General features: G+C 36.8%; 2 protein-coding genes and 1 long non-coding RNA gene across 3 annotated transcripts in view; 2 read left to right on the top strand and 1 right to left on the bottom strand.

The window, feature by feature from the left end:
* MALRD1 (MAM and LDL receptor class A domain containing 1) overlaps positions 1-217,284 on the top strand; it is a 237,299-nt gene extending 20,015 nt beyond the window's left edge. The window contains exons 7-41 of the mRNA XM_014889594.2: positions 782-939; positions 7,399-7,491; positions 9,656-9,863; positions 18,012-18,158; positions 21,030-21,139; positions 24,758-24,925; positions 26,799-26,916; positions 28,318-28,467; positions 38,496-38,648; positions 38,800-38,905; positions 40,165-40,532; positions 42,003-42,415; positions 55,928-56,015; positions 58,757-58,933; positions 61,220-61,397; positions 69,626-69,782; positions 73,178-73,288; positions 74,156-74,369; positions 77,551-77,798; positions 80,317-80,614; positions 96,364-96,609; positions 98,238-98,395; positions 119,863-120,043; positions 134,156-134,284; positions 138,935-139,096; positions 141,447-141,604; positions 148,397-148,598; positions 163,260-163,526; positions 166,793-166,918; positions 168,968-169,034; positions 203,725-203,807; positions 203,900-203,990; positions 212,356-212,431; positions 214,115-214,171; positions 214,873-217,284. Coding sequence (XP_014745080.2) covers positions 782-939; positions 7,399-7,491; positions 9,656-9,863; positions 18,012-18,158; positions 21,030-21,139; positions 24,758-24,925; positions 26,799-26,916; positions 28,318-28,467; positions 38,496-38,648; positions 38,800-38,905; positions 40,165-40,532; positions 42,003-42,415; positions 55,928-56,015; positions 58,757-58,933; positions 61,220-61,397; positions 69,626-69,782; positions 73,178-73,288; positions 74,156-74,369; positions 77,551-77,798; positions 80,317-80,614; positions 96,364-96,609; positions 98,238-98,395; positions 119,863-120,043; positions 134,156-134,284; positions 138,935-139,096; positions 141,447-141,604; positions 148,397-148,598; positions 163,260-163,526; positions 166,793-166,918; positions 168,968-169,034; positions 203,725-203,807; positions 203,900-203,990; positions 212,356-212,431; positions 214,115-214,171; positions 214,873-214,974 — 5,768 coding nt within the window. The 3' untranslated portion in view covers positions 214,975-217,284. The remainder of the gene's footprint in view (positions 1-781; positions 940-7,398; positions 7,492-9,655; positions 9,864-18,011; positions 18,159-21,029; positions 21,140-24,757; positions 24,926-26,798; positions 26,917-28,317; positions 28,468-38,495; positions 38,649-38,799; positions 38,906-40,164; positions 40,533-42,002; positions 42,416-55,927; positions 56,016-58,756; positions 58,934-61,219; positions 61,398-69,625; positions 69,783-73,177; positions 73,289-74,155; positions 74,370-77,550; positions 77,799-80,316; positions 80,615-96,363; positions 96,610-98,237; positions 98,396-119,862; positions 120,044-134,155; positions 134,285-138,934; positions 139,097-141,446; positions 141,605-148,396; positions 148,599-163,259; positions 163,527-166,792; positions 166,919-168,967; positions 169,035-203,724; positions 203,808-203,899; positions 203,991-212,355; positions 212,432-214,114; positions 214,172-214,872) is intronic.
* Positions 217,285-242,717: 25,433 nt separating this feature from the next.
* PLXDC2 (plexin domain containing 2) lies at positions 242,718-491,764 on the top strand. The gene is made up of 14 exons (XM_088160730.1): positions 242,718-243,368; positions 357,616-357,827; positions 378,582-378,728; positions 383,546-383,615; positions 418,343-418,465; positions 421,263-421,381; positions 429,877-429,976; positions 438,816-438,911; positions 439,841-439,922; positions 459,442-459,502; positions 462,500-462,653; positions 464,060-464,098; positions 475,686-475,846; positions 489,628-491,764. Exons 1-14 carry the CDS (start codon positions 243,260-243,262, stop codon positions 489,742-489,744), a joined length of 1,590 nt encoding a protein of 529 aa, XP_088016856.1. The 5' UTR covers positions 242,718-243,259; the 3' UTR covers positions 489,745-491,764.
* A 6,393-nt stretch (positions 491,765-498,157) lies between these two features.
* LOC148225097 (uncharacterized) lies at positions 498,158-549,299 on the bottom strand. The gene is made up of 5 exons (XR_015802054.1): positions 549,202-549,299; positions 543,278-543,378; positions 529,208-529,346; positions 513,531-516,282; positions 498,158-498,884 (listed from the first exon to the last, which is right to left on the bottom strand). It is a non-coding gene; the product is annotated as an uncharacterized LOC148225097 (long non-coding RNA).
* Positions 549,300-576,716: the final 27,417 nt, after the last annotated feature.

Here is a 576,716-nt window from a genome sequence, read left to right as displayed (position 1 = left end):
AGGCCATTAATTAGTCCTTGTTTATTATTTTAATAGTTGCAGCAGAAGGCAGCAAAATATTCAGTGACTCAGGAGGCAAGGGAAAGAGCTGATATATTTAGTAAAAAAATATTTAGCCTTTTTATTTCTGAAAACTAATAGACACTGTTGAGGAGATAGAGAACTCCTTTGGATCTCTGTAGGAATGCTTTTATAAGGGGCAGCAGGTCAAGAGGAGCACAAATTGCTTTTCTGCTTCAGGTGGAAAGACAATATGCTTCCAACACTTTGTTGCAGAAGTTATGTCTGAGAAGTAAGGATCTTGATTACATATTGGAGTTGTGACTGCTTCCTGTGGCAGTAATGCAGATGACCTTTTGTTTTGTTTTTTCAAGCATTGCTGTGAAAAGCATATTTCCTGGAAACCACGGTGGGAAGAAAGCCCAGTTTCCACATATATTTGTCATTAGATATGGAATGGTTGTAAATGTAAGGAGGCTGAGCTGGGACTTCTTGCAGGTTTTAGCATACAAAGTAAAAACTTTGAGATGCTATGAACTGATGTAATTTGTGGTTGCTGGGGCTATCTGTGAGTAAAATGAAGATATATCTATAGAGAGAGAGAGATTTAATAGGAAACAAATGACATCCAAGTCATATCATCAGCATGATGATCAGATTTTATTCTTGCTGGGATGGGTCTTTGGTGTAATTACATGAGAGCAGTCCTTATTTTTAAAGACTGAGGAAAAAGAAAAGTTTTGTAAAAAGTGACCTTTATTTCCTTTCCTTTTTTCTTCAGGCCATTTCAAGTGGTTAGAAACTAATTACAATGCATTATACGAAAGGGCCCACCTAAACAGCTCCATGTGCCATTGTTCCAGCAAGAATTGCCATTTTCAGTTTCAATACTCCATGGCAGACAACAGTGATCTCAAAGCAGTACTGCTTATGAATCAGGTAAGGACAAACATGTTCATTTCCAAAAGGTAAAGGTATGGCAGCCCAGGTGTTACCAGACAAAATGCAAGACACACCTGCTGTTACACGCCTCTCTCCCGAGTCAGTTTGTGCAGAAAGTACCTTGGTACCATTCCACTGGTCCACTTGCAAAACCTGGGTGGTGGCCATCTCAGCTATAAATTAATTTGATGGGTGAGTGTTCTGCAATAAGACTTCAAGGACAAACACAGCCATTACAGAATTAAATCAGTTGCAGATTTCAGGGGGGAAATCTATAGTAACAGCTTTCCTAGCCTTCTTCCCCTTATGGAAATAAGGAAATAGGTGCTTCTGTCAGTGGAGTCATTAAAAAAGAAAGTCCTTGATTAAACACCAGCTATGCTTTGCCCAAGTATTAGAGCAGTAAATTTTCTATTCTTTTACTTATTAGTAAATAAAAGAGCCCTGCCAGAATGAAACACAAATGTCAGTTGAGCATTGCTAGCTATTTCCATCTTTCTTACCTTCCTTATCTTGTGAGACTTTCTAATATTAGTATGTTCTCTTTTGGAAGTCTGGTTTAATAGGTTAATATTGATGCTTTGCACTGCTACTTAATGAAAGCAAGAGCAGTAGAGCTGCTCTCATTAAGTTAATGGCTCTCATATCTTGATGCTGGAGTTGAATTCTTGTCACCCAACAATACACACATTTAAATATTAGATCCACTTCATTCACAAAGATAAGAAGCTAAAAACCCCAAAATGTAACACAACCAAAAGTCTTAAAATAAGGACAGGTAATGGAAATAATTTATTTCTTTCCAATTGTGTCTTTGAATATTCATGAAAATAACTCCAGTCTTTTGCTCATGTTTCACTTATAAAAGCCAATAGTTTTATCTTTCTATGACCTATTACTGTGTCAGGGAATTGTAACATAATCAGTGTTCTGTCAGAACACACGGAATTTTTTCCTGTAGTACTTGCCAATAAATTCCCAAGTATGATACTCGCAGCAACCTCGAGACAGAATAGGAATATTGATTTCATCAGTTCACCTAAGCAGCATCAATGGACCCAATTTAAGAGTTTTATTTCCCTGAAAATAGAGCAAATGATGTAAGTGAAAACCATAAGAAAATTGACACCTGAGTTCCCATAAAACTGGGAGCTTAGATTGAATTATTTGATAAACTGGTCCTTATATGCTCATTAGAAGAACATTTTCTGGCATTTATTACATCAGTCTACTCTGTTTCCATAGATTCTCATAGCCCTTTTATGTTTTAGGTATTGAATTTCTCCTTCAATCAGAAGTGTATTTATTGCACATAGACTTATTTAAAGCTGATGTGAGTTACTCATACTGCAAACTTTGCCAGAAAAATCTTCAGAAACATAAGCTTCTGCTGGTAGTTTCAGCAAAAATAAAACAATCTACAGACTCACATTTAAGACTTCTTAAACGGAAATGAAGGGAGAATTGGCTTTCACACATTTTGCTACTGAATCATTAGGCTGTTTACAAAAGACAAAGGAATTTTCAAAACTAGCCAACACTAAGAAACAGAAGTGAGGGTCAAGTGCTTGTTCTGACCCTGGAAAACAATAGACTGCTGTCCTGGAAACTCATTCAAAATAACCTTTCAATTGTACTTTCCTGCACATCCTATCTGTATATTTATTGATCAAAACCTCTTGTCTTTGAATAACTCTTGCTAAATCCCAGCACTGACAGACCTGACACACCTGGAAACTGGATTACACCCAATGTACAGTTTCAGTACTGTTCTTGGAGGCAAGTAACACAAATGTTGTAAATTTATCCCTGGCCTTCCTCACTCTTTCAACAGAGAGAACAAAGATGAGTGAACATGTTTTCTAATGTGGACATTATGGTATCAATTGGAAGACAGGGAATTTAAATTGGTCTTGGGTATGAAGAAGGATAAGGAAAATGGACTCCTTCTGTCAACAGTAACGTGTTTACTTACATTTAACTTGCAGTCCATGATAATCTGCAGCTTTTCCTCTTTTATTGCTGGCTTGTCAAACTGCTCTTCATTAAACACTACTGCATTTGACAATTTGATTTTTCTTTCTTAGTTGTGACTCATATGTCTTTGTGCTTTGTCTTATTGATTTGGAACTGGTTTCTGTACACTGAGATGATTTTAAATGCAAATGATGTCCTTCAGAGTGCTTGTAATTCCTCCTAATATAGTATTATTTATATTATTTTAAAATTTATCTTTCATCCAACTCTCCACACTCTCTAGTCAGTTAGTCAGCACTGTAATTATATCAGGCTCTGGAACAGATCTATGCAGAATTTTATTATGACTTTCTTTTAGTTTAATAGAAAACTATGGACATCTCCTCTTTGAAATAAAGTCATATTTCTATTTGCACACACATTTTAGAGTAATTTCATCTACACCAAATCACCACCACTTTTTTAAAGCATGTGTTATATGAAATCGTTAAAAAAACCTTCATAAAGTGAAGCAACTAACTTCAAGTCTGTTTATGATGAAAAAAAATAATTACACTGCTAAACTTGCTCCTCATCAGAGGCAGTTAATGTAGGTTTCTCAGTTCCTAATTCTCTAGCTGCTTACGAGGTTGTTGGCAATTTGTTCCAGTGTCTTAAGAGTTGTTCAGCATCTTGGCTGTAATCGCATAGTCTGTATTTATCCCTTAGCTGCCATATATGTCCTTTGTTCTCCTGATTGTCTAGTTTCCTACACATTTGCCTCATGTTCTCAGAGCTTGCTGTTGATAGTAAAATCTTCCTTCCAGTATGCAACCTTTACGTAAGTTTGTGATTCTATTCCAGTTTTAGTACTTCTGGCTTATATTTGTATTTGTAACATTATTTGTCTGTTCTGGTCCAGGTTTGAATTCCCGTTTGGCAATATTAACTGTTCAACTAACATAAAATATTCACAGACTCATAGAATGTCCTGAGTTGGAAGGTATACACTAGCATCAGTGATGTCCAACTCCTGGCCCTGCACAGGAGAGCCCCAAGAGTCACTCCATGTGCTGAGAGCATTGTCCAAACACTTCTCGAACTCTGTCAGGCTTGGTGCTATGACCACTGCCCTGGGCAGGTATTCCAGTGCTCAACCACTCTTTGGGGAAAGAATCTTTTCCTAATATCCAACCTAAACCTCCCCTGACACAACCTCAGGCCATCCCCTCAGGCCCTGTCACTGTCACCACAGAGCAGGGATCAGTGCCTGACCCTCCTCTTCCCCTCATGAGGAAGTTGAAGATTGCCACGAGGTCTCCCCTCAGTCTCCTCCAGGCTGAACAGACCAAGTGACCTCAGCTGCTCCTCACACAGCTTCCCCTCAAGGCCCTTCACCATCCTCACAGCCCTCCTTTAACATCCTCTAACAGTTTAATATTTTTCTTACACTGTGGCACCCAGAACTGCCCCCAGCACTGGAGGTGAGGCTGCCCCAGATCAGGACAATCCCCTCCCTTGCCTGGCTGGTGATGCTGTGCCTGATGCCCCCCAGGACAGGGCTGACCCTCCTGGCTGCCAGGGCATTGCTGGCTCATGTCCAACTTGCCATGGACCAGCACCCCCAGGTCCCTTTCTGTGGCCCTGCTCTCCAGCCTCTCATTCCCCACTTTATACATTCAATTGACAAAATTAACTGTCTGTTAACTGACAGATAAATCTTAACATTTTCAGTAAAAATGGAAACCAAATAATATAATGTTGACTCTATTATTTGCTACTCATTGTTTGTTACTCTCCTTAAGTAATGGGCTTAGTCTTCTTCCTTTTATTGCCTTAATCTTTACATTGTGTATGGCTTTGAAAAATACAAAAATTAAGCAATGAAAGATAATTTCAATGCTTATGTATGCAAGTATATTTATATCCTAATGCACTAAAGTTTTTCTATGTGTTCAACAACACTTGCAAAGTCATGTGAATACACTCCTCTGCAGAAGACAATATTGATTAATCATTGTGGGGGAACAAAGAAGCCTTTGTTGCAAATTACTCTCTGAAAAGAGAAGTAGGGACAAAATAATGGGTGCAGTTGCACAGCAGTGCATGTATTGATAGAGAAACGTCAAAAAAAAGATTAAAAATATTTTATAAATGGTGACTTTTACAAAATTCCTGATTTCTCTTCCATCCTTCAAATCTGAGTGGCATTATCTCAGAAAAAAAACATTGTGGGGAAAAGGAATAATTCTTGCTCATTTTAGCTTTACAAAAGGTTGTTTATTGATAGTAATATATCACAGTAAGGGGAATAGAGTAAAGTTATCTTGAGCAACTGTTCCCCTGCATTACAAAAATAAATCTTGAAGGAAAGCACTGGGAAACTAACACCTTCCATATTTTAGAAAGCTAGTGACACCAGGAATGTGCTAGAGGGGTTGACCCATTTGTAGCAAAGAAGTGGAAGAATATGACAAGCAGGGTGAATACTACAAGTATTGTGAGGAAGAGAAATTATATTGTTGACTTATTAGAGTTGTATAAAATCACAGGGTAAAATATGCTTAAAATGTTGGTTCGTCTGAGATGAATTACAGGTTTCAGTGTAAATAAAAGTCCAAGAAGGTCTGGCTAGTGTACAGAAAATTCAAGTTTCCTGCTACAAGCTATTTGTAATAAAATTAGTTTGGGAGAAAAATGGTCATGGGGCTGGGTTTCTAAGCTGCTATCTGAATGAGAACAAAATTTTAATATTGAAGCGCATCCAGTCAAATACACAGCAAACACAGTGCTTCTGAAGAAAAAAAAAAACAACATACAAATGTTTTTGAAGGGTTTGTACATGCAGCTGGGGGGAAACGTGTTAGGTTAAAGCAGAAATTTAACCACAGGCTATAGTTTTAACCTGCCATGTAGTATGGTTCCTAGTACACCATCCTTTTCTGTGTATTATATGTGCCTAATATAGGCTAATAGATTTCCTTTGGAAGGTGAATTATTTAGTAAAATGAAGCAAGTTTTACACAGGATGAAGTCAAGGTTGAAGACTTTTGCTGAATATGTCATGTAAACAAGTGGTCAAATACATCCTATAGTAATGTTGAAACTCACAGCTGACTTTTATTTCTGAAATCAAGTATGCCATGTGCTTTATCCCATTTGATCTCTTCTGTCATTGAGTGTTTGAAATTAGCATATTGCCTTGGCCCTGTCTTGCAGTTTTCCAAAACGGATCTTTGAACACATGTTCAATGGGGATTTAATCTTCCAGCTTTGCTAATATATCAGAATGGCCTTGGTAGGAAAAGAGCATTAATTGTCTGCTCATCACAAATCATATCAATGTTGTTCTGCTGGCTCACAGCCTATCAAGCAGTAGACAGCACATTTCTCCTCTCTTTTATATTATAAAATAGGAAAAAAGATAACTGTCCTTGTCTATAGTATTGATAACATTTCACATGCCTATCATAACCCCTTTTATTAATCTCCTGTAAGATAAATTCTTTTTATACTTTCAATTTCTCTTCATACAAGAGACTCTCCATTTCTCTTATCCTGCTTTGCATTTTTTTCTGAACTGCCACTAATTCTGTAATATCCTTTGTGGAAAAGGTATGACCAGTACTTTGCAGTTTCCTAAAAGTAGTCTCAATATTGATATTTTTAATGATAACTCTGTTTGTATGTATAGCGTATATTAACTTTTTCTGGGTTTTTTTTTTCTTTCTGGCTTTGCTTTATTTTGCAACTGCTTCTTGAAAAGACTTTGTGTGAGTATATAAGGTTCAAATTTCTGCCTTCTTTCCTTTTTGCCTCAGTATGTTCCAAGCAGGATCATGACCAGAAGCAGAGTGAGTGTGAGATACTTTTGCCAGATTATTGAATCAAAAAGGCTTGGAGTGCTTGCATAAAGGGATCCTTACCATATGTAGCACTCTTCTTGTTATCCTTAGGAGGTGGAATGAAAATGGGAGGATTAAGGTAACTCGGAGCATGACTAAAAGTTTTTAGGTTGTACTCTGTGTGCTTGCTTTACAGATTAAAAAAAAAATGTTTTTAGCACAATTGATTGGGTAATTCTGGCAGACCCAAAATTCAGTTCTAAGTGAACTAAATCTAATTAATTACACAACGTAAGCAGTTATTTATGAAAAGGAAACTTATGTAGAGAACACCATGGAAACATATTGTTTAATTCAGCAATAACATGGCTTAATTTACATATTAATTAACTTGAATTCTACCAACTTAACTTCTGATAATTATATTATTAGTCTGTTTAGTCACAGTAAACATGTATTGTTTCCTCTCTCTCCAATAGACCTCAGTGCAAAGATTGCAAATGAATATGAGAAGCTCTATTCTTTCCACAGAGAGCAACTTTGTATATGGTGCTTGTTTGGCTGGCAGATGAAAAGATGGAGAACAAAAAATGGCCTTGATAACTTCTGGAGGAACAAAAATTATCTTTATAACATTGTTTTCTACATTTTACAGGAGGAGCATGTCTTGTGGGAAGCCAGCATCTTGACTAAGAAGGAGTGGGTCAAAGTGAATATACAGCTACCAATAGGGCTAAAAAATATAAAGGTATGAATGAAAAAGACACATGATCAATTTTTAAAGATGCATTACCTCATTGTTTGTAAATCTTTAGGAAGCCTAAAAATTTGTTAAAATTATGTGTATATTGAATGTCTTGCTGTTTTTTCATTGCTTCAATATGAGTAAATCTCTGGTTGGAGATCAAGAAAACATCTACACAAACATGACATACAGAAGCTGATAGACTTGAATAAAATGCAAGAAAATGAATATAAATCTCATCTGATTCTAATTAGTCATCTGGGTCCAACTCAGGAATTACCAACTCATTTAAATGCGTATATACTATTAAGTGAGATGATGTAAATGATCTTTGTGGAACTTCAGTGAAATTATGTAAACCACTAATTGGGAAGATACTTTCTCATTGAAATTTCAGGCACAGAGATAAATGCTAAATTGAAACTACTTAATTTTTATATTAATTTACAAGTTTCCATTTTAAGTAACTTTTCATTTACATTTTCTTTTGTTGTTCGGTAAATAACCATCATATTTTACATTTTTTTAATTGTTTCAGCAATCAGTTGAAAATATAATCTCTATGAAAGGACAAAAACTAAGCCTACTGCAGGAATAGATGTTTTCACATATGTTAGAATGACTGCATTTCAGTAAGCTAGTAGGTTCTAAGTGTGTGTTGTTGCCTGTCTCTCCTTTTCCCACGAGGACAATTTTGAATAAACAAGCAGATGTGTAATTCAGCTATCTATAGTATCTAAAAATAAATAAATGTCTCATTAGGTTGTATGTATATAAGTAGGAAGCCAAAATTATGTATTCTTGTACAAAGACTGCAAGGATCCCTTGCACTTAGGGAAGGAAACATACTATCTGTAAATTTGTGCTTATTTCATATTTTCAGCACAGCATTCTCTTTTTTGAACTGGTAGACTGTAAAGTATTAGGAGACTTTTGACATTTTGAAGAAATTTTTTCTAGTGGAAGACAATGACCTATAGAACTCATGATATAGAAAGAAAAATGCCTCTTGAGATTTCACTCCAACTTAATTCCCAGGCTTTGGGGAGTGTGCTAGACCCTTCTGCTTATGCCACAAATCAGATTTGTTCTAGTTTCCTTCTGTTTTGTCAGATACTCTTACACAGTGTTTTCTGACCCTTGCACATAACTACTTTCTGGGACTCACACTTCATGTCATGTTCCAGTCTGTCAAAACCCACAAATCCATTTTTATTTATTTCTTCAACTCCTGCTCTTTTTCTCAGTGCTTTATTTCTATTGTCATCCTAATATTTTTTATGAATCCAAGCTTTCTTCCCCCTGCTTGCTGCTTTAACTCAGGTAAAAGAAACCTGGAGAGCACAAATGGAGTAATTTCATTGCTTTGAGAGCCAGCAGAGCTGGGCTCCACTGTGGCCAGGAGCAACAGATGTTCTGGAATTTCATAGCTATAAATCAGCTAATGCTAAAACTGCTCCGAGCAAGGCAAGTCTGTCAGAGAGAGAAATGCTCCTTGAATCGCTGTGTCTATGTCAATAGCAGGAAAATAAGCAGGCTGAGGGCACAGGCACAGGACTGGTGTGTGATTGTCCAAATAATTAAAACATCGGCATGATTTTTAGAAAGGAAAATCAGCCACCTCCAATCCCAGTGCCCAGAACAGTTCCAGGATTACGAGCAGGCAGGGACCAACACAGCAAAGGCTGAATGCATCCATTTTGTTTTATGTGATGAAAACGTTATCAGTTCTTAACTTAACAGTTATCAGTGCCAGCTGGTGCCTGAGGACAGTCCCCAGCCCATTTTATGCACCTGTTACTGGAAATTTTCTCTTGGGGATCTGCAAAATAAGGTTTTGAAGACACTTCAGAAAAAAGATGGATATTAAATATTAAATTTCAGGACACTTTTCTAAAGCACTGGGACATTACTAATTTTTAGCTAAAGCTTTATGAGATTAGGATTTTTTCTTTAAAATAGATTTTTTTTTAACTTAATTCTTGTGATTCATTAAACTTCATGTGAAAATTTTCAGTAAGTTCAACCTGATATAGTCATACAAAATTGCAGATTCTAATTTGAAATTAATCACAGTTTTGCAATGAAAATTATGTTGTATGTAAATAAAAATCAGTTTCACTGCATTTTCTGTTAATCCAAATATTTTAACTGTAACCATTTACAGCTTGTGTTTAAAGGAACACTCCGGAGCAGGGCAGGTTTCATCTGCCTGAATAGCATCCAGCTCTTGGACGCTGCACCATCAGAGCTGCCAGGTTTCTGCTCCCTGGAAGAACCCGCCTGCAGGGATGGGCAGCCCGTGGTGCCTGGATCAGCCTGTGGCTCTCACCTGGATTGTCCTGATGGCAGCGATGAGGACCCAGCCACCTGCTGTGAGTGAGTCCCATTGCTTTAGAGGGACACCCTGCTGATGGGTGTTGTGAAACCTAAACAGTTCTGTTCAACAAATCGCTACAAATTCATGTCCGTATAACAAATCGCTATTTGTTATAGTCATTTCTAATTGCTGGAAAAAAAAAACAAAACAATTTTAAATTTATGTGGCTTCCTTTCCCCAGAATATTTAATGATGTACGGGTTAGTATGGGCACTGCAATCGGCCACAACAGCCGGGGAATATGTGGCATAAACACAGAGAGACGGGAACAATGGAGTTACCTCAAAACAAAGAACTTCTAATGTAAAAATAACAAACGTAGAAACCACATGGTACAAAGGCAGCCTCCAAAGACCTCAAAAGCCCCTAAGCACAGAGGTAGATTGATGGGGTGGAGAGCATAGGGTCCAATCAATAACAAGGATAAGGAAGAGAACCATATCTGTAGCCTGGCCATTAGCTAACCATATATTGAAACCAAGAACAACGCCTTATTTGTAACAAACTAGTTAACATATTAGTTCCCATGAGACAGCTCTTCTCTCTATTCTCTCACCACGATGTCAAAGGATGTCCTTCCTCCTAGCTAGGTGTCTCCCAGGGTCTGGAGCTGAAGTTCTTTGCACCTACAGGTGAAGCCACTTCCTTGTCCGCTTCAATTTCCGCAGATTATAGAAAACATTCACAGCATTTTCTTCTTCCCAGTGCTTTGTGTTGCTGTGCCTGGCCTCATCATTGTGTTTTTAGATACAGCTAGTAATTTGTTTAATAATCTGCCGAAATGGAACATTTACTCTACTTTTGCTTAAATATATTCTCTACATACCACATTTATAACCTCTACTTCCCTAATTTGCAAGGGAATGAAATCTGCCTTGGGATTTGTTGAACAGTTTTCTAATTTAGATTGCCTGTGAATTACTGTCAGAAAATGTATTCAGTGACATGATATTTGCACTGTGACACAAATCACCACAGAAATGGGCCACTGTAGTTCAGAAGATACATCTTCTTCGTTATATTTGCAGCTGAAGGTAAGTTTGTTTAGAAGCCACAGTTTCAACTGTACAATCAAGAGTAAAAAGAAAATAACTAAAATTACTGAAAAATATCTGTAATAATTCTGGATAATTTTAGATCTCCATGTGAAAACATTTTTCGAGACCCTATCACTTCTAGAATTAATATTACTAGGGCATGCATAAGTATGTATGTTTGCCTGTAGTGGTAACACTTAAATTTGTGTTTAACATAAAAAATGTTCACATATTTAAGATACTGGTGATGATATATATTGCTGATGGGAGATGCCATTAAAAACACTGATAATGTTTTTTTTTCTAATTCCTTGATTAGACTTAAGGAAATATTTGTGACTGCAAGCCCGTTTTTTAACTCACAGTCTGAATCTTTAATTTTTTCAATTACTCAAATAACCATGCAGGAACTGTCTCTGAAAAATGTAATATGTGCAAATACTGAAAAAATATTTTAAATAGGAAGGTATATACTGTTTAATCTCTGGGTAGAATCTAAACAAATATTAAAGTCTGTAAGGGCTCCCTCTCTGAGAGCTCTTTTTGATTTTTACAAGCCTTGACCCTATGTTGTTAGCTCTGTGTCTGTCCTCCATTTGTAGGAGTGTGGAGAGTCCTCATAAGTTCTTTGGCAGGAATGGAATGAAAGTGAATTGTACTTTCAAAACTGGAGTTTATTTCTCAGCAATTTAGCAAACACACTCCATAACAGTGAGAGATAATTGTGGTGAAAAGCATCTGGAAATAAAAAAGAATAATTTTTTGGTTTCTAAGGATGATGAAAAATACTTGTCACAGTTGAAGGAAGTACTACTTCTAATTGTACTACACAAGGTGAAAATAGAGATAACTCCAAACACTTAGAGGCCTGTGCCTTGGACACTGGACATTGATGCTGGGTAACCAAAAGATTACAAATTACCGAGATCTAGTCTGTATTTTAAAGATCACAGTAGAATTTTTGGGAATATTTCTTCCAACATGTTGATGTGGATGGGTCAGAAAAAAATTGAGATTGAGCACAAGAAGGAAAAGGCCTGGTGGTCTCAACACTGTCCTTCCTGGAATCTCCAGAGTTAGGGTGCTGGGACAAGGAAGGATGAGAGCCACAATAAGAATCCTCTTCAATAGCTCTGCCTTGTGCTCCATTCTCTGCTGCTGCTTCTACAATTAACTTTGGTTTTTCTACTGGCACTGATTCTCCACTAGGTCCCTTCAAATTAAAGAAACTGTGACACTCACTTGAACCTGAGATATGGGATTGTTTGCTTAACTATGTGTGGGGGAATGGATAAAGATAGTGCTGCAGGCAATCTCACCCCTTGCAGCTGTACTCATCACCAAAGAGTGGAAGCAGCCTTACCCTTGATAGATCACAGCTGTGTCTGATAAGGATGTGTGCTATAAAAGAGTGGGTTAGCTGCTTGAGTTAGTTGGAGGAAGAAGGTTGGAGTCAGAGTTGTGTGGAGTTGCCTGTGGGAAGTTCACAGAGAGAAGGAATGAAAGTTGTGCTGTAGGACTGATGATTGCTAACATCTTTGGTGTCAGTCGTTTGAGCCCTCTGGCAATCGGGGGGGAAGTATGAAGGTTTTATTGTAGGATAACAAACTGATGGTGTCAGCCAGATAGCATCCACTGTCTATTGGTGCATGGCAACAATTGGTGGCCTGGGTGAGGAATGAGCACCAATAACTGAGTTGAGATAACCACAGTTTCAAGAGCGATCATTTTGTTGGGGTACTGAACAAAAGTATATTCATTCCCCCAAAAAGAGGGTGGAAAAAAGTTATTTTCTAAAGGATCAGTAACCAATAGTAGTTGCTTATTTCTCTGACATATTGGCTGAGAAGAAAGAGCACAAAAAAAAGTGCTATCTTTAAAATAGCAATGACTATTGTTAAAGTTGGCCCATTTTAATGGATAATATTGTCTTGGATACTTCCCACACTCTTTTTCAGGAAAGAGGGCCCTAATGGAATTTAACTACTCAGCTGTTTGGTCAGTTTAGAAGTTTCGAATGATCTTTCAGTCATGTTCCACAGTATTGTGCAAAAAAGGTGTAAAGAAAAAAAAATATTTTTTTGTCCTTTGTTTTTTATTCCCATTATACCCATTTTCCACAAGATCTTGATATTGTCCTCCATGATGTTTAGAGTTCACTATATTCATATTGATTTTCAGTAAAATTTCCTATCTGGTACAGTGATGTTTATTTTAGCCTTTATTAGGTCTTTTACCATCTATCGTTGGACACATCCTCAGTAGTTTCCTTTGTTGAAGTGTCTCAGGTACTGAAAGAGCTGACAGATCTCTTATTGAACAAAAACAATGCCAGACAGCTGTTACTTAATGTGAAGGATTCCCCTCCTTTAAGAATTTCTTTGTTCCATTATAACAAGGACTTTAAAAATAATGTTTCTCTTAAGTCATGTTGATTCAACCTGAATAGTATTATAGTAACACAATTTATTACAAGAACAAACACATATATGTTTTGCAACACTTCCTAATCTTTCTGTTTAATCTCTGCTCGTTTATATAAATATATATTTAAGTCTATGAGACTTAAAATTCTCAAAAATTAGGAAATTATCTAGGAAACTTTTATGCACATGAGTAACCATTTTTATTTGAGTTGGTAAAAAATGAATCTGATGGAGTGACAAGTTATGAACATGGATTTTACTATTAAATTCTGCATTTTCATTATGCTTTTTTAGACATCTCTTATTTGTGATCACTTCTAAGTTTTTTATTCAGTGAATGATAAATTATGAAAACCTAGTGAATATATTCAAACAAAGTGAGAGGCAGTACTTGGATAATTTAGAGGACTATAAAGATCCCTTTCATGCTAATGCCTTTTCTTTATTTCCTACCTAATATAAAGGAAGTTTTGTACTAAATACTGTGTCAAATAATTAATATTTCAAACGCTATACTTATTATTATTTTACATTATTTATACACAACCTTCACAACACTTATAAACCCATAAATACAAATGAATCAGTAGCTAGCAGTCCTAGCAGTTTGGAAACAAATCTAGGAAGCAATTGTTATTTTCAAGTAATATCACACTTTGATGCAGTAATATTTCTGGAAATTATCTACTCATCAGAATCCATGTATATTCAAAATTATTGTAGGGAGGGGTCATCCTACTGGTATTTCTGAAAAAGCATCACTTCCATTTAGCTTAATTAGAAGCTTTCTTAAAACAGCTGTCTTTACTGCTTCTGCTTTTAATTTAACACCTCTAGTATTACCTTAAATATTCTCAGATTTTCATAGGATTTGTATAATTTATGAATATGGAATATGTAGAATGAAGGAAAGCAGTATAATTTTTAAACCATGTAACTTTTACTGCATTTCATTTACAGTATAGCAATTTACAATTGCAAATCCTTGAAACCTTCCACAGCAGATGAACACAGATGCAAATATTTTTATTGCCATTCAATGTTAGAGTGGAAAGGAGACTTCTTAACCCTAAGCAAGGGAACTGAGTAGTTTCAGAAGGAGGTGAAGCCATCTCACTATGAGAGTTATGAGTCATCTGTGTAATGACTTATGACATGAGGAAGTTCAGGCTGGATGATCTATGGCCATCTGTGCTATTTCTGTATGAATCCTTTAATAAATTCTAGGTAAATAAGATCACTCACAAACTGGTAGGGAAAGTGCTCAGAAAGAAGGTATGCATGTAACCCTTCACTTTCACAAAATTACATTAAATGTAAGCCAGAAATGACAAAATATTAACGGCAAAGAGGTTCTTTGGTTCCTGTTCATAATGATAGTTATTACCTCAAATTCCAAAGATGCTTAGGTGCTGCCATCCTGAATGAGGGGAGCAGTCCTCCTCATTGTATGCTATTGTTCAGGGAAACACCAGCCTGATGGAGAGACCAGGTGGGTGTCCCCATTTGTGCTCATTTGACTGAGCTCTCAGAGCAGGACTATGCAGGACTATACAGTTGCAGGCTAGCAAAGCTGAAGCAATATGACTTGGTTAGTAATCCAGCCTAGATATCAGAGCTGCTTTGTTTTCCCTTGGGAGGATCATGAGGAGCTAGGATATATAGAGTCAGCTAGTCAAAGAAAAAGACATTTCCATTTAACCTCCCAGTGCTCTTGAAATGTGTGCTTTGTTTCCTGCATTTTTGATTTTTTGGGGTTTGTTTGTTTGTTTTTTGGGGGGGATTTGTTGTTGTTGGTTTTTTCTCTGTTTTTTTTTTTTTTTTTTAATATACTTTAAAAAACATTTGTATTAATTGAAAATTCTTTTCAGTGTATTTTTTGGCTTTAGTAACCTATTTAACCGCTTATTCTTGAAACTCAAGAAGTTTCTGGGGAACAATCTTTTTCCTGGCTGCATCTTTGAATTTTGTATAAATGGTGTACTCCTTTACTAGTTAAGATATACTGATATATTCACAAGAATTTAAAAAAAAATTCAAATTTAACTTACTGTTAAAAGGAAAGCAAGTTGTTGTTTCCTTTCAATTTTCCTTTCTCTTTTGCTGGATTATAAATAAGCAAAGGTCCAAAATAGAGAACTGATTCATTTTCCATTCAAAATGTCAAAAACCTATCTGCAGTTTGAACCTATTGAAATCTTCCTAGTGAAATATAAAAATAAGCTCTGGTGCTGAGAATTGCAGTAGGAAGGGACATAATATATCAGAAAAGAGCTTTATGTCAAACTTAACTGTAGCATGACTACTCAAAAACTATAGGCTGTGCAGTCACTTATTTTCCTACCATGGATAGTGAAAGATTACCTATAATCCCTTGAAGGTTCAGATAAAAATGTTGAATGTTTGATAGGAAAGGCACATTTCTTAAGGTTTATTAAAGTTTGAGGAATTAAAAAACACACTGAAAAACTGTCTTACTTGGATTTGGGTTTTAGCCAAAGCGCAGAACTTTTCTTTCAAGCTTGATTAAACATTTACAAGCACCCCTTAAGTTTTTAGAATTAAGTAGGGATAAGGTTTAAGTTGAGCTGTTAGTTTGGACAAGTGCATTTCACTCACATTTGAAGGCTTGCTGTTCCACAACATATTTACCCTTTTGAGTTGAAGTGTCACTTCCAGATACTACATAGGGGGAACTCTTGGGTTTGGTAATTGACTCTGATCAGTGTTTCTGCATGACTGAGTGCTTGTTGAGAGCTTTAAATTTCAAGTGAAAGGTGTAATTAAAAAACATTTAGCATCTAAAGTGTGGTCAGCATTACTATATTCTATTTCCTATCCACCACCCAAAAGACAAAAACCCAAACCAACCATCATCAACAACAAAAACCCCGAAGTGCACCACCAGGAATGTTCTTCCTACCTTTATAATTGTGTTCAGGCTTGAATAAAGTTCTAAAAAATGACTGGACAAACCAAATTTGATTTGGGATTGTGTTTTGCTGTGTGTGCATGTTTTCTTTTCCCACACTGCTTATATATCCAACCTAAAAATGGATGTTTATATATTTCTTTCTACATCTGTAGGGTTAGAAGAAATTGTACGACAGGCTACCAATGTAAGAAATGCTGATTTCACCACACCTCTCTTCCAGTTGAACATCAAGGGCAGTGATGGGCTCTGATCACACAAAAGCTGTTGTTTTGATCAGCGTAACAAATCTTCTAGAGTTCTTCTCTAGTTAAAAGAAAATAATAATTTTAAAAATGTTTCCATGCAACATTCTTTTTAGAGCTGTAAAATAATAGTTATTAGATCTATCTTGATCTTAGTTTCATATTTAAACCATTATTTTTTTCCTTTGGTGCCTACAGGGTCATTTATGGATGTCTTTTTGGATATTACTGTGTAGACACTGAAGTCAGTTGTTTATGCAGAAGACCTTTTGTGGGGCTTAGGGAGGTCAGGAAAAAGCTATTTAAGCAAAGAATGTTTGCCTTTTTTGTTCACATTGGTTCTCTCAAGACTGTGTAAATAAGGAAAGCCAAATGCCTAGACATAGTATTAATTACCTAAACATCTTAGTCTTGGATATCAATTTGCATATTCAACCTTAATGTACTTGCAATTGAAGTCTAATTAAAGAGATACCTTGTGAAAAGAATGGAAATTTTAATTAAATAAGTTAACCAAGTTTCATTTTCAATTAAATATGCTGCACTAAACAGAATACCATGCACCATCAAATTTTAATGTATATAGTGAAGCCAGATAAGAGACACTGATATTTGTAGTTTATTTTGTACCTTAAGATTTAGCTGCTCAAATAACCTCTTTATTCCTGGGAAACTTTTACTATTTAGCTTTGCTACAATGGTGCTTAAAGAAAGATGCATTTCATTTTGGTTTTGTGCAATCTGAAAATTGGAGTAGTATGTATGATCGTGTCTGAGGCTGATACGATCAGATAAATGGGCTGTGGGAGTGGAAAGTGACAAATACAATCCTAAAATAATGGTTGCAATTGCAATAACTGACCCCAGGAGTTAAGTGTAGTGCCTTGTGGAGCTGTTCTGAACCAGGAAAGAAAACTCTAAATTTTTCTTATCTAAATAATTATTTGTACTCACTCAATGTAGGAGCATGTGAAATTTTTATACAATTTAAATTGGTCAAATCTATACCAACTGAGAAAATGGTCTTTTACTTTGCAATAAAAATTTCTAGGCGATCTGAATAATTGATAGATTTAAATCTCATTTTCAAAAAGAAATTAAATGAAAGCTTAATTTGTCTTTGCTTTCCATATATTTTAAGCTCTAAATACATTTGATTTTTCTCACACATTCATAACTAAATTACTGGTACAATTCTTGTTTAAAAGTTATAAATATTATTTTTATAATATCTCAGCAACCTATGTGCAGGTCTTTATTATTTTTATTCTCTTTCAGGTAGATTGTTTCATGGTTCTGAGTTTGATTAAGAAAGGAAGGGCCTGCCCGACCTGTTACCTGTATTCTAGAATTTCATATCCATCTGAATAACCTGAAACTCATTTGTGCTTCTTCAACATTCTAGTACATCTAAATACAGAACAGCCAGAGTTGTGGCATTAAACTTCTAAGTTTCACCAAGTTCAACTTATTGATCTCTTGTTGTTGTTGTTGTTACCACAGCTAATTACACCTTATGTGATTTTGAGACTGACCTCTGTGGATGGAAGCCACTGAGCCAAGGTGATGCTGACTGGAGCATAATGAAAGAACAGACTCCCCTTGACAGAGAACTCCCTGGCAGAGGTCATGCAAATAATATGGGCCATGGTAAGACTTATTATTGTTTTTGTCCTTCTGCCATGAAAATTCCTACTTGTAAATGGTCACAGACTGATAATAAAAACTGGTTTGAAATGGGTGCCACACAGATCGTAAATAACACAGGTAATGTGTTACAGAAGGCCAGTCTGTTGGAGATGCTCTTTTTTAGCTGTGATCTAGTTATTATGTCTTTGTAACCCTTATTTTTGGCTGGCACAATCAGTGAGGTATGAGAATTAATGCAGTTTTTTTGAGATACTGACCTTTGAACTGACAGCTGACTTCTTGCATATCATAACCATTGTTTACCCAATATTCACATAGGGGCCATTCTTGGAAGTATTATTTGGACAGCTTTTTGTAGAGTGCAGATAAATCCACATTGTCTAGGAAAAATAGTGCGAGTATAATTTCCTTTACAGAGTTGTCCTTCCTTCAGCCTATATTTGCCATACAATGCATTCAGGTGGAAAACTATTTTATTCCAGAAGAGGGCTGTTAAAAATATTTCTCCAAAGTGAAAATGTTATTGTAGCACACTCCATAAAAATAAAACTGCCAAGCATGTTTTTCATTGTCAAATAATATTGACAAGTATTCTGTGACTATAATTTTATTAAAATGTATCCTTTGCAATGCTTCCAGTGGAGATAAAATTAAAATCTGTGTTATAGTCCAGAACTCATTTAATTTAGATTTAATTAATTATGTATATTATCTCTAGCCAGACCTCCACGCTTTGTTCTGTGCTCATGTTAAAGAAATGTGACATGTTAAGTGTTCCACCTCAAACATTCAAAGGTATAGGAACTCCAGGATTAAAATTCACCTGAGCAAACAGTAGTGGGTGAAGTATTTGTGTGCATGCTACAGAACGATTCTAAATGAACAGTCATATTTTTTCCACTGGTCCTCATGTGATGAAGTGCACCAAAATTGCTACTCACTTTTCTCAGCAGCTGTTTGATATTCCATTTTTTTGTCTCTGTAGAGTGGGACTGGATCTGCATTACTGCACTTTATGTAAACACTACTGTGTTACAGGTTTCAGACTCTCAGAGCTGCAGAAGGGTGCACTGATCTGACTGTGTCTTTCTCTGCTGTAGGTGCTGGTGAGATCTGAGGGGTAATGTGGTCAGAATGAAGGCTGCTGGCAGCCTGAGGATCATATTAAAATCACCCATATGGAGCTGTGTGCTGCTTGATACCTGAATTACTACAAATTTGTTTCAGTGTTGCTGAGGTTGAAGCCTCAAGCAGATTTGGAGGTTACTCTGCCTCACCTCTCAAGCCCAGTAATTCTGCAATCTCTGTATAAATTAGCTGAAAAGGTATTTCTGAGGCGCTTTTGTACCAATCTGTCATTGTGCCTGCAACAGCCACGACTTCAGAATTAGATTCCAGAATCTGAGCAAGTTTTGGCAGCATTAAATCACCATCCTTCAGGTAGCAAGTGTTCCCTTTAGTACCAGGGAGTGCTCATCTCTCTTCTCTCCTGGGGAGGGCAGTAGCAAATTTTGATTAATGAAGATCTTAACAAGGCTACAGTAGAGCCTCAGCTGCAAATGAAAAGAGGGTCCTTTGAAGTACCCTTGCATTCCAATGAGGGGAGCTTCCCTCATGCTGCGGAGTGCAGCATTCCCGTTTGTCAGGGAGCTGCAATGGTCCCCTCTTTGTGCCAGCCGTGCTAAAGCAATGCCATTATTCACGTGGGGCTGGACCTAACCCTCGGCTTCATTACGTATCCATGGGAAATAAATGGCTAAGGAGTATGACTGCAGCGGCACAATGGCTGATTTTCAAGATGTAAGGCAATATGTGTAATATAAATGCTCAAAAAAGACTGAGCCTTTAGTGCTGTTTTGCACAGACTTTCATGAAAAAGTCTCAGTATTCAGCAAAGGCAGCACTGACGGCATTCAAAATATGCTGCTTTAGGGCCCCTTGAAAATGTTTATCCTTCCCTACCTTTGTCTGAAGCACATCTGCTGTAGTTCAAATCCAAATGCAGTGCATTTGCCAGAGTTCAGATTAGATCTTTAATTAAGCTTTCATCCCCACTAGCACAGACAACAATGTCAAGTCTGTGGACCCCATGAGAAAATATAGCTTATTCCATTGGCTCCTGTGGTCTGCAACATTGTTAGCATGCTTAAAAGTGGCTGGGCTTTGCTGGGAGTGAATACTGTACCCTAAAGGAAATAATTTCTGGTTTAAATTCTGTTTGAAACATTATTTAAGCCAATTAAAATGTGTCCTTTAGGGATCTTGGCTGAGGTCTCTGTTGTTTGATCTCCAGGGTGCTCTGTGTTGCAGCTCCTCTGCTCTCCCCAGTCTGTGCAGAGTGGATGGGCAATGTGTGAAGGTGATGGGTGATAGTTGTAGTGTTTTAAGGTTGGAGATCTTAAGGTTTTTGCTTGAAGAGAGCAGATAAAAATACTTCCAGTGGGTCTGCACAGTAAAGCTCTCAGAGAAGCAACACCCGAATTCCCTTTGAGGGGCTCTGTAGTCACTTCCTTGGTTTAAGTGCTTCACAGGCACCATGACAGAGTAGTCTTAGCAAAGGCTGACCAAATAACTTTATTTCCTTTTCCCTCTCTCCTTGGTTTTGGAATCAGTCATGATAATTTTACAAGAGGGAAGAGCCAGGAGCCTTTAGCAATTCTGTTTTGTCTTTACCCACAAAGACTTTGCTTGTCACAGCCTGTTACAACACCCTCTTCCTTATCCACAGAGACTGAGCTGATGGCAGAGCAGTTTAGATTGTTTTAATCTAAGCTTTACGTGTCTCATGAAGCATATAGTTACCTCTCTGAGGTAGCTATTTGCCATTGGAGCATGATATTCCTCATACTTTAAAATAAAATTTGTTTATAGGAGCATTCATTTACTTCAGTGGATCACATCAGAGGAGCACAAAGATGGCCATGTCTCACCTGGGAAGCCCTTTCCTTGTCAAGCTTGCCCCTGGGCTCTCCTGCTGCCAGGTAACAGTTTGATATTAACTGTCCCCATCTTTGTGACCTGTCCCTCAGCTGATGCAAACCAGGCATTCTTCATCCTCTAAATGTTGTTGCTGAGGGCTCTATATCAATACCAGCGGAAGGAGTTACACACGAATTCTTTGGGTGGACAGAGAAGAAGGCAATTTTTAATGTTTTGCTGCCAAATTTTTTATATCTGATTATTACTATTCTTTCCTAAAGCACCCAGCAGGTGACTCAGGTTTGAGGAAAATGCTCCAGGCTTTTGTGGACTGTGACAAAGGCATCTGGACAATGATAACAGGGCTCTATCAAGCAACCACTCTGTCTGCAGGCAGGAAAGTCACATAACCAGGGTTCCTATAGGACACCTGTGTTTTGAGGTCACTGTACACATCAGTTGTTGTTGGTGTGACCACAGAGAATTAGCTACCTCACTCCAGACATGTACTAAATTATAATTCATGGTTTGAGGAGGATGCTTTCTCAGTTGATCAGTGCAGTATTTGAAATTACATTTCAAAGTAACTCAAGTATTTAAAGTGTTTTTTTATCAGATGTCTTGTGGCTCTGCAGAGGAATGTAAAAGCAACCAGCCAGGATAGTGGTTGATCTGAAAAACTAGAGAGGTACCAGGAAAAAATGAATCAGGAGGGAAAAAAATTAGAAAAATATTAGATGAGAACGGAAAATATAGATGGCATTATTTTCAACAAAATATGTATTTTTAAAACAAAATTTGAAGAAATATATTAAATATGAACAGCAACTCTTCACTACATTCACAGCTGTCCTTTTTATTTGTCCTTTTGGCCACTGACTAAAACTAATAGACACGGTTCATTTCATAACTTTTTTCTTTCTTTTTGGTCTTTCCCGAGGCTTTTTTTAATTTTCTATTGTGTAACTTTTCAATTCTTATGCCATACTAGGGAGAAGTTAAGTTGTGTAGTTGTGATGTGTTTTTTTCTGATACTGTATAATCCCTGCTTATTTAAAAAGTCAGAGAGAAGAAAAGGAAAAGACAAGAGAAAGCTTGACAAATAATTTTATTTTTTTTTCTCTGAAAGAAGGAGGTATTAAAAAAACAAAATAAAACTTAGACTGGCTGATTCATTTTTCAGACTCGGCGTAGAACAGAAACTGTTTATTCCACTTAAGAAAACTTTTTTCAAAAAGAAAAAAAGTCAGAAAAGAAGGAACTGCACTTAGAAGTCCCAACAAGTAGCAGAATTTTATTCCAGCAGGATCTGTGCTTCTTAGGTTGTATCTCATCTAAGGGACCAGAAACAAGTGCTAGCTTAGCTAAATCCCTTTTACTTGAAACTGCACCTTGGACTGCACACACCAGCGAGTTACCCGATCTCAGCTGAATAGTTGCAACTTGCAGCTGAGGAGTAGAAACCTCTGAAACGATTTGAGAACAGTGCCTTGAAATCTTGCAGTTCTTAATATTCATGTGATTTCTTAGTGTTATAAAACATCAGAAATAAAATAGATGCAGGATAAACTCAAGCAGAATGCTGCTGCAGGGAACTCAGAAGGCCTGAACCATCCCACTGAAGCCCTGCATGTTGCATTGCTCCTGGGACACCCAGCAGCCTTTGTACTCACAGTGAATTTGTTCAGACAGTTCCATCTCTCTTTTGTTGACTTTGATGCTGAATAGGTAAGCACCTTTCAGATTCAGATTAATTTATCTCAGAAGCCCTTAAAGCAAACTGGGCACCACTGATATGTGAATCAATGAATTATTCTGGTAAGATCTATTGCAGAGTTTGGTCTGCACTCAAAATAAACACAGATGCAGCGGGGATGCACATATTTTTCTCTACTTCAAAGTCAGAAAAGAAACAAATTTTATTATAAGTATGCATGTATTGAATGAATTTAAAGATCTTAGATCCAACAAAAGCTAGAGCAAATTCTTACCTAACTGTATGTGTCTGTCAGGAGAGTGTTTTTGAGGACTGGAAGCCTGGCTTTCTGCCACATTATCCCTGCAGACTTTTATTTCTGGGAAAGAGCAACGCGTAGGGGTTGCTCATTAGGATGTGTTATGTTCTCTGCCTATTAATGTGAGATGATGCCCTCTGTTGGATGTCCCACCGAGAGGATAAAAGGATCCACACAAAGAGATCTATGTTTATTATTAGCTTTACAAGTTCTTTAGCTCCAGTTGTTTAAAAAAAATAAAAAGGAGTTGAAGGGTAACAGATTTATATTGTTCCTTTCTGGTTAATTGAAGCTTAGAAGTAACTTCTCTCTGCAGCTTCTTGTAGCTGAGTCTTTTTGTAGATGTAAGCTAAGAAACATCGTCATTTAGCTCAAGATTTTGGAGTTGTAGAAGCAAATTTCTAGTCCCAGCTCTCTGTTTATGGCTCTTTAATGGACACAATAGTCATTGCATAGTAGAACATGTAGACATAAAGAAGGGAGGTAACATTATTTCTTACTTAATGAAAACATAAATTTGTTTGAAAAGCTGTTTGAAAGACAAAAGCCATCTAAATTGTTTGGAGTGTAATTCTTCTAACAGCTCATTTTGGAAAGTGTGTATCTGCTGCTTTCTATTTCTTCAGCTTTTTGCTGGGGAGATGAGTTACATGAAAGTATTTCAATTTATTAATAAGTATCAAGATTATTTTATATAAGACAAGATTTTCTTGAGTGGTGGTAAAATTAAATAATTGAAAGACTGAGTCTACCAGACCTGAAGCCAGATGATATTAAAAGGCAGCAGTGTGTTTTAACAGCAATATTTCTGCACAACTGATCCAGCTCTTGTTTTACCTTCATGAAGAGTCAAGAATTATCAATATCAAGGCTTTTTCAGGGAAGTAAAAATACTGCAGTTGAAAAAAAATTAGTATTTGTGTGGAGAAGCAGGAAGGACTAAGGGGGAAAGAAAAATAAGTCTGAAAATCTTATTTCTTCCCTGCAGTTCTCAGCTGAAGTTTTCCCTGGGTATTATTAAAAAAAAAATAAATTAAATGTATAAGACTTACTCTGTATTGCAGGGGAGTGAACTGTGATTCTCACTGTTTTCTAATCTTTTCTGCCTCACAAGCAGCCTCATCCACATACAGTCTTTGTATTTTCTTCCCATATATTGGTCAATCTGTTTGTCTCAAGAGATGACTAGATTATTTTAAAAATCTGACTTCAGATCATATTCATTTATTTTGATTGTGGAAATAAAAGATCATAAGGCTTCTTTCATATGAGAATCTCAATGATTGCACTTCTGAGATTAACATGCCTATGAAACTGTCATCGATTCAGCATTTGTAAAGAAAAATAATCTTTGAGTAGTTTCTAAATGCTTACTAAGGTAAAGAAGTTAATGGAAGTCGTATCATTCAGTCTGCATCAGTTGATAGAGACAAGTTAAAAGTAAATTTTAAAAATAAGTTTTACTTTTAAATATAGTTTTGTCTTTTAACATGATACTACTTCTCAACATGTTGTAATTTCAAACATCCCCATCTTTTGTGCCAAGTCTGTGCTTAGACTCATCGTGTCATTCTTTGTTATAAGTACATATATTTCTAGGTGCTGAATTTATTGCAGATTGAGTATATAATTTTTTAAGCTTTTAATTAAAAACTCTTTCAACAGGTAAGATTTTGGTACCGGTTATCTCAGGATTCCCAGCTTTCTGTCTTTAAGAGGACTGCATTAAATGGAAACTTGGAAAAATTACGTGACATTTCAAGATTGGCTGAGATGAATTGGACAAAAGTGACTATACCTGTAGAAAGTGTGGCTGAGGAATTACCTTTTCAGGTAATTGGTTATCACATTTACATTTCTTTCAAAAAGATATTTTACTTTGGCCTTTAGAATTAATTTACTTTTAATGATGAAATGTAAAAAGAGAATTTCTATTCTTTAATGCTCATATGAAAAATAATTTAATTCAGCTTTTTCCACAGGTCCATCTATTAAACAGCCATTATTTCAGTATTTTAAGCATTAGAATAACTTTTTATAACAAACATCAAGGGACCCTAGAAATTTAGTTCAGACCCCCATTGACAGGGAAAACTTTCATTTGACCAGGCTGGTCAGAGTTCCATCCAGCCTGGCCCTGAACATCTCCAGGGATGGGGCATCCACAACTTTCCTGAGCAAAATGTTCCAGTGCCTCACCACCCTCAAAGTAAAGGATTTCTTCCCAATATCCAGTCTGAACCTACTCTTTAAGTTTGAATCCATTCCCCTTGTCACAGGACACATGACAATTAGGTCATTCTAGAGCCTTCTCATTTTGAAGCTGATTAAACCCAGTTCTCTCAGCTGCTCCTCATAGCAGCGGTGCTGCATCCCTCTGATCAGCTTGGTGACCTCTTCTACACTCACTCCAACAGGTGCTGGGGACCCCAAGCCGGACACAATACTTTAAATGAGGTCTCACAAGGGCGGATTAGAGGGGCAGAATCCCCTCCCTGCCCTGCTGGCCACGCTGCTTTTGGTGCAGCCCAGGACACGTTTGGCTCTCTGGGCTGTGAGTGCACAGCTGGGTCATGTCCAGCCTCTCATCCACCAGCACCCCCAGGTCCTTCTGGGCAGGGCTGCTCCACATCTCTTCATTCCCCAGCCTGTGTTGATACTGGAGGTTGCCCCAACCCAGGGTCAGCACCTTATACTTGGTCTTGTTGAACCTCAGAGATTCCCATAACCCACTTCTTGACCTTGTCCAGGTCCCTCTGGATGGCATCCTGTCCTTCAGGTGTGTCAGCTGCACCATTCAGCTTGGAGCACCACTGCAAACTTGCTGAGGGTGCACTCGATCACAGTAATGGAGATATTAAATAACACTGGTCCAGATATGGACCCCTGAGGGGCACCACTTGTCACTGATGTTCATCAGGACTCTGAGCTGTTGACCACTGCCCTCTGGATGTGACCATGCAACCAATTCTTTATCCACCTAACAGTCCATCCATTAAATCTATCTCTCTCCAATTTAAAGAGCAGGATGTTGTGGGGGCCATGTCAAAGGCTTTACAGAAGTCCAGATATGGGACAGCTGTAACCCTTCACCAGTGCAGTCAGTTCATCATAGAAGGCCACTGGGTTGGTTGGTACTTGGTGAAGCCATGCTGGCTGTCTTGAGTTACCTCCCTGTCCTCCAGGTGCCTTAGCATAACTTACAGGAGGATCTGTTCCATGGACTGCCCAGGCACAGAGGTGAGGCTGACAGTGCAGGTACTTCAATTTGCAATCCATCCCTACATTTATTGTACCACATTGCTAACTTCACCAGGCATAGTATAGATGAACACAATTGAATGGTGTTGTAAATCATCATATTTGGTAACCATGAATAGCTAATTTAAGAAGATATATAATTTTTATATGTTCCAGCAGGCAGACTATTCAATAGCGATGACTTTTACTAGTTTTGATTGAATCAAGGTCATCTGGGTCGCATAACTTTCCCTAGGTAAAAGTAGTTATGGCTTTGACAGTTGAGCAAATTTCTGACCTGACCAAATCTCAGTTGTAGTTTTTTCTAGCTGATTTTTTTCTAGCTGTAGGAACTATTTAGTTCCTGTGCAGATGCAGATAGATTATAAAGGAATATATAAATATGTGTGTATGTCTTTTTATCATGTCACCTTTAATGAACTAACTTTTTTTTCTGTCTTTACAGATTATCTTGCGAGGTACTATTCTAACAGCAAATGCTACTGTTGCTATTGATGATATCAGTATAACAGAAGAATGTATAGTTGTGAATAGATCACTTCCAGGAGTCAGCCAGGAAAGTACGTTTTCCCCCATGTCTTCTGTATATGTGTGATTTGACTGACAATTTGAAGTTACTTTTAATAAAGTAGAGGATAATCCGAGAAAAAATGTCCATATGCTGTAATCAATCATCTCCCTGGAAGTGTTCCAGGCTGTGCTAGATGGGTCTTTGACTCTGCCCCTGGCAGACCAGATGATCTTTAAAAGGTCCTTCCCAATCCAAACCATTCTATGGTTCTATAAAGGCTTTCTTCCTTGTGTTATACATCAGCTGCTATAAGAAGTTTGCACTAATTCTGCAATGTAGAATTACTGTGTAGTACCTGCTCACATTCATGTTTGGATGCAGAGGCAGAAGCAAACCATCCTATATTTTCCACTAAAGAGGAAATTCTGCTGCTTTACCTTTTAGGACAAGAGGTTTCTCCCCTCATTACTGCTAAATATCTGACATATAATAAAAGCCCACCAAACTTGTCTTTGTACTCACACTCTGTAGTTTTGAAGAGCTAATGGATGGAAACATAAAACAACATAAACTTCTGTCAGACTGCTGCTCCTGTGGCATGGGCACCTGTGCAGTCAGGTGACTGTTGATGAGTTATAGCCATCAGGTGTCTGAATTTATAATATCCAAAAATTTAAAGGCATAATAGAGAATTAGTGCTGTGTATTTAAGGCTTCTCTGATCCCTATATATAGTGAGGTTGAGGTATTTAGAGATATTTATTTGCTTTAATTATTTAATTATTTTCCCTACAACTCCCTCATTTACCAGTTAATTGCAAAGGTACTGTTTTTAGAAGGGAGTTATTTTTTAAAAAATCCCTGTCTGAATAGAAATATTAGTATTTTAAAAAGGTGAGTTAAAAAAAGAATATGAAAAGCCATTCATCATTCCTCTCATTTACTTTCCAGAAATCTACTGAAGAAAAGCCAGTAGACTGGCTTTTTGTTTCCCCATTCGTTGAAATTTGTGGTGTTTTCTAGTGTGTAAGCTGAGGTACAGGCCAGTAATGGTGCAGCACCCAACTTTGGTTTCTTACAGCTTTCACTGTGACCTGAGCACAGAGAGAGCACAGCTACAGCAGAAAGGTTTGGTGAAAAACCTGCACTTGGATGTGAGGGAAAGAGCAGGGACCCACACCAGGCTCTGATCAGGAGCCTGGCTCTGTAACACTAGGGTGTATCTGATAACTTTTCACACAAGTTTGACTATTGTGGAGAGTAAGTTATAGTTTAGGACCATCAGACATTGAGATCAGCTGTGTTTCTTATCAGCTGTGATAGAATCTAGCACACTGCATCGGCGCTGCTTTGTTTCTTATGCTGAGCACGTTGCTATATTAAAAAAGATAAAAAGCACTTCTTATAATTTTATATACTTGTGGGTTTACTTACATGTCTTTTTCTGATTTTTTAAGGGGAAACAGAATCTGAAGATGCTAATACTTCATCTTTTTACTGTCCAGAGGGACTTTTCTCGTGTGGGGATGGGCAATGTATTTCACCTGACAAATTTTGTGATTTTAAGCCTGACTGCCCAAGTAACCATGATGAAACCAAATGCCGTAAGTGAAAACTTTCAAATCTATGTTGCTAAGCTCCTGTGGCTGTTTCTTTGTCCTATTTGCAATGCTTTCATGACTTCATAAATCTTGCAATTTAATTAAAAGTAAAAGCTCTCGAGAAATAGTTACTTCACTTTGATTCTGTTCTGTGATTCTGCCCCTTTTAGTTTCTGTAGCAACTACTTCTCTCTTAGCATTAAAACCAGAATTAAAGGTTTTGATTAATTATTTAGTAGAAGATAGTCCTTTAAAATAGTATTTTATTTTATATTTCTAATGTGTTGGTCACAGACTTGCATTCAAATTGTGTGTTATTATATAATTACTTTTGATGTGAAGATGTCCCAGCAGTACCACAGCTGTACCACAAACCTGGTCACAGATATAATTTAAGCCGAGTCAGCATCTTCTGTTTGGATGTGCTGTGATTCCTGTCAGGGCCACATGCCTGGGCTTTCTCTGCATGGAAACAAACACGTGGGAAAGTACAGGGAGGTGATGCATCTCGGAATCCCTCTCCACTGTACAGGCAGCAGGAAGCTTGGAACTCTTCCAGGGTCTCTAATATGCAGCTTCAAAAGTCTTTTTGATTCATTCAGTTTCCTGCTTTGCATAAGAAATCACAGTCATATTTTGCACTATTGAAAATTAGTCTCTTGCTTTGAACAATCAACTTGGCTGTAGAACTTGTGATGCATTTTAAAAAGGAGTTGCCATGAGCAATATTTAATGCAAGTTTTCTTTTTAAAAATAGAGCATGGTGCTTTCTAGCACATTCAACACAAATGACAGGAATATTGTAGATAAGATCCTCAAATTATTTGCCATGGTATGCATCAAAAAGCATAAATTTCTTTAGAGATGCTAATATAATTTCAGTGTTCGTATTTTATGGTTTTTATTTGCAGATTTGAGAGTTGTTGCTCAGATAAACAAAGATCTATTTGACTATTAGCAGGTAAAAGAAATAATTAAAGTTTCTATGCAATTTCTTTTCAATTTTAGTATTGAATCTTCTTCAGCTAGAGCACTAGTATTGAGGGGATTTAAGTGTTTAGAAAGACTGATATCCAAAATATATAGAACTTGGATATATAAAACTGCATTTTGTTTGGCTAGATAATAGTTTGCCTAGCTAAAATCAGAAATTACTATTAAATGTTCACTAAGCAGAGTATTTTTCCTCTTGTGGGCCAGAGTAAAGAAAATTCTGATGTTACTGCAGCACAGCTGAGGTTGGAAGGGATATCTGAAGATTCCTAAGTGGTTAAACACCACCCTGCTCGAAGCAGGGCCACCAGAGCAGAATGCCCTGAGCTTGACAGAGTTGGGTTCTGAATACCTGTGAGAATGGAGACTACCCAGCCAGACAGGACACCCTGTTCCAGTGTTTGATCACCCTTGCAGTAAAACAATTGTCTGTTGCTTCTCATTTCACTGGGCACAACTGAGAGGAGTTTTTACTTCTTTACTTCTTCCCTGTCTATGTCACTCATATTAAAACTCTTAAAACACTTAATTTTCTAATTTACTTTATATTTTTTCTGCTTTACTTATGATTACACACCTTATGCAGCATTGAGTTATAATAGTCCGGGTTTTTCTCCCATTGCCCTTTTTAAATTCAGGCGCAAGGTATTTGTTCTCTGACAAAATAATAACACTTCCAAATCAATAATTTAATTAAAAAATTATCTAAGTAAATTAAGCTGCATGCAACTTTCACTTCACTGGGATAGCAATTGAAGTGGTAGCTTTTAATCAAGAAAATTAAGATCTGCTTTTTTGTGGCCGTTTGTATTTCCTTTTAACTGTTCAGGTTTTGTTTCCATTTCAACATTATACCTTTGGCCGAAGACAAATGTCCAGCTAGGTGTTCCAGCAGTTCTAGACCAGCCTTAATTACAAGTAGCCTATATGGCAACTGATTCTTTTTTTTCTTTTTCCTCTAATTATATGACTAAAGAAGCTTTTTTCTTACCCAAGTTGCATTTGTCAAGACAATACATTAACAATGTCATGCTAAAGGTTAAACTTTGGAAGCATTATATTTATGGTGATCTTTGCTCTAAGTATATTGCTGACTTATAAATCATTGTTACTGCTGTGCTGGCTCAATGTGTGCTAGCACTACAGCTTGTAATGTGGGAAGCAGAGTGTAGGTACACAAAGGGCTCTGCAAGTAGTTTGGCAAGCTGACTGTTTCCAAGCAATAAACTTGCCTTTCAGCACATTAATCTGGTAGTCTACAGCACTAGAATAGCTCTTACAAATCTTTTCAAATAGCATTTAATCATCTTCATGCTTATATAGTGCGTCATTAATTTCTATATTTTCTTTGCATGTTCCTGTACTTGGATGCAAGCATTTCATATTTCTCGGACAATTTTCCTTATTTCTGAACTTGGTTAAACACAGATTTTTGTTCACCGCTTCCAACTACCTTGTTGCTTTCATCAATATTAACTTTTTTTTTTCCCACAGTGTTCCATCTAATAGTGATTGCATGCACCTTGACCTTGTTAATGTTTTTCTCTTTGTATGAGAACCAGGCAAGGATATTACATGGGCTTAAAATGTCTTTCAAAATATGTTTCATTTAAATGTTATAATTTTAAATTCCAGCAAGGTGATATAATTAGAAGCTTGGGTCCACTGAATAAGCCAGGTCTCCATTCAATTCTTTTAATTCTCAATATCAATTCTTGAGACATCTCTTGATTTTCACTTCCAATCAAACGGGTACCTTTTTTCTGTTAGGCCTGGAAGAATTCAGTTGAAGATTACCACTTCTGGGACTGCCAAAATGTTTTCTTTCTTGAGTGCTGCTACCCCTGTCTATTACATCACAGCTTTTCTTCTACAGATGAAGAATTTACTATGGTCATAAAGCTTTTATACTCTTTTTACTTAATTTCCATGCATTAAAGCAGAGGAGAAATGCGACAGCCTTTTTCAAACTGCAGATTTACAGCAGTGACCTAACACACCTATCACACTGTGGGCTTGTGCTCTGGAAGATGAATGTGCAGCATGACTTCTATGGTCTACATCTTGTGCATTTGGTGTAATCTAAATGCTCACTTTTGCACCCTAAGAATTATGTTGATGGAACAAGAATAAGATCAGGTTGGAAAGCAATCTGGTAACATAAATGTATTCTTGATATTCTGTCTGACCTTTGCTACTTTCTCCCTTATTCTCTGTCTTTTGTGTCTGCTCTTTTTTTTTTTTTTTCCTCTGTCTACTTATGGTGTGGATTATCAGGAATAATTATATGGGTTTCTATATAAAAATAAATATAAAATACTTTAAATTTATATTAAAAATTACATTTATACAAAATATAGCATATTTTTGCAGGTTTATCACATGCTTTGAGGTGCTCCAACCTGACCTTGTACCTGATCAGTGATGTATCAAGGTATTCCTGTTGCAGCACTGGCTTACCCACAGCCATAGATCCTTTGAGCTGTCCTTTCTCTAGCATGGAATTACCCTTCAGAGTTACACCTGCAGCCACACAGACATAACCATGGCCACAGGTTCCTCAAGATGTACCTGCTCTGGCATGGGCTTATTCTCAGCCAGAGACACCCCAGGGCGTCCTGATCTCATGTGGCCTCATCTGCAGGTCGCAGTCCCTGTGCCTGGAGTACACATTGGAGTTCCAGCCTGTTCCTCCCAGTGCAGCAGAGCAGTGACCTGGCCATCTGCCAGCAGGAATGTCACCTGTGCTGTTATCAAAATGCTCCCTGGCACAGCAGAGTAAGGAGATAAGCAGTGCAGCAAGCAGTGAAAGCAAAAAGCAGCCAGTAACAAGCACTGTAATGAACAGTCAGGAAAGCAGACCCCATGGCAAGCACAGAAGTGTGCCAATTAATATCTAAAAATCAATAAAACCTGTAAATTTGATCCAACACATTCCAATCAATTTGTCATTGTCTCAGACTCTTCAAGCCACATGCCCCAGAAAGGATTGCCATGGATGAACCCCAGCTGGCAGCTCAGCTGCTCACCCACTCCCTTGGTGGGATGGGAGAGAGAATCAGATGAGTAAAGGTGACAAAACCCATGGGCTGAGGTAAAGGCAGTTTCACAGGGAAAGCAAAACCCCAATGCACATGAGCAAAGCAGAGCAAGGGTTTAATTCACCCTATGGGCAGGCAGGTGCTCAGCCAGGGCAGCAGGGCTCCATTACACATTATGGAAGATGAACACCACCACTTGGAGCATCTCCCCCTAGCATTGCTGAGCATGGCCCCAGAGGATGTAGGCTATCCCTTAGTTCAGTTGGGGTCAGCTGTCCTGCCTGTGTCTCTTCACAACTTTTTGTGCATGCCCAACATCCTTTCTGGTGGGGCAAGGGGGTTGAGAATGCACAAAAAGTGTGAGGAGCTGGAAAGGCCTTGGCTCTATATAAACAGTGCTCAGCAATAATTAAAATATCCCTGAATAATCAACACTGTTTTCAGCACAAATCCAAAATACAGCCCTTTATCAGCTACCATGAAGAAAATTAACTACACACCTGCTCAAACCAGCACACATAAACACATGGTATTGTTTTGTGTTTATGTCTAAATAAAAGATGCATTTAATAGTTATTATTTCTATAGTGTACACTTTAGGGCAGCACAAGCATGTTAAGGCTAGCCTTAAATTAAGTAATTCATAACCTGGACATAATCTATATGTTTGTACACAGTTTTATGTACCTTAATTTCAGTTAGGAGGCAAGTAAAGAGAAGGGTGCTTATATTGGATCTTAAAAACTACTTTTGTGGCATAATTAGAGATAAATATTATTTGGTTTCTTCATATATGTAATAAAAATGTCCTCAGTATTATAAGAAACATTCCCTATATTTCCCATTACTAATCTGCTGTAATTATATAGTAACTCTTCCTAAATCTCCTTTTTAGAGTCAAATCTTGCATACCAAAATGTCTGTCTCAGATCTGGCTACTCCATTTCAGCCAGACAAATCAGTAATTCTTAAAGATGAGACCAGAAACAGCAGCTGGATCAGAAAGATGCGCTTAAGTTCAAGGAGTGAAAAGGTTGCCAGCTTGTAAATTGGAGACAGTACCTAATACTGGATGTGCCTGAATAGCTGCAAAAGAATCAGTTCATGGAAATTAAATGGGGAAGGGATGGGACTGAAATCCCATTTACAGAGAAAGGAAAATACCTTTGACAGTGGGTTAGAAATGGCTGTAAAAGCTGCATTGCTTGAGTTTCCTGGTGTAGGAGAGAAGTGACCACGGGGCTGGAAGAAGCCAGGGCAGGAGGGACCTTGGCTGGTCTGGGGGGAGAACTGAGACCAGCTGGTCAAAGTGTCTCTGATAGAGTGTCAGGAGAGAGAAAAATAATGGAAGAGTAAACATCTGGTAAGAGAAAATAAAACAAGGAGAGAATGGGAATGAATAATACAGGTTTGGAGCAGTGATATTTTGGGAGGGATCAGCATAAAACGTGACTGTTAAGTGACAGCTGAGACTACACGAAAGGACCTGGAGCAGGGAGCTGCTTGGGGAAATGAGGTAAGAGAGTGAGGATTTCCAGTTCTCCAGTGGTACTAGGACTGAGATAAGGGGTCACAGAAGAGCAGTTGTGTAATAGGTAAAACAGGCTATGGAAAAGAAGAGGATCGAGGAAAGAGTAAGGGCACTTTTCCAACAGACCACACACACTTTCAGGATTTCTACAGAACCTGGAAGTCATAAGTCTAACTTGTCTACTTCTTTCAGCAAATATCTGCATAGTATTTTTCGGGGAAAACCTATGTCTCATTGCGTAGTTACTCTTACTTGGTTTCCAGCAAATTATGCACTTTGATAGAAAACACTGAGTGAGCTTCAGTGGCAGAGAGAACAGGGTGAATAACAAGAAGACCTGAAGAGTGACCATTGGATCTTAATTTGTATAGTGCGGTAAAAACAGGAACTTTCCCTTCAGGTTTACAGAACTTTTTTAGAATTTAGTTTTCCCCCTGTAAGAATCTCAATCTTTGTATGTCCTATAGCTAAGTTGGGAGACATTCATTGCACTTAGTTTTTAAAAGTGTAGCTGCACAGTGATATCACTAGATTTACTTATAACAAAATCTTTTTAATCTACGTGTTTTGCCTTCCTTACAGGCAAATCTATTTCTCATTTCACAAATGATATATACTTTGTGTTACATACAAATCATGTCTATCTAATACTAAAAAGCCTACATGACTGAAATCAAAAAGAAATTTGTTGCAATTTCATGGCAATTGAAATGGATTTCCCAACAGAATGTAGCAAAAGAAAATGCTCTAGAGTGCTTTGTTCCTGAAGACATCTATAGAGGAGACTACCACATCTATTTATTTTAAACCTTTATGTTTAAGTGTGGATTTTCCTGTTTTATTCCTGGGTTTTTTTTGTTTTTTGCTTGTTTGTTTTTAAATATGTGCTTTGTTGTTATTTATTTTTTCTAGTTTGTTTGAGGGGAGGTTGGTGGTTATTTTTATCTGAATTGTGGCAGTTAATATTTGGAGATGAAAATTGAGGGAACGGGGAACTCTGCCTTGGATTTTGTAAAGATCAGACTTGTTTGATCTTCAAGTAGTGACTTGCTTTTTGTCTTTTGTTGTTTGTTCCAGTTAGCATTGCTTATTGCTGATGAACTTTTGCAGTTATTTTTCAACTGTTCTTTATTCAGTTTGTCACTATAGAAATTAGGCCACTGCACCTGTGAAGTATGGTGTTATTCGATAGAGTGTATATTATGAAATTAATAAATAGAAGCTGGGATAGAAAACATAAACGTGGGAAGACAGATGTGTGTTTCAGTGTGTTTCTATTATAAAGAGAGATAAAATAGTTTAAGATGACTGTGTCCAGAGTTAAACTGGTTCCTAGAACTGATGATAATTTTATTTTTGCCATCTAGCAATAAGTTCCTAAATTTATCTTAAAATTACTGATTAAAAATTAGTTTAAAGTTTATTTGCATATTTGGAGCATTTAGGAACAGTTTTTCAGTAAAAGAAAATATTATAAGCCAGTAATGATGTTATCTCTTCATCTGGATTTTTTTATTTATGATGCATTCTGTATAAACTTACATGGGCTGAAAGACAAGGAGAGATTTGGGGGTTATAGAGATTTATGAACTTCCATTCTTGAAGATATGCTAATATCTTAAACACTCGTTTTGAAAATACTGTTCTGAGCAGGACTGTTGACTAAATTCATGTTAGGCATCACTCAGCTAACAGAGAAACTGCACATCTTATTTGTGAAGGCCTTAGAATAAAACTCCTCAAAGCAGAAAGGGAAAAAGGACTTTGCATAGGAACCCAAAATCAGAAGGAAATCTAGGGTTTTGTGATAAAAAGTCAGCTCAGAGAAAACTGAATTTGTTGAAGGTGTAAAGGCAGCTTTCTCAAAGCATCAGCAAAGCCAACCACTCTCAAATGTGATGCTCATAGGATCACTGATTCCTTCTTGACTGGGGAGGGAGCTTGTTAAAAATGATGCTAAAAGGGGCAGCAAAGAAACATGTATTCATACAGGTGGCATGGATACTACTAGGAGTTAAAAAGCATCAAACAAATGGTTGAAGTATTTTCTAAATTGAAAATATAGAAAAGATTACAGATTTTGGTAGATTAAATGTAAAAAACACAGTAAGGATGGCAAAACAAGTTTAAGAAATACTAGCAATAAGTTCATCAGCACGTGAAGAGGAGACAGCCTGGCAGAGTGCATAGGCTCACGTGATGGTTAGACAGCACATGATGAAAAAAAGAAATAGGAGTAAAGCAAAAACAAAAGTCTTAGGAGAGAAGGCAGATCAGATTGTGTGAGTTCACTGTGAAAGTACAAAAGTACCCAAGCAAGAGATTTTTTCAGAATAATCTGTCTGAAATGGAAGTGCCAGTCAAAGAAGTTATAGGACAAGAAAATCAGACAATTGAAGTGTTATCAAGCATCAAGATCCCAGTGCATTTCACCCAGGCTCTACCAGCTTGCTGTATTCTTGTACTTTCCCTAGGTGTCAAATAGTTGGTTTGAGATTTAGTTACAGGTTTCAGGGTTATTTTATCTCAGTGTATTCTTCCATGCTTAAGCTAAATGGTCTAGTGAATCCTTTCTTTTCTGTTTTGTCTGTGTTACAAGTTACAGATGCAGGAAGTCTGGGCTCTGACTTAACAGTTTTATCTTGTTTATTTGCCTCATTTGGTGTAGCCATCTGTGTCGAAGGTCTGTCATATTCTTTGTCGCTGTTCTCCTGGGAATATGCGATGGTTTCTTCTATCAAGTAAAAAGCAAATCAAAAATAGCTCTCCATATTCCTTTTTCATTATATTCTCTCTGGGGATTTTCAGTAATCTCTCTTATGCTTAGGTCCTTAAATATTTGCAGATATATTTTGTCTTAATTTTATTCTATCAAAATTTTCTGTCAAAAAATTCCTTCCCTCTGTTTTTTAGTCACGTCTGATTTGCATCATTTTACTGTTGGCATTTCTGACCCTCATACGCCATATGCAGAGGAAACATATTTTCTTTGATCTCTTAAATGTTATTTGTTCTTCCATATTTGTAGAATGTTTTTTCTTTTTTTTTGAAGCTGTGGACTTTTAATTGCTTAATAATTTACAAACCCTTCTCTTTTTAGAAGCTATAGCCATCAATGTTGCTAACATGTCTCAGTAATTTTTCTTTCTTTCTAAAAAATTATGTATAACTTGGTGTGACATAGTTTCTAAAGAGGAAAACAAAATCAACACAACAAATAGAAAAAAAAGCCTATATTTTCCATACATAAACACTGAGGTAATCTTATTCTTCAGGGGACTTCATATGATTCTGATGTGTGCATATTCTCCATACATACAGCATAATAAGACTGCTGAAAGCTGTGATAAGAGTTATAAAATAATGACAGAATTCTGACAGTCAGACCAGAATATTTGCTTTATTTATTCTATGTATATGATTACTAAATTATTTCCTAAAGTCTTTAAATAATTCTACTATTGTTTTCCATTTAAAGCCTGCTATATTTGCAGGAATAAAAAAAATATAATTTTGTGATTTAACAAAGATTTTTTATAAAGTGCCAGAGAGAAAAACCTGATGTAAAGAAATTCTTTACTCTGGGAGTGGTGAGTCACTGGAACATGTTGCCCAGGAAAGCTGTGGGTGCCCCATCCCTGGAAGTGTTGAAGGCCAGGTTGGATGGGGCTCTCAGGAACCTGGTCTGGGGGAGCTGTCTCTGCCTATGGCAAGGGGGTTGGAACTAACAGATCTTTAAGGTACCTTCCAACCCAGACTGTTCCATGATTCTATGTTAAATTACATTCATTGATAAATTACACCCTGCCACTCCTTCCCCCCCCCTTTATTTGTAATATATACATTTTCTCAAATATCATTGCTCTTTTAATCGAAGAATTGAAGAATGCAGCTGAATATGCTTTTCAGATCTTTTTCACTTCAGTCGTTTGTGTTTCAGGGATTACCAATATCATAGTGCCTCACTAATGCCTGATATTTAACTTTATTCCAATTAAGAATAGAGGAAGAACTTTGTTATCATTAACATACTTGCTGTCATTTAGGAAAAAGGGGATTTAATTTCTAGCTCCAACAACAGAAAAGATCTTGCAGAAGGTTTGTTGCTGCCTTGTGTGCTCAGTGTTCTTGCTCTGTACCAGGAGGACTGTGAGGTTTGTTTTCAGCACCTCCTTGCCTGCTCTGAGTGCTTTGGCTGAAGCAACCCAAGAGAGAAGGGGCTGTTTCACTGAGAGCAGTGCACACAGCACTGGCTTGGCTTCTCCTCTGTGGCTGCTCTTTTACTCAGCTGCTACTAAGCAAATACTTCATGTCTGGTATGAAGCTGCTCTGCCTCTCCACACCCTTTCCTAGACTTTTTTCCTAGAATATTGATGGCATATTAGAAATATTTTATTTACCTTTCATAGTACAACTTTTTTAGTAATGTTGCGTATAGAAATGAAATGTCTCTTTCTTTATTCCAGCTGCTGTGTGTGACTTTGAAAGGGAGAGCTGTGGCTGGGTTGAAACTATAAATGCAGATGAATTTGACTGGGTAAGAAGTTCCAGCAATGCTCTTCCACCTGCATTTCAAAAGCAAGCTCCTCCACGGGATCACACCTATAACAAATCTGAAGGTAAGACAAGCCAAGCCTAGAAACAGAGAAGTGGAATAGATAAGCCTGCTCTTTAACCAGATTTTAAGTGGAGGCCATGAATGCTGCAAAAACCTTTATAAACTAGTTATTTCTTTAGCCTGAAAAGTTGTTTTTTGTTTTATTTTAACAGGTCATTTTATGTTCATTCTGAAGACTAGCAACAGCATTTCACAAGTAGCTCGGCTGCAAAGCCCAAAGTTCAGGCAATCGGGATCAAATTGCACCCTGTCCTTTTGGTATGAAATAATTTACATTTAAAATTCCTGTATCATCTCACATTGCTTCGCTTGGACTGAAATTGAGGTTATAGTTGGAAATAGATACATCTTTCTCTGAAGTATTTATTTCATTTTATTCTGTCAGCGTACAGTCTTCATTGTGAACAATACAGATATAAGATGAAACACTTGGAGAAAAGAAGTGAAACGTGACATGACTTTGTTGTCAGGCTTGGAGCAAAATTATAGTAAAGGATTGTGCCTGTGTATACATGGGCAAATAACACAGTCCTTTTGCTAAGAATTCTTTGGTAATTCTTAAGTAAATTTGAAAATGTGGAATTTTTTTCAAGGAGAGGAAAGCATTGCAAAATCTAATAGGTACTTGAGTTGCCTAGAGTATGCAAAAGTAGACATAATTTTTAAATAAGAGTTCCAGTGTGAGAATTGGCTCTTTACTTCCACTTCTTTCCATATACATGGGAAAAACAAAACAACAAAACCCCAAAACTAAAAATCAACAATCAAACCCCAAAAATCATTTTCAGTAATTGTCTTGTCTCAGTCTTTGTGTAAACTTGTCAAAGATAGACACAAAAAATGTAGCTTTGATCATTTGTTTACTAAGGCCAAATTGGTGCTGTTGTTTAAATGAAGGTTTGGCCTGACCTTGATGTTATTGAGTGCAGTTTGTCTCAGTGATGTCAAGTACATCTGCCATAGGAAGGGGAACAGTCTTTTTATCCAAGGTTCATGACTTGAAGTTGTGCATTGCAAGTTGTTGGATATATATGTGCTTCTGCTCTCAGTTTTGTTGTACAATTGCCAATCTAAGCATTTATTAGCTTTAAATGCTGCAGAAGGTGACATGTTAACAATAACTAACATAGATAGAAAGCATACTTATGCATTCAGTAGATGTTCTCTTTTTCCTTCTTGAAACTTTACAATCATACACTAAATTAAATTTATAAAAATACATTATGCATCTGAGCGAGCAGTGTTTGTTGCTTAATATAAAAGCAAACATGTCTCTTCAGTTATGGGTTTCAATTTAATGAAGTATGCTGCTTCTCTCAAAATCTTCAATTCTTGAGATGGGCCCTAGACTGATATAGCAGCCTGTCCTATCATCATTCAAAAAATGAATTGAATTTTAGGCCCTATGGACTTCTTATATATCGCAGAGATATAACAGAAAAGATACTGGTCATTGTAACTGACGTGGTCCATTTTCATCATTTGCCCACTTGACATTCTTATTTTTATCATTTTAGGTACTACAATTATGGAGAGTCAGTTGGGGCAGCAGAGCTGCAATTGCTTGTGGAAGGGCTGAAGTGGCCTACTGTGCTTTGGAGGACGTATTACAGCGAGGGAAACCAGTGGCTGAAGGCAGTCATTCAGCTTGGACGCCTCCCATACCGTTTCCAGTTTTCACTTGAGAAAATCAGCCTGGGTTTTTATGAGGGTGTCTCAGCAATTGATGATATCACATTTGAAAACTGTGCTCTCCCACCTCCAGCATTAAGTTGTGAAGGTCCAAATCGCTTCTGGTGCAGGGACACCAAAGCATGCATTGACAGCTTGTTGGTCTGTGATCTTGTGGATGACTGTGGGGACGGATCAGATGAAGACAGCTGTGGTAAGTACTCTCCACTCTTGTTTTCTTACACCACACAAAAATTGACTTGCCAATTCACTCCTGGACTGAAAGAGCACACAATTGCTAGAGCCAGTAATGATTCCACTCAATATAGTTAGAGATAAAACAGAATTATAATTTTAAACTTAAATGAATATGATGAGTTAAAATTAGGGTAAATGGAATTCTATCTCCTTTATCCAAAGTAACTACATTTCTTCATCTTGTGTAAAACACGAACACTCATTATAAATTTGCTTTAAAAGAGAAGATTTAAAATCAGACAGTTGTTTTGGGTCAATGTGCTATCTTTGATTTTACTGACAGAAGTGCAGTGTAAGATGTACTGATGGGCTGAGAGGAGTGTATGTCCTACCTCTTCTTAGGACCTATACTCTTCCTATCAAAAAAAAGTTAAAATATCTATATTAAAGATAGGAGTCATGCTGAACATATTTGTCCCCTTCAAAGGAAGAACTTGAAAGTGCTGAGGAAAGCTATGAGTAGTTCACATTTTTGACATTCACCTTGAGTGCTGAAGGGTGCTGTTGATGGTTTTTCCCCTGAAGCATGCATTCATCAATTTTAAGAATTCAAGAACATTAATGTAAAATAAAATGAACTAGCATTTGCTTTATCACTTCCTGAGGTAACTAAATTATGCAAATCACAATCAGTTTGAGAAACGGGGGGCACCTTACATGCTTGAGGTGATATCAGTCTGCAGTAATAATTGCTGAATATCAACTTAAAACTGCTGTAAATTTAAAAGAAAGTGAAGGCTTTCCGCTTATCTTAGTTTTTCTACATGTGGAATGCCTAGCTTCTTTATAACCCATTGTGAGATCTATGGCAAGGTTTGAGTTGCAGTTTTAAACACCATTACATGCAACAGCTTGATTTTTTAAAAAAATTGCTATACTGTCTGTTACTGCTCATGAAAAGCAGATACAAAGTTGGAATGCAAATTCACCGCCTCTGACACATTTTATTGTTTTATATTAGAAGTAATCAATACATTTTGCCTTGGTGTAAAATAAAAAACCAGTTGTGTTAGGAACTCTTTGATTAAGCTTTGATAAAATTATCATTTTAATATTATTGAGGATAATAAAAATCTAAACACCAACGTTTTTAGGACTACAATTGCCAAATACATTAGATCATTTATCACACATACCTACAAGACAGTATGGTGCGGTTTATTTCATTCAATTAACCTCAATTTTAACTCCTTTGATCTGTTCACTTTCAGTTAAAGAACTTTACAGTATTTAATTTTAATAATACATAAAATCAATAACATGGAAAGTTTTATTCACAGTTCTGTTTTTTCAATACATTAAGTACAATTGGACAGATATTGGAAATAAATATTTGCAAGGATAAAAAAAATATATATATATTAAAGCACTATCCCTTTGGATACTGCTTTGTTATTTTTGACAGTTTGTTCTCTTTGCATTTCAGACCCTGACCTGCAGTGTAACTTTGAAAATGGGCTGTGCAATTGGGAGCAGGATGTAGAGGATGACTTTGACTGGGTCAGAATACGGGGTCCAACCCCCACGGTTAATACAGGCCCATTAAAGGACCACACCACAGGCACGGCCAGGGGACACTACCTTTACCTGGAATCCTCTGAGCCACGCCAATTCCTGGATAAAGCAGTTTTGCTTAGTCCTCTCTTCAACCCTGCTGGCAATGGAAGCTGTGTTTTCCGCTTTCATTATCATATGTTTGGAAAAGAAGTTTATACGCTGTCAGTCTTCCAAAGAACTGTGAGCAATGCTAAGGGATGGCTGCTGTGGTACAAGTTTGGAAATCAAGGAAACAGATGGATCAGACAGACACTCTTCATCAGGAGTTCTAAGCCATTTCAGGTATGACCCTTCTAAGTTTTGAAGTGTTTATTTGCTGCATTGTAAAACACAGAGTATATAAATGACTGCACAGTCTCAAAGCTATTTGTAACTTTCTGATCAATTTTGCTTCAAAATATGTTTGTAAGGTTTTTTGAGGAAATATGTAAAATATATTTGTTCTTGTGGTTACATTAACTTTTCCCCCTAAACCATTTAATTTTATATTTTGTATATGTTTTATTTAAAAAGGATACTGCTTTTGTTTTTCAAGGATTTGGTGAAAACATCGTATCCAAATCTACAAAATAGTTTGATTCGTTAATTCTGTTCAAAAGAATATCCTCTGTTTTGCCTTACTTTTAAAGAGTTACAAATTAATTTTTTAATTATATAATACCAGAGAAGATATCAATGCAAAATATTTGACTGCTGGGTTAGACTGAGTCAAAAATTACTTGGAGAAATATATGATTAAAATAAGTTACAGCTATAAATCTTGACTTATTATCTTTTAACTACTGTAAATATTATTTATCTTTGATTACATCTGGTCTGTTTATTCTAGTTAGGATATTCTGCAGGGTTATTAGTGGAGACATTGGTTTACTTGATTGTCAACTGGTCCTAAAATTACCACCCTCCTCTCCCCCACACCATATTATAAAAAGAAACATCTTCTACCTTTTTTTTAAATCTTATATAATGCAATATTTTCTTTAGATTGTTCATTATCATTTTCCAAAATGCTATTTTTAAGTAGAGAGAAATTCTATCCTCTTTGGAGGAAAAGGCATTAATATTACTATGGCTGGAAAGAGGCACATAAAAGGAGAGTGTTCATTTTCTGTCAAGACCTTTTGTAGAAATATAAATGCATATAAACCTGATACTATCAAAACCTTTTCCCCTTCCATGTTTCATGGTTTATCTAAAGAGTTAGTGATAGTGTCCTATCTTTGACCTTCTGGGAGTTAAACTGAAATGTTTTTCACATGTTAGTGTTGTAGGGTTTTCTCTTGCACAGTTCTTGCAGGGAATTTCAAAGATCTTATATTATTTTGATCTGGTTTTGTTCCTCATAGTAATTTTTGAGGGGCATGAGGTGTAAGTTTGATTGCTGTGAAGAAAGAGATCAAGTTCTGATGTTCATTATTGTGTATTGTGTATCTTATATTGGAGTTTGCTGTGTCACAGCCTACAACACTTCAAAACTCAGAAGTTTTGGAGAGAGCAAGTTGTGCTCTGTTTCTACTGTTGCCAAGTGCTGATCTCTTTCCAATCTTTCTTTCTCTTTCCAAACTTTCTTGTAAGTGTATAGTGTTTAAATACACTATATTTGAAGTATTTCTACTGAGATGTGTACTAGAATAGCCTCTCAGTTTTAGGCTGTCTACAGGCTGTGTAACAGTATTAAAGCTGTAGCTTCTATATTTACTATACTGTGTTCTCTACACCCCATAATTTCACTGCTTTCACACCACATGCTTGAAGTCTTGTAGGTCACCTCAATGCTTCAAATGAAATGTTTAGATTCACTTGAGAATGATGATTTTTTTTTTCATGAAAATCTAAAAATAAGATAGACCCTTTAAATAATTTTCTGATCAAAATACAAGTCTTGGCTTTATAATCTTCTCTGTCTCTAACCAGAGCATCTTGTCAGTTCTTACAGGATTTTCAGATTCCTAGTGAATAAAAAATGTAAGACTCGAGGACCAAAGATAGTCTAAGTCTTTGTCAGTCAGACCTTCATTTTGCTTTTTCTGTTCTAAATATATGAGATAATCATAAATCTGAGATGTCTCCGCTTCTATTTCCTCTCTATGTAAGTAGTTCATTTGTTGACCCCAGTCAGAGAAATAATCACTACAAATAATAAATCCCTCAAATTTTCAGTTTATTTGCTAAGTATGGGAAGCCAGCTTTGGGAGTATATAAACAATTGTGCCTCTTACACCAACCCCTAGGAAAAGGAGCAGGTGTCAGCCAAAAATTCAAAGAAGCAAAGAAAGGCATTTGAGAACTTCTTGAAAGTGAGATTCCCTTTTGAAAGTTTTGAACTCTATAGGTGTGAAACTCTAGGCCTTTAATTGAATACTCTGGCAGAAACCCAAAGGCAACAGCAGACTCCCTTGGCTCACACCCGCTCCCAATAAGCCTCAGAATCTTAATTTTGTCCAGAAAGCTTTGTTCTAGCTGCCATTAAACCATGGTGACATTTGTTGCTGTTCCATCAGATATTTTACACCAGTGTTAAATGTGACATCAATGAGAACAATGGGAGTAGCTGGAGGAGGAAAATGTAAATTTAAAGCTAAACTATTTAAACAAAAGGAATGCAGTTTCCTGAGACAAAATTAAGCACCTCGGTCAAATACTACTACTGACAAGTATTAAAAATAGTCCCAAATGCACAAGCTTATAAAAAATTTTGCAGCTTTATTGATCTAGAGTTTCTAGTGCTCTGCAAAGGATATTATCTTCAAGAAATTATATGATTTTTTAAATTGGAAAACATCAAATTGAAAAAATAAATTCCTTATAAACATTTCCTTTTAATTATATGGGATATTTGTTTCAACATAAAACAACCCCACTGTCAAGTGTCCTTGTCTCTTTACTTATTCTGCATTTACTTTCATTCTAAGAAGCTTACTTACGTGTCTTTTTTTAATATAACCATTTGAAAAGGTATTAAAGTAAGATTCTGTCCATGGTAACCTACTCATATTGATGATGAATGTTTTTATCTTCCTTGGAATAATCATATCTGAAATAGTTTCTGCTCAGAAGCACAAAGATTCTATTTTAACATTTTAGAAAAATTTTACTCTCTCAGCTTGCTCTATTTATTCATATTTCTGATCATCTGGAAAAGGAAACGATGATATGTGAAAAATGGCAAAATTCTGTATCTCAATCCTTTTGGCCACCGTAGTCTCCTTTTCGTCATGACATGAATCACATACCTATCATGTTTGTCTTAAGAGATCTAGGGCAACTTTACTGTATTGTGAAGTATACTATTTAAAATAAACATATTATCTTTACCCCAAAACAGTTATTCCCTTTTTGCTCAAGCATATTATATGTTTATCTCTTAAACAAAGATGGTTATAGATCTTTGATACTGCAAAATGTAAGTAGTACATAAGGGAGTCTGTCATCATTTTGTGATGATTTTATAAAGAGCACTTTTGCATTTTCTTCATTGGGTCTGATGAAATTAAAAGATGCAAGTACAATGTTTAAGTCCATCGTTAACTATTAATGCTATATTTGGTATCATTACTAAAAATTTTAGTATTCTGAGTATCATATATAAAACTTTATTTGTACCTTTAAATATGAAAATTTCTCCATTTAAGTGTGAATGAGAGAAGGACCAAAATCAGAACAAAATAAATAACGCAAAATACTGTAACTATTAAGTAGGTATAAAATGCACTTGATATTTCCCTATTTCACAAGTGGTTAAGAAAAGTAAACAAAAAAATCCACTATAATAATTTTAATCTTTTTATCAATTAAGTGTTATCTTAGAAAGTAATGGAATATTGATTGAAAATTAGAATGATACATTTGCTATGAATATAGAATAACAGTATGGTCATTGAACACAAATGCAAAACAACATTATTTCTCCAACTATTATTTTTATCTGTTGTGCTATTTTTTTTTAATATACAGGTGCTTGTATTATGGTTCATGGTGTGACTTTGACATATCAGTTTGGTGTCAAATACATGTGTATTGAGCGTGCATCGTTTACATCCAGGCTCTTGTCGTTTATCTTGTCAAGAGTGATAGGAAGGGCTAAAAATCTTACATAAGGTACTAAGTGTGTTAGGTTGCAATCACATGGGCTGTTCTGCTTTTTCACCCTCTACTCTTCCTTTTCACTCCTCAGTGAGATGAGCCAGCAGTTGTTCTTTGGGGATTCTGATGATCTGCTATGCAATAAGCAAAACATCATCACAAAAATCGCTCTTCAGTTATTTCTGCAATTCTTGTTGTTTCTTGCAATTACATTTCTGAGAAAAGAGAGCATTGATCCATACCCTCACCCCACCAGCCATTTCTGAATGAAAGACTCAGAATTCTAGTGGTAAATGGAAATTTTGGTGTAATTCTGTTTTAAAAACTCTTTTTATCATGGTTTGGAGTTCTGTTTCAAACAAAAAGAGTCCACTGTGGCAGTTTGTGAGGTTTCAAAATGTAATGTTTTTCTTTCATGCATTTCTAGTGGTGATACTTTATACATGAATAGTAGAATAGGGGGACTTATAGTAAACTAAATACCCTTTTTACCAATATAAGACAAGATAATGACTTACTAGTCTTCTTTGTTAGCTAGAATATCCTTTAAGTAAGAAAATGTAAAATTTCATTTTCTGCATAACAAGCATCAGAACTATGGAAATTGCAAATTTTAGATCCTGTATCCCATTTCACAGCCCCTCAGAGAGAATATTTTAGTAGGGTTTGTAACATCGATAGTTCTGTAGACTGACTTGTGTGAATTTTTCAGTCTTCTCTAGTCACTAATTAATAAGCATCCAGTTGAAATTCTGGACTTATACTGGTGTATTCCAGAACATGTAGCTGATTAAACTTAAACAAACTTATTTGCCTGCAACTTCTCTGGAAGAGTGTGCATTTCTCTTTATTGTCCCAAGGAGAAGTATTATTTCCTAGTGTGGGAAGCACAGGAAAAAAGAAAACAAATCAAAGTAATTGTGTATTTACCCTTATTTTGGGAACATTAAACTGGGGGAAAAAAAAAGAATTGAAATTGTTTGACCCTTTCTAGAACACTTGGGTAAACCCTTACAGAAAGAGAGACTCTTGAGATTTAGCAGAGAAACATCTAATCAACAGTGTCACAGAGAAGCTTCGTAGAGAAACATCATTAGTGATTTTTTGTAAATAGAGACGAGAGGTATTCTGTGAAATCATTGACATAATCCAAGCAAAAGGAAATAGTATTTTAGAATGATCTGTCTATAATTCATTGCTGAGAGATGTTTTGGATGCAAGAAACCACGAATGAAATGAATAAGTAACTTGGCAAATTATCAGAAGACAAGTCTGTTAAGGGCCAGTAGCACAATGCCAAGGCTCCCACCTGCCATACAGTGCTAAGTCTGGGTGGATCCACTGCCTGCCAGGATGTGGCATTGCTGGGGATGGTGCAGTCCATGGGGAGACACAGGCTGAGCTGGACAGCCGACCTTGCCACCACACATCTGTGCTCATGCTGCGAGGCACTAAGCTTTTGGTGCATTGGGAACTCATCCTTTTTGATATTCTAGCTGTGATTGCAGATTTTCTGCAGTCACTTTCGCCCTTACTGAGCCAGGTTTATTATTGTCAAGTGCTTTTAGCCTTCTGCCTTGATTTGATTGTCTACTTCCTTCTTCAGGGCCTCATTTCAGTGTGTTTTGACATACCAGTAGGAGTTTGTTAATGTTTAGTTGGTAAGATACATATTTTTCATTAAAATCTGGTGTTGAAGCAGCTCTGAACTTATCAAGGACTTCTCTAAGACATTCATTATATGTCTAATACCCACTATGATCATTTTTATGTTATTGCTTTTGATCCATTCCCTGCTAGCAATTTCCACACAAACATTTAGACAGTATGGATTTCCACTCAAAAAACAGCTTCAGTTTCAATTTTTAATTTATCATTCCTCATCTTCCTTCTCCTACTCTTCGCCTTTGTACTTCCCTTAATAATCTGCTGAGATTAATATTCAGGAATTATTTTCTTTTTCTTCTTCCCCCCCCCCCCTTTAAATGTTACCATTTGCTTTTGTTGCTCCTTACTCCTCCAATACTACTTCAAATAAATTATATCTTAGACATATTTGCTGCATCTTAATCACTCTTTTTCTGACTATTCTTCTTTGTTTCTGACCTGTGTGTTGGCTTCTTTTATCCCTGATACCTCCTTGCATATTACACAATACTCTGTTTTTTACATTTACATTGTGCCGCTGGTTTCTGGTCTGTTTACAGTCATCATTCTCATTTTGTTTTCAGCATGGTATTGTACAGCCTGTGGTTTCAGGCAGACCTACACAGTTTTGTATGTAGTTGGCTCTGGAGCAAGTTTTTATTAATTGGCTAATATGGACCTTTACATTTCCAAATGCACTGGAATGGGAAGAGACATCTTGCACCAGATAAAAGATTGTTTAAATTCTCATCCAACACTTCTCACCATCATTGTAAAAAATTTCTTTTGTCATGTCCAATCTAAATCTCTTTCAATTTAAAATCATTGCCCCTTGTCCTGTCAGTATAAGTTTTGGGAAAAAGTCTCTTTCTAACAAGCCAGCTTTAAGTATTGAAATGCTGCCATAAGGTCTCCATAGATCCTTCCTTTCTCTAAATTCAAATCTTTCATACTGTCTTCATAGGAGAGATGTTCCAATGCTCTGAACCAGTTTTTGAGGCACTCCTCTAGACCCACTCTTACAGGTCCCTGTGGTTCTTTTGCTGGGGAATCCAGAGCTGGATGCAGCACTCCAGGTGTGGGCTCACCAGGGTGGAGCTGAGTGGCAGAAACAGCTCCCTTGGCTGGCTGGACACACTTTTTGTATGAAGCCCAGGGCAAAGCCTACACAATTTTGCAAGTTATTTAAACGAAGAAAGGAAAGAAACAACTAACCAAAACAATAACCACATACCTAAAACCCCAAAAGTTGCTGTCTTATTATATTTAACACTCCTGCCTTTTTAGAACGTGCCAGAAGTGGCCAAATCATGTGGATCAGTCCTAATCTGTCCTGTTGAAGTGTCAGTGCCTTTTGGTATGGCAGCTCTAATTCTTGCACTTGGTGATCCCAATCTCTCCACCGTTCTCACAACCAGCCTCAAGGGGCTGTAGAGGGCCAGGAACAAAAGACGACATATCTTATGTCACTCTCATGTTTGAACTTCGTGTAGAACTTTTATAGGCTCTAGTTTGGGCAATTCATGCTCAGGTTTCCTAACTAGTTCACAACCTAGGTCAGTAAAAATATACACAATGTGGGAACCAAGGCACTTGTGGGAAGGGTGAAAAATAACCTTAAGACTTTGTGGTTGGTGGTGAACTTTGGGTTGATAGTGAAGACTATTCAATACCTACAGTATGAAGTGAAATACAGAGAATTTTCATCCTGAAAATGTGTGTGGCACAATGTGGTGTATTTGAAAAATAAGTAGTGTGAGTATTTTAAAAAGTAATTCCTAAAAAAAATGGTTTTGCCATTTTTTGATAAATGGATTTCAGAACACAGAAAACTGTGGAAACAAGGAAACATGAGAAATCAGGAAAATGCATTGTACAAATTTTCAGAGAAAATTTCATGGGCTTAGTTCAGGTCTTTGGGAAAGATGGTGGCCTTTTGTTCAGTGCTATCAGAATACTTAAGAGATAACCCATTCTAGCAATAGAAATAATTTATTCTTTGTGCTGTTGTTTTATTGATATGCTGTGGAAGACTTGTCATGATATCATCAAGTCACAACATGTGCACAAAGGGGGCAAGGAATAAGAATTTCTAATCTATCTTTAATAATGCCTTGTCCAGTAAAAATGATATTCTTAATTTCATGTCCATCATTTCCTTGTAATTTTTTTTCCTCAAGAGGGGAGAGGACAAGGGAGCTGGGGTGAGTGCTTTTTACCTTTTTTTCCTATTTACATGCAAACTTCTCAAAGGAAATCACATAAAGTAAAAATAGCCTTTCAATTCACTACTGAACTGTCAAGTTCTGCCCATGTTTTAAGTATGGAAAACCTGAAGTAATGAGAAGTTTTCACCATCTTTCAGAACACACAGGTCACTGAGTTGGGCCATTTGAATTCAAGGGGCATCATGTAAGATAGGAGATTTGTTTTTCTGAAAATTAAGAGTACTGTTTCACATTTCCTATTGATATTACTATATGATATACTTATCAGCAACTACCGAACAGGAAAATGAGATTTGGATAACTTTTCAAGGAGAAGAAAAATATTAGTGACTTTTATCTCATGGCTTAACTGGATCCAGAAGCCATCGTTGAAAATATAGCAGGAAGATCACAGGAAAGCTGTTCTTTGTTGAAGATTTAATTAAATTTCCTTCCGTAGTGCTTCCTTTATATCACGTAGAGGGTTTAAAAATATTTTTTACAATCTTTCTGTTTAGTGAGTATGCTTATAGCAGAATTAAGAAACAATGTAGAAATCTGCTCGTACTGAAGTATGTATCAAAACTCTCATTAACTGTAATGAAGACAGGATTTCATGTCAACCCACATATTCTGGTGATATATCTATTAGTTTTCTTACTTTGGGAAGTTAAGGCTGTATGCATGGATGTAGGAGCAGCAATTCTGTATAAGTAAGTCAGGAAAAATTCTTTGGGTCAGGAAATGTCCACATCTTTAGGCAGAAGGTCTGATAATGAACCCTTTGCTCACCAGCATCTGCTGCTGAACAGATAACTCACTGTTTATTACCACAAATATTTTCACAAGCATTGAAAAGAAAGAAGTGAGTGTCTCCTCTTAGGATGCTCCTTATCTCAGCATGGAAGAATTGCCTTAGCAGTAAGCACTGGACAGATCAGATCAAAGTCTGTCCTTTCAGCCCAATTCAGGCTTCCCTAGACAGAGATGTGAAAATGTCTCTCTGCAGCCCTATATATATATTGATGTGCCCTACTGTTGAAAAGGGAGGGACAGAAGTACTCAGGTCATAACAAGTCATCCTGGCCAGTGTGGGACACTTCTTTCAGGACCATAAGTACCAGGTATTTGATATAATAACTCAGCCAGAATCCTTTTATTTGTTTGTATTACTTATTTACATATAGAATCTGAGGGAAACTGTTTGGGAGAGAAGAAAGCAGACTTTGTATATCCTTGTAGATTAAGTCAAAACTAACCATGAACTTAAGGTGGTTTAAATATAGTTTCATAATTATAATTGCTATATAGATGTTTCCCAAGTGGGCAGGCTAAACAAGTTGTTTTATAAACCTAGAATCTCAGAAAGTTTTAGGCACTGACAATATAGTACTTCTGCAATAATTCTTCCCGTGCTAATATTACAGTGACAACAGGCTCTTTTCTCTTGAATGAAGTTTTGTGACCTTAATATAGGAAAGTAAAGACTCCAGGAATCCTTAGTTATTAATCCCACCAATATCACTGAATAGTTTAGAACAGGATAGAAATGTGATTCATCCCTGCACTTTAGAGAAATGCTGTGAAAAACATCATAAATCAGCATGAGGGTTCACAAGCTTACAGCGAAGCGTGATAAAGTGCTTTACTGAACTTGAACTAGTGTTTTTCAGTATCTAGTAAAACCAAGCACTGTAAAACATCAAATATTTGACACAAGATTTTTCATATTTTATGTGTGTAACCTTAAGAATGCTGGTGACAATTCATTTGGACACTTGTGTGAAAGGACTTTATTTCAACTTTTGAAGTCTTGAGACATTAATTTCTAAAGCATTTTCCATGGTCACGAAAGAAAGGGGCTGATGAGCTTTGAAGAAGGACAGTGCGATCTTAAGCTTTTCATTGGGTATAATTAAAATGATGTGGTGGCCCAGTGTTGATAATCTTTTCAGGAGCTGATGGCAGGTCTCCACTTATGCTTGCTTTTGGAGTTAGGTGCTGCATGGAACCCTTTAACAGCTCTTATTGCCTAAATCATTCCCCACAAGAGAGGTAAAGCTGGAACAGACTGTGACAACCCACACATCCAATTTTTTTCCTAAGACAAACATTTTTGCAGAATGTACAGAGGAATAGTTCAATGCCAGACGAACAGAATGCAAACAGATATCTAGATGAGAGATTGGGGGAATAATCTCAAATCCATGGTGCCTACTCCTTTGATGGCAGCTGAGGAAGCAGAGAAACAAAGCCAAGGGGGAATAAATTATCATGTTTGGACTCATCTGATCAGTCAATATCTTATTTGATGTGAATTAATAGCTAGTCAACAATTCAAAATCAAATCTAAATTTCTCAGGATTTTTTAAAAGAAACTTTTTTTCTGAAGGAGTTGTGTTTTCTTGGAAAATAGTTTTCTAATGTACTTCTTGAGAAATTATTATAGGAATATGTTCGTGCATTCTTGGAAAAAGCATTCTACAGTGAAGACTTGTGACATGATCACTGGATGAAAATATTTTAACAAAAAGGAAGCTTTGAAGCTTCAGTCTGTGGCTTATCCTTTGTAATTACATAAGATCCATCACTTCATAAGAAATTTATTGCTTTTTTGATGAAAAGTTATAATACATTATTATACAATTTTCTTTATTCATCCCTAGCATTAAAACATAGGGGTAGTTTACTTCAGAGATAAGCAGTGAAATGCGTATTACTTTGCTTTCAGTAAGTTATAACAAAAGTTTTTTTATGAAAAAATGTTTTGTTTTGCGTGGTTGTTCTTTCCTTTTCAAACCAAATCACATGATTCTTTGCCAGAAATCATTGTATTAACCTAATCTAAATTACCATGCTTTAACTAGAAATGAAATCACTAAATAACACTGTTGACAGCTTCTGTCACAAACCTGAGTAACTGTTTATCTAAATTACAAGTTAAATACATTAGAACTAATATCACTATTTGCTAGACATTTGGAAACAATCAGAATTTTGAATACACCAGAGTTTCCAAAAAAAAAAAAAAAAAAAAATTCCATTCTATGTTAAACTATGCTTGTATAGAAATTAAGATTTTACTTTGGTAACCTTCGGTGGGAATTGACTAGTGACAGAAATGAGCATTAGTGTAAAAATTGAGCATTTGTACAGAACTATATTACCCATTATAATTCCTCTATTAACACTTGTCATAACGTCACTTCACTCTTCAAAAGCCTATTTTGTTCAAAATCTTAAGGGATCATTCCTTTTATGTAGACAGAGTGTCATTCTAATACAATTTGCTTTCATATAATTGGGCTTTTCCCCTTCTTTTTTTAATGTCAAATACCTTTTGATACCTTTATAAATTTCATTGAGTCTGGATCTTAGACTTCTGAAAACATGAAATTGAAAACTATTTCGTCTCATTCAAATAATAAATGTGATGTGAAATAATTTTTACAGCAGATTGAATTCCTAGAGGATGCTTAATAATATCTTATGAAGTTTTCAGAATTACATCTGGCAAATTAATATAAGTGGTCAAAGTTTAACCACAGCGGCAGAGAGACTGTGCTCTGTATTGAGGATCTAAACTCATAATTGGTCTTATTTTCAGTTTTAAGTGTAGACCTATGCCACTATTACATTTTCTGTGTTTCTAATGAGTTCATGCTATATGTCCAAGTATTGGACTCCCCAAGTGCATAGATGAAGGTGAAAAAAATAATGTAGGTGTGGAGATTTTAAATAACACAGTCATAATGATAAGCAGTGTAAGGGAATTCTGAATTCAATTCCCCCTAGAGAACTATGTTCTGTCACTTCTAACTTTGGATATTTTTAATCTCTTTAAAAACATATTCCTGCTTAAGGTGCAAGAGTGCATCTTTCTTAGAGGAAACATTGATGGAAGATGTTATATAAGGATGTCCTCAGCCCGTGTGTCTGTCAGGACTGGGGACATGGGCACAGGCAGATTTGGGGACTGAAGCTCCTTGAACATCCAGCAGTAGTGACATCCACAAGTTCACAATCCAATCCTATGGAAAATTAATGTAGTTGTGAAGGTAGTTGGATTTATCTTAATAAGAGCTCTATAATTAAACAAACCCATTGCCTCTTTTTCTGAATTTGAGCTAATTACTAAGTAATTAATTGCAAGTAGATAATCATTCATACTTTGAAAACAAATTGAAAATTATATTTAAACTGCTGTGTTTGCCAGTCAAAATTACTGAGGAAGATTTGTAATTCTGGAATAATAAATTTCCTTGCGTGGCTTTTTGAAATAGATGTTTTAGTTTGTCCTGTTTCCTGTGTCTAACCATTTTGTTGCTACTGGTACCAGTACTGTAGCTTTGTCCCCATGTTAATCTAATAAAATCCAAAAGCCTGGGGTAATATTGTGAAGAATATCTATGGGTATCCTGAGGGAAAAACAAGAATCCCATACTGCTGTGAGGGCAATAAAAAGCAATGCTGTAATTTATTGTTGTCATTCACATGAAATATATTTTGTGCTAAAATGGCCCATCTGGAGCATACCCATAGAAGGGGACATATGCCTGTCTTTTAGCATACTTATTCATTTTGTCTAATGGACATAATATATAAATGAAGTGCAATCATTTTTATTTACTCTGGTGATGTCAGCATCACTAATAAATCTACAATTCACATGCAACTTCAGAATAGCAGAAACAAATTTGTCAGTGTTAACATATTTAGACTGATATTATTATTTTATTTTACAGGGTTAAGGCCATTCCTTGTGTCTTTTAAGTATTTTTTCCTCCTGTTACAGGGTAATAAATTTCAAGAGTAATGTTTAAAAGATCTATGTACATATCATATGAAAAATGGTTCTTGTTGAACCTTTCTTTATAAATAAAATTGCACATAAATAAATTACAACAAAAACAGTAGAACTAACAGTACTCTGAAGCAGAACTGTTATATTTTTGCCACTGTTTATACTTCATTACTGTGTAGGAATTTTTTACTGAAGTGATGAAAAAACTGAAAAAATGCATTAGAAATTTTATGCAGCATTTCTGAAACTGAATGTGTGTGTAGCAAAATAAGGATTTAAAACAATGGCAAAGAAATAGCGGTGTTTGAAGTCTGTTGAATCAGCAAAAACATACATTTATCTTTTTTCAGAGTGATCTGAGAAGGCTTTATTATTTTGATAAATGGGGATTTATTATTTAGTTAAACTAAGAATATTCTTATCAAATCTTTCACTAATCACCTGATGTATATTTATCACTCAGTAACAGACAGAAGAGAGGAGGTTTATTTAGTCTTCCAGAGAGTATTTCACAAACACCAACTTCTCCTATTCCCAGGCAGTAGACAATAATGAAGCAAATGCAGCATTGACAAGTCTAATAAAATAGGAGAATATTTTTCTTTTAAAGGTTCCATAGCTCATTTCTTACCTGCCTAATTGTTTTCATCATACTGAAATTTATATGAGTCTATTATATTTTTAAATGAATGGTACTATATTTAAGCATGATTAATGTTATTGCAATAACTACCAAAGGAGGTAATCATAATATGCCGCTTATGATAATGTCTTGCCATCGTTTTATATCACAGTGATGTTTCAGTGAATTTACACCATTGTGAAGCCAACCATTCTGCTATGGTTCACTATGATTAATGTGACCACCAGTGAAAGATAATAGTCTCCTTCGTAAATTTTAGTTAAATAGAGGATCTCCCCAGAATAAATTTAATCTCATTTTAAATGTGAAACATGGCAAATGACTTCTCAATCAATTCATTAGAAATATTTAATGAGAAGTGGAAGTTTACTATACACTGAAAAATGCTATTAAAATTCTTGTTTTCCTAGATTTTGGTGAAAGGTACCGTAGGAGATGGTTTCACTGGAGACATTGGACTGGATGATGTGTCTTTTCAGGGCTGTACTCTTTACAATGGTAAGAGCTGAAATGCACATTTCCAAGCTGTGAGCTGATTCGTTGCTGTCATTTGTAAATATTGCTACTAGAAAAGTAAAAACCAGGTAAATCTGTGACTTAGGAAATCCAGACTTGTTTCTCCGCTTCTCATATCCAGGCATCAGCACAAAATACTTCCTGATGTGCATGTAAGGTCCAAAAGAGTTCCTTAGTGAGAAGTGTGCAGCTTCCATACTCTAAGATCTTGATTCCTAAAAGATAAAAGAAACTAAGCTGTGTGTAAATGAACTGAACTTTCATTCAGCCAATTCAGTTTGATATAGCTTTCACCTCCACCTAATAATTCTTAACGTACTTACTGTGCCAATTGCTCTCACATGACAGCACACAAACAGTTCAGGTGATAGAGCAAGCTGTTATCAACAGTCATTTTCACCAAGGGTAGAACAACTCTACAGAACTGTAAAATATTATATCCCAAAATGCATGTACTTCAGGACACCAGACTCAGGATCTGGAGTTCACCACAGAAGAGATTTTAACTGTGAACTGCAGCAGGCATTGCAGGGTTATATATATGGTGTGTTGCTCTAAAAGTCATGACAGGGCTGTAGAGCAGCAAACAGTTTAGAACAGAGTCTGAATATTATCCTAGCACTTACTCTAAAACACCTTAATGCAGATGCATTTTGTTCTGCTACTCCAAGAATTTCTTATAGATATAATTATTTCTATGAGGAATATCAAATGTGTATGGTATTTCTTTTGCAGATAATTATCTAGTGTTTTACTATATTTATGCAGGGTAAAGCATGGATATAAAGGCTTTTTGTAAATACTCATTTAATAGATTGTGCCTTATATTCGGGGAAGAAAATCTAAAAAAAGCATCAGAAAATTCCTAAATATTTTCAAATTAGTTATGAAGAAAACTTTAAAAAGAAACAAGAAATTGCAAATCATAGAAGGTCAGAGTTTCAAAATTCATAAATAAGAAAAAAAACCCTCCTTGTATGTGGAAAGATAAAATGAAAATATTCAAGTATAATGGTGGACAGGAATCAGGTTTTGTGTTCTGTACATTTTAAGATTGAGAGCAATTTTTGAGACAGTCCAGGGTCCTGCCTTTATTTTATCTCCTCCATGTCATAAAAATATTCCAATAACAAAAACAAAACAAAACAAAACAAAACAAAAAAAAAAAAAAACAAAAAAAAAAAACAAACAAACAAAAAAAAAACCAGTCAAAGAGACTTTGGGAATAACCTGCAAAAGAGACAACAGCTATGGCATATTCCACTGTATTTAACACAAGCTGGTTCAAGTTGAAAAAGCACGGTTCCCCTGTCCCTGCACATAGAATCAAGCACTTCCCAATTGCTCTTGTTCCACCTTAAGTGACCAGATAGTGACAGGGAGAGATGGGCTTGACAGCTTGGTGGGAAAATCTCTCGTAAGTAACATTAAAGATTTTGAATCTTGAATGTACTACTTCAACACATCATTTGAATGCCTTAACCAAAGCCTATTCAGTGATGCTTGCTCTGGACAAAATGGTATTTAATAAAGTATGGAAAATAAATTGTTTCAAAATAGAGGAAGTATCAGATCCTCCTTTCTTTTCAGGTATGGTAAAGGCTATGATTATTAAAAATTTCTTCTTCCATTTCAGTGTATCAGGAGCAGAGGCTTGGATGTGTCATTTATATTTAAAAATTTCTGACAAATGAGGTCCTTGCTGTTATTCTGAGTTGTAGATAAATTTATCAATTCATACAATTCTTGCTTTAAAACATTCTTTCCCTCAAGTCCTTTGTTTGAGTTTTAGGACATGTTGAGAGTATCTTTCATTTGACTTGAAAATAATTTATTTAATGTCATAGATTTGCTTTCTACCCTACAAAATGGAAATGGGTAATTTATTATCAATATTAGTGCTTCAGCCTTCAAGGAAAGGAAAAAAAATTACTTGCTAGCTCAGACACATTTTATATTAAAAGTCTTCACATGTACTTTTTAATTAACTCCGGTGTACTGCTCAGGTGCATTGTGCACTACAGCTAATAATTTCATAAATTATTAAATTTTAAAAAGGAATTTTATAATGGAAATTCCTTTTATGGACAATAACAGCAAAGGTTTTCAAGAAAAGAAAGTAAGCTTGTAGAAGGGTGTGTAGTAAAGAATACGAGGACAAAAAAAGACAATTGATTTGAAAGAAGTGGTAATGAGTTTGAATGAAATATAAAGGAGGTGGTGGAGCAAGGTGGTGACCTCAGAATAATTTCTCTAATGAGAAAATATTTTTTTTCAGCAATAAATTTACAAGGTAAGAAGGTTAAATAGTAATTTCCACAGTCGCTTGTAGTAATCAACATGTTAAAAAAACCCATTATCATCTGAATAATCTGTTAGCCTTGGTTCACAGGGAAAATCAGTTTCTGTGATTGCTGTGTGAGTCTTGGCATTCGTTTTTTTGAAATTAATGACTGGGTTAATCCACATTTGAAAGACTAGCAAGAGGTGTAAATCCTGCAAGGGCCAAAGATGTTTAGATGATGTGACAAACCTTGTGTTTGCACTGAGGAAAGCTCCAATTCAGCTCCTGCTGAACAGCGTTTTAGTCACTCAACCATCCAGGCATGATTCCAGCAAAGCCATACCCTGGGAAAGGGGGGCAGTGGCAAGGGGAGAAATCACTATGAAGCTGGAATGTCTTAGTCCAGGTGCTCAACATTCATTTGGCTCCTCTTTCGAAGGAAACTTGCCCACTGTTTCTACAACTACTTCAGGAACTTCAGTTCCTGCCACGCTCCCCATGAACAACTGCACAGAGAAGGAGTTTGTCTGTCGAGCCTCTGGCCACTGCATCCCGATGATCCAGAAGTGTGATTTTAGACCTGACTGCTCTGATAAGTCTGATGAATCAGCTTGTGGTGAGTGGATCAAATCATGGTCTTTGCTGCCTTACTGGTTTGTGGGTCTTAAACATATTGCTTTAGCAATGCTCTATCTTATTTTTGTAATTTGGCTATTAGCACCTAGATATTATTTTAATGTGATTTTGCCCAGGAAAATAATAACTTTTTACTCGTAATATGTGTGAAGGCTTTCAGCCTTCTGATTCAGACTTAACATTTTAATTCAAATTACTACTGAAGTGTGGCAGGGGAAGGAATCCTCAGTTCCTTAATGATTGGTAACCATACATGACAATTCTAAGCGAGCATGGTTTCTTAAAATGTTCACTAGTCCAGACTGGAAGAGAGAAAAACTTTAGTTTCATGTTTGGGGTAGACATCTGGGAGAACTGTATCCACTTCTTACCTACTTCAGTGAGTATGGGTTTTGTTTGGTTGTTGGGGTTTATTTAATACACAGAATTGTTTCAGCAGCAGCAATAATTGTGAAATTCAGCGTACTCCACACAGAAGTGTTCCAGTCTGTAAAGCTCTGATAGTCTTATGGGAACACTGTAAGGGGGACAATAGACAAGTCCCCACGTAGTGCCCAAAAAGATCTACGACAACTGTTGATTGCTTCTGAGTTGCACCAGTTCACACGATAGCATTTTAGAAGCTGTTAATTACTTCCTTTTGCCTCAAAGAACAGTACTTGAAAGTACAACTATACCAAAGCCAGTTAGAGAGGGGAGAGACATCTAGAGACAGTGACCTCATCAGCCTTTGCAAGCAAAACTATTGTCACTGAAAATGAAAACTCCGAATTCATTACACAGTGTGAAGGGAATTCAATCACCTCTCTCAGGGCTGAGGACTCAGTGAGGAAAAGTATCATTCACTCCCTATGTCTATTTCTTATGTGGGAATAACTGGAAGAAATGAATCTGATGTTTAAGTACCACTGGATACTTTCCTACAGTGTTAAAAAATACCAGCAATTGAAATCTTGATCTGAAGCATAAATGCAGAGCCCTCTGAATGCTTCTTCCATCAGAAATTTACACTATCTTACAAAACATCTTTTCCTTCTAAGCAAGATAAATACTGTGGAGAATACACCTTTACCTATTTGCTCTGTCTGAGCTCTCCCATCACCAAGATGGGAATTTATCACTTAAATGACAATGCTGGACTAGGACTTTAAAGCATCCTGACTGAAACACAAATATGGTCACAGGAAGGTGTTATCTTACTCAGAGGCACTTTAAATATAATGTTTACAAAGCATGTTAGAAGGGGAAAAAGCATTTAATGCAACTCATCATTCTGAGGTAATATCACAAATGTTCATATGGATAATTCATGAGATCACACTGGCTGCAGTTTGCTTCCTTAGTGAGGATATACAAGCTATAAATCAAAACTCACTCTCTCTTTAGTCTGCCATTTTTAGCTTTCAAGGAAGGAAAGATCAGGCACATTCTACCAACAAACCATGATTTCTTGATGCAGCATTTATTAATGGGTTTATGGGTTAAAATAAATTCTAGTTTCCCTTGCATAAGTCTCACAGCAGTCACTTGAACTTAAGTGTAATAATCTGTTCCAAAGTTCTCGAGAGTGACGACTCAACTTGGACTATGTGCTGGAGAATAAATATTCACAGCAGTAATGAAAATAAAAATTGGTTTCTTTACCCCAGGTAGGGTCAGTAGTGAGCTCACTTTGTTGCTCAGAAAGACAAAACTCATTGGAAGGCAGATGCATATTTATTTAGTAAGACAGTAATACAGTATTTGATACCAATACCAAATAGATTCATTTTTATGTAATTTTCAAGTTTTGTGAGGACTGCTTGAAATCTGATTAGTTTTTTTGGTATTTTTTTTAGAGTTATGGTAATGGACTTTGTAGATAATGTACAAACATTTGCTAATGTCATCAGTCTTCAGGACTGGAGACATAACCATACAGCAGCTCACAGATTCTTGGCTGATGAATTTTACATGAATTTCTGTGTATAGTACATGACAGATTATTATAATTACCTGAAAGCTGGTCAGAACTCACATGAAGGTAGATACTGAGGTGCAAATGAATTGGTATATTCCCAAAATTAGAATCCGTCTTATAGAGGAGAAAATACAAAATTCATGTTTTATCTGTAAAGAAAAAACTAGGCATGTTAGTAATGAGTCAGTGTTCACATATACTATAAATTGAATCCTTTTTATTTCCATGTTGTTAATTGAGTTGTAACATGAGTTAATGATTTTCAGTTTTTATATAAACATGAGTAATTACTCTTAATCTCTAAAGTTATGGAAGTCTGTGACTTTGAAGATAAAGACCTGTGTGGATGGCATCAACCAGCCTTGGAACAGATGGCAGAAAATGATTCCATACTCACCACAAAAAAATTCAAGTGGCAACTTGGAAGAGGAGCAAATCTCTATCCTGAGCAAGAAGAACACTGCCCATTAACTGATCATACTACGTGAGTACATTTCTTCAGGTGCTTGAGTCTCTTCTAGAATGTATTATCTTAACCACGTATAGATTGTCAAGGGGGGGTAACTGCTCCATTTACAATATTGAAGCAGTTTGCTGATTTATTAATGCCATGTAATTAACTAACAATCAGTGAAGCGGGCATGCAGGATCAGTACTACAGATGAATATAAATTTTAAAAAAGCATTAATAAGCAGGTAAAAATTTCTAAATACTTTTCTATAAGTAACTGCCAAAAGATTCAGTGCCTCCCCATCCAGAGCAACACGTGCCCTCCTTCCACAGAGGAGTATATGGAGTTCAAGCATGTTCCCCTTTATGGGAAATCAAGTTTGGAAGACATGGCTGCTCCAGCTTTAACCTCCTTCCATCACCCCGAGCTGCCAGCCCAGCTGCTGGCAGCATCCAGTGGGAGTGGTGCCCTGTCTGGGCTCTGCAGTGGTTGTGGCACCAGCAACAACCTCTGGCATGTCAAAAACAGGTCTCGGCCACTGTTCTTTGCACTGCATTATCAATCCCTACTGTTACACATTTTCATCCTACTTTTACACTTCTTTTCAAGCTGACTTCTCTTTTGAAAACTGACTTTGTAATTAATTTGGCGCTGCTTTATTTAGTTCATTGTGGTCATCTTCTTGATCAGTTTTAGGTGAATACCTTCTCAAACAGAAATAACTTCTCATACAGAAAATATACGCTCACTTTTTTACCTTACTAACTATTGTTAGTTGTTGTTAGCTATTGCTACTAATTTTGTTATTGTTATTGATAATTATTCCTCTTATGCCAGCAGTTTTGCACAAGGGTGGGCAGCACAAGTTAACACAAAATGTCCTGTGAATTCTGCACTCATTTGATATTTAACTAATGCAGTTCAAAACTACTGTAGTTAGAGCTAACTTCTGTTCAGTTGCTATTTTTTAACAGTTCTTTTTATTTTACCTATCTAGTTAATGATATAAGTTCATATTAAATGCAAAACATTTCTATTCTCTCAGTGAAGATTTGCAAATTAAAGTTGCACACTAGGTAGATTGCTTAAGATAGTTACTAGCTCCTCTGAAGATACTCCTTTGATTTATCTTGAGGAGCAAAAATTAGCTTTTCTGTGCCTTTGGTTTTAAATGTATGGAGTTGCTTTGTTTTTTTTTTTTTTTTAATTAAATAAGAAATGTGTGTTAAAGATGCATTAATCTAACGTATTCCAGTTAAAAGTAACAGTAAGACTTATTGAGAAAGAAATCCGTATAGGTGACTAGCAAATGTATTTATTACAAAAAATTTTCAATTTTATACAACTTCATTAATAAGAAAATTGAATTGAAAATGAACAGAAAAAAAACTTGCCTGGTTCTAGTGACATGTATGTTTACTTTCTGTGACAATAGCCTATAGAGTGCAAAGACAGTCTTTGAATTAAGACCACTTCAACAAAATCTTGGCTATATTGCTACTAGTTTAAAATGATATTATTTTGCATTTAGTCAGCCTGAATTTCTATTGCTGTTAAAGAGTGAGCTCAATATGTTAGTTTCACTGTGTACTTCATTAAAATTACTGTATTTTTACAAAAGTCCCAAAACAACAATGCCAAACCCTCAAAAAATCATTCAACAATAGCAAAGAATTACAACACTGTCTGGTTGTTTCTAGGTCTCTACATTATATAGGAAAAGGAAGTGTATTCCATAAAAAAGAACAACCGTTTACAATAAATTAGCTGTCAAATCTTTCATTGACTGCTCTTTAATTGTTGCATATTAGCCAATACCAGCCCTGTAGGTGTACTTAGTAAATCCTCTCACAACCTTTTCACTACAGGATTTCATTGGCACAGTGATACATAGAATTGTGTTGCTGGTTTTCGACATATTTTCAGGGTTTAATGCAACTAACACTGTACTGAGAAGGTCTGATGAAAAGAGAAAATAAATGATCCATAGGGATTGCAGTTTTCAGGCAACTCTGTAATGTATCACTCTTGAGATGTTTCACATGAGATGCAGTTTGGTTCTATGGTTTTCCCCTTCCCTTTGTTTATTGGCCTATAGAGAAGCACAGAAAATAAATGCTTCCAAATTACCACAGGAGATGCAGAACAGCAGTTTTGTTGAATTAAAACCCTGCAACATTTAGTTTTATTTTCTCATCCATTTTCCCCAAATTTCCACTAGTTAGATGAGGCAAGCTGTGTTACTATAATCTTGTATCTTTGCAAATTAAAATAAAATATGCAGGACTATGTATAGAAATGTTTGGATTCATCCTGATGCAAGAATAGTCGGCAATGCAGCTTAAAAATATTTCAGCAAAAATACCTGTGAATACTTGGAGTCAAACCATCTACTTCCCCAGAATAAGTGCTTGGGCTGGTGAATTGTGAGGTGTAGGTGTGAGTCTTTGAAACTGTAATTACATTAATTAAGTGAAAGTAATTACTTTGCAAATAGAGGGAACAGCTTGTATGTGTACATAGAAACCAAAGGCTGGAGGAATAGAAGCCATTATGGGAGTCTGCCATTGCAGCCTGGCTTGAGCTGGAAAAAATCTGTCATGTGTCGTGCAAAGGGCAGGGTGACCTTGGCATCGTGCACTGCAAAGAACACTACTCGTGCATGAATGTAGAGCTGTGGCACGTTTCTGCACTTAGCAAATGGAATTCTCTATTGCAGTTAGGCTTGTAAAAGCTACAACAATAAAAGTATCCGTTTGTGTAGGCTTAAACAAGTGTATTAAATTGACACCAGCAAATGGATAAGTCTATTAGTTTATTTCCTTTTTCAAGAATCTGGTTAGTGATGTAGCAAATTCTTTGGCATTATTAATGATATTTGGGTACAACAGTTAATTGAAAACTTTGTAGTCACTTAATTGATAATTCATGCATCAAATCTAATAAATCAAAACAAAATGGATGCAGAGATAAAACGCTAAGCTGACATGATAATTACTGCTGTGTAAATAGTTCCCCTGATAAACAGGGGAACTATTTAATTTTTAATACATCTGTCTTTCTTTTGTGTGTGCTCTTCAATAATTTTCAGAATTCAGGATAGGAAAGTTAGGCAAAATTAAAGGTTTTAAGTAATATACTTAAGCCCAGCAGTTTTTTCAGCAGTCAAGAAATGTTTTAAATTTGAGGTTCTAAGAACTTTAAAAGAGGAGAAAAAATTATAAAGTTGATGTGTGTGTTTTTTCTTTTTTGTCTGAGTTGTTTGTTTGTTTCTTGGTTATTGGGTTGTTTTTCCTTGTGTGTCCAACTTAAATAATACCAACTACTTTTAAGAATAAAGTAACGGCCAGAAATTATTTGCAGGATGATGTGAAATTATTTCATTGCAAGCAATCAACATTTAAACTTAATTTTGTACAAAGAAAGAGAATATACCCAAAGTTACCTCTTATGTAAGGATGCCAGAGCATGGGATTAATCTCATAATGAAAATAAATTAAACTGTGAAGACTTTAATCATTTTGTGTGGGTAAAACCTTGCCAACTCAATTTCTTTCTGGAATTCATATTTATTACATAAAACAAGGCATCAAAGTTTTATGTGATACACTTGAAGCATGGTCACAGATAGAAATTTTCTTTTGGAATTTTGATTTTGAGGACCCAATACTAAATATGTTATGGTTTTATTTAGCACAAGAATTCCTTCTCGCATTTCTGATGGTTTTCTTTGAGCACCTTTCTGATGTCAGTGTCCAATTATAGGTCTCGATATCACTTGTGTTTTGGTGTGCTAAGCACCTTTGGTTTCACTCAGTTTGAATTTACCACTGAACCTCAATCCTGTATTCGTGTGACAAAGTTTAGATGCTCAAGATAGATATTTTTTTTTTCCCCCTCTAGAACTACCCAAAGAACTTGGTCACTTGGTATCCAGCATTTTTCAGACAGCTGTGAACACAAGTAGAGGTTGCCTTCTGCAATAGCAAATAGCTCTATGACATCCTTTCAGAAAGCTGTCTTCCAACAATTTATTTTTGCTTTATTATGACATGTCAATCTTATTACATTTTTGTTTCTGAATTCATTAAGCCTAATATTAAATGTTAATGGATGTGGGAGGTTACTAGAAGTAAAAAAGTTTCAAAATATAATAAGAAGACTTTTTTTTTTAATAACCAATTTGAAATTAATATGACACATATGTCTGTAAGTGAAAACCTGCATTCCTAACAAATGTTTGCTCTCAGTTTAATTTATTTTTAACCTGTACAGAAATGTTTGAATTCCATTCAAGGAAAGCCTTCTTTTTTTTTTTTTTTTCTTGTAGTTAGATACAGATTTCAGTTACTATTTAGGACCTATTAGAATTTAAATGGTTGGAAGTGTTCAGCACAGAAAATCTTTCTCTGATGCTTAGAATTAATTAAATTACTGGAGTTCCTATTCTTCCTTTAAGAATATTGGAAATTACACATTTTATAACATTTTAATTTTGAATATAAATTCTTTTTCTGAAGCAATATCCTCACAGCTGCAATAATCTTTATTCAGGAAAGATATTTTGATATTTATTTTGAATATGTTATATGTCAAACTGCAAGAGGTATGTGAAGGTTTTGTTCACATGTTATGCTCTATAATAGCCTATCCTGTATTATACACAGAAGGATAAGTAGTCAGAGAATTTCTGGTGCAGACACTGAATATCTAACAAGTACGAAATAAACAAGGTATTTTTTTCATTCTCCTCCTTTCTCACCATAAATCTTCTCAAGCTTCCTAAAGATGTGTGCTGCACCACATTTCTTTCAGATTCACAGTCACTTTACACCTTAATTAAAACCTTGGCACTGTCCATCTCTAGTACCCCCTCCTTCCTGCATCACCTGTGGCTGCCTTCTTGAATGTGTGCTTGAATATTAAGTTGTCTTTCACTTCTGAATTCTTGTAGCATTTTTTGTTATTTCTTCAGGCAGATACAATGTTGAGGGAAACTTTAGGGTTAGCTTTTTTCTTTTTTAAGGCTTCTTTATACATATATGTTTGTGTGTGTGTATATATTTCTATAACACTTTCTATAATATTTGGTAATATTTTTGCTTTTTCTACCTACCTTTCAGCAGTTCCCCACCTTACAGGCAAATTTCTTTGCCAACTAGAGTTTAAAAGATATTTGAAATATTAAGCTATTAACTAAGACAAGTATGCAAATATAGGTCAGTTGCTTATGTTGAAAATTTTATATCCATTAAAATGTTGTGATTTTCCCTCTGAAATTAATTAGAATTTTTGGACTAGCACAGGAGTGTCTTTGTATAGGGAATGCTTGTAGTACAGAGGTAAAATTAATTATTTTCAAAGGGTAAATATCGAGATTTTAATAACACTTAGCGTAGCTGCCAACTAAGAGGTTTTCCATGGGTTGGTTTTCTAAATTGGCCTGAGCTCTTGCAGCTACTGGCAGGGGAGCCTGCCTGTACTCTGCTGAATTTCAGCACTTTTGTAAGATCTATGCTGAAAGCTAGATTTATTCGCTATTATATATGGTGAAAAATACCTTGTTTTATGCTTGTTATCATCAACTTCTTGAGGTCTCACTTTTAAAAACGCAAAAAAAACCCTCCAAGGAGTCTTTTTATGGAATAGGAAAGAAATGTATTTAAGGACGGGTCAGTTGATTAACTCTCACAAAGAAGAAAGTTATCTTCTCTGAAGATCACTTAAAAAACAAAGGTTGAGGGTGAAGACAAGAACATAATCTGACAGAGTAAGAGAAACTGCTAATTTATGTTTGTGGAAAGCTTTGGAATACCTTGTCACTGCATATTTCTTACTAGGTTAAAATAAAAGTGAGACAGCTAAGAAATCATTTACTTTCAAAATCAGAGTTTGACAACCTGAACAGATGATTTAATGTACCTTAATTTGCTATGCTAAAAAATTTGCATCCACAGAAGGCATGGACCATCTAGCATTTGAAATCTCGGCAAACCGAATGATTAGTTATTACTTTCTTCAAACTCTTCCCCCTGCAGACCATGCAGCTCTCTGGAAATTTCATGCAGGCTTCTATACCAGGCAGCTTAAGAATTCAAGAGAGAGAAATAACTTTGTTCTGTGAGCAAACACGATGGAGATGATAATTTTCACTAGAGGAAAGCTTTCCTTTTAAACATGGATAGGTCACAAGTACATTCATCTTGTAGTCCTAAGTGTAAAAATTTCCATGATGGGAGTGAGTCAATAAGGATGCTCTACACATACTTACCCATCCTCTTCTGATCCCTCCATTTCCCATTGCTTGCCTACATAACATTAATATTCTTGTAATCACATCCCACCATCCATGTTTAATGGCTAGCACTGTGGAGTGTTTCATACAGGGGACTTTCATCTGGTTTACTACTTTTAAATGTGATATTATAACAAACACTGAAACAAGGTCAAATAAGTTGCAATGACACCTGTCTTAGGTTGTGCTATAGGACAGTATAGATGTGATCTTTGGCCTGCCTGTGTCTGACAGAATGTGCCAACAAGGGATGGATGACTGAATTTCATCACAGTACTGATTGTACCCTGCCACTGTTTCAAACTAATCTCACTGACAGGCATGGATCTAACACTGAATATTCTGGAAAGTATGAGATCTGTAAGTGCTGTTACTCTTCAGAGCTTTTTATCATTCTGCTTCTTACAAGTCCTTTTGAATGCTGCTGTAAATACAGTGCCAACACCCTTGGGCCACTGAATGCATGAGTTCCCAGCAGCAAAGTAAATTCTGAATTTTTCAATATTTTTGCAAACCTTAAGAGAACTCGATCCTTTTTTACCTCCAAGCAAGACTCTAGTAGAATACTCAGCACCAAGGCAAAAAGAAACCTAAAATTGCTACCTAGAAATAACAGCTTTCTTCAGCAGAAAGGAGAGAATAAATGAGTTATCCAAATGCTTATTTCCTGAAAGATCTGCAAGTATGAGTTTTTAAAGTTTTCAACTATTAGAGTACAGGCAGTTTATTTGGAGAAGGTTTTAATACTTAGGCTAAAGGATGAAGTAAATGCATGCAGTAATTACAAAGATGTCTGAGTTGCCAGGATTCAGTGGTAAAAGAAAAGCATCAGCAGCAATTCTCTCATCTGACTTTTCATGAAAAGAAAAATAAGATTGTGGAGAAGATTCTGATTTCCACAGATCCTAAGGATTCTGCCCAGATGAACTTTGGTCCCTGCTATGTTTAGGAGCAGTTTTCAGTGATCTCATGTGTAGCATATCTGATCTATCCCATTAAAATATTGCCTTTTTGATAGGTTGATGAGTTAGTTGGCTGTTTTGCTGTTTGTTTTTTTTTCCTGGTGTGACACATAGAGAGGTAGAAACAGTAGTCCAGCTAACAAACAGTGTCTGATTAGTGAGGATTTTTGAAGGCCTGTTTCTGAGCCTATACCAGCAAATTCCTTACTCTTCCCATTTTCAGGATTTTCAGTCTGTGAAGCGCCTGATGTCATGACATCTTTGAGCATATTGTGTTTCTCTTGGCAGTGCTTGCTGGGTAGGGTCTTTGTTTTCTCACAGCAGTAGTGATGCAACTTTGCAGAGTGGCTGCTCAGAACTTGGCCAGTCAGGAAAACCAAAAGGAAAGGAAAACCCAATACCAGCACCTATTTAAAAATATAGGTTCTATTATCAGGTCTGTAAGCACTTGTTGTGTAGATTCTTTTGAGAAGTACTGAGTCTGAAGCACTTCTGTTGGAGAGAAGAGAAATTTGTATTTGGTCAACAGATGCATTTTATTTTGGAAAGTAAGGTTTTTTAGGGGCTAAGTCTTAAATATTCAAAACACTAAAACTGCACTTCTGGTCTTTCTGTACACTCTGAGTCTGATGCTTATTTCAAAGACACTTCAACTTTCCCAGTAGCTTAGGAGACAAAATTTCATCCTATATCTTGGGTTTTCCTGACTTTAAGCCAGGATCAAAACCTCTAAATTCCCTGAGGAAAGAGGGTAGTAGGGAAAGCCAGAGTCCCTCTAGCCCACATCTACATGATCCTATGGGTTGACCTCAGCTCTTTTATTTTCTCCAGTCTCTGATATAAAAATACTAGGTGTATTTGCAAGGGGTTTTTATTGGATTCTGGCTACACACTAAGATGCAGATACCCAGATAGCAGATGCTAGCTAAGGAAATATTGCAATCTTAAGTTAATTATGATGAAATGTTTTTTAAGTAAATTATAACGTTTTTTCTTTGAGCAGGTGCACTGAAGAAGGCTGGTATCTCTTTGCAGACAGCTCAAATGGAGAATTTGGTAACACAGCTGACATTGCTACCCCAGTCATCTCCCTTACAGGGCCCAGATGCAAAATCGTTTTCTGGAACCACATGAATGGTTCAACAATAGGTTCTCTGGAGGTATGGAGATGCTCTTTGTTTTGTTTTGTTTTCTGCATGAAATTACTGTGAGGAAATTTATGCCTTCTCTTTTAGTTTTGTTAAAGCCCAGGCTGCTAATAAATGGAAATGAACAACTGCTCTCAACATGTTATGAGATGAAGGAAGCTCAAATAGACTGGAGAAATTATAAATTTCTACAACAAGCAAAAATTGTGACTGTTATAGACATGCCATGGTTGGAACTTTCATACAAGGAAAAGTTTTGTATCACACAGTCAGTGCACTTTGACACTGAAAAGCAGATAGATATCAAATAGGTATTTGAACATCAAGGTCTTTAATATGGGAGCATGAAAAAAAAATTGTATCAAAACTTGACATAAAATCTTGAAGAAAGAGTTTTTCCTTGAAAAGCTGAACATATCACTTTCAGAGTTTAATTATATTCATGTAAGCAGCATTGAACTATTTCTGTGGCATATAAGCAACAAATTTGTTTTCCTATACGCTTTCCTTCATTCCAGTTAAAATAAAAGCCCTTCTGTAAAGGAAATTCAACTAATTAGCAGCTTGTTGATAAAATGAGTCACTGCAGAGAGAAATTAATAAAACAGCAACATTGTTCTAAACAATTATTTTTACCACACAGCTTATAATGGGATTTCTCAGGAATGTTATGAAATACCTACAGCATCAGGAATGGATTGAAAAAAATACTCATATGTTACCCAGTCACCTGTGCACTTAGCTTCATATTGGATGTGGGAAGTGCATGAGGATTTAATATACAAATAAATTCTCACTAGCCCGGTTAGTCAGAATAACAAATTATAATAAAGGTTTCAGAACTCAGCTGTTTTAAAAACAAAATTAATATTTGTATTGACATTAGAAATGTAATCTGGGATGTGATGAACTATGTGCCATGCATGTAACTTGCTAGTTATTTAGTGGAAGCACTTTCTATGTTTTCTAGGATTTTTTCCTAAACATTTTTTTGAAATATTGTTAAATTTCTCCCAACTAGGTAAAGATCTTTCTAGGCTGCTTGGCAAGTGGACAAATATTAATTAATCAGAATCAGTGGGAAATCAGTGGATAAATATGGTTCATCCTCAGTTTTAAGACTTGAGACCAATTAATGTGCTTTGGAATTTCTTTGCATACTCTAGGGTCCAGGATTCTTTACAGTGTAAGAATCCATGTTAGTTGGAATTATGTTCAAAGAGTGTTTTGTAGAAATCAACAGCAAATTCTATGGGGCCATGCCCACTATTACCAGCACAAAAGGCAAATGTGTATAATATAGATTTTTTTCTCAGTTTCAACACTGATTACAATTTCCCTCTATTCTTTAACTGATTCTTCCTCACCCCCAACTTATTTCATTTCAAGATGTACCAAAGGAAAATCATGAAACCTTTGCACACTGTTAATAATTGCCTGGTTTCAGTTGCTTGATTAATCAATTAATAATGGGTGTAAGAATAATGTAGAATATGAAATTATTTAGGTGTTTTCTCATTATTTATATTAAGAAGGCTCTAAGTATTGTATGAATGGGAATATTTTCTGTGCTTAATTAAAAGACCTTTTATCCAAATCTTGCCCCAAGACTACCACATTTTTTTTACTTTTGCTTGTAAGTCTGCATCCATGCCATCAAATATAATGTAGGATTGCTGAAGATTTTTCTGCCTTTTGCATGAATGGCTACCTTCCTGCATTTCTATTACTTTCTTAAGCATTGATTTGCTGTCACTTTCCTGAGCAACCTCAGTTTGATTATTTGTTGGAATCTTTTTTATTTAGTTGCTGTACTTTGACTTGGCATGGGTAATTCTAGTAAAGTATTAGACGTGCTTTTTTGCAATGTAATTGAAATGTATAGAGGTTCAAAGTACATTAAGATACAGAGAAGCCTTGAGTTTTAATAGCACAGAAATTAATGGCCATGTTTTACTATAAAGTTTTAACCTTTTTCATAATATGATAGAAAATATGAATATATGATGAAGGAATTGCATATATAATAAATAATTTATAATCTGTAAAAAAATGTGCGTGTGTGTCTATAGTCACGAACATACCTACCTTCATATAAATATATTGTTTGTATTCGAGAGTCAAAAAATAGACTTTCTTATTCAGCACTCTTTATTCTTTCAAATAATGTCTGTAATCCCTTTCTCACGAATTTATTTATTTTCACTTAAAATTCATGTCTTCTATGGCAGATCTTCCTGTCTATAAAGTGAGAAGTCACTTGGTTTTCTATCCAATTTAATATATTATCTATTCTTTTTTTTTTTCCCTAAAATGAAAGCTCTTTAGTGTGAAGATTTGCTGTTTGCTTGGCAGAACTTACCTGTTATGCAATATCATATACACTCATGGGACTGCATGAATTTAAAATAAAAAAAAGGGTTCTTTCATTATGATGAAAAATGCCTGTGCCACCCTAAGAAGATTACACAGAGTAGCAATAAATCCTTGAAAGCAGAAGGAATTCAGGCAACTGGTGAATGGATGTTTAGCTCTGCTAGCACTGGCTGGAGACACAGCTTGACACACTTCATCAAACACCCATCTTCTTATTGTCAGCTCTGTTGAATTTGGATGTCCAAGAGATTGGATCAAAGAATATTTAGGACTTTCTGCTCATATCGAAGTGTGTCATCATTCCCCAATTTGCAGTTTACAAGAGCATGGGCTTTTAAAAGTCTTGCATTGCTCAGACAGATGAAATTTTGTCTTTACAAAAAATGAAAAAAAAATTATTTATCAAAATCTATTTATAAAAAAATTATATGGAAGAAACAATATGTTTCCTAAGAATCAGGACGAGAAAATCCATTCTGGAAGAACAGTTAATTGTATGTATGAGCAAATATATTTTTCAGTAAGTCTTGTTAGCCCTATTTCCATGTTGTACAACTGAATCACAACCCACTGATGAACAATTTTTATTCACTGCTAGCCACTCTAGATAAATTAATGAGATACATTAGTTCCGTTAAGGCTGTGTGCTGGGTATGTCTCTGAGGAGATCAGAAAATCTTAAAACATTATTTTCTTAGTACAGTCATTTATGCTGACATATCCATGTGCATCAGGTTGGACATTAGGAAAAGGTTCTTCACCCAGAGGGTGGCTGGGCACAGCACAGTGCATGGGGCACCTCAACAGCCTTAGTTGCATCATTCAGCTTTAGGTAGTCCTGCAAGGAATAGGGATTTGGATCTGATGGCCCCTTCCAATTCCAGATATTCTATGACTCTGTGAATTTTAATGGTGGAATAGAGATTAGTTGTACAAGATAATATTGTACTCTTGTATACAATTATAAGACTCTTAAGTAAGTTCATAATGGAAACATTTCTTTTGTGACCTAGAATTATTTTCTTTTTTAGGTACTCTATAAAAGCAGTAACAAGACTTCTACACTGTGGACTCAAAGTGGCAGCCAAGGTCCCCAGTGGAACAGAGCAGAAGTGTTCTTAGGAGTTCGTTCACATTTTCAGGTGTGTCTTCCTACATGACGTTCTTCCTAGAGAGCTGGTTATTAGTACTTCTAAATGAAGAATTCTTCACTTTCTCATTTCCTTTTTTGCACCATGCACGTATCTCTCTTCCCGCATAGAAGAAATCCTCTTTTTCACTGTCTGATTCATTATCAGAGCTGGACTCATGGTTTTTGTGATTTCTCATTCCTCTTTAATCGCAGACTGATATCCATTTTTAAGACTGAGAATCCCATCTATCCTTGAATCCAGCTCTGCTTAAAATATTCTACTTCTTTCTCCTTAGTGGACAGTAAGTAAAAACATCTGGGTTTTGGAAAAAGAATCTTGAGCATGATGCTTCCTTTGAAATCAGAACAGATTCGCAAACCTCTTAGAGATACTTGCTTAGCTGTAGACTTATGAAAAAACTCCAAAATCCCCAAGGATAGTCAGTAACATATTTTTAAAATAGTTACATTTCCTGATACTTCTGTCTTGTAATTTTAATGAAATTTTAACATTCCTGGCAATAAATGATGAATGACAGACTAGTCTTTTTTCAGACTTATTTTGCAGAAGTAGGAAGAACCCTTGCTATTAGTTCAGAGTGAATGAGGACTAGTATCTCTTTGAGTGGCATGATTTATTTCCTTTTTTTTCATGTGCTTGATGATGCTAGAAGATGGTCCTTCAAGAACTATAGTGACAGATCTGTACCAACTGTTGCACAAGAATTTGTAGAAATCTGCTTTGACAGAAAGAAGTGACTGCTTCATATTAAAAGATTTGTGAGGACCATTAGTCTCTATTCTTTTCATGTTGTGTGTGTAAGCTTTTCTCCATCTTATCAGTGCCTTACTATAATAGCTCTGTAATTTTTATTAGGTTATTTTCAGGGCAAAACGTGGTGTCAGTTACATGGGAGACGTGGCAGTGGATGATATTACCTTTGAAGATTGTTCCCCTCTGCTTATCTCAGACAAACCTTGCACATCAGAGGAATTCATGTGTGCCAACAAGTACTGCATCCCAAAGAATAATCTCTGTGATTTTGTAAATGACTGTGAAGATAACTCAGATGAAAGCCCTAGTATTTGCAGTGAGTATGGTGGTTTTTTAATATAATTATCATAAATAACTGTGCCTGCTGTGATTTTTTTTGTTACTCAAATGCTTTAGACAGCTCATCAGCTAGGAAAGCAAACAAGAAGGTAACAATTTAATTCTATTCCTTGGCTTTTAAAGATTTTAAATTATTATTCTTTAATTTAAAATAGCACGATACAAAATACAAAGAGCTGCTAATGAATGTCTTAAAATAACTCAGCAGCTGTCTTTAAAAGCAGAATAAAATTATCCTGCTTTCCATATGAAAAGAAGGTATTAAAGCTGAAAAAAGTAATTCAAGCATAATACCTTTGGGAGATGAGGGACCTATCTTCTTAGCTATTTCAAGGGTTGTCAGGTCTCAGCAAATTATTTTAATCTGAACATTGTACAATTTTGGTTTTACAAGACATATCAAGAAGCAACTTATGTAGTATCTGATTCAAAGAATGATGTTTCATATCTAATGGCTCCACCTGGATCACAATATGTGATATTAACATCTCCTTTTTTTACTCCTACAAATGTGGGAAAAGTTCACACAATCAAATCTGCATTATTTAGTACCACATGAACAGTTGCTTCATTTTTATTGAGAATATGTATTCAGTTTATCAAATTCTCAGTGAATACAGTTTTTTGTGAAGCAAAGGTATGCTGATATCCTATGAAAGCTAAGGTACACGGCAAAGGAACCTTATTTTGCAAATTATTTTCATATTATTAAACTACTCAATGATTTCCAGCCCAGGAATAGTACGTCACTAACCTATACTGGGACCAGTTCAGATCTTCTGCAACTAAAAATGCAAGTTGCAATTACTCTGTTAAAAAAGATTCTCAAACTTTGACTTTTGTTTTCTGAAATTTTAAAATATTAATGGGGGTTTTTTGTTTGTTTTTTGTGGGCTTTCTGTGTTTTTTTTTCTTTTTTTTTTTTTTTAGTTTTTTGCATTGTCTGTATTTCCCATGGACTATCATCAGACAAGTATAAATTGAAGCATTAAGGGCAAAATGGTTCAAATGAACTGATGGAATTTAGTTTTGCATGGAATAAGGATTTTATTCCAATTTCTCATTGGAAGAGATGAATTGAAACAGTCTCATAAAGCAAATGCTTTTCTCTAACATGTTTGTTATAGGCACAGAATTAGAAGGGATATCAGTGCTCATGCCTTAAGGTTTTGATTCTCGAAAACATGTCTTTAAAATAAAATGGTCAGTTGTATACATGAATTTTATTGACTCAAGATGGAAATTCTAAATAATGAAAGGAATTTCTTTAAGAATGATCTAGAAATATTAAGTAACTAAATAAGTTGAAAAATGTGATTAGGACAAATTTTATGGGCAGTTGCATTCAGTTGAGTTAATCTACAATCTGTGATTTTCATAAAAAGATAATCATAATTTCACACATCAGGTCTGGGTTGGTTTTAATTGTTTCTTCAGATGGCACTGTATTTGCAGACAAAGGTAAAAGGGAAACTAGTTCTACTAGATAGGTCATACTTTTGAGAAAATATTTCTAACTATTTTACTTTATGATACTCACAGATTAAAATTCAAAGAAAAAAATATTTTATCTGATTTCAGCCTGAAATATTTGAGCTGTCTCTTCTATTTTGGTTCATGTCCAGATTCCATGTATTCTAGATCCTTGGCCTGGCTTCTGAGTATCTTTCAAATCAAATAAAACTACTTTAAAGTAGCTGAACTTTATCACACCTCAGAAGAGGCTCAGATTTTGATTAGACATTTTGTAGTTTCTGATGTTGTACTACAAAAAAAAATACATACAGTTTCCAAATTTATCTTCAAAGCACTTTCTGTTTCAGCAATAATAGTAAGAATATTCAGGGCACAGTCAAAAGCCTCTTGGAGTCTCTGCTGAAATTCCAGCTTATTTCAGCAATTTTAGTCTTACTTGGTAATCACTATAATGAACTTATAAATGTATAGAGAGAAAAATATACATAAATTAAACTTCTGGAATGATACAATTGACTTAATTTATGTGGACAGTTTACTCACCATGCTGGCTGTTTTGACATCCAAGATGCAAAAATAGATAAAGAGCATGCATGTTGTTTCATATAAATGTCAACCAGAATTATAACAACTTTCTCCTTTTCTAGGCATTAAGTAAAACGGAAGAAGATAGGTAGATAATTATAGAATCACTTCTGTTGGAAAAGACCTTTAGGAACATTAAATTCCACTGTTAACCTAGCATTGGCAATTACACCCCCAAACCATGTCCTTAACTGCCACATTTATATGGCTTTTAAATACCTCCAGGGGTGATGGCTCAACCACTTCCCTGGGAAGCCTGTTCCAATGCTCAAGAACCCTTTCAGTGAATTTTTTTTTCTTAGTATCCAATCCTAGCCTTTGCTGGTGCAACTTGAGGTCCTTTCTTCTCCTATCACTTGTTACCTGGGAGAGACACGGAGCCCCAGCTGGCTACAGCCTCCCTCCAGGAGCTGCCAAGAGCAGTAAGGTCACCCCAAGCCTCCTTTTCTCCAACACCCCCTGCCCCTCATCAGACCTGTGCCCCAGGCCCTCACCCTTCTTTGGGCACCATCCACCACGATTATCTGTGTTTCCTTATTGGCAAAGAAAACACAAGTGAATTGAGGAATTGTACAAGAGTAGACTAACTTTGGATGCGATTCAGCTCAAGATTATGGCACTCACATTTATATTTTGTCTGTATGTGTCTGTATAGAGGCTGTGTTTTTATGGTGCTCAATACATTAATTTGGATGTGTCTGCTCCCTAGATATAGGTACTTCTTCCTATTAATCTTCCACTCAATCTTAACATGTTCCTTCAGAAAGAGGCTGGTTTTATGCACATCTCAAATGCTCTATGGAGGGCCAGTTAAGACCCTAAGGAGCTAAAATAGTTAACTAAATTTGGTTGCATTTATACCAAGGATTCTGTTGACTGTAATAAAAAAAGCACTTGACTCACGTCATATATATGCAAGTAGGTTTATCCTAATAATACATTCCAGAACATTAAAAATGCTCTTATTAATGAGATACAGGGATATTATTTTTTCTATAGTGAAGCTTTCTTTTTTCCCATTGGTTTGAGTACTAGGTTGTACTATATGTACCTAATTAAAATAAATCTCTTTTCATGTGTGTACAAATGTATTTCAGGTACATCTATTGGGCATTGCAATTTTGAGTTTGACCTTTGTGGATGGAAGCAAGATGAAAACGATGATTTTGACTGGCACCTCAGAACTAGCAGTACTGCAAAACTGGGCACTGGACCAGCTACTGATCATACACTGCAAGAGCCATCTGGTCATTATATTTTTATAAAGAGTTCATTTTTTCAGCAACCAGGACAGAAAGCTAGGATTTCTAGTCCTGTCTTAAGCAGAAAGAATAAAAACTGCAAGGTATGTGAGGATGTAGTAGCAGCAAGAATGAATAATTTGATTTCTAGATTGCACCAAGAGAGTACGTCTAAAATTATTAAAGATGCTTATTGAAATAATTCTTGAGGAAAAGAACCCCCATATTTTTGTAAAAAGTCAGGATCAGATCTTAATTCATTGAAACCATAAGGAAAAAAATGTATCTTGCTATGGGAGAAGAATGATTCTGGAAGTAAATGAGTAGTCTGTGAGATTCAGATGAAGCTGACAGTAAATGCAGTGTCAGATTTACAACATCTTATGCAATTCATCCAAAGTAACAAACAACTATTTAGTGGTTTCTGGTTTTATGGAGAAAGTGTGTATAAGGGCAGTAACAATTAGTTTTCAAAGAATACAACTGCAAAAAGAAGGATGTGTGACAGAAGGCTTTGTCACCAGCTCTGCTCTAGAGAATGGGAAAGTGTAAGCCTTGATCTTCCAAAACATTACAGCACATTGTGGTGACTTCAGCTTTGCAGACCTGGAATAAAAAGTTTCCTGGTTTTGATATATCTTTCATTGTTTTTGCTAAAAATATAAATTCCCAGAAACTTTAGCTATGCCTTATTTTGAAGCTGCAAGTTTACCTTTATACATCTAATAAGTAGGCCTCTCAAGAGGATAATTTTTATGAGGTCATTTTAAAAATAGCTTTTGAAATTAACTGTTTGTGTGATCACAGAACTATGCTCATCAAATGAAGGTGGTCTTAGACTGAAATAGTCCTAAATAGTTTATTGACTATGCAGGCTGACATCTCTGTGCAAAATGTCCAGTCACAAGCTTCTAGTTTCATTTATCTCATACTATTCCTGAGGAATATTCCTGACCAGAGTTTAACTTGGAAAGAGGTCTGCTTACGTTTTAGATTTCTAACCAGTTCATTTTACTGAAATACTTCTCTCTGAAAATTCTCCAAACTTTTTATAGATAGAAAAGTCAGGAAGTATTGAACTTAAAGTGTTTAATTTTATGATTCAAAGGAAAAATTGAATAATTATGATATTCAGTAACAAAATTTAATCTAGCCATTATAAAATTATGGTCAAAATTAGAACCATGGTAATTTTTTGTATTGCCTAAAATAAATATATTTTAAAACTGCTTACATAAACATGGAGATCTCAGCCTTCTTCTTCTAGCATCGTATTTGAGAATATCTCTTTCTCTACATTATTTGGTTTTATGCTCTAAAAATAATTTTTCCACTTTTTGACTTCTATGAAGCATAAAATATGCAAAGAAATGCAGAATAACAGAATGACATATTGACATCTGTACTGTTATGATGTACTACAAATTAAATGCAATTAAGTGCTTAAAACGTAACTATGGGAAACTGTTGCTTTTATCACATAGAAAATTATTTATAAAAGTGCACAGATTTATGCACTTTGTAAAGACCAAACTCTTGACATCCATGATGTGGCCTGAAATAATCTGTCATATTTGTAATATTTTACTTTTTGAAGGTTCTGAGCAGTTCTGTAGCTTACACATAGACAAATGACCAAAGGAAGGGCAATTTCTGGTATAGGAAATTGTATGAATGGAAAAAAATGTTTCAAGATCCAAAACTTCATCTTATAAGATCAGAGTCCCCTGAAGTATATTACTCCTTCCTATGGGTTATTTGAGAAGAAAATGCTACATCATATTTACAAAAGATTTAGCATGGGATCTTAGACCATTTCAGATCATTAGAAAATGAACATTTACATCAATGGCACAAGTTTTATGCAGAGAAAACAAATATAGAGCAGTAAACATAAAAGGACATAAATGAATAAAAAGATTTTGTCTATATACAAGGCTTTCAGAAACAAAGCTGCACCTTCAAAAGGAATAGAAATCCAAGACTGAATTGGAAAGAACTGAGAGTACAGTTAAATGTGATGAATTTTTCACAGTGATCTTTTTCTGTATGTATTTGGTCTTTCGGTTTTTAAAATTTCCCCATTTTTACTAAAAATAGATAAATTACTGCTTTCTAATCCAAGTATCTCATATATTTAAGGGTATTTTTTTGCATACGTCCATGAAGAAGTTTTGCTCTCATTATAGACTGAATTATTTTCTAATTGTGCACTCTATAGTCTACAATCTACTCTATAATCTACATAAACACATTTTTAACCAGAAAATTGTTCGGTAAACTGAAGTTGCTTCCTATATTGTAAATAGCACTACTCCATTTCTCTGTTTCCTTAAAAAGTTTTTTCGCTCTTTTACATTTAAATACAAGAGTCATTCAAAGGGATGTAAGATCTGCTGTTGAATATTTTAATACTGGTTTTGAAGCTTGACTTATGGAATATTTAAAGAATTGCCACTAGTATGTTGTTTTGTTGCCTTTTGATTATATTTTAATCAGCAAAATTAATGACTACTCTGAATGCTGTAACTAATGCTCAGTTTAAGAATTAGAGTAAATACAACAGCAGAATTTGACTGAAGTCGCCTATTGAATACTTTATGCTCTCGTTTTTGCTTACAGATAATTTTCTATTATCATATGTTTGGAGCTCACATTGGATCCTTGATTATCTACCAGAGAACTACATTGAAAAATGAAAAAATTCTCTTTAATCTTACTGGAAACCAGGGAAATTTCTGGCAGCGCAAGGCATTGACCCTGTCTGGAGATGGCGATGAAGATTTTCAAGTTGTCTTTGAAGGGATGGCTGGAGAAGGTACCAAAGATGGCATAGCACTTGATGACCTCACATTTTCCAGGGAGTGCTTACCATCCCAGGAATTTTTACCAGCAGAACCCACAAAGCTACCTCCAACAGGTATGTTCCTGCTATAGACAGTCTTGGAAAGAAGAAATATCAGCATTATTTTCATTTCTTTGTCTCTCTTTCAAAAGAGAAATCCATATCTTGCTAAAGATGTGTGGAAATTCTAACACTTTTAGGCAGCCCATGAAATTCTAATGAAATCATTTTATGAAATTGTTGTTTGGGTACTGAGTCAAGCATTGTGAATCTGCAAATGTTATTGTCTAGCCAATATCCTGCTTAATTCAGTAGGATTTATTTATCAAAAGTTGTAAAATAGAGTTGTTGTAGAGAAAAGAACTGAATGGGACAGAGCTAATATGGATAGTTTGCAATAAGGCCGGCAGGCTTAAATGGTTTTTGGCTGGTAGGAATTGCTACCAATACTGCTTAGGCACCATATCCATCTTCTGCCGGTGTGATATGGTGCCAGCATCAGTGCAATTATTAGCACCATCTTCACTTACTCCACTAGGGAAATAAGACTCAGAAAACATTTACCAGAAATGATACAGTCTAGATGGGGATAGATCCCAATAACCCCAAGGTAAGAGCTACTCATGAAAGCACTGATGTTGTACCTTTAGCAGTATTTGCTTGGACACAAATGATGAAGGAGAGACTCTTTTTGACAGGACAGGACAAATCTTTTTCCTCCTTCCACATTTATCACAGAGCTACTGAAATGTAACCCTCTAAAGTGGAATTTAGGAGATGCATTTTCTTCCTGGGCCTACTACAAATTTCCTGCATGGCTGCAGAAAGTAATTTTATCTCACTTCTCTGTCTTTCTGATCAATAAAACAAAGTTAATATTTCCCAGTGTCAAGGACTACCACAAGAATGGATCATTAATTTATGCAAGCAACTTTGCTTTGTTACTGCTGCTAATGAGAAGCTTTCCCCTTTAGGATGTCATTAAGCACTGCTCAGGCATTGGGAAATAACACTGATGAGACTACATCAAACCCAAGAAATTGCACTGAACTTTGAGCACTAGATAAGCAGGAAAGATACAGGCAAAATTTTCCAGACATCTCTCTGATAAGGTGCCAGTTCTAGTACTGTTGGCTTCCTACTTCTGCCAAGCCAGTCATGGAAATTTATTGCAAATGAGATTTGTATTTTAAAGTTCAGCTTTATATGAACATTACCCCAGGAGAAACACTAGCCAAGCCTTCTTATTCTTTATTTTTGTTGTATTCAGACTCTATCCTCTTAATGGGAGCTGCAAGTCCCTGTGGCAATGTTAGAAGCCTTAAAAGCTTTGGGTTTGATAGTAAAGGATGTTCCAAAACACTTTTATGTTTTATAATAAAAAAGATACTAAAATCTCATGAAAGAGCCACCAGAGATGGATTTCTTGGTGTAGCTCATCTAAGGTGTACCTTGTGAACTTCAGAGGTTCACAACTCTTTAAGGCAATGGTTTAAATTCATCCTTACAACAAACCATATTTTTTATGTTGACAAATTTTACTTGTCCAGGATAAGAGTTGGCATGATCCCACTGAGGGATTCAACTACATCTGATACTTAGCAGGGATATCTGCATCACTACTTGTCACTGGGTCTGCTTCTGCCTATAGAAATGCTCTGAACTGTGGCAAAATGGATTCTGGATATTGTGAAAAGTGCTCTGTAATGCAACTTTTTAAAATAGAACCAGCTAGAATGGCCACGATGGTCAGGTGCAAAAATCTGCAGCCCTAGACTTATCTGCTTATATGTAGAAATAAAGGAAAGTTTAACCAAAAGTAAAACACTTATATCCATTGATCAGGTTTTTGAAAGTTTCTGAGGATGAAGAGATCATGCAGCAAAGATCTGTTTCCTTCTTGTCACCAGCTAGGGAATATATTTGCTAAGAAAGTAAAAAATGTTTCCTCTTTAAGAGAGAAATTTGTAATTTGTGAGGTCTACTCTAATACAATTCCTTTTCATTTTTAAATTTCTTTTAGATAATATTTGTAATGCACATATCAAAGGAGATTCTTCTGAGCCATATTGAGCCATATCACTGTATACCACAAGTATAATAAGTAGTCTTTGCTTGTTATTTTTGTGCATAGAGTCATATGGCAATGAATGTAAAGACAAAATAGAACAGAATCATTAAATGTTCCCATCTGTGACACAGACTCTCATCGTTCAGAAGATTTTTTTCCCTGACTATACAAACACCCTGAAATTCTGCACATTAACAAAAATATATTCTAAGGTGACTGTTTCATTGAGCCAAACATGCAGTAATGTTTAAAGATTGGAAGTGAGCACTGGACAGCTAGAAAAAAAATAATATTGAAAGTTAGCATTGTCATGTTCTGTAAATACAGGATACTGTAGTTCGCTCTCAATATTCTGCTTAGCAACAATAATGCTGAACTGCAAAGCCACTGAGAGCCACTTAAATTGCTGAGCCTGAGAAACAATAAACATAATTTTAGGCTGGCCCTTATCAAATTTTCATTGTATGAACATCAGTTTTTGCTCATGTGCCACAATGGTACTGTGTGGAGGAAAATGCAAAGGCAGTTTTGTTCTGACAATGCTCTTTGTGCCTGTTGCTGTGTGTCTGCAGTATGGAAAGATTTTTGAGTTAGATTCTGCCTTGTGTAAAAGGCTTCCCTATATCCACATCAGCCCAGGAAGAGACCCAGGCCACACTGAACCTTGTGAAAGCTACAGTTGTTTCTGTGTTTGGTTTGTGTGGCAACGTTTTGGTGGCAGGGGCCTACAGGGGTGGCTTCTGTGAGAAGGTGCCAGAAGTTTCCCTCGTATCCAACAGAACCAATTCCAGCTGGCAGCAGGATGGACCCACTGCAGGCCAGGGCTGAGCCCAGCAGAGATGGTGGCAGCATCCCTGTGGTAACAGATTTAAGAAAGGGAAAAGCTGCTGCATAAGAACAATTGCAGCCAGAGGGAGGAGTAAGAATATGCAGGAAAAAGAGCTTTGCTGGCACCAAGGTCAGGGAAGAAGGAGCAGGAGAGGTGCTCCAGCAATCTCTAGGAAATTCCCCTGCAGCCTATGGTGAATACCATGGTGAGTTAGGCTGATGGAATAGTTATCCACAAGTTACCCATTAATAATATTTTATATTTATAGTTGTTTCCAAAAAAGGCATCATGGATTTGACAAAATTTTCTGTGATCTCTAAACTTGGTTTTCCTCTTTTCTTTCTATCCCTTCCCTCCTGCAGTGTTGTTACTGAGTATAAAAATTGCAGATGCCTCCATCAGAGTTTCTGCTCATGTCTCCTACCATTCACCTGGGAATACAACAGCTGCCAAGGCCTGCCTGATCAGATTAGCAGGCTACAATAAAGAAAAGCTATTCCCAGAGACTAGAGAACTGTTATCTGCTGACTTCAGTTTTGTAGAGAAGACAGTTATTTTCAGCAAATTAAAAGCAATTCACCAAAAAGTGGAACATGTCTTTGAGAACTTTGAGAACATAGGAATATTAACAGAGAATCACATCAAGGTCCATTTCACTTGATATCCTCTCTACTGCTATCAGTGAGATGCTGAACATATATGATACTTCCTCTTAATGTTTCTAATATTTCCTTTTTAGGAGACTTTACGAACCAAATGTGGTTTTGGATAGGTAGTAAATCTTAATGTATTTGCCTTCTGTATAGAGCCTAGTTTCTCTAGAAGCACATTCAGAAGTATAGCCCCCTTCTCATTTCTTGCAGCAAGTTGTACAGTTCTGCCACTTGCTGAGAAAACGATTTTTTGGTTTTACCCTCTTTTTATTGGAAATGGTGAACAGCCAAACACACCTAGTCCATATTGTTCTCTATGCAATCATCCTTAATCAACATTATATTCTGAAGGAGTTTCAACTTATTTCTTACATGGAAACTATTCCTTATGTTCTCCTTTCTCTGACTTTTAAAAAAATCTACTATCCTCTTCTGGGATTGTAAAATCAGGTCTGTGTAGAGCAGTTAGGAAATGAGTGACCAGTGGACTGATACTGTGACAAAATGGTTCTTTTTCTCTTTTCTCTCTTTCCTGATAAATCCTAAAATCTTGATGTTTAGTCCTTTGTGAGTACCGGGCTTTTGTGTTCCTGGAACTGTTTCAGTACTGTGCTCCATCACTCTTTAGGAGGGGTAGTGAAAGGATTCCATAACCTGTGAAAGATGGGCTGTGCTAATCTGTGTAACTCAATAACATCACATTTCATTGCCAGTCACTCAGGGTGCAATTTATTTGCTAAATTGTGACTTTATCTCCATTGTAGTTGTATAAAACAACTGATGAACCTGTGGGGGCTGGATGTTACATATGCATATATACACATATATATGCATACCTATATATATATATATGTGTATATATATATATATGGATGTTACATATATACATGTACATATGTATATATACATACACATATATGTGGATATTACATATACAGGGATTATAAAGAAGTGAATGTCCTGCAGTGGCAGCTGATGTCAGGTTTTTTTAGTTCATAACTGGCATAATGGGTACATAATAATTAGTTCATAACTGGCACTGGGTACAGTCCCATTAAGCAGGTTCATTTTCACAAAAAAAAATTTCCTATTATTCACAATTGTTCCTAGCTTGTATCACCCTGAACGCCTTCAGATCACTGGCAAAGTTTCTTAACTCATGGCTCATGAATTTCCCTTGTTTTTTAAAAGTTAACGTTAAAGAGTACAGTCTTGCTGGTTTTGTCTTTTCTTGGGATTTTTTTGTTTTGGTTGATGGGGTTTTTTTGTTCTATACTGATTTTTACATAATTTTAGTACAAATTTCTAGTTCACAAAAAATTTAAAATATATAGAATTTGGTCAGCAACATAATTGCAATAAATATATGTAAAGTTGTAGAATAATAATGAAATCAGATTTGCCAAAAACATTTTCATTTGAAATATTGTTTAAAAGTCTAGAGTGTACTCTAAAGGCCAAAGGATATTGCTTATATCACTCTTTTGCAGGTATAATTAGATCTATAAAAGTTTACAGACACATAAATAGAAATAACTTTGACAGTTTTTTGTAACTAATATATAATTACAAGAATAATAAAATTTTATGCTTCAGTGCATAATTTGATCTACTGAAAAGAGGATAAAAATCACTTTATGCAGAACTAATCAAATAACAAAACCTTTATAGCTTTGTTTGAAACAGCCAGCATTGACCATTGACTGAGAGAACAGGATGTGAAATGAATAAAATAGTATTTCTAAAGCATTTTAAAACCAGTTCTGAGAAGAGAAAGAAATAAAAACGAACCTGCAACCAAACAAAAATAAACAATTAGCCCCAAAACAACAACAAAAGCTTAACAAAAACCAATCAACCAACTAAACAAAGACCCTCCATAAAGACCCCCAAACAAAAACAAGCATATAAAAAGAACTTATCATTTCTTTTGGAAGATTGAATCTACCTATGTAGTTGCCTTAATTACCTACAGCAGATTGTGAATTTTTTTTCTTCTTTTGTACCTGAACAACAACATATTCTCAGATATATCTAGAATGAAGTTCCATGCAAGAGGCAACTTTCATTTTCACCTATACAGTAATACAAAAGGTTTATCATTGTGGAATTTTAAAACAACGAAATCAATATGTTTTATTTTTTCTGTCTCCTTTTTGGTACATTATATAATTATTTCAATTTTTTTCAGAAAAATGGTGGAAATACTGCAGAATATGTGGATTGGTTTAGGAGCATGGTATAAAACTACTACTTTTGAATATGAAGTAGTTATGAATACTACTTGAATTCAACTTCTATGTATATTTTCCACCTGTTATGATGAAAATTATCCTTTTATTGACTCTGAAGGAGAAAAATATATAGCCCAGATTTTAGTGGTGTATTTTATAATTCTGTTGAGCTCTATCCAGTTAAATTCCAAATCCTTGTAATTGTAATATTTGTACTTTACCAATTTAACTGGAATTATTACCCTCGCACTACCTTTTAAAATCCACAGTTGCTTGTTTGTAGCTTGGACTTTGATCTGTCTCCTTTTATTTCAAGCTCTAACCTTACCAGTTTGTATAATGGTTTGAAAGCAACCATTGAAAGCATTTGCTAAACTAAAAAAGAAAATCATATATATTTTTGCTGGTCTGATTTCCAAAATAATGAAAATAAAATTAGAATGGGTTGTAATTTTAAGGGAGTTTATTTTTTTTTCCACCATTCTATGGGGATTTAGGATACATTTCAGTCCCTAACCAACTACAACATTTGAACATACAGTAAAGTACAGATAATTTGCAGACATTTCCAATACTTTATTATGATTTTATGTCAAAGAAACAATTTTTTGTACTCTCGTTATTCTCAGACCTAATAGTGAAATTAAAGCCCACAAAATCTTTGGATAAGCAGTCAGATAAGAGCAGAGCCTGAATTGGGCCCATAACTGATTACCACTCTACAAACTGGCCAGCAGAATGTGATTAATGTCATCTCAGAACATGATTAATGACATCTAAGATCCTTGGAGGTAGGGCATTGTCAGCCCTTGTTTTTCTGTTTCACAAAACTGTGAAACATCTTCAAAACTTTCTTTAGCTCTTGGGTCTCCATGGACTTGTTTTTGAGAAAGGTGTCCCAGAGCAGGCATCCAAATAAGTATAAGGTCAGGAGAAAAGAATTTTTGGTGCTGCCAGTTTGATGAGAGTCTCTGAGCAGCAGGTGAGGGCAGGTATTTATATCTGCATTCATAGTACGAGCTGGTAATTCCTTTTGGCAATGAGTAGCTGGGGTTTGGGAATAGCTTTTGTAAACAAACTGCTCCAAAAATTGTAAGAGGAATTTCTAGTACTATGTTTATAAAAGAGAACCCTCTTAAAGAGCTCTGCTCTTTCATTTTCTCTCTACTGGGAGAACCTGGTAAGAAGACTTTCACCAAATCTGAACTTTCACAGGACCACCAGTGCTACTGTTATTATTACCTCTCATTATTAGACATTTCTCTATGTCTTACATATTCCACATTCAGAGCTGGCCTTTCCTTGGATGAACTGAGAACATGAACACACTAACTCTGCTCTGCATTCCAACAGCTAGATAAAAAGTTGCTTTTACTGTAATGTCTGTAATGACTTTTCTTTTTCTCACACATCTAAAAGTAGAGAAATGATGTCACAGTCTAGAGCATTCTTAGAAATATTAGATGTTTCTACTATTAAGTCTTGCAACAGCAAAAGCAATCTGAAAGAAATATATTTCTTGCAGAAATAGATAGAAAGATAAAAGAAAGATATTTCACAGAATCTACTCCTATTTTACCTTTAATGCAGTACACCTTTGCTGGGCATTTGAATTTTCTAGATATCCTGGAACAAAATTTCTATATGTGGTTAAGACTGAAGACAAATGTTGTTCTTTATTCTCCTTCTCTAACTGTAGGCAGCAAGATTTTAACTCAGATGTTTTTTAAGTATCAAAGTACTGGAGTACTTGTTTTTAAAATATCAATAGTCACTTTGGACTGTATTTTGCATTTTTAAAGAATTTACATTTTTAATATGGTGTACCATAGATAAAGCAAAACATTATTTTGAACAAGATGTTTGTAAACTTTATTTGAAAGTTGAGTTTATACTTTGTGCTTTATTTCAGGCAACTCACTGCACAGTTTCATTTTAATTCTCTGGGTTTTTTTTTGGTCTCAAGTTTTTCAACAGAACATGACTTCCAAGTAAAATGCTATTTTAGCTTTCACAAGGTACCTAACTATCCCAAGATGTGCCTGGCTGCTGTTTAGTGTTTAGGATAAACAAATTTAATACACAAATAAGTGATATAAAGAATGTTAACTGTCAAAATTTATTCAGCATTTTTGCCTGTGGAAGGACCACGATCAAAAGTCAAATCAGCTCCTTGTTCCATCATCCATGTTGAAGACAAGAGGTAATGAATGTGTTAAACACCTCTGCCTTGTCTCTGTCCCTCTTTGTGAGGAGACCATCTTCATCCTGTATTGGGTCGATTGCCATTAATATATTTGAAAAAACTCTTTTTACTGTCCCCCACAGTTCCACTCAATTGAGCTTTTGCCACACAGATTTTTTTTTCCCTACAGTGGCCAGCAGCATCTCTCTTTTTTTCGCATGTCACCTGTCCTTGCTGCTGCTGGCCATACACCTTCCTTTTTTGCCCTATTTCCAAGAGTAGGTTCCCGTTTAGCCAAGATGGCCTTGTGCCTCACCTGCCTGACTTCTGGCATTTGGGAATTGCCTGCTCCTGTGCCTTTATTAGGAGATGATGTTTATAAAGTGACCAGCACGTGTAGAAACATTTTCCCAGGCCACCTTCATAACTAATTCCTTGAGCAGCCTGAGGTCTGCTCTGCTCAGGCCCAGAGTTGAGGTTTTGGCAGTTCTCGTGTCTACAATATCCACTTTGCTCATGAGATCCACTCTGATGACAAGCAGTAGAATAAGGCATTTGTCAAAGCTTCAAAAGAAGATTGTATAAGAAATTACTTGGCTTCTATTGGACTTAGAGATGAAGGTTTGGGCTAGGTGAATATGAGGGGTCTAGGTAATATTGTTTTTTGGATTTCAGGACTTGGCACTTTTCTCTGTATTGCCCTTCCCTTGCTTTCCAAGCAGAGGAAATCTGAATGGCAGAGCTTACATGGTGAGTGCTGTGGAAATCCTGTGAAGTAGCATCAAGCAATTTCATCAGGGTTGTTTTTCTAACTGTGAACTGTTCTCTTTCCATGTTCAGTCACTTGCTAAGCAGATGTGCTACTACTTCCTTACCTCAAAGTGTGCTGTTAAACATGAACACATGCTGAATGGCTGGAAAAAAGATAAGGAACAGAATTCCTTAATCACACTAGGAGACCATGTAACAATATTACAGCATAACAGTACCAAGTGTAATTCTTGTTGCTTTCAGAACCTCACCTCAAAACACTTTTGCTGACTTTATAGGTATAATTTTAGTCTTTTTCTTTCAGTGTCTGAGAATGAACATGCAACTCAGAGGAAGGGAAAAGCTGAACATATTTGAAGCCACATTTCCATAAGATACTGTGTGATTAAAGAGTTTGTTGGTATCTTTCTCCTCCATTAAGCATAAGGCATTTTTCATTTTCCTGTTGACCTCTTCAGTGGAGGCTTAAATCTGTGTGGAAGGCAGTTCAAGGCATCAATGAAATCTTTTAATCATCACGTCCTCTTCAGATGAAGGCGTTAAATACAGTAATCCAGAAATTTACTCCGTCTGAGTAATGACAGATGAGGATTCATAGGGGTCATGGCATTCAATTTAACCAATTTTGAGGAGTTTTGGTTTCTTCTACACCTGACCCTTACTCACATGTTTCTGAAGAGTTTAAATATAGCTGTGTTTAAATGTTGTCATTTTCTATAGAAATTCTGAGCAAATTATGCTTTCTTGCTTTAATCTCATCTGTACATAAGTGAGAATTCTCCAGAACAATTTCCTTTGTAGTAGACATTTGTATTGTTGAATATTAATACTGATTTTAGGGAAGAGGTTGACATTCATAAATAGTAGAGATCTCCAGCTGATAATAGAGGTATTTTTTGTTATTTTCCCCTTTGAATATTGAACAATCTTATGTCAAATTAAAGATTTGACTGGACCACCTCATAGTGTCTAACATGGTGAAGAAAATGCCATTTTCTGGAAAACATCTGAGATCTTGTGGACATAAAATAGATAGGCTTTTTACTGGTTATATTGTGTGTTTTACATGACTTTATTTGCCAGAGAAAGGTTTCTCAACATACTTTTGTTCATACTTTCAGTTCTAGAAGCAGTGTTTCTCAGGTTCTGTGACTCCATGGTCCACTGTCCTCTCTCACCAAGGTTAAATCTGTCCAGGACAGTGTCTGCCCTCTGGTCCCAGAGTCAGGGCTGTGACTCTAAATTAGAGCTGGTTGGTTGGGCTTTGAGTAGGATTTGAGGGAAGTGCTTTCCACCTGTCACATTTACTGAGCACAGTCCAGCAGCACTGGCAAGTTGTACAAGGGTGATTTATCACTGCACTGCAGCTTCACCTTCCACTCTGTGCTTTGAACAACAGGTTGGGGTATGGTGGGGAATATAAAACAAACACATATTTCACTGCAGCCAGTGAAGATCTTCCCCCCTTCAGATTCAGTTATAACATCATAAAATGCTTTTATTTCACTGTTTCACCAACTTTTCATTGATCTCTTTGTAGAAATTCCTTTCTGACATACCTCAGCTATTCAGAGTTTGTGCAACCCGTTTCTCATGCTCAAACTATTCTGATTTATGGGTGTCTGCTTTACTTCAAGCCATACTTTAGATTCAATCTCCAGACCTTTTCCCTGTCAGAAATGCAAGTGAAACCACTGACCAGAGCCTGCTCTCGGCACCAGGAAATGCAGATGCCATACCTTCTTGCACCCTCCAAACAATCAGCAGTTGGACCATTACACCAGAGGTCACAACTAAACCATTTTGAGCTCTAAGGTAGAGATGTCACCAGTTATGCACCCATCCAGGTTCTCATTAAAGCACTGTTACACTGATCTGCTTCAGGCAAAATGTCAGTCTAGAGTTTATAGCATTTTACGTGAGCTTCAAGTTGTACTTCTAAAGGACATGCAGCAACTTTTTGACATATTTTTAGGATTGTGGATCTGATACCTAAGGAATGTTTCTTTTTCTTTGCCTTTACTAAGGAATTCAGGCTGTAAATATTTAGATTTCATTTATTTGAGCCAGAATATAGCAGTCCAAAATTTTGTTCAATGTAATTGTATTTTGGATTTTTGCTAAGAGTAAACTCAGGAGTGTGAGTTAAAATTTTCACTTTAGTTAGTATTTAGTCTTTATCACTGTAGTAGATGCATATGATGAATATTATTTTTTCTGAACAAACTTTGCTTAAAAACTAGATATAAATTCCTTTTCTCTTAGTATTTCTTTGTCCACCCTCAAGAAGAAAGGTTATAAATTTCAACATAGCTTTGGAAAGGGAGGACTGTATAAAAGAGCTGATGTATTACTGTTTCTGTTAGGTGTGTATCCTAACAACTGTGTACAACAGTTGTCCTTGCTTGTCCTTTTCTTTATGTTGGAGACACAGACCACCTGATTAGGACTGGAATAACAATATTAATATGTAGTGTATATCTTGTTTCAATTTTCTGTCAAGGAACAAACCAGTCGATGCTATTGCAATGGGAGGAGTATCTTTCAATGAATCCAGGCCTTGGTCTCTTCTTATTCAGTATGGGGATTTACCACCTGAAGAGAGTAACTAAAAATTTCCTTTTAAGTTGCCCTACTATCATATTTTATAGAATAAATAGATGTAGAATTACTCAAGCAGCAAGGAAAGTATGCACTATTTCTAGTACTGAAGATATTAGTATGCCAGCACTGTAAGAGTGGAGGAGTTAAAAATACCTTGTGCTTCCTTCTCTAATCAAAATCTGTTCTTTTTATTTCTTTTGAGTGAATGCACACTCACATGCATCTAAGCAATTGAAACCGAATCTTTTGCTCTTTATAATATTGTGTTTAGCATTGCCCTCCTTACAGTATATGCAGTAAACTCAGTATGAAGAGGCACTGAGTAGCTCCTCTTGCATTCAGGTCAGAATTTCTGGTAATCTTAAATAAAGTAAAGCACCATGATAGGACTCATTGAATGTGTCACAGATTGGGTGTATCTTAAAGTGTATTGAGTGACTGATAAAAATCAATACTTTCTTAATAACAAAGTACCAACAAACAAAATGAAGAAGATTCTTCAGTGCTCTGCCATGGAGAGAGAAAATAATATTGAACAGCAATAGATTACCTGGCTGTTTATGTTTTTGGTTCTTTTTAGTTCTGAGATTGAATATTAGCAGTTCTGATTAATGGAAAGGAATTCTCTTGTGTTTGTGTGTGGGAATGGTCAAGATAAGAAATTAATTGAGAAAGTTTTGGTTGTTGGAGGAGCTTTTGTTTTCTCCTTGTTGTGGCAGTAGCTTAGACAGTTAACAGTTTCTTCTAAAAGTCCCTTTTGCAAATGAATTCAAGCTGTTGTTTTTCTAACTTTCCGTTGTTCAGAATGCACATCAATATGTCAAAGTACTTGCAAAGCTTACAAAACAAAATGTTTGTACTCAATTCGAGAAAATAAAACCTTTTTTCCTTAAAAAATAAGCTGATACAGTATAATACTTTTAAAATCTTCCCCCCATCTGAAAGTCTTTAAAGCTTCTTTTAATTTCTAAAGATTTGTTTTTGAAATGAGATGCATTTTTCACATTCCTGCACTGACAAGTCAGTATTACTATGCATCAACAGTGATGAAAGCACTTTTCTCTGTGTCCTTGGGCTATACTGGAAATACTAGAGAAAAGATGTTCTTGTTAACAAATTATTTTTGTAAGGACACATAGATTTCAGTCATATAGTAATGTCAACTCAGAGCAAGAAGGATAATGGAGTAATTTTTACAGGGAAAAAGTCAGAGACCTAAATTATCCAGAGAGCCCCTATCCCTGGGATGTCAAACTTTTAATCTGCTGATTAATTATTCTGGCCTCTCTACCAGACTATGGTTCCACAGGAGCTCTAGCTTTGATTTAGGAGAAGGTGTGCTTCTAGGTATGTGAATGTAAATAAAATCTTTTGAAAATATTTTGAAGCAGCTCTAGATTTTCATGCCTATTGATGGGTTATTCCAATAATTGTAAACTATCTCATTCATTGGATTTAGTCTCAGTTTGGAAAACTGATGTTGATATAATTACGTATAATAAGTTTAAGAAGGTTAACAACTTATTAAATTTAACAATTTTAAAGTATTCTGAATTAGAACATAATCTGGCCACTTCTGGAAAGGATAATAAAAAATATTTTAATGAATACATTAATAGCAAAAGGAATGGCAGGGAAAACCTCAATTCCTTCTTGGATGCAGGGGGGAATATGAGGAAAAAATGAGGAAAAGCCTGAGTACTTGAGACCTTCTTTGCCTCAGTTGTCAACAATAAGAAAGATTGTCCTCAAGGACAATGTATTTCTCTCTTGATTTTTGCAGGTACATTTTTAGTTTTTCGATATATATTTAAGCAAAACACACTTATAAAATAAGGAGATTAATCCTTCTCCTAAAAAATATATAAATGTTTTACCTGTTGATTTTGCTCAGGGTATATAAACAAGGGGATTATTAACTGGTGTAGCTGTTTTCCTCTGTTGTATAAATCCTCCTCAATTCAAGGATTATTTATCTGAAGGATACATATAAAGATAAGATAAAAGATGTTTATCTGAAAGGTGCTCTAAGAGCCCCTAAGGATCTACTGCAGCCTCTTGTGTCTATGCAGTTACCACATAGGACAAAGAGTCTACCCACTAATAATCTTCAAGAAACATTGATCGGAGGAAAAAATTACTGAACCCTGTTAAGGAGAAGTTCCTCTCAATTAAATACCTCTCTCATACCCACAGGAGTCTATATAACAGAGTGCTTGAACAATTAGCACTGAGAAAAAGTGGGGAAGAAAGAAAGCGAGCTCTAAAAAAAATTCCTTTTCATGTAGGTTCAGGGTTGTTTTTTGAGGGGAGGGGAGGTTGGTTGTTTGTTTGTTTGTTTGGTGAAGTCTTTTTCCTACAGTTTTAAAGCCTTAGCAATGTCATTTAAAGAGAAGCTATACTATGGAAGTACATCCAGAAGCAAGTCACGTTACAGACTGAGGCAGTGTAATATCATTCATTACACATGCTTGGAAAGGTTCATTCATGCCAGGATTCAAGACGGATTTTTTTTTTCCTCAGGAAACAAAGACTTCCACTTTTCAACTCTGCTTTTTTTTTTTTTTTTTTTTTTAACCTGAAATTGGAAACAATGCTACAAAGAGACCACAAAATTCAATAGTTATTGCAATTATTGATCATTGAACTGCAAGGGAAAATATTTCAAGGTGTGAACTGCATCCTGAAATTTAAATTCCTAGTTTGCTGACAAAATAAATGTTTTGCTAAACTCTTACTGCAATCACTTAAAAGAAAGGTAGGAAGGCTCCTAAAAAACTTAACTTAAATTAGGCAGCAATTTTATAATAAATCTATCCCCCTTTGGGATACAACACAGATGACTGAAATTCTGAAGATTGATAGAAGTTTCTGATGGACACTGATTCATCACTACTATTGCACCATTCTTTTCACCAGGACTATTTTCAGAGATCATGTACTAATAAAAATCTCACTGATGCTTTTATGAACTTGTAGCTGTGAACTTCAAACAAGTCTTTTTTTTTTTCTAGTCAGAGATTTCCCATTTTTCATGTCTCCAGATTTTGGAGGTCTTTGCCTGATGTTCTTGGTGTTCAAAGTCAGTATCAGATTTTTATTCTCCCTTGCTTCTTTTTGATCAGGAGTTTTTCCTCCTTTCTCTGAGCAATTGTTAAAAGCCAAATCATACACATTCTTTTGGAGCAAACCTGATACATATTTTTATATTGCTAAGAAATCAGGAGTTAAAACTTAATAATTTCCCTGGGAATCGTCTAGATATTTCTCTTACATTCCAGTATGGATTTGTATTTTAAATTTATTTTAATAAGAATTGCATTAGGAGGATTTTAACTTTAAAAGGAGAGGTTAATACTTGTTTTCTTTAGCTGGTATCTAGAAATAAAGTAGCTTGTTTTGACTTAAAACCTACAGCAAAGGATTCAGACAATGTTTTTCACATTGGAGTATTTTCAATTTCGAGTATGTCTGAAACAAATGCCATGTGATGGAGATTGCCAACATGACAACTGAACAACCCGTCTCTTTTCCTCTTTTTACTAATAAATCAATTTTTTGGACCTCTTAATAAAACCCAACCTTATGTGAATGTCATTTAGCTCCTTTAAATTAATACAGTGGTAATGGAAACAAGTTTCTAACACTATGTGATTTTCAGTATCAATCAACTAAGATTCTCCCTGTACCTGTGCAACTTTTAGACCTGTGCATATTCTGATTTTGTCTGTTGAACTCATATATTCATACTCATATTTTTAAGTAAAGTTATGGTTGTTCATTTATTTCTGGCACAACAGAATGTACAAAGTAAATGGGAAGGGGTCCATTTCAGAATGTTGTGCTTCACTTCTTGATTTCAAAATGTACTAAAGTTTTATTCAGAGTCCTGCAGAAACTGATCTGAAATGAAAACATGAAACTTGGAAATAGATCCTGTGATCTGAGTCCTACAATCTTTAGGCTGTACAATAGCAGAATTATCCCTCAATAATGGCAGGAAGACTGCACAAAAAGGACACCATCAACCTACTGAACTCATAAAAAAAATCCATTAAAAGGCAAACCTCTGTAGTTAAAACAGAAAAGTTTTTTCTTCCAAATTAGGGCTCCTAAAGTAGGCTCAACTTTGCAGCTAAAATAAGATGATTTAATCCAACACCACATGAAAGGAGAATGCCAGCAATTAAGTCAGACTAGAAAGCTTTGTTAGTGATGGAATGCCTGGCTGGAGCTTGCCCTCTGAGGCTTTACAAGGGAAACAGTCATTTATTTAGGCAATCACTTGACAAACTACAAAAGAAATAAACTGATAATGGATTGGTACTTCAGGGGAACCAAAGGCTTTTAATAAAACTGCTCTGGACCACCCTCCTTCTCCTAAATATTAAGCTCTCTGAAATGTAACCTTCCAGTAACCTTGCTGGGATGCACGGCACTGTGATTCACCAGGACACCCTCATTCTTCTCTTTTCAGGCTCCTGCTCACATGGCCATAGGCAGTGCCAGAATGGCAAGTGTTACAGACCAGAACAAAGCTGTGATTTTGAAGACAACTGTGGGGATAATACAGACGAGAGTGAATGCGGAACTTCCTGCACCTTTGAGAATGGCAGATGTGGCTGGCAAAACTCCCTGGCTGACAATTTTAACTGGGTGCTAGGGGTCAGCTCGCCTCAAAGTCTAAGACCTCCCAGGGACCACACGCTTGGAAATAGAACTGGTATGTTGTCAGTTCACAAATAGGGTATAATTGTCTTCATGAAATGCCTCCTACCTTCACGGGCAGCAGGGGAGTTCTAAAATCTCTGATCAGGCTGTCATTTTTAATGAATTAGATGTGTTACAATATAAAAATATTAATTACCGTTGTACAATTAATTTAATTTAGGAAAATTGAGTCTTAGTAGTTTTTCATATGAGTCAGGCAAGATAATTTGATACTTGTCTGGAGAGAGGCATTGGTCTGGCTGCAATTTGCAAGGGTGAGTTAGCTCAGCTCTGAGATCCACTGGGTCCCACTCCTCCGGAGCTTGAGGTCATTTTCAGGAAGCTTAGTTTCCCAGAATGACTATTCCTACTTTAATTTTAGATAATGTTAAATAAATAAATTTAAATATACAAAGCTCCTTTGTTAGTGCATCTCCGGGTTTATTTTGGCCAATGCATCAATTATCTGCTCTTGTTCTTGCTACAAGCTCTGTGCCTTCATACTTTGCTTTTGAAGGTCCTGTAGCTCAGACAAAGATGCTACCAAAGCTGAGCTCAGAAATGACCTTAAATTGAAATATTCACACCAGAGTTGCACAAAGGAGTGATAGTAATTGTTGAATGTTTGCAAACCGCTGAAGGACAAAACCCAATAAACTTCAAAATATGTAGGGAAAAATTCATTTCCATTGTTTAGTAATATATATCTTTAAAGTATTATCACAAATATACCACTACACTTATTAAATATATGCTTGACCTCAGGAAAAAGTAAATTTCTTATCCTAGAATATCATGGCAAACATCTATGGTCGTATCTGAGCCAGAGATGTGTCAAAGTTAGAATAAGCCCATTTGTTTATGCATTACCCAGTGAAGTAAAATTTTTTTGCCTAATTCATATACAAGCATTATTAGATGTGCAATTATAATTTTTGTGTTATTTATAATACATTTATGTGTATGTGAAATACACATTTCTTATTTGTATGAAGGAAAAAGATGAATTTGAACACTCGGGAGAATTTTGTATGCTTCTGATTAAAAATAAAAATGGAAGACTCAAGGACCATATCAGTGTTGAATAATATCAACTCTAGGCATCTAATTTTGCAATTTCCTCTGATCAAATAATTTATCTATTTGTTAATATTCATACAGAATAAAAGATAACCAAAGGTAATATGAACCATTAGGGATTCCTAGTGATTTATAAGTGTATGTATTTTTTTCCTGTTTCACGAGTTTTTATGTAGTGTGACTTGCTATTTTGAAGATTACCTCTCAGGAGACTTTATCCTGAAATTTATCATGATGTGGCTATTGTGTGATGTATTGTCAGAATTGCAACTACTGCAGTTCAGCAGGGACGTGTAATCAAAGTAGCTGGAAAACATGGAACAGTTCCCACTCTTCTACACAAGTCCATCCAAATCTTAAGCTGCTACCACCAGCTTATTCCTGATGTAAGAAGTGCACAAGGAATAGGAATTGGTCATGTTTTCTCCTGAGCTGAAGTTGATTAGTATGAGACCTATGAGAGAAGTATTCTTCATACGTCTCTGCATTTACTTTGCTGAGTTTTGGAGTCTAATTTGAAAATATAAAACATTTTTTCGGTAATACATCATTTAATTTCAGGACATTTCCTGTATCTTGAGACCATTGCAATAAGCCTAATAAATGAAAAAGCCCATGTGAAGAGTTCCATATGGAAAGAATCAAGTGGGACTTGTGTGATGAGCTTCTGGTACTTCAAGTCATCAAAAGCCATGGGACATATTCAGGTTCTGATTAAGGTAAGAAAAAAATCCCTTCTCTTTTGAATGTATTATACCTGTAAGGGTGTCTGTGTTCCTGCAGAGTGCTTCAGCACTGTGACATTCTCTTCTTGAGCTGACAGACTGGAAGAGCTCCCACGCTCCTCCTGGTTCTGTGCTGATTTTTATTACTCCTGTCTCTTAAAAACACTTTTAGCATTTCTCTTCCAAGAGAAGCTTCTCTGAAAAGCCAAAGAAAATATTTTAAAATCATGTTTTTATTTTCCCCTCTTCACATACAGTACCTTTTTTCTTTGATTTTCTCCATGTGAGGCAATTGTCATATTTTGCTGACATCCCTGTTGGAATCTATCAGTATACAGCCCTATTGTTCTGATGGGATGACACAAAAAAAAAAAAAGAGTTACCAAGCTGTAGAAAGTGAGAATAAAATGCAAAAATATGACTGCATTAAATAATTTATATTTTTATATAAATGGCTACAGAGTACCTAATAAATTTTATTTAGAAATATATTTTCTTCACTAAATGTGAGGTGACCAAAAATTATTTTAAAATACTATCTAGTTATTAATTCGTAAGTGAAAACTGAGACATTTGTAAAAAAATTGGCTGTTCTTTTGCTGTTAATTAAAAGGGATTATAAAAACATTTTTTAAATCATAATATGATTGAGGCTAGAAATTAATTCTTGTGTAGAAATTGTGCATCTCTGTGCATCTCTTCTGGTTATTCAAGTATAAATCATGGTGCAATGTATTTGCCATATGTCTGTTAACTTCGCTTCCTACAATATCTCTAATAATGTCTTGGTGAACAGCGTTAAAGTTACTGTTTATTTCCAATGCCTATGTTGGATGACTTAACTTTAAATGATAAATTATATTTTTTTCCTTTAAAACAAATCACTAAAAATGATTTCTCCAATATTCTGGATAATATAAAAATAATTTAAAAGTCTGAAACTTAAAAGACTTCAATAGACTTTAGTAACTAGATACACAACCTGGGATACGTCTGCCTGGAATATAAAAACAATGAACCCTTTAACAGGCAACAGGAGATTTTTTTCATTACTTAGTCCAAACACCTACAAATAATAACAGATCACTCAACAAGTAACTGTATAGTTACTGAGATATTTTTATACAACTCTTTTTCCCAGAAAAGCTCAAATTTGTAAAGGAGGCAAGTAGATTAAAAAAAAAATTTGTCTTTTGAAAATAACTTTCAGTTGTTAATGTATTAGAAAAATGAAAACAAAAATAGATTCTATTGCATAAAACAAATGTAAAAATAAATATTTATCTTAACTCAAAGGTCAGATTATGTTCTCATTTCATTACTGCCTTGTGTAACTTGTAGTAACCAAATATTGTAATTATAAGCATTTTAGGATTGTTTCATTTTAGTTATAAGCTAACTTGTAAACTAACTTTGGTGGAAAATAATGGCCAGCAGCATCAGGCATGTGTGAGTGGTTTGTGTCACTGTCACTTGTGTCCAGTAATTATTTTTTCCGCCCTCAGAATGGACAAAGTGGTTTAATTTTTTTCTTCTATAGTAACCTGAACACAGGTTTTCTAGGTAGTTATCCTAATAATAATAACCTGTAGAGATTATTTTCTGCTGCACTAAGATTCAAACATATGACTTTTTAATTTCCATATGACTATGGAATTTTCTGTATGACAATCAATATTATTTTTTCTAGGTTTTGAAAATATTGTGTTTTCTCTTTGTTTTATTCTCATTCCCCCGAGACATTGCCCTCTTCTTATATTCACCTTATTTTGTTACCCTAATAAACTTTCAATACTATTTTAGTGTTATTTTAAATCCCCATCACCAGGGACTTTAAAGATAATTTTAAAGACAGTGTGAATAGAAGATGTTTGAGTCATGACTTATTCTTTTTTTTTTTCTTTCTTTTAATGAAAACAAGAATTCTACCTGGAGATAGGAAAGATTATTCTCATCATTGTACCTGGGATTTTTTGCAGAGCAACTTAATTTCACCTGTTATGCAGCTTATAAAGACCCATAAGTTCATATTTTAATTGGAGTTTCTGTGTAACAGTGTCTGTAAGAATAAAATCTAATTAAACAAGACATAGTCATGGGAAGTCGTACTGAAGCTTCTCCTGCTGGTTCAAACTGCAGTACCTAGATATTTCCACCCAGATTGAGTATCCCTCGATTTAAAGTTAATGTTAGTGAAATCAGATCTCTAGGTAGTGATTAGTTGAAAATAAAAAGAAAATAAATATGAGGAGATGATCTGGGAAGGTAATTATCATCTCTAGTTTAACAACTTAGCAAACTGTCTGTAGCTGAAGTCATTCCATCCATTGAAAGTTTAACTGAGAGTGAAGATTGTATATACAATGGAACAGCCATGAACAATAAGATGAGGAAATATTTTATAGAGGCAGAATGAGGAAAAAATTTCTCTTCTTCCAGAATTATCACAGTGGAATAAAAATGGTAATCAAAGGTAAAAAAACATTTTTAGAAAAATTATGGTATGCATCAGTGTCTTTTCTTAATATATACATTGCTTGTACACTTTCAGGAAGTCTAAGAATATTATCTATCATACTATTAAAATGGTATCTCAGATAATGAGATAAACAACAACTAGAAATAAAACTGAGACTATAAAAAGGTACTATTGCCAAGCATGAACTTTTTTTGTTCAAGTTTGCAGCTGGAGAAAATCAATACCTCTTCCTAATGGAATTTCTCTGAAGTTACTTTTGTTTTGATTTTTTTCTCTTGAAATTGTACTGCATATTCTTTAAAGAAAACCCTCTGTGTACAGAATAATAATAATCCAGTCAAAGTGATGGGCTGTTGAAGTAGCTGCAAACATATAGTATTCTTCAAACTGACCTCCTCAATATTTATGTAAACAAAAATATTGACAGTGCAGCTGTTTATGAAGACTGAAATATCCAACTCACTGCCCATCTAAATTCAAATTACGAAGTTTTTGATAGCAATGTAAAAGAAAACAGAACATTCCCCAAAGAGATCTGGATATAACTAATCAAAACTTTTTCTAGTGAGATTTTGACTCTAGTGTTTTGATTCTAGTCTTGACTGTGGCAGTTGTAAGAGAATATCATCCATTGTGGTAGATATTCCAAGGATCAAGTGCAGCATGTTCACTGTGCCTGTTTTAGTGTTGATGGTGGGGCATCTCAGCAGCATTCAGTTTACTTTATGAATCAGAAGAAATCGTGGGGTTTTAAACATGCTCATAGAGAGGCAAGCAAGAATTATTAAGTGAAAGGGATAATACATTACATTATTCTGCTGATCTAAAATAAGCTTTCTACTGCTGATGAAGTTGTCTCTGCTATTGAAAGAACCAAGTCTTAGGTATCACAGAAGGAAATCAGCAACAAAGGGAAAAACCCTTTGTTGAAAATATTTTTTGTGGTATCAATGTCAATTGCTTTAGCATATAGACATTTTAATTTAAAAAGATAATTTAGGATCTAGTATAGTTCGGGGAAGATTCTTTTAAAGATTTGAAACAAGCCTCCAAAAACAGATGAATAATGAAGGTGAAACCTGTCATTAGTAACTCCCTCTGCTGACTGTGACAAGGCCAATGCACACAGGATCTCATTAGGAAATTCCAGTGGACCTTAATCAGGCATTTAATTAATTCCATGCAGTTACAAATAGCAAAGACATAAGGATATTCAGGAAAACAAGAAGTCCTGACCAGCACATGGCAAGTGAAGCAGGGCCCCATTTATACTGCAGCAGCAGCAGCCTAACCTGGCTGGGGCATCAGGGAGCTGGAGCCTGCATCCAGCCCCTGCAGCTGCTCAGGGCTGCTGCAGCACACACCTGTCACCTGGTGCTGCAGCACACACACTGTCACCTGGTGCTGCAGCACACACCTGTCACCTGGCTGCTGCCTTAGCCAAAGCTGGAAGCCAGCACAGCTGCTCCCTTGGTATTGTTGTTGCTTTTAACCAGCCGAATGTAGAGAGGAGAAGGTTGGTCACGGAGAAATGTATGGCTTAACAGGTGCCACAGCTCAGGTGTAGATGACTCACAGTGGATTATCTAATTCCTTGGTTAGTTTTGATGGAACTAAATTTTACTATCCCAGGCTGTGGACATGAAAGTCTGCAGCAGAGGATCTGCAGATGCCAGCTGATATATTCTGGACATTTGTGTTTGGAGGATCAAGTAGCTTTAAAGTGACATTTTCACAAATCAATATAATTTACCCTATTTCTATGGGAAGTCGCTCAAGAATAAGGCTTAAAGAAACTGCTTGTTCTACCTCAAGCATAAAATAGAATGTGTATTTATACATTGATTCTTCTCACTGACTGCATGAAAAACAATTGACCCCTCACATTAATATAGAAGGTAGAGATTGTGTTGGGTTCAGGTAGCCTCAAAGCAGGTTATCTGACCTCCATGAAACTAGAGAAAAAAAAATAAGTTTTCAAAGATTTGCTTGACTGCTTTACTTAAGAGTTTGCTGAACTTCAAATCATGCTCCAAAAAAATGTAGACTATCCGTAGACTTAATAAACATAGACATAAGGTTTATTTTGTAGGCAAAATTAAGTTATTAGCAAAATTCTTTACCAGCAAAGAGTAAATTTTCCTGGTATTTAGTTCCACATAGCAGCATAGTGGTAATGGCTTTTACTTAATGAGTATCTACAACTCTCAAAAGGGCACAGTTTTAAACTATTTACTCCAATTATTGACCTGTGAACTGTTATTAAAACTTATATTTGAGTCAATGAAATGTCATTTGACTAATGAATAAAAGTAAGAGAATATTAGTCCCAAGAGTTCTGAAGGAAATCAGTGGATACTGTGAAATACAGTATTACTTGTCAAGAGTAACTTTTATGGCATCTTTACTTCCCAGGGCAAGAAATGGTTTTGTTTGTATTTCCTGAATTTCAAACAGCACTTTTCATCTTTTTAGACATTGTTTCAGTGTTGTTTTAGGCCTGATTTTGACACAATGACATCAGCATATTTCCAAGGAAATTGAGAATGAGACACTGATTAGATAGAAATAAGTCAGTTTTCACTGAAAGCATAATTTTTCAAAAAGAGTTTACATAGAAGGTACAAACAAATATGCACAACTATAGGTAAATGCAGATACCATTCAGTTTTATTTATTCAGTGTTTTATTTTCCCAGATGAGTACATTAGGAAGTTATTTCAATCTTCTTATTATCAGTTACTGGAAGAATAGAATTCATTGTATTCCTATACTGCAACCAGATGTAAGCATTCATTCCAAAGGCTTGGTAAGAGACAATAATATATTTCAACATCCTTTGAAGGAAAAAAGTATTTTAAAGGAGAGTTAAAGACTCACTCTTGTATTTTGGCATCTTTCTCGTGAAGACAAAAGGTTTATCAGAGGATTTGTAACCTACAATCATTGTTTTTCTAGAAACACGTAAGTGAAATTGTTCATATGTGAATTATTAGGATTTTCTTTTCTTTAAATTCTTTGACAACTTGGCTTTTTCCTCACTTATAGGTGAGGGTGATGAAGGGAATAGGATGAGTGTGACTGGAGCACGTCTCTGTCATGCAGGGCAGTGCCTGGTTATAAAACCAGGCAGTCTGACAGAGTTCGACAGTGATGCACACAGAGTCATTGAAACAGCTCAGCAATATCCTGCAACATTCCACCTGGAGTCACAAGCCTTGTGTCTCAGAGCTAGTACCACTCTCCTTAGTTCTACCCCAGCCTGGCACCTAATAGCAGGATGTGGCATAGATAAAAAATGCACTTTCAGTCTCCTCCAGACTGCACAGCTCCCTAGTGTTGTTTCACTGAACCCATTCCTCAAGTCAGAGATCTCTGGGAGTGATTTACTTTATTGATTTGTCATGTTATAATCTCACAGAGTGCCGTCACATTGCTGCTTTTTAACACATGACACCAAAGTGACTCTGAGATCTTTGCTGGTCAGACATATTTTGCTCTTTTCTAATACTTTTCAGGGCACACATTCAACAGTAAAAGTTGTGATTTAAATGGGCAGGGCAGAGTTCTTTGAAGGATCATTGAGCTGCTGTTTAATGATTTTTACTTCAGCAACAGGCATCAAAATCAGATCTTTTTATGATAACTGTGAAACAGGCATAGGACTTTGAACAATAATCTCTGAGGTATAGCCTTGGGCTTTGAGCATTTACCACACCTCTTCTTCTAAAGAATTCAAAAATTTAATTAACCTTTTTTTTTTCTGCTATAATAAATAATGCAAGATGTAACCTTGTGCCTGCTGATAGCTTTTACAAAGCATAGAGTTGGTCAGATCTAGAATCCCAAGACAGTATCTAATTTTCCGGAGCAACAACCCCACTTGGAAAAAACTCCTCAAATTTCTAAGAAATGTTCTAAGAAAAAAAGCCAGAACATTTCTAAAAGTTCCTTTCGCCCTCAGAAAAGGTGTAAGATCTTTCTTTTGTCCTTTTTTCATTCTCATTCCTTTTTACATCCTGAAGCCCCTTGATCTTCCACTTAGAAAAGTGTCTTTCTATTTTTTCAAATAATACTGAACTGAGCAGATGTTATACTGTGAAACTTCAACAAGATCAGATGTAGCACTAGCTCTCATAGTGCAGGACATTTATCTGTTACAGGTTTTGTATTCCCTTAATGCGACTTTTATTTTTAATTCACAGATCAGTTTTAATGTCCTGAAGATCCAGATAGTCCTTGATCTTTGGCAGGCTTGCAGTATCAAGTTGTAGTGTGCTTGAAATTACTTTGATTAATCAATAAGGGTTCTTAACGTAAGAGTCAAATTTTTCTCCTTGCAGACTTTTTTCAGTTTCTGACCTTCAGCTTTGAATACTCATTAGCCTAAGGAAGAAAAACAAACCAAACCAAACAAACAAAAAAACCCCACCCCAAAACAAAAGCCCAAACCCAAAACAAACAAGACAAAACAACCAAAAATTACAAACCAGCAAACAAACAAACAAAAAAAACCCTCAAAAACACCTCAAACCAGCTATCTTTCTGTATTCACCATAATTTATTTCACAAAGATGGGAGGATCTGATTCTGGTAATTTCCTGTGAGAATCTGACTAGGAATTTTTTAGCACACATATTTATGACTGTAATAATCTCTAAGTGTATTTGTTTGCAGGTTGACCCCATAGCATTAGGTAGAATTGTCTTATCATTGCATGCACTAAGATCCAAGAGGGTTATGCATTATTTTCAGCAGAGAATACCAGTGTCAACACAGAGACACCAGTTTCTTCCAACCATCCTACTGTGCAAGCAAAACCTTCCATAACTTGGAAACTTCGTGGTGCTTGCTGGTGAAAGGGTCATTGCAGCTCAGAGAGAAATTTCCTGCCCACTTGTGGAAACCCTATAGTCCATTGATAGCAGTTTCTCAGCTTTGTCCACTCAAATTCTTCCAATAGGTTTCCAGCCTCCCTCAGCACTTCCCAGCACTTTCATAACTTGTTTCTGCAAGGTTTGCCAGGCCATACCTGCAAAATTAAAAAAGATCAGAGAACTCTAATAAAGAATTTTAAACTACTTGCAAAACTGAAGAAACCATGTTAACATGATCATCTGTTTAAATTAATGAAGTAGTGAGAGATGACACAGTAATATTTCTAAAATCAGGAGTTACAGATCATTTGGATGAAGTCTGGAATATGGTGTGGTCTTCAGGGTATATTTGATTTTGCCTTCAGCAGGAGCACTAAAAAAAGAAGATGAACACTAAAAATTGCATTTCTTAGCTCCCATATAACAGATTAGTAGAGGGCCTTAATCTATCTCTGATCCTAATTTTTCTTTAGCTCCAGCTCTTTAGATGATATGGAAAGCTTGTGGGTTTTTTGTCTGTTTGTTTTTTAAAAAATAAATCTTTATTATAGGTATGGACCTTATGGAATTAAAAAGAAAGGAGAATTGCTTAATATTTAGCTGTAATGCTGGACTGTATTATGAACCAGGAATAACTGAGCATTTTCTTAGCAGAATTGGCATTTTGTTTTTCTAAGGAGAGTGAGCACACCACAAAAACCCACAACCTACCAAACAAACATGCAAACAAAAAACTCAAAACCATTGAGACTCTATCTATGAAAACAACATGTGGATGCTTTTAAGATTTTCATACTTAATGAAAACTATAAGCCAAACTTTTTTGCTTAATTTTCAAATTCATACAAGAGAAAAAATTCTTGCAATTGAAAACATTCTTGTTTGTTGGATAGCAGTCATTGAATAAAAATACAGTGATATATTTTAAACTTGTTTGAATTCTAACACTTAGAATAGGAAAACACTTAAAAGTGTATTGAACAAAAAAGTGCAAGTAACCTTATTTTTATTTCCTTTCAAAATCATCTCTTTTCTCTAAACCATTAGATGTTACCACGCCTTTCTTATAATGATAGGATAAGGTTTTATACCACGGGTGCTGTTTTATCATTAATAATTTGAATTATTATTTGACATCCAATTTTATGGATGCCAATTTTTCTTTCACTGAAATGTGAAAAGAGACAGAAGTTGTGGAAAAGTCCAATGAAACCACAGTGCCATTGTATAACTTATTCACGTACTTCTCACTTTATTGAAAACTGTGTTTTGCTGTTTGAAATTACAGTGGACCAGGCACTCAGTCTATATTTGGCTGAATCAATACATCAAGGCGCAAATGTGAAGCACTTTCAGCTTTTGAATAGTTTACTTACACTTGTTTTCTGTACATTTATGTATCTCATTTAGGCATCTGAATAAAGTGCTGCTTCTCTTAAGTGGCAGAATGATAAAGCTACTCTGCCATTCATGCCATTAAAATCTTCAGCCTATATTTAGAAGTTATTTGGTCTTCCCCTCAGCACCTCACTGTTGCCCTCCACACTTTCCACTGAATAGCACAGCTCTACTATATTACTGTTTTCCAGTTTAATTTACTTTGATCTGCATGGAAGAAAAACTTCGTTAAATAAGATTTCCAGTGTGATCCAGAAGAGGTGCTATTTAAATTTTGATACATGAGGCATCTAATTCATTTCATTGATCAGCGAACACTAGAGGACTCTTGTTATTTATGACATGGAAATGTCATTAGACGTGAAGGGTTCTGCAGTGCACAACATTATTCTGAGCATTTTGACAGTGTGATTCAGTTCAGAATTGTGTTCAATGGGAGTTCAGATGGAGTATGTTATCAAAAAGTTTATTAGCAGTCAAAAATTATTTAAGTTAATTTCCATCTCTTTAACACTTTATGCACCAGCTCTATTCTTCAAGATTTACTAAAAGAATAAGAGTTATGCTTTTTTTCTTTTCCCAGTCTAGCTGTTTTAGGAGTATGTGGGCTGTGGAATGGAATTAAAAACTAATGAAAATCTTCCCCTGACTCACTAGCTGCACATTAATTAATCTTAGACTTTTCCTTAGTTAAAAGTATAGTCTGTTACAGTCAGTATCTCTGGAATTTGATCTCTATAAAAATTGCAGTCCCCTTCTTCCAAGTTGTACCAAGATTTGTTGCAGAGAGAAATCAGGTGTTTTTTCAGATTGGATCTGAAATCTTTTGACAAAAATGGTGCAGTAAGATTCCTTTAAAGACACCACCTGTCTAGAAAAGAGAAATGTTAAAAAGTTTGACAAGGCAATTTTCACTGTATGTAGTTGAAAACCTGAATGGTTTTAAAAATAATATCCATAGAAAATGTGGACATATAAGAAAGGTAGAGATGACCATGGGGCAGGACCAAAGTAGGAACATCATAATAAATGATAATAAAATACCCTTAAGCATACCACTTAATTTTCTGAGTATGCCAATCTAACTGCTACAGATTTCATGCAGAGGTTGCCATTGCTATAGAAACTTCTTAAATATCATCTTGAATGATCTCTTTCCAAGCTGATGAGATGAGATTGAATTTCTACTGTAGAAGTGGTAAGGAAGATATATTCTTCCACAAATCTCTTGGAGTTTCCTTATTTTTGGTTGTTTTGTCACATAGTGGTTATATTTTTCTTTTATTTGCCTTTTTTAATGTTGCAATATTTCCTCAGTTCACACTAAAAGGTTTATACTCTTCTGATAATTAGCTCTGTGCTTATTTGCTGCAGGGAATAAATCCATTTAGAAAACGCATACAAAACTTCTGCACTATCTGCAAAATCTAAGGAAAAAGTGAAGAAGTGGAATCAGAGAACTGAGGTTATCACAGCTACTGAAACTATAAACCAGAAGTGGGTAATGTAATAGTTGCTGCACTGGGGGAAAAAAAAATTGAAGGGGCTCTGAGGAATCTTAATTAGAAACAAAAAATATTAATGAAAGAGAAAAAAAGAAAGAATTTCCTGTTTTACCTTAGTTTTATTTGTATTTGTTTGAGAGGTTAGAAGCTATTACAAATTCTCTTATGCATATTGAAGTGTGGCTGACATGTTCCCATGTTTGTTTTTAGATCTGTCATTTTGCCTTTCTCTGGAAAATTTTGTCTATTACCACAGGAAAGATATCTTAAAAAGACATCTCTGTACTTTCTCCAGCAGGGATATTTCTTTTCCTAAGATATATGTTAAGGTCACAGGACTTGCTGTTAAAATGCAATTTGTCCCAGTCTGGGTGGGATTCCTATTACTTAAACTCACAGATGCCCCCAGAGCAGCCACTGCTGCAGTCACTTCAGCTTCTCTTTGTCCATGGTGAGTTCTTACTCCCCATGTCCAAGGGAATCTTAGGTATGATTTGTCTCATTGTAGGGCAAGCATATGTGAGAGGAAAGGTGGTTGCTGCTTTCCCTACAGCTTCCTGTAGTCTTGTTGTCTTTACCTTTCAGTAAACAGTATTGGCTACCATCAGGAATGTCCCTGGGTAAATATTTGAATTTGGAATATTTCAGTAAATGTTGTCACATACTTATGTAAATTTTTTGTATCTATGCTGGCAATGCAAGCACCAAGATCTCGTGAATCTTCCTGCAAGTTTTTGTCTTTACATCCCTACCATGCTATGTATATTTACATATTTATAACTTCATTTGTCCTTCAACATACTAGGTGATGGCCATTGGATAGTGAAGTGTTTTATTATAGGAATATCTATCAGTTGTAAGAGCCCTCAATTTGTACAGAGTATATTTCATAACTGTCGATTAAAAAAATCAATCAAATATCTGGTTCCTTGGCATTCTCTAAGAAATAAATAGTCTTATCCTTTCCATATTATAGAGACAGCACTTAAAAATTTCTCTTAAAGATGTCTCATTTGTCCACGATCAATTCAGTGAAGCTTAAAATACTTAATTGAGCTTGGACTATATAAAGAACTTACTATTTTTTCAGCCTCAGTGTTTTGAGTCCCCTGAGGCTGTCCAGTTCATCTAATATCCCAGAGGATCTGTTCTATATTTCTACAAGCCCAAAAGCCACAATCCAATTGAAAAGAATATTCCAATAGAATACAAATAGGTTGTATAGTAGATGTCACAAAGAAAGAAATACAGTTATATCCCAAAGAACATCCCACTGCATCAAAGTAGGAATGACACCTGACTGACATTAATCACTCTCTCATACATCTGAAAAATCATATAATGCACTTTGATGATTAATAGAGAATAATCACGTCAATCCCTGTCCTGCAGATTTGTCACTTTGAAGAAGTGACAGATTAAATATTTATTAAAACCTTAAGAGTTTTAATGACAGTGTACAAGAATTAAGAATTACTATTGTCAGTCTTAAGAATTATTACTAATCTTTTAATTATATTATCCTGTATGAAGGAACCTTACTTTTCCTACATGTTTTGTTTACATCAGAAATATGCACTTATTTTTCCTTTATTTTATCAAATTTTATTTTATTTTTCTCTCAGCAACATTCCTGTAAAGATATGTTTTCCCACTTCCACTTAGTATTATACAGAGAATCAAAATTATATTAGAGGTGAATTGCCAAATTGAAATATTGACTAAAACAAACAAAATCTCTGCAAGATTCCAGATGCTTTGTTCAGCTGAATTGGGTTTGCCTTGGGGCTTTTATTTCACAAGGCAGCTAGAGTGATAATTCTTTAATTCTTCATGCACAAATCTTCACATTTTGAAGAGCTGAGACGACTTTCACACAGACTGATTCCATAATTCCCACTCTGTGGAACTGATCTTGTAAATGTTGTGACACTGTGAGTAGAATGACTCTGACCTCAGCAAGTGTCTCTCAAAGTGTCAGAGGAGAAAAGTTGTCTTGCCAGCACAGCTTCTGCCTGCCCACTGTGTCACTCAGACAGTGCTTTGATCCAGGACACGTGAAAGGAAAGGTCCTTCACCATCCTTTCTCTCCAAAACCCACCTGAGGTGTGAGTTTTACCCATGTCCCAGTTTCACTGTGCCTGGCTGTACACAGACTTTCCTGGACACTCAGGGGGCTGTGCCTGCCATTGTCCTTCCTGGTGGGTGCTCTGAGGTCAGGATGCATCATGGATGCACCTTCTACTTGGAAAACAATTTTGTATTCCTTCTCTCTGTCTGTATTAAAAAAAAAAAAATCAATTGGAAAAAAAAAGAAGATGAGTTAAAGATGCATAAAAAGCACTGAAATTTAATATGTGACTTTTGCCTCCCATCTTTCAGTATAGTATTCAAAGTATTCCCTATAGGAGGGAAAACATGACAGAATTGAGATTGTCTCATGTCTGCAAATTTTTTATGATCTTGATTCATGAACTCTTCTGTCACATCTATTACTCTATGCTCTGCATTTATTTAGGTAGTGCATAGAAGTAAGGGGGTCACTTTTATTTTTTAATCCATGGAATCTATAATTTCACAGCATTTAGCACACTGCCCTTCTTTGGCACTATGGTGGGTTGTAACAAGAATCTTAGAATTTTTATAATTGTGATTATTTCTCCTTCAAGCTTTGTTTTTCAAAAAAACTGCACTTGCCTCAACTCCTGAGATGAGAATATTCCAAAGAGACCTGTAAAATGTGATTAAAACAAAGGTGTAAAATGTTTGAGACAAAACAGAACTAAGTCCTGTTCTGCTTGAAATGCCAATGGTATTATAAAGTGACTTTGATGCTTACTGTTACTTAGCCTTAGCAACAGAACTGAAGGAAAAAAATGTAATCCAAGCAATCAAAATTGTATCCCTTAAGCTACCTAAAACTCAAAATCAAACAGAGGTGGATTATGACAGGAAATGAAGAAGAAATATATGCACTTGAGAAGAAAGAAGAGCTGGGAGGGCTAGGAAATGAGGAAAGGATGAAGTAATACCAAAAAACCTAATGAATCCTCTTTTACAGTGAGTTATTTTATTTCTCTCTTCTAATTCGTAAGGATAACATATGAAATGAAGATATATATTTTTAAGAGCCTAAGCATATAAAAGTATATTTGATGGATGTATTATAATGGGAATGTAAAGGGATGCAAATGTCAGAAAAGTTTGCTTGGTCATAAATGAAAACTGGCTATAATGATATCTATTAGATTTAATAATTGTGACAGGATAAATCAAAGTTATAAAAAGTGAAATACACAGAATAGTTTAAAGAAAAACAATAAATTATTCTTGTCTTCCTATTGTAGATTCCAAAATAAGTGGGTTTAAAGTATAACTTCATCTTTTTTTAACGAGCAATTTAATTGTGATTTCTTGCAATGCTCAAAACACACTGCTGTCTCCAGGTGAATTACCAATCACTTTCTATCAAAACATCCTTCAAACTGAGTTTTCTCAACTCGGCACTTAGAGCAATTAAAAAAGAAGAGTCTTACTGTTTGAGAACTTTACTTCTAAAAATATAGCAAGTGCTGGCACCCATGTCAGGGTGAGGTGTTGATGCCTTTTGGTGCTCTAGAGGAATTAACTTAGATTCCAGAATTCCAAACAAAACTGGTGCATTTTTAAAAAAGGAATTTTATCTGAGGTACACTTTTATTGTCTAGCTGTTTTCATTAGCATGCATGGGTTTTTTTTACTGAAATGTGCAATCCTTTATTATAATGATGTTAATTTAGGAAATGAAAATTGGGGAAAAGATATTTCAGAGAATGGAAATCGTCTTAAAACTTTACACGAAGGAGGAAATTAAAGGGGTGGCTGGATGGGTTTTGTCATTAACTCTTATTATGAAAACCTACTGAGACTAATACACACAGACTGTAATAAGAGGCTTGCAAGCTGAAATATCACTGTTTCATCTTGCTGTTTTCCTTCTTTCTATAGTGCATTGTGAAAATCTAATTTTTTGTGTGATTTTTTTACGTTGTCCTTGAAAGTGGAGCCAAATTTTCATGCATGCTGATGTACATTGGTAGCATATATGTTGCCTGGATATAGTAATTTCTCTGACATGTAATTTGACCAGCTTCATGTTTCCTTTTTAAGTGTTTTTTGTGGAAGACGGAGACATACTAAATAGCATGTCTGGTTCCCGCCATAATATAACACTGAGAATTTTGAGATTTTTAATGCATTCTTTTCATTGCTGAGAATCATGAATTTTCATTGAAGTTACTGGGGCTTGAGTAAGCTCATCAGTATCGTATTCTTAAAGTAAAAATCATCCTGTTGCATACTTGTCCTTAATTTGTTCCTGCCTTTTGGAAGCATTCCTTTATAGATTCTTGAAGTTCTCTTGTCTGCTTTTTTGACGTTATTTCTTCATTTCTGCTACCTCAATTTCCTGAAAAATTCAGAATCCCATGGCACACATCTTGCAGCATCCTTCAGTTTAGTGATGGAAGATAAATTTTAAAATCTCTTCCTACATTGAAATTTTTTCTATTTGTCTCAGAGCTATTCTAGGAAGACTCAATAATTTTGGAATTATATGTTTAATGCAGAGTTTCAGCATTCAGATAATTAGCAGCAATTTTCTAAATGTAATGGTGATATTAACCACAAGAATTATTTACTAGGAGTGGCAAATTTTCAAAACATTAGCTAAGGGCAGAGTAATAAATAATTACTAGTGTGCCCAGATTTTCCTACAATATTAAAAACAACATGTGGAAATGTTTTGTTTGGTTTGTTTGCATACACTTATCAACTTTACCCATAAAATGCCGAATATGTGCCTTTCTCTAAAATAAGGTAGCAGAGTTATTTTAACTAGGGCTGTTATAAAGCACCAGTGAGCTGCTTGTATTGAATTTTTGTCAGACTGGTGATTGACAGGTGTGCCAGAGGACACACGTGCTCCTCATAACTCACATCTTCATGGCCTTACTGGCTGCTCTCCCTTTTTTCTTCATGTCACTGTGAAGGAAATATAGAAGAGAGAAAAGAAAAAAAAAACAAGGAAACAAAGAAAATAGGGAAGAGCATCAGAAAGAAAATGTTAGCTTGAATTTTAAGTCTTGGATGAACAAATCTCGACTTCTGTTCATTTTTTGACTCATTTAAATACGTTTGATAATTTGATTCTCCTAACCATTTAGCTCATGTAGAGGTTTTGTTTACTTGAATGAAATATAAGATCAAGCTCTTTATGATTAATTTACTGTTTTCAAGTAAAGCAGTGTTTTAGGAATTTTTAAGAGAAAATCAGTGAGAAATGAAAAAAAATAGAATCTCTCCTAGTTTGAATAAAAGATAAGTGAAGGAGACACAATAATCTTTTTTTTTTTTTTAAGAAATTTTGCTATACAACATCATTCTTCAGCTTCATTGTATTTTAATGTGCTTTTGTTTCAAGCTACTTATGAAAGACTTAAGTCTAGGAAATGAGATCTTTAAATTAAGCTAGTTTTCTGTGTACTGCAGTGCAGAGGTAGCATCAGCCCAAATCTGTAAGGAAGGTGCTCAGAACCTTCTCCAAATAGGATTCACTCTCAAGCAATAAAACCGAAATAAATAGATAGATGGTATTAGAAATGTCAGCAAAGATATGAATTGTTCTGTGACTTGGGGAAATACAAATTCATAGACAAGGTCTTTAAATTATGGACAAATAAGGAAAATATTTTCTTCCTACTGCCTCCTGCTTCTTTGATGTGCATATAAAGCTCAGAACTGCACTCCACTCCTTACTGAGAAAAGGAGGAAGCATGGAAGGAATACAGCTCATCATAGAATGCTTCATTTTGAAACGACTTGGTCAATAATGAAAATGCTTTTATGATGTTATTACAACAAGGAAAATAAAATTAAAACCAGGTTTATTAGTTAACTTCATTTGCACACCATGAAAATACATTTCATTCTAAGCCAAGAACAAAGGCCTGAAAAGTAAACTGCCCACCTGAAATAGTCTTGTAAAACAGAGGGATAAAAATGCATCCAAAACTAGAGAAAAGAACAGTGGCAGTTAAAGTCACATGATGCTCATTCTATACTATTTTCCTGTGCTCTGCATAACATATATCATGTTTAAAAGATTCTGGATCATCAAAGCTTGTCAGGAAGATACTGTTTTCAAAGCAAACTGAAAGCAGAGATTTTTTTTTCTATTTTTTATAAAAGTATGTAAAAAGAGTTTTGCTTCTCTACGAAAGTCTGAAAGGTGCTGTAGAAAAGGGAGTTAATCTCGAAAGTATTTTTAGGGTATTTATAACAAACAGTTAATGATTTTTTGATGAATCATTTGAAAATATTCTGTCTCTGATTAAAAAGCCCTGAAGTATATTTGGTTTGAAAAGTCCAGGAATATTTAACAAATGTTTTCATTGCCTCCATCCATTTGGTAAGCTCTGCTTCATTTCCTGTGGCTCTGCTGAAATAAATATCTGATGGGAAAGAACCAGGAAAATATTTTGAACCCAGCTTGGAATATAAATAGAAGGAGAGGTGCAGATCAAGAACAAAATCTGTGTTTTATTGTTGTTTCACTGCAAATGTAACTAGGAAGATTGCCTCATAGAAGAATCTTTATAACTGCCTCTAGAATACTTACTGTATTGCTCTGAAAGAAAGTGTATTCATAGGAAGTTTCTTTGCAACATCTTGTAGTGGAAAATCACATACTCCTTGTGCATGCTTTGGAGTCAGTTTCTAATATTGTTCTGACTCTGTTAGAAATGTAGCCTTGAGAATAATGGTGGTCTCTGATGGATTGAAAAAAATATTAAACTCAGCCACAAAATAAAAGGAATTCTAAGACAAAAGAAATCCTTCCTCTCCTTTATTCTTACTATGCCCAGGTGAATTAATGAGGATATTGAGCCTAGTAAGTTGTACCTTCCCCCTTGAAATGCTCAAAGAGAGGCTATAAACAGCTTAGATTGTCCTTCAGATGAAGACAAGCATGAGGAAGATTCTGAATTGCAATGGAATGAAATCATTCTGAAAGAACTCCCCTCAGACCATCAGAAAGCAGATAAAAAATCCTCTGAATATGAATTTTCCAATAGGGCTAGGCATACAGACCTACAGATCTAAAGAGGTTGTGGCCTTAGAAGTAGTTCTGCCATTTTCTGAGAGTGTTTATTGCTCAGCATGATGTGCCAGTGGAAGACTCGGACCCAAATTGCTGCAAATCAATGTAAAAAGATGCCCTTTACTGTCAACTGTTCCTTAATGATGGCTCCTCACCTCAGCCTGACCTTTCACTGTGTTCAACCCACAGAGGGCAGTGATGTGCAATTAATAATAACTCAAATGAAAACACCATCTGTTTTTAGAAGTCTTAGTGTGTCTTTTTGGGAACAACTGACAATTTTTTACTTCATCTGTCAATAACATGGACCTCTTGGAATTTCCCAGGTTGAGTTTAGGGAATTAAAAAGTACAGAATTACAAAATAGGTTGTAAAAATTATGTTCTGGGGAAATTTCTGGAGGTTTTTTGTAGTAGTATTGCCTGGCAATAGTTTGCACTAATAAATAGTAAACCATATACTGAGAAGCAATAAGTCTAAAGTAGAAATACATATGCAAATCTAGGATGTGTTCTATTCAATCCTATGGTCCAGTCATCCTTTAAAACTTTTAGTATGACCACCAAACAATCCTCTTTTACCATTTCTGCCTGCATAAAGCCTACATGCAGCTAAACTCCTGAGGAGCAGCAGGAAAATGAGATTATTGCCCTGACCTACAGCCAGCAGAGTCAACCCACATACACATAAGGACAGGACCATTCCCCAAACCCACAGGTCTGAGCCACCTTTTATCAGCTGTTGGAGCACAGAGTTTGGCTGGGTTTTTTGTCACCAACCAGCCCCAGCTGAAGAGAAATCTACATTCACTATGAGTAGGTCTCAGCAAAACAATAACCTCTTAAAAGCAGAAAAAAAGGTGACCTCCAGCCTCCTCTACACTGAACATATTTCTGATTGCCATCTATCTCTTTTGCATATCTCTACAGTAATACATGTATACAAGAGTGAAAGAGGTCGAAGGATTTCTGGATGCAATGGGCAGGTCAAAGCACAGAATAACTTTTCTATCCCCCTCAGGCCATATTTGTGTTTGTTTTAGAAGTAAGCATTCCAAAGATATGAAAGAAATGCCAAAGCATAAGACAGATTAAAAGGTTGGAGAATGCAGAAAACAAAACAATAATTCATGAAATGGAATCTGCAAAGCGGGGATCCTCTCATGGCAAGCACGTAGCCAGGAGTGTGGAGCTTACAGCCCTGAGCCAAGCCAGCCTCACTCTCTGGGGCTGGGCAGAGGGGGAAGGCCAAGTTTGCTGCTTTTCTCTTCCTTACCCACCTCCCCTTGGATGTTTGATGCAGACAATGTGTGTGTAGGGCTGATGGCTTTGGAGGGACTTTGCACTCTGCATTGGAACAGCCTTTATACAGTTATGCAGAGTGTGAGAGTGCCTTTCATTTTGGTATGTAGAGCTGTAGCTGAGCTAGTGAAAAATCAGCCTTTCATTCTTTATGAAGTGCTACTGTGATGTAGGAACTCCTTCTGTGGAACCCAGACAAGAAGAGAGGTATCTTTGCTGCATTTTATTTGTGTATTCATATTCAGTAATGTGTGAAGTGCAAGGAGACTGCCATAATGTTTCCATCTGGAAAAATTCTTCTTAACAAAAAATATTTCAGTGTTTCACTGTATAAAAAATACTCTAGTGCCTATAATTGCATAAAAACTCGATATATTATAGCTATGCTATCATATACAAATTGATTCCTACAACATTTTTATGTGGTTATTTCTAAAGAAATATGTAATCTCTATCACTTGTTACTTGTAGCATCCTTTACTCAAAAATCAATGTGATAAACACAATGTTAGTCTGAACAGAATGTCATGCAATGAAACATAATGTGAAATCAATCAAATCTGGATAGCAATAGACATGAGGCTCAAACTCTGGTAAACTGTAACATTTAACACCTCTAGATTTCGTATAAATACTTATCTCTGTGCATTTTACAAAGCTCCAGCTATCACCATACATTCAATCTTAAATACATCTAATTTTATAATAGATCTGGGGCTTAATGTTCAGATAGAAAAAAGTTTTGAAATCTTCTATCACGCTCAAATGCTTGATTATAAGGCAAGTCCCTTATTATTTTAATCCACTTTTAATTTTTAAATTTCCTAAATTCACCACTAATACACAGCACTGAGCTAGTTTTGTAAAATTAATCAGTGATTTATGATAAATAACAGTCATTAAAATAATTGCACTTAATTACACTGATTATAGGCCCAAAAGGGGCTTCTTCACTGGGAGGGTGGTCAGTTCCTGGAACAGGCTCTCCAGGCAAGTGATAAAAGCATGAAGCATGTCTGAGCTCAAGGAGTATCTGGATGATGATCTTGGCCATGGTTTAGTTTTAAGTACTTCTGCAAGAAGCAAGGAGTTGGATTTGAAAATCATCATGGGTCCCCTTCAACTTGAGATGATCTTTGGTTCTATGACCCTTAAAAGAATGGACTGCTGATGTGATGGCACATAGAGTTAGGAGTCTCACTGGGAGAAATTCATTAAGAATATCATAACTGTAATTAGTGGTGCAAAGCAGTACTAAGGTCCTGTTATATTATTTTCACTCTAATGGACTGTGTCATTGACTTTAAACAAATGAGATATAACTGAAGAAGCAATGCCTAAACTTGCATCTGTAGGTGCTTGTGTGCTCAGATATCATGACTTAAAAAGGGCTGCTATCACCAATGTTCTAACATCATTAGTTATGTGCAGAAATAGAGTTATTCAGCTGGATATCTATGACTTTACACAAAGTTATGGAAATTCATCCCTGTTTTTTTCTTTCCCGTTTAGCATTTTAAAGTAAAGTTGCCATCATTTTCAAAAATTCCTTTACTGCTCATTATGATCTTCCAGAACACCCTTGCCAAGCCACACTTCAAGGGTCTCTGTGCTTCGTTAGGTCTGAGGACCTCCTTCTAAAAGTTATCAGCAATTCTGTGAGTTCCCTGATTCACAAACAACTAATGTAATATTTGTGTGAATGCTTGTCTGCACTTTCTTATTGAGAATACAATATCTAAAGCACCAAGATTCATTTTCTCATCATAAATATGCATAAGACATTCTTATTAACATAAATCTGATCTAACAGGTTCATCATGGATAAAGAAATGTAATTAGTTTTCTTCCCTGCCTCTTTTACTGCTGTCTCTATTTTCCTTAGATTTTGCTTGTTCATGCACTACAGTCTCAGAACCTTTGTTGTGCATTGTATTTAGCTGCTTGATGCATCTCACAGTGTTTTTCTTAACCCCAGCTGGAGTACTACCGGCTTTTGCTAAGAAAAGAGCAGGAAAAAAATTCTTATTTATAGTTTGGATGGTTAGTCAAACAGTCACAAAGAAAAATAGATTTAGACATATACAAAACTTGTGCAAATATTTCCTTTTGATGTCATTGTGCATGTGTCATCCTCTCATAGCAAGGAAAATAGGTGCATCTGCATTCTGACACTACTATCATAAAATGAAGCATGTTGTTTGCTGCTGACTTGCCAAATTGGTAGTATGAGAAGAGATCTAAAGAAAAGCTTGAAAATATATTAGTGTATTTGTAAGTCAGAGTATTCTTATTTACCTTCAAATAAGCCATACTAAATCTATGGTTATCACATATTTGTTAGTTTTTCCTCCTCTTTATCACCATTGTCACAACTTTTTAAAGATAGATGGATACAATTTTAAATGGTAGAGTAGCCTGGCTTCCAGTAATATATTCTAAAAACAAAGAACATTTTAGTATGAAGTTAAATAGAGCTCTGACAAAATAGATGGTTATGCAGTTCAATCACACACAAAGTAATTTCTCTACTGAGACTTTATCTGCTGTTGATGGTTGTTATTTGCACAGTACTCATCTAATTTCACTGCCTTTCCTGTTATCCTAGCAAAGGATCTGTTTGCCAGTTCTTGATACAACTGCATGGACATCTTCAAGTCTTCTCTCTGTTTCGTTTGATTTGGGTTTTTTCCCCCAAAACTTGTGTTTGATAATCCATAATCCATGTATTTTACTATATATAATTTATTCAAATTTCAGACTGATGATGGGATTATGAAAATATGGAGTGAATCAGGAACTCATGGTGACAAGTGGAATGAAGTCAAGTTACACTTGGGGAAGCTGAGGAATTTTGAAATTATCTTTGAAGGCATTCGTACCAGAGACCTGGGAGGAGGAGCAGCAATAGATGACATAGAGTTCCACAACTGCACCACCAGTAAGTTCAAGAGGAAAGTTTCTAGAGGGGTGCCACACAAGATGTAGGAAGTTCTTGTTTGTTTTTAAATACACCATAATTATACTGTTTTCCTCATAATTTCACTGCTCATAACATCAGCTATGAATAAATTGTTTCTGCTCCTGTAACTTTAATACTCTTTTCTGCACATACATTCGTGTGGTGTTCTCACACTAAATTATGGCAGATAAATCCCAGACATTACTAAGGTTTTATTTCCTTTATTTATTTTGTTTTGAATAAGAACTTTCCTTCTTTAACCCACTGGTAAGTTATTGAGTCTGTGATGTTGTACATAACCATTCCATGTAAATTGTGTCAGATTATATTATATAAAATCCGTGGCCTCTGTGTTTTATTATAAAACACATTATATCTCTTCCCATAAAAATAAGTGGAGACTACAAATTAACCTTTATCAATATTCTTTTTCCTAGTTCAGTTGAGTGTTAAGTGTTAAAGTCAGCAAAATAAAACTTTTGAGTCCTTCACAGAATATTTAATTCATCTCTGTGCCCATAGGCTAAAATAAGAACAAAGTTTGCCCTTATAAACAACAAAAGCAACAGCAACAACAACAAACAAAAAACAAAAATCCCCCCGACAAACCACCAAACAATCAGTAGCAAAAGAAACTCCTAAACCCAAGAAGATAAACACTGAGTAGGTAGATCATGACTCCTCTCAGGAAAATATGTGTTTTTCTGTCTTGTAGGAAACAGTGTGATACAACATAAGTGATTTTCTTAAATATCAACACTGTATGAGTTTTGTGGTAGTTGTTTGAGCAAGCTTTAATCTCCTGCCATAGACTGAATGCCCATCATCAACTGAAGTAAGGAAAATGAACTTCTGAAGAACATCTCTTGATCTAGTTTTATATAAAAATGTAGGGTTTGCATTCATAAATTGTTATATAATTCAAAAGATGGAAACTTGGTACAACCTGGGACCTTCTTCAGAACTGCACTTTAATAAAACTCTAAGGCAGATGTACTCTTAAAAGCCTTATGAAACACTTGAGCATTAGTGACCCCCTTGTCTTTTTTTGAAGTGTTTCATTGTCCCCATTGCCATGCATGTGATTGTTATCCAAAAAACAAAGGTAGATGTCCTGGTAGGATGGTAACTCAATATCTTGGATAACAAAGTGGATGCCGGTCTCTCTTGCAATTTGTTGCCAGTTGTGTTTACATTAATTAATTCATAGCAGTGGGGTCTAGTTAAACCATATTTCTGGGATTCTGTTCTATTTTGGGGCTATAACAAATAAGACACTTCATTTCACAGTCATATTCATGAAGATAGTCAACAAATAAAAATAGTAGTTTATTTTTTTAAGGAAGAAGTAATATCTCTGTTAAGTTCATAAAGATGGTAGCAACATATCTTAATAGAGCGTAAAATATTTTTCTTACTCTTAAGTCCACATATTATATAATAACCTGAAAAATGACATCATATAAGCATAACTGGAAATATTCCAGAGTTGTCATTGCAAGGAAGGAAATTGCTTCAATAAGGATTTGGAAAGCTGTCATATGAAGGATCCTCAATCTCTTAAAATGATAAGATTGCTGAAATTTACATTGGTTTTAGTCTATGACCCTACAAATCTGAATGTTAACAGTGTTTTATAACAGGTATTGCATTAAAATACCTTTGCAGTGAAGCGGTCCAGAAAGTAACTTAGTTTATTACTTTATAGCAACTATTTGTTTTACAGCACTGCTTCAGGAAGAAGCCCTGTTGGGAAAGCAGTTCCACCAAGTGCTCCAACTTTCACATAAAGTGTCAGCATAGACATATTCCTGTAAATTTGCAGAAAATTATGGTTTATGAAGACGAATGATTCAGAGAAGGCTTTTCTCATAGAAGTTTGAAATGTACAATTGAAGCTCAATATGCAATATAATTTTTTTAAAGATTGATTTAGGAGAGTTGGAAACCCAAGATGCTGATCCTTTATAGAGTTGTCACTTGCATGCTCATTGCTTTTGCATTCTAATAGAGTGCAGTCTTTATACACTCAGGAATGATTTCCTTACAGCATCTCTTGTAGTGTTTGCTAGGTACAGCAGGGTTATCATTAAAGTTTAGGTGTATGTATCCTATGGGGAATGTGTTTGTGCTTATGCCTTTGCTTTCCAGCAGGATCAGAGGCCTATTTGTTCACTTTTCAGCTTTATCTGTGTGCATCTGTGAAAATGCAAGTCTGAAAAAGAAGCAAAACAAAGAAACAAAACCTATAGAAACAACCTACACCCCACCACATCTCACCCCACCTCTACCCCCTGATTTTCTTATCTGTATGAGGATACTTAGCCTCAAACCAACATTAAAAGGGAATCATTTAGTGCCTTTCCCATCAGCTCTGCACCCTGTATATGATTTTTTACCTTCTACCCCACAATTGATACCTGCTTGCTTAATATTCTCAAAACTTTTGGTATGCTGACCTTCCTGTTGGCATGATGACACAAAGGAGCCTGGTCTGACCTTTCTCCTTCTTGTTGTTATTGATTCTTTACCTTTGTAGAGCAAACAAGCAAAATACGTTTTGCCAGTTTCTCAAAAATAACATTTCCCACCTGACCCAAGCCTGGGGCATCCAGGATAGAGAAAGCATGTCTGTGCAGATTGCATTTTTTGCAGCACAGAGTTCACAGTTTTATTGTGTCTGTCATAACAAAGCTAAAAGTCAGCAAACACAATCTTACTGTGGTCAAACTCAAAAAGAAGAGCAGCATACAAAGCAGATGGGGCACAGGGGCTTCTGATCAACAAAATCACTTGATTTACAGCACTTACCCGTGTACTGTGTTTGTAGCTGTAGAATTGCTGGGCTAGACATATGGCAAGGGTCCTCTAGGACAACTGGAGCTGCATGTGTATTTTCTACTTGATCTTATTTTGTTAAACTAAAATCTTAAAATATTATGGATATTCTAGCTGTGTTACTTACGTAAACAGTGGAATACAACATGCACAGAAAAAAATAGGAGATTGAAAATAAAACTTGAAAACAGGTTTAAAATAAACAGAATGGAGTTGAAATGAGAATGCAATAAATTTCATGGGGAAAAAATGGAATATTTAGCTGCTTCTCAGCAGACAGCATTTAGAGGTGAAAACCAATGTAAGAGCAATTCTGGAGCTTTCAAATATTTTGGGATAGCCTCCTCCTCACAGACTGTCCTTGTGGAAGCCACTGAATGGTATTCCTGGAACATGGTTTACAGTCAGCACAATAAAATTGCCTCGTTGCAGAAATTATGTACTCAAGTTGAGACAGTGAAAAGGGAAGAGAGGCAGCCCATGTGATATTTTTACATGTGAATATTAGATCTTTTTTCTGCAGCATGATAATATTCAATGGTTATATCATTGTTTAATATATCTAAATACTTATTTTCTTTTACATGTGCTTTCCTTCAGCTTGCTTCCTACAATGTGTTATAAGATATAGACATCCATCATAAGAGCATCTGCACTGAGGTGGATTCTTTGCTCTTCACTTACATAGCTGTGATTTACAAAGCTCATTTTATATGAGCATTTTGAACTGATTACAGACAATCTCTTCAATATTTCCTTTTAAAAATTATTTTGTCAACAGCTTCTATAGCAGTAGAATACTACAAATGACTCTATTATGATCTGAGCTTCTGAGGCCCTTTCCTTCAAGCTCATTTTCCTCAGGTCTCACTAATTTCTATGGAAGTGAAGGACAAGAAGAAACTGTGAGTTTATTGGTAATATGAGCTCTAGGAAATATTATCAAAGATAGAATAAAACAAAGATATAAACCAGTCTTATCAGTTGGTTTAGAGAAGATAAGCAAAGTTCTGGTAACAAAAATAGGTTAAATTCCAAATCTGATACATTTTATTTTACAAGTTTAATTAAAAAATATTGAAGTTTAATCACAGCTAGAAAAAACTTGGTCTTAAATTAACTGATGTATTGATATTTTTGTCACCTTCTTGTACAATAATTCTTTATACAACTTTTTTGAGACTATGTGACCTGAAATGAGTTTACTGTCATCATTTCTTGTGCTTTTTAATAATTATCTTTGACCATGAATGAGATTATTTACAGGCTGGGAAAAAAAGTCTCCATTTTTGCCTTAATAAAAAGGTAAAATATCTATGAGGGTCATGCAGAATAATCCTTAATGATAAATTTATTTTTTCCACTTACAACATTTAACTTCATGATAATGGAGTCTGCTCCCATTAAGGAGCACTTCAAGCATTATTGATCTGCTTTCCCAGCTGATGGCTCACTGTCATATAACAGTGAATCAAGAGCATGATTTCTCAGGCATGCTGTTAGCAAAAGTTTGATTTTTGTGCATCTGCAATTTTAAAGAAAAGGAATTTTGTACTCTCAGATACACAACAGGGAGTATAAGCATGGACATGTGCCTGACTCAGTCGTATCATATTGATTTTGGCATCCCAGGCCACCACCTGAAAAACTAACAGGGGAAGATAGATGAAAATAAGAGAATCATAACTCTGAATTAAAATTTGACAGAATTTTCTAGAACATTTTGATATTAGTTTGATTTATATCATTTTTCATAGTCTGGGAATTCAGTGCCAGGAATAAGACAGAACCATTGTGTCAAGTCCAGCAACCTTTGTCAGTTTGGAATCAGTCTCCACAAACTTTTCTTCTAATCTTACCATTATATTTAGTTTTTAAAAGAAAGAAAAGTAAAAATTCCGCAATCTATTAATAGGAAATCACTTCATTAGATTGAGCTAAACAGAAATTTTCCATAAAATATAATAAACTTGCTTTCCTGGCAGTAAACTTTTTCTTTCCCTTTCTCCTCATATCTTTGTATTCTTCCTCACCTGCTGTTTATGGCAAAGACCATAGGTGAAGGTACTGAAATCCTTTGAACAACTTTACTTCCATGCTCTCATAAACAAGAAGCTTTGAAAGTCTCAGCAGAAAAATCCTTTCTCATTAGAATTCCATCCTTGCTTTGCAGATCACAGAGACAATAACTAAAACATCCTAGGGTTTGTGTATGTCGGCCAGCTTTTTTATTTTTAAAACAAGCCAGTGTTTCCTTTGAATCCTCAGCTATGTATCACACAAAGCTTTATGTTTAGTGGAGAATTTAGTTCCTTCTTCTCAAACACTTGAGAGAAGTTCAAACTCTGATAATAGAAGTATTCAGTAAAAATCTGGCCCAGAAGTGAGAGGGAAGGAATTTCAGACAGAGAAAGCTGCCAGACCTAAATTAGTCACTCAGAATATTCACTGATGTTCAGACAGAATGTATGCCCAGTTTTTTAAAATTTTCTTCCCCCACTCCCCCCACTGAAAAACAATGTCTTTCATCTCAGTAAATGTGCTGAAATCAATGATAAACTTCTTAATTGTTAGTGTAATATTTGGATTTGGCCTTTACAAGGAAATTATTCTTTGATTTCACTGTGAGTTGTCGATTTCAAATTTTCTGCTACATAATGAATCTTCTCCATTACAGAAAAAGAAAGCTCATTTTGAGAAGTCTAGAAATTTTGGTAACTTTAACTTAATTTGGCTTAGTGTAACATACATTAACATGAACATACTTGTTCATTTGAGGGAAAATTTGACTGAGCTCAGATCTCATTACACTCAGCAGAGGGTACAGATATGCACAATTTGGTTCTAGACAAGAAATAATCTCCTTTTTGGCAATGTGAAGATCAGCTACAGATGCCTTTCAGAGGATATCCCTTCTATATGCCCTTGTAGGAAGGACTCAGTGAGGAAGGCAGCGTGCTGAGGACAGATGTGCAGGAAATTCAGGCTTCCCCAGCCCAGCTTGCCAGGGCTGCCAGTTACACTGGGGGGAGACATGAATTTCTGCACAAGTCCTGTTATGTAGAAATGCTTAAACTGCATTGAATATTAGGACTTTCTAGAAATGTTTGAAAAATATAAATTAATTTTTACAAAATGGGAAAATATGATACAGTCTGGATTCAGGGAAAGAATTTCATTTGACATCCTTCTTTGAAAAAATTTTAAAAATAGAATAAAGGGAAATATGGCATCAGCTTGAAAACCACAGAATTGTCTCGGTTTTACTGCATTATCCAGAAGTTATTTGCATATGTGTAAACTAGGATTTCTGTTTCTGCTTGTGTAAAAAATGCATGAGCTTAACCAAAAGATGTGTTCACCATCTTTTTTGAACTCTCAGAGATATACTAGGAATGCCACAGATTTTGAATATGAGAAACAAGAAATAACTTTTTTCTCATTTTTCATAGAGACCTCAGTGGCATTTTAAGTTTCTGGTTATCCCACAGGAAACTTTTGAAGAAGATTTGCTGACTCCAAAGATAATTTGGTTTTCTAGCACATGGCTTTAAAGTTGGATTCTCAGTTAAAATTAAAATCTCATCATTTTGACATTTACTTCACATATTGCTTACTCTTCATATGCAGTTGTAGATTTTTTGACTCGTCCTCTTTCAAATGGGCCACAAGAGAAGGCTTTTATGGCTACTGAAATATACAGGGTAGAGGTGAATGAACTTTCTATCTTTTTTTTTAATCTTACAGTATTTGTCTGTAAAGGTGGTACTAGAAGAATGACCCCTTTCCCAGCCCGAGTTCATTTTCATGTAAAATGACTCTAGAAAGTCAGCACCCTTCCAGTGCAGCCAAACTCCATGTAATCCATCATACACCTCCATGCAAGGTGACACCCGATTTGAATTTCACATCTAACAGCAATTCTGCAGAGACAGGGAGAACCCCCACCTGAGGAAGTGTCTCCTTGTTGCAGATCGTTGCAGCTTACACTATGTGCTCTACTCCATTGTTGTGCCACAACAACCCCTTGGACCACATTAGGACAAGCCCATGTTAAAAATATAAAATATTCATATGAAATGCTTCTAAAATATCTGTGATAACTGGAGAGTGCTGTGATTGAGTTTTGATTGATTCTGCAGCACAGTGGAAGCAATAGTTCGACAGTCACTTTCAGTGTAGATGTTATTAAAATGATATTTAGCCAATCATCATAAAAATAATCCATTCATCTGAACTTTCTGAGGTGCAATGTAACTCTACACTGGAATTAGGATGGAGGACAGACAGAGAGTTGGAAAAGGACCAAGAAGCAGAGATCTCATATCAAAATTGCTTCAGGAGATACTTTTGTCTGGTTGAATTTGTTAATAGTTACTGGGAAATAAGATTTTCTGCAAAAGCATCTCATGATTTTTGCCTTATTTCCACTTCTCCCTTTCTTTTGCCACTTGCAGATTCCAAAGAGATAAAGCCTAGAACAGCCAGATCCTTATTGCTCAGTCCTCAGTGCTTCTCCCTCGTGTGTCCTTTGGTATTAAGCAAAGTAGGGTAGATCCCTATATGAGTACTAAGAGTATGAGATCCTTATCCTGCTGATACACTGTATGCCAAAGCTGCTCTTTCAGTCTTTATCAAATATAAGAACGTCTGTCCTTGTCTTCTGTGGATTTATGCATTTCAAAGTATCAGCACTAGAAGTTAAAGAGAATTTTCTTATCTTTCGTATTGCTTGAGCCAGAGCCAGTTCTGCATTTCCAGAACTAGGAATAAATTTTATATTCTTCCAGGTTATTGAAGGCCTTAGGCACAGTACTGCTTGCTTTGAACAGCTTTGGGAAGTCCTTTGGCAAAATTTTGTATCTAAAGGTCAGAGCCTCTCCTAAGAGTCAATATAATTTGTTAGATCTACTGTTTATGCGGGAGTCAAAACATATCTTTGAATTAAATCTGGGCTTTTGAGTGATATATTCCATGAGGAGAATTCTCTATTACAATTCTCTCTCTCTTTTACAGTTACAAAAGAACTTTATTAGAAATTATATCTAGCTTGCTTGAGCAGAAACTTTTCATCTAGTTTTCCTTGCAATAGATTTCCAAGGTCATCTATGGAGAGAAGCATTATTGATGAGTTTGCTAATACAATTCTAATGTTCTATAAAAAGTCATGCAGAAAAGAGTACTGAGCAATTGAGGTTAGCAAATGAAAAACTTGATGAAAATTGTGTTTTGTAATTTCTGAATCTCAGAGTACCGTTGAGTAATGAAACTTTCCAGGACTGTGTGTTTCATAAATTCTAATTTAAACTAAGGGTAAAACTTGGAAATTAAACTTCCTTTAATGGAATAATATTTTCAACAACATGTTTTAATTCTTTAAAAAATCTTTAATTATTCCTATATGTCAAGTGTTGTGAAAGAGGGGAGAGAAGTGGCTTAAGTACTCCCACTAAAAAACACAATTTATACAACAAAAAATAGAAATTGGTGAATTTTCAACTTTAACTTGAAAACAAATCTACTCAGGAAAGACCCTAGTTTCTAGAAAGACAAATAGTGGGAAAAAAAGTCTCATTTCAATTGAATGTACATTGTATGTTATGTTTCATTTCTTACTGCTGGCATGGTGGTGGTGCACTGTTGAGTGCATGTGTTTTTCTTGGAGAGCAGAAAAGAGACTCTTGCTAAACACCAGGTCGGTGCACTTGAACTTGAGGTACATCCTGCTTTCCAAAGCAGCTCCAGGTCTTATTCACTGCAGCTTTTAGGAACCATAATAATTCAGGATTCACCTTATGCCTTTCAAAAGCACAAAGCATTGGCCAAACACAACCTCTGACAACTTATGTCTTTAGTGTTGTAACACCAGAGCATCTCCTCCTCCTGTGTGATCAATCACTTCTTTCATGATAAGTGTTTTAAACATTTACTCAGTGTCACTAAATCCATGTTATTTAGTGCAATCTATTAAACTTAAATATTTTTGGCCTTATCCATTTTGTTTCAAACAATAAAGATCTATGGCCTATAGGACTGATATTTGACCTGTCTGGTTCTTTCTGTGATTTTAGATGTAATGGATATCACAGGAATATTTACATCTTACAAAGCATTGGTACAAGTAAGCTCTTGGAGAGTCAGAGAAATAGTCACTGGCCTGTTGCTGTCCTCTAGTTGCAAACTTAAAGGAAAGAAGAATGGTTTTGTGAGTTCTTTCATACTCAGGCCTTTCCTGGTAATTGAAAAAAAAAATCTCAGTTAATCCAAGTGAATCTTGTCATGTCTATAAAATCTGTGTTCATTATATGGGTTAGTCTTCCATAGATAACATGTCTTGGAGACGGCTATAAAATAAATGTAGCTGCAGCTTGTGCTGTATCCACAGCAGAGTCACAATTTATTTGTGGTATGCACGGTGTGCTCCTGTGTCTTGCATGCTCTGTGCATACCAGCACACACAGGTATCCTTGCTAGGGAAGATCTTTGCTGCTCTGCTGAGAATTGCACTGTCCAGAGCAAAGTGTGTAGAAAGGAAAGCAAGTGTGTGTAAATGTAAGTTCTGTGGCAATCGTCATTAATATGCTTATTTTGTAGGGTTTAGTGATCCAGAAGCCAAGCCGGCTCTATTGGACTCTTAGAAACTACTTAGAAGATTATGTGGCTCTTTGCTGCATCAATACACAATTGTACTTAACTGAAAAGTGATATCCTGTATATGCTTTTTCTTTTTCAAGCACTTCATTTGGTGAAGGGATTTGCATAACATGCAGTCATTAGCTACTACTTCATCTAAAATATGTCTTGTGCCAGTTTCTTGTGGTGTCCTGGCTTTTTGGAAAAGCTGCAATTCTGAAGGGAAAACCAAATAAATGGGCACAAAAAACTTTATAATTTTTCCGTACCATAACAATAGTTTGGTTTTAGTTTTCATGGTTTTGGGTTTGGTTTTTTTTTTTATTTATAAAAAAATCGAATCCCCAAGTATTTAATGTAAGGAAAAAGGGGATTTATAAAGGTATATGTGCTGCTGCCAGATAACTTTGACCTATGTGAAAATAAATGGTGTAATTACTCCACAGATTCTTGTTAATCTAGTTATTTCTGTGCTGATCTGAAGATTGGCTCTTATTATAAGCTATTCAATTCTGATCTGTGCTTATGTTTTATATTCTATATTATTTTATTTTGGTTTGAAATGATTTTTTTGTTGCATATAATGTTGGGGTTTTTTTCTGGGAAAGGAATGGACTGTGGTTTTTTGACTTGCATCATATCTTATATAGTATTCAGATCCCACAGATTTTTGGACTGAGTAACTGGTGGAGAAGACAGACCAAAACACAATGCAAAACAAAAGTTACGAGCCCAAGAAATGTCCAAGAGTGCTGGAGATCAATACATTTAGTTGGAGTTTCTGTTCTCATTAAAAAACCAAAACCAAAATCAAATGGTTCCCATTCCCTATCACCTGTTTTTGTAGCTCTGATCCATTCTGTCACTCATGCTCTGCCTGTAGACCAACACTCCATATCTGTAAGGATATTTTTCATTATGCAAAATTATGACTAGCGCTGAATAAACTTTTAATTGTTCAGTTTAGGAGTTAAACCAAAGATTTGGAAAAAGGTCAAGCTAAAAAACATTTATGGCTATTTCATTAAGTCCAGGATACTTTCTGGTCAACAGTTTTCTTAAATTATAGTGAAATGTTTTCTTTTTATTTTGAGTATTGTAGCTCCCTGCAAATTTTTCATAGCATATTCAGAAATTAGGTCAGTATGTATCAAAAACGTTTCAACTCTCTGTAATTCCTCTTATTCCCATTTTGTGAAAAATCCACATTTGCGGATATTTCACTCTTTTACACCTCTGACATTTCCATACATGGCATCAGCTCATTCTTTTGCTTAGAGAAGAAAGAGGCAAGAAACAAAATTTCCCATATTTTCTATGTTTTTTTCTGCTTAGAAATAGTTTTTATGTATGTTTGGATTTTCACAGAACATTGTGAGCTTGATTATTGGGAAATAATATAATATTACATGCTATATATAATCAACCATCATCCAATACATGTTATCATTCTATTTACTGGTCATCAAAGTACAGATGAGGAATATTATCAGACAAAAAGCTATATATTTTTAAATGCAGTTCCAACAAAACCAACATGAACAAAGAAATAAGACTTAATTAAAATTTCTCATTTTATCTGAAATATCAGCTTCAAAATAAAGCTGTTAATTAGGACACATTATTTTGTTTTATACTAAAACTCTCTGGAGTGATATTAGATTGCTGTTCTCCAAATTCAGTACTGATAGACACAAACTCAGATTTTGGTAACCCTATAATTTTGTGGGCAAAAATTAAAAATGAGCAAGATAATATTTTAAATGTTTTTTTATTTGTTTAAAGTAATTTCTAAAATAATTTCCCATATGTTCTTCAGTGTATATTTTTCTGATTAAATGGATTTTTAAAATATTATATTTGAAAAATATCTTGTAAAAATGAAACTTCTGAGCTACAACTTCTGCGTGAACTTGTCTTTGGGTTTGCTGACAATGAAATTACATCTTATGGTTAAGTTGCATTGTATTTCTTGTTTTGATGTAATTCATAGCTGGTGAAGGAGTTTTGGCCAGAATGAGTGTACTATGGAAAGTTGATTTTTTTATGCCACAATTGTGAATAGAGTTTCAAATATTTGGTTACACTGTGCAATGCTAATGCCAGTATGTTGATTTAAGGATTTATTTTTCTCTGCCAAAGACTGTAGCAGAAAATCCATCATTATCATGAATGTAGCCTTTTATCCCTAAAAATTACATATGAGCAAGGTCTTACTCCAAAAAGATAAAATTCATAGACATAAATTTGTGCTAATGACATTCACACCTGTTGAGATAAAAATTTTCATTATGTCTGTGTTGAGATCACATGTTTTATTTTAGGATAACCAAAGAGATTAATAACATTATTAAATACTGGTTTATAGTATGCTTGAAGTACTATTAAGTTGCTTGTTTAAAAAAATAAACAACAACTGTAATTAAGTGCTAAATGCAAACAATAGAATAACATAGCATAACATGACATGACATAACATAACATAACATAACATAATGTTGCTCTGTAATGTTGCTAATGTATATAATGGTGTGGAATCTGATCAGTCACAAAGCCATGGATTTTCATAAGTCACTGCCCTGTATGGTGATAATGTAGCCCTTTCATATGCATTGAAAATTACCTTATGCTAATGGATCTGCAATTACCGAATTTCTGTCATTATTTAAGCCACTGAATGACTTAAGGAAGTAGTTTAATTTTCCAGGGCATCATTTCCAGTGCAGAGGAGGGAGTGGAGAGAAGGGTTTTAGACTCTTCTCAAAAGTGCCTACTGACAGAAGGCAAGGGGCACAAATTCAAAAAACAGGAAATTTCATGTGAACGCAATAAACCACTTTACTGTGAGGATCACCCAACACAAATGGTTGTCCAAAGAGGTTGTTGAGTCTCCATCTATTGGTATTACCCAAAAGACCCAAAAAAAGACATGGTCCCTCACAGCCTGCCCTACTCGAGGTGGCTGAAGGTGGGTTGGACTAGGGAGGTCTTGAGAGGTCTCTGCCAACCTCAGCTATTGTGTGGCTTTCCAGAATTTAGCATGAGCCATACTAATGAATTTTTGCTGGTATCTTCAATCATATTTTATCACATCATTTTGGAGTGGTGTGAATACTGCCTTAACCATTGCAAAAGCCTCAGTCAATTTTTTTTCTCAGGAGTCTGCTCCTCTGCTAGTGGCTCTCTGACACATGGATTGTCTGTAAGAAATAGCTTTTCATGTATTTAAGGCATTCATGACAATTTGTTTGTGGTGTGGATCCCCTGACACTAATCAAATCAAACTGACAGTGGAAAATTAAAAAACAAAATAACGAGACAGATATAAATTCGAAAAGGTTTTTGTGTGTGTGTGTGTCAATGCACAGCAGCTTCTGTATTTCAAAGCTGAAAATTTAAGTATTGAGGTTCTAGAAGTAACCAATGTTAACAGTGATTTTTTTCATCTTTTTTTGTACTATCCATTTTAAATATATGGATTACATTTTAATGCTGTATTGTAACTCTATTTATTATTACTTGGAGTACATGTTGAAACTAAACCAAAAGTTTATTTCACTTTTCCTATTCTGCTTCAATGAGAATGCAGTTCCTCAGTCTGTAAAATTCAGTAAGTACCACTATTTGAGGAGATTAATACCCTGACAACAATAACAACTCCTCTGGAAATATGGGCTTGCACAAAGGTAAATATCATGGTAGTCTGATCAGATTATGTTTAACAATATGCTACATTTTAGTCATGTTTGAAGGAAAAAATGAAACACATTACAAAGAATACAGTCAAAATCAATTGTCCTGAATGTCTTTTTGTAGAACTTGAAGTTCTACACTGAAAGGCAATCTAAGGTTATCAGAGTGCTTTTGAAGTGTTGCATTTGGGGTTATCAGAACTCTTTCAATTACTGTTGGCTGAAATTATGGATACAGTGCACTGAGCTAAAAAATAACTAATGTAAGTTCCTTTATAGTCTTACAGTCCAGGGATGGCTTAATCTTAGCACTCTGGATTTGAACCCAGTGTTTTATGTGCAAGTTACTAAGTTACTTTGATTTTCTGAGATGATTTTCACTCACCTTCAGAGATGAGCACAAATTGTTGTAAAACAGATATGAATATTAAATACCATAAGAGAAATTTCTCAGCAGTTCACACAATCAGAGCAGCAATTTGTCTAAACTCTTCAAAAAAAGGTTAAATGTCTTATAGAGGCTCTAAAAGTTTATTGTTCAAATGTGTATAACAGTGATTTTTCTCAGTTTAAAATGTTATTTTCAAAAAAATATAATTATGAGTAGAATAAAGTCTTTTGCCTGTCTACTTTTCAACAGCTCACAGAACCCTTTTTTATAGAATGTCCACAACAAATATAGCAGGGAAACAGTTATGCTGATGCTGAATTGAATTTTCTTCCAGCCAAAGTATCCTACCTTTGAAGCTTTAGGCAAGGCAAATACAGTAGTTTAGAAATATATAATACAATATTAAAAGAATGAGACCAAATAACATCTGTTGGAAGCAGCAAAACCCTAAAACCATGATGTATAATAGTTAACAAATTAAAAAGAGCATCCTTTGATTTAATTGCAATATTGATTTAAGTGTCCTATTGGTTTCAGTTGGAGAGAATCCCAGGGAATGCCCTGCCCTCACTGATTTTGTGTGTGGGAATAAGAATTGCATTGAGTCTCGGTTCATCTGTGACTATAAACCAGACTGTGAAGACCTATCAGATGAAGCTGACTGCAGTAAGTATCTCTTTGTATGTTTATCTAATCTTCAGTTAAAATTATAACTTTAAATTCTGTAGCATGGTTTGGGTGAGCTCATAAAGATGATTCCCTCAGAAGATGTTCACAAGCAGGTTGCCTTCTCCCCAGCTCGAAAGGTCTGATATTTTCACATCCTCAGAGATATTTGCTGCAAAAGAATTCAAGTGTGGCTTAGTTGCAAAAGTGTAGCTAACTAAAACCAAAGGTTAAATACTGAAAAAAACCTTCAACACCAAGGACAAAACCAGCTTAAGGATCAAAATATACTTGAGGAATTAAATCAATGAGTTACAATAAAAAATCAACTCTGAGAAAAAAATGTAAGCTTGTTTATTAATGTACAAAGGTTTTGAAAGGAAAAATCAATGTTGCATGGAAAAGCTCAGCAAGCAAACTTATGTACAATAACATTTAGGCATGGTTCTACTATAAAAAGTCGAATATTTAAAAAGAAGCTTCTCATTCCTTTCAAATGAATTCTGTCTTTGTGATCTGAGTACTGTGAGTACAGTTTCATTGTTTGTTCTTGCTTCTACCTCAGAGCTATGAAAATATTTTATTGTCATTTCTCTATTATAGAATAGTTGGAAAAAATTGAGTCTGTTTATCTTTGCCTAATGAATACTGAGACACAATTTGTTTGAAGGCATTCTTTGCTGAGCCTTATTGAGATGGAAGGGCACAGGTCCATTAAAAAATCTGGATCAAGTTAATGGGCTTTCCAATTCAGGCCTGAAACTCAGAAGCAGTAAAACATTGTGCCCTTGCTCCTGCTTTGTGTCTTTATTTACAGTTTATGGTCTGGACTGGACATTTGCAGTAGGAAGATTAGGTAGTTCATGTATGCAGTTCAGTAATCAGTCTAATTGGTAATCTTTGAGCTGGAGGGTCAAATTCTGCCATAATACAGGTATGCTCAAAAGTAAACTTGATAGATAGAGTAAGTGAATCCACACATCAATTCAATGTTCATTCTTTGTGGAAGTAAAAGTACTTCATTGAAATAAGCCAATATTTTGTGATCTCTTGAAAAATCAAGGGCCTTTTTCTTGCATGGGGTTACTACATGCTCGACTGAACAGCATTACAAAAGTAATGACCCTTTATTGGATGATGCACATTATAATGTTTTTACCAGACTGCAGACTCACATGCTTAAAAAAGATGCTTAGATGTCACTGTAGGAGATTTAACTCGGAGTTTCTCTCTTTCATAAAAGTAAACAGCAGTTCTGAAGTATAAAAACTGAAGATAGTGTCACTATTTCTGATCTCTACCTCTTGTAGTACTTTGTGTTGCAGTGAACTTTGTGAATCGTATTCATGGAAATGAATTTACATTGAATAACAACTTTGAAATACTAGGTTTTTAAAAGTAGATAGATAGGATAAATCTATCTCCAGGATAGATTTAATACAGCTAATCTGTATTTCATGTATAAAGTATTAATACTTTTTTAGGAGTTAGGTTAACTATACAGTAAAATACTCTGTAAACTCACCCTAGTAACATTTTCCAGACCTAACAGGTACACAATAAATTTGAATTACTGTCTGAAGTGAACTGTTCAGTAAAGATATTCAGAAAACTATGAAGACACTTGATTTATTCTCTAAATATTGTTAGAGAATATAGTAGCTTCATTGGGGGAGGGTATTGTTCTGTGTTTTCTGGAAGGACTCTTTTCTTAGTCAGATAATAGATTGGAACATTTCAGGCCATAAATTATCTTAAATCACAGTAAAGCAACTCAGTCTTTTTGCTATACTGAAGAAAACCTTTTCCAAGGGGAGAAAAAAATTGCTGATATTCACTTTAAAGAATAGTCTGAAATATCTTTTTATTGTAGATGGAAAGGCTGTAGATACATCAAAATATTTTGATCAGTCTTTAGTCTTGCTGTCTCTACTGAAGTGTAATGCAGAGATACAGTAATCTGGCATTCAGAATACTCAGATAAGCCTCAGGTATAATATTTCCCTGTCTGCTCTATTTTAGTTCCAACAAATGATGCCTTATATTTAGATAAACATACTTTTTCCCTGGACATTTATCTTACCAATGGAAATAAACATTAAAGGGCATATAATACCTTCTAGATATGAAAACCTGATTTTTTAAATGAAAAGACAACAGGAGCTGCTTAATCAGAAAAGAAAGCATAACAGGCACAGAGAAATCCCTTCATAGCCTAACCTGTCCCATCACAAGTGCTTATGGCCACATTTGTCTGCAGTTTTCTCCTTTGCACGGAGCTAAGGTCTGAGCTTATTTCACATTCTACTGTAGCTTTCTACAAGTGCAACTCCGAAGAAGTAAATGACCATAATCTACTCAGCAGCAATTCCTGTATGCAGGATTTACAACAGAACCTGTATGAAATGAACTGCATCCACGTAGGCTCGTGGATATTTTTTTAATAAACTCATGCAAATTACTTACTCTGTTCATTCAGTTTCATTCAGTACAGTCAGGCAATCTTGTAAAATTTTGAATTCCTTTCAGTATGCTGTGGAAGGACCGAGGTGAAAAAAACCACACATGAAAGCAGTTTCAATTTTCATGAATTGCAGTCAATTTTACACACAGATTTGATTAATAGCAAACCTCAGTGTTGATGAACCAACCAGAGGAGTGCTTGAATTATTGAAATAAAAGTAATTTTTCCAATAAATGGAGCAATCTTCTTCTGCTGGCTTCTAAATAGGGTATGCTTACCCATAAATAAACCACCCAGCAGGTGCAGATAGGTCACATGGCTTTGTCAACCCAGTAAGTGCTGTTCATAAATATTTATTAATAATTGCCTTCTGAATGCACTGTTAATATATTAGGGTAAAAAAGCTGGTCAGGCATTCTGTTATGACTAGTGTTAATCCTAAATGCATTTGGACTTCGATCTTCTTAGTGATGCCCTAGAAGTTGTTTTTTTTCTTAAATAATGGGTTCTCTTTGCTCTACCTGTGTATGAGGTTGTTTATTGTTGGAGTTAGGCCTTTATTAGGCTTACATGATGTTTGTAATACAGTGCCAATGCAGATGCTCACTGCATTTGACCAGCACTAGCAAAATCACAGAAGGGTTGAGGTGCGAAGGCGCCTCTGGACATCATCTAACACAACCTCCTGCTCCAAACAGCAACTCACTGCACAGAGCTCTGCCACCCAGGATTTGAATACCTTCATAAATGGAAACTCCAAAATTTATCTGGGCAATTTATATCAGTGTTTTACCAGTTTAAAAAGGTTTTTTTCTTAGGCTTAAAAATTGTTTCCTCTATTTGTGCCTGTTGTTTCTTGTCCTGACACGGGGTACTACTGAGAAGAGTCTGTCTTTTTCTCCTTTGCACCATCCCAGAAAGTGTCTATATAAACTGAAAAAATACAGTTGAGCATTCTCATCTCTGACCTGAACAGTCTCAGGTCCTTCTGTCTGTGCTCAGGAGAGACGCTTCAGTCCTTGCAGTACAGTAAGTACATAACAGGGCAGTACAAATTCTCCCCCTAGCATACAGGATTTTGATCCAGTGAATGATCTATATTGGATGAAAATTATACATCTTTTAAGATATTTGTCTTACTCATTTAACTAAGGTGACACTTTTTCTTACAGAGAACAAAAGTTCACAGGGTTATGATGTGTGTGCAAACCTTGGTCATAAGAAGTTTTATGATAATGATATTTTCATAAAGAATGGCCTCAGTTTTTCTTTTAGCATCAAAGTAGAAAATACGAAAAAAACCTAAACAGATTACTAGGAGGTAATTAAGTCTATTTTTTTGTCAATATCCTTTATACACAGACAGTACATAAATACATATATACATATTACATACATAAATAGTTGTATTTAAATATTGCAGAATATTTCTAGATCAAGGAACATAGTCTAAATCCTCAAACCTATTCTGAACAGCTAAAGTCAGACCTGTATCTAAAATGCATGGCTGATTGTGATGTTTAATAGTTTGTAACATTTCTCCAAAGGTGGTGTCCACACTCACACTCAGCAATTGTGTAGCTGCCTCTGCTTTATAACTAAGGAAAAGATGTCTTGGAGCCAACAGAAGAGATTGTGGTGCTATTTGATTCGTCTGTACCCAACCATTTATATAATTTTGTTGATTAATTACTTTTCCAAAGTAACCTGAAGTAGCAGAGGCAGAGTTAGAGTTGGGCAGTTTAACTGAGATCTCCTGAATTTAGTCAATGAGTGTCCTAATCACTAGAACATGTCTCTCATCATAAAGCTGCCATCAGACATGATATTCACAAGGCCAACATATGCTTATGAAAAATGCCATTGTGGAAGGGCAGCCCAGTTTTGCTAGCTAATTGTCTGGGAATCATTCTTTCCATTTACCTTGGATAAGAAATAAATTTGGTGAAGTCATTGGTTTGTCATGGGCATTTATCTGTAATAAATTTTATACCTGCTCTTAAAGTGAAGAATGAGCTTTTCCTTTCCTCATTAACTATATTACATATTATTTATGTCCATACATGGAATTCAGGGAATCACAGTGTTAGCCATACAGAATCCTTTCAATTTCCATTTTTATCGTGCACACTGTAGCACCTTTATGTAGAGCTGGGATAAATATTTACTTTTTGCTGTATTTTCAGGTTACTACACAAGTATTCCTGGAAGCTGTAACTTTGAAACACAAGATCAAGAGTGGACAACTGTATGTGGATTAATGCAAGACACAACTGATGATTTTGACTGGAATATTAGCAACGGTGCTGTCACAGGGCAAACAGATCCTCATACTGACCACACACCAGGTATTGCCATGTGTACTACATCACCTTTGGGACAATAAAATATTCACTGAATTAAAAAAACCAAACTACAAAAAATGTAGGTCGGTGCCAAGATCCCGTCTCAGTGTGATCAGCTTATACATGGGATTGGTTCAATGCTGCAACAGGAAAAGTTCAGGTTGGACATTAAGAAGAATTTCTTTACCAATGGGGAGGCCAAACACTGGAACAGCCTTCCTAGAGGTGTTCAGTGTCCCCAGCCTTTCAGTGCTTGGGAGGCATTTGGATAATGCCCTTAACAACATGCTTTATCTTGGGAAGCCCTGAATTGATAAGCCAGTTGGACTAGATGATCATTTTAGGTCTCTTCCAACTGAAATAATACCATTCCTTTGTATTCAACTCTAATAACAAATTTCAGCTACATAATGACAGCTTCTGACATTAAAAAGATTAATTCTCTGAAATTGTAACTGGCTATAGTAATACTCTTCTCCTTGTCCATATTTTAAATAATCTACTTTTCCTGGAGTGTGTTGCCTTCCTAATGAATTTTAGAAAAAACATGCAATCATATGTGGGATGAGGAACAAAATGTGTGGCATGTGTGAAATATTAAAGGCTCCTATCTTGATTTAACTTACCTCTCTGACATTGGCTTGCCAGAAATGTTATTATAGAAGTTCTTCCCAAGATATTTCTGAAAAACTGCTCCTACAATGCCTGTTGATTGTCAGAATTAAATATATGGATAGGCAATTACAGTAATCTGTGTTATGTAGTAAGCATAATTATATATTTTATTACATAAATATTGAATAATAAATTCTTTATATTGTACAGTATATCTGGGTGGGTTATTAATTTCCAGCAAAAATGTACCAATCCATATTTGAGAAGTAGTTAACTTTCTTTCCAGAAGCCTGGATGGTTAGAATCCCTATCTTAATTTCCATCTAATCAGCAAAGTATAGTTAGTATATAGAAGTATCAAAAATTCTACTGTTTTTCTCTTGGATTTGTGAGCAGCATCATCTCCAGGTTTTGACTCTTTTTTTTTAATGTATTTTATGTTTTCAAAATCAATAGGGACACCTTATCATAGGTGGCTGTAGCCATTTCTGTCCAACTCCTTTATCCTCCCTTTTCCTTTATTCTGCACCTGCTGCAGGAACTGCTCACCTGATCATCAGGGAACTGCTTATCTACCACAAATCACAGTTTTTGCAGACATTCCTGCTACTTTATGTTGCAGGCTGTAAATCTGGCAGTGCATTCCTCTTGGAAAGGGACAAAACAGACAAGGTAGAAGTAGAAACCATCGCAGCTGTTCCAGGCAAGCTGTTTCTTGCAAATAAGTAGTTTGACTCGCTTCCTTGCTGTTACTTTGATGCAATGCGATAACAAAACAACTACTAGCCCCTGGCTTTTTAAGGACATTTTGTGTGTTTTTCTATTGCAGTTTCTGTCATTTAATTAGTTCGTTGTTTCTGTGAAATTACCCAGCAATTGTAAGAAAAACAAAGTTACTAAAAAGTGAAGCAAAAGGAAAACAAAATTAGAGCAAAGTGTTTACAAAATTATGCAGATTTGTAATTTACTTTTAAATTGCCCAGACAAGATATATTCACATTAGATACAGAGGAATTGCTTGTCAGAATTGCCAACAGCCTGTAATACTTAGAAGTATCTATCAGTCCATCAGGTTTAGGTTGGATTTTAGGAAATGGTTCTTTGCCCAGAGGAGGGTTGGGCGCTGGAGCAGCTCCTCAGGGCAGTGGTCACAGCACCAAGCCTGACAGAGCTCAAGGAGCACCTGGACAATGCTCTCAGACACAGGGTGTGACTCTTAGGGTGTCCTGTCCAGGGCCAGGCGTTGGACTTTGATGATCTTTGTGTGTCTCTTCCAAGTCAGGTTATTCCATGATTCATGTTTACCTCAAGGGACAAGGAATATTTTTTTATTCCAAAAGCGGAGAGACTTAGATTAGAAATTAGGAAATTAGAAAGAAATTCTTTACTCAGAAGGCAGTGAGATACTGGAAAAATTTGTGCAAAAGCTCTGGGTGCACTTGGAAGTGTTCAAGGCCAGGCTGGGTGTGTTTTGAGAAGCCTGATGCAGTGGGTGGCATCCCTGCTCATGGCATGGGGTTGGAAATAGAGGATTTTTAAGGGCTCTTCCATCCCAATGCTATTCTGAAATCCTGTGAAATACACAAGGCATTAGCAAGGAAGATCTCCATACAACCATGGTATTGTATATGTGTATGTGGTAAAAAAGATACTAGTATCTGTGTTTATAAAATGCTTATAAACTAAAGCATAAGATAGTATTGAAAAATTCTAAATGTTTTTTATCTCTTTTTTTAAGGTAAAGGACAGAGTTTTTTGTATGTCAACTCATCCTCCCAGAAGGAAGGAAACAGAGCAAGGATAACTACCACCAAATTCTTCCCAGCTAGTACTGGAGTCTGCAGAGTTCGCTTCTGGTTCTGGATGTTTGCTTCTAGACAAACAGGAATCTTAAAGGTAAAAGTCCTTCTACTGTGTTATGGCATAATAATACTTGCTTTAGTAATATTTGCATTTTTGTCTCTAGGATTACCAAAATCTCATGAATTTATGTTAACAATACTTCATCACAACTCACTGCAGTTACACCTATATACAAATCTTCTGCTGACAGAATCAAGTGACAATTCTGCTTTAGTTTTAGTTCCAGTTGAAGTCCTTTCACTACATATGTAAGAATTAACACTGCACATTTGACTAGTGTACTAAAACCTACCCAATACCAGCACAGTTCTCTGCAGAATTCACTCTAGCATAAAATAGAGGCAATTTCTAATGTTTAGTGGTTTAAATTAAATTTAAAAAAATATTAATGTAACTGTGTATGAAAGGCGATTTATTAAAACAATTGGAAATTAGGTATTTAACTGTATTAACAATTATAGTCCAAGCTTCCATGAAACTGTCATCTTGCTCTTCCCTAAGCACCCTTAAGTACACTTTTGGTTGTTAAGTAATCATGTAACGGTTCAAGCAGGGATGTGACCCCTTGGCAAACAACTAATTTCATGTGACTCACTGAATAAATATGTTACACAGTTCCTTTTTAAGTGACCTGAGAAAAACTCATATCTGTGAGGTTTGCTAAATTTTGAAAATAAAGGTTATGTTAATTTTTTAGTTGGTGACAGAATATAAGTTAATCTATGTTAAAAGCGAAGAAGAATATTTTTGTAGTCTTGGACATTGAATTAAGTCAGGAAGTTTTTAGCACTGTTTTCTCCACTGGAAAAGATAATCATAGCACTGTTCCATGGGATTATAGTGCAATTAGGTGCTCAGGTGCTCCCCAGTCCAACCTCTTGCTCCAAGCAGAGTCAGCTACAACATGATGCTGGGTGGCTCAGGAATTTACCCAGTCTTGAAAATGTCCATAAATGGAGACTACTCAGTCTCTAGGGGCAACTTGTGCCTCTGGTAAATTCTCCCCCTTCTTCTCCTTACATCTAGCCCAAGGATAATGTTACCCTTCATTCCACCTTTTATCTTTTTTTTTTTTTTTTTAGTAATTTTTTAGGATGAGGTTTGCATATCAATTTTATCTCTAGCACCTAGTTTATTACTCTGAGTATTGCTGTAAATTTACCTATTGATAAAAGAAAAAAAAGCTGTATTTCATGAAGTTCATATAAGCAGCAGTAAAAAGCAAACATAAACTCCTTTTTTTGATCTGTTGATAGCTAGAATACTGTGAGATTATCTATGATTAACTATCTGTTTAAATTCAAGTATCCTGGACCTTACAGCATGCAAGATTGATGACGAGTCTCTTTGAAGGAGCTTTTGAATGTTTTCAAGCATCACAGTACACTTAGCATTTGTGAATAAGTAGATGTGTGTGGCCTGTGTATGAGTTAGTAGGCAGACAGCCAGAGTCTGCTTTTTAATTGTTTTTTTTTTCTTTCAAAGCAAGCTAGTTTAATTTACTCTCATTGCCTCAATTTCATAAAGAATTGTCTTACTCCCACATACAAATAAAGTTCCCCATTTATGGCTTTGCTGCATGTTATCTTTATGTAGAAACGTATTCACAACAGACTGAAGCACTCAGCAAGGAATATCATGCCATCACAGAATCAATTTACTTCTGTGGACATTTTGCTCTTTTCTATCAAACTATTAAGCTATTTCAGTATCAACTGTTGCTGTTATTAAACCAAGAATATAAATTAACTGTACCCATTCAAGTGAAAAAGAAAAAAAGCCTGAAAAGGACAAAAAAGAAAAGCAATAAAATCAACAGCCCAAAACTTCAGAAACAACAGCTCTGTGAAGATTATTCTTCAGTTTGTATTGGAGGTGAAAGAAGTCAAACTGTAATAGGAAGTTTGAATATGTGCCAGAATATAGTAACATCAGTACAAAAACTGACACAGTTCTTATCTGAAAGACAGCTGTCTGAATTAAAAAAAAAAATCAAAAGGACTGCAGATATAGCACATGCTGAGATGAGTGATTAAAATGACATACAAGGAATTGATAAAACAAATATAAAAATGAACATTGTAATGGCATAGGAAATAGACATGGTAGAACTACACAAAATAATGTAAAGTTATGGGAGTAATCTTATTCTCACTGAGAAAAGGAACTTGTTACTGAAGAAAGGGAAAAAGGAACTAGAAGTGCTTCTATTCTGTATTCACAATGCACATTTCAATTGCACAATTCCATTGTCATAAACTCTGTAATTTGTTCATAGGGAAGCTAAAAATCTGGGCTATTATTATTTTTAGAAAGGACACAATGTTTACAGCAACTCTTGCATTAACATAGAATGGATGCTGTTTAAAAGAGATCTGAATACTGCTGATTCAGGACTTCAATCAATCATTAACCAACAGGAGAAAAAAATTACTTTGTAATGATTAAGGACAAACCCACTAGCTTTACTTAGTAGTATTTAGAAAGAGACTTTGAAAGAGGAGTTATCCATCACTAAATACAAGTTCTGATCTAATATATCAAATAACATGCTCTGGACAAAAACATCTCTTTAGATAAACAGATTTTGCTGCATTATGCTGCAAATGTAAATTTTAAAAAACCTCACATTTCTCTTTTTATTTTTATGACTACTTTGTTGAATTTAATGGTATAGGAGAGCAGTTTCAGCAAAAAATGAATGTGGTTTTCACATCTGTTTCATTCCAATGGAAATTCTATTGATCATCTGTCAGACTGAAAACACTCAGTGTTTATTATGCTTCTCTGCCCATTTACCTCAGGAGTCTGCCATACTCATACAGTGGAGAATTAAAACTGAAATTAGTTCCTGATATGATAGTGTAGCTCATATATCAGTTTTTTTGCCTTAGTATTTGTTGATACTAACAGAACTGATTTATAATAAATTTTGGTATAAGACAGGTCAATTTTACTCAAAAAACCTAAATATTTTATTACTTCAAACTAATATTTAGGTAAAATTTTTATTACTTCAAACAAAAGTTTAGGGGAATAAAGAGGAAAGAGGTAAGTAATTTTTTAAATGTTTCTCTATTGGAACAATGAAATATGATACAATTTTGTAATCTGATTTGTGGACTTAAGAGAAACAATTTCAGTCTGTCTCTGGTGGGACTTCAGTCCAAGGAAGACATGTGATGATGACTGCTGAGGAAGATGAAGAGTTCAAAGGCATGATCTTAAAGATGTAAAGCAGAACACATAGCATCATTATTCACTGGAGTCAATGGAAATTTTCCTCAGCTGACACAAGTCTCTGCTGCCTAATGAAGTGAAAATACAGGTTCTCTTTCTCAAGATTTTCCTGTTTCCTTGGCTGGCAATTAAAGACTCTAAGTTGTCAATGATGGGAGAATACATCTCTTATTGTGCACCCTTCAGATCTGCATTGGTTTCTTATTTATTAGGCAATTCAGGTGGAATGTAGAACCTTCCAACATTCTGACTGCTAGATTCAGGCAAGATCAGGAATATAATATACCATACTGAAAAGTCAGGATGAGAGTACAGGATAGCCATGAGTTGTAACTGCTGATTAACAAATAGAAAATAGTGTCTCTTTCATGACCTTAAAAAGTAATTTCCCTATCCTCAAAATGAAATAGAAGCTGAAAAAAGAATTCAGCAGTTTCTAACACACAGAATATTCTGTGGAGAATTAGAAATAAGTCCTGACTTTAAGGCGGCAAATAGGATTTTCTAAAGAATGTTGTTCTCTGTGCATCAGCTAGATCAGTATTAGGCTGGAGAACAATCTTATCGGACTGATAAATACAGAGTTGTTCAGTGGGATTTTGCTAGAACTTGTTGTTTGGTTGTTTTGAGGATTTTGTGGTTGGTTTTTTTGGGGGGGAGGGTGGTTTGCTTGGTTGATTTTTGTTTGGTGGTTATTGTTCTTCCATTACACACCATATAGTATTCATATATATAGGGATTCATCTTGCCAGCTTTTTTCTATTACACATCTTAAGTTGTTTTCACTACCAGGGTAGCTTGTACACTTTAGATAGGATACTGTGCAGGAGTGGTGCTAGAGGTACTAAGCACCACAGAGTTGTACCCTTCCAGGGCTCTAGGGAGATCTTATCCATAAATTAGCTCAACCTTTCATGTGCTGTATATGTTTACACGGGCCAGTAAAAGTATATACTTGATGTACTTCCTGATCCAGAAGATGCTCAAACACTGAGTGACATGGGTAGCCCCAGGAAAGAAGATATTATTATGTATTTTCACTTCCACTGGGCACAACCTCAGAGAGAATAAAACCTCTATATCCTACTAAAGGAACAGAGTCCTTGAGTTCCCATTTTTCTGAACTCTCATTTAATCTTCTTTGACTTAGCATACATTTTCGGTTATGTGTGCTTCTTTTAGAAATTTCATCTGACTTTTTTAGAAGACATTTAAGAACACAGACCCTTTCCTGGCATATTTGTGGATAGAAAAAGGTTTGGAGAACTCAGGTATTCAAGAGTACTTTGTCAAGTAGTGGGATTGAAGTATTAGCCCAGGAGGGTACATGACAAATGAAGCAGAACTAGGAGTTTAACAGAGATTTCCAATGTACCAGTTTAGAGATTTACACTAAATGATAACAGTTTCCTCAGTTATCTATGTGATTGTTATATGCCTGATTTAAACTTTACTGAAACCTAACTGAGGACACAGTCACATAAATTACCATAACATGTTAATTATTCCATTAGTAATTACATATATGCATACCCTCACTCTGTGGTAAATGTAAGTTAAATCTCAAAGAAAAGAAAGACAAGGCATATAAAATGGCTTTGCATCTATGTGAACAGGAGCTGATGTCCTCAAAATGTCACGCTTAAGACCCAGTTTGACTTGCTGTCATTCCAGACCCACTGGCTAGCAGGATTCCTGATTGGTTTGTTGTTCATACTGAGCTTGAGCTGCAGAATGGGTCCTTGCTGCATCTGAGACCAGACTTTGTATGGACACAGTGAAATTTCTCTGTATATAGACAGACCTGTTCAAGCAATTATTGTTCCTCAAAACTTTTAGTGAGAAACTTCTCCTACTAACATGACCAAAAGAATGGGGGAGAAAAACTCTGGCTTTAAACAATGGGACAATCTCTAAGTATCCTGTAAGAAAGATGCTAGTATTGTCTTCAAATGTTTTGGATTCTTCCCACTTCCCCAACAGCTATTTGTGCAGCTGTAAGACTTAACAATGAAGTATACTGAAAGGGATATTACCTCAATATTTACCTTCCAAAAGTAAATATCGCAGCTTATAGCCAAAACCATGTTATATGCTGTAAAATTCCAGATCATCAAGATTGTCATATTTCATGATTGGTAAAATAGTGAATGGTTCCAGAGACACAGACACAGGTGTTTAATATTGTCCTAACCTCACATTAAGGGTTTCTTTAATCAAGGGTTTCAACTTATTAAGACCTCAGAGCCTGGTTATGTGAAAAACTGCTATACACAGGGTTTTTTATGGGTTGAACCATCTATTTCTTCTCAACACCTGTGCTTTTAGCCCTACAAGAGGTGTGCTTTTAGGACACAGTGATAAGATATTCCTTTTACACAGTCCTATAACCAAAGATCAGGCTTGACAAAATTTGGTGCTGATTTGAATTACTCTATGTGAGTATTCTTTCTTGCTCCCTTACTCCAGAAATACAATAACTTGCAAGAGTTTTCAGGCGTCAGAGATATTTTAATCGATACACCAAGTTCTACAAAGTATATGGGAATTATGGTGCCATTTGGGTTTTAAGCTTTAGTTTTTAGTTCTCCCACCAGGTGGACTGGGAGAATCAAAGGTACTGAATTATACAGATCATTAGCATGGGTTCGTGTTCACAACTTTCTTGGGCCTCAGGGTTTTTATTCCATTATTAAACTGGGGTATTCAGTTGGCAACATGAACTTACAGGTCACTGGAAAATTAGTTTAAGAGAATTATGTTTCTGAAAGTGAAGAGAAGAGGGTGTTGATTATAATATTCAGTCCCTTGAAGAAATAGTTCTCATCTCTAATGGTAAGAATATGCTTACTTTCTTTATTCTTTTTTTACCTGGTCAGGTTGTATGAGGATTTTTAACACCTGAGTGGGAAAAGCAAATACCTCTGTATTCTCCAGTTTTATGTTCTTGGCATAAATTCACTAGTTGTTGGTTAATTGGGACTTCATTGCTATACTTATTGCTTTCAGTATTTAATTATTTATTTTATTCATGCTAACTAAAAATAATTTAGCTTTGCTAAATATGCTTTCAATAACTTTCTGTAACTGCCAAACTCTGTATTATAAATTGCTTGTACCAAATGACAGATTTAAATCCCTAGTTGCCAAGTCTTTTATTTATATCTCTAAAATCTTCACTCAGTCTAACTATAAGGAGGTAATCTTTTAGAGATGAAAGGATAGCTCAAGATCCTTCTCAGTCTTTCTTCAGTTTTTAAATGAATTTGGGGTTAAGTCATTTCTCATTATCTTCTATATGTCAGGCTGAGACTGTAGATTTTGCAATTAGTAGTTGGATTAGCACCTTTTTTTTTTTTTTTCTTTTCACAGTAGCTTTATATTTGAAGCTGAACTAGCATTGGCAAAGGTATTCAGTAGCATTTGGTCGCCACCAATACAAAGTGGATGTGAACCATGTCTAGGAGGGTCAGTACTGCCCAAGCAGGGAGGTGCACTGCTGCACCTGGGCTGTTACTCTCCCAGGCTGCACTCCTGTTGCTTAGTGCTGATTCATTTGCATCTTTTGGGCTCTGTCATCAACAGGTATACACAGTTGAAGAACATGGAATGGATATCCTTATGTGGTCTTCTAGCAGAAATGAAGAAAACAAATGGATGTATGGAAGTGCAGTTCTCTCCAGTAACAGCCGTTTCAGAGTTGCCTTTGAAGCTGAAGTGGGGGTGAGCCAACCCACAGAATTTGCTCTTGATGATATTTCTTTCACCCCAGAATGCATTGATGGAGGTATGTTATTACACAAATATATATCATACAGGTTCTCTTCTCAGAGGGCAAGGAAAATTGTGGCGTTTCATATTTCAATGTATATCACAGTTACAAAATCTGACATATTTTCTTTTTCTCATGGTTTATGGGACAGTTTTGTGTTTTAGCTAGAAGTTGAATGTACAAATAATTATAGCAACTCAGAATATTACTGGCATTGAGGGTGTGAACCATAGTTGAGAAGAATCTACTGTTGTTCCACTATACTGGTTTTCTCCCATATGAAAAAAGTCAGGGTAGACATTAGTTTGGGATCAAAGGGTTTTATGAGTATCAAAGTAGTTCACAATTATTTTCAAAGAAAGTTGTTAGGTTTTTTCCTTTGTTTTCCTCATAAAATACAAATGTACCACATTTGCCTCACTAACATTTTATTCGAGTATTTACAATCTCACTTCTGCTACACAAGTACTTGATCTATGTAGGAAAAAGAATTCTGTCTTAAAATGCCCTGGTTTTTTTCTGTGAGAAAAGAAGTGGTTTACTCTGAAAACAAAATGTTGCATAGGATACCGTATCAGAAGAAAAAGAACAGTATACATGCAAACACAGATTTGATAGAAATATCAGCAGAACTTAATGACTAAGGGACAACTAGGAATTATTATTGTTAAATAAATGTCAGTATGAAGGTTATAAAAATCTTCTTTGGTAACTTTTCTTTCTGTTAATACAGCTCTTGTTGTTCAGATAGGATAGCCTGTGCATGACCTAGTTATCATGCTGTTCAAGAAACTTTTTCTTTTATTATTTTTATTGTGATAAGCACCTTCTGGAGAATTAAACACATGCTGATTAAAGCTTCAAGTGAAATAATATGTTCACACTGGTGACATTTGTTCAGTCTCAAGCTGAATAAGAGTTTTGTTTGTTTTCTCTCAATAGGCTCAGGCAAATAATACTTTGGAATGTAATTCAATGAGCTGCAGACTATGTGCATAAACAGGCATTTGTTCTACCCATACTATGTTAATCACCTTTTTTTAGCCATATCTTAAGAATTACATAGGCAGTTTCCTGCATAGTATAGCATAATAGGGAAATTTTCAAATCACATCTTTTAAGTACCTGTAATTCTGAAATAATCATAACTATAGAAATAAATTAATTTTTATAGAGCAACATTTTCTAATTACTTTATCTTTCTCCAGAGGTTTTCCAGTTGTAGAATACTTCAAAGTATCTAACTTGTATCACAGCCTGTTGCTCTTACAAATGTGATATATCATAATTTTGGCCTGAAAAAGATTTGTTGGAGTCATACTGACTCCTTACAGTTTGTTGAATAAGTCAAAAACTCATGCCTTATCAACATGCACACATTGCGACTTGATACATAATCTCCTCTCCAGACAAAGAACTGTATCTAGATTCTGTGAGATTGGTTTCACACTCTCCTAGGAAGAGTCCTATCCTAATAATCCTTGCTGGCCTGGTAGACTTGTGAAGAGGCAAGAGAATTACATAAATTCAAGTAATACAATAAACCACAGCAATTTAGGAAAAAAGAACCGACCTCTGAATTTTTAATACTGTTCCTAACAAAGAGCTACTTAGGAGGAGGTGCTGGTTTTTTACTAACTGTTGTTGCTAGAGAGCTGCTTAAATATTCATATGGTAAAATTTGAAGATATTACCTTCCAATAGTATAAAAGCACTATAAAGAAGATATTTGAGCAAGAATATTTTTCTGTAACAGAATCAGTGGGAAAGTTTACCTAATCCACTGTCAGTCCTGCTTTGATTGTTGCTCATTATGTTTATTCAAAGACCTAGCTCAAAGAAAACTGTATTACCTGCAGTGCAGGTTTTGTGAAATGTCCTTCCTTTCAGAAGACAGCTATACTACTGCAGATCATTTTCCTCTCTCTGTATTATTATTTTTCAGCTTGCCTTTAATTACTTTGAGTTTCCAGAGGCAACGCTTTCTAAATGGAAGCAATCACAATTTAGCTGGTTGAGAGCTCCAAGTAATAAAGCATTGCCAGCAGCTTTAATTCAGTTGGGATTTTATTTTTTTTAAGTAGTCAGGCCATGTTAGCCATGACAGTTCCTAGATACCCAAGAATATTTCTGAACACTTAAGCAAGGTTTTGTCAAGGTAGTGCTGGGTCAAGCTAGGCTTACTGCACAAGTGACTTTCAGTCGATGCTAATACAGAGCTGTTGGTGGCACAGGATCTAGGTCAGAATTAGCTGCTAAATGAGATATATTCCTACCACTTTTCAAGGTCCATGACTTTCTGCTGATTAAGTTTTGTGTAGATCTTATTTTACATCCTAGAGACCAAAAAATTTAATTGCTACTTAGTTGTAACTATCTTCTTCAAATTTGTAAATAGCAGCTTGATTTTAAAAGACCCACAAAACTTTATTTCTATGTCTTAATTTTTCAAAATAAAAATTAAAAATTTTTTCTATTTCTAGTTTCAGATGAACCAAAAATTCCAAAGTATTGAATCAGATTTTATATTCATTAATGTCTTTCTCATAGTATTTTCTAGTTCAGGTGAAATAAGAGGCATTACAGTAATTCTAGAAATTATTGCTATACCTAATTTAAATCCTAGCATTAACCCAAAGATGCCTAATAATTCAACTTTGTTCTGCTTATGAAAATCAGAATACTGTATTTTACTACTCATTCATTACTAGATGGACAAATTCTGTGTAATTTAGAGTGTGATAGTAGTTAAATAGCACATCTATGTATTTGAGCAGGATTCTTGAGAAACAGATTCATGGCAGATATATTTTGTGATGTCTTCCAGAGATCACCCAAGTGAAATATTTGTGCTTGTGGAGATCTACTGGAAGAAGGTAAATCTCAGCACAAAGTCAGCACTGAATGATGCTCCAGCTCTTTTACACAGTCAAGTTAACTGCTAGGCCCTACTTAGCTGTAACTCTTTGGGAACTTATACCTCTAAATTTTACTGCTTTAACTAATTTATTAAGTAATTTTGGTTTATTCAAAAAGAATAGTGTTGACACTTTAAAATGAATATTTGTGATGAATCTTGGGTATAAAGACGAGTGCAAATATCATGTGGTGCCTGAGGCTCCAGAGTATTTAAGAAAACTGTGTTTGCTTTTCCACCATCAGTCATGCTTATCACCAGTTCAGTATTAATATTGCTTACTGAAATAATTAATTTGAATAAAATTAATCTGGATGTGCTTCTCTGTCTATTCTACTACTTCACCTTTCCTTATCATTGTCCCCTTTTTAGTTTCTGTTTTTAGTCTATATTTACTGAATAGTTTATTTCCCATAGCTGCTCTACTCTATCTGAAGTATTCTTTTACTTTTCTTCTTTCTTGTGAACCTTTTTTAATCAACTTTGATAATTTTATTTTAAAATCTATTTTTATTTCTGAGCTTTATTTTATCCATTCCCTTCTTTATAAAAATTTTTTCAAAAAATCTCTCTTTGGTCTACAAACTTAACACATGAGAAAGGGCTGTCACTGTTACAGATTCCCCACCTCATCCCCCCTGCAGCTTTCCTTTCACCTGAAAGATTTGTTCTCCAGTTAAATATATTGTTATGTAAGGATACATTGGAGATAAAAGGGCAATTCAAATATTGCAGAACATTCAGCACAGACAGGACATATCATCTCTAACACTGTGTCATCTGACTGTGGTGGAATTGTGAATACAGAAAGTGCTATTTTCCGTATGGGATGGGTTGTGGCTTTTTTCTGATGTTGTCTTACTTCTTGACTTCACCACACAGGTTGCCAACAAAAGGGTCAGATTTCCCTCCTAGGACCTGAAGTATAGTAAAATTTTCAGTGATTCTTGGCAGCTTTCACTTAGGTGAAACATTTGCTTTGAAATGTCATAATTCTTCCAAGTCTCCTCATTGCTGTGTAGCAAAGCACAAAATAAACCTTCTGTAAATGTTGTATATAATCTCTATACTAAGCAAGCTTTTGCTTGTTGTGAAAAAAACAAATAGAAGAAACAAATAGAAGAAACAAATCAGAATCTGTGAATTAAAAGTTAGGTTTTAGCTTTACATTCAAGCACAAGGGTATTTTAAAAAATGTGTACAAAGAAATGCCACCACCCTAAAAGTTAATATCCTTCAAGAACTGAATTTTCAGTTTATTTGAACCATCATAAGACAGTCATGAGATATAGCCACCTCCATCTCTCTAGATTCCCTTTCCTAATTTTCTAGAAGAAATGGTATTGCCAAAACTGTGTGACAAAGGAAATTATATTCAATCAAATTTAAGATAGATATACTCAGAATTTCTCGTCAGCCACAGTAAATAAGAAAAAAGTGCATCTGGAAATATAACCTGTCTCCAACAGTTCTGGATTTCAGAGAAAGAGTTTAAGAAAAGAGGAACTGTATGTACTGTTTTACCCCAATACATTTCCCATTGGCAGCCATTTGTAGTTCAGTCTTTCTGAGCCATATGTAGTCTCAGAATAATGATTCTCAAGTTTTTTCTTTCCCTTTGAACTTATCTGTTCCCCTTTGAACATCAGGGAAATTTTTAATATTCAGAAATTAAATTATATGCTGCTGCTTGTATGAATCCAGGCTTAAATTCATGAATAGAAAAGCTGTTTAGTGCATTCTCATTTAGGCCTTGAAATATATGGAATCTTTATTTAAACCTTGGTGATTCACTCTTTTGTGTGGTGGGTAAGATTTTCTTAAGACATCTCCATAAAGCAGTTTCAAAATCTCACAATAGTTGCATGCTATAGACCCAATCCTGAAGTTCCTTCAGAGTAAAATAATTTGCATTGACTTCCAAACAACAGCAGCACATATGCAATATCATACCAAAACTCTGTGAGAGGTGCAGGTTCTAGCACCAAGATGAGAAGGAGAGTGTCCCAAAGGGCAAGAGGTATAGGCCATTCTCTTTGTTCAAGGTGGAAGGAAATGAACATTATAGCTGGCATCTAATTTAAACTCTCTTAATGACTGTTTATAATTTGAACATAGCAGAATGAAGATAGAATCTAACACTTTTCCACTGAATAACTTAGAAAAAGAATAGTGACTCTGAAAACTGTTTCTGTATAGCTAGGTAGTGAAAATAAAGAACGTGGTAAAATAAAAGTCTATAAGGTTGATCACTTGATAACAAGTCGAGGTTTTCAAAATCAGTATTAATCAAAACTCCTATAATTTTGAATGTTATGTGGTATCTTGAAGGTATCTGATTTTCAGAAATGGGAATAATGGGAGTAGCATTTCTTTAGAAGCAATATATCCATAGAATAGCCTGAGAACAGAATATCCTGAGTAGGAAGGACCCACAAGGATTATTGTGTTCCATTCCTTGCACTGCACAGCCCCATCCCCAGGAGTCACACCCTGTGCCTGACAGCATTGTCCAAACATTCCTGAACTCTGTCAGGCTGGTGCTGTCACCATTGCCCTGGGGAGCTGTTCCAGCGCCCAACCACATATTGAGGCTTTTTCCTCCCTATTTTATCTCTGCTTCATGAAACACACTCTTTGAATCCTCACTGTTTATAAACCTCTCCTGCTTTTCCTGCCACAGATTTCCATTTGCTTCAAAACAGGGTCTGTGTATTTATATGTAAAGACATAATCTTTAACCACATTATTGAATACTATTTTTCTCAGAGCTCTGTTTTCTTTTTCCAATACAGAGGTGAGAGAAAATTGAATATTTTTGTTTCTCTGTGCACATTATTCAGATATATCTTTGACTGCAGAATATCTTATCTTTATGAAGAACTTTTCTAAACAGCATATAGCTATGGCGTCCAAATATTTAAAAAGTATTTGATAACTACCTTCCTAATTACTTCTTATTGCATATTGTTATCTACCTGACAAATAAAAAGAGGATGAGATTAAAAAAAAAACCTCTGTAATTTTGAGTACTAGTTTGGAAATGTCCAAACCATTTTTGTTTTCAGACTCATAAAATAAAGAGTCTTCAATTGACCAAAAAAGTAGAACATGAAGTGGCCAAAATGTTTCTCCTGTGCAGACTCTAAACTGGCAGACTAGTGATAAACTGTCTAGAATTAGGACAATTTAAAGAGGAGGAGACTCATCTGAGTTACATCCCCTTAGTCTTACCAATCCATTTCCACCAATAAGGAACGAATACTAATAGATATAAGTGAAAAACAATTCACTAACAAGTGGAATAGCAAAAGGCAAAAAACCCAAAATTGATGGATACAAAATAATACAAAAATTAGATACATTACAAAAAACACAAAATAGATACAAAATTGCTAAATTTCAGGAACCCCACAGGAGCAGAGAGAGACCCAAAATGCCAGAAATACCCTTCCCAAGATGGTGTCCATGTATCTTGAAAGACGGAGAGAAAATGGCGCCAGTTCTCTCCCCAGGATGGTACTCTCCAGGTGGTTCATGGTCTGGGTGGCAAAGGGAGAAAGGATGGTGCACAAAAAGAGCCCTGGTGGGAAGGTGGCAGCTTACAGAGCTGCCCCAGTGGCAGATGAAGATGTGCCAGTGAATGTGGGGTCTGCTCTGCCACCCACCACTCCCTCCTGCTGCCCACTGGACCCTGCTGGTGTTGGTGCTGATGTGCCCTGAGCCACTGCTGTGCTGGGGGAATCCACTCTGTCGGTGCTGACCCAGCCCCGTGGAACCAGTGCAAGCTTCACTGCTTATAGAATTTGCAAGGTTCACTCTAAAGATGGTTTCTAATTGCAAAACGCAGTTTTTCCAAGTTGCTGCAGTGGCAAGCCCAAACCACCCAAAGCAACCCTTTAGAAAGGGTAGCATCCATCTTCAGCAAACTCCCCAGGCAAAGAAGGGAGAGAACTTGGGCGCCCTGGCCTTCTAAAGGCACCAGCATGTCCCAGCTGCCCCACAATCCTGGTTCTGGATGTGCTGGGGTTTAAAGAGACAATAAAAGAAGGATACGAAATACAATGATATTGCGGGTTACCCATGACAGAAGCATTACAGGTGAGCTGGTAAAAAAATGAAACAGCTCAGAAGCCAGCAATTTGCAGATAATTCTATATGCTCTCCAGCACTTTTAGTAGATCACATTTCACAACAAGAAAAGCATAAATGACATTTTTATCTAATTAAGAGACAACAGTCCAAAAAGTAGAGTGAGTGTTTGTGTAAGTTTTGTGCAAAAAATACTTGAGTGGTGTAGAAAGAATCTGGTTGAGGGACGAGCATGTGTGTGTGTCCACGTGTGTGAATCTGTGTGTCTGTGTGTGTGCAAGTGTGTCCATGTTGTCCATGCATGAAGCAACATAGAAAATTCTGCAGCAGAACAGGACTCACCTGACAAAACTTTAGCAGTGATCCTTTGTGAAAATCCCAGACCCCAAGTGCTGGAAATACTGGAAGAGTTAACTGCCTGAGCTGCTGATACTACAGTGTTAGATCATGGGGAAAAACACTGTAGGGGAGACTTAACTTCTGATTTCTTTAAGTTGCAAAGCCAGGGGAATCACTGTTAGCTTGTCTGCTCATGCCTGCAGTGAAGCAGAAATCTCTCTCACATCGAGTTTCTTTTTCAGAGAGAGAGAAAGAAAAAAACTCAGGGAGTTTCTTTCCTTAAGGGAAGGAGATGAATCATGGGAGAAGTTATAGGCTGCTCACAGAAACAAAGGAGGGGAAGAGGAAAGCAGGATAAGTAGAAATAGAGGACTGGAGATACCAGGGAATTTTGTGAATAGGTTCTTTAGTCAATTAGGTTTTCCCTGAAAGCAATCACTACATGCTTTAGTTCCATGTTACTTGGTAGAGATAGGGCATTTATGCATTTTTAAAGACTAAAAATTGTGATCCAAGGCATAATACCTTAGAGAGCTTCTTCAGCCAGTTCTTGTACTTTCCAGTGCACAGACCTAGCCTGCATCAAAATCTAAAACTTTTTGTGGATTTCACATAAAAAGAGCTGGGAATAATTTTAGGATAAGATAATTACACTATATAAACTAGGATAATTATTGGCAATTCCTGAATGCACCTACATTGTGTATGTTTAAATTAATAATTATACTATCTTTGTTCAAAACCTCCAGTTTCTCTCTGCCTTCTTGTAACTTGTCCAGAATACTGAAATCTTCTAAGCAAGTTATATGCCTTTGGGGAAATTAAAATTCTTTAGATTTATTAATAGTGTATTAAAATAGTTTCATTAACATTGAACCTCAAAACCCCATCTGTTTACACCAAAAAAACCTTCAACTCATACAGATGATATTTTTCTTTGCTAGATTCATTCATAAAAATCAACATATTTCCTTGGGGGAATGGAGAGAAATAATATTTGGAATGAAATGGTTTCATTATACTATCTTAAAGAACAGAAAATCCTCAGACTATTCCTTATGTAAAACCTACTCATCAATAAGAGTAAGTTTTCTGGTCAGATTTATCTCAGAAATTATATCCACTTCATTTTGTCGAAGACTAAAGCTTCACAGCTTCTCCAGTTCGTCATTGCTCCTAATAAATAAACAAACCAACAAATCCATCACATTAGCAGGCACAGCTAGTAACTGCCAGACTGTTCTTAGTAGAAATATGGCAAATATTGCCATATTCCTGTCACAGGTAGTCAGTGTGTTCCAGCCAGAAGCAGTAGTTCTGTGAGTGAAGACTAAATCATAGCTTGACTTTACTGGCAGTAAACCTGTCTGTTTTCCATTATGTTTGTATGTTAGCAAAATGTTAGATCATTTAAAATAAATTTTGCACAGACATATAAAAATCTGAAGTAATATAAAAATTTATGTTCTGCTTTTTTTAATTCTGGCTTTGTCACAGGGTCTCTGGGATCCTTTCCAGCACCCTGCCCCATACCTCTGTCTTCTCATGAAGGGAAGAGACTTGAAAATTCAATTGACCAGACTCAACTTCCCCTTTATTTTTTGTATTTTTACAAGCTTGGAAATAAACAGCAGGAGCCTTATTGTAACAGATAAAAACTCACGGAAAGATTGTCAAAGTATTTGAATAGTTTTAGTCCAATTAATTTTTGTAACAAGTTTGTTTCCTTGCAGCCACCTTGAATGGGTTGATTTCATGCCCTGATCCGATGTTTACTGAACTGAAATTGAGGACTGACATCTATTTCAAATTAATTAATGCACTGGATTGGGCCCATAATTAATTTATACTCTTGTCTAATGAAATCTATTGGAGGGAGTTATTTTTGACCTCTTTTCTCTACAGTTAATAGGTCCACCATTTTTATTACATTTACTAGGCAAATTACTTATGCAAATATATGAGACAGGTTGTTAGTTTTCAAGGGTCTGATGCAAGGCCCATTAAAATCAATATGAGTTATCCCATTTACTTAAATGGGCTTTAGAGTGAGCTCTGATACAACCAAGGCTGTGCTGCCTAACAGCCTATGTGGTGACTTTATTTCATGCTCCCTGGTGTTGTCCCTAATGCCAGTGTCCAGTAGTCTTAAGTAAAATTCACTGTTACAGGTGATATATGAATATAAATGGGGACCTACTCGGCACCAGAGATCTTGATATTTGAAGAGGAAAGGCAGAAAAGACGAGGATAGCCTGGAGGAGTTGCTTCATTCAAATTAAGCATGTTTGTGTGTTACTAGCTGTGATAATGACTGTGTAATACAAACATTTATTTTATCTCAGCATTTGGGTAATAGCAGTTCTATGGTTTTCTATGACTGAATCCCTGTGATTTATGAGCAAAATATTGGAGTGCTAAAGTGAAGCTTGCTTTACAGTCAGGAAACAGGATCATATGCTCCATGGATGACAAAGACAATAGTACAAAGCATAAGTGTACAGAAAATGTTCATCAAAAACCAGTAAGCCTTTAGCAAATCCCTATCTCACAAATATATAATTTTGTCCTTGACAATGAGCACTTATTGACTTAACACTTTTCATGTTGTAAAGGCTCTTTTCTCCAAAATCATCAGCTCACGAGCTCTATTTACTGTAAATGTGGTTTAATGGTTAGCACATTGCAATAAGAATTGCTTTAAAAGCACCAATTTGATCTGAGAACAATGAAAGGCAGGTATATCCAGATGTAGTTATTGCAGTTCATGGAGCAGTATGTACCAAATTTTATTTGCTTTAAACACTGGTCTGATTTTTATGTTTTTTATATCTACCTCAGCTACTTAACTTATCTTAAAAGTGTGAAGGTGCTTGTGAAGTAGCACTTCTTGTCCATAGATAATAACTCAGCCAGCACAGCTGTGTGAGTAAGTTTAAAAAGATATAGGACAAAATTAAAATGTCAGGTTTTAGGACCTAATTAAAATGTCTTCTTTATGACATACAAGTAGATTTTATATGCACATTTTTAAACCCTTTCTTTAAGTTTGGTTATTTGCCATATGCAAGGTAAAAATAAGTGCAAAATAAAGCACTGAGTGCAAAGTAAAATAAATAAAGATATGTACTCAGCTTTCTGCTTAAAAGTCATGATTTCTTTAGCTGTAATGGAACATCAACAGTTTTCTGCTGTTTTTCATGTGGATCTAAATTCAGATTCAGTGCTTTGCAGTGCAGAGGTTATTTTTGCTGAAATTGTTTTTGTTTAGTTTGCTTTTCATCCGTGTGCAAACACTGAATTCTTGAGGATTTTTGGTCCTGCTTTTCAGAGAGCATGCAGCCTGGATACAAAGAGCTAAAGCTTTTATACTGTCTTCCTTAGAACTGATCATTTTCAGTAGATTTATCTCCAAATCCTTAAACAGTTTTAAACAGATACTGCTTTTGAAAAAAAGTAACCTGTACAATGTCTCCTGCACTCCTGAATGTGGTCTGAAAATGAGAGTCACACAGCACTCAGGAGATGAGTGCTGCCTTGGGAACATCTTTTCTGCATTTGAGAAAAGGTGAGGGAAACATTTTCTTGGCATGCCAGGGAATTGTTGAATCAAACAATATTAAGTGACAGAAAGGATGTGTGGGCCACAAATGATATAATTTGCATTGAAAAGGCTTCACTTCAGATTCTGCTGTTAAAATAACTTTCATATAGATGTACAAGAGGAAAATATAAGGTTCATAGATATGCATAAGTTTAAAGTTAGTTTTTATTGCTAAATTGTGAGAGCACAGTGCTGTGTGAGTCAGCACATGGAGGATGTTTCTGACGAGTCTCTCATTTGTGCCAGCACGTTCTCCACTGCAAACCACATTGTAGTTTTAACACCTTAGTTTAATTCTTCACAGTGACAAGAAAACAGAATGGAAATTCCCACTTTTTAGAAGGAAACGTGTCAGTAGCAGATACTGTAATGATGAACTTAAAATAAATAATTACATAGACAGTAGCTTTGAATACAAATAATTACTTTTGCATTAATGTTGCTTGAGATTTCTTTTCAGTTGGAATTAATGATTTTCTACATTTGCATATTCTTAATTAGCTTTTTTTAGTTGTTAGCTTTGCACAAATTAATGCTTTATAAATTTGCAAAATTTTTACCAGGCACATTTAATTTATAACTAAGAAAAGCATTTATAAACTACTTTACATAAAGAAAATAGATTGAACTTGGAGGTAACATTTTGGCACACCATGGCAATAATGGCATCTTATAGAATGTCATCCAGAGCACAACTTTTCTATTGTACCTGAAACCAAACACATGAACTAACGAACTAATTATCATATAACACGAGTTAATAAGCTAGGGACATTCTTATGTTCTTTGAAGTACATTTTCATCTCATGCACTGTTCTAATCTAAAAGGATTTTACTTATTTCAGGGCATGACTGTGGATATTTTAATGTAGTGCAAATATAAAACAGACCTCAAAAAGACCCCTGGTTAACCTTACCCCTAACTCTGCCTGGACACATCTTTGCTCCCCTTGGTGAATATTGCACAATCTAATATACTTGCTATGAAAGTCAGGAAGAACTTCATCCCACAAATTATTTTCTAAACCAGATAGAATGATAACAGAAAATAGAAAATAATAATAGAAAAATGATCATACCCCATTCAAAAAAAGCATTCAAGCATTTCCCTAAATACTGAATTTAGTATTATTTCCATGCATAAGCTCATTATATGATTGGGCTCATAAGGATAAACTGATCAAGGTTATAAAAGTCTGAAAATTATTTAACACTCAAGGCCAGTTTCATAACAAGCAGCACATTCAAGAAATATTGAGTTTAAGAGGGGATTTCAGTTTACAGAACAAATTTGGGTAGAAGCATATGAGTAAACATATCATGACAGGAAATTAAACTGGGTCAGAAATGCTCACAAATGTATTATAAATGCAATCTTGCCTGCAACATAAACAGGCCACCTCAGGAAAGTCAAATATATTGTGTGGGGTTAATTTCCATACTATCAGAACAAATACAGAAAAGCTAACACAGGACTATGCAAGGACAAAAGAATGTGCATAAGCAGAACTGACTGCAGCTTAAGTCATTTTCACTGCCTAAATGCCCCCTAGGCACTGTGAGGAAAGGGTCAGAAATAACAGAAAGAAAAAAAAAAGTACAAACTAAAAATAATATATATATATATATATATATATATATATATATATATATATATATTTTACTTCACTGTGCAAGATTTGGCAGCACTGTATCAATGGAGAGAAAAATATGTTCTCCCAATGACATTTCATCAGTATCTTGGCCTAATATACAGTTTCTATATGACAAACCAAATTCAAACGTCTTTATGGGCTACTATTATTATCTGGTACAGTATAGGACCAAAGTAGAAAAAAATGCAAAATCTAGAAATTTTAATTTGTACAAAATCAACCCACTATGTGATTTAAATGTCTATTATCAACTATCTAAAATCAATTTCCATAGGCCTTTTAAAGTAGCATAAATAATTTTTCTTAGACTAACACATTTATAAAACACATATGAAACCACAGTCTTTTCAATCTCATGTAAAAGGGCACATGTTTGAGGTATTCATGGAATAATTCTGAATATACACAGGACAAAAGATCACTGGGTTATTACTTTCACTGAGTCAATATCCATTTTTGTTATTTTATGTTTACATTATATCCAGTGAATCAAATACATTTTTCTAGTAGAATGATTTAATTTAATAACATTAGAGGCATGAAATAATATCAGGCATGTTCTATTGTATGAAGCTTTTTAATTATGATTTTTTTATATAAAGTCAACATGAAAATCAAAAATTTCTAATCTATAGAAGGTCTGTATTGCAAAGAACTTTGAGCTCTTTTTCCTTATATCTGCTTCACAAGCAACTGGATGGTAAAATAATGCTAGTATTCTGTTTACCTGAATGTATTAACAGTTCATTTACTTGTATAAAAGGCTATAGTTATTTATGATGGAGAAATCTTTGAAACTGAGCATGTTTTAGCCAAGTCCTCATGCTGTAAAACCCCAGCCTGGTATTGCAGAATACAAAAACATGCTGATATGACCAGTGGATTAAAAGTCAGAAAATCATGCCAAAATTCATGTACTCCTTTATAGAGTGTCATGCTTTAATGCAGCAGTAACACTGGACATCTGAGGTCAGAGAACAATGCTTGCACCATTCCAAAAAACAAGATGAAACCCACTTTTTGTGCTTGTCTCCATTGCCTCAGCCCAAGTCAACAGCAAAACTCCTCCTGTCTTTTACAGAGGTAGTGAATTAATTTGTCTCACTTTGTCTCTAGTGATCATATTATATTTTTTACTCAACTGCTGAAAATTGAGCTAGAAAGATTAAATGTATGGAGCTAAATTCTGGACATTTTTCTCTTTTCCCCACACATATAAAAAGTACAGGAATCCATCACATTTCTTCCATGGGAGATGCTGATGCTATAAAGAACACAAAATTAGCACAGCCAGTTCGTTAGAAATTAGTTTCCGTCAATAGATCTTATGCTTCTGCTAAAAAATTCAGTTGCAATGGTTTTAATAGGAAAAAAGAAAGACTTAAGTATCTGGGACAATTTATTTATATACATGATCACACAAACCTTTCCCCAGTATTTTCTTCCAGCCATGCAAATTAGCATGGAATATTTTATTGATTTATTTATTTCTGTATTTATTTTATTCTTTTTCTTTTTGTCAGCTGTCTGAATTAGTTAAAGTTTGAAATTCTAAAACCACATTTTTCTTTACTTGTATCCTAGAAATCTATCGAGTATTTTTAAAATTTAATTCTCTATCACATCCGGTTAAGCTTAAGAGTCAGAGTGATAATAGACTAGATCAGTAAAAATTTTTGTTGTTACATCATAAAAATCTTTTTCTTCATTTAACTTAAAATGGTAACTTGAGGGGTATTTTAAAGCTTTCCAGATATTGGGTGAAAGACAAGATTTATTAATATTTTGACATTAACCCTTCTATGTGTGCATTGGAAAAGAAGTAATAGAACGCTGGACTTGAGCTTTAGAAGCAAAGTGCTGACACAGCAGCAATGGAGTTAATGTAAGACAGAATGTTTTTAATACTGAGTTTTGCGCTTTGTTTTTATAAAAGTTGGGTTCTTTTTTTTTTAAGAGTTTAGTAACCCCAATGAGCTGCATTCCCAGCAGTTCCTATGTAGGTCTCAAAGCAGTGTGAATGACTGCTGGAGGCACAGAATCCCTGAGCATTCCTGTTCTCCTTGCAGGACCAGTGGATCCAGCGTGCCATGACGATGAGTTCACGTGCGCGTACGTGCGCCAGTGCCTGTCCATCTCCGCACGCTGCGACGGGGATGAAGATTGCTTGGATGGCAGTGATGAGATGAACTGTCCCGTGGAGGTGCCTGCCACCCCATCTCCTGGCTCCTGCAAGGACACAGAGTTCCTGTGTCTCTCGCAGGGCTGTATCCTGTCCCTCCTGCGGTGCGATGGTGTTCCTGACTGCCGCCTCCGTGAGGATGAAGTCGGCTGCCGTAAGTGGCTTTCGTGGTGGTGGTTATGGCAGTGTTAACTCACCTGCCTAAACCAGTGGTGTTTTCGGAAACAAAAATACCAACATAGTGAAGTTCAGTGTAAAATTCATCATTCCCTAGTCAAAAAACCCTATTTGTGTCACATACAATGCATTAATTGTAGAGATGCTTTGCATTCTAAATAATTTTGCTTATGCATTCTCATTTCCTGGCTATCATTTGGTAAATGTTTAAAAAAATTGCAATTGTGTTTCTTTTAATATTTACAAGCATTTCCACATTTTTTCCTTAAATCAGTCAGCTGCATTTGCATTGCTTCTGTAACCTCTGATTTTGATAAGACAGAAAGATAGGCTTCTGCAGTTCTATAATTCAGTAACATTTAAGGCAGTCCTGACCTTTCAAGGGTTTTGAAGTCAAGTCTTTTCATGAAGTAGCAGCAATCTCCGCCCCGAGCAAGGAAAAGGGCTCACAAACAAAACACAAGGTCAATAGGCTTTGAAATGTAACTGCAATGAGATGCCATGGAGAAACATCTGAAACAGATAGACACAAAAGTGAGTGTCTGCCCATTTAAAAATATTTCATTATTAGCAAATGAACTGAGGCCAAATGTTTCATTCCAGGAATCTCAAAATAATTAGCAATATAGAAAAACAAAAAAAAAAAAAGAAAAAGAGCCTTTTTCCATATAAACAGTTTTCTTCCTAAACCTGTCATGCTGTAAAGCTTTTTTAATATTTTTCTCATCCTTATCAGAGTGAAAAAAAAAAAGGCAAAAAAATCAGTTTTCAGTGGACTAGAAATTCATATTCTTTAATATTTTCTATCAAAACTACTAAATATGAATACAGGCTGCACATGCCAGTTATTTCAGGAAATTAGTCTACCAAACTGTCACGGATTTGGCAAAGTATCTATGTAAGTCTTTTGTTTAGAAGTGAGCTCTGTGTTTTGTTGGCAGAAGACACAATTTTGGAGATAACTTTGATGTTGAATCTACATACCCTGAAGACATGTAGAAATTTTGCATGTTCCTTTCTTCAAATAAACTTCTCCTGGTTAATTTTCATTTGACCTTCCTTCCTCCTCAATCTGTCCTCTGGTAGAGAATTCCATGCTGTGTTTTATTACAGGCACATCCCAACTCCACACCACAGAAGCCGATGTGGAACCTCAAAATCTGAAAGCCAAAAGATTTCCATGATTTTCTGTATTATCCAAACAACTGAGATATTGCTTGGTTTTGTTTATTTTGCTGCCTTCATTTCTAAACAAAATTTAGGGAATAAGTAGAAATTAAATCCTGATCTATTCAGAGAAAAAATATTCTCCATAGATATTTTACAGCTTTGGGGTTCTCAGTCTGAAGGAAACTTAGTCAAGTCTTTACTTCATTGGTACTCCAAAATTCAGTTTATAGTATATAAATATACAATCATTGATAGTATAAGGTAAAAATACAGAAGCAGTAATTCTTTTTTCTTTTCTGAGGAAGATACTTAAGAGAAGCAAAGCAAAGCAGGGAAGAAGGCAAAGCAAAAAGAAAGTGAATCGTGCTAGATTGGAATGAAATCAGTGGAAAGCTGATTTCTGTCACAGCTGGTGCTGAGATCCAACTGTGTATGCCATGAGAGCAGAGTGTTTAATCTCTAGCTTCCTACTCTTTACAGGTGAAAAACCATAGAAGTTTGTCAACTGGGGAAGGGCAGAGAAAAGAAGTAAATATCTCAGAAATTGTATTATTTTATTGAAATTTATGCATGATCTATAAAATTGATTGTTGTGCTAGTAACTCCAACCTATGTGTACACTAAAAATAGCACAGATTGAAATTAGGGGTTTATTTTTTTAGATTTTAGATTGATTTTTTTTCCTTAGTGCAGATCAAATCTACCTGCTCATTTCAGAAAACTTCAGTTTAAGAATTACCAACATTTTCCGTTTTGTGTCCCATAGCAATTTTATTCATTTAAGTGTAAAACAAAACACTGAACACTGTTTGAGTGTAGAGCAAAAATGTTCTGGGTTCTGAATTCAGGAATTCATCAGGGAAAGTTTTCTTTTGGGATAAAGACTGGTTGTCAAAATGCATCTTGCAGAGATGAAGGATAAAACCCAAAAGGAGGCCAGGACAGAAAAAAACCCCAACCAAACAAAAAAACATTGGTCAAGTCCCTGCTGAAAACACAGTTTCTACTGTAGAAATGCTTTTCTTCACAACTTAGGTATTTATGGAGGCAGAATTTCCTGCAGAGTTCACATAGCAGTTTAGGCTGTACAATATTATGCTAACACTATTTCATACTTATTAATGTAGTGGATTTTATTACTTGCTGCATTTAACAAGAAAATTCTGAAATTGTTTTCCAGTTATAGATGTTCTACTTGACTGGCTCTCTTCTTGCTGTCAATTTTAGTGAAGGGTATATTACCTCACCTATTTAGTCTTTTATTTGCCTGATTACAATGGTAAGGGTTTAAAACAAATGTATTAACACCAGTGGGATGTATACATTAGTTTTCCACAGATCAACATACTTTTTCACTTGCTTCATCTGGTTGAATAGCAATGAATGAAAAGTCTTTTCTCTGTTTTCTGTAGTGCACCAAAATATATCTCTTGTAGTTCTGGTAAGTTTTAAATACCTATGAAATATTAAAAATTTTATACTTTCAAACAGGCTGTGATATCATTATCCCTTCTACTGCTTTAATTTGCACCTGGAAAATTAAATATAGATGAAAATTTGATATTTTCATTTCTATATCTTCACTGTTTTTAGTGCCTCCATGTGGTGTTAATATTCTCTACCTCAGCACCAATAATTTGGTGTCATGGTTCTTAACTCCAAAATTTTCAGCCATTAGATCCACTGCTATGACTGTTCCCTCCGTAACGTGTTAAAATAAAGTGTAAAAAAACCAGATTCCATCATTTTGAAACTAGTAGTTGAATGAGAGTTGATTATTGTTTGTGATATCTTTTTTATGGGTTACATTCTCAACATTTTAAGTTAATATGCACTCCTCTTCACAAATATTTCATGGGAAAATTTGGTTTCTGTACCATCTGTGCTTAGTATTTGTTTACTTATTTAGCATCTCAGTAGTAAACTTGTATATCTTTGAAGATGAAAGCTTGTAGAGGTCACACAGATGCAAGTTTATATCCTACAGTACGAATTAAGTTTTCTGCTACTTTTTGAACAGTGGGGAAAACAAAATACAGCTGATGATAACGACCATGTTCCTTTTCATTTCAGCCATTAAGGATTGCTCCAATGGTTCATTGTTGTGTGCTTCAACTAATCAATGCATACCACTCTCCCAGCGTTGTGATGGAATTGCAGACTGCATTGATTCCAGCCTTGATGAGTCCGGCTGTTCAGGTACTTAGTTTCGCATTAAAATATCGTTTGAAACAAAGAAAGTATAATTATTTCCTTCTGAATCTTTTGGCAGTCCTCAAACTTGACGGACATTCCTCTCCTAAAACTTTGTCAAATTATTTTAGAGGTGGATTTTCCCGATGAAAGTATAACAGATGAAAGTGAGAAAAATATGAATAATAATAATATGCTTAACATCTTAACATCTTAATGAGGGGTTTTCCTACCCTATAAACACATTGTTCAAAAAAACCCCAACCCTTTGTAGTATACTTTTAGGACTTCCCTTGATTTTAGCCAGTTGAGTAAATCCATATTGTTAAGTAAAAAGCTTGCTTTCTCATGCTTTCTTTTTTCCAAGTGCATTACAAATCCAGGTTGGAAAATAAACTAAACAGCATTTGTTCTAGCACAGTGCATTCGACAATATTCAGGTTTGATGTGCAGTAGTTTAATGGTGGAGAAAGATAAGTACAGGACGCACATAATACACATTAAATGTGAATTAGATTTTTATTAACAAAATCTAACAAATACATAGATGATGGTGATATAATTAATGATTAAATCTAGATTCAAAATGTCCCATTCAATGACAGAAAGATACTGTAGCTCTTCTCCAAGACTGATATAAACTCTTGACAGTATTCTGCCAGCTTTGCTGAAGTTGCATTAGCTGAGAATTTAAGTCTCTCTTTTTATACTTTTTATGGGTTATGTGATAAAATTCAGAACATATGTTCATTGCAATTATATAATTAACTTTAATGTATTAAATATCTATTCACAAACTAAAAGTTTTACAAACACTTGTTGGTAGGAGGCATCCACAAGTTTCTTTGGGAGTGAAACTTGACCACAGGTGTTGTGTTCACTATCACTCACAGCATCATAAAATGGTTCGGGTTGGAAGGGATCACAAAGTTGCCAAGCCCCTGACTTGGGCAGGGACACCTTCACGAGCCCAGGTTGCTCATGTGAGAGAAGGAATAATACTTCAACATTAAAAAATAACACTTATATAATGATGAGAGAATTCATACTTGGTAAATTTGAATTCTAGAATTATTTTAATTATTTTAATAATTATTTATTAATTTTTATTTTAAATTAAAAGGAATTTATTCAGAAATTAGGTTAATATAGAAGAATATAGGACATAAACTAGTAGACATGCATAACAGAAATTGACAAATCTTCCACTGTTTTTTCAGAAAGCAGATATTTTAAATAAGTAACTCACTTTTCAAAATTTAATCCTAAAACTGGAGGTGTCCTCACTGAAGAGCACTATTAACAATTTTCATTTGCCATTAACAATTTCATTTTGCATATATCCAAAACTCTTTAGATCTAATTTGTATATTACCAGTTATTTTCATACTAAAGAAGATATAGGGGATTCTTTTTTTGATTTTGAGTTTTTTCTTGCTAAAGCAATGTAAAACTCTTCTTCAGTAAAACTTAATGTGATGATGTGTAAATTCAAGTTAAGGGACATCAAGAGATTTTAAGAGAATATCACTAAGTACTTAAATACCTTTTGTCTTTTATAGCCTGATTTCCCTTGTTCTTATGAGAATATGATTCTAAATGTTAAAATTCTGAATATCTTTAGTAAAAAGATTGGTCACAAAGGAGTGTTTATTCACCAGCCCTATATAAAAGCTATTAATAATAAAGTAGAGTTAGGTACTATTTAAATATTAGTTCAGTTCTTCTGGGTCTTATTTTATATATTCTAGTTGTTTGAAAATCGAGTAAGTGGCAAAAATTCCATTTCTGGACTCAGATGAAAATCTCATTTGAGAAAAATTTGAAGCCTATTCAAGTGCAGCATCGGGATTTCAACAAGCTTAAGAGCACTCCATTGCTTGTATTCTTATGACTTCACACTTGTATCACCAAGTCTTGTCTAAAAAAAACGGTTTTGGAAGTGCTAAGCACTCAAAAGGACTGGTGTGAATATTTTGCCATTTTGAAAATCAGATAATGAGAAATGTATTAAAAAAGAGGGGGAAATAACAATTTTTACTTTTATGTTTGCAGCTTGTCCTGAAGAATACTGCAAAAATGGAGGAAAATGCATCATCAAAGATGACATTCCATTATGCCAGTAAGTGTCATTGGCAATTGACTTGTTCTTGAGGTTGGACAAAGCTGCTGTTGAAACAGGTGGTTTGCTCCCCAGGCATTGATATGATATTCAGTAGAAGTGTAATTTTAAAAGTCTGTGTATGCCTATACTATTTTTATTTCCACTTAGTGAGTTAAAACCACATTTTGAGAAGAATGTTATTTATCAGATAGAATTTTCTGTAACTTTCCCATGTCATTACATGAGACAATCTGTTGGCCTGACACCCTAAGTTTTCTGTCTCTTGTTTCACATCAACGTTTAAAAACACGTTTCTGTGCCTTATTTGAAGCAGGGTGTTGTATACTTCAGATGAGAGTTTACAGCAGGCCACATAATCATCTTTATCTTCTTGTTAGGTGTTTGGAAAAATAAAGGATTTTTCCACTTATCCCCCCCACCCTAAAAGGGGGTTAAAATATGCTCACATTTATTTCTGGAAACATTCTGATGAAAAAAATAATGTATGCAATTCTGATGTAGAATGTATGAGCCATTAGAAAGAGTCTCAGGCTATCTGAAGCAACTCATTTACACAAGATATCACTCTGTTTCCCATTGGGAAATTAAAGGAGACTTCTAACTGCAAAGAAAGTGATAGTATGTGTTATCATGCTTTTGTCCTTCACATGCTTCAGTGGAGCTTGCCAGAGTTTGCCAAATTACTAAAGAAGTAACTGTTTTATCACAGTAGCTATCTTAGTCAAGATTAGATGCTAAGGTTTCCTCCTAGTTGCTAGGAAATGCACATTAGTAAGCCTGCTTTGTCTTCCAAGACAGGTTTATCCTCTATCGGCTGAAGAAATGTAATATATAAAATACTCAGAAAATATAGGGACATTCATACAGGGTATTTCCATTTAGGTCTCAGAAAACATTGTTGTTACCTGCAGACTTCCCCAACAACGTCTACTATAATAGAACAGAGAATGACAAGAATCTTGGAAATTTCATCAAGGTTGCTGCTTCAAAATTTCTTTGAACACAAAGAGAGAAAGGGGACAAAAACCATAGGGAAAGATTGCAGAATGAAAAGTCAGCAGAAATTAAAGGGATTTGCAATAGGAAGGTAAAATTGCTTGTAGGGACAAAGCTCTGGGGGAGCAATTGAGATTTTAAGTATACAAGAGAATTATGAGAACTGAACTTCTGTCAGACTTGCGAGAGAAAGTACCCCAAACTAGCAAATCTGTTTTATCCACAGAAATAAAAGACAGTTGGAATAAAAATAGTAAATTAAACTAGTAAATAATAAATACTTTCCCTCAGAATTCAGTAGGAAACATATATCATTCTGATGTCATGCAAAGGCAATCAGAGCAAAGACACAGAAACAAAAATTCCTTAACTGGGGGGTTAACATTACTTCAAGAGCTGTACATGCTTGTGCTGGGGACATTGGTTATCTCTTCTCAAGAATGCCATAACAACAGTTCATGTTGCAATAGGATTTCTGAAAACTGCCTGTAGGAGAAGTGGCTGGAGAACAACAAATGGAGAAGAAAAGGGATAGCCAGATCACCAGTCTGATATCAATACCATTCAAAGCTTTAAAATATTTTAAAGGAGTTACTTATACATATAATAACGGGAGAGTTAACCATTACTAAGATAAACTTCTGCATTGCTTTTTGAATTTCCACATCAAGACCATTAAAGACCAAAAAAACCCCCCAAAATATACCTAAAATAATTTAAAATGTAGAAATATACCCATTTTCAAAACCCAGGGGGGAAAAAATTAAAAAAAAAAAACCAAAACAAACAAGCCCCAAACAATAGCAAAAAAAACAGAAACAAATAACCCAAAAAAACCCAAAACAACAGAACAAAAAGAGAAATTATCATGAAAAATACGCTATTTTTTATCTTTTAGTTCTCAGTTCTTACTCTAAATTTCCTGAAAAATAAATGATAATTTAGCTAGAAATATCTTCCTCCCTTGAGAGCAACTGTTCTTCAAGACTGCAGGATAGGTCAGGAGAAAAAGCAGAGTATGTAAGAGGGCAGGAAGCCTGTTGCACAGCAAGGAGACTCCTGGAAAGAACAGAATACAGAAATTGTCCTGCCACAGAATTGAGAGTCTTCCTAGATACCCAGAGATAATTGTGTGGGGATCAAAGAGCTCTTAAAAGTCACTGGGTTTGACTAATACTATTCAGTGATAGAGCAGAAAAGGAGAACATTTGTTAACATAACTTTTCCTTACTATTTTATCAGGCAAAATGGATTCTGATCTTCCCCCCCGTGAGATGACTGTCCTCTAGTTTCTATAAAACAAAACCTGAGTCTGGAGCTTAAAAGTAATTTTGACCTCCCTGAGAATGTTGGTTTAACAAAAAATAGACTGAAAGGGTCTCAAAGCTTCATTTGCTCCATCATGTTCCTATAAGAACTGAAATTGCTGCTCATTTTAGGTTAGTTTGAGGTACACTGATAGAAAAGAATAGAGTTTCCAGGAAACATTTCTGCTGGTGGTAGCAGTTGAGTTTTTCTCTGGTTTTAATGCAGTGGGGTTAAGTAGTTGACTGTATAGGCTTCTTCCAGTAGTTTGACATGAAAGCAGGGGAACACTGAATTTGCAGTAGCTGCTTAGGCAAAGGAAAGCAAATAGCAAATAGAAAGGCAAAATGTGTACTATTTGAAGATACTGAAAGTGAATAGTAGATTTTATACATTTATTACTTCTCCAGTTCCTTTGATGCTATATGTTTTTACATGTGTGAACTAGTGTAGCTTAGCTATTTATAAAGTTAATACTTAGGGCATCACGCTGTCTTTCAACAGTATGTAACTAAGAGTGATCAGTAGCAGTGGAAGGTGAGCTCTGACATCCCTCTGTGAAGAGATAGCTGTAGACTGGTGGAAATGAAAGCAGTGGATGCAAGTCTAGATAAAATTTCAGTATCTATTGGAGTGGGTAAGAAAGCTGATGAAGGTTGCTGTAATTTTTATTCAAGCTACTGGAAACAGCTTCTCTAGGCTGGTGCATAATAGCTGTCATAACATCAGTGAGATGGCCAGTATTTGAGAATGAGAGTACTGGTTGGTGTTCTGGTGGATGTTCTCACTGAGGGCATGCAAGTAAATGCAGGGCAGTGGTGCATGGTGAGTGATGGTTATCTTCCCACTTGAACAAAACAGCTTGATGGCTGTCCTGGGCCTGCTTGCTATTTGAATTCTTGAGTTAGCTTTGAAAGTCACTTGTTTTGTTTCTGCTGTTTGGTCAGGAGAGTAATTAGGGTGCATATCAACTACATTTATCTTGTACTTTCTATTTCATGGGTATTTTCTTTGTCTGCCAAACTAGATGGAGCTTTAATCTGAAATTCTATGGCCACTCTCATTTGACAAAATGTGACTCCTATTTGTCCTGACTGAGGTCTCTTCTGTAGTCAATGTGCGGCCAAGTGGCTGGTGCTGGCAATCAGCTACTGTGGTTGCACCAGAAAATCATGATAATTTGAGCAATAATAACTAGAATTTGTGCAATTTTGATCCTTCGATTTCAAAATCACTTCTTTGATTATATGTATGCTTTCCCAAGCTGCTTGTCCAGTGTTTCTTTGTGCTTGTTTAATTTTTGCTTTAAAGTGAGACCACAGAATCCTGGAAACATAGGAAAGGAATATAGAGGAGAACAAGCAAGCTGGGAAAAGTGTGTTTCTAACACACTAATGTGGAAGGATGAGGCTTCAAAGATTGTATTATTGTTGAAAGAAAAAAAAAACCACCGAGAACAGAAAAAAAAAAACCCAAAACATGATAGCAGACTGTTCATACATACTTTTCATTCTCATCCAACTGGACAAGTGTAATACTAAACAGGCACATTCAAAATGTACTAAACTTCACACATAATAAATATTAAATCATAATCAAATCATCAAATGGTTTGGGTTGGAAGGAACCTGTAAAGTTCATGTAGTCCAACCTCCCTGCAATGAGTACCTTCATCTTCAATTAAATCAAGTTTCTCATCCAACCTGACTGTGAATTTACCACATCTCTGGGCAGCATATTTCAGCATTTCACAAAATTAGTCGTAAAAAATTTATTTTCTTACATATAGTATGAATCTCCCATTCTTCATTTTAAAACCAGTATTCTTGGCCCTGTTTCTGCAGGCTCTACTAAAAATAGAATTGTTTAGGTTGGAAATAACATAATACAATGCTTGACTTTCCCTTTATTTTATACAAATATTTTCACCATAATATACCAAATTTCAGAGTAATTACACTAACTAGTACTAAAGAGAATAATGAGATCATTTTTATTATTGTCTTAACTGTAAGAAGGTTCTATCCTTTAGGAAAAAAAAAAAGGAATTGCATTCACTTAATTAAACAATCATATTACAGATTAGAAATAAATCTTCATTAAATAGTTTTTAAATTTACTGAATATGTAACATGTAGCTAACTGAGCTGTGGAGGTTGAAATTGCAAGGAGTCATCATGAATAGATAATTAAATATTGCTATCTTTGTAGTTGTGTATCTAAATGCTGATTTGGCCCAAAATACAGAAACTATATTATTTTGTTTGTTTCTTTTTTTGTGATAAAAGTAAAGAAGATTACTTTCTCTTTGTTTTTTTTTTTTTTTTAGGAAAATAATTGGTTTTACAGGGCAATCATTCATTCAGAGAAGTGGAATTCTTGCCTATTCTTTTTAGAAAGCTGCAGGTTAATTGGTCCTCTATTATTTAATTCTTTCCTTCTCATTTTTACAATGAGCTTATTATTGTAATACAAATTATCTGTTTTAAATTGCAAACAAAGTATTTTATCATGAGTAGTATAATAACAAACAACATTTCACAAAATTTAAAGAAAAAGGGTATTTTTCATAGTTGAGACATTTTTTCAGAATCTGGTTTTGTTTTCAAAATACTAGCTTCTAACAAGCATGAAAAATTTTTGAGGAGGCCTGAAAGTGGCATGCAGCATCATATAATGTCTTGGAAGACTGACTGATACCTTTTCCAGTTAAGTGTCGTATATGGCAAAGGAGGGAAATCCTACATCCTCACTGGACAATATCTTTCAGTGAGGAACACAGGGTTCTTCTTGGTTTCTTTCCAAACATGTTTGACTTTGGATATACTCTTACTTGTTCTGTGTTGCTGAACTTTTGAGGACTGATGGTGGTAGTTATCTTTAAAAACTAAAAGTGGGAGGATTGTTTCAGTATCACACAGGTTGTCGTGAAAATGGAGTGATAATAGAATTCCAGCCCAAGCTTGGAAACATCTGGAATGAGATTTGATGGAAATATTAAATCTAAACACTGACAATATGGAAACACCAATTCGTAAGTGCAGAGAGTTTATAAAAAGAAAAGAAAGCAGTTTTCATTTCAGCCATATTTTCTCCTGCTCCTCTCAGAAATCCCCACCTCAGAGGGAGGATTGATGACATAGCAGCTGCTGATTCACTGCAGATTATTAATGGTTCAAATAAAGCAAATTGGTACTGATTTCACTTCTTCCCTAAGAATTTTCTTTTAGGTTTACTGAACAAGTGGGACATGGGTAAATTGATAATGCTGTATTAAACATATGCACCTACTCAGGAAAGTTGTAGTCGTGAAAATCAATTGTACATAGAGAAGCAATGAAATGAGGACGTAGTCATGAATAAAAGCAAAAGCTGTGATGAGTAGTCAAAAAGATAAAACATTGAAAGCAAATATCATGCTAAGATTTGCATTTTGGGAAGCAAAGATGTGTCTACAAACATACATAGCTAGTAAAGAGAAGGGGGTTTTCCATATCTTTCCTTTACCCAAGTCTCATTTGAAAAGTGAGCTAGTGCAAATTAAATAGCAAATTCAGGCTACCTGAGTTGGGTAAAATTAGGAATAGAAAGACAAGTTAATACATCTATTCTCCAGAACAAATTAGACACAGTATGTCATGAAAGAAAATACACAATATATTGATGGAAATGCATTTTAAATATTTGCTTACAGAAAACTCTTTCCTAAAGAGTCTATTTATTATATTATTTTTTGTTTAGTCTTTATCTTTTCTTATTTGGAAACGTTTCATGAAATGAAGATGCTTGATTGTGCAACAATACTCTTGCCTTTTTGTTTTTCATGTTTCTGACTTCATAGCCTTTTCCAAAGGAAAATCCTGTAGGGATTATGGTGCAATGCGACAGAAACTTAGATTCAAAAATCTTAGCATTTGGTCTATTTTGCAATAGTTGGGATGAAACAGCTTTTGCTTCTCCTGCTCATTACCTGCTCACAGGATGTTCAGTGATCATTTCATAGCAACAAAAAAAAAAAAAAAAAAAAAAAAAAAGGAAAATATTTTGAATCCTTCATATATCAGAATTCAGGAAATAATGTTCCTCCATTTAGAAAAATATATGTGTAATTTGTTTAATAAATTGGGATTTTTTCATTTAGATTTTCCCCACTTGTACCAAGTGACTTCTAAGTAAATACAATTAGCCAAATCAGTTTTATCTAGTGAGAAACTTTTCTTTGAGCAATTATCACTGGCATACACTGGCTATCTTTTGTATTTAGAAGCAGTTTACTTCAAGTTTTGCTCTTCTTCTTCCTCTGCAGATAATAACATGATCCTGAGGTCAGCTCTTTATCACACTGAAGCCAGCTGCTTCATGCATTTGTAACTTCTAGAAATGAGGGGAAAAAACCCTGATATTTATCTTAGTCAAACCTAATTGAATACATAGGGTAGTTTGCCACCTTCTGCAGTGAGGCAGGGATATGCTATGAAGTTCTCTTGTGAGTGGTCTGAATCAGCTGATTGCTGAATCCAATGATTTTGGAAGGAATCAGTCTTTTTCTGGTTTTTTTATTATAGAACTAAAACAACATTGTCTATGTTACTGCTAAAGTTTGACTGCACATAATTGAAAGCCAGATGTTAAAGTCAAATAAATACAATTGAATAGACACAAAGCATGCTCTCACAACACATTTCCAATTATGTTTTTCAGAAATCTCTAGCGCTTCATTCCAATGTAAATCAGACATTCTCATTTAACTCTTAGGTTTTGGTTTTGTTTTTTTTTAAAGAAAAACAAATTTCAAGATATCTTTAAAACTGGAAACAAACAAAATAGTTTATAGTCTTTCACTGTTTTTCCTGAGGTGAAGTATTACTGTGACAAATGGAAAAAGTTTTGCTTGAATGATCCCTTGATAGAATCGGAAGAGCACTCATAGTGGAAGTGCTTATTTTAAACATAGCCCAGTTGTAACTATGAACTACGTATTTTCAAATTGCCTCTACATGATATGTGTGCTGAGTGGGGAGATTTTTACCTGCAAAGAAAATCAAGCCAGGAATTTCTGGGGCAATTTTAAGTTGAAGGAGACTTGATGAACACTTTGTACAATCTTTTCTTGCAAAATTTTGGAGCTGAAAGGTGCTAACACAGCTTTGTGAATAAAAGTCACTGCATGTTTTAATATAAAAAGTAATTTTCCTACATTATCAATGTCATTGCAACTCTCAAGATCGGAGAGAGAATTATATTTAGTGTCTGAACAGAATAATTGATGTTTTAATTTGAAGATACTATAATCTTATTGAGAAGGGTATAATTTAGTGGCTACAGTGAAAATTACTTGGGCATATAATAATGATTAAGTAAAAAAAAATTCTCCTCAGCTAGATCAGCAATACTTAAGTTGCTGAAAGCATTCAACCTCTCTGATAAATATTCTATATTTTTCTTTTAATTTTAAATTCATCCTTTTAAGACATTCAAAGCAAAGTGGGGAAACTACAAGGTGTAGGAAAGCACAGCTGGATTTTTATTATTACTAAGTGCAATGAACCTGTACCTCAGAATTACTTGTACACAAAACTCCAGACTTTATGACATCTAAAATTCAGGAGATAGGTTTGTCCTCAGTATGGAATAGCTTAGGGTATGGGAAGTATATGTGTAGGAGAGGATGTATTTTGAGTAATGAGAGATTTTTATATGGGAGAATTAATGTTGGATATTGGATGTTTGCCAAAGTATGGAGGGTCCCCTGAAGAGTTACTCCTACCAATACCAGATGCTGAAGAGTAGGAAACATGGATAGAAAGCTTTGAATCAAAACATTTTTTTTCTATTTTGTTCAAAACAGGAAAGAATAGCAGTAAAATAATAAATACATTTCAAAAGAGAAAAAAGGGAACAATTGAGGAATTATAAACAAGGATTGCAAAGATTCTTGTGCTACAGCCACTCCACATTCATGTGGCTGTCTTTTGTTCACAGAAATTTAAAAACATCTGGGTATATCTATTCATAAGCACATAAATCACTCTAAATTTTTGGATTATATCAAGTCAAACGATAATTTAGAAGTCTAGGTTCAGTAACAATCCATTTTCAGACTCAGTCTTCCTGGATTTAAGTGAAAGTAAGAAGCAGTACTTGGAATGAAAACCAGTACTTTCACTAAGATCACACCTGCATGTCTGCATATCACACTTTGCTGTCCAGAATGACAATTAGAGTCCTCTCTGCAGGAGGCACCTGGAGCCTGCTGCCTGGGTACACCTAACACAATACAGAATGTGCCATAAAAGCTGCAAGGGAGACTTTTGGAAAACACGTATGTCAAGCATGGTGACAAGAATTTGGAAGTGTGACTAAAATGAGTACTCTGATACAGATAGGTCTGGGCTGAGGATGTCAGGAAGGATGGGAATGGTGGAGGTCTGTATTTGAGGATCAGTGCTATGGTGTAAATCTTCTAGAAGTGACATACATCTTGTATTCTGTACCAACCACGTCCTGACATTTGGCCTACTCAGTCTGACCCACTGGACATTGGTGTCACAATGTCATCAAGCTACCTTGCACGTTTGCAATTTTCCCTCTTGTTCAGTCAGGGAGAATCTAAGTCTCCGAGAATTATACCTTTTGTGCGGTTGCTAGGTGGCTAAGGGATTTGCTAAAAGCAGCAAATTCTACTAAATTAAGGACTTTTGAACTTTTCTTGCCAGCTTTTGCAGTGTTGACTGATCTGGAAATCTCCATACACTTTAATTTTAAACACGTACAAACATTGAGGGTTTTTCTCAATGCTTGGAAGGAGCTTTTCATGTTTGCTATTGCTCTAATCAGCTACTAGGCTACATCTCTAAGTGGGAAGCAGTAACTATGTGCTGTTCCCACACAGACTTGTAAGTCCTTTGGGGAAAAAGTACACATACCTTTAAGCTAAAATAATTTTGTCTGCTTCTGGTGTGAAAGTCATATTTTCAGTGTACGGAAATATTTTTCATTAAAAATATGTTTTGAATTGTAAGACATAAATGAACTTTGAAATGTCCTCTGGAGTATATCAGGGTGATGTGGCTCATGCAAGAATTACACTATGGATCTCAACACTAGAGTTACTGCAGGAATAAGTGTCTGTGGTGGGTTGACCCTGGCTGGGTGCCACATGCCCACCAAAGGCATCTCCCTTCATCACTCCCTTCATCAGCTGGACAGAGGAGGAAAAACATAATGAGAAGTTTGTGCATTGAGATAAGGACTGTGAGGGCTCACTGAGCATCCCAGGCAAACTAAACCTGACTTAGGGAAATTATTTTAATTTATTACTAATCAAATCTGAGTAGGGCAGTGAGAAATAAAAACTAGATTTTAAAATGCCTACCCACCACCCCTCCCTTATTTCCAGACTCGACTCCATGATAACTAGGTTATCATGTTAGAACATAGTCTTATGCTGTTCTAGGGGAGCTTTAGGCTGGACATTAGGAAGAAATTCTTCACAGAAGGGGTGATAAGATATTGGGATGTCCTGCCCAGGGAAGTGGTGGAGTCAGTGCCCCTCCAGATGTTTAAGGACAGACTGGATGTCTAGTTGAAATGGTGGTGTTGGGTTAGAGGTTGGAGTTGATGATTTCAGAGGTATTTTCCAACCTAATTGATTTTGTGATTCCTCATTTACTCTGCCTCCTCCCGTCTGGCAGGGCAGGGGGATGAGGAATGAAGGTTGCAGTAAGTTCCTCACAGGGGCAGCCACCATCCCTTATGTGCTCAGCCTTGGCCAGTGCCAAGTCCATCTTGCAGCCAGCTGGCATTGGCCCCATTGAGCATGGGGGAAGCTTCTGGCAGCTCTTCACAGAAGCCACCCCTGTAGCCCCATTCAGCAGATCCAAAACCTTGCCACACAAACCCAGTGAAACATCAATCATCAAACTAGGCTTCAGAATCCAGTAAACTGCAGAAGGCTGAGATTTTGTTTGTTTGTTTTTATGATGGAGGTGAGAAAGGTCTGGATTTAAATGGACTTATTGTGCTTATGTGACCAGATTTTGGTAGCTGGGAGGGGGGTTACAGGTGGGACTTTTGTGAAAAGCTGATTTCCCCATGTCTGACAGAGCCAATGCCAGCCAGCTGCAAGATGGATCCACCACTGGCCAAGGCTGAGCCAACCAGAGAAGGAGGTAGCACCTCTGTGGTAACATATTTAAGAGGAATAAAAAAGTTATTGTGCAGATGTAATTGCATGAAGAGAAGAGAGGAGTGAGAATATGTGAGAGCAATAATTCTACATACACCCAGGTCAGTGCAGAAGAAAAGGCAGGAGGTGCTCCACACACCAGAGCTAAGATTCCCCTGCAGGCCATGGTGTAGACTGTGGTGAGGGAGCTGTGTCTCTGCAGCCCATGGTGAGCCATGGGGATACAGAGATCCACCTGCAGTTCGTGGAGGAAACCCACACCAGAGCAGATGGAAACCAGAAAGAAGGTTTTGATTGGTAGTAAATTCAACTCATTTCCCCAAGACAAGTCTGTTTTGCCCTTGAAGGTAACTGGTGAGTGATCTCTCCCTGCCCATATCTCAATTTGTGAACCTTTTTGTTATATTTTCTCTCCCCTGCCCAGTGGTGGAGGGGTAGAGTGGCTTTGGTGTGCACCTGGAATCCAGCCAGAGTCAACCCACCACAAATTGCCTCCCTGAGGATGAGAAAACTAATTGACCAGGATGCTTGATATCTTATTTGTAGTATGTGTGTTTTTGTATTAGCAGACATGGATAACAAATTATCATATGGCTTCCTAACTATGCTGAGCTAAATTGTGCCTTATCTCACCCTCTGGGCAGCCACTTGAAAGCCAAAACCATGATCATTCTCTCTGTGGTCAGAGAGAAAGAATTGTCATCAAGCCCAAAGTGTCTTCTCCATTTTTAACTCTAGCTCTGTACATACTTAGGGTACCTTGGCAGCTGCATAAATTCCTTGGATAGAGGAATATATCAGTTGTATATAAACACATGCATTGCACCTAGGCTAACCTCAACAAGTGCTTTTGTTGGAAAAGAAAATATTGGAGCCAGCAATATGTGACAATGGCTTCTTTAATGTAAGTTCTAGGTGAGATTATACAGTAAGGATTGTCTAAATTCTAACATTAAATGTGTTTGAGCTCTGGGTCATTAACTCACTATATTAGAAAATTATTTTTATTGCTTCATGAGTTTCTTGTTTCCACTTAGAACTTTCCAATTTCTTACTTTAATCTTTTTGCCATTCATCCTTATTAACTATTTCATTTTCCACTGAGGAAATGCCTGCTGAACTGAGTTTGGTGGCAAAAGTTGTGCAAATAAAAGAAAATTCCTTAGGGTGGTAAAATGGAGATAACAATTTGACTGCCTACAAAATGGAGCCTGTGATATGCAGTTCCTTGCATGCTTGAGTTTCCTATGCAAGCAACTGATAGTGCAGCTTTGCATGACTAGGAGCTGAACAAAACATTTTTTTAAGCAGTGTTACATAGAGCTGAATATCTCAATGCTTGCTTTTCACAGAGCAAAATTCCAGTTAAAAATAATTATTTCTTCTCTAGTGGTTTCATTTTAAGATTTTAGGTGCTATTTTGCAATCAACTTTTATTTCAAAATTTGCAATTTTATATATTTGTAAATATTGTAGATTTATATGGTTGTCTATGAAAAAAATTTTAACATTTAACAGTCAGGAGTTATTAACAGACTTCAAGAGATGGGAAAAAAAGCTTTTATTTGATTTACTTTTCTTTATCTTTTCCAATCAATATTTTATTAATGTAAACTTTTTAGGGACTTTAGAAAATAGAAGAAACATCTCCTAAAACTTGTTAATATTTTAGTGTGTGTAAAATATAGTATGTTTACATAGTAATAGAAATTCACAAATATTATCTTCCTGCCACTCTGGCTTTTAGAATTTAAGGTGAGATGATTTGGCAGAATACATTTTAATGTAGGCTACACAGCAGCTACTTGTTATTATAGTTCTAGTGTTTTAATAGGTATCATAAAGCTTTTCTTCATTTATAAACTTCCCACATGATATCAGTAAAGTCACTTTCTTTGTTGCTAATAAGATCAGCACAAAACCCCACATACTGAAAGTACTTAATGGACGTAGCTGAGAACATTTTTTCTTACAGATCATAAGATCGTAGGGGAAAGCTAAAAATGAACATTCAGCTGTGTAGCCAATGCCATTAGCTTTTTTTGTTGTGTATATATATATATATGTATATATATATATATAAAAAGCTTCTACAGCTATCTTTCTAGAACTTTCTAGCCTTAAAATTCTTTTCAGTATGCTGTTACTACAGAGAGCAGGACATAAGTTTCTGTAACCCCAAGAGTTGGTTGATATAGTGATTACTTTGTTCTGATCTACAAAAATCATACTACCACAGTACTATGCAAACCTCAATTCAAGATGGAACCATACAACATAATTGTGCTTTGAAATATAGTATAGAAGTTGGTATATTATCAAATTAATCTTTCTCAACTTTTTAAAATTATATGTTTATTTATATTTTTATCCAAACATATCAGAGAGTAAGGCCAAAGTAAGATTTTAATAAATGTCAGAATGGGACCACAACAATGGACATTACAGTATTTTATTTTTCTCTGTTAAATGTTTTACATGAAAGAATCATTGCGTATTTGAAAAAGATGGTGAAACACTAATCAGCATTCTCTGTGCAGTCTTATACCTGCTAGAAGGTCGATGTCACTTGAATTTCAGTCTTGTGAAAAAGTCTTCCAGAAAGCCTTTCCTTTAATCACTCTGAACTACTCTATATTTCTACACACTGAACTTCCAATGGTACCAGCTGCATTTGTACCTTGCACATTCTGTCCTGATTTTTCCTTTAAAGATGCATTCTTACCCATCACATCTCACTAAATTTTTTGCCCAAATTGTCATCATCATGCATCTCAGTTGATGCAGCATTGATCCTCCTTGCTTGGATAACATCAAAGTTTTTAGGCCAATAGTCTTCAAAAGCAGCTGCAGAGAGGATTTTTTTTTTGTCTCTGCTCACTCTTCCTTATTTCATCAAATGTTAAATATTGACCTTGCTTTCCTAGACTTCATAATTTATTCCAACTCCATCTACAATTTCTTATTTAGCAAGTATAATCTGAACATGTTTCAATACTGGTTGCTTGAATAGAGAGTATAACCAGCCTCTACACAGTTCAGAGCAATAGCAATAGATTGTCTGTGTTTTACCAGGTCTGCACTCTTGTCTGAGTGTAGAGTATAATTACACAAAACTCCTTTTACTAGCTGAACAGAAAGTAGTTTTCGCTTTCAAAATAACTTCATTCCAAATATTCATGAAACATGGACTGAGCACAGGAAGGAATTAGACATTTGATTTCCTCATAAATCCAGAGAATCAAAGCATAGGACAAAAATCTTGCCTCTGACATTTGAGCAGCTTTTACAACTTTTTTTCTTCGGTCTCTACCTTTGCTTTTTAATTACTTACTTTGTTCCAGTAGTATGAAGTCCTTACAGCTGATATTGGCATGCAAAAGATGGAACAAATAATTTGGTAAATGTTCAAGATTATCTGAATATATGTTCTTACATCTATGAGGAATGTACAAGTAGTCACAAAAAATGCACAGCAGTGAACTCTACAATTAATTAGTTAAGACAGGCTAGTCTGGAAAATTCAAAGCTGTGTTGATGTTTCAGAAGTACACATGTGCTGCAATATTAATCAAAATTAAGATTTCCCCCTTTTAGGCTGGCTTAAGAAAGTACTTTATAGTTCACAAGGTCTTTGGGAAAATAGAGAAAAAAAACAATCAAAAACACAATGAAACAAACAAACCCCCCCAAACCCAACCAAAACTTTAGTTAATATCATGGGCTAAACTCATTCATTAATACCTTTGTTTTTCTTGGGACTGGGAAAAGAACAATTTGCATTCAATTTAGATTATATTAAGGATATTTTTAAAAAGACAGGCAGATTTTGCCCTGGTTCTATAAATTCTAATTTGTTTAGATGTTGCTAAATATTACATGATGGAATCAAAGTTTAGTTAGAAGGTTGATCACTTTTTCTCCTTTCATCTTTCCCTCTCAGAGACATATTAAAGAACATGAGAGTAGAATCACAGAGTCATAGAAGGGTTAAGCCTGGAAAAGACCTCCAAGGTCATTGAGTCCCTCCATTAACCCAGTGCCACCATGTTTCTGCATCACCATGTCCCTAAATGCCACACCCACATGATTTTTTCGAACATTTCTAGAAATAGTGGCTTCACCACTTTCTTGGGCAACCTGTTCCAAGTTGAGAAATGTTCAGTGAGAAATGTTTTCCTAATATCCACTCTAGACCTCCTCTGGTGCAATTGAGGCCATTTTGTCTTGTCCTGTCACTTTTTACTTGGGAGTAGAGCCCAGCCCTCACCTGGCTATGACCTCCTTCCAGGCAGTTGTAGAGAGTGATAAGGTCTCCCCTGGGCCTCCTTTTCTCCAGGCTGAACATGCCCAGTTCCCTTAGTCTCTCCTCATCAGACTCCTGCTGCAGATTTTTCAACAGCTTCCTTGCCCTTCTCTGGACTTGCTCCAGCACTTTAACATCTTTATTAGTGTTATTATAGTGTTATTCTTGCTCATAGGGTCATTCTTGTTTAAATTGTCAAGGTGAGGAATAATTTTTAAACTAGAATAAAAGCATTTTAAAGTTTTCTGGTGAAGAGCAGAAATTTTATAAAATATTCTGAAAAATGCCATCTAGTCAGAAAAGTGTCTACATAATTATTTTTGACAGAAAATATCCCATCTGACCAAGCCAAAACCTCTGGAATATTTAGAAAATAAGAATACTTGTATTTATTCTCAGACTGTTTCTTTCCATACAAGCCTGGGCTATCACTGCACAAACTCATCAGGGACATGTATATGTTACATGATGAAGGGGAGAGGTGCTGAGGAGATGGAGTAATTTTTCAAAATACTGATAAACAATTTTTCATCTTCTGAATGTAGTCCTCGATACAAAGTATTTCCATCCAATATCCCACAACAATCTCCTTTTTAACGTTGCCAAAGTACAAAAGGTGCCAGAGGACTCTCATGTGTGGCTCATATGTGGTGCAGTGTAGTGAGAGGACCCTGGCTGGATGCCAGGTGCCCACCAAAGCCACTCTGTCACTCTCCTTCTCAGGGCACAGGGGACAGAAAAGGCAATGAAAGGCTCCTGGGTTGAGATGAGGACAGGGAGACATCATTCACCAGTTACCATCACAGGTAAAGCAGACCTTGACTTTGAGAAAATCCCTGATGGGCTCAGCCTTGGCCAGCAGCACGTCCGTCTTGGAGCCAGCTGGCATTTTCTGTGTCGGACACAGGGGAAGCTTCTGGCAGCTTCTCACAGTAGCCACCCCTGTAGCCCCTCCACTCCCAAAACATTGCCACACAAAACCAAAACATGTAGCATTAGTGAAGCAGGAAGCACAGAGAAACTGTAACCCACATTTCTCTTAGGAGTTTAAAAAATTATTGAAGCTAAGTATTCAGAGCAGTGCCAAGTGTGTGCATTCCTTATGACCAATTTCACTCTTCTGCAAGAAAGAACCCACATGGAAATATTTTTTTGCTGTTGTTATTTTTAGGGCAGTTCAAGCAGCAATTTCAGACACAGATTTATGAAGCCTGGCAGTCCTGAGAATAATTGTGCAAGTCTGGAATTGAGGATTTCTGAGCTTAGGATGTGCAGCTTCCCTAACACAAAGTCTTTCAAAGCATAAAACCAATTTTAAAACAATTTTATATCCCACCTACTTTCAAGAGGCTTTTTGATGAAAGATCATTTAAATATTAATAAATTTCGCCCCTTTCATCATTAACAAGATTGTAATAGTGCTAGCTCTCCTCCAGAACTTTTAATGTGCTTGTTTCAAGCTCTTATTGAGAGGGACTCTGGATTTTTGTTTGTCTTGATGAAATCAAACCCAGATATAATAACAAACATAGGAACTGCAGTAGTAAATTTTAAGTACCTAAACGGATGTTAAGTTCCTACATAGAGTTTCTGATTCTCAGTTTTTGAAAAAAATATTCTTTTGTATAACTGTGAAAGCATAATGTGTTCTTTGCAGAACACTTGGATTTTCATGTATACTTAGATTAAAAAATTGAAAACCAAAGTAATTAGTAATTATCAGTACACTTTTTGGTTTTGTGTTTTTTTTGTTTTTGTTTTTTTTTTTTTTTTTTGTTTGGTTTGGTTATGTTACTGAAGCTCCTGGAAGACCAGTGTCAGAATAAGGCATTGATAAATGTACATAATAGTTTAATGAATAGATTCTGCAGCACTTTATTTATGAAGTACTCTAGTTTGTGAGTAGACTCTAGTTAAGAATATTCAGTAAATATAATTTTAAGTAATGTACTAAAGCAAAACTGGAATGAATTATTCTGCCTGGAATCAGTGCTCAACTTTCAATGAGGCTTTTACTTTTTTGCTCATAGTGTCCCATATTATGTGCAGGAATAAATCAGATATCCTAAACAGCAGTCAATATCTTTCTGTCTTTAATTTCTACTCACTTCTTTTATGTAAATGCCGGTTATTGTGTTCATTTCTACTTCCTTAGAGATGACTGTGAACTAAATTCTTTGTAGGAAAATATCAATGATATTAAAGGAAATACCACATCTTGATCTAGGGGAGACTTTACATATCTGTTATCAATGAATGTATCAAAATTCAAGTCTATTTTCCAAAGAAAGCGAGGCTAAGTTAGGAATTGATGCAGATAGAATAGCTCTCTAAACAGTTCCAATCTTTCCAAATAATTACACTAAGCTTTCAGCCAGTTCAGGCAAACCACAATTATATGCAGATCATAAGGGATGGAAGGATTATTTGCCTTTCCATCCACATTCACTTTGAAACCCTATGTTTATAAAATGTCATGAGAAAAACACTGCATTTACTGACCTTCCTTATGATTAACTAAGCTGGAGTATAGGGGCCAGAGAATTACTTTCTTCCACTGCATGGTTGCCACAAAATAAGTACATCTGCTGTAACTTTAAAAATGTGGATCCAGTAATGCGTTCCTAACCACCACAGATATGGCACACAGGACATTTCTCCAATTCTTGGCTCTGGATTCCCAGTGAAGTCACCACCCACAAAGTATTGTCTGTGCAAGTCAGGCTTTGGCAGCAGGCTCAGGAGCAAAGGCTCAGACCCAAACCATAAGAGATATGTCAGCAAACAGTTTAACTTCCTTTTTGCTGTGTGGGTGACCAGAGCAACAGGAAGGCTGCTTTTATTGAATCCTCATGGAAAGTAAATTCTCAAAGTCTCTTTCTTGAGGAAGAAATAAAAGAAGAGTTGGAACGGAACTGCTTAGGGACAAGCTCAGGAAAAAATAATTAACCTCAAAAATAAATAAAATCACATAAAGGTTTATTCACAAGACCGCCAAGTGCACGAACACCAAGTGTGGATCTCAAGTTAACCCTTAAACCTTCAAGAAAAGAATGATAGTCTGAGGTACTAGCAAAATTCCAGTGGTGAAATAAAATAAAACAGTACTGAGTTCTCAGTTTATAAAACTGAGAGGATCCTTCCGTTTGCACTGATGTTCATACAATATGTACAATATGTACATGCCTGCAACAAATCCTGTTCCCACTCTTACCAATACGTTGGCCCCACAGGCTTTTTATTTTTCCATTCATTCTTAAACACTAAAAGAAGTTTGTAGTATTAAGTAACACATCAACAATAAAAGAACCAATTCTTCAGCTGATGTAAATATTATTCTCTCCATCTGTAAAGTGAAAAAGCTAGTCAGCCTTACACCAATGTTGACTTCATAAATTAGGCAGCTTTGTTGCTCATGTCTTACCAAAAGTAAATACTTTGAAATAGAAGGTTTTTCAATTGATTTGTGTTAGGCTTGAAGAGTTTTTAATAATACCCTGGATCTAATTTGTCCTTTTACTTTTGAATTTGTTTCTAAACAGTTCTTCACAGAATTAGACATTTATTGACCTGTATAAACTACAACACTTGACCTTGACATTTTTCAAGCTCTGATTTGAAATATATGGCAAAGCCCAGTCCTTCAAGTACATGTTCTGTGTTTGATTGGCAATTGCCATTTTTGAATGTTCAAAGTATTATTTCTATAATCTTTATGAACATATTTCACATATATAAAAGTCTTGGGTTTTTCTTGTGACCCTTAGCATAGCTGATTTGGTTTTATTCTTTGTTATAATCTTGTTTTACCATAGTTTTAATGCTTTGATATTTAGGGTCCTTCAGATCCAGCATGATACTTTTTTTGGTTTTTTTTAAAGTAATAGAATCCAAGTCTCTATTATGTGAAACCAGTGATATGGGTGCTCTTTTTCATGTGTATTTAGAACAACTCATTATTTTGGCTTCTGGTTGATAAATTGGCCTTTTTTCCTCACTTTTTTTCTTCATAAGATCTGTGGAAATATCCTACAAAGTAGTTATGTAGTATTTATCTTCCTATATATAAATATTAAGGAAAATATTTTTTGTTGAAATTCCAATTGAAATCAAGTAAAGAGGCTCAGAAAATATAATCTGTAAACTCTTATGGATGGATGGCACTTTTACTCTTCCATCTTCAGAAATCCTTACTGTTCCAGTGTTTGGGATTATATACCTATCTAACTGTTGGCCTTCAAAGTAATCTTGGAACATAAAATAGGATTATAAGGTTTTCTTTTGCTCCTGGATATTTGAGAAAAAGAACATGAATTGAATTCCTTATAATGGAAGTCTCTCATAGCTAACTGCTTAAAGCAGAAAATCTATATATCCATAAAATATTACAAATATATGTATACATAAATAAAACTTTGATAATTTCTGTACAGCATCCCAAAAGGTAATTTAAGTACTGGCAATTAAAAATCCAACTTATTATAAGTAGGTGAAAATATAATTACATTTTATTTGTTTGTTTATTTGTTCATTTTAATGCATTTAAGATTAGAGTTCAGTTTTTGGCTTTCTATTCCACCAAATGATTTTAGAGTTTATTAAAAAGCCAGGGAAGGTGGGAGGTGGGTATGTATGCTTGAGACCTGAGCCAACATTTGTTCTCTGAACCATTTCAAATAGCTTTTACTCTCAAATGGAAATTATTCACTGCCCTTCAAGTCAATTAATTTAACTTTTCATGAGGTCAGCCTGAGCAAAGAGCTGAGTTTTCTGTACTCATTTGGCTTCGTTAAGCTCAGGAGAAGGACATGCAAGGATCAGGCAGTGTAGCAGAGAAATCTCGCTGGTGGTGATATGTAGATGTGTTTCTAAACTGATGGAACTGAGTGATTTTAAAACATTTCTAAGACCAGAGTAATAGAGAAAAGACTCTTAATCAGGCACAAGAAGTATGATCCTGATTATGTGAATGATTGTGTTTATTGCTAATACAGTCTCTAAATACTGCCAGTGCAGTATACAACACAAGCAAGTCCAAAGGGTTATAGTGTCAGCAGGCTCACCTGGAAACAGACAGGTCTCAGGCTCTGACCTTGAAGCATGCACAGGTCAAAGGCAACAAAGCATCTATGTAGACACTTGCAGGAGACATGCACCAAAGACAACCACAATCATCACAGCTTTCCCACTCTGGAGTCATTCATTGAGCAAGCATCCAGACAGTTCCTCCTGCAATCCCCACTGGTGTTCTTGTCTTGGGAAAAATCACATTGTCCATTAGAGACATGAGGGGGGCACAGGGCAAAGACCTGACTATAGACCCAACTATCTCTCATCGCTGCCACATTTGAAATAATCAAGGGATGTGTTTAGTTAACAATGGAAATAGGACAATACCAATCATAGATGGGGAGAGAGATCACTTGAGGAGCTAAAAGTTCAGTTGAAGGTAGCGCATAAATGACAATAACATGACAGAGGTGTAAATACTTATAAAATATTATTTTGTCCCCGTATTGTTCCTTACTGTGTATGAGCCAAGAGAAGGAAATAGATATTGTTTTTCCTTTCAGTTTCCTCTGGGGTGAGCCTGACTACAAGATTTTTGACAATTAATTTTCAGAGAAGGGAGAGAGGGCAAGAGAGAAGGGAGGACAGGATGAAGGAAAGAAGCCACAGTGTATGCTGTCAGCTGGCTACACTAAAAGCATGTTTGTTCAAGATTTCCTCTTGTGCCATTCATCAATATACAGTTCTGGCACAGGGCTGCTCTCTGGAAGTAACTGCTGAGCTTTCCCTTAGTGTATTCAGATGTAATGACTTATGAGAAAATGTATGCCTGTTTGGGACACACAAGTCTTACTAGACATAGGTCACAATTGCAAACAGAACAGAAAAATTCTGTCATTTTTGAACTTTTTTTATCCTTATACACTAAGGAAACAAAGCTAGTGCAACTACTACTATTCTAATTGTCAGACCATGATTCTTTCCACCTAAATCCATATTTAGCTGGTCTGTCAAATTTGACCAATCTTGATGAGAGAGAGGTGCCCACGATGTGATATCCCTAGAACTTTTTTTAAAAAAATATTTACTAAATAATTACCTGAAAAACAGGTAATTTTTAGTCCTCTGCTGTCTTTAAGACAAAATGGCAGCATGAGCCTCAATAGTTACCTATCCAGTTTGCCCTGCATGTATTTGCCAACACACATCTCATGATATAATGCTAAGCCTTGTCAATGTGCTCATGTGAGAGCATTGAGAGTACTGTAGAGATCTTGAAGAAATAGGCTAAAAGTGGATGAAATCATAAGGACATGAGAAAAGTAATTTTATTGAGAGTATGAATGGGTGGGAGCACATTAAAAATGAGGCATTATTAAATCCAGTGTTAGCAAAAATATATTTTTATTACATTTGCTAATAATCACAATATACAATCTAATATTTAAAGATATTAAAGTCTTAAATCGAGATATAATTTAGAAAATAATGAAAATAATGAAAATACAGGTTTTTATCACTTGTGCTGTATATTAAAAAAAATATTTAAAAAAGTAAGTCCCAAACATTGGCTCACAAACAAAGTCCATCATGCAGGATGTTTTCCTCTGTTTTCCACCTTTTTAGACAAGCAGAGGCAGGCTCAGACTCCTGCTGCTTCATAGCAGCTGCATGTCTCCTCTTGTACTTGTGCATGGGAAAATACCTGCATAAACAGCTGCTACCTTAGCCAATCGTTTTTACTGGATGTTTTACCATATTGTCACACCCAAAAGATGGAAATTCCTAAAGGAAACTTTAGTTCTGTGTCTGGCAAGGTCACAGTATATCACCTAACCTGAGGTTAAATTCAGGCCAAGGAAAAAATTGTTGGTTTGTTGTTTTTTTTTCCCCTAATAATATTGTTGTATTATTTTTTTTATCCAATAAGATGTAGTTGCAAAATGCTGTATCTTAAAAGTGGACATGCCCAGACTAAACACAAAAAGGCTTTTAAACTAAAAGCCAGCTTTTACTGGAATCTGAATTCGAACACTATTTAAATTGAGAAAGCTCAGTGTGGCTAGGGACAATAAAGCAGAAGTAAGAGCATTTACTCAGAGCTGTCCCCTTGCCTGCTTGTCCTCACAGACGTGTTCTCACTTCCCTGCTTGTTGTGGTTAACTCGGACATTTTCTGAGTAACTGCAAGCTCTGCTCCTTCTCCTTCTGTTCCAAAGAATCATCCCCTTGGCTCTCTCCTTGGCTCATCCTCTTGCCTCTCTCCTCTCCTTACAGTGGTTTCTCAGCCCTTTTAGGGGAACCATAGGCCAGCACAGCAACTTTCCAGTGTCTCCCTGACCTGCCCGGTGTGATTTCAGCTGCAGTCTCTGCTCTTCTCCCCATCTCTCCTCTGGCGGGTCAGTAGTTTCCAGGGGAAAAAAAACAGCCTCCTTCCTCCATCAAGAGTTCAACCGAAGCTATCACACTAATTGAATCCATTTAACATAAAGCTGATACTTAATACGCATATTTACATTTGGAAATAAACAGGCTGACATCTGCAGAATTTCGATATGAAAATCAAGCACTGACTGTCCTGGATAAAATGGCAAAAATGGACATCAAATTAGCCTTGCATTATCCTATCACTATTTCACAACTCTCTACATGTACCTCGTCCCCACAACATATATTCTGCTTTAGTAGGCTAGGTCTAGATGTAGTTCTGATGGTAAGTTGTGGTTAATATCACAATATAACCAAAAAAGTTATACTATACAAGTTTTGGATAGAGAAAAAGGGCACCATAGACTACTGAACTCTAACATTTATACTATTTCCCAAGACAAGAAAAAAGATGGAATAAAATGGACAGGAAACTTAGATGACAAAACTGGAAACTAAAGTAGCAGGTCATCAAAAACCTCACAAAAAGAAGGATAAACTTTGGGTTATTCTTGTTTTTACATTAACAGTGTCAATGAAACTTCTGTGGAAAAGTCCTTATAGAAAAAAAACCTAGCAAAAGAAATTGAAAAGGTCAATGTCTAATCTCACTCAAAAGACAGTAAACTGTCATATGCAAATAAGTCCAGTCTTCTTTTTCACATTAGAGAGTTGATTACCTCAGGTCTATTTGAGAACATATATGTAACAATATAACAAATTATTAATTTATTTACTCTAAAAGAAAAAAAAAGGAACTGATGTGCATCAATACGATACATTTCTTATTCTAATTCTTTGAAGGTATTTGTGAAAGTAAGTTGTCTTGTCATGGTTTTCAGCTATTTGATATTGAAGAATAAAGGCAGGGCATTGTACCACCTTTGTAACAGACTGGTTCAAGAGCAGTAAAAAAAACCATCATCTGCTAGGAACTCTGCAGAAAAAAATATACACTTTTTATTCCAAATAGATGAAAAATTGCAATGTCCTTAGATGATGAGAAGTGGGTTAATGAAATCACTTTTTCAGCTATATAAAAGCTGACTTCAGCTTATATAAACACCTCAGTCCTGCGGCTTTACAAAATGTAAATCTGCCCCTTATTGATACAGAATGTTTGTCATGGCTCCCTGCCACCTTGTCCCAACTGCTGACATAAAACCATCAGTAGGAAAACAGAACATAGCAAGGATTCTTTGATCTTACAGATTTTTTTGATGCTGCCACTGTCTGTTGGGGCTGCTGACCAGCAATGCAGGCTAACTAGGCTTTTGTTCTGCCTGGCAGTACATGCTAAAGGAGCATAAAGGCTGCTCTGAATTGTTTCATGTACAGTGATTCGTTGCACAGTAGTGCTAACAACAGGGGAATAGTTCTCATTTCTTCATCTGTACTGCATATTCCATGGCTGTAACCAAGAAGAGACTTTATTGAATGGATGCTGGAGGGCTGTTAAAATTTTTTTTATCATTAGGTCACCATATGTTATTAGAAATTTGTGATGCATGAATCACAGGAAAGATTTTGCTTTATCAAAGTACCAGGTACAACAGTTGAAATTAACGCTTCTATTAAATTAATTCAAATAAGCCACGTTTAGACCTGACTATTCTCCTCAATAAAAGTTTCAGGAATGCACTTGGAGTTCAAATTTCTCTTTAGATCAACAAATAGAGTAGTATTAAGAGCTGAAGTTTGAAGGTTTAAATACTAAGAACAGAAGTGATGATTTAGCTATTCATAATAACAATGGAGGTTTTTTCTGTTGGCTTTTTTTCTTTTCTTTATTATTATTGTGAATTACCTCTGCAGAATGCCATGATTATAATCATATTGCAATGCTAAATACTGAATACCAGAATTAAAGCTTTAGATATGGGAGGGAGGCATGGCAAGTTTGTGATCTTCCTATTAAATACGTGCTTGAACAGGCATACCTGAGGGTTTGAATTCAAATTGCATGGGAATCCTCAGTTACAGCTTCTCCTAAATTCTCAAGTCTTGACTCTGTAACCATAACAACGCTAAGAGAATGTGGAGCTGGAAGTAAGGTTGTGATGAAATTATTTTTATTGCATCTAAAGTGTCTCAGGTTCTCATAAATTGTTTAAAGGTCATTCCTCTGAAGATTTCATAAATTTAACTTGATAACGAGAAACTAGAGAGAGAATTCCCCAAGCATCTGTGAAATTCATCTCTAAAACCTGCAAATTATGCAGAGACAACATCCCTGCATTATTTTCCGTGAGCCACACTGGCAGGTGTAGAGCTCTGCTGAACTGAAGTCTTTTCTGGGTTGTGTGCAATTCAGAGCATAAACCACTGTCTCTCTGGTACATGGATGGTAAGCAAAAGAGAAGTTTTGTCTCTTTCTTTGGTTGTGGCCTGGGTTTTTTCATATAAGCATACATTTAAAATGTAAGCAAAACATTTTATAGAATGTTTTTGTGTTGATGTTATCTTAGCCTGTTCTTGTGCATCTCCCTTGTACAACAGAAGCAGAGTTAGATGTTATTGTACAGTGCTACCCCCTGTGCAAGCAGATACATTTATGACTGTCTCAGAATGGCAAAATGATTTATAATCTCCAATATATACAACAATCCACCTGCCAGGAGCAATGCCTGGTGTTGGCAGGCTCTGGTTAAAGCCAACCATTTCAGCTGATAAAATGACTGAACCAATCCTGAAAAAGGGCAGCAGAAAAAGAAAAAAAATTAAACTATTTTTTTAAATGTTATTTGTGCCAAGTGTGTAGTTAATATAGTCAAAACACTTCCATGGCTAAGCTTTTAAAATAACTATTTAATTTCACCTGGATATTGTAGATTCATTCACATGAAAGCTATTCTGAGGGTAAAAGCAGATACATGAACTGACTGAAATAAATACCTATTATTTCTTACCTAGCTATAGTGCAGATAATAATGTAGTGAGTATGTAGTACTGTCAGTTAGTATTATTGCTTAAAAGCAATAAGACCAAACATTAAAAAACAAAACAAACAGAACTCTCTACCAAAAATCAAACACCCAAACAAAACTCAAAAGAAACAAACAACAAAAAATTAACAAACAAAACCAAAACCAATAACAACCTAACAAACAAACAATAAGTTAAAAAACAAAACAAAAAACCCCCCAAAAATCCCAATCCCCAATCTAGGAAAAACAAAGCTATAAAAGGATAGTCTCTGTGGTAAAATACAGCCACTGCAAATATATTTGGATCTTTTATCGGGCTTTCTACTCATAGAGAACCCTCTCTGTTTTATCACAGCATTGTAAATTAAGCAAAAAGCTCTTTTTTTTTCCTGTGAAATGAACAAAATCTCTTCTATAATTTATTGCATTATTTCCTAATCTTACTTAAATGTGAAATCAGAGCTGGTTTTTGAAAGCAGAATAATTTTGCTACTAGCTGTCAATACAACTGCACAGGCAGACTTTCTCTCAGGTCATTCCTTAATTTCTATTCAGCCCTCTAAAAGTTGCAGCCAAGGTCTATATTTGAGACACAGTGACATAAAATGCGTTTTCTAGAGGTTTTGTTTCTCTCTCTCTCTTTCTCTTCTTGCCCTCTCTCTGTCTGTTCCCTTATTTGGAGTGTTCTTCAAAAGCAAATCAAAGATTAGGTCCAAATGCATGTTCCACAAGGAGCAAAAGGGAAGGAGGGAAAGAATAGAAGAGAAACATAAGAGGGTCAAAGAAAGAAAGGTATGCAAGATTGGACAAAAAGAAAAAAAAAAGGAGGAAGAAATAACTGGGAAACAAGGTAGATAGGCAGGCTGGCATGAAGGACTGCTTTTCTGTAAGCTGATTTCAGCTCAGCTCTCTTCAGAAAACATTTTCACTTTGCTTCAACAGGTGCTGCTGCACTGATACAGACTTCTTGGGTGGGTTTTCTTCATGTGGCAAATGGTAATGAGTAGTGCTTCAATCGCCAAGGTTCCTTAGAACGAGAAATGGTGCAGATTATTTGCTTTTCTCACTAGTGAAATGCTCTACATGCCAAGCACATTGCTTGGAGGACTTGCACCAAACTTCCCTCAGCAGACAGGGTGCCAGCCCGGTGCTCACAGTATGCCATATTTTGATTCTAGTTCACAAAATGACTGATTTTCACTGGTTTATCCAGGCTTAAAATGATAAGACTATTTTATGGACAAAGTCATTTATTCTGAGGGTCAATTTTTGGAAAGCACGGCTCCAGAAGCAGTGGGCTGAAACTCGCGACTCAGCTGTAATTTGGACTCTTACCTCCAGTCATCAGTAATAAGTGCACCTATTACATTGTTTCAAGTTGTTTATTTCACTTTTGTGTGGACGTCTCACTTCAGCATCAGTTAGAACTAAACAACACGCTTGCTGGTGGTTTGACCTTTGAGTAAATTAGGGTTGAAATACTGCTTTTGTCCTAGAGAAAACTTCATTTTAAAAAGCACTATTTTTTTTGTTCCTTAAGAAATCTTAAGACTTTTAATTTGTTTATTATCTATCTAAGTGAATAGTCATTTACCTGCTGAATTTAGCACCAAATTATTTCTTCAGTGCCAGAAGTAGCTTCACAATTTGTCCCATTGGAGCTTTTAACCAGTGATATAGTAGTGAAAAATCTGTTATCAGAAATCTATTATATAAGAAGGTGGGGAAAAGGCAGCATAAAAAAGAGTGTAATTGTTTAAATGGTAGATTGCAGGTCTGACCATCTGCTGTGAACACATACTTCTGCTTCATTGCTGTAGCTGAATATATCTGTGCCATAAAACACAGTGCATGCCACATACCAACCTTCAATGAATTCTGCTGGGGCCTATTTCATCAAACACTAAAGGCACAAAAGCAAATGACACAGCAAATAATTTCCATATAAGTCTGTGTTTCCTGATGATAGCATTAAACACCCTAAAAAAAATTCATGTGGAAGATTATCAGACACTGGTCTGAAACAGAAAGAATTTATGGAAACAGTAAGTAATTTGATTTTCAGACCTGTGATCTCATCAGAATAACTTCAAAACTTTACTTCCTTCTGAGGTGTTTAGGCTAGGAGCCAGAAAGAAATAAGGCAGATCAGGCAAGTTTCAGGTACTGGCAGAATTTCTTTAAAATTTAAGCTCAAATTCTCCATGAAATATAAGCCTTTTCATGTATCAACTAATTTCAGTGAAGAAATATGTGCTCTGAAATTTTCCAACCTCTCTGTTCAAGATGTCAGGCATTAGAGAAAGAATTTTCCCTTCCCCATGTAATAAAGGGTTTGCCTGCACCTAACAGGAAGTCACCCACAAGTTGTCTATTATACAAATCTCACCTTCATGCTCTTATTCTAAAACCAGAAGTTGCTTATTTTCTGTTTCAACATTTCACAGCAAACATTAAGGTGTTTTTCCTCTTGCCTGGCTGTGAAAAAGCTAAGCATACCTATTCAGTCAGAATTATTCGTTGTGACACTCTCACAGACAATGGTAAAGGACCCAGTGAGGACTGGTCTCTTTATTTCACACAGTCTAACTTTGTCCAAAATGTCTCTAGGCACCTCCCTTTTCAGGTGCTTAATGTTAGAAGAATTAAGTCCCTCTCTAAACCTTTAAACTGGTTACCATAGTTTCATTGTTTATCTCTATAAAAAGCAATTAGATGCACTGGCCATGTCCTTCCTTATAACAGTTCTCCTTTTCAGCTCAGGCTGTAATTAGAACCTCTCATTGTGGCTGTAAGAGCAATGAGTAATCAGTGTCTCATGCTAGGGACCTGGGAGTAGCTCCCAGCACACACTGGAGAAAAGATACATATAAAAGATAATGATGCCAATATATGCATTTTCTTCCAAATTGCCATCAGTTATCAAATTGAGCTCTGCAACCTCTAAAGAGTTTCATTCTCTGATTTAAGGAGCTCTCTACTTCATATCATTAAGTTCTTGGCTTTTAAGACTTGCTGTGGGGCAAGGATTCCCTCAGGTCAGTTAACCTGTGTGACAAATAGGTCCCTTATTATTAGTTTAAGATTTCCTTTCAGTTTGATTGAATGTTTCAGAAGATAGACAGCAACACACAATTTTTCTTCCATTTACCATATATCATTGTGTTTACCTTCAGCATATCTGCTCCCACTCATCTTCTGTGTAAATTAAATCTGATCTTTTCAGTCTCTGCCATATGACTTTAATCACTGTAATCTCTAAAGTCTTCTATCTTACTCATTATGCATACTGCATGCTTTTATGATACAAAGTGAGCCATTACTTTCTTTGAATAATCTATGAGAGTGCATAGATCTTTTCTCAGAGTACTTATAGTTCTTTTAGAATCTGTTTATACCTCATATTGCTCTCCTTCATGTTAATTCATTTGTATTTGCCACTTATGAATTTTAACAGTTTTCGGAATAGGAGCCATATCTACGTCCTCAAATTCCAGGCCTTTGTTACCATACACAGTTGCATCATATAATTCTCGTCAGAAGTTTATTCAGCTTTCTTTTATGACTATTTATGGGGAGTTCTTGTTCCTCTCATGTTCCTTGTTCCTTGCTGTGGTCCTGGGAGTTTACAGCATCTGAGGAGTATGTGTACAAAAGGATAACTGCTTTTCTGACGTAGAGTTTGCTTCTTCCTTCATAATGGAGTGAAGAGTTGCTGTTTTCATCAAGACTCTAGTGAAGCTTTGTTTGCTTAATATTGGTTGGAGGGATAGTGAGCAGAGAAACTCCCACACTGATATAGCAAAGAGATGTAAATTCTGTTTTCTGCAGGGAACTAGAGTTGTGGTTTTGGTGGGTTTTTTCCCCTGTATCATCCAACACCACTCCTGGAGCAGCCTGCACTGCAATACAGCAGCTGTCCAGCATGTAGGCATACATGGCACAGCTCCCAGACAGTGTCAGCACTCGTGTGTAATGTTCCCCATGTAATGTATTATAAACAGAAAATGCATCAGAAACATGGCAATGGCAAATCTGAGCTCACCCAGAAGCTACTGGCTCACTGCATTGGAGCAGATTCATAAGAACATTCTCTAAAGGATATTGCAAAGTATACAGTTATGTTCAGAGGAATATATAGCTACAATCGTCCACATATTATTGCCTTAATCTACATACTATTAGCACCATGTACACTGAATAGTTGGCTGAATAACTTTTGGTCATTCTGAATATGCACAAAGCAAAACAGATTAGATTTTCTATATAAATTTTTTTTTGGATAAAAATAGGAAAAGGAGGTGTGCATTGATATTCTGAAATGAAGCAGTGTATTAGCCAGACATGTTCCTGTAAATTAAACCTGCCCTGACTGAACACCAAACACAACAAACACCTTATCTGGTTTTTATTTTTTATTCTGAGTGAGATGAGCCACAGCTTCAGGCACGGGATGCAGCAACACAGGCAATGCTAAGTTCTGTCCTCTGCATTACCAATATATATATGGGGAATAATGAGTTGGAAATCCTGGAAGCAAATCTGAAGGGCTCACATTCTCCCTTCCAGGGTGACTTTTCTATAAGAACTTGCTAATAGCAGAAGACATTTTGTCAGGCAGGATAGATTAGGATGTGCACTGGCATGGAAGTATTCAAGTGCTATTTCATCTGTCTTTCTCTGTTGCTCCTCCTGTTTCAACTAGGAGGAGTTTCCTGTCTAAATGGATTGCAATGGCTATATCTGTATTTCAGATAAGCTTAAAACTTGTGTAAAATGTGGTGCTGCTAATTAGTCAGTCGTTAGTCTGAGGAAATTAATTGTACATAAATAATGTGGAATTTCAGCTTCATGGCTCAAGAGATAAATTCAGAGTCTTTTCAGAATTGTCTGTCTTAAAAATAAAATAGCAGAAGAGGATTATTAAGTAAGCTCTTCAAAATTCCCATTACCCTGCTAATGAAGATTTAACACATAGACCAGAAGACATGGTTGATCTGTACTCCTTAAGGTCCTTACACCATAACAGCATTGGTGTATCCCTGGCTGCTCTCATCAGAGAGAAAAGCAATTGTGACTTTGAAGAAGAAACTTGTCAGCCTCCCAGAAGTACAATCCGTGCTCAACAGTGGATGGCTAGTTAAGAGTGCTCTTCATTTTCTGGACTTCAAGGGAGTCATCTCTTGGGTGCATGCAAAGGCTGCTCTGACCCGGTGCTGTTAGAGTAATTAAAGTTCACTTCAGGATTGATTGTCTCAAGGATTGCACATTACAAAGGTGAAGTTTGACTCGATTCCCTATAAAGGTGCCTGGTATTATTACTGTTATTACCTGATACAATTTTGCAGTAACAGTCAAAGAGCCAAGTCTGGGGGTTGAGACAATTTTTTTGTGATTGCAAAAGCATATGATTGTGTATTCTGTGCCTCAGTACGAACACCTAAGGGAATGTCATCCATCTCCTCAAAATCCCTGTAACTTAATACCATGATTGTCCTTTCCATCTTTTTTCCCGATATTCTTATTTCTCAATGAAAAGAAGGACTCTTCCATTTTTTTAATCAACTGCCTAGTACTTCATGCATTGGACAGAGTGTGAAGCCTACAGGAAATGTCACTAGATGAGAAGAACATAATTTCCACACCCAACTTACACAGGTGCAAAGGACTGCATGGGCAGAAGGCCTTGGAGAGTTAGAGAAGGGGGTACACGTATCTCATTTCTTAAGGATGATAGGTTCTGTTTTGTCGTGTAAGTTTTGCATAGCTTCCAACCAACTAGTTTGATTGGTTGGTTATCACAAGTAGTAGTTTCTGGATTTTGTTAAATATAAAGAAATATATAGTGGTATAGCATTTTCAAACCTGTAAAAGATTGTCATTCTGCATTTCTTAGCAAAACCTCCAACTATCCTATAGAAGACCACGCCTAAAATAATAGTTTGTTTTGAAAGCACCACTCAGCTTTCTAGTAGAAAGCTTTCTGGAGTAGTTTGAAAAAATTAAAAATTATTTATATTTTATTTACCTTCATGGCCTAGGACTATTCTCTTTTTCTCTAATCTAAGGTATTGGCAGATATTAGTGCCAGAAATCTCATTCTATCCTCTCCTCTTAAGTTACAGAGTGATTTGTCCACCACAGCTATCACTGCAGTCAGCTAGAGTTTCTAGAGGTGATAAATATAAAAGGAACAAAATCTTGTAAGGTATCTATGAAACAAGGCTTTTTTGAGTATTTAAGACAAGCTTCCTTCTATTTTTGGAACAGAAATGTTTGGCTTCATTAAAAGCCAGAGGCGATGTTTGTATCAGCTGAGAGCCAAGGATATTAATGAGCAATTTTCTCATGTTTTTCTTGGAGTCTCACTGACAGTTGCAGGGTTCTAAACTAGCTGTAACTCTTACTTTCTCATCTTTTTTTTTTTTTTTTTTTTTTTTTTTTACTTGAGATGATGGAATTTTTTAGTAGTGAATAAACATATCTTATGAAGGGTTGAATGAGTCTCCAAATATAACCAAGATTTTTCTGATAGTCTTATATTTTAGCTCAGTGGCAGAGATGGTGGCTAAGATCCCCTGTCACAGTTTAAAAATAACAAATAATGTGCTAAGATACATGTGGGAGCAGTTAACCAATTTATACACTCACTCTTCAATTTTTTTGTTGTTTAGCACTCCTTTTCCATCCTGGTTTTTAAGGATTAGCTATGGTGTTTTTATTGTCTTCATCTTTTTTGCCTTGAACTCCTCCCTCTCCCTATAAAATAGTCCCCATGCTTCATGCTTTACAACATTTTTCCCATCTATTTGTTTTTGAATTTGTCCTTATAAATTACCAAATTGCAGAAATATTATCTTTGCTCAACCTTAATCCATTTTTACCTTTTTTTTTTTTTTTCCCAGCCAATGTCAGTGACACTTAAGGTAACAGCCTAGATGGACACAGTGGAAAATCATTTCACTGGCCAAAATAACACCTTGACAGTCTGACATCAGATTCCTAAGTGGTATGTGTCATGCAGCATTCAGAGATTTGAAGAGGAATTAATGGCCAAGTCAAGAGAGTTAGTAGTTGATCATAAAATCTGTGTGTATAGAAAGATAAACTAAAAGATGTTTCTTTATCCACAATCCAAACATAGCACAAATATGAGGAAATACTCCATCAATAAATGGAAACAGCATATGAAGATATATTCAGATATTTCTGGGTAATAGAACTTTCCTACAGTCCTACCAGTACACACACCTGCATTATAAGAAATAGCCCTTTGCAGCTCTGAGGTGAGTTATGTCCTGGTGCACCCAAACCAGCAAAAGGCACCTCTCATTGCCACTCTGAGTAAGTGCTTGTGCACAGCTGCAAATCTGTTTTCTTATTCTTTCTTTTACAGTCAAGTAAGTTCTGCAGTGACAAGAAAGAGGCCAATTTTGGTTAAAAGCATATCTAGTTCAACAGAATATCTGGCAAAAAGGGAGAAAGGAAATTATACAATTGAGAGTAATCAGAAAATTCTTTTGATGGGTGATTACCATCAAATTGTAATGATTCTACATGGATCCACAGAGCTTAGTATCAGCCCAGCTGCAATTTGACATTTTTATAAGATGATCGTTCTGCATAAAAGAGCAGCTTATGAATAGCATGATTTTTTGTAGTATGCTGAAGAAGAGGGAGGATTGAAAAGACCAGGTATTTTCAGTCAGTGAATACAATGGGTCTCCAGCTCAGCCAGAGCTGTCAACTGAAATTATACCATTTTTCCTTTAGAGTGAGCATGTCAGGTTATGCCACTGGCTGCAGTTTCTAAAGCTAGGATTCATTAGTATATCAATTACTAACCTTGAACAAGGTAACCCTTTAACCACAGAAAAGCCATCTGTGGTGTAAATGGGTTAAATAAAATCTCTCTCTGCCCACTGTGTTCGAGTAGGGCTGATACTTCCCTTCTGGCATAGTCTCTGCCCAGAATTTTTCAATCAGACACTGAATTGCAACAAATCGTGCATCAGTCTCTTTCGGTCTTTAGTGAAGTCACCTTCCTGTCATGTCTGAAACTGGGATATTGATCTGGATTCTGACATGCCCTGATGCAGCTACAGATTCTTGCTGCTCCTATCACCCCACCCTTCCTCTCCCTATATCCACCTCTCTTAAGTTGTTTTCTGGGAAAATGAAGTTCTCCTGTCCCTCTGAAATGCCTCCTTCACTCTGTGTGCAGCTGCTAGGGTAAGGCACGTGGGAAATACTTTGTGCTAAACTATGGCAAATAGCATGAAGTCCTCTCTCACATGTCCAAACTAAAGAACCTTAATATAAAGATTTAGTTGTGTATATGTGAGGTTTCATACTCTATATATTTAAGGAGAGAAAACAACAATTTCAAAATTACATCTCAAAAAGTGGTGACTATGCAAATCGTGGTGTTAGAGTTAGAAAGCATCTCAATATGCATTCCAGCCCACATTAATAGCTTGTGAAACTTTAAAGAAAGAAATCATTAGTGAAATGAATTTTCTATGTTTTTGACATTAATAGGACTGAAACGGGACTACTACCATCACTTCTTTCTGATACTCCCTTCTAAAAAGTTTAAAACTTATGAAGCTCATAAATCAGCAGCCATGCATATAATTGGAAAGCTGGTAGAAGTCACTCCATCAATACATTCAGGATGGGGTTCAATCACCATGTGGGGTGCCTGAAATTAAGATGTCAGTTTGTGGCTGTCTCCCTAAAAACCCTTTATGCTGCAGCCATTTGGAGATTCCCCAAACTGCTTGTGTCTCAGCAAAGGTGGCTGAGGTGTCCAGGGTCCCTTCATTCTGCTGGAGAGAGAAGGGCACAATAAAAGCAAGTAGACAAAAGCTTAATTGAGGCAAATTAAATTGACAAATGATATAGACCTTTTTGGTGAAAGTGATTAACCATTAAGCAACAGGTGTAAATCAAAACAGCAAAGATTGTGTCAGATATTTTATATTTTGGTCACTTCAAATCAAGACTGGATTTTACCAAACAGAAACTTTGGAATAATTTTAGATGGCTGCAGTCAAGTGTAGCTTTAGTTTTGACAGGGTATTTGCTGGAAAAGTATCATTTTTACAAAAAAAAAAAGAAAAACAAGAGAGGCAAATTAGGGGACAAGAGAAAAACATATTTTCGCATTCTAATTGTGTATTTTTCTCTATATTAGGATACCAGTTCCTCAACTCAGAAATGTATTTAACCCTCACATGGGGGATACATGGAAATTTGCTGTGAGAGAACAATATGATGGCATTATGGACAATGAAGCCAATTGTAATTGTTGAACTTAGTTTTATTTTTTTCTCTCCTAGTTTGCTTTGTGTATTTCTCTCTTACATTCCATTATATTAACTTTGTTGCTGCTCTCTTTGTGATTCCTGGATAAGCTTTAGTCACTGGCAAAAGTGCTCAATGAGCACTTGGCATTTCCTCTGTGCTCATCACTGTTTATGATCCTTTCTCCTCTCTTCTTCAAAAATTCTTGTTTTATTCACAGATGTGGAAAAGGATGGAAAGGAAACCGTTGCCACATAAGTGCTAAGCCTCTTCAGCCTCCAACTTCAAATTTCCAACAAAATGGTAGGTCTGTAAAAAGAAAGTAATGTCTTTCAATTCATTCTTTGAGTCTTTCATTTTACTTATTTCTTTCTTTGATTGCTCTGATTTTGCAGATATTTGGATTGGATTGGGTATCGGTTTCTTACTGATTAAAATTACAGCCGCTGCCTTGTATTTTCTTTTGAAGAAGAAAGTGCCAGAAATGTAAGTGAAACTTTTCTTTTGCATATAGCAGACAAAAATGTGGCAAAGAACAATGGCCAACTGCCCAGGCTCATTGGTTTCAACTTATAAATCTCCCCACAGTGTCTTCATATGCAACACTAAGCAGAAAATGTAACTTTGCAACAAAAGCTAACCTTAGTGAACTCCAGTCTGGAAACAATGAGCAATAGCTGGATTGCCTAGAATGTTTTGATTATGGCATTTTATGAGTATTCTTAAATTATAAAATTCAGAGTTTTTAGGATATGCCTTCAGCCTACAATTCACTATTTCACAGATATATTTACAAGTACTTCCTGACATCCCTCTGATAATCCCTGCTTTTTCTCTCCTCCCTAATTTAAGATCTTTTCTTCTGTTTACTTTACTCTAATTTCTGTATTGCTTCTCTGCCTATCTCTCAACTTATTCTGCTAGATCCTTCTCTGTCAGCAAGTACCCAGCACTGTCCCTTCCTCCTTTTCAGCAATTCCTGTTGCACATTTCCTTGTCCATTTTTCTGTTGTTAGATTTTCCTCACCCTTCATTTTCTTCTCCAGAATTCATCTTCAAAGCTGTCTCTTTTCCTTTAAACTTGTTCTCTGCTACAGACTTTCCTCTCTTTGGGGATGTTGTTATCTCCCCAAGTATCCTCTAAACTGTGCAGACTCCTGTCCTGACATTATTGCTGCTGACACGTCTCCTGTCTGCATGCTCCCCTGACAGGTAGAGCTGTCTGTGGACACAGAGGCAAAATGTTGAAGCAGAAAACTTTATTGGTTGTGCTTCTGTTAATTGAGTGCATAGCTTCACCTTCATTCCTTGCATCTCCTTCCTCTTCTTAAAAGCAGGAATAACATTTCCTTAGCTGATTTCATGGGGCTTTAAGATTTAATTCATTCACATTAATACAACCTGCTGAAGCACACATATGGAAAAGCACTTCAGAAGTGCAAGGTTACTTGTATTATAAGAGCTGCTGGATTTTTGCTTTTATGATTTCAACAGTTATCTTTAAAAAAAAGAGTTTAATTTCTCAAAACATGTTTGATGGTATTTTAATTTTAAAAATATTGTTGTTTCTTACCCTACTTCTGTGCTCCCACTCAACACTCCCTCCTACCTTTTTCTTTCATAAATGTCTACTTAAAGGTTACTGCACCGTCATTCATATCTCTTTTACCCATATATCTGTATTTAAGGAATATTTTTTATTTTCTTGTAATTATATATATTTGAAAAAGTAAGTTTTTTATAACTTGTTGCTATATGATGTTAAGAAATATGGTCCTATTAGGTATAAAATAGGGATGAATGAGGATCTTCTTAGTATGGCTCTAAGAATAAACTACAGCCCTAATATGCAGAGACTCAGTGCTGTGAAAGAGAGGATTAGACAAGCTTACAAAACAAAGCTTATTCTGGTTTTGATTCTTTTCATTAAAGCTTCCAGAAAGGTAAGGTTTGATGATGGAAATTTTTGTGGCTACAAATTTTGGCTATTAGAAACTGAGCTCGTCAAATCATTTTGCCCACACTACAAATGAAAATTTGTATTTTCCTTGTTTTTAGTCACAGTCAACTTAACATGTAAGTTAAAATGCTTTTATTTAATGCTTTTATGTAATACTTTCCTTGCTACAAAATAATCAAGCTAATAAATGGCAATTTGTTTGAAATTTTGAGAACATGAAATCTGAAACTTTGAATTTGAGAAGATAGTTCATCCAGGCTCTTCCTCTTCAACTACCTAGTGCCTACCATGATTTGGTATACAAAAATCACAGCTGGAGACATAGTAGTAAATTAAGGCAAGTTATTCCTGAACTGCTTAATCAGTAATTAGAAGTGACTAGTCAAAATGCAGCCAATGTTAATGTACTGAAGTTTGGATCCTTAGGATAAGTCTTTACAATAAGAAGTGACTTGTGTTTGCATAAGTCTGTAAAATGTACAATGTGACAGCACCACACAGAGGCATGAGACTTTACTCCTGATTTTTTTTTTTAAGGCATTTGATGAATGAGAGGAATGGCACATAAATGATACTTTCCTAAAGTTACTTTTCACTTGTGTCTGCTTTTAGCCCTCCTGAGCCATGTTATATTCTTAAAGTCATTAGGCACTAGAGTCACTCTAGGGAAGCTTTCACATGCTTGAGGCCTTATTTATTATCTTTTGATAAGTATTTGCTAGGTCTTTTTATGTAATTTCTGTTAGTGTCCCGTTGCTTTACTGTGTAGACCCACCCATGCAGGCGCTGGCAGACAGTTCTCTAGGGGCACATTAAGAGCTGTAGGTATCAGCTCCCATCACATCTTAAAAAGGTGTGCAGGTCCATCTAAGTCTCAGTGAAAACAGTACAGGAATGTGCACAAGAGCTGGAGAAGCTTAAGAGTCCAACAGAACTCTTTTTTTTCCATCAGAAAAAACAGGTAGGAGGTAGTAGGGATAGGCTGTGCAATTGCTAGCTAGAAATTTGTTACTAACAGCAGTGAGAATCTAAGTCACATTTGTCCCTCTTCTCTGTGTGCCTTAACCCTTCCTTTCAACCCAGAATGGATGCCCCACTTCCCCTTTGCTCTCTCCTTCTCCTTCTCCTTTGCAGAATTTAATTTCTGATCTGCAGGCTTTAAACTTTCCTGTTACTGAGTGGGAGTTACTGGAAGTCATCGTGTAAGTTTCCTTCCTAAAGGACAAAAGCAGCCTTACATGGCTTGGCAGCAGCACACTTTATTACCATGACAGCATTCGGATATGCCAGATACTGCCCAGTCCTCAGCTGGGGATATGTGAAACTTTTGTATGGAAACTCCAAACTGGGTAAGCTTGTGAGTTTCTCTCATTCCTCTTTGCACTATAGACACGATTTCCCCTAATCCAGAAGGGAAGGCTTCCAGTTGCTCCACTCTATTAGTGACATCTGTCCTTGTTGTCCAAATAGAAGCAAAGCTTCATTTTAGCTTCCGTTTTGTTGCAGCTGCCTTCTAATGCTTCATTGTAATTTGAAATGTGAGAGTATGAAAAGTAAGTGATTTTCTGTTCAGCTAAGCTACAACTTTTTGCTATTGCCTCCAAAGCAGTCAACTGGATCATTTAAATTTGTTTCTTTCCTGTTTTTGAACTGTTTCATCCACTACAAGGCCAGTGTACCACATCTGTTATCAGTCCTGTCAATCTTAATGAACACAAAACATTAAATTTTCCAAAGCATATAACGTCTTGCCACAAAAGCAAAAGAGTGAAAAACTGAGATGTTCTAAGAAAGCATTTTAAAATGATAGAAAATCATGAGAAGAAAGGGCCCACAGAGGCCATTTTTCATCCTGTCACATCATAGACTCAATTGTATCACTTCTGAGTTCTCATTTAAAAACCTCTAGCAACATGAATTTGATGGCATCCTTGGGCTGTATTGGTACCTTGGGTAGAAAGAAGTTTGCTGTTAGAAAGTTATTTTCTAACTGCTGATATGTCTGTTTATCATTTAAGTTCCTTCCTATTCACAATGGACAGTAACAGATCATTCCCTTTCTCCTTGCAGAAAGCTTTTTCTCTTCTTGAAGGCAGTTCTCTTGCCTCCTTACAGCTTGCTTTCTTCAGGCTAAACAAGCTCAGTGCTTTTGCCTTTCTCCATAGTTAAGGTTTACTTATAATTATGATGATTCCCAGTTTCTGTTGCCAGACTTTCTGCAATTAGACCATACTCTTCTGGAGGTCTGCTGTGGAGGAACGGGTGGTGTATTCCAAGGGAAGCTCTCCAAACAGACCTGAAGGGCTGCCAGAGGTCACTGCTGGCCGTTCCTCTGTTCCTATATCCCAAAGAGATAAACAGAATGACAGTATAATGACATTTATTGAATCGTTTTCAGCTTGTGAACTGAAACAGAGACAGATACAGTTCATGTATAATGGGAGAAAAATCTGCAGTTTTATGGGAAAAAGTAAACCAAAATTTGGAAGCATCAGCCATAACTGTTGTTTGGGAATTGTTGTATTAGTCTAATGCTGCTATCCAAATCCATTCATTCTTCTGTAGAATATTTTTGCTCTGAATGATGAGTCAGATGTATTCAGTTTTGCTGAAATGTACATTTGATGACCACCCCTCATAGGAACGATTGCATAGAAACAAGAGGAAACACACTGAAACAGAGCCAGTCTCTGTAGTCTGTAGTCTTCAAGTTCACTAAAATGAAAGTTGCAAAGGACTGATTTAAAAAAATAAATTCCCTAAAGTGACTCAGAAGGCACAAAATACAGACTTAGGAAACCCAGACAACATATTAACAGTCAAATCAAACATCCAAGTGACTTGTACATTATTTTAGATGCAGCTTTTGGAAAGTCTTCTCTCCTTGCATCTGGGCTCCTATTTCTTTCATTGGATGTGCAAAATATAGCCTATTTCAGCAAACCTAAATTTAGTTTAAAAGATTTTAAATATGCTTTGGAAATTAAGATCTTGAGTTTAAGTTTCTGTTAAGAACTGAAGCTTTTGCACACCTATAAAAATTCTTTTGAGGGATTATTTTAATTAGTAACTTAATTTTAATTAAATCTTTGGTCCACTATGATTTTGTCATTGTTGTTATGGATCGGATACTAAGCATTCCTCCAGTACTGTATTTCCTAAAAATCTGTGTTCTGTATGAATGACTTGGTTTTTTTCTCTTTGAAAGATATATTTAAAAGTACAAAATTATGAGCTCTTGCATCCAAAAAAATGAAATCTAGGTACTTTAATTTTCCATTAACAAGAATGATGTTACTCAGCAGTCTGTTTATACACTAGTGAGTATTTCATGGAGCATATAATTCCTCCTGCCTTTGTGAAATTGTAGTGGAGAAACCTCTGACGAGGCAGTAGTTTTTGCTACTAAAGAATGCAGATGACCTTAGCAAAACTATGCCCCATGTTACCTCAGCCTAAGATGATTAATTCTCTCCTTTCCTATTGTGGTATTTCTGGTTATGTTAGAAAACCCAGTTCTGTCTAAACTACCTTACACACATATTTGACTTTTTTGGGGTTTTTGTGGGGTTTTTTTTGTTTGGCTTTTTGGGTTTTTTTTACTTTTTTTTACTGCAGTTACTACCTCATCCAATTGATAGATTATGGTACTTGAGTAAAGGTGATTAAATTTTCACTTGCAAATTCTTTTAGGCTTTTTAAGCCATTTGAAAATACTTCAGAAATTTTAAGGCTATCCATTTATATCCCTTAGATAGAATTGCTTGCTTCATTCACAAATGGGTAGCCATATATATGTTTGCATAAACATATTCATATGTATGCATCTATGTGTTTATATATGTTTTATGCATGTGTAGGATAAGTTACATAAGGTAGTATATTCAAGGTGACTTTCAAAGCTCTACTTTGACAAAAATTTTCCTAAGAACAAGAGAGAACTTCATAAAGTCCATTTTCCACCTAAGTTTCTGGTGCATAAATTCAAGCAGTGCCCATATTTTGGGCCATAAAATTCCCTTTATCCCTAAGATTCAGTGACCAATACATATGCTTTTCATGATTCAGATCTAGTGTGGGAGGACACCTGAAATCTGCTGGACTCAATTTTATTGCTTGAGCCATAGACAGGACCGAGTTTAGCAGCAAGCACAGCAGGCACAAACATTGCTGAAGAGCTTGGCCAGCACTCTGTTTGGTGCCCTCAGTTTGGCACAATATCCTTCTGGTCAGTTCTCTCCCTTGCAGAGGAAGCTGGAGATCTGTGTTCTGCACCCTCCTGCTCTCAGGACAGACCTAAATAGTCCACATGTTCTTGCCCAAATAAGCTGTGTATAAACTGCTCAAGTTTAATGGAGTGATGAAAGAAAATCAGACCTATCCCTATCCTTACCATTTGCCACTGGCACAGTCAGGGTGGTTCACTCTGAGAATTGTGTGACCTGTGTTGTCCTCTGGAAGTGTCTCGACTGACTCTAAGCAGAACTGATTTACTTAATTCCATATCATGCTTTTAGGCCATACAGTTGGTTTGTGATGTCAAAATGAGGCACCAAAATTAAGAGATCCAAGTCTGTCCCTTTGAGCACTAGTTTAGAAGCAAAGAAAACTTTTAAAACTTGTCATCTGAGTTTCCTTCTGGCCTCAGATTTTGTGAGCCATGCTTTCCTTTTAAAGTAAAAAATAAATTTTGTACACATTTTCTGGACTTTATTCAGGAGGACTGGGATGCAAATATACACTTAGTAGGCATATAAATAATCTGTCATTGCTTCACTAAGCAAGCTAAATTAATCAGAATATCATGATTTATTACAGTTAAGATTAGATCGAATGAAAAAATTAGCAGGTTCAAATATTCAGCTCTTCCCATTGTTGTGTCAGGTAATCAAAATAAATTATGAGACTGGCATTAGAAGCAATTACTTTCTGACAGTTTTGTGAAAAAATTTAGGGAGACATGTCTAGTTTAGTCTAAAACCCAAACTTAGTTTCTTGCACTGATTTAATTCATAAGGTAGAATATTTCTGTGCTTTACTTGTGTCTTCCTCCCAAGCAGACATTCTGGTTTTAGCTATCTGCAACAGAAATGATTCAATGTGCCTCCTCTGTGGTTCCCACTGAGGAATCGTTTCCCTTCCCAAAATCTCTATGGGCTGTGCTCCTGTGACTGCTCTTGTCCCCTCAGTCCTGCCTACCACAGCAACACAGAGCCTGTCTCTCAGATTCTAGGGAGACATGACTTCAACCACCTGTAGGAGCAGCTTTGGAACAAAAACACTTTTTAACACAGCAGAATTTATTTCTCCGTCATCAAGATTGATAGGAAGCTTTAGGGAAAATTTTTGTCTTAGAATACTGTACATGCAGATTTCTATTTCTACACAGGGCATATGCTCTTATTCATAAAAACTGTGGAAAAAACAAAAAAACCCCTAAATATATCTCTTCAAATGCAAAGATTAGCTTCTGCTTCATTCTTTGGTAATTTTAACTAATACATCTGTTGCTTTTTATATAGTATTAGAACAGCTTTGATGATTCTGGGCCTCTCACTACAACAAAGACATTGAGGTGCTGGAGAGAGTCCAGAGCAACAAAGCTGGTGAAGGGTCTAGAGATTAAGTCCTGTCTTCTCAGAGGAGAAACTGAGGGAGTGGGAAGTGTTTCATCCGGAGAAAAGAAGGACTGGGGAGACCTTACTGCTGTCTGACCTACCTGAGGTAGGAGGCTGTGGCCAGGTGAGGGTCAGTCCCTTCTCCCAGCAAGTGACAGGACAAGAGGACATGGTCTCAAGCTGTGGCAGGGGACACAGGCTGGACATCAGGAAGAATTTCCTCACTGAAAGGGCTGTTGGAACAGACTGCCAATGGAGGTGGAGTCACCAAACCTGGAGGTGGAAGGGACTGGACGTGGCACTTAGTCCAGCTGACAAGGCAGTGATCAGTCAAACACTGGGCTCAGTGATCTTACAGTCTCTTCCAACATAAAGGATTCCACGATTCTGTGATTTCAAGCATTGTGGACTATTAACAAGTCATTTATATGGGAAAAAAATTTAGATCCCAGCTGCAAATTCTACCCCCATTCTACTTTTGCAGAATTAATGAGATTAACAGCACAGGTGATCAGTGCTTCCAAAAAAAAACAGGATATGTGAAGACTTCTATCAGGAAAGCATATCTTTAAGCCTCCAGATGAGGTAATGGATATGAGAGCTATAAATAGCAAAATTGGTTCTCTTAATCTATTATAAATTGTTTAAGGCATTGTGTTAATTAATGAAAATTTTGCATTTCAATACCTCAAGTGATTATTTATTCATGGCTTTGTAGCAAAAGGTATGGGTAGCTTGTATAGCTTTAAAACTGATGCTGATGATTTTGACCAAAAACGCAAGTTCTTTCCCAATTAATTAGAAAAGTGGAGCACTTATAACAATTGAATAACTAGAGGCCTTCTTGAACTTGGAGCCTAAGACCGTGTTAATTACTGAGTTGTCAGTGTGATAGCAAAACACAGGAAGAACATGATCTCATCTCATGCAAACAAATTATAGGAATGTGACTTTAGAGGTAATAACATGTTTTATTTCATGTATAACACTATACCTGCATTTTATAATTAGTAAATAGTTCTCCACCCATCCAGAAGCATATATATTTTTAGAAGCAACAGATGAAAAATTATTATTTTAACCTAGACATCATTTATCTAGAATATTGGTTTAATTTCATTTATTTCAGTAGAGCCCAGTTGTAAACAAATTTAGCCACCTATTTTACCTATTATTTTGGACTCCAGTCTTTTCAGCTTTAATCTGTTTGGTTATTTAACAACCTGTCTGATATTGTAGGTGTTTTTCTTTTTTTTTTGTTTGACTTTTCAAGGAAAGTGCAGGAAACTGCTATTTCTTCATTTGCCAATCCATTGTACAAAGACCTCAGTTCATCTGGGAAAGAAAAGGTAAGCTGCCTCTATATGTTCAGAAAAATGTGAGGCTGTAGTCCTCAAAAAGTTTTCCATTAAAAGAATGTAATCTCTCAGTGTATGCTATTTAATAAAAGAAGTGAGAATTAAAAATTGACTCAGATCAGTTCCAGTGCATTTTCAAAACAGTAATATTTGAAATCAGCTCAGTTTTGACAACATCTCAGTGTTTATAATTATTATGACTATGGGCTGATGATTTGGAGGAAAAAGTGTTTTGGGTTAAATATTTACCCATACATAGATAAGAAGCTCACTGGGACTTGTCTCCTTTTATATCTGGAAAACAAACAAACAAAAAACCAAAAAAAAAAAATCCAACAAAGCAAACACACGACAACAGAAACACATCAACAACAATGAAAACACAAAATGGATGATTTGGCAGCCAAGTTCCTTTGCACACTCACTTAACTTCAATAAAACAGTTTATAATCATTCCCAGTACTTTAAACGTACATCACAATTCCCATCATGGTAAAATTCACCTTGACACTAAACAAGCAATTCGCCACACATTTCCCTAGTACCATTTGCTGATCTGAATTAAGAGACTGATAGAGTAACAAATAAATTTTTGAATAAAATATATATATATAAGTGAACATAGTGCAGCAAAATAATTAAAGGCAAGATTTAATTATCAAATTATAATGATAACTAAAATTCATGTCTTACATTTAACAAGAAATAAATGATTGAATTAAACTGAAGGTATCTATGATATTTTGTTTATAATTATAAATAGTATAAACAAGGAAGCTTGGAGTAGAAAGAAAAAAGCCAAAAAATATATTTTAAATGTGCTTCTTGCCCTCATTTTGATACTATCCTTATATATACCCTATATTATTATACTACTACCTAGAAGAGCTAGGCTTGGTTTGAAATGGAAAATAAAACTTCCTTTTAAATAAAACTGTCCTTTGCACAGTCAATAATATAAGATTCCACTGCAGCTTTGAATAGGATTAACTATGACATGCCATTTACTTTCTGTAAAAAGGTCCTTACACCTGATTTTAGAGACATTAGATCAAATGAATTCACTTAGAGGTTGGAGCGTGTGAGAGCTCCAAGTTGGAAACATTCCCATCACAATCATGTCCAATTCATCAGGACATTTTTATTTTAGTTAAAATAGATTCCTGACAGGCTTCATTTAATAGCAAGTTGAAAAAGAGAAGCACAGAGTCAGGAGAGACATTTTCATGGAAGACAGCCCCAGGCATTGTGATTGAAGTCCAGCCATGCACCAGAGTTTCCTCTATTTTCTCTAAGACTGGGAAAATACATGTTTACACTAATTCTTACTTTTAAAAGAAAACAGGCATTATGAGTTTTCTGCAAGTCTGATGAGACTTAAATCTGAGTGGTGTATCATCAATCAAAAGAGAGGAAAAAATGTGAGCAAAGCTCTTGTCTTCAGCTGAACACTCACAAGTTCTGCCCTTGTGGGAGTCTCTGAGCTTCATAAAGAGCAGTTCTGAACCTTCCTGAACACCAAAACCATGTGGGCTCAGCACAGCTACACTCTTGCTCATAATACTGCCTCGTAATTTTGGATCCATAGAATGCATTACCCAGGCACCACATGGCGGAATATATTATTTTCAGCTCACTAAAAATATTCTGAAGCAGTTTTTTTTCTTTTTATAGTCTCCTGGGTATGCCACCTCATCTGCTGTTCAAATCAGTGTTTCTCCATGGCATGAGGTATGTAATAATACATTTCTAGCACGTGTGTTGGGCTAGTAAAGGAAATTCATTTGCTGAGGAAAGGGGGAAATGTCACTTAAAGTCAACGGCGTATTGCTACTTATACTGTTAGTACCTCTGGAAATCTGAGAAAGATGAACAGGGCTGAATTGGTCGGCAAGGACATCATAATAAAAATTATAGCTACTTGTTACACCATACACTAATTCAATAAGTTTCAGTCTGGGCAGATGCTGAAGAAAATGTTTAGAATTACTGAAATCCTTACCTGAAGGGTTCATATTACCTATATTCTCATACATTTTTCATTCAAGGAAATTATAACCATTTCCTTGAATAAAAGTAAATTAAAATGCCATGTACCAAAATCACTGCAACTACACAATTGTACACAGAATGCCTAAAATAATACTAAATTAATATTAGAGCAAGGGCTCTGAAGACAAGGAAAAAGAAAGGTGGAAACAGATGCAGAAGTAGGTTAAATGACTTGATCAGGTGCATGTGGTATGTCATTGTTTTTGTGGAGCTATGCTAACTTTATTTAGCTGAAAGTCTGGTCTAAAAATGTTTAGAGATTTTATAGTTTTCTTTAATATGTTACTTCTGTAATGAATTTACAGTCATTTGTATGTACATTTTTAAAAAATAATTTAATCACTTGGATTTTAAATTTCATTATATCTTTTTTCTTTTAGTATCCATTTAATGAAAATGTGAATGCTACTTCTTTTCTGAATCCTCTCTACGGTGTAGCAGCAGAAGACATGGAGAAATTATGTAGCTCCTTGAAAACATAAACACAAAGCAGGATCAATAGTGATTGTAACTCTTTGCCTAAAGATTTGTTATAAAATCTGGAAGTGTGTCATGATGCTGTAGTATTTGCAATATGAATTAGTAACTCATCACAGAATAACTCTTACTAAAACAATAGAAAGTAAATTTATATTAAAAATGGAATCCGTACATAAGTAAACCATAATTATATATAGTCTTCTGTCATTCCTGTGGGTGCAGAAAAAGATTGATAATTATAACTGTGAATTCGTTTTACATTTGTAGATTTCAAATTCCAGGATGTTAATAAAATATTTAATCAAATCCAGATCCTTTAGGTTTGGGAATCATAATTTGATGTCCATTATTTGAGAAATGATGACTTAAATATTTCTGTAATTTTGCATTAGAAAGGGGTTTTAACTGACTCTTTTAGTGTTCCAAGATGCAGAAGCAAAAGAAAATCTTTATAAAATTAGAAACATATCGAACTAAATCAAGAGTGATCATGAATCATGGATTTGAATATCAGCTCAGCATGTGATTCAGCTATGTGACACACCAGTATATACACTTATTTTTTAAAGATATTTTTATCATTAACCTTGATAGTTATATCTGACCAAACTTCCCTCTAGTCAGCTCTGCAATTCTGTAGTTCTGACCACAGTGCTCCTGATAAATTTAGCTTAGTGGATGACAGAGGGTGGAAACTGGCATGTTCAGGAAACCATATTTCTGCTGAATAGGTTTGCCTCCCACGCAGCTGAAACTTATGTCAGCCCATGCTTTCATGAGAAAGATATCGGGGAGAAATTTTGGAGTGCCTTGTGATTTCTATTGTCATCCTCTGTGGTACCAGGCATAGCTTGTAACAGTGTTTACACTTTAAATAACCTGACAAAATGTCATCTTCCATAATACCCACTTGCATTACACGATCGTCATTTTTAGCTTGAAGGCTTAATTGTTCCTGCTGTGCTTGTTTTTTCCCTTACTGTATTTCTACAGCCTGCTTAATTTTAAACCCATTGGCAAGTCTTAAAGTTACTAAACTCCTACAAATTTCATGAAAACAGGCGTCTGCACTGTAGATGGTATCTCTGTTAATACCTTTTTATTAAGGGAAAGCAGAATTGCTTGACATTTATTAGACTTTTGAGACTCCAGACAGAAAAGCATACTGATGCTTGCCTTCATTCCATCATGCACAGATCTTCTTGGTTTGGGTTTGGTGCTTTGTTTTTCTTTCACTTTTTATTTGTAGAATAAACATAACCTATATCTTTCTATATATCTCTATATATTTCTATATGTCTATATATCTTTCTATATATTTATACATCATTCTACCTGGGACCACGGAACTATTTTTTTACTTCAATTTCTTTCTGTTTCTGACTGGCATGTTGTAACAAGGTGTGATGTTTGCCCATCATTCTCCCCATACCTTTCCTGCAATATGCTCCTAAGAGCCTCTCTGCTGCATTCCCACACACACCTGCCTTAATGCCATCGAGCTGAAAGTTACCAAATGCTATTCATTAAGGTTTTAAGTAAGGAAATGTGATCACACATGCTGTTTTCTTTCTGAAACAAGATTAGTATTACTGAAACACAGAATTTTCTTATTATACTTGTATCTGTTAGGTTGAGACACAGAGTACATTTCATTCAGGAAAGTGCCAAGTGCCTCCGGCTCCTGGACTCCAATATTTTGATAAATCTGCGTGAGATTATTGATCTCCACTTTATAAACAGACATTGAACATCACGGTCAAGCCCATGTACTCAAATTCTCATTTATTCTGCAATAGACTAGCACTACTAGCAGAATTTCATTAAACAAAAAAATCACTTAAACATTGTTTATGCCATCGTTCTTAAATCTCCATTTACTGTGTCATGCAATGTGTATCTGTAAAAAATTACATTAATGAAAAGAATAAAATTACAATGGTAGAATTTTATCACATTCTCCCTTATGAAACAACATATATTTATTTTATTAATTATGGCATTAATATTTTAATGTCCCAAATAAAATCAGATTATTATAAAGAATTATTGTAAAATAATATTGTAAAATAATATTGTAATATTACTCATCAGTAATTATCTCCTGAGAGAACTGTGACTCTTCTGGATAATCTCTGAAACAAGGTAAACCTTTCACCAAAATAATTTTCAATTTTTATAATTGAAAGAATGTTTACAAAGAAAGTGCTAAAATTCAGTCTTTTAATCTTTCTGAACTTCAATATTTTTTCTTCTTATTTCATGAAGAATAACAGATATTATATTTAATATATGGTTATTGTTTCAGCTGACAGCCCCGACTGAAATGATTTACAAAATTTTTACTTTTTATTTAGTTTTCTGATATTTTTCAATACTTAAAACCAAATTAATAGAACTCATGTTCTCAGTCATTCTTTCCACAGTTTCAATTTCAAAATCTAAAGAATAAATACAAAGTAAATATACAGGATATAATTATACAGGAAAAACATATTGTTAACATTTGCTACATTGATTTCTTCCTCCAGTTTATAATATCCCCTGACTAAATACTCCCTTCAAGCTTATGCTGCTATTGTCATAAACTTTATGTAATCAATTTTTTTTTCCAAGTGACCTGTTTTCTGTGAATAAATTAGAAGATGGATACTCTATACAGACAATGAATACTACACTTAATCTAATGTAAACCTGTTTATATATCAATGATCCAAGGTAACAGCAGAAATAAACTACAAGACAAACTTTTACAAAACCCAATATCACATTTAGTGTGGTCTACAGGGACTTCTCAGAATTGTTTTGCTTCTAAGGTCTCACAATCAAAGAATACAAGCGTCCATGTCTCTTGGACTTGGCTAATCTTCATTTCAATCCAAGATTTATTTATGGTACATATCAACAATCATGCTCTATACACAAATGGCCAGCTCTTGTCTTAGAAAGGATCACTGTATTTGCAGCTTGTTCCTGTACTTGCCTCGACATCTGCCACTAGCTACTGCTTTGCAGTTTTGGAAGAGGTGTTGATGGGGAGCAGGATCTTATCTCCTGTTTGCAGTACCTGAAGCAGAACATGTGCCTGTGAGCCTTTCTCCTTGCCAACTCTCAGGGGCTCCAGCCTTGGTCAGAGCTCCCCTTTGGGTTTGGTGGTGGCACTGGTGCAGCTGTACCTGTGTTTTGCACGGTTGCCCCATGCCTCCATGCATGTTTTCCTGCATCTGCTGGTCATTACAGTGGATGTGCCCATGGATGTAGCCCAGGGGTTTTCTGGTGGTGACTTTCTCTCATCCTTGCCCTGTTTCACCTGCAGCAGCCTGATGACTATGCTATGATAAGACTGATCAACCATATGATCTAATTTTGAAGGTATTATGGTTTTGATCTAGAGGATGGGTTTGATGGCATCTAGAAGTCCTTTTTGACCTAGATGTACTCGTAGTATGTTTCCATGGTGTTGGTGGCACCCAGTTCCTCCTTGACATCATTACCCTCATTGTCTCCAGCCTGTGCTGCCATGCATATGTCTTTCGAGATCATTCTGAAGCCAAAAGTGTCCTCAGCTCCCCCTTACAGTTCCTTCATTATTTGCTCAGCTGTGGCTGAGGCCTCAGGCACAGATTTTGACTTTTTCATTACCTGTTTCTGCATCTCACACAGTTGGAAATAGGCTCTTGGATTACTTAGAGTTTTTATCTGATCCACTGCATCTTGGTCAGACATGCTGCCATATATAAACATTGAAGCTACAAAAATGTTCACTTTTTGTAGCCATTAAGTTGGCAGGGGTTAAATGAATCTTGTTCTCAGGTAGATGCCTACCCTAGAATGCAGTACATTGAATTCTAGCAGCTCCTAATTCTTTCTGTTGCCTCTAAGGACAGTCTAGACATTATGTCTGCAATGGAGATGTCCAGATTTAATAATATGAATTCCATTCATACTGTTTTAATTAAATCCAAATTTCATTAATGTGTGTCTATAATAGGCAGATTTTCACTGGATAATCTTCCTTACAAGTGTGCACAGAAATGCTATCTAATACACAATCATTTCCCAGAGTTTGTATAAATTAGACAGAAAGAGCTTAATAAATACATATAACTTGCAGTAAAGCATCTGTCAAAACCCGACATCTTCTGTTTTTCATTTTCAGTTTGTGTGTGGGAAGAGAGGGAGAAGGGGTGGGAAGAATTCATATGAGAACAAAAATGGAAGTTCCTAAGCATCTAAGCAGAAAAATCTACTGTGGGCTGTATTGCTCCATGTAGATCACCGTGTGTGAGAACTCTGGCACCTGACATGGAACAGTATTCCTCCTCTGCTGGGAACTTAAAGACAGTAATTTATTCTCCAAGGTCCTAGTCAGTTGCTAAGGCTTGTGAACAGGAAATTGTTCTCCACCTGTGTGAGGATGAAGTACAAAATGCAGCAAAGGAAGGAAATACAATACTAAGAACATGCATTGTAAAATCACTCTAAACTGTTCCTAGAGTGTTACCACTTCATCAGCTAAGCTCTTTTATTGTAGCCCCTTTTAATTTGAAAGCATGGATGCAGCTGACCAGAAGGGTGGCCATAATGTGCATGTTCCTGCAGCAGCCATCCACAGACCTCCACAAATGTCAGGCAAGTTTATCTTCATATCTGGATTTTAATTTACCTTCTGCAGCTATAATCATTCTTAGGGATATATTTCCTGCTCTTAAAAAGAAGAGGTGCACTTTTCTACAGGATATTTGTACATGACTACTAAGATGTGATAAACTGTAGAGCATATTATTCTTGGTAGGTTTTCATTTTATTTTTATTACAATACACAAGGTGCATCTCAAAGGAGGGCAGAGGAATAGATCAAAACATAACCTTAAACACACCAAGAATTTACAGCATGTTTACTGTTTTATTATAAAATTACATTTTTTGCCCTCATCTTAATATAGCCAAAAAGCAATATAGCATTCAGCCTAGATACAGGAACATGAAACTTGATTTAGTGTTCAGGTGGTGAAAATTGGATGTAGGAGGTAAACTAGAGTAGCTTGTGAAGTGACAATGAATTTCTTTCAGTTCTCTGGCCCTCCGTGGACCACAAGTTAAAATACATCTCCCAACATTGATTCCAGCTACTAGAAGGAATTTTCCATTCTGATAGCTCGATGAATTTTTAAAGATTTACCTTTTCTTTTACCAGGTCATCATAAAAGGAGTTAATTTTCACTTTTATAGTTTATTTATGAACAATGCCAAATGATTATGCTTTGGAAAAGAGCTGGTCAAGTTCAGGGAAATGTTTAGGCAACAAGATAAGCCAGAAAAAGTTATCAGCTGCAGGGGAGGGTGAATATTCTACTTTTCTAATGAAAATGTGAGTCTCTGAAGCAAGTCAGCAAGGCATGCTCAACTGGGTTAAATGGGTTTAACAGGGAGAAATGAGCACAAATTATTCATGGGAATTCTTTAATCTTCTGTGTAATTATGTGATCATTCTCAGAACAAAGACTTTGGTTGCTCATAACAGGAGGAAAAAGTCAGTTCACACTCTAGCACAATGATTAGCATAGAGCTGTGGAGAACAAAAAAACTCTGATAATCTAGTGCTTAATTTTTTTCTGCATATTTTGAAAGTTTGGGATGCTAAGCCTAAATAATTTAGAGATAATAATAAGTAACTCTTTTTTTCTTAAAAGAAAGCTGTTTTCATTTTGTTCTTTATCTTAGTCTTTAATTTCGAGTCCTACTTCTTCAAGTGACTAATTTTTCTTTTTCTTAACCACTTTATTCAGGTCATAAACCAGTATCACTCTGTGACAATACATATGGTATGTGAATTTGTAAAGCTTTAGTTGATGTTATTATGGTTTTAATAGCCAAGGCTTAGACTACAACTGAGTACCAACATTCAGCTATGCCAGAGACATGCTATGTCTAGAGCATTAGCATTAGTAATCTATTTGGTATACACATGGACATGTTGGCCAGAAGTGGACTTTAATAAATAAGAACTATATTACAATTGGTCTCCAGTGCAACTGTGTATTACAGCTATTTTAATAGATGAAGTATTCAATGTGATTCATGTGAAGTGTTGTCATGGAATTAATAATGATTTACATCTTTTTGTAGAAAGGGTCTGTATTCATTGTAACAATGTGATTATTCATGTAACAAATTGAAGAGGTAAGTAGGACTCTCAGGGTTATGTGCTGCCTTGAGCTTATACGCAGAACTCCTACAGACACAAACCCAATCAAAAGGATAAAAGAATATACTCCTAGGAGTATACTCCTAGATATATACTCCTATACCAATTTAGAATATCCAGAAAATAAGGATTAACTTACTTTGCAGTTCCTGTTTAGCTGTCTTAGCCTTCAGGAGGTTTCTCTGGACACCCTTGAAAAAATGCAGTGGCCAAAGGATGCTCAGGCTGAAATGTCTGTTAACACAACTTCCTTTGCATATGTTAACTAATCAAGGCAATTCTAAGTGTTGTTTCTGCAGTTTAGCAACCCATTAAATGCTACTTTAAATTACTCTATAATCTGCCTAATTTACTAGCTGTGTGAACTTTCTCTTGAAGACTGGTTTCTCATAGTCAAAAGATTTGAAAGGAACCATCAAAAAGAACATTTGGATTCTGTCTCCATTTATTTTCCTGTTTGTATGACTGTGTTTAACTTTTCTACTAAGAAGCAGATACAAGAAAAATCCTATCCAGTCCAACTTCAACAAAACTGTCTTCAATTCTGTATGGGGTAGAATGATGAGAAGCAAGGGAGAGAATTAACATCAGTAAATATTCAACATATTAGGTGTCCAGGAATAGAAATATTTTCATATATCTATTCTGTTAATGACCCATTTCCTACTTACAGATACAAATCAAAGAGTAAGCTAACATACTCCTTCTCTAAGTTCACTGCAAATAATCCTAAGAAAATTCTTCAGGCATTTACCTGAAAAAAAAAATTGACCAAAACTTTTGTTTTACAATACCAGTGGGAATTCTAGAAAAAAAAACATGAAGAGGAAGTAATTTCACAAAATGTTGCCTATAAGTAACGTGGGCTCACTCCTTATATTTAGCTTGTCATCCTCCTATAGATAGTAATTAAACTCACCACCTCATACTCTCCTGAAAAGCTCTCTGGAAATGAAAGTGAAATGTAAGTGCATACCCAGTACATACCATACATAGATCTCAGGTTGTTGTACAATTTTTCATTTTAAATGAAAGAGATAAAATTATAGAATCATAGAATGGTTTGGTTTGATAGGGACCTTTAAAGGTCATCTATTCCAACCCAGCTGTAAGGAGCAGGGACAATTAAATCACATTGCTCAGAGTCCGTCCAACCTGGCCTTGAATGTTTCCAAGGTTGGGGTATGGCCCATCCCTCTGGACAATGTGTGCCATGTTTTACCACCTTAATGTTAAAAAAGTTTCTCCTTTATGCCCAAACTCTATCCTCTTTTAGCTGAAAACCATTATCCCTTGTCCTATTGCTACAGGTGTCACTAAAAGGTTTGTCCCCATCTTTCTTATAAGCCCCTTTACACACTGAACAGCTCAAAAAGATCTCCACAGAGCCTCCTCTTCTCTAAGTTGAACAACCCCAACTCTTTCAGCTTTTCTCATAGGAGAGGTATTACACCACACTGATCATTTTTATGGCACTCCTCTGGATCCTCTCCAGCAAGCCCATGTCTTTCCTGGGCTGAGTACTCTGCAAATATGATTATTTAGAGTCTTAGAAGAGAAAATATAAAATCTCTCCTGAAGAGGTTACAGTGCTAGCTTTGATTTCTTTTAGCATGGAACTGATTAATCAAGTTGCACATATTTGTTATGTAAAACTAAGTTAAGCTTGCATTATATACTTTATGTATAACCTGACACAAATTAATCATACATCCATATACAAACACACACAGTAGCTGCCATGAAAAACTGTAAGCAAAATATGTGTATCTCTGAACCTCTGCATCTTCAGAGAATTGTCTGTGATTTTGGCTGAAGTTTTCTTGTGCCAAAGGGGTCTTTATTTTAGCATTCAATCTTTCCATCTTTTTCAGCTTTTTACTCTTTATATATTCTTTTTTTTATCCTTTCTTATATTCTCTCATTGGTTATTCAACCGTTCACTTATTCTCTTTTCTACATGAGAGGGAAATGCAGTTTTGATCAAGTAGGAAACTTACTTCAATCATGCTGGTTAAATTACACTTACCTTCTATACTGTTGCTAGCTTATATATTGCATTGCAAATTCCTCAAGTCTTTCTTGGTCCTCAGGTACTACTACATTGATTATCATGAATAATATTACCAGATTTTCAAGAGTTTCAATTGCTTATAAATCTTATTGAGGTCAATGGGAACTGCAGTCCTGGGACCTCAAGAAATTCCATAGACACTCAGAAACACTAATTTAATAGGCAAAATACGGATTGAAACTCTTAACTTCTGGAATCTTAATTTAAGCATTTTTAGTAATTTGCTTTATCTTTGTTTCATTGTCCTTTCTCATGGAACAGACTTGCATGATTAGATCAAATAATTTTCAGAGAGTTCCAAACTGTGGTGAAGGATCTGTACCTAAATCATACTGTCACAGATATTTGAAGCATTGCTGTTTTCCTCCATCACCCCATGCTATCTGCTGTGGTAAGTGCTGTGCCCTGCCTGTTGTTGGAGTAAATACTCCCCTGGGAAGGGACACCAGGCACATGGTGAAGAGGGACAGTTCATTGCAGACAGTTAATGTTCTTCTTTTTGATACAAAGCAAAGTACCCATATAACAGTAAGATAAACAAGTTTGGTATTGAATTTCTATTGTTTCAGTATGAATTTGCAATAAGAGCTATATATTTACTTTTCTGATATAAGTGGTATGGTTCTGGAGCTCATCAATCAGTTTGATTGTCTACTGGTTACCCTAGAATTTTACACCAGCACAGAGACTGCCCCAGTTGCCAGTAAAACAGCCATGCTTAGGTAACAGGATTAGACATAACTTTTAATTCTTCTAATTAGAGAACATCTTAGGCTTCAGTGTCACTGTCGTGGTTTGACACTGGCCAAACGCCATGCACCCACAAAAGCTGCTCGCTCACCCTCCCCTGCCACAGCTGGGCAGAGGTGAGAGAAAAATTTAATGAAGACTCAATGAGTTGAGAGAAGGACAAAGAGAAAACACTGCAAGGGCAAAACAGGCTCATCTTAAAGGTACAAAATGAATTTATTACTAACAGAATCAGAGGAGGATAATGAGAAGTAAAATAAGCCCTTAAAACACCTTTTCTTCTCCCAACCCCTCCCTCCTTCCCACCGACAGCAGTGAGACAGGGCATGGGGGTTTGGTCAGTTCATCACCGAGATTTTCTTGCACTGCTCAGGGAGAGGAGTCCTTCCCCTGTGAGACCGTGGGGTCCCTACCACGGGAGACAGTTCTCCATGAACTTCTCCAGCATGGTTCCAATCTCACGAGCAGCAGTCCTGCCAAAACTGCTGCAAGGTGGGTCACTCCTCCATGGGGTGCAGTCCTCCAAGGACAGGCTGCTCCAGCCTGGAAGCAGAGCCCCTCTCTCCATGGGTCACTGGATCACAGCCTCCTCCAGCATCCACACCTTCTCTGGCATGGGCACCTCCTCCATGGGCTGTGGGTGGATCTCTGCATCCCCCGTGGATCTCCATGGGCTGTGGGTGGATCTCTGCATCCCCGTGGATCTCCATGGGCTGTGGGTGGATCTCTGCATCCCTCATGGATCCCCATGGGCAGCAGGGCACAGCCACCTCACCATGGTCTCACCAGGGGCTGCAGGGGAATCTTGTCTCCAGTGTCTGGAGCACCTCCTCCCCTCCTTCTGCACTGGCCTTGGTGTCTCCATGTTGTCTCCCTCACATGATCTCACCTCCTCCTCTTCTCTGACTAGGAAAAACTGTGCTTCCTTTGTTTTGATTTTCTTTTTAAATATGTTATCACAGAGGCATTACCAAGCTCTCTAATTGGCCCAGCCTTGGCCAGCAGCATGTTCATCCTCAGAGCCATAAGGGATTGGCTCTGCTGTGCTTGGTGGAAGCTTCCAGCAACTTCTCAGAGAAGCCACCTCCATGGCCCCTGGCTACCAAAAACCAAGCCATGCAAAACCAGCACCTCAATGAAGTTTGAAGGCTTTGAGTCCCATTGAATGACCCTTGATACCACCAGCAGTTGGGGCTGTTCATTTAGGAGTTGAACTCAATGAACCTCAGGGGTCCCTTTCAACTCCAAATATCCCCTATGGTCTGGGAGTCTGTGTGGAAATTGGAAGAATGGGGGAAAAAGTGCTTTTGGAAGCTGGATGCATACTTGGTGTGCAGGTACCAGAATTATTGACTATAGAACTTCTGTTTCTTCAATGACAAGAACCTAACAGAATGAAACCTTTCCAATTCTGAATAATTTCCACAAACATGTTAATAGTCTATCGATATGGCTTATGAAAGTGGTATCTTCTTCAGAATGACAAAATATGTGGAGTTTTGTTTGGTTATTTTTTTTAAACTGGTTATCCTTACCTCCTCTGTAAGTTTTATTATAGAAAGAAATGTTGCACCCTGTCTGAAATAGTACTCTTGTCAGCAGATTATTCTTTCCTGAATAAAAAGGTCATAGCTCACATGACGGAAAATTACTTGTACCTCTGGGGTTTACTCATCAGAAATTCCCAATTCACTCTTTTTTGAGGGTATACCTCAAATGGGGTTGCCATCAGAAAGGCTCAGGTGACTTGGTGGAGAATTGCAGGAAGTAAAATAAAAGATTAATTGGTTTCTTGCTTGCTTGTTGGAGAGACATGGTTTGCAGACACAGGAACGGGGACAGATGGTTCTGGTTTTGGCTTCAATCTATTAAAATAGCCTAATCTGTTGGAAACTATGCCCAAAGGACCAACAGTGTTCCAGAGACTGACAATACCATACAATGTAAAAATTTGCTTAATGAGTGCTTTAAGCAGTGAATTAAAATTCCTCAAGAAACATTTGAGGAAAGAAAAGGAATAGCCCACTAAGGAGAGATTCTTTTTCATTTAACCATTTTTCTTTACATAGCTTCGAATTTCATGACACATTCTGTTCTTAATAATATGTGAATAGTGAGTGCATATTGCTATGACTACTTTATATTAGGAAATTATTAACTACAGATTTGAAGTGCACTGCAAAAGTACTTCACGTCATGTTTCCATTTATATTATGCTAAAAAAGTAAATATGTTAAGGAGGACCCAAGAACAGACTTACAGGAGGAGCCTGTATAACAGAAGATATTTTGTACTTCTCTGACACCCACATGACACATTTAATATACTGCCAGCAATATAAATCACACAGACAGCCTTTTCAAGATAACAGTGAAGTATTACTATTCTCTTAAAGCTGTACTTTTTTTGGGTGATAGCACTTGCTACTTTATGCAGCAGTCAACAGAACCCCGGATCAAAATAGATTATTGTGTAAGCAGAAAGTAAACATGCAAGTTTTCAGTTGCAAAATTGCTTCAGCTGCAGTACAGATACAACAATACTTGCTTTCAATAGCTAAGGGGAAAAAAAAAAAGATTAAAAGACATACCAGTCAAATTGCTGTAACTTCCAATCCAATAGAACAATGGCAAACTGCCCAAAGGAAATGCCCAAAATATTTGATCTGAGCCAAGTTGAAGGACAGTGTGTTGCACATTGGGAACTCTTGACCTTAACAATCACGAATAAGTTTAAAATTAATTAGAAAGCCATCACTACTGCTAAAGATGTCTTGTCTAGAAGAAAAATTTAGTCACCAGTATTTTTTAGGATATATTCTATCTGTATATATTTAACAACTCCTGGTGAAATTAATTCCTTTAACAATATCCCCATAATCTAAGTTGTAAATAAATTTTATTTTCATACATGCATAAAATATTACTATCTTCTATTCTTGTTTATATATTTTTTGCATTATATAGAAATGTTATATAAAATATGTACTTTATACTGTATTTTTGGGTGTGTGTTAAATTGAATTCTAAGACCAGCCTAATTTAAAAAAAAAATCAGTTTGACTAATAGCTCTTTAAAGTAATTTTCTGTTAATCTTTTTTAAATTATATCATTTTTTACATTATTTTTCAATGGAAAGTAAAGCTGTGTATTGTTGCTGTTAAATATTAATACCAATCCTTAAAAAACGGTAAAAATAGACCTTGAAGTTATGTGCAACATTTAATTACACATTCAGTAGCCCAGTTTCTAGTGTACTTTTGTACAACATGATTGTGATTGATCAAAAAAGCACAGGTATACTGGTTCTAAAGCTAACACAAGGATGCCAGTGAAATGCCTTAGCAGGCTTTCCTCTGATCACATCCCAGTAAAATATATAGCTTTTTCTTTATTTTAGTCATGTCAGTCATTCCAGCACAATGCCATCAAAATCAGGATTATACAAACCATGTAAGACAAGCCATGGCCGCAGCTGTTTGGTTATTTTTTTGTGTGATTAGTGACATCATAAATAATCAGAAAATACATCATCCACTAATTGGTGAGTAAAGAATCTGAACGATCATGGATGGTCTTAGGTGAGATTAATTTTGCATCAAAAGATATTATATAATAAGATTACTAAAATATTAATATGCATTCTCAGAAACACAAAATTCTGTTCTTATACAAAACTAGCTTTTCCTAAGCAGTAATAGATATTAGCTGGTCTTACAAAATCCCTGAAAAGCTGGAGTACCTATCAGCTTCTCTTTAATTGCCATGAAATGGTGAGAAGCACAAGTTAAGTTTTACATATGAAGCTAGAAATGGAACTACAGTAAATGACACATTTCAGACTAGTTCTGTTCAAGGGGAAAATTCAGTGATGCTTTCAAGCACACATACAACTTTTAAGCATCTGCTGAAGGTATTTGCTTGAGCTTTACCGGAATACATCTTTAAATTTCATTGCTGTGATTTACTTCTTAACTGCCCTAAGCACTAGTGGTCTGAGCAGGTAAAGCAGCAGCTGTTCTTAACTGTTTAATGACCGAGTAGTTTATTTCCTTTGTCACAGCAGTGACCTTCATCCAGCTCACATCCCTAAACTCTTCATTCTGACCAGCAGCCCCCACCACTTGCTGTGTCCCTCATGTGCACATTGCATGAGGGCTGCCTCAATCAGAATGGACTTGTTGTGTCCTTGCATGCCTGGTGGAAACCATCAACACAAATACTCCTCTCCAGCTTCTCTAAAGGAGTCCTCTTGCCCAGACACTTGTCTCAAAAACCCCCTTCCTTCCTTTCCCTCTTCTCCTTCCCCAAAACCACCTCTAGCCCCACAGAAAACTATTCCCTTAACATAGCCCCAGAGCTGCATCCATCAAACCCCTGACTCTCTGCTTCCACCAGAGGAAGATGCAGGGTGCAGGCTACTGCTCACAGCAAGACCAGCATAGAGAGGAAACAGAGCAAGGCAAATGAGAGCAGCTACAGCCCCAGCATGATCCATGATTTTCTCCTTTATCCCCCACAAAAAGAAAACGTAATACTATTCAACTAGCAACAAAGAGAGATACCCAGCTACAAAAGAAGCTTCAGGTTTGAAAACAATACTACATTTGTGGTAAGCCTATTTTTAGTCTTATAGTTGGAAATAAGAATTAATAATTCCTGGAACTAACAGGTATCCACACAGATATTGTCCCTGAGTAACATACTCCCTGCACTCTGTCAGGGAGTTTAGTGAAAAATATTAGATATTCTCTCTTAAATTTTGAAATTTGTCATAACGATTTAAAGAACTTACGTGGCCCCTAACATTAGGATATTCTTATTAGATTGTTGAGCCGTACTGAAACTATTGTGTGGGCAGTCAGTAGATGAGGTTCAGTTTAAATGTGGGAACTGAGGCAGAGTATAAGTCTGGATCTCCCTCATTCTCTAGCTGTAAGGATTTCAGTTTATGCAGTGCAACATCTAGAGCAGTGCCTCACCCATTGCATATCCTGCTCCACTGGGATGCTGCTTGTGAGTCTGCATCACAGGGAATTGCTCAAGCCCACGGCTTCCAGGCTTGCGATTGACAAGCTTTGCCTCCCATTTTCAAGTGGTTGCAGGTCCTGATGGAACTGAGCACATGCTGGGGACCAAACATGCCACAGGGTGAAACAGTGAGCACAGTGCTTTGCTCGGGCTCCTTTGAGTCACAAAGATCACAAAGCAGTGGAGACACTTCCCCTGGGTTCTCATGGCCAGTCACACTGATGTCCTCAGTTAACATCATCAGTAGGTACAGCTGAACAAAGAGTTAGCTTCGTAGCAATAAATGACAAAGAATTCACTTTTCCTCCCAAAGCTTTGAAACTTAAAGATGCAATTGTTGCTTGAATAAATAACAAGTAGCCTGTGAAAGGATGTTGCCGTCTGGAAATAAGAACCCAGACAACACAATGTATACTTGCTATGCCTTTCCCGGAGACTGGAGGTGCAGAGTGCCTTACAATGCAGGGCTAATTCAACCTATTGTGGAAAATCCACCGAATTCTGGAGTGTTTATTTGTGTCTGCAGAGATTCAAGATCTGTCTATCCTCACAGCAGACAAAACTATATTTGGCATCTAGATAGATAGATATACTTTTTTTTTTTTTATTATTCTTGTGCTACACATTATTTAATAAAGGGGAAGGAGGGAATTGAAATATAGTTACATATATAACATATATATAGTTACATATATTCCTTATACATATTCCTGTATAAGGAACAATATTCAGGACAGGTTTTCTACTATAGTTTCCCCCAAATTTTATATTTTGGGTCCTACATGTACCCAGAATAAAGATGGTTTGTTAATTGAAATGTATTTTCTTCTTGTTCTATTTCTAAACTTGGAATACAGGCACATAAGAACCAATACAGATAAACACAAATTTGCACATGCTTTATACATTTTAAAATGCAATTACTTTCCCGACAGCTTCTTTAATACATGATCAATGCAGAGGCAAGATCTGAGGAAATTGTTTGGTTTTTCATAACCACAGCAATCAATCAAAAAGTAGACTGAGATCTTTTAGCATTGATATTTCTGAGCAATGTTAAAAAAATGTAAAAGATACTTCAGGTTTTCTTAACAGTTATTTTTACCACACCATTCTCTTCAAACTTCAAAAAAACTTCTTTGTGAGCTGCAAATGTAGGAAGATTTGATTTCAAGAAATTACTACTGAGACCAGTACTAATGCAGGTGAACCACATCATGCCACTTTAAACTCTCTGTTCCTGCTAACTTAACAATTTTGGGCACAGGCTGATCTTTATGCAGAATATAATGGAGCTGATAAAACTTTTCAGCCAGCTTTTATCTGACAATTAGAAACTTCTTCCCCCAGTCACACCAGCTGGAACTCCAAAGACTGTGATGAAGCGTGTACACTTCACGGCACAACAGTGAACACGTTAATAGCACCCCTGCCCACTCCTCCTGCTTTTTCCTCTTCCAAGCAGTTAATGAGGGGCAGATGCTATGAAAGACCAAAAATCAGCTTGTGCAAAGGTGATGGATGGTCATATCTCAGCTGCCTCTAGAGCTGCTGGAGGTGTGGAGAGGGGCTTGCCCAGGGCAGGAGGCATCAGCAGGTTAACACAGCTTGCAGCCTGCAAGAGAGGCTGAACTGGTGTCTGGATTTCCCTGCCAAAGGGGAAATAGTGGCTCTGAGATGAAGGGATTGATAAAGCAGGACTAATCTATGCCTGGTTTTAAGTTACTTAGAGGTGGGTGATAATGCTGTGTGTAAAAGTGAGAAGCTGCTGTGCCGACACTATGGGACATGCCTTAGGCATAGATGTTGGCTTTTGGTACTCTACCCTGAGATTTTAAGAACATGTGTGATTAGATTGAAATGGGGCTTTGAATGTTATTTTCAGAATAAATTGTTCAATTCATTTCTTCTATTTCATCTCTGAACTCTTTCTTCAACTTCGCTTTTTCTAAGAGAATGCTAGTTCTGTAGTGTCACACTGCACTGTCCCCAGAGCCAGGCCAAATCCTGCCACCAGTGGTAGCAATAAAGCAATTAGGGAATCACAGCCCTAGGGAGGAATCACCTGAAATAAGAGAATCTTGTCTTCTCTTTCTGTGGTGATGCTTGGTTTTACTTGACTAGCTTTTATGGCAGAATTTACATTTTTTTGGCTGATGTATAATAAAACACTTTTACTGTGGTTGGTTTAAAGCTTTAAAAAAAATCAATTTGTTCCTCTGCACTCAGTATATTGGAGCTGAAAACCATAATGTGCTATTACTTCAGGGTCACTGCTTAACTTCTGTTGACCCTCTCGCCCATGAATATTTCCTGGAGTTTATTGCTACAATCTATTTCCTGGACTATTTATGTATAAACTTACTTTTCCTGTTCTTTTCTTCCAAGTCTTTAAGAACAATGGGCAACGGGCAATGGGTTTTAGGGCAATAGCAATTTGCTAAATGCAAGAACACAAAATCCATGAAACAATTTTTATGAATATCTGGGTTCTCTACTTTGTACTAAAGAGATTTTGAGAGGATTGTGACAGATGTGCGTGTTTCAGACACCACAATGTAAAACAGGGAAAGAAAGAAACAATTCTTAGAGCTAATAGGACATATTAACCAATGTTATTCTGTCCTTTGTGCCAATTGAGTTAAACACCTGCTATTGTATATCACAGCTTCTTGAACTAGGAGAAGGAAGACAAAGGGTACCAAAATCCTTTTTAAGCTTTTGGCAAAGTCTTTGATAAATTACCTGACTGATTTTTTCTTTGATTGTTTTTTGTTTGTTTTAATGGGGAGGCTTTATGAGCTACTTAAAGTACTGTGAGTCGATTGGTGTTGTAACTGCCCAGGAAATGGTTGACCAGGGGAGTTACACCTTTACAGCCAGGCATCAGCAGAGCTGATGTCAGCACATTACCCTGAATATCTCTCATTAAATGCTGGTATCTACATTCTTTGAGAGAGGTACATATTATTATAGTGTCTGCAAGACAACCAAGTAATAAGCTTTCTGTTCGAGTATGTCTGTATTCATCTAACTAATCTCTTATGTCATACTAAAAACATCTAACTCCTCATCAACAAGAAGCTGTTTTGTATAAAGGCTTCTAATACCCCACTCTGGATAGAAAAATCAACTTTTTTACATCAAAGCAATATATGTAATGGGTAAGATGCCAGTGTTTCCCTCACTGTTGTTAACCAGTTTGGATGCTCTGTAGCAGTATTTCTTATGATTCTGCTATCTCTGTGTTTTACAGATTATAGCAATATAATGGTGCAACATTAGTCACACCAACGATTCTCACTCTACTTATCAAAGCAGCCTTTAGATAACTTCCAGATGAGACATGACAGTGGGTAATCCATTATCCTCTTTGCTGGTTCTTTTGTCTTCTGAACAAAGGATTTGATACAAATTGTTAAGCTGATTCCAACACGTAGCAGTTAGGAATAGCATTTTGAAAATACATTTTCCATACTTGAATGGAATGAATGAGCTTCTACTTGCTTTAGGGAGAGAGGGCAATGTGTGGAAACAGATGAATAATGAGCTGATTTAGTAGAAGAAAACTGCTGTAGGGAGAGATAATAGTAGGTAACAAATAAAAACCCCAAAGCAAGGAAGCTGAATACTACTTGAGGAAGGTGGGGGAAAATGTTTTAATAACCTTGTTTATTGTGAGAATATCATAGAAGGAAAAAAAAAATAAGTCAAGACTTTCCTAGCACATGACTTGTAGATGAGAGACCACAGGACATCCTGATTGTGAAGTGTGGGAATAGCACCATCTATTGCAGGGCTGTCCTTACCTAGTATCAGACCTCGCAGCTGCCACTGCCTGGCACTCACAACAGCTTGGAAAGGTAAGGACAGGGTATTTTCTGAATTAGGAGGGAGCAATCTGCTTTCCTTGGGAAAAGCCAATGATAAGGCAGGGACTGAGCCCAGTTCTTCTGAATGACAAGCTCATTCTATACCTTCTGACTCTCCTACTATGAAGTGTCATCTGCTTGAGAACCTTGATAAATCAGGCTAATGAGCCCACCTATATCTTGCCAACTGGGATTAAAACACAGCACTTTGAAAAACATTTGGACAAAACAACTACTGTCAAACCTCAAAAAACAATTCACTTGAATAACAAAGAGAGTATAAATCTCTGAAGCATATTTGACATAAACTTATTTACACAGCCTACAGTTTATAACTTTTTTGCTTCAAAGCACCATTCTTCATGAGCAAAAAGAAAAAGAAACAAGGGAAATGCAATGGGAAAAAAAGGCAGAAAGAAATGGATGATGGATTATAAAAAAGCAGTTTATTTTTCAGAACATATTTTGACTTGTGACACTGATTGACCTGCATCTTTTAGATATATTCCATTACATGTGGAAATTTATAGCTGCAAAAATACCTAATAAGATTAGGATAAAATCCTGAGACTGTGTGCAAAGGTATTAGCTTTACAGACCTCTTATTTTACTACTGAAAGGAACATAAGGGAATTGTTTATTTTGCATCATCTGCTTATTTGATATTGCTAAAGAGCTACTTGTTGCTAGCACTGCAGTATGGTTTGAGGAGAAACTGAGTTATGACTTCATGAGTTAAACACATTTCAGTTAACATTAGCATATGTGATCTGTCCTTAATAGTTCACTAAGTGCCTCCAAATTTATCATATTGTTTCCTTTAGTTTGCTAGGATTCAAACACTGCCAGCTTTAGATGCTATTTTCATTTTTAAAAAACTTTGGTCTACAATCTTCATATACACAGTATGTCTTCTGTATGTAGGATTCATTTTACACTAGAAATATAAAAAATATATTATTGATGTTAGCACAGCAACTTTCCCAGCTGCAGCTGTGAAATTCAGATCAGGCTTCATGGTGAAGCATAAAACTGAAATCTCAGAAAAATCTTATATTTACTGAGTAGACAGACAGATCTAACTTGTATGTTTCTACCACCTACTTATTTTTGAAATTCTTTCTGAACTGGTGACATGACCATAATGGAAATATCTTTGCAGACTTATTTCTTCATTAATATGTGAATGAAATAGATGCAACAAACTGAAATTCTAACCAAGCATTAAAATACATCCAGAAAATCATCCTTAAAAATAAGAACTCCTGTTGATTTGATGACATTTCACTTAGAAGCATCCTACAAACACTACTGGGAAACTGACTTTTCAGATCACATGAAATAAGACTGTTCAAAATGAATGTTAGGAGACAGAGAAGTTGACAAAGTAGTCCACAAAACAAAGTAGTCCAAAAACACAAAAATCACAGTTTGACAATAATAACGTCAGCTTTCCACATGAGCAGGTATTCTGACCTGGACAACGGCGTTCAAGAATAACAAAGCATACCATTGTATGGGTTTTTCTGAAGGTATCAACAGCTTGCCATTGACAAAAGTTTAATATACTTACAGTTTATATTTACTTAGACCTTTATTAAAAAAATTTTATTGAAAGGGATAAATTTCCTGAGATTCACAAACTTTTCTGAGTTCCCTAGCATCCAAAGAGTTTGTTCTGTGATTCTGTGTTGGCAATACCATCTCGTTAGGCTTCCCAGAAGGAAAAGTACTTCTCATTTATCAGAAGCACCTGAGATAATTTTAAACTCCACAACAAATTAACAACAACAACAACAAATCGTAATTTTTACTCTACCAAAAGGAAAAGTTTTAGGTTCTTAATTACAAAACTGGAAAGCACCTGATACAGACTTGAATCACCTTACCAGAATGTTTTCCATACCTGCTTCAGTGATGTAGTTGATGAGAGGCAGACTTGGCACATTGACATCTCCAGTTTCCATGTTGGCTTTGCTTGGAGAAACTGCTGAACAGATATCTATTTTGAGGATGCTGACTAAGGCGAAATCTCCTTCCCTTCTCTTTTCAGATCTCTTCTCCTAAGTCTATTGTCTAGTCGATCTTGTCTAAGATAGCTCTTCATCCTTTATGACTATGATAACTCAGTTTTCTCTTTACCTGTTCAATACATGGCAGAAAGAAAATCGGCAATGTTGCACATTTCCCAGCCTTATCTCTAGGATTTAATGTGTTCTTCAATGAACATTAATTAAATGGGCTTTCTCTAAGTGTTAACATTTTCAAGACTCTTTAATGATAAGTATTAGCTGCAAATGCATCTTATCAAACTCCTTAATCTCTAGGTCCATGCTAAAGTCTACATAAGGACCATATGTGACCTAGTGCATCTGTCTGATTTATTACTGTTAATGAGAGCAGGTTTTTGTCCCAACCACCATATCACCCTGCATCTTTCAATAGTATTTGATACTTGCAGTTTCATGAAACAAAGTAGTGTAAATAGGTTCATCCTGAAATGAACATGGTAAGCATGTTGAATTGTTGCAGTTGAGTTTTAAAAGAGGATGTAATCATCTCTTTCCACTGTCTAGACATTTGAAAGGGTTGTCAGGACTACAGCTACAGCTTACCAAGCATCTGCTTTTGCTCTGCAGGGAGAGCTAAATCTTTGAGATCAAAGTCTCACAATAAACACTTATCTGGGGTGGATTTCTGACATGAAAAATCTTCAAATAAGTGCTACCCTTCACTGGACAGTTGCTTACCATTTCTCATTAGGCACACAGCCAGGCTCCATGGTACATGTGGAACCCAGAGAAAATCATATCTTAATGTTTATGCAGTGGTTAAGGTGTTCAAGGATAGTTTGGACCAATGTGCAAAGACAAATTACAGGGAAGAGAGAGAAGAGACAGCTCTCTTACTAGAGAGAGGGGTGGCAGCTCTCAGAGAGCAGAACTTACTGCTTGGGGGAAGCCTGCTGCCTGGCAGATGGGTATACCTACCTTTGACTAAATAATTCTAGTGGTTCTTGGAGACAGGAATCACTACAGAAACCTTTTCAACCTGTGATAACCAAGAAAGGACCACTTCAAAACAAGATAAAAGGAGACATTAATCTGCTTTATAATCCAACTGCTCCTGGAGAGTTCTTCCCTTCTTAAAGATTCCCCTGGCAAATTAAGTATTGCCACAGTTGCTGAATTGAAGTAAACTTCCTAGTTATGCTTTTCTTTGAAGATATATCCCTTCCTTAAGCCTGCTATCAGCACAAGTCACAGTGGCATTTGGCACATCAGCTGTGCATTCCTACACACTGAATGTTGACAGTGCATTTTAAGATCCATCACAACACACAGGAAATATGCTAAAGTGAAACTAAGACAACATAGCTTCTAAGTAATTGCATTTCTTATTTCTTCATAGCCTGATCACTCTGTACTGAATGTGATTCAGTTCAGTTCAATGGAACCACTGTTAAAAAGAATGTTTCTGTCACACTCCATTCCCTGCCCGCACAGGCAGTGGCCTCTGTGGCCAGTTTAACTGGCCAGTTCCCTGCTTGCCCACCTCAGTGTGGTCCTGGAACCTTCGTGCTGGGGATGCTGGCACTCTTCTGGAGCAGGTTTCAGGGTTTATGGCTCATCAGATATGACAGCTGTGCCTAGAGACATCAGCCCATACAGCAGGGAGGAAGCCAAAGTTCTGTGCTGCTTAGTCCTCACATAGGGGAGCCAGTTGTTCAATCGTATCTTTTCTTTCAAGTGTTGAAGAAAAAGCATCATATCTGAGCTGCACTTTAGACATAATGCACAGTCTTGATGCCCATAATGGACCAAACTGGGCAGTCCAAGCAACAGAGATCTTCCTGGCCACAAACTGGTAGAGAAATCTGTGGTGTGGTTCCATGTGCAAGCAAGTTTGGAAAGACAAACGGGCAACAAGCTGCTGGATGTGCAGCACTTTGTTATGCTGCTGGGGCTACTGCACAAAAATGTGGTAGTTGTTTTCAACTCTTAACTCCCAAACTGTGGCTACTTGTTGCAGCTGTCCCTTTCCCCCACCCCCACAACCATCATTAACACCAGGCATTGACCCTCTACAGGTCAGTGTCACAGCTACTCCTGTGTCAGTTGTCTCAGCTAAGCACTTGTTAAGATCATTCTAGCATTAAAGTTTGCCCAGGCTTCCTGAACTAAAACCTAATCCCAAGCCAATTACTTTTTCTAACACCAGTCCTAACCCCAGTCTGCCTTCTCCTGCTGTGCTCAGCAGCAGATTTCTTTCTTTGGTCTCAAATGATTAAAAACGTTAACTCTACTCACAACTGTATGAGCTATAGTAATTGCTCAGGCCCTCCTACCAGCTCCAGATCATGAGTAAGAAAGGACTTAGTGAAGAATAGCTTGGCATGCTTCTGCAGATTCTAGTAAAGATTGCTTTCTTGGAAAATGTGGCCACTGAAAAGCTATGTTTGAACTTGATTTGGTTTTAATTGTTGCTGTAGCTGGTTTTAGTTAGCTTTCTTGACTACTTCAGTGATTATTGGTACTACCATGCCCATCAAGAAATGTGTCCATTCTGAATATTATCCTGTGCTGAGCCCCACAACCTTGGCTTAATGAGAGCCAATGACTTGCTCTGCCACCATTCCCACTTTCCCTGTAACCATAAGTGAAAAAAGGCTGGGGTCCTGTGCACGTATGGTTCTCACACAAAAGTCTGCATCCATATATAAATAAGGTTTTCATTACAGCAATAGAGAAATGTCACTGACAAAATTGGATTTTTCTTCTCTCACTTTCATTTCCATGCTTGCTTTCTCTTCTGTGTCACCCTTTAGCCTCTTTCAGTTCTCCTATGGGTTTAATGTAGCCTGCTGACCAGTGCTATACTGAAATATTAACTTCTCTGTTACACCTGGCCCGGCCACAAGCGTTCAGGAAATCTTCTGGTTCCTCCAGTCCTGGGTGCATATCTATCACTGTGCCAGACATTAAGTCGAGTAAGGGTCACAACCACAGCCTTTTCTGGAGTTGCAGGGATGGGGTGTGTGACCTGGAACTCCTAGGCCCTGTTTTGGGATTTGCTGCCTTGTGGCTTTCGAAGTTGAGTAACATCCTCGTAGCTCCCAAGGCCTTGCTTGGTGCAGCATTGCTTTTGCCCATGTCAGTGTGGTTGCAAAGGCAGGCTCGTTGAAAGAATAAGTTTGAAGCATCTTGAGTTCAAATAATTGATCTTTAGCTGGAACCTTTTGGTTTCTCAATTGGAAGTATGTTCCATTTCAAAATCAATTCCATTCTTTTAAAATAATTTCAGAGTTCAAATAAATATCAAAACTCTTTCGGATTAAACTTTTTGTTTAACCTCAAGCTCTTCTATTTTTTCATGCTGCTTTGCTTACTGAAATGTTCCTCTTTAATTTTTTCTTTCCTCAAATTTCCAGTGAACAATTTTATCAGTGTGTGAGACAATGAGACTGAGTTCTACTTTCCACATCACAAACTCTCTTTACCCCAAAAGAAACTCTCCCTAACCATGCACAGGAGAAAGGCAGTGCATGTGGGAGGTTTGCAGTCCTGCTGTCCTAGAGATAAGCAGAAAGCTCCACTGAACAAAGCTGCACTGGCATTAACCACACAGCTCTTAGAGCCACACTACGGACAGATTCTAATTAGGCACAATTATGCAAACTCATGTATTTGCGTATAGCACCTCGCAGAGAGGCACAGGGAATCTAGCAGAAGCCTACTGGATGTGGCTTAACCAGAGAGGGAACCTCAGTGCTCTTCCCAGAAAATAAAGCTGAGTAGTGAGACTCGTCTCTCACAGCCAGAGGAAAAGGGAAAGAAGCAAAGGCTTGTTTAAAAGTGCAGTGCAGCTTGTCTGGAAAGTTGCTGTATTTCCCTATTTAACAAGGAAGCTGCTTCTCTGCCTTATGCTTAACATCTGAGTTTTGCAGTGCCCTTTAGTGATTCAACTAAAATGCTGTGCTCCTTTGAACTGGCAAAATCAAAGGCGGCTGCCAGCTGGGCAGCACTCTAAGTTCACAGCTCTAACACCTCCTTTTGACAATACTAAGCCTAATGCCTCAGCCAAATTCCCAATAGCTACACAAATCACCTTCTTGAGCCCTAACCAGTGCAGAGCTCCAAAGGGAGGGAGGTGAATCTCAGTGGCAAACTCACCCCCAGGGATTAAAGGCCATGTGCAGCTTCCATATGTGATACTTATAACATCAAGCTGTGGACTACCTGCTCCATAAGGGTCCCATAATCCATTATGTCCCTGTGTGGACAACTCCTGGCAGACCAAGTATTATTTATGTCTCCAAAATTAATTACATAGATCTTTTTCTCTTGCAGTTGGGAAAGTGGATTATTTGATAGACACCACTCAGTTACAGCAGACAATAGTGATGGTTGTAGTCTGTCTATCAATATGCAGACACAATCCTTTGCAGAATAACAGCAAGTGCAAGTTCACCAAACAGGAAAACTCTCGGTTTTTTTTTCTTAGAAGAGAATATAGACATATTCTCCCCTTTCTCAGGAATGCTGCAACTATCCCTACCAGTTTTTTTTTCCCAAATTAAGCAGAGATATCCTCTCATGACTCCTCAAATGCAAAAGCAGTTATTGTTCCAGGCTAGCACTTGAGTGCAGTTGAGAAGTACCTCTCTTATATCTATCACAGCAGCATAGCTAGGAACATGTTATAAAACACATAGAAAAGAAAGGTTAAAAACTCTGTTTTTCAGACTTGGTTATGCAATAAGGTCAGAAATAGTGTAGGTTGAAAAGGCTATGTTGATACAAAAAACAAAACAAAACAAAACAAAAAGAAACCAAAAAAACCCCAAAACAAGCAAACAAAAAAATTAAAAAAGTAACAAATTCTTAAGTGAGAGCAGGCACTTGCAAACACTATGACAGTAGAACACAATGAACACAGAGAATGTTCCCACCCTTTTTTCCTGAGTGATTGATGTTATAAACAGGGATGGATTACGCAAGAAGAGAAATTATAATGCCATATTCTTGACTGGTAAAACTGGAAGTGTTTTCTTTGATTTCAATGGAACCACTGCTGTTTATGCCACTGCAAGATATATACCTAAGAGAGGTGAGATAATGTGCAAGGATGGTGACAGTATAAAAGCACCTAAGAGTAATGAAAACTTATCACAGGCACCGTGTTCCAAGTAAAAACAGCTCGTCACTTCAGATAGTCTTCAAGAAGTTGTTCTTTCAGTTTTACTTATGCTTTATAAGTAACAACAGATGCATAAACTTTTGTGCTATGAATGCCTTTCCAGCAATGACATGTTGTCATTAATCACTGTAAGATTTACTATTAACTTTCATCTCAGACTTTTTCTCAGTGTAATAAAAAGTCTTGCCTGTACTTTTACACACAATGATACCAAGATAAGCTACGTTCTAATTATGTTTTGTAGTACAAGAAGCACAATGCATACAGACTTCTTTGGAGGATGCAGCTTGTTTTTTTCTGCGGAGAACAAGACATATTGAATTCTGTGACTCTGTACTAACCTTGCAGCAGGCACACTGCAAAACTGTCCCACAACTACACAGAACACAGAAAATTCGCACTGTGGGACCTAGCATGTTGCTGACTTTTATCTATGACTACGTGCTTCAGCTGCCTATCGGCAATCCTTCCCTTTCTTCAGCATGCAATTTCTGTAGTATAAATATGAAGAATTTAAATCTGAAACTATAGGACTGAGAAGGAAAGAACAAATTAAAAAAATTATTTGTCCTAATTCATACTCTGTACTATACATAAGAGGATTGACAAATTATTACTTGTTTTAGCAACATGTAAACTTTTTTCTCAAATCATTAAAATATTTTTTTTAAGATTTACCATAACTTTACAATAATCTCATCTTTATTATTATTTTTAAAGAGGGCAAAAGAAGATGAAAACAGATTATGAAGGTTTTACAGACCTTATTCTCAGCCAATAGTTTTGTAGAAAAACAGCTGAAAGACTGGTCAGCCCTTCTTTAAGACTACCTTTCTAGCCCTTCCAGTAAAGGCCAAAATCTCAAAAATCCTCTCAGCAACTTCAGCAAGACTTTGGGTAAACTGAGCAACCTGACCAACTGTCAAGGAAAAATGTGTTCCAATAGCATGAAGAAACCTCTGTCTTACATTTTCTTTAAGAAGCAGCAATAGCTTTAATATTAACTTGACCAAATGTGCACAAAAGTCTGTGGCATAATCCAGATCACTCGGTATACAAGGTAGCAACACTCCCTGAATCCCCACAGATTTCAACAAGGCCAGGATTTCATTCCTGATCCATAAAATCTCCTGTATTGTTTTCTCTTATATGGAGAATATAGAATACATTTTCTGCAGTTTTTAGCAATACTTGGACTGCTTTTTGCTTTGTTTTGTTTAAGGGTATGTGCAAGAAGCTTGAAACTAGAAAGGCCTGCTATAAACTCAAATATAAACCTCCTTGATAATATCCTCTAGTATCATATTTCAATATACATTGAAAAGATTTAGAAAAGTTCTGCTTATACTTCAAATATATTTCTTATAACAAGGGGTGTTATGCTTTGATTTACACATAAACACATCAATGATTATAGAGCAAGGCATTTACAATGGACCTGATGAATTCTTAATCTCAGGAGCAGCGATAAATTAAAGAAAAATGCGGTCTTGTTACTGGCCGTTCTTTTGTGATTAAGTATTAGTTATCTGCTATGTTTGACATTCTGTAGACCTATTTATTTGATTAATTTAATTGTCGTCCTAATTAATTTAATTATTTGGTAGCAAGTGCTGGGAGGCTGGTGCATTCATGGTTCTCGACATGTTGCTCAGCTGATTACCAGCTCCACAGTTTGCTGAACTGGTAAAAAGCCGCCGCCCGGTCCCCGGTGCCCCTTTCGCTTGTCTGGGTTTGATTGATGTGCCCTCTGCTCGCTTCTGTCTCCGTGCCGTCGTTCACAGATTAATGTAGGGGATCGGATTATTCACGGTGCGTTTAATCAAGCATGTAGATTTTTTTTTTTTTTTTTTTTTTTGCACGGGAGAACCCTCCCAGTCATTGCACTTTTGAAGTGATGAGTGTACATAAACAACTCTTTGGTTTGCGAAGAGAAAGAGAAAATGAAAAGGAGGGGATGGAGGAGTGTGTGTGAAGGGAGGCTGCTTTACCGGAAAACACTGGGAAATTCTGGGGGAGAAGGGAACGGAATTTAGGGGGTTGGGGCGTTACTGCAGTTGTCATCCGCGAAACTGGCGCACGTTTACACAGCAACTTTTGAACAAGCAGGCGGCCTCGGGCCGGGCTCTCCCCGTCCCGCGAAGCTCCGGCGGGCCCGGGGGTCTCCGTGCCGACCCCGTCCGCGCTCCCCCGCCCTCGCCGTGAGCGGAGGCTGGGGGCGCTCCGGGAGCCGTGCGGGGGCCAGGCGCGGGCCCGGCCGCGCCTCCCGGGACCGCCGAGCGGAGCGCGGCCCCGCGGCAGCGCCGGCACGGACGGGGAAGCCCCGGCGCCTGCGCCCCGCCGCGCTCTGCGGAGGGGGCGGGGGGCAGAGCGCGGCGGCGGCCGGGACCGGCCTCAGGCGAGCCCCCTGCCCTGCCCTGCCCTGCCCGCACTTGCGCGGGTGAGCTGCGGGCCGGGGGAGCGCCCGCCCCGCGCCGCTGCCCTCGGCCCCGCACCAGCGCCGCCGACCGAGAAAACCTCCCCGAAAGAGAGAGAGAGAACTTGTTCGTCCGTCCCCGCCTGCCTCCCCGCCGCCCGCGCATCCTCTCCCGCGGCGCATCTGCCCGCCCTCCGGGTCCGGCTCTCCCCGTGCTCGGGGGCCGCTCCGCTGGCTCCGGCTGGAACGTTTGCCCGCTCGTTTCCCTCGGAGCGGTTTAGTCGGTAGCGGTACACCGAGGAGAGGCTCCGTCCCTCGGGCACCCTGCCTCACCCTGCGGGGGAAGGGAGCTGGGTGGGGGCAAGCCAGAAAGGGAGGATCTCAGTGGCTCTCCTAAAATCTATCAGCAGGCTGCGAGGAGGGAAGAGTTTGGCACTTCGCAGCGAGGCTGGGCTTGTTTTCCCTAGCGGTGATGCCGCTGGACTGAGAGCGGCGCGGCCGCGCGAGTTAGGGGGACGGAGCTCCCTCCACCTCCTTCCAGCGCCCCCCAGACCCGGTCCAGCGCCTTCAGCCCCAGCGGCTCGTCCGTGCCGCCCCAGTGTATGAGCGCTGCTCCGAGCACAGGGCTGCTCGGCGCCTGCTAGCGCTGCTCTCCGCCCCCCCCGGACTTCCCCAGCACCGACGAGGAGCGGCGAGCACCCCGCACCCGGAGAGTTGTCTCGGCAGGCTCCGTGCTATGGCGAGGCTGCGGAGAAGCAAACTAGCCGCTGGATTTCTATTACTTTTCCAGTGCCTGAGCGAGCGCTGCCAGCTCGCCGGCGGGGAGACGCCGAGGCAGAGCCGCGGTAAGCGAGGCCGGTACCTGCCGGGCGGGGCCGGCCCGGGTTCTCCGCGGAGCCCGGGGCAGCGCGGCGGGACCGGGACCGGGGTCGGGGTCGGGTCTGGGGCCGGGCCGCCTCCGCAGCCCCCGCGGTGTGGGCTCTGCCGGCCGCTCCACGGGCCGCGTACCCGGAGAGGGCAAACGCCGCTCGGGGCTGGCTCCCCCCTCCTCCCGGGAGAGGCCCGGGGTCCCGGCTTCTCATCCTTCCCTACCCGGGCTTCTCCGGAAAGAGCTCTCTATGACTTCATTTCTTATTTTAATGAGAACTCGGGACTTTCCTCCTTTAGTGAATTTGCCCCGCGATCACTGGGCGCCGGTGTTGCTCCCCTTCGCGGGGTCCCCGGAGCCTCCTTCCCAGCCATGCACGAGAGCCGGGAAGGGAGGGACGGAGCCCCGGAGTCCCCGGGAGAGGCGCCCCGACAGCCTCCCCCTCCCCGCCGGGGCCCCCTGCTCTCCCGGCAGCGAGCCGTGGAGGGATGGCAAAGTTTCCCTGCAGATCCTGCCTGGGAGAGCTAGCGGGCACTCTCCTCCCCCGCGGAAGTCAGTAGCTTGCAGCCTTCCCTGGAAACTGGGCGTTGAGAGAAGGAGAAAGATAAAGGAAGAAGCCCCAGGGGCCGTGGGACCTGTTCGTTCGGAGCAAGAGGCTCTGTTGCCTAAGTTTGCTTGTGAAGTATCAGGGTGCTCTTGTCAGTCCTTCTCGGAGACACCTGTTAATGCGTGACACACGGCACCTGTAGTGCTTTCTCTTGGGCCACTGTTTCCCACAGCATGGGGTTCCCTTTTGATCGCTAAAGCCTTCTGTATCCTGCATTCCTGTGCTGTGGAGGGGAAAGCTGCTAAAGGAAATCTTGGCACATTTGCGGATAGTGAGAAAAGTCGTGGGGTTTGTGTGTCGGGGGACCTTTGTGCAGCAGATTCTGGCTTACAGGTATTTTCAAAAACTGTGTATTCGAAATACCAGCTAGATTGTTATCAGATGGAACACGCCCACTGCCTTCCCTGCTGCAACAGAACTGCCCCTTCTTCCTTTCCTTAAAGGTTTGATACAAGTGTGAAAAGTTTTGTGGTCGCTGTGTAACTGACCCGAACAACAGGGACTGGGTAGTTTTTGTTTTTTAATGTCCAGTGAGATTATGCGCTAGACAGAGCGGGAGTTTCCCGGGCAGGGGCCTACCACTGGCTTTCGGAATTGCTAAACGACGGGGTAGCTCAGCAGGTTGCCGGGGCTCACATGTCACTTGGGGCCAAAGGGAAAATCCAGGGGGAGAGTTTTCATGTACTGCTGCAAACCCCATGTTGCTACACTCAGGGCTGTAGGCAACAAATGTTGGTATTTGTTAATGTTAGTTATAAGGGGGAAAAAAAAATGTGTAGTGGTGATATTAGAAAAAGAGAATTGCAATCTTGTGTGGTAGTGGACTGTACTCACAAAGTTTATTATCTTCCAGCCAATGTATCCAGACAATAAGATGTTAGTGCTGACTAAATGAAGTAAAATTTGTCAGTGGGCAAAAAACCACCGCACATCCCTGATTTAGGCTATTAGGTTATAGTAGTCATCAATGTCTGTACCAGGAGATGCTAAATAGGAGGTTTACCAGTGGATTATTTATTCATAAATTGCTTAATAATGTTTTGTGTCTTCCTGAATGTGATATGAAGTAGGAAGGAGGTTATAATCAGCAAATATTATTTTGGTATTCAATACATTCTGAAGAAAATATAGCAAGTAGTTGTTTTCTTCAAGTAGCAAGATGGGCCATCTGAAGTCAGTTTTGACATCTAGATTTTTATAACTTTGGCATCTTTTCCGTAGTTCTTGATTTAAAAATCTATATTATGACAGTAATAATTAAATGTAATTTTCAAAATCAGAGTTTTATTTCCTTGTTTGTTTGCTTCTTTGTAATACTGCAGCTATTTGGGAAAAAGGAAAAAAAAAGCAATGATGGACCATGTCTTATCAGTGAGAAGAGGAAAAATATGTAAAGTCAGAAATTCAAGTTCAGGTTTTGTGAGTCAAAATGAAAAAAGTGATGTTTTGAAGTTTTACTTTATTTAGCACCTGCTGTATCCCTTTGGATCAGCCCAGATAAAACCTTTAAAGAATTAAAGAATAAATATTTGAGGTAGCTTCAAATTCTTAAGGGAATGCTGTTTTTACCTTTTTTGTCAAATGCTCAGTAACAAAACACCTTTTTGAAAATAAATGGAAAAGCAGTACCAAGAAATAGAAACATGTAGTAAGCGCTGGCAGAGCTGGAGCCGGGGAGGATTTCTGAGGATGCCACCAAAGGGATACGCTCTGATTTCAACAGAGATGGGGAAAAAAATGCAGAGGCGTTTTTTGCCAGCTCGTTAGAATTATCTTACCGCAGAAAATCAGGTCGGACCAATTCAAGTGAAATAATTTTCTGGGCATGCCGGAACTTACCTGGCTGCCCCTGGGGGTTTCTAAACCCAGGCTTTGGTGCCAGGGTGCGAGGCTGCGCTGGCCGGAGCGGGGCTGGCCCCGCCAGAGGGCGCAGCGGCGCCCGCGCACGGCCCGGCTCCCTTCCAGCATCCGTCTGTCCATCCCTCCCTCCGTCTGTCCATCCCTCCATCCCTCCCTCCGTCTGTCCATCCCTCCATCCCTCCCTCTCTCCATCCCTCCCTCCGTCTGTCCATCCCTCCATCCCTCCCTCCTTCCGTTTGTCCCTCCATCCCTCCCTTCGTCTGTCCATCCCTCCATCCATCCCTCCCTCCGTCTATCCATCCCTCTGCCCCCCTGCCCCTGGGCCCGCGCAGAACTTTCCTTTTGATGACAAAAATGCTAAAAATCCAGGACGGAGGTCCTTAAACAGCGATGTTTGTGTGTATGTGTGTTTTACAGTAGCCAAACTGAGTATGACATGAATTAAGCGAAGTGAAACAGACAGTCTCCTGAAAGCTCGCAAAACAATTAAGGCTCCCAGTTGTGTAAGTGAGGGCTCACTGTTGAAGTGCTGCCACACAGTCTTGAAAGTGTCTGCAAAGTTCTTTTGCAAATGTCATCAGTCAGAATTAGGAGGCTGTTACTGTAATTTTTACTCTGTCAAAGTATGTTCCAGAATCCTGATATAATTTATATTCGTTGGACTTCTACTGTCTCCAGACATCAGCATTCAGAGTGGGGGTAAAATTATTTTTATAGGATAAACTGCTATTAAGGAGTGTTTATTTTGCATTTATCTACTGCTGAAATAGTAACATTTTGTATATTGCCTGAGTTTTACTCTGTTAAAAAAAATTTAAAATCCATAACTAAGACCAAACTTTCATCATAGTACTTCAGGAACTTTGGCTTTTATCTTAGAAGTAGCAAAAGAAATACAAGATTAGAAATATGTATATCAGGTATATTTTTTCTGTTAGCATTTAAGTATATATTTTTTTCTGTAGTTGATATGTAAACAGGGACTATTTGACAGCAAATCCTATTTGCATGTCAAATATATTTTACTAATATTTCTGTCTAAAGTAATAATCTTTTTTTTTGTTAATTTTCATACTGCTTCTTCCTCTTTTTTGGTGCTTTTTGTTTTTGTCATTTCCTCTGAAAGAGTGGTTTGAAATAGTGCTAGTAAATAGTGGATAAATTAAGACTATAAATGAGGTTGACATAGGTCTTAAATTCAGTTTTATAGAAACTCATTTCCACAGATTTAGAGTAAGATCAATACTCATAGTTCATTGAAAGTTTAAAAACCCCTTGGGAAAAAGTGTTTTTGTTTGGCTCTGAATATTCCTGTTCAGAGTTTATATCCTCATGCAGGCTCCTAAACCCCAGCAAATAGTTGACTCATATTAGGTTTTGTCTGAGATGTAACTTGGAGCTGATGATAAATGACAGGAGAGCTATCTCTCTACACTGTAAACAAATGTAGTTGATGAAGAAAAGGTCTTTATAATTTGAAAAAGTTTTTTGTCCGGTCAAAAATTTATTAGCAACACATACAGGCCATTTAGAGCAAAATCTTGTGACATCTACTGCCTTACTGAATACCAGATTCCTCTAAAAAATGTAGTTCAGGAAGGCTGTTTCCTTTCAAAGAAGAGACTCTTGAGACCATGAAGGAGGTAGATGAAGAAATGCATAATGTCAGGTGATGAGAGACTCCCTGAGGAGAATAGTCACAGACCTTAGTATTTTTCATTAAGGACTTTTTGGCAAATTTTGGTGGAGCAGTGCTGCAGGTCCCTACACCTGCACAGACCTCAGGAGACAGAGCTTTGGACCTGAAATTTGTGTTTCCTTCAGGACTGCTATGCAGTGATGCGCAGAAAGTTGCTATGCTTTGAAGTATACCAAATACAGTTATCACATGCTCTGTTGTATCCTACTGGTTTATCTCCACAAAGGAGCTAAAAATATCATATTAAAATAAATAAAAAAATAAAAGCATAATTTGACCCTGCTCTTTATAAAAGTCATTATGGTTTCATTGGACTGTGTGAATTACTGCACAGTCCTACTGCTTGTAACCTTAAAAGCCCTGGAAAAAAGAAATCTCTGTAGCATACCCAGTTTCAAAACTTACCAAGGCTGCAGTCTGTTAGTCTGAGAGCACAGCTGGGGTCACTGGTATTTTGCATTTCCAGTGTGGTTCATGCTTCCTAGGAAAAATGCATACCAATGGAATTTAAGGCAGCCATGGTTAATGTAATCTCTCCTGAGGACTCTCTGCAGAGGGAACAAAGTTAATTTGATGGGAGCATTTACGATCCAGTACAAGGAAATGCTGCAAGCTTGCCAGCAGTGTGGAATTCTATCCAACTTCTGGGTTTGATGAGGGCTGAGCTGGGAGTGTTAATGCAGTGCAATTGGCAGATGCTGTATTTACTAAACTGGAGAATTGCATAATCACAACAGGAACAAGAAGAACCTATGAGTTTACTTTCTGTGGAGCAGTATGCAGAGGCCATGCTAAGTGCACACGAGGATTGTTTTTGGTTGTGGCTTCTCAGAAATGACCATAAGACTTTGCCCTGGAGTAACGTCTGTGAGTGCTGGGTGCTGTGTCTCATCATGGAACACTTCCTCTGCTTTCTCCTCTTTTCTTTTTTTCCATCCAACCAATAAACTTAACTTCAGTTAGCACTCCTTGCAGTCAGCATTGAACAGTCAGTTGTGCTAAGTGTCTGGGTTTGAAAGAGGGTTTGTGAAACCTGTTCATCTCCCTCAACCAAAGGGGGGCAGCGTGTTGGAGTGTGTTTCTGAGTTGGATTTTACCCAACCTTCTGAAACAGGCAAATGGAGCAGGTTCTGAGGCCAGACCCCAGGTCAGGCATGGTGCTTGAGTTGAACACACAGTTTCAATATTAGCATCTCGATGGGGTGATACATCAAGAGAAATGTGAGGATTGTTATGAAGATGGGTACAAGACATCACAAGGATGGTGCATGTGCTCTACTCAACCATGGTAAGATCCCAAGAGGCATATTTTCTTCAGTTTCAAACACTGCACTGAAAGAAATATATGGACTAATTGAGGACTGTCATGTGAAGGGAAAATGAAAGAACACTGCTATAGAGAAAAAAACTAAGAGATGACATGGTAACAATCATAAAGTGTGTAAAAGGCTTCCACAGAGGAGAGAATAACTTGTCTTCAGTAGCAACTAATGACTAAAATTGCAGCAAGGCAGACTCCTATATGACAAGGCTAAAGGAAAATATTATCTATGAGTAGTCTCCATCACTGGAACAGGTTAGATAAACATATGTCCAAAATGTCACTCTGTCAAAAAAGGCAGCTGTTCCTGCCTTGGAGCAAATGGCTGGACAATGTGACCTTTCTAGGTCTCACCCAGCTATTTGGAATCATTCTGTGTGGATAGCTTTAAGTACACAGGGGCTCACCTTGAACTCTGCAGCTAGATAAAACACAAGCATGAATTCCAGTGCTCACATAGATTGAGGCTTCTATTTCTCATTTCCAATGATATACATGGCTTTAATGTGATTTAAACATACACTTTCTGTGGCTATGGATAAGTTAGGGACATTTAAAAGGTTGATTTAGTTAGTGTTCTTATGTCATGAAATAAAGCTTTTAAAATCAGATTTTGTTCTTACTTGTTTAGAACTTTTACCTTTTAATATGAACACTGTCTAGGTTCCATTATAAGCAGATAATTTTTTTAAAGATATTCTCATAGTGACTTTTTTGGTCTTTAGGCAGAATCATTTATCTCATGCCATTTTGTTCAGTGTACAATCCTTGACATGAATAGGAAGAGTTCCACAAAGGGAATATATAAACCTTTCCATTTAACCTTTCTCTGGCAGTGTTGCAAATATATGTTGTGTCAGAGTTGATGGTAGGATCTCCGTTCCTTTGCTTTATAGATGTAATTGAACTGTGTCAAAGAGCTGTTTATGTTTCAGGGATGCAATGCCATTTATACTATTTACTGCAGCTTTCCTTAACTGCTGTCATAGGGCACATTCTCTTGGAAGTTTCAGCTGCATTTAGTAGCAGAATAGGATGCAGTGGTTACCCAGTAATAAGCACTTAAATTTGTATTTAATTTTTTTCTTCTATTCTTGCATTACCCTTTTTCCCCCCTTTAGTCATAATTTACAAACTGCATCTCTAATGAATAATTGCATCTTTTCTTCTCACAAGAGTTGCTACTAGGTTGGTTGTTAAAGGTATCATCCATTGTAAATTCAGTGTTTTCTAAAGGGTGAAGTGTTAAAGTTCGTTCATCACTATGCAGATTCTTCTTTTATGAGTCAGCAGCTGAACTAAAAATCCATTGGAAAACGTGATCTTGGCCTCCATAGAGAACTGGGAGCTGGCATGAGTCCTTTTTGCCATAGTTGCTCCAGGATATTCTCCAGCTGCATGTTTCTGTTTTCCTGGGTGGGTTAAAAGGCTCTCCATTCGAATTTGCAAGCAAATCAGTGTGCCTTTGCAATTCAACCTCACCCCCCCGGGACAGAAACCCAAGGCCCTCTGTGAGGAACTTCTTTGTGGCAGAACAGGTTTCAGAGTTCCTGGGTCCATCCTGAATCTCCTCCTTGCCCTTCCTGCTTGTTTCAGAGATTGCTCCCTCCTCACTTGCACTGCTTCAGTAGCTGGTTGGCCATTGTTGGCCATGCTCTAGGTCAGATGGATCAGACCTGTTCCTGTTAGTCAAGTGGGATTTAAAAAAGAGAGAGAGAAACAGAAAAGACTGCATTTCAGAAGAGGTAGTAGAGGTGAAAATAAAATTATAAGGAAGATTCATGTAGTATTTTGAAACCTCTGAGCATTATAAATCCTCTTAGAACAATATAAGAACTCTGGAAAAGTAGAATAGCTGAATTGTGTTCAATCCTACCAAGTGTTATGTAGGTTTAGTCAAAAAAAAGTTCAAAGAAAAAATGGTTGAAATTGGAATATTATGTCAAAGTTGACATGCTCTTGTTAAGTATTTCACTGACAAGTGACAAAACAAGTAGTTATGAGATTCTTGTTTTGATGATGATAACATTTCAAATTTTGCATTTTGACCTTTAGCATAGAATTTTTGTATTATATATAAACATAATTAAAAAGCACTTTGATTTGAAGTTTATGTGTTTGTATATTTACATATTTTTCATTTAATTTCCTACAACAAACATTGACTATTCACTTTTAATCTGAATAAGATCAAAATTTTAATGAGGGTGGAAATTAACTTTCTAGCAATCTCTAATTGAGACTTATTGTTGTTGAGAATTTGGCTATGTAAGCCCTGTAGGAGCAGGGAATTTTCTCTTGTAAAAAACCTTACTTTTATTTGATGACAGGAAAGGTGAGAATGACAGAAAAGAACAGTTTTCTTGATCATCCAGCTAGGGTTTTGGAGTTTTAGGTTTTTAAGTTTATAGTATATTTCTCTTTCAGGTTGCTTCTTGGTTAATAAGATACATGAGGCAACACAATTAAAAGAGAGCACATTTTTCAGATTGCAGCTGCTGTAAAGATAATAGATTTATGTTTTACCTTCAGTGAAGGTATTTATGGGCTAGGAGTTTAGCATTTGGTGTACTGCAGAAACCTGACCTCAATATCAACACAATTTATTACTGATTCCAATTTAAACTTATATATACACTGATCTAAATTGTAGTCTTAAATTAAATGGTTAGCATGAATCATCATTATAGATTGTCATCAGTTCTGGTTTCCATTTACTTTTTATTATGTCTGTTATTAATATTATTTTAAGAAAAGTTTATATGAATTAAGAATGTGTAATGCAATGCTTTTTAGTTTAGGATGCAAATTCTACAAAATTTAATAATTGAAATGTACAGTCGTAGACTGTGGAAATACGCAGTTTTCATGTTTACATTCAGCCACAGAAACCCAAAGGGTTCTTTCCCCTGTTAAACATCACACTAAGCAATAAGATACTTGCTTTCAGTTTTGCTAATGTTAATGAATTTTCCCTTCCCAAACCTTTCCTACAAGCTGTTGGAGACATTTCTATCTTTCCAATGCACAAACTGTATAATAACAGTAGTAAGTTGTCCAAACAATTTCTCACCTAGGACAACATAGCTAAGAAGGGATTACTTAAGTCAGCAAGTATTTCCTTGAGGTGAGAAGCAGTTGTGTCATGAAAGTCTGTTCCACAAGCCCCCATGCACCACAGGCCATCAGTAATGTGCTTCACTTTAACAACCTTTGGGCATGTATGTGATAAAACTGCAGCAGACCCCAGTATCATGTGCCACAGAATGTAATGAGGGCATTGAGTTTGCGTTTCTCTAGCAGCAAAAAAAGAAAAAAAATTTAATTCTAGCATGTTTTGTTTGAAGGCTTGTTGGTCTTTATCTGTTTTTGCTTAGCCTGTTATTCCATTTATTTTTTGACTTCATATGCTTGACTTTTTCGGCCCCTGTTTTATTTCATGCACAATTACATGGACAATGATTGCAGAGTTGGTAACACTGGTTTTGATTCAATTCAGAGCCATTTTCTGAATAGCATTAATGACCTGCAAAATTACTCTTCTTAGAGAAAACCTGTCCATTTAAATGGAGGAAAGAAACTTTTTTTGTCTTTTGTCAGCCTCCTGAGCCCACTCCATACACCTGGAAAGCAGCAGTGTTTAAAAGGAGGAGGGATTATTCTGCACCTCAGCTGAGATGCCTGAGGGTTGCCATTCATATTGTGTTGTACTGCAAGCTTGGATCCAGCTTGTGTTCTTAATTTTGTTTAGGTGCTTTAATGTTGAATCTCAGATTTTGATTCCCATCACTTGTCAGCTAGCAATTTGTATGCTCTACTTCTCCACTGCTGTTTTCAGACCACACTTGTCTTAAAGCTTGCTTGATTATTCCCAGAATCATAGATATTTGCTTTCTATTCATGGTTTTCTTACTATTGGAAGACCTTGTAGAAGTCAGGTAATATCCTAGTTTTATGAATAAGAAGGTGGTTTTAAAAAGTGATATCTTTGCCAAAATTAAAGATTCCTCGTTTGTGTTCCAAAGTATGAGTTGAATTTTTCTACAGTAGCAGATCTTTTGAGTTTCCCCTTGTTTCTTCAAATTCAGGGGTGTAGTTTCTCTCTGCATTCCTATCCTTCAGTTCCCTAATCTCAGATTTTAAATCCCAGTCAGACCTCTGATCAAGTAACCTGTCTGTCTGGTCAAAAAAAATCGATTAGAGTTGACCAAAGGCTCTGATTAGTGCAGAGACCGCAAGGCTTAGTCTTGGACTGCTGTAGATTTTGCCATTTCTCATATTCCATTCTTCACTCAGGCTTGCATCAGGAGAGGGTTTTTTTCTCTCAGCTGTTTATATAACATATCCCAAACTGCAGCATTTTATAGTCTAGTGTGATAAATTCTTTTCCTGAACACAAGCATGTCTGAAGGATAGACAAACGGAGAAATACTGGGTCAGATTTCTGCCTGTTGGCACTTTGACAACTTGAAAAGACTGTGTCCAAATATTTTTGGTTTTGCCATTGAGTTCTTGGAGAGATGAGAACGATGGTGTTCCACAAACTGTAAAGTGATTTTTCCTGTAATTAAACTTTAAAAATAACAATCCAGATTCAGAAATTGCTAGTCAGAAGGAAGAATTTCAAAACACTCAGTTTAAAACCCTGCTGACCAGAATGCTTTGATTGCTCAAAAAGTTTTTCATCCTAAGAAAACAATCATTGCAAGATATAGATTATTATTTTGCCTTGATAAATATGATAGCAGCCTTTACTGGGACTGTATCTTCGTGACCTTTTAAGGAAAAAGATTATTGACAAATGGTCTATAACACGTGTATGTACACATTGTCCGTGTACAATACTGTGCCTCTGATGCTATAAATCATGCTGAAGTTTCCTGTAGAGTAAGAATCTTGCTGAAAAAAAGAACTGATAGATCAGCAGACTGGTGCCTTTCAGCATGTGCTGTTTTATCACTGATGGTGGGTTTTGTTTGTTCTGCAGAAACAGTGGTAAGTTTAAAAAGCTGTTGTTCTCATCTTGCAAAGTATATGTTTCCCTCCTCCCATCTAATGTGAAAAGAAATTTACATTATCTACATTACAATATTAGGTAGTAGATCAAGTAGAACCATCAGTGGTGGGGGGAACCCAACAAAACAAGAGAAGAAGGCAACAAGAGCAATAAAAACAAAAAGGGAGGGAGGGGTAGGGAGGAGACAGGAGGAATGAGGAGGAGCAACCCACCAAAAAAATAACAAACGAAACCTCAAACAGACTGCACACTTTGGAGCATTTGGAGTTGCTTATCTAGGCTTCAGTTATTGAAAACTTCCCTAATTTGGAACTGTACTTAAGTGTCTGCTAACAGTATCATTTTATACAAATGGTGTCTTACAGATGATTGGACTGGAAAAGATGTAGATTTTTAAGTTTTTTGTCCGATTTTGGACTTTGGAATGTAGCTGACCCAGAAGTCCCAGGACATTTGCAACAGAGACAATAATTCTTGCAGCCTTGTTGCAGATCCTGAAATGGTTTGAGGAGAAAAGGATCCTTCAGCAGGCAGAAAAAACTGACCTCCCTTTATAGTTGTAGTAGATAACAGCCTCTCTTCTAATGAATGTTGCAGACTTCTTTAAGAGCTGGGAACTAGGATTTTTTTTAAATTTTTTTTTTAATGTGATGTGAAAGGCGCATTTCATGAGATGTACAAACTAAATATTCACTTAGATTTTATGATCTGTCTCCAAGGAGCTGAAATGTGGCCTGAGCTTGAGAAGCAATAAGCACACATGGCTCACATCAAATTTAAGTGTAAACACTTATTGCATGCTGCTTCTTGAATGCAAATTTATGGTTTATTGTTCTGCTCTTTACACAAAAGCATTTATGTTAGCTTCAAGGGATGACCCAGAGATATTAATGAGTCACATTTTTATCCCTAGACATGTATAGATAATAAACTGAAGGTGAGGTCTTCAGGATAGGAAGTTATATCTAGCTTTATCTTCAGAAGTTTGCACTAGTTGGAGCAGGTTATAAAATTAAATTAGTTCTTTTAGCTTTAGCTTTGACCTTCCCATGCCTCTATTTGAATTTCATTATTTTATCCATATTCTGTTGGTTTATGGCACAGTGGGGGTGCATACCAAGCCAGCATTCCTAGTGAAACTTAAAAACTCAGAGAGCTTGTCCAGTGTTTGGTTATATTTTCTGCTGTCATAATAATGTTTTATTGATCATCATAAATCCACTGTAGTTTTAACTTTGTCTCTCTACCTGAGAGTCTGAGATTGATGCTAGGACAGTTGTAGAGCCAGCCAGGTATCCCTGTCTTTCCAATAATCTATTGTTTGGAGATCTAAGGAAATTTTTGACTTTTAAGTACAATTCAGATCCATTTTGAGGTTTGCCATAAAGTAGGAGAAGGCAAAGGGAAAAAAGATTGAAAAGATTTAAATTCAATATAGAGAAAAACAGTTGCTACCCTTGCAAGCCTCAATTTGGCACAGCACTTGAAAATGTGACTCAAGTGTGTGCTTGAAGAGAAGTGCATATGCAAAGCCTTCCCCAGAATGACTTGTGCTAGAACATGCTGGTAGGTGTTGCTAAAATGTTTATAGGGCTTTTATAAGTAGAATTCAATTTAGGGAAAGAGGTTATATTCTACCCTCACATGCTTCGACACAGCCACAGTTGACTCCTAAAAGAGCAGCTTGAGCCAATTTGAAATGAGTCTTTAGCCCACAAAGCCTTGCCTCTAATTCTGTAGTGTGCTCAGCAAGGCTCAGTGCATGTGATGTATTGCAGCGTGGGATCTCTGGTCACAGAACAGCTTGGTGCCACTTTCCCACAGGCAGTGAGCATGGCCTGTGTGCTCCCAGGAACAGAATGAATGAATGGGGGGATTTTTACCTTGGTGCTGAAAACCTACTCCCTACCTCAAAGCTGTTCATTATTCTCTTTGAGGCATTTGGGATTTGGAGGCAGAAAGGTTCTGGAGGCCTGTTGCTTTGCTGATGTTTATATTTGTAATATTTATTTACAATATATGATAATTTAATTTGCTTAATTCTAAGGGTAAAGGAAGTGCATCTGGTTTGAGAGTGCTTGAGACTCTTGAAATGGGAAAAAGAGAAGCAAGCAGAGCAGTCCATGAGATAACTGTGAGAACTACGAGAATATTTGCTGGGCAGGAATGAAAGACCTGATTCAGTTCTATACATTTTAGCAGCCGTATTAATTCTGTGGGGCTATTCAGCCTGGAAGTCTAGGGAGAGAGATCAAAACATCCGTGTGAATGTAAAAAATAGGTTACTTTGAGGACAAATATTCTTCTTCTGTAATTTAAATCTGTAGGGAGCCAGAGAGTGAAGAGAGGAAAAGATACATTCAGAAGCTCTGTAGAGCTCTATAGAGAAGTCATGTCCTTTTAGGGGAAAATGCTGCATTTGCTATTCTAATTCGGTTTCTTTTTCAATATTAAAAAGTAATTATTAAAAAAAAATGAAATAAGAAAGAAAGGTACCTTCTCTGATTCTGTTCTCCTGAAAATCACAGGCAGGAGGAAGGAAGTGTTAGGAGTGCAGGAGGAAGGAATGTTAGAAATTTCTAAATTATATAGGACAGGTAAACTGGGAAGGAAAGCTTCCCAACTTTTATCTCCCTGCCAGGTGACTGCTATTATCAATGGCTGTGTTGTAAAAAAAAAATAAAAAAAAGAGGAATGAAAAGGCTTTTTGTCTGGGTCTGCTGGGCTATGCTTCTGGGCATTCAGGAGCTTCCTTTTTCATCACTGAACACCTGTTTGAGCCAGGCATCACAGGATGGGGGGAGCACAGGCCAGGAAGGCAAAGTGGGACCCTTCTGGTCTGTGGCATTTCTTCAAAGGTCCAGTTGTTTCTGTGTTCTGTAAACATGTTTTCTGAGGGAAAATGAGGAAAAAAATTGAATAATAGTGATAAAGAAGACGGCAGGCTAAGTTCGCTTGGCCCTATGGTAATTTCCTGTATATTTCTGGCTGTACTGTGCAATAGTGGTTTAGCTTGTAGCTTGACAAAGGAGCCTCTGACCATCCTTGAGGCAGTAAGTCCCAGCAGAAAACATCAAGTTATAACCCAAAATAATGCTTCATTAAACATGGGGTGCTGAATTTAAAACATATTCTGCTCTCCTTGCACATCCTTCTGCAATTGTGAGCTATATTTCCTTAACCTGGTTCCTTGACATGGTAGATCTCTTACCTTTGCTTGCCGAGGCAAATTGCTCCAGTCTTCAATATTCCCAGGAATCCTAAAACATGTTTCTGGTCAGAGGTGCCCATCTCCTTCAAGTTGCTCTTTTTATCAATAAGAAGGCATCTCTGCTCTTACTCGCTTTGGGTTTTGGTACCTGCCAAGCTATTAGTAGGAAGTTCATTGAGCTATACCTATTCCTGCTGTTTATATTCAGCCAGCCAGCTGGCATCTGATAGCCATCATTCTACATACTCAATGAAAACTTCCATGTACAGTTCATGATTTTAAATCATGTCATATGCTTTTTCTCCCTCCCATCTCTCTTGGTATTTAATCTGTGATATATTTTACTTACCATTTGTGGATTTGAATTTTGAATAACTGTTTATAATGTTTTCCATAGGTTTCATCATCCCCATTTATTAAAGTTGTTTTTAAAGACTGATGGATTTAGCAATAAAACTGCTACATCTAATAACTGTTATTATTTATTTTTTATTTTACCAAAAGAGCACCCAAATATTGAATGACTTGCCAGCAAATTTAGTGTAGAAAAAAAGAAAAAAAAAAATCTCAGTTTTAGTTTGTGTTTTCATGTTTAACCTTCAAAGCAGACACCGTATGCTTTGTATTGATGGAACGACAAACTTAAAATTTATTATACAAGAACTACTCACTAAAACACAAGCCAATAACATCTTTACAATTTCTGTCAGAACTCCACCATCCTGCCAATAGCTCTTGAACTTCCATTTAAATCTTTGGCAGACCAAGACTGATTTTTCACTCTCCCTGTTGCTGCAAGATGGTATTCAAGCTTACTGCTGAGTAGAGCTGCATTCTCTTAAATTAGGGAATCTGTTTTGCTTCCATGAGATACTAGCATATGCTTTAAAGGAAAAAAACCCAAACAAATCAATTACAACAAAAACAGCACCAAAAAAAATCCACAAAAACAAATTCACAAAAAAAAAAAGCCTTCCACTCTGGCTGAAGTTATTAATTTAGTTATGGATTGTATTTACTTGCCATTTTATATTTTTAAACACTTTTCTCCGATTCTGTTCTCCTTTTTCTCCTCTTTTTAATTTTTCCTTCAATGCTGAGAGCAAGAGGTAGAAATGGAAGTTATGTGAGGCTGAAGGAACTGGCAGCAAAGGTTTGGCAGGGAAGTGGAGGCCTGGAAGGGTGTAGGTTTGCATTCAGCATGTATTGCATGTTTGTGAAGGGTATAATGAAGGTCCTATAAATCTTGGAAGAAATGTGGAGAAATGCTGTAGCCCAGGGATAGTTACATTACTAAGAGCTTTTTTCAAATGTTGCCTTTAGATGCTGTTCAGTGAGAGCATGAGCTCCTTTGCCTCAGTGTGCCAGGGGAAATATATGACTCCCTAATATTTCTTCTGCACATAAAACATACCTGGTCTTTCCCTAAATTACACTAAATAGTCACAGACAGCAAAAATGACTTAATATTGTACGTGAGCTTGGATTGGGACCTATCAGCTGCAGAGGTACTCCAAAATTTAAGCTCTGATACTAGAAGAGGCCTGTATTCTTTAGGATGTGGAATTAAGCACAACAACTTTTGAGATGCTTTCCTTGATGGAAAGATTGTAGAGAGTGTAATTTAGAAATAGAATCACAGAATCCTTCATCACCTCAGTTTACCTTGAAAAAGATATGCCAAGTCACCAAAGAGTTGTTCCCAAATAAATGATGACCAAGAAAAGGCAGCCAAATGTGACCTGTTAATTTTCTTCTGAAATAAATGCATCTGAGCATTTAATCTAATATAAAGGCATTGTGTGATATAAAATTGATGACCTGTATGATTTATTTTCTAAGGTCTGCTATAAATTAAATGCATCAGTTGGATGTTTTGGGTTATTTTCTAAAGAACGGTTGTCTGGTTTGGAAATTTAATCAAGCCGTTGAGTTTAATTATTGTCTCATTTCTGAAAGATGTACAGTTGTGCTAATATTTAGAGCTGATTTCTAGGAAAAAAAGAATGTTTAAAGTTTTCTAATCCTTTGCTTAATAACTTCCATGAGACGTGCTGCATTTAGCCTGGAATGTCTGGTTTTACAACAACCACAATACATTTGGAATGCTCTCCACAAAACTGAAAATATGAGACTTTAATGAGTAAGATGAATATAACTTACAGATATGCCATGCAGTTCTGCCTCTGTTACTGTACAGTTCCCTAAGTGCTTAATCTTGGGCATTTACCACTGACGTCAGTGGGAACTAAGTGCCTAAAATCTCCTTAAGCACTTCTAGATGTGTGGTATACAAGGTTATATTTTGCATTTAGTTTATTTTTGCATGCATTTATTTTCAATTCAGTTTCAAAACAATGCCAGGCAATGTGGAGGTTTTGCAGCTTAGTAAGCCATTCACTTGGGATCAAATTGAATTTCAGCCATTTAGTCTTTGAAATCAAAATAGAAAAGATAATCGTCAGTCTTGGGACCAATAGCTTCTGATCAGCAGTCTGCTGTACTCGACAGGACATTTGAATATGTGTTTCTTGAAGAACATTTCCCGTTGGTTCCTGAAGAGCTCAGCTCTGCTGCTCTCGCTGGCTGGGGACCAGCTGCTGCTCTGGGAAGCACAGAGCTCTATGTACAAGAGGTTGCCAGGTCTTATGGTCCCCTTCTGCTGCTAAATAATTTTCAAAGAAATGTAAACTGTCCCAGCTGTGTAGGAAGTATGCAAAATAAATTAGAAATGTTTAGAAGGAGCTGTGGGACATTGTGAATTTACATATTGAAAATACTTATGAACCCATCTTGCCATTCAGTATGTAACCTCTTATAAAAATGAACAGATAGCAGGGTGTTTGTAGGTACTTGTATCACAGAATCACAGAATATTCTGAGTTGCAAGGGGTCCACAAGGATCACCAAGTCCAGCTCTTAAGTGAATGGCCCATGCAGGGCTTGAATCCACAGCCTTGGCATTATTAACATCAGGCTCTGACCTACTGAGCTATACATGCATATGTGTGAATATTGGCATGTTTAAAGATCAGGCTACATATCAGTTATACAGTAAATTGTCTTTGTTTTCATTCTTAATTTGTGTATTCCTACACTGATTTTCACCATGTTTATAATAAGGATACAACTTTGAGTATTTAATGTGTTTACTTCCCAGCTGTACCATTCCTTTTACTATTCTCAGAGCATATTCCACTCCAAGGTTTGCTTTTATTTATTGATGGAATGTCTTGTACTAAGGAAATACAACCTTCTTTATCCTAGATTAATTACTGTTTCCAGTATTTTTTCATCTTTTTAATACTCAGTACTAATCAAAGTCATAATTCAATAGTCTGCAGAGAGCATCTAGTAATTATCTTTTCTCAATGTTTACTTTTACTTTTCCACTTTTGACTTCTATTAGTAACTCATACAGTTTCTAATAGTGCCTCATAGTGCATTCAAATAAAGTGACTGCCTAGGGGACAGCAGGGTTCTTCTGACTGTTTTTCCTAGTCTTTATACAAGCAACTTCACATATTGATGACCATTGTGCAGAGCTATATCTACAGATATTATCTAAATTTTTTTTCCCTACTCTGGCAAAAATCCTAGTGGCTTCAGTAGTAATTTGCAATTTGTTAAGTAGTAATTTGTTAAGGTTTATGCCTGGCTCTGATGGAGAAGCCTGGAGTCCCAAGAGGAAAAAGGCACGTGAAGCCCCCAGGAGGATGATGAGTCTGGTCACCCAGTGAGTGACACAGCTCTTGGGAGGGGGGTGACTTCTTCTTCCTGAGTCTGATGGCTGTGGCACAATGAAGTGGGTCCTTCCAAGGCTGTTAAACCTGGGGGATAAAACTCATGTTGAAACAAAAGCCAAATCATGTGGTATCCATACTGCTATAGGTATTTACTGCTTCAAAACTCTCCATGGGCTGCAGGATCAAGTTTCAAGGGGGAAAATCCCCAACTTACTTATACAGCTAATTGGTTTCTCTGTAGCAGGTGGATACTTTTTGTGTTTGGCATGAGTATGTTTGGCTCAGCATATAAAAGAAAATAGAGGAATAATCTTAAATTGAAACAAGATGATTGGGGTTTACTACTATTAAAATACTATTCCCTTATTTGGGGAAGCAGGAGCTGAAGAGATTGGGAATGCCTAATGATTTTTCATATATAGTCCTCATTGGCAGATATGCCTATGTAATTTCCTGTTCTTGAGAGTTTTATGACCTCTTCAGCCCTGAGTTGCTGTCTTTTACTGCTGCCCTCCATCTGCTGAAGAGAATGAATCTTGCAAGAAAACAGTTGTAAGAGAAGGAGCTTTGTTGCTCTCCCTTAGAAAACTATTACCAGCTTCCTCAAGATTCTTCATTAGGACACCTGAAGTGATACATTTTTTAAGAGGGTTTAATTATAGGTCTGGTGAAAAGTGAATAAAGAAGGAACTCAGCAGGCCAACGGATGTTGAGGCAAATTATACAAAGTGTTGTTGGAAGAGGAGCCTTTTAAAACATACTCATAGATCTCTAATAATTTATTTAACAGTTAGAGCAAAGAAATTGCCTACCCTTTTCACCCCATAATGATCATACAAATCAAAAACATTCTCAACTGAATATTGGTTCAGGCACAATCTGTATTTTAATAGGTGGGTTGCTTGTTTTGCAGATATTTTTGTAAGAAACGTGTTTTTATTGTGTTTTGTTTTTAAAGATGACTGAATCATGAAATGCTTCTAAACTGTAAAAAAAACCCAAACCCTTATCATCTGCCTCCTTACTGGAGAAAAGACTGGACCATAAAAATGTATGATAGATATGGAAAAAGTGTCTGTGCTACTAAAAGATATGAGAACCAGCTTTTTCAACAGTGAAAAAGAAGTATGCTGATATAACTGAGCATAAAATATTTCCTAAAATTCTGATAATTAATTTGCTGTAAAATCTTATTCAAATTGCAAAAAGTGCAGAGGAAGCCTATTTGGGATGAAAAGGACAAACCATTCTCTGTGAGGCAGGATAAATTTCTTTAGTCTCACAAAATAATGTCTGGAAGAAGTTGTAATGCCTTTGTGTTTCAGGAGAAAAAACAGAGAAGATGAGATATTTGAGGTAAAGAACAAATAGCTATATATTTGCCATGAATAAATTTTTGCAAATACAAAGATCAGTAACCAGTAGGGAAGGAGGGGCTCTGAATGTGGTTTCCTTTCAAAGTCAAAGAGATTTCTAACGAGTGCACGCCTAAACTTCATGGAATATTATATAGGGGGATACACATCTGCAGGACACTGGTGTCCTAAATTGGTGTTACTATTGCATAACTTCACCTGCTCCTTTTGAGTCCTGAAGTGCAGTACTGCAGAGAAAAGTGATTAGTCCGTCTCAGGTGGTAATAAATGAGTCCTTCCACACTGCTCAGTCAGTCTTCCACAGATAAACACCTTCAGGAGCAGTACAAGGGAAGGGTGTTTCCAGGGTCTGTGACTGGAGATGTAAGAGAAGTAGACATGTTCACAGGCAATCCACTTTTCTTGCATGTTCTGGCCTTGCAATTTTCTTTTTGCTGTAATCTGAAAAGACACTTAAACTGGGTGTGCTAGACTCTAAAACAAGTGCCACAGATTCTGCTGCCTGGAGAGCATCCCAGTGGGCCTTTGTCCAGGGGACTTGGCTTGCAGTTTCACCAGCAGTGCTGTCTGTGGTCATGGGTTATATCATAACTTTGCTGTTTCTGCTCCAGATCTCCCAGAGAGAGCGGTTTCTTAGCATCACAGTTATGTGTCTGACCTGCTGGCTTCTGCACAGCCTTTGTGGCATGATTGTTTAGCTACAGATTTCACTCAAGGTTTTCCCATAATGATACTATGATAGGTGCTTACATAACCCTGCTGTACTACTTTGCAACCTGTCCAAACCTTGCAGCATGAATATCAAGAGGATAACTGGTCATTGGGTTTTAAAACCACTGTGTCCCCTGTGTAGTTGAGGGTTGAAAATGAAGCATCATAGCACTGTGTTTGAGTCCTTCAGGCATTCCCCTGAATGGATACAGGTATGTCACGCACATCAGAAAGCCTGTTCCCTAATACTATAATTAATTTTTACTCAAATACTGTGTTTAGATTGTGTTGGCTCCTGAAGATGATGTAATTTCAGTTATGGCACTAATGCACTGTGTCACGGCACAGTTGGTGTGATAACAAATAGTAAAATTTTTGTCATTATTTATTAGTCTTTTAACCAGCAAAAGCAGCTTAAAGCTAATCCAGAAATTTAATATAATTAAGAAAGATCTAAGGATATTAAAAATAAAAGGAAAAAAGGGAGGAGAGGGGGACAGGACAGGGACATCACATCTGTGTGTCCCAGCACCCACTGACAGGAGAAGAAGAGCCACCTTTGAAAGGAAAAATGAGCAGTGCTCTGCCATTTGGACTTGTGAAACATAATGAGAGGATTCCAGCTCCTTACTCTGTGCCATTCCTCCCTTTTCTGAAATGTCATTTAAGCAAAAGAAAGCAGAAAGACTCAAAATGAGGTTCAGTAGCGAAAAGAATCTTGAAAAAGTGGTGGAATTGGTGGCCCAAATTGCTGCTTCAGAGAGACCAAGAAAGTGAGTTGGTCAGTCTGACAAAGTGACTGTAACTGGAGGTGCTGGGAGTGTGCTTTCTTGCTTTTGTCTTGGAGCTTATTTCAGTCTTATGAAATCTGTTTACAGGGGACAAAGAGCACTAAGCACCTCTTCCATAGTCCAGTGTCTCAGTGTCTTTCTTTAGAATATCCAAGGAATAACTGGGCTTTATGGGCTAATTTGAAGACTGGAAGACAGTTTAAGGAATATATGTATGTCAGCATCAAACTGACTCAAATGCTCTGTGGTGGGCAGCTAAGTAAAAGAGTGTCCATTCCTAGGGCTCATTGGGAGTTTGTAACTTTGATGTTCTATTGTCAAAACCTGGGTATACATGTGTCTTACAAAAAATCTGACTTAAAGACTTCAAGTAATGAAGACTATGACATATAATTTCATCCTAGAGTTTTAGGATAGTGGCCAAACCACTTTTCAGGAGATTCACTTTCAATCCCAGTTCTTTCTAGTATTGTCTCTGTAAAAGAACCTAACAAAAAACTCAATTTGAGTGCTTGGTCTCGAACACATTTTTGAGCAGTGTTGCATTCTTTATGGCTCTTGTCTTCGAGGGTGACAATTTTTAATACATTTCCATGATTTCTATAGCAAGGAAGCTTCCAGCCTGGCTTGAATCACAGGGGGAGTGAAATCACAACTGTGTTGTTTGAGCTCCAGGATTCAGGGAAACTGTTATTTATGTTGCCTGTGTTTCTCCACACACAAATAAAGACATATGTCCAAAGAGTTTAGCAAGAAAGAGAAGGATGGCTAAGGGAGCTTTTTACCCTGACTCATCAATACCAATTGCACACATTTCTGCATCATGTGAAGAGAAACTGTAAGGGCTCTTCTGCCCTCAGGACTCCAAGAAAAGGCAAGTGTTGCAGCAGTTGTTTTAAATGCAATTCTGGTTTAGGAATTGATTTTTGGTAGTGCCTCATTAGTATGAATAAAATTTCTTTACTATATATCAGAAAACGTCAGGTAATGGGAACACCTGAGAGAGAACCCGAATTTCTGTTCTGTGTAAGTTTGCCATTGAATTCTTTCTTTTGCATATGACTTGGTCTTTTTTGGTTCACTGAGGCACTGATTATATGCATGGTATCATATTCCATGTAATTATTATCATCTAAGCACTAATTATAGGGCAGCAGATGTCACAAAAAACATTATAGTAATAAGGACATCCATTTAGCAGCCAAATTTTGCTATGGCAGGAAACCTCCTCTTTGTGAGGAGCAAGTGATGCAATGTTTTGCCTGACATTAGTTTAATGTACTCTTCAAAGTGATTTTTATCAGTAATTGGAGAAAATAGGAATGAAAGGTTTTAGTTTTTCTTTGGCAATGTTGGAATATATATCTCCTACTCTAGTGTAAAGATGGAGCAAGCAGTAAATTTGCTCTGGTATAGTTTTCAGGCTTTTTCAATGCTGATGATAACAGCCCTGTATCCTTGCCTTCATGAACTAAGCTTTACCATGCAACTGACTCCAAAATTAAATGCCACGAGGCTCAAGAAATCATGGGATTTGTTAAGAAATAATAATACTGGCATTTTGTATTTGCTTGTATGATTTCTAAGTTGTCCATACTAATTTCTTTTCTCCCTGAGAAGCCCAGTAAAAGCCACAATCTTTATTCAGTGGCAGGGCTTCTGTAATTGGTCGTTTAAAAAACGAGGTATGTGGGAACTAATGGCACTTTTCTTTGAGTGCCCAGTAGTATATTAAACCTATTTAATTTCTTGCCATTGTTTGGCCTCCTTTGCTCTCTAGGTCTTAGGTACTTTGAATGGTTTGTATTGCTTCCCTATTTTTAGGTCTCTCCACAGACTTGTTGGCTCATAAATTAGACTATGCTAGCTTATGTGCTATACCCTGGGCTGATAATCCTTTCTCTAACCCTTCCTTGCTGGTGCTTCACCTTGCTGCAGAGGGAGCTGGTTTTGCATCGATGCGTGATGTATGGTGTGCATTCTGTATAGCTTGGGGCTGAAGAATGGCTGAATTCTTTCATTTAGGAAAAAAATTGCATCAGCCCCTCTGGCTGCAGGACTTAGGACGATGGAATTTTCACAGGGTTGCCATTTAGCTTTGATAAGTGCAGTGGTTGTGTGTAGCACTAACTGACGAGTGCTGGGAACACAGCTCTGTCCCTGCTGTCCTCTGACCTGCTCCTCGCAGAGCAGTGGTGACTAAGTTCATTGGTGATGAGGGAACTTGGAAGGCAAATAATAAGGTTAGCACATCATTATTTGATGCTATCTGGGAGAGGAGCACAGAGTGGGATCTGGTCCTCATGTAAGGAGTGTGAGGCTCTTCTAATAATTTAATTTATCATTGGATGTCCTTGAGAAATGGCTCCATGGCTGAGAGGACTACAGATTTAATTTCTGTACTGGCCTAGGAAGAAAACAGTTGGTCTGTTTTCTTCTATCTCCTATTCTGTGGTATCACAGGATTTATAAACTGAATTTTTAAATCAATAAGATCTATTTTTTCCCTTCTATAACTTCCATAAAAATGGTTCTTGCTTTTAGAGAGATCATTGCAATGTGTGAATTGTCAGGCTGGGATCTGCTCTGTCAGTCTGCCTTCCATTCAGATCTCCATGGGTTTTGACCAGAGTTTGGGGTTCTTCACACAGCATTGCTGTGACATCTGTGGCCTTCTTACAGGTCAAGTCCATCTTTTTCAGTGTTCCTTTTAGTAAATCAGCTTGAGTGTGATCTTGAAAACTGTGCTTGAGTTCTGAAAACTGTGGCTATTGATAGGCTCTTAAAATACTGCTAAGGTATGTGAAATTTCTGGACAGTACTTGCAAAAGGGAACTAGGATTTTTTAAAATATTTTTTTCCAGGTATATGGTTTATTTAGTAGATTTCAATTTGCATGTGTACATATGCAAATACTTACCTACAGTTTTCCCCAAAGACTTTTTAGGCATTTTATTTTCTTCCACTTTATTTACATCTCACTGACTGTAGCCTTTATGTTGCTGCATTAGATGTTCTTGTCTGATGGAATTTTTTTAAGGTAACCTGGGGATGAGTGTTCAAGAAAATCACTGCTATGATTCTAGGGCTTCAATTATCTCCTGGGGCTCTGCTTTAGGAAGCCTACTTTCACAGTTTCTGCCTTCGTGAGAATCTTCTGATTGAATAATAGCCTTGAATTCTATTAGGAACCATGTGTTTTCTCCTGAGCAAAATAAGGAGAAGGTGGTTATTTTCCCATAAGCCACACGTTTAATTCTCTTGTAGCCTATCTTCACATTACACATGTGCTGCTCCTGTTGTCATTCATTAATTTTCCTTTTGAGATCCTTGTTCAGTCATTATTTTCTGCCAAGTCCTGGTGAACGTATTTATATAGGGTTTTTTTCAACTCCACCTTCTTTCTCTGAATTAATTATAAATTGAATCATTTGCTATCTGCTTGTCTGTGTTCCAAGCAAATGATAGTTGTGTGTGTATTTGATTGCCTTAGTTATTATTTTATGTATTTCAATTTCTGAAGTAATCATAGTTTGACAAGTGCTGTCCATTCTTCTGCATGTCAAAGACTCCATGCACAAAGGGAAATTACAGAGAGAACATGTTCCACAGATGGAAGTGCTACGTGACTATCCATTTAAGGAGCCACTATGGCTTCTTTCCTTGGCATGCAGCTATAACAGGGTTTTAGTTAAACTAAAACAGGTCTCTATAAATAAAGTAGATATTTCCCTGAAACAGATTAGGAAAAATGATGAATATGACTTAATGTAATGTATTGGTTGTTTTGCAATAGTGATTAAACTACAACCACTTTTACAGGACAATTGTAGTATAGGAAGCATTTTCTTTTATGTTGCAAAGAGTCTTTAATACTGATGGTTGACAGCCAAATCAGAGAAGCATAAATTCAGATGGTTACAAAAGAGTCTGAGCTATGATACAGACTAAACTGTGGTGTTTCTCCCTAGCCTGCCAATTGCCATGTGGGATTTGCCTTCTGCACATTTGTTCTGTCACTGGCCTCGTCACTAAGGCTCACAACAAACGGAGTAGTTGGGAGCATAGAGGGTGGTTTTGCCTCATATATTTAAAGATATTTAAGGATGTTACAGCATCCATGGGATTTTGGTATCCGAATAATTTTGGTATCTAAACGCCATTCAGGATCTAGGTATTTCTCTTTTTTCTTTCTTTCTTTTTTCTTCCTCAATACATGCTTATACAGAGAAGTTCATCAAGAAAGATTTAGTGCTGAGCCCTTTGGTCCCAGACCAACATAACCTTCACACTTGTAATCAGTTGTCAAGCTCTCGGGTAATCCCATTGAAATACCTGTGTGAGTCCTTGGCTGGAACAGAATAGACTTGGCATCCTCTAGCCTGCCGCTGTAGAGAACCACTTGTCTAGCCAGAAATTGCTCATCACAAGCACAAAAAAAAAAAAGTACCTTGATTGCCAACTCTTCTTGTGTCCTCTGAGTCACTGGATAGTTACTGAACAGTAATGATATTTTATATCTGATGACCCAGAATCTAGGGTTATGTCACTATTACTAAACAATTTCTCCAGTGGGGGAGCATTGAGTGCTCACCACTGCGTGCTGATTATCTTTTTGGGTCAATGGCTTTGGGTAAGTTCTTTCAGATTCATTGAAATGTTGGCATTTCAGTCTCTTTTATAAAAAAACCGGTTTTGTGCCTCTCCTACAAATGAACAATTGAGAATCCATTGATTTCACAGCCTGTTCATTTTAGTGAACCTGATGTTGGATGAACAGAAGGAATGCACTGGGTAAACTTTTTTATTCGAGGTCTCAGTATTTCACATAGCTTTGTGAACAGCAGACATTGTGCTCTGCCCAGCCTGGACATGTTGCCTGTTTGGGCATTGTAGTTGTCAGATCTTTGGCATCTTGTCACTCTTGAACAGATTACTTTAGTTGTAAATCTGAGTTATATTTTATTGTGTTTTAATTATCTTGTGCACACTGCTGGGATTTTTCTCTTCTCAATCTTGAGCCACAGAATGGAAAAGGAGACAGAACTCTATTTTCTGGTATGCTTGGTGCTGCCTAGAAAAGGATGTTTATTGTTGCACATAAATAAATAAGGGAGGGAATATATTGACTCTCTACATTATCATGAATATAAAATGAAGATGCTAAATTCTGTAGCAAGTATTTTTGGGGTGAGTGCACTTATATTCCCAGGAATTTGTTAATTATTTCATGTTTTGAATTTCCCCATTTATGGAAAACAATAAGCATGTTTGCCTTCTGGTGATAATGAGCTTTTTGCATGGCACCCAGAGGAAGCATTGCTTCAGTTTTCAGGTCTGGTTTTGTAGATCTCTTCCATGTTGTTGGGGAAAAGAAGGGATGGATAAGAGAATATAGATAGTAGATGTCTGCAAATTGCAACCCAAATTCTGTGATTACAAAGGCCAAGCCAGGTATGACAGTGTGAGACAACAGGAGGTACTTTTTGGTTTGGGTTTTATAAAGCTTAAGAAAGCAATGGCCACTGTGTTTATCTGGGAACCAGTTAGAAAAATTACATGTAATTCCAAATAATCATAGCTGGGTTGTGTTTACTTCTTGCTGTTTTTTCCTTTTAAATTAATTCATTTAATGATTTCATTATTTACTTTCAGATGTTCACCATACACCACAAAAGTAACTGGACTTTTTTCCAGTGGCTTAAATGTGACCTGCTTTACAAATAGCTTTAAATTAGCAGCTAAAATAGGGCAATGAAACCAGCACTGGAGACTGAAGTTTTGCTGCCTTCAAGAGAGATGTTAAGGCTCTCCTAAAAGTTTTTGTTAAGGGATGATTTGCACCCCACAAATCAACCACCCAACTCTTCCATCTTTCAAAGTGTAGATGGATGCTAAAATGGATCCAGATAAACCAGATAGCATTTTACAAATTCACCTCTGTTCAGCCTCCTGTTCTTACCATCATATCTGCATTTAGTCACATTTTTTATGGGAGCATTTTTAAAGAAAAGACTCAGTAAACTCTTCAGCAATCTTTATTTATGTCTATGGGTAATATTTCACACACAGTAATCCCTTGGACACTGCTAAATTAGTATTACCCGAGACTGCAAATGTGCTTTGAGATGCAAGGAGGTTGAGTATCTGATTTCTTTCTTCTGTGTTACTCCCAGTCATCCTGATGATCAGAACAGGATAACATGAGGTTTTATTGAGTGCCATGTATTGGAGTGGTAGGGGGCAGGGTAATGACCTTTTTTGCAATAATGTTTAATTGGATAATTATCAGGCTTATTCTGTCTGTGGAATGATATACTGCCACATTCATGCTCTATTCTGGATCCTTTTTCCCCTCTACATCTGTACAGAATTCCTGTATGCATTTTATTTATAGAATTTCATTTGCAACTCAGATGTCCAATAAAGAGAGAAAAGAAATTCAAATCAAACTTTGCATTTGAAGGTTTGAGGGGCACAAAACAAAGAATAAGAAGTTGATTTTTTTGTAATTAGTATGATTTTAAATCACTCATAGATTTTAAAATTTTGGGTGAGAAAATATATTAATGTAGAATATTCTGATGAGTTATTGAGATTTTTGTGTTTGTCATTAGAATGGTAGAAGACTGGAATGGGATTTATGGAGAGGTTATGGTACATCTGTCCTTGGAGGGACTCAGCATTCACTTGGAGCAGCCTGTTCTAGACCTGTTTTGAGCCAGGGTTTGGACTAAATGGTCCTGAAAGTCCCATATGGCTTCAGTTGCTGCAATTCTGTGATTCCATTCACCATTTTGAAGAAACTCACTGCTAACCATGCTCTCCATGAAAAGGAGTTCTTTCCCTCTTCCCTTTCCCACAATGTGGTGAGATTACAAAAGTTTCTAGTAGAGGCTGTGTTAGCACACATTTGTGAAGAGTTACTGTCTCCATAAAATCTGAGAAATTATGTCCTTCTTACTGAATTATTAAGAAGGTTACTCAGGAATTTATCTAAAACAATGAAAAAAGAAGAAAAAAATATTTGTAAGACTTAAAAACAAATTGAAGTGAGATAATCTTTTCTATAAATAGCTGTGTAGTCGATATAAGAGTTGTAAGTAACATTGCAACCCTAGTGATTCTGTCACTGAATAACTATTACATCATGAATCAAATTGATCTAACGCTTTAGAATTTTGTTTGCAAAATGTGGTTTACTGGGATGTCAGTTAACATGGGAAGATGGAATAAAAAGACCCTCTTTTTTTTTTGGTGGAAAAAAGGACAACAGACATAACAGCTGCAGTTACAGCTGGTGAATGCAGTAGGTAGCCATAACATTTTCCAAAATGAGTGAGCAATTCAGGACAGAATGGGGCAGGTGCAAATCAGGCTAGAATGAAATCAAGTCAGAGGAAACCCTTCAGTTCATCAATTAGGTGATTATTTCTGTGATGCATGCTGTTCAAGGATACGATTCCTCCAGATCTAGTTATATGTTCACAGATTAATGGCTGGGTCATGGTAGTGCATTTTAACTCTATTTGGGAGCAAGACCAAGGATAAATGGAATCACCTTTGCAGTCACTCTTTGGTCTTTTGTTGGCTATATGTATGCCTAAATCATCTCTGTAACATTACTGATCAAATACAATGGAACAATTACAGGGTGCACTCCCAGGTACAAATTACTTTCTATAGACCACTTGTGTTAAGTTCCTCTGAAAATAGCTCAATTGCTTGGTCCTGCTCCAGCTGGCCTGGCTCAGGACTATTCAGTATTCTGGTTTTCACTTGTATCTCACTTGCAGCATCCTTTGGAAATGAGTAGCAGATGCCCAGTTTGATGGTGCAGGTCCTCTGATCATTGAGCACATATGCTCCTTTGTCATTCTGTCTCAATAATTGAAAGTACTGTCAGATGAGGAAACAAAACAAAGCCCTGCTAAGATCCTAAGGAAAAATTGTTTCTGCCTAATCTGCTGCATGGTTTTCAGTTTACAAACAGTTCCTCTGCACATTTATCATCTTCTGTCTGGGGGAAGTCTGTCAGTGCTGGTAGCTCTTGGAATTGCTTCCTGAGTGCCTGAGCCCACTCACCATTTTTTCTTTTGCTAATGTATTGTATTTCATATAGAGAATTTTTCAGTTCATAATCTGACTTCTTGGTAATGAAGAATTTTTTTCTCACCTCCTTGACATTATGGCAACATTCACAACATTCATATAGATATAGTTACTGCCTGGCCATTTAGGTTTGTATTATTGACCAGGACAATGGTGTAGGTGGAATAAGAAAGTTTTTTTGGGGCTCTCTTTTACCAAAATTTATGGTTGGAATCTTTGTCAATTGCCAGCCATGTATTTCCACTTGGACCCAATGGAATGGAAACTCAACTTCTATAATGACGCATGTTTATATTTAGATTTTTTAAAATTTCAGTATAAAGATGTATTTCATTCAAGATTTTTTCAGCTTTGTCTTTCAAAACCACCGGAAATAAGTCCTTTACCCATTTGGATGTGTGTGATCAGGAATAAAAGCAAGATGTGGTGGAAGTTATTAAAAGGTTGCTTATATGTGCTTTCATCATAGAGCACGGAACATTTCTTGCAGCATCTATCAAAAAAGACTTCACAGCTGATTTTCCATGGCATGTCATACCATATTGTTAGAGCAATATCTTGTGCATTGTGTCACTTAGGCAGCACGGGAGGCAAAGGAATGATTTTTACAGAGAAAACAGAAGCTTTCTGAAGTCACTTAACAAGTTAGGATCTGAAACAGCAGTTTCTATTCCTGATTCAGTGGCAGATAATGCAGAGCAGGGTGAATGAAACATGGATTAATAAATGGTAATTTTCAAAGTTTTGACTGGGGGGATTTAACTCTTCTATCAGAGAGATTTGGAGAAGTTACTAGTTAATCAGAAGTGATGGGACTTGAAGTGCTGTTTGAAAGAACTGAGGGAACAAAGAGACACAAACTCCAGTTGCAGAGTTGATAGCAGTTTGGGGAGATGAGTTATGGGAACATGAAAGGTTTGATGTTTGAGGATATGAGATGAATATTTTTCTGGTAAAATTAATTGGGTCTGAAGGATTAGATAAATGAGATCTATTAGTCCTTTTTGAATCTAAAGCGAGCTGTTATCTACAAGGAAAAATGTGTGGTAATGATTGCTTTTAGAAAGTTAATTTTTAAAAAGTAGTCTACCAAAAAGAAGCAAACTGTGTGCTCATAACTTTGTTGTTCTGAATTATACATTCTTTTGTGATATATAAATGTAATGGATAGGCTTAAAAGCATCCCTGTTCCTTTTTTGAAGCACATTCTGATCAGTTCTGGGTTGGATGTAGGAAGACACTTACTTTCAACTTCAAAAATAGTTGTACAGAGTAGGCAAGGACCATATCAGCTGGGATCTGTTCTTATTTTACCTCTTCTGATTCAACCTCCTCGGGCTTTTAAGAGATTTATAACTAGACAGTAGAGAAATGCTATCAAAATATGCAGTGAAACAAGAATAATAATTACCATGAGAGCAACAGTGAAAAGGCTTGTTGCCAGTTCCACAGACATCAACTAATCAGAGTAATTTAAGTCTTGGACACATTTCAGAAAGGCCATTTATATAACAACTCCAAGTGAACTGTCTAGCTTAGGAGCTCTTCCCTCTGTTGCTAATTTATCAGCTTTCATTCTGAGAAAAACAGAAGATGCTGGTAATAGTTTGAAAGAATTCTGTAGTAAAGGCCACAGATGAAATGTAGCACTTTTATTAGCCAGAGCTGTGATTTTCTAACGAATGGAGGGATGTTTGTTTTTTTTTTCTCACCTATGTGTCATGCTTGACAGTAATAATAGCTGTGTTCCACATTCCTCTTGTTCAGAAAGTCCTTTCTGCAAAGTTCAGTGAATGGCCTCAAACAGCGAAGATGGTGTTGATGAAAAACACCCTTTCCATCATTCTGAGACATTCCCTAATTACATGCCTTATTTCACAGACCCTCCCATCTGAAATGTCTTTAGGCTGTCTCCACACTTCAATTAAGAGTGTTCACACCAGAGTAGGATATGTTAATGAAATTACTGACCCATCCTTCAGGCCTTTGCTAAAAGAAAGATTATTTGAAGCAATCAGTTTTGTTTGCATGAAGGTTGGGTCCCACAAACACGGTAATACTAAGCAGTGCAGCCCAACTGATGAGGGACCTTGAGCAAGAAACTTGCACAGCTTTGCCCCAAAAATATGTCACAACTTGTTTTGTATTATGCATATGTTAATGTTATGACCAAAAAATAATAGATTTTTTTTTTAATCTGTTGTGTAACTCATATGAACAGCTGCATTGATATCAAGCAGATTATCTGCAATAAGGAACAGCTACAATGGCCTGGTTATATAACATTAGAAACATTTTAGGCTTTTAGAGGCAATATTACCTGAAGTTGCACAATAACAAAAGTAGTAGGGGCAAACTGTCATAACATTACTTCAGCAATGAGAGGTTTCGTACTTTTTGTATAACACAATTATAAAAACCAGGAACATTACCTGAGAGTCAGTATGTCTGGAGGGAGGAGAAGTGTTCAGGATAAAATGGAAGGGAAATAGATATATTTTGTTCTGGAGCTATGGATTCTAGAACACTGAAAAGAAACTTAGAGAAAATTCCATTATATCAGCTGAGAAATACGTATTGAATTTGCAGATGAAGCAAAGGTGAGAGGATTGAAAGTACACTGGAGTGTTGTATTCGGGATGATCATGACAAATGAGACCAGCATTCTGAAAGAAATAGAAACCAGTTCTTTCTATGTGAAATTTTGTGAGTATCTTTCTCAGAATAGTGACTTCAACACTACAGGAGTGAGAAAGATAGGTGAGGAAGAGGATTCATATTTGAAGTTCTAAAGGCTAAAACGGATGTTAAGAAGAAAAAAAAAGAAGATAAGGCTGTCTATTCTCTTCTGAGCTCATACCTTCTCAACAGAAATGATGCATCCAGGCTTGCACATTGTATCCTTCAGGAAGGATGTAAGCCATCTACCTAGACTAAAGGAGAAAGCAAAGATGTAGCAAATGGGATCTTACATGTGTGGAAAGTGGAGAAAAATGTGAAAGGGGGTTGATTACGATAGTGGTATCAGACTGAAGCGAACCACAAAATTATTTTTCAGGTGCTTAAAACATAGTTGCAAAGGGAAAGGCAATAGTTTTCTCTCGCTGTCCATTGTGGATAGGATAAACAGTGTAGGACTTAGAGGGCAGTAAAATAAATCAGACTAGGGGTTAGGGAAACCCTTGTGGCTGAAGGAGCTGTTTGAGCTCTACAGGAAATTACTTAATGACATGGAAAGTCTCCACCAGTAGAGATACTTGAGAATGTATTAAACAAATATCTGGCAAGAATATCTGGGGTTTAATTGAATCTTCTTTCATGCAGAAGGATGTCATATATCTCTTCTTTCTCAATTTTCTAAACCTTCTGTGAAATACATGAAAAGATGCTCACTTTGTCTTTCTCCAGAGAGTCATTTATGTTTCTCAAATCATTTTAGTTTGAGGCAGTTTGGTTGACTTTAGTGCTGAATAACTACTGCTGGCCAAATCTTGACTGTTGTTGCTTAAATGGACCCTGTGACTGAGGCAGAGGAATCCATGACATCATCTCAACAGACCCAGAGCAAATATTAGTTGGAACAGTTGCATTTGAGTTGATATCCCAACAGCTGGGCCACAGTTTTTATCTGTTTGTCTTTCCATTTTATAATGTTAGCTGTGTCTTCATTTGTATTCTTACCTTGAGTACTGTAGATGGAAATCCAGGGACTTTATAAAACCTAAGGCTCATGGGAATTTTTCATAAAAATAAAAACATATCAATCAGAACTGGAGCAGTGTTATATGAATGGGCTCCTGAGAGCTGGCTAGGCTAGTGGCAAGTGCCTTGTGCTTATTTGTGATACAGTCTAACTCTGGAACTCAGATGTTCAAAGGTGCCAGACCTGGTCATGCTGTTTCCTCAGAATAGTAAACAATGGGTATGTTTGTGAGTGTCCTTCAGATGCTCTGAATTCCAGGTTGTGTAATCATCCTGAGTTTCAAATTTGAGAATTAGAGCACATATTGCAATTACTCCTCTGGGATAACTGCTGTTTTGTTGAACAAAAATTTTGTTGCTTTTGTTGCTCAGCCAATCCTGAAGTACTAATTCTTTAAATAACAATTGAAATAATTGAATTCATATTTTATTTAGCAAGTGTGGTACCTTGTAAAACCCAATTGATTGGACTCACATTCTGTGCTGTATTATTCAGTACCCCTCTGGATGTGAATTCAGACAGCTGCCTTGGCTCCCAACTTTTATCTGGCAAACATCCTCCCTCAGAAAGCCAGTGGAGGCTGGACAGAGTACCTGCAGATTATTACATAATGTATGTTCTAAACCAGTTGTGTTTGATTACTTAAGAATATAAGAAAATCCTAGTCTCCAATGAATTAGTAGATTTCAAATGTGTTTATTCTTGAGAGTCTGACTGATTCAGCATTTGATAGATCTATCCCAAAGCTGAGAGGTGGAGTAAACATCTTTCTGTACAGATGCATTTAGCTTATTTTCTTAATTACTATTTCTTCTACAAATAGAGTGCAGATTTTTTTATTTGCACTTCAATGTTTCTAAACAACCTTCAGTTAAATCTTTTCCAAGTCCTTTCTGAAAGGAACTTTTTCATCTTTCATCCTCCCTTGAACTCTTTTTATTCTCTATGATTTATTGAGGCCTTCTCAAGACAAAGGAAACCAAATCAAACAAAAACCAAAACAAACCCATTTTTACTCCCTCAGAGACTAGTGTTAATTATATCAGTATAATATCCTTGGAAAATGAATCAGAATTTGAAATCTTCTCAAGAAAAACTATAAGCAGATTTTATTCTCTATACTCTTCAAGCCATCAGGAGTAATGCACAGAAGATGCACTGTGGTTATACTGGCAATGTAGTGTAAAGCATCCAAGGAGTGTCTTGGCTAGTAGTTAGCAGGACAATAATGAAGATCCTAAGATATTACTCCTTTGGGAGAGAACTTGGAATAAACTCTTTTTTAAAGGAACTGGAATGAGACGTGGCTTCTGAAAGCCCGAGCTGGTAAACCCACCCCCACCATGTCTAGCTGTACTTCACTCTTCAATATCTTCTCCTTTCCATTATGCTGTTCTTTAAAATCATTTATTCAGACCAGACAGGGAGCATGTACTAAGGTGTATTGCTCTTATAGAGGTGTTTGTTGTTTTTTGTTTTTTTACTTCCTAACCAATATTATTGGTTTGATATATTAAAAAACCTGCCTGTAGCTTCTTAGACCTTTCCAGCACATGGGTGATTTCAGCAGAAAGCATATGATTATTTTACCCTTTTTTTTTAACAGTGGTATGAATTTTTTCAAAATTTTTAAAAGGCATTTTGTGGTTTTGGGTGTAGTCTTGATAATGTCGATCTAAACCAATCAGATCTACAAGAAGGCTATTTGCATCCCCTATGGTGTATTGCAGTTTCATCTAGAAAAATCTGTATAAAACTATACTGTAATTTGCCAGGCAAAATTGCTCCATTGCTTTCAGGCAGGAAAGGTGGCAACCTGGGAGCATCCTTTCAGATTTCAGTTTTGCCAGGTATATGATTATGAGAAGGTATGGTACTTCTGGGTGGAGAAAAATCAATTTTCTACCAGAACTGTATTTAAATATAGTATTTAGATATCAAATCATTCATTCCTCTCAGAAACACCTTTGAAAGGAGGATGCCTACTACTAATAGAAACGAAGCTTTACACATATAAACACCTTATCTGCTTTGTGCATGAAAAGGGAAGTGTCTGTACGAAAGCTGAGGTCTGAAATTCCCCTCTGTATCTTGCTCGCCCTAGAATATTTAATACTCAGAAATTATATGGTATAAATTGGAAAAAAACCATACTTTTTTGCATACAGAAAAGAACAAGCCCTTCACAAATTTTCATTTACTGAAAGATCTTCAAAACAGGCCTTTTTGAGGTTTGGAGATGGAGGAAGAGTTATTTTATTTTACTCTTTCATCACCATTTCTGTGCAGTTGATAAATGATGGTCATTCTTTCCTACTTCCCATGAATTATTACTTCTGCCCACAAGAGTGTATAAAACACAGAAAAAAGAAAAACTAATTTTCTTACCTGTAATTTTGCTTTCTTTCAGTATTGATTTAATACTTAGTAAAGAATTTTTTAATAGTAAAATGGTAATGTCTTACACTTGGTCTCGCATAGAATTCCTTGGAGTTTTTTTTATTTTTCTGAGTGAAAACAAGAGTGAGGATCCCATAAAGTTAAACTTTCACGTATTGGCAGTCTGTTGCGTTTCTTGTGTTTGCTTCAAAGCTGCTATTTGTGCCTAAGTTTTGTTGTGTCTTCTGCTGTGGAATTCTGCTTCTAGACAAGATCCTATGTCAATCAGAGTATTGAAACTTAAATAACAGGTTTTTTAAAAGAGATAGGAGAATTACACAACCCACCCTCTCATCTAGGTCATTATTATAATGCTGGAATATGCAAGCAGCAAAACCATCACAAGAGAAAACAAAAGATCAAAAAAAGAGAGAACCAATTTAGCTTTTCCAATATGAATATGCTATGAAGAAAATTATGCATCTCAGCATTAGACATCTGAAGGATTTAGCTAGTAATAGTGCCAAACTGGATACTATTTCAATTTCATTGTTTGAATGCAATCTTCATAGGGAAAAAAAAATACAGCTCATAGCAGTGAGGTTGTAGACAGTAAAATAAAAGAATGTAGTCAAATAATCTTATATTTTGACTGAAAATCTTTCTGCCATTTAATCTATTTTTTTTTCACATTTGGACTTTTGATACAAATGAATTTTGAACCATGTTAAATAAATGATGCCTGTACTAGCTGCTAAGGCTTCCTATTTAACCTGTATTACTATTCGGTTTTATTTGAACCTTTGAAAGCTTCTCACCTGCTGCCTGTTTCAGGCATAGAGAACATTTTGGGGTGTGGAAGATTCTCTCTGGCTGCCCATAAAGGCTGGCAGGAAGAGCTCTAGCTAAAATTGCTTGAGCTGATGAGTAGCTCCATCCATATCAACGTTAAATTTTAATTTTGAAGAGCTTCTGAGGAAATAATGGGAGGAAAAAAGTGCAGAACTTTCACTGTTAAAGGAATTTTTGTTTTGTGGGCTTTTTTTCCTTGTCTTTGCATTCATTGTCCCAGGGACAAACTTAAATTATTTATTTTGAAGGCTCTTGCTTCATCCCCTATTAGATTTTTGTGCTAAAGTTGTATTGACATAAACATTTGCATAAATCCCAGTTCAAAAGTATACTTAATTGAAGGAGTTGTTAGAGAAACAGCTGCCAGGTGACATCCTGTCACTGCAAGGCTGGAGAGGCTGGCACACACATGACATTTTTTCCTTTCTGCCTGTTGTGTATAGACAGCAGGTTTGTCCAGAAATTGCACTTCATGTAGTAGAGAATGAAAGACTGGGCCAGATATTCTAGTCAGCCTGTATGTTGCTGACTCCTCATTAATTATTTATCTTGATTTTGCTAGCTCACTGTGATCATTCTTGATCCAAAAAAATGAGGAAGCTGTTCAAATCTCACTGATGCATAGAAACACCAAAACATCCCTTTGCATATAAGCAAACAATGGGGGGAAAAGTTAATACAGTAATATTCCAATGTTAGTATTGGTTCTGCCTTATCAAAGTCTGTTACTAAGAATAGTCAGAAGCATGCTAATCACTGATATTTTATTTCATCCTCAATTAAAAGAGTAAAATTAAAGTTGTTTTGTATTTTTTTAAGGAACAGCATTTAATTTTCATTATTGCTTCATGTGTCCTTTGTTTCAAAAAGTATGTGAGGGGATACCAGAAGGTCTGTAGGTTTTTGGGGGGTAAAGAAAGAGGTTTTTTTTTCCCCCGTCTCAATGGAAAAAGATTAAGAAGCACTATGTCTGGATTTTGTGCATGTATTCTAGGGCCAGGAGAACATTTTGTTTTCACTGATGTAATGGTGGGAGTTGTCAGGGATAGACATCAGGCGTTTCTTTTCTATACACTGGTTGAATCCAGAAATATGATGGTACAAGAAACACAGCATTTCTTTTATTAGGTTTCATATCTTATAATATATTATTGTTGTATTCTGCAGGCAATGCCACCTTTGCCTAATGCATGGAAGAAAGGGAAAGAATTTAGTATAGACCAACATACAATAAAAGTTTCATTTGCAACTAAGGCAGTGATTAATGCTTGACAGATGAAACAGTAGGAAAAAAAGAGAATGTCCATCATTGCCTTTTAAAGGATAACAAGCTAATATGTTTGTTTTTTCAGTTTTCAGTGCTCAGGATGATGGGAGGAGATACACAGCTGCTAAGTAATAATGTATTTGTGAGTTATGTATGTCTTTGTCATGAATTACATTGTAAAAAACCATAAATTAAATCTTTGGATGTACTTTTGATGAAACAATGATAAAGCATGTGTCATTCTGTCAAGAATATTTATACTTGTCCTTTTATTCAAGGTAGGGTAAAAGATCTGGTTCTTAAATGCATACTTAAGCATCTGAATTCATGCTGTACTTTCGGTTTGCTTTTTTTTTAACTTTTGCAAATCATGTCGTGTCTGAATTTGACAATGTAAAGACAATGTGAGAGATAGCTATAGGATATATCTGTTTTACAGGCAATGTGCTTGAAAACTAGAAAATTATCTTTCAAAAATGCACACTAGGTAAAATAGGGCTTCATTTGATGATGTTTGATAATGAAATGTATATATCTCTAATCAAAGCCTATATAGTGGTCTTAGCACACTGAATTAGGTACTGCCTTCTTGGTTTTTTAAAACAAAGTAATGACCAACAAAATGCTGAGCATTGCCATCTTTTGATGTTTTGAGTAAGAGCAGTTGCTGACAGAATCATCCAGGTTCCATTTAAGATTACATTTTAGTCACTCCAGACCTTTCTCAGAGCTTTCCCCTCTGTCTTCTAGATGTGCATGCTCCAACAGCTATACTTCCACATGGGTGGCATGATGCAGAGCTTGGAAGGAACAATGTCAATGAAATGACAGCTGTGTTCAGAGGCAAGGGAAAGAATAATTATCTAGAGAAAAAATACCACGACATTAATTACTCTCGATGAAGCAGATGAAGCTCCAAATGCAAGCTCAACAGAGTCTTGCTGTGCTTGAAATCCCTTAGGCCAATAAGAGACATGAGCCAAGGCTTTGATTCCCACCTTCCATCTCTCACAATGAATGTAACAGCCCTGGTGTGCACTGCTGGGCACCATTCACTTCCCAGGGAGAGGCTGTTTAGAACTTTTTCAACCTCCTATTTATTTATTTATCTAGCATCTTATTTAGACTAGAATGGTTCCAGTTGAAAGGGACTGTCAATGATTGCCTAGTCCAACTGCCTCACTAATTTAGGGCTGGATAAGTTACAGTGTATTATTAATGGCACTATTCAAATTCTTCTTAAATGTTGACAGGCTTTGGGCATTGGCCACCTCTTAAGAATTCTTTCCAGCATTCAACCACCCTCTCAGTAAAGAAATGCTTCCTAATATTCCTTTGAGTTTCACTCAAAGGAAAAATGAAACCTTTATGCCTTTCATCTAAACCAAGCAATATTCTTATAGTGACTACTTGTCATCAAAGTATTCTCTTTGTCTCAATTATAAGATATTTAACAACTGAAGCAACATTAAATTCTGCTGCCATTTTCCTTAGAAATTGATCTAGATTTTTACACTACATAAAAAAGGATAAGAATATATAGATTAAAAAAATAAAATAACTTATATGAAAAAGTTTTAAATGGGTCAGAAAAATTTTATAAGGGTGGTGAAGGCTTCATTTTTCAGACATTTCATCTAGGAGCTCTTAGGTAGTTGTGCTGGGAAGAGTGTTCTGAGCAGCAGGCTTTAGCAAGGGCTAATGAAAGCGAAAGGGAAAAGGACCTGACAAGTAAAGGAAATTATTCTTCTTGAAGTGTCCCTTGATTTTCATTAGAAGAAAATAATTAGCAATGAGAGTAGTAGAAATGATAGGAGTAGGCATGCCAGATAATTACGTGCAGGTAAGGATTTTTTGAGGCTTACTGACTAGAATACCTTCTTTAGTGACTATTGCCTCGGTGAAATCTGGGGAATATAAATTCAGCAATTCCTACTGGTTAAGCAAAACTCCAAGAGAGAAGGTGTGGGTATTATTTTTGCTCTTAAAGACTTGGACACTTTGCCTTAATTTAGCAAATCCTGGTTAGGATCTTTTCTATTTTATGAACCATCTCTCAGTTTTCCTTTGTTTGAATACTCCACCACAGAGACAGACAGAATTTTTTATTGCCTTATTTCTTAGTAGTAGGTGTTTGGTGTTCTCCTTTCCTGACCTGTGATATGACCAGAACAAGCAGAGGGCTCTGAGTTATCTGGAGTGCCCATAATAATCAGTTGCACATCTGTGCAAAAATCATAACCCTTTAATCTGGAATATGATACCTCTGTAGGTCCAGCTCATGGAGAGATTTATCTGCCTAAAATGATAGTAATTCAAAATGTCAATCTGTTTGGCATTAACATCGTGAATTCTCTGAGGCTAGCAGCAGGTTTGTCCAGTAAAAAAGGCAGAATCAAATTGGAGAGTCACTTTTTGTCCTTAACTTTTGTTGTTGAGTATCTTTTTATATTATTGATGTCAGCTGGAGCCATTGCAGAGAATCCCATGCCGTGAAAAATAGCAAGTAACCTACTCAAATTTAATTATGTTTTCCTATTGAAGTAGGAAAGGAGATGATCAATATACGTTGGAGAGTATATAACAGTACAATAGCACTTTCTGAAAGGTCAATGTTTTATATTTTTGCCATGTTTTCAAATTCTTCGCAAGTCAGCATAACTGTTGATAACCCAACCTGATTATCAAAAAAATCCTGGTGCAGAGAAAAAAAATATTGATTGATGTCATTTAGAGGAGTGAGATTTTTTCCTGAAAATAAGGAAACTCATAAGAAAATATATTTTTCCCCTTTTTTGTGTATGCACTAGGTAATTATTACTTTACTAAAAACTTTTTTCAACTAGAAAGTTTTTAGAAGTCATATTTCACATAAGAAATGGCAGTTGCTCCGGCATAGGTTGGAATGCCCTTTGGGTATTTTCTAGTTCAGGCATTGTGCCTTAAGCTTATGGTCAAGCTTATTTTCAAAAGGATTGATGGCTGGGAACTGATGGGAAATTGCTTTCCTTCTTTGTCAGTATAAGATACAGAATCACCTGCTGTTTAGAATAATTTCTCAGAAAGCACCTTTGGAAATCTAGATGAATAATGGGCAGGGAAGATAGGTGAGGATTTTACATTGTGTATATATCAAGGCTTTTTCTATCTTAATAAAATCATTAATATATTGGGTCTTTTCCATAGCACGTGAACTTGAGACCTGACTGCTGGTCTATTTGTACATCTCAGTCAAAGACTTTGTACTCTTCAGGATCTTTTTCATATGTGTCTCTTACAGTAATAAATACCATTAATAAAATCCATTCAGATGACAAAGAAAAGATTTTCTGAAACTTTAGAAGAGAGTGTAATTGCTGCTATTAGTATAATACTGTGTTCTGAGGAGCAGTAAAATGGCATTCTATAGCTTTTCAGCCCAAGCTATAAAGCTCCTTGCTTGTATCTGGGGAGCCTGAACACTGTGCTACAAATCTCATTAGGCTTTTGGTTCTTCATATTTTTAAGTAACATAATGCCTTCTGGGAGGTCCAGGTATTATTTAAATTTTGGCCCAGTTTCCACAAAGTTCTTTGCAGGGAAATTTCTCCCTCTTTTTGTGGGATTCTCTTTGCACAGGTGCCAGCACCGTGGGTATCCCGAGGCTTCCCTGCTCTCACTGGTACCTCTCCCTGAGCTCTTGGAGCAGGGCAAGCCTGTCTGAAGTTCACGTGTGTGCCTTTTAGAAAATTGATATAAGCCATTTAGAAAGTGGTATTGTCTACTCTTCTCTTTTTAGATACTTTGGTAGAGAAAGCAAAAATCAAAATTGAATGTAGACTGGATAGAAGCCTTTGCTATAGGGAGCATTGTTGGTTAGTGTAGTGGAAGTGAGATTTGGTTGATATTTTTAGTGATTCACCTTTAACTGAGAAAGCAGGCAGCTTATTATTATTATTATTTGGCTAATAAGGCAAATACATTCCTCTGCTAAATTGGTGGGTAGGAGTGTATTTTGACTGGATGGTAAGGGTATTTTGATAATTTGAGAGACTTGTGAGATTAGTCTGTTCTGACACCAATGATTTTGATTGATCTTTCTGTAGCCACTGTGGTACGATTTATGTGGAAGCAATGTCAAAGGATGTTCTACTTCTTTTTGCCAATAGAGTAGCAAGTACACAGTAGGGAAGGCAAAGATTTTTGAAGTATATGAAAATAAGTATAAAGAAATTGTTTAGGAACGTCCTGCAACATGCTATCTGTTAGCTCAGTTTGCCAAGCCAGAGAATTTCCAGATACGAAGAGGATAAATAAGAACTGCTAGCAAATATTTTATTTTATAATAAGGGGAAAAAATTGATCTATTTTTATATTTGCTGGGAAAACAAAGCCACATTATTTGGTAAATATGTTAGAGACACTGGTCAGAGAGAGACTTGTCAAAAGTCATCTGCACCTTGGTTGAAGAAAAATTTGGCCATCAGCAGTTGATAAACAACTGCACTGCAGAAGGTCGTGTTCATTCCAACTGGTAAATTACAGGCTTTGGCAGGCCTGTTGTACAGCATTATAGAAAAAGGTATATACTGAGAAAGGCAAAAATGCATAGTTCATGTGTTTCCAAGGCAACAAATAATTGTTATTGCTGCATTTGGACATAAAGCTAGTTAAAAAAGCAGGAGTCAGAAACATAAGGTGAATTAGTCAGCATTTCTGCCATGTTTAGTTATTCAGTAGGCCAACAAATCAACAAAAGGGAAGATGAAGCAAAATATAATTTCTTTAGAGTTTTCATATATGCATTTTCCACTTCCATATGTAGTATGGACAGTGTTACAAAAGGCAGAATTTGTTGCTGTCATTGATTTCTTGATCAACAGCTGCCAGCATGTGACAGCTAAGAAAGAGTGAAATTTGAAGGATATATCTTGCCTGTAGGTTTCTCCCCAGCAGTGAGGCAGAGTTCTTAGAACAAGATTAAATGTACAAATATCTAGATTCTGTGGAAAATAATAGAAATGTCAACTGTTGAAACAGATTCTGAATACCTTCATTTTTAAAAATTTCATTTTCACTGAACTCACCTCAGCAATAGTTATAAAAAAAAATAGTGCCAAACCCCAACCACTGAAAAAAAAGAATTCTGCCAATAAGACTTTAAACTATATACCCTGCCACATTTATGGGACTGTTGGGATGTTTACAAGAAAGAATTCAAAATCTTCTGTTGCAGAGGGTTTGAGAAAGGAGAGGTGCTATGTTGCGCTTTTCTTTTGAATAGTAATTTTGATTAGAATCTGATTCCTAGTTTATTCAGCTAAGGTGAAGTCCTGACAAGTTTGGAGAGAGATGGAGAAGAAGGATAAATACTTGGATTTTTTTTTTTTTTTTCTCAGAGCAACAGGTTGAACGAGTTGTGAGTGTGGAAGGGTCTGGAAGGATATCCTGTCTGAACAGATTGCCCTGTTTCATGGAAAGCCATGCTGGCTCCCTCAGAGCTCTTGGTTGCACAGTGCAGCTGTAAGCAAAAATTCTTCTGAAATAATGGCAGGGCATCATTAATCCAGTTAATCTGCCTGCAGTGTGCTCCACTGAGAACAGTGGTTGGAACCACTAGTTCAGAGATTGCCCTTCTTAGGTGAGTTATGGCATCACCAGGAGTGATAACACTGCTTGCAGCTGCCCGCATGCCCAGCCAGGGAGCTTCAGGGGTCACAGGCTCTCCGAGGGACTTGCAGAAGTTTTTACAGGAAGAACATGGAGTAGAGTTAAAAACAAGAACAGGAAACTGCAGGGAGCAAGTGTGAACCTTCTAAATAACAGAATGGTTGCTAGCCTTACTTTTTCTTTGAATAAACTTGCTCGAAAACACATATATGCCTTGTGACAATGTGGCTAACTCCATCACTTCAAAGATAATTACCTATATTTTTTTTTTAACACAAAGATACTTACTTTCTTTGTGGTATACTTTGTGAGGAAAACTATGGGACTGCAGTTCAAGGCACCCCAAAACTAGCCCTTGCTATAGGAAGAGTCCAGGCTTTCTAAAGTTGATAGCTAAATATTGAAGACAGAGCATATTTGGAGCCACAGAAGTCTATCTTGAAGAAATCTGTTGTCATCCCGAACTGTGTACTTCTTCTCTTGCATCCCCAGTGGATCTTGAAAGAAGATGAAAAAATGCAGCCACAGTATTGTGTGGGGGATAGTAGAAGGCTGTAAGCTTGGAAACCCCAGAAATAATTGTAGAGGCACTGTGCAAGCAATGCTGCAGATGGGATTAAGGTGGCGAGAGGTCTCAAGTAAGTGCATTTTTTGATGCTTTTGGAAGCAATGTGGAAAAGGCACAAGGAACAGTGTATGGTTTTTGGCAGCTGTGATTTGTAATTCAAAGTGTTTGAAGTGGAGACTTCTCGGCCAAACTAAATAGTGGAAAAGAAATTAAATGAGCACAGTAAAAACAATCAATAAATTCAGTAACTGCAGGGAGAGGCACACATAATTAGTGCATATCCACCATGTGAACGTGGCTCTGCATGGACAGCTGAAGCTGACACAAGAGATTTTGGGGAGCACTCTGGTGCCAGGCATCCTGTTAATTCCCATAGATTAATTTTTTCACCTTCTGCACCTTCATTGACCGTATCATTTGCTCCACCTGGCAAAGTCATCACTGCTGATTGCAGAGACTCGGAGCATGCTTTTGTTTTGCCTTTTCCTTTGTACTTCACAGTTTAATGGTTTGCTGCCAAATGCTACACCTAGAGGCAGAAAAATATGCATATTAACATGACATAGACTGTGAAGATGAAAATCCATGACTGCTATGTGGAATCTATATTAACATATTCAGAAGAATATGATAAATATTCTATGATTTTGTGAAATGATTGTTTTGTTCCATTTACTTTTCTGTATATTTATTTTGTTCTCATTGAGATCAATAGAAATTATTCCAGTGTATCTGGCAAAGACTATGCCAGAACTTTACTGGCTAAATTGTGCAACTGATCATCTTGTTGAAAACACCTTGTTGTAAGCTAAACCCTCATCACCCATCTTGAGTTGTAGACCAAGATATATGTGTCCATGAATGAAATTGTAATGGTAAAAGAGCTTTACAGAAGTGTCATTTCTTGATCCCAGTGTTAGATACACTTTAGATTGCTTCTGGCCCTGTGCTACCCAAGGAAACCTTTATGTGGCCACAGGTTGCACAGCATTTGATTCAGAAAGGCAAGAAGAGGATTAAGTCTGTGTGTACCTCAAAGGCAACAAGCAGTTTTATGGCTGATGCTACATCATGGTGTGCTGGGAAATCAGCTGATTTGGTTGCTGTGCTTCTTGTAACCCTGCAAACCTGGTCACAGCAGCTCCCTCCTGATATTCTCAGTTGTTTTTGTGGCTGATTGTTTATATTGCCAGCCATATATCAGGAAGGGACCTGCTTTATAATCAGCACAAGAGAAGTCTCTGGTTTGGAAGCCATAAGTCAACCATCTTTGCTGTGTTCTCTGTTAAAGCACTTGTTGAAATAGCAGTGAGTAATAGGATTGAAGCATTGCAATATGAATTCCTACTTCCAGTATTGCAAAATGAAAAAGGACATAGTTATTATAATCCCACAGCATATCATGTTTTTGTGTCTCATTTCTTGTTATTGTGTAGTATAAAATGGGAAAAAAGTTAATTTGTAAAGATATTGTCACATTTCATAATCAGATCATTTCAATGTGAAAATGAGATAAAATTTTGTTTTATTATTGCGTAATTTGCCACAGTGTTTGGTAGAAATTGCTAAATCTGTCTGGGAATGTTGTCCGCCTACAGCTTAGCTAAGTCATGGATGCTTCTTGCGCAACACAGCTCAAAACATGGTCAAGGAAACACCTGACCAAAAACTAAGGCTTAACTTTCCTGCTTCAGGCCTGTGTGTCACTGTTCTTGAAGGCAGAGAATAGGCCAGACTGCTTTAGATTGTTTTTAGCTTCTCATTTGAAGCAGAATCTTGCTCTCTCGTTAGTCGTTGTGAGCATCTTAGTAGACCCATTGTTTTCATTAGGTTTTCTTATCTGAATAGCAATTATTTCTATGAATAAGCATTTGTGGTAGTGAGCTCTTAATCAGTTGGGCAATTGCAAAGTGTTAATAATGCACAGCATGTTCTGCATGCAGGCACACTGACATTTGCCCTCAGCTTCAATGTGAAACTCCTCTACTACAAGTGGGAGAGACAAACTCCTGGCTTCCATGATTTCATTTACCCATTTTATATTTCAGAGATTTCTAAAGTGATGTGTAATCAAAACAAACATTTGTTGAAGCCCTCCCTTATATTGAAATGATTGCTTTGAGATAATAATCAATGAAAAAAGCAAAACTGGCCTTTGGATTTCTCCAGCATCATGTAGGAGTCATGTCACTGCATTCTTTTTGTTTTCTATCAATTCTCTGCCTTGGCTGGATGGAAGCTTTGAATGAGTGTAATTTGTGGACAATAACAAGTTTCAGATGCAAATTGAAAGTTTCTGGTTTGCACTCATGTCTGGCCTGCTGTCTGCTCAGCTTCTTCTTTCAATATTGCTCTCTGTGGAATTGTGTTGCTCACAGCTCATCGGTAAATATATGGGACAATCAATGGGCTTACTTGTTGCTTTATAATTGCATGACAACTCATTTAGGAGTAGAGATATAGTTCAGACCTCTCAAACTGATGTATTTGAGGTATGAGAATACTACCAGTCAGTGATAAGTTAAAGGCATTAGGAGAATATTTAATTAAAGAATCTAATAACTCTGAACTTTCAGATTATAATTAAGAACGTCCAATGTGTAATTGTTCACAGTATGAAATTTTATTGCTACAGTTGTGATAAGTGCAGGGAAATCTGACCTATTAATAAAAAAAAGATTACATTTCTGTCTACTCTAGAAGACACAAGTGCTTGTTTCCTCCATTCTAACTCCAGGGCTTTTTATGTTCTTACATTGTCAACAGTCTGACATGGCTCTGGTCTACCCCAAAAATAAATGGCTAAAATTTAATAATCTTGCTTTGATTTTGTCCCCTCTGTATTTGTAGTAGCACTAATTTTTACATTTTTTTTATTTGAAGAGGAGTCACATTGTCTGAAGGTGGTGAGAGGCTATGTGGATGTCTCAAGTCCTTGCAAAAGATTCCCCTCTGCATTGTAGCAAATACCAAAACTTGGTCATATGGCACTGAGGCAGTGAGGGGGATATCAGCATGTCTTCAAAAGCAATGCTATAAAGAGGTGGATTGCTTTTCTCTCTTTTGTTTTGGTTTGTTGTGGTTTTTTTATATATAATTCTACACATCTACCTGATATGCTAGACAATGAAGACCCAGTAAAGTGGAGAATTTTAACACCGTAAATTTATGGGCTACTATGTTTTTTCCTAATGACTGCTGACTGATTGTGCAACTAATCTTATTTTACTGGTTTTCTTATTTTAATTACCTATTGAGAGCCACTTGGATGGAGTTCATAGAGCTTCAGACCCACAAAGCACAAATTACAAACTAAATTCAGTTAATTAGCTGAGCCAGAACTGCCATAAAGTATCTAGATGGAGATGGGTTTTCAATACTTTTTTTAGGAGAGATAGGAAAAAGCATGGTACAAAATTCATAGTGTAGTAATAAATTTTATACCATTTTCTCAGGAATAATTTAAAAATATTTAAGTGTGTTTTTGTATCCAGTCTACCTCTATTTGTGCATTTATCTTAGCAGACTCATCAGCACTGTCATGTTCTCAGAGAGTCGTCCTTTATTAGAAGGTGAAATGACACACATCTCAAATATTTTATTGCAGTGGTTTGGGCCTAAAGAACATATGATTTGTGGAGAAGTAAAAATCTGGCATAAAGATGCCATATTTCTCTTAACACACTGGTAATCTCTTGGCGTTTCAAAAATGCAAAGTTTATATTTTCAGTCTGAGCTGCCATTGTCTTACAGTAAGGAGTAAACTCTGTTTGCTGCCAACACAGAGTGTGGCAGGAGGAGTTCAGCTGTGCTTTGCATCTGGGATTGCCAAGTTAGCTGCTGCTGGATACAGCTATATGTGTGCTTCTCTCTCATGTGACAAGCTGCACATAGCAAGCATTATACATGACTTAATGATTAAAATCTCACCTTAAATGTCTGTCCAGTTCTGTCTTTAAAACATAAAAGGTGCATTTAATAAATGCCATTAAAAAGCAATTTCTAAAAAATTGCTAAAGAAATAAATGTAGGTAAGGAAGAGACTTGATGATAAAATTCCTATGCTCTTTGTGTATGTCAGTGCAACTTAATTCTTAGCAGGTATAGCTACTTGTTTACTGAGAAGCACATGCTTTTTTTGCCTTCTACCTAGGATAGCAATCAGTTTATGCCAAAGCATTTGAAGTTTGGAGCAGGACCCTTCTCTGTTTTGTGCTGTTCATAGGCTTCTCAGAGTGAGAGTAAAGTTCAGGGATTGCCATAGTACAGCACAAATGGATTTTATCACTTTAACCAAAATGTATACAAAATATCATTTAGTAATGAGAAAGAAGTCGTTTCAGGGGATAAAATGGTGAATATAATTGCATTTTTCACACTAAAGAAAGAAAACCTGAGCAGTTTGTTACACCAGGGTTTGCTCTGGTCACAGACACCACCAGGGCAGCTAAATGGCAGCAGCATCCAAAGACCATGGCTGTGCCTTTTCCTTGGCTCATCCCACAGGCAAGGAGGACCTGGAGATCTGCTGCACCACACAATAGGCAGTGGAAGAACAAAGCCCAGCTCCCTGTGATTGTTGCCCTTTCTCCCAGTCATCCAAGCTCAGCCCTTGGACTCCAGCAACAGGCTTTTTATTCCTGATATGGCAAAACTGAGTTTTGCCTTTATTGAGAGGAAGCCCTGATAGGTCCCTGAACCTACAGTGGGAACCAGTGTCATGACAGCTTGGCACCAAATCTGCAACTGGTGTGTAGCTCAAGTTACTTGATCACCTCTTAAAATAATGCATGACTTTATGACGTTTTACCTTTCCCTGTTTCTATGAATTACGTGCTGAGCTTTAGAGTAGGGAAGAATGGGTGGCTTTGAGCATACCTAGGAGTCAGGACACCTCTGGAGATGTGCTTGGTCATGTGTGCAGGCAAACATGTATGACCTGGGTGGAGGGCAGAGGAGTCTCCTTCTTTAGCCAAGGTTGTGGTAGTGCAGTTCTGTGGTTTTCACACGTACTTGTCCTTCATTCTCTACCTAAAGCATAGGCTGTACAGGATTCTATCAAATGGAACCTTATTATGCACACTCTTACTAGAGATCCATGGTAGACAGCCTTATATATGGTCTGATAATTTTATATGCAAGACAGTTTCTCCAGTCAAAATAGGATTTGGGGGTTTCTTTTTTGATTTTGTTATTTTTGGGGGTTTTTTTAGTGGTGGTTTTTCTGGTGGTTTTTTGGTTGGTTTTTTTTTCCTTTTTTTTCTTTTTTTTTTTTCTTTTTTTTTTTTTTTTTGTTTTTTTTCTTTTTTTTTTTTTTTTTTTTTTTTGGTTGGTTGGTTTTGGTTGGTTGGTTTTTTGTTTTTTTTTTTTAGTTTTGTTTTGGATTTTTTGTGGTTTTTGGGATTTTTTTGATGTGCAGAGAGCAGTAATGACATTCTGTACGTCCAGTGTAGCAGGCTGTGTTTTTGAGAAATTCTGATGTCGAGATATTTACCTGATTCTAAAATCTTGCAGCAGTAAGTTCTGTACTACAGGCTAAAGTTAGTCAAAGAAAGGGATATGGGGCAGGACCATGCAACCAGGAGGAAGAGAGAGAGAAGAGTGGCTCTGGTGACAGTCACCTGAAAATTCTGTTCAGTGGTCTTGTCAGGTCAGGCTCTGGGCCATGGAAATATCTGCTTCCTCAGCCTCTGCCTGTCACCTAGCTCTGGAAACAGCATGAGAGGTCCTGCATTAAATAATGTATGAGCTCTGCACAGTCATTAAGTTGAGTTGTCTCTCATAAGTAGTTTAAATGTGTATTCAGAAATAAAGCATAGTCAGGAATTGGGTTTGCATTGGCTTTTCCTACCTTCAAGAACCATCCTTTGTGAAGGTTTATTGGTAAAGAGCTTATTTTGGAAGAAAAAGAAAAAGAAGGAAAAGGTGAGAGGAGAATGAGGGGAATGGGATTGTTGAATTCTAAGAAAACAGGATGAGGAAGGACCTCACATCTGTCTGCAGCTAAAAATGAAAGGTGATAGGACAAGTAGAAATGGACACAAGTCACAACAAAAGAAATCTAGTTAGAATTTAGGGAAAAGAGGAATCACAAGATGGGTCATGGTCTGAGCAATGGATTAGACCACAAGGCCCTGAGAGATAATTAATCTCTGAATAACTGTTCTAGGGTTTTTTTTGATATGTCATATACTGATGACCTGTTATATCTCTATGAAAAATCACACTGGCTCCTATTTTTTTTGCTTATAAGACATAATTCTTTTTAGTCTCTCATCCTTTCTGCTGCTTTTGGGAATTAGTATTTTTCTTTTTAAAATAAAGGGGAAAAAAAAAGTTTGTTTTTTCCTGCTATACCAATCCTATAATTGTGTCTTCTCACACTATAAACAAATGATGATTAGGCACAGATAAATTCTTCAGTACTGCAAGTCCACCAACTTCAGTGTTACATAATATTCATCTGCCAGGATTATTAGATTACACACATGTGGCTCACTGAGTGATGGTTGTTGATGGAGTTTGTCTGACAAATGTCCTGGCCACTATCCACATTCCTCCTGTTCTGAAAAACAGAGGACATGAATCTGCAAGTCTGCTGAGCCAAATGCTTTCGTAACCTTTACATTTATTTTCATCTCTTTATTTTGGAAAGATCTCTTCAAAGTGAACTTTGTGGTTTTGCTGACAGACTTATTTATGCTAAAATCCAAATATAAAATATTCAGTACTTCCTTTTTTTTCCCCAAAAATTACTTGGAAGAATTATCACAAAAATTTGGAGGAAATAAACAAAATTGAATTTGGGAGCTCAAATGGGTAAATGACTATTCTCAATATCAACCTGAAAACTCAGTTGTATTGAATCTTTGTCTCAAATGTGATCTTAAAAAGGAAGAACAGAAAACATGGAAAGAGAAAAACAAATTTTTGGCAGGAACATGACTAGACAGTCACTGGGGTAGAAAAAATGGGAGTTCACTGTCTCCAAAGTATGTCATGATCTCAGAAATGTCACTAATTTCTTCACCGTGAAGTTAACTCTGTACAGAGGTTATGGCTGCTCTGGAAGACTCCTCATAGAATAATGAATAGCCTGTTTGAAGAAGTCTGTGTGTGTGGGGGCTATAAAAAAGGGTAAAAAGGTTCAGGTTCATGTGCTTTTCCTGACAGTTGCTTTGTTGGGAGCTAAGTTCTGTCTTGGAGCCTGCACAGACATTTTTCCTGCTATGCAGAGAGGAGAGAGGGTTTTGATGCCTCACAAACCCTCTTTGCTTTTGCTGATCATGAGCTCCCTGTGTTGTCTGATGTGGAGGAAGGTCTTATACTGCCTCTGATCAAAAGTAAATGCTGAAAAACAGGAGACAGCCTCATACAGTAAAATCTGTGGCATTGATTCAGGCCAATGTTCAGTTTTTCTACGTTTTTACTATTTTGGTGTTTTTTACCAGCTGCTTCAGGTGTGAAACCCATTATGATGCACCTTACAGACCTGTTTTTTCTAATTTTAAAATTTGATGGAGTTGATTTGTTTGGATTTTTTTTCCCCTAAATCACATCTCATTCATTACTTTTTAAGTCTTTATTGCCTGTTTTAATATGTTGTTTTAATGCCTGAAATACTCATTCTCTGCTTGAAAAAATGGAGAATGAAAAATAAAACCTGCAGTTCTATGCTTTTTTTGTATATGTTGTGTATATGCTTTGTTCTCTTGGAAAATAAAAGTGGAAGTGTACCTTGCTGATTAGTAGCTTTCCCACAATAATAATTTTTACTATATATATGTTCCTGTTTCTGCCAAAAGAAATATGTTTTAGGATACAGTAGAAGATCCTAAAAATAAGTTAATGCACAAATGAAAATGTGGAAGCTAGTGTTTCAAGATCCCACTGTGGCAGGTTGTTCTAAACTCTGTTGGATTTTTGGGGGTTTATTTTTCAACTCTCATCTGTAAAGTCCTTTGTTGTAGGATTCCTGTATTGATCTCTCCTTTCTTTAACTAAAATGTATTTCCCTATTCACTTTGCTGCTGCCTGTAGGTTAGACTTCCTCACTGAGTCTTTGTGAGATCTGGATTTTTTTTCCATCAGGAAATTACTGGAAAACTGTAAAAATGAGATATAGTCATAACTGTATCTTATCGTTTAGTTTACCTTATCATGTCTTTATGTCCTTCATCAAAGTTCCATATTTGTACATTTTGCATACTGATCTGAGAGGTGCAGAGAATTGGTCTCTTCCCATAAGATTTTGCAATTACATGTAGTCCTAATTAAAATAATTTTATCATGTTGGCACCCTTTTTAAGCTATACTAAAACTATCCTGGAGGCTAAATTATTATTTATTTTAATTCCTATCTTTTCCCTTTATTTCCTGCCTCTTAGCCATCATCATACCTTTCGGAAGGCAGCTTCTCTGAGCAGCAGACATGTTAACAGGAATTGAAAGGATTTATACAAGGGTGTAAGAACAAAATACTTTGAATTGCCTTTTGGTAGGAAAGAAAAAGAGGTAGCTTTTTATAACCACAGTTAGACAGCTCTGACAGGGTATATGTCATTTTGAAATGGAGTTAAAGCTGAAACTGCTATAGGCATGAAACAAACAAGGCATTTGGGGGTCTAACATTATTTCAGTTCAGCCTATGCTCTTTCATCTCTAATTGCTTAATTACAGTTTACTGTAGGTTTTAATGACATAGACTGTGAATCACTCAAGCTAAAGCAATGTATGATGTTGTGGTGCTCCTTGCATTTTTCCAGTCTAAGTGGAATTCATTAATGTGCCTAGCCAAGCAAATGAAATGATCTTTTGTGTCATTTGCTCTTGTTCCTTCCGGATTTTCTCAACTCACTAGCATTTTTGTGGTTAACAGCTTTGCAAGGGAAGGGATAACAAGTGAGTAATGAGGGGGTTTCTTTGGGGTTGTTGGATTTTTTTGTGTGTGTGGTATTGAAAACAGGAATAATATTGATTCACAATACAGATTAATTCAGCATTTAGCAGAAAACAGCAGATTTCCATTTTTCAAATACAGATCCCTGATTTCTTGATTTATCTTGGTCACTGAAGCGTGTTATAGTTTTAACTCACTATTGAACTTCCAGATAGTCCTTCAGGGCAGCGTTAAAAAATTGTTGATGTTCAACAAATTATTTCACCATTAATTAAACTGTAAATCAGTAAGTCAGTTCCTACCATCTTTCACTTTATTTACTTTTCCTTTTTTTCTTTTTCCTTTTCATTTTTCTTCTTTCCTCCCTTTCCTTTTTCCCCTCTTTCATGAAACAGAAACACAAAAGCTACAAAGCTGTTTTGAAATTTGCATACTCTTTTTGTAGTGAACTCCTTATTTCAGCATAGATTATTTATTACTACAACCAAGTATCTACGTGAGAGGTAGGGAAGTATTTCTGTAGCCTGCCAATGAACTCACCAGTTTTCAGTATACTGTGATAAATCATGATGGCTGCATGGCATATTACAAAGGAGAGTTACAATCAGATTTCTCTTTTTCTGAGTTCTAGTTATTTTGCAAGAGCTTTGTTTGAGGTCATCATAGAGTTCAAATTAAAGCTTGGCTGTAGCCAGAGTGATACATATTTTATTGACATTCATTAAAACTGTCAGCAGCTGTTTTGAATGATACACTTCAAGGAGAAACAGTGGCTGATTCTTCCTTCCTTATTAATCCATCAGTTGTACCCTAATCAAAAAAAGGGAGGAAGGGAGCATAAAGAACAACAACCTCATTGAAATCAGACATGGAGGTAAAGTGTTTCTAACAAATCAGGAGTAAAGCTATATTTGACTTCTATGGGACTCATCTGGTACCAGTAAAAAATGCAAAATTCCTTTCCTGAGTTTTCTTCAGAGGTGATGGATGGTTTGTTGCAGTGGAGCCAGTTCCAGAGAAGATCATGTTCCTTGCTCTTCCCTAGGAATTGCCTAAGACTTGTATGCAAGATTAGATTGTGCTGTCTGCGTTGGCTGCTGATTCCAGTAGCTGGAGGAGTGGGACTTGGCTCAGCTCCCAGAGTAAAGCAGAGGGCTGGAGCCTGAAGAGCAGAGAAGTAAGGGGGGAAAGGCTGGCACCTGGACCTGGTCATAGGAGCAGTGTGCCACCACAATACTTCTAGTAATGGGTAATGGTTAGGTTAGGTTTTCTATTTGCACTTGTGCATGGTTTTTCTGTACTCCACAGACTCTTATCCCTTTGCTGTCAGGCCATGTGAAACAGAATATGTGTTTGCACAGCATTTATTCCCTCATCTTCTTCCAAGGAGTGGTGAGGGGAAGTGCCCATGTGACTGCAGGGCACTGCCTTGTTTTCACAGGGACGTTTGCCATGGAGATTTCATGGTGATGGTGTCTTGCCTCACTACACAGATTATATGGCCCTGGGAGGAAAAGGGGAAAAGCAACAGAAAAATGGCCTGTGCATGGAACTGTTAGGCAGGAGGTGGTGGTCATTGTCATGGTCATTCATGCTGCTTTGGACCAGACTCTCAGAAAGTTTCTCACCTGGAAACCACATCTGCTCTTACACTAGAGATTATTTATCTTTGCTGTGCCAGTGTGTGGCCTGCAGTCTTGTAATACTGAGTCTGCTTCTTGCCTGTTTATTTTATTTCCTTAGGAGCAGGACATAGGTTATGAAAAGGAGATACAGAAAATAGAGGCTTAAGTTGGAGCCACAGGTGCAAATGAGAATCTTTGCCTGTTGCCACCCTTAAATTGTTGGGCGAAATCAGTTGCTGTTAGAAAGACCAATTTGTAAAAAGATATTTTCTGCCTTACGTAGACAAATCTTTATTTTTGCAGCTTCATCACCACAAGAATAATTTTTCAGTGCTGTCCCTATTTTTCTCCCAGCCCAATTGTCAAGTGCCAAAATGAGCAATTTTTCACTTTGTTAAGTATACAAACTTTTGGAACTGGAGAGGAAAATGAGTGCCCCTGGTCCCTGGCATCTCCTTGTATCCTCCCCTGTCACTGGCTGTGTCAGAGGAGCCCAGGTTTGTGCTCTCCTTTGCCTGTGATGTGTTCCCAGCTCCAGCATAGGGTGTGCCTACCTAGCCTCTCCATTTCTTATAAAAAGAGATAACTCTTATATAACATGGGTAAGTCAGGACTTTTCATTTTTATTTAAGCTTTCAAACACTCACGAGAGCAAAAATGAAACAGGATAATCATTCTCAATTTCCATTTTTAAGTATAGCGGTCATGTACTTTATAGATCAGTGAAAGAGAGTAGGATTTCCAGCATGTAGAACAAAGAAAATTTAAAAGCCTAAGTCCCATTTGTGCAATTGGTGTGTCTGGCTTTCTCCACACTGAAAATAGATCTATTGCATTCATTTCAGATCCACTTAATTGCTGCTTACAATTGAATTTTTCTCATTGATCAAACTCTAATTCTGCCCACCACAGTGCAATGCTGTCTATTACCAGACATCAGCAAGAGCAAGATTTCTTCAAAATGAAGGTTTACTTCCAGGAAATCCAAGCCTGTGCTTAGATATATTGAAGAAATTTTACTGGCAGCTGTAAAGTGCTCTGGTTTTAAATCCCAGGATGAAATTCTCTGCTGTTAAAATCACTCAGTAAATGAATGTGAAGTCTCCTTATATGTTCTCTGCGTAGTTTTGAATTTACACGTGCTCAGTTTTTTCAATCATGAAAGGCATCTTTTAGCAGCTAAGAGGAGGTAATGATATTGCAAGTTTCTATTTCTTAATGCCAGTGTGGCCGAAGTGCCCCTTGGCTTTGTTTGTGTCTCGTGTCAGGATTGCTCTGTTTTGAAGATGTTGCTGTTTTGAAGATGCTGGTCTGGTTTATCTTCTGCCCTAAGGGACTGGTCTTCTTCTCTATGGAAAGTAAAAATCCTGTTTTTGGTGTGACTGACAAATACAATCATATCTTGCTAGTCACACTGATAAAGGCTTTCAAGGGGTTTGGCAGGGAGGATTGATTGAGCACAGTGTCTGTAGAAGTTTTTTTGCAACAAGTATAGATTTTTGCAGGAGTCCAGGTGTTCCCGTAGTTTAAAATTAGAGATGAATTCCTACTCGTCCTTATCCTTATGCTATTCTGTCTACAGGAGGATTATGTGCTCTTTCAAGGGCAGGCACACATTAAAAGAAAGTACTTGATCTTGAATAGACCTTCTGCAAGGGAAACCAAAATAATCATCATGGCTCTGCTGCCAAAGTCCGGCTAAACTTTCCTAGGCATTATGGTAGTAGTGTGCTGGAACCACTTTCTTAGGGAAAGCTTGTTTTGGCCAAAGACAGCGTGCATGACAGCAAGTAAAATATCAGTCTGTGTCATTTAATTCTCCTGTATGACTTTGTTTTGTGTTTCACTATGTCTTTATTGACTTATCAGGATAGCAATTATGTCATGTGCCAGAATGGTATTGTGTACATAAGAATCACTCTCAAATGCAATTCAAAGCCCACAGACTTGTTCCGAAGATCTGAGCACCTTACTGAATACATTAACGCAATCAAATTGCAAAATGCATTAACAAATCTTTAGTTTCTTTTAACTTTAAGCCCTCTAGGACTGTGAAAATCTGTAACAGTGAAATAGTTGTGACAGCATTTCCATCCACATGTTAGCAAATCTCAGTACCAGCATAACCTGAAAGAAGCAATGCTTACACTAATGTACCATAACTATAAAAAAGAGAAAGGGAAAAGTAGTAATAATTGAGAGGTCAGAGAAAAGAAATTCATTATTCAGAGCAGAATAAATGTTCAGCTAATATCAGTCTGCCAGGATGAGAAAAGCTCTGAACCTAAATCCACATAATTCTCTCAGATCTCATCTACAAATTCACATTAGTCATGAATACCAAATACACTGATTAAAAAAGTACGTATCTAAGCTAAGTAGGCTAAAATATAAAAAGAATAGTGGAGAGATCATCTAGTGGTATTTGTGATGACATGGTTTCTCTACCAAGCAACCGAAACAAAACAAAACAGGTTAAAAAAGTGAAAAACTGCAGAAATTGTGTCTTCTGTTCAACCTATTAATTGCTAGCAGGCATCTTTTCACATGGTTCTTTAGAGAACAGATGGTATCCGTGTTATTTGTAATTTGGTTGCAGTACTGCAGAAATTAATATAACTCTGCAAGTTATTACCTTTTAAGCTGTACTCTTTCTTTGCATCAGATTTGTGCATTTTAACATCCATAGCCAGCCATTTTCTGATTTTATTTATTTTTAAATGGATTTCTTTAGTTTTGTTTTGATTTTTTATGTTTTGGGGTTTTTTTTTCTAAAGTAGGAAATGCTCGTTCAAAGGATCAGTGTCCTGCCAGAACTGGTGATAGTTCTTCAGTTTAGTCTTCATTCTTCTGAACTTTTTTTCTAGCAAGAGTCAGAAATATCACTTGATACTTATACTGAAAACAAAAAGGGAATATTTTTAGAATCATTTAAAAAAATTATTACATGGCCAGAGTGACAGTCTACATTGTATTATTTTAAATAAGGAATAATGTTTAATACATCCTGGTACCTAAGGGAAACTATAATGGCATTTCCTGGAAATTCAGAAAGTATTTCTGCCCATATAGCTTTATGGTTTTGTTTTGTTCGTTTTTTTTTCATACACAGCCTTTTTTTAACCCCCTCAACTTCTTTACTAAATACATATAAGAAAAATACGGCATTATGATAGGTTTCAATCTGAAATGCATAAACTTCAAAAAAAAATCAGCGCCTCCCAGTATCACTAAAAACAGGGTAACACAAAGGAACCTGTTTAGAAAAGGAGGTGTATTTAAAAACAATCACACTAAGTTGGTTTTAGAGCTTTGGTGGGGGCCAGTGGAATATAATTTCTAGTGTGGTAAGGGGATTTGGAGACCAAACATCATCTGCAGATGCAGGAACCAGCTGAAAGGGACTAGAAATAATATTCATCATTAGAAACCATCACATTGTCCCTTTGGAAATAATACTGATAAGCTTGGAGGTATTGACAAGGTGATGCTTCTTGCAGTGAGAAATTTGATCTGCTTACCTTATTAATGAAAAAGCAAAGGGGTGACGTTTTATGTTTCAGCAAAATCCTGGTGAAAATATTTATCCTAGAAGAGAGACAACTAATTTAGTGGAAAGACATAAAGGGTCCTAATGACTGAAGGCTTCGATCTAATATATTTAGACTTGAAACGAAACTTGATTTTTAAATCATTAGAATAGAAGAGAAAAATAGAATATCTTGCACAGGTATTTGGCAATTCTCCTTCATGCAAAATCTCTAGAGTGGTTTGACTGTCTTTCTGAATGCTACAGGCATTCAGCCAGCTGGAGGCTACAGGCTTGGTCCGGAGATGGAGATGCATTTCTGCACACTGGGCTAACCCTGGTCCTCTTCCAGTTTCTCCCAGCATCAGAACATCCATTCCTGGACCTGTGCACCTTCTGGAATTTGAAATCATATGGAGAATTTAGGGTCAGGGCAAGTCAAAGGCTAAAGTTAAAGTTCTTCTTCTTTTAAGGACAGCATGAAAGCAAACCATGCTGAAACTTGGTGACAGACACAAACTACCCACTGGTGGTCCAGAACAGCTTTTTAACTTGAGGGACCAGTTCTGGATCCACTTAAGTGTGAATCTGAGCAGGTTATATTCAGCCAACAAAAATGGAGAGAGAGCACCTGCATGTTGAGTGATCCCTGAGGGGTGATGCATGGATCTTCACCTCTTGTTGCAGCCTTCCAGAGCAAGGCTGCCTGTGGGGAGCACTGAGAGCATTAGCTCCATGTGGAAACCACAGGTGCATGGTTCTGCTTCATGCAGTGCACCTGCAGGGTTGTGCAGTGTCCTGTCCCAGGGCCACACAGGGGATGCCATTGCAGGCGAGGGGTGGCTGAGGCTGCCCTGCCATCCTGCCACCAGTTTGGCTCTCCCAGACTGCTGAATGGGGCAGGAGAACCCAGCTCACACAGCACCTGAACAGGTATTTGCTTGTGCAACCCCCTCCTTTGCTTTTTTGTTCTTTTGCCCATCCACACCAAAGCTTCCCTTTTGCCTCAGAAAGGGATTTTTACTTTTTATTCTCTTTAACATCTTCATATACTGTAAGGGAATACATATACTAATTGTTAGAGAATATGAGTGAAAGAATGAAAGACAGTGCTGTTATAATTTTAAGTGCATTTTGTTCAAGGTAGCATCAAATACTGTTCTGCTCCTCATTCACTGATAAGGGGTCTATGTGCAGGGCACTCAGTTGTAAGTGTTGCTGTAGAAACTTTCATGAAACGTGGAGGGATGCTGGCTGGCTGTGGGGAGAGAAAAGCTTGGAAATGTGTGCATTTGTCTTGAAAGCACATTGTAAATGCAACTCTTAAGGTGAATTTCTGCCTTAATAAGGAGCTAGGTTGGGGGCTTTTTCCTCAATAGAGTTTTTTCTTGTACCTTTCTAGCACTAACTGCAGGAAACATTCCCCCTCCCAGAATCATGAGAAGTGACGTCAAAAATTACTCTGGTCTGTAACTCTTTGAAGTAATGGCAGGCAATTTTGAGTTATTTAGTTGTTTCCTATGACAATAAAAGGAGTGGTGGGATAACTGCACCTAGATATTACCAAGTACTGAAAATGCCAAGAAGTTCTGAGAATGAATGAAATGTGACAGTAATCCAAACCAGTTTGATCTGACATTTCACTCAAGTACATGGCAACTGCCAGCTGCAGTGGTCCTGGATGGTTGCCATCATAAACCAAAGTACAGTACCTATTATTTGAATGTGTAAATCTGCATATTCACTGCTTGTCGCAGCAACATGCAGCCAAATTGACCTTAAAATTGCCATCTTCATACATGGCCTGGGAGGATCTCTATAAAGCAGTTTTATGCTGTCCATCCGCTTCCCATGCAGTCAACTGGGAGGGAATACCATTCCCTGTGGCTGCTAATTCCACACCAGCCATAAATGCAGAAATGCTTTTGTGTTAAAAAGTAATGTCAAAGTGAAAATTTTTATTCTGGAGTCAGGGTGGAAGCAATAGGGAGGAGAGTCTCAAAGAAATCGGTAATTGAAATAATAAAAGTATAATAAGAGGAAAGAAGTATGCATCTTGGTTCTGACTGATTTTCACCACATCTCTTTCAGTCACAGAAAAATGTAATGTTCCAGTTTGTTCTGCAAATACTGTCAAGATCATTAATTTATCCCTTTTAACTTATTACAAAGCTATCATTCAGTGGATTTTTAATTAAAAAATAAAAGGCAAGACAGCCTTTTTTATTTGGACCACTCAGTTTGCATTTCAATCTTTTTTATGGATTCCTTGTTGAGCCCTTAGTTGCATGTCACTTACACCCTCTGCATCTACCCTTTGGCATGGCTTGAAATGAGGGAGTAGAATTGTCTCATTCAAATTCAGCAGACTTTTCTATTTAAAAATTCCCACACACCTTTTTTTTGCAATCCAGTTATACAGGACCAGAGAAACAATGCTTGCAACAACAGAGGGAGCATTCATGAAAAAATGAAACTAGGCACTGATTGCCGGAGATAGAGCCCACAACAAGCCACTTTAAGTTATATGGTTCTCACTGATTTAACTCTCAAAGGAGGAAAGAACTCACAATTAAACTGCATGAAAATTGGAGGTTCTGTGTCGTATGTGGTCTCAGAGTTATGTAGCAACATTTACCTCCCTGCTGAGTTTTCACTTTCAAGCAGTTTAGCTGTACGTGTGTGTCTAGTTTATTGCTTATTTTATTTTTTTTCTGGCCTGTTTTTCTTTCCCCAGCCCTATTCCCCAGGATGTTATTTCTGGTGGCGGGATGCAGGGTTTGTATGAATGACTCCACAGGGGTTCTCCTGCTCTGTATTCTGCGGGGGTTCTCCTTGAAACCCCTTAAAGCCTGCTGGCAGCAAGCAGACACAGCTGACGTGTGACCTCAGACAGCTTTCCTCCGGTGCTGCACAACACCCTCTGGAGTATTGTTACTAATTCTTGTTTGTTAAACCCTGACACTGTGCCAGACAGAAATACCAAGCCAGGTCTGGTTTCAGAGAGCCGTAGTTTGGAGAGACATGGAAGGGTAAATGCACGGGGAGGCTGAAGAGGCAAAAGAAATTCTTATGTAGGTAAGATGTGTATGTTTACTGCATAAAACACTGTCAAAGTCCCATGACCACAAAATCAAACTTCCAAGCAGATTTATAGCAGGTGACTTGCAGTAGGTTTAGCAGCAGTACATTTGTACCTGAATAAAGATGTTAATAATCCAGAGGAAGATGCTGGATGAGAAGGAGCTTAACAGCAATAAGACCACACTTTGATGAGCTGCCAAGGGCTCTCCTAATAAGTTCAAATCAACTGACTACAACAGCACAGTTTTCATCTTGTTTAAATGGTGGTGACCCACCTGTGTCTGCTGGGGCTACTTTCATTTACATGACACCAAAAGCTGATGTCTTGGCATTTTTGAAATTTAATAAGCTGGCATTACCTTTTTTCCTTTCAGAAATGACTGTGAACTCTGTTTATAAGCCTATAATATATATTTATTACTTTCCATGCAAACTATTTACAGGTACATATATAATGAGCACTATTAATCCTTTGTAAAAATAGAAGTGTTTGCCACATTTTTTTGTAAATAATTTATCCTGTCCAGTTGTCTACTCGCTCTATATGTGCTCTATTTATATGCTTCCTACTCCCATTATCAGGGAGTTTCTCACTGCCTTGCAGAAATGTGCTAAGTAGCTTGACAAATGTTTGTCATATGCAGTTCATTCTTTCTCTCCCTTCTCCAGGTGGGAGATTGTTTATCCAACAGTGTTGTATTTTTAAGATGGTTTTGTAAATTATGTGTGCATCACATATATGCTGTAAAATACTATGTTAACAAAATCAACGAGTGTCTACAGCACTTTAAAAAAACCCCAAGGCATTGAGGTTTTTAGCTCCCACAGAATATTGTTCTGGTCTGAAAATTTTCTTCTCCACAGCTGAGCTTTATTCAGTTGTGATAAACTCTTCTTCTGTCTGTAGCCATAGCAGCCTTGTTATAGAAGGAGATCATTAGATTTCTTGGCTGAAAGAAATAGCACAGGGAAGCTGAGATAGCATTTTAAAGTTTGTCACTGTAGAAGCAAAGATCACTATCACTCTTGGCTTAGAGTTCCTTGCCACTCGATTGCTTCAATTGCTCCATCATAGGCCAGCCCGCAAGAAACAAAGTCAGGTCATCATTTGGGAAGAAAAGACATCAATACATGTTACGTTTTTATCTGTCCCTAATCGTGGCAAATACCCAAACAGGATCGTTCATCATTATTTTGAAGTTCCATATGTGCTTAGGAGATCATTATTTGTGTGAGTACCACTTCTGTTTTCCTAATATTGAGAATATTTGTCTGATGTATATAAGATTTGTAGTTCTAGGTCCCATTTATCTTTAGGAAAGCTGCAAAAATCCAATTCTATAGTATCAAAATTTCTGTCATTTTTCTCATGCTCTCGGTAAACTACATATAATTTTTTTTCCTGTGCCACAAGAGGTGCTGATTTTAATCATTATAGCATTCCCCCCCATGGTTGTTCATTGTGAATGCATTCAAGACCCTGTGAAGTAAAAGAAAGAAGGAAAAGTCAGTTTACATTAACAAGCAGAAGAGAATTTACATTAACTCATTTCTACATTAGAATTTTTTCTGTAGTTTTTACATTTGTTTGAGAGATTACCTTCAGGGCAGAGACCACAGTAAGTCTGTTACACTTGATGCCAGTAGTTCATGCAGAATGAATAGACTGTGATGGATTGCTTCATTTCAACAATTTAAGTAAACAGATGGAAATTTTTACCTTGAGACCTAATAAGAGATGATGAATGAGAACTTCTGTGGAAATGGAAGTAAGGTGTACTTTCCTAGGGCACAGCAAAGTGCTGAGCGATCCCTGGGAGTATGATGAAAAGCAGTCAAGCAACTCCATGGAAATTCACGTTTTTTCAAGTAGAATAAGTGAGGCACTCAGTGAAGCATGACTTCATAGAATCTACCTTGAATATCCTTAGTTGGAAGGGACCCATAAGGATCATCAAATGCATTGGTCTACAAAGTGATGACAACTGGGCTAAAAGAAATCTCTCTTTAATCCCAGCTTTTCTCTTTTACTCTCTTTGTAAGACTGAAAAGAGAGCAGTTCTTTCAAATTTAAAAGTTAATTTAGATAAAAAGATGTGGTGGCATTCTTAGGCTTACAGGCTTTTTCTCTTCTGTGAGGAAATTATTATCTAAAATGCAATTTCAGGCCTTGAATTTCTTCTAGTTCCAAGCTGGGACACCATAACATTTTAATTTTAGGCTCTGATAAACGATATGTTGCAGTTCTCATATTCAGTGAATTATCTGATAAATTTGGGGTCTTGCCTAGGTTTGACAAATTGTTCCCAATTATAATCTCACCACCACAGAACAAGACAGCCAGCATGGTCAGGCCTGCTCCTTGCTAAAGGCACCTGACCATCTTTTTCTACTTATCAGAACTGATATCCCTGTGCTGGAAGCCTGTTAATAGAGGTTACAAGAATTTGCACATTCAATACTCCCACTACAGATGCTATTAAATTAACTTAAATAAACACTTGTTAATGAGAGCTAAAAGTAAAATACAGAGAAATACACCAAATTGCTTGGAGTGATATAAAAGGCTTAGTGCATCCTTACAATGTCCCAGTATAGATGGAATTTACTCAGTTAAATCAATAGCCTGCAGTCTATGTTTACACAAATGGCAATCTCCATTTAATGAATCAAATTGTCTTTGTTTTACTCAGCAACAATCAGACACACTGTGCACAATGAAATTACTTCTTTAGAGTTGTCTCTGTCTTTTTGCCTTTTTTCTACTCCCACCACCTTTTCTTATTTTCCTGGAAATTCGATGAAAGGATTTCTAACTCCTTGCAGCATATACTCAGTAAGAACGATGAGGTTCTCAGTCTCTCTTGGAATGTACTGCAAACTGAAAAACAGACCTTTCACTTCTCCCCTTGGTATGTTTGATTGCCTGTGCTTTACCCCAAAGCAGAGTGAAAAACACTGCTGATGGATAGAATGCATTAATTTGCACATATGACATCTTTAACAGCATTTTAAGCAGATGTATTCAGCATGAAGCTCCCTCAATTAATGTATCTGAAATCACCAACTTTACTGCAGCATTCAGAAATGTGTATTCATTTAAAAATGTAATAACTTGATGATATAGCTCTAAGTGCATGAGTGGTTTAGACATGTACACATGCCTGCCTCCTGAAAGTCAAACCTGGGACACTTTCAGGTTCATAGTGATCTGCCCTGCATTTTGTTTCTCTGTTGTTGAATCAAAGGTAGCTGGATTTTTCTAAATCAGTGGTTTTAAAACTAGTTTTAAGCCTGTAGAGTTAATGAAAATGGGATTTGTCTGAACTGTTTTGCTAAATAAAAAGAGGAAGATGGGAGAGATGGGCAGGAAGAAGGCTTGCTATTTAGCACTATCTCAGGATGCACAACTGACTGTGTTGGTGCTGTGGTGGATCTCTAGTAAGGCGGTTTCTGTACAGGTTCAACCAGAGTCAAAAATCAAAAGAGACTGGTATGATGGATCAGGAGCACAGGTAGTGATTTCCTTGACCCTTCCAGTAACAAGGAATAATACTATTGATACGATCCATCAGGTCAGTGTATGGCTCTGAGGTTGGTGTGATCAAAGAAAATTTAGGGTTTTGACCATGGGATGATCTACCCAACACCTGTCTACTGACACCTGATGGGATGCCCCAATATCAGTGGAGAAAAAGAGCTCTAGCACAGGAACTGGCAGGGCTCATTGGCAGAGCTTTAAACCAGCTTGGGAGCGGGAAAGGGACAAAGCCAGGCCGGCCAGTGATGAGTGATGGGATGGTGTGTCAAAACTTGAGGAAAGGAGCACTGATGGGATCCCTCAATCTGCCTCAGGAAGTGTTGGCTACAATGTACCACACCTGAAATTTCCACACTAATGCACCCAGCACAAGGGACAAGCGAGGGGAATCCAGGCTTTGGCCCAGTCACAGAGATTTGACATCACTGGCATCAGTGAAACCTGGTGGGATGAGTCCTGTGCCTGGAGTGCCCTGTTGGATGGTTACAGGCTCTTCAGGAGGGACAGGCACAGCAGGAGAGGTGAAGGGGTGGCACTGTATGGAACAGAAGGGGTAGAATGTATGGAGCTCACAGCTGGCAATGGCACAGTTGAGAGCCTCTGGATAAGAATCAAGGGACAAACAAACAAACAAATAATGCAGATGCCATCGTGGGAGTCCACTACAGGCCTCCTGGCCAGGACAATGATGAATTATTCTTTGAGGAACTAAGGGACTCTTCCAAATCAACTGCCCTTGTCCTTATGAGAGACTTCAACTTGCCAGAAATTAACTGAGAACATCACACAACTGGTACAACACAGGCCAGAACATTCCCAGAAACCTGGATGGCAACTTTATGGAACAGGCTTGGAAAGATGCCCTCCTTCATCTACTCCTGGTCAGCAAGGTGGATCTTGTGAGCAAGTGGAGATTGGTGGCTGTCTTGGCCACAGTGACCATGTAGTGATCGTGTTTAAAATCTCTGTTAACAGAAGGAAAAATGCAAAAAACCTCACTGAGCAAAATGGAAAAACTCTGGACCTGAGCAGATCAGACCTCAGACTGCTCAGGGAATTAGAAAGATCAGTATGGAAATTGTTTTTGCAGTTGCTGGGGTCCATCAGTCACTGGTCATTTTTAAACATCACCTACTAAGAGCTCAGGAGCAGGAAATTCCCAAATGTCATAAGTCAAGCAGGTGAGGCAGAAGGCCATCTTGGCAGAACAGGAATCTTCTCTTGGAAATAAGGAGGAAAAGAAAGATGTATGCCCAGTAGAAGCAAGGTCAGGTGACATGGGAAAAACACAGAGCAGCTGCTGGCCACTGCAGGGAGAAAATTCATATGGCCAAAGCTCAGCTGGAGTTGAAGCCAGCCAGTAATGTGGGAGACAATAAAAAGAGTTTTTTCAAATACATTAATGGCAACAGGCAGTGTAAAAACAACATTATCCCATTACAGGATGAAGATGGTCTCCTCACAAACAGGGACAGAGACAAGGCAGAGGTGTTTAACACATTCTTTGCCTCTGTCTTCAACAAGGATGATGGACCAAGGGTGCCTTGAGCTGGAGGACCATGACTGGGAGAACGATTAACTCCCATCTGACCCTGAAATTGTGCAGGACCTGCTGCTCATTCTGATCCCTATTGGGCCTAATGAGTTTCATCCAGGAGTCCTCAAAGTGTTGGATGACATTATTGCAAAACCTCTCTCGGTTATTTTTGAGCAGTCTTGGGAATCCAGAGAGGTCCCACCTGGCTGGAAGCTGGCGAATATTGTCCAAATTTTCAAAAAAGGCAAGAAGGAGGAGCCCATAAACTACAGGCCTGCCAGTCTCACTTCAGTACCTGGTGAAATTATGGACAATATTATTCTGGGTGGTATTGAAAAACAGGTTAAAGAAAACACAGTCACTGGTCACAGCCAGCACAGCTTCCTGAGAGGAAAGTCCTGCTTATCCAACCTGATCTCCTTTTGTGATGAAGTAACCCATGGGGTTGATCAAGGGGAGCCAGTTGATGTAATGAGATTTTTGGATTTCAGTAAAGCTTTCAGTGCTGTCTCTCACAGTGTCCTTCTGCACAAGATGTCCAGCTCACAGCTGGATAAACACTTCATGTGATGGGTGAGCAGCTGCTCATGGGTCAGGCACAAAGGGTGACAGTGAATGGAGTCACCTCAGACTGGGGACCTGTCACCAGTGGGGTTCCACAGGGCTCCATCCTCAGCCTTGTGCTCTTCAACATCTTCATCAATGACTTGGACCCAGGACTGGAAGGGACACTCAGCAAGTTTGCAGATGATACAAAACTGGCAGGAGCTGTTCACTCCCTCGAAGGCAGAAAGGCCTTGCAGAGACCCCTCAACAAGTCAGAGAGTTGGGCAATCACCAACCACATGAAGCTCAAGAAGGGAAAGTGCTGGATTCTGCACCTGGCCTGGGGCACACCTGGATGTACCAACAGACTGGGAATGAGAGGCTGGAGAGCAGGGCCACAGAAAGGGACCTGGGGGTGCTGGTCCATGGCAAGTTGGACATGAGCCAGCAGTGCCCTGGCAGCCAGGAGGGGCAACCCTGTCCTGGGGGGCATCAGGCACAGCATCACCAGCCAGGCAAGGGAGGGGATTGTCCTGATCTGGGGCAGCCTCACCTCCAGTGCTGGGGGCAGTTCTGGGTGCCACAGAAAAATATTAAACTGTTAGAGGATGTTAAAGGAGGGCCATGAGGATGGTGAAGGGCCTTGAGGGGAAGCTGTGTGAGGAGCAGCTGAGGTCACTTGGTCTGTTCAGCCTGGAGGAGACTGAGGGGAGACCTCGTGGCAATCTTCAACTTCCTCATGAGAGGAAGAGGAGGGTCAGGCACTGATCCCTGCTCTGTGGTGACAGTGACAGGGCCTGAGGGAATGGCCTGAGGTTGTGTCAGGGGAGGTTTAGGTTGGATATTAGGAAAAGTTTCTTCACCCAGAGGGTGGTTGATCACTAGAACAGCTGCCCAGGGAAGTGGTCACAGCACCAAGCATGACAGAATTCCAGCAGCATTTGGACAATGGTGTGATTGATTCCTGGGGCTGTCACCTGTGCAGGACTAAGAGCTGGACTTTGTGAGCCTTGGGGTTCACTTCCAACTCAAGTATATTCTGTGAAAGTAATAATGGATCTTGTGCTAAGCGAGTTTACATAATCTTGATTTATGTGACATGCAGGTAAAGACAGTTGATAGTAATAACATAATCTCATTTTCTGAACATCTCTGCACACCTTCAAAGAATGTTTTTATCCTGTTTTTACTTTTATTCTGGCTATAGACATATGTCACATTTTTACTACATAAACAAAGGAGAACCTGATTTCAGGTGTTAAAAGTGGTTTCATAAATAATAAAGAAAAAAGAAAGAAGTAAAAGGTGGAGTTAATCTTCCTGAGCAGAGCCGATTTGTTATTTTACTATTTTCCACTTTGATAGCCAAGTAAGCTGTACTTCTACTAAATAAAAGCCTTGTAGTCCTGTGAAAATAAGGAGGCACCCTTATACCTGATTTAAAAATGTGTGCAATGCCAAGGGGGAAGATGATTAATTGAGTGAAATACTAGACAAGAGCTTGGCTTAACTGTGTGATTTGCTCTGTTCCTTTTTTACTGTCTGATGTTTGCCAGATTATTGTAGCCAAAATCAGCAAATCTATATAACTTGGGTGCATAAATTTATTGCCAGGTATGAGTCTGACTTACTTTTTGAGAATCACAAACTGTAGCTGCCTGTGGAGCTGGGTTAGCCTAATTGGCTAATTACCTAGGATGTCCTTGTAACCAGTGGAGAGAGGTAAATACCCCCAGTTTGAGTCAGCCCAGTCTAAAGAAGGTGCATGAAATGCTGGAACAAATGAACTTCTGGATCTGCTGGTGCCTTGTCTTTCAGTGTTGTAGGAACTCAAGCATCTCATGTGGACTAAGTATAACTAGTAAATTTGAGTTACAGGGGTTGAGTGAAGGAAATCCATCTGGTTTCATTTTTCTCTATGGTCAGGACAGTAGATGGATGCTGTGACAATAAAAGCACTAGGAGCTGCTCAGTGCTTATATCAGTGACTGACACTTACTACTGGTTTTGTCATTCATACTGCTGTGAAGTCTGAACCCCTGTATATCTTTTTAACCAAATGTAATGCATACAATTGAGTATGCCTGATTTTCAAGAACATATTTTTAAAATATTTTTATTTTGGTGTATGTTTTTTTCGTTTTGTTTTGTCATTGTGGTTTTGTGGGTTTTGTGTGTGTGTGTGTTTCTGGGTTTGGTTTGGGGTTTTTTTGTGTTAGGTAATTCTAAGTAGGATATCCTATAGGGAAATGTTAGGTAACTGCCTCAGGCAGTTCAGGGAATTTTTTGGGAGGCTGAATCAAAGAAAATCCAGTAATTATATTTTTCTTCAAAATTTTAATTTTTTTTAGACATACCCTCTAATTAATTTAATTTGCTTGGAGAGTATTACAGCATACAGAATTTTTTTTCCTGAATTTCTGTCACTGTTAAGACACATTTACCTTAAGTTTCAAGAGCTTTCTTAATTTGTCTTCAGATTTTTGTGTGGTGCAAGGTGCTGGCAGAGTAGATCAACTGTACAAGAGTGAAGTTTTCTAGTACATGCACTATTTTTTATTAGATTCTTCATTTAAAATGACATTGGTAATTCTGGCTTTAGGATGTATAAAATATTCCTATCACAGTTGTGTTACATTACATTAGATCTAAATGGCAATATTTTCCATTGCTTTTAAAATCCTAGAATGTCTTAGGTTGGAAGGGACCTTAAAACTCATCTAATTCTACCCCCTAGACCCACTAGACCAGGTTGCTCAGAGCCCCATCCAACCTGGCCTTGAACACTTCCAGGAATATCCACAACTTGCCTGGACAATCTGTTCCAGTGCCTCACCACCCTCACAGAAAATAATTTCTTCCTAATATCCAATCTAAACCCCTACCCTCTTTCAGTTCAAAGCCATTACCCTCATCCTATCACTACATGCCCTTGTAAACTCGTGTTTAAGCCATGGCTTTATTTTTCTTTTTGCTTTTATTTCTATCTTTGAAAGGGTTGGATCCAGTAAAACACTGCCAGTTTTAAGCCCAGTGTTGCTGGCTGTGATTGTTGATGCTCAGAGTGTGACTGATGATGCTTCGCACCAAGCAGAATCAGCTCCCCTGCAGGTGCTAAATCTCCTCATGGACTATTTAATCTGCAAACAGAGCTGTTATCTTTCAGCAGGAGTTTTTCCTAGGTTCCATTTCTAAAAGCAACTGCAGGAACAGATAAGAAATTATATCAGAGTGAAATAAGAAATGGAAAAAGAAATAAATGAGAATAAAAAATGGGATATGTTCTAGAAGAGCAGATAAATATTTGAAAGAGAACAGTTATAAAATATTATAAATTACATTCTTATTCTTCTAAGTCCTACAATCACAATAAATCTTTTACATTTCTGTTATTTTAATATATAAATTAATATATATACAGGGGCTTCAAATGAGCTGACAATCTTGCTTCTGCAGTAAGTGTGCAAGCATGTGAGATGTGGTATTTTTGTTGAAGAGCATGCAAGCTAGACAATTAATCCATCAGAGAAAGCAGTATTCCAAAAATTAGTTTGTTCTGGTGTATTTTATTTTGTTTTAATTTAAAATGGAATGACAATATTTTCATGTGTGTGGGTTTCACTTTTTATTAAATTGTCAATAGCCCTAGTGTTATACCTTTGTGATTCTTTGAGTTGGAAAGATCAGAAACGAGTTTTAATCCCAGATAATGTCTGATGGGAGATCAGCATAGGTCTTTCACATTTTTGGCTGGTGCTTTCATTCTTATTTTCTATTCAGTCTTGATCAAGAGCAAAGAATCTTCAACCTTGAAGCCAAATGCAGATTGCCTGCATTCCATTTCACTGGCTTGTGGTACTAAGATGTGACAACATGACACTCATCAAAACAGTTTTTATTTTATTTTATTTTATTTTATTTACATTTTTTAGCTGTTTTACCCTGAAAAAATTCTTTTTCTGCATAAGGAAATGTTACCCATGTGAGGCTCTTGAGGATGATGAAATGACTTATCTGTCGTATTCTAAGTGAGAAGAGACCTACAAGGATAACCAAGTCCAACTCTTAAGTTCATGGGTTCCTGATTTCCCACCTGATGTTATGATTCCTCCCTTTAGGGTGCAAGGACGGGATGAATTGGTGCAAATTGGTAATTTGTTGTAATGTCACAAAATTTGGTCATGATAATTCCCAAGGAGCTTTACTAAAGCCAATGTGGAAGAAAACCTCACACTGATTTTGCCTTTTAATTTTAGAGAAAAATATTACTCCTAGGAGTATAAACAATATTTTCTGAATCAGGGAATTAAAATTCTGCCATATTTGCATATCCTATGGAGTATGTCAGTTTGGCACTACAAAATTACCAAAGTTTTGTTAATTTCAGTGGAACAAGACTGAATTGTTAAAGTGCAGATATTCCTACTGCCAAATTGCTACAAAGAGAAGCATTTTTGAACACTGAAATGACACTGAACTGATTTACTGATTTATTGATTTACATTTCTTTACCTCTGGACTTTCCTTACTGTCAAGACAGTATACATGATTTAGAAAGTGCTCTACTATACTTAATCTTCTCTTGATCCTTGCTTGGAAGGAATCATGCAAGCCACTAAAAATAAATTTAGTAAGGTATAGCCCTACTTCAGCATCAGATCTGCTCTGTGTCATAATAGGAAAGATCAAGGCAGCATTTAAAATATTTATGCAGACAGCAAAGACTCTTGGCAAAATTAATCTAAAGGGGAAAAAAAAGGCAAGTACAGGAGAAGACTCTGGTAGAGGAAATTAATATAAGTACAAAAATGTGGAATTTTTCTGCACTTTTAAAGGACTGCTTAAATGTTTATAGGGTTCTTGTATGTAAATGTCAATTTTATTATGATGTGTCTCTGTGTTTTCTTCATAACACAAAATAAAATTTAAAATTTCCAAAATTTTACCTGATTTAAAGCATTTTTACTTAGGTAGAGCTCTTAATGCTTTGGCCTTTTTAGAATGGTTGATTGTGAACCCAAATTTGTTGCTTTCTCTTTTCCCAAGTTGAATGCTGGAGGCAGAGGGATAGACACTGCTAGTGCCTGGTGATAGACACTGCTGTTCTCATGTCAGTCCCGTTCATTGCATAAGATTAAAACAGCACTATATTGTGAGCAGGTGCTTGTTGGAAGGAATGAGAACTCCTGAATCAAGCTGCCATTGCTCAGCCTGATGAGGAGCCTGTTGCAAAAGGGACAATGCTCAAGTTAAGAAATTGAGCAATCTGCTCAGGACAAGTTTCCTGACACTTCCCAATCTTGGGGTAAAAATAAGGTCTTATTTCATTGCCAGACTTGGGTGTCTGCAGTCCCATCCTGAGGTGGAAATATAATAGGAGCATTGTTTACTTGCTTGATGAAAGCTGTATTGTCTTATTAGAAAAAATGGGGTTTTGATTGGATCTCTTCCTTTTATCTCTTTATTTTTATATATAATTTGTGGCTTTATGTGAAGTATTGGAGAACACAAAATAGCTGTATTTTCAAGGCTTTTATGTAGTGTTTGTTGTTTGCAATATGCCATAGGTTTTGGTACCACTTACTTTGCATTGTAAGCAAAAATCTGTTCTTCATAAAACTGCAAACTTGTTAATATTTTAATAGATGATGCTTTGCATCATGGCAGAAGATACAAAGGACCTGACCCGCTGGGCATTGTTCTCAGCACTTTGTCAACACAGTCCCTCATGGTGTGCATGTTCTGTTCAGAATCTGTCTTCTGATTTAATAATAGAAAAATTTTGTTAATATGTATTCTGTTCCCTGAGGAAGTGAACTGTGCAATGATTAATAGCCTCAAACATCTATAAATGTTTCCTCTGAGTATTTTACATTGCTTTGGAAATAGTAAGTTCCACAATATTCTTCTAACATACTTTATGTTAAGTATTTTCTACTTATATTTTGTATTTGAATATTTCCTTCTATGTTTAGATGTGGCTAAAATGAATCACCTAACATTATGTGCCACTGAAACCCCCTGAATTAGGCTTTGAATATGTCCACAGAAAAGAAAATGGTGACAGCCTTTGCATGGGCATGCACAATTTCAGTTTAATCTTGTTAGCTCCCATGCCAGCAGAAGTGCAAGTGCAGCAAATGCTTTGTGATCCAAGAATGCATTGATCCCAAGCACACCTCTGGAGCTCGTCTTTGGCAACTTGTCTGGCTTAGATTAAATCGATCACATTCCACAACTACGGACAAAAACTTTCATGGTCAGAAATTATTTTCTGGGTATGTCAGTCCACATCAACCATGAACTCACACAAAGGAAAAGTCCTTCAGACATTAATATTTTCCTAGCTTTACTATTATTGTTAGTTGGTTTTACAAAAAGAACTCCAACCAACTTTATGGTGGTTTTAATATACCAAGATCACAAGCCTTTTTGAACATCAAATAGGTTTTCATCCTGAGTGCCATTTATATAATAGTGTAAAAGTATTCAAATCAGTGCCAGCAACACAGTTTCTAGTCTTTTTGAGGATAGACCTAAAAATGAAGGAATAGACCTAAAAGTGAAGGATATTACCCAGAATCTTGAACAAAATACTTTTGAACTGATGTGTAAGTGAAACCAGAGATTACCCGCCAGCAACAAAATGGTGATTCTGGATTTTAATTTCAAGTTTAGTGAAATTTGCACCTTAAAAATATGACTTTTTTAAAACCTTTTCAATCTTTTTTTTTTTTTTAAAAAACAACTTGGACCATGCTCTTACCTGACATATCTCAAAGTAATATTCCTGAAAACAGATTTTTTGTAGTACACAAGCTGAAAAAACAGCTTTTTCATAGCAAGAAAAAGAAACAAGGGTGGCACGTCTGTATAAACATGGCCTTTGTATTATAAAACTCCATGCTGAGATGTGTGTGGCAGATAATCCATTTGCATGTTAACATTGGCAGTGTCCAGGAATGCTTAAAGAGTATAATAACAGTTCAGAAACTTTCTCTTGCCTTACACTATAATATTTTTTTGTTTGTTTGTTGATTTATTAGTGTCAAACACAAAGGTTTTATCCTTGTGTTTGTGTTCCAAACTGGGAAGAAGTGTGTGTGTCTCCAAGACAGGGAAATAGATACCCTAGATGTTAAATACTTGGGTCCTGCATATGCCTTGATCACACCTTTAGGAGTTCATAGTGCTGGATCAGGGCAACTGTAAATTTTTTAAAAAGGAAAAGACCTAGCAATGTTCATTATCTTAGCTAATCTTAGGTAGTTAGAAATTCAGTACAAATAATTGCAAACTGGTGCTTATATGGAAAAACCAAAAACTAACTTCACAAATGGCCCTTTACATGCTGACCATTACTGCTGAAAGGTTACAGTGGATAGCTCTGTGAAAGATTCAATTAAATCTACAGAAGTGGCACTGTAGAATTAGAAATTTAGTGCTTATTAGGAAAGTAATAGAAATGTAAACCTGACAGCATCACTGTGTGATGCAGCATTCCACAAGGCCCTTTACACTGAGTACTGTGTGCTGCCCTGGTCTCCTCCCAGCAGCGCTGTAGGAGAACTGAAAACAGAGAAAGGCACCAAGGATAATCCAAGGATGTTAAGCTTGTTAATTTATTTTAATTCTCTAATGTTATCATAGTGTCTACAACAGGATAATAGATCAAAATGGACTAGCTCAGAGCTAGGAAGGAGGTTATTTTCTAACAGTGTTGTGACACATTCATTTTATGGTAGGAATCCGTTTTCATGTGTTGCCTAGATAGAGCCAAAAAACACCTTCTGCAGTAGCTTCTCAACTGAAGTATTTGCAATTTCAGGTACTGCTTTATCCTAGACATGTTATCATAGCCCTATCCTGATCACACAGGATGTTTCTTTTCATCTTTTTCAGAAAGAAAGATACATTCCTCTTTTAAAATACTTATCTATGAGTAGAAGACCTCTAAGAATATGGCATATTTCACCTATAAAGCTTCATTTTATTAACTGGGCTTTAAAAAAGGGTTTCCTATGAGACTGTGAGCTTTTAAATATCTTTTCACAAGTCAGAGGGGTTCAGCTGAGTAGTGGTGGTAGTGGTGGTGTGTGCTTTTAATAAGTCTGGTTTTACTTTTAGCTGTAAATTGCTGTGAAAAGAATAAGCATCCAAAGAGCACATTGTTAGCAGAACGCCTCAGGGGCAGGGAAGATGTGATTTTCTGCTTAATAGAAGAACCAGCAGGCCAAATTCTCCATCTCTGTTTGTTTGGGGGTTTTTTGGTGCTTGTTTGTTTATTTGTTTTGTCGACTCCTTTAATGTTTTCATCAGACATAAGAAATGTAATAAGCAATTACTAACAAACACTACTAAAATTGTTTATTTTAATGTTCTGAAATAGAAGTTAAAGATATGCTTTGCATTTTTTACTTTCTTTGAGGAGTCTACAAGAAATCTATTACATTTTTGTTATTTTTGTCTTTATTACTTTTTTTCCACAAGAAATGTACAAATTTAAATAAATATGTGTTATAGCAAAGGTTGCAAAATGTTTATTTTAACTCTGACTTACATTCTTATAATGACAAACTATAAAATTATAATGAGCTGATATGGTCCTGTGCACAAGCACTTTCTGAACATTTGTTTTGCTGAGAGCCAAGTCCCACCACGAACGAAAGAAAAAAAAAAAAAAACAACCAAAGCTATATTTAAGCATACTGTGTTTGAAGTAGATGGTTTTACAAAGGTATCTGGACCAACCACTGGAAATTGTTGGCCAGTTGAAACACTGACTACCTGAAATATAGGTTTGCTGAAGTGCAAAATCAGCTTCTGGCAGAAAAATCCTAATCTTCATGGGAAGCATTTTATTTCAGTTTATTCAGTAAGTTCTAGTCAGTGATTTGTTCCCTAAAAGTTAAGAAATGGTCTGAAATTAAAAACACCTAAGAGCTGGCCATATTTTTCATTTTCAGTCTATGGTTATAATACAAGAGAAGTATTAAAAATTTTAAAGACTGAGCTAACCAAAATCAATGTATTTAAATTGCAAAACAGAGCCAGTATGTCCTCTTTATTATTTTATTATTATTGCATTTGCAATAATTTTCTTTATTTAATACTGTAAACTTAGGTAGATTTTTCTTAATGTCTCTAAAGCACTTAGGTGTTTAGATTAAATAATATGAGTAAGAATTATTCCAGAAGACAGACTTTTGTCTTAGAATCCACCTAACATTAGTTGTTGAATTCTAAGCAAAAAGTTTGTCTTCCCTTTTTAGTCAGAGGGAGAAGACAGCTATTACAGATGGCAAATAATTTCATCATTAGCATAAGGAATCATATGCAGAAGTTGCCTCTTACCTCTCCTGTCTGCAAACCAAGCCCAGGTAACCTGCTGAGATGAGGTGCTTAACTTTTAGATGAGTGAAGTGAGATTGATTCCTGACTAAATTGGTTTAATACTTTTTTTTCCTGTTTAGCTTAAACTGAGATACAATTTTCCATCTATATGTATAGACCCAAATTAAGAATAACCATTACCTTACTAGTAAGAAATACTCCACTCACTATTTTCATACTTAATCCGAAGTAAAAATTAAGGATTTTATTAACTTTTTCCAAGTGACAAGGTTATGTTAGTCACAATCTGTGGGTATATTTAGCATAATGTTCCCTGATTGCAGGAAGAGAGGAAAAATTGTGCCAGCCATAAAGACTCAACTTATCATTAAAGGAAAAAAACCTGCAAATGGAAAACAAGATCAAACTTGAAGATCTAAGTCAAATTCTTCTGCTGACTCATTTAACTCCTGATTAGATTTGGTAATTCCAATAATTTTGATTTAAATCTGTGCACTCTCACATACAGTGAATTCTTCCATTAATTTTAATGAGTCTATTTTATGTGCTAAGCAAAGCACCTGCTTATATCTTTGCAGAAAGTAAACTTTGGAGCATAAGGTTTCCATTTTAATTGTTAGCTAGTCTTGGTTTTGCTATTAATTTATAGCTTCATATTTTCATTAAAAAGATAGCACATATATTAACCACTTCATCTACAAGTTTTATGTCAGTAGTGGGTTTGTTGAAGACTTTATTCTCTAAGTGACTGAAGTGAGTCACAGGAATATTTTGCCACATTCCTTCAACAGATGGTCTGTGAAACAGAACTTAAGGAAATATAAGAGTAAAGAAGTAGAGTATCTGTGCTTTTATAAAATCACTTTTTTGACTTCTAAGCCTGTTAAGAGGGAGAGATTTTTTATTTTTTTTTTATTCTTTCAGTACAGAAAGTGCCAGTACAAATTGGCTACGGAAGTTTAAGTTTATGCTAGGACTGGAAGCCAGATTAATTGATAGGTTGTTTGTATTGTATTTCTGATTCAAATAAATTCAGTAATGTACTGTATTTTGCAAGATTGTCCAGTGGAAAAGGTCAAAGGACGAAATAAATGACAGCTGACAGAATTCCTAGTATAGTCAATGTGCTTGCTAGTACTCCTAGCAAACCTGCCAAACTTGAAAGTTAAAATTAATCTACTGATAATGTCAAATTTTTAACGATGCCTTAAACAAATGCATTCATTTGTGGCATTGTCCTTAAAAATTTAAAGTTAGCCTTTTCATGATGGCAGTGAATAGTCTAACACACTAATTTAATATTCCTCTGAAAATAGCAGCTATGCAGGAGTAGCAGAGAGAAGAGATGACTTTAGCAGAAGTCCAGACATCCGGTAGGCAAATGTGCAATAGTATTCCCAAAACCTCATATTCAAAAAGTAGGTCAGGAAAGAAGAAATAAGAATTCATGATGGTATACTGTACATGAAAAAAAGTAAATTAAAAGCATCAGCTAAGGCTCAATAGGCTTCCATGATTAGGCTCAGAAAAACTGCAGGATGTGTGCATTCAGTACATCAGCATGACTTTATCTTGAAAAAGCAAAAGCACCTTTATCTCTTAAACTGATACAAAAGGAATGTTTTATACTAAAGACAAACAGGACTTTACAAACTTGCTGATATCTTAGTGTGGCACCTGGCATTCTAGAAGTAGCTTGAGCTGTCAAGACTTTGAAGACAAAATTTTTTTTTAATATACTGGAGATTTGATTTGATCTGATTTATTAGACTGCCTTTTTTTAATGATGCATTATGAGCAGCCATTCTGAAAGCAGCTTTAAGAGAAGTAGATAATGTTTCATTTTCAGCCCACGCATGTGAATGAATAGGTCTTACTCAGCTCTTGGTTCCAAAGGCAGCAGCAGCAGCTGAGGCAAGGAGCTGTATTTTTGACATCCAACTCTGGTTTGTGTTTGCTGCAGGAAGCAGTTATTCCCCTGCCTTGCCATTCCTCATGGAGTTCCGGTCATGCAGCAGTGTTCTGCTCTTCTTATCTTTTCTTAGTGACAACACTTCAAATGATTGAAAGAAAGAGAGGAGGAAAATGGTCCTCTTATTTATTTTCATTTAAATACCCCTCATGCTCAGTAGAAACAGTGTGATGTTTAGCTAACGTGCTGTTGAAGTCTGGGAATAACTTTAATTACTAATGCTGTGGAGTGAAACACAATGCATCCTGCAAAAGCACTCCTGCACATGAGCAGCAACATCCCTGCTCCTATGTGTTAGTAATGGTTGTGATTTCATGAGACAGTTCTGTTCCTCTTTATGCCTATTTTGCAACCTTCTAAGCCTTGTTACAGAACACAAGAATTTCCTGCTAGCTAATCTCCAGCATTTATAATCTGAGTATGTGTATGTATTTGTGTACGTGCCTTTGAATTGCAAATCTATTCCATGGTTTTTAGAGTCATGGGGTTACTCTGTGTGACCAGCATTTAATCACTATCATGCTTGAGCCTCACTGAAGTTGGCAGCGTTACAGATGTTATTTTATGTGACCTGCATTTAATCACAGATCATCTGTGAGTCTTGTTAAACATGGTAGGATCACAGAGATCCTATTTTAACATTCTCTAATGTAGTTACAAGAAACCTTTGTGCCAGTGGGATGTATACTTATGTTTCTTCATTTTCTTTCTAATAATTAGCTTATCCTGGAAATTTCAAGGATTCCCTGTCAAACTCTTCTTATTTCAAAAATAATATGAAAACCTTTTTCATACTTACTTTTGAAGTGAACTTTCAGAACTGATGTAGATGCAAACATCCTCTCCCTTCCTCTCTGCTTCTCCCTTTTCCTCTCCCCTTCTCCCTATCTCTTCTTCTCCACTCATATATGACTGATACCTTAAAAAATTCTGTCATGGAAAATGTTTCTTACATCTGACATTAAAAAAAAACAACACTTTTTTTTGAGCCCTTCAGAAAATGCATATTTTATTTTAGTTAATGATAGGAGAAAAACCAGCATTTCCCCTTAAAACAAGCCTTGTTACCCACCTGTTCTTAAGTGATCTGAGGGTGGCAATTGAATTTCATTATCTTTGTGTATTACACTGTACTGCTGAAGCTGTGATTGACACATCACATTTTTTAATGATTCTCTGTCACAAGTTGAGTTCAATATTATCTCTATAATTAAAATTCTCCAAAGATCTACACCAAGGCCACACTCCACGGACAAAGTCATTTACTAAGTTCAGATCCTGGGGCCACACTTACACTTGAGGAGGAGCCTGAATTCTTGGTGGCAGTCACCATGTAGGTGTGAGGAGCAGGACCTTTCACACCATGGGCTTCTAAGTACCTAATTTAGCAGTGGTGAGCATCTGTAGCAACAAATTTTGATAAAGTTAACCTCTCTTTCTCAGTTCAATAATCAGATGCCTTGTTGCTTGCTCCTCAAGCCAAATGTTTTTAGAGTTAGTATAATGATGTGGATCAACAACACATACTTCAAAATCAGAAAGTGTTGCTTATCTGTATTTGCTATCTGGATAGCATTTAATCAGATGTGTGCCATGGTTTATAATTCTTGTAAAACAAGATTGGGACACTTCATTTTTCTGTTCCAAATATGCAGTGTGTAAATATTTTATTGACCATATACTGCAAAGGTTTTAACATCACTGGTCTGCAATATTAGCACAAAGAAAGCATGCTAGAATTTCTGAATATATTCCATGTTCAGTCACGTTACACATTTTTAAGTCTTATCAGGAGAAAAATGATTGTATTTTAAGGGCATAATGATGAGCACAGCTTTAATCTCTGGTCACAGAGCGGTCTTTGCTGACAGTAAATGGCTTCTTTTTCCCCACACACATTTCTTCCCTCTTGGGGGTGCAGCCAGGGAGGGATCAAGGTGTGTTTCCAGAACCTGTTGTAATAAATAATCGTATTTATTCTTTTCAATATTTTTCTTCGTGTTCATTATTTGACTTTACATGCTTTATAGCCAATAAAAGCTTGTTAATAAAAGCTCCACCTGAGGTGTGTGCAGAATACATTCTCCTGTGGTGGTGCTGAGAGTGGGAGTGTTCATCACCCCTCCACAGCCTGAGGTGCTCTGCAGTGGGTGTGTGTGGGAGTGTGTCTGCAGCATACCCAATATCTGAGAATCGTAATGACACTCCTAAAACGAGAATAAATGCTGAAATTAGGAGAGGTCTTTTCTTTTAAGAAATTTCTTGTCTGTATTAAGGTATAAACGCCTTCAGAGTGGATGAGAACCTGGAGATAAAGTTGCTTAGTCCTATGCAGTCCTTTTTCACATAGATCCATTGCCTCATTTTGTCTCAGTTGCATCATAATTATCAAAACTTACATGTGTGCTCTGCTTTAGCAGTGACTTTTTATTCCAGCTGGACACAAAAAGCATTTCCTGGTTTGTGGAAAAGTTAAAGAAGCAAGGCCCATACTTCTTTGTTTGAGCTTCTTGGCTTTTTTTTCCACGAGGAACACTCAGGTTTAAGTTCCAAGAAAGTTTTCAAGAATCCAGGAAGCATTTTTGTTCCTTATTGGGTAAAGTGAAGCAGAAGCATACAAACGCTAAAAAAAAAAAAAATTATGAGAAAGGGAAATAGGTGACAAGGAGTGAAGGAGAAGAAAGAGAAAATAAAGATTAGGCTGCAAAAGGGGGAGGAAGGTGGATGAAAGGAAAACATGGCAGGAGTTGTAAGTAAAAGGTGAGGATTAGCATCTGTCTATGCATCTGCCATGGTCAGAGGCTTCACTGGAGCATGAGACTACCCAAGGTGTTTACATTTGAGAATGAATGAATCCAAATCACAGTGAAACCAATCTTCTTGGAGACAGGAAAGGCTGACTACCTTTGTCCTTTGTGCACATCTGTGTTTCCATGATTCAATCAGATGGATGTATGTAAGTCCTGGATCTACAGTTTGATGTAATAACAAAGAATGTTTCTTTATAATGATGATTTTTATTAAATTTAATTAAATTTATTAAAAAAAAATCAGAAATTGATTACACCTGTACATAGCAAAGTAGCAATGGAATAATCAGCATAGACGTGTAAATAACATTTACTTCTCAGTAAATGAAATGGCAGAAGGACAGTGAGATCAGTCCTGCCAAGAATACAAAATAATTGTTTCTGTCTTAATTTTATATCAAAATGGGGACTCTACTTTTAATACATTCTTCTGTTTTTATATTTGATACGCTGTCGTCTTTCTCAGATGTACTCTCACAGAAGACAGTGTTCACCTTTACTTTAAACTATGTGAATTAAATAAAAACTTTTTTTCTTTTTCTGCTGTATGATCAGTACTAGTTAGTATTACTTTGCCTGGTCAATATTATTCAGCAGGATCAGTTGGAGCTACAGACAAAACTGTTCTGAAGAAAACAGGAAAGACACAGAACAGTTTCAAAGACAAAATGTCTCCAAGAGAAATGTGAAGCCTTGAGAGAGTAGAGGGAGTGCTAATAATGGGGAAATGTCAACCTCGATCCAGGTGGGCTAACAAGATCCTAAGGTTTAGGACTAAAAGACAGAGAAAGCTTAAAAGTGCCTCTTAGCCCAGGAGAAAAGAATATCAGCCAAAACTTCTGGAAATGTTTTTCTGATGAATTGCTAAAGAGCTGTTGCAGCAGGGTTATAATTCTTTCACTCTGACTTTACATCAGCTTCACTTGCAATGAAAGGACAATATTTGAATAAGAATTTACAGCCTCAATTATTAAATGCATTCTTTGTTTCAGTGGGAGTTATTGATGCTAAATACTGAATATTCTAAATATTTCTGAAGTTCTGGGCCAGGCTGTACAGGCCAATTACTATTTTAATCCTCATTAATTAATTTTGTTGAAACACTATCAGTATCATTAAAAAGATCTGTGTTCTGGAGAGAAGATTTTTTTCCAAGTAGAGTAACTGAAGGATTTTCTTTTCAGGAATACTGTACAGGAATTTTTCCTGATCCAAGCCAAGGAGAACTAGATCATAATGGATCTTGCCTCAGATTGATGTGGGAGAGTCCAAGCCTGTCAGGTGATAGGGAGAGATGAAGGAGCTAAATTAAAATAGTCACATGTTGAACGAGGTGTGTTGTGATTTACAGTGAGTAAACTGCAGAAGGACCTGCTGATCATCTCTTGATGACATGGACAGTATTTATGGAGAGAGGTCATGTCTTGAGACAGAGATGACAGAAAAGGCAGTACTTACAAGAATTCATGACCTGAGTACTCTTGATTTCAGCTGTTCAACATGCAACCAGTCCGTTCATGAATATTAAAAATTTGCTGTGTCCCAAATGGTTTTTAGTTTAATAGCTTAAGCATGGTATTCAGCAACCATCCTAGAATAAGAGCCCTGCACTTTGTTCAGGAAATATTAGCTAAGACAAACCTGTCAGCTTGGTCAGCCCTCCTTGTCTAATCGTGCTTTTGAACACTGGAAGCACAATTTGTGTTTGCTTTGCTTTGGCTTAGTTCCAGTCAGCTGAGAAATGTAGTGCTGTGCTCTTTTAAGTGTATTAAACTATTCTTGTAAAGTGAATTATGCTGATAGCTTGTTTTGTTGGAGGAGAAGACAGCAATAAAAATGATTTGTGACATTTTTTTAAAAAGATGGACTTCAGACATCCAAGAAATCAAGATTTGTCCAACATGAGGCCCTTTCACTTGCTCAAGCAGACTATTAGCTTTTACTACTGCGTGGTTTTTTGTTTGTTTTGATATACATTGTTCCCTTTTTACAGCCATTCTGGAGGTGGTGTTTTGAAAAAAAATCTTAAAAATATCATAGGGACTGAATCACTTCATATTCTTACAAACTGATCTTTGGGACTGGTAAGAAGAAGAGAGAAGCTGATAATATATGTAGAATTAATTCTGATGAATTATTTAACATATAGGAATTGAGTGTATAATCTCTTTGAATAATCCTCCCATCTTAAAGTCTTCAGTTCTTTTGAGATTTAAAATGTTGGCTGATAGTACGGAAGGTTGTAAGACATTCTGATGTGTCCTGTCTCATTTCAGTACAGGTAAATTAAAAGCAAATTTAATTCTAATTAGCTAGATGGATTGCTCAAAGGACTAGGTCTGCGAGGTAATGTTCAAGCTTTTAATTTCTTGTGATCTGAAATTGAGGTTATATATGATTGATTATTTGAATATCTGAGAAATAAGGAAGGTTTTAAGCAAATTAAAAGGACAGATTGAGAAATAGTGGTAGCTTGCATCCAGAGCCTTTTTAAGACAGTTCTTCACTGTCTTACAGTGTATTATGGCATTTAAACAAAGATGTGGTATTTCTTATCCCTTCTGAGCAAAAAGTCAGTAAGTAGCAGAGCTTTTCAATCCTGATATATGGGTTCCTTGGAAAACTCTATTATGTATTTTACCTCATTTGTTTGACTTTTTTTTTATTTTATTTCACTTGACTTGAAAACCTGGCAATGCCATCTCACTAGAATACAAAGTCCAGTTTCATTTCCCAATAATCCAGAAAGCTCAGAACAGAAACCCAGTAGGATGTATTAGGTTTTGGCTTCACTTAATCTGTCACAGTTCATGAAGAAAATTTCAGCAGGGTCACAGAAATAAATATGCTCCAATGGTGCTGTGACCATAAAGTGCATTATCTGAGGCACTTCTGGTAAATGAAAATTCATTACGTTGTGCAGAGAACAGGTAAGGCTCAATTTTTTTCCTTCAGGGCTGCATGGAGATTTGGTCTTCCATCTTCTGGAGGGAATAACTAAAACTGGAATAGGCACTGAAGGAGGAGAAAAATTAAATACAGCAATTCTGAAAAAACACCAAGAAGCCTTAGCTTGTTTAGCCTTCTAAAATGGAGGCAGAGTTGGTTGTTTTTCATGCGAGATTAGTTGGGTACATAACACAGAGGAGAAGATCTATTTATGGTATAGAATTATACTGGCTCTATAACAAATACATGTATATAATTTATGAATACACATAAGTCAGAGCTTAGAAGAAATATATATAATATTATTGGATAGCTTTCTGCTAGGTTAGTAAGACCAAACTACTGTTTGACTACCAGTATTACCAATTTATGAAGGAACTTGTGAGTTATGGGGATATTAAGTTCTGTACATGAGTTCTGTACAAGATGAAGAGACAAAATTATACCTTTGGATGATCTAAATCTTTATTATGCATTCAACTGGATATATGAGGCTTGAGATGTTTTCTGTAAGAGTTGGCTGATCTATCAAAATTACCACAGGTTTACTTTACTTGAGGCCTAAAGCCTTACATTCATGCTGTGAGTGTGTTGAAGCCTTTGAAGCCACCCTTCTGTTCCTATTCCAGGCCTCTTTTTATGGTATCCAAGTGCCTTTCAGAAATCTGTTGATCAATGTAACTATAATGCATCATAAAAATTTTTCATTCTCTCTTCTCATCATCTTCAGGAGAAAGTATGACACACATACACATACAGAGAAGCACATGAAAATATTTGGGAAGGCATGCTGAAAAAAACTGACTTTATCATAGCATGTGGGTCAGGTGCTGGGATTAAACAGATTTTCATCCGGTATTCTTTTATTGAGATCAGTGTTCTTTCAAGTTAAAGGAGAAAGGCATGTAGAATGTCCTGATTGCATTCCTTAAACCAGTGTCTGAACAAATGCTACAGATACTCCAGAAATCATTAAGGATCATGTTCTCAAAGGAAGTGTTAGAGGATGCAAGCAGCATACTGAGACTTTCAGAAGCATTTTCGTAAGCCTTTCATTTTGATCACTTGGAATTGAGCACTGAAAATTGAGTCAGTGATATGCCTCATTCAATGTCTACCTAACTAGGCAATTTTTTTTGCTGAGATAAAGACAAAGAATAAAATTAGTCTGGCATGATGTTTTAAAAAGAATCGGCATCATGAAAGGATTAATGTTTATAAACTTCTGAATGGTAAAGTGTTTTTAAATTATATGTTTACATATAGTTTAGCTTGATATTTCCTGCTGATGTTACTGTGGTCTAAAGGAAGGTGTTTGCAGCAACCCATATGGTGTAGAAAATGGAATGTTTGTGTTGACAATGACTGTAATCTCTTGAGAGTGTGTAGTTTCATGAATCTGCGGGTTTCAGTTCTATAAGGCTGGAATAATAAATGCATGTGTTGCTTAGGCCAAAAGATTGTTTATGAAGATGGAGAGCAGTGCCCTAGACAGCATTAGTGGTAGGACTTGGGGCTTCTAGAAGGTGGTACAGAAGAACATGGCACGTTAAGAGTCAAGTGTTTGCTTAGATTCTACTCCAATTTAACCATTTTTCATGGATAGTAACAGCACTTAAAAACAAATATCAGAAAAGAAAACTGGTTGTGAGCCCTGTGTTTCAGATTATCACAATTGGAATTGTCAGTCCTGGTTTCTGTAAGTTTTGGGCATGTATTCCATGGTCATGTGTAGTTTAGGATTACATCCTTAGAATTAATTTTGTAAAAGACAGGTTGAAACAAACTGATGTAGTCATAGGCAAAATCAAGATACTAGTCAACTACAGTAAATTCATTATGACAAAGATCTAATAATTTACAAGGCTTCATGGAGGATGCTAACTCTTCTGTAATGTTCCAAGTAACTACTACAGCTGGCAGCAACTTCACCCTGAGCTCAAAGACATCTGCTTGTCTAACTGCAGTAGCATCTGCATATCTTCTGGGAGCCTGCAAGGTTAGGCTTAGAGAAAGTGCTGGCACTTAAAGCAGAAATTTGGATAGCACAGGGGAGATATAATACTCACTGCATGAAAGCAGCTGAGGGACAGTGTGTCAAAAGATGCTAACTCCCTTTCTAAAATATGGATAATTCTGTCTAAATCTGGCCAGTGACAGCATAAGTTGCAGCTATGGTGTCTCATTAATTGTATATTAATTGGTTTTATATTTGATGAATGATCTTTATAACTGCAATTGTTTTGGCTGGGCTTGGCAAAACTCACAGTGCAACTGATACTATTTGTCACCCCTTTGTAGCTCACTCTGTTAAGCTGACAAAAATCAAATAGATGTAAGTTGAATTATCTTCCACTTCTAAATCTGTTGTTCTACAGATAGTGTTTAAACATCATTACAATCAAAACATGAAATAAGTGAAAATATTCCTTTTTTTCCTTAATAAATAAAGGAAAAAAACTAACAAAACCAGCCAATCAAAACAAAAAACCAAAAAAACCCCAAACAACTTGTGCTATTCATGTGACTATAACGTCTTTGAAACAAGAGCAATTACATGATTTTCCCGAAGTGATATAAAGTATTGACAAATTAGTTCCCAAAATGTCTGTCCATCCTCATCTTCCAAAGACGTTTAGTAGATCATACCTTGGGACTGTCAGGTAGTTAATGCATTTTCTTCATTAGGTTAGAACAACACATGGAAGACCAATTTAGCTCTCATTAAATTAATTGAAAATTCTCATTAACTTCAACAAAATCAGTGTATGGCACTTCAGAGTAAATTGTCAATGGAGCAGCAGCTGTAGATTCAAATTTGTCCCTGTAGATTACACACAGATTTGAATCTTTTTATTGAATCTAATTTAAAGAATCCCTGTAAAATCCAAGGGGATAGATATAGTCCCTATTGCATTCAAACTCTGTCAGGTCATTGTTACTGGGTCCACTATACTGGTGAGATAATGTTCTGGTTAACCTGAAGATGCAGCAGAGCCTCCTACTCTCTGATATTGAAAAGCAATGTCATGTAGCTAAAATACTTCACACTAAACTAAATCATCTGTGTATGTAATAATCTGGTAAGTTATTCCCTTTATGCCTGTTATATACTAGTTAATCATCCTAAGAAAATGCCCCACCATTACAATAAATACTTCTTCAAATAATTTATCTTCCACTTCAGTCAGCAGCCATTTTGAGGCTTAAAATAAGCTTTTGTCCTCAGCTGTGTGTCTACTAACATCTATAACAAAATTATTGCTGACCTTATAGAAAGTAAAACAAAGTCTTTAATACTTCCTAAAAGCTAGATTCTTGTTGCAGCAGTCCCAGATGTTATTTTATCTTTGTTTTATTATGTTATATAATTGACAACAGATAAGTGCTAAGACAGATGTCGCTGCATTGTACAGTTACACATGTGCTTCCAAATTCTTTCCAGTATGTTCTGGGAAGTACATGCTGCAGCATTTGCCATCTGTTTCATTAAACTTGGCAGAAATAATGGTATTTGGAGAGAAATTTATATGACCAGTGCTAGAGCCTGCTCTTGGCATTGGTCTTTCATCAGAGCCTGATTTAGAAGAATTTCTCCTGAAGAATGGTCTACTTCTGTTGAGATGAAAGAGAAAATCATACTGTGTCCCTTTAGTTTCAGTCAGATAAACTTAGAATATTTTTAAGGAGTAGCAGCTGTTCACAGCAGAGTTAATCTGGGTAATTAGTGCCTGGGTTAAACCAGTCTAGGTATGAAACTCCTGTATAAAAAGCTGTCTAAGACGTGTTTTGTCCAAATGGGCATTGTATTCTCTCCTGTGAACCAGTGAGGTGTTGAAGGGAATATGTCACATGGTTCTCAGAGCTGCATTTGACTGCACACCTTTGACTGCACATCTTTGATTTAATTACTTTCTTATAGAAAGTGAGAGATATACTCCATTCTTTCTATGAACTAGCAGATGTGAGTTTAACACATCAGTGCAGGCAAGCCATTTACTTCAGTGTGCAATGCACTAGATTTCTGTCTTGCAGCCTGTCTTCCCATCAGTAAAGTGAATATCCTATATTGACTGCTATTTTGGGTAACACTGCCTATTATCTTCTGCTTCCTACAAATACCGTGAGTTGCTCTCTGAAAAGTTGTAATCATATGTGTACAACTTACAGTTTGATGGCAGAATCATAAGCTTGGTGTGTGGAAGCCAAAAAGCCTGTTAGACACCAGCAGTTACTGTCATTTCTGGGATCACAGCCTGCCGAAATGATAAAAGGAAATAAAACACTTAAATAACCAGAAACTGCAACTTTGTTTACTCGAGCATGGTCCAGAAGATTTGAAAATGAGCTGCATACCCATATCTTTAGGGTGAAAAAACCTGTACTGAGCATGTGGTTGTGACCATGGATATGGAGCACAGCCCTGGTATGCTGTATGACTTTGCATTTGAGAAAAGCAGTTTTACGTGTTCTTTTTTTGAGACTTTATTAAGTCCTTCTGTTTGATGTTTTTTTATTCTCTCTCCAACTGAGACACTGAACGGAAAAATTCTGTATTAACAGGCAAAGTAATAGACAGCTCAGAGAATATACAGCCTGTAGTGTGAACCCCTGTAAGTGACCTGGTGCTGGCTTTGCACTTAGTGCAGACCTCATCAGAACAGGGCTGGGGGGACTGTCCCAGCTCTCTGTCCCTGGACCACAGTTATCCTGGCGCTGCAGGCATTGCTAGTAGCAAAGGCAGCCATCCTGGGTGTTGACCAGGAGAAGCATCAGGAGTGCTGTGTTGCACTCCTGGCTGGTGCATGCCAGCAGCTCCCTGCACACTTTCACATGCTGATGGCAGGGAGGCTCCTGCCCACTCCAGCTCAGGGAGTCTGTTAATACCTTTCCTTTCTTTCTGTTCTAATTATGGTTTGTGTTGTAGCCTCTGGTGGTTTTCATTTGCAACGTCCTTCAACTCCTCAAACTGCCTTTATTTTTATATAAAGAGAAGAAATATTTGCTTTGTGCTTATATGTTATTTTTCTGTATGACAAGAGAGAAGAGAAAGCAAGAGAGAAATATCTCCTCTGACTTGCTCAAAAGGAAACTGAGTTTTTACCCCTTCACTCATGAATCCCATCACTTTCTCCAGCTCTGCTCCTCTTTCTGCTCAGCTTTTTACTCAGTAAAAATGTACTATATGATTTATACTAAAAAAAAAATATATATACCTTAAAGATGCGATATTAGGTACTTTGATATATAGCCTGAAGTAGTCAAGGCCCGCTAAAATTTGTGGTTATGTTGGCAATACAAAATAGGAACTTGTTGGAAGATCCTGGAGTAAAGACTGCAGTGGTAAGTCATCTGTCAATGCCATGTTCTTCATCTGGTGTACACAATTACCAGAATTGAGCAGAAGGGTCTCTTGAGCTGCAAGGAGAAAATGGAAAACCTGATTTGCCTGGAAATTTGGTTTCATGTTCCAAGTTCCTGCTTCATCAGATAATCTCTTGCATCATTACCCAGCAATGAGCTAAAATTAAGGCCAGGATAAACAGGATGTTAAAATAAAATGCTGCAGCATCTCAGCATTACAGATGTCTGTGCAGCCCACACCCCTCATCTCTTGCAGCAGCTGGACACATGATCTTTAGGGCCAAGAGTATTCTGAACATCAAGCTGCCTCAGTGGTCCTAGTGCCTGCTGTCTGTAATGCTTCAGGTAATTGAACAGCTGATTCCAAGGGAAGGGAGGACATGCTGCCTCTTGTATGTGTCCACACAGTCATGCCCAGTGCTGGTCCCTGCTCTGCCTGCACGCAGAAGGGAATGCTGGAATGAAGCTCTGATGGCACTTGTAGCTCTGCCTGTTTGGATCACAGCTGGATGCAGGATCAGGGGCAGGAGACAGGCAGGGACAAAGGCAGCAAAAGGCCTTCTAATCTCCAGTGAAGTGGCACAGTAAAAATTTGATCTCCCAGCTTGCAGAATTTCTGGATTACACTGTTGAAATCATTATTAGAGATGGTTTTGGTAAATGTGCAGAATTGCTGTGTCTAAACTAGATTGTTATTTCTGCTTGATCCAGAAATTGCTCTAAGACAAGTTTCTATCTAATGAGCCAATATTAGTGGTTCTTGCAGTTGGTAATCGGCTATATTTGTTTCCAAAGGACTCCATTACTTCTGAACTAGTATAATTATTTTCTTTTAATTTCTTGAATGACTTGCTATATTTCGTGCACCTCCTTTAAAAGTAAAAAGCTAAAATAGATCGTTTCAAAGTTTATTTGTTAAAAGATGCCCTCAGGTTGAGCAATAATTCAATCTCTTCTCAAGAGGAGAAATGGTTATGGTCAAGTTAGACTCTTTTGTGGGTAGACAATAGGAAAAATTGCTTTCTAAGGTACAGAAATGCAAGACAATAGTGAAAAATAAAATATTAACAATAGGGTTGTAAGACTGTGTTATGTTGATAATACTTTGTAGGTGAATCTAGAAAAATATTGTTTCTCTTTAGAAATGCATTGAAATTAATCGTACAGTAAACAGGGTAACAGGATAATTTCCTGATGTTATAAATACCAAAAGACATTTTTATAATTTCCATTTTAAGTTTTGGAATAATTGCTGTCCTGAGAAAACTTTTCACAGGGCATTATGAATGTGAAGATCTCCAGATATTTGCAGCTAGAAGTGTTTTATATCACTGATCAATGTGTCCACGGGGAATGCAATGCATTGATGGAGGCTGTGTGAAAGGTTCCCCTTTCCACTCCAGCTGGTATAATACCACTGACATTTTTTGAGAACACTTCCTGACAAGAAATTTTCTCTGAGTCACTCACTCCATTGGTCCCTAGTTTCTTCTTTGATATTTCTTCATGAAAAGGCAATTTATGCTGCTGGTGCTCAGCTGAGGCCTTCCCATGTTCTTAACATGTCCTTTGGGTATGAATGAAAGAGGCAGCAATCTGCTTGTAAGGCTGGATTCTTGTTTTGAGAACATAGTGCAGTTTCTTTCAGAGTGAGAAATTTACCTAATTTGTCCTTCTAGACATATTTTGAAGATATAGGGAAATGTCTGTAATATGTAGCCTCACATCCAAATCACACCAGAGATTTACTTGATTCAGAATCTAGTGCATAAAGACACCATTATTTTAACAACCAGAGGAAGTATGAGGCATTAGAAAATAGTGGTGCTATTAAACCATCACTGATTAGTAGTTTATTAAAAACAGCTCACTATGTTGGATCTCACAGTGTATATTCAGCCTTTGGTGAGTTGCATTTAGAAATTAAGGTTTGCAGCACTTTGCAGAGCTCTGTGAATAACCCTTGACAGCACTGCCAGCTTACCTGTAGAACTAAACTTCACAGAGTGACTTGATTTGATAACATCCCATGAAATGCTGTGCCCAGGTAAAATTGGGAAGAAAAATTCAGCACTTACATTCATAAAAAACAAACAAACAACAACAAAAACAAACAAAAAAAACCACGAAACACAAAACCAAAACAAACAGAAACAAACAACCACCCCCCCAAAAACAAACAAACAACCCCCCCCCCCAAAAAAAAAGCCAACAAAATCTAGGTTATAAACCCTGAAAAATATCTTATATGACCACTGAGGTGCTAAGGAAGCTGCCATGTATTTGTCAGAACTTTGTATTCAGGTTGTATTTACTTTTTGCAGAAATGTTGCTTGTTTTGGGGGGGAACTTGTCCAATCAATTGAGATTCTACCGTTGAGCAAGTTTGGCCCAGTTTTTTGACACCTTTTGTATTGTTGTTGTATGTGTGTAGAATGCAGCACATGTGAGCACATGTAGAGTTGATGAATTTTCAGAGATTTACTATGTGTTTTTATTATTCAAACTTGTGGATGTGTGTGGAAGGTAAAAGTTATGCTCTTGATGCTTTGCCTATCTGCATTTTCTAATGCTGAAGTATAAGCTTATTTTGAAAGCCAGAAAATGACAGGGTGTAGATAAAACACTCCCCTTATTATGTAAAATAATTTTGCTTTTTTTTTTCTAACTAATGTGAGAATTAATTAATGTTCATTGTAGATGTCATTAGTCTAAGAATTTGTAAGAATCCTCACCTTCATTACAGTGCACTCATACATAGCCTGCTGCTGGCTCAAATTTATGTTTTGTGGAACAAAATGGAAATATCTTGAGGGGAGATGATAATTCTTCATATTCACACCCTTATTCTTCAGGTCCATAAATACTTTCTAACACCTACAGCAGGCCAAGAAGCAATAGTCCATAGCAGGAGACTTTTCCACACAAATATTATACAAGGGAAATAGATAGTGATTTTTTCATCTCTGCAGAGTAAATGACTGAGAACAGATAGAAAATAGGTTGAGAGTAATTTTAGGATTATATACAGCTGTCTATTAGAACAACAATTTCCTTGAGAATGGGTAATGGTAGCAAAGTGCTCTATGGATTTCATGGAGTTTTGCTGACTTTGCTTTTAAAATACAAAAATCTCCATATTAATTTGTCAGATTTTTTGGTCTGTTTCTCCTGATGGACTGACTGCATGTTGAATACACTTGAGCTTTAATACTTTGATAGGAGTTGTCATGATAAATCCTCTCTTCTACCTCTGGAAATCCAGAGAGTGAATAATGTGTTGACACCCTTCATCGACTGAGTTTCCCTTCTGCTGAACAAGATCTTTGTTTCTACATCAGTATTTTACAACATTGAAGAGGCTAATGTATAATGTATAATTATACTTTTTGACACTTGTAGAAATCACAAAATCACTGAAGTCACACTGAAGATTAATAACATAATTACTGGTAAAACTTGCTTAGCTTGCTGAAGAGGTTTTGCATCCTGAAGAATATTGTTTGCAACATTTTCCAGAACACAGCTGAGCAACTAGATATTAACCTGAAGGATTTTCCCATGCATTCTTGAGCTAATTTAACAGGCAGTCAATTTACACTAATCTAGATTAATTGCTTTACTAAAATAGGGAGAAAATATTTTAAAATAGGCAGAACGTTTTCTGATAAAATTTCAGCTAACAGATATGAATAATGATGTGAGTCCTTATTCTCAATATGTGTTTAAAAGGCAAGCAAACTACTGCCTTTAAAAAGGAAGAAAATATACATGAAGAAACAGTTAATTATAATGAAGAGATTTACCAAAATCTGTGTTTCTATTGCCCTAATATATAACTCCAATATGTTTTCCTTATATTGAATAAAACCTCACACTTAAGTTCTTTATTTATTTTTCTTTCCAGTTATAAGCTTTCCATTTAGAACCTATCTGTACATCACTATATCCTTATATCCAGGTCTCCTTAAGAAGCTGAAGCTGGACACTTGGTTTGTATATATTTTTCAAGTGATTTATTTGTTGACATCTACTGTTTAAGGGAATATTGTAATGCTATTACATGATATAAATTTTGTATGAAAGGCTGGTGTATGAAAGGAATTAGCTTTCCAGCTCTGTTTGTACCTTTCCTTTGTTTTGAAGCAGAGCTGTGCTGTAAAAGCCTCTGTCAGAGTCATTGGCCTTCTCCTGCAGGTCTCTGCAGTGCAAATAAATAAAGAAATCTCACTCTCAATTAGGGAAATACAACTGAAGTTAGTGACTCTATTCATTGATTCAATCTTTCATGGTAGACTGTACTATTCTCTTTTCCATGTGGCCACCTTTCCACATTCTGAGAGCAAGCATTAGAGCTCACACAAAATTCATGCTTTTAAACTGTGTGTTTATGACTGTCCAGCTGTGTTTTAAATCTTAATTATTTTTTAAAACCCTTTTTATTTTTTCCATGTGACACAACTCAGCCAATGAAAATAAGCAAGTCATCCATGTATCTGTTACATCCCTTTTCACTTATCTCTGTTTTTCTAACCCAGAGCTGCAAGGTGAAAATGTATAACTGTGTAAATCCTGACAACCTGAACACAAAAAGCTCCAACATTTCTGACATCTGATTAAAAGTAAGGCTTTCTGAACTCTATTTGAGAAAACTTAGCCAAGCCATAGAGAAAAGGGAGAACTCTAAATAAAACCACATTAAAGACCTAGACAACATCAGGAGTAAATCTTTGGAGAAGTCAGTAATGTGGAACTCTGCAAGCAGTTTTATAACTTAGAACTGATTTAAAATTCAGATATAGAGCTGGTGATGAGACATTTACCTGAGCTCTTTCCCCCCTGCATGCCATTTACCAGAGGGTGCTAGCTGATGCTCTGACAAAAATGTAATCTTTCATCCTGCTGTCTTACATTGCCCAATTCCCTTTTTAAATTTAGTTGCTCAGTCCAGCTCCTGAATTTTCTAATCTTGACTCTGTTTAACTGTATCAAGATTTGTATTCACATTTCTTATTTCAGGGACAGAGGAAGATCCCCCAATTTATCAGAAACACATGTGCACCTTTATAGACTACAGAAGCTAAAGGGAATTATTTTCACCCAAACAGAAGAGTATGCTCTTGATTTTAAAATAAATAAATAGGCAGAATCTATGTTCTAAGAAGAAAATAAGCCATTACAATTCTAGATGATGCACTACATGCAGGTTCTTCCTAAATTGGTCCAAAATTTTGCCTGTTTGAGTCAGCAAATTATTTTTGTTCACCCCAGGTGAACCTGGGCTGGTACACGCAAAACTGTGGGTGAAAAGAGGGATTTAGGCACACTGGAATGTGTGGAGGAGTTCTTTGCTGGCTTTGAGTGGGATGCTTAGTTTGCTTGCTTCTGTAGTGGCTTCACTCCTTAGTGTGGAAGTCCTAACTTGGGAAAGGGAGTTCTGACGAGGAGTAGACATGGCTTCGGTTTTAAAATTTTGAACGATAATGGACATGTCAGTTTTTAAATTTTTTTTTGCCAAGGAAAAGGAGCGAGACATGTCTGCAAAACTTCAGATATGCTAGCAAAAATGTGCATGTATGTCTGCATCTCCACTGTGATTTTTGTCCTTTTTCTCTCCTGAAAAAAAAAAAAAAAAGACAGTGGATGATGCTTTCATTTTTACATGTTGAATAAAACAAAAAATCAAACTAAAATAGTTGGCATGTAGAATAATACAAGATTGAATACTGGTCTGGTGAATTCTGGAGAATATTGCTCCCACATTTGAGCAGGTTTATGTATTTTTGCAGTTTTGAAGAGGTCTGAGAAGATAGTGCTCTGAATACTAGAGTCTCTCATCTTGACTATGGTGCTGGGCTCTGTACCCATTTCTAACCCTCCAACATTCCCAGTACTGAAAGTGTCAGAATTTAGGGAGAACTTGCATAGGGATGCAGATAAGCAGGAACCCTGGTGAAAGTGATGCATTATTTGTCTTATTTGAACACTGGCCCAGAGCCCACCAAAGTTAGCAGAAGGGCAAATATTGGATCTGTTCTTGAATCTGTGTCTTCTAAGCTGCAAGCTTGGCTATCATATCAATGTACTTTATTTAGCCAAATTCCAGCAACAAAAGTAAATGCAAAGATTTCTTTTGTTCTGGTAGGGCTTGCTTTTTTTTTTTTTTTTGGTGTGTTGGGGGAGGTTTTTTGTTTCTAATTAACATGTTTAGTCTTCAGAAACTCCCTTAGTTGCGTTTTACAATTATACTGCTGAGTAGGAAGCAGGGGGTCTTTGCAAAGAACGAAGTGAATTAGTTTTAGCTAACTGCATCTAAAAAGGAGAGCACGTGGTCCTTTGGCCTTGCTCTGAGAGTAACTCAGCTAGTGTTTTGGACAGCAAACACTCTGAATATTAGACCCAGGAAAAATTGTCACAGATTATTAGAAATGGGATGGATGGGAGCAGGCTTTATTGGAAACATTGGCTAAGCTTACGTCGTAATTGCTGTGCTGAAGCAGTAAACAGCTGCTGATCCTGTGATCTTTCTAGTGAAAAACAAGCATTTGTTGTAGTTATTTTTCAGATGTACGTTGATGCTTGCACAATATTTCAAGTGTCCTACTTGATATTTATATTATTAGCTCAGTGTTCTACATTACAATAAATGTGTTTACTTATTACAGAAGTACTGACCCTTAAAACATCTGCTTCTCAGCTGAATATCCACAGCTCAGTGGGTGTGGGTAGCTTCTGTTAGCCATTCCTTCATAATATTTTGCAGTCTTTGGCAAGCAGTTTGAGTCAGAATCTGACCTCAGATGCACTCCTGTACAATGGCAATAGCTGTGCTCCAGTCAACAGCATTCTTCTAGTTTTATGTCAGTGTTAACTGAGGTCAGAGGACATTGCAGCAAGTGGGCCACAATCCTGCCTAATTTTTGCCTGGCCGAGTTCTTTAAGCAAAATACATAAAAACAGTAGTGGCTCCAAACTGATGCCAAACTTTCCCTCGCTCTTCTAGAGACTGAGCAATAGCAAACGCTATGGCAGAAGGTTAATCAAATAGTTATGAGGAATAAAGGGTTCTGTGTCTATCACCATTAGCACAAGAGCTGTAACTGCAATCTGACAGGCTTGGAAGAACTGTGGCTGTCTGGAAAGTGCTTTTTGATCTTGTGCTGTCTCGTCTCTACCAATACTACACCCGAGGGGAATGCTCAGAAGCTTCTTTTGGAGACAATGGTTTCAATTGCCTCATGAACAAGGGAAAGGAGTGGGGAACCCATCATTTCCTGCAGTGGGGAGAAGACTGCATTGAATCTCTGTGGTTGGTGTTAAAGTAGGGAAACAATCATTTTAATAGTTAGTGTCTCAGCAAGAAGTCATCCTTCTCTCCCACCCTGGCATGTCCATACTCTGTGACTCACGCCTCCTCTGCCATTCATGTCTGAGGTTCTGCCTTTCCACCTCTGACAGCCCATGGCAGTGCTATGGAGATAGTACCCATCTCAGACCTCCTCCTCCTCTTCCAAAGCCCTGCAGCTTCCTCTGGTCCTGGGCTACCTGAGAAGAGAGAAGGTGTTCACATTACCTCAGAGCACAGCCTAATTTAGCACATGCTTAACTCTTTATGCAGCACTGTAAAGGATGGTACAGTCTTTTCATCCTACATTTGCAGTGCATCTACACCCTGGACCTTGTCAACAGCAAAGGAACTTACCCACTATGGTCATAAAAAAAAAAAAATAATAATATCATCAACCAACCACAAGCCATCTGGGTTAGTATCAGCTGGGAATTCTATAGTAGCAAGAATTCAAAAGAAAAAATGCAGTGTAAATTTAATATACACAGCATCCCCTAGAGGTTCATGCTGCAACTTACAGATAGGAAAAACTCCTTTTCTATAATTGGTTTCTCTTAAAAGTACCATCTAGTAGTCATTATAATGAGAATACATTTTGGAATTAGCTTATAGATGAGTCATGGCTAAAACAATGTTGGTAATACATCTTGTTGAATTAATCTCGTTCTAAAATGGAAAAAAATGTTTTGCAAAACTACTTAGCAATGTAACCTTTGCAGACTAGTGAGAAAAAAAGAGCTGTTTTGTATTTCTGATCATTGCTTATCACCAAAGATCTCAGTTTCTTTCCCAAATGTTTATTATCGCCCCTTTTAATTAAATCAAGTGTTGTGTTTTCTAGTGCTTGGATTTAATGTTGACAGAGATGTTTCCATGAATAAAATGGGCTCTCTTAAAGAACTTCAGGCCATACAAAATGTTTAATGCTTGGTAATTGATATCCAAATAAAAATGCAATGAAGCTTGACCCGGACTGTTCATGGAAGCACCTTGATATAGTTAATTTGACATGCAAATAAACCATATTCACACCTTGAATGAAACCACTTATTAATGAAAAGTACTCATTGTTACATCTACAGCTTCTCTTTAATGTGGAAGACAGTTTTGATACTTCCACGTTACAATATTTTGGATGCCTCCTAATATAAAGGAGAAAATGTCCTGATAAAACTATTTTGGTGTCGTTGATGTCTTGTGGAAACTGAGCATAGAGAATACAACAACAGATGGTATAAACCCACACCAGGTCAGTAAACTGTGGAAATATAAAACTGCCAATCCAGAAATTGAAAACAGGTGGCAAAAATTTCACTTGGAGATTTGACATCTGTAAGTAATCAGTTAGTGCAAGAGCTTTGGTAAGACACAAATTAACTTCATTGCTGATTGCATTTTCAATAAGTAAAGGAGAAAGCAGCTGCAGTTAGTTAGAATCACAATAAATGAAATACATAGAAAGTGTTTAGAAGGATGTAATTTTTGTTTAGTTTTGTTTTGTTTTGTTTTAGTTAGCTTGGGTATATACACTTCATAGCATTTTGGTTCAGAAAACAAAATGTTTTACAGCAGTTTTACAAATGCTTCTGGGATCAAAGCTTCTTCTCAGAGCTTCAAACTTTCTCACCATTCCTACACCACTTTCTACTTCTAAAAAATGTAAATAAATAAATAAACACAGGACATCTGGATTTGATTGGGGGGAGGGATTAATTTCAGATAAAGACATTAAAAAGTTATTTTGACTAGAACTGAACTGTGCTAATAGGGGATGTTGTGTTCTTGAACTTTGTCCTTTCTGGCAAGCCTTGCTTCTCCCCACAAATAGTAGTTACTGATCTGAAGATGCAGATGTCTGACACTGACCCAGTGCTGACTTTCCTAGCAACGACATGAATTTCAGAGCAGGCAATGTGTTAGTGAGTGCTAGTTTAAGAAAAAATGAGGTTACTTGTAAGCCAAATTGAAGTTTAGAATATTTTCAAAATATCTAAAAAGAAGTCATTGGAAGGCAGCCAGACTACCTGAAGAGCTTCAATAGATAATGGTATTGATCACCCAGAACATTTCAGGTTTAAAAGGTTTCGAGTTAGTCAGGGCAGAAAATAATTTTTCCCATGGTGGGAAACTAACCTTGTAACACGAGATCCAGAGCAACCTTCATAGTTGCAGTAAAAAATTGGGGAGATGATCTCCTCCTGATGTTGTATGAGGCACATATATATTTATGAGAATGTAGCACTGCCTGTTTCCAGAAATTCGAGAGTCTATTGCAGTTAATTTCAATTCAGTTTTCCACAGTTGGATGTTTCAGAAAGGTTACCACCTCCAGTCAGACACTACCCTATACCAGAAGCAGCTTGACATCAAAGGTGCTGTAAGCATCCACAGCTGCACTGAAATCAGAGGATCTTCAGGAGGTGGCACACTTGCATTTACATATCCCAAAGTGATTATAATTCTAAATCTTGAACTATGTGAAGATAGCTTAATGTGAGGAAGTAACTGAGCTTACTAATGAGAAGAACTAGAAGATCAAGAGTTGGGGGATGTCTGTGGGGATGTGTTCTGGATGGAGTGATGTTCAGAAAGAGTCAATAGATCACACTGCAAAAATTATGCCTCTTTAAGATGCTGAAGTCAAGCGTCTGCAAAATGTGAAATTCTCAGTCATGTTGAGCAATCCTGGCCAAAGGGTTCACAAATTCATATTTCAACTCAGATGTTGCCTCATGGGCTTACTTCCCAGACTATTTGCCATTGCATCCTCTTTCTGGCAACAGAATAGTATTCCTGTGGCATTTGCAGCAATTGCTTACATGGAACAATAAATATCAGATAAATATTTAATAGGAGTTTAACTTTTTAAGTGTTGTTTAATGGCTGAAAACTAAAGGAAACTATGTGCTGTGACTAATCAGCTCTCTGCAGAGCACCAGCAAGTGCTCCTATTAACTGTAATGCCAAATGTATCACTTCTAGATCACTTTGTGAGATTTAAATGTGCCAACTTATTGGCTATATGATGTGTTTTGCAGTAGAATAATATTAGAATTATTTTTCTGAATTTTCTAATGTCTGAGTTTTCTAAGAGAAGCAAGAGGAGCCCACTCCATAGCAAGTAGTTTTATGGTGCTGCTGTATATTAGATATCATCAGTAAATTACCTTTTGCTTTTTCCTTGGAATCTAGACGTCCCACATCCACAACATGCACAGTCATTTCATTCCTTCCTTGTGTGCATGCAAACCACTTTGTATTTTGTTACTGCTTGACTAAAGGATTTTCTTAATGATTTATGTCACATATATTCATGGAACAGTAACAGATAATAGTAGCATATAGACTGTTCTGTAAATTAAAACATGCAAGTTTTTTTGTCCACAGCCTTAAACAGTGTGAAGTAAGCCCAGCATTGTTTCTATGCACTTATAATATAACAAGTCTCTGATATTAAATTCAGATAAGGTCTTAATTTTAAATTTTTTAAACAAGAAATAAGATTCCTTCGGTGATACTGAGAAAATATATGATAGCAAAATAGAGTTCAGGCTTGTCACATTGCTTTTCAGAGAAGTGATTTTCAGACTGCAGAACTCCATGCAATCTTACCCTCCCCTCTGCTGTTTTATCTTCCTCTGACAGCTCACTGGAGAGGATAACATCTGATTTCAGGCAATGAGATTGGGAAGAGGTAGCAGGCAAGTGGGGCCAAGTTCTGTGGCTGAGGCTATGAGACAGTCTCTGCATGTAGAATTACCTTTTCCTCCTTGCTCTGCTCCTGCTCCCTGAAACTGAGCTAAACCAAAGTGCTGCAACATGGGGTCTGTGCTCTTCCTGGGAGAGCACAGGCTCATCTGGAGAGACCAGGCAGCTGTGGAAAAGGAGATGATCACAGTGAGGCTGGAAGGTGCTGAATAACTGGACTGGCAGCAGAATAAAGCCTGAGCAAAGCTATAAAAGGAGGAATTCCCCGTCTAGGCCTGTTGCTGGTGGGATAGACCTGTCAGGGCACTGGATGGTAAATGCTCTATTAAAGCCTGTCCCTGAAGGTATGGGAAAGACAGCTTTGGTTGTATGAGGAGAGACTTGGTATGGAGTCCAAGGACATGAGAGGGAATGTCAGTCTGTGGATTTTGTACCCTGCAGGGAGGAGGGAGGAAGGCACACATGGAGGAGTGATGGGATTACATGCACATATAGGGGAAAAAACCTACCAACGAAACAAACCATGAAAAAAAAAAAAAAAAAAAAAAAAAAAAAAAAAAAAAAAAAAAGCAGCAAGGTTCAGTTTGCCCCTGGTTGAGTGCATTACAGATCTAAAAGATATCGTATGAGCTGTTCTATGTGAAATCACTCATATTTAAAGGTGAGGGTAAAAAACAATATATTGACAAGCCTGTGCTTCCTGTGGATAGGCTGTATAATGACACAGAAAGTTTTCTCCCACAGCTTTCAGTCTCCTTACTTCAGCAAAACTGATGGGAGTAATAAAGTAAGTTGTTGCTTTTCCCTTCCTACTGCATTTATATGAGAGGAGGAGGCTGAATGTGCTTTTATTACTTTTCTCCTCCAGGAGTAGGTAAAAAGTGATATATGCTTCATACTTTTTTACAAACAGATTATACTGGACAGATGCTTAGGAACAGCTTAGCTAAATCATGTGAAGGGATGCCTACATTATGTGGTGCGGAAAATCTGCTGCTTTTGGTATAACCAGGCAGAAATGGAGATTCATTTGGGGCACAAGGAGTTGTGAGGTTGTGGTTTACCATTAAGGAAAAGGGGAAAAATGTCCACTGTGAGTTATGCAATAAAGTTCAGTTAAATAACAAATCTTTGAAAGGCCCTGGTTCATGGAAGTGTCAGTGGGTTTGTGGGCTCACTTAGAGCCAAACAATGTGCCCAAAGGCACCAAACTATGAGAAACCGCCACATGATTGAAAAGCATGTGATACACAGGCTGAAAAACTGGTTTTAGTCTTTGAAGCAAGCGGGCATTTGCTGTCAACACTGGTTAGTGTTTAACAAACTCTTCCTCCCAAATTTGTTTAAGGTTACGAATGTGATGAAGGACCTCAGCACATACAAACTCAGTGTTTTCATGGCAAATTTGTAGCTTTGTAATTTATTAGTGTAATTAAAGCCTTGTGTGAGTTGCTACTGTTATCACTTAGTTTGGAGTCCCAAACACTCAGCTGTGGATCCAGGACTGGCCAGAAAATTAAAAACAAAAACAAGCAATGCCAATTGTGAGTCTGAAATCCTGCTTCTTTCTAAGAATTAACTTAATTTAACTGCTCTTAAGGTTTGCAACAAAAGACCTCTTGCCTTGGGATCCAGCATGTGCAATGCACTTCTGAGAGTGTGGCTGGTCTTTGCCAATGAGAGAAGCTTCCAGTTTATTTTCTGAGGCCAAGGACTGATGTCTTGTGCTTTCATAATATCCTGGTGGTTGTGCACTCTTTAGGGAAGTGAGGCAGAGAGTTCAAGGTTACCTTTACTCTGAGGGAGGTCTTCCATCTTCCAGCAAGTTGTCCTGCTTTTGAAGTTTTTCTGGAAAATAATGAAGACTAATACAAACAAAGGAGAGACATTTTATTAAATGTATGGGGACTGTAACTAACCCTGATTTAAGAAAAGTTTACTATGAATTTCAAGAGACAGTTCTGTCACAGTGAGCATATGCTTTCCAAAGCTGGAAAGCAGGATCAAGTGAGCAGCTCAGGCAGGTAAGAAAAGTGGCCAAGCCAGCTTTTTGGTAAGGTGGGGATGCCAGTCCTTGCTCACTGAGCCTGACTGCATCCTTTAGCACTAGATATCCTCACCCTTAAAGTTATCTGAATAGAAAATACTGTAAACCAGGCCTGTTAATGGTAGTGGGTTTGGAAGAGGTGGGTCTGTGGGACATACTGCAGAAGGACAGCCAGCCTATGCAAGCTCAGCAGTTGGTTGGCCAAGACACCTAGATATCCAGGAACTGGTCATTTATCCCTCTATAATTCAGACATGGAATGATACATCTTTAGTGGCTGAGCTGTTTCTCTGCTTGAGTAAATGAGATGTATGTGTTGAGGAAGGCAGTCAGCATTCAGCAAGAAGACAAATTAATTTAAGATTAACTCCTCATTGGAGTGGAACTGACAGGCCTGTAGAAATGGGCAGTTTTAGGGGCTGTTAAAGTCCCATTAAAATTCACCAGCTTGGGACTTGCATGAGTTGCAAGTGCTTTGACAGTGTGAATACATGTGGTATAGAGGGAGAGTTTGTGCCCTAAATTAGCATTGAGCTAATAATTGGAAACAGAACCAAATTATTTCTAGGGTTATATTAATTTCCAGGAATCAGGCAGATTTTTTACTCTTACAACACTGAATGCAGTCGAGCTGGTTTTGAATCTGTTCCCTGCTGCAAGATGTGAAGAGCTGGTTTGCAAACCTTACTGTGGCTGCTCTGGCTCTGGATGGGCTGTCAGCCAGTAAGTGGGTTAAAACCTTGGCAGCAAGATGCTGTGACAAAGAAATATAAGACTTCTCTAAAAGATGCCTTTTTGTGCATCTGTATAGTGCTCTTCTGTCATTGAATTTCAAGGGCAGGGCACGGGGAGTCATAGCTGACTGTTGGCACTATTCTTCCTTTGGAAAGAGAAAAGAAACAGCACGTTGAGACAGCATTATTTTGTGCTCCTTAGAAATAACATCTGTGGTGAGTAGAATGAGAAGAAGCACAGGTGATTTTTTAAAATATATTTTACATCAATATCAATCTCTAACAAAATAGGCCAAATTTTGACTTATTTTCCCAACTCATTCTGTACATGGATATTCCTGTCTTTGTTTAATAATTACACACTGAAATGGCATTTTATCTTAAAAACTTCTAAAACACTCTATTTTCTCTCTTACTTAAAGATATTTTTCTCCTTTCTCCTTTGAATTTGCCTTCTAGCCAGTGATAATGAAGAACCTGAGCAAGAGTTTGAGCGAGTGGCTGAATAGAAGTGTAAATGCTCTGTACTGGGGTGATTACCCAAGCAGGAAACCATCCATCTTATGAAGATGGTCTTTTCCTCCCAGAGTTGTTCCTTCAGCTCTCTGTAGGCACTCGGCAGTGTTTGCATGCATCTAATCACTGAGTGTACCAAGTCTGACTTCCTATAAGCTCAGCTTCATTTTGAAAATAAGCCCCTCCTATGCATTTAATCACATTTGTGTTTTTTAAGCGTATACTGAACTCTCTATTTTTACCCTCTGAAAAGTAAAATAACATATTCTTCATGTGATGATTAATGTGAAATGATCTTCACACATTACATAATGTCCTGTCTTCCACTTAGAAGAGCACTGGCACAGCAGAGAGTTGCAAATCTGTCCCTTTATAAAGTGTAGACTGATGTCATTTAAGCTGGCTCATCCCTTCACAGCTTCCAAAACACCATGTGCTTTGCAACATGGCAGTATCCATTGCTGCCTCCTTTTTTAAAAAAAGTGCACAGACGAAATGTATGTCCACAGCATGCTAACATGCCCCAGCAGGAGTGCTGCAAAGCTGGTAATTTTTTTCTCCTGGAAATATTGTGGTTGAATTGGAAGGTGTTTAATACAGAAGGGCAAAAATACATTCATTCAATCTTCTCCCAGAATATGTCTGTCCAAATGCCTGAGTTCCATGTAACTTGTGTATATTAAAAGTGGGTGCCAGCAATTCAGTTCCTTATTTTTATTTTGGTATGGTGGGAGTGCATGTAAACAGTGTCAAATATAACATCTATTAAAAAAACAGGTTTTATCTGTAGATTCTAAGATGCCTTTTTGGGAGTTGAGTCCTTCCAGTCCTGTTCATCAGTTAAAACTGTGAAAACATGCCCTTCCTGCACTTCACTCCCCATAGCTGCACACTGCACAGTACTAGCTCGTCTGCCTTTGGGAGAAGACAAAGGCAATATTCAATACTCCATGAATAGGGCAGTTCAATTAAACATTTTCTGGATAATTTCATTGCTTTGACAAGTTTCAAGATTGATGCAATATTTTATCTTCTGTTTCTCCAGTATCTCTGCCAGTTTTCAAAGGGTTTATTTCTTTTCTGCCAAACAAGGGATGTCTTTCTATCATTCATATCTCAAACGGGCTTAATTTGTATTTTTATTCCTCTGATTTCTGATGAGTTTAATACAGCTGTTCTTTGACTCTAAACACATTTCTACAATAATTCCTCCTCAATCTATGAATTTATTTTTTTTTGGTCTCACATCAAGTCTAGCAAGGCAGATTTTGTGCCAGAGCTTAAAAACAATCTCCTCTCTAATTTCCTCCCATTAGTGTGCTAGAAACATGATCTTTTTCTCCAGCAGATATCTCGATCTAGGATTTTAGCTGATTTTAGCTGAAGCTAAAATGAGAATTTCTCCGGGGGAAAAAAAAAATTGGAGGCATTTAGACCCATTGTGATTTCAGTGACAAATTTAATCTTCATTAGACAAGACAGAAAATACTTTGTCAACAGAGACTGGAAGAAATAATCAGTGACCTTTTAGTAATAAAAGAGTACGTAACTATTATCTAGTGCTTGTCATCAGTAACACTGACCATGTTTAAGAGGAAAAGTAAGTTTCATTATCTGCATCATACAGATTGCAAAAGAGAGGCATTCATTGAGCTATTATGCAAGAATACTAAAAAATATGAGTAAACTGCATTTTACAGGATATATTTAGTTTATTTTAGAGAATCCATCTCTACACTATATATTACTATATTTACTTGGGTTTCTCTTATGCTTCCTCAAAAATGGAAAAGTTCTCTAGTGACTGTTCTGACAGAGGACCATATCTATGGTACTGCACTGGGCCAGATTGGATCCCATATTATTTAGAATCCATACTGTGTTTACAGAAGTCCTTAAACACTTACTTCATGCATGAGTGAAAATGGAAGGCAATAGGTCTTCTTTTAAAGTTTTGTGCTATTCTTCTGGAAAAAAATACGCAGAAATAAGGGAACTGGGTAAAGATGTAGAGAAATTTAAGTTGAACAGCAATTTCAAGTTGAGGGTGAAGTGACCTTGAAATAAGCTTTAATGTCTTTTTTTTTTTTAATAAAATACAATTTTCATTTCTTGATCATCCCATCTCTACCAAAAAAAATTTTTAAAAAATTTTAAAAAGCATCACAGATAAAACACTAAGCATTATTCGGGGTATTTACAAGTCATGAAAAACAGGTAAAGATATCTTAAGAATTCTAAAGTACTAGCATTTAATGTGTTTTTCAGTCATTACTAACCTAAACATGTAACCCTACCATATAAGCCCAGTGAAACCACCTTTACTTCTCCTGACCCTTGAAGCAACTGTATTTGAACATGACAATTTACTTTTACTGATTGCAGGACATTTTATGAAAACCATCTTGACACCACAATGTAGTGAGTTCTGGCACTAAGCCTTTACTGTTTATTAAATGAATTCATTAATTCCACAAATGATCAATCTGTTTACTTGCAGCTGGATTAATCTGTCTTAATCCTGAATCGTTGTTGGTCTAGGAAGTCTTTGTGTGCAGAAAATAAAAGAAGATATTTAGTTTCCTTGTTTGATCCATAATGAAAGTGAAGGGGTTTAAATTTATGGCTCTGATAGAAAGCAATTTGTGATCTTGAGCTGTAAAGAAGTCCAAGTTATGTCTCCATAAGCAGCTGTAAATTTTAATTTTCCCATCTTCAAAAAATTCTCTTTTGCCACTCTACTGGAAGAAAAATCATGCTGTTTTTTTCTTCAGCTTTTATAATATCAGATTACTATTACATTCTCTGCTACACATTTCTGGGCAACAGCAATTGCTTGTTCATTTTCCAGTTTTCCAAATCTTGAGCTCTGTGAAACATCAAATACTGCAAAACACTTCTTTTTCACTCGTGTTATGGGGGCAGAGGGGATTGAGGATGCAGAGAGAGAAATGTGCCATTTTTAAGTCATTCTGGAGTTACACGGAATTATCTCCCTTTTTTGAAGTGTCCAGGACGTGTTGAGTTCTCAGAAGAGTCACTCTGTATGTAGGCTGTATTTTGGTACGCTGCCACAAACTCATTAATAAGTCTGTTTGCAGAGAGTAAGAGGCTTAGGAGTTTGCCCTTGTTTGCAGACAAACTTACCAAGGATGGTTTCAGTCTCTTGGGCACCACTGAGAAGGGAGGAGATGAAATCCTTCATCTGTTGCCATCAGTGTTTGTGGTACCTGATGAGGGATTATCCCATTGTGCCAACTTTCTTCTTTTATTTCCACTGTGCCCCTGAGGTTGCTGAGACTTTAACCTGTGCCTCTGAGGTGATGTTGCCTGTACCTGTATGTTTGGGCAGCTCCACTGTGTTGATACGTGAGCCCTGTTTTCCATCGGTGTCTCTTTGCTTGAGCAGCCCCATCCTGCGAGGCTGCCTTTGGGGTGAGTGCTGGCATTGATCCTTGTGCCTGATTCGAAGTCATCCTGGCAGGGCTGCCCAGGAAGCCGATTGCCCTGTGGTGCTGCTCCAGCAGCAGTGAGTGACAGCCTGTGCAGAGCTGACCAGTGGTGTCCTGGCCACAGCAGTGTCCCTGCAATCGCTGCTCTGCTCCTCTGCACGCTGCTGTGCACGGGCACTGTGTGTGCTAATCCCTTTTCTGAGCAATGCGCTTAGCCTTAGCCCTTGGCTTTCCCCCAGGCTAAAACTGAAGATAACCCTTCTACCAAAGTTGCATTTGGCACTCTCTGCTGGGAAGGGCATAATTAGCCAAGCTAGCACAGGTTCATACATCCCAGTTATTTACTGTCTTCTTTCTCAACAAGTCATGCAAAATGAGTTCCAGAACATATGCTGCAGCTCAAATTAAGAATGCCTAGTTCACTTTTTGCATGCTTTTCTCTCGTATCCTCAGGTCATTCTAGTGCTTAGGTTTGATAGATCCTTCAGGAAAAAGAAAGATGCTTTCAAGCTGGAACAGTGAGGTGGACACATAGGAGACAGCTCTAGTGCTACTGTCCAATACCAGCAATCATACTGTAATCCAGTTACTGACCAGAAAAAAAAAAAAAACAACAACTTCATTACAATGTGTTTAAATAAGGTACAGTGATATTAGTATTCTCTGGAAAGCCTTTGAATTGAGTTTGGAAAAGCAAGAATTTGCATATAAATAGAATATTATAGAGAGATCTCCATTTCTCTTGGCAGGGCTTTTTTTATTTTTTTGTTGAATTCTTTACTTTTTACTCATTTTTAAATAAACAATTCTGTCATTTAGCAAGAATTTGTATTATAGGGAGGTTTGGATGGAAAATACATGAACTACACATGAATTAACATTTTGACATTATTGCTACAAATTAATCAGAAAACATCAAATTATTTAAAATGTGTTAACTAGTTCCTTTTCTACGCTGTAGTTGATAATCCACAAGAAAATAAAATTATTAATAACATGAGTTGTGCACTGGGTACATAAGAGCATTATAGATATACTTCCTTTTAGAAACTTAGTATGTGCTAAATATTCATCTATGTACAGCTGGGTGTCTGCATTACTAATAATTATTGCAAGTGCTACTGGAAATGTGGATATTGAACATATTAGTATAGTGTGCAAAGATTAAGTGAATACTACTCAAATTGAATTTGCTGTGGCTGGGCATCTAAGTCTATTACAGCTTCTTGTCTTTTTTTTTTTTCTTTTTCTTTTTATTTTGTAAGGAAAGGCTAAAGCAGAATCAATTCCAACTTCATTATCTTTCTTCTCAAGGTGATTTTGTCTTCCTTTCTCAGAAAGTGGAGGGCTGAGATAAAGGATTATACTCTGCATTGTTAGCTTAATCATAATTGTGTTTTTATTATTACAAAAATAATACTAAAAAGGTCTGCAAGTGTGGGATGCAGATGTGCATAAGACTTGTAAGCACCTAGAAGGTGTGAAATGTTTTATGCCTTCCACTTCTGATACAATCAGCCTTCCCTAGACTCTTGTTCTAACCTCAGTTGTGAAAGCAACTTAAATCCTTCTAGAATATGTGTGTAAAAAAAATTACTCACATCAAATTAGAACGCTTTTTTCCCCCATTTTAATTCTTCTTTTTACTAAAATAGCTTCAAATTTTGGTGATTACTGATATCACTGTGTACTGACCAAAATTCTCTCCCTCCTCTTATTATTCAGCATCTTCAAGACTGCAAGCCTTCTTTGACACATAAGTTGTGTTATTTTGGTTCTGTATGTATCCAGTCAGCAATAAATTTAGATCTTGGTCCCCAGGTGGAACTGACAGAAAGAATAGCAAAACAAATGTATAAGAAATTATAAAGCCATAATCAGATTGTCTGTTAATTCAATGTTCAATGTGTGTTTATGTAGCTGGAGAATACAAATGAAGCTGGAATTTTGCAATATTTCCTCAGTGTTGATGTAGGCTAATAAAGTAACAGTATTGTTACCAGTGGACTCAGATCCTGACTTTACTTATGCCATTTTAATTTACCTGTATGATTACATAAGCAATTACAAAGTGAAAGGAAATAAGGCAGTTAAAACAAACAAAAATAAAAACTAGAACAAAACGCTACAAAACCCAGCCTGCAGCAGTTGTAGTTGTGACAAAGATAAGTTCTAGAAGTGTGGTAATATGCTCTTTGAGACCACTTGTAGTGGTGAAAAATAGCTATTGAATAGAAAGCAGTTGAGAAGGGGAACATCTGAGTTCATATTGTTGATAAAATGGATGTGGAAGGAAATTACCAGTTATATCATGTTTCTCTGCCATAATACTATAGTTATTGATACTGATTCTGTATTGGACATGAGTCTTAGTCTCTGCTCATTATATAATTGTAAGGAAAACATACCTCGAGGTAGTGTTATTATTTTAGACATTATTTTTTTGTCCTGAGCAAACAATTCAACAGCAGTACAGCTATCATTATCTTCCATCATTCCAAGTTTTATCATCGTTGACCTCTGATTCCCTTTGCAGGCCTCATAAATTCTCATCCCTAGTTGGGAAAAATAAGATCATACTAAGCATTATTTTCCCATATATTATTATAATTCTGTTAGCAGTTTCAGATAAGCTTTAAAAGAAAACTATGAGGATCTCATCTTTTTTTGGTTGATGCAAGTCATGACCCAAACTGACACAGCTATTTGTGTGCTAATTATCAGTGTGGGATAGTTTTAAAAATTCATGTTATTTTTTAATTTGTTGAGAAATTTCTTCTATCGTTATCAAGGACATATTGAACGTCAAGCTTATCTATCTTTCCTAAATTAAAGTCAGAAAGATGGAATTGGTCCTAGGCCCATCTATCAGACACAGATGAAGAAAAAAAGTTCTATTTTGTTGAGATGTTCGTAGGCAGAGTTACTTTAAAGTAGAAATTTTCCTTTTTTTGAGATGTATGACTGATTTCTGCTGTGATATTCATCATTTAATATATAAGCTCTGTACCTGGAGAGCCCTTTAAAGGCATATTTATGTTTGGAAAGAGTCTATTACTTCATGGGACTAGTATTCTTATCTTTCATCAGCATTTGTTGGCTTCTCACCCTTACTAAAAGGTTCATAACAGAAATAAAGACTCATAGGACAAGCTACAGAATATTATTTAAGCTAAAGTAGTATGATGGAATTTTCTGTCCCTTGGTGAAAAAAATTTGTATATTTGGTACTTGATTTTGCTGGCATTTGGGCTATGGCATATTTAGAAAGTTGATCATGTATCTTACAAGCAATCTGCTGAATAAAGGTTTCAATGTGTGAGTATTTCTAGTCTTTCAAAAAAATTCTTGCTGATTATGATGCATTTACAAAATTAGTCAAATTGCAGAGTTGGCTCAAATGTCTGCAATCGTGAAATGTAAATAACACATGTTTCAGAAATGTAATTCTGAAATTCTGCTGTGAAACACTCCACAAAAATTTGACCTCATGGAAAAGAGCAGGGGTGAAACCCAAAACTACTTGAATGAATGGAAGATTTATATGTTTGCCATTTTTTTTCCAAAATTAGGTTTCTTTGTCCTTTGGTTATGTTGCCACCCATAAAAATATAAAGTTTCTTTTTTGTTTTTTTTTCCTTTATGTAGACCTAAAGCTTTATGTATCTCCTTACAAAATAATAGCTGTCTTACTTGTCAAGTTGGGCTGTTGCATTTTGGGCCTATTTGTTTAGAATTTCTCCCTTTTTCTTTTAGGGGGCTTGGAAAAGCTGAGAATCCATGTCCCCACCACACTGAGGTGTCTTCCTTCCCTTTCAGCAAATCTTTGTTGTTCAGCCCAGCATTTCTGAATCTGTTAGAGCCAGTTGTATAATTCACAATACTGAAGTGGACAAACAGCATTGGTTTATGTTAATGGCATAAGTGTTAAGCAGTTCTCTGTATTTCACAGTACAGGACACATCTTCCCACGCAAAACCTCAGACTAGCAGAGCCACCTCAAAAGTCAGAAACCTCCTGATGTACAAGACAGAGCTTTCACATGTGTGTCTTCCATCATTTTAGTTTAACACATTTAAAAATTTCATTAGTACTTGTTAAAATGAAAGCTCAAGTGGTAAAAAAGCCATTACCTCGGTACATGGTGATTTAAGCAATGGATGCCAAAAGCTTTCTTTTTTTTCTGAGCATGTAAACCTGCACAGGAGGAAATTTGAAACACCTGTTTTAGACATGAGTGAAAGTGATTCTGTCTGTAATTTTCACCTGTTGCCATTCCTCAATGTCTTCTCTAAATATTCTTTACAAGTGTTTCCAGTTTGTGTGAATGATGCTCCTATTCCTTTAAAGCCTTTGATGGAAATTCTGATCAGTCACATCAGCTGTGAAGGGCTGAACTGGCCAACTGTGGCAAGAGCTTTTGATCTTCCCAACAGTCACCAAATAATCTCCCATCAGTGAAAGCTTTTTATAGATTTGTTTCTCTTATCCCCACCTGACTGCCTCTCTAACTTTATTCAACACAGAGCTGAAGTCTTAAATTTTAGTGTAACCCAAGGAGGAAAGGAGCTGCAGACATAAGGATTTTTATCACTAATTTTATGAAATATTCAAGAGCAGGAGCTGAAGGTTCAGGCCAAAACATCATCTTCATTACATATTCATTAGAAAGACCTTACTCTATTTTCACTGCTTCAAAATACTGCAGTACAGGATCAGCCATACAGACCTTCCCACAGACATAGTGGCATGCAGTGACAGCACTATATATAAAATTCTGAGGGTTTACACCATGAAAGTATCAGTTGAAAACAGTAATTCCCTCTTCAACAGATTTAAAGGCTTAAATCTCTTGAAGATGTAGTTTTACATCTCTGTTCATATAAGTCAAACAAGTTGCTAGTAATGTGTGCTTGCCAATATTGTGATTTTATTATAAATCAGACATTACAGCATTTGGCTTCTTTTCAATTGATTGGAATGACATATTCTCCTTCAGTGTTAATTAAAGCAAGAGCTCCAAGATCTAAAAGATAAGACTATAATACTTCAGTACGTTCCCTCTAAAATGCCTTCTATATGATTTTTTAGCTACACAGAGATTTCAAACGGAAACATCAAACAGTTCTAACTTGTAAAGTGTAGGAATTTTAGGTCTCTGAATGCTTTTTCTTATGGGATACCTCCTTTTAGAACTTAAAAAATAATTTATCTATCCATTATCAGAAAATTTATATAAGTTTTGTTTAAATAAAAGTAAAACATTCTGTTCAGCTCATTTTCTCAGCATTAGAGATCTGCTGGGGTAAACAAAGAGAACATTCTGGAGCAGAGCTGGCCCAGCCAAAATAGTCACCCCTCTCTCTCTATCACTTGTAGTTTAAGGAAAAGGTTTAATGAAGGAGGAATCTCACAGTACATTTCTTTCTTTATTCTTTAAATCACATCCAGATTTTATCTCACATTGTAGCTCAGTATCCTCATGCTGCCAGTCCAGGAGAGTTAACTAATCTATTGATAACAATGTTTTACAGATTTCTTGGTGAAAAAACCTCCAAAGATAAGTTTTAAACTGAATAGTTATCACTTCCTGCATTAAACTCTTGCTACTATTCAATTTAGAAGAATATCATGCATTCTGAATACAGTTAGTATATTCTAAAGCTTCCTTATGTCAGGATAGCTTGTACCTGTAAAAAAAAAGTTTATCAGTGTAGTGGCAGAAAGACTTTTTTAGAACATATTCTGTTTCAAAGAGAAAAATAATATATAATTAAAAGTTTGAAAGGGAGTAAAAACTGTGCACTGATGACATTGAAAATCTCTGTAATGGGGAACAGCCCAAGCCAAATTATGCAGATGCCATCATGCAATTATACTGTAAGAGAAAATAGGGAGAAAATTGTGTAGAATTTCCAAGCCAGTGGAAATACCCCACACACTTCTTTCCTTCTCACCATCATTGTATTATTATAATTTTAAAAACCAGTTTACGCTACAAACACCTTAAAGGTTAGAAACTACATTCATTTCTATTCAGGATGTGGGAGAACAAGGTATAATTGTTTTTCTTTACAGATGGGTCTCAACTTGAGTGAATGGGACTTAAAACTCTCTCCTAACTTTCACGTGTTCTATTTGCTAATTTAGGTGATTGCCTCAGCATGTCAAGCATTTATGATATCCGTGAAAAGAGTAGGCTGGAGTGGGACTGCAAAATGGGGTTGAAATTCTTTTTTTGCCTCTCTCTGGGTGTGGGTTTTGAGCCACCAAGACCAGGCAGGAAAGGTGCTTCAGGGGAAGGGCAAGGACGGGGTCATGCAGACATGTGCATGCACCTGAGCGCTGTGGCCTGGTGCCTGTTTGCAGGTGTGTAATGTTCCCCAAGGCTTGCAGAAGGTGTGTGGAGGTGTGTGGTGCTCCCCAAGGCTTGCAGAAGCTGTTTGCAGGTGTGTAATGTTCCCCAAGGCTTGCAGAAGGTGCTGTGGTGTCCCAGTGCCATAGCCTTGGTGGCAGCAGGAGGGCAAGCACAGCCTCCATGGAGCCAGCCCCAGGCACTGCAGGGAGCCCATGGAGCTGGGCTGTTTGCCATGCCTGATCCCCATAACAGCACAGGGAAGTGCCTGCAAGCTGGAGCAGGGATGGCTGCTCTGAATAGATTGTGATAAGGAATGTGGAGGAATAAGTTAGGTCACCTGCTGAGCTGTTCCTCTGCAGCAGGCTGCTGGCTGGCTGATAAAACAGGGAGCACAGTTGCAATTTGTTGAAGACAATGTTCTAAGGCTTTCAAGAAATGCAAGGCAACAGGCTTCAAAAAGCCACCTATTAAAAGAAAAGAAGTCTAATTTCTTGGGGTCTGAGGAAAGATATGGCCTGATATTGTTTGTTTTGCATGTCAATTAAATTCTGATTTCTCTAGCTGACCAAGCACCTTCATCTCACATAATTTCAGCTTGGTTGAGACTGATCAAATAACTTAGGAAATAAGTTTAGTAGATTTGGGGGAGTTTGATAGAAAAAGGAAACCACATGGAGCCTAAAGTGTATTAGATATTGCTTCTGTATTGTAACACTTTCTGGTCTGCCAAGAACAATGTCTGACAGATTTTTCTATACCCATGGCTCCTATACCTGTTCCTGCTGTGATGCAGGAAAATCTCACTTATTTAAACCTTTGATAGCTAATTTTCTATTTTCCCTTCTATCTCTTCTGTACTTTGACAACCTGCATGATGCTTATTAAGAACCTTGAAAGTGGTACCATCTTTTTTTCATAAGTTTCTGTTAAAAAAAAAGCAATGGAAGTATTTCTGCACATAATTGTTTACCAGTCTATCCTTTCAGCATTTTCCTTTACTTTGCCACTCCTTTTGAGAGGTCTTTTTCTCTGTTTTATTGAACCAAATCACCTTCTTCCTGGCACATCAAAAGCACAGAGTACCCCTCTACTTCTCCTTTTAGACACAAAGACAGTGTGAAAAGACTATCTGATTTTTAGTGCAAAATACACAAACTTCACTTTCTCTTGATGGCATTAACAAAAAAAAAATTAACAGAAAAACACTTTGACAGGGTTTTGGATTGGGCAAAATGAAAACTTCTGAAAAATTAATGGTTTTGTCTGCTGATAGTTTTACAGGTTTGTTTTGCTGCTAGTTTTACTAGTATGAAAAAGTTGCAAATGAGCATGAAAGTGTCCAAAAGTAATACGTTAAACACACCACCCAACTGCTCACTCCTTGCAGAAGATATAGTGAGTGTCTGCAGACTTCACACATCATTCATGTTTATCACTTATGCAGCAGGACAGCCTTATTTATGCACTGGAACAGCTGTTTATGAGAATTTCACATCTTTCATAATGTTTATTTGCCTTTCACCATGGCTTCCAAGCTCTTTCAACATAAAATTAGTAGGAAAACTTAAGCCTGTACAAGAGCTTCTCTGTCTCTTCTACATTTGTTTTCTTAGGTGTTTAAAATATTTTTGTTAGACTTATTCTATTTTGAAAAGTGTCAGTTTTGGGTAAACATGTAATAAAGTTACAAATGTTACAGGAAAAGCTTTTCCCAGACAGAAAACAAGCAGAAAAATAAAATAGTTAGAATGTTTAGAGAAGTCTACAAAACTTAGTTTAAATTCCTGAATTCTGTAGAAGTATAATAGTTGTTTTTAAAACTTACATTGCTACAAAAACTTTATCAGGGATACAAAAGGCTCTTTTATGGAGTTGTACAAAACCTTTATAAAAAATTATTTTTTTTCAATTATGACTAGCAAACCAGTGTTCTGTTCACTTACTACATGGCTTTGTTTTGCCTTTCTTTTCCTGTCAAACAGGTGTGTTTTATGAAGTTGTTCAGAGCTTCCCTCGAGTGGAGGAGAATGTGGAGGTGGATTCATATGTAAGCAGCCACAGGTGGAGAAGGCACACAGAGTCCCTCAAATCAGTGGACACCAACAGAGCCAGCATGGGGCAGGATTCCTTGGAGCCAGGGGGTTTCACAGACCTGCTGCTTGAAGAGGGACATGACAACACTACACAGATTGAGGTAGATATTCATTTTATTGTCTTTGATTGGGGGTAAATAAAAAATTACGACATTTCCTTCAGGGTATTCAAATGCTTGTGGGTAAGAGTACCTCTGGTCTTTGTATTTGTGAGCCCATGAGCACATGGAAGCTGGAGTTCTCTATTGTCCTGAGGCTGCAGCCTGTCCTCTATGACTTTTGAAGATAGTCTCTTGAGGATGTTTGCTTTTTTTGCTGGAAAACAGTTAAGGGAAGCATGTTTTAGCAGTTCTTGCTGGAATGCTGGAAAAGGAAATAGTATTAAAGTAGAATAAAATTGAATTATTTTCTGAAGTTGATGTAAACAACTCAATTTGTGAGATTTTGCCTGATCTTTCTGGAGAGTGATATCCAGTCACAATGGGGAAAAGACCCTAGAGAAATGAGAAATTGGGAGAAAATTCAGGTTTGGCATTGAAAAAAAATTGCATACTATCTGATTTTTACAAAAAATAAGATTGATTGAATCCATCTGTGTGAAGTCTTGGGACATTCTCCCTCTGTCTTATTGTGTCACTCAACCTCTAATTTCTTGTTTAGCTGCCAGTTAGCTCTCTGTCCTGTCTTCTTTGGTTCTTTTATTCTTCTTGTTGTGGTGGTAGTTTTTTTAAGTATTGAGCTAGAGGTTTTGTTATTAATAAAATCTACATCCTGTTTTTCAATCAAATACAGCTTGGAATAAACTACACTTAACATCTTCCAGTCATTATAATCTGCTTTCAAAACAACAGTGTTGGATTTTTTATTTTTTTTTTTTTCAGTTCCAAGAAGCTCACTCTCAGAGGAAAAAAAAGGCAGCTTTCAGATTTTCGGTTGTTACTTACACAAAAAAAACCCACCAATGCAATATAAAACCCATCTGTAGAAAAAATGGTGTCTCTACTGCATGAGCAAAAAAATAGTGCTTTCAGAGAGGTGTGTTTTGTGCTTGTTGTTTTTAAGGTTCCCACTTTGCACAGCACTAATTACATTTCCTCTTGTACTAACATGAAAATCACTGGTTGGTAAATTGTAGTTTTGAATTTCATGTTGATTTTTTAACTTCCTTTTTGCTTGGTGTAATCCCCATCTGCCCATACTTGTAGCGATTCTTTTGGGCTACAACACAGATCAATTTTACTTCTAGTTATTTTAGCAGATAAAGTGCAAGCTGTCTCAGGTACAGGGAAGTTTTAGTAGCTGATCTTTCCATGGCTTACCTGTAGATTCCTATGCAGTGTTTCCATTCAGTTGGGTTCCAAGCTCTTATGGAGTGAAATGGTCAGATGTCCCTCTCTAACACTTGCAAATAGCAAGACTTTGGGGAAAAAAACCATGTATGCTTGCAAATGGATATACACAGAATGGTATTTTTCCAGGAACGTCTTTCCTGACAGATTAATGCCTTTACAGTGTCTTAACCTGAGAAGTTTATTGAATTCAGGTTTTGTGTTCTGTTGCAAACCTCTTTTTTCTAAGGTCTTTTCAGCACAATAAGTTAATGGAGTTGTGGTTTTACACATTATTGGATTCCATTGAAAATCCCCACTACAACATGCAGGCATCTCACAAAAAAACCCCTTGATGCCTGGCCTTATAGAGGAGGTAGAGTATACAACAGAAATCCACAGAGGAAGAATCCATATGTTGCAGTCTTCTGCAGCTTGGCAGCTTATCAGCAGTGCTGGAGAGCTTATTGATTATTTTAAATCCTTGCTCTGTGTACATTGCAGTGCTTGCTAAAGGAAATCCAGAGAATGAGTATTACCTGCCACTTACATTTAGTGATGCTACAGGATGATGACATCCCTCCTTTACAGATACTGTTTTCTCTAAAGTATTTTTTAGGCTCACCATGCAATGCAGACTTTTTTAATATGAAGACTGACAATAATGAACATGTTTTCAATTAATAGTATTTTCTGTCCTTCTTTATAATGATGAGTTTACTTTCTCTCCAGCTTTAGAAACCCAAGCCTTTACTGCCTCTCTCACCTCTATTCCTCCATGCAAAAAACCCCAAACTGAAACAAAAACAACAAAACCAAACAAAAATAAATGAAAAAAAAATCTAAAACCAAAACTGCCAAGGAAAAAATGGAAGATAGTAACCAGAAATTTCTGGAAACTGTTAAAAAGTAAATATTTCTTGAGTTATCAATCCATACAGTCATAAGGTGAAAAATTATAAAATCAGACCTGTATGGGGTACAGCTTAGTTCCACTGGATTTCCTTTTACTTTAAGGTAATGACACTTTTGATTAATTTTTTTCCCATTGGAGTTACTGGAATTGTTCTATAACTTCACAGATTCACCATGCTGGATCAGCCATGAGCCCTGATCTAGAGGTTATTTTAATATCACCTTGAGTGATTTTAGCATCAGCATGAAGTGCAGATCTTCCAAAGCTCTGAATACAAGTGCACTGTAGAATGGTCACACCTTTCCAGTAGTCAGGGTGGACCTCCTCCTATGCACAGGAAAGACTGTGAGATTCTCTTTAGGGTGCAGCCTCTCTGGTCTAAAAATGGAGAAGTGTAGCCACCAGGGAGCCCAGGTGTTTCTCTTCACATCTCTGTTTTGTCTCCTGTATTTGTTTGGCACTGTGATTCAGGAAGGGACTCATACAAAATGATATACACGTTCATGTGCTTTTTTTAAAGTAAAGATGTTCTCTTGAACTGGTCTTGAACTAAATTGCAGAGACTAGCAGAAGCAGTGGTTATAACCATTTGATGTGCTGGGCCTTCAGAGATGAGCAGAGAAAAGAGCCTTGGGAAGAAGATGATAAGACCTCCAAGTCCCATTGTGATGCTGGAGAATAGAAATGTTGTGGTCCACAGGTGCAGTGTTGTGGTGGGACAAACCCACAAAGATGGATGTTGCCAAAAGAAAAGCAAAGGACATCAAGTTTCTGCTGCAAGCCCAATTGGAGCCCTGATAGTTTTTAACTTAAAACAGTACTGTTTTAAGAGTGTTATATATTAATTTTACCCTATAATTTAGTTACTATCTGAAAGTACTCCTCCTACTTTAGAAGGATTATTATGGTGTGCCAATTAGAGATTATAATGTTGCAAGACCAAAAAGCCTCCCAAGGATGGAGGTTAGTCCCATTTGCTTTATTTGTAATTGGTACCCTAGAGCTCAAAGGAAGAGGAGGGTCATATTATATAAGAAACTTATTACATTTTTATTTCCATTATATCAAATAGCTAAAGAGAGAGAGAGAAAGCTCTGAAGAAGGAAAAAATAGTGGCATAAAAAGAGTGAGATCCCAGCTTATACAGATGGGTGCAAATGTTAGAGTCTGAGAGAAATCCCCAAAACAGATGGCCTTGGACAGTAAAGAAATATGCTGTCAGCCATCTAAACCAACTGTAAGGGGCAGCCCAAAAATACAGGATTCTGGTGATGCATTGCAACAAGTTGTCTTATTGACCTTGTGGCAAATGAGAGTTTCAGAGAGTCTCTATTGAAGATAGGAGCATCCATGGCTAAGCCATATCTTGAGGGTCACAAAGCCAAACTTTAAAGCCTTCTTCCTGGAATAACTTTGGGACTGTCAGAATTCTTCTTTCTAAAGAGTTTGTTTCTCAAATTTCTGGGATTTCATAATATAATGATTCCAAGCCTAGCTTTCCTTTCTTTTTTTCCCCCTCCCCTCTTTCTTAAGATTCTTTTCTCCTGTTTTGAGGGTCAGGGTTGTTTTGGGATTTTGCTTACTGCTTTTGTTTACTGTGCTCAGGACGTTTAGAAGTGCCTTTTACTTATGATAAATAGAGCTTAGGAAATGCAACGTGTCAGGTGGAATTTGTTGCTGCAAACACTGTAAGTCCTTGTAAAAGCAGTGAGTGTGAAAATACATCTTCATGAATATGTCTACCTTGGCATGTCTTCTTTCAAGAAAGGAGAAAAATAAGACAAATGTACCACCTTTCTTCATATACTCTTGTAAATGAAAAGTATAATCACTCACTTTTATAAAGTAGATTAGTATTAATATTGTTAAAATGAACTCAGCTTCATGGTGATGATGTGACCAGTTGATCTATTAATCCCCAAAGCCCAGTGTCCATACAGATAATGAAGGTGGATATCAGAGGTTCTTGTTGCCTGCTCATTTTTGCATTACTGAGAAAGAAGCTGATCTCTGAAATGAATCTTGTATGGATGCTGGTTCCCCAGTATGCACCACTGAAGAATCCACAAATGCATTCCTGTTTTGCCATAGGACTTGCTTATGCAGGTCTGGCTACTGAGCACTGAAAAAGGCTTAATAATGCAATAATACACAGGTAATGCATTAATATGCAATTGTGCATTGCACAACTGTTGCATGATATTTTTTCCATAGTTTAAAATAAATTTTCAAGTGATTTCCTATGTTTTTTGGCTGTATGTAGCTCCATACAGAACAGATTTTCCCTCTGTATGTATAGCTTTGGTCTCTTTATCACAGATCTTCCTTGTGACTGCAGTCACACCAGTGCAGGGTCAAACATCAGGAAAAATACAGAGAAATTGACTTGGAGAAGTCTCTGTTATATAGCTTGCATTGGCATGAGCAGAAGGTGAAAAACTTTGCAAAATATCTTTAAATCATGTGAATGACTTTCAGATTTGTTCCCACTGTATAGAGATACTACATCAAAACAATAGTCTTTCACAAACTTCAAATATCAAAAATAAATCCAGCAATAAAATAATAGATTAAATCATAGTCAAGCCTGAGCTGAGTGCAGTAAAGTTTTATTGCTTTGCACCAGCAAAAATGTGAGGAAAAAACATAATTTTTCACATAAGGTCTTAGAACAGAATGAATGATTGCTGCTGTTTGACAGAAGAAGATTCAGTTCTGAGCAAAAACCAGCATGCTGAGCATGCTAAATCAAACCAAACTCTAACTGTATCTTATTTTCTCCACCCCACCTAACATATTACTTGGAAGTATAGAAAATTGTGGCTATTTCAGTGCAAAATATTTTTTTCTGTATTGAAGTAATTCATTTATTCCTGTGAATGTCACTGATATCTCCTGCTGTGTATTGCTTTAAACTAAAATAGGGTTGTTGCCAACTGAAGTCCTTTCTTTGCTTCTCTCCTTTCTTTACTTTCTCTAGATGTTATTTGAAATGTTCATTTTTAGCAGCAGCAGTAGTTTATGCCTGAAAAGTATCTTGCCCCTATTGAAACAACACCTGTGGATTTCCTACTGATAAAAACCAGTCTTTTGCTGGATTTTGCATGCTGACCCAGAGTTTCTGTCCAAAAGAACGCTTCTCCCTTATCAGTCCCAGTCACTCATGGTAGTGAAGATGTCTGATTCTGACTGGCAAAAACAACAGAAGGGATTGAGTTCTACAGCCCTCGGGATTTGAGAGCAATTACTCTCAGCTACTGACAGCAGTGTCAGCATGCCCATTGCTGTGTCCCCACTGCAAGTCTGAGCAAGGAAGAAAATAAATGGTTGAGATTAAATTTCCCTCAGCTGGACAAATGATAAGGCAATCCTGCAAGTACTTCTTTGATGCACTGTATGAAAAGTAGAAAAACTTGTCCATGCAAAAACGAAGCCTTAAAACTAAAGAGTATTATAGTCTCATAGTGAACTGTCAGTTTGGCCAAGCCTGCCTCTGTTTTGTTCCTGCTTTTTTTTTTTTCCCCCTTTTCTTCTCATCCCAATGCTTCAATGCCAGTTGTGTTTGACGGACTTAGAGCACTGTATTCATGGTCCTTCCAAGTTACTGACAACCATATTCTGTATTTTTAAAAAAATCCTTATTATCACAGTCTAGTGGGTACTTCTGTTCTTTTTCCACATCTCAAGCTAAGAGCATGTCCCCCTTTACTTCTAAAGACTGTTTTCTGACTTGCAGTTTTTAGAGCCTTTAATTGCCTGTGTAAAGTTGACTGCTTACTTACCTTTTAAATTGATAGTTCAAATATCTCTTGTATAGCCATTTAGTTTAATAATATCAGGGATGCTATTGATCCCTCCACCACTAGGACAGAATTCTTTTCTAAGTGCATAGTCACATTTTAATGCAGATGATGAATATCAAAGCAATGCATATTCAGTACAAAAGTGTAACCAGATTTTAGGTTTCAGGTGAAGCATTTAACATATAAGTGAGGAGGAATGAAGCTTTGTGGAACAGAAATTTGTCACAGGAATTGGCTGATTCTTTAGAGAGCAAAAGAACAATATTTCTGTTATGAAATTTGTATTTACAAAAGTCGGGAGGGGGGACTAACTAAAAACCTGAAGCATCAATTTTATTTTTGATACCTGCTTTCTGATGTGGCTTCATTTTAGGAACAGATTCTAGTCTATATTATCGAGCTCAAATAATATTTAGCCTTTTACTGAAGTAAGGGAAACATTCGATTTTGGTTAAGGTTCATTTAAAGTTCTAAGTCAAGAAATACACTTTAATTGTTTTAATTACATGGCTGAAGCTTTCCAGGTCTACTTGCAAAATCGTTATCATAACAAAAGTTATATTCACTCTTATTTTCACTTTTAAGGATGTATAATTATTTCTTGTTCACAGTTAATAATTACTACACCACGTGATTTTTGGTGTATATGTGATTTCTGGTATGACTCATTTAAGAGAAGGAAGAAAAATCTGGGCTCTTCCTGTAGGCCTGCAGATATTTTTCATGATCTTTGATCAAACTTCAGTTACTTAGTATGGACCTGGAACTTCCAGGGCTGAAACAACTGTGACTAAAAGACATGGTTTTGCAGTTGAAGGTGGCATTGCATCAGATTTTCAGCCATTTCAGGCCCTATTTTATGTTGTGTTAGGCCAATTCAGTTGTATCTCTAACACAGTTGTCTTGCTGCATTTAATCCAGTGTAATTTAAGCCAGAAGTCTCTGTTGGAATATGTGTAATGTTCTAGAGGATTAAACAAATGTCCCGTATGATTCCTTTCTACTGCACGTCATGAAACTGCAAAATCTGGGGAGCTCATTGACACTGAATGTTGTGAATGTCCAAATTTACAGAATGAGGCAAATTCTTGGGATAACAATTTGTCATGGGTTGTTAAGCCCACAGTGAGAGCAGTAACCTGAAGGGCAGGTCATTGGACCCTAGGGAAAATGGGGAATTGCCATTGTTTTATCCGGGTCTCCTGTGCTTGCTGGGCTTCACTCAGACAGAATCTTGGAATATCCTGAGTTGGAGGGGACTCACAAGAATCATCAAGGCCAGTTCTCTTTCCCACTCTGTTCTGAGAACCATATGAAGATGTTTGACTTAAGAGAGTCCAGCTGTTCTTGTGATTTTTTGGGTATCCATTAAATAGATTAAGTTAAACATCATGTTATTATTTTCATATTTGGGAGCTTGAAAGTTACAGTGGAGATTAAGGATGTATGCTGCACTGAAACCATTGAGGATATATCTTTTGTTTCCCATTTAGCAGAATGTTTAGATGTCATATTTTTGATGCAGGATACCTAAAATTTTGTCTTAAATAGCTGATACAATAATTAAAGGCTAAGTTGTATAGAATTTTCTTGCTGTATTTTTTTTTTAACAAAGCTGGTTATTGTTATTTTAAAATGTTCATATTCACAGTTGTCAAGAGTTTAGTTTTTAAAAATAGCTTGTTACTTTGAGATGGACAATGGAATTAATTTTCAGAAAAATTAAATATACATTTTTCAAACTGAGTCAAGGGAAAAAATGTTTCCTTTTTGCGTGGTCTTAGGAAAAATATTTGAACTTTCTCTTCATGTGACATCCTAAGACAAACTAAAATGTCTGAAAATTACTGCTATATTTAGTATTTAACTGATAATTTTGAATCATTATAAAGAAGATACAGAAAGTGAATTAGTCTGGAAAGCAGCACAGATCATACATGAAATGTCCTAATTCTCTGCTTTTGCTAAATTACACCAAAAAGTATGTCACCTGCAATTAGAAACAGAATCTGGGATAATCATTAATTTACTCCCTATTTTCTGCTTGTCCAGCTGAGTTTTTCACTAGTGATGTCACACTTTCGAGCCAGCCAGGAGACTGAAATGTCACTGCCTTGGTTGTTTTTCAGAGTTTGTTTCAAAATGGTAAACCGGGCTTATATATACGATATATAAAGCATATATATGAATGTGTATATATATAAACTATATATATATATAGTTTATATATCTTTTTCTTTTAAATATACTGATTGCTTATTTATATCAAGGTCATCTTAACACTTTTACTGGGCTTGCTGTAATGTTCAGCTGCACTGAATGCATTGCCAACTCTCTAAGAAGTGTTGTAGCAATAAGCCTGTCAACATTTCCAATATTCTCAATTTAAACTCAAGAGGTGATGGTTCTGCTAATAACTCGGGTATAGCTGAAAAGGGAAAAGGCTGGAGGAAAGATTCATTCTCTATTTCCTTTCAGCTTAGGAGGAGAGGACAGGGAAGGAAAGAAATTAAAAACTAGCTTCCCCACTCCTAAATAAGAGAACTCTGTTGTAACCCTGAGCTCATTTCCACATGCTTAGCTATGTTGGCACACAAGGCATTTAATTTAACACATTGATGAGAATGAATATCTTTATAGCAAGGAAGGAGACATGGAATTCAGAATTTAATGGCATCTGCCTTTGAATTTTCTTAATGATGAGATTTCACTTTTCCATATCCTTCATCTCCAACTTCCTAAAGCATATTCCAGAATGGCAGAACCCATGACTGAAAAGAGCCATGAGCAGAATCAACAGACCTTTTACTTTCTGAATTAATTATTTCAGTCATACATGCCTCAGCACTTGCTTGCAGGGGTTTGCTGAAAATAGAATCAACTTGTGAAGCTGAATATTAGTGTGGCTGTGAAGGCTGGAAAATTCTCTCTTTTCCCAGACATTTCCTTTCTGACCCTTTTCACCATGTTCACCTGGAGTGTCCTTAAGAGAGGAGACTTTTATCAATTTGGTCATGCAAAAAGCAGGAGATTATGTTCATTTCTACCCATGCAAAGCAAACAGCTTTAGCTAATTTAACAGCACTCAGCAAATTGTGCATAGTTGGTTGGAGCAGGGAGTGAGGGTGAATACATTACCAAGTTGTTTGTGCAGAGGAATTTGGGTAAGTAAGTAAAAAGTTGTCACACTAGGCCACACAATTCCAGTTTGGATAGTACCAGTCCTTAGGGATAGATTTTCAAAGCTGTAGGAATTCTGCTGACATTGATGGATTACTCGGTGTCTCTCCAAATCTTTAATATGGGAAAGTCAATTATCTGTTATCCCAAAACAGTAACAAGGTGGCATGTAAACAGATGGGTGCATTGTTTCAGATTTGGTCAGACACTTCCTTTGACTCTCTGTAAATTTAGTATTTATGCCAAAGTCAATGATCTATCCTCATTGTGATTGTATGAGTTATACAGACTTTTCAAAGAGAATAATAAATAGGGCCAATGCTCAAAATTCATATCAAAAGGGAGATCAGAGTCAAGACAGTTCCATTTGTAAAATGTCTATTTATTCTTCCAAAAATGCCAGTTAAGTATTTTCAACTGCTGAATAAAATGCTGATGAAACACTTTTAAGAGCTGTAGTATTTCATACACACAACAGAAATAACTAATGGAAATACCAGGGATTTTTTGTTCTTTTCTTTCTTCTAGAACACTGTCATGCTGCATGTGCAGCATGTCTAAGCGTTCACAGACCATCAGTAAAAAAAACCAGTATACTTATTCTGGAAAACGAAATTGGCAAAAGGAGATCTTGGAGAGTGTGCAGCAAATAGCAGTGTGAATAAGAAGGGGGAAAAAGATGAAAAAGAATAGCAAACATACACCCCAGACCTTTCAGTGGCACATTTAACGAAAGTTAGAGAGATGTGACAGGGTTACTGGGGGTTTGCTTCATGCATTTGTAGTAAGCTGCATAATTCTTCACAATTTCCTACTAAAATTTTTAAATAAAGCAAAGCGTCATTTTCTGAGCATTCTTTCTGTAACCTTAGCAACAAAAGGAGGAAGAGGGAGAAATTGCAGATGGAAATTCTACCTGTCTGATCTCATCAAGGCAGAGCAGTAAATGTCTTGAGGGGTAAAATGCCAAGATCTCTCAGAGGTATTCTGCTCCAGTACAGATAACAAAGCAAGCTGTTTCTCAGTTTCTTCCTGCTCCAGGCAAAGTATGGATGCCTCTCTTCTGGTGTATGAAAAGTGTCTTTCAGTGCTAGATCAGACATAATCTGGCTCCAAAGTGCTACTGCTTAGATCTGGCTTACATAGGTCAACAGCCTGGTTGGTGGGTGTTTATTTTGAGGGTATCATTTTGGAGGTATAATATTGGCTGGCACAGTGGATTATAGCAAGTTTGGTTTTGGTTCCATAGTCATATGCTAGTGCCCCAGTGTCCCTATTTGTCTGGAAAACAAAGCCCTCAACTCTTTGTTGAGTCAGAATCACTGACTATGTACTTGAAAGAAACAGCAATTCATTCAGGATAAGGTTTTTTTCAATAAACATGGAAATATAATTTTGATTTGATCATGTAGTCACTACACTGTGGTGTATACAAAGTTGATTTTTCTTGTATTATATCAGGCATGTTATTCCATCACCTTGGAAATCAAGGTAATTTCTTAAATACACTGCAGAGGTTTATATAAACATTCAATAAAGGGTAGTACACATCTGTATACTACTCCAATAATGAACATGAATTCATACAAAATATTAGGTGACTATGATTTCTAAAAGACACTGGAGTCTGTACTGTACAAGTGCTTTTCTTTTATAGTTGTAGCTAATATTGAAATTGGAGGTGAAATTCAGCTTTTCAGTTTGGAAACTAAATGTAGATGCATGTGGCATAGACAAGGAATGTGCAATTTTTTACAAGGGCATGTAGTGGTAGGAGAAGGGGAAATGGCTTCAAGAAGATAGGTATAGATGAGATATTAGGAAAAAAGTCTTTGCCATGAGGATGGTAAGGCACTGGAACAGGTTGTCAAGAGCAATTTTGATGACTTATCCCAGGAAGATTTCAAGGCCAGGTAGGATGGGCTCTGAGCAGCCTGGTCTAGGGGAAAGAGTCCCTGCCCATGGCTGGGGAATTGGAACAAGATGATTTGTAAAGTCTCTTCCAACACAAACTATCCTGTGATCCAAGCTGGTGGAAACTTAAGGTGAGGTGCCTAGCTCTAGATGTCTGATATAATTTTAGGCTGTGGTTATACTGAACAATCCACTGCCACTCCTGTAGGATAAGGGTCAGCTGTAGGTCCTGAATCATATCTGCAATTTTCAGATGCCCTGGGTTCCTCCAGTGCTTAGTCAATTAGGTCTCATCCATGGTCAGTACAGGCAGTGCAGTTAAAGTGTGTATTTGGATGGCTCTAAAGTGGAGCTGAAGGAGCTGGCAGATCTTCACTGGCAGCATTTAATAGACCTGTGGTTCTGATAACCAGTGCTTACAAACTCAGCTCTTAGGTAGACAGCTGCACTGGAGTATCCAATCTGCACACTGAATAATATGCTGCTCATCTACCTTTTATTTTTTTTTATTTTTTTTTAGCTGAGTCTGAAGGGAAAAATATAGATTTTTTTTTTCAGATATACCAGTAAATTGTATCAAGGTCAAAATCTTGAGATTCCTCTTCTCTTTTCCCTCTCTCCATCTTACTTGCCACCCCACCAACCCCACACCAGTAAAAAAGAATATTTGAAACACAAATAAAATCTCATGTCTTCAACTTTCACTGGTCTTTGGTGCTTAGATATTTTGCATCCCTTCTGTTGCTTGAAATTGTCAAAAGACACCCTTCAGGTCAAAAGTAATTCTATAGTGCCTTGTGATTTATCTTCTTAGTGTCCTGTATTCAGATGAAAGACTAAAAAGGAAATACAAGTTTATGCAACATTCCACTTTGGATCAATCAACTCTGGAAGAGCAATATTGATTTAGAAGTTATACACAAGAAAAAATAACATCAAAACCAAAACAATGTATTAGTGTAATTTTTAAATATTTGAGTATATTGGGTCAACTGCACTCTAGGTTAACTTGAAGGGAGTACTTTTCAGAGACAACAGAGGGAGGATGTTATTCATCATCCTGATCTTGTCTGGGTAATTGTGAAGTGCACAGAGTACTCGTCTTGAAAAAAATCAGTGCGGATTCTGCAGAAAGCTTGTTTGGAACCTGATGTCAGGCAAAGGCAGCAACTTGGACACGCCTGTCTGGGCAGCATGTAACTCATCAAGCATCTCAATTAAATATGGTATCTTTGAGTTGTGACACGAGAGTTCTCAAGGGATTTATTTATTTTATTGAGTGTGACTGCAGGATCTGATAAAGAAACATTTCTGTGACAAGTCCTTAAGAAATGTGGCTGGTGATAACAGTTTAGTAAAACTGTACATAGCATTTTTTTCAATATTCTTGTGTACACAATCCAGAGTGAAATGCTGTTACACATGTAAACAGAAAAATACATGTGAATAAAGCAAAATGCATACTTTTTCTAAGCAAAAGAGCAGTAGAAATTGCTAACCACTTTCATAATCACTGTCTTTCTCTGTAAGCCATGAATGCTGATTTCAAAATTTTTCATATTGATTGCAGATTTCAGCCAGTCCCATGTTTTAGTAACTAAAGCTTCATGTGCGTTGTACTAGAAAGTGCTGTGGCTAAATGAATTACTAGTTTGTTTGCAACGTGTTTAAAACCAGCTCTCCCCACGGAAGCCATGGTGATGCAGTTTGTCCTGTGATGCCCAGCACTGGCTGTATGCTCCCCAGCACTGGCTGTATGCTCCCCAGCACTGGCTGTATGCTCCCAGCACACAGCTGGACTGAGCAGCATGACTGTGGCAAAGACTGCTGCTGAGTGAGGTGTACATGGGACACCTTTAAAGGCTTCAGCATAAGCTTTATCCCTACAGGAAAAATGCTACTGTGTTAATTAACCCACACTCCTGCCTGTATCACCTTTGTATTGATCATACATGTTCCTACAACCGATTGTTTTGGCTCAAAACCCGGATGGATCCCTGAAACATGATATCAAAAGCTCAGGAACTGCATCTCACATCAGTGAGCATGGAGGCAGCTTCCTGCACTGTCCTATGGAAAGCCCTTATCAGCTACAAATTATACCTGCTAATATCAACTTAATACTTCAGATCTGCAACACTTTCCATAGTAATTTATATTTGCCATTTCCCCTTCTCATGTGGGGCCTCAGGGCGCTTGGTTGGGTCTTGGTTGCTGTTTTCCTTGCATCTCTTCCAACAGAGACATGCCAAAGAACAGGAAATTAGGAGACTTATATCTCCTGGCATTTGAATATATAGTGGAGGAATACTTGGGCTACAGAGTTTGAAGTTGCTCTAATACCAAGGTGGAAAAAAAAAGAAGAGGGTGTATAATATTAAACTGAACTTATATATTTAGGGGAGGAAAAAATTGCCCAAGTGTGCCTGTAAGTAGGTCAAAGTACCTATGGTAATAAACACACTGTTATATTCCACACAGAAAGTGGATCTTTAAAAGACTAAAATACTAAATCTTTAACAAATGTAGTTATTTATGGTATTATCCAGAGTCATAAGCCACCAAGAATGGAGCTGGTAACAGATGTGGTGTCATAAGCACTAATGCTCTGTAGTCTAGACCTGGCAGATAGTTATTTATGTTTACAAAAAGTCATTTTTGCAGTTTCAGTTTCATGAGCCCTTCAGTCATTTATACATATCTAGAAATGAGAATATAAACTCTAAAACCTGTGTCATAACTACACCAAAATAAATTTTTTTCTAGATATTTTTTCAGGCATTGTATTGAAATGGTTCTTTTTATTTTCTTTTGGTGGAGAGGATGCTACAGAGAAGTTAATAAAGACGCATTTTTAGAATATAATTTCTCAGACTTCTGCTCTAGCAAATCAGGAACAAAACTGCATAATAAATATTTCCCTACTGTAATTGGGTTTTGAGTGACTGGTGATTTGGCTTTTTTCCTTTCTTAAGTAAGGCATTGCAGAGATTTTTGCTCTTTTGAAGCTTGTCTCATATGACAAGAGAGTCCAAAGGGCTTTATAAGCCTGCTGTAATGACCCCTAAATAGGCTGACAGTTTTATAGCAGTCCCCAAGAGGAAAGCTTCCTTTCAAAAGCAGCTGAATATCATGGAAAAGGCAGTGTCTCCACATTGACTTTTCACTAAGCCGGAAAGACTAAATGGCTTTTTGGATTAATAACAGTTTTATGGCACCCTTCTCTTGCAGAATGTCTGTCAGCATGTGTGACTCTCCATTATAGGTGCTGTCAGGAGCTCAGAAGAGTGCAGTTTAAAACCTGGGAGCTTAAGTTGTTACAGAGCTGTGTAAAGCCTTGTGTCTGCATTGGGGAGAGAGACGTGAGATGAATCCTTTGTTTCATCCCAGTTAATGACAGCATTTAATATTTACCATAACAACCTCTGGATGTAAATCTGTGAGATTCTAGGCAATGTGACTTCCATACTGGCCCTGGTGAAAACCTGAGTGTGAGGACTACTGTGCACACACAGTAGGCTTTCAGGACTCTGCAGAGTACTCATGTAGCCTCTCCTTGGAGAATACAGTGTGAGATGACATTTTCAATGTCAAAGCACTGAGAGACAGAATCTCCTCTTCAGTTAGATGGGGTTCCTCTCATTCATTAGTCATTATATTAGCTGTTCAGAATGGGGTTTGCTAGGGTTTCTGTCATCAACAGATATTCACAAGCCATCTTCAGGTTCTGCTGGTGGTTGACATCAAGTATTTATTCTATGCCAATATCGGTATATATGTGTATATTCCCTTAGTTTTTCCCATATAAGACATTTTAACAACAACAACAAAAATTTAAAGCACAAAAAAAAAAAACCACACAAAAACCAAAACAAAACAAAAAAAACGCCAAAACAAACGGATTGCAGCTTTGTCTCTATGAAAGCAGCAAGTCACTGTAAAAGCACTTCTCTAAATTGCATGTTTCCTTCATACAGAACAAAGACTTTTGTTAAGAAATTGAACAGCAGAGAGTTTGTCCTTGATGCAAAGTGCTTATGAAGTTGGTAATTCTGAGCACCTAAGAAAAGTCGAGCTTCCTAAACAGCAGCCCATATATAAATCCTCTCTAAGACTGATGTTGCAATACACATGTACCTTACCTACCAAAATTAGAAATTTCCCATTTTGAGAGGCCAGTTCAAGTTAAGTATTCCTCAGGGTTCTTTGATTATCAGATGCTGTAAACCTGTAAATCATAGTATTGCCATGTTATGATTGTAATTATAGTGTTCTGTAAAAATGAGCTATATGGCAGCAGCGTGCAAAGCATCTCTATCCCCATTTTCCCTGGCCTTAATCTTCCCACTAGGACCCCATCTCAGGATAGATGATCATTTCTTGTAGTGTCTCATCTCCAGTGCTAATGGCTATTATACCAGGGATATTCTCCATGAGTCCTTGCCACCTGCCCCTGTCTAAGTCAATGTCTGCCCAAAGAAAATGTGAATAAATGAGGAAAATCAGTTGCAACACCATACACACATGCTTCTCCTGCCCAGGTAATGTGGAGTGTGACCGTGCATCTCTCTTGCCCCTTCTCAGGGCCCAAAAACGTGCTGTTGAGGAGAGGCTTTCCATCACCTGCAGTGCAGAGCTAGCTGAAGTCCTATCCAAGCTGTCACCTCTGTTCTCCCCCTTGGGCTGTTTTTAGCTGGTGGGGATTAATAATGCTCAGAAATCTAAAAGCAATTTTCCAGCAAAAGTCTGAAACAATTCAGAAGTCACTTTTGGCTGTATTTTACTGACATGATTGGCAGAGGTACCGTAAGAGAGTAGCCAGCATTACATGTGATTGGGTGAAAGTACAAATAGTTTTGAGGAAGCTGTTTTGGCTGTATGTGTGCAGGGGCACATTGTTGTTGTCCTATTTAAATAGAAAGGGTGTTTTGGTTCTACAAAATGGATTGCCAGAACTGCCTTATTCCTTAAGGAAATAATTTTAATTGGTAGCTTATTTCCTTTCTCTAAATACCCAAAGAAGTATTGTTATCTTTGCTTTTTTCCTGAAAAGTAGTCTGTTTTTAAAATATAAAATTGAATGTTTTCTTCTTTCAGTATTTTCATTTTACTCTATAAAGGTATCTTTAAGAAAGCACAATTCTCTGATTAATTTCATAGGCTATTAATCTAGAAATGTTTGTATTCAGAAGTAAAGACTTTCTGAAATCAGTAATTGGTGATAGATTTTCTTGGAACTAATTATTTGGAAAATAATATCAGAAATTTCAGTAATTTCACAGTTAATTTAAAAATAGACCTAGTCGGTGAGTTTGACAATATTTGAGCAAATTTTAATATATTTTGTTAAAAACAGATGCCAGACCTTCTATTCACAGTGATAAAATTAAGCATCTGTAAAGTCTACCATCATATCCTTGAGAGTTTCAGAGTTTTTACATTATATTGTCATCTCAGTTGAAGCTGGAAATGCAATTTCAATAAGTAGCATATTTAAAGGGACAACAGTTATCTATTTAAATGCAGTCTTGCTGTCTTCTATTGTATCTGGCATGACACTTGATAAGGAAGCTCTGAAGATGAGGATCCTTGGACGGGATGATTCTGTGATTGATTGATCAATCGATTGATTGGTTTTTCATTGATAATGTCACAAACCACGTTCCAGTACTGAGAGAAGGCAGCCAAAACAATCTGCTGAAATGTTATGGCCATCTGGTTGGCTGATCCATAATTATCTTCCTTTTCCTTTCCTTTTCCTTTCCTTTTCCTTTCCTTTTCCTTTCCTTTTCCTTTCCTTTTCCTTTCCTTTTCCTTTCCTTTTCCTTTCCTTTTCCTTTCCTTTTCCTTTCCTTTTCCTTTCCTTTTCCTTTCCTTTTCCTTTCCTTTTCCTTTCCTTTTCCTTCCTTCCCTCCCATACTATTATTGTGCAATAGCAGAACTCATTCCTGGGTATGCCAGCTGCTTTTTCTCTGGTTGAAGTGATTAGTTTTCTTCAATTACAGCCTTACACAGAGGGAGCTTGAGAGATGGCAGAACTTCTTGTTCAGTAATGTCTGTGGTTTGGATCAAATTGAATCCAGTATTTAAAAACAAAATATGTGTGCAGTTTGATTCAACAGCAACTCTTACTCCTAAACCTTGTTTGATAATATCCTCTGTCTCCTAGAGATTTACGTGACTTTTCAATTTCTCTTAAAGAAAAAATGTGGCAGGAAAATAATTAAATTAAATATTTAATTAAATAATTAAATTAAATTTAAAAGTCCCATGTTTACCTATGTGATTGTATTATCATAGAATCACGGTGTCTTCATTGAGAGGCAACATTATTGTTTCGTGTTTGTTTTGGTACTATTTTCATGTATATCTTTGGCCAGAATCATTGGAAGCCTTAATCTGTTAAGACACAGCAGTTACTGATGAAATGTGATGTTTGGACTGTATTTGGGATTATCCATATATGTAATGGATGTTAATTCTTTGAATTTGACAAATACTGAACACCAAGTATTTAAAGAAGGCTTAATCTTCAGTCATGCTGAGCTTTTACGAGTAGTGCATTTACTCAGCTTTCCTGAAAAACTCAGTTGTATTTGGAGTATGGGAATATATTCAAAGACAATATCCCTTGTGAAAGCTAAGAAATTAATCTCTACAATCAACAATAGGGTGGCAACTCAGCATCAAGCATTGCCTGAGGTTAAGAATAACTTACTTCCCCAAAAGAAAAGTGTTATGAGAGATTTTCTAGTAAATATTCCCTTTATACTCACAAAGGCTGCCAACAGTAATCCTCATAGCTAGTGCAAAGAATATCTGGAAAAATCCTTTGCTTTAATGCTGTACTGTTCCATAGAAGAAAGGTGCTGTGTACTTCATATACAAACAGAATTTGGACAGAATTGCACATCTAGAGATCCAGTGGGGGATAATGCTCATATCCCCCAAATACCTGAAAAAGATAAAAAAAGAAAAGCTTTCTTGAAGCAGTAAAGAGTCCGTGCTCTGCTTTCTCTGCATGTCATTCCTTTCAGTAACATGCTTCTACGTCACTAATAGACACTGAAAAATTTGTTTCTCTTCATAATTGTATTTTTATATAATTTTAATAATCAGCAGAACTCTAAATCTATCTCATATAACTATTAAAATTATTTTCTTCATTGAGTAGTTTACATGAAAATTCAGTAAAATTTCTTAAACGTTTTTCCATCCTCTTACATAGTACCTACCTGTAGGGAATGGAATGTATTATGAAGCAGGTACAATCAGCCAAAGAATGTAAACAGGTCTGACAGAATGAAAACTTGAAGGTATCTAATGATACCAATAAAATCATATTTATTGAAGACTCCAAGAATTTCATTTCCATGGTAATGGAAATTAGGAATTATGAGAGCAGTGACTTGGAACAGAAGCTTGGGTCCTAAGCTGCTCACATCAACTTTAGTAGTTAGCTGCATGTGCCTTCTTGTTTCAGACTGTAAATTTACAGATGGGATTAAGAAAAATTAGGATGTGAGAGAGAAATATTTAATCGTATATTGATAAAATACATCTGCATGAAGGCTATGAAGAGGAATTCTGTCTTCCTTCTATCATTCAAGTAGAAGAGAGATTTTTTCCTTCCAGAATAGATAAATAATCTAAGATTATTTGACTTGAATTAAAATACTAAACGAGACTTTTTAAACACAGAATTTGGTAGACATAAGTAATTCCTCACACAACACCAAAATCCTGAGCTGAAGGCTACAATTTAAGTGTTTGATTTACAATCTGTGTGACGAATCTGCTTTAAGCATGGGTCAAGACACCATTTAAAACATTCTTATACAGCTACCAACTAGGCTCAGTGCTAGAGCCTTCTGGTGGTGGAGGTGGGGGCTTAGGTACTAGGAATTAACTGGGGTAGTTGATTAGCTATAACAAATTGAAATGCAGAGACTTTGCACAGTTTTGACTATAGTTTAAATATTGCATGTTTACCTGAAACAAACTGTTTTGGTAATTATTTATCATTTGTCTCTGGAGCCCTTTCCTTGAGATTTTGTATGCTTTAAGTGTGACCATTATTTACTATGGAAATTTTTTCAGAATGATAAATTGGACTTGGAAAATATATATATTTGTTTTCAAAACCTTTTAATTTACAGTACCTCTGTTGTATGCATGACAGCAATAACTGCTTCTGTTGACCATTAAAGGAGGAAAGAATTTGGTAAGGTGGCTGGCTTTTGTCATCTTCCTGACAGTATAGTTTTAATTATGTTTACTTGTGTGACTAACCTAGAGCTAGTGAAGCAGTTAGAAGTTGCTTTAGAATTGTTACTGAGATTTACAGGACATATAAATTACATCTTGGCATGCAAAGTACAGCAGAAGACACATAAATTCTCAAGAGGAAATAACCTGATTATATCTGCAACAACTTAAGTAAGATGCATCAGTAATGATGTTAATGTAGAGTCAAATCCAGCTGAAATGGGATTTATGGTCAAAATGTTTATCTAGGACATGAATGATGTCATTAGAATATAAGTCCTTGCCAGGTGTGTGTCCAGCTCAGGATCATGTCAGTAGGAATGGGTTGTGTGTGATCTGGGGCTGTGGGGAGGGGATGTCAGGTCCATGTACTGCCATGTGGGTGACAGGGTCCAGGAGGTACAGCAGGAGAGAAACCTCTCCACCACCAGGGTGATTCCAAATTCCAAGTCATCCTCTTCAATTTTCTATGGTACTGTTTATTTTCTGAGTTGATTTTAGTTTTCAAACTCTATTATCAAGGCTTTGGGGGATTTTTACTTGGTCTTAGAAGGGGAGGAAGCAAGGAAGGAACTAAGAAATACTAGCACGTACTGCTTTTGTAGTATTGCTTGTAGCTATTCATCAGAAAGCTGGCAATTGTTGATTTAAATATTTTGTGGTTGTAACAGCTTGATTTGAGTAAAGGAAGACTGGGAATCTGAGATGAGTTTCATTTCTTGCCTCAGACCACACTTTTTTTTTCTTTTATTCTGTCTTATATAGGAAGGTAGAGACCTTCACAGTAATTTACCTTAACTAAAATTTGCTGTGATGGGAGCATGAGAGTAACTAGTGTATTTTTTAAAACAATGAGAATTAGGAAGATTTCTTCCAAAAATATGTATATATTTGTCTGTCTTGGTGGGGCAAATCTGCAGTAAACCCAACTTTTGGAGATTTAAAATAAAATAGCATTGTAAGCATATAGCTGTTAGGAATACTACAGATGCTCTTAAATGTTCATAAATAGGATATTCTGGTGAATTATGTTCATAAATGTTAAAAAAATATGATTTTTTTAGGTTGTTATCTGTGAATAGTTCTCATGGCTCCATTAGAGTGTGGCCATTGTTACAGGAACTGTCTATCTTGCCTCAAAAGACATCAAACATTTTGCCATGGATTTCACTGATGTGGTTATTACATAACCTGTATGATTGGTACTTGGGATAGTGAACATTATAATCATAATATAAGATGATTGCATGAGGTAACTGCCTTGCCAACTGCTAGTGGTTAGGACCAGAGCTGTCTCTGCAACACATTTATAATTTTTACCCTTTTTCCTTCCTGTATTTCTTTGAGGAGCAACAGAACTCAGTATTTCAAGGTTGAGTTTTAAATAAAAACTAAGGTGCATCTTCCATTATAATCTGCTTTTTCTGTGTTTTTGCCCTTTTTCAGGAGGATACAGATCATAACTATTACACATCAAGGACATATGGCCCATATGATTCTACCAGCAGGGATCTGTGGGTCAATATAGACCAAATGGAGAAGGACAAAGTAAAGATTCATGGGATCCTTTCCAACACCCATCGACAAGCAGCAGTAAGTTATTTTATCACTTTCTTCTTTGATTAGCATGAATATTCTCCCCCAGTGACCCACACAGCAGTATTACTAAGTACCATGACTATTGTTCACAGAGCAATATCTTTGGATTCTAGTTAAGCTGTGGAAGTCTTTACACTGTTATTATCAAATGATTCTTTGAACTTTTTGAACCTTCTGTAACAGTCCTTCAGAGATGCCTTTACAAATATATTTAAAATTTTCCTCTGTTCCTAAGAATATCAAACTATCAAATGTTAAACCACTTTTGTAGCTGAAATCAGAGGGAATTTTACTGTTGAGTTTAATGGTAAAATATTTGGGTTCAGGATGAAGTTGAAGTTTTAAGTCTCTCATGGAATGTATGTGGTATGTTTGCACTTCTATTTTATATGAGGTGTCATGCTTCTATTTCCTTTTGGGACAACTGATAAAGCTCATGAGAATGTCATATAGTAACAGAAATGATGTGATCACTATTTTAGGTTATCAGCAAATAAATACATTGGAGTGTGAATATCAGTCATATTTAACTTATTGTAGTCATGCTGCTGGTAAAGGGGGTATGAAAATAAAGGACTTACACACTCAAAAATGGAATCAAATACTGTATGATTTAGAGATTATATTCTTGGGGTTCTCACCTGTGGCTAGATGCTGCATACATAGAAGAGGTAATATTAGCATAAATTAAGTACAGAAAATTAAAGCTCAGAACTGTGGTTAAAGAGACTCTTGTTTCATCCATTCAGCAACTTAGCTTCATAAAAAAGTCCTTGGGTTTTGCCAGTTTAAAACAAAATCTAGTGAATGCCTTACTTAAAAGTTGTACAGTATTAAAGATGCAGGTGTGTTTAACAATTTTAAAGCTGAGAGAAAGCCCAAGTTTAATTTATCTTTTCCTTTGTTAATCTGTTTTTTCCCTGGCACAAGCCAGGTGACTGCTCAGAGGAATGCAAGAGGCAGAAGAAAGAAATACTGTGGTATTTAAGTCAGAATATGGAAAGCAGAGTGAGGTGATAAATCCAGCACATGTAACTGACAGAGAGTCCAATTCAAAAAATACATACTTCATAGCTAAAAGACTGTAGGCAGTCAGGGATAATAAAAATGCAGAGAGCTCAGACAGTTATATATCTTCGGGATAGACTTAATAAAACAATGTATCAGCTATTTTCTTAAGACAATTTGATTCTGATGAGAAAAAAAGAACCTCAAGGGTACGTAAAAGTGAAGACTTCTGTTATCTGTCTTGTCTACTTCATGTGGGATCCTGGTGCTCTGTATTAAGGGAAAAAATGGAAATATGCTGAAAGAAAAGGTAATAAAGAAATTAAAAATTTTAATCCATGTTTAATGATTAGAAAAGATGACACCCTTCCATGTCTTTGTTGTAAGCACTTTGTTTCCAATTGATCCCTGAGATTATTCAGCTAAAATGTCCATCCCAAGGGAAACATTTTGTTGAAGTTATTAAACTAGAGGTTAGAACAAGGCAGTATTTTTGGTCTGGTGTGGGATCAGTGTAGAGGACCATTCAGCATGGCAAATGGAACCTTGAGGGCTTCAGCTGTTTCTTCCCAAAGCAAGTGGTTTAGACCTTTTTTCTGAATGTCTGCCTGCCTTTCTGCCTTTCTGCCAGCTCCAACAGAAAAGGCTCTGGTCCCTGTTTAGTACACTGATATCCATCTCTTTCCATGCTTACCTAAATATCTTGGACTTGAGTGGCTTCAGCCATGTCTACATTGAGTTTTAAAGACCCATTTTTCAGATCTGTTTTATGTCCTCCAAAGGATGAAAAAGTACCAAAGAGTGATCCTGTAGGTTTTATTCCTTATTTATGTAGATGCATAAATTGATTTTTTGGTATGTGTGTGTGTGTCCAGTAAACATCCATATGTACTACACAACAAAGGTGTTTTACACAGAGATGTGATCTTTATTTATAACTGTACAACTGCAGAGTCGTGTATTTTGAGATCATACATACCTCAGCAGCAATCTCTTACCTTCTCTCCCATAAACTTTGCCATTACTCTTTTTAAAAGGCCATTTTGCACATCTTACTGTGACTCAATGATATACATGATATTTTCTAAACACTATTCTCCAATTTGACAATAGAACCAGGAGTTAAATTATTACATGCTAAATATTAAGAAATTCATTTACGATGTCAGGTATTCTTTGAACGTTAACAATTTCACACTCAATTTGTGTGCTTTCCTTCATTTGGAAGTAAATAATCCTGAGAGTTCCCAGAAGCTGTCAGTTGGTTTTGCTTCTACAAGAAAAGTCACAAAGACTGCAGAGAATCCTGGAGAGGATCCATGAGATGGTTTGACTTTATAAACAGCATAGTAATTGTTTGTGGAAAGTAGCAAACTTATATTAATGGAACAATTAAAATGTCTAACATTACAGGATTTATGACACTAATAATAAGGGTGTTTTTCAATATATTGCCACCATCTTCTTAACCATTTAATAAAATGTTAGAGATGGCTTTGATATTCAGTGTGTTTAGATTAGATATCTAAGAATTGATTACCTAAACACTGAACTAGAATACAGGATACATCATACTTGGGAACTCAACTCCCTTTTCTTCCAGTCCATTTGATCATTTTATATTTATCATTTATTCCATCATGGAGAAAGCATTTTTATTTCAGTGAATTGGAAATTCTGATATTCTTTTTTAAAAATTAGATATGCTTTCTAGCATCAAAATAAAAGCAAAATTTTAATGACTGTTAGAATTTTGAGTTTCAAAATAATACTTAAATCATGTTGGTTCTTACAGTATTATGTAAAAAATTGGCTATGTTAAACATTTTTACATTGTCAGAATTTAAGGTATCACATTTTGAGTTAAGTCAGTGGGAGATCTATATCTGACTTGAGTAGAAATGGGATCAAATTTTAATTGCAAACATCTTTATATTAATGTTTATATTATAGAATTCAGAAGACAGATAAGGGGGCACAGTTTTCATTTGAAGTAGCTTAATGGTTACTATGATTCAGAAAGTTAAAGAGCAGAGGTAAAATGGAGGATGGTGTATAAAGGAAAGAGGGAAGGTTTGGTCAGAGAATTGGTAGTTTTAAGGAGTTCTTCATATTATGTTTGGTAGAGCAAGGACATAATTTAAATGGAGTGCATTCATAGATGTAGCATGCACTTCAGCAGTGAAAGCTGTAGAATATGGTAAAAGAACATTTGTGTGAGTTAATTCATGTGCTCCCTTTTGCATATGCCATTTTAGTTGTACATCCATATTTATGTATATACAGAAAAGGTCATTAGAACCTACTCAGTCCAATTAACACATTGCAAATGGATTTTGCATTCTAATTAAAAATAAACAAAAAATGTGCTAATAAATCCTGTCATAATTCTGTCTTCCACTTAAATGGAAAGCAAATCTAATTTAAAGTTACTGTAAGTCTTCAACTGCTAATTTCATGCTAAATAATTATTTTAAACATTTCTGGTTGATGTAAATATAATTCTTCCTGAGAGAAGAAGTACTCAGATACAATCTGGAAACAATAAATACAGGATAGAAATAATGGCAGGGAAAATAAAGACAAAAGAGTACTTTTTTTCTTCCTTCCCCCACCTTTTTAAAAATGTATGGGCTGTTACACTTTCTTAAGTGGAATCATCAAATGTTGGGCTTCAGGGACAGTCATCAACAACCCTTCTTCACACCAGTTTTTACTGTAGTAAATTCTCCAAAAGAAGGAATAATGGACTGCATGCTTATTTCATATTTAACATTTGGACCATTGTGGAAGAGATGCATTTTTCACAGGATATTATATTTAAACAGTGAAAAGACCTGGCTGAGATTTCAGCACTCCATTCCGCCACCACCACTAATTTATTCAGAGTTTAACCAGGTAGCATACAAGGTGATAATTATTAGTGGCCACAATAATCATTGAGCTTTGGGAAAATAATGGAATAGATGAAAAAGATAAAGCCATAGGCAGAGAAGCAAAATTAGTTTGAATTTGAATGTTGCTTTATGGTGAGCTTAGTTGAGGAGAAGAGCTCATTTCCTAAATTACAATTCTCTGCTATGAATTCAGCTGATAGAGGACAGTCACCTGTAGGTAGTCACGGAAGAAAAAAAAGGTTTGTTTTAAAATTTTGTTTATTTATTTTATTCTGCAATAAGTAGCTTAAGTAGAGTTTGTCATTGCTTCTGTTGAATATTTCTTTATGCATTATTCCATCTCCCAGCTGACAGTATATAGAGAGTTTTAAGAAATGGTGTGACATGGGTTAGATGGAGGAGTTACCTTCCAGTGACCAGCCTTCATCAGACAAGCACCCAGGCGGCAGCAGGATGTCAGGGACAGCTCTTGAATCTGAAGGCTCATGTGGCAGAGCAGCAGAAAGCCAGCAGCCATAATAGCAGGCATCCTGTAACACATAGGTATTGCTAAGGCTTTACATATTGATGGGTCCTTTTAAGAAAGAGGTTAAAGCGACAGTTTTCCGAAGAGAAACCCTACAAATCTTTTATTAATTTTATTCTTGTGATTGCGTTAAAATGTCTGTTCATGTATTTTTTTAATGAAGTTTTCTGTTATAAATATCCACTGCTTTAAGTGTTTAAATATTCCTCAGAAATCTTTCTAGTTAGCTACTGGCAATTCCAAATTAAGAATAACAAGGCTCCAGTAAAAAAAAAAAAAAATGCAATGAAAGAGATATTTGAAGTGGATGACTGTTCATCTTTTTTTCTCTTAATATTCTGCTCAATATTGATTTTATTTTCTGCTGTTATTCTTTTCAGAGAGTGAATTTGTCCTTTGATTTTCCATTTTATGGACATTTTCTACGTGAAATTACTGTGGCAACTGGGGGTGAGTGGCTTTCTAACCATTTACTTTGAGTAAGATGAGAAGTGTTTCTTGCAGCTATTTAAAATACCTTTTTTCCCCTGCTTATGTATGTCAAGAGATAAACTGCAGCTTTTATTTAGGAAATTTTCCTGTCCACGAAAAGAAAATCACAAAATATCAATATGATGAGAAACCTCAAGCAGTTTAAGTTGAACTGTTTCAATCCTATCACATTGTAAGACTATACAGCACTAATCCTTTTCTGTATAGATATTGTTGGCCAGAACTGAGGGGTGTGTGTGTTTAGCAGTTGCACTGGAGGTGAGAGTGCTGGAGCCAGAACAAGGAGGGAGACAGGGTTTGCCTGCACAAGGGGAGAGGATTTCCTGCCCAAAGATGAGAAGTGCTGCCAGAAGCACAGCATGTGTCACCTGTAAGGCAAACCCATCACACTGCATTGTCTCGGTGTGGTACAGCCTCTGAAAATGTACCATGGCCTTCCTCTCCTCTTTCCACGAGAGGAGTGGGGTGAGCAGGGAGGTGGGACCAGCTCGAGCTCCCAGTCTGGCAGCTCTGGGCACCACTGGTGGCTCATGGTCAGGGCTCTGCCTGCCACTGCTGCTGGCACCTCTCTCCTCACTGGGAACAGCCATCTGCTCCTTCTGCTCCCCTCCCACTCCACCTCCTTGAAACACAACCGGATTCTAATGAGAAGGGGAAAAGGTGATGACAATAAATGAGAAAATGAAGAAGGAGTAATAGTAAAAAGATGAAAACAGGGAGACAAAAGGCAGGCATCATGGAGAGCACACCCAGAGGATCCTCTGGTCCTTGAACATGTCCAGCAAGTTCATGGACCCTGGCTGGTGATGTTCAGCCTAGAGATGTGACAGGTCAGGCAGGCAGAAATAGGAGCTGCCATCATCAAGAACAATTCTGCCCTGTCCCTGATCAAAGTTTCTCCTTCTCTTGCTGTGAGGGTCCAGGTGGACACGATCAGGGGATATCCATGTCCCTGAATGGGGAGGTTAAAGATTAGGGCAGAATTGCAGCCAGTGTCTCAGCAAGAGTGGGAGCTGGAACAGAGATTCCTGTCATGTTTCCCATCAGGATCTCCATTTTGCTCCCAAAGCAGAATACAAGTGATGGATAAAGGTGAATAAAGGCTGATATTAAAGGCTGATTTGCAGTAGAACGATAAAAAAGGATGCAGAATTATGAAGTTAATTCAGTATCAGTTTTCTCTTTCTCATCAGCAGTGACATTTTGATGCTGATTTTGATCAGATGAGCCAAGCACTACTGAATTTGAGATTTGCCTGATTTCCATTCTACTTTGCTGGTAGTTTCATTTTGGTTCTTGATCATCAATGTTCTGTATTTTTCATGGGAGGAGTTGCATTTGACGGGCTGCCAAAATCAAGCATGTGATCTATGTAGCACGAAAGGATGGGATGGATCCTGCAGAGCTAGAACAGCAGTGGGGGGACAGGGTTCATCCTCTAAATGTCCCCTTATTCTTACTGCTGTGCTTGGTTCCTTAAAATTTCACAAAGTTCACTCTTTCCGAGTAATTCTTTTTGTGTCATCATTCTGCTGAGCCTTCCCATTTAATGGAAGTCCTGAATTTTACTACTTTTAGCACTTCCACTAATTTGCAGCTCTGACCAGTTTTTCCATCAGATCCAAAAGACTTGGAAGAAAAATTAATCTCATGAGGTGAACTGTGTAGTTACAATTTTTGAGGTACAATTATTTTTCCTTTTGATACATTGTAACTGGGGAATTTAAGTGGTTTTGTCTTCTGTTTTCTTTAGGGAAAAAAAAGTCAGAATATAAAAATTACTGTGGCTCTGCAGGTTTCTTTTCTCTTGGCTGGTAATTATGCTTTTCTTTTTGCTCCATTTCAACTAAATAAAATATTATTGCTGTAAATAGATCTATTGATTATTGTCAAGATAAATAGGGTCCTTTTTATGTACACCATTGACATTAACACAGAGATATTTCTGTCTTTCATTGACATTTCAATGATTTTTGCACCTCAAAATTAAGCATGAAGAAGATCTAGCTAATAATAGATTTTAAAATGTTATCTTGATAAAGCTCAGTAAGTCATTCTGTCAGTCCAAGATAAGATGCCAGCTTTACTACAACTATAAGATTTCTAAACTCATCTACCAGGAAAAGAAAGGTTTATTTCTGTACTAACTCTCTAAAAGTGTTTTGATTCAGATATATTTGCAAATTTTGTTGCTAGGCTAAGCATCACATTTCACCACCAATGATTTATAATAACAAAAGATGAATACAAGTTCCACGTGCTTCATATACTCTGTGGTCTGCTATTTCTTAGTAATCAAGCTTTTACAATGGCATTGCTATTATTAGAGACCTGGAACACTTCCAGAGGTTATTCTGACATCAAAAGAATGACAAAGTCCCACATGACAGATGTCCACTTCCTGGAGAGCAGGATATATTAATTATGTTAGTGACAATACTACAAACTGGTTTTTACATCCAAATCATAAATTAAATAACCTCCTTAAAAGAGAAGTTGAGGACAATGGCACTTTAAATCTCTGTCACAATAAAAACATCTTCCCCAATGGTTTCTGCCATTCTTCATGGAGTGTGCACTGTGGCATAATAGGGTTCTCAAATTGCTTAGAATGATTTTCACTCAGTGTGGTTTAAAACTCAACTTTTTTTTTCTCTTTAGCTAATATTTATTTCCTCTTCTGAATAGTTTTGATGAGCTGATTGTGTTTAACTAAGAAAATGAAGAATGGAGAATGAAAATAGTTTGAGGGCTTTATTCAATGTTGTCTCAGTTTGTATTTGAAAGGCTATATATTATTATAGGAATTATATATTATAATTGAAATATTATTAACATAATTAGTAGTTGGTTCTTTGCTATACAGACATTTCTCTGCCTACTATCCTATAGATAGTTCTCAAACAAGAAGCTGAATTTTGTTTTTTGTGAAGCTTTCTAAAGTCTGTGGCCTAGAGGCCAAAAATGCAGTTATTTTTGTAGAAAAACACTTGTGAGACAGCAAGTCATGTTGTGCATGCCAGGAGCTGAGTATGTGAAGTCTGTTTGTTGCCAGTCTCTGACTCCCCTCTCAGAGCTCAGTGGAGCTGGGAAAACGCTCTCTTGTGCTGCATCTCTCCATGCAGTACCATAACCCTCCTCACAGGAGTCCTTGAAGCTCTGTGGCCCCACATCCTACCCAACATGCTGCAAACTTCATTGCTGGCTGTGTTAATTTTCCACCTTCGTGGTACTAAGCCCCTCTAGTTTATTCTCTCTGGGTTGTTATATTTTTCGTTTTTTGGTTTTTTTGGGGTTTTTTTGGTTTTTTTGGTTGGTTTGTTTTGTTTATCAGTCTCTAATTTTTAGTGCAATTTTATGTCAGATGTTAGAACTTGTTTAGGGTAATTTTTTTTTGCAATGGCATTTTTCATTGACATTAAATTTCTCTGTGGTTTTGCAGGGAGCAGGAAAGGCCTTGCTGTGCAAGCACTGCCCAGCATTAATGAAACATAACAATAACAGTAGAAATTGAAGTGAGTAGTTGGTTACATTTTTAGATTTATAATGCTGAATATTGAGACGTTTTATCAGCTAGCATGAAGAAGACTCCAGAAACATCCACCTACCCTGTGTAATAGCAAATTGCTGAAGTTGAAGCAAGCAGCTGAATTTTTAAATATTGTATTAAATTCTGGTGAGATAATATTTGGTGAATCATCTTTCACTAGAGGAGTATTCCAGATGGAGGAATTGTTCTAAATAATTCTTATGGTGAGGATGCTGCCTGAGCATTTCTACCACTGTCAATTAAAGGAGTACCAAACAAAGAAATAAAAAGCCATCCTAGCAGTAAATCCCAGTGTAATCAAATTAAAGTGGATAATTTTCTAAAACAGAATTCAAGAACTCTTTGTATGATTATTACTTCCTAAGGTCAGATCTCATGCTTAAAAATACTTCTGTTTATGGAAGAAAGATTTTTGTGCATCCAAGATTTACACAGCTTTTCATCAAAACTACAACTGTCCTAGGCTCTATTGACACAAGATAAGAACACAAGCATTGAAAATACTGAACTAACTTTTCTGCTGAAACCTGGTGTTATTGGATGTTGTGTTGAGGAGCAGCTGTGAGGTACCTGAGCATGGTTCCTAAACCCTGACTAGTCAGGACAACTGATTCAAAGTAATCTTTCATTCTCGTGAGGAATCATACTTATTTCAGTGTCAAATTCTTTTTAAGTGTACATATGGTTTGTGGGAAAGTAGCAGAGGCAAAATATCTCTGGTTAGCAAGCTAGCTGGTTAGCTGCTTAAAATCTGAAGTTTTATACAGAGATAACACTTTAAATTTCCTTTTGGACATTGAATGTGTATATATCATTATGGAATTTTGTTCAATTTTACTGTTTTCAGTGTAGCAGGAGGGATATGAAAAATAAGTACCAAAGTGTGGAGAATTCTGATACAATTTCCATCACATTTTGCAGTACTTTCAAGGAAAAGGGGTCAGTGATAGAGTAGGCTGTGGGGAAGGAAAAAAGACTGATGTTGCACTGTCTCAGGCCTATCTTTCTGTGTTGGCACACACAGCAATACCTCTGAGCAGGAGGGAAATCTGTCCACCTGGCTGGTGCTGCTATGAAAAGAGAAGGGACCACGGGGTCAGCACCTGAGCTTGTTAAGGGTGAGGATGGTTGTGCATTTGCAGCCTGCAGAAAGTCTATGCTAATGAATTCTTTTCCCTGCATCTCATGCATTTATTTTCTTAAACTTCCAAACCAGTGGATAGGTAGAGTGAAATTTACCTGCTCTTTGAATTATCAGTGTCCTGAGTGGAGCGTTTTGCTGGTGTCTGTCTGAAGTTTTCTGGCTGTTCCTGCTCTTCTGAGCCTTTTGGCACAGGTGCCAGCAGGAGATGTGTTCATCACTTAATGAAGAGCTCTTTGACAACGCAAATTGCCCTATGGGCAACATCTGTTAAATGGCAGAGGTGATACAAAGCAGAGTGAAATATAATGTTTCCAGCCAAAATCAGTGCCTCAGATGAGCTTGTGTCTGTTACAGGGATTACACTTGTCATCAGCACTGGGCAGCTCACTCTGAAGGGACCGTGGAGGTCTGGCTGTTGACTAACTCATACAATTGCTTCATTTACCTCCTCTTTTTCTGATGTTTTATATTGCCCTGCAGTTGTAACAAAAACTTTTCTCCCTATAAAGCTTCCTTTGTCTGTCATTCCTGTGTCAAGTGTCCTGGGAATGCCGGTCCTTGTCTTTGTAAAGGACTAACCCCTCCCTGGAAACTGTGCTTTGCCTACCTGTTCTTGGTGAACCCTTACAGCCCTTTCTGTTCCCACACTTATGCTTTATCTTGGCAAATTGGATCAGAAGCACTTGGGGCAAAGAGAATGATAAGCTTTAGGGGGAAAAAACCACATTCCGTATGCCTTGACATTGGCCTGATCATCACATATTAAAGCATTTGCTAACTTCGTGATGATTATGGGCAGTAGTGGTACTGAAGTTATAACAGCTTAAAATGACCATATTTGTGTTTTCTGTAAGACTGTGTTTCGTAGAATAACAGATAACTAGCCAAAGCATTTAACCACAAGTAATGCCAAATAACCATTAAATAAAATTAAATAATTTTGGAGAAAATAATAGTAAATTAAATTACTTAATGTAAAGGCAAAGAGCCTTCAGGGTAGCTGAAAACAGCTCCACTGAACACTGGGAATTGTTAGGTATAGACTATGTCTAAAATGGATCCATAATTTTTTGTAGTATAATTTTTTATTAAGCATTTATCTTATGCTTAGCCTTTACAGCAGCTTTCAAAGTCTCAATAATATTATGCTATTACATCATAGTGAAGATTTTTAATACTTGACAATTCTTAATTTCTCCAGCTACTACAAAATATAATGTTTCTTTGGTTTGGTGCATGCTTATAAGCCAAAAAAAAAAAAAAAAAAAAAGCTTCAATACATTTGGTCATGGGGAAACTTTTAGGGCACCTGGCCTGCTGGAACTGGATGGGCTCCATCTCTGTTAAGGGTAGAAGGATTTTAGCTCATGAACTGGCAGAACTCGTTGAGAGGGCTTTAAACTAATTTTTAATGGGGAAGGGGATGCATCTGGGCTGTTTGGAAGCAGGCCCAAGGGTGGTAAGCCTGAGTTAGGGGTGAAATTATTAGTGCAGCTGAGGTGCCTGCACAGCAATGCATGCAGCTTGGGTAACAAACAGGAAGAGCTGGAGGCCATGGTGCAGCAGCAAAGCTGTGGTGTAGTCACCATCACAGGAATGTGGTGGGATGACTCACACAGCTGGAGCACTGCACTGGATGGCTACAGGAGACAGGAAAGGGAGAAGAGGTGGAGGGGTGGTCCTTTATATTAGGGAGGCTTTAGACATCATAGGTATTGAAATTAATAACAATGAAGTTTAATGCCTCTGGGTAAGAATTAAGGGGAAGGCCAGCAAGGCTGACATCCTACTTGGGAGTCTGTTGTCTTCCACCCAGCCAGGAAGAAGAGGTGGACAACTTATTCTATAAGCAGCTGGAGAATGCTTTAGGATCACCAGCCTTGTTCTTGTAGGTAGCTTTAAACTACCAGATATCTGCTGGGAACTTGATACAGCAGAAATGAGGCAGTCCAGGAAGTTTTTAAGAGTGTGTGGAGGACAAGTTTTTGTCACAGCTAGTGAATGAGCCCACCAGGGGAGAGATGATGTTAGACCTGCTGTTTGCAAATAGAGAGGGGCTGGCAGGAGTGATGCCTTGAGAGGTTTCCTAGAGTGGAGGCTAGACAGTGTTAAAGGAATAAAGTAGGTATTTATTAAAAAGGCCTTCAAAGGATTCACCTTGGGCAGTACAAGAGCCTGGCCGAGGCTACATCCAAGATGAACACCCGGTCACGAGTTGTCACACTTTTATAAGTTTTGGTTCATTTATATTTGGGTTAATTGTCCAATATAGCTTCAGGCTATGAAGTCCCATCCTCCCAGTCTGCTCTCCTCAATTTACTGTTGTTATACCTTTTAGGCCTGAAGTTGCAATGGTGTGCTTGGTTCTCAGGCCGGAAAAAGATTATTTTGAGTAACTAAACTGTGAAGAGAACTTGGTAACACTCTATATGAAGCTCAGAGTTATATACTAATTCAGCACAGAATCTGGAAAACATGACAGCTAAAACTTAAGGCATCAGGAGATGTGGTGTTTGGAGGAGACTTGGAGCATAGTGATCATGAAATTATAGACATCTCGATATTTGGTGAAATCAGGAGGACATCAATAAGACTTACACTGGATTTCCAGAGGGAAGACTTTGGCCTATTTAGGAGACTCACTCAGAGAATTCCTTGGGAAGTAGCCCTTATAAACAAAGGAGTCCAGGAAAGATGGGTGTGTTTCAAAACAGAGATCTTGAGATCACAGGAACAGACTGTCCCTGTGTGCCGAAAGACGAGCCAACAAGGTAAGCAACCAGCCTGGATGGGCAACGAGGTTTTAAAGGAACTTAGGAGTAAAAAGAGTATCTATCATCTTTGAAAGGAGGGTCAAGTCTCTCAGGAAGTATTTAAGAGAGTTGCTAGGGCATGTATGAAAAAAATTAGGGAGGCCAAAGGTCAGTTTGAACTTAATTTGGCAACTTTTTTAAAGGATAACAAAAAAATGTTTTTACTGATATATTAATGACAAAAGGAAGGGTAAGACCTTTGTTCTCTACTACATGCAGGTGGGAGCTTAGTAACTGCAGGTGAGAAGGTAGAAGTGCTTAACACCTTCTTTCCCTCAGTCCTTAGTGGGAAGATGACTTATCCTCAGGATAACTGCACTCCTGCGTTGGTAGATGGTGTCAAGAAGCAGAATGTCCTAATTTGCAACTTGTAATATTTTAGAAAACGAGACTTCTTGCCCTTCTATTTTGCTTCAGACTTAGCCATTTTTTGGGCCACTGGCAGTATGTCCAAAGCAATTATAGCAAGTGACAGTACATTTGATTTCCAGCTGCATTAGTAAGTCTGGAATTTCTGGTTGTTGTGCTATAAGCAGCTTGTTGTTATCAAAAAGAAAAGTTTGGAAGCTTACACAGGATTAATTAAAATCAATGAAGGATTTAAATGTGAACACTGAAATTATTGCTGGAGAAATATAATTAACAAAGTAAATTGGATTCTAAAATGGCCCCAGATCAGCCCACAGAGACCCAGTACGAGCCCTCACTGATGAGGAAGCCAGAAATATTTTGTCAGAGCTAAAAGAAGGCAGCAACAGAAAACCATCCTACTGCAATCATGCTACTGATGGCACAGGCTCACATTTAGAGGCTATTTAGTTTCTTAGTTTTACATGTCACCAGCAGCATTATTAAAAATGTAAATATAATTCCTCTTTCTTACTGCTGAGTTTCTGCATTGTTGGATCCAAAGCCACAAACCACCCATCATTTCCTGTCTGTATCTCTAACTGTTGAATAGTATGAAAAGCACATGAATGAATCTATGTAAGGTTTCTATCTTCATTGCTTCAGATAAAGTATCCTAATTTCACCAATTGGGATCTGTCAAGTAAAATTCTGCACATGGAATTTCTTTTGCATCTCTGACAGTACAGGGACTTTCTTAATATCTTTACTGTACTGCAGTGTTCATATGATGACTGTCCATGTCCATTCATCCCTGACTCCTGGAGAATCTTAAGAGAAGCAAATGCTGCTACGTGTCTTGCCTGATCAACAGTTGGAAAACAGAATGCATGCAAGTGTTGTCTGAGCCACATTATGAAAAATCAGTTGCCCGTTGCCAGCCTCTTCATTATATCATCATTCCTTCCTTGGCAACCACCCTGTCTCAAGCCAGTCCTTCTGAGATTCATTACCCTTGCAAATTGTTCAGATTCATATCTGTCTGTTTTCTGAAACCAAAGCCATTGAAATAAATAGATTCCCATGGATCTTTGTCAGTTTTCAATTGAGACTTTATTTTTTCACTTGCTTTTCAGTCCTCCTTACAGTCCTGGCCTTGGCTGCATTCACTCCCTTTCCCCTTCCTTCTGTCAGTGTTGCCACTGGGCTGTGACATCCCCAGTGTTCAAGCTTTCTCATGCATATGCCTGCTGCTGAGGAGATGGTTCCAGGTATGAGCATTGGAAACAAGCATTTAGGGCTACATTTCTTCTAAAATCGTAGGAAAGAATTCACCAGGTTTTCCTTGTCATGGCTTCAAGTGATAATTTTGTCACAAAGTATAAATTTAATGACAAGACATGTCAGGAAAAGCTAAAAATAAAAAAGAGGTTTTGTTGTTTTCATGGAAAGCTTACCTCAAAACTACATTTGTTTTCACATGTTTTAGTTCCTTTTACTTTTAAGAGCAGCTTCATGCTCCAGTCCCTTACAGTGACTATTCTAGACAGGACTTTTATTTTAGAGCTACTACCCCTAGGCCATAATAGTGCAACAATTTCAAGTGCTATGTGTGTCGTTTTGTCAGTGATGCTACATCATCCTGGAAAAGTAGCTTGTTGACATGTCTTCCTAGTGTGTTTCCAGGAAAGGATAAGGTAGCCAAAATCACTAGCATGGGATTCTCACCCTGCCTCAATCACCAGTGCTGGTCTCAGGTGTTAAGTGGGGGATGAATAGACATCTCCATAAAGGGCCATCGGTGCAAATGCTGCTTCTCCTTCAAGAGCCTGGGGGTTCAATTCTGCCTTGTCTTGCCAGAGACAGCATTGGTATAACTCTTTAGTCGGGGTCTGCCCTGCAATTCATGTTAGAAATGTTTTATCTTCACCCATTACTGTGTGCTTCAAAATCTGTGCAGGCTGAAGTGTAGCCTATAACTCTGCTTTTAACCACCCTGAAAAAAGTAAAGCCAGACTCTATAACCTGCATCATGACCCATGATGCCTGGGGCTGCTTACCTACAAAAATCTTTTTGTAGCTATTTGCTCAAGTAGAAATGGTGACTTTTTGACTTTAAGCTGCAGCACGTGGCAGTCTGATACGTGCCTGCACATCTGAGAGCAGAGAGTCTAAAGCCTGTTGAAAAGAGCATGAATGGTGATTGTTTTAAGGATCAAGGGCTTAACTGGCTTGCTAAAAATTGCCATTTGTCAAAGAAATAAATGCTTATTAATTTAATAACTTATTAACTGAAGGGTACTAGCTGCAATATTCTTAAATCCTGAGCTGAATGACAGTAGATGTGTGATTTCATAGATCTCACTTGTTGGATGCAAGTGACGCCAAATAAAACAAGGCGTCATTTGGCAATGACTTAATAGAGCAATAAAAGTCATCAACCCATTCTTTTTTTACTGCAGTTTATGTTCTGCTTTGATTTCCTGCCTAATGTGGAGGAGACATGAAATATAATGGAGTAAAATTATCTATGGAGCATTTTTTAAGAGTTTTAAGCTCCATCTCTCTTGATCCTATACACTAAAATTAATATTTTCATTCTTTCTAGTTGATTTCTATTTAGTGTTATTGGGTGGTCATACAGATATGAGTGAATTTTACTTTTCTGCTTTCTACCCCTTTGATTTCTACCTCTCACAATTGCATCAGAACCAATGAGAGCAGGACTGTAAGCCATTAGACCCAGAGCCTTTTGAGCCTCCTTCATGATCAGAGCAATTGCTATGTGAATTTTATGCCTGCTTTCCTATCTGAATAATACATTCCTACCTGTGCCTGCTGCTGCCTTTTGTCCACATTAACAGCTCTGAGCTCTACCTGTTTTCAAGTGTCAGAGCAAGGTTAGGACAGCAATGGCATTGCTTACCTCAATTATAAAAATCTATGTCCACATTTTCAAGAAAAAAAATCTTCAGGCCTGTTTTGAAGCAAGTTTTGTTCTCAGTCGTCATGCTAAATATTTTGTTTCTTTTAAATAGTGATGTGAAAGATAAACCATTTTTTTACTTTGGAGGACACATGCTTGCACTGCCCTAAAACACCCAGCCAGAAGATTGATTAGGTACATGAATATTTCTCTTTATGAAGAGTTTCTGTATTTTTACAAATGCTTTCTTCTTTTTTTCTTTTGAGCTTCTTCAGCTGCAGCATTTTGTTATAGCAAAATAAAAATTTTATTCATTAATTCCAACTCATAGTATGAACATGGACTTCTGATAACACGGAGACGAGAAAGTTGTGCATTCAGCTGTGAAAATGTCCAAGGAATAATATTTGACATTACTTCATATGTATTCACTCAAAAACCAGTGAAAAAATCTGATGGAGCAGCTTGCATCCTCTGGTACTTCTCAGGATTCGTAACACTTTAAAATCTAGCCCTAGATTGCCAATTGCAAAATACATTTATTCCAATTTTTATAAATACGATTTTTCATCTATTTCCATTTGAGGGGTAGGAACAGAACAGATTTTTGAGGCATTCAGCTGGCATTACCCTAGATGAGGAGGAACTCAAGCAATTCTTAGCAAATATGCTCTGGGCATTTGTGCATTTGGAAGGCGTGTTTGGGGTCATTTAAATACTGTTTTTACTGCTAGCTTTGTTTTCAGAACTGTCATTTCTTGAGAAAACAGTATTTTGCTTAAAACACAAATGAAAAAATGTCAATACATAATACACATCTTAAAAGAGTGAGACTGTCATTGCAATTATCAGTTATTCCACTAGGTTTAATTACATTTTATGGAGACCAGAAAAGAATGGTAAAATGTGAATTTCTGTGTTAAATTATGTATTTGGTCTACTGTGAAATAATAATTTTTAAATATAGGTGAAGAATAGTTTAGTGTGCTCTATCCATAAAAATATGTATTTTAGAATCCGTGTATGTTCAGAAACTTAGCCTATTTCTATTGTATATGCTTGTTAAGACTAGAGAGAGAGGAAGAAGATGAATTATCACAAATCTCAGATGGTGCTTTCTTTTACAGGTATTGAAAATACTTATCCTCCAAGCAAAAATTAAGTACTGGCTAGGCAGTCAAGAATATTCTTAAATATTTCTGAGGCTGAAATATAGTTGTTTTGAAGTATAGCACTGTTGACATTTTGTTTTCTTTTAAATGTAAGTCATTTTGGCAGTCAGTATTATAGATATTAAAGGTCAGTTCCACTCACAAAAGCACTTTAAACTTATCAAATATTTGAAAACTAATCAGGCATGTTTTTTATTCAGTGGTTCCCATTTAGATGTCTGGTTTTTTCTGATGTATTTACAGTTTTGTATTTTTACCTTGTAGTCAAATTATCAGTATGCCACAGCCATGTAGTTTTTTCCTAACTTTCAGCCTTGCTCCCTTAGACAAGGATCACTGAAATTGAGGATGAATTGTAGCTTCTGTCCTTCCATAGAGGCTTGGGAGGTGTGGTCTTGTTGATGTGGTCACATGAAATTAGTCATCTAATAGAGACACTTCTTGCTCTTGCAAAGCCAATAACTGCTGATGACTGTCAGCTGTATTAAAACCCTTCTTCTTCTTTTACACAATCAAAAATAGGTTTGGTTTCTTTTTTTTTCTCCTTTTTCAGAAAACCTAGTGCAGTGGTTTAGATACAGAAGGAAGGACTGAGGACTCCAGCTTTAAAATGCAGAGCTGCTCTCTTTGGCTACCAAAGGCATAGCATTACCAAGGCATGATCCAACTTTGAGACATTTCTAAAATGAGTTCTCCCCTACTGATGATGTGTGACAGATAGTTGGATGGTCAGAGGGCTCTATAGGTTCCATAGGTGTCTTTTTGCTGGGTGCATACTGACTTGGCTCCCCTGGACAAGCCAGCAGCTTTGCCCACTGCAGGGCAAGCACCAGCACAGTGTTGGTGGGCAGCTCATTGGGGCACTTTAATGCATTACTGCCTGATTAATGTGCTCATTAATTGCACCACACCAGAGCGGCCACTCTGGAGGAGAGCAGTGGTTGTGTCTCGTCAATTAACCTGTGCATTCTGATATTATGGCAAATAACTTTGCCATCTCAATACATTAATGTAAAATTGGGACAGTGTGGAAAGACATTCTGTTAAGCAAGCAGTCAGCCTGTTCTTTAAGCCAGCAAGCACTGAAAGTGTATTTATTGGACAGCAATGTGAAGCAGGTGGGCTCAAAAGATAACAATGTACTAGGAGAAGCTGCTATGCAAGAAGCAGCAGAAAGGAGAGCACGTTTTGAATAGGTTTATAGAGATCTTGTCATCTCATCACTATTTTCTGTGACAGACTGGCACTGCTATTAACATTTTGACTTTAAATAATCTAACATCATTCCTTCGGTGTATTTTGGTGGGTTTTTTTTCTTTTTGTTTGTTTTGTTTTGTTTCTTTTTGGGATGGGAGTTTGGAGTTTTTTATGGGTTTTTTTGTTTGTTTTGTTTTCTGCAAGGGTGGGGGGTATTGGGGGTTTTTTTGAGGCAGGGAGACTATCTTTAAACTTATGTTCCTAGCTTCCAACCAACTGGAACTCTGCATTTAAAAATATGATTTTTAGTTATGACTCAAGAGGTCAATCAAAAGACAAATATTTTGTCTTCACATCTTTCTGTGCATATAACTATTACCATGCCTTCTTTGGTCTCATGTTTAATGATCTGTGTGGGTTCAGTGTTTCCTGGGAAGTCTGCCTGGCCTTAATATTTAATGACCATCTAGTGTGGAAAGAGGCAATAGCTGATTTTGACAGCTAGCCTGTGTGCAGACATAGCTTACAGGAATTCCTATATTCAGCACAGTATTGAAATGTGACCTTCTGTGGCCATGGTAAAATTCACAAATAATTTTATTGATCTGGTTAGTTTTTGCGAGTGGAAAAAAGAAAATGGAATAAAACACAATGCAACAGTTTCTGAGAATATGGGGAAATGCATCTGATCATGCCTATCTTTGTATATATCTGTGACATCAGGATTATGAAAAATGCAAATTTCTTGTTGAAATTGCTCCAAAACCATGGTAATCAGAGGTATAAATCCATTTTTAAGAGATTTATAATAGTTGTTGTATGACTAGACAGGAAAGTCATGTTACCAGATTGTTACAAGTCATAAAACTATGATGAAAATTTTCTGAGTTTTCTATTGAAACATTCTTTCTCTGCCATTTCCAACAATAATTCTGAGTTTTAGTTACGCATTTGAGTCTGTGTTCTTTGATGAAATTTTTGGTAGATTTTCTTCTGCTTGATCATGTGTTTAGTTGGTTTTGTTGTCTGGAAGTAGGAGCAAAGGCAGTGATCAATTCATCAGCTTTTCAAAAATTTTTGTTTTCTCTTTTGAATTTAAACATGGGTATCTCTGGCTTCTACGTGGTTTTTATCGTTCTTTTTTTCATGTAAATTTTAATTTCATTAAGATGAATCAATGAATACATTCTGGATCTTATTCCATTCATCTCTAACATCTTGTCCCATTGATAGTCTCACAGCTTCATCCTGGTTTGTCTCTTCCTGTCTTTATTCACTTTATTGTCTTCTTGCTGTTGCTTTGGTTTGTTCTGAATATTGCTTCTATGTAAGAATTCTCACACTCAGGAGCCACTTTCTGCCTATATTTCAGCATATTCTCAAACTTTAAAACAGAGATTGAAACAACCTTATAGCTGAAACTCTACACTGTGCCCTCAAAATCTTTAGGAGAGTCACTATTGACTTTGGCAAGAGTAGGAATCAATGTGTGATGCAGTTTAGCCTCATCCTCTTATTGTGTCTCATCATTAACTGACACTAAAAGCAATTCTTGTGGAGCAATTCTGTTTATGGTATGTGCCAGGGAAAAAAAAAAAAAGAGCTGGACTGGTGATTGTGAACTCTGCATAGGACAACCATACAAATAAGCATAGAAATTTTGAGCATATCAGATAGAGAAGGACCTTCAGAGATCACTGCGTCCAGCCATGTGTTCCAAGCAGGAAATTAATAAATTAGTCTTGCCTAAAATTCTTCCTTTGGTGTATTTAAAGTATATAATCTAAGTAGGCAGGTACTGAAACCAATATGATCTGCAGTAAAACTTACAATTAGGTACTTAAGCTCTATTTTCAGTAATATTAGGGAGCTAGTACACAGAATTTACTTAAAATAGGGACCAAGGAAAACTCACTAGCATTTGAGTTTCAATAATACGTGAAAAAGAATTTTACAACTTGAATCCAGCAAACCGTGGGCTGCCTGTAGACGTCCCTGCTTCATAAATATTCATCTGACCTTCTGGTTCAGCTGTAGTCAGAGAGTAGAAGCCCTTGTAGATTCAGTGAAGCAAGTCAGATCATGGTCATGGGAGACAAGGACCTATTACACTCCTATTGCCCTTTGATCCACCTAATTTCTATAGGCAGGAGCTTCTTTAACTGTTAAAGTCATCTTCATGTTATTGGCCTAATCCATTGTTCTCATCTTAATCAGATGTTATGTGATCCCTAGATAAAATATCAGAGGTGAGGACAGCTGAATGAAGCTGTTTTCATAAACACAGGAATTTTCAGGTGATTTGCTCTGATTTATCTAAAAAGAAGCCAAAGTTCTGCCATTTGTTACATTTATGCTGAGCACATGTTGACTGGACTTACTGTATAAAGATCCAAAGCCTGAATTCTTCCCTGACGTCATGAAAGCAAACATGCATGAAGCGTTTTTCCTTTCACCTCATCAAGAAAACAGATTATTTAAAAGCACTGGCCTATAAAACCATTTTGTATCACAATCCTTAAGCAGGTTATAGCCCAGTGGTTTCACAGCAATTAATCTGAAGAACAAACAGAGAAAAGGCTGCCTCTGTAATGAGTGAGTGGAAGAAATTTAAGGAGACATTGAGTAGAAGAATCCCATTTGTAGGAAGTGATTGATATCCATAGAAAACTTCTCAACCTTGCAAGAAGGTTGAGAAAATAAAATAGCCATAAGAAAAATTACTGACTAGGACTCAGTACACTGTTATCAGTTAACTAGATGATTAAAATGAAGGAGCATTTAGATTTGGCTCCTCCTTTAACCCATCAACAAATTGAACACTGTCCGTATAAATTTGTAATGCAATGTGCATTTTTGGTGGGAAAAGTTGCCATGGTAACACAGCAGAAAATCAATAAAAGAGTCGTGGTCTGATCTAAAAACTGCCTCACCTCCAGGTAAAGTTTGAAGCAGTATGAAAACAGTATAGTTATCAGCAAACTACAGATATTTTGTCTAATTCAGCCAGGTACTTAATTTTTTTCAAGGATGACTCTAACTTCATCCTGTAAGGCTGCCCAATTCTATAACTATAGTTACTCCAAGAGTTCAGTTTAAGAATTAAATTGTTTTGCTCCATGGGGCAGGTGATAACAACTTAAGTGGCCAGGCAATAAACACAAAGGACCATGACTGGACCAGTTTAGCAGGTCTGCTAGTGTTTTAATGACTTTGATCCTCATTAAATATTCTGTTTCTTAGTATATCAATTTCATCTCCTTACACTGCTGAGGTTGGAAAGGGAATTCATGAAATGCTCATTTATGCTTTTTGAGGCAGAAAAAGCCTTTTTTCTTATTAGTCTGGAAATTAATGGATATGCCACAAAACATACATATAATAGCCTTGCAAGCATTTCCCTTCAGTCTGCCTTAGAGAAGGTTATTTTTACACCTAAAAGTATCACAGGACACAGAGACATTGAGGTTGGAAGGGACCTCTAGAGGTCATTGAGTCCAGTCCCTGTCCCAGGCAGGGCCACTTGCAGCCAGCTGCCTACAGCAGTGGCCACGGAGCTTTTAAATATCTCCACGGATGAACAGTCCACAATATCTCTGGGCAACCACTGCAGTCACCCTCACAGCAAAATATTGCTTTCTGATATTCAGAAAGACAGCACCTTATGTGCTTCAGATTGTGCCCATGGCCTCTTGTCCTGTCTCTGGGCACCAGTGGCTCCTTTTTTTTTACACCCTCCCTTCAGATGTTTATATACCTTGATGAAATCCACCTTGTATTCTCTAGGCTAAACAGCCCCTAATCATCTTTGCTGGAATGTCCTCGCTGGAGTGTCCTTCACTGAACTCTCACCAGTATTTCCATATCTCTGTTGTGCTGGGGAATCCCTTTTGTGGGTTTTTTATGATACTGCCAAAACCTCTGTGAAGTATGCAAGCTGCATAACACAGATTATTGTTAAAATCAAGAGTTGCTCTGTTAGGTACAGAATCCCTTGCCCTAATCTTTTCACAAAAGATCCCTCACTTAGAAATAAATAGTTAAAATTAAGCAATGAAATTCAGAAAAACTGTTAAAATTCCTGCAGAGTCAGTTGCAGAAAAGAATTCCAACCTGGCAAGCAGAAAGCCTGTTTAATGGGGAAAGACACAAAGTATTGGAATTGTGCAGCCTTGAGAAAAGAGAGAACTTGATTGCAAAGACCAGTGCAAGTGCCTCAGGAAAGAACTGCTCAGATTAAGGAGGATGAAAAAAAAAAATACTTTGAATTGTGATGTGGTGAGAACTGACAGGAAAGGGAAACTTATCTCTGAGCAGAAGCAGATCAGTAGCAGTGAAAAGTCAAGATGAAATATTCAATAAATGCAACTGAGTAGTGAGCAGTACCCTTCTAAGGACTTAATCTGCAACATTGGTATCTTAAATTCCTTTCTTCATCAGCAGTGGGAGGAAGGAAAAGCAGGGAGAACTTTGGTAAATCCTGCCAACTTTTATTAAGGTATCAAAAATCAGCTGAGTACTTTCTCTTCTGGCATCTCATTCAGAAAACATTTGACTGACTATGCATAAGATTAAAGGGCATAGATCCAGTAGAGAATTGTGCCCAAGAACTGCATGAACTAGATAAGCCAAATATTTTGTGCTGTGTTCTTTCTGTGTAGTCAATTTTACTAAATTTTACACTCTACAATGAATGTGGAGTTTTTGCCAAGGATTCCTTATGAACACAACATGAACCATTCAGCTTTCCGTATAAAATTTAGACATAATTGTGTCTTATGAAAATAAAGCACTAGTTTGGACCAAAAGATGTCATTTGCCAGTGGTAACAGCTAACAAAATTTGAGCTTCTTTTTTATTATTGTTTGTTTTCATTTGTTTGTTTTGGTTTTGATTTTTTTGGTTGGTATTTTTTTGAAAGAAGGGTTGGGTTTGTTTGGGTTTGTTTGGGTTTGGTTTGGGTTTTTCTGGTGGGGGGAGGGTGGATGAGGGGAGGTGGATTTTCTTGTTTCATGTTTAATTGTTGTTTCTAGGAGACCTGGAAATCTGTGCTTGAGTTATACCCAATTTTTTCACTGATTAAAATAGCTTTCATTAGAACTTTCTTCCTAACATGTGAAAATTGTGAATTATGTTTCACGTTACTATCTCAGTGTAAGCTCAGCAATATCAGAGTAAGATTTGTGGGTACCCTGTCAAGACAGATGCTTTTCCAAAGATCACATCCATCAGGTCTAAAGTTGTTCCTGAGTTTGGATGATTCATGTTATGTGGTAGTTACATTTTGTCCTCTGCACTTATAAAAATAAAATTGTCACACAGCAGTTGGACTTCACCCAAGAGCTCCTACTGGCTGATACTGGTACTTATTCTACAGTGTATGAGTTTTCCCATTTAACCAATTTGCAAGGGTACAACGTGCACATCTTATAAAAATTTAAATGTGCAAAACCATGCCAATGACACATTCCCAAATAAAGGCTTAAGTGTAGCTGAAATTAAATTGTCGCTACAGAAATGTGTTTGCACATCTCTACTTTGAAAGTGAGATATATTGTACTGACAAGAAAATATGCAAATAAATGATGTTTTAGTAGAAATGGTATGCCACTGTTTACTCTCTTCCAGTATCCTGATCTAAACAAAAATCACCCTTGTTTTGAAACAATTAATAAGGGAGAACCAGAAGAAGAAAACAAAGCAATGGTAGTAGAAGTAAATGTACAAACCTGTAAAACCTACATATTGAATGATTAATGCCATCTGTAAAAAAAAAATAAATCGGCAACTTAAGAAAGTGAGATGAAATAAGGAAAAAAAACTTGTCATCTTTGTTGTAGAGCGAGAAGTAGCACCATCCCTCTGCCCAAAATAGCCTGCCACCTTTACCAGATTTTCTGTATTGATTCTTTAAAACATATTCTCTGCTTGCTCATTTCAATAAATACTAAGAAATAAGAAACATATCAGTGGCATTATAGAGTTGTCTAGCTAGCAATAATATATACATGATGAAGAAGTTGTTTTTACAACATATCTTTTCTATCTAAAAAGTAGCTATATGATCTGAGCATTGTAAATGCTTAATTAAATGTATTGGACAGAAGATTATTTTTGTTACTGTGATTTTAAAAGAAGCAATAGCCTTTGTGCAATGAAGTATTTCCTCTTTCTAAACATAGAAGGAAAGATGGAGCAGGAAACAGGGCAAGAGAGATGGAACTCACTTTCAATTAGGGCAAATATTTACTTATATAGTCAATGAAATGAAAAAGGTAATTCAGAGCACCTAACTTAGCCTTCTTGGATGAAAGCCTGTTAGCCTCTGCAATAGGATTCCCTCCTCAGAGCTGGTCCCTTCCCCCTCTGCAATCTGGAAACATGCTGAGAGAGGAGTCAGTGCCAAGCATGCAAAGATTTCCTCTCTTGTGCTTAAGTGAATGTATGATTTCCATTTGCCAGAGGTGTAAATACAATTTTCTCTTGAGGCTGGATGGAAGGTCTGGAAACAGCCTGGGGCAAAAAGGTCCCTAAGTATGGCTGGATTCTGTTTTTCTATGAGTCTGTTCAGCAAAATGGGAAACACTGTCCATGGCATTCAGCCACTTGTGCTGCAAGACATATTTGACTGCCAAGAGGACTGTGTGTGAATGTCTCATTAGGGCTGAAGATCCATCTTGACTTGTTTTTCCCAGATATCTACACCATTTTTTAAGGCAGTAACTTACATGTGTAGAAGTTTGAGCTCAGATTCCATATATGGCTGAATGATAGCTGAGATTCTACTTCAGTGCTATGATAATATTGGTAGGAGATAGATATAGCTATTCCTTTGTTAGAAAAAATTAGTGGAAAAGAAGACTTCATGTCAAAACCACTAGCCTTTTTGTCCACTGTGAGCACCCTAAATATTGACTGAACTCAATAGGTACTGAGGGTCCTTCGAGCCTTTGCAGACACAGGCCCGTAGATACTTTTATAATTTGCTAAATGAGAAAACCCATCCCTGCAAGTGGTAGAATATTCAGCCCTTTAGGGCTTTCATTTGTTTGTGTTTCCAGCTTTTGCAGAATAACTGAAGCATTACATGCTGTCATAAAATGAATGGTTTTTGTAGGACTTTCACTGTAAATAACGTGCATGTATTTTATGAAAAACTATTTTCCTGAGTATTTTAAACTCTATATTAAAATTCAGTTTTTATATTTAACATAAATTGAATACTTTAGTTCTCTCTTTGTGGTTCCATCTTGTGAATTCATCAGTCTTATTTCAATAGTATTTTTGAAGTCACTTGGTCCTTCTACTTTCTATAGTTTATGTTAAGTGATAAGAATTAAAGAGACACACCTGCTTTTTTTCTATTGAGGAATGGCTTGGCTTTCATTTAAATCAAATTTATAAGCCATTGTGTTCAACCTGGTAAGGCTTAAGGAGTTTTGAAAAGCTGAAAGAAAGTGTGGGGTTATGTTTTCTTAAGAACTAATGTTTTCTGCAATGGAGAAGCATTTCTGGTTGAGTGGTTTTAAGTATCTTTTTATAATAATATTTTCTTTTTAACAGCTTATTATGAAGCTGAACATGAATGTTGAACACATTGATCTTGAATGACCTTGAATGTTAGACATTCAAGCTCAGAATTTTCATACCATGTGATTTCCTTCTCATGCCTCATCACTGAAATTGTGTACTTGCAAATGAGAAGAAAACCTATTTCTCTCCTGTTTTCAGAAGTGTCTTTCAGGCATTGTTGAAAATCACATGTAGGCAGGTGATTTCAGTTCAGGAAGAGGTGATGAGGTTGTCTTCCTACAACTGATGAAAAAGTAGTGAAATCTATCAGATTCACTCTTGCTTTACACTTTCAGCAGTAAAAAAAATCATTAGATGAAGTTATGCCAAAAATGTTAGAAGTTTGAGAGGGAGTAGGCTAGCCCAATGAGAGTCTTAAGTGGAAACTGAACGCTCAAGAGATTTTCAAAAAGTGACATTGATCACAACAAGTTGTGTAAGGCTGGGAATTCATGAAGACTTCGATTTGACATAATCCTTCACTGAAATGCAATTCAGTGAAGTAGGGTGATGAAACTTTTTTTTTTCCTATTATTACTGGCTTAATTTTCTGGTTTTTGGTAGGACGTATGTGAAAGCAGGTAAAATGGTTGGGAACCACTTTGGTCGGATGTGACATTATATGAGGATGTGAGTTTACTTCACTTTGATGGGTTTATTAAACAAGATAGAGATCTGAAAGTTGAATTTCAGTGGGAAAGTGTGAGTCTAGTCTTGGAGGCAAAAAGACTGGCATGAAGATCATTAGTGACAGATTGGTGACAACTGTTTTTAAAGTTATAAACACATACTGGGCTTTTATTTTGTGCTGTACACAAAGGGAAGGCAGTTCTCTGTGATGCAGATTCAAGACAGTGTGCCCAAAAAGGTAGGAAAGTTTTCACTTCTGATACCAACCATCATTTTAACAAAGAACTTCAGAGAAAGCAACAAGACATGGTTCTCTGGTGACTGCTGCTTGAGTTTGGGCACTACCAGAGCAGTCCTCTTTCCTCTTTTACCCTTCCACTTTCACCTGCTGCAGAAGGAAAACAGCAGTAACAACATGGATCTGTACATAATTACACTCATCCTGTGGTACACCTGTACCAAGTTTTCATGTGCTAGGACCTTTGCTGGTCTTAGTTGACATCTTACATTATTTAGTTGAGCCTACACAGATAAAATCGATAGAAGTTACATCAGTCACATTGGCAGAAATCCTCAGCAGTGATGTTTTTGAGATGTATATTCTGCATGACTGAGTTTGTGTGAAGAGTAAGAAGTTGTAGTTAGGGTTCATCTCCAAATAGGGGAGGATGGATAGTGAATAGAGAAATTAGGGACAGACATATGTTCTTTAAATTCCATGTTGAACTTGCATCTTATGCAGTGCTTTCGGTGACAGAAGAAAAAAGCTGATGTGACCAATTGGAAACTGACCTTCTCTGCTCCAGATAGCTTAGTGCAAAATAGGCAACAAACACCAGAGCAGTTCAGGAGAGGGTATCCCTCAGCTCTCTAGTCCAGTATTATCACTGAGTAATAGATGTGGGGGTGATCACAGCAGCTTTGGCTTTCTCAATGTATCAGTCCTGCTGATCAGACATGTCTGATGTCCCAACAATTATCTTCTCTGTCAATAAGAAATATAATTCTATCCCATTGTATGCCAGTGTATATCACACTCAGAGTTTTCCTTCTGTCACTTTGCTTGATGTAGGAAGTTGCAAGGCATTCCATTTTTCAAAACCACTCTCTGTCTGATCCCATACAAAGAAGTCAGGATGTGCATGATAGCAGGTCTGTCAATGTCAGCAAAGTCACTCTGCTGCTCCTGGTCATTTGTGGTCTTGCCTTCCCCACCAGCAGTCACTGAGCTCAGGAAGCTGTGCTCTAAAAGTGTCAGGAATCAGTACAACTTCACTACTCTCTGTTGTAGTGACAGACCTATGTCAGCAGTGTTCAGATGAAGCTGGGTCTGACCCCTTAGCAGGTTCCTGAAATGTCTCATAAAATGTTTGTGTGACTAAAAGGGTTGCACTACCCTTTTTACTAGTTATCCCTTCTTACATTTCCAGATGAATCAAACCTTTAGGAATCCTTTACTTGGACTCAGTAACAAAATCTTGGTTACTGGTAGCGATGATTTGCCTTTCATATATTCACAGTACAATTAGGAACAGAGGGTAAAAAGCTGATTCTTCCTTGCTTACATTTACAAAACATATTTCTGGTCAGAACAAATTACGGTTGTTTTTATGTTTTTTCCTGTCCGTGGTGAATTTTAGAACATTGTAATCCTCACTGAGAAGTGGCCATTGCAACTGAGTCCCCAGATCAGAGAGGACAGATCCACAGTTTTGTGAGCAGATTGTCAAAGCATAAATAGTAGTGATGATAACCTTTGAAGATTTTCTTTGTTGTCTTAGTGCCTCAAAGTGCATACTCAGGATGGACATTTGAAAACTTTTCTTGACAAAGGTCATCAGATCCTTTGGTGAAAAAATTTTTTTTTTGCTCTATTAAGATGTATATGCACCTTACCTAATGAAATAATATACACAGAACAAGTAATTATGTTCCTCAAAAAGGGGATGTGAGTTGCCATACTGATGGCAACTTGTGAAAGTAGCAGCTTCTGGAGTATAAAGTTTATGCAAGAGTAAAAGTAATAATCAGTTCCCTAATGGAGCCATGACAGCAGACAGAAGGATGACAAGCCATATATTTACACTCTCTCAAGGGAAATAAATAGAACCTGCATTATTTTGTTCAAACTGAATGAAGTAAAAAAATTCATAGGTTCCCCATTTTCTCTCTGCTGCCATTCATGACCTGAAACAATGAAAACAACTATGAGTGCAGGTGGTGGCTGAAAGCAGTTTTGTTTCTGCACCTGCCTGTGCATGCTTCCTGAATTTAATCTTTCAGGAACTTTATTTCTTAAAAAAATAATAGAATGTGAACATGACTATGTTTTGTTTCCTGAGATTTCATGGGAGGCAATATTTTCTTCTTGCATCTTGGTGGTTTAATCCATACTCTCCATTTTGTTATTCATTCAAAAAGAAGTTATTAAAATGCTCGTGGAAAAAACTGTCACCACTCTTCTGTAGCTGTCATTTGATGTGAAGAGCAGCCTATTGTGTCTTATGCTGCAGACAGACATATTCCACCAAAGCATGATGAAACAGCCTTATCCTCATTACAACTAATGTCTGTCTAAGGCTTTCTACATTAAGACAAGACTTCTAGCTTTCCTGATGAAACTTTTACCTTTTGGGTGGATGATGAATCATGGGGCTACATTTATGCTTTACCAGCTCCTAATGTTGAAAGGAATGAACATGTTTTCTTTGGGCAGACTTTAAATGGCTTTTTCTTGGCAAATACAATCCAGCCACATCTGATGATTACTTTTACTAAGTCTAAACATAATTTTGTTGTAACCTCCACTTTGGCTTGGGAGGCAGGGATCACTGTTTATGTACCCTGTGATTACATGGCCTTTACCACAAATATCCTATTGCTGCTTGTAACTTACCATATGATTAAATGACCAATATTTATCATCAGAGTGAAGTGTGCATTTTATCATATATCTTCCATAGCGTAGTACAACATTGCAACTTAAGTCCTCCGTTTATTAGAAATTAAATTTTGGTCTAGTTTAGTCTAAAGACATTTTCTGTTTAGTTCTTATGCATCTTCCTCCAATAGGCATATTTTAGCTCATCATGTGACGGTCAAAATACTTACACAAAGCATTTTCAATCACAACCATTTAGAATTTCTTTCAGATTATGTACCAATGCCTACTGAATTTATGAAAGATGACTCTTCCACTCATTTCTAAATGTCTAAAAGACATGAACCGTGTGTTTTCATATGGATTTTTACTGAGGCCCAGAAACATACACTCAGTTTGATGTTTCTGCTGCCCAGTGCTGTATGGCACCCTCCTGGCAGGGCTGATGTTGTTGTACCATAAAGTGCCCAGGCAATCCATCACAGCCTGTACAGCATTCCACTGACGAATACACTTCAACCTCAGAGCCATGAGACAAGGCACAGCTATATTTACTAAAGGGCTTTGCAGAGATTGCTCTCAAATCAGCTTCCTCCTGATGGCTTTGTAGGAGAAGCTGAACTATGAACAGCACAGCTGTGTACCACCCCCAGCCTAGCCATGGCCAATCTCCTCACTCTGACTGTATGGAGAAGATGGGTGATCACAGGTCTGAGATCTCCAGATGGAAGGATCAATTCCCTTGTGCTCCTAAACCTCTGCATGCACAACTCCAAAAGAGGCTCATCGCTGCTTTTTCTTAAAGGGACACCTACGTTTTAAAAACTGCTTGAAATGGTCCAAAAGATTTTTCCTTGTTTTTTTATGTCCATAAGTAAATTAATTTCACTTCTCCCTTTAGAGTACTTCTTCAGACAAAAAACAACTATTTTAAAATGAAAACCATAAAGATGTTACTTGTTCAAAGTTGAAGCTAGTATACTTCCCATGACAGAAACTTGTAATCATGTAGTTCAAACTAGTATTGAATATATTATTTTTTTGTCCTTTATTCTTTTTGGTCAGCTAATAAAACCTTAGACTTGGAACTGTGATACAGATCCTGTTCTAATGGGAAGATAAGGGAAAGCTTTTTCTTTAATTAAAACAATGAATTTGAAATGAGAGTGTAATTACCCAGTTTGACAATGCAGATTTTGCTGTAATCATTATGGGACTTTTGTTAAGTTACTTGCTTAGAGAGAAAGCTTCATCTTTTTGGATCTGGGTGAATATCTCCCTGTATTAACTGCACTGAGAAAGACATTTTGGTCTTCCCATCCCCATCTTGTATTAAAATGTTGTATATGACCATGAAGGTAAAAACCATGAAGATCTTTAGTACTGAAATTTTATAAAAACTGAAAGATCATAAAGGAACACTTTATACAGGCAATATTTCTCTTTATGGAAGGGAAATTGGTCCATTTCCCTACCTGTTTGCAGAAGGCTTTTTCTGTGCCTTAAATTACAGATCAATACAGTGCTTTCATGTAAGGTAATTTGTTTTAATGTAAACTAATGTAGGAAAAGAGAGGAAACACAAGGGAATTACTGATGATACCAAAGCTAACGTGATTTAATTCTCAATTCTAAACACTGAGGATAATATATTCTAGTTTTTCCCCACTTAGATTTTTGCCTTTTCTCTGCTTAGTTCTTCTTGTGTTGCTCTAGGCCAGATGTTTTCACAACTGAAGAGCTCAGCCCAAAATGATTGTGACCTAACAAGTGGACAAAGGAGGAAACAAATGGCAAAGAAGGGGCAAAATTGTCTCAGCTTCAGGATAGAGTGTGTCTGCTACAATTCTGGTTGAATTTTGCAGTCACTGCTTGTAGTCTGTTGCTCACCACACCAGCCTGCCACCCTCACTGCCTACACAACATTTGTCCCTTGCACTGAGAGGTAGACCAGCAAACTGATCTTAATCAAAAAGGTTTGGTTTCGAGTTTATTTACTTTTGACCCAGGGTAGAGGTTCCTCATTCAAAGTATTGTCTGCCATTATTTTCACTAAGATGAAAAATAAATTGGTGGTGAAATTTAATGAGTGGTGTATCCAGTCCTGGGCATCAATCTGAAGTGACAGAAAGGGACAGAGCTAGCTGCTTTTCCCTTACAGAGGCTGCATTAGAGTCCCCTCGGGGGGGATGCAGAGTTGAACAAGAGGACAGGATATGCTTATATACATAACCTTTAATTGGACAACACATAGGAACAAGAACCTCTATCAGAAGACAAAAACATAGCTTGCCTCCCCTCCCCTGAAGCCCAAGTTGCACATGGACATTTACCAGTCCCATCTCACTGTTCTGAGCTGTACATTCACTGCTGAATAATTCTGCTTGAGGCAAACCCATGCTGCCTCACCTCTCTGGACACTGTGTCCAACACAAAAAAAAAAATTGGTGGGAGAACAAGAAATCAGACAGCACGTAGTGGCAGGATGTTGACAGTAGAGGAACATAGAGCTAAATTCCCTTCTGAAAAATTCCTGATAGAATAAAAACCATGTTCATTATAACTTATTTCAGTGTTATTTTTTATGTATATATGTGAAATGCAATTCAGTGGTGTCTGAAAGTTCACTAATGTTGCATGTTAGGCTCTGCAGTCTTCCCTGACATGCTGTGTGTAGTTGTTTTACATGAATGTGAATATTATATACATAGGATTAGCTTATGTAGTTTATGAAGGATTAATAGAAGTAATGCAATAGTGTTATACAATGGGTGTGGAATTAATCTCTACATAAAATCCCTGAAGTTATATTTCAAAGAACATTGGTTTCCTGCAGTAAAATCCCAGATATTCACCAAAGTGTCTTTCTGTTATGCATAAATTTAAAGCAGGTTTTTAAAAATTTGAAAAATTTTATTTTTGTCTTCTGCAACCTTGTTGCTTCAAACTTTTACAGAATTAATGACAACCCAGTTTTATGGCATTCAGCATTTTTCTAAACTCTGTTATTCTTTTCCTTGCTGAATTTTTTTAAATATTGGAGAATAATGATTTCATCATAACCTGAAAGCTTTTTATTTTATTTTAATTATTTTATTTTATTTTATTTTATTTTAATTCCTGTGTATCATGTGATTTATCAGGTCAGAAATAACTTTGAAAGTTAGTTAACAAAGAGTAGAATAAGCAGAACAAGCAGAAAAGCTTGTGACAGTTATTTTTTTTAGACTCCGTGGCAAATATAGGAGAGAGACAGCAGCAAAAGTTTAAAAAAAAACTGCATCGATATTACAACAGTTTGATTCAAACATGAACCCCAAACATATATATTAAATCTTTACAAACATTAAAAGACCATCAAAAAATCATACAGTACTATCCAAATTTTCTTATTGGTGACGAGAGCTGTTCAGGCATGAAGATATTTTACCCAACCAGTAAACAGCAGAAATAGACTGCAGAGTACCAGAAATAGACAGCAAAATTAGGTTTTCCTCTAACAGCCTTATTCAAGCCTCTTCCAAGGATTCAGCAGCGCCAAAGTTGCTACAATGACACAGCTGCTAAGATATTCATCCCAAGTGAGATAATCCTCCCGTCAACCTCTTTCCTCTGGTTCCAGTCTGTCTAGGAACTGTGCTGGTCTTTGTTTGGCTGAAGCTGGGAGGCACTTGGGAGCTATCACATGGTGGTGTCTCACCCAGCAGATAAAGCATTTCAGCCTCTTTCCAAGAATTTTCTCTAAGGAAGTATGATCAGAGGGGAACAGATACAAGTCATTGGACTTTAAATAACTAATAATTGTGGTTTCTTTCTTCTGAAGAGGAGATCATTGCAATTTAGAGTCATTGAAAGCATGTGAACGGAACAGATACTTCAGTTACAATTACATTTGCAAGTTCTTTTTATTCCATTATTGTCCTTACTTTAAAGTCCTCTTGCTCCCATGTTCGGCCTTGTGGTATCCAACAAGCATGTCTTGTGGCATATCAGAAGGAAAACATCTACTGGAAGAGTTTCATGATACACTATCCCCTAAATTCCTTCACTGAGCTGAATAGGATATGAATCAGAATAGATTATATTCCACTGGATCACATATTTTTCACAAAAAGAGTGACTAGCAGGGAAACTACAGCAAGCTGGAAAACTTAGTGACATTTACTCAATGTCATACATTGCACGTTCCAAAATTTTACAGATAATGCTGCTTTAAGTATTAACAAAGCAGCAGGAAAAATAATGGTGAAAAACTAATTTTCTGGCCTTTAAATATCTACATAAGATAACACAGAAGTACAGAGAAGAGTAGGAGAATTGTGGGTAGCTTTTCTTTTTACCCTCATGCACACACTCACAAGAAACCCTTGTAAGGTTATGCAATTAAGCAAAACAGTTATGCTCATGCCTTCTGGGGTTTAACTTTCAGATAGCCCACTTTTCAGGCCAGAAGAAGAAATGGGTTAGACATTCAATCTAGTCAAGCAAAAGCAAAGTTAAAAAAAATATGTATAATCTCTCTCTAGTTCGTTTTTCCCAGAAGGCTAGAAAAAATCATAAAATAGCATGAGAGATTGGTTCATTTTACACTGATCTTGAAAGCTCATTAAGGTATTTAACTTTCATGGATTGTCTGAGGGATCTGGAGTTGCTGTTATCCTTTTGTTTAATTACACTGTAATCTTCATGCAATTATAGTGATGATAACAGTCTTCTACAGACATAACAATAAATTAGCCATCAGGGGATGAATGACATTACTTAAAGCTTACTTCGCTGAAATATCAAAGAAAAATTAATATGGCTATATAGGACAAGGCGTGAAAGTAAATTGCATTATCTGTTTCTAGAATTCAGCATTCCAATCTATTTTAGGGGCTTAATAGCATAACATATTCTTGAATTTGCTTCATAAAGTAATAGTTGGTGGAGAAATATCAGGAACAGCACAGGGAAAGCACATTTCAGCACAGTTGAAAAAGATACAGTGCAAAGTTTTGTGGGCTGTGCTTTATATGCCTATGCAATACTTTTCAGCTTCACCAACTAAATACACGAGCAACACTACTCCTGATGCTTTATTTCCCCATATTTTGCCATCTTTTCATTGGATGTAAATGTCTCTTGTGTAGTTTATTTCCAGAAACAAGAATAGATTCATCAAGTTTTTACTGTTACTGCTGAAGAGAAGAAAAGGAAAATTGTGGTATGTCGGAAACAGTGAGGTGTAAAATAAGGAACATCCTGAAAATAAAATGCAAGTCAAAATTCTCAGCAGCATTAATCAAAACAATTGCAAAAAAAATTCTACATCCCTCTGACTTTCCATGAAAGAGAAAACTTGCAACTCTGGATCAATCAATTATAAATTTTTGTGCTCTTTATGATAGCAGTGGCATGTCTATTTGAAGGTATAATTTCACATTAAAACTTATTTCACTGCTGTTATTTAGCACCAGCAGACACGATGGTTCTTTTTCTCTCTCATTTTCTTTTTGCCAGAGCCTTTTCCTTTTTAGAAGACATAAGATATTATATAGTGTGAGTAACCTGATCTGAGCTAACAATTACTGAGGGTAAGACCTCATTACAGTACATTAAGTGCTGCTTCAACTGCAACTTTCCACCTTTCTTCTAGTAGAAAATCATGGAACTTAAAAAAAAAATAAATTTAAAAACTCTTAACAAGAAACAAGAAATTCCAGTAATTCAGGTAAATAATGTTGTTTTTGCATATTAGGTTAAATAGTTGATATACAAAATAACATATAACATATATTAAAAAATCCAAATACTAAGTTAAGTTTTAGGTTGCATTAGGAATTGTGGTAATGTTTAGGTAGTAGGGTGACTGTCTCTATGGAAGGAGGTGGGGGCTGGCCCTTACCAGACAGAGACAGAGCCACTGCAGGGGACAGCTGAGCCCATCAGCCACCCTGGTGGCACCTCTAGGGGAGATTATTTAAGACAGGGTAAAAAATATTGCACTTAGTGTCAGGAGTGAGGAAGAAAGCATGGGAAAAGACACTGTGGACACCAAGGAGAGAAAAGAGGGAGGAGATTGTCCAGGCACCAAAGCAGGGCAGGCTGGAGCAGGTACTTCTTCTCAGACCCTGGAAGATCCACACTGAATCCAGATATCCACACTGCAGCCTGTGCAGGATCCCACACTGGAGAGGTGAAAATGTCCTGGAGGAACCATGGGCTGTGGAGTTCTCACAATGCAGCAGATTTATCCTAAAGGACTGCAGACCATGGGAAAGATCTATGGTGGATTAGGAAAAAAATGAGAGGAAAAAGGACTGACACAGATGAGGTGTTATGAACTAACCACAAGCCACATTCCCCATCCTCCTGCACTGCTCAGTGGGGAGGAGGAGGTAGAAGAGTTGGGAATATAGGAGTGACACTAAGCCTGGGAAAAAAGGAGGGGTGGAGGGAAGGTGTTTTAATCTGTCTTTCTCACTATGCAAACCTATTTTACCTGGCAGAAAATTAAATTGACTTTTCCCAAGTCAGTTCTTTCTTGCCCATGACAGCAACTGGCGTGTGTTCTTGCTGTTTATGTCTGAACATACACTTTTTTAAATTTTATTTAGTCCCTTTATCCTGCTGAGGAAAAGCAGCTTGGTAGACATGGGGCAAATGGCAAAAGTCAGCCCACAACAGAGGGAGACAAGGGTTTATCTTACAAGTTAGTCACCAGGCAGCTTAGAAGATGGTTATCGACCAAGATCATTCTTTTTCTGTTGTTGTTGTTGTCTGCATTTCCCATAGCCTACCATCTCTTCAGATACGCTTCAAAGGACACGCTGCCTGTGCTGCCTTGAAACTATATTTTGTCATTCTGTTGGCAAACATTGTCAAAAAACTTTCTAAGTGATACTGAGTTTGTGCACAGCTAGGAATAGAAAAAAGGAAATCACAGAAATCTGATGTGCAGAGTGTTGTAACGTTGTACATTAAATTTTCTTTGTAAACTTGATATGTTAGCCCACAACAGATAAGCATATTTTGGAATGGGTAAATTCAGGCATAAAATGTACTTTTAAATCAAGTTAAGGTCCTACATCAAGTGGGACTGTGCTTTCATGCTTAAGTGGGTTTATATATATATTTTCACTGTTGCAGTGAGTGTAAATTTGTACACTGTTAGAACTAGAGGTATACTCTTCTTGATTTACAAGTGGTTTTAGTATTAGTTCAGCCTTAGTTTTAGCTAAATTTATATGTACATGTTAAACTTAAAGAATGCTGAGCACTTTTCCCTATTTGTCTTCATTCCAGTATTTAGGAGCATATTATGCTTCTAGGTATAGTGCTGTGGAGAGTTTTGGAAAAGACCTCTACCAGTGCCTCCCACAAAGGAGAGATTAAGTGGTTCAGGAAATTGCAGGTCTGAAAAATTCTTCCTTGACTAAATGAATCAACCATGAGCATTTAGCATTGTCAGAAAATTAGGTCACAGATAACGTAAGCCAATTTTCTGAGGAATTCCATTCCAGAATAAGTTAATTTTACATTTGCTGCTCTTTTTAAGTCATAGTTGCAATGATAAAATGTCCATGGTGGACGGTGGCTTCATCTTTTGAATCTCTGGGATGATTTGAAATGACTTTGTGTTCCTTTTCAAGTTGTTCCAATGCATGACTGGAGTTCTCATTAGAATGATCTTCATGCAAGGCCTGCCTGGTTCCCAGCTATCATCCACCTCCTGCTTTCCATTTCTGTCTATAGCAGAGCTGCATCCGGCAAACACTTTGAGACACGTTCTGTGGTTACTAATTACTTGGGCTGATTTACTTAGTTAAATGTTCCAGCACAATTAAGTCCTTTCTTTTCCTATTGTATCTGCCTCATTATTAGTTATAAGAGTGACATTTATACTGTAAATGGGATGGAAAGCCTGAAAGGGAAACTCTGTAAGTGTAGGATGATTGTGCAAGGGATGAATAACTACTGAACTGTTTAGGCTAATTATAATGTATGAATATGGATTCAAAGGTTTTGTTTGTATTATCTTCAAAATATTTTTGAGAAATGGTTTCAAGATTATAGATCTACCCACAAGTGTGTTAAAATACGTGTGCATATGTCTACAGGGATAATAAGCAGCACATAATGTGAAATATGCTTCTGTGTAATAATACTTATTAAAAATGTCTAAATAAGCATAAAGGATTATTTATCAAGGGAATGACATTTTAGAAGCAAACAATAATAAGCAGGAAATAGTGAAAATGCCTTTCAGGGATTATACTTTGACAAAGTTGTTGACTATCCTAAAATAAGAAATCGAGTAAAATCAGCCAGACTTGTATATTTTGAAAGCTCACGTATTTATAAATGACTTGTAAATATGTGTGGGCAGATTCTCTTTCTAAACTGGTGTCTCTCTCTCTCTCTCCCTACCGATTACCAGAAGATAAAAGTGGTATTTAGATATTCAGTTGGAGGAATCTGCCCCCTAATTTCCCCCTTTTCCCCCTAAAAAAAAAAGAAAAAACCCCCAAGTTTTAGGTAGTTATGGAGTGCCCAGATATTAAAATAGTGTACCTTGTGAGTACATAGATATGTTTTAAATGAAGAAAAAACATCTTAGTTCCTAGCTCACCCCTTTGTCAGATGCCAAATCTTTGCAACTAAATCTTTTGTTTTATTTTCTCCACACTTGACTTTTTCTTAGGGCCCCCCTCATCACCACATGAGTTGACTTCACAGAACAAGATGTTATCTATAAGCAGCCATTCAGGAAAATTGCTGCAGAGAAGCATCTTGTTTGTGTATTTGTTTGTTTATAGCATCTTATGACTTCTGGAACTAGTTCCATGGGCAGTTGTCAAGCATTTACCTGTGTATTTCAAGAGTATAGGAGTAGAAGGTTGCCAGAAACTTACTTTTCCATGTTCTCAGAGATTTCCTATATCATTTAGAACAGGTCTGTTAACCTTCTCATCTCACACTGTTTAGGATGGAGATATTGTTGAAAAAGTGAGGATGCACACTAATAGTTTGTAATGCTATACATTAACAGTTTTGATCAGATTCATATTTGGTTCTGGAATTTTACAATCATGTTTTAGAGTTAGATGTATAGGTTCCTTCATCACATGTTGTATTGCCATGATACTAAATGTAAGAAGGAAAGAACTCTTGGGCTTGGCAGTGAAAGGTTTTGTAGAGGAAGAGAGACTCTCAATATGATTGAAGATGGAAAAGGAAACATAAACTAGAATAATTAGTGTTGAAAATAATACTATATTTTTCCAGTAAATAATTATATTTCTTTGATATGTCTTTCTAATAATATTTTTCATGTTAGAAAATTTTCAGCTCTAATATTATTCTTGTTGTTGAGATGTTTGCTGTTGGAATATACTTCACTGAATCCATAGAAGTAGAAAAAGCAAAAACATCATAAGACACCATCTGGTAAACACTATAAAAAGAGAGGTAATATGCAAGTCAGTTTTGAAGATCTGCCTGTAGCTCAAATCAACTTAAAAGCAAGGGGCAACAAAAAGACTCCTTCTAGAGAAATGGGAGTTTTTAAATCAAGCTTTCATCTGGGGCACTTAAAATAATTAGTTCCATTAGCCAGTTGAAGTGGAGTTGGCAAACCTAAACAACGCAGGTTTATTTGTTGACCATTGATTGTTTAAAATAGAAGAAGGTTCTTGCCATTAAAATGCACTGATTTTTGCTTTGGAGAAAACTGCAGGATTACTGTATTCACCATAGATGACTGGTCTGCTTTCAAAGGAAGAACTCCAATTCCAAAGCAGTAAGAGGTTTTGGATGAGCACTTCAGAGGAAAGAAGCTACTATTGATCTGAGGAGTACTGTCGATTCAGGGATGAATAGGACAGACTAGTGAGACCTGACACAGAAGAGAATGTAGTAGAAATGTTACTTGCCTTATAAACCTGAAAAAGTCCTATCTGTTCCGTTTTTCATCTGACTTTTTTTTAAAGGTTGTCACCTCTTGTCTGAAATAGTCCCTTACTCTTGTCTCTAGAAATGTGAAAAAGGGTTAGACTTTGAAAAGAGGTCACAAATTGCATAAGCAAAACAAATTGCAGATTTTAGGAAAGTATGGGAGATATCACTATGGAATATACCTGGTGGTAAATGACTTATTTTCATAGTGCTAGATACTTGCATTTTGCCCTAAACTGGAATTATTCTTCCTTGAGTTTTCACTGTTTTTATTTCTGTAAAAAACCTTCTTGAACTATTTGTTCCATTATTCATTTTGGATCTTGTTTTTCTGGCAGCCATCACAGATGTTTTTCTGAAATTTTAGCTCTTGTTAATTCACTATAAAATTTGTGGTGGGATTAATTTCTCTCAGCTGACCCTTTAATGCTCTGGCAACACCTAATTAAACCTGCCATTCTATTAAATCTTTTCAGAATTTACTGAAATGGTCTCCATTTTTTTTTATTGTAGGTTTCATATATACTGGAGAAGTTGTGCATCGAATGCTAACAGCTACTCAATATATTGCACCCTTAATGGCAAATTTTGACCCCAGTGTGTCAAGAAATTCAACAGTCAGATACTTTGATAATGGTATGTAGCAGTCCTTGATAAATAAATGTGTCTGTATCCCTTGGCTCTTCTTATTTTCCTAAATAACTATTTTTGAAAGAAACATTGAGGATTTTTAAAATATTTTTGGTTTTTGTTTTTAATTTAAAGGCTGTATAGCGCATGTGACTAAACATATATAAACAATTATGAGTTTAGAACACAGTAAAGATTCATTAATGCCTTTTCTTAATAGAGCAGATATTATCTGGATGCTGAAGTACATAAATTCAAACTAGCAATGTATTTTATCAGTTTTAAAATGGAAAATCTCTCTTATATAACAGTGTAAATTCCTGTTACTTCGAAGTATATATAGTGAATACCATCTGCCCACTACCTAAAATGAAAATAGCATTTGTGGAGTGCAATAGCAAGAATACACAGAAGCAGGGCAGGGATAAGGTTAATAAACCTGTCAATGACTAAGTGTTCATGGAGTCCCAGAATTGGAATCCAATACACTCATCTACACCACGAGCTCTCAACAGTTCCTTGTAAAAAAGATTGAAAGAGGAAAAGGCGAGCTGCAGTGCTGTACTTGAAACTCTGTGAGAAGTTTCAAAGCCCTTGAATGTGTGGATATTTTTCTCTTGAAGTCGGCTGTAATCAATATTTTAGAAACATAGCCTAAGTGGTTAAAAGGCATCTGGTGCTTTACCTCAGGCCTTTAGTGATCAACTGCAGTGGCAGTTAAAACTTAGAGAGTTTAGTGTCATGACTTAATATCATGAGATCCATGACTTCTAGATTGTCCTGGATACACCTGTGCTATTTTATGCATGTTTATTTATAGTGAATTTAAGCAAAAATTGACAGTAGGTTCAAAAACATTTTGTATTTCCAATGGTATTTTTTATTTGTTAGATCAGTTATAAAAATATATTTTACAACTAATCATAGCCTTTCCTTACAATCCAGTCATTGCAATATTTTTGTTAAAAATCTAGTAAAATACTTAAATGAGAAAACCCTGCTTCTTCCATGAAGAATTTTGAAACAGAAGAAGTTATAATTTTCACGTTGTATATTATTTAACATTATGGCCAGAGATTTGTCATCTTTACTTAAAGAATCTGAGGATTCTGGAGATGTTGTTCATTCTCATTATAGTCCTGACTTCCAGTCCTCACACCAGGTGTACCAGGCTGTATCACATGGCTTTCGTTATGAGGTTGAACAGTTCTTTGAGATTTTGGATTCCTCTTCATGTGTAATGCATCATCTTTTGAGCCCCATGGGCTTTAAAACAAAGAATTTTCTATCTTAACACAAGTAAAAAGGAACTGAGCAGATTGTACCTTCAGCACCTCACTTCTTACTCATCTGTGCTTTGTCCCCATGAGTAAGTGCTGTGCCATAAAGCAGCATCTGTAGTGGGAAAGCACAGAGTGTGGGGATCCATCAAAGTCTCACTGATGGAGCTAACTGCAAAGAACTTAGGTACACACAAGTCTACACAAAAGCCTCTGGAATGAGATGACAGTTTGGGTGGCAGCTGATTTCCATTTTAGCTTGGGGTTCTGAGGTGCACATAGATCTGAAGTACTCAGTGACTGACTAGAGGAAATTCTGGCTAATTTTGCTTGAATAACTTTAGAAGCTAATTTACATTTAAAATAAAATTTTATGCAACCAAATAAATATTCAGGAAGTAGTTAATGAATGTGGTCACAAAGGAAAAAATGCACTGTGTGCACAATTAATGAGAATCTTCTTTATAGAAAGACACAAGGGGCAGTAATGTGTTGGACTTGGTGGACCCAAAATTTGCATGCTCATAGCTTCATGACAACCCTTACCAAGATGTTTTCATGACAGTTGCAGCACAGATCCATAGCAAAAGATTTTTCAGGGATACATCAAAAATATATTGAGCTGAATATGTACTGACCCATCATGAACATTTTTGGATGAAAGGAAATTAAAGTCTTAATCAAAGTACACAACTCTCATTACTGCCAAAAAGAGACGTTTTTGAGGAAGGCATGTAAAGATGAAAATGCTCTTTTCAGTAAACACAGTTTTGGTGATAAGTGTCTCAACATCTGTAAAACTCGCTCACAGGGTATGCAAGTTGCTTGAGAAATATTTTTAGTGCGATAAGTGCATCTTCAGCCAGTGAACTCTTGTGAATATTAAAAAGGCTCTTGCAACTAAATCTCTGCATAAAAGACTCAATATTTACCCTGTCTATTAAGTCTCAGTGAGTTTGATTTAAAGTACATTTATTTATTGCCAACACCTAACATTTTTCAATTTGCAGAACCTCAGCAAGGGCTTGCACCATGCAGGAAAAAAAAAGTTTTTTAATTAATGCATAGTTAATGAAACATCTGAATTCTCGAAATAACTTTTGCTAAGCAGGGAACACTATTAGCACTTCACATTTCAAAGTCATCAGGATTTATGTATAGAGTGTAAAAAATGCCACTGCAGAAAAGTGGTAATGGCAGCACACCTGAACTCCTGAACTACTGGATCCTACCTTTAGTTATTGTTGATTTCTTGTGCAATTTCAAACAAGTTACTTGACCACTCTTGCTTTAGCAATAGTTGAGGTGCTCGTGTGGCACTGGGATGTCTGCATTTAAGAGGATTTCAGTCCAACTTGTGTTTGTAATATCTTTGGCATTTCAAGGCGTGGAGCTGCAAGTTGCTAAAAAGACACAAATCACTGTTCTTGTTTCAAGTGAAGTACTTTTCTTACAGTCAGTTAATATATTTCTCATATCTTTTTCTTCTTTTTGCCTCTCTACCCCCACTCTGGGGTTCACAGGCACAGCACTAGTTGTCCAGTGGGACCATGTACATCTGCAGGATAATTACAACCTGGGGAGTTTCACTTTTCAGGCCACACTTCTCAGTGATGGGCGTATCATTTTCGGCTACAAAGAAGTAAGTTGGGTCTGAGAATTGACATTTAAGTGGAAAAAATACTTTATATGTCAGGAATTTCCCTACATTTTTGGGGGGAAGGGAAGATATTTGAAAGATCACTTATATAAGATCATTTCATTATACTGCTTATAAGATCACTATTTTGATGAAAATGATATATTATTATTAAAGTGATGTTCATATAATTGACTTTAAAAACATGAACATGAAACAAACGTTCTAATTCTGGATTTCAACTGGGCTTTTTTGGATGCCTGTGAGTGTTAGGTAAATTCCTGGGGTTTTAGTACATTTCCCTTGGGTTTTGAAAGATAGGATCTCATTTTTTCAATTAGTTTACCCAATTTTGACCTGTTTAAAAATACTCTAGAATCAATGGTTATTGTTAAAAGGTCACCTGTTTCCTGCAGCTGTAGTTCTTTGGCAACTCACATATTTCTAAGTTCATATATTTGAAACAAGAAATAGCTGGTTTGTATTGCTAGCTCTGAGGTTTTCCATCTGTTTGGTGATAAAATTGCTTAGATTGAGGCCATTTGGTTTGCCTTCATAGCACCAATATGTTGTCTTAAATGGGCTCTTGTGCATTCCCCAAATGTTCCAGAATTCCAGTTGTTGCTTTGAGTGATTTTCTTTTTCCTAGAGCAGCTAGAGCTCTGGAAGCTATAGCCTATTTGAATTTCAGTGCTTTTGCCAAGAGAGGCTGGAGCAGGTGATCCTTGAGGTCCTCTTTCAGTCTGGTACTCTATGATTCTCTGATTCATGCAAATAAGAATCAGAAAGTAGACAAGCTTAAATCTCTAGGAACAAAATTTCTTCTTTTTTGTTTGTTTTTGGTTTTGCTTGTTTGGGGGTTTTTGTTCTGTTTCGTTTTGTTATTTTAATCTGTTTGGCATGCAAACTGTGATTTTCTGTTCAAAATGCAACTCTCAGTTATCCTTCTTGTGGTAAGAAACTAATCAGTGATACAACCGACTGTCCAGACTTGGAGAAATCTCTTTTCTCTTCTGTCTCTGCTATAAAACACTTGTGAGCCTTCAGGCTCATTTTTTCGTGCCTGTGTTGTAGCTGTGCACCTTTAATGAAGCAGAAATAATAACACTATCTGCTGTTCACTAGAAAACCAGACAGGATCTGGGTTTTCTACCAGCAGCAGTCATACCTTCACTTAAGACAGATGTCTTTGCAGCTTGGAAAAGGATTGCTGCAAGATGTTCTTACTGGATCAGTATTGTAGAAACAAGAAGATTCTGGTATGCCCGTGTACATGGCTTTCCTTTTCTTATAAAAGACAGGCTGATGCAAGGTCTGCTTGGGTTTTTTTCTGAATGTTAGGTGAAGGTTACAGTCTTCGTCTATGAAAATGCAATTTATTTCCATTTTGAATCTGACTTCATGTAGGCTTTACTCTGCTTAGGACAATGGAGCTCCATTGTACTTGCTCAAAGGAGGGTGCACTAAAAGCTTTGGTTATCTCCTGCTGTTGAAAACTTTTTAAAGAAAAGCAAAAACTTCTAAAGACTGCAGAAAATTTCCTGCCTTCAAGACCTAGAGAGGTAGGGACAGATACTAGTTTTAAGATAAATTTGTCAAGAGCTATATATGCATTCTGACATTAAGATGGTGACATTTTCAAGAGATTTCTATTCCTGGTTATCAGATGCACTGACCTCTCTGTTACTATCCAGCCCTGTGCAAAATGGATCTAATATGGGTGATAGAAGTTGCTGCTCTAAATTGAAACTATCTCACGTACATTTTACACAAAAGAAAATGATGATGCAGTGTGTCAGGTAGTAGGAAACATTCCTTTAGGAAAACAGGAGTAAATGGGCCACTCCTTTACCATCAGTTCCTAGAACTGCAGGGGAATATGGCATCTCATCCATGGATAAACAATTTCTGAGCTACAATGCACAGGCTACAATGCACAGGCTGCTTGCTCTCATTACACTACCGGAAGCTTCCTCCAAAACCACATTGCTTTTGTGGGTAGGAGTTATTAATGTTCTTTTCATTAATCTTGAGACAGAAAACTGGAATTTGCAAATGGAATAATGTCCTTTTTGCTACTGCGGAATCTTTGAACTCGTCCTCTCGCATAAGTTATTCCTGTCCTGAATGGAATTACCAAACATTACTTTAAAGCTGTTACACATAACTAAGGAAAGAGATTTTTTAAAGTGGTGATAGCAATTATCTGTAATCTATTGACAAAAGATTTTTCTAAATATTTGAGAAAGTCACAATTAGTATATTCCATCAGAATTACTTGGGGAATTGGTTTTGAAGCTGAGCTTTCCAGAACTACACTCTTTATTTGCAGCCTTTACTCCATTATCACTACCTCAGCTTTTCACTTAAATGAGGAAAATTAAATAAAATTGCCAATCCCTGCTCAGACACAAGTTGTCTGAAAAGAACAAACATGTCACTTATCATTTTAAACTTGGTCCTAGTGCTTATAAGCTTGGCTAGGAATTTCTTTACTTTCCAGTGCTGAATCCACTACTTTCTGAGGAAGTCCCTCTGTCTGGAGCCATTTCTCTTGCTGCTGAGTCATGTTGTCAGGTGCCCCATTAACTCCAGTCAGATTACTTGTGTAAGTGCTCACTAGCATGACTAAAAGTTGCACAAGATTTCTACTGTCTTCTTGGTGCCATTTTATTTTAGTTCACGTTTCATCAGAAATGACAGTGAGGTATGGCAAGTCTGAGAGGTCTTCATGGCATTGTCAGTGAAAGTCTCCAAGCTGAAGCACCCTGTGAGAAATACAGGGAACAGGTTGCCAGTAGCTCCATCAAGCATCCCACAGGAGCTCTGTATAAGTGACACCAGACATTTATCTAGAAGAGTCTACCTTTAAAATAACTGTGATTATACATTTAAAGCAGACACAACTAGGGTCTTTTATGTCTAATGGACTTCAGGTAAATTTTACCTTTTATTTCTTATTTATTCAATCAGTTTGAGAGTCTCTTTTTCACATTCTTCCTGCTCCCAAATGAGGTTTGCTACCTCATAAACCTGGTGTTGGCCACCAAGACAGGAACTTGGCAGAGGTTTGCTGAATACCAAAGAAGTTGCTCTGCCCAATCTTCTGCATTCTGTTGTTTTCTCCAATAGAAAGCAACCTGAAATTTACAATTTTTATCCAAAAATTTAAGAAAGAAAATTAGAAAAGGAGGAGAACCATCAGAAAATACAAATATGGAGACGTCAGGATATCTTTCAGAAGACTTAATTGTTAGGAGAAGGAGCTGTACAGTCAGGTTTTCAAAATGTGAAAATAATTTGATATATAACAAGGTCCTATAGAAAGTAAACTATTTATTTCTTTAGCAATTTACTTTGTTTACAGTGCACACACCTTCCATTTTAAATATCACTTTGCTTGCACCAACTCAGTATTCTGGCAAAGGGTCGATGTCAGGAAACATCAGCTGGCATGAAAATTTTACTGATGTACCTCTACTGTATATGAAATGCATTACAGTGCAAACTAGCCAGCAGAACACAGGAAAAAAAGAAGAATTTTGGCAAAGGCATACTTTTTATGTATTAGTAGTGAATACTCATTTCTTATGTTCTAAATTTCCCTGAAGTTCAATTCTCAAGAGTTTCCTTCTTATTAAAGAAAATAGCTATTCTATATAGTCTTTTCCCATTAATGCTTAGAGCTAATGTTCCTTAGTGTAATATTTGGTTTCTTCTTTTGTCCATGATTAATACAGAACAAATTAGGCAGAGATTCCATGGGCCTTGTTAATTGTTTAGGATATTTTTCTTAATATCACTGGAGAAGGCTTTCTATGCTCATTGAAATAGTGATGACTTTCTATTTATGTAGTCATCCAGAAACCATTATTAAAGTTAAAATATTTGCTCGAATTTGCCTAATATGTGAGTTTGGAAAATAATTCTAAAAGAGGCTTTTAGTAGAATTAATTTCTATTCTAAAAAGAAGACAGAATTCAGTGAAAACTATTAAGTGCTAGCACTTAAATAAAATTGATGCCCCTGCTAGGTGTGAAGGAAAATACTCTGTTTTCAGTAACAAGAATTCATACCTTGCTATTGTTTCCTGAAAACTTAAAAAAATAAAAAAAAATTTAAAATCCCATAATATGAATGGGGATTCTCCCTGCCTTGTACATGCTTGACATTTCTTTTCCTCTTTCATTGTTATCAAAAATATAGAAATGATATTTGATTTTTGAGGTGGTCAGTTTACACAAATTCAAACTTCTGATTTATATGCAGTTTAGCCTGTGGACTAATTAATTACTATTTAGGAAACTAGCAATAAACACCCTATATAAACACAATTATTGTGTTCCTAATTATTATTTCTCAATATACTCTGGCTCTTATTTTTGACTCAGTTTTGAAGTGGTGCTGTAATTGTATCCTGCTTACCACCTCCTTCAGAATAAGGTTAGAGGCCATGATTTTATCCTTTTTTGAAGAGTAAGATTCTGATATCACCTCACAGTTTAAAAAAATAAAATTTGAGAAGTCTGATGAAAAATACTGAAATCTAGATTACAGATCCAAATGATACATAGAATTCAGCATAAATTGTAAATGCCCTTTTCCTTACTGTTGAAGTATATAATCAAAAATATAAACATTAATGGCCTCAGTACTAGTGTGGGAAGTTTATTCATGAACTTGTGCTTGACTTGTACAACACAAAAGATCACATTGTCTTTGGACAGATGGTTTGGAATTATTCTAGCTAAAAGCCATTCTATGAAGGTAATGCTGGAAAATCCTTGCCAGCCATTAGCAATCACTTGCATGTCCCTAGCTCTCTGCTCAACTATTTAACATGTCAGCCTGTTATGACATGTCTTGCCATTCAGGTGAGAAATCCAGAGCAGCAGCTCTGCTTGCTATCTATGTTTTACTGTAATTTTCCATAAATTATTTTAATATTTACTACAAGCTTTCTGTCAAAAGGGAACATTTCCTAATCAGACAGCATATGGTAAAAGCTTGTTTTATCTTGACATCTCATGCAAAAGATTTCACCTGATATATGGCACTCAGTACACACATTATCAATTTCTTTTTCCACACCTTGAAAATTAATATATGTTTTTGTAAATACAGATATAATGACACTGTAGTTTTTCAGGAGAGTAAGAGTATTCTTTATAAGAGGGTTGTGGATTGCCTTCTACTTTTACTGTATTTCTGACTATGATTGTTTCATACAGGCTGCCCTTCAGTTTGAAGAGCTGACTATACTAATTTAAATTTTTTTTGATCTTACAGAAGCTCTTGCTTTTAAGCCCTAAGTTGTATCCAAACTTTTGGCTGCTACTGGACCCTAATACTTTCTTATTTGTTTTAAAAAAGATTTTAAAAGTTCCTTGCTCTCAGTAGAACTCCCAGCACTGGATTCATACCTGCAGGGATTTTGGCAAAATCCATTGTTACTTCTGCTTCAGATTTTTCTGATTTCTCCTGAAGTTTTTCTGTATATTTTCTGTTCAACTTGGCTACTGCATCCTATTTTAGTACCACATATAACTGAGTAATTCATAATTTTATTAACTTTCAAGGTCTAAACCAGGTTGTAATGAAAATGAATGTATTTTTAAAAACATACAAACAAATAAAATAAACCAAACCTCTCACTTGTGACATTAGTACCACAAGAACTCATCACACCTTCCCAGAAACAAAACCAAACCAAACCAAACCAAACAAAAAATGAAATAGTTTGCTATTTTCATAATTCTTGAGGGAAGATACAAATTGTTCAGTAATTCAAAAATTCACAATAAACATGTGAAAAGGTACTAGACTAAAAAGAAAGAAAAGAAAGGAGTCTTATTCAAGAAGACCAGAGTGCATCTTCTCCTGATTTACATTCACACGATACAACTGAGTATAAATCCTTTTCATGCATCAGACAATTTATGCATTAAGATGACAATATTGCCAGCATATTTTGTCACACACCTACTAATGCCAATTCCAAATACACTTTGTGTCCTTTCTTCATCTGCTGTGTTTTCTCTCTAAGGAAACTTTGAAGAGAAAGTCATTGCATCCTCCTCATCAGTGCTTTTTCTAACTTAACTTTCAGTAGGTTGTCTAGAGTATTCTCCTCAAAATCCTTTAAGACAGTTTCTTTGATAGTTAATGTAAGCTTTTCTTTCCAATATTCTGAGACTATGAATAATTCCCTTATTTTGTTTAAGCTTTCATGCTACAGAAAATTTACAGACTTATTTCTGAACTTAGTGAGTCTTTTATTTTGAAGAATTTGAAAATATGGCTTTTGGCCTTCTTCTGTCATATTATCCAATAACTGCATCAGAGCTCAGCTGATATAAGCCAAATTTAAGCTGATATATTGCTAGCAGTATTTCCAAGCCAGTTCTCTTTTTCCTGTCGTTTTGACAACATGCAACAAGCCTATTTTATAACACACCAGATCTTCTATGTAAGAACCCCAAAAAAGACAGTCACTAAATTAAATAAAAGGAATGGAAATTTATGACATTGTTTAATTCACCAGAACTTTTTTACCAGTGTAATTGGGAAAAAAACAAAACTAAAAGGTATTTTGGGAAGAAGCAGAACTACTGATGCTTAACTCAAATGCCAGAAATCGTGCTATTAATTGTCACAAGGACAGAACTGAATCCTCAGTCACTGGATCAATAACCAGGTTTTTACTTCAGCACTTTTCTGCTATGTGAAAAACACTGGCTAACTATATAATTTTTGTAGTTTAGCACAAGTAAAGCCAGAGCAAGCTATTGGGTTAGTTAAACTAATACCTTGTATCTCAGTTTCTTACACTTGATCCAGTTCCATCTGTCTTCAGTTTAGAAATTTCTGGTTAATTATAGGTCAGCTTTGAAAAATAAGTTATCCAAATATAAGATATCTGAAAGCAGCAACTGGCAGGAAGTCATAATTGCTCATAGAAAGCTGTAGCTTATTCTAGTCCTAAGGTACCTGTCTGAAGTTTCCAACTTCTGGTTATATCTTTCTGTTCTAGAATAAAAGATTCTTTAGCCCCTGAATAATTTCTGCCTGTCATTGTACTTGTTTGTGGTAATCTAACCAGCTTTTCAGTATTTCACCCAGAAGTCAAATGGATAGAACACTTTAACACTTCTATTAATGGTATATGAAAACTGGAGAAGTTTACAAACTGTTTTTATGATACTTTTAATCTTCCTTCTCTTAATTTTTGGCATCTTTTTGAGAAATATATCCCCTCAAAGTGTGTGGGATATATCACCAGTGATCTAATTTTCAGGTGCAAGTAAAATGGTCACCTCACATCTAGGGTATATTTCACAGTTTGTGTAACCAAATATCATATCAATTAGGTTTCCTTGCTGAGATGTCCCCTCTGACTGCTGGAGTTCATCCACTACAATACTGAGATTCCTTCCAGAACTGCTGCTTTCTACACCATGGTCCTCAACTCTACCTAGCACTCTTTTTTGTCTGTATTATATCTTCGTATTTTTGCAATGTCTAGCCTTGCTAATTGATCCAGGCATTTCATTATTTCCACTCTGCTAGTGCCATCTGGAGAACTGCTAGGCAGTAAATTTATGTTTCCTTCTTAGTGTTGGATAGAACTTTTGAATGCTGTAATGACAAACTGTCAGTCTGAGCTGCTCCTTTAGTGATGGCTGCTTTTTCTGATCAGTCTATCTAGTTAACTATATTAATATTGCAGAAATGTTACATGTCACTAAATCAAATATCTTAAAAAATTTCAGTCCTATTATATCTATACAAGTATCAGCCAAAGCTGCAATCTTGTCCCAAGAATGGAATCAAACCTGACATTTGTTTTCATGCAACCATTTTACCCAGTGTCAATAGCTCTGTAAGGTAAAGCTGGAATGGTCTATGACCATATACATATTTTTATTTCTTCCTCTAGATATTGGCAATTGAGCATCTGGAATTTTCCATGTTTACCACAACACAGTGTTCCTGCTATTCGAGAACATATTAAATGTTATTATCATTCTGTCAGAGCTCTTTACAGATAACAATTCACACAGTTTTCAGTGCAAGTTAACTGAGCCATAAGCTTTAAAATGTTCATCCCAAGCTTAACATTCACAGTTTCTGTGTTCAGCAGTAGACAGGAGGTATTGCCTCCTCATCCTTGAGTGTACTAGCACGTCATCCCACTTTTTCTTCAATTGAGGGAAATAAATTACTGGAAATTACTACTCTTTTCTGCTTTGTCACTGAATCCTACCTCTAAAGGTTCATGTGAAAACAATGCAAAGAAAACTGAGATAAAACACAAATTAAAACTAGTAATTTCTAGCTTCAAAAAATTCTTGATTCTATCATGTTATATTGTATAAAATATTTATTTAGGTTTTTTAAGTTACACTGGTTAAGTGTTCATTTTGGCAATGCTTTTTATTTTTAGTCTTTTTTTCAAGTTCAATATTTCAATAATATCTTCCTGTTTTGTCTTTTAGATTCCTGTCGCTGTGACACAGATAAGTTCAACCAACCACCCGGTGAAAGTGGGACTTTCAGATGCATTTGTGGTCGTGCACAGGATCCAGCAAATTCCCAGTATGTAGAATTATAGTGGTGCTAATGGTTTGGAGGCTGAGAAATTAGAATAAGCTGATTTCATCAAGGATGATTAGCTGCACAACAAATCACTTAGCTAATTTCAGCTTGTTAATTCAAGTGTAATTTTATTTGCTTGATAATTCCCAATATGGCTTTTCCTGTCATTGTTTCTTTTGAGCTGATAAATTAAGTAAATAAAATTAAATGGCCAGTCAAATAATGTCAAATTAAACTCTCAACTGGCTCAATTTGGTTTTCCATAAGATACTTTATCTGAAACATGCTTTCATATCCATAGTAAAGAAGAAGCAATCTGTTCAGAAAAACCATCTGTATCTAAAAATATCCAGGCTAGAAGCCCTTGATACTTTATTCTGTGCTTCAAATACATGTACACATTTTAGTGAAAGAAGAGGAGATGTACTTATTAAAAAACGTCCTGAGCTCACACAGTCAAGGCAGCAATATTGCAGGTGACATTCGTTTTGTCTGACTTTAGTTATACTTTGTATGACTTCGCTGAAACAAATAGTAGGAAATCAAGTGTGACTTTCTCAGTGCTTTAATGTACTGTGTACAGAACCTTGTGAGGCTGTTTAGCCATTAGAGAATATGTTCACTCTTCAAGTGTACTGGGTTTACTTACATATTTGGAGAAAATTGACTAAGATCGGTTTTCAGTGAAGGAAGGAGCTGTGCTTGAGCCAGCCTCCTAGGTGTGAGTCCAGGTGTCTTCTCCTAAAGAACTCTGGCACATCTGAGGTGCTCACAAGGACTGACCTCACCCAGCCCAGCTTTAAGACAGAGAGCAGATGGGGCTGGCACTGAAAAAGAAGGGCGATTGGCCTCTCTGCTCACCCCATCTCCTCGTCACATATACAAGTCTTTAACATGAGAGAGCATCAGTCCTATGTCTTACATGTCCTGTCAGGGGGAATATGGAAAATTTCAGTACTATTTGTCACTTGTGAGCTCAGAGGAGTGTGAAGGATGTTAGGGTGCTAAGATTTCACTTAAGAGAAAAGAAATTTGTTTCTGAAGTATGATCTGTAGTTGTGATGTGCCTATGTTTGCATGGACTGGTTTTGAGTGTTTAAGAACAAATGAAACTAGGCAAAAAATTCAGTAATGTGAGTGATATTTGCAAGCAAATAATCTGAATATTTCTGACTCTTCAGCTTGTAATAGCTCCAAATATGGATTCAGGGAGAAATTAGCTTGATTGACTTATGCAAATAGTTTATGAGAATAGTCACAGAGAAATTCTGTCCAAGAGATGCAACAGGATATCTTTTGACATCAGGCCTTCATAATCAAACAACACTAAAGGACTTGTATTACATTTACATATTTTGTATGGAAAATATATGGTAGATGTGAGTCTTTATTCAAGTCTGAATGTTTATTTTTGTAGAAATATTTCAGACAAGCACCTTGTTTTTCTACCACTAAATAATACTGGTTTTGATGAATGCAGAGTTATTTACTAGTCTTCCGGTTTTAGCATATCTTTTTTTTTTTCATGTGACACTTTCTGCAAACAGAAGTGAGACTATAATGTGGGTAAGGAGCATAAAATGTGCCACTGCTGCAGCAGTTTTGAGAGCATTATTAATGTATTGCTGTTTACAATGCATTGCTTTTGCCCCTAACTACTGGTTCTGTGGACGGTGGTAATTCATGATTATTTTTACTAGATTGCAGCTTTCACCAGAGCTAATATTAATCAAGGGAACCATCATTTCACTGTAGATTTTCCTGAAGCTGAATTGTGTGCTCAGTGAAATAGGTTTATATTGATGTATACAGGCAATATAATAGCACCTTGACAGAACAGGTAAATAATGTCAGCCCATAGAAAGCCAGTATCAGACGCTCTTAAAATATGCAGGTTCTTGAATTCTTGTTTTTCAGAGGTATTAAATCAAGTATGGCTCTAGTCAATTACTGAAAAAGTGATCGGATAGAATTGTTATTTTACTTCATTTGTTAGCTTCTTAAGACAATGGAAGAACATAAATTGTTGTTTGTCCCAAAAGAAGGCAAAGAATTATAACTACTATTTCTGCATTACCACTTTATCAAAGATTTTTCCATCGAAGTAACCCAGTCTCTGTTTATGTTCATGGCCAGTTATTAAAAAAGAAAAAAAGCCAAAAACATCCCCGTCAAATAATACAAAAAACCACCCCAAACTCTACTGCTTCATGTTTGAGCTCTGTCAGTTCTTTTTCTATATATTGTGCATTTGAAAAGGAAAGAGACACTAAGTGCAACACAAGCATCTTTGAAGAAATATATCCCCTCAATTTTTATAAATGCTGAATATCTTTGGTGCCTTTTGTGTGCTCAGTATTCTAAAATTTCAGTATAGCAGACCTAGTTCATTAAAGTAATTTCAGAAGATTTAGAGCTAACTGTTTATCAGATTGTTGTCAGATGTACTGTCCAAAAGATCGGTAATAACTTTTTCAATATTTCTGAAAGGTGAGTTCAAAAGCCAGGAAAACCTATTTCGTTCTGAGGAGAGCAAAACATGCTTTTTGATCAGCAATTTCATTTCAAAAGTGCATTTTAATAAGTGGTGAAAAGTATCCTCTTGAAGAGCCAAGAGCTAAAAGGAATGATTTTCTGAACTTTTTTAAGTGAAGGAACTTGAGAATATCATACTTATTTTTATTAATATACTTCTTCATATAAAGCCTTTTCAATAATACCCCTTTTATCTGCCCCTAAAAGCATACAGGCACATACACTTGTTCACCTTATCTTTTAAGAGTTAAAACATGAAGATGGGAGATTTTTGGCAGGTGGCTTTATGCCTGGGGTTTTTTTGATATATTTCCTTGATCTGCTACTCCTTCTTGCTTGTAGACCATGTCTTTATTTTCCACTTATAATTATAGTATTGCAGATTAGCCACTATTTTATATTTCATATCTAGATACAGATATGCCTGTATATACTCTAGAGGTATTTTGGAATGAATGGTAATGTGTCAAGGGAAGTAAATTTCTGATCGACACCAAGGTTAACCTGATAATTCTGGGATTTATATGACAGCAAAATGGCAAACTAAGTCCTTTGATTAATTTCAGAGCAAAAGTTGTAGCTCTTTCCAGGTAATTCAAATGAAGTCCCAGGGTATGGAACTCTGCTTCTGATGTCTAAGTTAGAGTGACCGTCCTGATTCTTCTTTTTCAGACAGGTTGAACCCTTGCACACTAACTATTTTTCTTTTTGTAACAAACACAGTGAGAAAGTTTCATGGATGTCTTCCAGCTAGAAATGCAATTGGTGATGACAAAGCTGGGAGCTTTACATATTCCTCCAGCAAGTCATTTTTAAGCACCTTCACTGCTTCAGGACGTTTGTTCCTTCCCCATCTTCTCTAACCCATTCCCTTTAATTTCTTGTTTATTTCTCTGCCATCCTTGTAATTATCTTCTTGGTCCTTCTTTCACTTGCCTGTGGTGTCCTTTGCTCTCCCTGTTGCAGACTCCCAAGAGCTCTCTTTAACTTCATAACCATCTTTCTTCCCCTCCCTTTTCCTCTCCTCCAGGGTTACTGTTTTTCTCTCCTTTGTTTCCCTGCTCTTCCCTATTGTCTTTCAATTAGCTTTTTGTTGTGCAAGAAAAGAAAAAGCATTTCTTTCAACTCACTTTTGTATTTTAGCAATAAAAACCCCATCACAGAGCCTTCCCATATTGTGTTTGTTTTCCACAAAACCATGAAATACACTGGTAAAATGAGAGAGTGCCAGATTCAGGGGGTCTACACAGTGAATTACCAGTCTTGCCCTAAGATGTAATGGGTAGTAGGTTTTTCTCCACAACGAGACATACTTCTCTGTGGTTTTGGCCTCTACTGTACTAGATGCAACTCTTTTAGGAAATCCATGCCTTGACAACTTAACATTTAATCACACTGAAATTATTCAACAACACCGTGTACAGAAATGAAATTGTCACTGAGCTATGTGTTAGTAATATTCCAGATTCAGTGCAATTAGTGTCACTCAATATGTAGTGTAACTCAAGCATATAATTAAGTGACAACTCTGCATGTTGTAAATGTTTGCTCAAGATGTCTCACCACTTTGTTTACAGCAGTGAAGCCCCGGAAAGAACCTCAGGATTACCTTCCTGAAGGCTAAAAGACCACTGGCCATTTATGGTCTCATATCTTATATAAAGGTGCAGCACCACTTGGGATATCACAAAGTCTGATTTTCTGCTGCTTTACTGTCAGTGTTATCATTTACCTCTGTGCAAAATGGACCACAAAGTTGTCACTCTAAAATCGTGGTATTTATTCTTCTTTACACTGATGTAACTAATCCCACAGAGCCAGATACTGCAGCCATGCATGTTTGTCTGCTGGTCCAAAAGGGTTTATCCTGGCAGCTGGGTTCCTTGCACTAGATGTCTGATTCAGGAGCAAGATGTTGATCTCTTGTAGCATGACAATACTCCCAGGACTGGGACAAGTTGATCAAAATTTAAAATATTCTCATAACCAGCCACAGACAGATCTCAGAGTGAGGTCATTTGGTGTGGGGTTAGGGAATAAAGCAAGTTTTTCACACTAGGAGCTCTTTAGCTGGCAACAGGTATTGGGGCAAATCCTTCCAGACATGGAGAGTTTCAAAGTAAATCATGTGTGGTAGGTATAGAACATTGGGGCAGAATAGCTCTTAGTACATTGTTCGTAAAGATATTTTCAGAGCCTACTTCACTGGTTCACTTGTTCACAGATTATACATCTTTGAGGTGCAGCTCCCAGGTTTAAAAGGATGTTTTTAGTAATTTTAAGAGAATTATAAAATTAATACAATTAGAGAATCTGAACTTTTATCTGGATTTAGATATGTGTTATATTCAGTGGAGCAATCGTGGAGGTGTTTTGATTACAGGAATTGGTGTTTGGTCCCAGTGTCAGTGCCTCAAGAATTAATTAGTTAATATTGATAATTTTAGCAATACAAAGCTGTTAAAGAACAGATGCTTTGACATTCTGATTCCTTTACCTTTTGTGGTGACAGCAATCAGATATACCAGGTTGACAGGTTTTATTCAGCCTGTGGTGTTAAATAAGGTCCCTGTCAAGCAAAGTCAGTGGCTGTATAACACAGCAGCTGTGCCCCTCCCTTCTCTGTGCCTTATATTTCCCACAAATTGCTTGCAGCTTTTTGGATATGTTTCACAAATTGTTTACTTCAAATTGACTTCTGCATAATCAAATGAACCCTCTTACCATTTGTGTTTTCTATATCAGCCAGCAAAACTAAAGTGAAGGTATAGCTGTATGAATACATATGGCCTTGTTAAAAGCTATTTCTGGGTATATGGCCCATTCAAATTCCCTAGAAATCTTTCACTGACAAGGGTCTTTATTTGTGTGAACATGTAATTTAAAAACTCAGAGTGGCTTCTCCAGTATTTTCACATTTCACTGTATTGCAGGTTTTAGCTGAGGAATGGTGCATAAGGAAAAGTGATTATGTAATTGAAAAGATACAGAGAGTTTATGCATCCCTCAGACACGTATTGAGAATGGTTTGTTATGAACTACTGACCCTTCAGACATGTTAAGAAATCATTGTTGCTCTCCTGGCACTGCTCCCTCTGCAGAGTGCTCTCCCCATCGAGTACATTCAGTCAACTCTTGCAGTTCTGTTTCATAGAATACTTACATTCCGTTATTTAGTTTAATACTACTATGGTAAAACTACATAGAATTATTTTGTCACAGCAGAATCTTGCACATCTGTCATTTACCAATCCATTGAAAGGACTCTTTTCAAATGGCCTTCTGACCCCCATGTTATTTCTCTCAGTCCATGAGGAACGTGTTCTTACCTCAAGTACCTGGTGTTTTCTTCAGGTTTTTCTGCTGGGACTGTACCTTTGGCCTGTGTTCAAAGATAGCACAAGCACATGCCATGAAAACAAACCAAAAAACAATCTGAACCATACTGTAAATTAAACCAAGCTATATACTAGAAAATGTATTAAAAGCTGTACCGTTTAGTTTAAAAGTGTGTATGAGAAAACCAGACTTGTAGAAATTTAAAATATTTTCATGAGTAGGAGAAAAATATACACATATTTTCTGAAATTCAGAACCAGGAATGGTACTTCAAAAGCATACAAAAGTCCTTTTCTTTTCCTCCCTTCCCTGCTAGACCTGATGTAACATTTCTTTATAGAAAAATACATGCACATAATGCTTAAATATTTATGTTACTGCATCAAATTATTTCATTAGTTCTTGCCATGTCATTAGTTTTTGCCATGTTGGGGTCTGTACTGAGGTATTTGTGATTCTGAGCTCTTTGTGATCCTGCACTAGTACTTTTTTGTTAAAGAGCTAAATCGATATCATAAGGCTAAGAGCAAATTCCACCTGAGTGAAATGCAATGTCTGTCCTGGGTTGAAGCAGGAGAGTGTGTGAAGAGGTTAGGGGGAAAGAGTGAGGGAAGAGTACTCATTTTCCTCTTTATTCTGTTGAGTTTAGTTTTTTTTAACCAATTCTGTTTAGGGAAACTGGCTCAAAATTCAAAATAGGGAGAGAAAAGTGCATTTTGAGGATCTAAGCATGGCATGTTTAAGTCATACTTTCAAAGTAATCTAGGCCTGCATGTTTTTCTAGCCTGGTCAGGCACATAAATTTGAATCCTCACGTTTCCAACCACCTGTCTGCAAGTGTATAGAAAGATGTTAGAAGGTGACCATACAAATACCTCTCTGTGCTTTCGTTTCTTACATTAGATAGATACCCCATATGCAAACTCACCATCTGCAGCTGACACAGTCATCTTTCTGAAGAAAAAGATCAAATTTGAGTCTGTCAAGCAGTGGGATTTACTGGAATCAACAGCCATGCTGAAATGTGCATTATTAGAAATTTTTTATACACATAACACACTTAATTCTCTTAAAAGTAATGTTTTTCAGAAATTTCATGCACTGAGTGAGGTAAAAGTCCCTGTGTCCCAAATCTCTGATTCTTACTGAGTCTTTGGAAAGCCACAAGCTCCTTATTTCTTGTAAGCTCTGTAAGGAGCCTGTTAGGAAAGGTTCAGCATTAACAGGATTATGGTATACTAGTCTGTACCAGTACTGATGAGGTGCAGTTCAAATAAAGTGCTTCAACACCTAGCATTTTAATTTTTGTATTCACTTGCCTTTTTTCCTTTTTTTTTTCTTTTTTTTTTTTTTTTTTAGGAATGTAAAATATTTTTGTGGAAGCAAATTACAGCCTTTGGCATTAGCAAAAGCTCATTTCAAAGAGATTTTTCAGTCAATCTGACTGGGCTTTCAGGAGACTGATCATCCTGTGAGCATAAACCCCTTGCAGCTGGCAAGAGATTTTCCCTAACCTGGCATACAGTTACCTGGTCTTGAAAACTCTTTCTGTCCAGTGGGTCTGAAGGACTTGGCTAAGGCATTTATTGGAGTGGCACCTGCCCATATCCATCTTTTGACTAGTCAGAATGACTTTGCAGGAAACACATTAACCTAGTTAAATTACAGGTTCATTTCATACTGAAAGAGAATCCTGCTATCAGAAGAGGTGAAGTCATAGCAAAGCTTCAAATAAATTGCAAGAAGTGGTTGGCAATGATGCTGCTTTGGAGCTAAATAGAAATATTATTGTTTGAAAGTGAGACACTGCCTACTTGTCCTGAGAGCTAATGAGGTAACAGAGGGCAGAAAAGCTGCTTCCTCAAGCAACAAGGTGTGCCCTAATCCATACAGGACTGGCAACATAGGAGATCTCTAAAGACTGAGTTTTTGGCTGTCTACAAGTCCCTTTTCTTTTGTTACTTGTGGATTCAGACTGGTCATTGGCACGGGTAACTGGTTAGTCCTTTGTATGTAACCCTTAATTCCACTCTGGAATGATTGCAGAGGGTCAGAGATTGTATTTAGCTCTGATTTCAGTTAGTTTAGCAGATCTTCAAAAAAAACATAAATATGAAACCAGCACACCAGAAAGCTGTCAATTTTGTGTCAGATTGGTGTTATAGGTTGCACTTTTAATTTTCAAATATACAAGCCTGCCAGTCTATATTGCAGCTATATGTATAAAATCTGTCATTTTCAGAAAACATTATAGGATATAGTTCTGGAAAGTAGTGTGTGATTTTTTCACGTTTATCTTGTGCTTGGGTCTTACAGTTGCTTGTGAGTTCAAAGCCCTTAAGAACAGTACATTGACTATATTGAATTTCTGCTTTGAGAAACTCAGGTGCAGTCAGCCTGTGTAAAGATTATGCATAAAAGCTGTTTAGGAAGATTGTCTTTTTTAATATAATGTTATAATATGAAAATATATTCTAGTATACTTAGATGTGAGCCATCTTGTAGCTAACAAATTTGATTAAGCAATGAAATCAGTTTTGTTTGCACATCTTGGCAAGAACTGACAAAGTGAGCATATAAAGCATTTCTCTCAAGTCTGTAAGCTGAGAAAAATGTCTTAGGAAAGCAAGCATTTGAAATAACCCCTAAAATGTTTGACAGTATACTCTCTAAATGTTCTGCCTAAATCAAAGACTAAGATGCTTGAGAGCATACTCAGCATTTTCATAATTCTTTGCCAGGAGAAGTACCTTTTCTGTCAGCTCTGAGGGTTTCTCCACTGAAAAATTCCCTATCTATCTTTATATGTTATTTTATGATATTCAAAGTTAAAAATATATTCTTGAGAAAAATTGTTGCCATATGTGCACCTAAGGAACAGTGTGCATTCATTACATCCACTATTTTTCACAATCTAAAGACTGTAAAACAAGAAAATATGATTTCTTTTTTTTTTTCCTGTTAGATGTCCGCAGAAGAACAATTTATGAATACCACAGGGTGGAGCTACAGATGTCAAAGATTACCAATCTCTCAGCTGTCGAAATGATACCTCTTCCAAGTAAGTAAAACATTACATAAGCAGGAGCCAGATCTAGAAAGCATCTATCTCCCTCTCCCTCCCAACAACATATACACAATTTCAAATATTTTGTTTTATCTGTGGACTTGGAATCATAAACAGATTCATTTATCCTCTCCTAGATTCCCATATGTATGATGCATTTTCCAGTTCATCCTCATGTATCTTGAGTTAGTTTATAGGTGGATAGCTCCCAGTAGGTTTTGAATGAAATTTCTGCCAAATCATTTTTTCAGAGGAATGATTATATTGCCTTTAAATGCAGTTCCTCAAGAAAAAAGAAAAGAACAGTTTTCATGCTTGCAATGCAAACATGAATTCTTCTGTGTACTGTGCATCACATCACAAAGGCATATCCCTAAACAAATGGCTCCAAATATTTTGCAGCTCATCTGGCTCTTTTTTGCAAGATAAAACTACATTGCTTAGAAATCTTGGGGTTTAAAATGCCAGCTGTACTACTCTAAAAAGAATAGAAGCATCTATTTTTCTTTTCTTTTTTTAAATCCAGTTATAGTTCTTGCACATTTTTCTCTCAGTCTTATTATCTGCTTTTGTCTGAATGTTAGCAACACCAAAGAATAGTGGAGCCAGGGAAGAAGGAGATTTAAGGAAATACTTAATACTGAGCAACAAGATAAAAACTTAGGAATGAAGCTGAATAACAGATGTGGAAGTAGGAATACATTTACAAGTGGAATACAAATGGAATACCAGAGATGAAATGTACTTTTGTGTGTGCAATTGTGCAAAGCATTGTAATAGGCTGGGTTCAGGGTCTTACGTTAGACATGTGTGAACCTGTTGATTTCCTAAATATATATTATCAGAAGATATGTTCTTCTTTTGTGCTTATTATGTGAAATGTATGAGACTAATATAATAATTTGTGTTTATCTACATCCTAGCTTGTCTCCAGTTTACCAGCTGTGGTCCCTGTGTCACTGCCCAGATTGGTTTCAACTGCAGCTGGTGCAGCAAACTCCAAAGGTAGAGAAAATAATTTATTTTCTTTTTTTTGACTGTGTGGGTATGGAGCTATGCTCAAAGGCTATCCAAAACTATTGCCTACACGTTATTCAGCATTAAAAGTTGTTATATTTGGGTTTATATATATGCATTCACATGAACATAAATCTCAAGTGTTATCACTAGCAACACATCATTCACATTTCACTTCAACTATTATAGAAGAATAGCCAAAACAGTTATCTCAGGAGTTAAGCCTTTGTTCTTATTTCTTCAGTCATACTTTAGAATCATTTTGAAGTAAAAAAAGAGATCATAATAAAAATCATATTTTCTCCCTATATCATCAGCCTCATCAAAAATGATTTAACCCCATGGAGATGCAAGGTGTTAATGTAATTGTAAAAACTTCTTTGTTAACAGCAGGGAGATCAACTCATCCAAGCAGTCAGAGCACTTTCCTTTTTAACCTGTCATTACACTTAGTGGGTGTGCTGGGTCTCCTCAGCCTCTCAGTGACACAGGACCAGGACAGTCAAGCCCATGGCAGGAGTGATTTAGACTGTGGAGCAGCTGAAGCGCAGCCAGAAAAATGGAAGCTGCAACTGCAACTTTTCAAAAAGTTTTTCAGTCGCTGACCTTCACTGACCTTTTTGACGAATTTAATGCCAATTCTCTGAAACAAGATGCAGTATTGTAATGGATATTTATTGTTGCTGTGCTCCTCAGCTCTAGTGATTAGGTTTAGAAATACTTTGTATGAAATGGGTGTATACTGAAAAAGAAAAGGTAATTAACATCTAAAATAGTGCAATATTTTGACACCATGTTGAAGAACTGGTAGGTAGCTGAAGAACTCAGCACAGAATTAGGAAATTGGAGGGTTTTTTATAATGTTTTCTTAAGCTGCAACTCTTGTAGTAACTCACTTAAAATTAACTCTGTTCCCTATTTGTCTTGCAAAAACCTTTTTAGTGGAATTAGAGCTAAGACAAATCAAGTAATAGAAAATATACCAAATATATTCAAGAGTTATAATGCTTCTAGGATACTGTTCCAAGCAAGCATGAACAGTTCTTTGTTGCCTTAGCAGATTCCTTTCTCTGAGCATTGCTTCATTCTCCTTCCATCAATAGATGCTGTAGCACCGAGTTTCTGCTGGCTTTGCTCTGAGCAAGACCTGTTGCTTTGTGGCCAGTGTTCTCTTTTTTGTTTGGATAAACTCAATCGTATTGTAAAATCCAGACCTTTTTTGAAGAACAGGCAAACCTTAAGGGTTTTGTTTTGCTTCTCTGAAATTTCTGAACAACTGAGTTTCCTGAGTTCTGAAATTACTGAAAAATCTGTTTTGCTCATTCAGGCACAAATTCACTTTGGAGAACTAAGTTCTATCCTTCACCTTTAGCAGGAGCAGAACCAGGCATGTAGCCACACTGTGTTTTGTTCTGCTCATTTAGGAGCATTTCTGGTTGTCCCCTCACAACTGACAAGTTGTAATTTACTGCTGAAAAATACACAGTCTGAACACATCTGTTTCTATTCAATTTAAGTTTTAATGAAGAAAACTTTGCTTTTTGTTTTGCATCTGGAGATCAAAGATGAGCCTACTGTGAGGTAGTCCTGCCCTGTTTCCAAAACCAGCTGTCTCCACTCTTGCAGCATGGTTGTGCTTTTGACAAGGTGCAGCAGGTAGACTGAGTAGTTTTATTGCTATTAATTAGGCCATTACTGATGGCAGTGAGACTGTCACATTATGCAGGTTGTCTTTGGACATTATTAGGCTACCAGCAAAAGCAGGAACTGGAGAGGTTTCCTTAGGAAAAGAAACTAAGAATATGTTTCTACATGGGAATTTCAGTAGTTAAAAAAAGTCATACCGTACAACTTTCATCTATCAAGATGAATAATATTCATTCAGGTTTTAGTAAATGGAGAATTGTGTATAGAGTCATAAAATAGCTCAGAATGGAAAAGGTCTTCTAGACTAACCTCCCACTCAAAGCAGGGCCAGCTGTGACATCGAACTGGTTTCTTTGTGACTTTGTCCATCCAGGACTTGACCACAGAGGCTGTGGTCCAGTTCCCAGAACACCTTACACAGGATTTTATACCTAATCTGTTAGCTTGCTGTTTCCTCTGGAAACATGGCTTCAGGTCTCATCTTTCTTGGCCACTCTTATCCAGTTTCTGAAATGAGCAATTTCAACTATTTAATCTCCATGGAAAAAGAAATCTGAAATAATAAATGGTTAAATATTTTGTGAAAAGAGGCAACTTGCTTTCCAAAATGTGAAAACTGAATATTTATTTGGTTACACTGCAGGATTATTGTGATGAGGAATCATTCTGTCTCAGCTTTGAAAATTTTCTACATATTCTCACTGGACTTCTGTCTAGTGCCTCTCTTCTTTTACCTTGCACTTTCTCAGCATGTATATTCGTTTTCAAGAGATACAAAATAAAAAATCTTATTCCATTTTCAGTGGCAATGTCTGGTTCAAAATCAAAATTATTCTCAGAATCATCTGTTTCAGTATCACATTGTGGGTTCATTCCCCTCAAAAATAAATTTGCTGTGTTAAAGCATTCTTTTTGAATGCAATAAAGAAGTATTTCCTCAACAAGAAAATCTAATAGCGTCTTAAAAATCATAAAGGATAGAAAGTTGTTAATTCCTGCCTCACAATCCTTCAGCTTTTTCTGTATGTCACTGCTCTTCACTCAGCAGCCTTGTAAATCAATGGAGACTTTTATCTCCTGTTATGATAACATTGCTCTGCTGCAGTAGGATAAAATCAGCCTGAAAAAACAAGGGCAAAGCATTCCATGAAGTATTAACTTAGACATTTCAGAAGTGCCTAGAGGACAAAGAAATTAATATTTACAGTCTACTTTCAAATGTGTGCTCATAGGGCTTTTTGAAGTAGGAGGAATGTTTAGGAGCAATGCCTGAGTAATGCTTCTCAGTTGCAAATCTGGCTGGACACACTGGTCCAAAAGATGAGGAAGCAAAACGGCCTCTATTGTCTGTAGGCAAATCCCAGAGTGGGGAAACCAATTAGCCTTTGTTGCAAAAGCCTGAAGAAGACTTTGAAGTGGCAGTGATGGGTTTTCAATGTACCAATAATGTCTCGACTGACCTAGCACTCAGATTTCTGCAGAGGGACGATGCCTGTTTGCTTCTGGGAGCACTGATAGCTAGTGAGGGTCAGATGTGCCTGGGACACACAGAGATGTTCTTTCCATGGTGCCACAGGAGTGTGTTGGTGCTCTAAAGTGAGATATTCTCCAAAAGACAGACTTCTGTGTGGGTACCAAGCCTCCACATATCCATTGGGAAACACAACCTTTTTTTCTCAGGAGCTCATTACCCCATTTAGCCAGAGAAACATTACTGCCTGGAACACCATCTTGCATTTCATTTTTTTCCTTGCATTAGATTTAATCCATATATTGAATCATTCACACACAGCAAAGTACAGTTTTGGGGGGAAAAAAACCCCAAAACTTGGTCTCAAACCTTTAACTGCACAAGGAAAACTGACTAGTGGGACCATTGCAGAAAAACTTTACTCCCCCGTGTGGGCAATCTGTGCTGGAATGAAAACAGCTTTATCCTATAGCAGTGGGTTGTTTCCTTCCTGTAACTTCAGCCCAGCTGCTGTACAAGCTCTGCAGTGGCTGGAGAGGCAAGTTCATTTTGGATGTGACTGAGGGCTGAATCCTCTATTCCTGCACACTACAAGCTTAAATCACCATTAGTTCTTTCATAAGGGGTCATCAAACTTTCCACTCTGAAATCCAGTATGATGTGTGTCACACAACTTTATCATGACTGAAGCAAAGGCACATCATTTTCCTTTGACTTCAGCAGATGGAGGATCCCCCAGGAGCTAATTTCTTTTGGAGCTACATATATTGCATAACTGTTTCACGAGTAAAATTCTTCAAAAGGAGATTAACTATAAACATGTAAGCTAAGATGGTACTGTAACTTTCTCCAACATAAGTATCCATGTCCATAAAATGCCTGAAACACTTTAGCAACTGTCCCATGGTGGTCCCCAGTGGCTGAAATGTGGATCGTTTTCCCATTATCTCTGACTTCCTGACATGGAAAAATTGGGAGAATTTATTAATGTTAGATCTGTTTATATCATCTTCTTATGCATCTGAAAATGTTTATGTACCCTAGGCATTCGGTATAGCCTGCTCATTAGAGATATAATTTTTTAGGAAAGTTTTTGGAAGCTTTAAGACCACCTTGCTGTTATTTTATAATTTATTCAGTTTGTAAAACTTACTTGCATATACTGAAATAGTGAAGTTCCCTTGAAAATATTTGAAATTGATTGTCCAATAAATAAAGATTCCCTAGATATTAATGTTTTTTCTTTTGATAAACTTCAGGAAAGTCTTAGATTTGGGCAGTGAAATGAAACTGATATTTCAGTGTGCTCAGAAATAAGCAGACAAAGAGCACATTCTTGCAATCTGTGCATGCTGGAGACTCAGGCTATGAGTGTCTCATGCTTCACTTCATCAATACAGGATAAAAGCATCTCCCAGTACCTACATCAGTCAGGTTTGGTGTGGTGCCATCACTCCAACACTACAAATATGGAACTGGAGTGCTGTAGTACTAAGGGCAGGAGCTGTAAACAGTCTAGATGATAGCATTACTCAGCTGTCACTGTTGGTACATATATTCGAATTTTTAATCCTCACAACTGTCTGCCTTATTCCTAGAGCACCCAAAAGCCTAACTGCTGGATCCACAAGGACGCTTTGCTGGCAGAATCACTTAGGTTTTCAAGGGAATTCACACAGAGTAGGAGAGCACTACTAAAAGCAGCTTTATACCAAATTGTGGATTTAAGTATCTAGGACCAAAATATCTCTAAGGGTCCAACACTTTATACAAGAAAAGATCTTCAGATGAGTCTAAGCAGGGATCAGCAGTGAAATCCCCCATGGGAGCCCATGAAGCTTCTCTACTGAGTAAGGTGACACTGCCAGGACATAGCAGTCTGTCAGTGATCAGAGAGCCCCCAGAGGCACAGGAGATAAGTGAACATTGATCCTCTGAAAACAAGTCACCCCTGAAGAATGAATGGCCCATTAAATGTGGAGGTGTGTAAGCCTGAGCACTGAAACTTCCTTGCATGTCTCCAGCTCAGACCAGCTCCTCTATCCTCAGTCACTGGCTGCCTGGAGATTCAGGATTAGCTCTTGGCACTGCTTTCCAGGCAGCCCTGCTGGGGATTTTCCTGAGTCTGAAAAGGAGATTTTGCCCTCTTGTCCTTAAGAGTCTCAGTTTTCCAGAGTATGCACTGAATAATGTGATTTGAAATCATACCAGTTTATGGTATTGGCCCATAGAGTGCAAACCCCCAGTCTGAAAAGTGCCCTGAAAGAGACTGGACAAATCCAGGACTTTCCAAGTGCAGTGATGAGCCAGGACACTCCATGCACTTTAGGGAATCATGCTGCCCTTCTGTGCATGCATAGCTCCCAAAGCTTCTTATACTCTCAAAGCAATCCTGAGCTAAAAAAAAAAAGAAAGAATCCTATTTATGATGCATTTTACTTCAATGCTTAATCCTGTGTTCCCACAATAGCCCTAGTTGTGTAAATGAACAGGTTATAGCTGGGGTTTATGGAATGTGCTCTGAGCAAAATGAAAAATCAGAAATGTGTCTGGCAATAATGTGATTTAAGGCTTGATACTTCTAATCTTTTATTACGATAATCACTATTCCCATCTAAGCAGGTAATAAAGAAACTAGTTGTTTTGCATTCCATGCTGATTAGCTGGAAAGCAGGGAAGGGAGAATCTTTAGGCACCTGCATTGTTTAAGAAAACATGCTACAATTGAAATATGAAGTGACATTTTTCCGTAGTCCCCTTATGGTAATGGAGATAAAAAAGAATTCCTACTGCTTGTCTTCTGAACTTCTGGATAAGTTTGAAATGTCTTGTTTGTTCTTCTTCCTTTAGAAGGAAATTGGAAACATGTTTAGTTACCTTTCAATTATAAGTTTATGTCTAGAAATTTTTAGTATCAGGTAGAAGAAAAATATTGTATTTTTCTGTATATCCCAAATGACAAGACCTGTTTTAATTTTAAAATGCTGACTCAAATATTTTAGTATTTATAAGTAACAGTCTTATGTAACCTAAAATATTTATCAGCTGAGCAAAGCAACTTCCCTACAGAATTTATAAAACCATAAAAATAATTACTATTCTGATTAGAGAAAACCATGGATGTACAAAAGAAAATAATTAAATCCAAGTAAGAAACACATCGTTTATTGTTTGACATCTACATTTTCCTCAGCTTTTATTGGAGAGCTGACACCACGAGGAGGGTTGTAGGTTCCACTGGAGAGCAGGGAAAGGCAAACCACATCACTCAGCTTGGTGTCATCTGCCAACCTGCTGAGGGTCCCTCGATCCCAGTCTGTGTCATTGATGAGGATATTAAGCAGCACTGGTCCCAGTACAGGCCCCTGGGGGATCTCTTGTCACTGATATCCATCAGGACACTGAGCCTTTGACCACTCTCACCAGTTCCTCATCCACTGTACCATGCAAGCACCAAATCCATACCTCTCCACTTTAGAGAGGGATGTTGTGGGAGCTGTGCCAGGGACCTTACAGAATTCCACATAGGTGACATCCACTGACCTTCCCTTCTCCACTGATGTTATCACTCTGTCATAAAACCTCAACGTTGGTTCAAAATCCTGACTTTTAAATACTTCCTTATTTTAACTACTTGAACTTTAAAGGGGTTTTTTTGTGTGTGTGTTTTTAAATTGATTTAGGAATATTTCATAGTTCAGTTGCAAATTCAAAGGTGGGAGGAAGACTGGCTGTTTTATACTCTGGCTCTGGTTTTTATCCAAATAGTATTTAACTGACAGTAGCGTGCTATTACTATAAAATTGGTCACAGTAACTCAGCCATTGAAATATAAACAAACAAACAAACCAATTTTTAAAAAAGCATTTCTATGGATTAAATGAACCACCAGAGGGAGCGTATATAATCCAATCAATTTAATAGTTTCATATACAAATTACAAGGAAAAACTCATTTTAGATGCTTTTGAAGGGCTAGAGGTTTAAAATATAATGTATTCTGTTAAATATTCCATTCTATCAATGTGTCTGACAGTGAATTTGCTGATCATTTCCCTGCTTCAGACACAGCAAAAGAAATGTGCCCAGATTCTGGATGTTTGTATGCCACTACAGCTGGAGGGGTTTTCTATGAAGAGTCCTAACACGTGAGAGTATTGAATTAGGTCACATTTACCCTATGATAAATGACAAGTAATGGCAGTACTGTTTTTATAATCTGTATATGGTTTCTTTTCCAAATATGAAGCAATCATCTTGCAGACCTGAGAATCAGAAAGTATGGCCCTTTGTCAGAGTTTGTTCTAAAATGCAATATATTTTTCTTTTCTTTTAAAAGTTGTATTGAGACAGCAATTGATCTTTTTTAATCAAGTACAACAAATGTATCAAGAATGAATGTGTACGTTTGTCAGCCCTGATCCATTACTGATAGCTGCAATACAATAAGTAGATCTATACTTTATTGAGCAGATAATTGCTCCACACCCAACTTCTTCAAATACTTTCCAAGGTGCTTGCTCTTAATTTGACAAGCTAATTTGCCCTCATGCACTGCAAGAAACTGTTAGGAAATTAGCATTCAATAATTAAGAATTTTGTATGCATGGCAAGCCTGGTGGGACTAAGGCAAGAAAAGACAGTGGCACAAAAGTGTTTAATGAACAAAGCATTTTCTCAAACCAGAATGAGCTCAGTGATGGTATTGTTTGATGTAAAAATCCTCACAAGATTATAGTAATAGATATTTTCAAGTGGAATGGCAGTTCTTTTTAGAGGAGAGCATTAATTTCAGTGACCTTGTAGATACACTTAAAAATAATGGTAAAGATGTACGTAGCAGTAAAATGTACATAACAGTACATTGGAGAGTACTATTAAGGAACATAGATGATCCAGAGATCACATGTTTTTATTGAAAGTTAACCTGCAGCCAGAGGAATTTGCCATTCACTGAGAATCTCACATGGATAAATAACAGATTACTAGCCTTTCTTCATTTTCTGTAAATTGGTGGAATTTGATAGTAGCTGGAGTCAGTCGAAATATTGTGGAATTCCTGTAATTCCCTCAAGCACAAATTGTCTGGAATAATTCCTATGATTAACACTAATAAACCTAAAAAGCTCAGTCTCTGAGCAGAAACCCAGTGAACATGCAATAGCTCTCAGGGGCTTAGTACAAGTCAGTGCAAGACCAGACCATTCATTCCCCATTTCTTTTCTCCCCACATTCTTCTGCAGTGTACTCACTGATGTTCTCAGCAGCTCCATAAAATCATCCCAATCCTAACATTAATAGATTTGATATCCAACCAAGTGAATTTGAATCCTGCTTTCATACAGGAAATAGGCAGTTTTCTTGCAGCTGCAGCATTATATGCATACCTTGCTTTGTTTTCCTGAATAACTCAGGAGAGCATGAGGACAACTGCTGTGCTCATAATTGATGCAGATTTTTAAGAATTTCAAGGCTGGGTTATGGAACTTCAAATTATTTCTAGAAAAGGAGCAGAAGATTGCTACAATTCTTGTAAGTCTGAAATCCTAGTATTTCTGTTAAAATATTTTCTATGAAATCTTGGACCTGAAGATGGGGAAGTATTTTGAAGATTCTAATCTTGATGTAAACACAGTGATTAATTTAAGACACCCCACTCGCACTATTAAGATTCTTTATACATGCTTCTTACAATATCATTTGCCTTTCAAAATGTGAGATTGTTTTCACTAACTGGATGTTCACAGTAACATCATTTGTCAGAATTATTGTTTCTTCTGGAGTTTAGAGACTCTGTTCATTATCCACTGTTCAGGTTTCTGTGATATCAAATTTTGCAACACAGCTTGGACAAGACATGGAAATCACAATTAATATGGAAAGTACCACTGCCTGGACTGTTCTAAGACCTTCATGTAAAGTCTGTCTCATGTACTGTGTATTACCAAATGTAACTCCTAATGTACTCTTTTTTAAATGCAATAAGTAGTTATGAAAGATACTATCAAAGAGCACTTAAATCCCATTGAGAGAAGGGATAGAAGATATCCACCTGTTATATATACACCTTGGATAATGCCTAATTTTGCTGATTAATTTGGAAAGAAGATGACAACATGTAAATTTCATTTCCACGTTTAAATTCACAGATGCACCTAAGATACCATAATGACAAAACACTAGAAAAATAAGTAGTAGTATGATTTTGTTCTGTAGAAACTTCTGTTGCAATTCTTTTAAATACTGCTAACATTTTATTCTTCATTTATTTCATTAGAACAGTATGACAAAGCCCACCTCAGTCTTTGACAAACCATTTCTATCTACTACTGCAATTTCTGTGCCAGTAATAAATCTTTCCAATCACAAGAGAGCTTAGTACAGACTTAATTCCTCATTGTTTGTTTATCCTGAGCGTGATAGCCATTCCAGTGGGTATTACCATGCTCTATTAGAGAGGCATTTAATCTGTGATTAAACTTTGGTCTTTTTCTGACAGAACTATGGCACATTCAGTCCCATTGCAGCCCAAAATTCTTTTCAGTTTGGTTTGATTTTCATCTGTTCATTTCTTACATTAATAGCTAAGTTTTAATTCAAACAAATTCCTATTTGATTGCAGAAAGGTGACCCTCATCCGTGAAAGAGTTCTACAGTTGCATTATGATTCAATTTATACATATCCTAGATGTTTTATGAAACTTGACTCAGGCTTCTAGTCATCATTCTGTGTGTGATTGGCTGTCTCTTTCTCCTGGGTTCCTACACAAGACATTATACTTCCTGATTCCCAAATAAATGCCTCAAATGGTCATCTACCATAACAATTGGGCTTTAATTGTATAATACAAAGAATGCAAGGGACATTCAAATTCTAATTTCAAATAAAACAGACTTTTCTGACAAATTAAAAGATACTTAGCATCACTTCATGAAATAAATTGTAATACAAAGTAGTTAATATGATAATTTTCATAATATGTGAAATGTGAAATACAGGTAGATGATGAATAGATGAATACAGAACACAAATGGGAAAAAATACAAAAACTAAATTTGTTACTTAGACACAAGACTACTAAAAAAATACTGAGAGGGAGGTTACCACATAAGGCAAAAACTGTACCTACTTTACAGAGAAAGAGCTTCAAGGAGGTTTTGACATCTTCAGATGGGAACCACTGCTGTGTTCAAAGATAGAGGAATGCAGCTGGGGTCACAAACTTCTCATTGGTTGTCTCATTATAATGTATTGTACCAAAAAACAATGAGATAATTTAACATCATATCTACAGCATTGTTTGTACTCTACTTAGGTTATCTTCTTGACACTCAGGCTGTTACTTCTATTTCTTGTTGAGGGTAAAGTCACAAATTATATATTTTTCACACCTCTGAAATTTGCTACATTTTCCTTAACCTAGCAAACATTAATTTGCAAGTGTTATCTTTATTTGCTAAATTGCAGATATTTTTATCCTGTTCTCTCTCTGTTGGTTGTCATGTATAGTTCTTTATACTATTTTGTGCTAAGTACTATTCCTGTGCTACTGAAAGTGTCATAACTGAGATGACCATCTTCCACTAACGAAAACAGTGGATTCTAAAATAGTTCATAGTCACTACTCTACCAAATATGGCAGGATATATGTTTTGACTTTGAACATATTAGAAATTCAGAGTTCTAATATGAAAGTTAAAGGGAAAAACCCTGGCATAAGTAGGTTCTTATTTTCTCAAGAGCTGTTAGGCCCCACAACAGCAGTTTCTGAGCCAAATATGTAAGTAAGCTGTTCCTGAATAAACTAATTACTTTTTCTAGTCCTAAATTAATTTGTAATCAGAAAAGTATGGGATAGTCCTGTAACAGGATAGTTCCATTATCCAGCATTTCTCATTTTGCAATGCTTTTATGCATTGCTATACATAGAGCAGTGCTATTGCTATTTTGCACAATATCTTCTCTTCCAAGAGCCTGAAATAAATCAAATATACTGCTTACAACAGAAGAGCAAATTGGTCACTTTTTTCTGTCCCAAAAATGATGTATTAGAAAATGCACAAATCTGGCCTACCCAAGTATTATGACTTTAGGATGATTTTTCACACAAGTTCAGTTACAGAAAATGTTTATAAATGGATTAGTAAAAATAATGATTGTGCAGTAGGTTCATTCTGTCTCATAGACCCTCTAAGTAGAATAATTTAGTGAGAAACAGGGCACTAGATTTCTTTCCTTTCATGTCTGAGATGAACTTAATTTGTAGTTCCAAACGCCTTCCTTGATTACCAGAAATTGTATGTTCCAATAAATTACTTGCTGGGTACCTTTTATCAAATATTTGAACGTCCATGAGACTATATTTCAGAAGCCAGATACCACCTACCCATTGTAGCCTAAATTGTTGGCCTAAATAATTATTTTCTCAACTGGTCCCCTTCTTTCCTTATTCCAAGTGTTTAAAGGGAAAAAAAGTGAAACAACAGAAACTGAGAGCAAAGCAATTCAGGAATGTCAAAACTCAGGACACATCTGTGGAAATAGGCAGCACAGATTATCACACCTGACCCTAGGATATTTTTTAGGATGAATGTTAATCTCCTTTTTAGAAGCGTTAGATTTTTTTTTCCTTTCATATAAGCATCCAAACCACTGCATTACTGTGGAGAAATCTATCTTCACCAAATACTTTATGATCACTCTTAATTTCCTTTGTTCTCATTACGAGGGAAATGACTAAAAACAGGATAAATAAATAAAAGAAGCCAAGTTGTTTTTAATGGAATCAACCAAGATTTTTTAATGGGAAGGTTTTGCACTTTATCCAATTTTCTTTTTCTCGTGTTTCATTGAAATATAATACAGAATGGTAGCCCAGTCACTTTTAGTTTATATTCTCGGGCAAAGTATTTTTTTACATAGTGTTGCAAATTAAGCACAGCCTGGGAAGCTTCCTGGGCACTGTAGAACAATTGTATGTGCCACTAAAACAGTTGTGATGTTTCCTGGTGTGATTTCAGTCCATGCCCAGGAGCACGGTCCAGAACAGTTCCCAGGCATGGTGCAGGAATTGGACCGTTCCAAGGGTTATTCCCAGCTGGTTATTGATGTGCAGCCTCCTCCTTTTCAAGGTTGAGAGAGTTTGCTTGTTCAGGCATAGGCCATTGTGTGCCAGCAGTCTTCAGTGCCAAAGAACATTTCTGGGCATGTTTATTGTGCTAGTGCAGACAGAATGATCACAATTGTCTTAATTGCTTTCCAGAAGTGCTAACCTCTTTTGGTTGTACTCAATATAAACTGAGCATCATTGAGATCATATTTGCTTCATAGCCTCCTAGATATCATTCTATAATGAACTACCATTAACAAAAAGTATCTTTTTTTTAGCATATTTTAAATTTTACATGTTACTGAACATATATTCCTATGTAACCTTGTAAAAAATTTTATTTAAACAAATCTTGATTTTGGATTATCTGAGATTAGGACATACTAAAGAAAACTGCTCCATTTCCCAACAGAGTCTTCAGATTTTTTTATAGCATATATATTTCTCGATCTTTCCAGTCATGTAAACTGGGGGACTCTCTAACATACCCTTGTAGAAAATATTCCCAGCCTCAGGGAAATAGATGAAATTTTATCTGTATTCTTCCTTAAATGCCACCTTAGATCCCCCTCTATTCAGATCTAGTAACTCTTCCAATATCTGCATTATCATAATGCATTCATGAAATCACTGGCTATCACAACAAATATCAATATTTACCATTAATTAATTAAGAAACAGATGAGTCCCTATTGTTCTGTAATTCTTTTGTAATCTCTTTTGGTGGCTGTTCCTGCTCAATGTTGACTTCAGAATTGGACTCACTTTTAGAATGAAAGAATGAGATACAATTAAGATACTAATTTGGGAAACAAATAACTTTCTGAACTTTAAGTTGCTTTGAACGTAACCAGTGACAGGATGATCCATGTCCTTCATTGTTTTGCTCTCTGTCTGAAGAGTTCACTGAGTTTTAACAGAAGGTGCTTTTCTTAGCCCTAAATCACATACCTTTATAAGCATATAAATGTTGGATTATGCAGGTTCCTACTTTGCCTGTCATAGTTCCTGCTTCCTTTGAGTTCTTACTCTTTTCAGAGTTGTGAATGAGACACGGCAGGAGCAGTAACCCAGCAGTAAAACCAGACCACTGCTGCAATCCTCTTTCTAGCAGCTCAGATGCTGATGCCCACTAGCACTGAGTCAGCCATGGTGTGATTGCCAGGGGTTCATGTGTGATGACAGACATGTGACCAGCCCCATTTCATGCCATCTCTAGGCACCAGGTCATTTTTATCCTGTCACAAGGACTCTGCGAGTTGTTAATGTTATCAGTGTGGTTTTTTAGAGTAAAATCCCAGTTAAAGTACCTGAATCAAAAAGAGAGCATGGGCAATGTGTGAATGAGATCTGTGCCCTGGTACACACCACCTGAGACTTGATGTTTTTCAATTTAATTCCCAGTTCTACCGTTCATATGTCTGTGAGTATTATGGAAACACAGAAGCTGTGAAATAATGCGTGCTTATCTGGTTTTCAGAAAATCTGGGCTTAATTCTAGGTTTTGTTACACATTCTGTGTTATCTCAGCTGATCACTTCATGTCTCCTATGTTCTGTTTCCTCATCTCTAAAGTGGAAAAAGAAATACTTTCTCCAAAGGCAAATTTCATATTTTTATTTAAAAAATGAGATTAAATCAATGGGTAGGCAACCCTAATTGTACTTCTGAGATATTGTCAGTGTCAGCTGAATATTCAGAGATAGAAAGTAGTTCAGAGAATCATGTTAGAACAAAGGGTTGTGCTTTTTAGGATCACTAACTGGAATGTAAAGTACATCCAGTAGTACTGCAGAGCTCTTTGCCTCAAACCTTGAGAAATTACTTGTATGCCAAACATATAGCAGTGCCAACAAATCAGAATTCTCTGCTAACTTCTGTTGCTATTAGCTCTTTGTACCCTCTTTGTGCAGGTACAAATGCACAGTCAAAGCAGTGGAGACTGTAATCTAGTATGAGGGACTAATCTTAGCGTGGCTCCTTCCCAGAGAACACATTTGATATAAATTTCTGCTGATTCTGTTGGAAATTCTGGTACCATAATCTCATAAATTTGCCTCTAGGGTCCTCCTCTTACACTATCTTTTTCCTGCTAAGTGTTCAAAGCAGAACCTTTAGCAAAAACATAATTTTTTATTCTTTACCTGCTTTTCAGCCTGTTTCCTTTATTGTTGTAACTGACATTAAGTTTATAGAAAATATCCTTCTATTCTTCTTTAATCAGAACTCTGCCAAGTCTCTCTTTAACCACAATTTGATCTTTTTCTTTCTAGTGGAATTGAAAATAAAACTTGTTTCTTTTATCCTACTTTTATTCTTAGCCTCTTTCAACAGAAAGAACTCCCTATGGGAGTCTTTATTTCCTACTGCCTATTCAAATATTGTGTCAGAGTTATAAATATTGAGGCTTATGCATGTTCAGTCATTTTCTGCAAAATAACAGCTTGGTTTCTAACATCTTTTACTTCTATGTTTGCTTGATATTTCAGGAGTCTTTTAGAACATGTAGCTATAGTTTTCCAAACTTTCCACCCCATAAAATTGTGGAAAGATTGTCAGGCTAAAGATTGACTGCTGAACTTTGTTCCAGTCTGATCATCCTTATTATTACCTGAATGTTTTAAATTTTGAGCAGTACACAATGTTAAGACAATGGTGGAATTCAGTGTTGCATCAACTATTAATTATGCCTTTGTAACATTCAAATTTTTCATACACATTTAAATAGTACAGGCTTATTTTAGTTTAAAGTCCTTGTTTTCAGCTTGTCAGCTATTTTTACTTTACAAGAGCAAGATGGGAGCAAATCCTCTTCTGACTAATCAAATTATCCTCCTGTTCTGAAGCACAGTTTAATTAAACAATATTTAAGTAAAGGATAAATACAGAGAACACATTTCTGCAAGAATTCAGATATATGACTAGGAGTATTGAGCTAAGTGATAAGCACAAATGCTATTCAGATACCTTACAGATGCATACCAAAGTCACTCCCAGTGACACTTCAGATGAACTTCATAAGCATTTTGAGCTGTGATTAAGTTCTGCATTTGAAAGGGGAAAATAACGAAGGAAGGAAAACTCAGTCTTTCCCCAGACAGCACGGTGTGGCAAGAAGGTGATATCTGAAAGGTGAGGGAACCAAACTGGAGCCTGCTCTGTGGTTAAGGGAGGCAAAACCATACCAAGCACAAAGATAAACATTTTTTCCTCCAAAAATCACTCCATGATTAGAATTATTTTTCAGCTGGACAGACACAGAGTTCCAGGTTGTTTTTTTTATTATATTTTTTTTCTTCCTCTTTGGAAAGAACTTCCACTTCAAAATGTTTTAATTCTTCTTTCAGTAATTCAAACATCCTAGCAACTGTCTTAATCTTTTCATAATGTGATGGTCCTTCCTTAATGGTTGAAGTTAGAAAAGAGTTCTGCCTCTTCAATTTTCTATTTAATTTTCCATTTAATTTTCCAGATTAACCTTTTATTTAGATGGGTTAATAAACCTTTTAACTGAACTAAATCATTACATGGTATTTATAAAATCCTTTCAAATTTCTGGAATGCCTTTCTTTTCCAAAAAATCTGCTCTTTACATGCCCTTACAGAGCAAAAAATACTAGGAAATTATTGGTTTAAATTACATGTGTTGTGCATTTCAATGCTCTTGATTGTCATACTGCAGCTCAACCTGGTGAAAAGGTTTTTCCATACAGACTTTGCCTCTTTTCTTCCCAATAATTTTCTATTATGTTTCTAGCTTTTGCAGGTTAAACCTTGATGAATTTTCAGATTTTTTTATTATTATCATCATCATCATGATCACGCTCATTAATCCTCATTGAACTCTCGTTAAGAAAAGGAGCAAAGCATTTCATGTCTTGCATTGAGTGGACACTTCCTGTCATTCAAATATTCTCTGCCAAATATAGGTAAATGGCGTTTGGTAAATAGGATGGCATCTCCAGCTCCTTTCTGGCTACATACAGTTCACTGGAGGGATTCTGACAGCTTTCTTGTTAACATTGCCAGGTCATCATTCCTATATGTGTAAAGACATTCATTCTCCTTTTCCTCCCTGAACCAGCACTCCAGAGCACTCCACACAAATCCTGAAATTCCTTGCATTTCATAAATGTCCCTATTTTCATTTCCTAGAACATCTTTATTATTGCTTTCCTCGGAGCTGAGTTTGGTCATCTCTTGAAAATGAAGTTGTTATAAAATAGCCATGTTGACAGATGGCATAAACAGCACAGCAAATCAAATCTGCTCCAGTGTTTTAATGGCAACAGGGAATTATCACCATGCTACTAAATTAAGGTCTAAAAAATGCAGCCAGCAAAGCGGGTGCTGCACTGAAATGTCAGTTTCCAGAACTCTGACTCAACGAGGCAGCAACAATAGTAGCTTCTATGGCTGACATCAAGTCACATGTGCCTCAAAGGAAGTTCACAAACTGATTTGCCAGGAGACTGGTGTCTCATTGCTGATAAAGCTGCCTTCTGATAATATTGTTTGGACTCACTATGTATCAGTGGAAAATGTTAAATAAGCAATGGCCCAGGGTTTAATGTACTTTTTTTAAGGTAGAGTCTTCTCAAGACTGCCTCACACATTTGAAAGAGCCATTCCAAGTCCTTGTGTGTTGCATTAAATTTTTGATGGTTGGTTAATTCAAGTTTTGGTCGTTGGTTAATTTCTGGTGGAAAAAAATTAACCCCAGAAATGTTACTCACCCCTGTAATTCACGAGTTTGTAGGAAAAGATTTAAGAAGTGTAAATTAATGCACCTGGCATACATTTTTATTCATTTAATCTTTGGAGCCTTCAATTTGACACCATTTAGATATAAGATAAAATCAAGTTTTGTTAATCCCTCCAAGTACATCGGGTTGAATTAGCATAGATATGTAACTACAGTAACTGCCTCAAGTGGAGGAATTTATGGTGTGGCTGGATTTCATGTCTAAATATTTAGCTTGGTTTTCTGATGTACTGAATAACCATTGGATTTGAGCCAGAACAGTATGAATAAAATGTAATGGATTTATGAATATTCAGTACATCTGAAAAATCAGTCCAGTCCTTCTTAGAGATGGGGACAGAAGTTGATAATTAAGCTCTTCAAATTTTAGAGAAAAGTAGGGGAGACTCAAAAAAATTTCTCTTAATTCCTGGAATACCACGTGATCATTTCTTTCTGCTCTGTTAAGTTTTTCTTGTTCTTTCAGACATTCACAGGGACAGAACACCACAGAGATAGAGAAGCAGCAGTGAGCTCCCACTGTAGCACAGCACTGATTAACTCACACTTCAGCAAGAAAACACTTTTCCAGTGGTCTTTATTCATAGAATGATTTGGGTTGGAAGGGACCTTTAAGGATTACTCTGTACAGCCCCACTGACATGGCAGGAACATCTTGCACTAGATGCAAGGTTGCACAAAGCCCCATCCAACCAGAACTTTAACATCTCCAATGAACAATTCACAATTTCTCTTGACAGTCTATTCTAGTGACTCACCAGCATCACTGTGAAAAACTTCTTCCTTGTATCCAATAGTAATCTATTGTCTTCCAATTTGAAGCCATTTCCCATGTTCTGTCACTACAGGCTTTCATAAAAAGTCTCTCTCCATCTTCCTTGTCTGTTAAATATGGAAAGTCTGTATAGGGTTTTCCTGGAGCCTTCTCTTCTCCAGGCTGAGCAACCCCAATTCTCTCAGCCTGTCTTCATGAGAGAGGTGCTCCTGCCCAGTGGCTCTCCAGGTCAATGTCCTTCCTATCTTAGAGGCCTCATGCATTGGGAAGGAGATGTTTGTATTTCTCTGAAATACATTTCTGGTCTGAACATTTTACTCTTAATGGCAATGGGATTTTGGAGAAGCCAGTTGCTATAGAGTGTGTGAAAATTGACACCTTTTAGTGTTGGGGTATTTCTTTTAGTAATATTGCAAATGGTGAAATGTGGATCAATGCAGGTATAACAAGAGAATGAACATTTTTCTCAAAATCTTTTCTCAAAGACATTGTAGATTCTGCTCGGAATAATTTTATGGAGATGTTTCTTACCCTAAGTGTGCTGTTAAAATTGTTTAAATCTTCTTCTATCCTCTCCTACTATAAAAATAATTACAGTGCTCCATTCTTCCAAATGAACCTGCTACTTTGGTTGAAGTAGGTAATACTTGATATGTCTTGTTATCTTTCAATTCTTTGTAAACAAAAAGAGACCCTTATATGCAGCTAACCCTAACAGTGACCTTATTTTCTTGCCTAGTCTTATTAAAAGAGAACAAAAAGTTGTTTTTCATATATTCAGGTAAGTTATGACCATGGGTGCCAAATGACATCACCCTGTCTCATAACAAAGTACCGCATTAAATGAATGCAGAAACCAAAAAGAAGCCCTCCAAAATAAAAAACATCCTAGCTGGGAAGAATCTCCTTCAAAGCTGGACATTGTGCTTTAGTTATTTGCATGCCGTTTTGATAGTGCTTTCTGTTTGTGATGCTACCTGTTGTCTAGGAAACACAAACTTACTCTACAATCACTGAAAACACTCTTGAGAGATGGGGATTACCAGGGGAATCTTTATATTAAAGTGTTACAAGTTTCTTAAAAATTTCCTTGTTACATATAACAAAAGACAAAGGATATTGCAAACAGGTTATTAAACTCACCTGATTTGATAACAAATATGCATGCAATTTAAGTTTTCTGCATCTAGAGAGGAGGTAGAAGCAGCTGTACAGTGTTCTCTATTTGCCACAGAGAGTGTTCAGAGGAGCTGTGAACATTGATCAAATGGCTATATGCGTACCTTCATGTCCCAGATCACTTTGCCTGATAAACCCAGTGACTGGTTCACTGCATCCTTTGTGGGATTAAATTTTCATGGCTAAGAAGTCTGGATAATAATAATTAAACTAATTTACATCGATATGGTTGACATCAAACTTAAAAATGCTATGGGTCAGTTACATCTTAAAAATAATTATCCAGTGGAAGGGAGATATTCCTATTTTAAAATTATACATAAATTTTAAAAACTAAAAGTCTCATTCATTGAAACACCTTTCACTGAAGTGGATTAAAGGAGTGACTAATATTGTGAGCAAAGCATCTTGAATAAAAGTGATACCATATAAAACATATGGATTTTAAATCACATCATTTACTTATTCTTTCTGTCGCTCTGTTCTGTTCCTCTCCCTTCCTTTACTGTTTTTTCCTCCTATTTCCATCTGGACAACTTCTATCTATTTCATCATTTAAAGATGCTCCAGTGGATTTGATCGTCACCGGCAAGACTGGGTAGACAGTGGCTGCCCTGAAGAGGTATGTGAGTAATTTACATCCTCAGAGGCTATTTATATAGTTATGATGTTTTTGTTTAAATTATTCAGATTATAAACCATGGTTTCAAGGCCAAAGACATACTATATTTATCATTCAGGGGAAATCCTATAAGGCATAACAAAGAAGAACAATCTGAGCAGTTTCACTCTGCATTTGAGGGAATAAAATTGACAAAAATTTAAATGTGATCTTTGGGAAACTACTGTAATTAAATGTCCTGGGGTGACTTTTTCATGTTGAATTGTATCCCCATTTGTCTGTTTAGCCCGGAAATAAGTTTCCCAAAACCCAAAAAAACCAGAAAACCTTCTCCAAAACAGTGTCCCTGTGCTGATTTTCTTTTAGATCTCTTTTTTGCCAGAAAAGGGGAAGAAACTCTGATGTTCCTTGTTTCAGAAAACCCTTTGTCAGAATAGCATCAAGTGAAAAACAGGCATTGCATTTTGATAATGAAGTCTGGCAAAATCACTTAGTAAAGAAGAAATTACACAGCTGAATTCGAAGAGATAAAATAAAAATAATAATTGAAATAATACTTTAAAAGCCCTCATACAACCAACCTACATGGCATTTTGATTTCTTTTCATTTAGATGCAGTGAGAGGATAAGAAAGATCTATATCTGTGAAAGTCAAATGTAGCCCCTGTGATGGGCTGTCAAACAGGGACCATAAGCTTCCTCTGAAAGTTATCTGGGGTACTTCTAGACCAACAAAGTTCATTTTCAACTAATATTTATAATTTATAATGATGATGATGATAATTACTTTCCAGTTTAAAAGCCCCTCTACAAGAATTTTTGGTTTAAGATTTGGGGGTTTTTTTTATTTTCCTTTTTTTTTTTTTCCATGTTGAGATTGTGGTAATAGGAAAAAAAAAATTTATGGCACTTTTAATATTCTGGTGGCCATTAAAAAAGCAGGTTTTTTTCCATTTTTGCTGAACGGGCTAACTATCCCCACGAGTTTCAGCAACATAGGCCTTCTGAAATATCAGGTGAAACCCAGGGCAAAACATAGCCCCAGGTGTCTAGTTAGAAAAGCACATTCTGTTTTATTTTCAGTAGAAGCAAAGAGAACTAATTCTATAAATCCACATTAATGAAAGAAATTTTTCTTCTTGTTACTGTAATTGCAAAATAACTGCAACCTACATACTGCCTTATTACATGGCCTTGAAGCTTCAGCTTTGCAGTTTGTCACCAGCTGATTTGAAAGCAAAATTTCTGAGATATTTATTGTCTATGGAGGGCAACCTTTTAAAGAACATAAGATAGAAGTTATTGGGAACCTGTGTCATTATAGTGCAAAACTCTTGTATTGCTTTAATCCAGATTATAATTAGCTAGGACTCAATTGTGTTTGCAAATTAAGATATCAAAAAACTTCTGTCTGCAGGACATTAACATTCCCTTCTGCTTCTCCTTTCTTGTTTCAGTCCAGCATGTGCTCCAAGGTTTAGTACATGATCTGAGAGGAAATTATCGATACAAGAAGTGTATCTGAGAAATTAATACTTTCATTTGCACAGTTTCAGGCTACTTGGTGGCAGTCCACTGTCCAAATTATAAGCTCTCTGGAGTAGAAGCAACAGCTTGTTTGGCATCTTCCAGAATTATGCCTGAGCTGACTGCTAGAGTTTAGGGAAGGATCAATAATTAGCCCAGAATGGTTAGTTTTAGATGCTTGACTGAAGAGGATAAATAATGAGGATTCTCATAGTAAGGTTTTTTTTTTATAAAATAAAAAATAAAATATATTTATTTTTAATATAGATTTTGAGCTAAATTTTGACTAAATTTTGGCAGTGAAATTAACAATATTTTTCAAGAAAAATACAAAGGAATTTAAATAATTATCCTGCAGGTACTGATACATTTCGGGAATGTAATAAATTGATTCTGGTAAAACAAAGAACAATAAAATATCTGTGCATATTAAAAGTAAGACAATGCCCACTGGGTTTTGACAGACAGATCTCAATAAAATGAAATAAATGTTTGCAGGACTCACTTCTCATTAAAATTAATGGAGACAGCAGGAGTTAGATACAGTTCCCATATTTGCTGCAAGATAATTCGATGTATTTTCCTGGAAAACTGTGTGAATCATAAAAGAAATTATTCATTGCATCTTCAGAATTTTAAAAAAGTCCAGAACTTGAGAGAAAAAAAAGAGCAAGCAGATTCTTGATTTGTATCAAAATATTTGCCCATGCAAATAGATATTAAATTATTATATGATGGCAACTTTTTATTTATAGTGTGCTAATATAGTATAATAATTTTGTTGTCGTTTATATTTTATAATAATTATTTCTTACATTTATATATAAATATACATTTATGTTTTATATACACAAATAATACATTACCTTTTAATATAATGTAGAATTAATAGGCATACAGTAATTGATTGATTTATTGTAGTAAATAAATGTTCTATAAACTGAATACATGCACAGTTTTTTCACATATGTATGTGTTCTTTTGTGATAATTACAAGTAAAGCCTAATTAAATGCTCCACTTAACTACGTATTGTTCACTACAACGAGCTACTATTTAATTCCCACAAATCTTTTTTTTTAAATGTTTTATGTCACCCGGATTAATGGCAGTGAGTTTTCATAATAGAAGAGTGAAAATCTGAATTATAAACTTAGGTGTTAAACTCTGATTGCAGGAAATAACAAGTTTGACCATCTGGGGTGACTTTGAAACCTTGTCATTAACAATTAAGAGTTGTAAATTTTGCAGATAAATGAAAAATTATGTTGCTGATTGCTGCATAGAGACTTGAAAATGGAAAAGGAAAAAAAAAGAAAATTAAAAGAAAAAGCTCTTGAAATTTCTTGATCTAGAGTGTCTATTTTCATTGTTTTTATCACAGCAACTTGTCCATGATTAAATTCTTCATTCTTGACAGTTTCCACAGAGAATTAATTTTCTCTTCCTTGTTGCTGTTGTTTCCCAACAGTCAAAGGATAAGATTTGTGAGAAGAATATAGACACAACTGAAACACCTCTGTACTCCACCACCACCCTTCTGCCAACCACCACAAGGTTCAGAGTTTTAACAACCACCAGAGGATCCACCACTTCCCACCTTCCAACCAGCCTGCCCACAGAAGGTGACGTGTATACACTGCATTTTTACACTTGGAAAAAAGTAATTTACAACTCAGAAAGAAATGTATTTCCTTTAAGTATGTATTGATGACAACTTTTTTCCCTCTGGGGCAGCAGAAGGAGTTGGGAATTGCAGCCAAGGCTGTTGCTTTTAAATTGCTCACTCTTGTGCCATTAAGGTGCAAAGGTGATGAAGGCTCGAGGGCGATGCTGCTGGAGAAGCAAGGACAAGTTAGGAAGACTTCTAGAAAAGTTGAGCTACAATGACTTTTTCATGTTCCTTTACATTCAGGCAGTAGTCCAAAACCTGCTGAAATTGTAAAGGTCCCTGCTAAATCTAGAAGAAATTCCCATCATAGACTTAATGAATTTGTAATTGTTTTATGGATTCTATCTAGGCAGGTGAAAATTATAGATAATCCAAAATAAAAACCTCTTTGAAATATGCCTGTTCACTCTTTTTCAGTCAGTTGACACTGTTCTTTTCATGTAGTGCTCACTGTTGTGAAATAGTTCCTCTAGGCTTCTGAACTGAATTAACTGGATAAGTCATGGTGGGTCGGTTCTCATCGTTGTACCAATGGCTGCTTAAATCTTACCTTTTTGAGCTTGGGATATCCTGCTTTCCTGCTTTTGGAGGAAATTCATTTGAGCAGGAAAGCTAATTCAGATTAATCAAGAAACATCTATAAGATATGTGCATGTGTGTTTGTTGAAATTGTATGTTAACACAAGAAAAAGTACTGGGTACAGATTTTCTGAGTAGCCTGTGACAGGAAGATCTGAACTGAAGGCATTTCGAGGTGAGAATCTACCAATAAGAAAGGCTGGTTTTCTTTAAAACAACAAAAGTTTAGAAACTGTTAGTGCAGCATTTGGACTGCATTAAAAGGAACCTTCTCTGGCATTCTCTTAATTAAAGTTCACAAGAAAAAAGGGAATATGGAGGTAAATTGGTTTTAGTATTAGTAGACCTTTTCAAGATTCCTCAAGATGGAACTAAACCATTGTCTTATTTTACTGATAAATGTTGGTTCATATAGTCCTTAATATGATAGAATGCTCGAGCTATGTGTAAACATGTAATATATATGAATTATTTATAAACATTGTGAGACAGACTCTCATACCTGTATTTGCCAGTGTTTTGAATCCTCTTGAATGCTTTAACACTCTCAATAATTTTTTTTTTTAGTGGTAAGAAAGCGTAGTGCTCAGAGTAAGAAACACCACAATCTAGTTCTCATTGAGTTGATAATAATAATAAATAAATAAATAAATAAATAAATAATAAAATAGACAACTTTCTTGTTATAAAATGTTTTTATCATTAGAATCTGATTGCTAAAATGTTTCATGACCTAGAAAAATACATTTTCCTTCAACTAACTTTAAATTTCCTTTATAGATGACACCAAGATAGCACTGCACCTAAAAGATAATGGAGGTAAGAGATGCTTTTTTGTCTGTAAATAGTATCAGTATTTTGTCAAATTATATCCCACTGACTTCATTCATCAAAATTCAGTTGTAGAAATAGCTTTTACCAGGCTCTTAAGGGATTCCAGGACCCCGCATCTGTGTGGAAGATAAGTAGGGCAAATAAGCTTAGGAGCTGCTTAGGAAAATAAATATTTACAACTCTCTTTAGAATTCTATATTAAAAGAGCAGGTTATATTATTATGGACATATTACATAAATTTTAATTGTATTAATACAGTTATTGACTAGTAATGCAGTATTAATACTCAATAACTATAGTCAATAACTATAATAATGCAGTTTTATTTAACTGTATTAAGAGAGTGTATGAGGCTGGTTCTAAATAATAATATTGTGCTATAAAGTCATTCATAGTAGTGAATTATTACATGACATTTTGTTAATAGGCATACTCGTTTTATATCTGTGTCAGTACTAGCAGAGCTCCTGCATTTCTCCATGCACATTCCCTGTGCAAGTTAATGAGATCACCTTGTCATACTAATAAATGAGGCTCTGCAGGGGACTTGTCCCCAGTTAAATGAGGCTCTGCAGGGGACTGCTTTTGTCATCTTCTTTGTGAGTTCAGGGACTGAGACCTGAGGTATTTTCTTGATGAGAATTCCCCTACTAGAAAAGGAGTGAGTTGTTAGATGTCGCCTGTGCCTGTGTTCATTGCCAAAGCAGAGCTTGCTGAGGTGAAAAGGAAGGTTTGGGTTCATTTCTAAAGGCTTCAGAATGGTCTGTCAAAGTGGAGGATGATTTGCCGAGCAAATTTAAATAAGTCATATTTCCACTAATGTTAAGGAGAATATTGTTGGCTCTGATTGCCTTTCCAAGCAGGGAGCATGAAGTTTCTCTCGTGGGTCAAGGGAACAGGTGGCCGAGTGTGACAGCAGGCACAGGCATGGCACAGGGCGAGTCCAGCAGCTCAGAGGAAGCAACTGGGGTCAACCCTGGTCTAGTGACCACCAGCTGAGTGTGCAGCAATGGGGCAGAGCCAGGCTGGAAGGCAGGTTGGCAAAGAAGGGAGCAGCAACACAGCAGAGTGGCAGAGCTGCCAACAGACAGCTCAGGAAAGGACCAAAGGAAGCATCTCCCAACAGTGATCCTAGAGAAGGTGAGATGATGAACCAGGTCTACATAGGAATTATGCAACAGCAAAAGGATAAACAGCTCCAAGGCCATCCAAGGAGGCACAGTCCATGGAGAGGACTGGAGACAAGCTACCTTCAGTGTTGGTCCGGGATACAAGATCAGAGATGGGATTGAATATAGGCTCATCTGCAACATAGATTAGGTTTGGACTTGAGTTACATGGGCACCCCAGTATCATGGGCAGAGGTCCCACATAGAGCAGTTCAGAACAACTGAGATTTAGGAGTTTCTCAGGACCCTCACAGAGAATTATTCAAGCTTTGAAAAAACACATAGTGCAGATGCCACTTAGCTTGTTGGTCTGTTTTCCTGTGATTTGTTTTCAGTCATATTCAGCCATTATTTTCTCCTTCTCTCAAACTAGAAATCTATTCACTCCACAGGGGGCAGTTGTCATCCTCTTCCTTGCCAGTCTCCTCTCTGTCATTTTGCTGTCACTAGCCACAGCATGGCTGGTCACATGCTGTATTGGGCATTGAATTGTCCATTTGTTGGCAGTGATGTTTTTGACATTGCTTTGACACATAAGTGATCCCTTGGAATAAAGTGATCTGTAAATTCAATGCAGTACTTTTAAGCATTTTGTCTATGGAAATGTCCCTGAAACTTTCTTTCTCTCTTGAAATCAAATTGCTTCTTATTTTATTGTGAAAAGTGTTTCAGTGCTCTTAGAGGTCAATAGTCAGGACTTCATTCTCCTATTCCACGTCTGCTCTGTACTGGAGGTGTATTTCTGGCTGAAAATTATTTCTGGCTGAAAAGTGCCCACAGTCTGCCCTGTGAGCCAATGCTCCATGGCAGGTGGCTGACCCAGGAGCAGCCAGCTCTCCATCGTGAGTATCTCATACACAGCTCAAAACTGTGTGCTGTTATATAAAAAATTATTCCGAAAGTGGGGTTTAGAAAACACATTCATGTTTCTTTCAGTTTGGGAATTGCAGCAGAACTATTTTTTCACTTGTCTATTCTGTGTCCAAGATCTGAAAACAAAAACTCTGTAAAAGTGTTAAATCCTAGAACAAATTATAGGTGGCTGTAGCCTACTTGGTAGGTAAGGTGTAGGGTTTGAGGCATCGGTTATATATAGAAAGTTCATTTCCACAGAGAAAGCTGCTGCATTTTAGGAGGACAAACCAACACCTGATGTAATTATTCATTTTCCTTGAGCTATTCCTTTTATTCTTGAAATTAAAAAAAAAAAAATTACTTCAAAGAACACAAAAGTAAAGCAACACTCCAGGATTTCTCATTCACACAGTAAATCTATCTTTTAATCCGAGAAGTACATTTTGATGAAGGTTCAATTATGCATTGAATTTTCCAGTGTCCCCTAGATTAGACTCAGATAAAACCTCTAGAGCCGCAGGCACATTCTTTGATTCTCTGTGGTTTGTCAACCTTTCATAAAGAGTAGATCATTCCAGGTCATGAATAAAGGGTCTTTACTTTCTCACACTAAATCCTTTAAAACTCTAATGAAAGGAAACCCTTTATAATGGAAAACCAAAGCTATATTGGATCAATGATTACCTATAGTTTCATGTGTCTTTGGGTGATAGCAGTCAATATCTGGTTAGGTAGAACAAAAGGATTCCATGGAAATTCTGCATCTCACCTCTGTCTAGAGTTCTGTCTAGAAATTTTGAAACCAAATATTTTAAATTAATAAAGTGTTATAAATTTAAATTTTTCATTCTGGTCATACTGCTTTGACTTTTTAATTATATGAGAAAATCTTTTGCAACTGTACTAAAATCCATCCACAATTTTGTGGCAATATCTTAATGTACGTTTCAAATTTGCTTGGTTTTGTTTCTTCTGTCTGCCCTCCTTCTTTACAGACATGACAGATGCCTGTTACATACATACCTAAACCTGTTTTAAAATACAGGTAGCATGCCACCACAATTTTTGTTATATCTTGATTCTACTTAGGATAACAAGCATTTTATAAGTTCTAAGAGATGTCCAGCACTAAAAATGTACAATTTTTTTGTTATTTATTTCAAATTCAGTTGTTTTTTCATTTTCTTGTAATTTAACACAACTGACTAAACAGATTAAAAGCCTAATTTTTCATAAAAACTCTGAGTAATTGGCCATGGCTGTATCGTAACGCAATATTTTCTTGTTGAGAACTCTCTGGTGGATGATTTAGGTGATTGGCCAGCACATCTAGACATTTTATTTGACCTTTTTAGACACTGTTGTGATGATTTGATTGCTATGAATACTCCAGAAGTCCTTCAGCTTTAAAACTTGAAAGAAAAGTCTGTGTCTTTTGGACAGCAGGTATCAGAGAAATGCTACATTTCTCATACATCAAGGTGTACAGAAATTTCTGTTTCAAAAAAAGGAAAGTGGTGGGGAAAAAAAAAAAACACAAAAAACCTGCCTGAGGAAGAAAGATGTTTTATTTATTTATTAAAAAGTTGTTCATCCCAGCATATATAATTCTAGGAAAGGTCAGTATTTTCAGTCTCGCCTGGACATTTTCAAAGATGATCTAAATACAACTGTCAGGAATGTACTAACAGGGTTAACACTTGTACTACAGAGAGCTTAATTGGATTTTGAGAAATTAGGGAACTCAGTAAGAAATGTCAAAAATGTAGACAGAGTTTGTATTCATAGGATAAAAATGTATTTTGATGTATTCATAGGATACTATGTATTCATGGGATAAATATATGAAGATGGGTAGATTCAAGAGCAATTAGCCTCCTTTATTATCAGATAAACTAGGAAGAGGCCTGCAGACAGAGGTTATTTGATTTTTTACCTTTTTTCTTTTATTTAGATAGGGGAGAAATTCCAAAGGGAACAAATAAAATATAACTCCAGTAAACCAGCGATTGTTCCCATGTATTTGATTTCACATTTCAGATTATAGGGTAAGAAATGCTGATACATCTCTCCATTTTACTCTCCATTTTTCCCTCTGAACCTTTCCAAGCTGTTTCTCCCCACGCATTTCTCAGCAGCCTCTTCTCAGCTCAGGTTAGAGACAGGTCATGAGATAAACTAGAAATCTCTCTTGTTGTCTTTTTTATGATCAAAGTTGAATTTTAGACCCAACCAATTTCCCTAAATGCTGGTCCCTGTTTTCTGCAAATTCATCTGTAACACTCAGAATAGGAAAGCAATGCTTTTAGGAAAAAGTGTGAAATCTACCATAGTATGTTCCTGTATGAAACATGAAATTATGTGCCAAGTGTAATTCAAGCTCTTTCTTCCCAGGAAAACTTGTGATTTAAGGAAAGCCTTTACAGCTTTGCTAGGGTTCAGTATGGTATTACATTCGTGTCTGATAGCAGATATCTTACTGAAATTGAGCCAAAGCCAAGAACACAAGCTTGGAAAAGCAACAGCCTCTTATATAAATATTCCTTACTTCCTCATGCATCAGACACAGGAAGAAATATATCTTACATACTATATGCAGTGGCCAGGGGGCTACATGCATGTTTTTTAAAGCAAGTACAAATGAAAACTGCTGAACTCATTCATTCTGGGTAAAAAATTAGAATGTTGGTGGCATAAATAAACTCTGTTATTACCCACTTGCTTCATGGTATTTTGAATTGTACTTAAATGTTTTTTATAACAAGACATTTGTGCCTTTTCCAGAATTTTTGCATCTCCACTTCATCCCGGTTTTGTTGTTATCATCTTATTACAGCTATTATCACAAGATATATAAAAAACTATCAATCTGATTAGTGGAAAATCAATCAAATTATGGCAGAGATTTTCCAACATAGTGGCACTGGCATGCAGATAACCCCTGGAAAGAAAATAACACTTTCTCCTTGAGCAAAAAAAAGGCATTTTTCATCATATTAAGCGTTATATATCACATTGAAGAAGCATGATGTTAAAAACCCAGAAAAGCTGTGTATAGACACTTCAATTTACTTTGAAGTCTAGCATACTAGTTTTGTTTCTCTTTGGTTTTCTAAGAACAGATATGAAATTATGTATGGTATCCTACTCTTACAGTTGTCATTACTTTATTGTAAAGGCACACAGCTGACTTTGTTACACTTTTACATTTTGTTGACTTTGTACCAGATCAAAGGGTTAATGGGAAAAGCCCATGTAGCTCTAAGTGCAGATCTTAAGAAGGGCTACATGGAAAAAAAATGGATAAACTTTTAAGAAAAGTAGGCTTTCCTTACTATTTTATCATCTGCTCCTGTTGCTGTCACAGTGCTATGGCATTGTGACAGCCAGGGCACACAGACATCCTGTGATCCTGTCTTTTTAACTTCCTGTTCTATATGGAGTTAAGCCAGTTTTGCAGTCAGTACCTTCTCCAACTTTCTCTACACTGCTCACTCATCTTTGACATTGGTGTGCATGGGTCATTATAAAGAATGGGGAAAATGAAGGTCAGGCTCATATAGTTGTACATTTTGCATTGAAGTTGAAATACCTGAAGTTGTTCTGTCTCCTGAAGGTGTGGTGAGTAACTCTGCAAGCATCAGGCACAGCATTAGGGAGGAACACCTGCTTTACCTTATTGTCTTGTGTTTGCTTTCAGTAGGGTTAAGAGGAGTCAATGGGGTAGCAGAACTGAAATTCTTATAAGTAGCTAACTTTTTTGTTCATCTGAATTTGAGTCAGCTGCTTTTACAGGCAAATGATGTGGTCCTTCATGGTGCAATATTGAGCTTCATGATGACAACTGTTTAATGCTACCAAGTATTGTAATGGCTTACATGGTCTCAACCAGCTCAAACTAAAATTAATACAGATGACAACTGTTGTAGCATAAGGTGATATTTTAGAGCAGAAGAATGAAAGCCCTTAGCTAACACATTTGGAGTACACTCATCCTATAAACAGAGGGATTTGATTGTAATGCACTCTCATCAATTTACTGCACTAAGCAGTTGATCAATCTTGGAGAGACTTACTGAGCTGCCCTGGGTCCTACAGAAAATTGATAGCAAAGCCAGACACTGAATTCTGATTTTGTGTGTTATAGTTCATAATATTCTCACTCAGAGACCACCTTTCATTTCTTACATGCAATTGGAAATCAATTTTTAAAGCATTAGCTGAGCCATAACTTTATAAATCATCATGAAACCAAGTAAAGCAATGGCTTAACCTCAAAGTGTTAACAAATGCTAAGGGATTCAACCCACAAATCAAGAAAATCACACACCATTACTGTGAATAAGTTGAGAATTCCAGAGCATGCTGTTCCTAAAAGAGGTAGAGAGAAAATTTTTATGGGGATTCCCTTGAGTCTCTGGAGAATCCTTCCAACTGCATATTCCCTCATTTCCTCTCACAGGTCATTAATCATCTTTTCAGGAATCTGTGTTATGTACAGAGAAAAAGATTGTGTGTGAATAACCATATACCTGCCCGATAAAGCAAGGAGTCTCCTGGTGGATTCACATTCCAGATGTAAACGGAGGCCCAGGAGTGGGGAAAAACCCGGTGGCTCTATGGAGCTCACTGTACCCGTAAGCCTGGGTGCTCAGCTGTCCTAAACATTGTCCTCCCTCTTGGCAGGAGCCTCTACTCAAACTCACAGTCATGCAAGTGGGAGTGATGCAGTTTCCAGGCTAGAAATGATATATGTAATAGGGTGGAGGGCTCGTGAGTGGACTTGATCTGTAGTTACCCCAGATCATGCAGCAAGAGAAGATTTCTGCTCTTTTGCTGACCAAAAAAGAGAAAATGCATTCTTCTGGTTAAAAGAGGGGAGAAAAGAATCAAGTTTAGGACTTAGTTATCATCTTCAGACTGATTGCTGCTATTTAAATCATCCATATCCCTGGCTTTGTGTGTCAGTCAGGAGGGTCAAATAAGGTATTGCTTTTTATCCCTTTAATGATTCATGTGCATATAAGTGAGTTTGAATTGGAAGTTCAATCCAGTGGGTTTTTTCCCAGATGGTCTTTTACCACCTGATCAAGATGAAAGAGTAAAAAGGAATGCCATGGCTTTTGGAGGGAAAAGCAAAATTTTATTTTCCAAGTCTACACAATTCTACATTTTTGTCTGTTATTCACCTTTTGTTCCATGTTACATTATATATAAAGGAAATTTTCTAGCCAGGAAGTACCAGAAGCTCATCTGTTTTTCTTCAGTTTTTCTGTAAAATATTTTGTATCTCTGATCTCACAGACAGAGATAGTAATCTGTGGAAATTAAACTCTTTTCCATCTCATATCATAAGAGATGTAAATGTATGTATCACAATTTTGTTTTCTCATATACAGAACTATCACGGTAGAAACTTTTTGTAAACTTCAAAATTAGGTAATATAAAACAATGTATTTCATTATTTTGCAGACCTCAAGGATTAATGTGCAGTTATGAGAAAAATAATGTTGAAAATGTATCCTCAATGTGTCTACAAATAGCAAGTAGCAGTTTGTAAACACTAAAAAGCAGCCTCAGTTTGGAGACACATTTGTTCTGTTAAAGTCAGCATCGCAGTCCATGTGTGCCATGGCAAGGCAAGATTTTCATTCCTTGAGGTTTTTTTCTTTTCCTACTGCAAAAGAAGCTAGCCCAAGAGTAGCTGGAGATATACTAGTTTTATTAAATCAAAGATTTTATCGTTTTTATGTGTTTCTCATGGAAACAATAAGAACATTTTTATTGTGTTTTCACTTTTATTTTTTAAACATTCCAGCAACAGAACAGCTATTTCTTGTTTGGATTCTGTGCGTTTATATTAGGGGGAGAAAAAACTACTTGCTCTTTCTATCCAGCCATTCGGCACCTAATGAGAAGCAGACTGACCTTGGAGGTATTAACAGGCTCCTTCTGCTTAAAAGTTTTATGCACTTAAGAGTTTGAGAAGACATTATAAATATAGAGTATATTATATGTAGCAATTACTTCTTGAGCATAAGGAAAGGAAAGTTTGGGGAAAGTTCCATTGAGAGTACTCCTTTTGGGAAGGGATTAGTTGTGAAACAAAAAGCCTCCCATGGGTTTAGCTTTGCCTGGAACAACAGACATGCTGTGATAATCTTAGTAAGATTTCTACACCTGAAAAAGTTTCCAACTCCTTGTTTTTTCATCTATTTCCCTTGGTGGCTTTTTAAAAGAACTGACAGTTGATTTTGCAGCAAACAGTATTTTCAATGTTGACAACACTGTTTATTTTCTCTGTACAAAGAGAGTGAAATCAATTTCTCATGAGCATTTGAGCCATGGGGTCAATGGACTGAATTTCCATTATGGAAATTACAAGTTACTTAAAATTGTTGTAATTTAAAGAAAGCATTTCTTTTGTTTCATTATTTTTTGCATTTGGATTCTGATCACGGCGCTGGTGTCCCCACAGTGCTCTGCCTTTGAGTAGCAGAAATCTGGGCAGGAAGTTGACACCTGTGTTGCTGCAAAGAGACAGTGTTCTAGCTTGCAACCATGGATGCTGGAAGCTGAGAAAATATCAGATCAAAAGGGATTAAAGTGATGACCTTTACAGAGTGGTTAGGACCTTTTCTGAAGTCTAGCATTTCTTAAAATGCAGAATGTGATCTTATGCCTTCTACCATAACATCGTAACAATACAAATTGCTCATTTAGTGCAAATCAGCCTGAAAATGGGTACAAGGGACAAAGTAGTTCTTGATGCACGAATGCGACATTAAGTAAAAGTATGAAACTGTCTGAAAAGATAATTATGAGACAAACAAACTATGAATCCTCTGCTCCTTGTGGGAGCAGTTTCTTCTCAGTAGGGTGAATCAGAACTAACTGTTCACCAGTGGGGATTAATAGTCCAGCCAAAGGATGTACAATCAAGCGGGCCTTTTCTGATGGCCTTTCAGTTTCTTTATTTCCATTTGTATGGCAATTTGAAATGTATGTACAAGTACTAAATATTGTTATAGTGCATGAACAGAAACTAAGACTGGTTTTTCTATACATTCTTCTGTTCTCAGATGAAGTGAATCTTAATGGCTATGTCAAGCAAAAGATTCTGCTGTCTGAAAATAAGAGGAATCTCTTTTTGGGTCACCCTTCTTTCCTGTCTTCTCCATGAATCTTGCATCCTTTTTTATATAGTGCTCTAACTACTAGGAAGTATTCTAATGACCCTGTCAGAGACAATTTTGAAAATTTGAAAAATATAACTTCCAGATTCTAGGTAATATTTCCTTTCCTCCACTTCAGTATATATAGAATGGCCTGGAAGTTTTCACTGTATGTACTGTGTTTAAAAAGTAAAGTAAAATAAAATAACATAAAATAAAATAAAATTAAAATTCGTGTCCAAAATCAGTACAATTTAAACTGAAGTTCCTGTGTGAACAGATACTCATGAACTTTTAAAAAGAATGACACCTGCAGGATTAGGCTGTACCTGAGTGGGTATCATGCTTGCAATTTTTTATTAAAATCATTAATGTTTCCCACGCCCTAGTTTAGCTTCCTAATCTACTGGGAACTTTTTCTTTATCCTCTGATTCTGTTACTCAGTTCCTTACTCCACAAAGTGTCACTGACTTTATGGGACAGAGCAGAGCAACACTGTGGGCTTTTGACTGTGCTGAATCAAGACTGAGGAAATATGGACACAAACAAGGGATAGGTACTTTAATACCTTCTCTATCTCCAGAGATGTGTAACTATTATATGGAGTAATAGTCAGATAGATGTCTTGGCTAAGATAATGCATCTTCATTTTCCTTTTCTCCCTTTTGCTCCAATGGTACTGTGCAATTTGCTGGGTCACAAACCATGCAGCCTTCCTTAGTCTGGTGAGAAACGTGCTGCCATACATGGATGTATGAGCTGTAACACCCAGATTAACTGTTCCTCTTTTCTTTCATTGCCTCTCATGCAAGACATTTATCACTACCTGTATCAATATGCCCTTCTTCTATAATTTTCCAATTCTCTATTTTAACATTAGCATGGAGTGTTCTACTCCAATCACATGAATGGTTAAAGACCATGTACATGTATTGCTATTATTATTGTTGTTCCTATTAATAACAATAACAGTGACTTGTTGAAGTGATACTCATAACCCATATCTGTCTTCAAAGAACAAATAAAAGGGAGTCAGACAACCAAACAAATAGTTCGAGGGGATGGCACAGCAAAAAGGATGGTTGCACATATCAGTGTTTTTCATTATAGTCAGCTTGCCATGGTGAGAGGAAATTTAAAAGTGGAACTGAAAGAAAATTTCTCATAAGCAAGACCAGAGGCAGGTGTTGTATGGAGTTATGCATGAAAGTGATAAGAAGGATTTCCAGAAAAGCAGAAAGCAGTGGGAATATCACACAAACTCATAGTATATGCTGAGCTGGAAGGGACCCAAAAAGACAGTAGAGTCCAACTCCTGGCCCTGCACTGAACCATCCCCATGAGTCACACCATGTACCCAAGAGCATTGTACAAATGCTTCTTGCACTCTGCCAGGCTTGGTGCTGTCACCACTTCCCTGGGATGCCCAGGAACCCTCTGGGTGAAGAACATTTAGGAGAATGATGGAAGGTTGTGAGGTCAAATTAGCAGTGCTCTACCAGTGTTTCTTAAACCTAGGACTTGTGAATGGTTCTTTTGCCCTCAAAAATGGGCAGAACAGTAATTCTTTTTTGCAAGAGTATGATGAAGAACAAGTTCTACAGGTGTCAGTTGATATATTGAGAAACTTTTTCCCCAAAGGTTACACTGTTGTTGAAAGACTTCAGTCACTTATTTGGAAGCACTGCTGACAAGTTGCTCATTACAGAGAGCCCTCTTTTATCCTGACAGAAACATAGCATGTGTGGCCTTTTGGTATCAAGTTTAGCAAATGGATGGTCTTCTGTAATACTTTGGTATGATGAGTGTTCCATTCAGACCAAGATCAAAATATTGCAGGATCATTTGCATCCATCTGTTGCACTTTTGGCTGTCTGATTCCATCTCAAAGAGTGGTTCCAAACTCTTCTGTGAGCTAATGAATAAGGCTTTCAGAATGCATTTAATGGCAAGACCTCACAACGGTTTGTGGGATGCCTCAATTGAAATATTTAAAGAAAAATTAAAAGTTCAAAATGTATTCAATGAGTACTTTTTTTGTCTGTGGGACAATTGCAATAATTTTATAAGAAAATCAAAGCAAAATTTATTACGAAGGTAATTGGGAACTTCAGACTGTTCATTTTACATTCAAAAGAAAAGATGTTAATATCACTTATTGAATTAGAATTAGTAAAACATTTGAAAGTCTCTTCATTAAGATTGTGAGAGTACCCAGTTGTTATTAGAGACATCTAATATCTTTTTCCAACTTGGGCTGTAGAAAATGAGGCGTACGTAACACAGAAAAAGCAAATCCTCAATTCCCGTGTGTGCAGTGGAATGGGTAAGGTGTAAGTTCCTGTGCTGAGAAGTGTGCTCTTTGTGCAGCTTCAACAGATGACAGTGCAGCAGAGAAGAAAGGCGGGACACTTCATGCAGGATTAATTGTTGGCATCCTCGTCCTGGTCCTCGTCGTGGCTGCAGCCATCCTCGTGACTGTCTACATGTACCATCACCCAACGTCAGCAGCTAGTCTCTTCTTCATAGAGGTAAGACAAAAGTCAGGCTGTGGCACTAGTCCTGTCTCTTGGCTAGGGTATTTGGGGTCTCCAAAACAGATCTTTCTAAACTGAAATCAGAGAGTATCTTTGTGCTTTTTAGCTGGAAATTTATATTAGCTGTTCCTTACATAATTTAAAGGAATCTTTTTACACTTTGTCTAGAGTGTGGAAAGGATTATTTTCACCTAATTTTTAACATCTATAATTTCTTCTGCTCTTTCTATTAGTGTAGAGAGAAACAGACTCTTTTAGACCATGATTCATCTTACCTATTTGAGACATCCCCTTTAGGCTTAGATAAATTGACTTTTTTCTCCCTCAAATACAGATAGCTCCTTTAGGTGCAGATACCTACATTGCAGATGCTGAGATTTAGTCAGTTCAGCTGCACTGTAGATGAAAATATGAGAAAGGAAAATTCTCCATAGGCGTTTGTGTCTACAAAAACCCATGAATACCTACACCTCCTTGTGGTTTCCTTTTTTTGACTCGGCAACATTCCTCTGCCTTGTGATAAGTATAGATTTGCTGAACATGAAAGAAAGGGATGACTGTTCATAACTCCCACTTGTGGTATGGTATTCTCTTACTATGAAGAGCCTGGACACTTACTATTGGAACAGCAGTGAAGCTGCAAAACCACTGGAAGTGTCACTAGGAATATACCTTAAGGATTGCTTATGTAAAAGCCTGGACCAGGAAGATGTAGACATTTATTCTTAGTGACAGTGAGGAGAATTGAAGTGAGACATGAACATGAACAGAATGATTCATTTTTAACATCATATTATAATAAATATTCTTTTTAGATGCAATAGTAGTGACAGAAATCAAAATGAATTGTTTATCAGTATTCCTGTTCTAGTAATTTAGCTATGCTAACCATTGGGGAACAGAATCCATATAATAACACATAGTTTTATCTCATGTTTATGCAGCATTTCAAGCCAGTTCACTATTGATGTAGACAAACAAAATTCCACTGAAGTCCTTGTATGAAAGAAAAGGCTTTGTCCCTTTCTTTTTTTCACACACAGATTAAATTTACATGGATTGAATTTCTATTCTTTCACTCTACTAAAAGAAAGTTTCTTATCTGTCATAATGTGATAGAAAAGGTTAAGTAAATGGTAGCAATACTCTTTAAGAAGAAAAGAATACCAAATTACAATAGACACTTACTTATTTTTGTTTTAAATGTAGTAAGGGCATGTTAATTTATTTCTTTCATTGATATCATACTCATTATGCAAACAGAGGTGCTTTAATCAGTGTTGTTAAACTCATTCTACTGAATTTAGGTGCCTTTAATCAATCTATTAATCTATTATTAGCCAAAGGTAGCATCTATTTTAGCAAGCAATGTAGTCATTTATAATAAATAGAAAAATATAAACTTTCTGTATAAAATAAAGGAGAAATCAGTCAAAATAAAATTGATGCAAAACAGGGTATAACCACCGTTCTCTATTGATTACTGAGATAATTGTGGTACTTGTGAAGCATCAGCATTAGCAAGAATTGTAAAAAGTGCTAGTCATGAAGGGTTGGCCTTTCCCTGTGAGTGTTACAAGCACTGATGAAGTGGGAAAATCATAAGGGAGGAATAGGGAATGACTGTACTTCATAATGCTTACACAAATTTCAAAACTTTAAAACCATTTTTGGTATCATAACCCTAGAATAGAACAAGGTAATTCATTAAAAGCAATTAAATTGCTTTTAATAAGTTTAATAATTTAATTTTCAAAGAAAAAAGTTGTTTGATCAATTCAAAAAATAATGAGTAGAATGTATTATTCTTATATTCATCTGATCTATAGGATTTACATGTTTCCAATGTAAAGAAGACAATATTTTCTCAAACTTGCCTTTTGAAAATGAAGTGCAAAAAGTAATCAGGCAAAACTGGTATAAATAGGCCAGTGTTACAAGAAATCATTCTTTATTGCATTTGTGCAATTGAAAAATATTTGAGTAAACCATAACAGATAACATGATAGCCCACACAGCACAGGAGCTGCATTATTTATGGGAAATGAATGAAATATGGAGCTGATGTTACCGTTCTAGGAAAAGAGCTCAAGAGGGTTGTCATGGGCTTGATCATGAAATGAGAACAAGCACATAAATATTTAAGAAAATAATACTGTTTCCTATGAGCCTCTTGATTAATAAGCACATTGCACAGTTAAAACAAGATGTGACAGATGGACAGGCAGCTCCCTCCTGCAGATGTCTAAAAAATCACAAGTACTCTGTAGTCTGCCATCAAGTCTTCAAGCCAAATCAAGATCCACATCAGTTTATCTATCATTAGTAATTAATATAACTCTAAGGCTGGCCAAAAGAAGGAACAGGGTCCTGGTGCATTTGTGTTTACTTTTACTGAAGTTACTTTATGGAGGCATCATATAGACATTAAACATAGCATTCATTCAAAACTCTAACATAATTAATAGTGAAGCGTCTTTTTACATCTAAGATACTGTCATTGTTTGGTAAGTAAAATTTTATTAACAATCAGATTTTTGGGGGGGCTTTAAGTTAAGGGCTATGTAAGGAACTTTTAGTTGATTTGTTTTATAGTCATGACTGGTTACTGAATAATAAAGAGCAGTATAATAAACTGATCCTGTATCTGAGGTTTCAAGTCTCTTCCTTGTGTTCTCAGCAGATATCACCAATATTCACTTACCTCCTCACTCATGTTCTCATATAGCTCATCTCAAATCCAAGTCATGTTTGTCATGAAGTGAGCTCTCCCAGATAAGAAAAAATACACCCACACTGGCTGTGCTGTTTACCCTTGCACTGATAAAGGCAATCACTTGTGGCACCTCTGAACACCATTAAGTGATATCCTGAGTGCACTGGTTGGTTTAAATAAATGATACACACAAGCCACGAAAAAAAACATTTATTACAAAAGCTGTTGTCTTAGAATATAGTAACATTATTCTACTACTTTTTTACCTTTTAAATCTGAAGAAAATGCTTCCCTAGGGGTTTTTGTTCAATGCCTGTTGAGCAGAGCACACATGTGCAGCCCTACCAGGAATAAAAATTGCTAATTTGAACAAAGAATTTGAGAAGTCTTAAATGCCAGTGCTATTCAATTTGCCTATAGTAGTGTGCAACTTTAAAACAATACCATCCAAACAGTTCAACACATTTTCAAAAATGTTCCACTTTTTGTTAAGTGTGTAGAAGATTCAAATCAAAATGTAGTTTTTCAGTTTCTTCCAGCCTCTACACTGTTCAACATGTGTTTCATTTGTTTAGGTTGGACACTTCTGTGGTGGCCCAAAGACAGAATGATTTATCAGCTTTTAAAGTCAAGGGAGCCTCAGTCAAAGTTCCAATGAATGCAGGCTCTTCCTAAGAGCTAAGAGTGAATGTTGACTAAAGATTAGCTTGCAGAGTGACAGAAGAGATGTTGCATGCCTTGGTTTTCTGTTTATTATCATTAACCTTGCAGTATTTCCTCTTTATTGAATTTTATTTAGTTGCCAATGGTTTACTCTCTTTAATCACAGTACATATTCTTACCTTGAGGAATCCTGTGTCTATTAAGTATATTTTGAGCTGATTTGGACTGATCTTTGTAAAGTAGAATACATGTCAAATAATGCTCTTCATGACTTTCTCAGCAAAGTTTCTGTCAGAAATCTAGCCATAACATATATCACTACACACTAGCTATAGCACAATTTAAAATCTATTGATTTATTTACTAATTTATGTAGTATACTTGCATTGAGGATGGGAGGTTTCATGGCCAAGAAGCCAGTCATGATGTCCTGAATGTCATGGATTGCATACCTGTGATATAGGTCATAGCACATGTGATCTAGAGGTCCAGAGTTCAATGTAAAGAGGAGTAAAGAAATTGCCAGCTGAGTCAGATGAATTTGGTCGGATTTCAGTGAGCTGTAAGCCAAACTGCAGCTTTAGTTTTATATGTTAATTTTTCCTTTTTTTTCCCTCATGTTCTTACTTTTTTCTATATTTTTAATCTCTAATTATTTACGTATGTGTTTGAACTTGGGCATTGAGAGCATTTAATGTTAAGGGAACATCTGCAAATTGAAAAACATTATATAAGTCTGACTATTTTTTTATGCAGTTGTCTTTTGCATGTTTGCATCCAGTTATCTGTGGACAGAAGAGTTGCATGACACAAGAAGTTTTCACTTGCATACTTTGTGATTTTCTTCCCTTCCTTCCTTCCTTCTATTGTGATCCAAAGTCCTTTTTGAGGCTTGACATTTACCTCAGCTGTCGTCACAGTGCTCTGCCAGTGGAGACCAAAGGCAATATGATCTGGCCACAGTCCTGTGCCTGGAGTGCCCTGTTGGATGGTTACAGGCTCTTCAGGAGGGACAGGCACAGCAGGAGAGGTGAAGGGGTGGCACTGTATGGAACAGAAGGGGTAGAATGTATGGAGCTCACAGCTGGCAATGGCACAGTTGAGAGCCTCTGGATAAGAATCAAGGGACAAACAAACAAACAAATAATGCAGATGCCATCGTGGGAGTCCACTACAGACCTCCTGGCCAGGACAAGGATGAATTAGTCTTTGAGGAACTAAGGGACTCTTCCAAATCGACTGCCCTTGTCCTTATGAGAGACTTCAACTTGCCAGAAATTAACTGGGAACATCACACACCTGGTACAATGCAGGCCAGAAGATTCCTAAAAACTTGGATGGCAACTTTATGGAACAGATCCTAAGGGAGCCAGCTTGGAAAGATGCCTTCCTTGAACTCTTGATTGTCCACACAGAGTGGATCTTGTGAGCAAGTGGAGATTGGTGGCTGTCTTGACCACAGTGACCATGAAGCAATTGAGTTTAAAATCTCTGTTAAGAGAAGGAAAAGTGCCAAAGCCTTGACTGTAGACCTGAGGAGGGCAGATCTCAGACCACTCAGGGAACTAGTGAGTAAAATTCCCTGGGAAAAAGTATTTGCAGGTGCTGGGTTCTGTCAGTGCTGGTCACTTTTTAAGCATCACCTCCTAAGGGCTTAAATCAGACAATTCCCAAATGTCAGAAGTCAAGCAGGTGAGGCAGAAGGCCATCTTGATTGAACAGGAATCTTCCCTTGGAAATAAGGCAAAAAAGCTTTCCTTTTTGGTGTATGCCCAGTAGAAGCAAGGTCAAGTGACATGGGAAAAACACAGAGCAGCTGCTGGCCACTGTAGGGAGAAAATTCATATGGCCAAAGCTCAACTGGAGTTGAAGCCAGCCAGAAAAGTGGGAGACAATAAAAAGAGTTTTTTCAAATATGTTAATGACAACAGGCAGTGTAAAAACAACATTGTCCCATTACAGGATGAAGATGGTCTCCTCACAAACAGGGACAGAGACAAAGCAGAGGTGTTTAACACATTCTTTGCCTCTGTCTTCAGCAAGGATGATGGACCAAGGCTGCCCTGAGCTGGAGGACCATGACTGGGAGAACGATTAACTCCCACCTGACCCTGAAATTGTGCAGGACCTGCTGCTCCAGCTGGATCCATACAAATATATGGCCCCTGGTAGAATTCATACAGGAATCCTCAAAGAGCTGGATGATGTAATTGCACAACCTCTCTCGATTATTTTTGAGCAGTCTTAGGAATATGGAGAAGTCCCAGCTGACTGGAAGCTGGTGTAAGCTGTCTGAGCTTTCAAGAAAGGCAAGGCCATAAACTACAGGCCTGTCAGTCTCACTTCTGTGCCTGGTAAAGTTATGGAGAAGATCATTCTGAAAGGTATTTAAAAACACCTTAAAGATAATGCTCTCACTGGTCACAGCTTCCTGAGAGGAAAGTCCTGGTTATCCAACCTGATCTCCTTTTGTGATGAAGTAACCCATGGGGTTGATCAAGGGGAGCCAGTTGATGTAATGAGATTTTTGGATTTCAGTAAAGCTTTCAGTGCTGTCTCTCACAGTGTCCTTCTGCACAAGATGTCCAGCTCACAGCTGGATAAACACTTCATGTGATGGGTGAGCAGCTGCTCATGGGTCAGGCACAAAGGGTGACAGTGAATGGAGTGACCTCAGACTGGGGACCTGTCACCAGTGGGATTCCACAGGGCTCCATCCTCAGCCTTGTGCTCTTCAACATCTTCATCAATGACTTGGACCCAGGACTGGAAGGGACACTCAGCAAGTTTGCAGATGATACAAAACTGGCAGGAGCTGTTCACTCCCTCGAAGGCAGAAAGGCCCTGCAGAGACCCCTCAACAAGTCAGAGGGTTGGGCAATCACCAACCACATGAAGCTCAAGAAGGGAAAGTGCTGGATTCTGCACCTGGCCTGGGGCACACCTGGATGTACCAACAGACTGGGAATGAGAGGCTGGAGAGCAGGGCCACAGAAAGGGACCTGGGGGTGCTGGTCCATGGCAAGTTGGACATGAGCCAGCAATGCCCTGGCAGCCAGGAGGGGCAACCCTGTCCTGGGGGGCATCAGGCACAGCATCACCAGCCAGGCAAGGGAGGGGATTGTCCTGATCTGGGGCAGCCTCACCTCCAGTGCTAGGGGCAGCTTTGGGTGGCACAGTGTAAGGAAAATATTTATTAGAGAGACTAAAGGAGGGCAACAAAGATGGTGGCTGAGGTCACTTGGTCTGTTCAGCCTGGAGGAGACTAAGGGAAGACATCATTTTTGTCCACAACTTCCTCATGAGAGGAAGAGGAGGGTCAGGCACTGATCTCTTCTCTGTGGTGACCAGGGACAGAGCCCAAGGGAATGGTCTGAGGTTATGTTAGGGGAGGTTTAGGTTGGAAAAGTTTCTTCCCCGAGAAGGTGGTTGATCACTGGAACAGCTCCCCAGGGAAGTGGTCACAGCATCAAGCCTGAGCGTGGCAATACTCACAGGCACATGGTGTGACTCTTGGGGATGGTTCTGTGCAGGGCTGGGAGTTGGACTCAATGGTCCCTGTGGGTCCTTTCCAACTCAGCAGATTCTGTGATCCTGTGCTATGAAGGTAAGGAGTGAAACACTAGGATGTCTTGTCCCAGATGGACACAATGATACCATTGCCAAGCATGGTTATGGGAGGCTTGACAACAGCTGAATAAAATTTTACTTTGGTGATTCTCTGGGGGAAAAGGATTTTAAGGAGTCTAAAATGACATTTCAAATTATGACTTCTTAACCTCAGGCAAAAGAGCCTTTCTCTTGTATTCACCTTATGGTTACAAAATTTATTAACATATGTGGACTCTGAAGCTGTCAGAATAAGAAAGAGTTCAGAGCTTATGTATTAGTGGCTGTGTATGTATTAATAACAGTTAATATGTCACACACTGAAGAGCAGTGTGCATGTTTGTAGTTAAAAATTAACATTCTTTTGAGTTAAGATCCGAATTTGAAAGTCACAGCTTTTACCTTCATGTTCCCAGACTTCTTGGAGATATTCCAGAGCTTTATTTTGCTGGTTCAGCTGCTTAGAAACATACACGTACACTTAGACACATCACACACATGCACACACCTATGTTTTTTTGTTGTTTGTTTTACTTCATCTTAGATGTTTAAGATGGATAATTTCAGGAATCTGTTAAAATGGCCACACAGAAAGTTGAACTGGTGTTATTGAGCCAGGGAGTGACCTTCAGGAAAAAGACAGGGAGGGAGGGAGGAAACAAACAGCTGCAGATCTTCAGCAAATAAATAATAGTGTGGGATGAGAGTGTGGAGGATGCACCTTGACTCCTCTTGATTTAACTTAAATTACGTCTTTGTTAGTAAATTAAATAAGGCTGGGACTGGTTTTTAGCATAAAGACCAACCAGCATGAAAGGATCTGCATTCCTGTCATTTAACTCTGCCTCACTTAAAGCTGACAGCACGTAGACTGTTAGCATGAACTGAGGATGATTTCTAAACACTGAGCCCTAGCTGGGGTGGTCTGAGAAATTATTATTGGGTTGTTTTTTTTAATGAGGGGCTATGTAGGGGATTGTATTTTGGTATCTGAAAACATTCACTGACACACATCTAGCAGTGGATTTTCTTCAGATTTTGAGCTTCTGCTCATCCCCTCTCTGCTTAGAAAAAGGAAATAATATGAGAAAATAGTTAAAAATGCTGGAGCTCTTGGTATTTCAGAGCTCAGGAAATTAATGGACATTTCTGGCTCACCATTTTACTTCTCTACTTATAATAGTACACCACAAATAAGAGCCAGATTTAAAATCCAGCCATGTTTTCCATGTACCATTTCTAGGTTTCTGCATTAATGTCACAAATGCACTGTATGTCTTCAAACGAACGAGAAGTAAATAGGAGACAGATTAAAAAAAAAAAAAAAACAGGGTTTTTGTAAAAAGAATGAGATCCTCATCTGTCTAAGCCAGCTGATGGAGCTCACACAGCTCTACTGTTTTCTCCTGGGATATGGCCCATTATTTTACAGGGGATTATGCTTTTAGTTTGAAATAGGTTTAACATGGTCATCAATTAGTTTTTGTCCAGGTGTTCAGGCTGAATTGCATTTCATGAAGATGATGATTAAAAAGAAGAGAACAGGTATCATTTTGCTCTTCTTTCAAAGTCCTGCAGTATCCTGGCATTTGGAGTATTGTCATTGATCTCACTGTCATTGTCTAGTACTGATAGTAAAGTTATTTTTCCAAAGCTTACCCAACTCAGTAGGAACCAGGAGTTCAGGAATGGAGACCTAAATCGACCACAAGGGAGAAGCACTGAAATAAATAATCAACACTGACAATAAAAGTCAAAGGTGTAGAGGAAGGAGGCACTCTGTTTCTCTTCCTTAAGCAGCCAGCTCATCAGATGAACATTAGACTGCAGAAACCCTTAAAGAAAGATGGTTTAAATCACAAAAAGATACATTAAACAAGTACTTCTATCAAAAAGAAAAATAAATGAAGCCAGTAATGACTCTACTGAATCTTAAGTCTGAAGCAATCCTTATTTGAGGACAGTGTCTTCAAAATATGAGTTTGACATGGCGTCAGGAAATTGTTCTTTTCTTATTCCTGGGAATATATATCAGAAGTATAATTTCAGATATTTGTAGCCTCATCCACTTCTGACTGTGATTTGCCAAATAAATTGGATGTTTATAGCAGAGATTAAAGACTGATGCACAAATTTCAGGTAACTGAGCACAAAAATGCATGTTATGGTCAAGGTAATTGGTAACAAAAGGATCTTCTCACAAAAAAACCAAAAGCCCTGACTACTGAGGCACTGGACAAGTACTTAGACTAATGGGTCTCGAATAGTATCAGATTAACATTTAGTCATTTCATCATTTAGTAAGACTTTACTATAGTTTTGTTCCCTTTTTCTTAGTTTATTCTAGGAAGTCATAATAGTTTTTCTTAAGTTTTGACAATAAATCCAGAATTTTAATCACTCCATATTTGTGTATTTCCTTATCATCAAATAGGCCTTCTTGACAAAGTGTGGTTAAGGAGTACAGCTTTTAAATAGATTTTAATGTGTTTTTACTACTGAATTAGACAAAGACATTGACAGTGGAAATGTAAGATGCAGCCTTTCAGTAGACACAGTGAATCAGTCCTCTGGAAGTTTGAAGGATTGAAATATAGAAAAAAGTTAATAGATAGAGGAGACGAAGTTGTGCCAAAGCATTCAGTCTAAAAGGTGCTCAATAAATTCAGCTTTTGTGTAATTTAGTGGTGAACCAAATTTACCAGGGAGTTCTGGAGAGTCAAGACTTTGAAAGATTGACCTTCTCATGCTATGTCAAGTATTTATACTCATGTAAATTCAGTTTTAAAAAGAGTGTGCACACGTTTTGATGAAATCCACTGTTCAGGTTTACTGCTGAATAGGAATGAAGAGCCGATGCATGCACAAGCACTCTGGGATTTTATGCTGGTTGAAATATACAAAGAAACTTTTGATAGTGTTGCAGAAATCTTTCAGAACAAAATGTGTGTGGCAGGGTTGAGGAGATGACAGAGGGGAAATATTTCATTACTGTTTTCCTTCTCTGCTCTTCTGACATTGCAGATCTATACAGAATTGTTCTCATTCCATTTTTGTGTACTCAGGGAAACATAGAATAAGGATGGCATGGGGATCAGAGGCTAAGATTTAAGAATATCAAATATGTAATACTTGTTGCCAAGTTCCTCCTGTCCATTACTGAAACTTGTCTTCATGCAGATGTATGAAAGGAAATGTAAAAACTTATAACTGCTGCAGCTAACAAAATACACATTATTACAATTGCTTTTGATAAATTATTATCTCAGATGAAGAATGTTAAGTGGTATAAATTTTAGAGATAGTGATAACGTCAGCATCAAAAACTCTCAGAAGCGAGGCATCAATCTCCAGATACCAGCATTTCAACACAACTTTACACAACTGTCCATCCTCCTGTAACCAATCTTGTAAATAATGCTGGTTACTGTTCAGCAGGAAATAAGATAGTCTACAGCTGGCTACCTTAAAAAAATCATCGACTGTAACACTAGGGACCATGTTCAGGTCATAACAACTGAGTTTTATTTAAGTATATTCAATTTACTGCACTCAGATATGTATCAAACCCTTTTTTTTTTTAAACATGTCTAAATGAGAGCATATGATTTTCATGGAAAAAAGAGGCTCAAAAACCTCTGATATTGAAAGATGTCAAAAGAAGAAAGTGAACAAAAAGAAGAATACACTTGGAGACCTTTCCTTGCAACCAGAGTGAGAGGTTACTCCAGTTTCTACCTTTTTGTTTTACTAGGTGGGATCCCCCCTTTGCCCTCAGAAGTAAGACAAATGGTATAAATTCTGCCTCTTCTGCAAGACGGATATAAATATACTTATTTTAGTCTGTGTTGCTGCAGGAAGTCAAACATCCTGCACAGCCACCAGCAATGATGTAGAGCAACATAATGTAGGAAACATGAAAACTAGACCTCACTTTCCATGAATTATCCAACTGCTGGATTTTTTTCCTTTTATCTTACTGATCTTCAATAGGAAATAACATTTTTATGTGTATCCTAAATTATTTTCCTGAATTTCAACATATTTCTTCTGCATCCTGGTCATGTAGAGTCACAAGTGCTTTTCTCTCAACTTCATTACTTAAAATAGTGAACTCAAGGAAGCTTCAAAAAATGAAAAAAAAAATACTAGTCCTGTTTTCCTACTTTGTAATACACTGAAAGGAAGGAGTTACAATTCTCCAGCCACAGCTCAGAGGATTTCCTTTAAGTGTTCTGATTCTAGAGGAAGAAACATATTTTTTCCTGCTAAAATTGGGAATTAGTTAATTAAACACCTAGCTTGCTTTCTCCCAGTTTGGTTTCAGTTTGGTGGGGGTTTTTTGGTGTGTTTTGTTTGGTTGGTTTGTTTGGGGGTAGGGGTTTTTTTCTGGGTTTTTTTTAGTTAGTCCTCACAGAGAAAAAAGAGGAAGAATGCATTGGGTATTTCCTGAGCTGCTTCAGTAACCAGAAGAACTTAGTATCTCCCAATATCGATCAAGCTGCTTTCAGTTTTTTCAGTTAAAGCTGAAATATTTTTACATCTTTCAAGGGGTTACATAAGGCAATGAATTGATAGTTTGTCAGTGCTCTCTTTTAAATCTGTCAACATGCACGTAATGAAGCTGAAATTAAACAAGCACTATAAAGGGAAAATCTCACCTCATACGTGACAAGAAACCACAGAAAACTGTAACTGAAATATAGAAGATGACCTCGAAGTCTTTTGGTTTACTTCTGGAAAAACAGTTCATATTTATGTCTTATGGCTTTGTATCATTAAAACTGATACACATCTGTTCCATAACTAATCATCTGGAAAGGCCACTTAAAAAAAGTAGCACAAAATAGTAAATTTAGTATCTATCATCAATGTAGCAATGAAGTAGTAACTAATCATAAGTACATCTTAAAATTAAAGTAGGGAGCAACTTAGTATATTAAAACTCAGCTCATCCTTATGTGTGACCATTTGATACTGTTTCTAATTATTCTTTCCTGCTAGTTTTCCAGTTGTTTTTCCTTTTCCCTTTTCATTAGAGACCTCTCCATCAAATTCCTTTCTCATTTATACCAGTGTAAATCTGAAAGAAACCCCTTAACGTTTAATTGCATTATTCTTGATTTACTTTAGTGAGCCTGAGGACAGAATATGACCCTTTTTCTTTAGCAGTAACCAAACTGTCCTTCTTAATTTTGAAAACACACAGAATCAAGCTTGGTTAGAAAAAACTTACCAAAGTTTAAATAGACTAAGTTTTCTTGTTAGGAAGAGGCATCCATTAAAGAAGACAATGTTCTGCCTTCCTACTTTGTAGGAAGGTGCTGCACTGAAAGGCCTGGGATTTTAAATTATCTGCCAAACAGAATTTAACTCTGAATTCCTCAAAAGTAACCTGATCCTGCAATGGGAGGAAAAGGAAGCAGTTGCTTTGATGTGGTATCTGCCCAAAAATGATCACTGAGGTAGACTTTGTGCTGTACCTGCAGTCAGCTGTGTGGTTTGTTGGGAACAAGATTCAGTGGCACCTCAAAGTTTCTTTAGTGACTCCTGCCCAAGAGCACAGTGAGTCCCAGCAATTCATGGCTGTGGCTATACTATAGTCACCAACAACACCCCTCAGCAACATGAAATAGCCTTTGTGATTGAAAGGAAATAAAAATGGGGTATTATATGGACAGAAAATCAAATGCAGTGTTTATATTCAGGAGAAAGATCATAAAGTAAAATTATTTAGCTTTTGAGCTGTCAATGAAAATATAGGCTTTAAATTGTTTTCATTGATTTTTCTCTCATTTTCCTGCAATGTTTCTATATAAGTTGCTTTATCTTCTAGCCCTCCTTCCAAGTAGATTGTAAGCCTTGTCAGTAAAGAGAAATAAATCAGTATGTTTGGCAGATAAAATTTTATGGCAAGCTTTTTCTTCTCACTGACTCTATGAAGGAGTTTCCCTATTTTGCTGGAAGCTATTCTCTTTGACATAATCTCAGAGTGGTCACCCAAATTCTGAGCTTTACCTGACATTAATTCGTTTGAAAATACAGATTGTTCAAAGCACTTTTCCTCCCTAGAGATATCATGATATTACAGGAATTGTTTTATCTGCCCTAGAAAATAACTATTTCTTTTCTCTGTTTACTAGCTGTCTTTAAAGCAGGCACTCAAGATCCTAGTGGAAATTGGTTAGGACTTCTTAAGGCTCTTGTACCCAAAGCTCTTAAGAGTTTAAATAAAAACGTTGCTTCTATTTGAACCATCAAAGTAAACTACTCAAGTAGAAATTATGGCACTTGAAATAGAAAGTCATTATTTTGAGAGTCCTGCATAAGCGTGCCAGAATTTTATCCTAAATAATTTTTTTAATTAAAGTTCCATCAACTCTGCCACATATTTTCTCATGGTATAGAGTATGTTAGAGAATTCCTCTGCAGAACTAGGAAGGAAGGAAGGGCATTGGACAGATCTTCTAGAGGTTAGTGGATCACCAGTTCTCTATGTGACAAATCTGATAACCATTTTAGACAGGAGCTATTTCATCTTCTTCATTGCTAAGAGTAGTGGTAATTGTTTATGTGTTTGAGAACAGTCATCACTCACAAATTTAAAAAGAGGAGTTCATTCCTCTGATTTTTTCTGCTGCTGAACTGTGCCTTTCTATTCCTGTAACAACTACAGGGAGTGTGGTTTAGTATGAGAACCCAAAATTGGAAGATACTGTTAGATTTTTTTATTAAGGATTTATTGTAGTACCCTTCATAAAAGTTTATTTTGTTGTTGCTGTTGTAGCGGCGTCCAAGCAGATGGCCAGCAATGAAATTCAGAAGAGGATCTGGACATCCTGCCTATGCTGAGGTGGAACCAGTGGGAGAAAAAGAAGGGTTCATCGTATCAGAGCAGTGCTAAAATTTCTGGGACAGAACACCAGTACTGGCCTACAGGTGTAAGACATTTATTTTGCCTCTCTTTAAAGAAAAGGAGCCCTAAGCTGCTGTAGCCTGATAGAAAGAAGATTCTGGATAAACTTTGTCCAAGAAGAAAAACTATCTAAGATACCAGATTACTACTGCACAGTAGTTTTTGTTAGTGGACTGAGACACAATGGTTCATGCAGAACACTTGTCAGTGGACACCTACAGTATCAGAACTATGGCACACGTGCCATGTTATTTGCTTTAGGTGTGGGGATGCACAGTAATCAGAAGTATAATAAAGCTTTGGTGCACAAGGGCAATGCCCTTTGGTTCAAGTCTTCTTCTCTGTTATCTCAAAGACTGAGGAAAAAGTCTGTACCATTTCAGTGCAAAGGGCACTGATCAGTGTTCACAGGTGATTGAGAAAACTGTCTTAAGACAGGTAAATAAAAAAAAAAAGGAATTTTCCAACATTTATATAAGCAGATGTGAAATACACTTTTCAATTCCAAATTAACCTGCCAACCTGAAGGAGTCACAACCTAAATGCTTTCCAGGAGTAATACAATGTTTCTTGTACATTGCTGATTACTAGCCTGCTAAACAACTCATGATATACAGATTGGTTAGAGCTGAAGAAAACAGAAAATTTTCATGATGGTGGAATTATTTCATGGGAGTTCACAAAGACGTTGGGCTGATTTTCAGTTTCAGTGTTCACTAAAAAATGAATTATCAGGTTTGTATTAAGGTGTATTTTTTCATTTCTCAGCAGTAGGTTGAAATAAAGGCAACAGATCCTTTTAGCTGCCAGAGAGCTTATGGACCATTTCTTAGGCAATGGGGTAAGAAAAATAAGATTTAAAATAAATGGGTTTCTATTCTTCACCATTTCATTGTGAGTCCTTACTGAGAAGCACCATAGACTTCAATGCACCCCTTCCAGAGATTCAGATGCAAGTGTTATTGAACCCTGCTGATTCATACAGTGGTTTTGTTTAATGCACATAGTAGTTGCATAAATATATATATAAATATATTTTTTTTTATAGCTAACACAAGGCGGGTTCTTGTGACTGTTAAGACTGCATTTTTGTCATCCAGACAAAGGAAATGAATTGCATTACTGCATATTTCCACTGAGTTGTAAAATAATCCTTAATATTAGAATATTTTTATGTTGTGTAGGGAAGGTGGTTCATGTAGTTGCAGTGCCATAAACTTTCTGCCTATTGGAACCATTCTTTCTGTAAAATCGACTCTTTCCCTCCCTGCATAGGGAAAGACAACGCTAGAAATTCACACCATCAAAAACAGTTACTCTTTTCAGGGAAGGGGTTAATACACATGGAGACACAGAGCTTCCCTGAGGAGTGAAAATCTAAATGCTTTGATGATCTGGGCCTGAGCTATTGAAATATAAAATTCAGGTACTGCATGTACGACTCATACCAGTCATTTACTATCAATTTTTTTAAATATTGTGCAAGGCACTTGAATGATTTTTAAGTGAGGTATACAACATTTGTGGTTTTGGATTTCAAGCAGTTTAAAAAAGTTGTAGATACCACCTTAATAGTACAGTTACTTACATTTCTTGTTGATGCTTGTATGGCCTAAATTTGATTACTTAACGCTGTTTAAAAAAAAAAAAGCGAACATGATTTTTGTTATTTTGTTCAGTAAATACTACAATACTGTATTTTCTGTATTCTTTTATTTTGGGTAAGATATTTTTATTTTCATCTGGTTTAAATCATCTAGCATGAGATTGAAACTGTTCAAAAACTAACTGGTATTAACCTGAAGGTACTAACAAAGAAATCATCTTGAAGCCTGGTTAAAAACCTGTGGCAAGTAGTCATTTCCATTTGTGTGGATCTGCTGAGCCCTTTTTCTAATAGGCTGGGGTTAAATTGCAGGCTGTTAATTCTGATAGCAATAACCAAATGTATGCACATATATATGGTGACACTCATTTTTATTAAATAAAAAGGTATCAGTGCACATCATGTAGGAACGTATTTGGTGTGCAGTAATTATCATCAGTTTTTCTGGGAATCTTGGGAGTCATCAGCTAGGGTTCATTCCAAAAGAAGCAATTGTAGAGCTTCTGGAATCCTGTTTGAAAAAACTTTTATTTCAGAGAACATCTTTGCAAATCATACTAAGAAATTTACAAATATCTATGTAGTACTTCAATAAATTCAAAGGATATTTCATATAAGTAAAGAAGATTTATATTATTACGGGTTTACAGGTCTGCTCTTCATCATATTCACTCCTATTTTTACCCAGGTATGTAATAGATGTCATGCAATGGAGCTGGCAGAGTATTTGTAATATGATTAGACAAATATGTCAACAATTTTAAAATCTGATGTTTTGATTACTTTTGGTTTAAGGCCCTTTCACAGCTGAAAGACGTTTGTTAGTATTTGCAAACTAACTGACATATTATACTCCTTCATAAAATAATAGCAATTATTTTTTTTTCATTTTTGTCCACCTTATGTAATTAGGTGGGAGATTTCAGTGATCTGCAGGGAGCATCATAGAATACTTCTTCATATTTTTGCCATGATGTTATATTCTGTGGATTATAACATGAGGAGTTGCTGGGTTTATTTAATAACATTGATAGGCATATGCTTATGTCTGATAAGAACTGCTATCTGAAGAGAAAACCTCCTGCATACTAATAGAGGTATAGTGTCTCCTTGGTGTCTGCTTTGATATGTTCTGTGGTATATTCTATTTATCCCAGTAGGCAAAAGTTAATTAAGTAATCTGTTGCTGTTTTGTAATTCCATCTGGTTTTCTAATTTTTTAATAATTAAAATTGCCACATTAAAAATTATACAAACATTAATCTAGAGGTCTGATAAAATATTAAGATTAACTGAGAATCCTGTTCTTATATTTTTATAAAGCAGCAGATTTAATTTACCCGGACCAGAAAAATGTCACATAGCCCTCTCTCAGAAATCTGGCTGAAATGTTTTTCAACAATTCATAAATTTTCATCCAAGTGTCTGAAACAGTGGTTTCACTAGCACTCCCTGTGGTCCTTCATTTGAATCTTACTCAGAAAAATGCTTGTTTACAGAGTCATTTATCCCAACAGTTATTTTAACTCTTAAATTTTCCTATAAATTTATTTATCTAATACTATTTATTATTGCAAGATCTGTCACATTTTATTATTTTCCATTTTAGTGTCAACTGTTCCATAATGCCTCTCAGTGCTCTGGTTCAGCTCATCCTTCTCCACAGAGAAAAAGGAAAATTTGAATTCTAAGGACTCAAAACACATTAATAAGTAGCTCTCAGATCTCATTAAGATGAAACACTAAATCATATATATATATATATATATATATATATATATATATATATATATATATGTGTGTGTGTATTTCTGTGTGTGTGATTGCTATACATCACCACACACAGAAATTAGTGAAAAATAAAAGACCCTAGCATTTCCAAAGTTGTATTCATATATTAAGAAATTGTGGAACTGCTGAAGAAGTGGAATTGTAATTTCATTCACATGTGCATACTTATAATGGTGTGATTATTTAATTGCTTTCTATGTTTCTCAGTGCATCCCATGATATAGTGGAGTAAGAGAACACAGATTGTTCCACAAGAAACTGCTATTCCATATTTTTCTCCTCTTTGCTCAAATTTTGTTGCACTTTGCATACCATCCAAAGCCTTTCCAGAAGACCATTTTTTCATGGACTTTTCTTCCATACCCGTCAGCATTATACTTGAGGGATGTGTATACCTTGATTTATTTCTGCTCTGAGCGTTCTTTTGAAGGGAGTCAATTTTCCAGAGAATGCCATATGAAACAGTTGTTCTTTTTCTTATAATTGCCCTTTTCGTTCTCTACAGCCTCTGCTGCAAATGATATAGATGTCTTGCAAGTAGCAACCTACTTCAATGCAACATAATAATTTAGCTTCAGATCAAGCTCATTTTACAACTAATGTGCGTGCTAGAATTCTGAGAGAAAAGATAATGCATCACTGTATTTTGAGAAACTGGAGACCAAATTAAATATGCACAAACTGAACAGAATATTTCGCTTTGCAAAAATCACCATTTCTCTTGTTCAACGGAGTTCAAACCATAAACACTCGCTACACAAGTACCTGAGATGTCTGAGTAGTCAAGCCATTAGTTTGCCATTCAAATGTGGGAGCAATGGAAAAGGAAGAGGTAAGCTTTCATGCTTTCATTGAGCATGAAAGAGATTCTTTTCTGTAAAGCAAAAAGAGTTTCAAGGAAAACAAGAGAGTATGTCTATATTCTATTAGAGAACCTCTTGGATAAGCAAAAGAAACTGTAAATTGAAACACACATCATTTCATTTCTATAGGATCTCTAAAGAAGACTTTGCAAGCAGTTGTCAGGAGCTGGCAGATTTTCACAAAGCAGATAGGTGACTAGAGCATTCAGAGTAGCCCATGTTGGATCATGGTCCAGTTCACAGATCATCAAAGGGAATTTTTGCCTTGCATACAGGGGTGAAAGCAGGGCCTGTGTTATTAGTTTCAGATGCTAAGCAATGAAGCTTTGTGTAAAGACAACATTTGACATTCACATAGAAGATATCTCAACTGCACAAAGTCAGTGCCTATGACCACAGTATTAGCCATTAGGAGCAGAACTGGAACAGATCACAAATTTGGCTGAGATCAACAGTTTTGATCTCGGGGAATGTATTGTCTCCAGTGAGGAGAAAGACCAGCAGCATGCACTGTTGTTTAGAGTAAGATCATTGGAATCCTTACACATGTGCCTCTGTCTTCTTGCAAAGAACTGCTTGAAGCCTAAAAAAACTCCATAAATAAAGATTACTGACTGAATGGGTAACATTAACCCTAAGTCTTGTGTGTTAGATAGAGATTTCAAGAACTGATACATGCTACTAATTTCTTTATGGATGTAACGGTACGTTGGGTTTGAGTGCTGCATTTTTGGGAGAAGGAGAAGGGGAAAACACTGAAGGGAAGGAATTTCAGTATTCCCAGGTGCTGTAAAGGTACAGCAAGAAACCTTATGTACAGCCTTGAGAGCATTGGTACCGTGTGCCAGTGGCACTGAGTGAAAACACATGCGGTCTTCCTTCATGCCCGGCTTTATAATTTTTAATTTTAAAAAGTCATCAGAACCACTGTCTTCTGTCTAAATCTACATGGGTCCATATTTCATCTCATGGATGGTTTATGACACTCCTTAGGGACAAAAGGCTTGAGCCACAGGCAGCATTTTGAGGTAGAATGGTGTGCCAGTATTGTTTTATCAGAAGCCAAATACGACAAAGCAGGATGTAGCTTGTGTAGAACTGAGAGAAACAAATCAATTTAATTTTATCAGAGCAGCCAATATCCCTACGGCTGGAGCACAGATAAAATATTCAAGTCTGTGAGCTGATTGGACTCGATTTAAACAATATCATAAATCTAAAGCTGTCCTTTAACTATCAGTTTATTGTCAAATCTTAAGTGATTTTCTTGACTTTTTAATTTTTTATGGGGAAGAAAACACTTGAGCATGCCAAGTAGAATTAAGTATCTTTCTGACAGGAGCAGAGTCTCATCTCCTGATGCAGTTCTTTCCTGAGCAGAATAATTGCTCCCCTGTGAACAACTCATTTTAGAGGGTCTCATGATGGCTCCACAGGACATTTCACACTTTTTAACACAATTCTCTTTCTCTTGCAAGATTTTTCAATACTATATCCTGCCTTACATTTTACCCTTTGGTTCTTCTCCTCCGACTTAACTCTACATTCTCACTACTTTACTCTCTTGCACTCCTTTATGCTCTGGCTTACGTGTCATCACGACCACTTTTAGTATCACTCAAAGCCTCTGTCTGGAAAAAACTCCACTACATTTTTCCTCTCTATGTGGGTTCTGGGTTAATAGAACTATTTAAAGGTAGATTTTCCTGTTATTGACTGGATTCTGTCCACATGAGTTGGCAAGCTAAATGCTGAATCTCTTGGAAATTTTTTGCTTAGCCATTCTAGTCAAACAAAATTCTGGTCTCTTCAATTAAAAACTTGTCCCAGATAGTTTTTTTAAGCCGTGAAAAGACTTTAAAAGACAGACCTCAAGACATTACTCTTAATTACATCCATTTAACTAAGCAGATAATTTTACCCAATTAATTAATATAGATGTTGTTTCTGTGGTCTCTGGGAATATAGTGTTTAGGGATATTGATTAAACTCTTCCCATGCAGTTTGCATTATTTCCTTTGGTGTAGCTCTTACTTGAAAAACGAAAAGGCTATTTTGTTAATTGCTAATGTTAGCTTGAGAGAAATTTGGTTTATTGTCTGCTTGGGTGGCACAATATTTCCTCAGACATCTAGAAGTTGTTAGTAAGAAATATTACTTGTTCTTGTCTAGCCTTTTTTGGACTGCTGGTTTTATTACTAGACCTTTTTTTCCATTTCAACAAGAGTTGTTAATTTTTTTTGAGAAGTAGCAAAAGATACTGTAATCTGGGTGTCAGATTTGACTACATATCATCAATGTTGTCTTTTATTAAAGTTTTTCACCTTAAAAATTTCCAGCTCTGACTTGACTACAAGTACATCAGGATTTCGTCACTGTTTTAGTGGCAAGCTGGAGCTTTCTAAAAGAAAATGGCATGCCTTTCATGGCCATGGGGGCATTGTCACCATGCCGTGTTTCCAGGAGGAATCCTCCTCCTGGAGAGATGAGTCTGGCAGTCTCGGTTACAGAGTGTGGCTGAAAATAACTAAGTGTGTAGAACAAACTGTGTATCTGTACCATCAGTGGATGAAATGATTTCCAGCTGGGGCCTGACCCCTCCACAGCCCCTCTCCACCATGGGCTCTGGGCAGGATGAGGGTGGGCAGGGGATGCTTGAAGGGCTGCAGGTGCCATTCCTTGGAAAGCAAAGAGGCAGTGCCACCTTGCTAAGACCTGCACTCTCCTAAAACAACATGGCCTTGTGCCAGACTCTGCCCATCAGTGCTGAGCACAGCCAAGGATCTCTCTCCTCAGCAGCCCCACAAAGTCATCCCTGTGGGGCGAGCACAGCCTTTGCCTCCTGCAGCCATCGCACACAGTTGGCATGCCCTGACACTCACCCACTCCTTCCAGCTGCTCTCAACCGTGTATCTGGAGTTTCAGCTGCTTTCTCAGAGCAGGAGCACTGTTACCATAAAAGATGACACCAGTTGTTTCACTCTGTATCCCTGCAGCACGCTTTGTGTCCTGAGGTGAGGACCTGACAGATCTCCCAAAACGCTCTCCTCCTCACCTAAGTGTGAGTATGTCAGTGAAAGGTGACAAGTGCTCAGGGGTTATCTTGGCCTGCAGATTTCTGACTAGCGAGAACCAGACATGACAAGAAGCCTGAGGAGTGATTGCAATTTTTAGATAAGATCAGATAACTAAAAGTTCTCCTAAAGATGTAATTTTTCAGTCCAAATGTGTCATTGGAAATTGTAGAAGTACCAAGCAGTTTCAGATTGTGTCTTTGTCTCAAATATACAGTTAAATCAGGGATGCTAGATTCCCACAATCAGTAAGATGTGGATTTTCAGATATATGCTGCCATTTACGAGCAACAGACTGGGCATAAAATACCCTTGCCCATTTACATTATGTCAGTTTTCATCAGCATCATCCTCAGGAATCCAGTTCACCAATATATAAATTTAGGTATACATTTCCCTGGAAACCGTTTTTTGGAATTTAGCTCCTGGAGCTGGTGTGAAAAAGCTCTGCATCACAGTATGCTGTTCCCTAACTTGCTAGGTGCCTTAGGAGTGAGGAGAGGTAAGGCATTCCTCCAGGATGCTGAGGTATCTGTGATGAGCATCATGAGCAATAGAGAACGTGCAGACACATAAGCACAGAGAAAAGCCAAACTGCAGAACAGGAAATCGTGGGCAAGGCAGTAATGAGATCAGACGAACCCTTCACTGCAGAAGCAATGAAGTGCTGTGTGGAGCCTAGTCTAGCTGTCGTCCATTCTAATGGTTTAGAACAGTCACCTTGTACTTTGGGAACTAAATGATGTATGGAGCTTTTATTTGCCTAGTCCATGTCTTCTCTCCAACCACTGCCTATTGCAGTCTGGAAATCTGTCAGCTTTCCCCTTCTAAGATAATGTATAAACAACCCAAGGTTTATAGACACAGTTGTTTCAGTAAAAGTTCTGTCACATCTCTCTACATTGAATAATGATGGTTTGGCTTAGAGAAACTCTGAGCTCTGTGATTTTGTTCCTTCTTTCTCCCTGCAGTGGATATTAATAGTTGTACAGCATGCAGAGAGCTCAGCTGAAGTACTGCAAATGAATGTCAATTGTTACATGTGGCAATGGGAAAAGAATGAGTAAAACTATGCTCAGAAAATAAATACTCCTCATCTTATCTACTAAAACTAGAATATTTTCACAAAAAATGTTGTGGAATGATTGTGAGTATTAAATAGAGGGCAGTACATTTCATCTGAATAAAGGAGGAGTTGCCTTTCATTTTCCATGAAGCTGTAATCATAGTCAGCAGCCCAAAATATTAATAAAAGGCAAATCTTTTTCATTAGGTTTCAATATATGAATGCCTACCTGGATTGACAGCATTAATGTTTCCCCTGTTGACTGCATGTAGCATGCCACTTTTTTGTGCTGTATATTTTCAGTAAAATAATTTTAAGTTTTTGAAGTTAGTTTTCCATATATCACTAATCTTTGACATTAGCACAAAGTCCACTGCTAAATTTTCAAATATTTTAAGCAAACATTTAGCAATGGCATGTAAATACTAAAAAAACTTATAGGTAAAAATCCCATATACAAGCATCTTTTTACAGTTATTACTAAAAAAATGTTCAAAGGGAGGAGGGGAAAAAAGTGAATTATATTTAAATACACTACCAAGCATCTTTCTTCATTAATCATCCAACTTACCACAATGGTTGAATGAAGGCAAAGGTTTAGTTCTCTTCTACTAAACTGGGATTAAATTGGGATATGCAAGCCACAGAGAGTCATCAGTTACTGAAGTGCCCAAAACCAGGGTGCACCATCTGAGCAGCACCTCCTAGGGAGGCAAAGGGATGCACACCTGGAAAGAAAGAGAAGAGATTAAGGTGCACCCAGTCACCTTACTGATACTTGTGCATACCCAGATCAGCTCAGACACCCTTTGCTGCTTTCTTCCTTTAGAACAGATACATCAGCTATGGTAATCTGCAAGATGCTTTCCCTTCTGCCTCTGCACAGCAGCCAGTCTTGTTGAAGTCCACCATTGCCAACAAAAACCCCAACCTAAAAACAAACAAACAAAAAACACAAAACAAGGCTCAGCTAATTCTGTGCATCATTTGAAAGGAAAGACTTCTAAAAAAAAAACATTTATCACAGTGATTAGCCAAAGGTCTGGGGGAGTGTGCTGGTAGATTTGAAATGAGAATTACTGGATGACATTTGCATGGCTTTCTTGAAAATAAAGAGCAGATTAAGCATCTGTATCAGAGAAGCATTACGGCCTAAGTGAACCTAATACCATGAAAAACTGCTCATAAATATAAGTGCTGCTTTAACTGTTGCTCTTTTCTTTTTCTTTTAAGGGGTTATGTAATGCAATACACAGCTATTCAGGATGAAAATTTGTGTCATGCATATGACTTAAACAGAGACACAATCCCTTTCAGGAAAACCTTGCCAGCAACCAGTGAAGTTCCCTGCATTGAGGTACATGTTATTGCATTAAAAGGGAAAACAGAGATCCAGCTTACAAAAGGAATTTTATGATCTGATGACTGTCCAAGCAGAGAGTGATGAGGGAGCATGTTGCTCTGGAAATGAGCACATCCTCACAACGACTTCCAGTTGGTGAATTGCTCACAGGAAGCTTTAACATGGGAGCAGCTGGCAGCTGGTCATCAGTGTGGGCAAAGGCAAGAGGCTGGGCTGCAGGAGGAAGGGGCACATGCCACCAGGTCACCTCAAGGCTACAGCACCCCAGAGGGCATTCGCCACCTCTGCTCTTGTCACAACAGAGATGGAAACCCAGCAGGTATAAAATGTGCTCTTCTCACACAGCACCATTTCTAGTGGTGGCGATAGTGGTGGTGGTGGTTTGACTGCTGGTAATGAAGCACTCCTCACTTCTTCACTTCTGTGATAAATGGCTCTGCAAAATCCTGTTACCATTCATATCAGTCAGGATTTACCTTGGCAAGATTTGGGTCCCTGCTGGGTTTTCAATATCAACCTTCTTGGTATAGCAGTGGAAAAAGAGCACAGGAAGCAGAGCAACCATACACAAAGCAAGCACAACAAAATATGGTTGGAAGAGGTTGAAGTAAATTTCCCACCTATTTACAGTTTCTATTTTCTTTTTTTCAGTACTAACGAGCACAGAAATGTTCAGTTTGATAAAATTTCCAACATGAAAGTAGACACACCCTTAGGATTCTTAATAGGGCTGAGTGGACAGTAACAAAAGTGAAGAAAAAATTGTAAGTTGTTCTTGTACCCGAAGTGCTTTAAAACCTCAGGAAAATAATTTAAAATGCATGCATACAAGGAACCGCAGCAATTAATTTTAAAATCTATATTCTTAAGTGAGCTTCTAAAATCAAGTCAGCACAACCTCACCCTGGTAGTGTCTGTTACCCTGCATCATGTACCCAGCTAGTTCACATCTATTTGATTTGAAGCATGGGCAAAGGAAGATTTTAGCTGCTCACCTGTTACCATGGAGCTGCTGTAACCAAGTCCTTCACAGCTCTAAGTTTTCTACTGCAAAGCCTGAGATTTCCCGTGCTCAGGTTTTTCTTCTATGGTTTTATGGGGACAATACTACAAACTGAAAAACACAACCTTATATCCGGAGTGCTAACAGGAGCTCCCAGGATTTAGGAGAGTGAGCAAGCTTAGCCAGGTGAGCAAGTCTAAGGGGGAGTAGGGGCAGGTAAATGAACACAAGAGAAATATGGATGGAAACACCAGGAAAGAGCAGCATCTGATTCCCTAAGAGGCTCAAAATCCGAGTGTGATTTGAACAACAGCAAAACCAGGCATTCTTCATATTCATCCTTACAGATGTGCCAGAAAGTAATGAGGTGTCTGTGCAGGACAACCCTGGGAGGACTCCTGAAGTGCTGGCTACAGACACAGTCAGACTTTCAAGACCCATTGGCAATGCACTCTATTGCTAGTAACTCAAGAAATGCTGTTTCCTAGCATTGTAATCAAAAGGCTAGTCTTTTATCTCAACATTTAAAAAAAAAATTAAAAGAGAGAACTGGTCTTTCCTTATAAGATTTCACTAGTTTTGAGCAGCAAAAAGTCACTTTCTTTCTACTGCTCTCAAATAAAACTCAAACTCAACATTGCCAATTTAATTTTGTCAAAATGGTAAATGAGGCCAAGATAGGTTAGTTAATACTTGAATGAAGATCCATATTGCAGCACTGGGTATTGCAGAAGTTGTTTCCAAACTGTGGGCAATTATCAGAGTACTAAAAATAAATGGAGAGATGGACTTCTAATGCTCCAGGACTGCTGCACTGATGGCAAATGGGAATTAAAAAGAAGTAATCCTCTTTCTCATTTCAATGGAACTGGAAGTGAGATAATGCATCTGGCCTGTAGATTAACAAGAAATAGGGCAAAGAAAATGCTGGATTCATTTTGGGACTTAGAGATAGCTAAATAAATTTCTAAATTAGTTAGTTTACCATAAAATGGAATCTCTCACTTTAGTGAAATAGAACACAGGGGAAGAAATTTATCTGGGAGGAATTTTGTGTAAGCTCTTGAACTCAGTAAAAGCTTCTGGAAAAAAACAGTTGAAACTAACCTCTAAATCTATTAATTTAAAATATATTAAATATATATATCTATTTTGTTTCCCAAAAAGTGCAGAGCCTACCAGGCCAAATTCATATTGGTAACTGCTCACACCATGGATTAATACGATTATGTTAAATTGGTTATGTCGCCAATTTAAATAGATTATCCACACAGCTAAGGCTCTGAACCAGTAGCTTGGCAAAAAAAATAAAAAATTATAACCCTGAGCTAATATAGAGTCATAATACAAGTTTTCTGGTAAGAGTGTTAGTACCCATATATTTTGCATGGTAATTTTAAAAAATTAATTTGTTTATAGGACATCAACCTAATTGTATTTTTGACGACGTATTACCCCAGAAAAATCATTGCTGGGCCTTGAAGGTCTATGTGGTAGTTTTGTTCCCTCTACATCAGCTCCAGTAATGCAGGTCACATAAGGCTGAATGATGATGTCAGAGGTCTGACAGGAGTGTTTTCCTTTTCAGCCTTGAGTAATACCTGCGCATTTTGATTGCCCTCGATGGGTTTGCTCACATCTAGCACTCCTCCAGGAGCTGGGCTGCAGGAAACAATCTGCTGATGAGGTGTGAGCCCGGCTACATTCCAGCTTACTCACTTTTATTGCCTTGACAAATTGTGCTGCCTGGAGCAAAGTGATAATTACAAACCCATCCTACTTAACCATATGTATTATTGCATAGATGAGCTAAACATGGAACCAAACCCACTGAATAAGCAGGGGTCATTTTTATACAAGACCTTATTATTACCTAGCCTTACTTAAAACAATAAAAGAGACAGGAAAAGCATTATACACTCTTAATAAGATTTTCAGACAAGCAGAAGTGACTGATATATCCTGATTATCTGGTTCATGAGATGGACCACTTGAGTCTATAAAGTCTGGCAAATGTGTGGAACTTCTCCTTTTTTATCTGCTCACTTTTATATAAGTGAACATTTCAGGCTCAGCATTTCATGGTGAGTCTGTATTGTAATTCTCAGATGGTTAAAGTCTAAAAATCTTTGGACATATTGTTTAGGTATGTTATATATAAAGCTACAGCACCCCAAAAAAAGGCAGTTTTGATTGTTCCAGTGTGATTAGAATGCAGGAAAGAAAGATTTTAAGGTGGGGATTTTTTCCAGCTGACTAAATATCAATAATGATCAATATTCTGTATAACAGAACCGTTATCTTATAAGGTTTTTAATATGTCTGCTTTATTTTTCTGCTTTCTTTCATGATGTTTTCTGAATTTTATATAAACATCAGGGAAATGTAAAGTAGTGTATCATTCTTAACCTTCCATTTCAGAGGAAGATGGAGATTTCATGTCATGGCCACAATAAAATGATGATTCATTGAAATTCAATCATATGTATGTTGTAATACTGATTTCTTTTATAGCTTTCTCCAGGCATTTGCTAGAAGATTTATAGCGTGTGCTATACTATTTTCCAGTCCTCCAATGCTCTAATGTTAAAAACTTTCTGACCTTTAAAAAGCCAAATTTGAGGGGCTTATCGACACTTTGTCATTTCAGCTCATCATTGTTCCTATACTCATCACTATTCTTCTTCAGGAAATACCTACATGAGTGTGAAAATGGTAGCCAAGGTTATTTTACTTCAGGATGTCCTTCACACACGTATTTATAACTTTTTGAGAATGTCAGGGAATTTTCTTCTCACTATGGTGTTCCTTTCTTCTCCCTCAGGTGTTTCAGACATTCATATATCTTGATGTAGGCTGAGAAGTCTGGAGGTGCAGTCAGTCCCTTATTGTACAGAGAGCAAAACCAGAATGTGCAGATAACAATCCGAAATCTGCACACGCTTCTCTCATGGAGTCCTGCTTATAGCCTGTCCAGATTATACACTGCTATTGCACTCCAATTAATGTGATTGCTGATAGCACAGGTACACCTTTGGAAAAAAATGTCTGTTGCAGCCAAATGCTTGGTGATTTAACATGAAGTTAAGAAGTGTGCACATCTCAGAAGAAGAAAACAGCACAAATCAAATCAGTGGGATGTTCAAGCTGGCCATTCCTCATCTTTATTATCCCCTGAGCAACAATCTAAAGTAGACAGACAGATGTAGGCAACATGATATCATATTCTCCCTAAAAAATGTTCCATAACAAGGGCAACTCCTTACAGCTGAATCATAGGGGCAGATCTCATTGAGCTATAGATTACATATTACCTGAGATGTCTGATTAAGGCCAGTGATTTAGACATAAATAAACAACATCTTTTCCATTTTAATTACACTTAAGGGCAGCTGCTTTCCTCAGGCTATTTCACTTGATAAGTAGACCCATCAAAATCAAACATATATATGCACACTAATGCATGTTATTGAGTTTCATTCTTAGTCTTTGCACAGGGGATAGGCTTGGTGGGTAAGGTATTCTTGAGCTGTTTTATGGTCCTTTTTACAATTTATAATTTCTGCTGCTATCATTATTTAGACATATGACACAAGAACTCCTTTCTAGTTATTCTCTGATCTGCCTTATTATATTTGGTTTTAGTCAATTGATTTCTTTAAAATTGCTATGCTGTAACATGACTCATGTTAACTTACACAACTGTTTAAACTTCCATTTATAACAATTTATTATTTGCACACTAAGATATAACGAAGCTGGCATCTTTAGTGAGATTGCATGGTGTTTAAGCAGCTGTACTGCAGTCACTTGAAACTTGATAAACATAAGAAAATTTGAAGGTTTGTTTTGGGGGCAACAGGGAAGCTCCCATACCTCCTGACAAAATAGAGCTCCCTAACTCCATAACCTGCTGTGTGAGTGATTTTGCAGCAGCCTTATGGGCACTTTATTACCACAGCAAATTTTTCACTTCATTCAACCTGCGGTATGTGCTGACTGCAGCATCCTGGCAGAAACAGCCCCAGGTAGCTTAAGGCATCTAAGTCACCCAAGAGCAGTAACACTTCTGTGTGCTATGGAGCAAAGCAGTTCTTGTCCTCGTCCTCTGAGACAGAACAAAGCTACAGCCAATTACAAAGGCCCCTCTATTTTTTTCCGCTTGTCTATGGTGTCTCCAATGGCCAGAGAGGAGATGAGGAAGGACTGCAGGTCACAGATGGTGGGGAATGCCCAGCACTGCACTGCAGCTAAAACCCTCTATCGTGTAGGAATCCTTGGACCACAGAGTCACACAGGATATATCACACCGAGTCGAGTACAGCTTCAGAGGCCCAGAGTTTGGGACTCATCAGTGCCTTCTGCTTAAAAGGTCGTGGCAAAGGTGTAAACTTGCTAGAAGCATAGAATTCACTACAGTGCACAGATGTTGGTTTCTCACTTGCTGTTCTTTTCCTTCTAATTCATTATTTCACATCACCTTACTGCATTAGTACCCAGCTACTTCTCTTTATGTTATATGAGCTCGTAAGGCAAATTCTCAGATCATAAGTCATCTGCAACTGTGTTGAATTGTTTCTGTCATCCCTTAGCTTTTAAATAATTAATGCCTTTTTCTATTTAGCTGCATCCTTTCTCCACCTCATACAGCATGGTTTTCACCTTTTTGTCTGACTTGGAGTAATGTAATGCAGGACATTTAAAATAATTTACATTGATTTATTTTCTTCAGCAATATATTCTTTCTGCTTCAACAGGCAGAAGAAGTGTTCCTTTTTTTATTAAAGCAGAACTTGCCATTGGCACTGTTATGAGCAACTGAAGAAAAAGCTTTTTTTGTCCTTGTTCTTTTTTACTCCTTGCCCTCAACAGTTATATTAAAACACTGCAGATAGATATCAGTTCAGTGCCTACATGTTTCTGAATAAGCAGAGTGAAAGAGAACAAAAAGACATATTTATCAGCTTCTTTTTGCAGAAGGCAAAGAGGGAGTTGTCTTTGTTTTAAGAAGAATAAGGGTTGTCTCGAATGTTATCTTTTCCTTTTGTCAGTGCTGATAGCATGATGAACATGGTGGTTTCTACCCTGGAGATTCACATATAGCTGATAAATACAGCCAGACGACAAGAGAAAGTACATTTAGTGGCCATTACAGATCTGGGAGTTTTCCACGCAGTTCCCTGATTACCCACCTGTTTCCTCGTCTGTGATCCTGGGAAAATCACCATGCCCTGACCCCTAAGGAGGCTCTAGGACAAAGAAATGCTGTCCTTGTCGTGCTGTGAATGTGGCAGCATCTCAACTCTAGGAGCTTGCTTTAGGAAAGCAGGTTCAACTGCCCCTGTGAAATATCCCCACTTGTCCATAGCTCCTTCCTGCATATATGGGGGCTCAACACCTTGATCCATAATAGTCATGAAAGCAAGGCTTAAACCTCCCACTCGGGAAGCTGGGAAGAGAAGCCTTTCTGGAAGAGTCCATTTTGGCAGTACCCCTAATAGAGTCCTGGGAATACATCACAGAGCTAAAACAAACTTAGAGAGTTAAACCCTCTCATTTTCCTGATGTACACAACAACCTTTAACATTTATGTGCTTACCCTAGCACATAACTTTGCTAAATACTGTTCCTTCTTGCCAGCTTTGTCCAGTACCAAATTTGCCAATGCATTCCAACTGATATCAAAGTGAAAAATTATTTTCTCTGAGAACAAGCCACAAAAATGCATTAGATTTGTAATTTCTTAAGGCAAAATTCTCTTTAATGGCTTGAAGTCGTAAAGGTGACCTACAAAACAAAAGATCCATTTTCCATTCTTTAATGCTTGTGTATAAAGATCATTCAAGATTTTACTTTTCAAAATACTAGAACTATTTTTTATGCATTGTCTACCTTTTGGATTAGAAATGCTAGACCCTCACTTTGTTCTCTGGGCTGCAGTAGACCTTAGTGCCTTTGAAGTAAGTCTGAATAAAAGCTTCCCAGCTCCACTGTTTACTGGCTGGCTGGCTCACCTAGGGACATGCCTGAATATCAGTGCATCTGTTCTTTAGTTAGTAATATCAATTATGATTCCTTTCAGGTGGAATTTGGATAAGAACCTAGACCAACCACATGGGTAAAAGAGATTCAGTTTTTAAAAGTTGTACAGAAAATGTTGGACCCCCATTTAAGTCAAGCTCACGAAAGCTCCATCTGACTGAATGAAGCTTTACTGAAATGAGCCCAGGAGTTGCTTTTAAGAGTCACTGCTCTTAACTCTGCCCAAATTCTTCAATGTTCAAAAAGATGTTCTTCTTTGGTTGTGCCTTAGATGCAGTAATCATATCTAAATAATGATTAGCTATTATTTTCTTGCTATTAGTGGGATTCAGACACTCTGTCTTCTGCTGATTTCAAAACATGTACCCCTAGTAAATAAATTCAATAATATATTAAAAATATATTCATTACAATATATTCATTAAAAATATATATTCATTAACACATTGAAAAATAATGAACATGTTTATGATCTCAGTGTGTTCTTAGTAAATAAGAATATTCAAATATGAGATTTAGCATCCAGTAATAAATACAGTCATTCTAACTGGCAAGGGGTTTTTTATCTTAGTGGTTTGTCTTCTATTGGCAATGTAGAAATGACAACTGTATAGATAAAGAGGGAGTAGCTTATGAAGATAAATCTCTCTTAACTGAGTGCTTCATGATCACTAAACTAAAATGGTGGGCTGCATGTTTTCTCCAACACGTTTGATTTCTCTGTGTACATGACAAATTTCAAGTGGACAATTAGATAGCTTAAAGGTTTGACAGCAAGGAAAATGAAATATTTCTCCCAGGATTTTTACAGACAGTATAACACACAGGTCTCAGCAGCAAGCTCACAAGTGAAAGAGGTCCTCAAGGTCATATGCTTCAGTGAGACAGAGTACTGTTCCTTCTGGTGCTGCAAATGTAATCACATAAAAGGTCATACTAAAAGTTTAATCCTTTTGCTTGATTTTTCAAATGACTAAAGTCTGAACTTCAGTATTTTACAATACTGCAAAAACATGAAGGTGTCTTAAATTAATTTCTTTTCCCTGATAGTGAAGAAAGGTTGAGACCTGTACACCCTGAAGTACTACATCAGGTTATTTTAAAACAGAAGAAAAAGCTCATTTGTGAGTGAATACCCAGTTGCCTGCTCAAGAATTAAAAGATTCCACTATCTTAAGCTGATATTTAATGCTGGAGCTGTCAAAAATTCATCATTTGCTTTGAAGCCAGTTTCATCAATCCCACCATTCAAACGACAAACTCCTTTGCCCCCTTGAGATACAGAAATCAGAGAAGTGCCTCTGCTACTTAAGAGACAGAAGACACCCTTTGGAGAAGTGCTAACACTAATCCAACTCCCTCCTAGGAGGACAGTGTTTTTATATTTCTTAATCTCAACCTGTAAATTTCCCAAACCTATCCCAAATTATGATTTGAAGGCTGAGCTGCAAAAATGATAAGAATTTCACCATAACATTTATGGCTCATGGAGAGTTTTATTGTTCTTAGGAGAGCTACTTTTCTTAACAAAAGCTGATATATTTCATGGAGAGAAAAAATTGACAAACACTGCCAGCAATATATAGATATGTTTTATCCTTTGGTGGATTTCCTTCAGGAGCACATATGCCCAAATTAATGCAGTATTGAGAAACAATTCACCAAGGAAATGGAAACACATCTGTTCCTTTGAACAGAATAACAGTGACCTTTCTGTCTTGACTGTGTAGCATTAGAATTATGTTAATTGCAAAAAACCTGCCTAATTTCATATATATTCCCGATAATTTAGGAATTTATTCCTGTATTTTGTCAAAAGCTTTCACATAAAATAAATCCTTAAGGTTGTCATTTCCAATGAATATTTCTTTTCCTTTCTTTCATTGTGCTTATATGACTGGTATTTTATTAATCTAGATGTATTTTCTCTTTTTACTCCAAGAAGAAAAACATCTAGAAAAGCAAGTGTCAATACAAGATTTAAGCTCTTTTCTCTAAATTAAATTCTTCAGGATTTTAGCTCTTTTATGGTCCTTTCTTATCAGGATGTTTACACATCTGATAATTTTTTTACTCTCAAGTAAAACCAGTGATAGCTGGTAGGTCATCACTAGCAGTTTACTGGAAGTACACCTTTTGTTTTTGTTATTTAGCAATACATTAAAGCAGCGGATCTGAAAATGTACTAACCCTACATTAATTAAATAATGTAATTCCAAACATTTTTTAATTCTTTCAGTTTTTTCAAAAACAAACTCAAAGGGAGAACAAACTACATTGCCTATATCAGTATCTGTACACATTATATAAAGAATGTTGGTAAATAGTGCAGAGTTTAAAAAAATATTTGTAATAATTTAGCAAGCAGATTTAACATATTGATATCCTGCTTTTCATTATCCATCATTCCAAATATAGAAAATGCTAAATAAAATTTTTGGAAAAAAAAAGTTTAAAAAAATAAAAAGAGAGAATTAGCTAGCAAACCCAAGCAAACAGATTTAACATATTGATATCCTACTTTTCATTATCCATCATTCCAAATATAGAAAATGCTAAATAAATTTTTTGGAAAAAAAAGTTTAAAAAAATAAAAAGAGAATTAGCTAGCAAACCCAAGCTATAATGAAACCATAAGAGTGGCAGTGTGTTTTTAGGTTTTAGGCAATTCCAGCTCCCTGGATTGTATAAGGCATAAGGGCTGCAAGCCAAGCAGGTTCAACCACCTGTGAGAAGCAGTAATCTCTCTGGAAGCTCAGGCTTGAATTTCTTGCTATTACAATAGAAATTAATTTCCCCTGTTTTCTGCTTCTCTCACTTGAGGTACTGTCTATTGGTTGTAGAACAGAATCAGCTAAAAATCCCAGGCAAGGGTGGAGGAATGGAAGTCTCCCCTTCTCAGGACATTTACCCCACTTTGTAAAGTGGGGGAAAAAAATTATTCCTTCCTCAGTATTTATCAACACTAATATTTGTTTATTTGGCTGTCATTTGAATTAGTTCAAAGTATTTAGAAAGCACTTGTTGTCAGTTAGTGCATTTATTTTGCCTTCAAGCTGGTGAATTGATTCTTGTCTGTTTCATCAGCTCCACATTTTCTTCCTGTCCTTCTCCTGTCCCTGAGCATTTCACACAACTATGGTGTGCCAAATTTCTACATTCTGATCGGGCTCATAGGCTGCCCAAGAAAGTCAGTGGGATCCAAGAAAGCATCAACACAGCAATTAAGTTGTTGTTTTATGGTCTTCAGCAGAGGCTGTGTTTCAGTAAAAAGCAAAATAAAAAATGTACCGCACAGAAGGGAACATATAAAGAACAGTAGCAGCAGATGTTTTTGTTTTAGATCAGTGTAAATAAAAGGAACCTTTTACTGACTTGCCAGATTACTTTTGTAATTTCAGTATTTACCAAACTTAATGTTATAAAAATAACTTAAACCATTAATTCAATTGAACAGTTTGTTTACAGAAAATTACATTTATCATTGCTACACTATATTTCTCAAATAAAATTAATACCTGCTGCAAATTTCTTTTTTCCCATAACTGCTTCTCCAGAAGATGTGGTAGTTCGGAGTTTATATGGTCTGCTTTAGAAGTATAGATGACTGGGGTGTTGTAGGTGAGGATGAGAGCAATTGAGTGGCACTTGCTGGCTTCTTTCTATGTACAGGTGTCACAAGGCAAAGACATCACAACAGGCATTAGCTGCTGTCCACTGTGGCTGTCAGCCTGGGCAGAGGCTGTGCCCTGGCAGCTTGGTTTACAGCCTGTCCCTGATGGAGCAGGATGGAATTGCTCATGACTGAGTCGATGGCAGCTGATGCATGATGAGGGTACACCAAAAGCAGATCTGTTGCTTTGTAGGGCAAATAAACTACACAGACACTCCTGGAGAGAAGCAGTGATTTTCCAGTCCTAGCCAAGCCCTGGAGAGACCAGCTTCCCAGGAACATGAGGGTGCATGAGACAGCAACCCCATGTCAGCAGAGGATACACCCCACCAAGGTAAGCTATAAACTGGTGCTTTCCATCAGCAAAGCAGCATTTTCTTCAAGAGAAGGAAAGAGTACAGGAAGATGCCTGTCAAGGCTGCATAACCAAATTTCTTAGGAGATCCACAGTGCATGAGTCATTTTTGACTCTAACCATTCATTTGACCACATTGCTGGAGAGATGCACAAGAACATTTTGCATCTTTTGTCCCTTGCACTGTTGCTATTTCCTGATCCAGTGTTAGGGTCCATTACATTTAAGGCGGACATCAACTTTATGGAAGATAATAATTCATGAACAAAAGAATCACTTAAAATTATACATTTAATATAAACCAATGTCACAAACCAACGTTTTTCAATAAAATCTGTTATAAATATAAATAGGATGCAATCGAGCTCATATGTCTGTAAAAGATCCAATAAAGAAAAAAAATCAGTTAATTTGCATGAATAACAACATGAAATATGATAGCAATAAGCTGAAAGATAGATATTAGCTTTCAGGAAAAGGTAGCTTTCCCATCAGTATGCTGTCCTGGGTCAGTAAGACAGCATGAGATTTCTCTCTGAGCTGTGTTAATTCACTGCGAACAAAAGTTTAGCCTCAACTAATATGCACACACTTCAAACAGATAGGTCAGTAGCAAGGCCAGATATTTCAGCTGGTTTTAAAAATCCAAAGTTTGTACTATCAAGCTGCAGGGCAGATTCCCAGCAGGACACTTCTCAGACCATAACACCATGAAAAAGAAAACTTCTGGCTTTTTTCTGTTAAATTAAAGGTGAAGGCAGAAAAGGTTTCTAGCTATTTTTCTCTAGTTCTCTGAGTGTCGATGAGTTCAATAAACTTTGAGAAAGACAAGATAGAAAATACATTACAGAACATTTTCATTTGGAGAAGTAAGTATTACCCTTTTCAACTAAGTGATTTTGCTGGTTTATACCAGGATCACATCTGAGTTTGAGCAGAGGTAAAAACCCTTGAGGTTCTCAATTAGAATAATCTGTGAGGCTCTTTCTTCACCACCTACTCCCATCTGGTTTTCTTTATTTCACTGCAAAGCTAAATTTTAGATTTGAAGTCAACCATGGCTTAAAATCAGTTGCTAAGGCAATGCTCTGCCCTAAGGCATCACTCTGCTCCCTCCCTGCAGGTAGAGTGCTCTGCACAGTGGAAGAGGAAGGGTTTTTCAAACTTTGTCACTTCTGTTTGCTGAGGAGAGATGTGACATGTTCTTCAACCAAGGCAATAGAGAATATTAGGGGGAACGTGATTGTGTGAAATAAATGGGTTTAAGCCAGCCTGGAGCCCTGGGGGCAGTTCCATGTCCTGAATCAATTGAGCACATAGTTACATGACCAACTTGAAGGTTATTTCTGTCATCAAGGACAAATGTATAGTTCCATTTTATAGCTTATCATTTGAGAAGACGACACAAACATGTTGGAGCTTTCATTTAGACACAGAGGTTTATGTACAAATGACTTGAAAGTTATGAAATTAACAGAAAATTTGCATAATTTTAAATTCTAAAAAGCTGTGCTCTTTCAGCTACCTTGTTCTGTGCTCTGAAATAAATGTAGAAGCTACTACATAATATTCTAAGTGTGAGATCATATTTCAGATTTTCAATTTCTTTAATTCATGATCAACTAGGCATTTGTGTATAAGGTTTCACTTTTAGAGAAAGGAAACTTGATTCATTAAACAGCAGGCAAAGCCTTTCAGTCTCCCTCTTGTGATTTGTGATAATGACAGGTTAAATATCAAAGTAACTTCTGATTACCATATTTTTTTCTTATAATGAATGAGCTTCTAGTTTTTTGAAATTTCTATATGTTTCAGTTCAGACATCATCTTCATCAGAATGTGATATATGTGAATATATATATATACACACACATACTTTAATAAGATAAAGGGTTGAGTAAATACATTCTCTCCAGCAGTCCAGATGCCATTACGCTTGTGGTGAAAACATTGTCCAGTCTGCTTGAAGAAGTTGTGGTTTTACATGGGAAATGAGCATAAATTACAGTTTACTTGAGAAAAGAAGGATATTTTCAAGCGGTCTGTGCAGTTATCAATAAATTATTAACTTTGGCATGGCACATATTTAGATGGTTATGCATACACATGGATTCCTTCAGTCTGTGTGTCATTTATCAGGGATATACTGCTGAGCTTGGATCTCAGATCTTAGCACCTACTGAACAACAGATTGGAGATAAAATTCATCTTCACATGTGCAGGTCCTGGGAAATGCAATCAGGCATTGCATAGCCAGCATGTGACTTCTTAAATAATTTAGTTAATTTTATCTGCACTCCTTCCAATTTATTATTGCTGTCATGTTTCTGTTGACATAAAAGACACAACCAGCTATTTTTGATGAAAATTACACGTAATTCTGTCTCAGACTGAGTTGTGGTATTATGAATGAGAATTCAGAAACTGCCACACTGCTTTCAAAGTTTGCTAAGGATGTGCTTCTGAGACAGTACTGGATGTGGCGGAGAAGAAAATAACATTAAAGTGAAGGAATGGGAATAATTTGCTTTTTGCTTTATGACCAAAGTTTCTCAAAACATTTCCTAATTTTGGTGAAAACCAAATGTCAACACAAAATAACATGTATCTTCTTCTGAAGTCATTAAGTACTGAGGGTTTCTTGCAAATATTGACAGAGGCTATTTTTTTCATCTCTTCTGTGGGATTGAAAATAGCATTACTTGGAAGACATAAAGCACTCTCTAAAACCCGTGATGAAAGTAAATTATGATAAACTCATTGCTGCAAAATTGACCCTTACTCCATATTCAGCCTCACTCTTTCAAAACCATGTTTGCAAAGTGAGGTACAACTGAGCAAGAGCGATTATTTCAGAACCTGTGCTGTTCAGATTGCTCATCAGAACTAATTTGGAGAGTCACTCTCAATTTGAAAATTTAAGTGATTCATTGCTTACCTATGAAGTGTTTCTTCACAGCAGTCAACAGCTGAAACTTCTGAACCAAAAGAATTTCTGTGAGTAGATTTATGGACTTACTGAAAAATAAAAAGGAAAGGTCAATATCACTTACTTACATTTCTTTCATTTATTTTTCTCTCTAACCTACTGAATACTGGAAAGACAAGCAAAAAATTATACAAACACATATGCACTGGAAATCTTTAATTTTAATCTCTAATCTGTCAGATCTCTGGCTATATCATGATTAGATGATGCTGATAAAATTTAATGTGTCTTGTGTGCTTAAACTCTAAAACATTGAAGAAGCAACATACACTTTACTATCAGAGACATGTTCTTCACCCAAAGAAAGACTTGTGCAGAAGAAAAAGTGACATACCATGAAGATAGTGTCTAAGAAAAAATGACAACTGTAAAGGATATATATTATGAACTGAATGGAATACATTTCAATCCACAATGTAGACAGTCATGCCTTGTGTGAGCACAGCAATATGGCAGTCTTCTGCTTTGGGAAGCAGGCAAGTTGGCACAAAACACAGACCCTAATCAATAAACTAGTCTTAACAGAATTATATTTGGAAAATTTCAGGTTCGTTTTTCAGATTCAATTTGCATGATAGCTACATAGATTCTAGTCACATTAATGGCCTTTCAACAAGTAATTAGCACATGGCAGTGTAACAGAACAAACTGTGATGAGAGATGGAATGCCCATAAAAAGAAAAAGCAGGAGGACAGATGCCTGGGTTGTTTGTTTTTGTTTTTGTTGGGGTTTTTTGTAATTATCATGAGGTTTTACTTCATTTTGATAAACAATGATAAACAATAAAATCTTAGAGTTTAAATGTCTAAAATTAGCACGTCCTAGATCTGGTCTTCCTAGATCAAACTATACTGCATAAACCTAAAGAACTCCTAACTAGTTCTCTAACTAATATTATTAATTATAAATGTTGGCAGAGAGCCCAAGCACAATGATCTGTTCCTGGGTCTGAGATCTGACAGCCACTGGCAGCCAGCTCTGGATTCCCATCATTTTTAGAGTAGACACAATCATGGACCTGTCGTAAGCTCAAGGAGCAAATCCTGGAGGAAGAGACAAGGTATAGACAAAACACCAGAGAAGCAGCCACACAGAGTATTTCCTAGTTTGTGTGTTCCTGAAGTGTGCTTTGGAGGCACTACTGTGAGGAATATTATTTCAGTAGCATAGTCAGAAAGTGGAAAAATGTTGGAGGGGAGGATGACAAAGAAGGAGGTTAAGCTTTAAGGTTAGAGCTGGAAGGGAATCTGAGGCCACAGATGGAATGGTTGTACTGAAAAGAAACAAGAGATGAAGAGAGATATTAAAGCAGCTAATTAGCTAAGATTCTGGTATGTTCAAATTTGCTCAAACTTACCTTACTGGAGATAACTTTGTCAAAATTAATTAATTAGATTTTATTTATTTTCTTTTTTAACATCATCATTTTATGATTTGGACTTGCTTCTCCCTTCATCCTGCTACTGGAGATGGAAACTTATCTCAGTGTTGGTTCTTGTCCATTGTTATTCAAAGAGAGCAATTGGCAGTTTCAGTCATTCTGAAAAATGCCTGTTGCAAAACCACATTCTTCCTTTCAGGTTACATTTTACTTTATGTGCCAGAAATTGAATGGGAGAGGGCACACAGAGATCAGGGGGAAGTGTTTAGCTCACTGTTGATATTTTTAGGGCATTTTCCCCTACAGTCTCACAGTATGTGTACCTCTTAACACCTGCCTAATGGTTACATAAGATGCTGTCAATGAAAATCCAAGCTTTGAAATGAGAACATTCATACAAATGCAGCACACTTCTAAGACCCCAGATATATTGCCTGAATACTTGCACGAGAATATTATCTTGCTCTTTGAACTCTAATATACAAACCTCAATATAGCTGTTTGACCTTTCCTCCTTTTCTCTTCACAGCCTTTCTGGTGCAAGCTACAGTTCACATCTTGCAGAAATATATTGGTTATTATTTCCAAACATAGCTCATTTAATAAATAAATATAAATTACATTTTCCAACTCAAATAAGCAACAAAATTTCTGTCAAATGTTGTAGATACCTAGTTTAATTCCAACTTTCTCACCAATACAATGACAATTCAAACATATTGTGTTATAATAGTGACACGTCTTAAGGATAGATCCAGACAAAGGATTAAGGAAACTATTCAAAATGCAATACAAAGAATTTGCAGCAGCCTGACTACACTGAATTTTCTTCTGTTTTTCAGAATGTCCATGGTAACTATACTTACTACAGAAAATAGGTGATGCATCATCCTCTTCCTGTACAAAAAAACCCAAAAAACACTGTTGAGTTCATGGGAAGAACCATTATTTAGGTCTGTTACCAGAAAGCAAGGTTTTGCTGCTAAATCCCTGTCTGAAGTCACAGCCCTGAAAATAATTAGGAAGAAATCAGAGAGCTCGCCATTCTCAGTATTTCCCATTGACTTGCACTGGATGCCTCTCAATTGGTCATTTTCAGTCCCATTCTCGTGTCTTTGCCTTTTCTCCTCAACTGTATGAGATATCTTCCCACCTAACTCACAGTTCTGGTTTCTCCCCCAGGAACTGAGCTGAAGAAATGCTCTCTGATGTATCCAGGTAGAAAATTTAAGAGAAGAGATAGGAGTGAGGCGTGGAGAGGAGCACAACTGCTTGGTTGCTGCTGATCCTTTCTATTTGTTTTAGTACGAAAATGAAGCCTGAGGAGACAAAGATTAATGTTCACATTTTAGCAAATGGAACAGTAATACATGTTTAAATTACAGGTAACCAAAGCAAAGAGAGGAATTATGAGAAAGGCATACCACTAACTATAAAATAGAAGAAAATTGCTTTTTTCCACCTATTCTGATGTCCCACCTGGAATGGCCAAGATTTTAACTTGACATCTGGAGAGAGAAAGGCTATATAGTGGCATAAAAGTGCTTGTTGAAGGTCAGAGTTACTTAGAGGTAAAATTCCCAAGCAAAGAGTAAATCAACAGAGTTGAAAAGGAAATGGCAACGTTTCCATAGAGAGAGACAGGAAAAGCAAATGAAATGTCTTTACCAGCTTGATAGACACATTAAGTGTGTAAGAAATAGCAAGAAAGTCTATTGCAGGGCTTTTTATTGACTTCTGTGGACACCTTCCTGGGGCTTCAGGGACAGAAGAGGGTCAAGATATATTGATTTCTGTTATGCTGAAGGAGAGATTTTAAGTATTTCTTTTTCCTTTGGTTTAAGTAGTAGATGTGACCATATCACAGAAGGAAGAAAAGAAACTTTTTCTTAAAGTGAAGTCTCTGAATTGTGCTGCAGTAATTATCATTAAAAGTCAGAATATTAATAAAGCTTATGCTCAAACAATATTTGAGGAATAAAATTCTGATTAAATTAGTCAAGGATCTTATTTGACATATTCTTCAGGCAGTAGTGTTTCAGGGCATTGCTGACCAAAGAATAATATTGCTCTCCTGTTACAAACCTCTCAATATTAACATTCACAATGTATGACAACAATAAGACAGATATTTGTTCAGATGAACCTTTGCTGTGGCTTCCCTTTCACTAGTAGCTCATTTTGTAAAATTTTGTAAAATTACTGACCTTTTTCTTATTTTTCAAGATTAAGTACACGTTTCCAAAGAAAAACATTTGAAAAATAAATTTTTAGAGGTGCCACCTCTAAAAATTCTTGTCAGGATATAATGCAGTCAATCTTATCAGGATGTAATATCTGTTCTTCAAATTCTTCTAGAAACTTAGAGAAATACAGGAACAGACACCAAGAATGCCTTTATTTTTTTAATTTTTTTTATGCATAGCTGGCTTTAGAGACTATTACCTCTTGTTTGTGCAAGGAGTTTGCATTTTTCCCTTCCTATGTTACCTTTACTAGTGGTAACAATGAAGAAGCTATATTTTTTAGATGTTAAGAGGATTTTCAACCAATTATTTCTTCTGTTCAAGCTTCTTTTTGTGGCATATTTCAGTGTTGGCCGTATTTTAAATCCAGCAGAGGACATGTTTATAGAAGATGTACCAGGAGGGAGAGGTTTTGGCTCAGAGTTTCAGGGTTCTTGGTACATAATCAGTTGGCTAGACCTGTGGAAAGTAAAGGCACTACAAAGACATTCCTGGACCCCTTTCAAACACAGTTGCCTTTAGTCATCTGGGACAAGCAGCTGAGGACACATAGGGTAGGGTTTTGGTCAGAGAGTTTGGGATTGTTCAGTAGCTAACAAGCAGTCAGCAAATTCTGGGCTACATTACTAAGAGGTTTTATGTTGTATTATGTGACCCTCATCACATGTTTTGGTGCCAAGCATCATGAACTCTCACTCTGTTGCCAAAATCCCATTTCCTTTCTGTGCCATCAGTGGTCTCATTTTGGGACACTGACTTGGAAAACCAAAGCATGGTGCTGATTTCTCTACAGAGACTTGGCTGGGGGGTAGGAGCCTCGTAGGGGAAATGCAAAGTCCCAGCAGAGGGTGACTTCACCCAGGGCTCCTCACCAGACTTTCTGCAGCAAGCACAGGCAGGCAGGCATGTGAGCAGGTCGTGTGCTAACACAGCAGGATGCCAAGCCACCCTTTTCTTTGGCGGTTGTGAGACCAGCAGAGAAACAAATTTTTCCAACAATCAGAGCCTGAAAGATTCTCAAATACCTTTACTTAGAGAAAGAAACCTTTGAATTTTAAGCAGCACGAGTAGAAAAGATCACCTTTGATATGGATTTGCTGTATTCACAAAAAACATGACAGAACACATGTTCTATATAAACCTGAACATTCTAACCAATTTGAGAAGTCACTATCATCCACAATTAAAAATAAATATATAGTTTTATTGCAACAGAATTTACATGTAAAAATAAAATTTAAAGCGTGGAATTTATTTTGGACAAGGACATATGTAAAGTCAGTAATATTTTTTTGTTGATGCTAAATTTGGGACAACCTTCCATGTTGCTATTATCTTTGTCTATAATGAGGATGTTTCCACTAAAATAAAAATGTTTGGAAATGAAAAGAGGAAATTGGACAGGTAACTGAAACGAAGGTAAGAAGAATACAATTACTAAAGAAAAAGAATGCTTAGTTTCTTGACTGAAGGGAAACAAAGACTTCTTTGAGAAATAGATATTAAAAACAAAGTGTGAATAACATGGCGTGGCTAATCAAAACAAAGTGTAAATCACAGATGAGAATGAAGAGAAAATTGCCCAACTGGAAAGCAAGTAGGAATGAAGAGAATGTGGAATCATCAGTTAAGAGTTTTGCAAACATAAATGTGCTTAGAAAATGTATGCAAAAATTGGCAAACATATTCACTCACCTGAATGGCATCAAGTAAGATTTATTTAATGAAAAATACTGTTACCAAGTAAAATGCTGTAGTTAAAATTACAAGTGTATATTCTCTTTTCCCATTATTTGGGTATAACTGGACTGCATTAATATCAAAAAAAGAAAAAGAATTCGAGCATGTTTAAAGTATTAGTATTCCTCAAGAACAAGAAGGGTGCCAAATTTTCAGGTTGTAAAGAGCCATCAGACAGCAGACAATGACAAGATGGAGAGGAAAGCTTTGCCAAGCAGCCTGCAGTTTAGTCAGGTAAGTTAAACTGCAGAACAAAACAGTATCACACTGACAGAAATCTGCAAAATGTTTGAATCTTTTAAGGGCATCTGTTGTTAGAAATTGAAATAGACTGCATGGAGAGAATGGACTGATACATAGAAAGGCAAGAGTTTAGGAAAGCCTTATTTTGCTCTTTCTTTTCTCTTTTTTTTTTTTTTTAAGTTGCAAATACTGAAATGCTTTGGAAAAGTTATTGAAAAACTAAAAGAAAAAATTCCACATTTTTTATAGGGATAGAAAATATATAGTTTTTCCTTGATTCCTCAGCGAAATTTTTCTGAGATTTGAGTTTGGACTTAACAGTGCCTTGTGATACCAAAAGGAATTACGCAAATGCCACAGGAAATGGCACGGGCTGTACAAGAGTGCAGATGTAGGCAGCTTTATACGGGAGCTTAAGAGAGGAGAATTATGACAAATAAACAAAGAAAACAAAGAACATTTTTGAGCAAAATTCAGTAATGCTTAGGGATATTTAAGGCTCTGTAACATACCACCCAATTAGATCATATGCCTGGCATTAGTGTCTTGATGAAAAGTAGATTTAAGGGAATCTGACAGGAGCAGCAGGGGGAAGTTAGCACTGTATGAACTCTGACCTGAAGTGACTCTGTGTTGGCATGAAATGTACAGAAGAAAAGATGAGATCAGTGAAGGATGTCAGTGAATACAATGAGTAATGACAGGAAACTATGAGAGAAGGACTTACTGGACCAAAACCAAAACTATCTGAGGAATATACTACTTCTGTCAATAGGTCATTAGACAACAGGAAGAGATACCCAAGCAGAAGAGATGAAAAAATCCCATATGAAGTACCTTTTATGAAATCTCTTTGAATACATTGGAAAATTACAAGTGACCTGACAAAGGAGGAAGGACAGAAGAGCCTGAAGTTTTAACTATGACTGCTCGAAGTAGATGATTTGGATAAGGTACATCAATGCAAAGACAGAAGACAGATGACAGGGAAAATGTGAATTTAGACAATAAAACGTGTGGCCTGGCCTCATTAACTGTAAATCATATTTCAGTTGATGCATCTAACTGTCTGGAGAGAACTATAAATTACTACATTAGAAAGTTGGCAGTAATGTGCAGCAAGTAAGAGAGGAGTGTTATCTTCGCAAGACACATAGATAGAGAAAATATGAAATGAAAAAGCATTACTCAATTTTTCAAATGTTACTATTAATGGAATTGGAATATATGTGAGAAGACCAGCTGTGGTAATGGGAAAGAAAGGCAGAGATCTTTATCACATTGGAAGTATTAAAAATATTGAATAGTGTCAATCAGCACTGATAAGAATTGGAGAAAACATGGGGAATAGAAAGCTGAAATGAAACACCAGTCATTTCTAGTGCACTGGGATTTTATCATAAGGAAAACACATCAGTACTGTGCAAATTGGAAGTCAGCTATACTGTAGAAACATTTTTTGCAGTCGAGGCCAAAAAAAGTGCCAAATTTGTCTTCAAGTCACAGTGTGTGTTAAAGCTCACCCAACTGGCAAATGATATCTAGTATTAAGGGCACAAACCTTGTCTTGTTTGCTTCATAAATGCCTATGTTGCCCTGAAGGCAGGTTTTTGTTGATTAAAAGAGGGCACATACATATAAACACAGACACATACACTCACACACACACACAAACACATTTATTAGGTTTTGGGTTTTAATAGAAGAAAGCAAAGGGTCTGTGTTATTTTACAAAAGAAACCTTTAAAATTTAAAATACACTTGAAAAAACTAAAAGAAATTATATGAAATAGTGCAATTTTGTAAGCATTAACTCTCACCAACCATGATATTCCTTCTCTCTAGGGGACGAAAAACGAATGGTATATGTAAGCACTTAAATCTCTGTCTATTATTTTCTTATGAACATAAAAAGGCTTGGAGATTCTTTTGACAAAAGCTGAGCTACTTTTCATGTATGTGATGCTCTGTGAAACAGTGACTTATGACTGAGGGCAGACCCAGTTTTTCAGAGGCACTGAGCTCAGGTTTTAAGAGTACTAGAAATTTTGATTTAGGGAGACCTAAGGAGCTACAGGCCTTTGAAGGAATCTGGGACTAGACTATCTGGGACTGATCTATAATGAGTCCTACAGAAGTCTACTCTGGTAAGGACACTAGTAACACATTTAAACATGTTGATCTAAGGCATATTCACACTAGTAATTTTATTCATTCAAATATATCAAACCCTCATCCTTGCATACATCAGGGATCTGGTTCTGTGTCTTGTCTTTTAGAGCTGGGACTGTTCTACTGGATGTGTCAGAATAACAGTGCATTAGTGCAGGAAGTCATAGATTTCTTCACTGAGCCAAGGAAATTTAGCCTGTTTGACATTTTCCTTTATAATACTGTTATATGAAATCACACATGACATCAGAGCTCATGCAGGGCACTCCAGACTCTGACTCATTATTTCTTTCAGCAATTACAGCCAGATGTAGATTAAGACCACAATACATAGCTCTTTTAGATTATGTTTTTTTATAGACATTTCTTTTTTAAGTGGAAGAAAGCTGAAAAGTGGGAAAAGAAACAAAACTCAGAAAGGGTAAAATATGCCAAATGAAGTAAAATAAGAGAAAGGCAGAAAAAGCAGAGACTGAGTGGGCTGTAGGCAGGTGCCAGGGCTACTGGACCGAATTCCAGTGGGGCTAAGTTGAACAAGGCATGAAAACCCAATGGATGAACCCAACCTGAGAAGTCTTTGGATGTGATAACAGTGTGAGATGCTATCCAAAGCTACAGAGAGCACTGTAGAACAGGTCTGAATTTCGAAGATGATTAAGGAGCAGGCATATGCCAAACTTCACAGATAATTAGAGAGGAGCACTGGGGACCTCTGTGGGTAATCAAGTCTTGCAAGGTCAACAGTGTCTGCATGACCAGAGCAGTAAGAACACATAAGATTAAGATTACCTAAGGAATGCTAACAGAAATAACAATTATGGGTATCAATATCCCAAAACTGGCACAAACTGGGAGAAAGTAGTTAGGGATTGATTGTTTATCAAGGAAAAGATTGGGGCAGAGAAATGTAGGTGCAGGAGTGGAAAAAGGAAGCAAGGAACAAAAATGTGGCAATAATGTGTACAAATTACACAGCCAGTGCTGTCCAAGAGTATTTGTCAAGCAGCCCTGTACTTCATCACTAGAGACAGAACAGAAAAGTAATTCAAACCCACTATTCTGAACAAATGGCAGGATTTAAGCATATCTCTCTTGCCAGGAGGACAGGCTGGGAAGCAAAAATTGTTTCCTGGCCAAAAAGGAGAGTACCAGTACGCATGGTTCAAGCACCCTGGCCTCTCCCCGTGGCTGCCCATCTCAAGCCTGGTATCACCAGCCACTGCCCCCCACTTTCTAGGAATGAGCTCCTGAGAGGCTGCATTTTATGCCTGGCTGTTTGCAGTCATGCTGCAAACGTTTAAGTGTGTGATGAAAGTTTGTCATCCTGAGCTGGTAGGTCAAGCAAGGCAAGTGCATGCCAGTCCTGGTGAAGGTGCTTATATTGCAGAATGAACTTGAATGATACTCACTCCATTGCTTCCTCTGGGGCACAGCTCTCAGAAGAACAAAGAGAAGGGGTGCCTCAAGGCAGTAGAATTTCTTTCTTATTTCATTTGTTTGGCTTTTCTCGTGTCTTTTGCATTATACATGTGTCAAAGGATAATGTGTTTAAAAGTTAAAGGTTTTGATTATTGTTGCAATTTAAAATAAATAAACCTGATCAAATTTAGGTCTGTTCTTTGTCAGTCTAAAAGTGCTATTGTGCATTTGCCTACATCTTTCCATTTTCCTACTATAGTCCCAAGAGACAGGGATTTACTACATTTCAGAGAGCTCATAAAAATTGCCACTCAGGAAGATTTTTCTCTCATAACTGAGAAGTTTTTTTCATGCTACTTTGACTGCATTTCTTCTTATTAAAGCAAATTTCTAGCACCCAGGTAAAAAATGCAAGTTAAACCTAGGAAACTAATACACTGACAGTGATTATGCCAATAGACCTAAATACCATCTCTTACACAACATTTTCCCATTCCAAAAGATTTACACTTTCGTTATCTTGAAATGTTCTGTCACTTCTGCATTAATACCAATTAAATATCCTAAGACCTCTGTCAGTCCCAGTAGCCATTAATTACTTGTCCAAGCTACTGTATGTAGCTGTATCTCTTCAGCTTCTCTAGGAAGCCAGTCTCTTTGGCTCTCATCATGGTAATTGCTTTTCTCAGATCTCCCACCCAATAACATGTAAAGAAGCACCGTGATCAGAGATGTATGTAGAGTTGCAGAGCATGGAATGTTACCATCCTGTTCCCTCATACAATCTAATATAAACCTTTTCTTATGATAAATAGATCCTCAAATCCTACTATTTATCCAGTGCAGGCAGCAGTGAATGACCTTTAAGTGAGCAAACATCCAAAGAGAATATGGTTCATCACATGTGGGCAGAATATTTTTCAACTATTTCATTGCAAAGTATTGTATCAGCACTGTCTGCTTACAGCCATCACAGAGATTTCCATTTAAAATGTGAACATGAATCAAATATAACCTCTAAAAGTAGGAATTATAGTTTAATCTGGTAACCTCTGTCATCCCTGAGGAGACATGTGCAACTTAGAGAAGTTCATTTCAACTACTGACAGGTGTCCAGGGCAGGCAAGACTTCAGCTTTCACTCACTCTTAATTCTTGGGAGATGCTAGATGCACTAGCATCACTGAGTGTCATGAATTCCATGCTATTCATGAGTGTTAAACATTTAAGAATTTTACTACCCTCTTTACAACATCGGGGACCATGATGGACCTTGTGTATATATGTGTGCATATATTTATATATACACGTATACATACACATATACATACACATATACATGTACACATACGATCAGAAAGCACTAGACATTTCATTTTACATTGGAAGAACTGAGACAAAAAGAGTTTATGGCATTTCATAGAGGATTTAACTGCTGGTTTCATAGCCAAGACTAGTTCTAATAATTCAGCTTGATATCTTGGGTGTGGAGCTATTCATGCCAGGGCTTTGAAACCAGTGGGTACCTACAGAGACCATAAAAGATTTAGCTAATTTCTTTTACTTCATCTACACAGAAATCAGCAGTATGGTGATTAAAAATCCTGAGAACTTAATAAGGGGAATAACAAGGGTACTGCCAAAGCTTTCTTCATTGCTAGCAGCTGTGTAGTATTAAATCTAGTCTAGACACCACTAACGAAACTACATTTATGCAGCAAAGATCCCTAGCAAGGGTTTTTAGAGACACAAGAAAAAAATGCTTAGGCATTCCATAGTTGTAATGGACAAGAATTCAAAGGAGAGGCTTGTACTGACCCTACAAGATAAAAAATTACTGAGAGTTGTGCTTCTTTTTTGTGATGTGCTTCTTGGGCTGCATAAAGCAGAAGCTTTTAAACATAATACTTGCTATGACTTTTGTATACCTCCATTTACAGAGTTAATGCAGAGGGGAAGAAAACAGTGCAGGAGAATGGAAAATAAGTGCATTAACAGGGTTTTCTTCCAAAGTATTGGCACTTTGTAGAAACACCACTTTGTAGTAGGACTTCTAACTAATTGTGTGTTTCACAATATACAATTTCAAAAGAGTTGGCTAAGGTCAACAGGAAGAAGAAGTAAAGCAAAACAAATGGCAAGCAACAAATTAAATCCTAAAGCAAGAATAAAATGTTTCTCACTAAATTTCAATATTCAAAAGTTTAGACAGAAGTGATGAGGATGCATGCAAGTATACCAACAACACAGAGATAAAATAATGGTTGATGTAGTTTTGATTCAGACTTCACTTGTCCCTTATCTGCTAAAGAACAGATGCTCTAGCTAGTTCCAAATTATGAAACTGTAGCTTCAAAACACATTCTGCTCTCCACTAAGCAGATTTAAAATTTAAATTAGTATCCCTACATTGTATGCAAGTCAACTACTTTATTTTCACAGAAATATCATGTTTTTTATCAAGACACAGGTCCCAGAAAATATATTTTACTTGCAATTAGCTGTTAGTGACCACTTAAAAGTAAAATCATGCAAACAGGGGAAATACTTATCAAAAAGCATAGAAACTCACAGTGTTAAAAGAACACACACATATCTCTCTCGGGCTAATTTACCAGAACTTAATACATTTAATAACTTGTTCCCTGACATGTGTTGACAATCCTGACCTAAACCACATATTCAGTCACTCACTCTAATAGGTTCTAAATTATATTATCTAATTCAGAAACAAAGTACAATGAAAATATTGACTTTTTGTCAAATTAAAAAAAATCTGATGTCCAGAAGAGGGGAAATTCAAGAACTACATCATTTATTCTTCAAATTTAAAAGATTTCTTCCAACAAGATTATAGTGTTCACTCTGAAAAACTTCAGCTTCCAGGTGACACCAAAGCTCTGAACAGAAAGCCATAGGAGTTTTGCTGTGTTTCTTTCCTGTGTCGTCCATTTGAACAGCAAGAGAGAGAAAAACAGAACCTATTGTAGAATTTTTCTCTTAATTGCTCACTTTAGTGTGAAATATAGAATTCTATATGCATTTATGCAATAAGCATTGCACCTGGTTGAGGGGGTGACAAGTCCTGAGAAAAGTGCTGAAGAATAGTGAAGAATATCTATAGCACAGGATTACTTTAAAAGATGTAAGAAGAAGAAGCAGATCTGAAAAGGCATGATACTGCACAGGTTACATTTGCACAGAGTTTCAGGGTATGAAATTACATATCTTAGGTCTGGCTCCATTTCATATCCGCCTTGCACTTGTCCCACTCTGTCAACAGGAACATTGTAATGACAGCAGCTTTACTTGGGGTGACATGAATAAGGGGAAATTGAAAAGTAGATCAATACTAATGCAATCACAGAAAAAAAAATAAAATAAAACCTTAATCTCATATCATAACATTGCAGGAATTGGAGTTGAAGGAGAACTTATTGATACAGACAAGAGAACTAAAGGAATACACATACAAATTACACCATTACCTGTGAGGTGGAGGTGACCAGAAGAAATCTTTCAAGCTGTCAGGCAGAAAGATGAGAAGAATATGGTGACAAATGAACTAAGCATGATGACTTCTGGAAAGAAAAATGGGAATGGAAGGCATGATGTAACCCTCTGGCAAAGGAGATTATAAAAACTGATGTGAACGGAATTATGTCCTTAATCAAAGTGAAGTGTAGATCATGGAAGAGGAAGTTCAAAGAAGACTGAGAAAATTACTTAATTGGAAAGCACCAGGAAAAGAACAGAATCACCAAACATCAGCCAACAGCTTAACAAAACAATACCTTCAATTCAAAATACATATGTGAGAAGCTAAGATAATTATTACACAATGGCAGAAGGTTCAATTAATTAGAAAGATAGAAAATTTGTTACACTAGAACAGGTTCCCATGAGAGTTTGATGTTCTTAGAGAGCATACAAAATACAGAGATGTCATAATATACTGCCTATCTCATGGGAATGGACTTGCATTAGCTCATGGAGAAAAAGCCTTTCTTGCCAGTTAAAAGGAGGTCAGACTATCCTAGACAGTGCAGAAAATAGATAATTTCTAACAAACAAGTTCTTATACCAGAGGAATAAAGCCCAATGAAAGAAAGCAGGCCTGCCAGCTGGGCAGAGTAGCCTTTTCCAGAGAAAGAAAAAAAAAATATTCAAGACCTCACCAGAGGGGATTTCTTCACATATCTTGAAAGAGTCTTTAGATTAAATTTATCTGAGGCCAGAAAAATAGAAATAGCGTGATGAATCAGTTTGAACAGGAGAAAGCTGGGGGAAAGGACATTTTTTTTAAAACTTATGACCAGTCAAAGCTGAGCTCATAACCCATCTATGTCACAGTCAACTGCTATTCTATTATTTCATTCCTCCATTCCCCTTTTTGGCTCAGCTTTACCTTTTTCTTTGTATTTCAGCTCATTTTCCTTTTCTGCTACAAATGACTGTCACTATGTGATTCAGAAAGGAAGTTTTACTGATATTGATTCAATAAACACCTATAAATTTGGATATTTGTGTCAGATATTTTATTGATATGACAATATTGATTTTTTATGAAGCTCTGAAAGTACTACCAGCAGAATTCAAATTCTGCAAGATCTAAACATTTTGATGAAATGTAGAGATAAAAGTTTTCTAAATCTCATGTACTCTTTCAGCTTTGTAAAGTCTTTCAGTTTATCTTTTGGACGTGCTTGGTTTGTTCCTTGCATATTATCAAAAACATCTGGGATGTTCTAGTTATTTACAGCCAGGATACACAGTATAGGTATGTCTGAAATGCAGATATGTCTGAAAGTTTGTGGATTTTGTTTTGAACTTGAAAATTTTGACCCAGTATTACTTTGTATCACTACACCAGAATCAAGTTGAACAGACTTCTGAAACCATCTACAAAAGGAAGTATATCAGATGATTAATGCTAATGCTGAAATTGAAGGAGGGAAATGATATGGTTATTCATGTTGTTTTGAGCAGATCATTTACCTTTTATTTGCAGCTGAACAAACTGAAGCTGCTTGGTGATCTGGGCTCTGCAGAAGACCAGTTCCAGGAGGATGTAAGTGTTAAGAATATTTTTTTATTATTGCTACCAGTTTGCATAAGGAATTTGGCAACAAGTGAGAGTATTCATTGTTGTTCAAGTCCAATATAAAAATCTGACTGATTGATCAACTGTCTGAGAAATTGTTGTCTTTGGATATAATCTAGTGGCAGAAGAGGAAAAAGAGGTAACAGTTCAATCAACCCTAGTAAAAAGGAATTCATACAGTCAGTGTTCTGTAGATGAATCTATACAACAACTCAACAGAGAATATTCTAAGCACATGCTCCTCACTACTTGCAAATCTGCAGAACAGAAGCAAATAAATTTAAGCCTTCAAAATAGTTCTGCTTTTTTTCTGACTAGGGAAGGATTAGCAGAAACAAAGCAAAGGATAATGAAATAGCTTCCAGTGCTTTTGTGTTAATACAGATTAGCAGTAGGCATAACTCAAATGCCTCTCCACTTCTCCTCTGCTCTGGAGCCAAGTATCACTGATGTGGAGCAGCTTTGCTCTTACCCGTGGATTTTGACAGCTTCATCCCTATCTGTGCAGGCAGCAATGTGGAGGCACTGCCTCACATATTCACACATCAAAGGAAGGATGTGCATTATCTTAGAAGATGTATTAGATCAGAATAGTCCAATGCCCCCTCTTAACTCAGAACTGCTCAGTGCTAGAGCAGACCTTGCAGATCTCTTAGTAACAAGTTAGTTCTAGGCACCTGCCTAGTGTTGCACTGCCACTCCTTATGAATTAGGCAAGAGGAACACTAACCCGCATTTGAAGGGTGTTTAAGCATCCCTGTTCCACTTTCATCCCCAAAGCTCTACAGATCCTTGGAATATATCTCTGCACAGATTTATTTTACATCAAGGTGACACATTTGGCAGCCAACCTCTGCTCCTTTTCTGTGCCTCTGGTGTTTTACCAGTTTTGTGTTTGGTGCATTCAAACAAGGAGACACTCCAGACTGCTCCTCCAAGCTGGTGTGTTTAAACCCTTCAAGACTCACGTGTACACATGCTCATGAGAAAACTTCTGCCAAGCTTGAAACATAATTCTTAAAGTGCCAGATTCTGTCAGCTCTACATCTGTGCCTGGAGAAAGACCAGATATAGTTCAGCACTCCTGCCCTGCTCACAGAAAAGAAACTGGCATAATTCTGGCACCTTGGGACCAAAGGTTGAGGGAGGTCTTCTCTTTTTTTTCTTTCCTGTTTACATAAAACAATACTACTTTCTTGTCCATCTCAGTTATCCTTGGTCTCCCCTTCTCCAGCTGCCAACTATCAATAATATAATCAGGTCCCCATTAAAGAGCAGCAATGAGACTTATTGCTATAAGAAAAGAAGAAAAAAAGCTCACCTAGGACTGGATCTTCAAATACAGTCTGGAGCACCAGCTACAGCATCCTCTCAGATGAGGTCAGGATATTTTTCTTCTAATAGGATGCAACACAGCTAAAATATGGACCAAAGCCTTCCAGCCAGACCTGAACAGAGATCTAGGAGATATTGAAAAAACTGATTTCAGAACATATCCAAAACAATGTTTATTCCCTTTTCTGACCTCTTCAGGTTTAAGATTTGCTATTCAAAACACTTGCCACCATTTAACGATGACATCTATTGGAACTCACAAATTTAGAAAACATGTTTCTTTTCCACAAAATCTCTGTATTTCTTAAAGTTCTGTCTGATTTGATATGCTGTTTTTAGTGATCTGAAAGCAGTCCTTTGATTTTCCTGTGTTCTGGGAATATTGAAAATAAAGTTTCCTTTCATGATGAATGTTCTGTAGATTTCAAAGCTACAAGAGATTTACATCGTGCAACTGAAAGCCAAATTTAGCTTTACATTTGTCATTACTTACTGAGTTCATGAATGGCCCAGCTAATGTGATCCATGATTTATGACATATAATACTATTGTACCTAGCCAAATATTCAAAATGCTTTGAAGTTATTGCTGGGCTGAACAAAGGGCAGGAACATTTCATCCAGACCCAGATACAGAAATTAATCTAATTCTCTGCCAAAAGGAAGAAAATAAATGCATTATTTTCATCTTTCCTAATAATGAGTGCCTTTCCATCACCTTCAAGCCTACAAGTTAGCTGTGGCTGTGTGAATGAGTTCCTCTATGAAATACACTTTTGCATTATTTACTACCCTCCACAATTCCCCTCCTGAAAGAGCAGTGGACCAAATCAAAGACTGTTCTTGCAATCTGCTCTGTTCAGCTACATTCCTACATGGCCAGGGTAACTCTTCAGCAATCTCCTTGCCCAGGATGCCCTGGCAGTTTGTAGCAGTGGGAAGTTGTGGAACAAAACATAAATGATCCCAGCAATTTTTGGTGCGATATTGTCATTCCTCTAGGTACAGCACCCTGGAACGGACTCCATCATCTGGAGGCATGGAAATGGTCCTCTGGGAAATGTTTTAAAAAAATATTTGTGGTCTCTCATTCTGCACTTTTGATTCTCCGGAGGAGCTAATATATTATTAATTACTAATAATGAGAAAAATACATTATTATTGAGGCTCTCTGCCTTAATTTGATGTCTTTGCTCTGGTGTGAGTTCATCCATATTTGTCTTACTCCAGTAGCAGAAATTTAAGCAGAGTATATACAAAAGGGGTCGATAATTCTTTGTTCTGTATTCAGTTCTGTGTTGCACCTCTCTCTTGAAAAATAAGGAAGTGTGAATACCAAGTCTTTACAAACTTGATTCTATTCTCTGCAGCCAGTTTGTGCTTTTAGGTCTCAATGATATGATTGGAACGAACTGATGTTTCAGTAGAGATGCATGAAAATCCCTTCATTCCCATTCTACTGGATCCTTCTCTGTGCTCTTTTGCATTAGGCAGTGTTTTTTCCTGTTTGCTATGCACAGCAAGACTACAGCTGCAGATTTGGCTTTGAAGTTGTTGTTCTGGGCAGTTAGAAACAGCCAGGTTCTCTTGACATCCTGATGGCATATATGTCATTTCAAGAAGGTTTGTGTCATCTTTGCTCCTAAAAAGGATTAGGCATAAAAAAAGTGTTTGTAAGATGAAATCACTATTCTTTTTTTTATTGCAAAGTGGGAAACAAGTCAAGCAACATTTTAAACAAAAAAAACCCTTTTTAATTCTTATAACTTTTTAATTTTTTTCAGTTTATAAGACATATGTTCTCTCAGTTTTCAAATCTCAAAGAATAATCTTTCGTGTAAATATTATAAGGGAGCATAAATTAAATTTTCTTTTGGCTGAGTACTAAGTATAAAGTGTAAATGCTGTAAATCAATTTATCAGGGTGAACTAAAGATGGCTAATTATAAACTGAAAGACAGGATTCATATTATTGTAGTGTAATAAACAAGAATTCTTTCCTACCCCGGTTCATGCTATTTTCTAGGAAGCAGGAAGAAAATCCGTTTTTATACAGTTCTTATTCTTCACTCTCCCAATTTCTTCTTAAAAAGCTTATCAGTGTTCCAGAGAAATTGTTGAAAAAAGGAGTCCTTGGAAATCTAAGAGGTGATTTATTCCAGGAAAAGATAAGTTGCCCTCAGATCTATGCATCACATTTCTACAGGTTTTTAGAAATCCCACAGGTAGTCGACCATATCAGTAAACCGCCACATCCCCTAGACAGAACCTTTTAAAAAAGTTTACAATATGGTTAACTTCTCAAAAGTAGGGAGGTTTGTACTTTTTTATTTAGGGTGGTCTTTTTTTAATCCCCTTCTATTTCCCTGCCCTATGAACAATCTCAAGAGGGATGTCTGGTGTGAAGCTGAGGATCTACAGAGGACTTGCACAGTTTTTACATACGACCTTTCATGTGCTCCTCAGTCTGTATGACTTTGTGGGTGCATTTTTTCTGTGCACCTGTAGCTGACGCCACCTCCCTATGTAGTATTCAAGAGAATGACCAAGAAATAGATCCATTATTTTCAGAGACACTGTGGTCTCAGACTCTCAGGAGTCTCAAACCTCCAGTGTAGTGGAGAGGCAGGTGGACTCAGAAGCCTGCAGAGTAATCAGTCAAACAGTGAGCCAAGAGTGTTTTAAAGAAGAAGGCTGGAAGCAGGCCCAGAAGGTTCCTCCTCTTTCTCAGAATTTTACAAGTAGGACAGGAACCTTCTAGAGAGATGTGAGATTCTGGAACTAGAAGGTCAGACAACAGATGAGGTGGGCAAAGATCCTTCTGGGATAGTGGGGCCTCCTAAAATAGCAGTACCTGTTCTGAGCACCACAACCTCCTCTGTTAAGAGGAAAAGAAGGGTGGGCAGTTGTAATAGCAGACTCCCTTCTATGGGGAATGTAGGGCCTGATATGCAGACCAGATCCAACTCACAAGAAAGTCTGCTGTCTCTACAGGCTCAGATAAGGGACATTACTGGAAAACTCCCCAGTTTAGTAAGGCCCTCTGATAACTGTCTAGTGGTTGTTTAAACTGGCAGTGATTAAATAAAAAAGAAGGCAGAAGGCAATCAAAAGAAAATTCAGGGCCCTGGGACAATTGGAAGAGGGGTATGGATCAAAGGCAGCAATTTCCTCACTTCTTCTGGTAAGAATATTGATGAAACTAGGCAGATTCATCAAGTCAGTGCATGGTTCCAAAGGTTGGTCTTGGCAGAAAAATTTTGCATTTATTGTCCATGGGATGATCTACCCAACACCTGTCTACTGACACCTGATGGGATGCTCCAATATCAGTGGAGAAAAAGAGCTCTAGCACAGGAACTGGCAGGGCTCATTGGCAGAGCTTTAAACCAGCCTTGAAGGGGGAAAGGGACAAAGCCAGGCTGGCCAGTGATGAGTGATGGAATGGTGTGTCAAAACTTGAGGAAAGGAGCACTGATGGGATCCCTCAATCTGCCTCAGGAAGTGTTGGCTACAATGTACCACACCTGAAATTTCCACACTAATGCACCCAGCACAAGGGACAAGCGAGGGGAATCCAGGCTTTGGCCCAGTCACAGAGATTTGACATCACTGGCATCAGTGAAACCTGGTGGGATGAGTCCTGTGCCTGGAGTGCCCTGTTGGATGGTTACAGGCTCTTCAGGAGGGACAGGCACAGCAGGAGAGGTGAAGGGGTGGCACTGTATGGAACAGAAGGGGTAGAATGTATGGAGCTCACAGCTGGCAATGGCACAGTTGAGAGCCTCTGGATAAGAGTCAAGGGACAAACAAACAAACAAATAATGCAGATGCCATCGTGGGAGTCCACTACAGGCCTCCTGGCCAGGACAATGATGAATTATTCTTTGAGGAACTAAGGGACTCTTCCAAATCAACTGCCCTTGTCCTTATGGGAGACTTCAGCTTGCCAGAAGTTAACTGGAAGCATCACACACCTGGTACAATGAAGGCTAGAAGATTCCTAAAAACCTGGATGACAGCTTTATGGAACGGGTCCTAAGGGAGCCAGCTCAGACAGATGCCCTCTTTAATCTCCCACTTGGGAAAAGTTTGGATCTCATGAGTGGAGACTGGAAGCCATCTTGCCCAAGGTGACCACAAAGAAATTGAGTTTAAAATCTTGTGAAGAGGAAGAAAAGTGCCAAAACCTGAATTCAGCATATGAGGAGAGCAGACTTCAGGCTGCTCAGGCAACTAGCAAGCAAGGTCTCCTGAAAAAAGCTTTTGCAGATGCTGGGGTCCATCAGTTCTGGCCACTTTTTAAACATCACCTACTCAGGGCACAGGAGCAGGCAATTCCCAAATGTCAGAAGTCAAGCAGGAAAGGGGGTAGGGGGTGGAACTCATCTCTTCTCTGTGGTGACAAGTGACAGAGTCCAAGGGAATGGTCTGAAGCTGAGTCTGAGGAGATTTAGATTGGATATTAGGAAGAGGTTTTTCACCCAGAGGGTGGTTGGGCACTGGAACAGCTCCCCAGGGAAGAGGTCACAGCACCAAGCCTGACAGAGCTCAAGAAGTTTTTGGTGAATGCTCTCGGACACAGAGTGTGACTCCTGGGGATGGCGTTGTGCAGAGACAGGGGTTGGACTCAGTGATCCTTGTGGGTCCCTTCCAACTCAGCATATTCTGTGTGTGAAGGTTTCTGAAGGATTCACTGTAGCTTCTCCATGGAAGTCAGCACAGATTAGCTATTGGAGCCACTCACTTTAACAAACTATTTACTGCCTGAGAAAATTTTCTTGCTTCCCACCAAAGTGGTTCAGAAGTGTACTTTTCACATTTTTGCAACCTGTCAAACACACTTTTCGGAGCTTTAAGATGTGAAACACCCACTCCTATCCTATCCCACATTCCTTTTTCTCTAACAAGTAAAAGTCCTTGAAAACAATTGCAAGGATCTAGCAGGTCAACTTTCTTCTCATCCTGAGATGAAATAACCTCTCCTTATCCTCTGGAGAAATAGGAAATACACAGCTCTTCAGAGGACTTCACTTTGTATTTTTACTTGCTACAACTTTTAGAATAACTTTCTATGTGGACCCACAACAGCTACCTGGTCTTCCAGAGGGAGAAGTTTTAGACACTTTTTTATTGAATTCATGTACCTTGGGATTTTTTCCCCTTCCCTGGTCAAAAAGAAGCAATTTTTCAGAGACTTCCTTATTTTAGCTCTACTTATCACCAAGCCAGAATTCAGAGAAGTCAACACATGCCTTTAGACCCAGGCCAATTTGGAAATAAAAAATATTTCACTGTGATGCAGCAGCAAGGAAGAAGTCTGACATTCCAGCCTAAGTATATACGCTGCTTTCTTTTTCAAGTAATAAAGGCTTTGGTACAAAAGTTCATGAGGCCAAAAGATTTCATAGGGAGAGAAAGCTATAGCTTATTATATATTCTATGTCATATCTACTATGTGTTCCTACCTGGCATAGACCTGACAAAATAAATTCCAATGAAAGATTACTGCACCTAGGAGAATTCACCTAGGCTTGGAAACACAGCAAACTGCTCCAGGGATGTGCTTTAAATGGATTAGATTTCTCTTTGCAAAAAGATTATTTTCTTCTTTTATTATTAATTGCAGCATTATGTCCTTTCCCAAAGTGATATTTTTGCCATATGCTGTCCCTCTTTTATATCAATTTTGCTACTTCCTATGACAGCAGCCAATGTGTCTTGCAGCAAATGCTAAATTTGTTATGCCAGAAGGCATGACAAATATGACACAATGAGTACTTACATGCTACCGGATAACAAAATTATTTTATTTAAACATTATTTGACACTGTAACACTTCTTTGAGAAATGTTTTTCACAAAATTTGCCAATGTTTTCTACCACAAGGAACTTTCCTAAATTTTAATCACTCTGTCTTCAAATGAAACAGGAATAATCATTGGAGCAGACCATGAATTAATCTTTCCTTTTCCTGCACACCTGCTTGTGGAGCAGCACAAGCTCATTTCTTCTTGTCCTGGTCACTCCTTTCTGCCTCCCTCCTCCTGTTCACTCCCTGGCATGTCCCTGGCATGACACTGGCCCTCATAAAGGAGTGACAGGGGCTGCAGAGCTATAGACTTCTCCTCTGGGTCCCAGCTCAGCTATTGCATTATTTTGCTTTAAATGAAAACCAAAGCCTCCAACACTCTTCTGAGAGATAAGACATACTAGATTTCAAGGAGGCATTGTGCTGAGCCCAGTGTTCCTGAAGCCTCTGACACCTGTGGATGTCAGAGAGGAGCTTGGCAGTTCTCAGGACAGCAAAGGAGAGCAGGGCATGGATCCAACCTAGAGCTTCCAGTCACTGACATGGATGTGGAGCTCTGCTGAGCACTTGGGCTTTGGGGGGAGTCACTCAGAGAGCTACAGATATTTCAGTCCAAAGTAACTCCTGGTGCAAGCACTCAGTGAATCCATACCACGATTATTGTGGAATCAGTAACAAGGAGAAAGGAGATGAATTAGAAGCATGGAAGATAGTTTAAGTGTTAGAGATAATGAACTCAGCAGGGCCTGACAAAATGTCCCCCTGTGAGTACTCACAGCAGTAGCCAGAGCAGTCTCAGAGGTATTAGCACTGATTTCTGAATGTCTTTAGAAGACAATGAGATCCCAAAGGACTGTGAGAGGACAAAGAGAAAATCCTTCTCAAAGAGGAAAAAGGTCTATCTAAGAAATTAGAAACTATTCAACCTTACTTCAGTACCCCAAAGAATAGTGGAATAAATTATAAAGTAATCTATCAATTTGTTAACACAAGAGGGTAATAAGAAAAATTTAACATGTATTTTCAAAAAAGATGCACTCAACACAATCCCCTTCTTTGATAAAATTATCAGCTCAGTGGATGAGTGGGAAGTATGAAAACATCTTGTATTTCTTATGGCATTTGATAGTGACCAACAAGACGCCCCCATAATCAAACAAGAGAAATATGTTCTAGATAAAATTGTTGTGCAGAAGGTTGAATAAAGAATAGTTCAAAGTCTGTTTTCTACCAAGAGGATATGAACAGATTCTTAGAGAGATATGTCCTATGTCTTAAAGTCTTCAATATTTCCATTAAGGTGAAATATTATACAGAGAATATATGGGGGGAAAAATAAAACTGATAACACCAAATAGAGACCTCTCTGGATAAGAAAGATAAAATAAAAAGTTATCTTGACAGCTTCAATAAATCATCTGAGAGAAAGAAGTTAATATCTGCTGTTACTTGTGATGTAAATCACATGAGAAGGAAAACACTAAATGCATACACGCAAAATATGGAGTAAAAAGTTAAAAAATACATCAGGAAAGGATTAGAAATGTACTGCAAATCACATTGTTGCTTCAAAATAAAATATCTTTCTAGCCTATACAAAAGGTGTTCATAGCTTATCACTTTAGCATGTCTAGGACTATATATCTATTACATATATTGAGCAATGCCTCTCTCATTAAACACTGCATACGAACAGAATATTCATAGAAAAGTTAAAAATGTAAAATACTTCAGGCATTCTGGAAAAACTGAAGTAGTGAAGGTGATTCATCAGCAAGCAAAGAAATTCACTGTGGATTCCATTTTCACATCACAAAAAAGTTGATATGAAACCCACAGGGATATATTATTTGCTATGGGAAAAGAAATTACTACAGATTGAAAAGCATAGGTGTTTGGGTATATTTGAAGAGTTTATAGAATCCTTGAAATTATTTTGATCAGAGATTTTGGATCAAGGATTATGGCAACCCTCATGTCAGCAATGACTTTGTAACGAAACCTCACTAAAATCCATGTGTGGTGAATTGAAAAGGTGTCATCGGCTGCCACTGAGTTGTCTGGAGATCACACCACTGTCAAAATTGCTCCACCAACTGATCTTCTCTAGCTCTGTGGTCCCCCACCCTCCAATTCCTCACACCCTGGTCTTTCTAATAAAATTCAGAATAATCCAATAGTAAAATATTCTTTACTTTCCTTCTAATGATCAAGTGGCATGAAGGTTAACACTATCATTCCCAACAGTTCTTCTAGTGGAATACACAAGTGTTTGTTCTGTGTCATTCAAACAGAGAGAATTTCAATCTTCTCACTTAATTTTAAAGTAATAATTGTATTTTTTCAAGTTGGAAAGTCAGGGACAATAGTTTAAAAGCAACAAAATTAAAGATATCTCTTCATAGGCACCTTGCTACAGTTATATAGTTTGAATAATTATTTGGGATAATCTCCTGAGAGGAAAGATATGTCAAGACAATTTAACATTTTTTGTTAAATTTGAAGTAATGTAATGTAATTTGAAGTATTCCTTATTTTAAAAGTTAGAGTAGATTTAAAGATATATTTCAGGTTCCCTAGCTCCAGTGGAACCAGAAGTGTTCCTCTGTTGACTTCCTAAATGCATTAAATTATCTTCTAAATTGGAGCCTCTGCACGCCTCTGCAGCTCTCTATAACCCAAAGGTTTTCATCAGAGACACGTACCAAAATACTGAAACAGCTGGAACGTTTCAATGTGCTGTAAGAAACTTAATTTTAAAAAGATATCTCAGGTACAGTTAAATTTGTAGTCCTTTAGGACTAGCACCACCAACACAGAACTAAGTCCAAGAAGACCATTCAGCTTTACACCCCTTTTTGTCACAAAGAATGCTAAAAAAACAAGGTGAGAGGGGGAGGTGGAGCAGGGGGAGAGAAAGAAAAAAAAAATGCTTTCATTTTCTTTTGTCTGCCCCATAGAGAGAGACCTAGACTCCCTAAAGACCATGAGACAGATGTGTGGCATTCACAGTCAGTGTTCTATCAGCTCAGAAGGCTTGGATGGAATCTGGTCCAGACAGAGGCAAAGCATTCCTATCTTTGGGATATTTTTGTGTATATGGAGACTAATGTTCTAGTTTCCTCAAACCAGCAGGAAGATTCCCCTGATGAGGGGGATCCTGATGAGATGTAGCCTCTGGCATTCACAGGGTGATATTGCAAGGGAAAAATGACATAGTAAAATATTAAAGACCTTTTTGGGTCCTGACACATGCAGGCACATAGGCAGAGGTGGAAAGTTACCTGTTGTAGCACTGGGCAGCAGCACAGGGTGCCTGTGAGCCCAGTCTTGTGCTGTGTCACTCATCTTGCTCAGAGGAAAGGGTCCCTGCAGCCACCCTGGGCTTCACTCTGGAAGAAGCAGACTGGTAGACTCCAGAATAGGCCCCAGGAGTGACACCATTTTTATACAGATGATCAAGAACTCTGTCTCTAGGTTCACTATCTACCTGGAAATGCTTCATGTCACACCAAGGAGATCAATTAGTGATTTCTGAACCACCCCGAGTAGAAGAAAACTGGGTTAGATACAAAGCAAGTAGGAGCAAAACTCAAGTCTCAGGATTTACCTGCAACTTTGAATATATTTTGCTTCAATACTCATTTAAATAATTAAATCCCAATGCCAAAGGCCTTCTTCACGTGGAGGTTCATTGAAAATAGTATTTGAAGGAAGTGTTGATGCAGTGTTTTGTTTTACAGGTGGAATCTAAATGTGCCCAATATATGGAATTCTGGGATATCTTAAATTTTACAGTATTTCTTGAGGGCTGAATGATAATGCTCCTATGAATCAAGACTAGTTAAAAGTATTTAAATTAAATCCATTCACAAATATTTTCTGACAATAAATAGTTTAATATATGTGTCTATAGTATTCAAACTGTAAGGAAATAAAGCAGGAACAGTAATTACCAAGGAGAAACTTTGACTGCATTATTAAGGAAAAGATACTAATGTATCAAGGTGTGTTACACACCAAGGTGTGTGTTATTAATGCATACCAGGCCACCTCCTGCCAAGCGGCAATGGATTGGCTTCTCATGAAGGAAAGGGAATAGTACTGACCCTGGGTTTCAAAATAATTCTATTATGTCAGCATTATATATATACATATGCAAGTTATGAAATCAGACAACCACTCAGCATATGGGTGGATTCATGGTCCTAGGAAGCTTAGCTCAGGAGGAGCTTCCATTTCCCAGACACCAATATTCCCTTAAAAAACAACACAATGGAAACTTTGCAAATAACACTGTGCTAAAAAACAGAACAAACAAACATTTCCTAAAGCTTTACTAAATTTTGTATTGGATTATTAAAACAACTCCCTTTTCCATTTAGGACACAGGTTACTTTGAAATTTTTTTACTTCTACCAATAATACTGTCCAGTTCCCTCTCATAGATTACTCCTTTTCCTTGCTAGCCCTTGGGGAAGGAAGTTTGCATTTATTTAAAGCATCTTCACTAGCCTTCTTTTTAAAAGGCATCTTTGATCAGAAGTCACCCTCGGGTACATGTAGAAATTAAGTCCCCAGAGAGCTACAAACCTTTCCAGTATCATTTCTTGCAGGAAATTGCAAGAAAGAATTCAAAGATCTCTTTGTAGACATTCATCTTTATGCTGTGCTGTAAAGATATGAGTGAGCAATGAAATAAATCTCTCATAGGTTTCCTGTGCTTAAGCTTGTAGAAGAAGTATGAAATCAAATGATGAACACTATCTATCTGATTACCTCCTTTCCTTGCATAACAATTACAGCTGTTACAAGGTGACAGCTTTGAAACCACGTCCTTGGGCAAGGACACAACTTTGACTTTCGGGTGGTTGTTATGTAAGGCTGAAAATGTTATTCAGTAGAAAGTGTCATTCCCTTAGAACTTTGCAGCAATTTAAATCCATTTTAGTTCCAGTAAGCCTACATTTACCAAGTGAAATATCTCACACAGAAAAGGGAGAGATTCGGGCCCAAAGAAAGAATAATGTACAACACAAACTTTATGATGCAAGAAAATGTACTGAGTCATGAGTGGAAGGACATATAAAAGTGACACCTGTTTCACTTTCCCCACATCCTGATGCCTTCTGCTTTGAATTTGGAGCCCAGAGGCATTGAAAGAAAGAGTGCTTTTACAGAGCCAAGATCTTTGATTCAGCCCAACTCCACACATTTTGCTGATGTCCTGCAATTTCACTAATACTTTAAGAAGTTTGTTCCCTCATAGGCAAAAAGGGCTTACTCTCTCTGGTATTCAAGTTTTGAAGAAACTCAAGCTAGATCATGCCAGATCAGAGTTCCCAGAATGAAAAATTAAAGGTCATTTCAAACTTTTTCTTTGAAAATAGAAAGGCCCATTATATTCTCATTTCTCTGTGAAGAAGACAAAATCTATGTCTCCTATTGCAATTATTAACAAAAACCTTCCAGAATCAAGAAACAGGCTTTTCAGATAAGTGTTATTTGACGTCTGTAAAAATGGAAATCCCATTTCTAGCACACCACAATATCTAGTCATCCCACACTTCTGTTTAGAGCAATGTAGTGTACTGGAAGTGATAACACACACTTTAGAAATAGCTCTTTAAGGATGGCCAGCTACAGCAGAATCAAATGTGGCACATGACATGTATTATATCCTCAGAAGGTCTGCATAGAATACTTCTGATCTTTAAGTTTCATATGATCTGAGAAAAAATGTGAGTTACTTGTTCAAGCTGCTTTTTTTTGTAAATAGATTTATCAAGCAATGATAATTATGTGGTTTTAGACAAAATCCCTTGCATAACTGATTCCCAGTGTTAGAGAGATTTTAGGTCCTTTTAAAGATCTGTCATATTACTTTTTTTTGTATTCTTTGTCAAACACACATTTTCCTGGTTTGCTTAAATGCTAAGATCATTGCTGCAATAATGGAGAGATGGCTCCTTTCCAGCAACTTGCTAGGTAAACCTTGCACATGTAATTTTATGTGACTTTGACACAACAATATTTCCCTGCTTCGTTTGAGCATATTTTTGTGCTCAGTTCAGCTTGCAGAGTTAATGCGTCATCATCTGGCACCCATATGCAAATACAGACCAGGAACACTTTCAAAAATATTAATATGAGAAAGGAAAAGCTTATTATGCAGATGTATTAAGAGGCCTACACAGAGTCACTGACCCTGTAAGCTTCAGGATACAACCCTGTGATTTCTTCCCATCTGTGGAGCATTCCCCTGCTACCAGCAGGTTTCTAGGCAGCCTGAAAACCCACAGACCTACCTCCTCTCACCCTTCCTTTTCTTCAAGTGTCAAACTCCCTGACAAGATGTTCCCACAAGATGTTATTGACTGCAAAGAGTCTTCTGAGTAGAAATAAGTGATTTGCAGCACTTGGCTGAGAAAAAAATATTAAAATTTTAGTGAAATAGATGTGCCTGATCAAATAAATTTGCATTAGTCTTAGTCTTTAAAATTTAGATATACAGAAATACTCCCTCTTGGTATCACTGTGACTTTCTTGTTCGTAATTTATCAGCAATCTGAGAAGAGTAACAAGAGTTTATCGCTATGGAAACTATAAGGGCACAATGTAAGTTTTTATTAGCTCTATATTCAGTCACTCACATCCCACCTGCCATGGGAGTTAGAAGATTGCTCCTTCAAGGGTTCAGGTCTCCAAGAGTAGTTCAGGCTCCTTGGGCAGTCCACAGACAGTGTCTGAACGAACACAATGTGCTGTAACTCCAAGACTGGATAATCTCTGTCCAATACTATCAGGACAAAATGTGTTTGCACTATTTCAAAGTTGTGTGTGGCTCTCTACTTTTCATTGTCAGCAATCTCCTTCCAGTGCCTTTCAGTGAGACCATGCTCCAGTCTCCATTTTATATGATCATCTGAACAAAATCCTGAGGATTTTATTTTCCTTTAGATTTCTAGTCCTTAAGAAGCAATATAAAATTTTAATTGTAATTTTGAGCATGGCATGCTCACTTTCAGCCCATCTGTTCTTTTCCCTCCCAGACACAGCTGTGACTCTAGAGCCACATGTTGCCTGAGCACAGAAAAGCCAATGAGCTTCACTGCTTGTACATGAAGGGCAGGTCTAAGCAGCATAAAGCTGTGTCAGGGAGAGATACCAAAGCAAACTTGTAATGGATTAACATGAGTATTGAAAACAGCATTGCCTGCATATCCCCTGCTGTATTATTTATAGCCAACACTGTTGTACTGCTTTCAAGACTCAAGCCAGCATCTGAGAGCTACTATCTCAGCTCAGCTGCCTTGGTGGAGTCAAAACTGATACCACAGAGACAGCAACTTGAATGCCAGCTAATTATATGCAAAGATGAAGTTTCTCTGCATCACCCATTTTCACTGATTAATACTCTGGTCATGAAGCCCTGAGCACTTTCAACTCTCCTTACTTCCACAGTAGCTGCAGAATAGGCAGGCTGCCCAGCATCTTGGTGAGTGGCTCAGCAGATCCCCAGTTCTCTGCAGAGACAGTTTGTATGAACTGTGGTTTTCCAGATTTCATCAACACAGCCAAAATTTTCTCCATTTTATCCAAATATCAGCATTATCTCATCCTTCAAGAAATTACTGTCTACCCTGTGTGCAGTGGTTTTCAGGCTGTAGCATTAAATAGGAGTTTTGAGATCAGCTATGAGAACTTAAAGACTTTCTACATCAAGGCAATTTGAATTTTTTTCTAAAACACAGTTGTTTCTTGTAGTATTTTTCCTATGATAATGTTTGCATAAGGAAAAGGCACTGTGCATAATGGTAGTAAACTGCTTTATTGGCATAAAGACCCTACAGAGTTAATTCGTTGCAAATTTGCTGTCAAGGCAGTGCCAGAGACCTCAAAACTAGATCACCATTAACCAAATGAGATTTTCCCCTGAACCACAGCAAATCTGCTCAGTTCCTTGGTAGATCTAGTCACATGTGAAAAGTAACCCAGGACTGGAATCACTCCAATCTGCTGTTGTCAATATACTATGTAGATATAGTATCTGTAGAGCATATTACTCTGTGTTCACCCAGAAAACAGCACCCACTCTGCCTTTCTGCTTCATGGTATATTATAAACACGAACGTGCTTATCATCCTCTTTGCTCTGGTATCTTTTGAGACACCTTTTTACTAAATAATACCTTCATAAGTGCAGTACATTCTGGGAAAACCCAGTAAATCAGATGCAAACTTACCCGAACTGAGTTAGGCAATGCTTGTGACAATCTTATTATTTTCTCAGTTCACAATGTTGTTTTGATTAGCAAGTTTTCATTGTGCCTGTGGAATTCTCCTTCTGGAAGAGCAAGAACAAAAGGTTACTGTGGCAAGCAGGAGAAGGAGAAAAAGCAAAATAAAAAAGGAAAATAAAATCTTTATATTACAACAAAATTGGTCACAGCATTATGTTTCCTGCTGTATCAACATCTTTACTGTAAATGACTAAGGGTTTATAAATCAGTTGCCACATTTCTTTCTGCCCTGAGACAGCATCTCAGGAAAATGGCTTCTTGATTTATCTGAATATTTTTAAAAACCCCACACATTTCATATGTGTTTTTCACTCAGCTCACTGTGAAAGCCATTGTAAAATAAAAACAATATTAAAAATGGATGTACTTAAAATCTACTCAACAGTTTGATGATACGTGGTTTAGTTATTTGTACAAAAATAGAGGAAGTCCATTATTTTATGCCACTTTGAAAAGTAAGGTTTACAGAAAAATAGAATTGGTCAGAGATTTTGGTCTGGCATTGTCACTGCAATATAAGAAAGATATCAGGCTATTAGAGGATGTTAAAGGAGGGCTGTGAGGATGGTGAAGGGCCTTGAGGGGAAGCTGTGTGAGGAGCAGCTGAGGTCACTTGGTCTGTTCAGCCTGGAGGAGACTGAGGGGAGACCTCGTGGCAATCTTCAACTTCCTCATGAGGGGAAGAGGAGGGTCAGGCACTGATCCCTGCTCTGTGGTGACAGTGACAGGGCCTGAGGAAATGACCTGAGGTTGTGTCAGGGGAGGTTTAGGTTGGATATTAGGAAAAGATTCTTCCAGAGGGTGGCTGAGCACTGGAACAGGCTCCCCAGGGAAATGGTCAGGCATATGGTGTGATTCTTGGGGCGTCCTGTGCAGGGCCAAGTTGGACTCAGTGATCCTTGTGGGTCCCTTCCAACTCAGCATATTCTGTGATTCTCTGATTTATCAGAACCATTTTACCATAGCTGGGAAAATCATTATTTCCTGTGAAAGTTAACAGGCAGGTTAGCTATGGGTTAGCAATCAGCACATGGCAGCTGTGCCAGCAGGTGCTTCACCTGAGCCAGGAGTGGTGCCTCTTGCTGCAGAGCCCATCACTGCCAGGCTGCATTTCACCCCCTTGTAATGTGGCTAGAGACATTCAGTCATTTTCATTATAATCAACAACAAATTGTTTGTAAAAATTTCTGGCACGGTGACTTCCTCTAAGGCAATTTCACATTTTCTGGATTGTGGTGTTGTGAAATTCATTTTTTCATAGTTGCACTGGTTTCCAAAACCAAGGAAAATTCCAATTATTGAATTCAAAAACTACATTTACACTCATTACACTTTGTTATTTCAGTTAGGGAGTAAAATAGAAATCAAGATTTGCACTTTGATTCAGAGAAGAGCTGATTTCGTTCACTTTTAGAAGCCAATAACTTTCAGACTTATTGTTTCAAGACATATATCCACCCTGTGCTGGACTGTATTGCTAAGGTTATTTTTGAACCTTTTCATCTTTTCATAAAATACCCAATAAATACAAAAAATATGTAATTTGAAAGTATTACACTTAATAGAGAGAATAAATTTAGGAGGACCTAATAAAGTTGTATCTTTCTTCCACTGTCACTAAGCCCTTCCTTACTCACAGTCTTCATTTGGACAATAAAACCCAAGACTAGAGTTGAAACCTTTTATAAAAGAAGTTTATAGGAACTTTTATAGAAGTTTAATGTGGCTTTTACACATATTGATATGCACTCCAGGCAAATATCTCTGATCATAGCCAAGCACAAAGCAAACACTGTCTGGTGAAGGAGCTGAGCAGGGCACCAGGACAGCAGTGCTCCTCAGCTGAGTGCCAAACCTCCACCCCAGAGCACCCCTTGCCCTGCTCTTTCCCTCTGCAGCTTTCCCTGTGTCCCAGGTGCCACAGACACCCTGCACATGGACCCACCCCATGGAGCTCTGCCTTTGGAATGGCAGCTGTTTATCCCCCCTGGCCACGTTTGGGTGAATATTCCATCTGCTACGTCCAAGGTAAATTCAGGGTGGCAGGGAAGTGCATGTGTTGAAAGTATTTTTGCTGTGCTTTTAAGTTATTGTGCTTTGGCTCCTGATTGAATCTGGCTGACTTCTCAGAGAAGCTCACCAGGAGAATTTGCTCAGCTCCCCCTGCCTGCCCTGCTGCAGGGACAATAGCTTCCAGGCAGCCACACTAAGCTTTCAAAATAACACAACAATTTTTGATTTGGCCATCTGTCCATGGATTCAGATTAAAGTGCTTTTAGAGAAAATAATTCTTTGCCCTTTTTTTATTATTATTCATTCCACATTGCCTCTCCTGAGCCAGAGACAACATGATATGTCAGATTTCTCGTACATCTCCTACGGTTCCAAAACCAAAAACACACTCTCTGTAAGCCATCAAAAAAAAGCTTTAATCCTTAAACTAACAGTGTAATTATAAATCCATATCCCACAAAAATGTTCCCTACTAGCTATCACTGTCAATAGTAAATAATTTACATGGAGAGGCTCTAATGGTAAACACTCCACTTAAAAACCCTTCACAGCAGACAGCAGGATAACTGTGCTATTCAAACCAAGAAGTGAGAAATGTTTGACTCTCATGCAATTTCCCCACTGACAAACTGCAAACAAAATTCCACAGGTCTTCCTGCAGGCGGAAATGTGCTCAGTGGAGTAGAGGTGTAAGGTTGCAGGCAAGATGTTTGAGTGCAAATATATTACAGGCTGCTGAAATGAGCTCTGTCTGGTGCTGTACTGTATAATGCATCCTGGAACAAAGCTGGGAAAGGTTTCATAAATGAGAAGTCCCCCTTCTCTCACATTAGGAGTTACATTTAAGTTTCTGGCATGTTTTTTCTGGGGAGAAGTGCTGCAAGGAATTTATCCCTATTTCATCCCCACAGAGCAGAAGGGGAGCCCTGTGTTGAGCCTGATGAAGACTTGGCAGGCACCAACACTGCATGTCTGACTGAACTTGCCTCATTCTGCAGGGTACACCACTACAAGGAACAGGAGGAGGAATGAAAAGCAAAGGAAATTGGCTGGAAAGACTTGGTTTTGAGGGGTAATAGGAAAAAATAAATAAATTCAGAAGTAAAGCTGCTTGCAAATGTTTTAAATTTAGTGATGGCCAGTTGTCCAGTCCTGCCACAGTGATGCCACCCTCCTGTTATGTGATTTCCAGCTCTAATAGTCAAGCTGGCCTCCCAGTCCACCGGGTTAGGATGGATGTAGCACAAAATTATAATTAACCTGTGGCAGAGGAAAAATTACCTGTGATAACTGTGCCCTGAAACAAGCAGGAACCATTTGTTATTCAGTGCTGGAAAAACTGAGGACTTGTCTGCCTTGGGTTAAAACTTTGTGTATAAACTCTCTTTTATTGTAAGCTTTGGCATCTTTACTACATTCTATTTGAAAAAAACCCTATTATAGGAGACACATGAGAAAAAAAAGGCAAATGTAAATAGAGCACATTGAACAAGCTTAAGGCAATAATAAAAAAATAAATTCTTTAAAAGGCACAAAATGCCACCTATAAAATAATTTGTTACATTGCCTGAGTCTCATCAGACATATGTATCACATTGGTCCTTCATTAATGTTCTTCAGATGAAGTTGTACAATCAGCAGAAATCCATTAAGGAGACAAAGTATTCCTATGCTGTACAGCTTGCTTGCTTTTCTTGCTTATCTGTAAACTGTAGCTTTTTCTCTTTCTTTTCTCACTTGCAAAACAAGGATCCAACATGATCAAATTTCATATCAGTAAAACATATTAAAATCAGAGAAAAAGACATTTTTAATTCTCTAATTTTTTATTCCTACAAAAATGTCATATCTGCCTTAGGGAAATTGAGCAGTATATATCATTTGCTTGATACCTGGAGTCATGAAATATAGATTATTTCCTGTTATTTAGTTCTTCCTGCCCAAACCTAATGTTATTAAATTCACTGTTATACTGAGATATTCGTAAGGAACATTTTTAAAAAGCTTAACTGCTTTAATGTGTCTCCTGAGTATATAATAAACCTAATCTGACAGGAAGAATATTTTAAACTTTACTAATTTCAAGCTGAGAAAAAAAAATAATAGAGGAAGATGAGTGGAACAGAGTCATCTGTGTATGCACTATTAATGCACTAATGGAAAATTATGTATGTAAAATGAGGTGGGAAAATGGCACTGTTACTCAGGCTGTATTTTCTAGAGGAATTTAACATACACCCCAAAAATGGATATGAAGTAGAGTGACAGACAATATGTAAAAACATATTTGTTTTTAGTAACTCTTCGCATTGCTTGTAATGAAGAAATCAAGAATTGAAACGTATGGCTTGTCACTGCACATTTGTGCTTGCATGCTGTGATTCAGCCCTCAGATGCAATTCTGTATTTAGAATAGAAGTTTCCACCCTCTTCTTCCAAGGGATGTCTGTCTTGTTTTGTGCACAGGATAAGGAGCACCCTAAGAATAACTGCTGTGAATATTACTATTATCTAGAGGTTCTCAACCTTGTATGCTTGCTTGGTTTTTTTTCTAATAACCAGAACCACACAACATTTTGAAACAAAACCAAGTTTTTCCAGGAGGAGGAGAAAAACAAAACAACAAAAAGGCACCTTACTAACACTGGACATGGTTTCTTTTTTTTTTTTTTTTTTTTTTTTTCTGGCCTTTGTGTGTGGATGAATTCATACTGTAAAAGACCTGCAGTAACTTAATGACTATCTTCTTGGTTGAGAGACCTTGATCTTCTTTTCTCACACCTGGCAAATGTTTCTCATGAAGCTTTTAAATTTAAATACTCAGATTTTGCCAATTAAAGCAGTTGCACCTGGCAACAAAAACAAATCATGAACCACTCCTCCAGTCTCTATCTTGAAGGACACAAATAAATGCCTCTCATTTAAACACCTTTACTATAAACAAACAGTATTTTCTGCTCATGTTGTTTGTTTATTTTCTAAAATGATTGGGTTGGTTTTGATTAATTTTTCAACCTATAATGCAAACCTGACTCTACAATATATGTAGACTTACACAAGCAGAACTGAAAATGAAAACAAAATCTTGCAATGGGAAGTGACACTATGAATCTCAACTAAAGGCAGAACGTGCCTTATAGAATTACAGAATGGCATGGGCTGGAAGACGACCTTGAAGATCAACTAGTTCCAAACTCCTCTCTCCAGGAACTCTGGAGCATCACACAACCTGTAGAAGGCACAATGACTAGAGCTGAGCACCAGGAAAAAGAAGAAAATTATCGTTTTAAAGCTATGGATGGTTGTAACACCTTATAAACATCACAAAGGCCAGTTCTCTTTCCCCATATCTTTAAGCCTTAGCTACCTCTGGTTTAAATTACTATGCAAATTGCTCTGCCAGCCCATTACTTGTAGTAAAAACCAAAGACTCGTAACTCGATTAAGGCAAGTGGCTGGAAGTCACAGCCAGCTGATTTTATGAGCATGGGGCAGCATAGCCTGTCCCATGGCTTGGGCTCCTTTCTGTCTGCTCCATCCTGTCAGTCTCTGTTCTGTGAGCAGGCATTCAAGTCCTGAACATGAGCAGCTAAGCATGTAGCTGATCTGCATCAGCCTGAGTACCTGCTTCCCCAGTACCAGGAAAAATCCTCTCTTTAAGAGTGAATGACCAACTTAATGAGAAAAAAATAAATACTGCAAGAAAAATTCATCTTTAATTTGCAACTGCTAGGATGTTTCAAGCATGTTTCTAAAGCTGGTAATACAGAAGGAAAAGAGCTATAGTAGCTGAATACAATCATCATGAGCAACATATTCAAATGAGCTGAGATGAAAAACTTCATTTTTCTTACCTTTTTCTAATGACTATTTTCTGGTGGAGAGACCTCCCGTGCAGGTTTCCTCAGCTGCAGAGCAGTAATGCCTATTTGGGTAAAGCAGAGGATGGCACTGAACCACAGTTTTTTGATTCATAACTTTGAAGCTTGTTAATACTTTTCCCACTATCATTCATTTCCATGCTAGCACTCAGCTCTAGCTCATACAGAGCAGTTTAGAAGGAGAACTCATATGATTGTAATAATCATTAGGAAAACATCACCCACAGGCAGAGGTGGTGAGTGATGCTGTGGTGGAAGGGAGAGCATCCTGGGTAGTGAACTTAATTTTTTTTCCCCCTACATTGCTTCCACGTGGAATAAAACTTCTGGTGAAATTCCACAAGTGGTTCTTTCCTTTGGCCTCCCTTAAATGGAATGAACTATTTCTTTGAGAAGCATGAAAGATAAAATTTATTACAGCATATATTTTCATAACATTCTTAGAAGTAAACCTATAGGTTTATATTCAGTTCTGAGGCTTCTGAATAGTGAACAAAAATATTTCCTTAAAATGAAAAATACTCAGTCACAGGGGAAAAAAAGAATTATTATGTTTAGCAAAACAAGTTGGCAGTACAGCTGTTTCACAACAAACAAAGCAGACTTTGATAGGCCACTTTCAGCCATCTTTAGTCAGTATAAGAATGCATTAAGTATGTTGAGAAAAGGTAAACTGCTCTGAGATGGAAAGGAATTGTTGGCTGCTTCTTTTTTTGCAGACCAAAATGCACTGCATTTGGAATTATTCCAGTGTGGAGATGGGTATTTTTCTATTTAAGTACTTAATCAAGAAGATTGTGATTTAGAGATGAAATAAAAAGATGTGTCCTGATTTACCAAACTGAGATAGGAAAAGGACTTCCTACCTAGAAATACTGGCAGTTCAACATTTAAGATTAACTCCATGATAAGATATGGCAAAGATTTCAAGAAATAAGAACACAAAAAATATTTACAAGTATAAAAATCTATTATCTGTTCAGCTCTTTTGCTCATGCTTTTTCCACACCCGAAATCTCAACAATCTGAAAATATAAGAGATTTGTTTAAAACCATAGCTCAAATATCTCCATTGTTCTTGTACAGGCTTGAAGCCAACCTGAGCTTCATCAGCCCTAGGATTCAATGAGAAAATGGTGATTTACATCCCTGGGGGCTCATATTTCTGTCTGGGATTTCTGAGACTGAAATATATGCATAAGAGCTGTACAGTGGCTAGACAGTGAGTTCATCCTTGTGCAATGTCTCAGACTTACCATGCACATGCTGAAGCAAAGGTCATCATCACCCTCTGCAGAGAGGATGAAACAGGGCTGATGGGAGCCAGGCACCTAAACCCACTGTTCATCCACACAAACGTGGGTTTGAGGGTAGCTATGCGTTTGTTTCACTCCTTCCCACCTTAATCCTCAAGGCAGATGGGGTTGAGCTCAGCACCACAATTATCTGGCCTATTCCAATAGATGAGTTTTGAAAAGGGTAGTAGGCTGCATACGTAGTGCCAGTTCATTTTCTTGATCTGCCACAATTGTTGATCTTACAAAATTAAATCTGGATATATTTGCCCTTGTGAAAATGTCTTTGTTACCATTTGAACTTCAGATAGACAACTATCAGCCTTAACCAGGTGAAAAGCATATTAACTGAGTTAAGACACTCCAATCCTGCACCCTCCATCACCTGCTTGAAACTGGAACAGGTCCCTTTTGCTGGATGAAAGACAGTGTGGGAATACAAATGAGAAAATTCATTAAAACAGCTTCTGATAGCAGTCTCTCAGCACCTTGCACACGAGGATGATGTTAGGCATCTCTGTGTAAAATAAAGTTTCATGCCATATTCGACTTATTTCGGTGAGGAACACTCCATTCTGGACCCATCAACAATAGAAGAAAATAATTCAATTTATTGATCAATTCCAGTTTATAAACAGAATTTATATGTCATGTTTTCATTTTTAAGTTACAGAAATTTACCCAAATATAAGACTGTTTTCATAATGTATTGTCTTTGGTAGGAAACCTGGCTTAAGGAACTTCTAAGGGATTTTTGCTTTCCCACTTTTCTTCTCTTACTTTGCTTCTCTGTTGACATTTATCACACCCTCACAGATGGACAAACAGAACAGTTTGCAGAGGGCACACAGTAAAGAAGCTCTCTAAATGATCTTGCTTAAAAATAATCCACAGGGGGAAAAAAAAGCCACCATTTACAAGTTCTTATTTCCACTTTTCCAGACTTGAAAAGGCACATAAAAAACCACAACCCTCGGCAAAAGAACAATTTTCTCATCAGATATATCTTCAATGTATGTATACAATTTGACTTCTCCCATCTCCAGGCTGTGTCCCAGATCCTTTTATTTCCATCTAGGGCATTTACTCAAAAGGTTGCACATGTATTCATTGCTTTCTTAGATGCCAGCTGGACACCCCTGTCTGGGGCACCATATCCATCCGTACTTCACATGCTTAGGATGCTGCACAGCCAACCATGGACATCTATTTATCACATCAGCAGGGCACCCATGGGCATGACAGGCTCTTACCTCTCATAATTGGGCATTCCTGTAATTTACACCACTCTTTATCTGCACCAAACTCAACCCATAATATCACAGAATTGGCAAGAACAGTTTTCCTATGTCCTCATGGTAAATGCAGACTTATATTGACAGGGGTAGCAACAGCTGGAATGACCACCACTATTCCTGATCCATAAGAAAATTAAAAGTAAAGGAAAAGCTGAGGAAAAAATATGCATTTACAGAGAAGCTTTTCTCAGTGGGTCTAACAGTTACTGCAGGATTGTTATAACACATAAAGGACAGTCATTCTTACAGCATTAAAGATATAATGACAATGAGCTTCCATATCATAAAGTTTTTTAAAACCCACAAAATCAACACATGCTTTGTAATATATTTGACAGGCTGTTCTGCTATAAGCAGTGAAGATACCCCTTTTCCTCATTGCAAACTCATAACTAACCACGATATGAAATATATGATTATTATAGACATCATTTTTATGCTTTCAATTCTAAAACCATCATTGCCAAATGCAGCAAAATTTTATATATAGCAGGGAAGATTATGGCAGGGAGGGTTAAAGAATTAAGTTCCAACCACAAAGTGTTCTTGTTAACCTTTTTCTAGAGATGAAGTGGCATCTTTTTGTGATCAAGTAGATTCAGCAGTGCTGTAACTCATACAAGCCATTGGGGACAATTAGAGTTATTGAAGCTTCATCAGACTCTGATAGACTTAATGATGCACTCTAGACACTTTGGACTTGATTTGGATCTCAAGATGAACATTCAAAAATCAAAGTAAGCTGTCAAGAAATTCCTTTTCTTTTCCCAGGGGAATTTTTAGTTGAGACTTATTGTGAGTTAACATAAAATAATTTTTTATTCTACAGAAGAGAAGCCACAAGAAATCCTCAGGCTTATTTATTTTAGTGAAACAACAGTTTAGTACAGAAAATAAACACTTGCTATTAGAGGGGCACCAAGATTAAATACATCAGATTAGATCTCAAATTGTCAAAAATATATATTTCTAAAAATATATTTGATTTTGAGTTGTCCCTTCTCAAGCTGATTATATGATGTTTCTGTGAGTTTCCATGTCAGTGCAGAATAAAACCACACCAATCTTCTTTTCAGGGCAAGTATATAGACATTTTTGCAGCACTGAGAGTTGGAATTTCTTGTACTTACCATGTAAAAAAGTGCAAAAAAATAAAATAAGAAGAATAAAATAGAATTACTTTCTTCTTCTTTCATATCAGATTTATATACTTCCTTTACTTATAAATACAGTAAATAAACACATCAGATAATGCAAACTGTGAGCTGCAACAACATAGCTCTTCCCAGGTCTGGGAAGAGATAGCCACTTTTCCAAGTAGATCAGTTGGAATCAATTTACCCATTAATTGCTTCATTTTCTCTTCCCAACCTTCAGATTGATTTTCTATTCCAGACACTAGAAGTCGGTGAAGTCTGCTGGTAGCGAATGCTGTCGATCTCGATTTCCTTATTTATCTCAGTCAGTGAGTCTCAGTGGTACATCTAGCATGGTACATCTTCTGCAAGAGTTTCCTCTAAATAGATCTCAAGACATGGGAAAACTCAGTACCTCAAACTCCCATTGTTGCCAGCATATTGGCAGTAGCCATCTCTGAACTACATTTCCAAAATTAAAAAATTCCCTTTTGAAGAGAATTGCAACTTACATAGAAACCTGTCAGTTCAGGGAACTAGATGCAACTGTCACATTGTCGTTTCTTAATTTCTTTGTGCCTCAGGGCTTTTTCCTGCATACTCTTTACCTCCTTCTTTTTCAATAAGTTAACAAAAGAGGAGGTTGTTTTTCTACTGTACATAGCTCAACAGGAGTCTGGCAGGCCTCTAATTGGTTCTCTAGCAAAGAACAGAATATGCACAAATGTGCAGAAAATCTTAATTCCATTGAACAAGAAGTAAAAATCCAATTATCCATCTACCAACCCCTCTAGCCCATCTCCCAAGAAGATACAAAACAAATTGCAGTTCTACTGTGGCTTGAAGTATATTGTGGTTTTCTGCCCAATTGTACTGAAGTTTTAAGTGACCTTGTCTTTCATTCTCCTCTAGACACAAATTCACGTTCTTTGTTTCCCATAGTTCCCACTCTTCATACGTATTTGGTGGTGATGATTTATGAAGAAAATGGAAGTTATTAATGAAACTTACTTAACATTCAGGCCACTTGACAGCCAGTAGAAGCTTTGCCATTGGCTTTCAGAAAACGAGCACTTTATCATGAATATTTCTAGACTGAGGTACACTTTTACAACATGAGCCTTCAGGGACATTTCCTACAGTACAAACCTGTTTGAAGAACTGGGATCTGGGAAACATCAGGCAAGCTCATGGGCTTAAGGCTGCATGTCTCAATCTACCCAAAAAACGCAAAGTTTTCCCAGAAAATATTTTTTCTTTGGAGGATTTTAGGCCTGCTATTTTCCAAATGTATAGTTAATTGTTAGTTTGTAAAGGAATTTTTATATCTAGCTGCTTTGAGACTCATAATTATCTACATAATCCACAGAGGAAACTTATTTTTTTAATGTGCAAATGTACATTCAATTTCTTTTAAAAATTCATTTCCATAAAACTCTATTCCTTCATTTTAATGATGAAAAAATACATCTAGATCTGGCTAAGAATTAGTTTGAAAGGAATCTGGGCAACTTATTTTTTTTAATGTATAAAACATTCTTTTCCACTGTGACTAATGCTTTGCAAGTCTTTCTTCTAACAGATTCCATGCTTTCATTTGAACATTGACAGACAGCATTTTATTTCATCTTCTAAACTGCATTTAACAGGCTGGATAACTAATAAAACTAATTAAAAGTTTTTCTTAATTTCTCCTTAGTTAAAACATTTTTTTCTTCAAGTGCTATTCTTTAGCTAAGTTTCTTATTCAACCATAAGTGGAGGTTTGAAACCCATCTACTCTGTCTCCAGGTACACCTCTTAAGAGAGATGGAAAGTCAGAAGAAAACCCAAGTCAACATATTTTAGTCTTTATGAAGTCAAGATCTTCTATTCAGTGGAGAAGACAATTGAGAAAAACTCAGTTTCACAGGGGAAAATTGTCATCAGAGATATAACTATTTCTTGCAATTACCCATAGCAAGATTTTACAATCACTGCACCCTACGTCAAAAATATGCTGACCTAAACCAGGATGTAGTTCACTGAATCCTGGATGAAATCCTGTCGTGTTAGAAAAGGTTTATCTCTCTCAAGTGCTGGGGGAATGGAAGCAGAAGGGCAGGGAGGAAACCACATCCTCACCCGAGCAGCAGCGGGCAAAGCCAAGCCCCCAGGTCCGTGTGCTGGTGCCGGGTCACTCCTGCCCTCTCCCTCTCGCCAGTGCCTCGGCTCCAGCACAGCGTGGAATCACTGGGCTGGTTAGACCCCAAGGCTGTTTAGAAGCATTTAAATATTGACTTTTCATAATCTGTATCAATTTATCTTCTGCTATTGAATGGAAGTTCTGCTGTGCATGAGTGAGTCCATGATTTTATTTTTTTTTTTTCAATTTGGATGGCACTTAATCAAAATTGCTCCGAATTAATAATACTTTGTCCTGTAGATTTTAAAATTGAGATCTGAAAAATATTCATTTCCTGTATTTAATAATAGCTAATTTCCATATAGTATGGAAATATTCATCATTCTACTTATTTTAAAATGCCACAGAAGCTCACAACTAATAATTAAATCTATTTCAAGAAAATGTTATGATTTGATGACTAGAAAATATCTGTAACTTACACTTATCCACTATGTTTTCTATTTAGCATCAATTCTGGCTAATTGTGAGGCTCTGGGATTTTTTTCAGACTAGGGCTAAAATTGTTATCAACTTGAGAATGTTCCCAGGCTGAGCAGCTGCAGAAAAAGCCTGTTTTTCAGAAAGCTATGAAAATTACTTTCCCCATCTCCAGCTCCTGAAGAAATCAAATGAATTCTAAAACATCCTTCTGATATAATATGCACATAAATGCCAGAAAAGAGGTTATTGCAGTCACTCACAGGCAGAATAGGCCACTAACAAATGCATGAAAGCTGATATTAATTTTTCGATTCCTACTACATTATTATGTCCAGAGACAAAAAGTTCTTTCCTTCCACTAAACGGGATCATATGTCTTTGCTTTAAAAAATTATTAACAAAGTTCTTCTAGAAGGAGTTTTTTTTATTTGCCACAACAAAAATAAAACCCAAGCATCTGTTCACTAAGATAAGTGTACACTAAACACATTACAATGGTCTTTAACAAGTCTACTTTTTAACCTCTGCTAATGAAAATATTTGTCCATATGCACATTCTTTCACCGCTATAAATAAATTATCCTAATACTACATTAACTATGGAAGAAAAATCAAATCACTTTCTTGAGAACTAACCCCAGAAAAAAGTTTGTAACCATTATATGCACTAAGAAAAAATCCTTGGAATAAAGTAAAAACCTGATTTCATTGCTTATAACAACTTAAAAATATGCCACTAAATTGCTTAAGAATATTATTATTAAGAGAACAAAAGTAGGGACCAGCTTATATTACCCCTTGGCTAGTTTGTGTATATACCTTGACCTCTGAGCTGTTCAGAATGGAAATTTCCATAAATAGTGAATCTTTAATGCTACCAAGGGGAAATATTAGCAGCACTAAAAATTATATCATTTGTTGTTGAAGTTTTATATCTTACATCAGTTTGGTCAGAGGGGAAAAGTTGAATCTCCAGGGCCTCCAATGTTGCTGTTAGGTATAAAATGTGGTTTTCCCCATTTATTTCTTCATGTGCCAGATAGTGATATAGGGTGAGCCAAGGGTTGTTTAAAAATCTTCTATTCCTAGGTTTGTCTAGCAGAGAAAACAATACCAAGATTCAGTAAGCTCATATTCAGGATTGAAAAATTCCTGCCTAAGGAAGCTGCAGGTCTGTTAGAGGAGGGTCATGTGTTGCACTCCTGCTCCTGGTACACTCCAGTGCCACAGAGCAGCATTCCAGGCCTGGGAGCACCAGGTGTCCAGCAGGACACAGGCAGATTGGCTGAATCACATCACCAGAAGGGCTCTCAGTTTCACATAAGAGAATTAGGCATCCTCTTTGACTGCCCCACCTTAAGCAAATCCAGGAAGTCGAGTGGTCATAACTCCTATCTGGTTTTAACTGCCTTGGCTGGTTTTGTCTCTCTAAAAAAAAATGGTCTGGAATTATCATATTACACAGTCTATATGTCACATTAAACTCATATCATTGTTGTATTTCTGTACTAATTCCATTGTAATCAGGAAGAACTTACTCCTTGAAAAGCACTTTCAGTTAATCATTTGTATTCCTTTATATTTGTTTACCTTCTTACACTCTAATTATAGGACACTGTGACTTGGATAATTATCTTTGTAGCTTAATCCATCTAACAGAGAGAATAATAAAAAGATCAATTTATAAATAAAATGAATGCAACACTTTTAAGAAATATGAAGTAATTTGTATCAGACCACCGATAAATATGCCAAGCACAAAAATTACTTTTTGAACTAGCCTAAAATTTCAGCGGAGTAGATTTTTTGCTCACTTTCCACCTTCCTTTGTCAACATAATTTAACAACACCCTGCATTTCTGCTTTGAAAAGCAGCCACCTTAAATCAAATAAAAGTCTCATTAAATTTTCCACACTCTCCTCTAGGAAAATGCAGTTATATGGGTTTTCCCATTGTCTCTCTTTAGTGTTGTTTAGCAGAGCCATTGAAGTGATGCTAAAACAGCAGCACAGGGTGGATGCAGGATGTATTAATAACAAAATAATTGGAATGTCAAAGCTCATGAATTAGCCCTTCTCAAATTCAACTGCAATCAGCAGATTATGGGGTTTGTGCCTTGTACAAACTATAAACACTGCAATTCATTATATGCATATCCAATATCTTTTTCTCTAGACTTCTTTGCCTCTGAGTGCTAAATTAAGAAATTAATCCTTCAGAGGTCAATGAAAAAGGCTTTATTGCTATTCACAAAATCAAATACTTGGAACAACAAACAGTCTGGGCAGCTCCCCCAGCCCAGTATATCATTACTCCATCTGTGCTTAGCATTCCATTGCTATAGAGTTAGAGGGAATTATTCAGCTGAGCTTAAAATTCGATAGTTCTCAGCTATTGCTTCTTTCCCCTGAAAACTCTAACTTCAATACATCAGAAGAAAATATTAGTTCTGTAGGAGGAGAATGTGGACATGATTAAGGCTTAAGTCCTTTCTTCCTCAGCCAGTCCCTCAGGACTGATCCTTCCTTCCTTTAAACACACAGCTTTCTGCTGAACCCTCTTCCATGCCCATGAAATAACATATTTACCCTTTTGTCTCACACACGTAAAAATGCCAAAAACTGTTTTGGTCATACAACAGACAATGACAGATACACACAAGCCAATTTTTTTTTTAATTTGTAGACATGAAAAAATAAACCGGGGAGGTGCTGGGCAGCAAAACTCTTTTACTGTCTACACAAATGCCAATACACAAAATAAAAAATAACCCCCATCTATTCGTTGAATCTTCTTGACCTAGCATTCTGCTCTAGGTTTCTTTACCTCTTGTCACACAGAACAGTTCAAGAGTTCAGTTCAGGTGAAAATTTTTCTGGGTGGAAAGAGAGACCACTTTTAAATTTAATACTTATGGGACTATGATTTTTCTCACATACAAAATCATTGATGAGTTTTCCAGAGGGAAAAAAAATCTTTTCAAGAGTCCCTAACTCCTTTAGACATTGTCCACACTTTGTAAAACTTTTCTTAAGTGACTCTAGGGAAAGCTAAATTATATCTGGCATGCATCCCATGCATAGTTATTTAATAAAACTGATGGACAAATATTTTTTTAACCTGATGATCCTCTGTGTCCTTGATTCTCCTAGGCTTTAGAAATGCCTATGTCAAAAGGCCATAGCCTCCGGGAGTACGTGATATGACATGTGCTTAGGTTGTTTCCTTAACTATATCAAAGAAGACAGTTTTTTTCTAATTCTTAAAAATGCCTCTCCTGCTATATACACATTGCATATATTGCTGCACAGGAAAAGGGTAACTGTATTACGTGCAATTGTGCCCTACAGAAACTCAAATTTGTAGCTGCCCTGAACATTAAAAATCAACAACACAAAAATATTCTGCTTTTCTGTCAGTCTGTGATTTACCTTCCCTCCTCCACCTTTAAACTTCCAACTAATCAAATTTATAATCAAAAATAATTTCCTTCTTCTTCCCCTCTCAGCTCCACCTGGGGTCTTCCCTTGTTGTAATATTCCCTTGGAGCAGCTTACTCTATTGATACCAATCAGCTTTTGTCTCTGTCTCTAGTTGAGTTCTGAGCAATTATTCTTCACTAGTGCAGTTTTGAAGGTTGATGCCTCATATTTCAAAGGCCAAAAGGTTTCCATGTCTTTAAAATTGTCTGGTTTTTCTAATTATATCAGCAGGTTCAGTAAAAGGTTTTACATCTCCCCCATGAATCTTGTTTAACCCAGAATGCAAAGAGCCACATTCCTTTTTTCAAGTTTGTAATGGATATTTTACTAAGACCTTTATGTTTGCAAATATCAAATACCTTGCTGAATGCTGCAAAACTGATCTCCTACAGCTGTCAGTTAATTTATTTAAATACCAAAAGTAATGCATTTTATATTAAACAACTACTGAGGGAACAAAAGAGAAAGAATGTTTTTGCTTTATTTCCCTAGCAGCATCCAAGCCTTGCCTGTGGTCCACTAGATTTAGGGACTATATAATCTCTCTGTAAATTCCACAAGTGAGTGCTGCCTGGTTATTGTCACTACATAATGTCCAGGAAGAGGAAGCAAAGCTTTCAGGGAGATAACAGAGTATTCACATAGCTTTGCATGAATATTGTATAATGGCTTCCCTCTGAGAGATTTGTAATGCTGGCATTAAAAATAACTGGAGTGCACATCAGATTAGCCTTTTCACACTTCAGAACTATGCAGCTTGGAAGAGTGACAGCTTAACTCCCATTTCATACATTCAGTACCTCGTGTGAAACAGGTTCTCTCAAAAAATAAAGCATACTAAGCATGTATTAAAAATTAAATTATTAATATTTTAATGAATGCATTATTAACTATTTGTTTATAAATAAAACCATATAAATACGCAGTTCAATAGTAAATCTGTATGAGCAATTTGTGGATCTGTGGAGTTTTCAGTCAAAAGACACAAGCTCATACTACTCTAGGAATCTTTCTTTTATGCAAACAGCTGGATCAGGCCAAAGAATTTTGCCAAGTTTCATTTCTGTACTTTCCTTCTTATATAGTTTTCATACACTAATGTCTAACATGTCATTTACTCAACAAACAATATTTCATTCCTTGGGAGGCCAGAAAAAGGTAAGAAACATTTTCCATTTACTTCCTGCTTTGTTGCAGGATTCTTGCTCTCAGGGAGGCCTTTCCCAGCCTTGTGCAAAATGATCCAGGCTGAGAGACTGGCTTCCTTCTGTAAAAACAAAGTTCTCATCCTAGGAGTGCTCAGTGCTGCTGAGATTCCCCTGGCAAACAGGATAAACTTTACCTGGCTCACTTCTAACCCATTTACAGATATTAAACTACTGATCCTGCAAGACATTCAGTGCCTCCAGCTCCCAATGAAATAGAATACAGTCTTACAACAGAACAACTTACACTGCCATTATTTGCCTCTTTCCAGCTTAGGAGTAAATTTTGTGATAAACTAATGCATGTTAAGGTACAGGTGACATCAAAAGAGCAAATCTTTGAGTGGAAGTATTCTCTCTTGGAGTTACAGAATTTCTCTGCTAAAATGCAATCGGGACACAGCCAGACAACTTCAGAAGGAGGGGGAGTCCTTGAATTGGAAAGAAATGATTCTCCATTCTCATATTTTCATGATCAACCTGCAGTTTGCTGGACAACTGGGCTCTGTCTCTACCACACTTGCCTCAGCTTGGTGACCTCTGCAGAAAAGAGTAAGTTCCTTAGATGTTGTTTTTCTGAATCTTGGCTCTCTAGCAAATGCTAAAGCTGGTCTTAATCATTACAGAAATATCATTATCTGAAGCTAAATAGAATATTTCTGCTCACGTATTTCTGTAAGCATTGCATTTTAGTTATGTAGGATTTTCTGATCTCATCAGTACAATGAGATCTTAAGCTTCTGGCAGCAGCAGCCCTTTTCCTGATGTCATCAGAGTTGAAGAATTTAGGAATTAATGAAGTTCTACAGTCCTTCTCATCCAAGCACCTCCTCTACCTCTTATCTTCTACACAGTTATCCTGATTGATCATCAGTCTTCCTAGATTAAATAAGCATTAAAGAAACACCAGCAAACCAAGTGGTATTTTCTTATCCCCATACTGCAAGATGAAGGTAACCTTAAACTTAAGCATTACACCACCACTGTGACCTCTGCCTAACTTAATATATGAATTTTACCTCTGGCATAACACACTCCTTGAATTTGGATAGAAATATCTTTGTACTTCCTCAGACAGCAAGGCTTACAGGGCTTCATAAGAAGCTCTCAAACAGGTTGATTAGATGATTTGGACTGGGAAATTTACACAACAGTAAGAATACTAATCAGAAGAAAGATATTGTCAGGATTAGGATAATGCTATGGACAGAAGTAGCTGTGGATTTCAATCTATGCTAAATTCTGCAAGATACATAGGACTATGCTTGCAGTGGTAAATGTATCATGTTTATTGGAGGAATAGACTAGGAATGGTCAAGGGTAGATACAGCATTTGAGTGAGGGTGAAAATTTAGAGCTCCAGGCATTAAAGAACTGTTATTTTAGGAATTCAGCATTTAGGGCACATTCCTCCAAACCATTTAATGCCAGTCAAGTACACTGACACAGGATTTGCACAACTAAAGAGAAGTCACTGCACAAGATGCTCAGAAATATTCTTGCTGAGCAGAAAGAGAGTGGTTAAGAATTGTATCAATCATCCTGACACACAAATTCTGTTTACCTACTATTCTGTTGTAGGAATGTAACATGGATCAGATTAGAACTTAGACAAGAACAAAGAAATTTGCCCATGGGGTAGTGTTCAACTGAAGCTTTGGGTTTCTCTTCAGTATCTTTTGTGTTCTACAGTAAAAAAACTATATCAAAGGAAACTTATAACCACTATTTTATCATCCTCACCATAGTTCCTGCTATACTTTCAACTCCTACCAATTAGTACTATCTCATAAAAGCTCCTAGACACGAACTTACAATACCAAAAATAGGAGGTAAAATAATTTAGTTCTATAGATGTGAGCAGCACCATATCAGTTAGCCTTTGGGATCAAATGGTCTCTGTCACATGAATGACTGCCCAAACATCATTTGATTCACACAAAACCACTGATAAAACCTCCCTGACTCATAAACAAATTACTGCTCAACTCAAAAAATAGAATGGATACAAGAAGCCTTAAAAATCACCTCTCACCTCTCTGCTGGATGCCTCAAGTAGAAGACACACTTAAATTTCTTCTGACACATGGTATCTTTGAGAAAGTTTTTCACATCCCCCGCAAAAGGCAGGACTGTTTCTTTTCTGCCTAATTACATGTTGGTTCAGCTGAGGTCTGCCAATTGGCACTACACATCTAGATCAGCAGCTTCAAAACCTGAGCAGTCATTGCACAGAGGAAAATTACAAAAAAGGGCCCTCTCATAGAATCGTAGAATATCTTGAGCTGGAAGAGACTTACTAGGGTCATCGAAGTCCAACTCTTGGCCCCGCACAGGACAGCCCAAAGCATCACACCATGTGCCTGAGAGCATTTTACAAACACTTCTCGTACTTTAGAAGGCTTGAGGATGTGATCACCTCCATGGGAAGCCAAACCCTGCCCAGCCACCCTCTGGGTGAAAAACATTTTCCTAATGTCCTGTGATAACCCCTGACAGCTTCATACCATCCTCTTGGATCCAGGGAAGTTTTCTTATAAAATCAGAACTAGTTTATGCAGATACCTTAATATGATTTTCAGAGGACAAGAATTTCTATTATTTGGTTATCAAGAATTATATTATTTAACTTTTTTCTAAGAGTTTTTCCTGCTTTTTCTAAATTTTCTGCTTTACCACTTAAGGGACTTGAAGCACAAGGTTTTCAGTTCATACAAAGGCAAACAAAAGCAGAATAAAGGAAATCCATCGTTATCATTTACAATACTATAAGGCTAGAAAACCAGAGAATATGAAATAGCAGAACATTTCAGACCATTTAAAAATATTCAGTTAAAAATGACAGAGTTAGATAAATGCCGCAGCACCCATGAAATAGAGAATTGTCCTTCAGCTTCACTGCTGTGTTGTACCAGGTCTCTCATGTGTGAATTAATGATCATCAATATTATCAAGTGACCAAAAGCAATTATATAGAGCACTGATTTTTCATATATTCCTACCTGTGCTTAATTTTCTGTGAATAAGCTGTCTTATTCATGTCAATGGGACAACACATTCATGTGAAGATAATTCTGAGGAAAATTATTTGGAGCATTAGGAACTTTGTAATACAAAGAAGCAGAGATCAAAAGCAGTGATGTTTGCAGCAGATTTGAAAGACACTTTCATATAGTTTCTCCTCCTTTTTCCTTACATTTCATATTGTCAGTACATCCAGAAACTTGAAGACTGTGTGTAGAATACAGTGAATTAAGTAGGCTGGCTTGTGTCTTCATACAGATATGTATAAGAATAAAATGATAATTTGTGAAGAAGATATAACACAAATTCTATACATGTCCACTTTACAGACTAATTTGGTCCTTTTTTATAATCACATTTTGCATAATAACATTTTATTGATGAAATTGCTATAGTGTTATCTAGAATTTGTATCAGAATCCCCACGAACCAATCCCAAAGCTTACCAGTCTCTCTGTAATGAAAAAAAGCATGAAATCGGAACTTTTAGGTTCAAAATGTGATTTTCTGAACTCAAATCAGCTATATCTGTTATTCCATTGGAGGTGGTTCCCTACAGCTTGTAACTTGTTATTCTTTGCAGCTAATTAGTCATCATGGCACTTATAGAGGAGCTAGATGGTTCCTCAGTTTGCCTATGAAGATTCTCTCCTGCAAATATCCTCCCACTTGACAGCACTCACGCCCAGAAGTTTACAATGAGGGATTCGTGTCTGAAAACAGCCTAAAAAGCTCTACATTATTGTCTGAGACGAGAGTGGTACTCATTAGTCAACGGGTCTGTAGTTATTTTCTCCTTCTGTCTTTCCTGCTCCTAAGGAATGTTGAAGTGTCCTCACCTGCCAAAGGAGCCTGGGGGAGGAGATGTGAGTTTGAATCTCCATGGCCTTGAGATGGAGCATGGTTTGAATGCACCAATGGAGCACCTGCTCTAAGATGCTTAGCTAGAAGAAATACTCAGCTGTAGAAATAACTAATTTTCCCTCCTGTAAGGAGAACTTACTCCTTTGGAAGAAAGATGATGGATTCCTGTCTTCAAGAGGACATCTGGCTTTTGGATTTGGAGGGTCCAGAGGCAGCCATACTGAGGAAGAAGAAGGCATTGCAGAGAGCAGTTTCCATTCTGTATGGTTTGAAGCACTTCTGCACAGATTTCAGCAGCTTCTCATCCAAACAGGATGATGGGTTTGCATCTTCTTCTGAGGTACCTGTGTTCTCCCTAGTGTTGTAACGGGAAGCCTTGGAGCAGCATGCACGTTTCATTTACAGAACTGTTGCCTAAAGAGTGGATTAAGCAGCCTCAGTCTTCTCACACCCCAGTCCCTGCAGATCCAGGTCATCAGGTTTACTGGATCTGGTACCTATTTCTTTCAGAAACTCAGCACTGTATTCTCATATTTAAACATCCGTTTTATTTAGCATGGAAACAGGCAGGCTGCCATGCACTTGATAAAGCCTGTTAATTTCTATAATTTTAAATAAAAATAATTAAACTTACAGAAGAATAATTTGCTATTCATTTTCATACTGGAAACAGCCATCACTGTCTTTTCACAAGAAATTAAAGCCTCTAATTTTTTTTAATATTAGCCTCCAAAGACTTAAAATAATTTTCATACTTAGTTTTCATCTTTTCTTCTTGGCAAATTAAAAGTGCAATCTATTTAGATCTTCCTTGGTAGCAGATTTATGCAGTAGAATTACTGAGGCAGTGTATTCAGATTTCCCCCCTTCTTGTATGCAGAATATTCTAGATGAAAGTAATTAAGACCTGAATGTAAAACCTATGAAATTCATTAAAATACACATGAAACATGATAGAGATCAATGTTTGCATCTCAGTGAGGATGGTTACTGAGGTGTAACAAAACAGCACTCTTCTGTAAAGTGAAAGGAAGCAATCTCGTGATACAAATAGAAAGAGAAATTTTGTCACACGGTCTATTCTACTAAGATAGAACATCATTTTGTATACAGTATCAAAATTAAATTACACTGGCTATTCTTTTCTATTGCTCATTAGCATTTCAAATTTTCAAAGCCTTCACTTCCTCGGGTTCAGCGTTGCTACTGAAGACTAACGTGGCTGCTTTTTTCAGCCTTACTTTAATTTTCTCCTGATAGATTTTCAGTGCAGCTGTTTTCTCCACAAGTGAAAGCAAATTACTCCATACATTTCTCATGCTTTCTTCCTGCCACAACATCGATCATACTGAAGGCAATACATTTTCTTAATATTAATTTTGTGAAACCCATTCAGCAAAAATGGCACCCATTCATTCATTTTTGTGGATCTAAAGGGTCTAAACCAGTAGATAACTTTTTGGTCAGTGTTAACTAGGTTCTGCATACCAGAAGAGCATGCACAGTGTCTTAAATAATTTTCAGTATTTAAGGTCAATTCTATCCCCTAAAAAGTAAATTGGTACTCCTCATGACTGCATCATCTTGAATTCCTGAATCCAACTTTCATATTGCAGTTTCATATTCTAGAGCTAACTAAATGAAAAAATAAAAAAAGCATTTTCCTTTAGAATTTGCTTTTTTCCTCATAAATAGAGTACTTTCGGAGAAAAAGCAATAGTTTGGACTGATTTTTTATAGGGTTGTTGTAAACAAGTTTAACTTCCTACAAGCTCATAATCGTAGCTCACTGAAAATCTACTGGCCTCAAGTCCCTGAGCTGTAGAAATGGTGTCACTGACATCCTGCCCCTTCTTTCTATTGTCATCCACAGAGATGAAACCTCACTGCACAGCCAGCCTCAGCAAGAAAACTTGGCAACAAGATCAGTTACAATCATTGGACATAAAAGTATCCACCTTTCAAATGCAGGGTCCTTTCAATAAGTGATCCATTTAGTATTTCCCTAAAGCAACTGCAGTAATTTTTATAGACCCAGAATGGCTTTTCATTATTGTAGTTTATTTTCATTTCTTTACATTTTAGAAATGATAGATTATTGGTGAGGGAAAAGAATGCTTAGGCAAGAAAAAATATTTTTCCTGTTCTAAAGGAATTCATATTTCCGCAAGGTGCAGGACCATATTATCAGGTTACTGGCTGAAGTACAGAAATCTAGTATTTATATCAATAAAATCAAAATCAACATACTCTGCATTAGACTGGGGATGTGGGGGGAAAGTGGACAATCTGCAACAGAAATTTAGTTCTCCTCTTACTTCCCTTATGGGGTATGGAAGCAATAACAAAGAATATATTTAAATTCCTAATCATTTTTGGGTATCCAGCTAGAGCCCTTCACAGGCAACATGGCAAAACAATGTCCTTTCTCAGCCCCACTGCTTGACACAGAGGTGTTTTGGCTCAAATAGATATCTGACATGAATATATCAACCTAATTGAGTAATGTTTTGGCAAATTTTCTAAGCACTTGTTAACTGCCTCATAAAAGGGAGTTAGACAATGTCAGTTAAAGCAGAACTCCCATCTCTGCCATAAACACAGCAGAGTGCAAGGAAACTTTCATACCCATGGCCACTCCAAAGAAGGAAAATGGAAGGAATTTCTATTAATAGTAAATTTTTTGTTCCTTGCTGCCACTTTTGATTCTAAAAATTTCCTGTCCTCAGTTTTTAAAAAAAAATTAGGCAATTTTTATGCAGGTAGTGTTGTACAACGTTACTGCTGCTCCCATCTCTGTTCATGGAAGAGTTCCTATTAAATGTGCTGGGATTAAATTCTTGTAAAAGACTGCATCCTTTCTTATTCAAATCAACAAATAGATGCTAAGACTGAAGAAATAGTAATCAGAAAAGACAGATGTTTTATTTTCTGAATCTCTTAATGGAATAAATGCACTTTCTAACTGCAATTTCAATTGCACATTCCAATTGCAATTTCTCACTGTAGAATCATGGCGGGGAAGTGTAAAAAAACTCCCACTGACTGTGTCAAGAATCCAAGCATTGCACTGTCATCTAAAACAATGTTATTTGCACTTTGTAGCACTTTGCTCCAGACATCACAATACTGCCAGAGAGCCTTGTGAGAGACTGGGAAATTTCCTTAACATATGCCTTTCAAATAAAAGCTTTCAAGTTGTATCATTCAAAATACATTGTGGATATTAAAAAATGGGGGAAAAATCACAGAAAGATGTCAGACTAGATATTTGAACAATAAATGTCTTCTTTTAATTCAAATAATTTTAAAAGGTAGAAACATATACCACTTGTTTGAACAATATATTAATTAGGGGTAGAGAATTCCATTCATCTATGCAGAGATAACTATTATCAGTGCTAATAAAAATTGCAAGCATGAAAAGGAAATTATATTTCTATGGTGTCAGATGAAGTGATAAATGGAAAAGTATTTACAGCACTAAAATATGCACTCTCTCTTGTGGCAATGCTGGCAATGAGTTTACAGAAAAGAGTTTTTTAGGATGTTGTTTTGTTGGAGTTTTTTCAAGTAATCTGGGCAAGGGAACCAGATATAGATATTCAAAAATTACCTGGTGAAAGCACATAACAGATCATCTATGTTCATCAGTCACCCAGAAGACCTCAGACATATAGGAAGAAAAAATGACCAGCCACCACATTTGAACTCACTGAATCCAAGGATGCTTCTGAAATATTAACCTCAAATGCATTTCTCTGTACCAAGGAGATATATTATATTTTTCCACTCTTGCCTAGAAGCCCTGTAGGTCTCTGAACTGAAAACCCATCACAATCACTGATCAAGAATTAGAGCTATGCAGAGAAAAGAAGGTGGAGGGGTTTTACTAGACTAGAGATCCACTAGACTGCATACTCAGCTTAATAAAAATTCACCAAACATACTTTTTTCTCTCTTGTTCCATTATTTAATCAGGTTTTTGTCAAAACTGATTAAACAGTGAATATAACCTTCAGACACTGCAATCTCCAAAGAAAAGGAGTCTCTCTTTCTCCAGGCAGTGATTAACCAAGCAGAGGTTGTCTCTTTCTCCTGTACCTAGTCCTCCACGCAATGCTCCCAACAGCTGTTGGGATATGAGCCAATTTGACTGACATCTGTTTGTCAGAACACAGCATTTGATGGTTCCCCCGTGCCTTTGCCTAAAGAGATAGCTTTTACTGATACCATTATGTTATACACCCCCTTGACACTGTCAGTGAGACATAACTGAGCCCATCACAAAACCACTAAGCAGGGATAAGTTTTTCGAAGGTGACTTGCAAGGAAAACACATTGTGCACGGCCAATTTCATAGAAAATGCACAATCCTGTATGAACAGCCAGGAAACTGATAACAGAAACATCCAAGAAATGTGAACCCAAAAAGGCAAAGGTCAAGTATTCTCAGATGACATAATACTCTGAATGTTATTGATAATGAAGCTTTTTTTCAGCCAACCCTTTTCATATTCTTGTGAGATAATCTGTATCTTTGTGACGCGTTTCTCTAAACAAAAAGTCAGAAATAACACACCATTTTTGTAGTATGAAACAGAAAACCAGGGAAATCAATTCAAATGTATAAACCCAAACACAAACCCCCCGCCCCCCAAAAAAACCCAAAAAAAAGCCTGCAACACCATATAAAGAGAACTTAATAACAAATGCATATTACACATCTCCCATGAGACAATAAATTGTTAGTATAAGTGTCAAGAACTGCTTTTTACCTATCCCATGGGTAATTTTTTTCATTCAAAAATGTATGCTGAGAAAATAAAGTTGAAGATTAAAAGGTGAGGTGATATTGCTTCAAGTTCTTTATAGTTTTATGGTTTGGATCTTGTGTTTTGGAAACTGAGAGCAAATAATTTTGTCTTTCTCTTCCTCTTACTAATATACAGAAGGCAGATTTATCCTTTATACCTATTTTGAACTCTCAAAATTCCTTCATTATTTTTTCATCTCTTCTTTTGCTTCCACAAAGTCATTACTCTCATAGTAAGATATATAAGGACTTTTTTTAATGTTTCAGAAGAATCTTCAGTAAAAATTCCTAAGACACTAAAACATTTTATTTGAATTATTGCTCAACTCAGGAATATCTCTGCATAAACAAATGATGCAACTGAAATATTTGCATTTCCCCCAAAGAAAAATAAATCTTCATGAATTTGCTGCTATATTCATCAAGGCTCTATAAACTGTATTAAAGTGTTCCTACAGCTGAAAAGTAATAAAAACAAACAAACAAACAAAAAAAAAAAACAACAACAACAAAAAAAAAAACAAACAAAAAAAAAAACCAAAAAAAATCAAAAACTCCAATTTGCAGAATGGGCTCTATGGCAAAAATCTGTATTTGCATTTATTTAGTGCTTTATTTCTTTTCCTTAGACTAGGATCCGAGTTCTTTTGACTTGACATTTTTACTTTAAATCAATGTTACATTCAAGTCATCAGCTACTGGGGAATTCCAGTCAAAGAAAAAACTCACAAGGACCATGTAATTTTTTGAAGCAAAGTCTGCTTCATGTTGCACATACACTGGGGACTCAACAAATAGAAAGTGCCATCAGTGTCATCTAGAATCTGAGTGTTATATCCTGAGGGGTAAGTTTCCTTTAAAATATTACTAGGGAAGTTTCCTACTGGGACAGTTTCCTTCTTTCACTTGTACTGGAAAAAAAATACCAAAGCCAACATAAAGTGGCACCAAATATTTACAAAAATCCAAAATTTGTTTCATGTTCTTGATATGAAATTCTGTCTGTCAGACATTAATGTTTTCAAGGAAACAGAGGAAATAAAACACAATTCTGTTTAGTAATGGGATATAGATAACAGTAAAATACAATAATGTAAAAGTTCACAATAAAGATGGCATCATTTTTCTATTTATTAAAGTTTTAACCAAAAAAAATTCTTTTCAATTATATGATAGTTTGAGCTCTCTCTAGAAAAATAATTAGTGTCTTAACAGTCACATGATGACTTTTCCTGAATCTGCCTGAAAGCATAGTTACATGAAAAGGTACTCACAATTGTATTCTCATAATGTCATCAGATAGTTCAGCCTGGAAGGGACCTCTGAAGGTCTCAAGTCTAACTCCCTCTTCAGAACAGGATCAGCTACAAGGTCAGACCAGCTTGTTCAGCAAATCCCTCCACAAACTGCAACTTCCTCCTGTGTCTCACTCCAGCAGATCATCAAAGTGTTAAGGTAACTTCAACGTGAGCATTTTCCAGTTGGGAAAAAGGACAAGAAACTCCCATGGTGTTCCAGCGTTGGGGAAATCATAGGATTTTGGACACAACAAGGGGTTCTGATTTCCTGGAATTCAGGAATCCACTCCACTGTATATAGGAACAAGCAATACAAGATTAAGGAAGAGTACACAGCTCACCAAGGCCAGCCTCATTTGTCCACAAGGCAGCAGAGAATCCTGAATAGAGAAAGCCTTTCTCCATTCGAGGGTCTTCATTCTTTCTCTCTGTCCCCTTATATGGAGGTCCTTCCCTGGCTCCTTAATTTTTCATGCACACTCCAATGACAGAGGTGGACAGATACTCCTTTTCTGTTTATCCTTCCCTGTAGGGTACCTGCCAGCAAATCATGCTTCCTATAGATAACTTTTCCAGGGTGGCTAATTCTTCCTCTATTGTGCAACAAATTCTGGTGTCCCACTTCAGTTTCTATCATGGTAATCAAAACATTACCATCAGTCTAAAGCTTTCTGGAGCTTTGCAGTTGGAATATCAACTTAGGACACCAATCCTGATGAAAACAATTCTGCCTCTGGTATATCCATGAAAAGTACTTTATCATCATTTGGCCCATTAAATCAGTTTATTATTTTACAGGAGCCATTTACTCCTAATAGTAATACCTCGTCACTGAAACTATTATCTGCTTCAGGAACACAGTATGGCTTGGTTTTTAGACTTGATTGCTCAATGTGGCTTGAAGGAAAATCTCTCCAGATTTTTAATTTTATTGAACTGCTTTTATCTTTCAGAAGATGTCTGAAAATTAAATATGCTATGTCTGCTCACAGCTGCTTGTGCTGTTATCTTGCATTTATATTATCTACTTGGTTATTTTTTTTCTTTCAGATTGAAGTTTTAATTTTTATAGACTATGATCTGAACATTAGTAGCTAAATAAATCAACAAAAAAGGAAGTCATGAAAGAAAGCTAAGGACTGCTCAGAGAATGAAAGGAAACACAAGAATAACTTTCCTTACAGATGGCCTTTAAAGTGAATGAGCAGTTGAGATTGTCCCTGCTCAGAGGTGCCATAACACAAAAATATAGTGAGTGAAAACAAGCAGGAAGGGTCATACTGTGCCCTCAGATGCATAGAGAGGACCCCCATTGACTCCAATCATAGCCAGATGCCAAAATCATATGGCAGAACTTAACCCCGAGCAACCTTTTCAAACAGCAGACCAAGCTGGTTTCAGATACACACACACCATTCCCAAGAGTGAGAGGCTGCAAATGTTTTGTTTTTCACTTTCTTCCCAGCCATGATTTTCTTCATCAGGGAGCTCTCTTCCTGGCTCCCTTAAAGGCTGCATTCACTGGCTGTTTATCACTGCTCAGCCCTCTATCATACACACCACCACCCCCACAGAAATCACATTAAAAATATTTTTTATTACATAAAAACCAGAATATTCCCATACTTCTGAAATACCTGTCATGCCTTTCATAGCTGTGTCAAAAGTAAGCAGGGTCAACATTAAAAAAAACTCTTACCCAGGTGTCACACAGCACATGAAAGTGATTGAAGGTGGCGAAATTCTTCTTTCAATTTATTGTGACTGTTTTGGACTGTGAGATTTGGACTTGAACAAAGATTCCTACAAATACACTCAATTTTTCTAAAGTGATTTTTTTTTTTTAAGTGAAAGTATTTTCTGGTAAAAATGTTTCCCATTTTTAGCCATAGTATGCAAGCCTAAAAAAAAAAAATCCTTCCACTCAGGACACTTATTTTGCAAACATATTACTCTAAAATTCTTGAACCTTCTCCCTGAAACTTTCAAGGTGATTAAACCTGACAGTCTGTCCTGTGCCAAAACAACACAGAAAAAAGGTACAGACTGCTAAGTGAATAAAAGGGTTGGCTATGCAGGGTGCATCCTAAAGTATCCAGCCAGTTCATCTTTGTACACAGAACTTACATTTCTAAAATGTAGTTATCAATATTCCTTGAGAATACTTTGTACCATCATAGAAATATGGCTGCAATATGGGTGAGATTATTAAGCTCAGACCATATGTGTTTGGCAGGGGACTGGGATGGGCTCTTGCTGCTACATGCCAAGTGGGATTACAGGCATCCCATGAAAGACAGGGAAAGGCAACCTCTGGTCACACCAGGATGTGCCTGGGATAGAAAGTCACAGTGGCTCTGGGACAGTTAAGCAAGATCTGCAGTGGCAGCTGTCAGAGTCAAGCCAAACCCACGACAGCTAAAGTTTTAATAGGTTTTGGATTCCTATAAACAGTATAATTTCAAAATAACCAGCAGCAGGTGCAGGTGCAAGCCAATTAGTCTTCTCCAGGTGCATTGACCACCTTACTGATGAGTTTCTCAAAAGAGTTAATAAATGTATTCATTTTAGCCCAGATGATTACACTCACACCAAATTATGCATGTTTTTTACAGCATTTGATGTGCAGCTTTCCCATCTGTCTCGGTTGCTACTGACAGTGCACATGTTTCTATTTGTGCCTCATCTCCTACCAAAACTAAGTTTAGGAGCTGGAAATGACTAAGCATGCAGATGGTGTGCAATGCATGGCACCAGCCAACAGATGTGCGAGCTAAGAACTCAGGATTGTATCATAATTCATTATCTGAAGATAGACTGATATTGCACAGCTTTATTGCTTATATGGCAATATTTAAAGTAGTTAGCACCTTCCTATATTTTCTTTATTAATAGCAAGCAAAAATAATTGTTGTATTGTAAAACTTTTTATGCCCAGAACAGAAATTATCCACTTAAAATTATAATAAAATATTTCACTTCCAAATTCACCATTTGTTCACAGGAATAAATTCAGATGAGCCCCATACTCTTGTAAGCTTAGCTAATGAATTTTTATTTTCTATTTTTTAGCATAGAACCAAACCCAGATAAACCAAGAAATCCAGTAGAAAGGTTTTTCCCTGTAAAGGTATGAAAAAGTTTCCTGCTGTGTCATGCTTTCTATATATTTTGCTGTTTAATGAGGTCTCTTAAAGCAGGAAGTAACAAGTAAAAAATGAGAATTTACCTTGGTCACAGAGGCTACATCTGACCAAACAAGGTAATTTATCAGTAATTCCTGTTGAATTGTGTACAGACTTACACACTGTTTAAGATGGTAAAAAAATGTTATCTATCCCAAATCTCATATTATATGACTATATCTTAATTTTACTCTCATCTTGCTCAGAACTGAAATTACTTACTGTGAATCTTCCTTCTACAGAATTTTTTGAAAGAAACTAATACCATGTATTTTTAATCTTCTAGCTGGCATTTCATAAAACTCTAGAATTATAAAACTTCATCTTAGTTCTGCAATTGTACATTCAAATAATATTTGTTCCTATTAATCAAGCTGTCTTGATAAACTTCTCTAGTGCTGATATAGCAGGGATTCTCCTCCCTCCCCACAAAAATATAATCAAATCAGCAGCTCTTTGCAAAGGTTTCTTTTATCCCTTTCATGAATTCTTTTTTTAAACAAATGGATTCTGTCATTGTCTGTCTGTGATTTACACACAAAGCAGCTCACAGTAATGTTATATTTGCTGTGTAACCACCTAACAGTTTCGTTATGCCATGCCAATGGTATGGGCAGTTTGAGTCAAGACATCCTGAATTCAAAGCCCAGAAGTTTGTAGAGCCCACAGTCTGGTCTCTTGACAGTGTATTTTTTTTTTTTTTTTAATATACTTGCATTTTGGGGGGAGAAGCCAAAACCGAAAGTCAGGAACTGATTTTTCTATAAATTCCCAGAAAAAATCTGGTACTATCCAGCAGGATGTGGCTGAGTTCTGATTCCACTTGGGAGCTGAGAAACAGCTCAGGGCTGGCTCAAGCATCACTTTTACTTCTGCTAGATTACCACTTACACATTTCACCTCGCCAAAGCACTGAGATGACACAGCTGTGGGAGAAGGACATTTTAAGTGATAAAAAGCTTCCATACGAGGGCCATGGCTCAGGCTGCAGGAGAGATCTGCCCTTGTCTCTGGCACTGTGTCTGCAGGATGCCTGGCTTGCCATGGTCCTCCTCTCCAGCCCAGCTCACACCTCAGTGTCTGGGCTGCTCCCACAGCAGCCTAGATGTTGTTATTGCACAAAAGATTAAGGGACTGATGTTGCCAGCTGCAACATGATCAGAGCTATTTTTTGCAGAGTTTGGTAGACAAAGGATTACCTAATCAATGAAGAAAATACGTAATCAATGAAGAAAACTTTTTGGTTATTCCACATTGAACCAAGCATAGATCTTGGAGTGTGCTTTTACTAACAGAGCATGAGGCAAACAGAAGGAAAATCCAAAAGGCACATCGAGGATTCCCAGCTGTAGCCCTGACATAAACACCCATAAGACCCCAGCACCCTGCACCTCCAGCACCCTAGGTGCATGGAGCACACAAAATTCAAAACCAACCAATAACTGTGATGGCCAAAAGTTATTTTTGCTGACTGTAAGAGCCTTTGAAACAGAGATTTATTTTCAGGCAAAAAGAAACAAAACATGCAAAGAAAAATCTTTTTCAATTTATTTCTGCTCCTATTTCTTCTCTCCTGATCTGCTTTTTGCTTCCTGTCTTAACAACTGAGGTTTACTTATCCTGAGCACTTCTGCAATTCTGGTGTTTTGAACCCAGCTTAATTCCTTCAGTTTAAATTACAAACTTTAAATTTCACTACAAAGAGCATGGGAAGGTTTTTAACTCCTACAGTTTTTAAGCACATGTAATTCAAAGGAGCATTAGATGATCTTTCAACTCTAGCTTTAAAAATAATCACAAAATCAAGTGGTTTATCTTTTTGGAGGCTTCCGAATAACACATTTTAATAAACCAGTATACACAACGAGAAGAGAGGTTTTAATGTAACTTACAACACAAATAGAAAAGAAAATCTCAATAGATCTGGAATACAAAATATATTAGATATAATGAACTAACTGGCACAAAGTGAAGAGTCACTTATTGCACTTTATTTTTAGGGATAATGATAAAAGAAGACCATTGGCAATAAAGACTGTTATTTAATTAAAATACAATTTATAACATTGGACTTCACAATCCATAGAAAGATGTAATACTCATGCAACTTCGAAATATTTTTGAAAGATTCTGGAAAATTATGGCCCTAGAAAACAGAAAGTTTTCAAGCCATAAAAATAATTTCCAAAGTTTCAAATGTAATTTTCATGTAAACATTTTTCTTATTTTTAGATCAATAAATAACATTGGTTTACCTGATGATATAAAAGTTTCATGTCCTGTCTTCCTTGACTTTATGCTCCCATCAGATCCAGGAGTGAATTCGTCCAGACCATTTCCACCTGCTGCCTTCTCCTAAGACTTTTCAATCCACATCCTCTAATCGATATGAATACAAGTGTTTTAGTCCTGCTGGCTGGCACTGAACTTTATCTGCTTTTCAAAAGAGGAGAGATACTTGGAGCAGGAACTAAGGCTGAATTTACCTATTTGAACATGGTCATTTTGAAAGGATGTATATTCTTCAGTGTTCAGTGATTTCTAAAATAGGTCTTAAGTAATAATGTAAATATATGCATTTAGAATCTGAATGGAAAATGGCAATTTTTCCCACAGAAATATGTGCTAATTTTTTTAGTCCAAATAAATTATACTAATAGAAAAAGAAATAGAAATAGTAATAGAACAAAAATCAAGCATTTTTACTTTTTGTGGGTGTATTCTCACCTATTCTCTTTAAAAATCTGGCTTCCAGTAGTAAGGAGAAAGAATCCAGATTAAATTATATTTATTTTTCAATTTTCATATAGGAAAAATATCTGTAGCTTTTTTCCAATTAAAGAGGAAGTTATTTTGTGAAAGGTATCTTTTTAAGAAATGCAAGTTACTTTCTCACTTCCATAGTTTCTCGGGATATGAGAAGCTGAAAACAGACAATGTTCCCCCACTCTCACAAGTATTTGCATAAATACAAGAATGTATCCAGATTTTTCTGAATTCACTAACTTTTAAAATATTTGGAAGAGGTGAATTTTTAAAGAACACAGGATCGTACTCCCTTTTTTCCACTGAAAGAACTTTATTCATAGTGGGGAAAAAAATCTCTGATCAGAACAGAGATTTCTAACAAGGATGTTAAAGAGCTCTTACCCAGTTTTTATTCACAAAATGGAGTCTGAAGGGGACATTATTTTTTCTGTTTGACACCATATATTCTGCAATTCAGATCTACATTAGATTTGTATTTTTAGACTTTGGAGTCATATAGGCATTATG

The sequence above is a fragment of the Sturnus vulgaris genome, chromosome 1 (genome assembly GCF_052056855.1).
Source record: "Sturnus vulgaris isolate bStuVul1 chromosome 1, bStuVul1.hap1, whole genome shotgun sequence".
In the NCBI taxonomy this organism is placed as follows: domain Eukaryota; kingdom Metazoa; phylum Chordata; class Aves; order Passeriformes; family Sturnidae; genus Sturnus; species Sturnus vulgaris.
This window is presented reverse-complemented; position numbering and strand designations above follow the sequence as displayed.

Coding starts and splice junctions, on each gene's coding strand:
- PLXDC2 (XM_088160730.1), top strand. CDS start 243,260: ATGGCGAGGCTGCGGAGAAGCAAACTAGCCGCTGGATTTCTATTACTT. Junction 378,729..383,545: donor ACACCCATCGACAAGCAGCA/GTAAGTTATTTT, acceptor TATTCTTTTCAG/AGAGTGAATTTGTCCTTTGA. Junction 462,654..464,059: donor AACCAGCCTGCCCACAGAAG/GTGACGTGTATA, acceptor TTTCCTTTATAG/ATGACACCAAGATAGCACTG.